The 576,716-nt window shown below is 36.0% G+C and overlaps 1 protein-coding gene across 3 annotated transcripts; it reads left to right on the top strand.

Moving 5' to 3' along the window:
- The first annotated feature begins 114,419 nt into the window (after positions 1-114,419).
- On the top strand, positions 114,420-542,968 carry LOC145673469 (glycine dehydrogenase (decarboxylating), mitochondrial). 3 transcript variants are annotated; one of them, XM_081743191.1, is made up of 19 exons: positions 114,420-114,671; positions 127,986-128,064; positions 250,482-250,617; positions 276,936-277,100; positions 287,466-287,691; positions 299,466-299,662; positions 300,953-301,155; positions 319,803-319,942; positions 335,977-336,063; positions 349,077-349,247; positions 365,251-365,435; positions 372,905-373,106; positions 410,697-410,813; positions 415,875-416,020; positions 431,798-431,945; positions 457,012-457,219; positions 459,896-460,003; positions 493,178-493,323; positions 526,781-526,813. In XM_081743191.1, exons 1-19 carry the CDS (start codon positions 114,486-114,488, stop codon positions 526,796-526,798), a joined length of 2,868 nt encoding a protein of 955 aa, XP_081599317.1. In that variant the 5' UTR covers positions 114,420-114,485; the 3' UTR covers positions 526,799-526,813. The 3 variants fall into 3 exon arrangements, with proteins under 3 accessions (XP_081599317.1, XP_081599318.1, XP_081599316.1); XM_081743190.1 differs by lacking the exon at positions 526,781-526,813 and adding an exon at positions 542,577-542,968 and having other exon boundaries at positions 114,421-114,671; XM_081743192.1 differs by lacking the exons at positions 349,077-349,247; positions 526,781-526,813 and adding an exon at positions 542,577-542,968.
- Positions 542,969-576,716: the final 33,748 nt, after the last annotated feature.

Below are 576,716 nucleotides of genomic sequence, written 5' to 3'. Positions count from 1 at the left end.
AAAAATGTTCACACACTAACACAGTTGATAGCAGAACAGTCAATGCCAAATGACGTAAGCACAGCAACGTCGATGTTGTAAACACAGCATCACTAAGCATAAAATGTAGATCTGGAAATCACAGGTACAATGTCCTTACACATCACATAACTGGAAAGTTCATACAGTACAAGTAGATTATAGGAGTAGGGTAGACAGGTATGTAGTAGTAACATCACAAGATTTAGGGAATACAGTCAATGACTGCCCAAAACACGTAAGATATGAGAATAGGGACAATAATTGGATAAAATAATTGAATGAATAAAATTGACGAAAAATCAGGGGGAAAAATGCAAAAGTAATAACTAAACCATAATTCATACGTATATATCTATATATAGTAAATAAAAACTCCAATTCCAATAAAATTGTAACTCTATAATCAAAATAATCATTGCGCGGTAGAAGAAAAATTAATCTAGCTACCCATAGAAAGAACAGATAAAACAACACAAAAGAATGTTGATTTCAGGTTTTAGAAAAACGAATTGTGGAGAATTTAGTTCCACAATGACCGACGTGTTGGCAGAGTTATAGCCCTCTGCACTGGCTATTAAAAACCTCAAAAGAAATCAACATGACAGACTATCACCAAACATATTCCTAAATCCCTAACTAAATATGCGATAAAAGAAAAAAAAGAAGAAAAAAACTTCTTTTTTTTTATATACAAAAGTAAAAGTACGTATGCCCACAGGAAAATGTGGAATCAAGTCAAATCTTCAAATATACAAAAGTATATATCAAATAAGTACAAATCTTCGTCATACATAAATCCCAAGTCATCTTCATGATGAAATACACAAATTTATTATATACACTGCAGGCGATGAAAAATTGATCATTCCAAAAGATCACTAAAATCACACAAGAGGTTATAACAGTGTATATTCCTTTGAAAAGAATACATTGACTGAGTATATTCCCAATAACTAATAACAAATCGTAGGATCAAATCAAAAATCCAGGGAAAGAAAAACTGCATTCTTCTTTACATCCACATTTGGGTTATAAAATGCATCTTGAAAAATGCAAAAAACGTAAGGATTCCTTCTTCATCACTATCATAACATAGATAGTATACAAATATCAATTCATAGTTGCGTCTATCTCCCTAGTTTTCTTCTGCAAAACATAATGTATCAATAAGATGTTGATTAGATGACCAAGAAAAAGAACGTGTTCTACAAAGTTAACCAACAGTTCTAAGTGACTGAAAAAAAATGATGTCTATATGAGTACTCCTTTTTCTCCTTATCTTCGTTGTAATTGTTATTGCCGGCAAAACTTAGAAATACAAACAAACCAAAACAAATTCCATAATGACATGGCCAGTGTCAAAACAAAATTCGTCACCAACTTCACAGATGTTCCTAATCCATCAAATCTTCCTTTGAGAACCGTCTTTTTTTCCTTCTTTTTTTTTTTAAAAAAAAACTTCATTGCAGAGAAACAGCTTCCGCTTCTTTTCCTTCTTCCAAGGGAAAATACACAGGTAAAAGACGCTGATAGAGATCCCAATTCTCCTTGTCGAAAATACACAATACAATACGGTCTACGTTGTCCACATGATCCTCTAAAAATTTTCGTGTACTCAACAATGCAATTCTCACAGCAGGTTCCTTAGGGAAATGAAATGCACCAGCAGCGATGCAAGGAAAAGCCACAGTTGAAAACTGATTTTTCAACACAAAATCAAAACAATTGTTATAACAATTCTCCAAAGTCTTCTTGTTCGCATCTCTGGGACCACACGTCAATAATACATGATCAGCGGGGAGATTATAGCCTGGAGCAATCTTCACTTGTCCTGGTTTTAAAGAACGTATTTTCTCACAATCTTTACGAAATTCTTCTCCTGCAGCTTCTTGGATACTTCTATCTGCTCCTCCTAATGGAATAAGTAATTCATTCGTGGGATTGACAACGGCGTCAGCTTTAATCATAGCGATGTCTCCTCGAAAAATACTGATTTTCTTGTTGATTGCAGAATTGGCACCAAACTTCGGTTTCAAGCCAGAACAATTCTTCCCTGTTTCAGCCCAAGTGGGTAATTGGTTGGCAATCACAACCTCACGAAGATTCACAGATGGAATATCTTCTTCTTTTTCTATCATGTTCACCGCAGGATTAAAAATAATCTCATAGTGTTCTTTTTCTTTCTCTCTCTTATTTTTTCCTTCCTGTTCTTCGGCACAGCAGGCATTCGCAGTAGCATCCTCAACATCTTGTATATCCAAATCAACATCATCATCTTCTTCCTCTCCCTCGTTTTCCTTCTCCTGTCTCTCGTAGTACTTCTTCAATCTTTGTACTGCAATCGAATCAACCTTGAATCTTCCTCGTGCAGTCTTGAACTTAACAAAATAGGAATTTGGGTGGTCAATATCCTGAATGATTCCTGGACCAAAATAACGTCCACTGAAAGCTCTGGTGGATCCTTTCTTCATGGTGCTGTCCAAAATCCATACCTTGTCTCCGACTTTGAAATTGGGTTTCGAATGACGTTTGTCATAAAATTTCGTTGCCGTCTTATGTCTCTGGAACCATTTATCATGAGCTTTGTCTCGTATTTCTCCAAGTTGCTGTAAACGTTCAGCATTGTCCTGAAATTGACAAGGGGTGTCCAAAATTGCTTCGTGTAGCATTCTACATCTGAATCCATGCAAAAGTTCAAAGGGGCTGTATCCAGATGATAAGTTAACAGTTAAATTGTGGGCTAACATAATAGATGGCAGCAGTTCGACCCATTTTCCTTGATCTTTATTACACAACGCAGATTTCAGTCTCTGTTCAATGTTTCGGATAGCTATCTCAGCAGTCCCGTTAGCGTAATGAGCTTGAACATTTACAAATCGAATCTTAGCTCCAATCATTGCACACAACTCCTTGAATAGGTTACTTGTAAAACATGGACCTTTGTCTGTAACTAATTCTTTGAAAATACCGTATTTCAAAATTACATTTTCATAAAGAAAACTACTTACAGAAGACGCTGTTATATCTGCTAATGAACCACAGATACTATACCGAGTAGCTGCATCGACTACGACAATCAAATACTTGTGTCTCAAAATATTACTCGAGGAGTACACCCCTCCAATGTCTACGAAAATGCGATAGAAGGGCGGCACTTGAGGATACGTTTGCAATGTACCATAAGCAGAACCAGGTTTATTCTTGCTGGACTGGCAAATTAAACATTCTTTGCATTTCTGATAGATATATTGTTTCATATTAGGGAAATACACAGTTTTCACTAAAAGATCATATGTCTTGGAAAAACCTCCGTGACTTGAACCAATGGCAGAAGTATGAGCCGCATCAAAAACTTTGTAGCGTAATGAAACAGGTACAGCAACTAAAAATTTCATACCACTAGATGTTTTTTGTTTTCTATACAAGATTCCTTCTTTAACCGTGAAATAAAATGCCTGTCTTTCAATTTTGGGATTTTTCTTTTCCTTGTTTTCTAACCAATCAAAAATATCCTTATAAAACGGGTCCTTCATTTGTTCATCTCTGAGAGAAGGCTCGTCACTTAGCATATTGTTACACTCAGTAACAGTGGAAGAAAATACTCGAGGGTCTTCCTCATTTTGTTGCTCATCAGAAATGTCCCTGGGGGCACGAGAAAAACGTGAAAGTGCATCGGCTTCTATGTTAGATACCCCAGATATGTGTGTCACAGTAAAGTTATACTGTTCAATAAAACTAAGCCACCTAGCAAATTTGCCTACATTTTTCGTCTGCTTTAAGAACAAAAGACTCTTACAATCGGTTTTCAAAAAAAAGTGACGTCCTAGTAAAAAGTAACGAAAGGATCTAAAGGCATATATGATACTCAAAAGTTCAAGTTCATAAGGGTGTCTAGACTTCTCACTTTTACTTAAGCTACGGCTACAATAAGCAATGGGTGCTAACTCTGGGTCATCTGGAGAGGATATAGGTTGTTTGAGCACGGCAGCCAGACCGCGAGTTGATGCATCACAGAACAAGTATACAGGGTGTTTAGGATTATAATGCATCAAATATGGCGATTTTATGATAAGATCTTTAATTTTCTCAAAAGCATCTTGTTGTTTTTGTGTCCACTTAAACGGTACATCCTTTCTGAGAAGTGAATTCAAAGGTTCCGCAATTTCAGAAAAATTAGGTAAGAATCGTCTTACAAAGCTAGCTAATCCTAGAAAACTTTTCACATGTTTTTTCGTCTTCGGACGTTCATAATTACTAATGGAGTCAGTTATTTTCTTGGAAATTCGCAAGCCATCGTACGAAATATCGTGTCCCAAAACTGTTAATGAAAAATAAGCCAATTTCGTTTTTTCTGGTGCAAGTTTAAGACCACGTTCTCTAATTCGTTGAAATAACTTCTTGGTGAGGTTGATAACATCCTCAAAAGTATTCCCACCCCAGAAAAAATCATCAAGGTACCCGAAAATTTGTTCAGATTCTAATCCTTCCAATGTCATTTTCACTAATCTGTTTAAACCAGCGGAACTAGTGATAAGGCCTTGGGGAAGTGCTGTAAAACAAAAAGAACCAGCTCCTGGGATTGAAAAGGCAGTGACGTGTTGGTATTCTTCCGCGATTTTCACTTGAAAAAAACCACTGAGCAAGTCCGAGCAGCACAGGTAGCGACACTTACTAAGACGCGAAAGAATGTCCTCTATCGAAGGTACAGGAAAACTGTCTGGTGCAATGTGTAAATTGATCGCTCTACAATCCAAACAAAATCTATAAGATCCAGACTTCTTTTTCACGAGAAGAATAGGCGAGTTATAACTCGAGATGCACCTCCTAATAACCTTTTGTTTAAGCAAAGTATCAATCTGTTTTTTAACTTCTTCTCTTAAATGGAAGGGGATAGGAAACTGATTGGTGTGAACTGGGACGTTATCTAGCATTTTAATTTCATGTACGTAGCCCTTGGCCACTCCAAAATCATCCTCTGACCAAGAAAAACAATCCTTATACTCCTCTATAACAGAATAAAACATTTGCTTCTGATCGTCCGAAAGTTGAGGGTTAATGTCCACACGCTTGACATCAAAACCAGCAGGAAAGTTATTGTTGTCTTGTTTACTGGCTAAACCATGATTTTGAACACTATCTGTATCATTTGGATAATGAGCACCCGGCCTAATGTCAATAGCTTCACCTAAATGAAGATTTTTCTCTAAACACAACTTTTTGTTGGTTGGGTTGACTACTCTAATGACAGGATTAACAGGATCCACTCTAGATTCATTAACAAAAATTTCGGCTTTAGAACAGATTTTTTCATTGGGTTGCAAAACATTTTTAATTCCCACTAAATCATTAATTTTTCGAACAGGTACTGAAACACTGGAATTTGGTGGCAAAGTAACAGATTTCGCCGTTATGAAATACGCTTGCATAAGGTTCGCTGTTTGTTCAGAAACTGTGCCTATAGCATGACTTTCAGGTAAAGCGTGATCAGTAGGCTTCCCAAACCTAACTATGTGAACTACGTGAATATCCTGGTTAATAGTGACATGTTGAGGAAGTAACCAATCATTTCCCAACAAAACAGAAGATGCAAATTTGTCAACAACTCTAAAAGTATGCGTAAATGAATAGCCGTCAATTTTGAACTTCAGTACAGCTAACGTGTTAGTTTCAAGTCCTTTACCCGAGATGCCACGGATAATAGTACGTCTTTTAACAAGTCTACTGTTCGGAGGAAGGAGCTCTCTAGTACAAATTGAAATTTGACTCCCAGAGTCCAACAACGCTTTATAATCTTTATTTCCAATAGTAATTTTGATGCAAGGCAGAATCCTATCCCTAACAATAGGCGTAGTAATCGTGTGGGTCTTAAAAACAGGTCTTTCACTATTCCCTGAACTATTTCCACTATGTAAAACATTACAATTATTACTTCTCCTGACTTGCGCCATGTTGCACTCTAATGCTTTGGCCGGACAGTGTATTTTGTTATTGACGTGAGACGTACTATGATTCTGTTTGCGCTTGTTCTGTTCGTTCTTAACCATAACAGAGGTATTCGTCGCAGAGCCCATTCTATCATGCATATTATTATTATTCTTGGCACTCTTACATTCAGAGGAACAAAAAGAAGAAAAAGAGTTACATTTCTGTTGATAAGACGGAATAGAATCTACTGACTGTTGATCACCGCATTCTTTCTCAGCGGATAAGATATCATAATGCAAACGTGCAAGCATTTCTTTTTTTTTCTGTTGTTCTTCGAGAGGAAATGAAACATGAGAATTATCGCGCAATGAAACATCAGCTATCTTAGCGATAAATTCCGGTGTACTAAACTGCAAGATTTGTTCTTTCGAATTAGATTTAATGAGCGTCTTGTAATTTACTATTAACTCAGCTGACTGTTCTTGTAATAAAAACTCACATAACGCATCAACAGATGGAAACGATTTGTTGCATGTAAGCTTAAAATACTGAGGCAATAACCCTTCAATAAGGAAATTAATTTGTTGTTGAATCGGCATGGCTTTATCAAAACTAAGCATGAGATCTAGCTTCTCATAAATATATGTCATAATAGGTTCCCCCTCTTTTTGATCTCTAGAACGAATGGTGTGTTCCGTCACCTTCTTAACTACAAAACCACCAAATAATGTGATCATTCGTCTCTTTATGTCTACATACGACAAGTTCACAAATTCGTCTGTCCTAGTTAAAGCTAGAAACCACGCTAAGGCTCCGTCCCTTAATAGATATGGAAGCAAATGACGCTTCTTTACTGCATTGAACTCATAAATGACGCAGTAAGATTCGAAATACTCAAAAAAACGAATGACGTCTTCCCCATACTTGCCGTGAAAAAATGTGGGGCGCACAATAGAATCTAGAGACGTAAGTCGAGCTTGTGCCATAATGCTAGTATTCACCATTTTCTCTAAATATCTCTAAATAATATAACTAAAAGCACACAAAACAAAATAACACAACAAATTGAGAGGGTGGAGGGAGGGTGGCAAAACAAATAGAATTTCATCAAATTCTAACGGTGGGCGGCAAACAAACTAATGCAAAATAAATCGAGGGTCGCAGATATGTGTGCATCCACACAAGTTAAAACCACATCTCCGCCATGTGCAGTCGCCCCTTGTCGGTCTGAGAGCTCAGATGATGTGTTAATAATTGACGTGTTTGGGGATGTCAGATCCGACAAGTTGCGCCCAGGATTTCGTAAATATAAAACTTAACAAAACATGAGGTACGGGATCCAACCTGGGTTGCATTTAAATGAAATCCAACGCGTACAAAAGAAACAGACTGTGATGTTAGAGGGGATGAAAAGGGGTAAGAAGGGAGTAACTTTCGGGATAGGTTAATCTACTCGCACTTACTTGCAGGTCTGATCGTTGTCCTCTCGACGAATCCTCCAATAGGCTGATGTCCATCCATCTCTCTGCTTGACTGGCCGTTCATCCAAGTAACCAAGGTTAAGGGTCGGCGAAACCCGAACTGAGAAACCAACTTTGCGAAGACCGTAATTCTAGATAAACTTAGAATTTCTTCTTAAAAAGTAATACATCGTTGCTGTATCAAAGGTGCTCTCTTAGACAGAGCAAGGCTATCAATCGTAAATTTCAAAATGAAGCTCGCGGTTTACATTCTAACTCGTCCCTCGCTCCATGTCGACTGTCCTTTCCAATAGTCTCTCAATCGATTTTGTATGGCGTTCTTTCCGGGTTCATGTCCTGGGTTATTCACTCTGATTTGCGTCTCGATGAAAAAAGTGCATGCTCGTAGATTAACCAAGGTAAGGTGATGATAGGAATGCTGACGGGGAAGCAATCTGTTATTTTATTAATTAAGAAATTACAAACGTAAGAAGTAAATGACAGACAGCAAAGGCAAATGAACTTAGAAAAAAAAATCGAAAGGTGATTTAATTTGAAACGAATGATAATTCTTTTGACTGAAATGTTCTTTTAAAATAAAATGTCCCATTGTTCAAAATAAGAAACTTTTCCATATGTCCAAATACACATATCTTCACAATACACCTCTTTTAAACTAGAAGGTTAACTACTTTGAATGAATATTAAGAATAATTGCGAATATGCGTATTTGTAACTTAATTTAACGTGGTGTTCTAGTGATTACATAAATTACAATTATGAGCACACTTTATGAAGACGCTCTCACAGAGGATACAAAAGATCCTTTATACACTATGTACACCTTGTCTCAAAAAGGTTGAGAGCATTCTTTATTGCTGTTTCGAGGCAAAAATTTTCTAAGTCCAACTTCGGGTATCTTCGGGAAAAAGTAAACCAGGTTCGAACCTCGAAGCCAACCTTTGCAATCGGGAAAAATCTTGCAGATGTGTTTTTCTTCTTTTAAATATAATAAGACTTGTTACCAATTATATATAAAAAAGCAACATTGAAATACTTAATGATACAATATTTCGAAACTGTATTAATGCCAGCACATGCTTGTTTGTCATTTTGCTCTCCATACTTAATGGAATATTTAGAAACGTAAACGAATCTTTCCATATGTAAAAGAACGGTGAAAGTTAAGACATAGAACATTATTCTCTCCTGAGCACTAAAATAAAAGTCAAAGTAGAACAAAAACAGCGTTTGCAGTGGATATGAATGTAATTATTATCTTAAATACCGCTATATATCACTAGAAGTATTATTTGAGGAGCGCTTGTGTTAGCTCAGTGGTACGCCGTTGGATTTCAAATCGTAAGATCGAGGGTTCGATTCCTATCTGAGTCAATTTTTTTATGGAATTCTATTTTCCGCAATGCATGAAAAATTATATAAAATAATTACATTAAAATACGTCAGTTGTATATATATAACATATAATCATTGCAGAACATAGTGATTATTATGTTTAAAATATAACAGGTGTTCAGAGTACGTTGGTATTCTATGATACATGTGAATGTTAAATACAAATTAAGAAAATAATATCATCGCAATAAATAAATTATGTAGTGTATTTATTTGCAGCTATTTGTCATATAGGGTTTACTTCTGAACATTCGTATTACAGCATGTCATTGATATTCTTGAAAAATTATCCGAGGCATAAAAAGAGGGTATAAACAGAGAATCCGAAGTCGGAACGCTCGCAAGAAATTCATGAACCCCAAAGGTCACGTGAGCAGACTGGAATTGTTCTTATGAAGCATGCCACAGCAGAAGGTCTTTACATAGGTTTTCAATTCAATACCTGATATATGCTTTTGCAATGTGGAAGTGGTGATGCCTTTGGTCGCTCTCTCTCACTGTCTCGCTCGCTCACTCTGTATTTATATATATGAAAGTGGATGTATGTGTGTGTTTCGACATAATTCTGATATGTCTAGAGCAATTTTAACCATATTTCTTACAATCTGGAAAAGAGTACTGTCCGGATATATATCAAAAATGCTAGAAAAGGATCGATATTAGTATCGAATCCATAGTTTCGTGGTCGCTTAGGTAAACAGTTCTACTTTCAATTCAAGTCCAATTAAGCTCCCATTAGCACCCAGGGTGGTTACGTAGCGACAAAAAAATATCGAAATCAACCAATATTAGAGTCGAAGCGTAAGTTTTCAGTGCCGCATTTCCCATTAGTCCAACTAGGCCCGTGCCTAGAGGGCAACATATTTGAAGAGCGCAAAGTTTAAAATTTTAATTTTTTTCATATGAAAAAGTTAAAAAAATCGAGAGCAAATATACTATTTCATGAGCAATCCTCTTTCACTATTCTAATATATTTAATGATAGCGTAAGAACTCTGAAAATAATTCAGAACATGTTTCCCATTTATTTTTTGTTACGTAATTGTAGCTGTAACATCTAGTGAGTGGTATTTAACTGCAATAATTTCACTAATTAAGCATATTCGAATTAAGTTTTATTTGTAAGTTAGGGATCAAGGGACGGAAAAATGTGTAGTTATTGGGGGCGCCGAGAGCAAAAGTGCGTAGGGACGCCGAGCTTCTAAATGCAGCACTGTTCGCTAAATTAATTGGTAGAAATTTTAATGTCATTTAAGACCAAATTTAGTCCTAGCAGTGGCAGTATCCGTTTGCTGTCCTAGGAGGAATGAAAGGGACTGACATCAAAATTATAAAAAAAGACCTACATTAGTGTCGAATTCTTTAATTTTTGGGGTCTCTTAGGTAAAGATTGGAACTTCAGATGCCATGTAAGTTAAGCCCTCATTAACACAATGAAGGAGTTTGTGAAATTTGTGACATGTAGAAATAATTGAAAATAACCAATGTTAGTATACAACTCATATCTTTCGTGGTCGCCAAGTTCATTGGGAGCAGTTCTGATGACCTTTAAGTTTAAGTTCAACTTCCAGTAAGAGTAAGATCCCCCAGCACATCTAATAAGGAGAGCGTAGTTCTGGAATATCTGGGACAACCTTTACCAAACTTGGGGGACATATTACTTTCAATCTAAGAAGAAAATATTGTAGTAGTATGAAGTTATAGAAGTTGGGAGGTGTGACATGTAAAAAATAATGTAAAACGACTGATCTTAGTGTTTTATCCATAATTTTCTCGGTCGTTGAGATGGATAGTGATGCTCCCAATGGAGATTACATCCAAATTCATCCCCATCTTCACAGGATGGCCTAGGAGAGCTAAAAATAAAATCTCAAAATTTACTTAAATATTTGTCGAATTCATAGTTTTCGGGGTGAGAAAGCGTTTCTAATAACTTTGGAAGGTAATTTGTACCCACGTCAAGATGGGCTTTTTAATCATATCAATTTCTCACCTTAAGAAGAAATTACCATTACAATTATGATATTAAGCCAACCTTCGCAATCGATGAAAAAATTATGTGGATGTATGTTTCGTCTTTTAAATGAAACAAGACATGTTAAAATCAAAGATGGAGTGGGTCAGTGGGTCGGTTGGTAAGTGGGTGAAATGGGTCAAGATTTGTGAGTGGATCAGTGGATCGTGGGTCAAAAGGACGTGACCTACTGCGAAACACCACTCACCGTGACTCACACTGGCCCACCCGGTGGCCACCCTTTTAGTCCAAAGATATTTCGTCCAAAGAACATTTCGTCCAGAGACATTTAATCCAAAGACATTTGGTCCAAAGGACAATTCGTCCAAATGACATTTCGCCCAAAATACAATTGGTCCAAAGGACATTTCGTCCAAAGGAGAATTGGTCCAAAGGACATTTCGTCCAGGGATGTTTAGTTCAAAGCACATTTCGTCCAAAGAACATTTGGTCCGGTAACGCTTGGGGGTCAAGGGTTTGTTTCTATTAGAAGAGTAAAAGTGATTCATATAACATTATGACTCAGTAGCTTCTTATTTTTAAAGGAAATTTGAAATAGAGATTTATTCCGCAATTTTCATTTTGATAGAACAAATAATGCTGAGATATTCAGAAAAACGTAAACGCCTGAAAACAACATGGCCGAACAACAGGAGTGAGGGAAAGGTTGTAGTGTGAAGTATGTTGCTGTAATAACTGCTAACATGACATCTAAAATTTTCATGTTGTGAATGAAATAGTTCTAAAATAAGTACCGGTAACTAAAATTAATGGAGTTTAAATTTGAGTAAGTTAAATATTAGGTATTCAAACCCTTGTGTTAGAAAAGTGAAAAATTATGTGTCAAGTATCTTTGAAGAAATACTGAGAATAGAAAAATACACATGTGTGAAATATATTCTTAGTGTCCAAAGATAATACTCTTAAACAGTCACATTCTTGGCTGCAACATTATGAAAAGTGATTGACAAATATAAGATGAAAGTTGGAACATTTCGTGTAGAATATACGTATCTTTTCAGGTTAACCACAAGTCTGGTTTCTATTTGTAGACTATTGATAGTGTGTAACTTCGGCAGAAGTTTCTACATAATTAGTGAGTTGTATGACAAACCAGAATTGTTAACTTGTCTTGTATTTTTAATTCAGTGTTACTCCTTATGCAAATATAGTATATACTTTTGCTTTCATATTAAGCAAAAGCACGTCGTAAGCGTCAGTGGACCACCGATGCGCAACTGGCGACATTTCGCCAAAAGTTGGTGATCCCGCAGCTACGATCCGTGGTGGCCCCACTTCGGTTTTGAAAATTATACCACCAGCGGCAGAGACTCAACGAAACGCCAACGAACCACAAAATTTCTCCCCCAAAATATGTTAAATCGCCCATATGCTTGATTTGTTTATATTCAGGTGAGTGTAAAAAACACTAGGGGAAAAAAGCAAGTATTCCAAGGTGGGCGCGAACCTTCAACCTTAAGTTTACTTGCCGCATATTCTTCTGACTTCGCCACGGAAACGATTAAGAAAATCTCGCTTGTAGAAGGATAAATTATTGAGGTCTTAATTTAGCCAATCAAACAAATCCCTCTATCTCGAGTTCTGTGAGATGGTACTGTGAACCGTTTCGAGATTTATTGCTTTCTGGTGGGGTACTATCTATGTGCAAAATTTGAGAAAAACGCCGACGCGCACCTTCGGAAACTCTCCTCTTTAGTGCAATGTTGACAAGAGATGGTGTGGGTCAATGAAACCTTGATCCACAAAATACTGACCCACTACACATCGTGACCCACAATGACTCAACACCAAACGTGACCCATTCACCCACCATGACCCACTCTGACCCACCACCAACTATAAACAACTCTGAACCATTGTGACCAACTCCGACCCACTAAACTACATCGTCATTAAGTTTGATCCATTATCCACGCCATCCTCTCTACTGACTTAAGAGGTTATATTTGTAATAAACCATTTTTTTCCAGTAGTTAGCTCCTCTAAAAACTCATAGCCTGCATCTCAAAAGCCAAGCAGTAAGTCCTATTGCCATTGTTACAACTGGAAATATCAAAATCCAAAAGAGCCTGAACTTCTTTCTTCATTACAACCAAATGAAAAAAAGAAGAAAAATGGAGGTCTTGAAAGTAAAACGTAGACAAAGTTGCCAGTGTTCAGAAAATGTTATCTAGAAGGCACTGAGCAGAATGGGTTGGTGGGTCAATGGGTCAGTGTGAGTCACAGTGATGGTGTTTCGCAGTGGGTCACGCCTTGCTGACCTACGATCCACTGACCCACTCATAAATCTTGACCCATTTGACCCACCGACCAACTCAATCTCTGATTTTACATTTAGTATATCATTTAAAAGACGAAACATACATCTACACATTTTTTTCTCGATTGCGAAGGCTAGCTTGATACATATACTAGTTGAGATGGTAATTTCTTCTTAAGGTGAGAAATTGATATGATTAAAGAGCCCATCTTGAAGTGGTTACAAACTACATTCCAAAGTTATTAGAAACGCTTTCGCGACCCCAGAAAACTATTACTTCGACAAATATTTAAGTAAGTTTTTACATTTTATTAATCATATCTCCAAGCCCCTCATCCTGTAAAGATGGGGATGAATTTGGATATAACGCCATTGAGTGCCTCACTACCCATCTCAACGACCGAGAAAACAATGAATAACACTCTACAATCAGTCATTTTACACTATTTTTACATGCCACTCTTCCCAACTTCAATCCCTTGAGGTATCTGAATTCCACAATATTTTTTCCCTTAGATTGAAAGTAATATGTCTCCCATGTTAGGTAAAAGTTGCTCCAGACATTCCGGAGTTTCGTTGGAATATACACGTATACATACATCAAAACATTTAGAGCTGTGTGAGCAATGTTTTTGATGTTGCTCCTGTAAATTCAAAATCCAGGAGGCATAGTCGCTCATACCAAAACGTGGCCTTAAATGACATTGTGTTTGTAACAGTGTCACGAACTCAAACTATGGATTTGACACTAATCTCAGTCACTTGAGACATTTTATTTTTCATCCTTTATCGCCCGCCATAATAATGAGTTTTGAATCAATTGAATTGATTTTGAGTTTAACGTCCCGTCAGCAGTGAGGCTATATGAGACGTAGACCTACTAATTAACGCGAACTACATGAGCTCTCTCTGGGGGCCGAATCTGGGTCTACCACGCCGAAAGCGTGTACGCTATACGCTTAACCACAAAGGAGCTTTACGATGAGAGTTAAATTTGGACTTTAACGCTTTCGGAGTTGTAATTATTAATTTCTGCAACAACGAGGACTATGGATTCGACACTAATATCGATCGCTTTTACTTTATATATATTGGCGGAGAGGAAGGGACCACATCCATATACAAAAGCCTTGCAGATTATTGAACTGAAATCCTTTGGAAAGAAATCCTATTCTGCCTTCTTTCTCGAGTATAAATAAGTCTCTTAGACATGACTTCGTGTTCGTAAATTTCCTGTTTACATAGTTTTGGGGATCGGGAGTTTTGTGTCTGTAACGAAGATTGGAGTTTGTATAATAATTTCTGTTTATACCCAAATAGTCTCTTTACCTTTCAGAAAGCGTAAATCACTTGCTGTAATGAGAAAATTCAGAAGTAACTTCCGATGACAAATAGCTCCAAATAAATACACTACATAATTTATTTATTGCGATGATATTATTTTCTTAATTTGTATTTAACATTCACATATATCATAGAATACCAACGTACTCTGAACACCTGTTATATTTTAAACATAATAATCACTATGTTCTGCAATGATTGTATGTTATATATATACAACTGACGTATTTTAATGTAATTATTTTATATAATTTTTCATGCATTGCGGAAAATAGAATTTCATAAAAAACATTGACTCAGATGGGAATCGATCCCTCGACCTTACGATTTGAAATCCAACGGCGTACCATTGATCTAACACAAGCGCTCCTCGAATAATACTTCTAGCGATATATAGCGGTATTTAAGATAATAATTACATTCATATCCACTGCAAACGCTGTTTTTGTTCTACTTTGACTTTTATTTTAGTACTCAGGAGAGAATAATGTTCTATGTCTTAACTTTCACCATTCTTTTACATATGGAAAGATTCGTTTACGTATCTAAATATTCCATTAAGTATGGAGAGTAAAATGACAAACAAGCATGTGCTGGCATTAATACAGTTTCGAAATATTGTATCATTAAGTATTTCAATCAATGTTGCTTTTTTATATATAATTGGTAACAAGTCTTATTATATTTAAAAGAAGAAAAAAACATCTGCAAGATTTTTCCCGATTGCAAAGGTTGGCTTCGAGGTTCGAACCTGGTTTACTTTTTCCCGAAGATACCCGAAGTTGGACTTAGAAAATTTTTGCCTCGAAACAGCAATAAAGAATGCGCTTAACCTTTTTGAGACAAGGTGTACATTAGAAAAACTCATTTTTCAAGTCTTTTGTGAGAAAATACTGTGAACTGAGAAATTATAACCTTTTTCACATTGTATAGGGGTATTTTCCTGCCAGAACAAGTTTTTTTTTTGGAAAGTGTTAAGAAATTAACAGTCTGCAAGACAGTGTTGTATTTTGTGGACTACGGGTCCTACCGGCAGCAGCCCTAGAATATTAAAAAATAAAGTTATAATATGAACTAAATTATATTAATAATTTTATACTTTAGTATCTTCTTTCAATGATAAAAATTTCTGAGAATGTATTTAGAAGGATCCACTTAATACTTTGCATGCAGCCTGTCTCGCGAACTTAAGAGGTCTTCAATATGACAACGCAGCAGAAACCAATCTCTAGCTACTACAGTAAGAATCATATCAGAGCATTCCCCTTCGCTCCACTCCGACCACAGCGTATGAACGGGCCGCGAGGTAAAAGCAGTTGTTTCTAAAGAAATCGGTTTCTTGGGCGTGAGTCAAGAGTAAAAGGAAATTATACGAATAATGACAGTGCGCTTTGGAGATCTCTGGAAATTGTTTTGGACATCATGAGTCTCGTTCCGTAGCGATTTACGTTAACGCAACCAAAATTTTGTGTTTTACAGTAGTTTGCCTAGCTCTTACAGACTGAGGCTCCTTCTTTCCTAATCGCCTATTTCAGCGTTCATTATTACTCGGACAGCTTCCATCCCAAATAGCAAAAATGACTTGCAACAAACTTGCAGCAGATTTGCAATTCAAGTCTGGCAAACTTGCGGCAGACATGTGATGCAAGTCTTCAAGTTTAATGCAAAGTTGCTAGTTAACGCTCTTCGAACTTGTAGCATGCCTGCAGTGCAAATGCATGGTAAGATTGCAAAGCAAGTTTCTGCAAGGGGTTTACTTGCACAGCAAGACTACTGTAAGTGCACAGCAAGTCAGCAGCAAGTTAGTGCAGGTTTGACGCAAGTCTCTGCAAGGATACCACTTGCACTGCAAGTCTGCAGCAAGTTTGTAATAAGTCTTCTGCAAGTATATACTTGTATTGCAAGTCTACAGCAGGTCTTTCGCAAGTGAGTGTAGTAAGTCTTCTACAGATATATACTTGCATTGCATTGCATGCCTTTTACAAACCGAACATTTACTGTATACGAACAATCACACAGTATATTTTCCTCAACAACTTTGTCAAACAATACACGTTTAAAATATAAATTATTTCTGCATACTGGATACTTACGTAATTATCTTAATTATCCACTTGTTTTAATGCTTCACACACTTCGCACCTACTACAAATGGCGACCTGGCGGGGAGATTTCTAAGATTAGACTTTTTTGCCACCTGTTGGTCGGGACCGTAATACGGCAAATTGTGGAGGCGTTAAAATATTAAATAATACTTTTGATAAAGTGGATACTTTCAAATATTTAGGATCAATATTAACAGACGAAAATCATATTCACGAAGAAATTAAATGTCGACTAAAAGCAGGGAATTCGTGTTACTATTCGGTTCAAAATCTCTTGTCGTCGCGAATTCTGTCGAGGAATTTGAAGCTTAAAATATATAAAACGATAATCATGCCTGTTGTTCTGTATGGTTCCGAAACATGGTCGGTTACTCTGAGGGAAGAACATAGACTGAAAGTATTTGAAAACAAGATCCTGAGAAGAATATTCGGACCCAAGAGGAACGAGAATGGGGAATGGCGGAAGCTTCATAACGAGGAACTACATAGTTTATACGATTTACCCAACATTGTTAGGGTCGTCAAGTCTAGGAGGCTTAGGTGGGCAGGTCATGTAGCTAGAATGGAAGAAAGAAGAAACGCTTTCAAAGTCTTGACTGGTAGACCCATAGGAAAACGACCATTAGGAAGACCTAGGCGCAGATGGGAGGATAATATTAAGATGGATCTCGCAGAGATAGGAATACAAAGTAGAAACTGGATCCAATTAGCTAAGGATAGAAGTCAGTGGAGAGCTTTTGTGAACGCGGCACTGAACCTCCGGGTTCCATAGGCCATAGAGTTAGTTAGTTAGTTAGTTGGTAGAAACTAGAACTGACACACTTGCTACAAAGTTGCAGCAAGCCTCGAGGCAAGTAAAATCTAGCAAGTGAAAATCAAATTCGACATTTGCGGGTAACTCTTTCAAAACGCCTGCAGCAGGTGTACAGTGCACGGAAAGTCTACCAAGTTAAAATCAAATATAGTGAAAGACTTGCTGCAAACCAACATGCTATTAGGGATTTGCTCTGGTGAGTAGGGTTTCTATCTATCCACTGCGAAATGTAGTGATACTTCATGAAACAAATAAAGATAGAAATGTACGATCTTTTTTCCGTAATACTAATAAGATAATATAGGACTTGCTAGTGGAGAGAAAATGATATTTATTTACTTGATAAAAGGATAGTGTGAGGTTTTTCTTATTTCGAAGATTGTATAATAACGTGGAAACTAAAGTCCAATAATAATAATATTATTATTATTATTATTATTAATAATAATAATAATAATAATAATAATAATAATAATAATAATAATAATAATAATAATAATGTACAGCTGTTATAAAGGTTAGTGGTAGCCCAAGCCATCAAACCAGTATACGCCACTGCTGGAAGACTACATTCTTAGTACAAGTATATTTTAGGCCTACACTAACTCCCCCACACCTCGAAGTGCTTCAATTTCCACACTGCTTGATATCCCTCAAAAGACTGTCTAGAACATTCTATGCAAGTCTCAAGTTCTAACCATATCGATTGCAATAACTGAAAATTTCTCAGTGAAAGTAGCAAACAGTAACGCTTAGAGTTTAGTGTTGTGAAAGGGGGGAAAGATTTTAATGTATGTGATGTGAAAATTAGATAATTAATTAATTTAGTAAAATGATAATGTGGGAGGAGACATCACACACAAGCTAATAATTACGTTAATTATGCGTACCCTTCCACTCACAAAGTTTAAACAAATGAAGTTATGTCAGTCGGTAGAGTCTAAAGTATAGAAAACAAAATTTTGAAAAGATAATTTAGAAGATATGCAACATGAAACTCTAGATTACAGGGTACGCGCAGTTTTAACATCCAACCTGAGTTTGAAAATTATTCACTTTAACATGAAACATGCCCAGTTGATTCACGGTTTGTATACAATCCTCGCATCTGGCCTGAAAAGAAAACATAAGGACAGAAAATTTTAACACATACCTGACGGCAAAGCTGGGTGATAACAAGGGAACACTTTCCAAAAATTTTGCTTCAATCCTTTTAATGATCTTATTGAGCATTTCAAGTGTGAGAATACATTTTGACAACGCACTCGCGCGCAGACACGAAAACGAGAAGAGAGAGATAAAAAAATATAATTTTAAATTTTGATTTACACTGATAGTGAAGCGGAGTTCTCGCTTATGATACCGTTCGTGCACGCTATTTTAACACTTTCACTGAAGTCTTCTTTCTTGCAGTGTACATCTATTTGTGTTCCGATTTTTCTCCACCTCGCCGCTGATTCCTTCAGCTCCCTATAGTTGATGGAAAACGCAGGAGTGGGTTGCCAGATCACCTCTTCCTCTGGATCCCTGGATCTCTGCCTTCTTCGCTTCCTCAGGGGTCTGTCATTAATATCCTCTGTGTCTCACTACACCAGTGGCGAGAGTGGCGGTTGTACTTTTGAGCATAGTGCTATTAATTAGACTTGCACTGGAAAGTCTTGCTCGATCGCAGCAACAATAAATCACATGAATAATATAACTATATACACGAAGCACTAATGAATGAATATATATACATGGTGACGAAAGAAATAACTATATACAATTTAATATGTCGTAGACTTTAACTTAGTCCCTACGTGTACAAGGCTATTTTGTACTCAGTCTCTTGTACGCGGGTACGATGCTGTAGACTCGATCTGAGAATTTACTGTATCGAAACATTGGTCACAGTGCAGGAAAATAACTAACGCACTAAGTTTGTGAGTATCACTGGATCAGTAATTGCTCTATAAAATTCACTAAGAATAACATAGCATGCTCTCCTGAGCTTAGCACACGCTCACCATGTTTCAAGTTTTAGACTCACTTCAACGGTCAAGTAAAACTGCCACTCAAAACCGAACTGTGGCACACGATGTGTGTACCACCAAATCTATCAAACAACTGCCTTGAGTTGCCTCACCTCTTTGGTTTTATCCAAACGGAAGTTCATTGTTCGTTCAGAACTCCGCATCGGGTCAAACCACTTCCAGCAACTTCAAACAACATAGGTGGGGAAGGTTCCACCCTCACAGGAAGCCTACCTGTGACCTACTTATTTTTAAAACTCAACAAGTTTGCTTAATTTTCATCACTTTGTAGCTCACCCCAATTAAAATGTTTAACGCCACTATATTCATTTGGTAGCTTGTTTAATAAGCTTTACTTTGAGATACGTCACTCACTAGCACTGTATTGAATTAATTCACAATGTTTAAATAAACTAAAAAAATTAGCAATCTCGTCACCGGCCATGCACTCCGATCTGTCGTGACATCTGCTGCCACCTGGTGATGAATCACCCAAACTCTTGTCCAAGTGACGTTTGGGGTAGCATGAACCTACACTGTTTACTTTTAGTGTTTTTTAGTTATAAAATTGTTTATCAGCTTAGATGAACTAACATAAGCAAAATATACATATTACTTAATGTGTGGACAGCCTCTCAAGGGCTGTCATTAACTGACACCTGTAAACGAGGATTGTTTCTTAAGACGAGGGTTCCTTTCTTAGCTTCCAGCATTTGTATATGGGTGGAGGTGTTTTTTTTTTAAAAAAATAAACTAAGGTTTGTGTTTTTCCCATATGTCACCTCCCAAAACCATCTACCAGGCTTCTGATTGTTATTAGTACAAGCCATTACTTTCATAACAAACATAATAACGATTTAAAATATATCTAAATAGTACGGATTCATCCAGAAAGTTTATTTACGCTATACTAAAACATACTCTTGTAGCAGAACATGCTGGGGAAGGCAGACGACAATTATTACACACCGGAGACATCTAACGGGTGTTTCTGAATTATTACATCTAGGACCAAAGTGGACTCTTCCAGAATTTCAAAATTTCCAACTTCTCCAGCCAGGCAGAAGTTCGTTGGCAAAGCGACACATCTTGAATCTGGGACGCTAAAATAAGGTGTGGCTAACCAAATTCACACACTATTGTGTCGTCGATTTGCCACGGACATGCTAAAATTTCGTTTGCTTCGAACCCATTGTGATCATCGACTTGCCGTCTACATAGAAGCAGTGTATGTTCCTCACAAATAACACACCAGGAACTGTATCTATCTCTGCTTATAGTCAAAGTTTGAATCTCTTGGGTTACTATACCAAAATAAGGGGGCTACAGTGTATAACTGTACACACCCAAGCTTTAGTCAGACAAAGCCCCAGCAGAGAAGCAAGCTTTCTTGAAGTTTTTTTTTCTGAGGGCTTCTCTACCTCGACGAAAAGCAAACACTAGCGTATTTCAAACTCAAATGTTATATCTTTCTATATTATTATATGCAAATCGTATCGAAATATCGCTGTCCCTATTATCATGTCCTGTCCTGATGTCCAATACATCTGATTAAATCTGCTACACAAACCATATATAAACACAAAATACTAGTATTAAGTCTGCTCCCTCTGCTACATATGCAAATCATATAAAATGAATATGAAAATCGTCCTAATTAAAAGATTAATTATTCCCATAATATTGCAAAAATTTAGTATGCAACTTAAATATAAAAACACTGTTAATGTGCTGATTACATTATTCCCCTCCTAAGGAAATGCAAGCGTTAATTACTTAATCGTTGTATTTTCTCAGAAGTGGAGACAATACATTTTACGTAAACACCATACATGAACCGTATATTCCTAAAGCTAAACAAAATATTCCTAACCTATGTAGATATGTTCACACAACAATGAAAAAGAAAGAAAAAACTAGTTATCAAAACAACATAAACAATACACAACCTATCTATATACAAAACAACACTCAGCGCAACTACTCTCTCTTGCCAGCTTTGGAGAGGTGCGACCATGAGTGAGGGATCGTTCAGTTTTCCTTCCTGGATGACGCGGTTTGTTTACCTTTCTTCTTTCACAACGTCATCGGATCAGCTGTATCCTGCTGAGGCACTGCTTCGCGCTGACCATACCTCTTCAAGTGGAACACGTTTCTTTTCATTTTTATCTCTTTCGTCTCAGGATCACCGAGAATACACACATTGTTGCTGGATGTGGAAAGGACCGCGTAAGGTCCCGTGTAAAGGAGGAGCATCTTCTTGGTTATGCCCGAGAAAGCGTCAGACTTGGGAAAAGCTCTGACCAGTACCAGTTCTCCAACCTCGAAACGCGCTGGCTCGCGACGTTTATCAAAGGCCTTCTTTCTCCGCTGTGCAGACTTCTTCAAATTTCGTGCTGCTAACTCTGCGTAGTACTGTAATGATTTGTGTCTCTCTATTTCTGGGATCTCAAATAATTTGGCCAATTCTCTTGAAGGTGATTCTCCCAGGTGCATTTGATTTGGACTCAAACCAGTCGACAGATGTATGCTTGAGTTGAGACACTTTTCTATCTTCTCTAGATGTTTGGGCCATTCTTTCTGCTTGTCGTGGCACAGTTTTCTTAACATTCTCACTGTCGATTTCACACCCACCTCGGCCATGTTTCCTTGAGGATAGTACGGTGTACTATAGATGGGCTTAAGGTTTAAGTCCGAGAGTTCCTTCTTCCACTTTGAGCTTGAGAACTGTCCCGTTGTCAGTCAAGATGATCTCGGGGGACGGGCACAGTTTCAGGAACTCCTTTAGCTTCTTCAACGCTGTATCTGTGGTGGCTCTTCTGCAAGCGTATAATCCAATCAACTTCGAGAAAACATCCACACATACCAGAATGTAGCTCACGTTGCCTACCCCCGAGGAGAGAGGCCCGAGCCAATCCAAGCATATCATATACCCCGGACGGGGCACTAAAACTGGATTCAGTGGTCCCGAACGGTACGTGTGGGGGGATGCTTTCTGGCACAAACCACATGAAGCTGAGAATTTCTTGATGGCACTTCTCATCTTTGGCCATACGAAGTACTCTGTTACCATCGGCACGAGTTTACTAGCAGACAGATGTCCTCGCTCATTGTGGTAGTATTCCAACAATGGCTGCACAAGCACTTCCGGTATGCAAATCCGTAAACCAGACCGGTCACGTTTACATAGCCGTCCATTTCACAGTAAGTACTGGTGATGTTCACTGGCGGTTTTCCCAGAGTTTTCCTGACTGCAGTTTTCTCTTGACGTCGCCAAATACAGGGTCAGATGTTTGCAGCTCTGGCAACACTGCAATCAATTCTCTCATCTGACTAGGAATGTGAGTCAGAATGGTCATGAGAGACTCATGCAGAACAAGCTTCTTTGCCTTATCGAACTGCACACCTGTATTTGGTGGGTACCTAGAATGGTAATCACTAAGGTTGTCTTTTGACTTCACATATTGGAACTCGAATGACAACATACTCAAAGTAAGGACCCAACGCATAAGACGCTGTGAAGTTAACCTACATAATAGCAAGAAACGAATAGATTGGTGGTCGCTGCGAATTTTAAAATGATTTCCAACTAAATAGTGCTTAAACTTGTTGACCCCATCTATCACTCCTGCCATTTCCTTCTCAGAAATACCATAATTCCTTTCTGCAGCATTGAAGATGCGTGACGTCATCCCAATTACACGGACCTCACCGTCATCATCCAATTGATAAAGATGTGACGAACAGCTGACGTCGGATGCATCGCATTCCAAGATTAGCTGTTTGTCAGGGAGTGGCTTCTTTAGCACTACTTTTTCTCTAAAGACTTCACGTATCCTTTGAAACGCTTCGTCATGACATGGAAGCCATTTAAATTTCACTCCCTTCTTTAGCAACTGGAATAAGGGATACAAAATTTCTCAATACTGCGTACTGAATATTTTATAAAATTGGCAGTACCCAATAAAACTTCGTAACTCTTTGACATTTCTGGGCTTTCTGAACTCCATAACCTTCTCTAGTTTCTCCTGTGACTTCTCAATTCCAGCAGGCGAGAGATCATAACCTAATATCGAAATCCTACGTCGCGCAAACTGACACTTTTTAAGTCTTAGTGTGAGACCTCCTGACTTTAACTTTCCTAAGACTACATCTAGATGGCGCATGTGCTCCTCAAAAGAAAATGACGATAACGTAATGTCGTCCACATAATGGCCGCAGAAATCGCGACACTCATCTCCGAGAATGGTATTGATCGCACGCACACATGAAGCTAAGCTCTGCTTCGTGCCAAATGGCAATTTCTTGAAAATATATGTTATTCCATCGTGCAGGAAACCCAAATATTTCTGGCTATTTTCTTCTACGAGGATTTGTTGAAAAGAATCCACTGCATCAATGCTACTGAACCAACGTCTTTCACAAAGGTCTTGAAGAGTGCTAAGTGCAGGGATCGGCTGGTCGAATTCGCAACGCGTAATGGACCCGAGCCTACGGGCATCTAGACATATACGTAGTGACCCATTCTTCTTTGGTACTATGACAAGCGGACTCAAATAAGAAGTGGGATGCTTCTTTATGATTCCCCACTCCATCCATCGATTTATAGTGTTCGTAACAGCAGTTCTGTGACGTAACGCGTACGGGTACATTCGGGTCTTCATTGGTCGGTCATCTGTCACTTCTATCGTGTGGTGGTAGTTCTTCACTGTACCGGGCTTCTCGTCAAAGATTTCCCTATGTTTGTAGAGCACCGCGTACAACTTCTGTTTTTCATCCCCACTGAAATCAGTGAACTTTTCGACATGGTCTCTAATGTCATTTGGTGTAGCCTGGGTTCGAACCTTCGCCCACTCCTGTGGCGAGTATACAACATTTGCAAGTTCGGCTGTGGTTGGGAATTTCCCATCATCCAACCGGCTGCGCAGAGTAGCCAACTCACGCTGGTGGCATCCTTCTGCAGACTCTCGCGCGAACTGCGGCGTAGTCAGCGGTCCTATCCTCGACGCGCACATACTACTTACAGTGGGATTACACAAATCAACCACATCATCTTCGAACTCCCAGGATAATTTTCTTATAACGAGCTCTTCTTCTTCGACCTCTATTTCTCGAAAAGAAACTTCTATATGGAGGGGGTGATTTAACAAAAGGACGTTCCTCTCATAGTCTAATATTGCCCTACTTTCTACGAAAAACTTTGAACCTATAATGAGTTCACGGTTCAGCCCTTTCACAATTATTGCTGAAGTATAGAACTCCTTTCCCGCAATAATTATTTCTAATAACACCTGACCAATGATCGATGCAAGGGAACGACCGAATGCAGAACTGACACGTATATTGGAGGATTTTATAAACGCTGGTGGGGGGTCACGCTGTCGTATCATTTCCCAACACTGGAGCGATATCGCCGAGATGCTCGCCCCGCTGTCCAACAATGCCAGAACTTTTTTGTCAAACAAGCCTACTTCTACTTCCGGTAGGGTTACTAAATTATTCGTAGGTAATTTCTCAGTAGACGTCTCTAATAAATCTCTAAAAATCGCATTCGTCTCATCGAACAAATTTCTATCAATTTTAATTTTGTCCCCATTTCTTTTCAAAAACATAATTTCTGTATGACGAATGTCGTCGCTTCCTACACGATTGAAATGTGTGGTGCCAATAATTCTCTTACATGTCTCACAGTCATCATTCTCGGGTGTCAACGATTTTTACATTTGTCTCACAACTTTCTTCTTCTTCTTCTTCTTCTAATACATGAATATGTTCAACGTTACTAATACGCATATTCCCAGTATTTAAGTTCGCCGGTTCTCCTAGAATATCCAGCACGCTAGTATTCATGTGACCGTCCTGAGAACATGCGGACAGTCCTCAGTTTCTCGTATTATTCCCTGGGCTATTCGAACGGGAATTGCCACGAGACGAGACTTGTCTTGTGGACTGAGTAGCCCTCTGTTCGTGAACACGGAGCTCGTTTACCTCTGCAGCATAGTCACTGTTTCGATTATTGTCTCGCTGCTGCGTATTACCATGACCCCGGTTCCTACCTCGCCTTTGGCCTCTGTTGTTACTGTTCCCAGTTCGAGACCCTCCATCGTTACGAGATCGACCATTGGAGTTTCTCGAACGCCAATTACCGTTTTGATTGCCGTCTCGATTGTTATAGCCTCTCCTCTTACCCCTAGCCTGATAAGGTCCAGTGTCCCTATGGAACCTCCTGTTTCTCGTGGGGTTACTCGGCCTACTGTTCCTTGGTGGAGGGGAAGAGCGCCCTGCTTCTTCTTCTTCTTCGATCGTAAGGGAATTGATTCCCCTCCTGCTATTTGAATTCGGTGGCTGGTAGGTGGACTGCAGCTCACCTACTATGCTTAGCAACTCATCTATAGAGCGTGGTTTCGAGGAAACTATGCATCTATAGATGGAGAACGGCAATTGTCTCGGCAATACCCTTAACAATACTTGGGGTGGCAAAGGGGGGTCGAGAATACTGTTCGCGTGGAGTAACTCCAACAGGTACTCTGTAGGTTTCTTACTGCCCCGTGTCTCGAATCTCGACGTTAAAATACAGGCACGGAGGTTGGCTAGCTTCTTTTGGCTCAAGTATGCTTCCCTGAAATGCTTTACAAGGTCCTGATAGTTCCGGCACTTCCCTATCGTGACCTGTACCCATTGTCTTGATATCCCTCGAAAACAGTGGGAGGAAAATGCGAGACGCCTCTCTTCCGGAACCCCAGTTAGATCAAAGTAGTTTTCGAGTTCTACTAGGAAGTTATGAGCTTGCACCTCTGATTCGGTCCCAGAAAAAGTGGTGAGAGACAAATCTCTATGAAGCAACCCCAGGGCAGACACAACCTGACATGTAGACACAGTACCGTTGTTATTGTTGTTGTTATTGTTGTTGGTGGGAGGGGCAGCTTGCTCATCTGAACTCTCTCGTCTCGAGAGCTCAGGGGACTGTCTCGCGTGGCTCGGCCCAGCGACCGGCGTGTCAACTCCATCATGTGAGACAGAGGCTGTGTTTTGACAGTTGGAACTATTCTCACGCACCGACTCCCTTAATAGTTCCAACTGTTCCTCCCATTTCATTTCTGCACGTCTTAGCTTTGATTGTAAGTGCCCTACAGAACTCTCCATATTGGCCTTTACACGGTCTACTTCGCTCGACATAGCGGTTACGTTCTCGCCTACTCTCTCCACGTCACCATGTAAATGGTTGACATCTCGAGAGACCTGTGCGAGATAAGAACCAAGGACCTCTGAGATTTCACCTATCCTATTCTCGGTCGTGATTTCTAATTGGTTCACTCTTTCTTCTGTGGCCTCAACAGAAGTTTTCAGCTCTTGGCAGGATGCTGTGATCCTCGAATCAAGAGCTTCCTCTGAGGAATCAATCCTGGCCTCCAGCTCTGAGACATTCTGAAGCATTTCCTGCCTGAAACTGGCAGTAATTTGCTTCTCCACAGCTTCCAACCTATCTAGCATAACTCTACTAGCGTTCTCCTGCCTGTGAGCAATCTCTTCTAACGTCCTCTCTTGTGCCCTTTCCTGCTTCTCAAGCTTCTGTTCGTGTTTTTCTAACTTCTCGGAAATTTCTAACAGTAACCGTTCCTGTGCCTTTTCCTGATTTTCTAATTTATCTGAAATTTCTAAAAGGGATTTCTCCTCTTTCTCCGAAATTTCTAACAATGTTTTCTCTTGTTTCTTCTCTTGGGTCTCTAATTTACCAGAAATCTCCTTAAGCATCGTAAACAATGACGCGAGACACGGGTCAGTTACTATATTAGTGACTTGCGCGGAGGTGGACGGAATCGGTTCCCTGATCTGCTCCGATTCATTAACTCTTTCCGTGTGTACGGTACTTTCTCCAGGCGGAACTACTTCCTGGAGAGAAGTATTTACAACACTAGTCCTATCTCCTACGGTGTCCTGAGACTCCGACGGGAACTCTATAACCTGCGCAAATTCATCTTGTTGTACAAAACTGTTGTCTGCGGGTCCCTCCATTGCTCTAGTTTTACTTCGCGTTAGTACCATAGATGTATTACACCAATAATGATAAAAAAAAATATTCTCTAAAGTGCCTAGCACTTCTCTAAATTTTATTCCCCTCCAAAAGGTTCTAAAGATTCGAAACACTTTCAAACTGCACATAAAAAAACACAAAAGCAATAATACACCTAACGCGACAATAAGTAAATACACAAACAAATCTTAAACTTTCTGGATGGCTTCACGCGACAACCTGAAAGAAAAACAAATAACTGACTCGCGTCTGGCTTGTCCTAATATCCGTGAATCCCGTGAGTAATTTTCTTCTCTCGTTGTGGCATGATACTCAAAATAAACAAACAAATGAAAAACTTAAAACTTTACTTTACTGCCACAACGTTAATTAACCAAAACAAACTTTACAAGGGGCATTAATACAAATGTAACACTCAGGTTGGTGTGTGCCGTGCCCCACGCGAACGGCAGGCAAGTTCTTTGTGAACGGGGGGAAAGATTTTAATGTATGTGATGTGAAAATTAGATAATTAATTAATTTAGTAAAATGATAATGTGGGAGGAGACATCACACACAAGCTAATAATTACGTTAATTATGCGTACCCTTCCACTCACAAAGTTTAAACAAATGAAGTTATGTCAGTCGGTAGAGTCTAAAGTATAGAAAACAAAATTTTGAAAGATAATTTAGAAGATATGCAACATTAAACTCTAGATTACAGGGTACGCGCAGTTTTAACATCCAACCTGAGTTTGAAAATTATTCACTTTAACATGAAACATGCCCAGCAGATTCACGGTTTATATACAATCCTGGCATCTGGCCTGAAAAGAAAACATAAGAACAGAAAATTTTAACACATACCTGACGGCAAAGTTGGGTGATGACAAGGGAACACTTTCCAAAAATTTTGCTTCAATCCTTTTAATCTTATTGAGCATTTCAAGTGTGAGAATACATTTTGACAACGCACTCGCGCGCAGACACGAAAACGAGAAGAGAGAGAGAAAAAATATAATTTTAAATTTTGATTTACACTGATAGTGAAGCGGAGTTCTCGCTTATGATACCGTTCGTGCACGCTATTTTAACACTTTCACTGAAGTCTTCTTTCTTGCAGTGTACATCTATTTGTGTTCCGATTCTTCTCCACCTCACCGCTGATTCCTTCAGCTCCCTATAGTTGATGGAAAACGCAGGATTGGGTTGCCGGATTACCTCTTCCTCTGGATCCCTGGATCTCTGCCTTCCTCGCTTCCTCAGGGGTCTGTCATTAATATCCTCTGTGTCTCACTACACCAGTGGCGAGAGTGGCGGTTGTACTTTTGAGCATAGTGCTATTAATTAGACTTGCACTGGAAAGTCTTGCTCGATCGCAGCAACAATAAATCACATGAATAATATAACTATATACACGAAGCACTAATAAATGAATATATATATACATGGTGACGAAAGAAATAACTATATACAATTTAATATGTCGTAGACTTTAACTTAGTCCCTACGTGTACAAGGCTATTTTGTACTCAGTCTCTTGTACGCGGGTACGATGCTGTAGATTCGATCTGAGAATTTACTGTATCGAAACATTGGTCACAGTGCAGGAAAATAACTAACGCACTAAGTTTGTGAGTATCAATGGATCAGTACTTGCTCTATAAAATTCACTAAGAATAACATAGCATGCTCTCCTGAGCTTAGCACACGCTCACCATGTTTCAAGTTTTAGACTCACTTCAACGGTCAAGTAAAACTGCCACTCAAAACCGAACTTGTGGCACACGATGTGTGTACCACCAAATCTATCAAACAACTGCCTTGAGTTGCCTCACCTCTTTGGTTTTATCCAAACGGAAGTTCATTGTTCGTTCAGAACTCCTCATCGGGTCAAACCACTTCCAGCAATTTCAAACAACATAGGTGGGGAAGGTTCCACCCTCACAGGAAGCCTACCTGTGACCTACTTAGTTTTAAAACTCAACAAGTTTGCTTAATTTTCATCACTTTGTAGCTCACCCCAATTAAAGTGTTTAACGCCACTATATTCATTTGGTAGCTTGTTTAATAAGCTTTACTTTGAGATACGTCACTCACTAGCACTGTATTGAATTAATTCACAATGTTTAAATAAACTAAAAAAAATTAGCAATCTCGTCACCGGCCATGCACTCCGACCTGTCGTGACATCTGCTGCCACCTGGTGATGAATCACCCAAACTCTTGTCCAAGTGACGTTTGGGGTAGCATGAACCTACACTGTTTACTTTTAGTGTTTTTTAGTTTTAAAATTGTTTATCAGCTTAGATGAACTAACATAAGCAAAATATACATATTACTTAATGTGTGGACAGCCTCTCAAGGGCTGTCATTAACTGACACCTGTAAACGAGGATTGTTTCTTAAGACGAGGGTTCCTTTCTTAGCTTCCAGCATTTGTATATGGGTGGAGGTGTTTTTTTTTAAAAAAAATAAACTAAGGTTTGTGTTTTTCCCATATGTCACCTCCCAAAACCATCTACCAGGCTTCTGATTGTTATTAGTACAAGCCATTACTTTCATAACAAACATAATAACGATTTAAAATATATCTAAATAGTACGGATTCATCCAGAAAGTTTATTTACGCTATACTAAAACATACTCTTGTAGCAGAACATGCTGGGGAAGGCAGACGAAAATTATTACACACCGGAGACATCTAACGGGTGTTTCTGAATTATTACATCTAGGACCAAAGTGGACTCTTCCAGAATTTCAAAATTTTCAACTTCTCCAGCCAGTCAGAAGTTCGTTGGCAAAGCGACACATCTTGAATCTGGGACGCTAAAATAAGGTGTGGCTAACCAAATTCACACACTATTGTGTCGTCGATTTGCCACGGACACGCTAAAATTTCGTTTGCTTCGAACTCATTGTGATCATCGAGTTGCCGTCTATATAGAAGCAGTGTATGTTCCTCACAAATAACACACCAGGAACTGTATCTATCTCTGCTTATAGTCAAAGTTTGAATCTCTTGGGTTATTATACCAAAATAAGGTGGCTACAATGGATAACTGTAAACACCCAAGCTTTAGTCAGACAAAGCCCCAGCAGAGAAGCAAGCTTTCTTGAAGTTTTTTTTCTGAGGGCTTCTCTACCTCGACGAAAAGCAAACACTAGCGTATTTCAAACTCAAATGTTATATCTTTCTATATTATTATATGCAAATCGTATCGAAATATCGCTGTCCCTATTATCATATCCTGTCCTGATGTCCAATACATCTGATTAAATCTGCTACACAAACCATATATAAACACAAAATACTAGTATTAAGTCTGCTCCCTCTGCTACATATGCAAATCATATAAAATGAATATGAAAATCGTCCTAATTAAAAGATTAATTATTCCCATAATATTGCAAAAATTTAGTATGCAACTTAAATATAAAAACACTGTTAATGTGCTGATTACAGTGTGTTCTTTCAAACTATGTGAAGAAAAATATGACTTCCTTCAGCTGCTTACATTTGGGGACGAATCAACCTTTCACATTAGTGGTGTCGAAAACAAACATAACGTGCGTATATGGGAAAATGAAAACCCTCACGAGATCGTGGAGCAGATTAGGGACTCACCAAAGGTTAACATGTTTTGTGCTGTATCGCCCAAAAAGGTGTATGGACCGTTCTTTTTCCAAGAAGAAACAATTACCTGAAGAACGACTCGCACATGTTGCAACTTTAGTTGATGCCATAACTTGAAGAAGATAGTGACAATTTCATATTTATGCAGGATGGATCCCTACCACACTGGCATACCGATGTAAGGGGTTACCGTGATGAACTTCTTCCTAGGCGGTGAATTGGCCGTTCAAGTGATGAGAACATGGCTATGACTCAATGGCCACCACGAAGTCCAAACGTCACACCGTGTGATTACTTTCTGTTGGGTTTCCTAAAAGATAAAGCGTATGTTGTCCCTGCCTCAGAGTCTGACGCAACTGAAAGAACGAATCAGAGATGCTGTTGCATTGCTGAACAGTCAGACTTTGATGTGTGTTTGGGAAGAATTAGGCTACACACTAGATATGTTTCCCGTGTAGCCAAAGGATCACACTTAGAACATCTATAGTTGTACCACAAAAACTTCCAGATGTACCTTACAACTCATGTAAGTTATGTTACCATGTCATTAAAACTCTTCATTTTGGGGGCCACTAAAATTGTCTATTTCTTTTAGGCTAACCCTGTACATTACTCAGAACTCATCCTTCAAAACCCACAAATATAACGTTGCATCTCACATCTTATACAGGCAGGGATGTAATGGAGGGTATACGACGGTATACGGCGTATACTCACCTCTAATTTTTGGAAACTATCGTATAGCCACCCAAAATTTAGGAAGTACACGAGTATACGCTACAATCGATCCATAGTGTATTCACTTCATTGGAACAAACAACTGCTTTTCATGTACTGCATTTCAAAACAAAAATTGCACTAAACGGCTGGTCGTCAGGCTGTTGCCATGAATGATGTATAAATTCTTTTAAAATGTTTGTGTTTACGGGGTTTGGGAGTCGAGTTTTCCCAGAATTCCTTCTATAATAGAAAAAACCATTCTGAAATTGAAGTGTGTTCTCCTCAACATGTCAGATGCGCTGTCGCTACCTTCTGAAAGCTGACCTCTGGTATTATTATATAAATCCAAGCTGTTTCCAAATGTTTTCCTTCGAAACTCTTAAAACTTTTGTTTTCAAAGATCAGTGGGAGATAGAGTTGAGGGTGAGGAATAAAGCCTATATTCATGTAGTGACATTGAAATTTTTCTGTTTTGACATAGGAATTACCACAGTTTTCATGCCGTCTTTAATCCAAATTCAAAGTCTGCAAATGGGATACAATTTGAGCGAGGCAATATGGGATGGAACCAGCTCCTTCCTAATCGCCGAAGGAGGTTCTGGAAAAATGTGGACTTTACTTTAATCCAAGGGTTAAAAGAAAATTAAATGAATACATTTGCGCCAAGAAATCGTCGGCCTCCACAAAAAATAACAAAACATCTGGCCTATCGGTAGTCTAGTTTGAAGCATTCACCGTTGTTCCCAATACCATCAACTACAACAGCGAACTTTGGATTAATAGTGTTCATTTGTACCCGCAATTGGCATCAAAGAAAGCGGCAATTGAGTTCTATAAATACTCAGTAGCTAGTACTGTAGCAGTAGTTTTCCCACAACCTACTGAGCAAAATAGGAGGAGGTAAAAATAAACATTTTCTTGTTGTTTCGGTTTCATTGAGACAAAAAAGTATTTGAAGAAAATTTGTTAAAAGGAAGGGAGGTTAGAAAACAACAAGTCAGGAAAGACTTGTTCCCTATGTGCATGTCACAGCAATCTTTGATTATTTCAGTAAAGAATATATTCGATTCCAAGTGTTTGAACTTTCTTTCTGGGTTGACGAATTAAGAGTTGCTTCGCGATGTGCAAGATACCCAAGAAGGTGCTAGAAAAGTGGTTAAAATGGAAAAGAGACAACACCTTTATAAATTCCGTTGATGAAAATATTAAAGCAAAGATATCGAGAAATAGCGTAGAAAAATCCAAAGAATATGTTAATTTGCCAGCTACTACTTCAGAGAAAGTCATAAGTATATTTATTTATATATTTCCTATAACGTACATAGGAACCCGACACATACTGATCTTCACCTCAACGCAATCAGCTTTCATCACAATTCTCAACATCTTACAGTGCTAAACACCTTGTCATAGAGAACAGTCTCCGTAAATGACCAGGAAACTGACAAGAGGAATTCAATCATCTTCGCTCGACGCTACAAAAGAATGACTACATTCTTACAGATATCAACATGACTACAAAAAGGGCCGTTCTCCCAACACAAAGCGATCAAAAAGTAAGAGAGAGGTTTATTTCTCTACTACAGTATTGTCTTTCATTGACTGCATCTCTGGTAAACTCAGCAGAATACTTGCCTTGCCAGACATGGTATAAGAGTTACTCATAAACCTCCAGCCAAGATCAGATCATTAATCAAATAGGTGAAAGACAACCTTCACTTTCGCACTACTGATGTATATCGTATATCATGTGGATGTGGCAGATCATACTTAGGAAAAACTGGAGGTACAATAGAACAACGATGCAAAGAACGGAATTGATTTTACACATACCACCATAGTAGTCGTGTGCAGTAATTTTTGAGACAGAATAATAAAGAAAGCCATAGCTATTTCACGTGAAAGGAACAGTCTCAATAGAGACAATGGGTTTCAACTCAGTCCTATGTGGTTGGTCATTTTTAGGAACAAAAAAAAGATATTCAACGAAGTCATTTCTCGTAGCCACAAAATTGCCAATGAGGAGTCAGCATCCCTCTGCCAACCGGAAGTCAGCATTTCTGTCGGCCAATCGCAAGCACCCAATCATAGCTCCGCCCTAGTCCAAATGTACATACCTACCAAATACCAAATATCAAATATACATGCCTACATCTCCGGTCTCATCATAATGAAGTGGTCTAAGGACAGAGGGAGGCAAGGTGCAGTCCACGCGACCGCAGAAGTATTATCGTCTACAGCGTACAGGAGCAGTGCAAGTGTATGGAAGCAAGCAGCAGCAGGATAAGTGACCGCACTATGTCGACTTATATCGGAAAGAAAATTGACTGTTGCGATTGACTAAGAGATGGCCGTCTTATGAGAATAGTACGATCCGCCTCTTATTAGAGCCACCTTTCCCTTCCCGACAGTATTGACGTTAAACAAACAGAAGAGAGATGTTTAAATATTTGCTCCTCTGTTCCTCTTGAGAGACCGAGCTTAGAGTATACACTTTTGCATGTACAGCCTTGCCGACAGTCGGGGAGCAACTAGATTAAGCTATATCCGAATTGGACGACGCTCTAATTACGCTCAAAAACACTATATGCACTCACACCTAAACATCGTAGCTTTAGATACCTTGCGGTGTTATACCTAACCAACTGCTTACACTAAGAAAACACACAAACACCTATCCACCTTGGAAATTTCTGGAAGAAGAGCGACAAAATGTTAAGGCTCTTTTCAGACCCACTCAGGATTAGACAAAGGAAATATGAAAACGCGACGGAACGCAAGGAGTAGAAGCCTTCTAAGCAGAAATAGTCAAGAGATGTTACACGTAGAAGACCAACCAAAAAATAGAGTTCATCTAGCGTCAGAGAAGTCGACGCAAAACACTCCTGAGAGGGAGCCACCTTCTAAAGAAGACATGTGCCCAGAAGCTATCTTCTCTCCAGCTACGGGATCACCTAACTCCGTCTATAGCTATTCTAATGCCGCGAAATCACCTACACCGCGCGATCGAAACAACTGCTCACTTACTAGATAAATACTCAAAAAATACTCAAAAAGAAAAAAGAAATACTCAAAAATTGGCTGAGAACAACTGTTGCTGCACAGATATGCCCATAAAACCACACTCACTAATGATCGTATAACCAAGACAAGATCCAAGAAAAGGGTAGATGTAAAGATGAACAAGAAGAAAACAATGCTATAGAGAGAAAACCATGCTATAGTGTTATCCAGGTAAACAACTACACATCGTAATTAGAAAGAAACTCAACAATCAACAGACAGTCACAAAGAAAAATACAGTGGCCACTTTTACTGCAGACCCACAGAAGACAGGCCCATTGGCCCTGAAAAGAGCGATTACACAACGACTTCCCAATACAAGAGTGACTGTATATAACCTAAACCGCAATAAATGGGTGAATATAATCTTTGAAAGTAAGACGGACAAGAGAAGGTTTCTAAACGGATTCCAAGCAACAGATTTGGGAAAACATGCACAATGGAACACAAACGACTATGTGAAAATCAACAACTCTGACAAACGGCCACAACAAGCAACCTTCACGTGCATTGTTAGGAACATCCCAGCATATGGAGAGATTGCTGGAATTAAAAGAGACCTCACTGATCACCTGTAAAGTTAATAATCAGAGAACCAAAAGTAACCGATGTCCAGACAGACCATTCCAGAACGCTGACAATCAGATTAAAAAGGTAATCACATTACTTAACACCAAAATCTCAACACTGCAATATATAAAACATGAACAATAGGAACCACAGTAGTGAGAAGCCTAAGGATGATGAATTACTCAAACCCAGTCTACTGAATGACATATTCGAACAGATTAAAACTGAATTAAAAATATTACAGGACAACATCCTAACATGGGTAGTACTCTCACGCTACTGCACGAAGACGAAACACAGGATCTAATAAATATTTTAAAAGAACCACGGAGGGCATCTTCAATAAAATAATCAATATTATGTTGTTGATATATCAATATCAACAAAAATGCTTCAGCCAACATAAATAACAGGATATATAAACAGTAATAGGAGCAAACTTAACATATGGCTCCCGAATCTTTAAACTTCACGATGTACAGCAACTACAATGCACAGAAAGATTCTGGGTCAGAATGACCAGAGAATATACAGAAATGAAGGAAGCGTATCGTATATGCAACGTTACAAAACTAGAAGATTTCATAAGACACCTTAACAAAAGGTTCGCAAACAGATAAGTAGAATCAAATTTCTACAAGCAAAATTTCGATTAAGCAAAGATCACAGAAAACTCGGAAACAATAATCGAAACTATAACCAATCTCGGAAAACATGAAAATAATAATAAGTTTTTCAATTGAATTCCATGTTGTGCGCTTTGCTTGTTCTTCGCGTGTATGGGCGTTCGATCTAGATTATCTTGGAGGATATGATTCAAAACTACCTAAGATGATTAAGCCTGCCTTCAGTATAAAATCCTACCTACACAAAATATAATAGACCCCAGACCCCTTTACCTTAACTCCCAGAACATTCTGTCCGCAATAAACACATTAACAGAAAATATACTCATTGGACAAAGTAGCCGTTTAAAGGCTAGACGTCCCTTCCTCCTTTGGGAGAGAAAACGAAGATGAATGGAATAATTACATTCGAATTGTCGGATGCCAATACTTTCATCTGACTGATAGCCTGAGAAGACTTGCTAGAATTATAAAGGTTGTTATGCTTGTTACAAAGGTTGTTGATGACAAAGATATCAGAGGAATAACTTCCTTCGCTACAGGCATTAGATAGGAGACTACTCTGGGCCTACAAGTTAGGTACCATTCCGACATTTGCCTGGTGCAAATGAAGAAAAACCTCTCTTAGGATAGGTGATCTGCAAAGGCTTTTTCACACCTTCTTAACCATTTATTATTATTATTATTATTATTATTATTATTATTATTATTATTATTATTATTATTATTATTATTATTATTGGAATTACATTTGTGTGAACGGCGCCAGTAGATACAGAACTTCACAAATTAAGTGAAGGTCTTATTGATTACTGTGGATTGAATGGGGCAAGGTTTATTGAAATCTTGCCTAATTTCCCGAACATTTTAAATGTGGCATTTTTCAAAAATACAAGTAAGGTTTCCTCTGAAATTCACCACATTGCTTCTGCTAACTCTATTAGTCTTTGCGCTATTAATACTCAAAGTTTAATTTTCAGCACTTCCCCGCTCTCATAACTCGGAAAGGACGCCCCTTTCGACTTCGGTGTAATAAACTTGCTTTTGCAGCATGTTTTCCTGTCTATTTTCCACCCCATATATGTATATGTTTGTGTGTGTGTGTAACAAGGAATAGAGCGTATACCCACCTAAGAAATTAGCATTGCATCACTGTATACAGGGTATCTCTAATTAACACCGATAATGTTTGAAGGGTGATTCGTAGCATCAAGTCAAGACAGAAAAGTAAATTGTAAAAAAATCGTTGTGTTATTTCAACGACATGTCTACGTGTTAACACGGTTGTGTTAAAATATAACACAAACAGGTGGTTAGAACAACTCGCTCTCCATTTGGAGTTGTGTCAAATGCCGATGGTTGAAATGACACACAGCCTATGTGTTAAAGTAACACAAGTGTAGAATCTTCGGTGTTGTTTTCTGCATGATTGCCAAATATGTTGTGCATCTAATTATAAAGGCTTATGTACTGAATCTACAGACAAACACAGTAGAGAGAAATACTTAAACAAATCCAGGTATTCGCAAAATTTCAACATGCAAACCGCGCGATGTGTTCTCAATTGTTTTACATAATGTTTCTGAAGAAATATGTCAACAGCGAGAAACAACATTACTGTGTCACTTCTACTCTGTACTAGAGCTCATCAGTCAATATCGGGGACTATTGTTCAAAAATGTCGGAAAACAAACAGAAATATGATTAAGAGACAAACATATAAGGATATAGGTAAGAGTTTGCTATCATTCAAGATGGTGATAGGTGAAGGTTGTGTTTCGTACCATCAAGAAATACTTCACAATAAATGTTGGGGAGGATGACAAAACATTTAATGAAGATTTTCTAAATGAAGTGTTCCGTAGTTTACTATTCTTATTTTAAAATTAGAATCTTCAGTAAGCGTAAGCATGCACACCATAAGTTTATCCAACACATGGTTACATCAACACCGCACACAGAGGTATATCAACACCGAAATAGATGACGTAGTAACACAGAAGTGGAGTCGAACTAACACAAAAAACGGTGTTAATCTGGTGGTCTGACCTTGAATTTTAACACAGGGAGTGTTGAATTAACACTAAAACGATGTTACTTATACGGTTTTGACCTTGAATTATGACAGAGATTGTGTGTTGAAATAAGAAAATGATGTTTAAATAACACAGGGACTGTGTTATATTGATACATGGTGTAATATTAACACACTATACACTGTGTTACTTTCTTTGTGTTGATGCAACCCCGCCACAAGTAACACTCAACACTTTTCCCCACACTACCGACACTGACATGGGTCGAATCAACACCGAAAATACTAACACAGATCCGAATTTAACACCGCTCAACACCGGTTGTGTGTTAAAAATGTAACACACTCCCTGTGTTAAACGCCAACACTGCAGGGTCTATATTAAATTAACAGCGCGTAGTGGCAGTCACGCTGGAACCACTGCCCTGTGTTAAAATAGAGCTGAATTAACACAACCATTTTTTACTGTGTAGATTAACCTCGGTATAGAAATGCTTCCTTTCGGTACTATAACCAGCGGAAATTTTTTCGGAAAATTAGAAAAAAATCAGCAATCTCACGAAAACAAAACGTTGCAAGGAAGTCGGAACCTCGGTATAGAAATGCTTCCTTTCGGTACTATAACCAGCGGAAATTTTTTCGGAAAATTAGAAAAAAATAAGCAATCTCACGAAAACAAAACGTTGCAAGGAAGTCGGATAAAAAAATATTCATTACCTTTGGTTCAATTAATACTTAACTGGATGTGAGGCACGGACAGCATAAAGATGACTCCCTACGCAGCAAAAAATGAGGTGTTGAAACAACACAAAATGACTACCACTTTAGAGTGTTACTTGTGTGTCAATTCAGCACCAACCACATCGCCTGCAGAGCATATCAGAAATACCTCGTTGCATTGTTTTTTTATTGTTTGGTCTGAGCAAAGATTTGCGAAATATATTTCGCATTTACAGCAAGTAACTAATAATATTCTATGTTTTCTGTAATCGGTCACAATAATATTGTTGTAAACCTGTGAATCATCTGACAACAGTTTCACAGATAGCAGTGTTTCCATCTGTTTTCTTTAGCTGTTATTCTTGTGCCTTAGCACGTGTGAACAGAAGATGGTAGAACTGTTGTCAGACGCTTCACATGTTTAGAACAATATTATTGTGATCTCTTACAGAAAACATAGAACATTATTCGTCACTTCGCATAAGTGCCAAATATATTTTGCAATGTTTTGCTCATATTAAACGTTAAATACCAATGCAAATTCTCTCAGGTAGTAACAGGTTATTTCTAATATGCTCGGAAGTCGATGTGCTTGGTGCTGAATTAACACACAAGTAACACGCTAAAGTGGTAGTCCTTTTGTGTTGTTTCAACACCTCATTTTTTACAGTGTAGGAAATGGAGAATTTCTGAAGTATTTTCTCGAAAGTTGAATGAGGAAGATAAACAACAACGAAGTACAATATTTCTATGACTAAAAATCATATTAGCCTATATTGTTGAAGTTAGAAAAGCACTTAGAACTCGAAATAAGGAGATATGGATATCAGTCATCTCTCGAGAACAAAACGTTGCATGGAAATCGGATAAAAGAACTCGAAATAAGGAGAGGATAAATCTACTTTGTCTCAGTATAGATGAAGAACTGAAATGGGATGAAGTTAGTATTTCTCGGTTATGGGTTTCAGGCTAATGGAAATAAATTTTTAATGAATGCTAATTATTATCGAAGAGTTCGTGGAATGAAAGTGTGAGAAGAAACAGAAAACTCGACAAAACTCACGAATAATTATATTGTTTACAAATCTCGCCTTCCGTGGTCTAGGATGCGATTACAGAAGTGAGCACTCCACCAGTGATCCACCGTGTCTCCAGATCGGAAGAAAACTATGATTTCTATAGATATATCGGTTGAGTAAATATAGTATGTTTGATAAAGCAATGTACAAAAAGTACTGACGGGACTTTCAAAATGTGGAATTCGTGTTTGTTTTTTTCTTAGTTCGAAAGCAGTAAATGAGTATTTCTAGGTCAGTTGTTCTCAAGTTGCTAGTAGCCATTAAAGTGGTTATTAATGCATTGTATTATTGCTGCTATTATTTGTGAAGAAAAATGAAATGAAATCTTTGAGCTTTACGTCCCACGGTTATGCCGGTGAGGCTAAAGGAGACGGTGATGATGAGTAATGAATGAAATGGTGGAATGAAGAAAGTGGGAGGAAACAGAAGAACCCCGAGGAAACCCACGCACACGGTGTTTTGTCCACCACAAAGTTCACTTTATTTGTGAAGAAGAGTACCGAGTCGTACGGGTCCAGCAAAAGGGGTCATAGTGTTCAAAAGTCTGAGAACTTGTATAAAGACATCATGTATCTTCGATTATTGAGCATCGCGCATCACAGATAAAGAAGTGATTCAGTTAGTTCTTTAGTGGTGCAGAGACGGACAAATTGAGTTTTTCGATGCCGAAATAAAGAAGCTTATAGCCAGATGGAAAAAAATACATTGCAGTGACTGTCTCGAGGTACAGGACTGTCACAGGTATAGGCACAGAGAAAATAGTAAAGGTAACCTAAATTCATACCTAATAAGGTCTTGACGTAGATCTGCGAAGAATATTTACTGAATGACCTTCGTATTAGCGTATTTCACATTACAATGTACTGCATTTAGCAGTCATCTTAAGGTCAATAACTACATCTTTAACAATAGTATACAAAGTTCTATTGACTGTTTCATTGAGTCGCAATAACTATTTCTTAACCTATAAAACCTTTTGTGGAGAGTATTTGAAATTCGAAAAAAGTGATACAAGAACTCACTGAAAGATTCTTAACCTTTACATAATTCAGAGCATCGCAAACATATTAGGGCATAAAAGTAGAAGGATACCGCAAAGGAAAAGCAGTTATGAAACGTAAGTTAAAGAACTTTAGAAGTAGGAAACAAGTGCAATACAGAAAGCAAAAATGTCGTTTAATGGAAAGTTCAAGGGTCGTGGGGGCTCAGTGGTAGAGTATTCATCTCTGGTGCTTGGAACCCTAGGTTCATTACCAGCTTCCGCCAAGTGAGCTTTGTGATAGACGAACAGCGTGTGCGTGGGGTTTCTCGGGGTTCTCCCGTTTCCTCCCACTCTCCATTCCACCATTCCAGTCATTTCTCAACATCATCGTTTCCTTTAGCCTCGGTACATATTCGTGGGGCGTAAAACGAAACATTTCATTTCATTTTTCGCAAAGTTCAGCATCGCATTAACTCAGGAATGTAAACACAACAAGACTACAATAAAAAAAAATGGATGAAAACGGCAACATTAGGAAAAAATAGTACATAATTCGTAAAAGCTGAGAGCAACTACCTAAATATTTGAGTGTTTTTCGTAAACGTACAAGGTTTTCAATAAAATATGTGTACATCAAAATGACAGATAGTTCGACAGTTTATTCTATACTGAGATGAAGCAGATCAATCAAGCATATTTATCACTCCAACTTCCGAATTCTAATAGCAGTGTTGCCAACAGTGTAGAACCTTTCCCCACCAGTGCACAGATTCAAAACCACTAGAATACCACTAGTAAAGTTATAAAACCACCAGAAATAGCACTAAATGAAATATTTTGCTCCTTTCGGTTTCCATTATCTAATTATAAAAGATGTAGACAAGGAGTTTACTTACCTAAAAGTTCAGAAGTAGATCGAACGATGCTGAGTCATCTTCGTCTTCTTTGAATTCCTCCATTGTGTTAGAAGAGGCGGTTGAAGTGGAAGGAGTATTTCTCTCAGACAAATATGCTGTAGATGTACCAATTCTCTGAAGAACATCTTTGGGAAGTTCGTAGTCGTGGCAGCATTTATTTTTTCTACGGAGTCCAGCACGAATAGTTAAAATTGAGTTTACCATTTCCTGGCCCATTCTGTTTCTAGTTTTCGTTTTTACGAGATTCATTTGGCTAAAAATTCGTTCTACTTCTGCATTTGACCAAGGAAGCACTAATCGAGACATTGCAAACTCCGCCAATTCCTTAAATGGATTATCAGAATTAGCATCTGAATAGCTGAGTACCTCACACCAGAAACCTACAGTATCATTAGTGTGTTGCCATTTAACAAGAGTTAGATTTTGCCACTGGAAAACGATATTCGTAATCGTATCTGAATTTAAGCCAGACATTTCAAGAAGAGGCACCAAAGATTCCTTGTTCACACGAAGTGCATTTGAAACTGACAGAAGAGAAACTTTCTTGAGGACTTCAATGTTGTCCGGAAGCCTTTGTTGTAGTTGCTTTATTACAACACACAAAAAATGAATGCACCTTTCCCGCAATTTCTTTTCGTGTTCCTCTTTTAAGTGTGATTTTTGAAGATCATTTATCTTTTTCTCAAATGCATACCCTAAATACGGTGAGGGATCTAAATGTTTCTCGAAGTCTACGCTTATGAAGTTACTCTCTACACAGTATGTTGGAAGAACAACTTTTCTTATCAAGGACTGAATAAGTGTCACAAGATCGTTAAGAAGCTTACAGGGATCTGCACTGTTAGACTGGAAATTCTGGTTTACTCTTTGCAGTTCCATAAGGATAGGTTTAAGAAAAAGTAGATACGCTAAATTGGTCTCATCGGAGTACATAGCGTACAGCATTTCGGCTGTGTAACATTTTTCTTTCAGTCTGGTGATATCGAAATGAGATTTAAGTTCATACCACTGACTAGTTATTCTTGTAACTGCGGTTTCTATTGACAACCATCTCGTATCACAAGCACGAGGAATTTTTAAGGGATCATCACCGTCGTTCAATGTTCTGTAAACATCACGATACATCTGTTGACGTGATGCAGATCGAGAAAACCAAATATACGTTTCACTGATTAGAAAATCTAAATTTCTTGGTAGACACTCTCTTGTTGCGGTAGATGCCGCTAGTTGAATGGAGTGACAAACACATTTAACATGAATTAGGTGTGGAACGCTCTCTTTTAAAATTTGGTATACCCCATTGTTGATTCCTACCATTACACTTGCATTATCTGTGCCAATACCCTGTAGTTTGTTTAAATCTAAAGTGAATTCACTAAGTGTTTGTTTTAAAGTTGTCACAATCCCGTGGGCATCAAAACGCGAGAGTTCAGCTAATTTCAGAAATGTAGAAACTACGTTGTTACACTCTTTACTGTAATAAATAATAGCTATACCAAGAAGTTTCGTAATGCTAATATCCGTAGATTCATCAATAAGAAGACTGAACATACCTTCACCTATGTCCTGTTTCAAATCATTTACAAAATGAGACCTTAGTACGTTTTTTATAATAGCACTACATTTAGTACGATGCATATGTAAGTCTTTCGCAGCACTGCTATCTTTGAACTTCGATTTACACAAATCAGTTAGATGATCACACGCAAGTATTGCACAATGTGCTGAAACGAACAAAGCAAGAGATCCTTCTGCATTATTAACATCTAAATTTGGCAGCACTGGCTTAAAATTTAATTTGGTTTGAACTTCACGAGGCGAAGTACAAGTTGCAGATTTGTGTTTTTTGGTTTCACAATGACTTACGAGATCGGCATAATGTGCTCGTAAACTGCTTCGACAGTATTTACAAAACGCCCTTGAAGTATCACTTTCATCACGAACAAGCCACCCAACAAACTTCGAATCGGTAAGCCACTCCTCTCGAAATTTCTGAGTATATTGACACTTAACTTTTCCCATTATATACTTAGTATTTACAAAACAGTTCAAAATCAACACTGCAGAAGTGCAGACCAACAATGACCTTGAAAGTTGCAAGGCGTTAGGGGTTGCGAGGTGTTTTACTCTCTTCTTATCGGAATAGTCAGCTTCGTCAGCAGAGTTGCCAAGTATACGAGTATAAAATTGTTGAACTCGTTTTGTTTTGGTACAGACGTATTATCAAACACACCACCCTTGCTGACTTTCTATCAAATTTTCTTTTTTTTTTTTTTTTAACATGATGAGGACCAAAAATACAGAAAATCAACCAGATTTACCACCACAAAATTTTCACGAACCACTAGGTTTTACCACTAGCCACCAGATGGAAAATTTGCCCACTAAACAGGTGCTCGAAACCACCAGATTTGGTGGGAAAACCACTAAATTGGCAACGCTGTCTAATAGTGTCCTTCCCGTTCAAACTATTAAAATATTAAAAAATGCAAAAGCATGATATTGTAAATAAAACTGAATGTTTTAAAGTGTAATTTAAATTAACTTAAATTTTTTGGTATTGTTAAGCTGAATTGCACAAAAATGAGAATATTTTTTTCCCTGAAAATTGACTTGTATAGTGGGTTGCGTGTTACCAGGAGACTTGTATTTACAATAATGAATGACTTTTTTACTCACATATGTCAGATGGCAGAGTTTTACTGAAACTTCTCCCAAACGTGGAGAAGGGATATTATAGGAAAAGAAAAGGTACTTACAAAGCAAACGTTTTAAACTCCATGGCGGTTATTGAAGATTTGACTTCATACATATAATTTGATGGAGAGGTTAATTGTGATGCTTCATGCCTCTTGTCCGTGCTTTTTATATTGGTTAACCTTTTGATGTAACATGCAGAAAAATTTTAAAAATTGTTTTTTAATACGTATTTTTGTTGCTGCTATTTTTTTTGGAATGTTTATGCATTTGTTTTTTTTATATTACGTCATTTGATGTGTTTATATTTTGAAAAGCAACGGGCCGAGAATCTTACGTAGAGGTTAACTGGCTGTTGTTTTTGATGGGAAAGTTTGCTTTTTTATTCACACAACTAACTTTGACCATATATTATTGCTTTTTATTTACTATTTTTTACTTTCCATGTGCGAAGCATTATTATGTGCCAATTTATTATATAACACTATGTTCTATGATTTTTGCACGCCGAAATATTGTATTTGATTGTTGTTTATTTTCCTCATTTAACTTTTGTTAAAACATCCCATGAATACTCAAATTTCATTGTGGGTCACCCCAGGCCCGGCTGGGATACTAACGAGAGGGGTAGACAAGTCTACCAAAAGGGCGCTCATACAAACGTTAATATCTACCTATCTATCTAAACACACACACACACACACACACACACATATATATATATATATATATATATATATGCAAAAGGGAATGTCCATTATTTTTAGTCGTAAATTCCATTAGTGTACAAATGGATGTAGTGCAGTGACGGTGCAAGGGTTACTCCCTAAGAAACTGGAGTATTAGTTCGAGTATTTCATCAAACGTTGAATGTGGAAAATGAACAGTCAAGTATAAGATTTCAACAATCAAAAGTAATAGTACATCGTTCAAATTAGAACACTTAGAATTCGAAAGGGAAATACATATGTTTGATTGATTTATTTCGTCTCAGCACAGAATAAACTCTCGGAAGAAGAATTTAAATGAAAAGACGTCTTTAACGTATCACAGTTATATCTTCTTCTAGGCTAATGGTAAGAGAATGATAAATGAATAGGTTCGTATCCAAGTTAAGAGTGTGTGAAAATGGAAAAATATATTTGATCCAGGTTAGGTTTATAACGACCGTGCATAAGACAGTCAGGGAGCAACAGTTTCAAACTACCGATTTATTCTGTTTCGTACGAAGTAGGATAAGTGTGAAACACTCAGAGGTACAGTCATGTCCAAAATGATTGTCGCATGTCCATAAATATGTTGTTGTAGGAATATAATTTGATAACAATTTCGCCCGGTATTTCTTATAATGTTTCTATGTGTATAATCGGTAGAGACATGTAGGCCTATGTGGTAAATTTCATGTCAAAAGAGCTGTAAATAAGAACAATATAACGAAAAAAAATTGTCTTGTATATTTAGCAACATTTTGATGTACTCATTCTAATTTTTGTAGTTATATTTTTTTTCCTATGAAAATTGCCACAAATATACATTTCTCGATTATACACATAGTAACAATATCAAAAGTACACTACGATATCATTATCCAATTATATTCGCACAACAAGACAGTTGTAGATATGCGACAATCATTTGGGACATGAGTGTGCCTTGTATAGTATTTATGCAACGCAGTATATGTACACGAGACAGTTGTCAAGAATAACACCTCACAGTCTGATAAACCGTTGACCGCATTGCAAATATGACATCGGCGAAGCAAATCTTTCCGCGTGCGGTCAAATACACCTGAAAATTCGGAGCCACCGCAACTATATTAATTTGAGCATGAAGTTCTTCAGCTATCGTGACTGGTATTGCATACAAAAGGCGTTACATACCCCCTCCCCGAAAAAAAAGAAATCAAGGGGCGTGAGGTAGGGTAAACGAGGTGATCATAACTTAGGTCCTTCTCTTCCAATCCAATGATCTGCAAATGTTTCATTTAATAGGTCTGCATATTCCTGTCAAGACGTGCAGGTGCACAGTCATGCTGGGATCACATCTGCTGTCTTACGTTCAAGGGCATATGTTCCAACAACTTTGGGAGAACATTATGTAAAAATAAAAGATACGTATTCCCACACAGGCGGGCTGGTAATAAATAAGGTCCTACCACAAAATTATCCAGCATACTGCACCGCACGCTCACACTAAATCTCTGCTGCTGACCGTTCACTAGAGTTGCATGTGGGCTTTTACGGCCTACCAGGCCCGTATCCAGCCAAAAATGTAGGGGAGCCGAAGTTAGGTGGGGCCCGATCCAACTATATTATAGTTCATTTGGAAGCCTACCGTGAAAATTTTAGGGAGCAGCAAAAATTGAGGGGGGCGACCCCCTAGACCCCCCTGGATACGAGCCTGCGTCCTACAAATGGCTACTGCTAGTTTCAGGACGATCTCTATCATTCCCAGTATGCTGTCTTCAAATTCAACTGTCCACATGGTGCGATTTCACCGATTTCACGTAGGGGAAATTGAAGAGACCGTATCTCTCGAAAGCGAATATGGAGGCGTTAAAAAAATCAGGGAAAATTACTCTCCCTTGAGGGCGACGCTCACGATATAAACACCTCGCCTCTGGGCTATTTCTCCTTGCCTCTCCATAAACGAGGTGCAAATCTGCTAGCTCGTGGACAGGGTAGTCTGCCATTGCGTAGGCAACTACAGATTAGCACAATCAATTTTACTTAAACACCAACGTAGATTTTTACACGACCTAGAATAACTGAACACAATCCTCTACCGTTGAAAGCAACACATCCTATTCTGTTATACAGCAATTCCACACGTAACACCAGAGCATCGGACTAGGTATACGACTCACAAGTTCCGTAGATGCCTACTACAACACAGCCACGCTAATTGACGCCATTCCACAACAAGACTGCAAGACAGCCTTCTGCGAGCCACTTGCAATTGGAACACAAGAGACTATATTTCCGTAGTGTGCGACCAAAGCATCATGCTCTTAGTGAAACTACTATAAGCTACGTACATGCTGCGGGTCTAGGACAAATTGCCAATGACCAAATGCGCCAATCGTGAAAATGGACAAATCTGCCAATGGACAAATCTGCCAATTACCAAATGCGCCAAACGCGAAAATGACCAAATGAGCCAATTGTGAAAATGGACAAATCTGCCAATTACCAAATCTGCCAATTGCCAAATGCGCCAAACGCGAAAATGACCAAATGCGCCAATTGCAAAAATGGACAAATCAGCCAATTGACAAATCTGCCAATTACCAAATCTGCCAATTACTAAATCTGCCAATTACCAAATGCCAAACGCGAAAATGACCAAATGCGCCAATCGTGAGAATGGACAAATCTGCCAATTGACAAATCCGCCAATTACGAAATCTGCCAATGGATAAGTCACCGAACAATCATTTTATTTTAGATGTATTCTTCAATCATCATCCCACAGTATTACAAAAAAGAAGAATTATTTATGAAAGAAAGCGGAAAAGGGTATTTTAATTTTAATGTGTGTTACTTTTATAAATTCGCAATTATGTTTCAAAATGAATGTTTACTGATGTTGGTTGTTGGAGTTTAGTATCCCAATGGTGTACTTAGGTTATATGAGACGTGACGTAACGCGTTTGAATTTTAATGCCCTCTCACTGGGAATCGAACTCGAAAAGACTAATGTTTGTTGCAATTATTGGATAGCCAACAAATAATTTCACGGGACAACAAATTTTAACTTTTTTAATGCTTCGGAAAAGAAAAGTACATTTTCTTATGCAAATGAGGATGCTGAATACGAAAATAAAAATTAAAATGATGAATTGGTTCGAGTTTAAGTGTAATCGATAGAAACGTGTGTTATGTAGTGTTGACACTTAGATTCTTGAATTTTCTATTTGGTCTTTCACTTAACTAGCTATTGCTTCAATTCTGTTCATCCGATTATCTTGACTCATATGCCATTCACTTCAGAATAAACCAAGCTAGCAAATGTTACTATGTACATGCGTACATGATGTATAAGAAGAAGGAAATTCAAGGTAAAATTGGGAATTCACCGTCCAAAAGTCCCTTTTTTCAAAATAGCACTCCCTGGTACGACCCCGACTAAAGGCACCCAAATATAATATACCTTTAAAAACTACTGTAGTTTATAAGTAATACATGTGCCAAGTTTCATTGTAATATCTACAATAGTTGTGACGGAAAAAAATGTTTCTCAGTTCTGTTAGACAATACCAAATTTCATATAGGAAGAAAGTGAGATAACTATAAAATCAAATGAATCCGAAGAGTATTATTTATTTGAAATGAAATGAAATCTTTGAGTTTTACGTCCCACGATTATGTCGGTAAGGCTAAAAGAGACGGTGATGATGAATAATGAATGAAATTGTGGAATGAAAGTGGGAGGAAACGGGAGAACCCCGAGGAAACCCACGCACACGTTGTTTGTCCACCACAGTTCACTTGGCGGGGATGGAACGAACCCGGGACCCCAAGCACCAGAGGTGAACGCTCTACCACTGAGCCACCGCGGCCTCTATTATTTATTCGAGTATAATGACTTATACGTCATTCTCTTCAGAATAAAACAGGCTTTCAAATGGTGTCATGATAATATGTGTTTGTGTGGGTGGGTGTTGTACGAGAAAAGGGGAAATTGGGGTAAAATTGGGAATTTTCCGTCCAACAACAATCCAAGAATAGAGTTGCTCTAGTAGCCCTGATATCGTTTCTCCATCATAGATATAACTTGGTAGAAATGTTTCTCATGTTCATGAATGACTGCTCCGCAGTCTGAGAAGAAATCTATGTGAGATTGCAATATATGTATTTTTAGTGATACATTACACCTTATTGCTTGGTGGAAGGTATTAGATGCACCTCTAGTTCCTTATTGTTCTGAGACCGCTCGTTTTCCAAAACATTCGTCATCATTTTTTGAAAAGAATCTCATTCAATCCTCTCCTCATTTTGTAACACTGCATCAAATTCAGGATCATTGAGGAGTAAGCGAATTTGAGTGCCAATAAGGATTCTTACCTGATTTTAGTTTCAGCAATTTGTTGAAGTTTACGCAGAATATATTTGAAGAATTTTTTGATGCGTCTATGTTAAGTTTACTCATAAGACCAGTTAGGCCTACATTGTTACAACGTAATATGTCACTTTCCACTGAAAATACTGTTTAGGGATTCTGACGTGTTCAAAATACGAACACTTTTACATCTTCAGAATACGCTCCCCATTTCTTGAGTTTGGATGCCAGCAGTTCTGCGCCACTTTTTGACAACCCGAGGCAATTTAATTGAAGTTGAGTATCATATGGTGAATAGATAATGATATTTTGGTTTTGTGATGTTAGGATTGGTGGAAGACGATGAATCTGCAGCAGAATTTGACAATGTGGGTTGACATTGTTCGCCTTTTGCTCTTCATCGGGTGAAACACCGGAGTAAGGTACAGGAAGTTGTGGAACCTTTAGTTCTTCAGAGTGTGGCATAGTGACAAACGTTCCCAGGAATATTTGAATAAGTAGCAGTCCACTTTTTTCTTTTTTGGATAGACCTTTAATTGGAAGAACTATGCAAAAATGGCAGTTTGAAGTATGATCTGTCGGTTCTCTCCATATCATTGAAACTGCAAATGGGTGAATTTGTTACTGGCATTAAGCAAGCCATGCGATGTGTGCATGGAGTATAGATGGTCGTAAGAAGATTTGTAAGTGTTTAACACCGTCTCTTGATGAAGGCCCCATGAAGTGCCGACTAATCTCTTCAGAAAATTTAGTTTATTTTGCGCTACAGGTATGAGATGCTGAAGGTGTCCACGCCATGAAAGATGGTCATCAAGATAACACCCAAATATCTCGCTGTACGTGTGACGGAAATGTGTGTGCCTGCTATAGTAAGATGTAAAAGAGATCTATTTCGTCGAACCCGACTGGTGTGACCAGATGGTATGATGACAAGTGCCTGTGTTTTAGTGGAGTTGATTCGGAGTCGCCAAGTATTACACCAGTCACACAACTTATTTATTGCCTCTTAAAGTATAGTATTGATATGCTGAATAGATTTTCCACAGGCGAGGTAAGCAGTATCGTCTGCAAAGGTAAAGGTGTGGATAGGGTCAGGAGGAACAAGCAAATCTCGAACATACAATATATATATATTGTATTAGGAAGAGGAAGAGAAACTGGTTGGGACATTGCCTAAGAAGAGATTGTATCATGAGGGACCTCGAGGGTATGGTGGCGGGAAAGAGAGGTAGGGGGCGAAGGAGACTACAATTAATGGATGATATTAAAACAGAAAGATCATACGCGAAGACGAAGAGGTTAGCGGAGGACCGTGGAGCATGGAAGCTTCTCAGCTGTGGCAAGTGACCTACCAATAAAGGCAGAATACCTATGATGATGATTATATATATATATATATATATATATATAGATAGATAGATAGATAGATAGATAGATAGATAGATAGATAGATAGATAGATAGGAGTGGCGATAACGCTGACCCTTGGGGTACACCATTTAGTGGGAAAATAGGAAAAGATAAAGATGAATTAATGCAGACATATGCTATGCGATTGGTGAGGTAGTGATAAATTAATCTGATATATGCAAATGGTAGTCGTAGAAGATGAAGTTTGTAAAGTAACCCATCGTGCCAAACTGAATCGAAAGCCTTTTCCAAATCAAATAATAATAAACAGGAAGGTTGGATGATATTGAAGTGGTTGGTAAGAATAATGATAAGTTTGAGTAGATTATCATTGAGACTCTAGTTAGGACGAAATCCAGTTTGGTGTAGAGGAATTTGATTGTAGAAGAAGTGAGTATGTAGACGCCGAACTAAAATACGTTTGAGGATCTTTCCCAGTGTAGACGTAAGTTGTATTGGACGATAAGATTCTACATCAGCACCAAGACATCGTCTTCCGAGCATATCAGAAATAACCAGTTCCTATTTGAGATAATTTGCATTGGTGTTTATCGTTTAATACGAGCAAAGTTTTGCGAAATACCTTTGGCACTTATGCCAAGTAACGAATAATGTTCTATGTTTTCTGTAATCGGTCACAATAATATTGCAGTAAACCTGTAAATCGTCTGACAACAGTTACACGGGCAACAGTTCTACCATCTTGTGTTCATATATGCTAAGACAAGAATAACAGGTAAAGAAAACAGATGGAAGCACAGCTATCTGTGTAACTTGTCAGATGATTCACAGGTTTACAACAATATTACAATTACAGAAAACATAGAATATTATTAGTTACTTGCCATAAATGCGAAATATGTTTCGCAAAGCTTTGCTCATACCAAAAAATAAAAAACAATGCAAATACTGTATGTACTTGCAGCCAGTATAGAAATATTTCTGATATGCTCTAAAGGCGATGTGGATGGTGTTGAATTGACACACAAGTAACACGCTTAAATGGTGGTCATTTTGAGTTATTTCAACGCCTCATTTTTTGCTGTGTACGTTAGTGTTGGAACCCGTCTCCCAAACGTTCTTAAATATTGTTTAGAAACATCATATATATTTATAATTGTAAATTTGTTAGTCATACATGCACTTGGAACAATTTTCCGGAAGTTAGTATAGTCTTGCATACAGGTTGTGGCAGATAATTGAGATCACATATTATGAGAGTATTCTGTTCGTCACAGTTATAAATCCTTTTCTTCCTGGTAAACATGGAAGAACCTATGCTAATCCAGGAAATGAAGAATTATGTTTTCATAATCTCCTTAGGTGCAGCTCGCTTCGATTCAGCGATCAGCGGCGCAAATCTGTCTTCAACGTTGGGGGACACGGGTACGACCGTTCCAATTTTTTTAAAGCGATGTTGAAAATATTCATGAAGTTGAGAAAACAATGCTGTTGATGATCAGGGGATCAGAATTGTTCTTCAACATTTGGAGTCGGGCTGTTTTAGACTTATTCTGGGGGCAAGGGAGATGAGACTTAGGTATGCGCACGAGACAAGATTTGAGGCTGTCTCGTCTCGAAGATGTGCTGTAAAAGTTGTCTCGACTCGAAAAACGTATATTTTTCTATTGGGAGAGCTGTGTCTCGACTCGAATTTTCTCAGGAAAATTCTGTCTCGGCTCTACTCGTGCGCATCCCTAATGAGACTCATATTACGGTAGATGAATCTGATTTTCAGGCGATACAGGCGATGTACATGAAATTTTAGTCGGACACAAATCATCACATATCTCCTCAAAAAACATTTCAAATTGAATATTTGGGGTAGTGTTGCCACGAGACGAGACGAGACACGAGACGGGACAAAACCCTCTTAGACGAGACACGAGACGAGACAGACTACTTGTCCCGTCTCGAAACCGAGACGAGACACGAGACGAGAAGGGACGTCTCGTGAAATGTCTCGTCTCGTCTCGTGTCTCGAAAATGAAAACGCTGGCGGGAATGGCCAAGATTGAAATTACCAGTGGTCATATAGATTGCAAAAGGAAAATCCCCTTTGTGAGAAAACATGTTGAAAAGCCTTCATAGAAAAGTGTCCTCTGTCGTGATACATGAGCTTCCAGGAATATCATCCTTAATGTCTTGTCCCCAATTCCCCTTGCTGTAAACTGAGGAATTCTCATTTCTTTTTATTTCTGGCTGGAATGATGACAAACAAAATCAAAGACAGGAAGATTTTTACAAGGTCAAGAAACCGAACTACCACCACCATCTATTCAATTTGAAAACTGGGTAAGGTCTACACTTGTCTTTATTCTCTGGTGGTGGTATTCTTTTTGCTATATGAACCGAAAACGGCAATTGAAGTATGTCATCTTGCAACTAAAATTTTGTCTTCTCCCTCCCCCCCTTTCTCTCTCTCACACACACACATACACACACATAAAAACACACTTTTACCATTTTACCAATCGCTCGCTTATTATACAGCAGTCATGTTGTAAAATTCACCTCTTTGTTTGGAAGGCGGGCGGACGACAAAAGAAGCAAAGATATTATCGACGAACCCTTCAAATTGTTTGCTTTCAGCAAATTTATGATACTAATAATAACACTTTAGGTAAAGAAATTTTACAGGGGGACCTTCGTTTTGTTACGCGGAAATGTTTGATCTGACCAGAGTGCGAAATTGCCCTCTGCTTCGAGAGGAGGGGAATACTTCCCTTTCCTAGTGAATAATATTCATTAGGACCTGAATTATCTTCAGAAATTGTTTCTTACAGGCGCACTAAACCTCTCGAACTTGATAAATGTAAAGAACATTTGGTATAATATTCATGGAACTCCGTTGAAAGCAGAAAATATCATGAGAATGATCAAAATTCGAACATTGAAGAATATAATTAACAGAAAAGAAATAGGATACCCAAATCATGTTTTTAAACCTGCTATAAAATGTATATCCTATATTTTTACTAATTCCTTACTCTATGAAAGTATCCTGGGGAGGATATTCTCTCCATTTTTTTCAGACTGAAATCCTTTTATCCCGTACGATTCCCCCCCCCCGACACAGTACGAAAAAACAAATGTTGTTAAAATCCATACACATAGCCCTTCCGGGACTCAACCCGAAGCCTTCAAGCCGATGGTCTATCGCCGCAGACCGCTCGGCTTGGTATGAAGATGTACGTTGTATGATTGCGAATAGATCCCGACAATATAAGGAACTTTAATCCAAAATGGCCACCCAAAAATCAACTTTTTTTTAGCCATTAGCTAATCTGGGTGTACTGTCATGAGTTTGTTACACAAACGGGGCAAGCACCACATAGTAGCACACACCCCGCGGTTATGGGAACAGATTTGAAGCATGGAGATGAAGACTGGCCCCAAGCATTCTTTCGTCCGATGTGTCGTTCAGCTCCCATTACTATGGCACTTTAAGTAGAGCTTAGTGTGCAGTAACATATAAAATTTCAATCAAATACTTTCCATTACTCAATAAAATTATTTGGTTCCGAGCTTTTTTTTAAAAAAAAATAATTGCAACAAATCTATATATGCTAAAATAGAAAGTAGTTTTTGGATTGTTATGGGTTAACACTGTGAAACCTAAAGGCTGGAATATATGAAATCAAAGTGTACACACATATCTATCTCTCTATTTATCTATATATCTTTCCATCTCTCTCTCTCTCTATATATATATATATATATACAGTCACTATAAAGCAAGTGGGCTGATAGTATACGATAGTGTCGGGGATGATGACACCTTTACATCGAACTTTGCTTGTCGTGTAAACATTATTTAACATTAGTGTCTTCATCTTCGACGTACCTATGAGCAATTTACTGTATATTCGTGTATTGAAACTGGTGAAACAAATTTCAATGTTTTGCCAGGGTCGAGAAGCCTCAGACAACTAACAGCAGAGATATATTATCTTGCAAACTATTTGTCCTTGCCTTGTGAGCTTATTTCAATTTATTTTTAAGACCTTTAGGCAACTTTGGCCGAATGGATGATGATGGGAAAATTAGTGGAATGAAGAAAGTGGTAGGATACTAGACAACTTCGAGAAAACACACACATTTGAAAAATGAAATGAAATCTTTGAGTTTTACGTCCCACGGTTATGCCGGTTAGGCTAAAGGAGACAGTGATGATGAGTAATGAATGAAATGGTGGAATGAAGAAAGTGGGAGGAAACGGGAGAACCCCGAGAAAACCCACGCACACGGTTTTTGTCCACCACAAAGTTCACTTGGCGGGGCTGGGATCGAACCCGAGACCCCAAGCACCAGAGGTGAACGCTCTACCACTGAGCCACCGCGGTCCCCACACACATTCAATGTTTGTCCACCACAAAGCTCACATGGCACTAACCGAGATCGAACCGACTACCACATACACCAGAGGTGAAGGCTTCACGGTGTAGATATCGTGACATTTCTTGTCTTGTGTGTTCTGGGTAATACTTGTAACTTACAAGGGAAGAGAGGGAGATTATATATCGAAGTGGAAGATGGTTTATATACCAATCGAAAGCACTAATGACGCCTATTACTAAACTGTAATAAAAATTTTCCGAATGCATATACTATGCGAGTTATATGGATATATAGAGTGTCCAGATAATCCGTTACCACCCCTTGAAATCGCAAACGATAAGACAGATGCCAAAACTCGAAAACATGTGTTTGATCATTTTAAAAGTACAACGTATCAAAGCAAAAATTCTTGTCACAAGGCCACCCGCAGTGTACTGGGCGGGGTCCAACTCAAAAATTACAAAAGGTAAGGGGGTCAAATAGCATATCATTCGAAACTTCTTGGGAAGTGAAAGAAGACGGAACAAGTCTCAATACTCTAAAATTACCTTGTGCAAAATGGCGGCCGGTCAAACTGTCAGCAAAAACGTCATTGTAAAGTCGATGGCCACCCCCCCCCCCAAAAAAAATCCTGAAACGGTGAGGCAGATGTCAAAACAGGAAAACATGTGTGTCATCATTTCAAAAGTACAATGATTGGAAGTAAAATATTTGTCTCAGGGTCCTCCACAATGTCCCAGGGGGGGGGGTCATGTTCAAATTGTTCAAATGGCAAGGGAGGTCAAGTAGCACATCGTTTAAAGCTGTTATTAAATGAAGGCAGAAAGAACAAGTATGGACGCTCTACGATAATACTGTGCAAACATCTTGCATTTTAGTTGTTCTTTCTGTAACCGGGTTTTAGTTTATTTTCACTTTAATTCTTGTACTCAACGGAAAGAAAGGAAATGCCCCTACTGTGAGATTCTGCTCTTTGAGCCCAATAATATCTAAATAAAGAAAAAAAATAATAAAATAAAAGCAAATTAAGACAAAGAAAAGAAACGACAACATTTGACATCTTTGAGTATAGAACTGACTAGCTAACATATAATGTACTTCCACGAACATAAATAAGTAGAGGTTGGAGCCATCAGAAGTAAAGACTCTTACCTCTACTTATTTATGTTTATGACTGCACAACAGTGGTACTTATGCTCGTTATCTGGTTTATCAATTATAAAATGATTCAAACGAAAGAATTCCTTGCACCAGGAAGAGTAAATACGTACAAATGTCTCAGAATGAAAACAAGTGCCGATTGCAAAATGGAAAGTGAACGAGCTCAGAAAATCGAAATGAAGATGTACATTTTGACAGGCCGCCATTTTACACAGGGTAATTTTAGAGGATCGAGACTTGTTCCTTGTTCTTCTATTTCTCAACAGCTTTACTTGACCATATTTGCCATTTGAAAATTTTGAGTAGGACCCCGTCTGGAATCTTGTGGAGGACCCTGGGACAAACATTTTTACTTTCAATCATTGTACTTTTGAAAAGATGACACACATCTTTTTCTTTTTTGACATCTGTCTTACCGTTTCAGTTTTTTTTTTCTTTCTTTGGAGGGTGGCCATAGACTCTACAATGACGTTTTTGCTGACAGTTTGACCGGCCGCCATTTTGCACAAAGTAATTTTAGAGAGTTGGGACTTGTTCGTCTTCTTTCATTTCCCAAGAAGTTTCGAACGATATACTACTTGACCCCCTTACCTTTTGTAATTTTTGAGTGGGATACCGCCTGGGACTCTGCGGGTGGCCCTGGGACAACAATGTTTGCTTTGATACATTGTACTTTTATAATGATCAAAAACGTGTTTTCCAGTTTTGGCATCTGTCTCATCGTTTGCGATTTCAAGGGGTGGAAATGGATTTTCTGGACACCCTGTATATTCATATAACTCGCACAGTATATGCACTCGGAAAATTTTTATTACAGTTTTGTAATAGGCGTCATTAGTGCTTTCGATTGGTATATAAACCATCTTCCACTTCGATATATAATCTCCCTCTCTTCCCTTGTTAGTTGTATCTTGATTAGCATGGCGCAGCCTGCTACATTTTACTTACGTTCCCATGGTATGCTGCTATATTTTTACGAGACAAGACGAGACAAAACGAGACAAACGAGACGAGACGGGACAGAACCTCTCGAGACGAGACACGAGACGAGACGAGCACATTTTTTTCGAGACGAGACAAGGGACGAGACATGCTTTGCACGAGAAGAGACGAGACAGCCTGAAGTCTCGTCTCGTCTCGTCTCGTGGCAACACTAATTTGGGGGGACAGCCCCCCCAGTTCCAAGATTGGAGGGACATGTCCCCCTCATTCTCCCGGAATTTCCGCCAGTATCAGCGATCGCTTTTTTTTTTTTTTTGTATTTTGCCCGCTCATTCATTTTCAAATTTCGGAAAGAACTTGGGGATCTCGAGGGTGATGTAGCCACCTTTCCCGCAAGGAACGAAATTGTTAGTGCTTGAATTAGGACGCCAAAATTCAACCGTTCTGTCCAAACTGCAATTGATGACGGCTCTGAAAAGTCCGTGTACCCGCATGGACACGTCAGAGGACATAAGATGACTAGGCCCTCATCCGACATGTTACTTACAAGAACTAGGGGCGGATCCAGGACGAGCCTCTGGGGGGCGATGAGTTGTAATACTACTACTTAGAGCTACATTTAAGAGCTTCAAACTCTGAGATGGGTTTTATTTATATATAATATATATAAATGCCCCAATCGCCCCCCTGCATCCACCCCTGACAGGAACCTTCTTTGCAATTCGTGCGTGATACGATGAGAACAGTTCTTCTTTGAGAGAACCAGGGTGAACTAACAGTGCCTCCTGAACAAACTGAAATATTCGGAGGAAAACGAAATACTCTAGTTTTTCTTCGATGAAGAAAGCTTTGTTTGGGACTAGAAGATCAACAGCAAAAATGGTTACTTTCTGTGTAAAAGTCGCAATGAGATTCCGACCGTCAGAAATACCAAATACCTCACTGATTGTTGGGGGCTATAAGCAGTGAGGGCGGCGTGATTCCTAAACGTTTCTTTTATGAAGGTGTTGAGTCAACGTGTTGCTTTCACCATGGTGTTCAGCATGGTTGTAAAACCCTGGATTTCTTCTGTAGGGTGTGTGTGATACGGTAATTTTTCAGCAGGATACCCCATAAAACTCATACCATCTAAGCAGGAGCGGACTGGCTACTAGTTGGCTCCGGCAGCTGACATGTGTTGGCATCGAATTCTCAATACTCTCAACCACCATCATCCCAACTGAGCACTATTTTCTCACAATAATAGCACACTATTCTTTAGTAGCCACGCCGTACATTATACCATAAAAATCATAATATAAAATTAGGGTACATGTTACGTAATAATATTTATGAGAATAACACAGACAGTAATCGTCAGCATTTTTTCATCTCGCCTTTCGATGGCTGAAATTTGTAATTTGTTGATAAAAAAAACTGGACAAATTAATTTAAAGTAATCAGTATTCGTGAACAAAGGGTACGATATGCTTTAAAACAGCGCCCTATATACAAGGTAGTCATAATGGAATTACTTACTATGGTTGCGACATGATAAAAGATCAGGAAAGAAATTATCAATAGTAAATATTAATATTGCTACCAGTTTAGTTTATGAAACTCAAATCAGAAACATCCTCATCATCGAAAGCGTTTTCAATGCGAAGAGAAACGTTGGATAATCGATGACCGGGCACAACAAACTCATGATTGTGGCCATAAGAGATGTACCAAATAATGGTAGCTACGTATGAACAATATCCTACTGTACGTGCTCCAAACTCGCAATGATTGTATCTGCCTTCACCTTGTCCGTCACCACAAATATGTAGTGCTCGGTTCGATTCCGATATCTGGACTTCATGTTTGCCTTAACCAGAATGGGTTCGACAATGTCAAACGGTAGATGAATCAATCTGAACGCCAAGAAACAAGAGCTTGGTCAACGAGTTTAATACGATACAGAGTTATGTCTGTGACCACTATAACGTGCTAGCTTCACACTTTATACAAATACCCTCGGGACGTGAAGAGGCGATCTCGCAGCTGTGCCTCGATACTGGCGCCATCTCGTGGCATCCTAGATCTTTGGAACGCGATATCGCAGGAACGCTGCATCTGACCACTCTGGTTTTTCACAGGCGTATTCTACGCGTCGGAAGCAATAGCTTGCACTCACGTTCGAGCAAATTCATGGGGAGATGAAATTGGGCTCCAGGCTAATGCTTTGTTGGCCGCACTCTTTATGTGTAGGCTATATCCAGTTGTTACTGTAATGAATACACAACGACAACCATGAAGCCGGATTCAACAGCAGCCACAGTTTTACTCGTAATTTTTCACTTAGCAATGCTGTAGACTCAAGAAGTCCGAATTTATAATCCACTCATTACAATAGCACTAATCTCCGTTCCCATGGTAATTTTCGAAACGACACAACAAGGACATACATAGGACTGACCTCACAGTAACACAGAATTTGAATAACTGACTACGGCTCGACTTCTTAGCTGATAAAATTGGCAAGTACTAAAAGACAAAAGCAAATACTCATGAGTGAGTCAACAATAGCAAAACCACGGGATCCTGTTACGGAGGCAACAGCCAACACCGTGATATAAATCACAAAAGTGATCTCAGATCTCTTTGTATGGGGTTTCAAATTGTTATTTTTCCTGGGCCTAAAAACTAAACTCTCAAGAATTTTATTGTCAGGTCACTATATACGTACTTTCGACTTCCTTTTATATTGCGAGACTGACATGTCTTTAAAACTAGCATGGTCGATTCCTACTTTATAGAGGACGTGAGTCGCAACAAAATTTTAGTGAATCACTCAAAGTGTTTGATGTATGCAGATTGCCGCCGCGACTGTACACAAGAATTTCGTTGTCGCACACGTTTTCCACATTTTCCCTCTTCCTCCTGATCTCCTCTCTACTAAATTTTCATTTGTCCTCCTTTTTGAATTTGCCCCGGTCTGGGCGACAATCACCGCCTAGCCACCTGGGCCAGTAAGGTCCTGCATCCAAGAATGACTAGCCGACAATTTCCGTAACCATATAACTCCCAACATGTGTCCCCCAGGTCGCCAGATGTTAACCCAATCAACTATCACATATGTGATGTAATTGAGAGGGACACCAATAAGCATCAAAAAACAGAACTGCTGCTTTCAGGACAGCTCTTGTGGATGAAAGGGCGAATATTTCCGAGCCAATCTCATTACTACCTGCATGCAGTTTCGTGAACGTAGAGCAGGATTGCCAACCATCCTGATTCTGTCAGGACTGAACTGATTTCTTACTTATTTGTCCCGCGTCCCGACCGGACACTCGTCGAGACGCATATTGTCCCAATTTCTCGATTTTCGAAGTTAGGTAATGCTTTACTGGTACATTTTTACAAAGGAATAACCCATTATTTTATACCCACAGTTTTATGTATAAAAATCAATTTATACATCTGTATTTTGTTTATGTTAAACAAATTACAATTGTTTTGGTTTGCATCTGTATGATGATAGCCAAAGAATAAGACTTGATTACACAGGGCCGCAGTAGGTAGGAAAATCATGATCGATCTGGCTCAACATAGGCCAACCTAGGCCATACTAGAACAACTCACAAGCCACTGGGAAAATGACCACCGTGCACCGTGAGCCCACGGTCTTTTACGACCTCCATTTTAGGGGTGAATTTATTCCCTTTTATAACCACTTTTAGGGGGTGTACTCGTTCTCTTTTACGAGCACATTTTTAGGGGTGTACTCGTTCCCTCTTATGAGCATATTTTCCAACCCCTACGAACACAGAGAAGAGAAGATAACACATAACACTACGTAACACACAGCAGAACAGATAACAGATAAGAATATGAAACATAGAAGGGGTGTATTCGTTCTCCAACCCTTATTTTAACATAGCAGAAAGTACACTGAGACTATGAACAGATAATACATAAGAATACGTAACATAGCAAGGGTGTATTCATTCTCTGTTATGAGCATATTTTCCAACCCCTATGTTAATTACGAACAAATAGAAGAGCACATAAAACTACAACCTCCATTTTAAGGGGTGTATTCATTCTCCAACCCTTACGAACACATAGCAGAAATTACGAACACACAGAAGATCAGATAATACATAAGACTACGTAACATTTCAAGGGTGAACTCGTTCCCTTTTCCAATCCCTATTTTAACATAGCACATCAGACAGAGACTACGAAACATAGCAGAGGTGAACACACAGCAGATACATAAGACTTGTTCCACCCTTATTTAGAGTATGGTATATTTTCCAACCCACGGTCTTTTACGACCTCCATTTTAGGGGTGTATTCGTTCTCTTTTATGAGCATATTTTTTAACCCCTATTTTAACATAACAGAAATGACATAAGAATACGTAACATAGCAGGGTATACTCGTTCTCTTTTATGAGCACTTTTTCAACATAGCAGACAAAGAACATAGCAAAGGGGTACGAACACATAACATCCTCCATTTTAGGGGTGGACTCGTTTTCCAACCCTTATTTTAACATAGCATAGAATACACTGAGACTATGAACATACAGCAGAACAGATAATACATAACACAGCTAATAAAAGAACATGGCTTATTTTCCAACAACACATAGCAGACATAGGACTACGGGGGGGTGTACTCGTTCTCATTTTTCAACCCTTATTTGAACATAACAGATAATACATTCGAACCCTATAGCAAAGATTCTTTTAAGGAGTGAACTTGTTTTAACCTATATTTGAACATAGCAGAGATGATTTTAAGAATGCGAAACTTCCGTGTTTTGTTATCAGTTACATAATAACTTCCGCCATATGTAGATAATTCTCATTACGTCATTCATCCGGATTTTAAAAAACATTGACCTAGTTTTCTCTTTAACAGACAATAACTTGTCATTCAACGATAGGAATTCCTGAACGTAATGTAATCAATCACAAAGGTATAAAAAAAAGAGGGGAATCCCCGAGGATGACTCATACTATTGCGCAATATTACGCAATGCGGTCAGACAGGTATAAAAGACTGACCGACATGTTTTTTGTAATCACTTCATGTTTACCGTGTGAAGCGTAAAGTTCAGATATTTTTTGTGTGTGTGCGTTTATATTATTAGTGTGGTTTATTAATAGTGTGGTTTTGTTTTCTTTTGTAAGTAAGACATTTTATAATAATAATAATAATAATATATTATAAAAACTCAGTTCAGAATTATTATAGTAACTTTGAAGAGTTAGTTTTTTTTAAAAAATGGCAACAAAAAAGGTTAAATCAAATGCTATCAATTCTGATACTCTATTTAATAATAATTTAAAAAAATATATTTTAAAATGTGATACTGATTTAAATGAGGATAGTGGATGTTTTTTAAAGAATAAAAGAAAAGACTGTTTAGATACATTAAAACAGGAACAAGATAATTCAGCATTTAAAGTAAATTTTTCTTTGGCTACAACTTTTGTAAAACCAGTAGATTTAGAAACATGTCGATTCTTTGTAAATAGTGGTAACGAAATTATTTTACCGAGTACAGATGTGAATTCTATAATAGAAAAACTATTTAATAAAATTTTAGTTGAACAAGAAAATAGAGCAATTAAGAAATCAGGGTGGTCTTTATGTTCTGAACCAAACCATCACTTAGAAATTAAAATCAGTAAATATGATCCTCTTTCCGCTTCTTCTTTTATAAAATTACCTCAATGGATTTTATCTACAAAATGTGTTTTAAATATTCAAAATAATGATAATAGATGTTTATGTATAGTATTCTAGCTGCGTTGCATCCCGCAAAAGATAATCCACATCGTGTAAATAATTACATACAATATATTAATACTTTATTACCATTATTTGAAAAAAACAATATAAAATTTCCCGTTGAAATAGAACACATAAGCAAATTTGAACATATGTATAATTCCGTATTTCCTAAGGAACAAATTTCCATTAATATATATGGCATTAACTATGATCATGAAACTATTTTCCCGTTACGTATAAGCGAAAACACAGCTGTAGATAAACGTATAGATTTACTGTATTGTGAAGAAAATTGCAACAGTCATTATTGTCTTATAAAAAATCTCAATGCGTTATTGAAGAGTCATAAAGAGAAAACTTATGTAAAATTGCCTCTATGGATTTTATCCAAAAAGAATTGTGTTATAAATATTGAAAATAACGATAATAGATGTTTTATGTACTGCATTCTAGCTGCGTTGCATCCCACAAAAGAACATCCACATCGTGTGAATAATTACATACAATACATTAATACTTTATTACCGTTATTTGAAAAAACGCATATAGAATTTCCCGTTGAAATAGAACACATAAGCAAATTTGAACATATGTATAATTCCGTATTTCCTAAGGAACAAATTTCCATTAATATATATGGCATTAATTATGATCATGAAACTATTTTCCCGTTACGTATAAGCGAAAACACAGCTGTAGGTAAACATATTGATTTATTATATTTAAACTCTCGTTATTGTTTAATAAAAAATCTCAATGCGTTATTGAAGAGTCATAAAGAGAAAACTTATGTAAAATTGCCTCAATGGATTTTATCCACAAAATGTGTTTTAAATATTCAAAATAACGATAATAGATGTTTCATGTACTGCATTCTAGCTGCGTTGCATCCCACAAAAGATAATCCATATCGTGTGAATAATTACATACAATATATTAATACTTTATTACCATTATTTGAAAAAACCAATATACAATTTCCCGTTGAAATAGAACACATAAGCAAATTTGAACATATGTATAATTCCGTATTTCCTAAGGAACAAATTTCCATTAATATATATGGCATTAACTATGATCATGAAACTATTCTCCCGTTACGTATAAGCGAAAACACAGCTGTAGGTAAACATATTGATTTTTTATATTTAAACTCTCATTATTGTTTAATTACAAATTTAAATGGTTTAGTCAGACATCAGTTAGGTAGTCATCAAACATTTATTTGTAGACGATGTTTAATATCTTTTTATAACAAATCAAAATTAGATGAACATGACAAATTATGTAAAGAACACACTCCAACCAAAATTAACATGCCGAAACAAGGAGAAGTTTTAAAATTTCGAAAATTGAAATTGTTATTACAGAATGATGTAATAATAATTGCAGATATGGAAAGTTTATTAAAACCTATAAATAAACAAAGTGGATCTCATACAATACAAATTCACCAACATATACCATGCAGTTTTGGTTATATTGTATGTTGGAGTAACAACTATATGAAATCAGATTTAGTTTTTTATCGGGGAGAAAATGTAACGATGAAGTTTATGTCTGCTATGGAGAATGAATTAAGAAAAATCATAAACATATTAGATCAACAAAAACCATTAATACCATTAAATATTTCTCAGTTACAGGAGTTTAACCTATCCACTGAATGCTCAGTTTGTGATAGTAAATATACGAGTAACAATAGAAAAGTTAAACATCATAACCATTTAACTGGTCAATTTATTGCCACGGTGTGCAACAAGTGTAATTTACAAATTAAACGTCAAAGTAATTTTATCCCTGTCTTCTTCCATAATTTGTCTGGGTATGATGCACATTTATTTGTGAAAGAATTAGGTTGCACCCCTGGAAATATTTTTGTAATTGCTGAAAGCACTGAGAAATACATAACATTCTCTAAGCACTTTAATTTTAATGGTAGACCTATCGAGTTACGTTTTGTAGACTTATTTAAATTCCTACCGTATAGTCTCGAAAATTTGGTGTCAAAATTAAAACCTGAGCAATTTGTCTATACAAAGCAATATTTTTCTGATGAAAAGTTTCCTTTAGTTCTCCGTAAGGGAATTTATTTTTATGAATACATAACAAATTTAGATACATTTAAAGAAACTGAATTTCCTGGAAGAGAGGCGTTTAGTAGCAAATTGAATGGAACACAAATTTCCGAGACTGATTATCAATATGCAAAACTGATTTGGCGTGTGTTTAAATGTGAAAATTTAGGGGACTACCACGATCTATATTTAAAATGTGATGTACTTCTCACAGCAGATGTATTGGAGAATTTTAGAAAGACATGTTTAAATGCTTTTTGTATTGATCCGATTAATTGTTTTACTGCACCTGGGTTGGCATGGCAAGCCATGTTATATAGAACAAAAATTGAACTTCAACTTTTATCAGATATCAATATGTATATGTTTGTAGAAAAATCGATTCGCGGAGGTATTACTCAAGCTGTGTTAAGATATGCCAAAGCTAATAATCCTTACGTACATGATTTTGATGCGGATGATTTTGATGAAAAAAGAAAAATCTTATTTACTGTATATTGACATGAACAATCTGTACGGACTATCAATGATTGACTATTTACCATATGGTGGTTTTCGGTGGGAGGATAAAATTGACAATTGGCAAGACAAACATAAAATTATCAATTGGCCCACGGATAGTGAATGGGGATTTTTTCTAGAAGTGGACTTAGAGTATCCAAATTATTTACACGAATACCATTCTGATTTTCCGTGTGCTCCAACTAATGAAGTTCCACCGAATGGTAAATATTCAAAATTACTATTGACACTTAAATCTAAATCGAATTATATCTTGCATTATAGAGTATTACAATTTTTTATCTAAAACAAGGTTTAATATTGGTAAAAGTACATAAAATATTATGGTTTCGTCAATCTAAATGGCTTGCATCTTATATTCAAGAAAATACTCAACGCCGTGCACATGCTACAATTGAATTTGAAAAAGATTTCTATAAGTTATTAAATAATTCTGTATACGGAAAGACAATGGAGAATGTACGAAAACGAATTGATATAAAATTAATTAACAATGAAAAAAGTGTAAAAAATTAGTAGCGCAAAATCAGTTTCAAAATTGGGTAAAATTGGCTGATAATTTGGCATTGTTTCATATGGTAAAAAAATCGGTAACCCTTAATAAACCAATTTACGTAGGAGCGACAGTTTTAGAATTATCAAAATTAGCTATATATAACTTCCATTATAATATAATGAAACCGCGATATGGAGATAAAATTAGAATTGCATATATGGATACTGACTCTTTCATTTACCAAATTAAAACTAACAATATTTATAACGATATAAAAGATATGATTGAGTATTTTGACACCTCAAATTATCCTGAAAATAATTCTTTATATAGCACACAAAATAAACACGTTTTGGGTAAAATGAAAGACGAATTAGGTGGAGTTCCTATGATTGAATATGTTGGGTTACGAGCAAAAAATTATGCTATAAAAACTGGTGAAAATAAAGAATTGAAAAAATGTAAAGGGATCAAGAAAAATATAGTTAAAGAACAAATTACGTTAGACGATTATAAATCATGTATATTTAAAAACGAAACGATCTATAAAACACAATTTGAAATTAAAAGTAAATACCATAATTTAACAACAAATCAGGTGACAAAATTAGCGTTAGATCCGTATGATGACAAAAGAAAAATTTTAAATTGTAATATACACACTGTTCCTTGGGGGTATTATAATAAAAATGTAAAATGTACGATTTGTATATTGTAAATACGATATATTTTTTTGGATATATTAGTATTAAAAAAAATGTCACAATCAGTTCAAGAACAAATAGTTGCAGAATTACATAAAAGTGCAAGACGAAACTATCCTCGAATACCCGTTATAACGAAAGGGATTCATGATTTATGGCAAGCTGATTTAGTTGAAATGAATAGTGGAAAATTGAAAGGTCTAGCAAAAATTAATCGAAATTTCAAATATTTATTAACTGTGATAGATACATTCTCTAAATATGCTTGGGCTATTCCTGTGAAAAATAAAACTGGCAAAGAAATTACACAAGCATTTATAACAGTACTGAGAAAAGCAAACAAAAACCCTAAATTTATACAAACTGACAGGGGTCGAGAATTTTATAACTCAGAGTTTCAGAAGGCGATGAACCAAAATAACATTAAACATTATTCCACGTACAGTGATGTGAAAGCAAGTATTATTGAAAGATTTAATAGATCATTACGTAATTTAATGTGGAGAAAATTTACACTGCAGGGAAATTATAAATGGATTGGCATTCTACCGGAATTACTACATAATTATAATAATACTATTCATTCCACTATTAAAATGAAACCTATCGACGCTATTAAAAAAGAAAATGAAAAACATCTATTGACAAACATCTATTGCAAAAAGTTTTCTGTGATAAAAAGAAAAAGTAAATTTAAGATAGGTGAATATGTAAGAATTAGTAAACTTAAGCGTCCTGGTTTTGATAGAGGTTTTACACGCAATTGGAGTACAGAAATTTTTCGAATTGCTAAAGTTTTCTTCACTAATCCTCCGACATATCACTTAGTAGACTCAAATAATAAACCTATTGAGGGAAGATTTTACGGACACGAATTACAATTAACGAAATTTCCAAAAACATATTTAATTGAAAAAGTGTTGCGAAAGAAAAATAATAAGGCCTATGTGAAATGGTTAGGTCTGCCAAAAAGTGAAAATTCTAGGATTGATTTAAAACATACTGTATTGTAAAAAAAAGAGAAATCAAGAATTTATAGGTGAAGCATGTAGTCACAAGTATTTTAAATTCTAGCAATAGAGATGGAATATAAAATTCCTTTTACATGTATGGTAGCAGGTCCTACAGGTTGTGGAAAATCATATTTTGTTAAAACATTTCTTGACCATTATAGTAAGTTATTTAAAAATATTGTATGGAGTTATGGTGAATGGCAACCGTTGTATCATACTCTTTCAAACTGTACGTTTAAAGAAGGTTTACCTCAAAATAATGAATTTCAAGCACATGAGGGTCCAAATCTTGTCATTATAGATGATTTAATGCGTGAGTGTGACCATCGGATTGTAGATATATTTACTAAGGGTAGCCATCATAGAAATATAAGTGTAATATTTATCACACAGAATATTTTTCATCAACAAAAAGGAATGCGGGATATTTCGTTAAATTGTCATTATATTGTTTGTTTTAAAAATCCTAGAGACCAAGCTCAAATTAATTATCTCGCACGACAATTGTATCCAGGTAATACAAAATTTATTCAAGAAGCATATCAAGATGCAACTCGAATTGCACATGGTTATTTACTCTTTGATTTAAAACAAAATACTCCTGATGAGCAGCGAGTTCGAACAAATATCTTTCCAACAGATTCTTTTAATTATGTTTATGTACCTGTAAAAAAATAATAATTGTAATATGGTTTATATTCTAACAACTATTTGTGCTTTAATAGCCGTAAAAAATGATTAGTAAGGAAAATGCACATATGTTAAAACTTTTAGCAAAGTCAAAACCGAAAGCACGTAAGGCAATTTTAGAAAATGCAGATCTTGATTTAATTCGCTCTATTTGTGAATGTTCCTATAACGTATTACAGGGAAATGTTCCATTAAATAAAACAGAGATAAATAAGCTAAAAAAATATAAAAAGGAACTGAGATATTTGGTGAAAAAAGGTCCGTCATTAAAACAAAAGAAAAAACGAATAATTATACAAAAAGGTGGTTTTCTTACTGCTTTGCTTGCACCTATTATTGGAGGTATACTATCTAGTTTAATTAAATAATTATGCAAAACGCACAAAAACTTATTTTAATCTCACCAGAAAAATTACATCATTATCAAACGATATCTAATCTTGATGATGAAATGAAAGAAATTTTAAATAATAAAAGTTTAAATGTAGAAGAAAAATGGACAAAATATAGAGAAGTCTTACAAAAATATTTAAATATAATTCAAAAACCGGCAGCAGTTACAACAACAGCAACAACTACTACGGAGGAAGAAGAACAAGAGGACGAGGAGGAGGAGGAGGAGGAGGATGAAATAATATCTACTCTCCCTGAAATTTGTAAACGTAAAGCAAGACCTTTATTACGTAAATTGAAACAAAATCCAAATATTCAATGGGACGATAATGGAAATGTGAATATTAATAATAAATTAATTCCAGGTGCAAATATAGTGGATTTGATATCCGATTTTGTTAAATGTCGTAAGAAAAATATTTCAGTTGCCGGCTGGAAACCTTTTGCTACATTATTAGCAAAAGCCAATATACCCTTAGAGTACATTGGTAATCCTCAACGAATAGATTATATTAGAAAACTAACAGAAGACGAAGAAGACGAAGAGGATGGTCCTCCACCCCGTAAACGCAAATGGTGTACTTATAAGCAATAATAATAATATTCTATTGTAATCTATTGATATTTTTAAGTATATAGAAAGATGAATGAACCATACCTTAATTATTACATACATCAAGCAGGAGGTAATTATAACGTGTATAGAGGTACAGCATATCAAGAAGGTTATGGCATTGGTAGTTTTCTAGGAGGTTTATTTCGTACTGTATTTCCTGTATTAAAACAAGGTGCAAAAACTGTTGGTAAAGAATTGATACGTACAGGAATTAATGTAGCAGGAGATGTACTAGATAATAATAGACCTATTGAAGAGTCTTTGCATGATCGATGGCAAGAAGCTAAAACAAATTTAAAAAATAAAGCTCAAAATAAATTAAATCAGGTGTTGGAAGGATCTGGAAGAAGAAGAAAAAGAAAGAAAGTTCATTTTAGTGGTGCTGGTGTGAAACGGATAAAAAGATCCAAAGATATTTTTGATTAATTAATTATGGAGCAAAGTGATGGAGTTTTTATCTCACACTTCCTAGCAATAGTTCTATGGAATATTTTCCTCAAAATACTCTTGCTTGTTATACTACTAAATTATATCAACTTATTGTACTGGAGAAGGGAGTGTGGGAAACAGCTGTTGTTGAAGTGCATTATACAAGTTCATTTCAGAATGTTTCCAAATATACAAATAATATTTATTATCGTCTCATGAATACAAAAAACTGGAACATAACTCAAATCTTACCAGGCCACTATTATCATGTTGATGATATTCTATCTCAAATTAATCATAAAAGTGATATATTAAATTTACAATTAAAAGTGAAAGCATCAGTGAAACGAATTGAGGTTAATAGAGTAATAAAAGATCAAGAGAAGCATATAGAAGTACGCCTATCTCCTGAACTAGCCCGAATACTAGGCTTTGATCATATTCAACAAGAAGATATTGCACTTGTTCATCATGCTCGTTATCCACCTGATTTACAAAAAGCGCTACCTACACTTATGTATATTTACAGTGATATTGTAGAACCACAAATGGTGGGTGACACCGTAGCTCCGTTGTTACGTATTATAAATACAAATATTACAGAGCATGGTATTAATAATGTACATATTTTTGATAATCCTCATTATGTCACCGTGCAACGTAAAAAATTTGATCAAATTATTATTGATTTAAGAGATAGTACAGGTAATCCACTTCCTTTCCAATATGGCAGTGTATGTGTAAAATTACATTTTCGTAGACGTAATATGGTATTGTAAATTTTACCATGTGTGAATATTAATAGTAAGAAAAGAGAGAAAAATGCAGTGTGAGTGTATGAAATCAGAATTAGATTTATTTGCTGGTTTACCCACTCAAACCAGTATTATAGGTAATAAAATAGTTCCATATAAGCCTGTGGCTTCAATAGCTGATAATGCACCAATAGAATTTGTAGTCCCCGGTCATGGGGATGACTATATTGACTTACCGCACACAATGTTATATGTTAAAGGTAAAATTACTAAATCAGATGGTTCTAATTTAACTTCTGCCGATAAGAAAATCGGTCCTGTAAATGATTTTCTCAATGCAATGTTCAGTGAAGTGCAATTATATTTAAATAATCAAATTATTTCCTACTCTTCACATACATATCCATATCGATCGTATATTGAAAAACTACTAAATTATAATGCTGAAGCTAAAACAACGCATCTTCAAACATCAATGTGGTTTAAAGATACTGCAGGGCATATGTACAGTGTGACCGATGCTAATGTAGGATTTAAACAACGTTTTCTTCTCACTGCTTTAAGTCAGTCATTTGAACTATTGGGTTATATTCATGCTGATATTTTCAATCAGGAGAAATTTTTACTGAATGGTGTACAACTGCGCATTAAACTAATTCCAGCTAAACCTACATTTTGTCTAATGGGTGACGCAGATGCTGATGGAAAAGTTGTAATTACAGGTGCAACATTGCTTGTGAAAAAGGTTGATGTATCACCAGCAGTTAAAATAGCACAAAATAAAGTATTACAAAATCCTAAATTTAGAATAGAATATCCTATAACAAAAGTGCAGGTGAAGACAGAAACTCTGCCACAAGGAATTATGGATAGTACACTTCCAGATCTGTTTTCAGGCATAGTGCCTAAACGTATTATTATTGGTTTTGTTACTAATACTGCTTTCAATGGTACTTATCAAACAAATCCATTCAATTTTCAACATTTTAGTATGTCATTTTTTACATTGTATGTTGATGGAAATCCACTGCCCTTCAAACCTTTACAACCAGATTTTGATAATAAGCTATATGTACAAGCATATTCTACGTTATTTACAGGTTCAGGTATTTATTATTCTAATCAAGGTAATAATATTTCACTCGCTGAATATCCTAATGGTTATACTCTACTGGTGTTTGATTTAACTCCTGATTCTAGCGCAAGTGCTGCATTTCATACTAGTCCGCAACGGCAAGGAAGTGTACGTTTAGAGGTTCATTTTAAAGAAGCACTGCCATCTCCTGTAACAACAATTATTTATGGTGAATTCTCTTAAGAATTAGAAATTGATTTCCAGAGAAAAATATATATTAATTAAAGAAAGAAAATGTTAAATACAATTGAGCTTTATGAAGCATTACAACAAAATTTGCCTAAAGATCATTTTATTGGTGTGTATGCTGCTGATGAGTTACCTTTGTTTATTCATACATTTCCAGCCGCCATAATTATAAACACTGATTCTAGTGATAAGCCTGGTGAACATTGGGTTGCTGTTTATATATCTAATATGTGTGTGGGAGAGTATTTCGATAGCTATGGTATACCTCCCTATATACAACATCATATAAGGTTTTTAAAACGAAACTGTCTGTATTATACATGGAATAATAGACGTATTCAAGGTGATTTATCTCATTTTTGTGGACATTACTGTTTCCTATATCTAGCATGTCGTGCATCTGGGTATTCGATGCAGGATTTTTTAAACAAATTCTCACTCACTACTATTGATGCTAATGATATTATGCTTTATTCATTTATGAGAGTATGATGATGTTATTTTTTTAAACTCCGCCATTGCCGGTCCCAAGCCCTGGATGAGAAAGGAGGAGGGTTGGGGGTGTTGCTACCCCCGTAAAAGAAAATAATGTTACATTAAAATAGGGGTTGAAAACGAGTCCACCCCTAAAATGGAGGATGTTATGTGTTCGTACCCCTTTGCTATGTTCTTTGTCTGCTATGTTGAAAAAGTGCTCATAAAAGAGAACGAGTATACCCTGCTATGTTACGTATTCTTATGTCATTTCTGTTATGTTAAAATAGGGGTTAAAAAATATGCTCATAAAAGAGAACGAATACACCCCTAAAATGGAGGTCGTAAAGGACCGTGGGTTGGAAAATATACCATACTCTAAATAAGGGTGGAACAAGTCTTATGTATCTGCTGTGTGTTCACCTCTGCTATGTTTCGTAGTCTCTGTCTGATGTGCTATGTTAAAATAGGGATTGGAAAAGGGAACGAGTTCACCCTTGAAATGTTACGTAGTCTTATGTATTATCTGATCTTCTGTGTGTTCGTAATTTCTGCTATGTGTTCGTAAGGGTTGGAGAATGAATACACCCCTTAAAATGGAGGTTGTAGTTTTATGTGCTCTTCTATCTGTTCGTAATTAACATAGGGGTTGGAAAATATGCTCATAACAGAGAATGAATACACCCTTGCTATGTTACGTATTCTTATGTATTATCTGTTCATAGTCTCAGTGTACTTTCTGCTATGTTAAAATAAGGGTTGGAGAACGAATACACCCCTTCTATGTTTCATATTCTTATCTGTTATCTGTTCTGCTGTGTGTTACGTAGTGTTATGTGTTATCTTCTCTTCTCTGTGTTCGTAGGGGTTGGAAAATATGCTCATAAAAGGGAACGAGTACACCCCTAAAAATGTGCTCGTAAAAGAGAACGAGTACACCCCCTAAAAGTGGTTATAAAAGGGAATAAATTCACCCCTAAAATGGAGGTCGTAAAAGACCGTGGGCTCACGGTGCACGGTGGTCATTTTCCCAGTGGCTTGTGAGTTGTTCTAGTATGGCCTAGGTTGGCCTATGTTGAGCCAGATCGATCATGATTTTCCTACTGGCCGCGTTGGTTCTGTTGTTTTTATAATTTTGGGTGTTTTATATGTATTTGAACATGCTGAAACCGAAACTGGCACTAGTTTTGTCATATCACGTAAGAATTTCTTACAATGCACGATTTATATATGTTGATTGCGGTATGCATGTTTAAGCATAATTCAACTGATTGACGTTAGATGTCATCAGTACGTGGTGAAATTATCTAGGCAGTAATAATAATGAATGTGTTTTAAATGTAAGGAAGTTTAATTTAATTAAATTAACTAAACTTTTGCCTGCATCAATATTTAAAATTTTTCTATATGAAACCCTGTTATCCCATTTCAAATAAATTTCATATTTAATTATCGCAAATCTCAGTTGTGCTTCAATAGTATGGAATGTTAATATCTTTAGCTATTCTCTTTTGTAGTTCGTTGAATCCTGTGTTGCCATGGCATCTCGTGATTGTAAGAGTATACAAGATTTATTTTGTTACATCTGTGGTGAATTTGTTCCACACAAATAGAGACAGAAAATTACATATTTTGTAAGAAGTTCATATTTCGCATACTTCCGTATGGAACTTGGAAATCAAGATAAATCGTGGACTCCACACAATCTGTGTAGATCTTGTGTGGAATCGTTACGGAAGTGGAGCACTGGAAAGCGGTCATCTATGCCATTCGCATTACCAATGGTGTGGAGAGAACCCAAAAAGCACAGCGACGATTGCTACTTCTGTTCCTGTGAAATTGTAGGACAATACTCGAAACAAGACAAAGATAGTGTATCCCAATATTCCCTCTGCAACGAGAAATGTGCTGCACGGGCTAGACTTGCCTGTTCCGACACCTCCATCAAGTATTGAGTTTGTAAGTGATCCTAGTTCGTACAGTGATTCAGTGAAAAATAATGAAATAGAAGATGAAATTTACAACCCCCCTAGTGGATCTCGTGATCCTATACCACTCACTCAACGCCAGCAAATGATCTAGTTAGAGACATAAATCTGTCTAAAGAATCTGCTGAACTTCTTGGTTCCAAACTTAATGAAAATAACTTGTTGGCCTGTGGAACATTTTCCTGTACAGATATGGGGAGAAAGAATTTGTGCAGTATTTCTCGAAAGAAGGTACTGTCGTGTTTTGTTGTGATGTGTCAGGTTTGTTGATCAAGTTAAATTTCCCTTGCCTTTCTAGTGATTGGGGATTATTCATTCACTCGAATAAAACAAGTTTAAAATTTGTTCTGTTATATAATGGAAATAAGTTCCCCTCAGTTCCTATTGCTCATTCTGTGTCACTGAAAGAAATATATGACAATGTGTAATTTATTCTTAATAAAATTAAATACGAGGTGCATGGTTGGGTGGTGTGTGGAGATTTGAAGATTTTGAGCATTGTACTTGGGCAAAAAGGTGGGTATACAAAAATGCCATGTTACATCTGCGAGTGGGATACTAGGGCACGAAATGACTACTGGGGAAGGAAACAGTGGACATTACGGAAAACACTGAACGCGGGATCGAAAAACATCATTCAACAAAATTTAGTCAGTCCTGAGAAAATTATACTTTCTCCCCTTCACATAAAATTAGGATTGATGAAACAATTTGTTAAGGCACTCGATAAGGAAGGCGAATGATTCAAGTTCATACGCAACAAATTTCCTTCACTTTCATGTGCCAAAATGAAAGAAGGTGTCTTCGTTGGCCCAGACAGTAAGAAGTTAATGAAAAATAAAAACTTCGAGGCAACAATGACTAATGCTGAAAGGGATGCATGGATAGCATTTAAAAGCGTGGTGGTGAACTTCCTGGGAAACCACAAAAGTGCTGATTACAGAGTTGTTGAGAATATGTTAGTTAAATTTCAAGAACTGGGTTGCAACATGAATCTCAAGTTGCATTTTTTGCATTCTTATCTTGATTACTTTCCACCAAATCTAGGAGAATTAAGTGAGGAACAAGGCGAACGGTTCCACCAAGACATGAGGGATATGGAGAAAAGGTATCAGGCACTTTGGAGTGTTAGCATGATGGCTGACTAGTGTTGCACATTGCACAGAGAAACTTCAGAAGAAAATTAGGAAAGCTTATAAGAGAAAGAGTGCTAAAAGGATGTGAAAAATAAGTATGTTATGTGTTGATTTCCATTTTACAACGTATATATTTATGCATGTATTTCCATATTATATGTATATATGTAGTAATCTGTATGTGTAGAGAATCTTATATTCTTTTCTTTGTCTGTCTGCATTCACATTAAACAAAGCATGTTCAGTTATTTAGCATAATAAGCTCTTTAGTCTGCTAAAAGATAAGAAATAAGGTATAATAAAGCAGTGTTGAATACGGAAAAGGGCCCAAATTTTGACATTGATTTGTAAGAAAACCTTACGTGACAGGGAAAAACGAATTCATTATTCGTAATCAGCTAGGAACAAAGAATTAAGGTCACCTATTAATCAAAAAACAACATGAACTTTTTTTCAATTTGCAGCCCTGTGTTATAGTAATACTGTTTGCCAGTAATCAGTTAACAATGTTATGCACTCATATCTGATTTAAAAAATTCTATATAATTTTCTTTCTAAACTTTGTTTATGTTAAATAAAATGCTGTTATTTTGGTTTGAATTTGTTGCATATATTGTTTATATTGGTGCGACATTAGCAGAAACGTAGCTTACATAAAACTAAGTACTAATATGATAGGGAGCAAAAAATGTGTACAAAATAATGACCTCTGGAAGCCATCTTAAAATGGCCGCCCTGTGCCATTCATATAAATTTAGAAAACCGACAGTAACTTTCTTGTTTTTGGTTTTAGCATGATGGCTTCCATTATAGAAATGTACCAATATATTCTGATGATTACACGGATGTGAATTTTGTTGTTCCTCGATTATTAGTTTCCGAGATATTGTCCGAAAATTTTGAAACAATATGGGAATAAACCTGAAAGAAGATACAAATTCAACAATAGCTTTTTTCCTGGTGGTTTTAGCGTAAGGACTTTCATTGTATAAGAAAAAAAACAAGAACATTGTAATGATTACAGGGGTGTGTATTTAATTCCTGTACGATGAGTGGTTCTCAAGATATTGTTAAAAAATTAGAAACCTACTTAAAAATAAGCAAATGAGAAAAAAGAAAATCCATATATGGCAGGTGTTGTAAGTGACATAGTTTGGAATATTTCTATATGGGATGCTCATTAACGATCGCAGTTACTACGGATGGGCAAACCCGGTTTTTGTAAAAACCGAAAACCGGTTTCTATAAAACCGAAACCCGAAAAACCGACATTTCGGTTTTCTCCAAAAGCGGTTCGGTGAAAACTTTTCGAAAACACATAAATCTATTTCTGTGGAAATGGATTCGGTTTCCGGAGAACAACGAAACACCATTCTGGTCAGAAATAGAACAAATTTTGAAAAAAAAACGGAATCCGTTTTGAAGAAAACCGGACCAGGTAAAAAACCGAACCGGTTTTGGAGAAAACCGATAACCGGTTTTGAAGAAATCCGAAACCGGCTTCGGTGAAAAACCGAAAGAGTTTTTTGAAAATTTTCAAAAACCGGTTTCGGTTTTTCTAAAAACCGAAAACCGAAAAACCGGTTTTTGTGCCCACCAGCACAGTCGATTTTAACAATTTCTTCCCGCGTAGCGTAGTCACTAACGCTCTCGCCTTCGGTAAGAGCGGTCCCAGGTTCGATTCCCGGTAGGGACACTTGGTCGTAAAAATGTAGAAATCTTTTTCACGCCAGTCATCGTGAATGAGTTTTTCCTTGGTTTTCCTCATTCATACCTGTAAAATGCCGAGGTGGGACCAAACATATAGGTTGAAGGCTGCTTCCTTCCTTCCCTTTCCCCAGGTAGTGTGCTCGTCGAAGGACGTTATTCCTCAAACGTGGCGGGCTAAAATGGTCATAGATGTCGAAAGCCCAGAAATATAAAACCTAATACTAACCCTTTAACAAGTTCTCTGATACTGGTTTTTAACTGCAATATGGCACGTAGTAAATCTGAGACTATTTATCACAAGCGTTCTCGTGAACCTCCTTTGCCAGTAGGGCTTGGACTGTATGTACACAGTCATGTACGTAAGCGTTAAATAATATATTTTTTAATTTTTAAGTTTTACGTCCCACGCTTATGCCGGTTAGGCTAAAGGAGACGATGATTATGAGAAATGAAGCGTCAAATAGTCGATATGATGTTTGATTTGAGACTAACCAGGGAAGGATCCGAATGGGGTACCCGAGTTGCCGAACGACATGTATCAGATATGAAATTCGGTGCGAAAGTACGTACATGTGCAAATTTATAGCAGCTGAGGGCAACATGGGGAAGTATGAGAACTGGAAGAAATATGGCCGACCGTAGGGCTCAACAATACAGAAAACTAAGGAATTACTGAATGGCCACAGAAATGAAGGTGAAAGGCTTAGTAGTAGATGCATGATAATATCTGCTCTATGTTGGGGAATATGAACAACATGGCCGCCATTATTGAAAACGGCCATTCTGAATTCGGATTCACAATGTAAAAGAAAAAGTGGTATTATTTTCTAGGTAAAATTTGTGATAATGGTTGGAGGCCTACACATTGAATAATCATTCATGAAACTTATTGGACGATAGCTTGAAGGAAGTGGATGGACGCAGCTGATAATTAGTGTTCAGTTGGCAACATCTGGAACTGCCAAAACGTTCCTAGATGCATCTCATGTTACGAAAACAAGAAGGGTTCATCTATTCACTGCTTGTGCTTTGAATGCACTGCTGCATGAAGCATACACTGAAGCTACTGAAATCAGTGGCACGGAAATTACTATATCTGAGTGGTGCAACATCCACAGAAAACCAAGTCCATAATTTCAGTACTAGTACACAACACTGCATCTTCTTTCTTACATATGACGTTTAATTTCATATGTCAAGGCATTTTCATACAGCTGGCAGGGTAGATATTTGGGAGAGCTGCCGAATGGATTCATTAAAGAAAGTTGTAAGACAACGAAAGGGTGTTGGAATTCGTACAAGAGTTACGCCAAGTACTCCTTTACCTAGAAAGTGGGACGAGTTTCTACGGTCATCTCACAACAAGGAAGAGTTATTATCTCTCCTCAGCTCATGTATAGCAAATATATCACATGACAATGGAATAGTAATAACAATGGGAGATAGTGTTGTTAGCAACGCCGCTATCTCCGTTGCATCTCTCTGTCCATGTAATCATGAAGAGGCTGACACTAGACTCATAGTGCATGCCCATTCTGCTTTTCAGTGTGGATTATCCAAAATGATTATAAAAACCGTATATTCTGATGTGGTAGTGTTGCAGCACAGCATCCGGGAGTACAAATTTGGGTTGAGCTAGGAATGGAAAAAAGCCACTGGATCATCTCAGTGCGTGATGTGGCTGCTGCTTTACAGTATGAGCATTAACAACATTCCATTCCATAACAGGATGCGATACTGTTCCTGGATTTGGCACTCGAGGGAAGAAATCAGCGTGGAAAACATGGCTAAAATACTCAGATGTGACAGCAGCCTTCCTTTCTCTATCACGTCCCTGTACTGAAGTGAAGCATATCCAGCGTTTCGTGATAGTTACGTATGACAGTGCATCCTCAGATACAGATGTAGATGTCACCAGACGTCGTCTCTTCACTGAGAATGTGAAAACTCTGGAGAGTTTTTCACCGAAAAAAGGATGCTCTGCTACAGCATGTTAAGAAAGCTGCTTATCAATCAGGACATATTTGGAGACAAGCGTGTGTTAAAATGCAAAATCTACGCTCACCAGTAAATTGAGGATGGATGAAAGGGGAAAGTGGATGGGAAAATATGTGGATAACTTTGCCTGAAGCATCAGCAGCTTCAATTGAAAGTTTATCTTGTTGATGCTCAAATAAGAAATGTTCCAATCACTGTAAGTGCGAGTCATATGAAATTCAGTGCACTGCATTATGTAAAAGTGAAGGAAATTGTGAAAATTAAGATTTAATTTAACAGTAACTTTGCTAACAAAAACAATAAAATTTATCAACAGTGCTCACTGAAATAAAGGAAGTTAATTCTCTTGATATGCGATCTTTTAAAAAAAGTATCCATTACAATACAGAAAAATAACAAAAGCAGTTCATTATTATATTATTAATTTTTACTTCGTAATACACATTCTAGCATCAACACGGTTAACAAGAACGAAAATAATACGTGAATGATGTTTCTTCTTAGTTACTTATTTTTCAAGTAGGTTTATAATTTTCTGACAATATCTCGAGAACCACTCATCGTACAGGAATAAAATACAATCCCCCCGTACCATTACAATGTTCTTGTTTTTTTATATATATATAATGAAAGTCATCACGCTAAAACCACCAGGAGAAAAGCTATTGTTGAATTTGTATCGTCTTTCAGGTTTATTCCCATATTGTTTCAAAGTTTTCGGACAATATCTCGGAAACTAATAATCGAGGAACAACAAAATGCACATCCTTGTAATAATCAGAATATCCTGGTACATTTTTATAATAGAAGCCATCATGCTAAAACCAAAAACAAGAAAGTTACTGTCGGTTTTCTAAATTTACATGCATGGCACAGAGCGGCCATTTTAAGATAGCCGCGAGAGGTTTTACTAGACACATATTTTTGGCTCCCTATCATTTTAGTACTTAGTTTTATGTAAGCTACTTTTGCACCAAATTTCATGCTTTCATCACTAAAAGCACAATTTTTGCATTTATTTACCGAAATCTTGTAATGTACCCTTACGGTCAAGGTAATGAAATCTTTGTTTGGGGGGACCCATACTTTCCGAACGTACCGCATACTGTAAATTTTTCAACACATAATTTTCGGTCTATGTATTAAATTCATTTGTACTTTATTCAAACCAAAATTAATGTGGGAGCTTCGGAATAATCTAGGAAGAATTATATTTCTTTATTAATATATTATTTCATAATAAACTCTGTGTATGGGCATTTCAAATGGATGATTATTGAAATTATCATCTTAATGCGATACAAAACCATAGGTCAGCAATTGGACAGAAATTTTTCAGATTGTCCACCAATCTGATACTTGACAGAATAATTTAGATAACCTTCGTCCCTCTGAGATGCCCATATCTTCCCAAAATCCGGTTCCATCCAGTTTTTTACTACTTTTCATTCGCTTTGTATTTTCTGCCGCCAAAATTCCGTTGCTTTGATTGGGAACTATATTTCCGCCTTAGTATTCTTGCGCGCCTTCACCTTGTACTTTGTGACGTGATCTTGGTGTAGATAGGAGCACTCATCATCGCTCCATCGAATATTCATGAACACAGAGGAATTCGACAGGAGAACTAAACTGAAATCAGGTAAAATTAGTTTCAGATAAGAAATAAACTTGTTGAAAGCAGAAGGGAGCCCTGAACAGTTAAATTAAGCAGTGAAATCAGTCAGAAAATCGGTGAAATATGAAATTCAGCTCAGCAGACGCCATGTTGGTGAACATTGATAGTTATGGAAAGGGGTAGCATCACAGTGAATTGGTTTTGTGGTTGTGCGATATTTCAAACTAAGTTTTGGAGAGTTGTGTTTTCACCTAAGAATTCCCATCACCCTCCCGAAGTCAATTAGGGTTTGGTAGCCTGTTCATATATAGAGTTTTGTATGTAGTATAAGTGATTTTTTTCTTAACATGGCGGTATATTTAGGTTATTTGGTAGTTAGCGTAAGTCTTACTATGTCCGAGTAAACTCTAACAGGGACTCCCATTTTTCCTGAATTGATCACAGCTTCCAACGGAAATGGGTTAAGTGATTTTCATTTTCTCCTTAGGAAAGGGACCTTTCTTTGTTAATAGTTTCAATATGTCCCTCCTGGGGCATTAAAATAATCTTGTAATTGGAAAAAATGAATTAGTTTGATAGAAGGGCCATTCGGCTCTGGTTATTATCTTTCTTTTCAGTTCCTGAGCTGGTTTAGAATGGAGTAATATTAGTGATTTCTGCAGATTATACTTAGTAATTAATAGTATTGTGATATGTGTTAGCATGCATATGAGTATTTTATGTGTTTACGTGCGTGTGAGTGCATGTACAATTACTCTATCTCAGGACAGTATATTGTTGCTCATTGATTATTCATCTCTTTTGGTCCGTCGCAATAAGTACATTGATTCATAATGAAAACTTATAGTAATTCCGTACCGTTATTGATAGTATACTACTTATAGCTAACCGATAATTCAGTAGAGTGTTTAGTAATGCAGAGTTGGTTTTCATACTCCCATGCCATCTAGCGTTAGGAGAATAACTACTTGCCGCTAGTGTTTTGTTCCTCCGAGACTTAAGAATGTAGTCAACTTGAAAATTACCCTTCTTTTGTAATTATTGATGAATATATATCAGTTCTGGTCCATATGAATAGATACGTAGACGAATTACATTATTAATTAGCTCCTCTGAAAAGCACAATAAGTTATGTAGTTTCATAGTTAAATGACGAATAAAATTAAACTTCACGTTAATTTTTAAACCGAAGTTTGTCTATATAGCACTGTTCTGTCGTCAGACTGCAGTTCCAAATTCGTTGCGTTCTGTGAACGATCGCATTGTTGTCGTTTTCAAAATATAATCGCATTTAGTTAAGAGGATAGTCACTGATATTGCATTCTCATTGCATATAAAAATAATATAAAGTCGTGAAGCGTAAATGTACTGTGATTTGTACTGAAAGAATCTAGTATCAGTCCATACAAATTCTCACGTATTGATCAGTGTATTGTAGTGGCTTGTTGATTTTAATATATATATATAATGGGACTAGAGCTTTGAACAGTCTAGGGCAGATTGATGGAATAGGGTGTCTATAAAGGAGTTTATGTAATAGAATGTGAATAAATAAATAAATAATAATAGTGATAATATATATATATATATATTATAGTAAGTGTGAGTAAATAATAGGACACATGTAAATATTAGTGCCCAGTAGTATTCTTTGCCACGAGATATTGCTTATTTATACATAATAATAAATGTTTCATGCACTGACCACTACGCCAGAATTACGTGTGAAGAAGTGTATTGTGTGAAAATGATGGATTATATTTTCATTTCGTGGCTCGACATTTAATAACCGTACACAATAACTTCTCATCTGGTCTGACGATGCGAATAGTGGTCATGTAGCAAACGATTCCGGATAGTTTCCAAGTAATCACACAACAGATTAGCCGTTTGCAGAATTGGTACAGTTTAAATATATGCTTTCAGCTTACATTTCCGATACTACTCTGCAACTTTGAAAACTTTTTTTCTTTCCACGTCACCTGATTAAGCCAAGTTCATCACTGTTAGCATAGACTACGAAGTGGATAGGATTGAATAACCTAGTAAATTTATTACAGTAGAACCTCATTAATTCCGTACCAAGGTGTCGATTCTCCCCCTCTAAATATTTTCATCTTCCTTAGTTTTTAAACTAAGTAGTGATTGAAATTAAAGACACCTCAAGATTGGCGCCCTTGCGGATTTAGGAGCTACTAGTAAGATTTGGCAGATAACTTACTAGTACAAAATTCATTTTTTTTTTTTTTAATTTTTTGCAAATCCCTGTTGGAATTTTTCTATTTATTGATTTTATTCTAGTTTTCCATACTTTACATGTAACTCTTCTCAGTTTCTGAGGGGTCAGATATTTTTTTTATTTAGAAATTCTAAATTAGAGACTACACCAACCTTCCGGCTAGACCGTCCGTAATCTGAGTGAATTGGTACCGGAAACAGTTAATAGTCAATCGTTCCACAGGGCTTATTCATTGTAAGATGGTTGCCTAGAAGGCACGGACTCGTACTTACAGTAGGTATTCAGAAACCCCGTTGGGCCTCGCATTTTAGTAGGCCACCTGTTTCGCCATATGAAAATATATTTGGCTGTGGATTGTCATATGTCTAAATTCGACCACATATCTTTGTAGCATTTAGTGTACTAGTGTATTTTGTTTTGGCGCGACGCTTTTTCTTTTCTCTTTTCTATCTATCTCGCTATTCTCTTCTTCAAGATTTTTTTATTTTTCAACCTTCCCCCTCCCCCGAGTTTAAACGTGACAAATATCAACCATTTAACATATATCATTCGAACCTGAATTTCCAGCTGAGATTTTGCGAGACACGATTCGTGGAAATATTTATTGATGTCAAATATTAAGGGACTGTTTTCCATCACAGTTTGACCCACCGCGATAGCGAGCGATAATTCAGTATACGATTCAATTTTTGATTCGTCTTTTTATAATTATCCAGTTGAAGTTCTCCGTTGTACTATATATATAATTTCAGTGCCTGCCTTGTACATTAAATGTCCACTTTTTAAAAAATTGTTTTAGAAATGTTTATCATTATGCGCGGTTAATTAGTCGAATTTTGTTATATAGTCGAATTTCTTTTAAGTGAAGTGTTGCAACCTGAGAATGTTGTTAATTGGGGTCATTGATATGAAAGATTAAATGATGATTGAGTATATGTATATTGAGATATAAATATGTGCTGAATATAAATGTGATATTAAACTAAAATGTATAATGTTGAATTGAGTGGATAAATATGTGTAAAGGGTCTTGGTACCTACCCTGAATGGTTATTGGTTGCCATAGTTTCGAAAAATTCGAGGAATATAAAATGTGAATTTAAATATACCGCCACATGTTAGATATTATCTTTAATCTTTGTAATGTGGTTAACTAATATATGTGAATACTAACATCGTCGGTTGTTATACTAACTGCATGTAACATGAAATTGAGGCAAGTCATCGTAACCCTAACGTATTATTAAATCTACCCTCAAGTTTATAAACCTGACATCCTCCTGTGCAATTACATTCCAATTTCATTCATCATATACCAATCCTCGAACCTAAATGGTGTTTTCGCTTCATTAATTGTGGTTTGGATACAAAAGCAAAATCTCCTTGAGCTCAAGAAAATTCTCGCTTCCTTTATAGTGTGCGAATATAACTATAACTGCGTACACCTAATGTGATATAATGTGATAGTGATTCAAAGTGCTAGTAAATGGACGGAATAATAAATGGCATAACCAAGTGACGTAGTCACTGTGAAATTAGTGACAAAACTTTCCTTAATTTCGGAGAATTAAAAAAGAATGTATGAATAAGTAACTTTACAAACTTAATATGTGTTGTTCACAAATTATAAGGACTAATTCACATGCATATATCTAAATAAAGTGAATTTTGGTACATGGACACCAAAAGAGTGCTTTACGAACGTGCGATATAAAAGGTCGTCTGAAAGTACGAGTAAGGATTCGTTGAATCATCTTTTCTTTTAGTTTTTTTTTTTGTCATATGAGATACAGACTCATTTTAACCATAATTTTCAGTTTTTTTTCTTTCATACGTAATATCATAGAATGTCACTAGATTTTCAGATTTACATCTCATCTTATCAAAATTTAAATTATTCTTTTTTATCTTTCTGTATATATATACACAGAAAGATAAAAAAGATATATATATACATCTCCGATATATATATACATCGATGTAATCCAATATTATATGTGGAATTATACATTTATATGTCTACTTATTTGCATGTTCTTAACATTTTGTGCTTAATTTCTCAATATATGTAATAAATGTTCACTAACTGTAGTTAGATGATAGTTTCTTTTTAAGCTGAATCACCTATATCAAAACATTGTCCTGTATGTATGTGTGTGTGCGTGAATGAATGGCGAATGTAGTGTTAAGTGGTAGTCTTTAATCTTGATTTACAACAGTAGTGTTTACAAGATGTGTGTAATTCTATATTATAGGTGTATTGGTGCATGACCGAGGTCATGAAAGATGACTAATTCTAAATTATTCTAAAGCGGCTCTGGAAGGAAAGCCAAAACAAAAGGACGAGCTTGGAGAACGACAGTCTGTTCAAAGAATCTCGAAACTTCTATTGGTGGAAGATATGTAAATCACTTTGATTTTTTCTTTCCTTGGCTAATTCAGATGTGTGTTCGATCTCCATTGTGGAAATTCAGATACTGGGTAAAGCTTATTTAACATTTGGAAGTAACTGGCAAACTATTAAATTAAAACTTCTCGTCACCTGGGCTGGGTCAGGGCAACTTCCACATGTGCAGTTGTCTGGACCCAGGTCTGGGCAGTATGAGGGAACATATGTCTCTTCAGAATCAATTCAGAATTAATTCTCAAATAATAAAATTCAGGTATAACTCACCCTTTTAAAACCATTCAAATTCCTTTACCATATTCCCATCATTATCCAGTAATTCTTCACCTCAAGTTCCTTCTTCCTTTCTCCTTTCCTTTTTTTCTTCTATCTTCTACTTCTTCCTCGCTTTTCCTTTTCCTACTTCTAATAAAACTGAAGAGGGGTCGTGACTGAGAGCTGTCGCTATAGACACGGTCATTACATTATTTTAATGTTTCTGTTCGGAAGTCCGATATTAATTAACCAATAACGAAATATAAATATAACCGAAATAAAATCCCGAAATTCATTCATTTTCAATTATATTTAATAAATGATCAAATTGAAGAATTAAAATATAGCGACTCATCTTTCCCACTCACGATTTAAGCTTTGCTTCAATCTGCTGTACTATATCTAGTGAAGAGCAGTGGCTGGGAAAATTTAAAAAAATGTGCCGCATTCATTCAGGTTCTTGTTATTCAGCTGATTATTTACATTGTTTTCAACAACTCGCCATACGTGTAGTTGTCTCCGGGAAAAGGAAGGGGGGGATCCAACACTGATTGTCTCGTCCCGATTTCTTCTTAAGAAAAGTTGCCAACCCTAGTGTAGAGTCTGTTATTCTGGCAGATGACAATTTTTTGAATAATGTAGTCCCTTTTGGATATGCAGTACGCTAAAAGATAATGCATGCTCTCTTCCCGGTGTCCATTCTTATTGACTGCGGACGTAATGTTGATCTTAAATACCTGCTGCATCCTGTACATAGAAAAGGTTAGGAAAATAATAATTGGAAATTCATTAATTAGCCGCTTAGACGCAAACTTGAGATTCTGCTTTCACCTTAAACCAGTGGATAAGCCACGAATCGGGATAAAACTATATATTCAACATTTTGTACATAGAAACAGGGGTGGGCTGGCTATGTAAAAAGGGCGCGGTCACATACTCTGGGAGGGCGCCGTCCATCTGAGGCTTTCGCTTGTATGGAATACCCCCTCCTAATAAAAGAAAGTGCCGGGGGGCTTCCCCCGGAAAATTAGTACACAAAAGCAACAAAAGATTAAGTAGATCACGATAGAATTATACAAATTCAATATTTTCATAAACAAACAAAGAGACTTTGAGTACTAAATACGAGTCGTGTTTTTTTAAGTAAAGTCCGTTTTGTTGTAGACACTAGTAGTTCGCGCGCATACCGCAACTAGCGTGTGCGCCGTGTACCGGCATGCCTCAGGAACAACTGTGCTCAGTTTCAACTCTGTAGCTGACCTGTACGGTTGTGTTCTGTGCTTTCACAATGTTTAAGACTATCAAGTCGCGCCCCCCGCGTGTGAGGTTCGCTCAGTGATATGTTTTTTGTCAGCAAGTAACCTGTCTGCTGCAGAAATTCATCGACAGATTTGCGAAGTGTACGGTGATAGTGTTATGAGTGCAAGCAAAGTGCGTAAGTGGGTACGAGAATTAAAAAGGGCCGTGACAACGTCCATGATGAGGACCGCTCCGGTTGCCCTTCTTCGATTACAGACGATTTGGTGGCTTCAGTTGAAGCGAGGATTCGTGAGAACAGGCGCTTCACAATAACAGGTCTCTCAAATGAATTTCCTGACGTGTCGAGATCAGTGCTTTACAAAATTGATTCTGAACACCTAAAGTTTAGGAAACTGTGCTCGCGTTGGGTCCCGAAACTCCTAAAGATGACCACAAAAACCAAAGATTTGAGTGTGCCATGAAGTTCTTGACTCGTTATCACCTGACGGCTTATTGAGTCAGGTCGTAACTGGAGACGAAACATGGGTTTCGCATATCACGCCCGAATCGAAGCAACAGAGCATGGAATGGAGACACACACACTCGCCTGTAAAGGTGAAGGCCAAACAGACTCTGTCCCAGCGCAAAATCATGGCGTTGGTGTTTTGGGATATGCATGGTGTTTTGTTGGTCGACTTCATGCAACGAGGAACCACTATCAATGCAGAAGCATACTGCCAAACCCTGTGAAAGCTACGCAGAGCGATTCAAAACAAACGACGCGGCATGCTGACAAAGTGCATTGTTCTTCTCCATGACAATGCAAGACCTCACACTGCAGGTCAGACCCGCGATTTGTTGGACAGTTTTGGCTCGGAAGTTTTAGACCACCCACCCTACAGTCCTGATCTTGCGCCGAGCGATTACCATCTGTTCCTCCACCTTAAACAACACCTCAGTGGCAACCGTTACAATGATGACGACGATGTGAAAACGGCAGTGAACTCTTGATTATCGGAGCAGGCGGCAAGTTTTTATGAAGAGGGTATTTTGAAATTGATTGAGAGGTATGATAAGTGTTTGAACAAACTAGGCAACTATGTCGAAAAATAGAGTAAAGTATGTACTTTCTGAAAATACATTTACTTTTTTGAAATAACCTTTCGTTGTGTACTTATGTTCAAACGCCCTACTTAAAAAACACGCCTCGTATATTAGGCCTATATAAATCTGCACACTTTAACTGAGACTACAAAAATCACACCAGTTGTTTAAACTCTTCGGCTACATTTGTTAACAGCCTAATTATAACTGAATATTTGAGTTAAGTTTGGGGCTTATGCTATTTTTCATACTTCTGTCCTTATAAAGCTATGTTCATCATAACATTAACTTATTTTTCATCTATTTTTAAAACCGTTAATAAAAAGTATACTTGAAACATTTACTACAATTTATCAAAAGTAAATTTAGAATTATATACCTACCTAGTGAAAAAAGAAATTCAAAAACACAACTGGAAAATGAAAGTTAAGTCACTGCTTTATGCTTGAAGGAGCCTTCGCATCTCCTTGCCTTTTTCACACATTTTGTCAATAATAAGATTGGTGTCTATTTTGGTCAGAACGTCTCTTTCTGAGTTCATCAAGAACAATGATTCCAGATGTTCATCTGTAAGTCTTGAACGGAGTCTTGTTTTTATGTAACGCCACTAGCGCCTCTAACAGCGGGAATGGGAGGGAGAGACATGTAAAAATGATCCAAAATGACGGAGATTAGGGTCAAATCAATATATTTCGAAGTCGCTGAGATCATTAATGGTACCACCAAAGCCTAAAACAGAAAGGGCAAGGCCTTAGGCCGAGTAAAGACGGGATCTGGGGGGCGAAGCAGTGGAGTTGGGAGGGTTGATACATAAAAATCATCCAAAATGACCGATATTAGAGTCAAATCTATAAATTTCAGGGTCTCTAGGATCATTATAATGACATTCCCAAGGCCAAAACCAGAAAGAGCGAGGCCGCAGGCCGAGCAAATACTGGGGTCTGGGGTGGAGCCCTAGCTGGCCAAAGGCTAGCGAATTTATAAAATAATTATGTAGCTTTGTTTTTTTTTTTTTTAATTGTGTTCAGGGAGGAAACTGTGCGCCTTCCCGAGGCTAAGACGGGTCTTAGCCCCTCCCGAGGAGGGCGCAAAGTCACATTTGTGAGGAGGGCGCAGCGGCCATCGGGCCAGTACTTGATTATGGCCAGTCCACCCCTGCATAGAAATCACAAGATGGACGAAAACGACTTTCATGCCATCAAATTCCTCATATTTGGCATTGTATTGGATTGAGAAATTTTTCTGCTGATTGTCTTAGTGAAATATGTACACAAAACTCAATAAGGTCGCATTTCTCAGTGCATCATCACATCGGTATATTTTGATTCCAACAAAAGAGACAAGATTTCTTTCTTTTTCTTCTTTTTCTTTTTTTCTTTTTTTATTAACTTTATAATGTGATAAGGAGAGATAAATAGTAGTTTTTATTCCTACCAAGCTCTGCTGATTGCTTTCATAATATCTTTCGTTCAGGTGGAGTTAGAGTCTATCACATTACCATCGTTAACGTTTAGTTTTTCATTTGTTTATTTGTTTGTCAAAGTCAAATATTACAAGTATTTCGAACTTCCGTACCAACTAGAGCTCTGAAATTTTGAACAAATGAGTCACAATGTTCAGTCATGTGTTTTATCGTTTTACTGTAAAATAAGTTAAATTATTATAATATATTTAGGCTTCGTGTGTAGGCAACGTCAGTTAAATTAAGCTTACTTCAGAAGATGGCAGAGCGATTCAGTGCTGGTTTGCGAGCTTTACGTAGTGTTTTAATGGAGAAGTCGGGAACTATACCCTTCCAAGGTACTCTTTTAGTCATTCGAAGCCATTGTTCGTGTTATGTCTGGATAATATGGGGTGAGTAAATATATAGGGTGTTTGAAAACAACACCGAGAGCGTTTGCGAGATGATTCCTGACACCAAGATAAGACGAAAAGTATAGACTAACTGGGTGTACAAATGTTTCCTTTCGGAGTTACAGGCTTCCGAAAATATGATAAAATGAACTTTAAAGGTCTATAGCTCCAAAATTATGGGACCTAAAGTAGTCGGGTCAAGGCTTCACTTAGGAACTAATATGTGCGCTATCCAAAATTGCATGTTTCAAGTTCGTAAGGTATTCATACAACAATTTTTATAGAAGCAGTTTGGCTACGGGTATATAATTTGAAGTATTCACAAACTATCTATATAAAATTGTTGCGGAAGTACCACATGATTCTCAAATATGGATATTTGGATATTTTCATTTTTTCATGTTTTCGGCAGCCTATATTTCCGAAAGGAAGCATTTGCGCACCCAGGTTGGTCTATACTTTTCGACTTATCTTGGTATTAGGAATTATCTTCAAAACGTTGTCGATGTTGTTTTGAAACACCCTATATATGAAGTGTTGCAAGTCTTGTAAAATTTTCTTAGAAAATAAAATATATAAGCTCACATGTTGAAATTATATTGCATTTTAAAATTAAAAATATTAGGAGTAAATGATGGTTTGCAAGATGTTGAAAAAAAGACTGGAAAGTAAATACAAGGGCCTTTTTTTTACACCTCTGTTCAGTCACCATAGCAGAACCACTTGAGATGGAAAACGCAAGTTGGGGATCGCACATCCTCCACACCAAAAGATATATTCTGGTAAACGAGCAGCTGCATTGGGAAATCGAATTACGTTCATACTTGGCGGTCGCTTTGATTGCACTCTGAGTCTATATAGTTTCACTCGTACTACTCCACAACAATTGAACACTCGAGTCTGTCTTATAGTATGGAGGATATGCGATCTGCAATGAAGAGATTTGACTAATTTGCTCTGGTGGCTTAACGGATGTTGAAACAAATATATATAGGGTTTTAATAACTATATCGACAAACTGTATAGGGTCTATAAGACGTGATTCCTCACACCAAAATAAGAGAAAAAGATGATATAAACCTGCGGGGAAAAGTGCATAGTTTCAGATATAGGGCTGTCCAAAATCGTGCAAAAGCAGACTTTCAACACATGCTATTTCGAATTTGAGAAACATAGAGTGGCGGTTCATATCACCGAAAAGGAAGCCATACATATGCAATCCAAAAATGAACATTTCGTCAATGAGCGATGGGTGCAAGGGATTCTCTACAAGGAATAATTCCCGGACATACTCTCAGTAGAATTTTCAGAAATGCTCTGATTTTAAGGTACCGGTAGGTCCAAAGTAGGTAGAAGGTAAGCGTTGGCAACAGTCAACACGGAATGCTTCGGCGAAAGTCGAAAGTATTAGGGACCGCCACCATCACGGTTTCTCGTGTTCGAAATAACGGGTGTTGCGATGTTTTGTTTCAGTCTTATACATTAAAAAGAGTGAAATTTACCGTGAAAAAACACATAGCAGCACGCGTTGCTACACTTCCGACACTTATGACTTCCTGCCAAAGTATTCCGTATCCACTGTTGTCAAGGCTTACCTTTAGCCTAGTTTGGACCCATCTTAAAATCAGAGTATATCTGGAAATACTGTTATAGAGAATCGATTGAGAAATATAAATTTAATAAATAATTTAAGTAGTGTTGGCAATATCCTTTTCTCACTTCTTGAACAGCTCGAATTCTTTGCGTTGAGTAAAGTATTCAAATTAAGTTCAAAAATTTTACACACACACTAGATACATGATTATGCAATGTCAAATTTGCTGTTACTTTTACGTAATACTTATGGCTTACAGAATGGCTTCAAAATTAAAAATGATTGTAGAGCCCGAAGACGGGGTTGATTTTGCAGGGAGGGGTGAAAAGTCAGTTTTGTTGCCATTGTTTATATAACTTCCCTTTTGTATACCTCTGGAGCCACACTATAATTCAGCAAAGCAGCAACACACTCATATTTTTCTAAAACTTGAAAATCCAGTTTAATTTTTAATGCTCCCTTTCGCATCCGCATAGATAAATTTTGACGCATATACTAACTAGAAAAAGTTTGAAAAGATGAAAAATAACGTACTTGTACTCGTACTCGTAAGCGGGATCCATTTTGGATTGTCGTGAAGAAGAGAGACTTGCGCTAGCCCAACTCTTTCTGCCTACGGGACTATTCTCTAGTTACTCTACGGGGCCGCTGTGGTTCAGTGGTAGAGCGTTCACTTCTGGTGCATGGGGTTCTTCGTTCAATCCCAGCTCGCACCAAGTGAGATTTGTGGTGGACAAACACCGTGTGCATGGGTTTTCTCGAGATTCTCCCGTTTCCTCCCACTTTCTTCATTCCACCATTTCATTCATTCCTCATTCTTACCTCCCCTTTAGCCTAGCCGGCATAACCGCGGGACGTAACACTTAAAGATTTCGTTTCTAGTTACGCTACTAGAGAACTTCTTCAGGGATCATATTAAACCTCCAGTAGATATTTTACAGCAATGACACTTGCAAGAAACATTGTTACTATAAAACATGTTGTTAACATGTGGGGCGTTTAGAACACAAGGACGTAAAGTCCAATTGCCAAAGTTCTGAGAAAAACAGAAAGTTCGTGCGGTATGCTTAAGTATGTGAAAAAGTTTGCATTGCTTTTTACATTACAAGAGTCACTCGTATTTAGAATATCTGGATATGGATCTTTTCAGTTCTGAAGGGAGCTTCAGACAGAAAGATGTAATATGTAAAAATGACCAAAAGTGGCCTTGATTCCCTTGTGCACTGATTGCACCACATATCTCTGAGCACAAAGTAACAACAGCAATAGTCAGAAGTAACTATAAATTAAATAAAGTTATTTAATTGTAAAAAAACAAATTCACGCAGTGACAGTGCAACCACCAACAAATATCTAATAATTCTTTTACTTACTAGATATGAGTTTTCCTTCATAGCCTCAGTGTTGTACGAGAACGTAAATAGTAATTGAAAATTACCAAATATTGTTTTCTTTTCGAAACTTAGAAAGACAAGTTACTTAGTGTGAAATGCTCCTACATCATTTGAATCATGCTGTTATGGAAAATAATCGAAATGTTCTAAAATATTTTGCATCACTTATTACTATTTTCTTACCTCAACAGATGAAATTACAGCCAAGCATTTTGGACGTTTATAGAACAAAGATCTTATTGAATATAATATTTATGGAATAATTTATATGCACCTAATGTAGAAAAATAATTTATTTTAACACTTATAAATTTTCCATTTATAATGTCTCTTAAGTATATTTTCTATATTAACATTTAGGTGTTAAAATTTGTTTCAATTCACCTGAAATCTTTATTCGCCGAAAGGTAAAGTTTTACCACGGGATTTTGGATTTATAAATTCTACCCATGGGTTTACAAGGACATGATACTTGAACTTTGTACATAATGCAACGAGATTTGGTTTCTTTTTTCTAGGTCAGGAAGGAGATCAAATGTTCTTCCGTTTAGATGGCCTTCAACAGAAGTAAAGATATCTTATGTTCGATATGTCTTTTATATTGAGATAAAATAAGTCCCGAACTGAATAATGATCCAATAAAAGGATATTTAGTAGTAGAGTGGTTAGTTTCACATCAAAGATGTCGAACGTCATTAAATATAAGAAGTTATTTTCAGAACTTGTCAGTATTTCACTACTACACTTTGGAGTCACTTTGTTCAACAGGAATAAAAATCACACAGGAAATAAGCCGTGGCATTGAAACTGTTCTTCCTGCAAACACTATTTACATTGTGCATTTGTGTGTATTCACAAATCAGTGTCAATCAGTATATGATTATGAAGTAGATAATACAAACAGATAAAATACTTGCTTAACTTGATTCATTCTGCAATCATTACACATTCACCAGGTTCGAACGCAAGCACACAACGCTCATCCACTTACACAAACTGATAAATTCAACAAAGACTTTCATGGTATCAACCAGGTATAATGTAGGGTCGAGCCCACTGAATTTTCTGAGTCGTAGTTGTCTTGGGTTTAGGAATTTCAATTGGTTTGTTAGTTGGCGCCACTTTCACTGTAGGGAAGGTTACAATACCAGAACCTTTTCTAAAATTTGACATTAACACAACTTGATCTACTTCTGAATCTTCTGACGACACCTTTGCACTCGACTTTTCATAATCGTTTGTTGCTCCTGGCACAGATGCAATCCGTATTGCTCTTTTCACTTGATTTTTCAATCGTCTAACTTCCTTTCGAAGTCGATCCATTTCTTTCTGCTGATTAAAAATTCGAAGCCTCACTGCGTTCAAAAGATTATCCTTCTTCTCCAAATAGGTTTGCGATTCTTCTACAGCATTTTCAGTTTCCAGGAGTCGCGATAATTCTTCCTTGTAATTTAGAACCCATTCGCACTTCTCTTCGGATTGTTTCTGTTGTTGAAGTAACTGTGATATTTTGCTATCGTATTCCCGAAACTTATCACACATTGTCTCTAATGAACAATCAGCCTCTAAATCGGCTCCAATCACAACTACCAACAGCGACACAAAAATTAGACTTCTCATCTTCACACGGTCTATTTAGCAACTGCTGCGAATTCATCTTCGCAAGCTGACCTTGTAAACACTATTCAAGATAACTTATTTGGAGTCAATTGTTTTGGTCGTGATCTCCTCGAGACAAAATCGTGAGAAGAAACGCATGATTGTGTAACTCGCTCTTAGTTCTGATAATCGTTGACCTTCTGCTACTGTTGAACTTTCATGATTAATTCATTCCAACGATCATTTCTTCTTTACATAAATTTAATAGCTTGGGACAGAAATGTTGAAATATAAGTCGAATATTATTTTCATTCAAAGTGACAAATATTACATTTGTAACACTTTAACATCAAATTAAGATATCAAAGGAAGAATACATTTACAGAACTGCGACTTCCTGTAAATATGTATTTCAATGAAGAAATTGACAACAGTATATTTCCTGTCATTGAAAGACATATGTTACAGCGCGTGAAAATCACATGGCAAAACAAGTGTGGAAATATGATTCACAGGGAGACTAAATCAATATTTGAAATGCACGTATATATTCGTATATACTGCAAACTATCAGTCGCGAGCAGTATATATATATATATATATATATATATATATATATATATATATATATATATATATATATATATATATATATATATATATCACAAATAGCATGCCATGTCGCTAAACTCCTGAGAAAAGGTGAATGGTCATCTTTTAATTCTTTTAATCCGAACTTTGTTCTAAAAAGTGACACAATTAGGCTATTTTTAGGGATGGTACCGAGACCGAGACTAGTCTCGGTCTCGTCTCGGTATCGTCTCGAATTATCGAGACGAGACCGAGACCGAGACGGCCTTTTATATACCGAGACGAGACCGAGACCGAGACGGCCTTTTATATACCGAGACGAGACCGAGACCGAGACGGAGCTCTATAAATCGAGACGAGACCGAGACGAGACTTAGGTCAGTCTCGAAAGTCTCGGTCTCGTCTCGAATATTGATATAGACAACTATTAAGATTGACCTTTACTCAAAATTTCTTTCGTTGGTGTATTAGGTAATATGGGAACAGTTGACTGATGTTCAGTGGCGTATTTAAGGGATGGCTATCGGACTGAAGCCCCTCCCGAAATAGATTTGTGATCATTTTTTCGCATTGCACGTACAACACAAATATTTCTTACTCGTTCTCAAACCTCTCCCGAAACAAAATCCACTGCTGATGTGTATAGTCATCTCTGTCTGTCTCTCCCTCTCTCAACACACACACACACACACAATATATATATATATATATATATATATATATATATATATATATATATATATATATATATATATATATATATATATATATATATATATATATATATATATATATATATATACACCAGCGGATCGAGGATATGATCGTGGGAGGGGCTAAACCATAATTTGACATTTTATCCAGTGTAAAGAAAGAAGTAGGATTGAAGCCCATTTTATACAGAGTACAGCTGAGCGTCAAGGGAAGATATATAACCCCTTTAAGGCTCGGTTCAGACGTGCAGAAAAGTCTGTTGCGGGCCCGCAACAGACTCGCAGCAGACTCTTGCGGGCGTCACAGAGTAAGGCTCGGTTCAGACGTGCAGAAAAGTCTGTTGCGGGCCCGCAACAGACTCGCAGCAGACTCGTGCGGGCGTCAAAGATCAACCAGTTCAGACGTGCAGAAAAGTCTGCTGCGGGCCCGCAGCAGACTCGTGCGGGCGTCTCAGCCCAACCACTTCACATAGACATAGAAAAGAGCTCATTTTATTTTCAGCTGCAGTTAAATAAAGATAGAAATTGAAAGAAGAAAACGTGCTGTTTTTGTACACTTAGCCAGTAAAATCCTAAGGAAGAAACAGAGACGATACTGGGTTCGTCCGTACGTAAGCTCACGACTGCTTAAAGATGAATTTTCTTCCATGTTTATCGACTTGCGCAATGACGAAGAAAAGTTCTTTAATTATTTTCGCATGAGCATCACTTCATGTGATGAACTCTTATCGAAAATAAATGATAAAATTAAAGCAGAATATACTTTCATGAGACTAGCGATACCTCCAATTGAAATGTTGGCTGTTACATTAATGAGTTGATTTTGAGTTTAACGTTCCGTTCAGCAGCGAGGCTATATGAGACGTGGTCCTAGTGATTAACGTGGAATCCGAACCATATGAAGTCCCGGAGGGGATTGAACTCGCGCCTCCCACGCCAAAGGCGTGTACGCTAACCGCTTGGCCACGGAGGAGCTCTGGCTGTTACATTAAGGTAAGTTAATTATGTTAACTAATTATCATTTGTAAGAGCACAGAAAGTTAAACATTCGGAGACCTATTCATTGACATTTTCAAATGTTATTAGCGGCCACTGGCATAGTTTAACAATTGCGTGACTAATTTCGATTTTTTGACATAGTTGGTGGCTTTAAATTAAAAATTAGACATTTTTTAGACTTCCCGAATATCCCGCTCAAGAGGGGGCGTTTCAATAATAGTAAAATTTCCCTTTATTTATTCAAAAATTACCGAATGTGAGAATTCGTTTCAATTAGAGATATAAAATTCGCCATGTAAACTCATAATAAAAATAATGGAGCACAGGTTTCAGCGTCTTTGAAAATTTTCTCTTGAAGGGAAGATGGGGGATTTCTATAGTAGTGGGGTCCGGTGGCTCAGTGATAGAGTGTCCACCTCTGGTTCGATCCCAGCTTGCGTCAAGTGGGCTTTGTGGTGCGAGAAGCACCATTGTACTTGAGTTTTCTCGGGGTTCTCCCGTTTCCTTCCACTTTATTCATTGCACCATTTCATTCATTTATCATCATCATTTCCTTTAGCCTACCCGGTATAAGCGTGCGACGTAAAACTCAAGGATTTCATTTCATTCCTATAGTAGTGACATTTCCCGTTATATATTGAGAAAGCGTTCAATGAGGACTCGCTTAGATTGGAGATGTGAAATTCTTAATGTAAACTCTTAAATAAAAATAATGGATTTAGTGTTTCCGAATAATCCATTTCTAAGGTGAGAAAAAGGAAACATTTTTATAATTGTGACATTTAACGATAGAAGGTTTTGAGGAAATCCCCAATACGTGTAGCACACCACAAGGAGGCAATGCAGCAAACGGAAGCAGAAACAGATGGGTTGATTATTTTGTAAGCGACAGAGGTAGAGTTCTATGGCAAGATAACTTTGTTTAGGTTGTTCTTTATGTAAGAAAACATTCAGTTGTTATCTCTAGAATAGCAACGACGTGCACAATATTATGAATTGTACGAGAAACACAAATATTTCTGTTACATATCGAGCATGCTTTTTATTTTTTAACCACATGAGTGCCCTGATGTTCAACAATTTTCGTGTTAACTCTATTTTTTTAACATTAACAAATAAAGACAACAATCGTCAGCCGAAAAACGATGTTTTTTCTTTCTTTTCTGTTCTGCTATTATGTTGATGGTTGTTTTGGACTTCAGCGTCCTTTTTGAGCACAGAGGCTATATAATACGTGACCTTGACCTAAAGCATAATGCAACGTACGTTATAAACAGTCGGTTCATTCCGGAGTGAGTGACAAGAAATCTTATCAAAGAAACTGTATTAACAAAAAAGGCTTGTTCTCCAAGCGTATTTGTTTATTGCTATCACAAAAAAGTATTCATAGCCTCGCTGCTGGAAAGGGACGCTCGACGAAAATCAAGTGTAAATACTACTTGAATATTAGATTTTTACATTGAAAAGTAATAATAATACATACATACCAATGCTGTTTTTTTCTTCTTCTGTTTTTACATTAAATTTCTCACATAAGGTTTCACACACCTTATTCCATGCATCTCGTTTTATTATTATTATTATTATTATTATTATTATTATTATTATTATTATTATTATTATTATTATTATTATTATTATTATTATTTCTATCTCTATACATTTCGCACTTTAAATTCCATATCTCGTGATACTTTTGTATTTCGTTAATGAATAGTTCTTCATTCAGTTCTTCGCTTTCCATTTCTGCGGGCGCGGGAAAGTCTGCACGTGTGGCTTGCCTCATTGCCAGCAATGGTTTTCCGACCCGCAACACCTGTGCGGACTCGCTGCGAGCCAGCAGTCCCCGCAACTCAATTTTCGCCCGCTGCGGGCCCGCAGCAGAGTCGTGCGGGAAAGTCTGCACGTGTGGCATGAATGATAAGAACCAATGTATTTCCGGCTCGCGCGGGTCCGCAACAGAGTTTTCTGTTGCGGGCCCGCAACAGACTTTTCTGCACGTCTGAACCGAGACTAACACTTCCCTTGGATCCTCGCCTATATCATATCTAATATAAGTAAAAGGAAGAGTTTGTTTGTCTGTGTGTCTGCGTGCCTGTCTTTCTGATTGCCTGTGTGCGGCCTGGGGACCAGACGAGAGTCCAAGAGTTACGAAATTTGGGTGACAAGTATCATGTCCCAGGCCTCAGACCAAGAAGAAGTTTTTTTTTTTTTTTTTTTTTTTTTTGAATCAGGAGGGGCGTATACCGGGACATGTAAAAGCAATAGAAAATGACCAATATTAGTGTCGAATATATAGTTTTCGCAATCGCTGAGATCAATGATGATACTTCCATTAGCGATGACTTTCAAAGTCAGCTACCAGTGCATGCGGGCCGCGGTTCACTTGCGGGGAGGGGAGTACCGAGACAATACAGTACGAGTACCGTAAAAATAATACAAAATGACCGATATTTGTGCCAAATAGTTTTTGCGTTTTCTGAGATCAATGGTGAAACTCCGATCGCATTAACTTCAAAATTCACCCCATCCAGCTGCGGCCCGGAGTTCATAGGAGGGATACCGAGACATGTAAAAGTAATCCAAAATGGCCAATATTAGTGTCAAATGTATAGTTTTTTGCGGTCGCTGAGATCAATGGTGTCACTTCCATTAGCGATGACTTTCAAATTCAGCTACCAGTGCATACGGGCCGGGGTTCACCTGCTGGGGAGGGGGTACCGAGACATGTAAAAATAATACAAAATTACCGATATTAGTGTCAAATACATAGTTTTCGCAGTTGCTGAGATAGTGATACTCCCACAGGCCTTGACTTCCAAATATTGGTCCCATGCGAAAAATGGGTATTTCATCTAGTTATATATAATAGTCATATATATTTAAAATGCTGAATTTTTTTTAACATGCTGTGTAAAATATGGAAGGGGAAATTCTTCTAGATACTCTGCAATACCACTAGATAAACAAGCAATGTTGCCAACGCAACATAAAGTTGTAATTTCTCAACTTGCACTACGTTTGATATTACATATTCAGTTTAATTCAGTTCAGTTAATTTAGTTTAGTGCGTGGGTTTTCTCGGGGTTCTCCGGTTTCCTCCCACTTTCTTCATTCCACCATTTCATTAATCTCTCATCATCACAGTCTCCTTTAGCCTAACCGGCATAAGCGTGGGACGTAAAACTCAAAAATTTCATTTCATTTTTTAATTGAGTTTAACGCCTCTTTCAGCAGCGAGATTATATGTGACTGAACCTACTGATTAAGGTTGAATCTAAACCACATGAGCTCCCGCCGGGAATCTAACCCGGGTCTCTCACGCCATAGGCTAACTGCTTAACCACGAAAGAGCTCTACATATTTCTAATTTAGATATTAAATAAAACCACAAAAGCACATATATTTTCAGTGTAACAAAGAACAATACATAGGCATATCACTAACATCAACATTTTGGAGATCTCTAATAACTCAAATGGCAGGAACATTATAACATTAGTGTTCAGTAGTTTAAATTACAGCAAGTCGCAGTTACATTATTTTAAGCAGTGTTGCGAACTTAAATAAATTGCTAAATATTATTACAAATATAGTGCAAATAACGTAGCTAAAGTGCAAAATATTTTAAAATTACTCGTAATTTGTTTTATGGTGCAAGAATGTTTTCAAAACACAATGTTTTTCATAGTCTTTGGGCTACTTATAATGTTAATGTCAAAGTTTTCGTTCCAGAATACATGTAAAAGCAAATTGTAACTGAAATTAAACGTAACTGACAACTTTTCAGTAGCACTAGTTGTTCTCCCTAAGCCTTAGGCCTGGTATATTTTTTTTAAGATTAAAACACTGCTTTTTTAAAGCTTTAATTTCATCCTAACTGCATTTCATTTGTTATAGTTTGACCACCGACCACCTCGAACTCCATACCATATAGCTATATGCAATTCTTCAAAGAATTACAGTTAGTAATACACATTGTGTTGATTTTTAGTTTGTTTTGTTTTAGTTTAACGTCTCACGATTATGCTAGGGCGGCTAAAGGAGACGTGGAGTTGCTGATCATAGTGGAATCCGAAAAATTTCGGTCGTTGAACATTACCGCCACCGGGAATCAAAATCGGGACCATGCGAACCAAAATCAAGCGTACTAGCCATTACAGAAAATGGGGGTTCCTACATTGTGTTAATTTAAATAATTGAGCCAGTGTTGCCAGATCCGAAGATCAAAAAGTAGCGTGTCTGTGCTCCAAAAGTAGAGGATATGAACTATTTGTAGCCCAAATATATAGAAATGAATTATTTGGCAACTAATGACTGGTACTAATGAAATAATGTTTAAAATAGACCGGAAAATGTGATGGACATATTGCAAGACGAAATTATGATCGATAGACGAAAATAATTTTAGATTGGATACCACGTGACAAAACAGCCTAGGAAATGTCCGCATACAAGAAATTGTGACAAAATCAGGAACCACTGGGGAGTAACCTGGAAAAGAATTACCCAAGATAGATAGTTGTAGAGAAAACTTGGGAAGACTTCATCCAGCAGTGGATTGATAATGCTTGATTATGATGATGGTGATGATTTTATATCGAGACTTCAGAGGTAAACTAAACCAAGTCATAATTTCGTAATTTTACAGGAGAAGCGAAAAACCGGTTCCTTAACTAAGATCTATAATACTATTTTTCAAACTATACTAAGTAGTTACAAAGTAGTAAGATGGCTTTAGACTTACATTATTACACCACTAGAAAGAACATAGTCTATTAAAAAAAAGTGTTCCAACTCAATTTGACCAAAAAGTGACTTAACATAGTCTACCACTAATGTTCAGATATATATCAGGTATCAGATATATATTAGATATATATATCAGATAATGTTCAGTTCAGGAATTTCGTGTTATAAGGTGTCAATTAAACACGTAGATGTGAAACGGTAATAAAGCATTTGATCAATTTTAAACAAAATATATTGTAGTAATAATTTACCCTGTTTGTTAAGATAATGAACGTTATATTATGTTTTTAAAATGATACTCAAAACAGAATGTATTGGATAATAAATGAGAAATTGTAAAATTTCAATTTCGGTACGATTAAATACATTCATGCTGCTGTGTGTTGCGTTATCCGTTAGAATATATTGAACAATTCTTATTCTAAGGAAGGAAGCAACTACTGTATAGTACAGAAATTAATTTAATAGAGTTTAATTGTATAGGCAGTACTGAGGCCATATGAGAAAGTCTTTTGCTGAAAGTGAAATATGGGTTACTATTAGAATTTTATCCCAGATTTGATATACCCACTGATGATTGAAACTGGAACACACGCATGGAAGGCATCAGCGCTAGCAAATTAGCTCTGAAGAAGTACGCCATTCTATAATTCTAAGTCAAGAATAAGGCCAAAAATAAGAAGCAGAAACAACAGACTTTACAATAATAATACTTTTACAATTTTAATTTCACCTATTTATTTCGAGACTTTCGAGACGAGACCGAGACGAGACCGAGATTTGGCCCTCGAGACCGAGACCGAGATCGAGACAAGCATTTGTTGACCGAGACGAGACCGAGACCGAGACGGCGATTTTTGACTCGAGACGAGACCGAGACCGAGACAGCTATTTTTAAACCGAGACGAGACCGAGACTGTACAAAGTCTCGTCTCGTCTCGTCTCGATACCATCCCTAGCTATTTTACAACAGGTGGAGAAAAATTAATTTGAATGAAAGATTACCTACAGAAATTCTAGTTATTTGTTCTTCTTTGATCTCAAGTATTATTCTATCTCAAAAAGGACCTGTTTGACAAGTAACTAATTGTAACCAACAGAAAGAATGGGTCAATTTCTTATGAGTTTTCTACTCTAGTATTAGTCTGCAAACTTGTCAATGCTCCTCTGCTCTATGTTTATAACGCTGGGTTTACCAGTGAATTTGTTAAAAATGATTAGACGTCGGGGGGATAAAATGGAAACCCCAATAACAACACCAAACAGATCAAAATCAAAATATCCAAGTAAACCTTTTCTCTTAGCAGCGGTTTTATTTTCTAATAAGTTTTAAATTCGGAACGAAGCGTTTCCTTTACATTATCTGTAAAATTTCTCAATAAAAACTTTAAAAAAATAATCTAGAAATAATGACTTTTTATGAGAAGTTTCCATTATTACATACATTTCGATCCATCTATTATTACATTTCGATAAGTGTTGCCTTTTCTCTTCAAATGTTTTATTTAGTCTCCCCATTGCATAGAATCAACCACAACCATACAATATACTACATTTCTTAATTATAGATGAGTAATCCTGAAAACATGCCAAATGTCACGAGGAACAAAAACCTCCATCACTACGTAGCCAAAAAATTTGCGTAGTGTCGTCTCGACTGTTCCTCTTTCAAAGACAGAAAAATTATCTCTTAGTCCTGCTTGAAGTTACTAGGTATCTTATAGGCTTTCTCTTGGGGGGGGGGGGATTTTCCGAACCCTTTACAATATTAGTACATCTAGGTCTGTTCATTTAATTCCACGAATGATCCTGTAAATACACAGGAAAAAATGAGGTGTTGAAACAACACAAAATGACTACCACTTTAGCGTGTTACTTGTCGGTCAATTCAACACCAAGACTTCGCCTTCAGAGCATATCAGAAATACCTTATTACTGGCTGTGAGTATTTGCATCGTTTTTTATTGTTTGGTATGAGTAAAGCTTTGCGAAACATATTTCCCATTTATAAGAAGTGACTAATAACATTCCATGTTTTCTGTAATCGGTCACAATAATATTATTGTAAACCTGTGAATCATCTGACAACAGATTAATTATTAGTTATTAAATAGGCCCCTAATCTGATCACACAATTTTCCAGACAGAATTTTAAAGTGTTCTGGAGCAAGCAAACAAATCTCTTCTTACACCTTCGTTGTTTAAGAGTAAAAAGGGCTAGTATCTACTTGCGTTGCTCTTGCCAATTTACTTTAAAAAATATGAAACACGATATACGGCATTTTAACTGGAAAAGAGAGTATCCTAATAGTTATACAACCTTTCGTCAAACAAAATGTTAGAAGAAACCAGGAAAACTAACATTGATATACAAATATTGAGATCATGTCTTGCCCCCCCCCCCCACTTTTAACGCCCAACCGCCGCCACTGTTCTTGTGTCTTAGCACGTATGAACAGAAGATGGCAGAGCTGTTGCCTGTGTATCTGTTGTCAGACGATTCACATGTTTACAACAATATTATTGTGACCTATTACAGAAAGCATAGAACACTATTCGTTACTTGGCATAAGTGTCAAATGTACTTCGCAATGCTTTGCTCATATTAAACGATAAATACGAAAGCAAATTCTCTCAGGTAGTAATGAGTTATTTCTGATATGCTCGGAAGGCGACGTGCTTGGTGCTGAATTAACACACAAGTAACACGTTAAAGTGGTAGTCGTTTTGTGTTGTATCAACGCCTCATTTTTTACAGTGTATCATAGAGACGACTGCTAATGATGACTTATTCGTACCTGTTTCCGTCAATATACAAGAAAAAGAAATGAAGCTATTTACAGCCTCATGTTAACTTCTCATCTTGTGGACTGAAGAACGTTCATCAAATCAAAATCGTCACATGTAAAAACCATAACGAAGCCTACACCAATCGTTAATACTATATTAACGGATAGTGTTACAAGCACACCGTTAGTGCTAGTACGTATGGAAATTTATGAACAAGCCAAAATCGCTACTTTTTACAAATAAGCTTTGCGGAAAACGAATAGGGCGTTAATTGTTCTTGCTACCCTAACAGCACAATTAGGGTATACATAGCAGGCATATGCCTATCATGTTTCGTCAGGTACATGGGAATGTGCCTTATGTACCTCTGAGATAGAAATCACATAGATGGCAAGTGATAGTCACAGTCTATGTCCGCCCCCTAGGCACATGTCTGACATGTACCTAGGGAATGTGGCTAGTATGTTCTAGGTATGTTCCCCATGCCGTAAGCATTGATGAACCACAAAATTACTCCCCCAAAATATGTTAAATCGCTTATATGCGTAATGTGTTTACATTAAGGTATGTCTAAAAAACACTTTAAACAAGTAAAAAAAAAAAAAATATGTACCCCAGGGTGGGCGCGGCGCGAACCACCAACCTTTGGATTACTCGCCGCGTGCTCTCCCGAATTGGCCACGGAGGCGATGAAGAGAACATCCCCTGTAGAGGGATAAATTATTGAGGTCTTTTGAATTTTGCTAATCGGAGTGCTCCTTTAACTGCGTATATTCGACGATAACCGTTTGGGATCAGATAAAATTTGTTCGCCATGTAATTCTATAACAAAATGATGATTGCCTACTTTACACTGTAAAAAAATGAGGTGTTGAAACAACACAAAATGACTACCACTTTAGCGTGTTACTTGTGTGTTAATTCAGCATCAAGCTTTCTTTTTCTTTTTTTTTTTTTTTTTTTTTTTGCTAGTCACGGACGACTAGCTTCCGCCCAAAGGATACCGCCCTTTATATCGGGAAGTGGAGTGAAGGAATGTTGGTTATTGGGTAAGTGTGGATGGGTACTGTTAGATTTATTAAACTTTATTTCAACATTATATTATACATGATCATAAATATATTGGGAGGATTTAAACTTTATTTCAACATTAGATTGTATATACAAAAACTATTAAAAAGTAGGCAATTATATTTTAGAAGTTAGAAATTTTAACTTCCATCTTAATGTTTTAATTGTTTACGTTTTGATAATGGCAAGTGAGAAATATTTATATTATTTTGTTTCTGTCAAACTAAAAATCCTGTGGGTGTGCCGCACTCACAAGATTATTTGTGTGGGTGCGGGTGCCCCGGAGTACCCGCGTAGTTGGCGTGCATGTACGAAACAGTACTCGAGTTTTAATTCGAGTAAAGCATCTTCCTCCAGCTGAAATGGGTATTATATATAGTAATTATAGTAGGAACAACCTTAATACTTCTTCAATCAGTTACACAAAAGTAATGATTTTGCCAATTCAAAACGTATATCAAGAAAGCAATTAACTATTCTATTTGTTAAGAAAACACTGAGGAATGATTTTGTATTACAATTCAGAAGATAATAGTTGGTTAATTAGAGTTTGGTGTCCCTTTCAGCAGTGCGTCTAATTGAGAAGTGGACACACAGCTCAACGTGAGATCCGAACTTCATAAACCTCTATCGAGAATAGAAATCTGGTACCTTGCGCAAGAGAGTATAGATAATAATAGAATGGTGAAAATACTTAATATCCTGTTTTCAGCTATGGTATTTTACAATTATAGTTCTTATATCCCGGTTTCCTAATTGAATTTGAAAGAAAAGGTTGTTCAAAGAAATGTTCTCAGTCTCCGGATAGGTTAGAGCTAAGAAAAATGTATAACCTTTTCCAGGACTTGAACACACGAATACATGATTAACAAAATATTCAGTCAAACCGCTAGACTATTTCGTAAGCTACTTTAGTTTTTTTTTCCTTGTGTGTATGTTTGTGCGTGTGTGTGTGTGTGAAGTGGTTTTCTAGTCCAAAGTCAGATAGGACTGAATTTGCGGCGAATAATTGGAAATTACATCTCTTGCAATTTATAAGCGTATTTTATATACACATTATGTCGGAAAAGTAATGGAACTTTTTCTTTACAGATAAGCACTAGCTCCATCCATTGAACCAATAAATCATCGGAAAGCTGGATATCTGCTCAACAAAACAGATCGCAATCATGAGAACCAATTTACGGATTGTCAAGTTATAGCAAGCAAAGTGAGTGTATCTGGTGTCACCTCGTCACAAAACACGATGGAGAAAAGAGCCAATAATTAATTTTGTTTCAAACTAGGTAAAACATTTACACAAACATTGGAAATGATGAAACAAATATATGGTGATGAGTGCTGATCTCGTACATGTGTGTTCGAGTGGTATACCAGATTCCGGAACGGTCGTGAGTCCTTGGAAGACTACCCAAAGCCAGACAGACTGAAAAACTAAAATCGGGATGAGTTGATGGAACAAATGCGTGAAATGATTGCCCACGATGCGAATTCCACTGTGAGATGGATGACGGAGGAATTAAATAGGACTGAAGACACGTTTCACGAAATTTTGAGAAAAGGTTTAAAGAAATGGAAAGTCTGTGCTCGATTTGTTCCGCACACCTTAACTGAAGACCAAAATCTTGCTTGCGCTGAACATTGCAAGTGGGGCAGATCGGGGCACATTTGCCAACTTTTTTTTTAATTGCATGTCTGGTATTTTATCTGAAACCTATTTAGAGGTAAACAGGATATCATTTTCTTCCTTATACCGTAATTGCGGGCTACTTGGACCCTTAAGGGGCTACTTGGACCCATACCAAAAACTCGTTTAAAGTCCTATGTGCAATACAATAATGAGTGAGTTCAGAGTTAGATCCGTTAGATGGGATCATAATGCAGGCGTACACACATTGAAACTAGTTCTGTGGTAGGCTACGATTGAGCAGCATTGGTGAAAAAGGTCGTTGACGAAAAGAGTGTATTTATTGAGCGCCAAACTTTTATGTGCGGACACTATTTGCAAGGAAGTGGAACCAATGCTAAGTAAACGCATAAGTAGTTACATATAGGTTAATGAAACTGACATGGTAAACTTTCTCATATACAATAAGATGTGTGCGTAATTGCATTATACAGTATATGAAGTGTGTACATATGACCTGGAAAACATGGATATTTTGTCCCATATCTTTTGTTATCTTTATCCCACCCCATCCTTTGTTGTCTTTATCAATGAAAAATAAGGGTCTGTTGTCATGTGTCACACAAGTAAGGACTTTTCATTGTTTCCTTAAGGATACCGGTACAAAATGGTACATCAATATAAAAGATTGCTTGCAGGTCGAAAATATGCTGATTTTTCATAACAGCTTGAAGAATGTTTACCAGCAATTCAGTCGGGGGAAATGTCGCGAAAAGAAACAGAAACTCACTTCAAGATAAGGCGTTCCACCATAGAAAGAAGATTAAAGAACAGGTCAAGGCAGAATCCGGGCCATCTGAAAGTGTTCACTGAAGAAGAAGAATTAGCCTTCGCTAGTCATCTTGATAAAGTTTGTGATTTCGGATTCCTCGTTAATTAACTTGATTTCAGATTTATTGTGAAGTCCTATTTAGCCATGCATGGGAGAACTGTCATTGCTTTCTAAGACAATCTTCCCAGTCGAGATTGAGTGAAGTTATTTTAGAAAATGCACCTCCAGTCAACGACTAGATTCGCTGCTAATATAGATAGGACTCGTGCAGCTGCAGAAGAAAACGTAATCAGCTATTACAATCATTATATTTGATAGTACCTCTTAACATGTTCTCTTTTTGGTTTGCAGTAAATAAAAAGTGTTGTTCTTGGAACACCTACGTCCTACTTAGTCTCAGAGCAGATTTCAATGGTTTTCTGTAGGAAAATATGTGGGTGGGTTTAAGTAGCCCGATCGCGAGTCTTACTTGGACCCATTTTTTATAATAATCGCCTGTGCTTTGTTTTTAATATATGTAACTAAAACTGTCCTCGATATGTGCAATAAAGCCTGTAGTTCCACTTAATATGGATTATGACAATAACGTTCGAGTTTTCGTGGATGAAAATAGGCCGAAATAACGAATTTGTTGCAAAATTGGGTCCAAGTAGCCCGCATCTACGGTACCTTTTTGAACGAAGTGGAACAGGTATTTTATCACAAAATGAATATTGAGTTTCAGTACCAATGGATAAATGTGATCATGTGACGTTGGAAAATGCGGGGCAAGTTGGCCAACCAACTAAAACTATACAGTGGCAAGTTTTCCAACTACTTCACATGCTAAAACACAGGTAAAAAAAATCGTTGCTTTTACTGAAAATGTACCTTTTGTTTATTGCTTGGACAGTATAGAGAAGTGAGATTATGGTAGGCTTAATAAACAAGTTAACAAAAGTCATCATTGTCTGAATCACAATGAACGCGAACAAAAAATACAACATTTCCCTTTGTACAGTTTTAGTGTGCCCAGTTGTTGGATTTTGGGTACCTCACTCACTTCTCCTTTGCCTGAGAACTGAGGAAAGGTTCAAAGCAATAAATGCATAAACTATCTTCATCATCTTCATCACTCGAATTAAAGTTTTTTACACAATAAACTATATGGTCAATGGCAAGCACGTATTCAATATTGTTTTTGGGGGGAGGGATAGGGCCACAGCCGCTTCGATATTTCGAAGTTGTTGTTCGGACGTCATTTTTGCATTAAAAAAAACATAGAATAGCATTAACTTTTTTTACGTTCCCCCTGGCTGCGTGCCTGGTCACGGGCTATGTATTTTGTACCATACATTGTTATTTCGGAATTTCTTTACACAGTAGGCCCTATATGCATTTGTTATAGTCCTACTAAAATTAGAGAAACTGACTGAGACCGAGAAAATATTGGAATACGTGCCCCGTATGTTGTTGGTAAACCTGCCCCATCGCCATTTTTGAACTTCAATATAACCTTGAGGAGTAATGGTGTATATTATTTGCAAAACAAACACATCATTACGTAAAGGAAGAACACCATCTTTAGTACATGCAATGTCAAAGCAGTACTTTTAAAACTAGTACATTTATATTAAGTTTTAATGCACACCGGCTACTTTACTCATTTTCGAAAAAATGATTTCACAAGATCTCCTGTCTACGTCAACACAGCTACTCAACTAAAACTTGCGTAGATGGCGTGCCAAGCATTGCTGCTTCAGCCAGTCCACCCGCAGGAGCGATCTACCGGATCCTTTCAGAACTAAAGCCAGTTGGAAAACGTGCCCCTATAGAAAACGTCCCTCTGTCTCCCCTACCTGATTAAAACAGCCAGACAGAACAGAACATTCCTGGAATCGATTGTAACTGCGGTGAAATTGATTGGAACAGTGATGAGACTTGGTGCTCTAAGTAGACTCACAAACAAAACACCCCTAGTAGTAGAGACAACTTGCAAACCTCTTGCTATAAGCTTGTATTGCAAGTCAGCCAAGCTTGCATCCAGCTTGATTGGAAAACGTGCAAGCATGCCGCAAGCTGGATTCCAGTAACGAAGTTACATGGGGGCAACCTTGCATTCGGTGTTTCATTCAAGTTTGACGCAAGCGTTATACAAGTCAAAGCAAGTCAATAGCCAATGAACGGTCAATGATGCTATAACACTCTGCGAAGGGTCTAAAGCATCGCTTGCAAGTACAACAAAAAGCAGATTGTATGAAAGCATACGTTTTAAGTGCAAGTGTAGAAAGCCAAAAGCTAAGCACGCGCTAGCTGGCCGTAAGCTTTCTTGCTACTAGGGACCAAAGTGCTATGTGGAAGTTCGTAAGTTCTTCGAAAGAGAAAAAATTGCGTTTTCTAAAGTCACGTGAAAAGACAATGTTGATTTGTTTTTACGACTCCAAAATTATGCTTCGGGAATTCGTTCCACAGGGTGAAACTGTTCCACAGGGTTAATATTATCTGGGCGTTATGAAGGTTTGTGGAAGCGAGTCGTTCGCATAAGGCTCGAGTATCGAGAGCCAGGCAGTTAATCTTTATTGGACGACAATGCACCGTGTCAGAGAAGCGCCGCATTTCGTGACTTTTTGACTAAAAACAAATCTGTGTGCTTCAAATTTGATTTGTATCTGGGTGTTTCAAACGTATTCACCTGATTTATCGCCGTGTGACTATTTCCTATTCCCAAATTTAAAATTGGCCATAAAAGAAACATTTTAGGATAATGTTACACATGTACAGTCTGCCGTGACGAGGGTCATTGAGGCGATTCCAAAAAACGACATTAAAAACTCTATGCCAGCATTGGCTGAACGTGCCCAGCGGTGTATTGATGCGAAAGGGATGTATTTTGAATAAAAATAATTACAGTTGGTGAAATACTTAATTCCTTTCGTTTAATTTAAATAGTTCCGTTATTTTCCGACATACTGTGCATGTCAATTGACTTTTTAAAGGAGAATTTTCTCTTAAGATGCGAGGATAAAACACTGTTTATAATTCACCTCAAAAATTCAAAATTTCCAGATATTAATTCTATGCCGACCGTTTTTAAATTGCAGTTACATGTACTTTTGTGATCCAACTTGTTGTATAATAATTTATAAAACTAACAGTATCATACAAATATTAGGTCTACTATTTCGTCGGTATCGAAAAGCTTTAGTTAATTATTAGGGTCTACTAACATTACTTATTTTCACAATTTTTTTTTTATATTCCCAAAATTAAGATCATGGGATATGGATATAACAGTATTGACTGTACAGAGTGTCGGTTGTACGCCGTTTCGATCGTATGACGATTTCTCCCTATATATCTTTAAAAAATAATTATTACTTAATATTACGTGATTATAAAATAATGTTTTTATCATTATTTCGATCGTATGCAGGTAACTGTTTTCGATCCTATGTCGTTTCGGTCCTATGCATGTAACCCAGGGCCGGATTAAAGCGCGCAGCTTTATATATATGCAAAGTTTACTTTGAAATTGTATTGCACCATGTAGTTTCTAGTTCGGCCACAGAGAAGCAGTTTTGCGTATCAGCTAAGATGCCCTTTCACTAATGAAGTTCTGAATTTCCCGCTAGATGTCATAGTAAGCCAGCGTTGGACCAAGGATGTTATAAAATAGAGGATCTGCCCCTACAACAAAATCGTGAAGCCATACGTCACACTTCCGCCACACCTACTCTGCCCGCTCCGCGCCATTAAGATCGCAATATTTCGAGCCAACAAACATGGCTGAAACGAGAGTAGCGAATCAGACGTACCAGCTCAGACGATGCTTAGTTGTTTTTCGGCTTCACAGAGATCATAGGATGAAGATACGTATGGGCAGATCCTCTATTTTATAACATCCTTGCGTTGGACTCTGTTTCACTTGTTGCACGCGGAGTTACGCCATATTGCCATTTTTGAGCTTTCTTTGCTTGTTTAGGTTTACAGCTTTAAACTGTTGACTTTTTCTGTGGTAGACAGAAGTGTAATGAGAGCAAAAGTGCAAGTACGCTGACATTCGTCGCGTTTTGTTGATTCTATCTGGTTTCAGTGGACTTCGCAGATGTCAACGCGCAACATTGCATAGACCCTATATGGAAACGCCATAAAATATCCCATAGACCGCATATTACACTGGACAACAAATTTTAACTTTTTTCATGCTTCGGAAAAGTAAAGTACATTTTCTTATGCAAATGAGGATGCTGAATATGAAAATGACAATAAAAATGCTGAATTGGTTCGAGTTTAAGTGTAATAGACAGAAATATGTGTTATGTAGTGTTGACGCTTTTAGATTCGTGAATTTTCTATTCGACCTTTCACTTAAGTAGTTATTGCTTCAATTTTGTTCATCCGAGTATCGTGATTCATATATCATTCGCTTCAGAATAAACCAAGCTTGCAAATGGTACTATGTGCATGTGTACATGATGTATAAGAGGAGGGAAATTTGAGGTAAAATTGGGAATTTCCCGTCCAAAAGTCCTTTTTTTTTAATGTAGCATCCCCTAGTACGGCCAGGGCTAAAGATGTCCAAATATAATGTAACTTTGACACTACTGTAGTTTGTACGTAATTCATGTGCCAAGTTTCATTTCTACAATAGTTTCTACAATAGTTATGAGGGAAAAATATATCTCCTTTCTGCTTGGCAATACCAAATTTCATATAGGAAAATATAAGATACAAAATAAAAAGAACCCAAACAATATTACTTATTCGAATATCACGACTTGTACATCATTCTCTTCAGAGTAAAACTGTCTTCGAAGTGGTACCATGAGATTATGTGTGTGTGTGGCCCCAGCTATAGATACCAAAATGCAAAATACCTTGAAATTACTGTGATTCATATTCAATGCATGTGTCAAGTTTCATTGCAATATTTACAATAATTATGAGAGATAAGTATTTTCAATCATGCTTGACAACACTAAATTTTACATAGTGAAAAGTAAGATTTAAAATAAAAATGTATAAAGTGATGTTCGTACGTAAAGAGAGGAAAATGCGCTTTATTATGACGTTAGACTCTCTGCATATGACACGAAAAAATACTTGACCTATATGTTATAGGGCATGATAATTGATTCTGTGTGTGCTTGGTACAGCGTTTGTTCAAAAGAATATAAAAGCTTCAATAAGAAATTAAAACTATATAAAACGAAAGTGATAAAATATAACTTATATGAATATTACAAATGATGCCTCTTTGCCTGTCTCTTGTTTCTGAAACATCTCAAATTTTGGTGGCTCAAAACCCGCAGGACCCACCCCCTGCGTACGTCCCTGAGGATAGCAATGAAACTAACCGTCAAACAATGGAAGTTTATTGAAATAAGTAGACAGCTCTTGTTGCAATGAACTCTTAATTTGCCCACCGGAGCACATCCGGTGATAACGTATTTCTTCGAAATACGAACCAATCTTCAAAATCTAATTTCATATTAGTTATCAGCACCCTAAAGTTAGTAAGAATTGGTTACTTTTATCTCCGAAGCATTTTCACTGTTAACCAGTGTTATTTGTATTAATGTTTTTTTTTTTTTTTTTAAATCCCGTGTTTCCTACTCCAAATTAAAGAAAAATCAAGTCTGATCGAAAAAATTGCGCGTTAAAGGGTTATGATGGGAGTCTTAGGGGGGCTATAGCCCTGGGTCTCCACTCTGATCAAAGTCTCAACTGGCTATCTAAAAAGAATCATAAAGATACAATCATCATCAAAAAATCAAATATAATCAGAAATATAAAACATATTCTCTTAACTTTCCTACTGTATTTTTACAGAAATGTATTAGGTGAAGTCAGCAGGGGCCACATATTTTTTCTAGCACCGGGCCTCCACATGGGTTAATCCAGCCCTGATGTAACACAAGTCATCATCATCTTCAACAACAGGTAAGTGATAGAGAAATATGTTCCTTGCATACACAATTCCCTACATTAAACACTCTACGTTCCCTAAATATTCAATGAAAAACTATTAAAGTCAGTATAAAACATAGGCCTACTTCATTTCTATGAAAAGACTAAGATTACCAATACGAGATTGGTAAAGTACATGTGTCTTTATGACACTTTGGCTCTCCCTAGTTTTGATGCCCCCTCCTGCCCCACAATTGCGAGATCCGTGGATGCACATCTCGCCAACAAATAACCCACAAATAATAACTTTCATCTTCCGAGACGAACTCAGAAGTGGCAACACTGCTTTCTTGAGTCAAAGTTCAGTCAATGTGCTTGTGCCCTTTCACTGAGCAGTTAGTTCTGTAGTGTCTACTGTGATAGTGTGCGGTTGGAACAGCGTTCTAAGGGGAAATGCAGCGCTTTCCGGCCCTGTTTCCTGCGCTACAAGGCTGCAGGTTAACAGTTCAAGCTCAACGGTTTAAAAGCAGTACCTCTGCTATCAGCAAACTTCTTCAACGAAAAGACGAGTTCGAATCTCGTCACATAGGACCACGAGAACATGACATGATAGAAATGTTAGATCTAATTGGCTTTAAGGTGAGTTAATAGTTAATTCGCAATAATCCACTAGCATTATAAAATAAGAGCAGGACTTACGTAATTATTTTGTGCGGGCACAATAGGATTTTCGGTGATATTTTTGAATCATTCAACGCAGCTCTTCTCATAATGATACCTGTGAGTACTGTGATGTATACAGTGGCGTAGCCAGAGGGCCTCAGGCCCTCGAGCTCCTTTCAAGTCTAAGAAACAATATGGTTAAGTTTGTACTTCCTAACCACCCTTTAACATAAATATTCGCTATGCCATTGCTCCCATACGGAACAGTGCTTTTCCGTGGTATTACATAAATGTCCATAAGCATAAACATTTCCAGATTCAATATTTAAACACTTTCGATCACTTCTGAAGCCTCTGTATTTTGAATAGGTTAGATTACGACTTAGATAATTCATTATAAAGATCAAGTGCCAGTTCCTTTCAGGTTACTGTAAATTTTGTTCCTTTCAGTTATTTTAATTTAGTCTTAAAATAACAAAGTAATTGTACAGTTTATTTTCATCAGTTTTTGACAAAATAATTTGAATGAGTCTGCTGCGATGAATTCTTTCTCTGGATTGTGGCCCAGGATTTCTCAACCTGTGACATGCGAACCTAGTTGATGGTACGCCAATGGAAAGGGCTGAGAACCCCTGCTACGGAATAATTGTATGTACACACACACACACAAACAAACACTAGACCAGAGTGGGAAATCATCATAATCCAAGTAGGGGCAAAACAGTAGCATAAAATATATATATTCACACTGGATTGCTTGGACATAAAGAATTCACATATTGAATGTCCATTATTAATAATCTGTGTGCAATTAGGGATACCACTAGTTCGCCTTTTAATTACATATGATATTACATGCGGATTACTGTAATTAATTTGGAAACTTCCGTCAATGGTGTCACTTTATTCACATCTAGTAACTTCCTGATAGGGAAATTTTATTCCAAAACCATTATGAGGGAATTCTTCCCATTTCTCTTCCCAGAATTTCGCATTCTACACTGGACTAAGATTTACATATTTTTACTTTCAAAGTCCGAAATTTTAACGTTATAAATACGTTTACAAAGTTTGGTTTGTTGCAGTTAATAACCAGGGCCGTTATTTAGAGCTCCAGGAGGTCAATTGGCCTCCCCCTGAAGTTGATGTTTGTTTACGTTTTAATCCATAATATGATACTCGTAATATACCAATGAAAAACGTAAAAACCTACTCACATCTAGGGTTTTACCCCCTCTCATCCCCCAAGCAAAATCTGAAATGATGCTGGTGTTACGGACGTTTAAAATACGACGTTGTATGTTTACACACAAGAAGAACGACTATAAAACTAATATTTCACTATGAACTAGGCGCATTTACATGACTTATTAACGGATAGCTTGCTAGTTCTGTAATAACTAATCTTTCTAACATTCAGGCTTTCTTTCTTAGTCACCTTCCGTTGTCAATGTTTGAGAAGCAATTTCAAGAGTGTCAACGTAATTCGGCGATTTACTTTTGACAAATGCGTATTTTATTGTATGTTTGCATGCAATGAGTATATTATTATTATTTGTAATAATAATAATAATAATGTATATCCATGATCCTAACCAGTTTAGTCAGCATTTTGAAAGACTCTGAATAATATTCAAAAAGATGGATTATATACTTATTTGTTCTTGAAGTTCAGATATGGAAATCAGACTAGCATGTAGGCCTACTTGAGGTGCGAATTTCGTCAATAATTTTGTCTCTATTGACTGGGATGTGAGCAGGGAACTGTTTGTTCGCGTCTCTATGTAGGCGAACGACTTCAATATGTTGCTGAAGCAAGACTGTAAAGCTAGAAATTAAAAACAATTTAGATGTGTTTCCTTAGTGCTGTTATTCCTAGTCTAAATTCTTGTAGGACGACTTTTAATATTCGAGTGCAAAAACGTTCCTGTTTTCCCTCATGTTCGCATCAGTATCGCATATTTACTTGTAACATACCTATGGCGATGTATTGCGCTTAGGGATGGTATCGAGACGAGACGAGATGAGACTATACAGTCTCGGTCTCGTCTCGGTTGATAAGTAGCGGTCTCTATCTCGTCTCGAGTCAAAAATCGCCGTCTCGGTCGACAGATGCTTGTCTCGATCTCGGTCTCGAAGGCCGAGTCTCGGTCTCACCTCGAAAGTCTCGAAATAAATAGTGTGAAATTAAAATTGTGAAAGTATTATTATCATACAGTCAGTCGTTTCCGCTTCTTATTTTTTGCCTTCATTCTTGACAGAATTATGATGTGATGTACCTCTTCGTAGTTAATTTTCTAGCGCTAATGCTTTCCATATGTGTGTTCCAGCTTCAATCATCAGTGGGTATAGCATACCTGGGATAAAGCAATAATAGTAATACATATTTCAATTTCAGCAATACACTTTGTCTCTAATAGCCTCAGTACTGCCTATACAAATTAAACTCTATATTAAATTAACACCAGTACTATGTTCAATACCTCCTAACGGATAACGCAACAATAGCAGCACGAATGTATTTAATCACGCCGAACCATAATCATGACCATAATCATAATCAACCATTATCAACCCACTGCTGGATGAAGATCCTTCCAAGTCTTCACTACAACTATCTATCTTGAGCAATTCTTTTTCAGGTTACTCCCCAGTTGTCCTTGATTTCGTCAAACCTTTTTCTACAAGGACGTTTTCTAGGCTGTTTTTATCTCGTGGTGTCCTGTCTAGAATTGTTTTTGTTCATTGATCATAATTTCTTGCAATATGTCCAGCACATTTTCCAGTCCATGTTAAAAGTCATTTCAATAGTACCAGTCATTAGTTGCTAAATAATTAATTTCTACTGTATATATTTGGCCTACAAATAGTTCAAATCCGCTTCTTTTGGAGCACAGACACGCTAGTTTTTGATCTTCGAATCTGACAACACTGACTCAATGATTTAAATCAACACAATGTGAGGACCTCCATTTGGTCTAGTGGTTAGCACGCTTGACTTCGGTTCACGTGGTCCCGAATTCGATTTTCGGTGGGGGTACAGTTAAACGACCGAAGTGGTTCGGATTCCATTATAATCATTAGCTCCACGTCTCCTTTAGACACCCTAGCATAATCGTGGGACATTAAACTAAACCAAACCAAACCAAAAGTCAACACAATGTGTATTACTAACTGTAAGTCCTTGAATAATTGCATATACTGTAGCTATATGGTATGGATCGAGTTTGAGGTGGTCAAACTAAAACAAGTGAAATCTAACTAGGGTGTAATTAGAACTTTTAATTAACCATGGTTTTGTGTACATCAGGATTAAGGCTTAAGGGAACAACTAGGGTAACTGAAAACTTATCAGTCACGTTTAATTTTAGTTACAATTTGCATTTACACATAATGTTATTGCTGGAACCAAAACTTTGATATTGACATTAACATTATAAAGACTACGAAAAAAATCGTCTTTTGAAAACATTCTTGCACCATAAAACAAATTACGAGTAATTTTAAAATATTTTACAGTTTAGCCATGTTATTTGCACTATATTTAGAATATTATTTGGCAATTTATTTAAGTTGGCAACACTACTTAAAATAATGGAACTGCGACTTGTAATTAAAACCACCAAAAACTATTGTAGTAATATTATAGAAGCAAACTAAAGCAACAATCATAAAAATTTAACACAAATACGTTATTTTAAGCAGTATGACAATCACTATCCATGTGTTTGCTATCTCTGAAACGGTTTGAAATAACAATTGTTGTAAATGACATTATGATCACTTAAGTCTTTTGGAAGCATCTACATGATGAGACGTGATATGTCAGCGCGTTTTCGAAGTAAAGTCTTTAGAAAAAGTTAAATTTTCCATTTCTGGTAACTTTGTTCCTTCATTCATTCGAAATACATTATACCACGATCATAGTATTTGACTCTAAGATACAAATGATGCGCATTGCACCGTCTATGCCATTTGAGTTATCAGAGATCTCCAAAATGTTGATGTTGGTGATACTGTATTGCCCTTTGTTACACTGAATAATGTATGTGGTATTGTGGTTTTATTTAATATCTAAATTAGAAATACGTAATACGTTACCTAGTGCAATTTGAAAACATACAACTTTATTTTGCGTTGGCAACACTGCTTGTTTATCTAGTGGTATTGCAGAGTATCTGGAAGAATTTTTCCTTCAATATTTCACACAACATGGTACACATTTTCATCATTTTTAATTATATAGACCTATATATATAGGCGCGGATCCAAGGGAACTAGGGAAGAGCTATAGGGGCTATATCCCCCCTTAACGCTCAGGTATACACTGAATAAGATGAGCTTCAATACTGCTTTACACTGGATAAAGAGGCAAAGTATGATTTAGCCCCTCCCTTGATCATATCCTGGATCCGCGACTGTATATATATATGGCATAGATGGTGCAATGCGCATCATTTGTATCTTAGTGTCAAATTCTATGATTGTGGTATATATATAGTGAGAGAGAGAGAAGATTATATACAACAGCAGTGGATTTTGTTTCGGGAGAGGCTTGAGGAACGTAAGAAACATTTGTGTTGTACGTGCAATGCGAAAAAATGATCAGAAATTTATTTCGGGAGGGGCTTGAGCCCGACATCTACCTCCTAAATACGCCACTGTACATCAGTCAACCATTCCCATATTATCTCACATAGCAACGAAACAAATTTTGAGTAAAGGCAAAATAGCTGTAAATATTCGAGACGAGACCGAGACTTTCGAGACTGACCAAGGTCTCGTCTCGGTATATAAAAGTCCGTCTCGGTCTCGTTACCATCCCTAACTGCGCTCCGCAATGAAAAGTTCGCATATACTGTAACTCAGTTTTCTTAATATGTTATCGCTTTTTGTGCTTTTCTTGACAAAGAAGTGTAGTAATGAATAATTATTTATATTTTTGGAGAGAAAATAAAGCAAAATGAAAAAATTATAACAAAAAAAAAACCTTTATTCTTATGAAACGTTAGTCTGTCAAATAATTACGCGAAGAATATCCCGAGGAAAATTAGAGGGAAAGTGACTCGATACAGTGCACAGGTATTAGAAACACTCACAAAGACGTAAAATTGAAATAACTGTAAATAATGTGTTTTTGAGATGAACATACATTTCACACTTCACGCAAAGTTCCAATATGCAAAATCAATCGATATCTTCAGTTGAAATTACTGAAATAGGTAGAAAACGACTATTTAAAACTTCAAGTTGAACCTGCGCTTGGAGCTACCGGTATGTATTAGCAAAATTACAACGTATTCTTTCGTGAGTTGTCTCTGTGGCCAAGCGTGTTTAGTAGTGTTCTTGAAATTCTAGCATCGAAGGGCGATAGTTTGAATCTGCCGCCAGGATGTTTTTCTTTTCAATATATGGGAACATTTCTTTGAATATAAAGTTCTGTTTTGAAGTGCTTGAAAAACAAAATCAGATGAACTATCACCTTTCAAAGCTTATTCACATTTATCCACCCTTTCATCATTTATATACGAAGACACTAAAATGAGGAACGTTAACGTTGTTATAATGGGAACAGATTTCAGATTTGAATACCAACCTTAAACCACAGGTCCAGAATGAAAATTATTCATGTTCCTGATACCTATTGCAATATACAGGTATATATATATATATATATATATATATATATATATATATATATATATATATATATATATATATATATATATATATATATATATATATATATATATATATAATATGCTTGTACTTTTAATTACAACGTAAAAAGTTATTGTTGTAATTCATAACCTGAATTGTTATAAAGAGACTAGAACGCTTGAAGTGACTTAATGTTCATAAAGCTTCTTTTTCTTGAAGCTTTTGTAATTGATGTCGAAAATAGCCCGATGCCTTCTAATATGTGCCAGAGTAATAAATAAATATTTTTAGCAGGATAGTATCGTCTACCCCTTGCTTCTATTGATGATAGAAAAGTAATGTTGAGTTGATTTTGAGTTTAACGTCCCTTCCGGCAGCGAGGCTATATGAAACGTTTACCTATTGATTAGCGTGGAATCCAAACCACATGAGCTCACATCGGGAATTGACCCGGGTCTCTTACGTCAAAGGTGCGTGCGCTGACCGCTTAGCCACAAAGGAACTCGGTATGAAAATAAATACCACACATTATCCCATATTACTTCACTAACAGATTTCTGTTTTATGATCAGTTAAAATAGTATTTCTGGACACTGTAGCGAAAAATGTAATTGCTATTTCATGCACTGTGAGAAAAATACAAAGAATAAACAATAAAAACGAAACAAGGAAAAGGATTCAGTGTAACGTGCTTTGCCTCTCTCGAATAAATCACTCAATATATTGCAAGTGCATATCTCGAGCATTTCTAGTAGAACTAATAAAACGCGCTGGTTTATAACTTGCCTGTGTGGTCTAGTGGCTAGCACGTGCGTCTCTGGTAAACGGCGTCCCGGATTCGATTCCCGGTGTGAGAACGTTTGGAATTTTAAATGTTCTCAGTGTATCTGTGTTCGTGTCCCTGTCGTTAAAGGTTACTGGAAAAAACTGTGAAACATGTATAACCGAGTAGGAAATACTGACTGACAAGGGGAAATCATACTTTGGTAAATTAACTTGGGAGCCACTTTTGGCGAGGTACGAGTGCACATTTAAAGTGTCAATATTACAAACTGCAACAGCCAGAAAACCCGTCTTAAAATTTCTGACTCTCCGCATATATGACAAAACGCGTTATCAAGTGGAAGAGTGAGGAGTATCTATACCTGACGCACAAAAGGTCCCACTCGAGTCATTTTTTGTTGTTGTTGCCAACAAAGTAGCCATTTGTAACTACAAGTAAAATATTAATTCACCAAATGTTTATAATGCATACAACAATAAAAATATTCAAATCAGTTGTATCCATGTTTGATGGATATAATGAAGAATATTCTACAAAAGTTCGAGCCGATCATCATCGTCAGAATCAAACACAGTCAATCCGTTCCAACCGTTACTTTTGGTTCCAATACAAAGACAAGCTAGTTTGTTACACTTCTAGGTCGCTTTTTGCAATGTTCTGGGTGCTCTGTTATTTATTAAATAAATAATACCGATTTGCAGATTATTGGTGAGACGCTCAATGCTGCTCAAAATGACCAACAGTTGATGTTGACGACGACACATTATCTTCTTGTCTTACTTATTACATACAAGACATTTCTCACAATGTGAACATATGCTTTTAACAAAATAATACGAAAGATGTATTAGTGTATGATATTAAAACTTGCAAAAATGATACTGTTTGCGACAACAATACTATTCTGGAATGTGACACAATATCAAGATTATAAACAATAGGAAAACCAGAAGCTTTTAAATTATTTGGGAAATGTGAAGAATTTCGAAACCATACATCGATAGTCAAAGCGCAGACGGCTGAGATAAAACATTTCAGCAAATTCTTATGCGGATGTTCAGCAGAAAAGTGGCTACCAATGATTTCCACGTGAAACATGAGGTACTGCCACGCACTGAAGATGCCTGCTCGCGTCACAGTCTGCCTATCTACCATCAATTGTAGCAATAGCTAAGTCATAACCTTTAAACGCCTATTGACGCAACTGCTGCGTTAAATGATTTAAACCTCAATAGTTCAGCCCCTAATTAAGCTAAGAAAATTTTGGTATCAATGTATACCTGAAGGATGAAGCTTTTCGAAGTTATGTATATCGGAATATCACGCTTGAGAGAGGAAAGGTAAAATTTTGATTTTTTTTTTTTTTGCATGTTTTGGGGCCCTTCCCCCTTTGGGGTACGCTCATAAACATTGGTATGTGAATCAATGAAGTAGACCACTACATGGTAATACGCTGTATATGTACTTGTTGCTTATATGGGGGAGGAGGGAAGGCAAAATTGGCCTTTTTTAGTCTTTTTTTTTTTTTTTTTTTTTACGCAAATTAAGATTATTTTAGGAAGGCGGCTTCTTCTGCTACTACAAATACGGCGGGAACTGCAAACTGTTATATCGGTGCAATCTGTATTCTATAAACCTTCCGACGATGTATCAATTTCTCTGATAATTAGGAGGGTCACCAGGGCCGCCAACGCGAAGGTCTGCAACAGCTCTTCGAAAATGATAGATAAATAGGGCCTTTTATTGGAATTTCATTGTGAATTCTTATCTCGCTTTGTATTCAGTAATGGCTGCTTCTTTATATTATTGTCATAAGTGTGTTTGCTACACATTCGCATAATTTTGTCAGCGTATGATGACTGCAAGGGTTGCCAGGGCCCCAAATTCTATTTTTTATAATCTAATACACTGTATATAGTATTTTGTTAGATATCATGTTAAATGTTCAATTTCAGACCTTATCAGATGGAATTCAATGGTAGACTTTATGTACTAGTTTTCAGCATACTTCAATTGATTAAAAATCATTAATAACAATTCTGTTGCAATTTTGTCCCTCAACACTGCTTTTCAGAGCTAAATTGACTGTACTATATATATATATAATATTATTTTGCTGGTGCGAAATTAGATTACCATTGCTTATTAGATGGTCTGCAAAACTTGTCCAGAATTTATTTTTGGATTGCTTCGATTGATGGAATCATTTTTGAGAATTGATATCTGAACAGTTCCGAAGAATCGATTCGAATAATAATAATAATAATAATAATAATAATAATAATAATAATAATAATAATAATATACTCATTGCATGCAAACATATAGTAAAATACGCATTTGTCAAAAGTAAATCGCCGAATTACGTTGACACTCTTGAAATTGCTTCTCAAACATTGACAACGGAAGGTGACTAAGAAAGAAAGCCTGAATGTTAGAAAGATTAGTTATTACAGAACTAGCAAGCTATCCGTTAATAAGTCATGTAAATGCGCCTAGTTCATAGTGAAATATTAGTTTTATAGTCGTTCTTCTTGTGTGTAAACATACAACGTCGTATTTTAAACGTCCGTAACACCAGCATCATTTCAGATTTTGCTTGGGGGATGAGAGGGGGTAAAACCCTAGATGTGAGTAGGTTTTTACGTTTTTCATTGGTATATTACGAGTATCATATTATGGATTAAAACGTAAACAAACATCAACTTCAGGGGGAGGCCAATTGACCTCCTGGAGCTCTAAATAACGGCCCTGGTTATTAACTGCAACAAACCAAACTTTGTAAACGTATTTATAACGTTAAAATTTCGGACTTTGAAAGTAAAAATATGTAAATCTTAGTCCAGTGCAGAATGCGAAATTCTGGGAAGAGAAATGGGAAGAATTCCCTCATAATGGTTTTGGAATAAAATTTCCCTATCAGGAAGTTACTAGATGTGAATAAAGTGACACCATTGACGGAAGTTTCCAAATTAATTACAGTAATCCGCATGTAATATCATATGTAATTAAAGGGCGAACTAGTGGTATCCCTAATTGCACACAGATTATTAATAATGGACATTCAATATGTGAATTCTTTATGTCCAAGCAATCCAGTGTATATATATATATATATATATATATATATATATATATATATATATATATATATATATAGAAACTGGTTGGAACATTAGCTGAGAAGGAACTGTCATGAGAAACGTGCTAGAGGGTATGATGAAAAACGGGAGGAGCGAAAGAGGGTATAGTTAATAGTTGGCATGAAAACAGAAAAATTGTACCTGAAGGCATAAAGGCTATCGTGGTGCATACAAGCTTCTTAGTTTCAGTTCTGTCCTTGAAAGAGTCTGTTATCTTACCCATATGCAAGGTCTACATTTCATAAGTTCAATAAATGTTAAAATATCGTATGGAAAAATTCTTGCCATCTCTAAAATTCTAAGCAAAACTAGAAAGATAAGAATGCAATAATACACAACCTTTTTATCCAGTCACTGTAGCTAAACTGCAGAACTCTATCAGAGGGTCGATCCAGGTACAAAGGGGAGAGGGAAAACTTGGATATATAGCTTTGGTCTTTGTTTTCAATTGCCATTCCACAAATTATTTTTTAAAAAGTGGGATTTGGGATAGTTTTGGAAGTGAGAGAAAAAATCTGCAACAAGTGAAGCATGAAGTCACATCCCTGTTGTTGGGATCACAATCAAGAAAATGACAAATTAGTAACTTGTCCTTGGAGCTTTGGAAAGAGTGTTTGATTGTGCTGGTTTCGTTTCAAAATAATAATAATAATAATAATAATAATAATAATAATAATAATTCTACTTGTCAACAAATATTCTATTCAATCATTGCTTATTAAGTGAGACCGGGAAAAGTGATCTGCACACAATTCCGATAAAAGTAAAAGGAAGTAATAATAATCAGGATTTTTTCCATATGCCTATGTTCACAGTGTATCAAACTTTGAAAATTACGCTTAAATTAATTTCCAGAATGTATTAAAATTTAAATGCATTAATAGATTAAAAAATATACCATCAAAGAGTGTGTGTATGTGAGAGAAAGAAAGAACAAAAATATAAAAAGGAGTGGAAAATAAGCAATAAATTGGTTATCAATATTTCCTATATTTTATTTGGTAATAGCTATTTAGAGGGAAACCAGTACTCTTCAGACTTCCCACATTTTATACTTATTTAACAGAGGGAATTAGCTACTCCAAAACGGAGACTGTAAAAAAAGTAATAAGCTGTTCCGAAGTTGTTTATAGGACAAGATAATAATAATATTATTATACAATTGTAATAGAAAAAATGGAAACAACAAAATTCCAAAGACAAGAAACGAAACAAAAAAACACAGCGCCTTGTCACTCATTCTCTTCATCTAACCCACTGGCCAGCCGACATTATCGGCCGCATGTGCATCCAATCATAAGAAAACATTGTCCCCGACAAAATCGGTGTCGGTGGTACCACCGACAATATCGGGGGCTTGGCCGACAGCATCTGCGTGTCGGAGGACTGGCCGATAATATCGGTGGCGTGTGCAAGCTAAGATTTGAGTACATTGAAGTTGATTTCACCGCCGACATTATCGGCGCTTCCACCCATATTATCATTGTCGTGTGCAAACGCACTAATTCAGGAATATAAATAACCACCGGCCCACTCGCCCGGGGCGAGTGTTTCATCGGTTCGTGCGAGTATTTATCATATCGAAGATAAGTGGGATGTGGGCTAGTAGCTTTCTTGGGCTAGTAAAATTTTGTTGCAAATTTGCATCCCTGCTCTTATAGGTCTAAACACATGATCCAAGAAGAGGATTAGCAGATTCAGAGCAAAGATTCAACGAATCATCTCCTCGAGACAGAAGGAAAAGGGAAATAATCCTCAATAAGATTTTCAAAAATTTTATCCTGCATTAGGAATGGATCACTGCCTTATGCTGTTGTTCCCTACCAAAACATGTTAAGTAGTTAATTTACTCGTTCAACAACTTAATTTATAGAAAAATCTTATTTTTAATATTTGTTACACTCAAAATTATTCATGCTAGCATTGAACGTCATGATCCCCTCCATATTTTAAGCACCAATTTTTAAAGGAACATTTCCCTCACCTTCCACTAAAGATAAACATTGTTATTCTTATTATTTAATATAATATATTTACTTTTAAAAACAATTAGTAACTTTAAACAAGACTTTCAACTTAGGTTACTCACAAGTAAACCTTACGTTTGGGTGAATCGAGTTGCTGACTGAGACACATATGAGAAAGTAGTACTAAATGTGGTCAGTATTTCAGTGAAGTTGTAGGTGCGAAGCTCCAAGGGTTTAGGAGATACAGCTACCAGAACATCATATGGAAGTATAGAATAGTCTGCATACAGTTGGAGGTAAAACCCCTGTAAGACCTCTTGTAAAGACTAAAGGTGAATAACAAATATATGGGTACATATTAGGACTAGGGGGAAGTCATGTAGTAAGGGTATACCTGACGGCGGCCATCTTGAAATCCGCCATTTTGAATTAAGGTTAAGTTTTTAAAATAGGAATAGGGTCATGTGATACATGATTTAAGGCGCAAATTTAATCAGAAGAACAATGGTGACGTTAATTTTGATTCACGCGCAATTGGTAAAAAGTTACAGGGAAATTAAATATTGTTGCAGCATATGTATTAGTCCTTTACCCCACCTTGTAAATTTTGTGTTAATGATAATAATTAAATAAAAAGCAGGTGGATAAATATTAGGTCTATGGTAAGAGTTGCCTTTATGGCGGCCATATTCAAATCCGCCATTTTGAATCAGACAAAAGTTTTAAACAAAACACATAACATTGACACCTTATTAATAGCAAATTTTACCATAAATCCAACGGTATAACGCCACCATTGTATTTCTGATTAACTTCAAGCCCGAAGTCATCTATTGCATTACTCTATTCCCCTTTAATTTTGTGCTGGTTAATGATAAAGCAAAAATGGTTATACCGTTGGATTTATGGTAAAATTTGCTATTAATAAGGTGTCAATGTTATGTGTTTTGTTTAAAACTTTTGTCTGATTCAAAATGGCGGATTTGAATATGGCCGCCATAAAGGCAACTCTTACCATAGACCTAATATTTATCCACCTGCTTTTTATTTAATTATTATCATTAACACAAAATTTACAAGGTGGGGTAAAGGACTAATACATATGCTGCAACAATATTTAATTTCCCTGTAACTTTTTACCAATTGCGCGTGAATCAAAATTAACGTCACCATTGTTCTTCTGATTAAATTTGCGCCTTAAATCATGTATCACATGACCCTATTCCTATTTTAAAAACTTAACCTTAATTCAAAATGGCGGATTTCAAGATGGCCGCCGTCAGGTATACCCTTACTACATGACTTCCCCTTAGTCCTAATATGTACCCATATATTTGTTATTCACCTTTTGTCTTTACAAGAGGTCTTACAGGGCTTTTACCTCCAACTGTATGCAGACTATTCTGTACTTCCATGTGATGTTCTGGTAGCTGTATCTCATAAACCCCTGGAGCTTCGCACCTACAACTTCATTGAAATAATGACCACATTTAGTACTACTTTCTCATATGTGTCTCAGTCAGCAACTCGATTCACCCAAACGTAAGGTTTACTTGTCAGTGTTTAAATTATTGCCGTCAGAATGAATGTCTAGTATTCTTTGTCTAACATGTTTGAAAATTAAAACTTGAAATAATGAACTATTATTTAAAATTAAAGGTAATCATTAATACCTGCCCTTATTTATTTCCCGGTGAACTATTAGAAAGTTAAAACACACCTCTTGTTTTTATAGAGCCTGGATGAAATGACAGATAAAGCAATTCCTGCCAATATCCGTCTTAACAGGGACCTTGAGATTGACGAGCCAGTTGGTAAGTACAAAGAGCTTGTTTAATAATTCCCACCTGTATCAATTCTGTTCGTTTGTTTCGTGTATGGCAAATGCGGTAGAAACTTTTCCGTTAGTTGCATAGTTTCAAATTTGTTGTTCTTTTAAATAGAATGCATAATTTTAAACTGTAAGATTACATTTTCATTTATTAAGTTTAATTATTATACTAACAGATCCTGGTTTTAGTGGATATTTGACTCTACTTTCAAGTAATAGCTACAATCTCTATTAAGAATGAAATGTAGGTTCATAACCAGTAAGTATTAGCAGTAGGTTTAATTTTAAAAAGAGAGATATGTATGTGCAAAATTAGTAGTTCTTTACACGCAAGAATTTAACAATAACTTTTTTTTTTTTTTCGAAATTAGAAGTTTCTCCCACTTTCTCAGTATTCAAAATAATATTTAAATAAAAATTATTCTACATATTGTAAATGAAAATCCATTCAAAGTTCCTCTATTCCTCATTTTCTATCTCAAGGGTGACTGCAGTTCCTGCATAAACATGATATACACCACATATCTGACCACTGAAAAAAAAAAAAAATTAAAATGTCTTGAAAGATTTGCTACGTCAGTACGTACATGTCCACATTCATTCAGTAATAAAGTAGTGTTATGTTTAACAAAAGAAGGTTCAAATTCCCTTCTATGCTGAAATTCAGCTACATTACCTTGCGATAAACTTTAAAAAAGACTTTGAGGTACTTGTGAAAATTTCCGTAATACGAAGGTTATCAGAACCAAAATAGTATATTTTGAGGAATACTTTCAAATATCACTCAAATTCCTTTCCCACAATACGTTCGAGAACTACCGTACACTAATGAATCTGAATAATTAAATTATTTAATCCATAATTTAAAGTGCTACGTGCACTGAGTGAACATTAAATAGAAATGGAAATTGAAATAGAACTCAGAAAAACGACATCTGTAGTAAAATGAGTGTAGCAGAAAAACATGTATAAAATCAGAACCGTAGCTAGGGGAACGAGCGGAGAGGTCGCCTCGGGCGCTGATACCAAGTGGGCGCCGAACGTGCAAGAAGAAAGGAAAAGTGTTGGAAAAGAGTAAACGACGCGACGCCTCTAAAAGTATTGGCGCCCTATTAAATCAATATTGTCAGTTTGCAAAGAAGTCGATTTGCTAAAAAATTTTCTTGCTTGCTCTGCTTGCAATTCAAACGTTTCAATAAGAGTCACAACAAATTTTTACTTATTATTTAAAGAAAGCTATTAAATATGATTTGATAATGATATACAAATTTATACAAGATATGCAAGAAGTTTCTTGTCAACACTGGATTGGGCGTGGAGGACCTGCCAGATGACCCGACATAACCGCACCTGACTTTTTCATTTGTTGACACCTAAGAAACAAAGTGTACTTTAATCCTGTTGATAGTCAGCAATAGTTGCATGAGTGATAGTTGAGCAGTCCTCCTTAATGTTCAGGTGAGTATGTGTATGAGGGCATGTGAAAATGTCCTTATAAGTCTGCAACCCTATATTGACTTAAGTGGTGCTCAGGTCGGTCACTTTGTTGAAAACCAATGACTTATGACTGTGAGATTCTGTTTCTGTAACCTAACCTCACCATTTTGTAACCATTTCTATTATCATTGCACCATGTTATACTACACATTTATCAGTAAAAATAACATATTCAAAACTGCCCAATTGAGTCTGGCCCACCCTATAGTAGGTCTCCTTTAAGACCAATTTCCATATTGCAATTTGATTTCTAACAATTTGAAAAGATTACCTTATCGGCACGATTGTATTATCTCTCCACCTTTAACCTCAAGTGGAAAAGCACGAGTCCTCATGAAAATGCTTTGAGCAGAAACCGATAACAGGACTAGCAAACGATATGTTGTGCCCTAGGTCATTTTGGTGAAATAAGCAAACACGTGCCTTATCAGCAAAACTATTTCGCTTGTAACCTTGACATTTTTCAGAATATTAAATAAAATACATTGTGTTCAAACAAGTTTTCATTATCATTTTTTTTCACTTTTCAGCTACCATAGAAATGAAGTAAGTCTTGGAAATGAAAAAGAAAAAAAGAAATGTGTTGTAAAACTTTGACTTAATGCTCCATACTGTAAAATAGAATTTGTAGACGTTTGTTGCTTTGCTTGCATGGAGAATACCGGTATATACATATAATTCAATAAGAAATAAACCTTCTAATTAGCTTCTGGGTATTGACAATTTAAAACTTTCCCCGGAGAATAATTTAAAATTTCACATTAAGAACTCAGAATGGATATTTTCACTTTTTTTCTTTAAAAAAAATCTATAAAATACTTCAGAGGAAAACACTTCCTTTCGCTCATGCGTTGATTTTAAGTGGACGAAATTTGTGATTGAACTTCGATCTGTTACTCGTGCGCTTAAAACAATGTCCGCGATGTTTGTACGTCGTCTATCGGTTCAGGGGAAATTATCTGCGCTATTGAGTAGAAAAACAGCTTAGAGAAAGACACGATCTATGTTTTTCAAATGTTTACAACGTTACGAATACGTAAAATGAAGAATAGAAAAGTAACAGAACTTAATATTTCTTTGAAAAGTTGTGTATTTGTTTATAATCAATTAATTGAATAAATTCGAATATTTAAACACAAGATTATATTGCATTAATTTGCAAGATTACAAACAAAGCATCTAATGTATATTTCAGAAATGTTACTAATAATGTTAATGCATTGTATTCATTAAACCACTTAAATACATGTTACATTCATTAGCAGTAGCTACAACACAATCACTGTCTATGAATATAACTACATAATCATCCAAGTTTTCCAGTTCTCCTAAAAGCTGTAATGTATGCTACACGTATTAACACACGAAAGCAATGCATACTAAGTTTATTTAATACCTTTATGTAAATGAACACTGTTTGCAGCAGTCGTTCTTTCAGAAAAAATGTTCCGGATGGGGGGGAGGCACTCCTGGTACTATTTATTTTATTACAGACGTAGTATTTTGGTCTCCTCCGGGGGCACTCTCAGAGCTCCGGGAGGAAGTGCTCCCCCAAATCTGTCTGGAAGAAACATTGGTTGCAGCTTGAGTTTATACACTAATTATAGTCCTAATGTTTGGATTATACTGACCTTACGAAGCGAATTTTATTCATCCTTAAGAATAAGTCAATTATATGAACGCACAGTAATCGCGAGAACACCCATGAACACGATGTTATTCTCTAAAAACTCATATGGCCTGGGATCGAACCAGGGACCACGCGTACCAGAGGTGAGCGCTCCTTCACTGATCCACCGTGCCCCCTGCAGAGATGGAGTGCGTCAGTGGGTCGGTGGGTCAAGTGGGTCAAGTTTTCTGAGTGGGTCGTGGGTCAACAGCATATGACCCACTCTGACCCACCACCCACCGTGACCCACTGCGACCCACCACCCACCATGACCCACTGCGACCCACCGACTCAGTATGATCTACCGACCCTCTCTGCTCACTGCATTGTAGACTGTATCTTCTGAAGACTGGTAAATTTGTCTCCGTTTTACTTTCAAGACCTTAATTTCCCGTTCTTTTCCACTTGTTTCTCTCTACTTACCTGAGATGAGTATATCTAACCAAGTGAAAAAAGAACTTCAGGCACTTTCGGATATTGATAGTTTTAATAGTAATAATAGCAATAGGACTTACACTACAATTTGGCTTTCGAGACCTGTGAGTTTTTGGAGCTAACTACTGAAAAAAATACATTTTTGAATCACTGTAATATATAAATTATTTATAAAAAATTGAATGTAACTATGTGTGCCTGATCATCACGGTCAAATTGCAAAGTCAAATGAAATTACTTTTGGTATATAGTTAGGCCTCAATCCAAATTGGGATGTTATATTGCTTTTATTATAATGCATAATATCCTAAGGAGGTAGTGGGGATCCGATTTTTTGCGAAAAAAAAATAATGAGTATCTCGCAAACCGTTAAACTTACGGAGCTGAAATTCAGTGTATTAACTCTTTATTGAAAATAAACAGAATGTGTCCTAGCATTTTTTAAAATTCTGCTTTATGTGTGTGTGTGTGGGGGGGGGGGTTCAGTTTCTATATATGGAAAAATTGGTAGTGAATTGGTTTGTAAAAATGATCGAAAACGATCGATGTTATTTCAGAAAAAAAATCAAACAAAAAATACAGTGCTTGGCTTCACATATCCATTGCTTTCTGTTATAATAATTGCTGAAGCTTATGTTTATTATATGGAGCGCTCACAGCACAGGGCAATCAACCCATAAAGTTGTGAGAAAAATAGGCATAAAATTTGTACTGTAAGCTTAATTACACGGAAATTTGAAGTTTGGATTGTACGCATAATTGTATGGAAAATTTTACACTTTTTTTCCTTTACGTTGGTCTACTTACTTTGATTTGGAACTTTGAAATTTCATTTTTTTTTCTACTGAAAAGTATCGATAATTCAACAAGGAAATAATTATACTATGATAATTTAATTGAAATTCATCGTAATTTGGCACAAACAGCAGTGTGGTAATTGAAGGGGAAGAAGGAGGAAAATTCCCATTCACCTCTGAATACTTTCCAGAAACCTCGTTCCCTTTCGCTTTCTAGACGGGGGAGGGAACTTGGTAATGGTATCAAACCTTCATGTGTAATTACAAAAATTAAATTTATAAACAAATAAGAAATCATCAGTTTATCAGGGTTTAATTGATAATTTATTCACAAGATTCCCTATCGAAGGCGTGGTAGATGAAGTTTCTGTTCCACATGGGTCGACATTGCCAACTGACAGGGTCGATATGGAAAAGATGTTGTATGGTGATAAAGAAATGATACTTCTTGCTGAGTATTTCAAAACTGACTGAGTAAAATCGTTATCAGACTTAAGTCTAACAAGTAGATTGTCGATGAGGAGTTGCAGAAATCTGGTAGAAGTATTATCAATTTCCACGACAGAGTGCTAACGGGGATTTCCCCTTATGAATTTACAGATGACTGATATTAGAAATAGATTAAGTGCTCAAAAATTATCTAACTTGTTGCTCATCAATGTTAATGGCCCACCGCTAGACAAGCTCAAAGTAGACGAGCTAGTTATTTCTTGGCTGAAGGATGGACATCATTCCACTGCGAATGATTTACCGCCAAAAAGTTACCAACAGGAAATAAATCCGATTTCAGATTTGTTTTAAGGTGGAAAATTACGAGTTACAGAAAATGTATACTTGTATTACTAATGGCTTATTTGTGTTATTCAACTTTGTACCTACTTTTTAGTAACTCTCTTCTTTGCTTTAGGTAAACTACTTTTGAATAAATATTCATAATAATTGCAATTATGCATATTTGTAACTTAAATTTAACGTGGTGTTTTAGTGATTACACAAATTACAATTATGAGCATACTTTATGGAGATGCTCTCACATAGGGTACCCGAGCACCTTTCTACCCTATGAACAACTGATTTTTCAAGTCTTTTGTGAGAAAAATACTGTGAACTGAGAAACCATAACCTTTTCCATATTGTACAGGAGTATTTTCCTGCGAATAGAAGTTTCTTGTGGAATGCGTTCAGAAATTAACACTTGCAAGAATACTCTCTTAGTACAAGTATATTTTAGGCACACACTAATTTCCCCCCACTTCGAACTGTTTCAATTTCCTCACTGACAAACACTTTACCATTTTATATCGTAAAGGTCAGATCCACCGTTCTTGTAACAGAGTGGTGCTTGAGCGATTCACTAGAAATTCAAACTCCGATTAGTGACAATTTCACAGTCCTGTTTTATTACAACTATAAACTCTTTACTCAGTTCAGAAGAGGCCGTGGATCGTGTTCAGAGTTGATGACGATGAATTTTGGTGAGTCAGAGTAGGTCAAAGTGGATGAGAGTGGTTCATGGTGGGTGGTGGGTCAGAGTGGGTCATGGTGGGTGGTGGGTCAGTGGGTCGTGGGTGGTGGGTCAGTGGGTCGTGGGTCAAGTTTTCATTGACCCACGCCAACTCTGGCCCCCTGATAATGAATGTTTTGATATGTCATAACAAGAAAATTCTGTCTCAGTGAAGGAGGAATGTAATATAAGAAACCAATCTACGCCACCGAAACTTAACAAAGGTCTGAACTCTTTAAATGTTTGCTTTTATTGTGTTTTTCCTTGTGGACCTCAGAAAACATACAGAATTCAATAATTTTATGATCTAATCTTTGCAGATTTACTACCATACACCAAACATTACCCACGAGAGAAAAATTAAAAGCATGTTCGTATGCTCACATTATTTTCATGTAAGGTTGTTTAAAAGAAAAAGTTCAAGTTTCAGAATAATTACATATGTAATATTGAAATCGTCGAATACATAATGAGTTATCTGTTAATATTTCTCTCTTGTTTATGCTCGAAAGATCCCGAGCGCCAGGTAGCTATAACGACTGGAAATACGAGTCTGGCGCCTAAACCAAAACCCATGTATCAAATTGTATTTGTAATATTATGCTGCTTAATTTTGACAACTGCAGCCTACGTCAGAAGAAAAATTTTCGAACACTGCTTTTGTTCATTATGCTACTTCGGTAGTCTAACCATCGGTCTGCCTGTTTGCTATGTATTGCTTTCTTCAACTCCAAAACACAGCGGTGACCACGAAAGCATTTCCCTTATAGAACCACATTAAAATAGTAAAGACGCTATACGATTCTTATAACAGTAAGAATAGTTTTAGCAGTGGTGTATGGTAACCAACCGCTGATATATGGAGTAAATGGTAGAAAATTAAGAGCTTTTTAATGTAGAAAGTGCTATATTTGTAAACGTAATTAATATTTTTCTAACCAGAGTATGCATTTCTTTATTAGAAATAAACTATTTCGTAACAATTTCCATAACGTCACGTTATCTTCCTCAGACGTTAATATGGATGTTCATAGTAATGTAGGTAATAGAGACATCATATTAAATTGTTGATATTCATTCTTGCTTATTATTCTGGTCAAACTCTGGTCAGAAAAACATTAATTATTTAAATAATAATTCCAGAGTGAACATGGAGGAAGTTACTTGTAAACGTAGTATAATATGGAAATTCACCATATGTATAACATGTATTACATATTATTACACATTACATGTTGTAATGGCGGAAAAGGTGCAATTAGTGGCACCGACCTTACTGATTTTTTAATTATTTTTTTTTTTTTGGACAACCCCTTACCCTGCCCCAACGGACTTAGTTTTTTTAAGTGTTTGGTTAGGCAACACGCACAACACCAATGGCAGAAAAGCTACTTGTAGTCTTTTTTAGACTTACCTGATTCCAAAAAGAGAGAAAGTTCTTTTGGATCAGAGAACATCATGGAAAATGAGCATTGGCAACATTGACGTCCGAACAAGCAAATCTCTGTCAAAGAGGTTTTCCCGTAAAGTGAGCAGATTAAGGGGCAGACAACCAAGAAAGACGCTGGAAGTGTTGAAGCAAGTCCATCAACTAGTGGGATTAGGCATAGGCACAGATCAAAGATACTGGCGTCGTCACGGGAACCCAGCAAAGCTGTGGAATCGGGAAGCACATCGGGATCTGACTTCGAGGTGCGACCAAGAAGGAAACATAGCCTAAAGCGTATCTTTCTTCAAAACACAGCGGAGGCAGCGTTTAGAACTGGAGTTTCAGACAGACAGGTTGCTTTGATCGCTTCTGCCGTACTTCAGAACGAGAGAATCATAACGCCAGAGGACAAAAATCTTGTTGACAGATCTAAGGTACGAAGAGAAAAATATAAACTGGGTGAGAAGATCCAGAAAGAAATGGCTCACCTAGGCCGGGCGATTATAAGTATCTACTTCGACGGAAAAAATGATGCAACTCTTGTGCAAGAATAAATTAAAGGCAAACTACGAAGACGAGAGGTTACAGAAAAGCATATCACAGTTCTATCGGAGCCCGGCTCAGAATACTTGGATCATGCCACACCTAAGTCAGGCACTGGCAAGGATATTGCCGACTTTATATTGGAGCTTTTAGAGAAGAACAGTGCGACGTGTCAAGTCTTGAGGCAGTCGGTAGCGATGGTGAAGCCACGAACACAAGATGGGATAACTGTGTGATAAGTCAGATACAAAGATTCCTAGGAAAGGAACTGCAGCATCTCATTTGCCTTCTTCATACCAACGAGTTGCCATTTTGACACTTGGTTACCGAATTGGATGGTGGGACGACCGGACCCAACGCAATTTCCAGCCCCATCGGAAAGAAATTAAAGGATTGTGAACGTTCACCGATCGTCTCCTTTACACCCATTCCCATTGAATGGGTGTCTCAAATGGAAAAACCAGATGGTTTAAGCAGCGACCAGAATTATCTCTTTGAAATTTGTAAGGCTGTTGCTACAGGAATGTGTACTACCGATCTAGCAAACAGAAAACCAGGACCATTATCACATTCATGATTGCTTACATTGGCCTGTAGGATGCTTCGCCACTACATCAGTATCAGACCTAATACCTCCTTCATCACTACCAGAATGCTGTTCATATTATTATTATTATTATTATTATTATTATTATTATTATTATTATTATTATTATTATTATTATTATTATTATTATTTAGTAGTAGTAGTAGTAGTAGTAGTAGGGAATATAAAAAGATTTGAGGGTACTAAATTTGGTGAAACAGTTTTTCTTCGAAGTATTTTGCTACACCTATGGACTATATTGTTGTCTTGGTGTATTGAAACCATTTTAGATAGGCTTTCACGACTATCTCGCATTTTTTGACTTAAAAGTCTTAATAGCTTTCAATAGTATCACCATTGGCCATCAACTTACCCCGAATAACCTCTCATGAGTATTTTACGATTGGAGATGAGGTGTGTTCCCTACTGTTTTCGAATTGGTTTTGTCTCAGGTTTAAAGTAATGGATATAAACTATATATTGAATTACGATTTTCTTTCTTTTTTCTTTTTTTTTTTTTTTTTTTTTTTGTAAAACCTGGTTTTATCCTCTTTATAAAGATAAATGATGTGCTCAAAAGTGAAATCTCTTTCACGTTTTCCTTTAGAAAAGTTTGTCTGGAGAGAAATCAAAATGAGTTGAGGGCATAGTATATCTTAGATCCTGCGCAGGGCGATGTCTCAACTTCGAGGGGAAAATTACACCTAGAAAAAAAAAAAAAAAAACACTGAACTCACTGCCGACCGTGTTCAGCATTCAGATTTGGGAAGCTGTTTCGTCAATATTTTCCTCATGCTTTGCCACATATTTGTATCTTCAAGATTTCATCAGAGAATATTATAAATTCTGATACAAAATGCCTAAAATTTCTATAGCACCAAAGGTTTTGATTTTGCAAAACTGTCATAGATAACATCAATGTTTTTTGGGTCAGTATTATTGAAGGTGACCGCAGCGAAGTTCATTAACAATGAACGTCTGACTCCTTTAGAACTCTGCAACTCAAATTCTGACAGTAGCATTAGAAGTTGCACGGTTCCTCAACAATTGACACATATCAAGATGGATTTTTGAGGTGATATCCCTCTAGTAGAGGTACACAATAACAGCTCGGTAATGCGCACCACAGAACCAGTTAGGCTGCGATGAGCTATCCGCTCGGTTCGACTCTGCTCAGATGAATCACCCTCTCGAGTCGGCTCGGTTGAGGTGCGCCATCAGCTCGGTAGACGTGATATATGAGCGGTCTTTCTGAACTCTGCTCTGTGGTGAACAAGCCGTGAGCCGACCAATTTAAACCAATTGCACAATTAGAGTAGGCACGTTTCATTCAAGGCATTCAAATGGATCGAGTTTGGTCGCTAAAGGTTAGATTGGAGGTCGCTTTTATGGAAGTGACTCTATGTACGGCTTAGTGAGTCTTCTTGTATCTGGTCTCTCCGTAAAGAAATTCTTGGTTCGGCTGTGAAGAGGACTGTTGCGAAACAAAATTCTTGTAAAGACAGGTGTAAATTTCCCACTCGATAAATTTCTTGTATCGCTATCTTGAAGAATTACTGGATTTACGCAGTGTTCAGTAGTTTTCATCGGTTCAGGTGAGTAGAGCCATGGTTTTCATTCGATATTTGAAAAACAAACACTAAAAAGAACGATGTTTTTTTTTTATTATTGAAAATAAAACTTCACAGGTTTTGTTTATAGCACCATGTTTCGCATCCATACATCACCGCAGGATTTTCATTGGAGAAAAATAGTGACAATTAACCCACATTTTCTTTACTGTTAATGCACTTTGCTATTCTGTTGGAGATATCAGTAAAAGTGTTTAATGAGTATTAATTTGGGCAACAACGACACGCTGATGTTCTCTCATGCTTCAGTGTAAGCGTGAAGATTCATGAATTATCGGAAATTAATTTTCTAAAAGGTAGTCCAAACTTTTGAATATATATAGGGTAATATTGAATAGGCTAATATAGGCACATTAAAAGCGAAATTATAATATATGTCGTTGATATAGAACTATAATTTGACAGAACCGTGAAATATCTTGTCTAGAGTTCAATCTGTTGGTTACGTTAGTTTTAAAATGTAACGCGTTACTTTGTCATCAACTTCTACTTATATAGAGTATATGACACAAGTTATACTAGGTGATAGTTGTTACTAATATAACTCGTAGTCGGTTAGGAAGTAGCGCGCTATTTGTAGCGAAGCTATAATAGCTAGCTACAAATTTTGTAGCTCTAGCTGTAGCGGCACTAAAAGTCTAAACCTGAGCTTGTAGGTGTAGCTGAGATACATATTTAGCGAATTTTCAACTAAAGCTACAAATACATCTTTTCCAGGACGCAAAATATTTTGTAACTCCAACATTTCCTCTCAATTTTTAGTAAATTTTTATATGATAGGGAGAAAATATGATCGTTTTCTGATTTCTATCTCTAATTGTTTTGCAACAATATTACAAGAAAATTTTCTGAAATAAATTGCGTATTGACGATCGGTCAAAAGGATAGTAATGACTCTTAAAATAGACCTACATGCCATTCTAGCAGCGAAAGCATATACATTTTTTGGGGAGGGGGGATAATATATATACTTTAAAAAGAACAGACAAAATGCATACTTTACTCTGAAATGCAAATTAACAAAACTTTTATGTAATATTTTAACCAAACTTTAAGTTCAGTTACGCATGTAGATACCACGATATATATTATAATGCATGATGCCATGTAAACTGTATTTGGGACATTCCATGTGAAACCAACCAATGAAATGGCAAAATCTGACCTGACGATCTTAGATTTTTGTAAAAATTGGTGCACAGCTTTATTACAGTGGGAGATGAAAAATCCCAAATATTACCTCTCTCTTCCTGAAAGTGTCCCCTTACAGGGTGTTCAAAATGCGAAAAAAAAGGCATTTTTTCAGTTACAGTGATTATTAAAAACTGTCATAAAATGGTTAATATGTGCACTAGAGACGTGAAACAAACACCATTGGACAGCTTAAAGATCGATCTATAAGTTGTACTATGTTTAAAAACCTGTAAAATAAACAATAACCCTTCAAAAATTCAAATAAAGATTTGAAGTTAGAATTTCGCATAGAAATGTCCCTCTGAATTTGTTCAAAATTGTCTATGTACTAAAACACCACAAAGTGGCATTTTGGGCACTCAATGAGATCCGATTCAAAATTCAACATAACCAAGCATTGCACGATATTGACCATGTGAATATATGGGTTCAGATCGATAACCATTTGCCTGGAGCTATTTACCTGCAGCATCAAAGGAATTTATATTCAATTTCATTTTTTTTCTTGATGTATTCATTTGAATTTACACAATTATTCACCTTTTGAGTTATTTAGAGAGTTATTACGTTTCCAAACAGTACTTAATACAGGTTATTATTCTTTTTAGTCAGTATGGATATTTCTAAATTTATGTTGGCTACATTGATACATGCCTTTTCATTCCTTTGCTTCAGGATTGCTATTACAGAACATATTATGAAAGGGAGGGATATATTTTCCTTCCTTTCACAATATTTGTATCAAATGTGTTATGAAACACAGTGACACTGCTCACAATCACTTCACACACTTTCAGCACAAACAATTAGTCAATAAATTATTTTTCCTATTTCAATTATCCACTTCCACATATCTGTGACAGCAATCCTAAAACAAAGGAATGAAAATAACCTGTATCAATGTAGCCAATATAAATTTAGAAACATCCGTACTGACTAACAAGAATGACTTGTATTGAGTACTGTTCGAAAACGTAGTACCTCTCTAAATAACTCGAAAGGTGGATAATTGTGTAAATTCAAATGAATACATCAAGAAACAAATGAAATTGAATATAAATTCCTTTGATGCTGCAGGTAAATAACTCCAGGCAAATGGTTATCGATCTGAACCCAGATATTCCCATGGTCAATATCGTGCAATGCTTGGTTATGTTGAATTTTGAATTGGATCCTATTGAGTGCCCAAAGTGCAACTTTGTGGTGTTTTAGTACACATATGAGACTACAATCTGAACAATCTTGAACAAATTCAAAGGGACATTTCTATGCGAAATTCAAACTTCAAATCTTTATTTGAATTTTTGAAATGTTATATTTTATTTTACAGGTTTTCTCAATATAGTACAACTTGTAGACCAATCTTTAGCCTTTCCAATGGTGTTTGTTTCACGTCTCTAGTGCACATATTAACCATTTTATGACAGTTTTTAATAATCACTGTAATTGAAAAAATGCAATTTTTTTGGCATTTTTGAACACTCTGTACGGAGACACTTTCAGGAGGAGAGAGATTGCCTGGGATTTTTTCATCTCCAACTGTAATAAAGCTGTACACCAATTTTTACAAAAAATGAGATGGTCAAGTCTGATGACTTGTTGATTTGACATGGAATGTCCCATTTGTGACAAGAGCTTAAGTAGCGAATACCATTGGCTCGAATTGGGTCGGTTGCGATGAGCCACCAGCTCTGTTCGGCTCTTCTCAGCTAGGCTGATGTGAGCCATAGGCTCAATTCGACTCACCTCAGGTAAGCCATTGGCTCGAGCCGGCTCGGTTGGAATGAACCATCGGCTCGAGCCGGCACGGTTGGATGATCTGTTGGCTCGGCTCACTTCTCGGTTCGGCTCGGTGGTGACAGTCGGGAGCCGAGCTGCTGTAGTCGTTGACAACACTACTATTTTCAACCTGAGACACCGATTTGAAAGCAGCAGAAAACACACATCTCCACTCGCAAAATACTCATGATGATGGCCATTGTTCGGTGTAAGATGATGGCCAATGTTTCATGAAACTGAGGGCATTCTTGCGAGATATACCGTACTCTAGCAAACGGTGATACTATTGAGAGCTATTAAGACGTTTCAGTGAAAAAATGTGAGATCGTCGTGAAAACCTATTTAAAATAGTTCCCATATACCAAGATAACATACAGTCCATAGGTGTAATCAGCGCCGTAATGTAATTTTTTCTGGGGGGCAAGCATTAATAGGAGTATTTGGGCCCCCTAGAAAAGTTGTTTTTCTAATTCTTAGGTCCCCTCTTTCCATCTTTCTGTTACTCGTTATGGGCCCGCGGAGCCTGTAGACCCTCCCGCATGGCAAGGTCTGCGGGACCGTTGGTTGCGCCCCTGGGCCCGTTTCATATATGACAAATTAATTAAGGAGACAATATTGACAAATCCCAAAGCCATATGAATAAATATTATTTCTAGGGCTCCTAATAGTAGATACTTTTTACTGAAATGTGTTATGACTCATTTTTGTTTTATTTACCTTTTGTGTGTGCTCTTTTATTTATGTAATGTGGTGAACCTATTTGATGCTTCAGTTATGTCATGTTCGTAACCTATATGGAGTAAAAAAGTTTTGTCTTAAAATGAGCCCCCTCGAACGGCGGGTAGCTTCCCTGGGAGGCAGTTGCCCCTACCCCCCGCAAATTACGGCTCTGGATGTAACAAACTGTGAGGAAATAAAATGTGTCACCAAATTTAGTACCCTCAAAACTTTTTTCTATTTCCTACTGAATATACTTGATTTTGAATTTAGCGCCCCTCTCAGCAGGCTATATGAGAAGTAAACCTACAGCTTAACGTAGACCCCGAACCACATGAGCTCCCGCCGGGAATCGAACCCGGGTCTCCCACGCTAAAGACGCGTATAATAATAATAATAATAATAATAATAATAATAATAATAATAATAATAATAATAATAATAATAATAATAATATGAACTGCATTCTGGTAGTCCTGAAGGAGGTATTAGAGCTAATAGTGATTTCCTGGACAGTAGATCTCCGAATTTATTTTCAGGTTTACTAAAATCTTACGGATCGATACAAGAAGTGATTTGCACTAAGGAGAAATCATCCTGGAATACATAGAAAAGGTTTTATGCCTGTACACCTTCTTATTTTTGGATAAATTAGAAAGTTTTCCATCACCTCCGTGTAATACATAGAGCATAAAAGTACGGCAAAAATAAATGAAAAATTACAAAATGAAAAAATAAGAGCATCGAGTGGGATTCGAACCGTGTTCAAAAGTACTAAATCCGCACAAAGAGCAAGAACGTAGAAAGAGACTGAATAAAAGAAAATCAGAAAATGTCCTCATAGCTTCATAACGCCTTTACTTGCATTCTTTTCTTTACTCGAAGACTGCAAGCTAGGAAGATGCTCCTTGTGAAATCTACTTTCAATCACAGCAGTAGGTTTTGCTATTTCCAAAGTCTGTAATGTGGGCGTAGAGCTCTAAAAACTACTAACAGAAATGAGTGTTATTCATTCTTCGCAGTAATTGCAAACAAATGTTCCAGGGGCGTCATTTAGCCAGGACAGGAGGGTGTAATTCCCCCTCCCTTGAGCTTGATAAATATTTGTTTGATCACATGTATAGTAATACATTAATAAAAAAAGTGAAACTGAAAAAGAGAATCTCCGCCTCCCTCTACTCCTCTACTCCCGGAGAAAAATCTAAAATCACACTGCTTTTAATAACAAATCTGTATAGTAAGGATAGCACATTGCTAGAACGCTTACATTTGGTTTCGAGTCGAAGGCTTGATCCCAAGTCATATAAGTTCATGGACAACAATGTGTATATATATATATATGTGTGTGTGTGTGTGTGTGTGTGTGTGAGAGAGAGAGAGAGAGAGAGAGAGAGAGATATTCAAATATGGAGACAGAAAGAAATTATTTATATATTCAAGTTTAGAATTGGAGAAAAAATTATCGGACAGCATTTGTATTATGACGAAATTTGTGATTTTGTGAAACAGAAGAAGGAAAGGTTCCGAACTGCGAGAATCACATCAGGTAGTTGTCACATTAGAGCATCAGATGATTGGGAAGAGAGAGGTTTTAAGATCTAAGGAAGAAAGAATTTAAAAGATCTTCAGGTTCCGAAGGTTCCGAGACAGGTTTCGAACCACGAATCTCTTTTTTTTTATCGATCCATGACTATTGTTTCTTTTTGCTACACTTACGCCATGTATTCTAGATCTTCAAGCTTGAATCAAATGTAATAGCAGTCAGTATATTAAATGTAGCTGACATAATTTTCAAATATGACACGTAATTACATGCTTGTCATTAGCTTACACTATTCAACTTTAAAAATGTCAGCTGCATTTAATTCACTAGCTGCTATTACATTTGATTCAAGCTTGAAGATCTGGAATGCACGAACTAAGTGTAGCTAAAAGAAAAAAAACAAGAATGGACAAGATTCAAAGCTAGGATCACCAGGGTAGGAATCTCGTTTACTAACCCCTACTCTAACAATCCATGACGTAAATATGACTATCTGTAAATTATAAATTCGCATCCAAATGACACCATTTGCGTATGTGCAATAATTTTTCCTGTTTTTTCCTCTTTTTCTCTTTAAAAATGTAACATATTTACGACGATTTTTAATTTTCCGTTAGAGCATCGAACAAGATAATTTGTGTCTGAGTATATTGTCTTCTTTATCAAACAGTTCTACCAAACACAACTTAATTCACACAGCAGTAAAGAACTCTTTCTTCCTTAGAAAATGTTCCTAAAAAAAGGAAACGGCATCATGCACCCTGAACGGGGGCGTAACTAACAGGAGCGCGGTGCGGGAGGCCAATGGCAAAAGGGAGTCCATTTCAGTTTCGTAATTCCACTTTACAGGTTTCAATCCGTAATTCCACTTTACAGGTTTCTATGCAATGTCTAAAATACACACTACTTTAATCTTTAGATTAAAAAGAAGTTCTGAAGGAGCTACAGACTATGAAGTTTACTCAAAAGATTTATCACCTCTTTGCTGCAACAACTTTAACGGACAGCAATGAAGAAAAAAAATGAGTGAAATTTCAACTTAGAATGAAGTAACTAAAGTTTTAATTTTAGGTAACTGTCATTGCTAGTAGTGTTCCGTATATGTTTAGTCCCCTACTTTTTTATAACTGTATATCACATTCCTTGTGACAAGAGCAACACCTAAGCGAGAATTCAGTGAACTAAACGCCATTTTAAAACCTATATTCATAACATAATGGTGCAGATGAAATTGAATTCTTTGGCAATCTTCAGCATGCAAAGTGAAAAAAGCCACCACATTGATATTGAAAATAGTTAACGAATTCCTCTCCGAAAAAGATCACCCGCACAGTTGTTTTTCAGATAATTTATATGTATACTTAAGTTGGTTGAAATTCCTCCATAATTGCAGGTGAGACACTGAAAATATCCCTAATAAGGGGGGAAGGTGACATCTGAAAGTTTTCAAATACGAATGATATTATTGTCGAATTCATAGTTTTCAGGGTCGCCAAGATGAATAGTGACACAATTGATGCTGCTTAAGTCGAAGTTAAGCCTTGGCTGGCATGGAAGTCAGAGTGAGAGGAGACAGGCAAAAAGAATCGAAAACATCTTATATTTGTGTCGAATGCATAGTTTTCGGGATCACTGACACAAATAGTGACATTCCAGATGTAGTATTATATGTCCAAGGTCGGCCCCATTCAGGGTCAGAGGGGAGAACCAATGGAGATTTCCGAACCGTTCTATGGCATGAGTTTCAATACCTGAGAGTGAAAAGTAGTCATGAACAGATACTGGTATCAAATCCGGACCTACAATAGATATGACCTCTGGGGAATTATCGTTGCTCCAGGGAGGCATTATACCTGATCACTCCCTAAAATCGTCATTATTTTGCAGAGGTGTAGTCAGTAATTTATTTCAGGGATCGGAAGCTTGTTGAGGGGTTCAAATTCAATATGAGGACATACTGTACTAAAATGTCTAATACAGTGAAACCTCTCTAAAGCGGACAACCGTGGGGAATCAAAAATTGTCCGCTATAGAGAGGTGTCCGTCTTAGAGGTTTCGATATTTTCTTACGTAAATTAGTAAACAAGGTAATACGCAATTACGAACTATCGAAGGTATTTATCAAACCGTTCTAATACTATGGGCAATGGACATGTCGACATCTGCGGGTTCTCCACAAATCGCTTTGAAAGAAATTTTGTGTCTAATCCGAAACTTCTCTAACCACTCGTTCGAGACCTTGAAATCTGAAACATACATTTCTGTTGCTACCTCCAAATTCCTAACTTTTAGCATCGACCCTAACACAGGATTTTTTTTCATTCCGCACTCTACAAAACCATTCACTTGCACACCAACTTTATTCAAAGCAATGAGACTATTTTCATTGTCATTTTCACACCACAAACTTTATTAACTTGTCTTGGTTTTATATTATCTCAGGTGCTTGTGTTTATCGATACAAAATTTTCAGCTATCCTTCGCACACCTCAGTATTCTCCGAAAATTCAATCAATTCGATTTTAACATTAGCGCTTCTCGTGGCATTTCGAAAGCTCACAACAACTTACACCTTATTGCTTATTCGATGCAGAATGACTTAAAAAGATTTCCGTCTACAAATAGAGGCACTAAGACAATATGCGAATACGCGGACAAAAAATACCAAACATGTCTTCTGCTTGATTCCAGCGGAACAGTAGAATGACGTGTCATCCCAAATGGCAGGCAACTGTCAATCACTTTTGATTCTAAAACAGGTTGGATGGGAGTGGAATGCAAGCAAAGGATATGAGGATATTGTTAAACGAAGACGCTTCATCTGAGTTTCTGAACAGCCAGTTGACGAGGAAAAATGTTATTACAATGCTTCCTTGGTGATACATATATGCATTACTGAAAATATGCTTTTTCTGTACTTTTCAACTTGTTTCTGGAGACAGTGTCCGTAATATGGAGGTAAATAATACCTATAAAAGACAGAAAAGACTGCCCGTGTCCGTACTAGAGAGTGTCCGATTTAGAGAGGTTTCTCAACATGGTTTTTCCTATTACAGTGTTTGGGGATTACAAAATATGTCCGTTATGAGAGGTGTCCGCTTTACAGAGGTGTCCGTTAGTAGAGGTTTCACTGTATATCTAAAATTAGGTAAAGTTCACAAAAAGGTAGTGATATCGGGGGCGCGGGGGGCTCTGGACCGCCACGGTCTACATCCTGTGTATGTCCCTGCTGTTCTGAATAGTTTTAAGCGTAAGCGTCTCTTCAAATGTATAAGACATACCATTACAAACTAAAATTGGACAAGTTTTTTAAACAACCATACTTGAAAAATATACCTTTAAAACCATTTTCAATTTATGCAGGGCTAAAAGCAAGTGAGGAGTGTTCATCTGGATGCCACTATTCATCTCTTCGAATCAAAAAACTATGAATACGACACCGATATCTTTCGTATTCTATTACTTTCTACATGTCACCCGTTCCTCTCCTAGGAATGGTTTCAGTGTCTTACCCCCCCCCCCCCACAGTAGATTGTTCAGATGGTAATGTATACTTAATATTAAATTCATTTGAAATTACTCTAGTAGTTCAAATTCCATCGTACGGTGCACTGTACGTTTTTTCTACTTTCTAAATATACATGAAACTTTCTAAATATATATGAAAAGCGTTTTTTCAAAACTCGATAGAACACAAAACATCTTTTTTTTTTTTTTTTTTTTTAATACAAGAATTGCATTCTTGTTTTTATTGTACATAACCTCTATCGAGTTCTGACAAAATGTTCATGATTTAGTATTGTATACACCTGGCACATTTCGAGATTTGTCAATTCTGATTTCACAGCTCGATTGGTAGCATGAAAAGCATACCACCTTTTCTCAAAACTTGCTCTATCAAGTTTTGAAAAAATTGTTTTCATATATTACAGTAACAATGGACTTTTTAAAATTAACGTTCGACTGTCGTCGTTGTCCAAACATTCATCATGATATGACGCTGGGCAATAAATTACATTAAGGTTGTAAGATTTAATATTCAATTTGAAACATCGCAAGTTAAAAAAAAAAAAAAAAAAAAAAAAAAAAAACATTTAATAAGAAATATTTGAAAATAATTTCAGCTTAAACTAGCTGCTACACATTTACGTCATAGTTGAACTTCTGGAGTGCACAGTATGATCGTAGCTAAAAAAAATTAAAAAGATCAATTGGGATTCGAACCTAAGACCATCCAAATAGGAATCCCTTTCATTAAATATTCATCTAACAGATAATGACGCAAAATATTTGACATTCTTTATCATATGATTCTATCAAATATAACTTAATTAACTCAATAGTAACAAACTTTACTGTCTTAAAGAGTGTTCCTGAACAAGAGGAAGTCTAATATATACCCTGTAACAAAGCTACAAGAGATATGCGTCCCATCTGAACGAAACATCCACCAAGTCAAATTTTGGTATATTCCATTCTAGTAGCTAAAGGAAAAGTATGTGACTGACTGCATAGAGTTCTCCGTGGCTGAATGGATAAAGTCACGGTTCATTAGCTAAAAGGTTCGTGGTTTGAAACCGTCTCGGAACCTGAAGATTTTTTAAAATTCTTAATTTCCCAGATCTTAAGATCTTTCTCTTCCCGATCATCTGATACTCTAAAAAGCATTCTCCATCTTAAGTCGACAATTGCCTAATGTGATCCTCTCACAAGGGAACCTTCCGAAAATGATAGTTGCAGGGAAAAATGTGGCCTATGCCAATTGAAAGAGCTGTAACAGAGATGTTCATTCCCAAAAAATTAGCTGCCCATAGCAATAGGTTCAAGAAATATAAGGGGTGGAAGTTCGGAAAACAGCAAGGTTGGACAAGGGGGAAAAAGTGCGAATTCCGAAAAAAAAAAAAAAAGGTCACGGCAAAATACAACGCTAACAAGTGATGTATAGAAAGAGACTTGCCACAATACGGAACAAAACAAATGAAGGCCACCAGTGGGGTTAACAGTGTTGCCAACTGCAATGAAAAGTACATGTTTTGCAAAGAGCACTATATGAAGTGAGTGCAATATTCAGTGTCAACCTGTAATGTAGAACATAAGATATGACGTGTATAATCAGTGGTACAATCTAACAAAAGAAAATAGAAAAACAGAAGTACGAAAAATACGGAAAAGACGGAGTTGGCCACTATGCGCCACATTTTATCACGAGCTGTGCATATTAGAATGAACAAAACAAGATGCACCAACTATGCAGGAAATCGACGTACCTAGAGTCGAAAAGAAAAACTAGTTCCAAAGTTGGCAACACTGGCCATGAAAATCCAGACAAGTCTAATATAGTTATGCCACTCGCTTCACACACAAAAAAAAAATCCGGCAACATGCATACTCGAAATGCATCAATGCTGGAGTGATTGAGGCAATATCAAGTCGGGGAACATGAAATGGTTGGGTTGAGCCAACAACCGATAATAGAAGTAGTGAACATTATGTCATGGTTGGGTCCTATGTGGCAATATACAGGGTGTCCCACCAAACTTTGTGACCTGAAAGATTTGCGAAACGAACAAAAATGTGACGGATCCAGTTGTGCATGAATGTACCAATGTCAGGAGGTGATAAAAGTCTGTGAGAAGAAAGTGCCCCCAGGATCCCCTATCATAGCCCCCCAGGAGCCAACTTCAAACTTTCAAATGGCAACAGAGACCGAGTGATACCTCTTTTGATAGATCATGGAATGTGCAATAGCACCTATAGGAAACATTTGCTATATGAAGCATGGTTTTCAAAATGGCCGCCACAAATATATGTTGTGTCTTAACATGGCATTGAACATTGTGGTCTCAAATTGCTGCAAAGCGAAAAAAGATGTTGCAAATCCAATTGCACAGGAATGTACTCATGTCGAGCGCCAAGAAAACTTTGCAAGAAACAAGTCCCCCAGGGCCCCATCATAAGGCTCGAGGGGTCAATCGCAACATTTCAAATGGGAACAGGGGGCGGATAATATTTCTCTGGATAGATGCAACACCGCCTATAAGAAATATTTGCTATATGAAGCACGGGTTTCAAAATAGCCGCCGAAAATGCACGTTGTTCTTGTCACCGAGCAGGTATTTTTGGCGGCCATTTTAAAATCCCTTATAGTAAATATTTCTGATATGCGTTGTTGCATATTCCAAGATTTATCGAAAGAAATATAACTCGACCGATGGTGCTATTTGAAATTTTGAAGTTGGCCCCTGGGACCCTATGATGGGGTACTTGGGGGCATTTGCGTCTCAGAGAAGTTTGTCGCTCGCTGACATGGGTACATTCCTGCACAACTGGATGTGGCACATTTTTTTCGCTTTGAAACTATTTCAGTCGCAGAGTTAGGTGGGACACTGGATATATATTATAGGCGGTGATAGTACTGCAGACAGCAGATCAAACCTTTGATTATGTTTGCTTTCTACAGGTGTGGATATGTGATAGAAAGACCACCAAAGTTTCCGACACCTCTAGAGTACTATTTCGAGACATTCACAGGCGATCATTGTACCATGTGTGACGGATTGGCAGTATTCCGCTGTGCTCACTGCAAATGTATCTTCTGTTTGGACCATTGTCTCATCGCACAATTACACGTACAATGTTGACGAGCATGTACAAGTGATGCGAAGGCTAATGCCTGTAGCCGGATTTTTTTTTTTTTTGTGAAGCGAGTGGCCTAACTATATTAGACTTGTCTGGATTTTCATGGCCAGTGTTGCCAACTTTGGAACTAGTTTTTCTTTTCGACTCTAGGTACGTCGATTTCCTGCATAGTTGGTGCTTCTTGTTTTGTTCATTCTAATATGCACAGCTCGTGATAAAATGTGGCGCATTGTGGCCAGCTCCGTCTTTTCCGTATTTTTCGTACTTGTTTTTTCTACTTTCTTTTGTTAGATTGTACCACTGATTATACACGTCATATCTTATGTTCTACATTACAGGTTGACACTGAATATTGCACTCACTTCATATAGTGCTCTTTGCAAAACATGTACTTTTCATTGCAGTTGGCAACACTGTTAACCCCACTGGTGGCCTTCATTTGTTTTGTTCCGTATTGTGGCAAGTCTCTTTCTATACATCACTTGTTAGCATTGTATTTTGCCGTGACCTTTTTTTTTTTTCGGAATTCGCACTTTTCCCCCCTTATCCAAGCTTGCTGTTTCTCGAACTTCCACCCCTTATATTTCTTGAACCTATTGCTATGGGCAGCTAATTTTTTGGGAATGAACATCTCTGTTACAGCTCTTTCAATTGGCATAGGTCACATCTTTTCCTGCAACTATCATTTTCGGAAGGTTCCCTTGTCAGTTCGGAACTTCTCGTTCATCTGTTTCACAAAATCACAATTTTCGTCATAATACGGATGCTGTCTGACAATTTTTTTCTCCAATTCCAAATTTCTATATGAAAACCATCTCTCTTTTTCCCTTCACATTTGAATCTCTCTCTCTCTCTTTCTCAATGTTGTCCATGAACTCATATGACTTGGGATCAAACCTTCGACTCTTGAAACCAAACGTAAGCGTTCTAGCAATGTGCTATCGTTACTATGTAGATTTGTTGCTAACACCAGCTCATTTTGATTTTACCAGGAAGAGAGGGGAGGCCGGGTTCTCTTTTTTTTTTTTTTTTGTTTCACTTTCTTATTAGTGTATTATTGTACAATACGAGGCAAAAAACCTGCAACATGAAAGTTTAAGTTCATTGTGAAACTACGCCTAACAACATAGGCAACCAACATAACGTCTTTGTGGCACTCATCACGCCAGGATAACTTTCGGCTTCGTCCCCCTGCACACTTCATTTGGAGCAAGAAATGTATAGACCACGTGACTACAAACCACAAATTTCTCACAAGATGGAGTAATAGATTGAGGTTCTTCTCATTTCTCTTCTCATTTTACATCCTCAGTTTTAAAGAGAGAGAAAGAGAAAAAGGTCAACGTGATAAAAACTAAATAAAGAGGAATATGAGAAATATTGACAAATGACACATGCACTTCAAAGGGGACCATCACAAATTTTGTTATGAACCATATATAATAACTGCGAGAATCAGCAAAACACAAATACATAATTACATATAGTAAGTGTTTTATAACACATATTTATTTAAATAAATAAAAATGCTCGCAGAAAGCTGAAAATTTCGTTAAAATCTCAACCATAACTGAAAGAAGAGATTACTTCTCTGTTGTTTTCCTTCATAGCATCCATCTACATGGAGAAATGAGAATGAGAGAACATCTTAAGAGATTCGCACGTATACAACATCGGAAACTGCTAAATGGAAAAAATTACTGTCTTCGGATGGGATTCGAACGCAGAACCATAGCATTAGAAATCTCACACTCTACCGATGTAGCTATTCTGACATTAAAACCCTGTTCCTCCATCATTACCTATGAAGGACGAAATGTAGTCTGCAGAAAACTACGTCTAACAAGTCCATGACAGACCGCCTATAACCTAAGTCTAATTGGTATTTTAAAACGATAGCTATACACGTGCATAGAAAAGTAAAATCAAATGAGTAGTTAATACACATCAATTGGTCTGTCTCACTCTATCTCTGACTATACAAATCGAGGAAGAAGAAAAAATATAGAGATGAGAACACAGGAAGAACAAGCAAAAATAAAAGTTGCAGGAAACTGAATATCAAGGGGAGAGAGAGAGAGAAAAAAAATAGAGGGAACGGACAAATGATTTAATATATACCCGAAAGAAGGTTCACAACTGTGCTATACATTTAATGTATTGAATGCTCTGTTCCTTCTAAATTGCTTGCTAGGTGACAAATATTAATTTGTAAAAACGTAGCAAATGCCCACGTTGTATTGATTTCTTACTGTTTCAGTAATAGTGAAAAATGTGGTTCATGCAACACAATAAATTACTAATTTTACCACAACAACCATGTAGTAGTTGTTGATGATTTTGAGTTTAACGTTCGTTCAGCAGCGAGGCTATATGGGACGTGGACCTACTTATTAACGTGGAATCCGAATCATATGAGCTGCTGTCGGGAATCGAAGCAAATATGTAGTGTTGGTAAGAAATTTCTAAGCAAAATATGAAACTGATCAGCAAAATACATGAAACGATAGTCATGCAAACTATTACTTAAAAAGAATTTATTGTAAAATCAATACATCCATGTGGCGGTATATAGTCGCAAAGTGATTAGAGAACTTGATATTAAACTGTCGATCACATCGTTTTACCTATTTGAATTCAATGTCGTATAGGTTCGGTTTTACCTCTAGATTTCAGCGTTCTCACTTCGATTAACTTGTTGGAAATATGCATTAATCGAAATTGTCAAAGTATACGAAATTTAACTAGTTAAAAGAAGAGAATAACATAAAAATCCGGATTAGAATATTACAATAAACATGTGTATTTTGTTTAGGGTTTTTCAAGTCATAGCTTATAGGAATTATAGAAAAAACGTTCGTTGTGAAAGCACAAGAAAGAACAAAAAAAAAACAACAATAATCTGTAAAGTCCTTCGGGCGTTTTGATGGAAGTAAACTATTGCAAAGTTACGAGTTTGTGTTTATGCTCACCACTCGATGGAAGTTATATTCTTGAAATATAGTAACTGCTACTATATTCTAATGTATTGGATTTAAGACATTTGAAAATATTTTCTTACTAATAGTGAGTGAGTATTTTTTCGCGCAACAACAGTTGATTACAGGCACATCTACTTGTTCTGCGCATGCCTTTCATAATACGACGTCATGTATAGCAATATTGTGAATTATTCTATATTCAAAGACGTTCCAGCACTTTTACTTTGATGTGTAAGAATGGCGCAATATGATCATTCTGTACGTGAGAGTGTTATCGCTCCTATTGAACATGCGCTATTGAGTGTTCCTGAAGCAGGCGCTCGATTAGGCGTGCATCGTGCAACACCGTTCAGGTGGTGGAAAAAATATGAGGAAACTGGAAGTCTAACTCCAAAATCTGGAAGTGGTCGGCCACGAGTGTGAGCATAAACACAAACTCGTAACTTTGCAATAGTTTACTTCCATCAAAACGCCCGAAGCACTTAAAGATTTAATCTGATTTATTTGTGCAATTTAGATACATATAAGATCACGACTTGTCCGGGAAAATTGTTGATACTCGTCTAAAACAGTTCTGTTCTATTATTCGCCACTCGTATACATTATATGACAAACAACAAAACAGAAACAAGTAAAGTACACATACACTAGACAATATTTATCAAAACATACTATAGAATCAAATATAGCCGATCGGTTTAGTAGAGTAGTCTACTACCTCCGCCTTCTCGTGTTCAAACCCACCTGAAGTTTGTCTATTCTCTGGGTTTTTTTTTTTGTGCTTTCACAACGAACGTTTTTTCTATAATTCCTATAAGCTATGACTTGAAAAACCCTAAACAAAATACACATGTTTATTGTAATATTCTAATCCGGATTTTTATGTTATTCTCTTCTTTTAACTAGTTAAATTTCGTATACTTTGACAATTTCGATTAATGCATATTTCCAACAAGTTAATCGAAGTGAGAACGCTGAAATCTAGAGGTAAAACCGAACCTATACGACATTGAATTCAAATAGGTAAAACGATGTGATCGACAGTTTAATATCAAGTTCTCTAATCACTTTGCGACTATATACCGCCACATGGATGTATTGATTTTACAATAAATTCTTTTTAAGTAATAGTTTGCATGACTATCGTTTCATGTATTTTGCTGATCAGTTTCATATTTTGCTTAGAAATTTCTTACCAACACTACATATTTGCTTCGATTCCCGACAGCAGCTCATATGATTCGGATTCCACGTTAATAAGTAGGTCCACGTCCCATATAGCCTCGCTGCTGAACGAACGTTAAACTCAAAATCATCAACAACTACTACATGGTTGTTGTGGTAAAATTAGTAATTTATTGTGTTGCATGAACCACATTTTTCACTATTACTGAAACAGTAAGAAATCAATACAACGTGGGCATTTGCTACGTTTTTACAAATTAATATTTGTCACCTAGCAAGCAATTTAGAAGGAACAGAGCATTCAATACATTAAATGTATAGCACAGTTGTGAACCTTCTTTCGGGTATATATTAAATCATTTGTCCGTTCCCTCTATTTTTTTTTCTCTCTCTCTCTCCCCTTGATATTCAGTTTCCTGCAACTTTTATTTTTGCTTGTTCTTCCTGTGTTCTCATCTCTATATTTTTTCTTCTTCCTCGATTTGTATAGTCAGAGATAGTGAGACAGACCAATTGATGTGTATTAACTACTCATTTGATTTTACTTTTCTATGCACGTGTATAGCTATCGTTTTAAAATACCAATTAGACTTAGGTTATAGGCGGTCTGTCATGGACTTGTTAGACGTAGTTTTCTGCAGACTACATTTCGTCCTTCATAGGTAATGATGGAGGAACAGGGTTTTAATGTCAGAATAGCTACATCGGTAGAGTGTGAGATTTCTAATGCTATGGTTCTGCGTTCGAATCCCATCCGAAGACAGTAATTTTTTCCATTTAGCAGTTTCCGATGTTGTATACGTGCGAATCTCTTAAGATGTTCTCTCATTCTCATTTCTCCATGTAGATGGATGCTATGAAGGAAAACAACAGAGAAGTAATCTCTTCTTTCAGTTATGGTTGAGATTTTAACGAAATTTTCAGCTTTCTGCGAGCATTTTTATTTATTTAAATAAATATGTGTTATAAAACACTTACTATATGTAATTATGTATTTGTGTTTTGCTGATTCTCGCAGTTATTATATATGGTTCATAACAAAATTTGTGATGGTCCCCTTTGAAGTGCATGTGTCATTTGTCAATATTTCTCATATTCCTCTTTATTTAGTTTTTATCACGTTGACCTTTTTCTCTTTCTCTCTCTTTAAAACTGAGGATGTAAAATGAGAAGAGAAATGAGAAGAACCTCAATCTATTACTCCATCTTGTGAGAAATTTGTGGTTTGTAGTCACGTGGTCTATACATTTCTTGCTCCAAATGAAGTGTGCAGGGGGACGAAGCCGAAAGTTATCCTGGCGTGATGAGTGCCACAAAGACGTTATGTTGGTTGCCTATGTTGTTAGGCGTAGTTTCACAATGAACTTAAACTTTCATGTTGCAGGTTTTTTGCTTCGTATTGTACATGTGATCAACCAATAAGTATTTTATCAAGCTCAAGCCAGGGGGAATTACATCCTCCTGTCCTGACCAAATGACACCCCTGGAATATTTGCTTGCAATTACTGCGAAGAAATGAATAACACTCATCTCTGTCAGTAGTTTTTATAGCCCTGCGCCCGCATTACATACTTTGGGAAGCACAAGATCTACTCACGTGATTAAAATTTTCGTAGGTTTCACAAGGGTCATCTTCCAAGCTTGGAGTCTCCGAAGAAAAAAAAGGATGCAAATAAAGGCGTTTATTAAGCTATGGGAACATTTTGTGACTTTCTTTTCACACAGAATGTAAAAAGGCATTTCAGAAGAAACGAATGAAAGAAATTGTTTTAGAGCTATAATCCTTGTACACTGTTTCCTATTTTTTCCGTCTGAATGGAAAGAGTATATAATGTGACACACTGATTTAGAGAACGAGAGTTAGGGGGCGATGATTTGAATTGAATTCCAGAGGTAAGTAGTCGATGAAGAAGTGTTTCTGAACGTATAAGCACACAGCGCAAGATTTTCTTCCTAATTTGGAAAAACCTTTTGTAAAATTTTGTATTACGCAAGCTTTACAATTAGGAGTTCGAGAAATGTATACGCGCCAATAGAACATGAACATTGAAAGTACTGGAAGCAAAGTTTGAAAAGAAAGAAAAAAGCTACATTTATAGGTATAATATAGTCGCTTCCAATCTGCACATGGTTTACTTTTAATTTGAATTATGTGGTAGTTAGTTCCCTATTTTTTCTTGTCTAATAATAATATAATCCTGCTTATATATTTCTAAAGTATTTGTGATGATAGAACAGTGCAGATCAATTTGTTATTTTTAATTATTATGTACAGTGAGTATTTTATCACTTTTCCTTATACTATTCCACTAAATTTATTTGTAGTTTACAGTAAAAATCTGCAATAAGAATACTCCCTCAAAGCTTTCAGTACGACTCAGAGTGAAACCGATATATGGCGTCACGCCAAAACGATTGTTTCTATTGCTGTGACGTAAGCAGCTAATTTCTGCATTGTTAAAAACTTTGCAACTCCATAAATATTTTTCTGAGATTTTTCGTATGTTATATTGAATACGAATTCTACACGGTAGCATCATTAAATCGCAACTTTTGAGCAGAAAGCAAATGTCCTTTATTCTCCAGGCCACACCTGAAATCATCACGGATTCTAGGTCACTCTCTAGTGCTATTTTCCTCTACATGCCAAAATCAATTTAGTGATGAACAAAAGTAATTTCTTTTTTCAGAAGCAAGTCCAATTATATACTGTATAACAATTCAAACCAATTCACGCTACAGGATGTATGTATGTTGAGAGAAATCTTATCTTTGAAGATCTGAGCAAACTGATCACTGCAAAGGCAGTATTTGATTGCATGCTACTACAGACTAGCGTAAGTAGATATAAATTGTTCAAACCCGGAATTTTATAACAAGCTGGATGTTAGTGGAGATATTTAAAATGTTGTCCTTGGCAATATACTGTCCCCAAAAATCCCGCTTGGGGAAACCACAGATGTGGTACTATCAAATAGCCGCCGACAGAATTTATCCCTCAAACTTTAAAACGTAGTATCTTCTCGATATATTAAGACTGAAACTTCATTCTTACAACAATTCATAGTGAACATACTAAAAATTGCAATCTATAAAATCACTTGTAATTCATCTGGAGATTTTCTATAATGTATGTATATTCTTAATGTATGTTCTAACATTTAATTGTGAATGAGTGGAAATGGAATTCCAGAACTAAGAGAACGATCATTAACAGTCTAATTGGTCTTTGGGATGCGTGATATCCGGATTTGGATTTCTGACATAGATATGTACAAAATATCGAAACATAATCGATATATCGAAATACTGAAAAATACGATAATATCAAAATATATCAAATAGTAAAATATTTCGGTGTTCAAAAATACCGATCGATCAATCATCAAAATATCGCACAACTAATACTAGCGCCGGGGAGGCGCAAACAACCTTTCGTAGGCGTCGGATAAAGCGCCAACGTTTGATGCACAGCAAACAATAAAATAAAATCATCGTAACTGATCACTGCATTATAATACCTGAAATATTCTTTAACATGTTAAAGAAGACAAATCTGACTGTCTTATGATCTAAATACCTTTAAGAACCTTATATTCTAAGAGGGTATGAAACAAACAATTGAACGGAAAGTTATTCCTGTGTCCTCATCTTCGTGGGATTCTAATAACGTTTTCCTGCTTGCTTTTTTTTTCTTGAACTCGCCGTGCACTCGTGCCCCTCTTATTTCCTTCCTTGATAGTGAATAACTTTGAAACGAACTCATAGACGGGAAAATGTCTTTAAACAATCTATATTTACCTCTTCAAGAACTTTCCAACGAGCATGACCGCCCGCAAGCGGGTGCATGGGAGCAGTTGCTAGCTGGATTTTCGAAGGGTGTTCTGTACTTGGAAATACATGCCAAAATATACGGATCTACTCACATACTATATAGTATGGAGTATATATTAAATACTATAGTAATAAGGAAATTTGCGTAAGTAATTGTTGCCATGTACTATGTGAATGCGTGCAACAAAGTATGTGTGTTCGAGTCTGTGCTTTTATGTCGGTTTCATGCTCTCTCGGAATCCTGGAATCAGTCATTTTCTTCCTATACAGTTTTTCTTGCCCTTGAAAAAAAAATCTGCAGGCGTCCTACCAACGATCCGAAAATCCTTATGTTATCTAAAACTAACGTAGCTATCAAGATATTACGTGTTGTTTTGCTAAATTCTTCCAGTTTATTAAATGTATGGTAATAAACGTTCGCCTGGGTTATTTCTTGTCACCCTGTAGTATGGCAAGAATAACAGAGAAGTTTCAAAAAGCACCCAATGGGATTCGAGCTATGTTCAAGAGTACTGAATCCAAACACACACAAACAACACGCAAGGCTATCAAAGCCATTGGTGACTTATCCTTCAGGTGAATTGATAGCAAACGAATTTCTTAACAACCTTCTTTGTTCTTTTGCCATTGCTTATGGCCGAAAAGCGTGTTAAACAAACAACTTAACAAAGTGCAGAATTTATTTTATCTATTATTTTTCCTCCGAATGGTTGTTGCCGATGTGTTTATTTTTAAGAGACTTAGGATAACTGATGCGCGCTATTGTACTTTAGAGGAGTATACGTATAAGCACCTGCTCGGTTGTCATGTCGATCCATATTCCTAACTAAAATTTTAATTTTCCTAATTGAATAATAACATTAACGAATTCAAGTTCTTCAGGAGTCATAATTGCTTCTAGCTTCAGCATTTATTGCAAGTAATTGTGGATGGACTTGCAGGATGAAGACGCCCGCAACATGCAAGAAATGGATCGTGCACTGGGCAATATAAAGGTGGAGATTCCAGTCATCTGAAAGCTCTGTTCTAATGAAGAGACCAATAGCTTAATTTTCAACATTTCAAAGTATTGTGCCTATAATTTTCCTGTTTGACAGATTTAGTATACTTGAATGCCCAGTAGATATTGAGACATGCCCATAGTTTTCAGTGACAATGTACCTCAAAGTACGTCCGAGTGCACATTTTTCAGTCATGATCATTTGCTTTCACTTCATTTATCGGTAATAACATATTTGCAAGCAATACATGTACCAGAGGTGCGTATGAGTAGCTCGGGCATTCACTTGTCCAGTAATCCAATTGGGTCACTTTCTTCTTTATGTTGATAATCTCTCATAGCTTTTCCAAACCAATGCGAGCCATGAGGGATCTAATAGCACCAAGAAAACCCATAATGCAAGAAACCCACCAAGGTCCACAATTATGCACGAGAGGGCAGTGTATGTATCTTCTCTTGTGGCTAGAAAAATGTCTATGGTTTCAGTGTACTGCTGATCAAATATCACAACAGGGAATTTTTAATTCTATTTTATGCATTGCTCAGCTGCTGCGTTAACGAGGCAAGTACAAATCGTACTTGTGTTTCCTGGAACAAGATTCACGAAAAGTAGAAAGGGGAAGTGGCGGATGTGTAGCATTTCTTCGGACTTGCTGTGCTTCTCCGAATATGCATCTCAACATCCAGGATAGATAAACCAGTCGAGTATCTGTGCTGGTACCCTCCACCTGAACAAGTTTCATCACTGCCTTCAAAAGCCACCTGTAAGTCACTGCCATATGAAGCCTGACGATTCTAATTTGGAAATTGCAGAAGAAATCTACCTATGATTTGCTTTCACCATTGTTAATAATAATTTTAATTGTTGCTCCACCTACTGAACAAATAATACAGCGTCACAATAAGTTATGATATGGTTTTAACCCTTTAATTGGCAAGCATTGATAGCATTACCATTAAACAGGGTCGGACGGATCAGAGTTAAATTTAATGTATTTCAAAATTTGTTTGAATACAATTAGTTTGAACGCAGTATATGCGTATATAACTCGAAAGGGTAATTGTAATCGAAAGGTCATTACGATTATAAGTAACATTTTCTAGAACTCACTGTCAATCACAGCAGCTATACATATGCTCGTTGTATTATAACAGTGTAACAATTATTATCTATCATTATCAATACATTCTCTGTCGTATTAAATTTAGATGGAGCGATATTTTTAAACATTTGGTAATGCAAAGTAGAGATTTGATTATTAGTTACTTAAAGTGTTCAGGGATGCACCGACGCACAGTGGCCGGAAACTTGGAAAAAGCGAGCAAAAATAGTTTATTCTGAAACAATGGAAGTTGACGGACGTCTTGTCCTTTCTAACTTCATTGCAACTACTGCGAAATTGATTGGAAGAACCCCTGCTGCGATACATGCAGTTTTTTATATAGGGTGGCCCAGAAATGTGGAAACTCCTCGTATATATGTCAAATAGTGCAAAATATAAACAAAGGAACAACGTAGGACAATAATAAAGGTGAGGAGAAATTGGAGGGGACACAGAACAATGAAAGCCGCCATCTTGAAATTCACCATCGTGAATAATACATACAGTTTATAAATTGAAAATATAACATGTTGATGCCTTATGTGAATTGGACATCGCTAGCCAGTACGAAGTTATGACCGGTGTTAATATGCATCCAAGAAGCGGTTACAAGTTCAATGTGCTCTCCCTCTAATTGTATGTGTATTTAATAAAAAGACGGTGTAAAACAAATGTGTGTTTGGCCTTAGGATACAAAATTAAAATTCGCGGTTTTGCACTCACACCATCTTCGAAGAAACACTAATACTTACTGGAATGTAATTTAGTTCAGGATTATGTTGTTTTGGTAAGATTAAAAGATCCTGTATAGAATCTTCTTATATACTACTGCACTGACATGCAATATACAGCATCTCCATATGACTGATAGTTTATCACTGCAATATGTATGATTCTTTCACTACAACTTTGATTCAGGAATGAAGGGCAATCCAAATTACGTAAAGACAATATGCCTTTTCCATTTGTAAGGCTCAGATAGCGGATCTCGATTGCGACCACAACATTACTCATCACGCATTTCCAGTTAGATGGGGCTTAGTCCTTCAGCTGCACTTGGCTGCAGCTACTTCCAATGCTCAATCTTGTACTACTCATGATCAATTCAGTAAACCTTATTTTGCAGATAAGCAAGGATAAGCTTAGACTGCAGAGCTGCTAACATCAGCGTATATGTAACTTTTCGGTTACACTAACAAATCTATCGTATAAATGATGACAATGGATAACAAATAAAACTCTTCACTAAACACACAGTATTTAAGTCCAATGTACTATCCAACAAGTTTCATCGACCTCAGAAACGATATAAATGGTTAAAACATATCATATTATTTAGTTCATTTTTTACTGATTTTTCGACTCTTCGGTGTTCAAATATTTCAACACCGAACACCGCAGACCCAAAAGAGAAATCTCGGGTGTGCCACTGCTTGTGTTAACATTATGTTACACATTGTCTGATTTCGAACGTCTATGTTGGAAAGAGACATGAAAGAACTGAATTGTTTCGTAGGCTTGAGAGGCCCTGAAATATATTTTTGCGGAGGGACCTGATTTTGAAGTTCCGTCATTGAATCTAAGACAAGTTAAATATCGATTAAGGCACACACTTTTGTCATTTGTTGTGTATTAAACACATTCAGCTAAATTTAATAAAGAACTTTTTAAGATAAGCTATAGGTATCTCAAGAACGATTAAATGGACTAATTTCGATGGCTGTTGAAAATGACAAAATGAAATGGATACGGATGCAATAATAAGATATTTTGCCAAATTGAAAGCCAGAAAAGTGTCTTTGTAACATGAACTTCTCAGTAAGAAAGTAAACGAGAAATGAAGCTAATTACTATAATCGTATAACTAGAAAATACTATGTAAATATGCTTTTAATGAAGCATATGAACATACTTCTTCGTCAAAATCAACCCTGTGTTAATGTTAGATTTAAAGCTCATCACTATTATTCTGTTTCGACTTTTGTGTTTCAATTGTACTTGTCAAAATACATTCGAGTTGTCTTGTGCTTATTTAATAAAAAATGCTGTTAATTATTAAAGCTGAAACTTCGTTCAGTATTCATCCACAGTCAATTAGTTATAATTTCGCCATTTTTCGTTTATATTCACAGGAAGATTACAGATATTGAAGAAATTTGCAATTGTAACAATTATTGAAGATTTTTTTATCTATTAAAACTTTCTACTCTTTTATCATTTAGGTGGGGGCGCCTAAAATTTGTTTCCCTACACTTAAGAAATATTAAGAACCGGCCCTGCCACTAAAATATTTAGTTTGCTTTTATGGTTGAACCATGTCTTCCTGATCATAATTTCGTAATTTTTAAAGTATTTTTGTACTTTGGTTGCAAAATACAAAAGTTTGTATTTTGGTTTATTTCAAAGCAACGTTGCCACAAAATAGGTATTATGTGTAGCTAGTGAGCAGCGTTGCCCTATTATGGTCAAATATCATAAGAACATTCTCAGTAATTAGCAGCATTTTCGTTGAAATATTTTCCTACGGAGCAAGAAACCACAAATATTTTTTTTTTTTAAATGAAAAACGAACTTTCGCGGAATGTAGAAGATAGTTTCTACAACTAAATTTGACTGTCCCCTCTACACGAAGATTAGAAATATCTAAACAAGCGACCCGCAAATCATATATATAAATATTGTATGGAAGCAATAATGCCAATTAAATGATCACTGAAGTTATAATTCGTGCGGATAACGCAATAGAATTCCATGTTGCTTGAGAGCAACAATGCCAAATATAGGGTTAAATACAAACATTATACATATTCTTCACCAGTGTTGGGCAAAATCAATTGAAATCAATTGCAATTGATCAATCAATTGAAAGTAATTGCTCTGAAAATTAATTGCAATTGATTTCAATTTGTAAGTGACAATTAATTTCAATTGCAATTTATTTCAATCATAAAATTTGCAATTAAATTTTCGTCAATTGTTAATTGGTCACCAGGCAATTGAAACATTTAATTGTTAATTGTCAATCGCAAAGGATGCAATTGAAACTTGTAATTGTTAATTGCAATTGACAATTGAAACTTGTAATTGTTAATTGCAATTGAAATCAGCAATTAAAACTGAAGATAAGAAGATGTGTGTATATTGTGTTGTCTTGTTACTGTTTCACATATTTCAAATAAGGTATTGTCCGTTTACTGTAGCTTGGCGCTGTGTTTTGACACAAAACCTTGCTAACGAATCTTAGCAGTCCTTCTCCATCTTTCCCCTTATCGCAGTGGTAACAGTGGCACTAACTCATCAACTTTAGCATTAGTAGGGTTTGGTATTTGCAAGTTGCGTAAATTTCGAAACAGTTTACTTCTTCTCTAATCAGGGCCCGTAACGTGTGTGGGGCAGGGGAGGGGCAACTTCCCCCCAGGGAGATTCCCCGCCGTTCGAAGGGGCCCATTTTGAGGCAAAATTTTCTTAATCCATATACGACACGAACATGAAATTATAAATGAAGCATCAAATAGTTTCACATTACATAAAGCAGCGCACAAAAGCTAAATAAAACAAAAGTGAGTCGTGGGCCCACTTCAGTAAAAACGTCTACTATTAGGGGCCCTAGAAATAACATTTTTTCGTATGGTTTTGAGATTTGTCAATATTGTCCCCTGAATTAATTTGTCATGTATGGAAGGGGCCCAGGGGCGTAAGTAACAGCCCTGCAGACCTTACCGTGAGGGAGGGCCACAGGCTCCGAAGGAACAAATAGTAAGAGAAAGATAGAAAGAAAGAAAGAGGAGGGCCCTAGAATGAGAAAAAACTTTTTCTAGGAGCCCAAATACACGTATTAATTCTTGCCTCCCAGAAAAAAAATCTAAGTTACGGCGCTGTCTGTAATGTGAATTTATTGGTACAGTTCTCCTAATTGTTAACTATATCAGGTTGGTCTCTTTAAACCTTGGGTCGTGGAGAGATACAATCTTACAGGAGGATAGTATTCAGATTTTAAAAAGATGGGGAAAAGACAGCGAGGATGAGAAAGATGAGAAGAAAGAAAGAGAATGAAAGAAGCGCTTCTACATTTACTTCATAATGAATTTAAACACATATAAACGAAAAAGGGATATCGGAACCCACCACCTTAATATTTGTGGAAGTGTTGGCAACATTCTGGAGTAATATATTTCCCACCAATTCTGGGGCCTTAGTGTTTGGCCCAATTCTGGCCTTACATCAGTGGCGGATCCAGGGGACGATCGGGACCCCCGGAGAGGAAACTTTCTTATTTTATATAAATAAAACTGATTCCAGAGTTTGGAGCTCTTAAAAGTAGCTCTAAGTAGCAGTACTAAAACCCACCTTCCCCCCAGAAGTCCGTCCTGAGTCCGCCCCTTACAGAAGCTATCGTCTAGGCATTCACCTCGCGGGACTGAGGAAAACCTTAATAAGGAATACCATCCAGAGCTGGGTTCATGCCCACGCTCGATCTACCTATTTTAATGCTTTTTTGTGTGTGTGTGTGTGTGTATGTGTTGGACAGTGTCTGGTAAGGGCATTCAAACAGGGTAAATGCGTACTGCTTTAAAATATTTACATGTTAAAATTCTCTTTATACTGTACTTTGAACACGTAACTCAATGTGTATTGTATTCTTCTGTCAGCAGCATGCTTTATTTCCTAATACTTTAAGTCTATGGTTGTTAGTATTTATAATTATTGCATCATACTAATCCTTCTCAAAGCTCGTTCAATTAGTATGAAATTATAGACTTGGCAGTTTGCAACATTGCAAAACTTCACAAACAGGCAATAATGTGGCGAGAATATTTCCATCTATACTCGCATCGAAATTCCCAGCCTCTGTTTACAATCAATACAAGATGTTTCTGTCGCCTTATCATGAAAACAACGCTGTCCAGCGAACCTAACGGTCTTCGCCTTCTCTGTTTATTGTTTACAATACAAACTGCATGCTTCCAATATTGCCAGGCGTACGAGGTTTTCGCACACTTTCGAACGAGAACACTTGTACAAAATTGAGTGTGCATTATATGTAAGATTGTATTACATAATAACTAACTCGATTTGTCATAACTTAATATGTCATCCCAAAAGCAGCAATTTATGTAGTAATAATAATTGTTCTATGACTGTGCAGAAGTAGGTACATTCGGTTCGGCGATTCATGTTCCTGGCAACCATGAATTAACCATGTAGAGGTGACAAGCAAGGTGTTGACGCTCGCACTACAATTGTTGTTTGTAAACAATTTTCCATCCAAGAGTGAACGGACAATACTTATAGGAAATGCTTTATAACCACCATCCCTTCGCCCCCTGGGAAGAAAGACGTGAAACTAAGTATTTTTTAAATAAATTATGTTTATGGTTCTATCCCCCTCGAAAGAATTCTATATGCTCGTCATGCATACAATAAGGATGGGCACGTGCGAGTTTTCTTTAAAACTCGACTCGACTCGAAGCAGACATCTTTGAGCTCGAATCGAGAACTCGGCTCGAAAAATTTCCCCCAACTCGGCTCGAATTCGGATAGTTTCGAGTCGAGTCGAGCCAAAGCGAACCAATTCGAGCTAAATCCTTTGTGTAGTTCCAAGTGCTACTCTCATCAAGTATCCTACATATACAATATAATTATCAATGATACTACTACAACTAATTATTATTAGAACACCGTGTATAAACATGGAATATAGGCGCTTTGTATTTGAATACTAAAAATTAGTTGACTGTCGATCTCGGTCATCAAGAAATCGTCAGGAGGCAAGCATATCGGTCACGAGGTTCTAGGTTTGAGTTCAGGAGGAGCAAGTATTCCGGCTAGAGTCAAAAATCGTTAAAACTTCGTCAAAAATCGTTAGGACTCCAGCCAAACATGTTCAAAACTGCTCGATCCGAGTTTAGGGTTGTCAACGACCCAAGCAGCTCGCTCACAGCTCATTCACTTATCGAGCCGAACCGAGAAGTGAGCCGAGCCAACAGCTCACCCAACCGAGCCAGCTCGAGCCGAACCGAACCGAGCTGATTGCTTATCCCAACCGAGCCGGTTCGAGCCATCGGCTCAATTGAGCCCAGTCGATGGGTCATCTCAAAGCCAGCTCAAGCTGTTCACTCAGCCGGCTGACATCACTATCCCGGTTGGGCTTCTGCTTTGACTAAAAAATTGGACCGTGCAGTTCTCAGCCTTGATGGTAAGAACTACAGTATATTGCAAGGATCCCCACATCACAACAGACGCACGTGTCAACTTAACACGTGCTATTATTTATAAACAACATAGCAGACAGCAAATCAACACGGAAGGCTGAGGAACACCGAAAGCAGACGGACCTCACGGAAGGACCCGAGGAGGACAAATAAAAGGAGGACCACCGAGGGACCCAGTATCAGTCGACCAACTGATCGCATAACCTTTACCTTCCTATGTCGCTGTGGACTAGGAGCACCTCTTCCTTACCCTATGCCGCACTGGGCTAGGGATCCATCTTAAACTTATAATCCAAGCCTAACCAACAACCTGCCAAAGTGTTCTGGAAACTGCCTTGAGTGGAAGGGGTACACGGCAAAACATTTAGTATTCCTTCACTTGGTCATTGAGAAAGAGACATTGAATTAAAGGCACTTGTACTTATTATATTTTGTAATAAAACTTGGTGAAGGGGAAAAGACACCCGGTCTATCATTTGACTCTACCAAACATTACAATATACTTATATTGGTGCTCACGGCGTCATTAACTTGTTCTGCCACCAACGAATTTCGAGGTACTTTGTTTTGCATCTTTTGTGCGTATTTTGTGTCGCTTTGTGTATATAATGCGAAACACTGTTTTTTTAAAAAATTTTTTTCAACTAATATCGATCGTTTTCGATTATTTTTTACAAATCAACCCACTACCAATACGTAGAAAGTCCCCCTTCCATGAAAGAGATTTTTTAAAAAAATGCAAGGACACGTTCTGTTTATTTTTACCTCCATAAATTGATGTCGAGTTTCGTATCGAGCCGAGTTTCCAAATAGCTCCCTCGTTCAGCTTGTTTTAACTCGTTTTGAAATCATGATCTGATTATACTGGAAAGCGAAAGCCATGAGAAATGTAAGCAGTAATGTGGAATACTTTTAATGCTGCTCACGACATTTTGTGTCGTACTTATAGTGCATCTGGAGGAGTACTTTTAGTGCATCTCGTCTCGTCTCGATAGCGAAAAGACTATAGATTTTTGTAACGAGACAGCGTCAAATGCCGTGAGCACCGGCATCATTAAGTGTTCTGCCACCAACGAATTTCGAGATGGTTCCTTTTGCATCGTTGTGTGTTTTGCACGCCTATTCTCACTTTTTGTGCGTCAATGGAAGTGGGTCAAAATGGACCTAGAAATATGGCGGAACAAGTTATTGCTGTTCCGCCACCAATGAATTCCGAGGCCGTTTCCTTCACATCGTTTTGTGCTGTTTTGCGCGTCTACTTCCACGTTTTGCGTCATGGGAAGTGGGTTAAAATGAGTCCCCAAGGTGGGACGAAAATGACCCACTGTTCCGCCACCAACGAATTTTGAGGTCGCTTCTTTTGCATCGTTTAGTGCGTTTCTTGTAGCTTTGAGCGCATATTTTCACGTTTTGTGCGTCACCGGAAGTGGGTCAAAATGGGCTTCCAAAATGGGACGAAAATGACCAAGAGTTCCGCCACTATCCAATTTCGAGGTCGTTAATTTCACATCGCGTACCCTTTTGTGCGCCTATTTCGACATTTTGTGCGTAACTGAAAGAGGGTCAAAATTAGGGATGGCCAGATCCGGATATTTTTGGATCCGGATATCCGGACACTGGATCCGGATCCGAAACTTCGGATCTTGGATCCGGATCCGAAATTTCGGATCTTGGATCCAGACCTGAAAAACCGGATCTTGGATCCGAATTCGAAACTCCGTGTCAGAAAGTTCGGGTGTTCCGAATCAGCAAAATTTTCGAAATTATTGACAGTGATTTTGATTCCTATGCTTAACATAAGATTCTAAGACACTTTTGGTATCTGATCGTGAGACTGCCTTGCGTTCTCTTCATTCTGTTGATTTTTGGTTTTCGTGCCTTAATATGTCACAATTACTCCAAATTTGATTGAGTAAAACTGTCGACTTAGGTGAGAACAATCTCATTGTCAGATTCGGTTCTAGTGGAAATACTTGACCGAAAAGGTAGTAAATCTTTTTTAAAGCGGTCGTCCTGATGGAAATTTGTCCTTTCTTTTCTGTAACACTAGTCAAATGCTGGGTTGAAACCTTAGTCTCAAGCCCAAGCTTCTTCATTAGACTCAGGCTGCTTACTTTTCTAATTCTTTCTGAGTTATTGTGGTCACTGAATGAGGCCATTTCCTAGTCGTGATGGGCTAGACCATTGCTAATAGAACAGCCCATAAAATATAGATAAAATTAAATTAAGGAGCAACTTCCTTTTCTTGCTCTTGATGAGCTTTTTTTTTTTTTTCTTTCTTTAAAAATACGTTTCTCTGTGACCGTACCACTCCAGTTAGAATTAAGAACTGTAGTAGAGAAGAAGTTCTAAATGGCAATTAATGTATCAAAATCAATGTATTAATGTACTGTATGTGTATACAAAATACCATATGGAGCCTCGAGCAGTAACACGTATCTTTGTAATTAGTAATCCACTACTATTAACTCTGCATAGGTTGTATAAGGAGCTATATCATTCATGTAAACACATAGACGGATGCAGGGGGAGGGCGAAAAGTCGTTCGCCCGTACCCAGCGCCACCATTAACAGTGTACTTTAGTAGTAATTTGTGGCAATTTCAGATCATCTAAGTAATTTTTCACTGCTAGCATCCCCAACCGCTCCCTAAGAATCCATCCGCCCCCTCCAGGAGTCCGTTCTGGATTCGCCCCTGCGCAAACATAATATACAACTCATTCAAGAATACATTTTGGTAGCTTTTTAAAATTTTTATCTTAAAGGATTGTCATTTCTCGTGGCTACTTATGAAATTTTGTCCACAGGCATACATGCAATTTCCAGTCATTACGCAAATACATTTATATACTTAATAGACCTCGGCTAGTTGGGGGCTTCGCCACTAGACCCCCGTTACTAGGGCCTCGCACCACAAAAGCCTCTAATCATAATCAATTTAAGAAGAAATGTCTGGGGATTTGCCCTTAGACCCTCTGATATCCCATTTCTATGACCTTGTACCTCGTAAACCTACAACCATACCGAATCTCAGTTCAAATATCAAATTGTATGTAATAACATTCCGGTATCCCGAGACATACCGAATTTCAGTGCGAGTACATGGAGGCTTTCCCCCCAGCCCACACCTTTGCTCGGTCTACGGCCTCGCACATCATACGCCTGCAAACATAACGAATTTTTAAGGGGGCGCGGTGGCTCAGTGGTAGAGCGTTCACCTCCGGTGCTTGGGGTCCCTGGTTCGATCCCAGCTCGCGCCGTGTGGACTTTGTGGTGGACAAACACCGTGCTCGTGGGTTTTCTCGGGGTTTTCCCGTTTCCTCCCACTTTCTTCGTTTCATTTATTTCTCATAATCACCGTCTCCTTTAGCCTAACCTGCATAATCGTGGGACGTAAAACTCAAGGATTTAATTTCATAACGAATTTTTGTTCAAATAACAAGTTTCATTTCTCTAACATTCCAGGATTCCGAGATATAAAAGTCTTTTCTCCCCGCCCCTCTTCTTCCCCTCTAAGACATACGTCAAAAAACGCTTAAGTACATACCTAATTATTTCAAATATAAAGTCCAAATTCTATGCTCCTAACCTTAATAGGTTCCCAGATATCGACATGTTATTATCATAATTACAATCCCCACCCTCTTTCCATCTCTTTTCTTTTCCTTTTTACTAAAACGTCAAAAACAAAAAAAAAAAACAAAACAAAAAAAAACACTGAAAAACATGTCAAATTATTTTCAATGAGAAATGCAAATACCAAATTTCAAGTCTCTAACCTTAAACGATTGAATATATTAATACAATAATTGTAATCCCCACTTAATTTTCTTCTCGCCCTCTTTCTTCCATTCTGGGCCATATATATATATATATATATATATATATATAAAGGTTGAAATACGTATCTAATTATTTTAAGTGAGAAGTCCAAATACCAAATTCCATGTTTCTAACCCTTTAAGTTTCCGAGATATAGGCATATTATTATACTAATTGCAATAATTGCAATTACCACCCGTTCTTTCACTTTCTACATCTTCCCTGCCCCTTCTAATTTAAATATCAAAAAACACTTAAACAAGTATCAAATTATTTTCAATGAGAAACCCAAATACCAAATTTGAAGTATCTAACGTCAAGAATCATCAATATTTTCCACCCCATTTCCCCTCTTCCTCGTCGAATTTCCCAAAGTCCTTCCTTAGTGGTATCCTACGTCACAAAGCCCTATAAACTGTCCAAATTTCAAGTTAGTAGCTTAAGCGATTCGGCCTGTACGGTGATCTGTCAGTCACTCAGGACTTTGCCCTTTTTATATAGAGACATTTAAGATTTTATGGGAAAGCCATGGATTTTGTCCTAAGGCCGCCAGTGTCTTAGAAATGTAATAGCTTTGCTATAAACTTTAAGCAATCAACTGACTGATCTGCGTCTATATGTATTATGTAAAATGCCGCTTATGATATTTATTTTGCTCGTAATAAAATAAAAATAAAAAAATAGAAATGATGACGAAAATTCAAAGACATCCATGATTTTTAGCGTAATGCTGCAGGAGTTCCGATCATTGAATTAATCATAAGAGCCGACTGTATAAGATAGACTACATTAAAATCCAATATGGCACAAAGAAAATGTGCAGCATTACTATGCAGTTTTTCAACGTTATAACTCATTGTGAAAATATTATCATAGGTCTCACAAAAAATCGAATTTTAATCCTAACTCTATTAATATATAACAAAAGGCAGATCTATACAACTACTGACTTGAGATGAAAATGGCATACTTGTAGTACGTTTAAAGATATACTAAATACTAAATGATGGGGTGTGCGCAACAGTGGTCTAACCCCGAAAAATGTGAAAATGAGATTTTCATGTAATCTTTTGTCATTTAAATTGAATTGTCTTCCCACTGAGTTAGATAAAATTCACCTAGTAAATTTTATACATATGGATATTTTAGTTCTGGGTCTCAATCTAAGGCCTAAAATATTCAAAACAGGAGTCTGAATCTGAACTTCGAAATTTCGGGTGTGGATCCAGGAACCGAATATCCGGATCCAATATTCGAAACTTCGGATCCGGATCCAAGATCCGAAATTCCGGATCCAGATCCAAGATCCGAAATTCCGGATCCAGATCCAAAATTTCAGATCCGGATCCAGGAACCGGATATCCGAGATGCGGATCAGTCTGGCCATCCCTAGTCAAAATGGGCTTCGAAGGTGGGACGAAAATTACCCACTGCTCCGCCACTACCGAATTTCGTGGTCTTCCTTTCACATCGTCTAGTGAATGTTTCGTGCCGTATCGTGCCCCTATTTCCACGTTTTGTGCGTCACCAGAAGTGTGTCAAGATGGGCCTCTAAGGTGTGACGAAAATGACCCACTGTCCCGACACTATCCCATTTCTAGGTAGTTTCTTTCGCATCGTTTAGTGCTTTTTTTTTAAAAAAAAAAAAAGTTTTCTGCACCTACTTCTCGTCTTGTTCATCACCCGAGGTGAGTTAAACGCACCTTTTAATTCATTCATTCATAGGTATTCTGCCTTTATTGGCAGGTCACTTGCCGGAGCTGAGGAGCTTCCATGCTCCACGGTCCTCCGCTAACCTCTTCGTCTTCGCGTATGATCTTTCTGTTTTAATATCATCCATTAATTGTAGTCTCCTTCGCCCCCTCCCTCTTTCCCGCTACCATATCCTCTAGGACGCCCCTCATGATACAATCTCTTCTTAGGCAATGTCCCAACCAGTTTCTCTTCCTCTTCCTAATAATATCTAAAAGTGTTCTTTTCTCACCCACCATTTCTAACACACTCTCATTCGTTTTCCGCTCGACCCAACTAATTCTTTCCATTCTTCTCTGCACCCACATTTCGAAGGCTTCCAGTTGATTTTCGTCACCTTTACGTAATGTCCACGTTTCTGCCCCATACAGTACAACACTCCACATGAATGCCGGCTTTAAAGTGGGAGTTAAATGGTTCACTGTTCCGCCACTATCGAATTTCGAGGTCGTTTCTTTCTCATCGTATAGTGCCTGTTTTGTACCGTTTTGTGCGCCTATTTCCACTTTAGTGCGACAACGAAATTGGGTCAAAATGGCCTCCAAGTATAGCGAAATAACTTAATGCTGTTCCGTCACCATCGAATGTCGAGGTCGTTTCCTTCACATTTTTTGTGCGTGATTTGTGTCGCTTTGTGCAACAGTGGAAGTGAGTCAAAATGGGCCTTGAAAGTGGGACGAATGTCTTTTTCTGATATATTTGTAGGTCCTCTTTGACCCACTTTCGGTGGCGCACAAAACGTGAAAATATGCACAGAAATGGTACAAAACATGTACTAAACAATGCGAAAGAAGCGACCTCGAAGTTCGATACTGGTTGGACAGTGTCATTTTTCTTCTCACATTGAATGCACATTTTGACACACTACCATTGATTCACAAAACGTGGAAATAGGCTTACAAAACGGTAGAGAACACGCACATGACGATGTGAAGGAAACGACCTCGATATCGTTCCTGACAGAACAGCATTAACTTGCTCCGCCATATTTGCAGGATAACATTGACCCATTTCCGGTGACGCACAAAACGTGAAAATAGGCGCAAAAGACAACACAAAATGGCACTAAACTTTGCGAAAGAAACTACCTCGAAATTCGATATTGGCTCTAACAGGAGGTCATTTTCCTCCCACCTTGGAGGCCTATTTTGACCCTGTTCCAGTGACTCACAAAACGTCGAAATAGGCGCACGAAACTAGCATGAAAGGATTTGAAATTAATGACCTCGAAATTCGAAAGTGTCGGAACTCTGGATCATTTTCGTCCAATCTTCAAAGCCCATTTTGACCCACTTCCGGTGACGCACAAAACGTGGAAATAGGCGCAAAAAGCCGTACAAAACAGGCACTAGGCGATGTGAAAGAAACGACCTCGAAATTCGATAGTGACGAAACAGTGAGTTATTTAACTTCCACTTTGAAGGCCCGGTTAACTCACTTCTGGTGACGCACAAGATGAGAAAATAGGCGCAGAAAACTTAAAAAATAGGCGCTAAACGATGCGAAAGAAACGACGGCGGAACAGTGGGTCATTTTCCTCACACTTTGGAGGCCCAATTTGGCACACTTACGGTAACGCACAAAAGTCGAAATAGGGGCACCAAACGGCAAGAAACTGGCACTAAACAATGCGAAAGAAGCGACCTCAAAATTCGTTGGTTGCGGAACAGTGGGTCATTTTCGTCTCACTTTGGAGACCCATTTTAACCCACTTCCCATGATGCACAAAACCTGGAAGTAGGCGCACAAAACGGCACAAAACGATGTGAAGAAAACGACCTTGAAATTCGTTGGTGGAGGAACAGCAATAACTTGTTCCGCCATATTTCTAGGTCCATTTTGACCCACTTGCAGTGCAGCACAAAAAGTGAGAATAGGCGTGCAAAATAGCACAAAACGATGCAAAAGAAACCATCTCGAAATTCGTTGGTGGCGGAACACGTTAATGATGCCGGTGCTCACGGCATTTGACGCTGTCTCGTTATAAAAATCTATAGTCTTTTCGCTATCGAGACGAGACGAGATGCACTAAAAGTACGACACAAAATGACGTGAGCAGCATTACAAGTATTCCACATTACTGCTTACATTTCTCATGGCTTTCGCTTTCCAGTATAATCAGATCATGATTTCAAAACGAGTTAAAACTAGCTGAACGAGGGAGCTATTTGACGAACTCGGATCGACACGAAACTCGACATCAATTTATGGAGGTAAAAATAAACAGAATGTGTCCTTGCATTATTTTTTTTTAAATCTCTTTCATGGAAGAGGGACTTTCTACGTATTGGTAGTGGGTTGATTTGTAAAAAATAATCGAAAACTATCGATATTAGTTGAGAAATAATTTTAAAAAAAACAGTGCTTCGCATTATATATCCACTGCTTTCTATTATAATAATTGCTGAAGCCTGTGTTTAGCGTTCAGAGCTCAAGGAAGTCAAGTTGTGAGAAAAAGGGACATAAAATTTGTACTGTAAGCTTAATTACATGAAAATTTTAAGTTTGTACGGTACGCTTAATTATGTGGAAAATTTTATACTTTTTTTTTCCCCTTTACGTTGGTTTAACTACATTTGGGACAGTCAAATTTTATTCTTTTTTCCACTGAAAAGTATCTATAATTCAACGAGGAAATAATTATCAATGATAATTATAATAATTATCTATATAATTGAATTTATTGTAATTTGCTCCATGACAAACACTTTATCATTTCGTACTAGCTGTTATGCCCATTCTTCACACGGATCAGATAAAATATCAATGTAAACAAACTTAGGGATGCGCACGAGACGAGTCGAGACAGGATTTTCCTGACAAAATTCGAGTTGAGACACGGCTCTTCCAATAGTAAAATATACATTTTTCGAGTCGAGACATCACTTTTGCAGCACATTTTCGAGACGAGACAGCCACAAATATTGTCTCGTGCGCATCCCTAAACAAACTGAACAAAGGGAGAACAATTAAGAAACATTTCTGAAATTGGATATATTTTGTGTGAATGTATATCCAACAACGTACATGTGTTTTCATTGGGAAGGCCGATGGAGGCTGAATTTGAATGTAATCACTATCGGGACACGTGTCACTATACATTTGAGCGACCCCAATAAATATTGATTCGACACAAATATTGGTCATTTTCTACTGCTTTTACATTTCCGGTAAACGCCCCTGGAGACCTTGGTTCGAATTGTGAAAAAAATCTCCTCTGGCCCCCAGCCGATACCGCGAAAACTATGAATGTGACACTAACATCTGCCATTTTCTACTACTTTTTACATATCCCCGTAAAAGTCCCTATGATCCTCTAGTTTCAATTTTGAAACAACAACTCCTCTGGTCCGCAGCCGATGGCGGCTGTATTTGGAAGTCAACGTCTGTGGAAGTATCACGATTGATCTCAGCGACAGCGAAAACTATGGGTATGACACTAATATCGGTCATTTTCCATTATTTTTACATGTGTCACAATTCTCCACCCCCGGTGACTCCCGGCCAGCATACAATGGTGGCTAAATTTGAAAATCATCGCTAATGAAAGTACCGGTATCACCATTGATCTCAGCGACCGCGAAAACTACGGATTTGACACTAATATCGGTCATTGTGGATTATTTTTACATGTCTCGTGATATCCTTTATAATGCCCGCGTTCCTTAGTTGATGGGAGCTAAATGTGAAAGTAAACGCGATCTTGACTTTCGCCATTAAGCTCAGCGACCCCGAAAACTATGGATTTTACATTAGTATCAGTCATTTTGGATTTCTTTTACGTTTCGGTATCCCTCTCTCCTTTGACCCCCGGCCCGCAGCCGAATAGGGTGAATTTGGAAGTTAATGCGATCGGAGTTTCACCATTGATCTCAGCGACCGCGAAAACTATGAAATTGACACTAATATAGGTCATTTTCTACTACTTTTACATGTCCCGGTAAACACCCCCGAGAGACCCCCTGGTTCGAATTTTGTCAAAAACGCTTCGCATTGGTGTGGGACCTGGACCAAGGTATCCATGGCCAAAATTTGGTAACTCTTGGTCAACTTATCTGGTCCCCAGGCCGGTCCCGGTAAACGTCCCCCTGTGACCTCCTAGTTCGAAATAAAAAAAAAAACTTTTCGCCTTGATCTGGGGCCTAAACCAAGCTACCCGTGACCAAATTTTGAAAACTTTCGTTCCGCTCGTCTGGTCCACAGGCCGCACAAAGATAGACAGACAGACACAAACGAACTCCTTATTTTATTTATATTAGAAAGGTAAGATCCACCGTTATTGTAATACAGCGGTGCTTGAGCGATTGATCGTAGAAATTCGAACTCCAATGAGTGATAATTTCATAGGCTTGTTGTATTACAAGTTTAAACTTTTTAGTCAGTAGAGAAGAGGGCGTGAATCATGGGTCAGAGTTGATGACAATGTGTTTTGGTGGGTCTGTGGGTCACAGTGGGTGAGAATGTTTCATGGTGGGTGGAGGGTCAGTGGGTCACGGTGGGTCGTGGATCTCGATGGGTGGTGAGTCAATTGGTCGTGGCTCAAGTTTTCATTGCCCTACGCCCTCTCTGAACTACAGTATTGAAAATTAATCAGTGAAAATCAATTGCAATTGATCAACCAATTGAAACTAATTCCTGTGGAAATCAATTGCAATTGAATTAATTGCTAATTAATTTCAATTGCAATTGAATGACAATTCAATTGCAATTACTTTCCACCGCAATTACTTTCAATCGATTGATTAATTGCAATTGATTCTCCATTATTAATGGCGAATGCAATTAACAATTAACCATTACTTACTTCAATTGTTAATTGTAATTAACAATTAAATTACAGATAATTTGTTAATTCAATTGAAATTTGCCCAACACTGTTCTTCACCTCCATCGATCAATATGAAAAATTCGCAAAGAAAGCTCCTGCTGAATTTCCATTGTACTTCACTTTTTTCTTTTTCTTCTTTTTCTTTTTTCTTTTTTTTCTTTTTTCTTTTTTTTCTTTTTTTTTTTTTTACTGTAAAAGAATTAACTCATTGTATGGCCTATGGAGCCCGTAGGTTCAATACCGCGTTCATAAAACTCTCCAATGACTTCTGTGCTTACTCAACTGGATCCAGTTTCTACTTCTTATTCCTATTTCTGCGAGGTACAGTACATCTTAATACTGACCTCCCATCTGCGCCAAGGTCTAATGGACGTTTTCCGATTGGATTTCTAGTCAAAACTTTGAAAGCGTTCCTACTTTCATCCATTCTTGCTATATGCCCTTCCCACCTGAGCCTCCCAGATTTGATGACTAACAATGTTTGGTAAACGGTATAAATTATGCAGTTCCTCGTTATGAAGTTTTTGCCATTCCCCATTCCCGTTCCTCTTGGATCCGAATATTAGTCTCAAGATGTTATTCTAAAATATTTTCAGTCTGCGTTCTTCCCTTAAAGTAAGCGATCATGTTTCGCAACCATACAGAACAATAGGTTTTTGTTTTATATATAGGTTTTATATAGGTTTTTGTTTTATATATATATATATATATATATATATATATATATATATATATATATATATATATATATATATATATATATATATATATATATATATATATATATAAAACAAAAACCTATAATATATATATATAACAGAACAATTATTGTTTTATATATATTTTAAGCTTCAAATTCCTAGACAGAATTCGCGACAAGAGATTTTGTACTGAATAATAACACGAATTCCTTCAGTCGACATATAATTTCATCCTGGGTCCAAGATACTTGAAAGTATCTACTTATCGAAAGTATTACTTGATACATTGACGCATCCATAATTTGCAGTGTTACGATCTGAGCAAACTTCCATGTATCTAGGTGTTTTCTGCATTTACCTCTAAATCTGCAAGCGTTTAATAAGGCCTCTGTATTTCTTTCTATTGCCCTTCTATCATATTCTATCAGATTTACATCATCAGCATACGCCATAACCTGTTGAATACAATTCAGTTCTAGGCCCTGGTTCCTATCTTTGATTTTCTTTATAGCGTACTACAGAAAAAAATTGAATAATAATGTCGAAAACGCATCTCCTTGTTTCAGGCCAATCTCAACGTGGAAGCTCGTGGGGAAGAATTTTCCTACTCTGACTTTAGTGTGGGATTCATTTACAATTAGTTCGAGGAACACAGTGGTGAATTTCAATTGTTACAATGGCACCCAAACTCACCCGACCTTAAACCAATTGAACATCTTTGGAGTGTCATTGAAAGTAAGCTCCAAATTCATTGACTCCTTCTGGCAAATATACAGTAACTAAGTGACGTGTTTGCAGATGTGGTGTACCTCAAGTAACTCCTACTAATGTCTCACTGTTTCTGTAACAAACCGCATTGTTGCTGCCTTGCGAGTTACAGTTGGATACAATGGATATTAAGTACGTTGTCATAATGTTCTGGCTGGTCAGTATATATATGTATATTCGAAGCATAATGTCACAGATGGTTGAGCTTTTTCTCATCTTGAGCATTGAAGGCGAAAAAAGTCACCATGTTAATATTGACTAAATAACGAATTCCACTTCGAAACGGTTCACCGGTTTGGGAAGTTGTGAATAGAATCCAGAAGTTTTGCTGAGTTTTGATATATTAGTTGTGAACATTTTGTGTATTAATTTATTTAGAAAGAGGCTGTTTCTTTTTTAAGATTTTAATTCCATACAATTGCTTAGTATTTATAATAAATTATTATGTGAAACTTTCTTGCATAATATGAGCAAGTAGTGACTGACTAGATGGAACATCCAATTCAAGATAAGTTCTATAAAAATTTAACTTAGCATCATGAACATGGAAAGAGGGAGCCCTTTTGACATATTTGCGGAGAGGTCCATGCGTCCTTAGTTACGCTATTGGATTTCTCTCTCAAAGTCGGGACCCAAATGTGGGATCGTTAGCCACTAGACCAGCAGGGCGAAATATTTCTATCTATAGCATCGATCAAATTCTTTCGTAATTTTTTGTGACATTCTTCTTTTATTAATTATCAGATTTGTGTGAAACGTCAACTATTCATAATAATTGATTAATTTTATCATATTAATAATTTTATCTATTAAATTTTTCATTAACTTCGATAATTCAAAATAATTATTGTGTAGCATTAAAAATTGCTGTTTTTAAGTATGATAATTAATTCTGAAATTATTTTTAAAATTTTTCTACATTATTTTTTTTATTTAATCAATTATTTTTTCAGAGCTTTAATTTTAATCCGTTATTTATTCATTAATTCTTCCAACTATGGGAAAATATTAGACCTCCCACCGGGAATAATATCAGCAACCATCGAAATGGAGCGCGCTAACAACTTAGTTAACCAGAAACTCAGTAATATTTTTAAAATCTTGAACATTCACTTCCTTTTCCAATGATATTTATTCGCACCCATAATTTGTGCATATGCACGAGGAAGATCTAAAAAAAGGTGAAGAATACTGCATATAATTAGTTTGCAGAAATCTTACGTCGTGTTAAAGATAGAGCTTGTGGAACAGTTTTTGATCATTACTGTACAGTTCTTTTTGTGAGAAGAAAATCCGCAACATTAGCGATTATAAATGCAACTTATTGCACCTAAACGGAATTAGTTTTTGATAGCACTGAACTAAGGCTAGGTTTGATTTGGGTCAGCCCAAGTGTTTCTTCCAGGCATACTTGCAAGGAAATGCACTCTTCCCGAAGTTAGACGACTGTCATCGTAGCGATATGTTAGTTTTTCGAATAGTATCGACATACACGGTGTATAGCCCCTCACAATTTAATTTTGCCATTTTTCTCGACATTTTTTCTGGAAGAAAGCCTGCTCACCCCCTTTCTACCTACGCCTTGGCCATGTGAGAACCACGCTCAGATGCGGAAACCAGCCGTGCTGTACAACTTGAAAATAGTATTAGCAACAAACTAAAGATTCTATCTGCGTAGGTTAGAGAAGGTGAATCAACTTTGTAACTATTAATATTTCCTAAGATTTTTAAAAAGTAAATTAGTCGTTATTTTTTTTTTTTTTTTCAAGCATTAGATACACAAAACTATAGACTACAAGGAACATTCACAAACTTCCTGGGTGGCCTCAATTCAATTAGGCAGTTTTTGATCACTAATAACCAATCAATCCACAACACACGGAAAATATGAGGAAGTACCCTTTGTTGCTGATATATGGCACCATCATATATGCTAATAATGAGGCCAATACTCTGCTTACGTAGTGAGCATCAGGAAAACAACGTGGCCGGAAGACGATCTATCAAGCAGTATGTACAATATGTACATCTTTTCTCTGTTACTAACAACGTATCAGAAGTCCAGCGTATGATGATGGAACGGTTTGGATTGAAAGCAATCCACAGGGATACAATCACTCGAATAAACAATCAGTTTGATGAAAATGCCAGTGCTTTGAATCCCAAACACTCTGGTCAACCGAGAACTGTGCGAACTGCAGAGATACAAACACGTGTTGCTGCGGAACTGACATAATCTCACAAATCAAAGTTTACTCGTCGTTTATCTGCCCTGCTGGACATTTCGAGGACAAGTTTACATAGAGTTCTGAGTGAAATAAATCTGATGCTATACCATCAACATCCTATGTATATTCTTAACGAGGATCGACTTCGACAGGCGAATTGAGTTTGCTGACCAAGTTTCAGGAGCGCCCTGAACTTATCTGGAACGCCCTGAACTTATTGTGTGCCCTAATGAGGCTAAATTTCAAACATCGGGATCGTTCAACAGAGACAACTGCAAGAGAACCCCAGTGTCACCATTGAACACGATTTCCAGTTCCCTAAAGCTATGGTGTGGGGTGGCTTGACGTACGAAGGACTTATTCGCCCGTTTTACCTGGAAGGTGACGTCAAAAGAGGGAAGTAATTTACAGGCTAAGGGAAACTATCATCCCACAACTTCATAGGACAGAACTTCTAAGAACTGTGGTGCCAGAAAGATTGAGCCCTACCACACTATCTCAAAATTGTTCAGGCTTTCTTGCAAGAAGTTTCTCGTCAACGCTGGATTGGGCGTAGAGGACCTGTGAAGTGGCCAGCCAGATCACCCGACAGCTGCACCTGACTTTTTCATTTGTTGACACCTAAAAAAATTACTCTAATCCTGTTGATAGTAAGCAATATTTGCGTGAAGTGATGGTTGAGCAGTCCTCAATGTTCAGGTGAGTATGTGTATGAAGGCATGTGAAAATATCCTTGTAAGTCTACAACCCTGTATTGACTTAAGTGGTGCTCAGGTCGATCACTGTTGAAAACCAATGACTTATGACTGAGAGATTCTGTTTCTGTAACCTAACCTCACCATTTTGTAACCATTTCTATTATCATTGCACCATGTTATACTACACATTTATCAGTAAAAATAACATATTCAAAACTGCCCAATTGAGTCTGGCCCACCCTATAGTAGGTCTCCTTTAAGACCAATTTCCATATTGCAATTTGATTTCTAACAATTTGAAAAGATTACCTTATCGGCACGATTGTATTATCTCTCCACCTTTAACCAGAGAGGGGAAGTGGCGGATGTGTGGCATTTCTTCGGACTTGCTTTACTTATAGCGTCCATATATCCATTGCAACCAGAACTTGGTGCTTCTTCGAATATGTATCCCTACATCCAGGATAAATAAACCAATTGACTATCTGCCCTGGTATCTTCCACCTGAACAAGATGCATGCCTGCTTTCAAAGGTGCCTGTAAGTCATTGCCATTTGAAGCCTAACGATTCTAATTTGGAAATTGCAGAAGAGATCTACCTATAATTTGGTTTCACCATTGTTAATAATTTTTAATTGTTGTTCCACCTCCTGAACAAATAATACGGCGTCACAATAAGTTATGATATGCGATCATTGCTAGCTCTACATGAACTTGAAAACTGTTAGTTTTAGATAAGCAGGGGTGCCCACAAGGGGGGGCTATGACGCAAACTGCGTCATTAAAATATTTGGGGGGGTTAAAAATCTATATAAATATGTTTGAGGGGATGTAAAAATTAATCGAAAAGATTTTTTTTTTTCATGGAAGAACACCTACGGATAGACAATTGAGGGGGTGCGTCATGGACATGAGGAGGGGGCACCACTGAGATAAGACAAGGATTTTCGGGTCGTTGGCATGACGTCTGTAGATTTATTTATTTATTTATTTTTTTCAAGAAAGGGCAAAAAAATCTGTTTGCACAGGAAGAAAAAGACCGATTCCAGGATTCCAGGAGGGCATGAAACCGACATCCAAACACAGACTCGAACACACACACTTTGTTGCACGCGTTCACATAATCCATGACAAAGAACAATTATTTACGCACATTTCCTTATTACTACAGTAAATTAACTATGGTATTATAGTATTTAATATATGCTCCACACTTTTTTTGTTAATGCTCAGATCCGCCTCTCCAGTTTCGGCATCTGAAGAATTTAGCCGAAACGGGCTATCATCATCGCATTTTATTTTTCTTTAGCCTTTTTTATCATCCTTTATTTGCGATAATTGGAAGGAAGAAAGGGAACAAGGTAAAGGATGGGAAGGACGAGACCACAACACTCAACATCCAACAACAATGAACAAACAAAACAAAATGTATTATACTATATAGTATGTCAGACCAGATCAGTATATTTTGGCATGTATTTCCAAGTACAGAACACCCTTCGAAAATCCAGCTAGCAACTGCTCCCATGCACCCGCTTGCGGGCGGTCATGCTCGTTGGAAAGTTCTTGAAGAGGTAAATATAGATTGTTTAAAGACATTTTCCCGTCTATGAGTTCGTTTCAAAGTTATTCACTATCAAGGAAGGAAATAAGAGGGGCACGAGTGCACGGCGAGTTCAAGAAAAAAAAGTAAGCAGGAAAACGTTATTAGAATCCCACGAAGATGAGGACACAGGAATAACTTTCCGTTCAATTGTTTGTTTCATACCCTCTTAGAATATAAGGTTCTTAAAGGTATTTAGATCATAAGATAGTCAGATTTGTCTTCTTTAACATGTTAAAGAATATTTCAGGTATTATAATGCAGTGATCAGTTACGATGATTTTATTTTATTGTTTGCTGTGCATCAAACGTTGGCGCTTTATCCGACGCCTACGAAAGGTTGTTTGCGCCTCCCCGGCGCTAGTATTAGCTGTGCGATATTTTGATGATTGATCGATCGGTATTTTTGAATACCGAAATATTTTACTATTTGACATATTTTGATATTATCGTATTTTTCAGTATTTCGATATATCGATTATGTTTCGATATTTTGTACATATCTATGTCAGAAATCCAAATCCGGATATCACGCATCCCAAAGACCAATTAGACTGTTAATGAACGTTCTCTTAGTTCTGGAATTCCATTTCCACTCATTCACAATTAAATGTTAGAACATACATTAAGAATATACATACATTATAGAAAATCTCCAGATGAATTACAAGTGATTTTATAGATTACAATTTTTACTATGTTCACTATGAATTGTTGTAAGAATGAAGTTTCAGTCTTAATATATCGAGAAGATACTACGTTTTAAAGTTTGAGGGATAAATTCTGTCGGCGGCTATTTGATAGTACCACATCTCTGGTTTCCCCAAGCGGGATTTTTGGGGACAGTATATTGCCAAGGACAACATTTTAAATATCTCCACTAACTTCCAGCTTGTTATAAAATTCCGGGTTTGAACAATTTATATCTACTTACGCTAGTCTGTAGTAGCATGCAATCAAATACACTACAAAGAGCATCCCTTTGCAGTGATCAGTTTGCTCAGATCTTCAAAGATAAGATTTCTCTCAACAAACATACATCCTGTAGCGTGAATTGGTTTGAATTGTTATACAGTATATAATTGGACTTGCTTCTGAAAAGAGAAATTCGGCCATTCCATCGTAACGGGTGTTACATTTGGACGAATAGAAATTGTTATAGAAATGTCCTCACTGGGTCAAGATATATCAAACTGCCTCAAAACATCACCGTTTGTCTGTGTATTTTAGTAAACACTTAATTTGTTACATATACATGATACCAGAACTCAGTGAGAGTGAAAAATGTGGCGTAACAGGCGTTACAGCAGTTGGACATGCACTTTCAGATGCATGTAAAGTTGAGTCAAACTCTGCAAACGTCCAGCTAAAATTTGCTTCCAATTATGTGTGCACTTTTCTGAAAGTATGATGTTGTGAATATTACAATCAAAAATTCCATGTGTAATGGCTTTTATTTTAAAAAATGGTCAATACCGTAACGGGTGTTACACAAATTGTAACGGGTGTTACACAGTGCGAATGAACTTAAACCAACTTCACTTTTAATGAACGTATTATGTAAAGAACAAAATATTACAATGTTAATAGATAAAAAATTACACAAGTAGTACAGTGTAGGAAATAAAAACACAAAATAATAAACATATAAATCAGAAGAATGTAGGAAGTTTCAGTATTAAATATGTAGGTCTGTTGATACACTGATCATCAAGTCTTTTCTTCTTATGCTTCAGTGACATTAACCTGGAACTAAACTGCTATATAACTTTACGTTATTCTTTAATTTTCATAATCGGATTTGGCAGTTTACCAATCACGTCATGAAAATGAATTATATTCTACCGTGCTGGGAAAATCAGCGCCCGGGGCGAGATTATACGACGGCGCCCCCGTACATATTAGTGAGGTCGACAGACTAGCCGCGAAGCGACACTATGGTTGGGACAAACCGTAAGAAACTTTTCCAAAATAAATCCTGCTTTTCCCTGATTTCGAGGATTTTTTTATTACTTTTTTCCTTCAATTTTATATATGTGCACATGCATTTTCCTAACATGAGTAACATTATAGGACTAATTTCTAAAACAGAAAGAGGATTTAAGTGCATACTAATTTGTACTGATATGTGAAGTATTTTTTCTCTCTCTTTTTCTCTTTTTTCTTTTCTTACCGAATATTTCGCCCCTTACTTCGGCGCCCGGGGCTATTGCCCCGCTAAGCCCCCCTTACGGCACGTCACTAGCAGAGATGGGCACCCTCACTCATTTTTGCCCTCAAGAGGGCCGCCCTCACCCTCATTTCGATAGATGAGGGTGATGGTGTCTGAGGGTGAGGGTGAAAGTCTATTGAGGGTGAGGGTGGCTCAGGGTAAGAGTGAGGGGGTCAACTGAGGGTGAGGATGTCTGAGGGTGAGGGTGAGGGATTCGATTGAGGGTGAGGGTGTCTGAGGGCGAGTATGAGAGAATCAACTGAGGGTGAGGGTGAAGGTGTCGATTGAGGGTGAGGGTGGCTGAGGGTGAAGGAGTCGACAGAGGGTGAGGGTGGCTGAGAGTGAAGGAGTCGACTGAGGGTGAGGGTGGCTGAAGGCGAATATGAGGGAATCAACTGAGGGTGAGGGTGGCTGAGGGTGAGGTAGTCAACTGAGGGTAGCTGAGTGTGAGGGTGAAGGAGTCAACTGAGGGTGAGGTTGAGGAAGTCGATTGAGGGTGAGGGTGAATGATAAGGGTGAGGGTGAGTGAGGGTTATCAAAAATGCCCATCACCAATCCAATCTCTTGGACCTTTATCCACGTTGAGTGAGTCAGGTGAAAAAAGCAATGCTGTACACGAGTTGATTTTCCGAAAGTTGCTTTTACAGTCTGCATCTCCGCTATCTCGAAATCCATAACCACAGTTACAGGATCTGGGTATTCACCAAATTCACTGCACTGATGGAGCACCGCACGAAACAGTTCTTCGTATGAATTTTGTGTCTTGCTCTGCATTAAGGCATACACCTAGTAAAGGAAGTCTCACCTCAAATAACATATAGGGCGTCCACCTTCCATGTTTCACTTCTCAATGGTTCCATAAGGCTATATTTAAAGGAAACTGTTAGAAATATTTAAAGGTTTTCCTTCCTTTATATAAATTTGTTTTCTTCACATATATATCCAATAACAATTCGCCAATGTTTAATCAGAGTTGAAATATAACATTCTTCTTTCAATAGTTTCTAAAAAAGATCACTCTTTTCACATGACTCAGTTAACGTGGAGGAAGGTCCAAGAGTTTGGGCTCGGAGAACGGTACAAGAATGATGCAAATTTTCGTCTAGTTTGCGGGAAAATGAACGGATTGGCATATCTTTTCATATTTGCAATTCTCTGTTCTGAAATTTTGATATAGGCGAAACTTAATATTTGAAAATAGTGATATATAAATCCATTGGTTCCCCAGGTAGCACTATTTTCTTGTATTTTCTCCTGCGTCGAGTACCCGAAACTTAAATTTTGCAGAATTCAACATCAACCGAATTGTTTTCCAAGTTTGATTAAAATAACGTAAGCTGTTTAGATCATTTACTTTGCCTCTACTTAGTACAAGAAAGGTGAAAAATAACCGTGACAAAATTTCCTATATGATATGTATTTCTGTGATAGAATTACTGGAAACTTTTATCTCTTATCTCAAATACGATATCTAAAATATGTAACTATTTAATAATAATATTATTATTATTATTATTATTATTATTATTATTATTATTATTATTAATTATATATTTCGACTTGCTTCAGTTGAAGATTAAAGAAAGCAATTTCAAAAGCTTTTTCGATTCATTCATTGTACTTGTATTATGTTCTAAAAGACACTGGTGATGAAATTATCGTGACAAAATTTTTGGTGACGAAATTACTTATATGGTAATATTTTGGTAACAAAATTACCGGTAACGAAATTACCATGACAAACTTTCTGGTGACGAAATTTCCGGTGACAAAATTACCGCCGCCCGTCGGACATAAGCTCACCGGACATAAGCTCATCGGTAGTCTTATATTACAGGGGCGGACAAAAGCTCATCGATAGCAAACATAAGCTCATTTTAGGGACTTTTAATGAACTTCCCCGAATATTGAAATTTAGGCGTTGGCTACTTCCTAAGCGGAAAATGGAGCTACTATCTTACATCACTTATCAGGTGTTAAAAAAAAAGGACGTTGGGGAGTTGCGTTGTATTAAACGTGGACAGGACTGGAGGAAATTGTAACAAAATACCCTGGGTATTAAAATCTAGACATTGACTACAATTACAAATAGGCCTAAGAATTCAGTAGAAAGTAGAGCTACTAATGTTGTATAGCAGTTATCAGATATCAGAATAGAATAGGGATGTTGCAAGTTTAATGTGTTAAGCATCGGCGACAGTAGGCGTAATTTTTGCCCTGGAAATTTTGGAACCAAATTTTTCTTATAGGTCGGACAATTCATCACTGCATAAAAATATTTACATGATTAGGCATGCATACTTACATAATAGAATTTGGTTACTTAACAGGATTCGTGATTCTGGTTTGTGACTTTTTTTTTAACGAATTCATCATACTCAGATATATTTAGGCCTTGCTTCTTAGTGCTGTCGTGCTTCTTAGTGCTGTCGTCGTGTTTGCAGCCTAAGACTCAAAGAAATCTTTATTTACTAACACAAAGGTTTTTCTTTTGTTTCATAAGTTGTTGTCTTGTTCTTAATACGTAAAATAAGAAAGAGGTTCATTTGATGAGTATTGGTCTGCAAGTACAATAACAGCCTTAAGACTTGAACACTGCAACATTCTTAATACTTTATTCTGATGTCTGATAACTCCTATAAGACGTTAGTCATATAGCCTACTTTCTATTGAGAAGGTAGACCTACTAGTAGTCAAAGCCCAGATTTAAATATCTGGAGCATTTTATTACAAGTTCCTCAGTCAACCCACGTTTAACACATTAAACCTTGCAATATCCTTATTTTATTCTGATATCTGACAACTGATATATAGCATTAGTAGCTCTATATTCTACTGAACTAGGCCTACTACTAGTCAAAGTCTAGATTTTAATACCTCTTCATACCCATCATACGTTTTTCTAAAGGGGGAAAGCGGTAGCTCAGTGGTAGAGCTTTCACCTCGGGTGCTTCGGTCCGGGTTCCATCCCAGTCCCCGCCAAGTAAACCTTGTGGTGGACAACTACCTTGTGCGTGGGTATCCTCGGGGTTCTCCCACTTTCTTCATTCCACCATTTCATTCGTTATTCATCCGTCTTCTTTAGCTTAACCGGCATAATCGTGGGACGTAAAAGTTTCATTTCATTTTTTTCTAAAGGAAAATGAAATATTTCTGAGTTGATTTCAGCCATAGTAAACAAAAAAAAAAAAAAAAAAAATAACAAGGAGACACCCTTTCACCAAAATTTCGTTTACCAATATTTCTGTGCTGCAAAATTTCCTAGGTGCATTTCGCCAGCCCCCCCACCTTGGAGTTTCGAAAAAAAACCTATGCCAATCGTTTGTGCTACGTTTGTGCCGGAGTGTACCGCAAAAATTTTCGTTTGTACCACTTCCGGTACGAAGTTATAATAGTTTTAAAGTGGGGGGGCTGGGGAAACGGCAGCCCCCCCACCTTGGAATTTCGAAACGAAACCTATGGCAATCGTTTGTGCTACGTTTGTGCCGGAATGTACCGCAAAATTTTTTGTTTGTACCACTTCCGGTACGAAGTTATAAGGGTTTCAAAGTGGGGGGGCTGGAGAAACGGCAGCCTCCAAACTTGGAATTTCGAAACAAAACCTATGCCAATCGTTTGTGCTACGTTTGTGCCGGAATGTACCGCAAAAATTTTCGTTTGTACCACTTCCGGTACGAAGTTATAAGGGTTTTAAAATGGGGGGGCTGGAGAAGCGGCAGCCTCCAAACTTGGAATTTCGAAACAAAAGGTATGCCAATCGTTTGTGCTACGTTTGTGCCGGAAGGTACCGCACAAATTTTTGTCTGTACCACTTCCGGTACGAAGTTATAAGGGTTTTGAAGTGGGGGGCTAGGGAAACGGCAGCCTCCAACCTAGGAATTTCAAAACAAAACCTATGGCAATCGTTTGTGCTACGTTTGTGCCGGAATGTACCGCAAAAATTTGCGTTTATACCACTTCCGGTACGAAGTTATAAGGGTTTTAAAGTGGGGGACTGGAGAAATGGCAGACTCGAACCTTGGAATTTCGAAACAAAACCTATGCCAATCGTTTGTGCTACGTTTGTGCCGGAATGTACCGCAAACATTTTCGTTTGTACCACTTCCGGTACGAAGTTTTAGGAGTTTTAATGTGGGTGCTGGGGAAACGGCAACCCCCTACCTTGGAATTTCGAAACAAAACCTATGGCAATCGTTTGTGCTACGTTTGTGCCGGAATGTACCGCAAAAGTTTTCGTTTGTACCACTTCCGGTACGAAGTTATAAGGGTTTTAAATTGGGTGCCTGGAGAAACGGTAGCCTCCAAACTTGGAATTTCGAAACAAAACCTATGGCAATCGTTTGTGCTACGTTTGTGCTGGAATGTACCGCAACAATTTTCGTTTGTACCACTTACGGTACGAAGTTATAAGGGTATTAAAGTGGGGGACTGGAGAAACGGCAACCCCCTACCTTGGAATTTCGAAACAAAAGGTATGCCAATAGTTTGTGCTACGTTTGTGCCGCAATATACCGCAAAAATTTTCGTTTGTAACACTTCCGGTACGAAGTTATAAGTCATTTAAAGTGGGGGTGGGGGGGCTGGAGAGACGGCAGCCTCCAACCTTGGAATTTCGAAACAAAACCTATGCCAATCGTTTGTGCTAAGTTTGTGCCGGAATGTACTGCAAAAATTTTCGTTTGTACCACTTCCGGTACGAAGTTATAATAGTTTTAAAGTGGGGGGCAAACTTCAGAAACATCAAATTCAATACAAATAGAGATAGAAACATTGAGTTAACGGGAATCGTTAGTGCACTTATAAGGACTAAGCACTAACGTTAGTGCTATCATATTTTGGGATTTATTCAAGATTTTTGGTGGGGGGCCAACTTCAGAAATATCAAATTGTATACTAATAAAAGTAGAAACATAGTGTTAACAGCAATCATTAGTGCATCATTAGTGCACTTAAACGCACTAAGCACTAACGTTAGCGTTACTATATTTTGAGATTTATTCAAAAAATTTGGTGGGGTGGGCAACTTCAGTAATTTCAAATTCTATACAAATAGAGGTAGAAACCTGCAGTTAAAGACAATCGTTATTGCATCGTTAGTGCACTTAAATGCACTAAGCATTAAGGTTAGCATTACCATATTTTGGGATTTATTCAAGATTTCTGGTGGGACCAACTTAAGAAATATCAAATTTCTTACAAACATTTAGTGCTTTCTAGAAGCACTAACGATACACTAATGAATGGCATTAATTTTTTGTTAGTGCTTGAAGTTGACGCAAGTTCACCGTGCCCTCCAAAGATATTGTACCTGTAGCACCTACACTAATGAAGTACTAACGTTAGGGGTTGGTGCACTAAGAACCACTAACAATTGCACTAGAAGATATCATTAGTACTCTTGAATTTGACGGAAATTTGACGCAATGAAAAATTTCCCATAAATTTATTGTGTGTTTCGTTACATGTAATTGGCCATAAGTAAACTAATATTGAAGTTCTAACTAAATTGTTAGTGTTTTCCAGAAGCACTACCAATGCACTAACGAATGGCACTAAGTTTTAGTTAGTGCTTGAAGTGGGGGCGCTAAGTTCACTCTGGCCTCAAAAGGTATTTTAATTGTAGCACATTTACTAATGAAGCACTAACCTTAGGTGTAGATGCGCTAAGAAACACTAACAATGCACTAACGATCGCTCTAGAAGAGATCATTAGTGATTTTGAATTTGGCGGAAATTTGATTCAATGAAAAATTTGCCTAAATTTCTTGTGAGTCTCGTGATATGTAATTGGCCATAACTACACTAATAGTGAAGCACTAACGAAATTGTTAGTGCTTTATAGAAGCACTAACGAATTGGACTATTTTTTCCGTTAGTGCTTAAAGTGTCGGTGCGAAATTCACGCTGACTTCTCCATAGGTTTTTTACTTGTAACACCTACACTAATGAAGCACTAACGTTAGGTGTTTGTGCTCTAAGAAGCAATTACGATGCACTAACAGAGGTAATTAGTGCTTTTGAATGAGATGGGAATTTGATACAATGAATAATTCCCCATGTGTTTCTTATGGGAGTTTTGAGACTTATAATTGGCCATTTCTACACTAATGGTGAAACACTAACGAAACTACTTGTATCTTCTAGAAGTACTAACAATGCACTAACGTATAAAACTAATTTTTTCGTTAGTGCTTGTAGTGGGGGCTAAGTTCACGATAAATTCGAAAGTGTTCTTTCCTTGTAATATTAGTGCTTCCTAGTGCACCAACACCTAAGTTTCGTGCTTCATTAGTGTAGGTGCTACAAGTAAGAAACCTTTGCGGGCCAGCGTGAACTTGGTTCCCACTTCAAGCAGTAACGAAAAATAAGTCAATTCGTTAATGTATCGTTAGCGCTTCTGCAAAACACTCATAGTTCCGTTAATGCTTAACTATTGATGTAGATATGGCCAATTATATGCCACAAAAATCCCATAAGAGATTCATGTGGAATTTTTCATTGCGTCAAATTTCCGCCAAAATCAAAAGCACTAATGACCTCTTCTACTGAAATCGTTAGTGTTTCTTAGTGCATTAACACCTAACGTTAGTTCTTCATTAATGTAGGTCCTACAAGTAAAAAAACCTTTGGAAGCTTTCATGAACTTGGCGCCCCACTTCAACCAATAACGAAAAAATTAGAGATGTTTTCGTTAGTGCTTCACTATTAGTGTAGTTATGGCCAGTTACATCTCAGGAAACTCACATAAGAAATTTAAGGGGAGTTTTTCACTGTGTCAAATTTCTGCCAAATTAAAAAGCACTAATGATCATTTCCAGTACAATCCTTAGTGCATCGTTAGTGCTTCTTCGTGCACCAACCCCTAACGTTAGTGCTTAATTAGTGTAGGTGCTACAAGTAAAATATCTTTGGTGGTCAGCGTGAATTTGCGCCCTCTTCAAGCACTAACAAAGTAATTAGTGCATTCGTTACTGATTCCTGAAAATACTGACACTTTGTATGGAATTTGAAATTACTGAAGTTGCCCACCCCACCAAATTTTTTGAATAAATTTCAAAATATAGTAGCGCTAACGTTAGTGCTTAGTGCATTTAAGTGCACTAATCACGCTCTAACGATTGCCGTTAACTCCATGTTTCTACCTCTATTTGTATAAAATTTGATATTTCTGAAGTTGGCCCCCCACCAAAAATCTTGAATAAATCCCAAAATATGATAGCACTAACGTTAGTGCTTATTGCGTTTAAGTGCACTAACAATGCACTAACGATTACCGTCAACCCCATGTTTCTACCTCTATTTGTATAGAATTTGATATTTCTGAAGTTGGCCACCCCACCGAAAATCTTGAATAATCCAAAAATATGGTAGCACTTACGGTAGTGCTGAGTGTGTTTAAGTGCACTAACGATGCACTAACGATGCGCTTAGTTTAGTGAAAATCTGTCTGCATAAAGATGGGGGGGGGCTAACTTCATATGAAGTAGGTCCCAAACCAAAATCTTCAATATCTCGTAAACGCTGATAGCACAAACGTTAGTTCTAAATGCACTAACGTGCACTAACGATGCATTAACGATGTGCAACGTTTGGTGTGATTTGGGAGAGGTGGGGGGCCAACTTCAGGCACGTAATTTTTTTTGCGGTACATTCCGGCACAAACGTAGCACAAACGATTGGCATAGGTTTTGTTTCGAAATTCCAAGGTAGGGGGTTGCCGTTTCTCCAGTTCCCCACTTTAAAACCCTTATAACTTCGTACCGGAAGTGGTACAAACGAAAATTTTTGCGGTACATTCCAGCACAAACGTAGCACAAACGATTGCCATAGGTTTTGTTTCGAAATTCCAAGTTTAGAGGCTACCGTTTCTCCAGGCACCCAATTTAAAACCCTTATAACTTCGTACCGGAAGCGGTACAGACGAAAATTTTTGCGGTACATTCCGGCACAAACGTAGCACACACTATTGGCATAGGTTTTGTTTCGAAATTCCAAGGTTGGAGGCTCCCGTTTCTCCAGCCTCCCCACTTTGAAACCTTTATAACTTCGTACCGGAAGTAGTACAAACGAAAATTTTTGTCCGGCACAAACGTAGCACAAACGATTGGCATAGTTTTTGTTTCGAAATTCCAAGTTTGGAGGCTGCCGTTTCTCCCGCCCCCCCCCCCCACTTTAAAACCTTATAACCTCATACCGGAAGTGGTACAAACGAAAATTTTTGCTGTACATTCCGGCATAAACGTAGCACAAACGATTCCCATAGGTTTTGTTTCGAAATTCCAAGTTTGGAGGCTGCCGTTTCTCCAGCCCCGCCACTTCAAATCCCTTACAATTTCGTACCGGAAGTGGTACAAACGAAAATTTTTGCGGTACATTCCGGCACAAACGTAGCACAAACGATTAGCATACTTTTTGTTTCGAAATTCCAAGGTTGCAGGCTTCCGTTTCTGCAGCCCCTCCACTTCAAAACCCTTATAACTTCGTACCGGAAGTGGTACAAACGAAAATTTTTGCTGTACATTCCGGCACAAACGTAGCACAAACGATTGGCATAGGTTTTGTTTTGAAATTCCTAGGTTGGAGGCTGCCGTTTCCCTAGCCCCCCACATCAAAACCCTTATAACTTCGTACCGGAAGTGGTACAGACAAAAATTTTTGCGGTACATTCCGGCACAAACGTAGCACAAACGATTGGCATACCTTTTGTTTCGAAATTCCAGGGTTGGAGGCTTCCGTTTCTTCAGCCCCCCACTTTGAAACCCTTATAACTTCGTACCGGAAGTGGTACAAACAAAAATTTTTGCGGTACATTCCGGCATAAACGTAGCACAAACGATTCCCATAGGTTTTGTTTCGAAATTCCAAGTTTGGAGGCTGCCGATTCTCCAGCCCCCCCACTTTAAAACCCTTATAACTTCGTACCGGAAGTGGTACAAACGAACATTTTTGCGGTACATTCCGGCACAAACGTAGCACAAACGATTGCCATAGGTTTCGTTTCGAAATTCCAAGGTGGGGGGGCTGCCGTTTCCCCAGCCCCCCCACATTAAAACTATTATAACTTCGTACCGGAAGTGTTACAAACGAAAATTTTTGCGGTACATTCCGGCACAAACGTAGCACAAACGATTGGCATAGGTTTTTTTTTTCGAAACTCCAAGGTGGGGAGGCTGGCGAAATGCACCTAAATTTCCTGCACCGAAAGTTTCAGCATAGAGGAGAGGGTTGGATTACTTTCTTCAGTAAAAGGAAGTAGTACTCTTTTGTTTGTCCAAATCCGATTTCAATTTATATTTTTATATTCAAAATCTACTTCATATTAACATTTAAAATTTGGTTTTCATTTTTGTCATATTTTCTGTTTGCCATTTTTAAGTTGCTTCTTTTATTTTATTCAGGTTTATTTTCCTTTGCAATTAAATTAGTTAACCTATAAATGTATTTAGTTATCATTATTGTATTCCTTTTTGCATTAATGATCTCACAATATAATTATATTATTAGTGGTGAGCTTATGTCCAGTGAGCTTATGTCCGCGACCCTTTGATTTTCTTTCTTGTCTTGCTGAACCCGAGCGCGAAGGATCCTAGTGCAAAATGGCCATCTAAAATATATATATATATATATATATATATATATATATATATATATATATATATATATATATATATATATATATATATAATATAAATAATATTATACCGTAGATATAATGTATATCTACTAAATTACAATATATAAATTTCAATCACTTGAATGAGAATCATATTAACCCTTACTTATTGTTTATTTAGTACATGAAAGAAACTGTGTGTGAGGGAGTTGATAGAAGGTGACTGAGGGCGAGGGAGTCGATAGAGGGTGAGGGTGGCTGAGGGTGAGGGTAAGGGAGTCGACTGAGGGTGAGGGTGGCTGAAGGTGAGGGTAAGGGAGTCGACTGAGGGTGAGGGTGGCTGAGGGTGGCTGAGGGTGACTGTGAGGGAGTCAACTGAGGTTGAGGGTAGCTGAGGGTGAGGGTGAAGGAGTCAATTGAGGGTGAGGGTTAGCAAAAATGCCCATCTCTGGTCACTAGTATACTTTCTAAACTTTGGCATAGTTCGAATTCCTTTTCACCACAAGATTTCAAGAACATAACTCTAATATCACCATTTTCGTCCGAAGGTCCTTGATGGATTCCAACTTGACGATAGTCTTTGTTACTTATTTCATCTTTCATTGCCAGCAAGACAACACTCCAACACAAACATCTTTCCGCAAAGGGCTGATCACAACTTCATTCGGAGTCTTCGTACACATCACTGTAGTGTAGGGTTTTTCTGGTTTCTTGATGAAAATCTGTCGCGCTGCAGCCTCCAATGATTTGCTAAACGAAGACTTCCAAAGCAGCGTATTGGGCTTCTGACAAAGAAGTAGACTTCTAGTATGTCATGAATACTTAATTGAAATATGGCGCTTTTATGACATTTAATCACTACTCTGAGTGTGCGATTAACGAGGGCATGAGAGGGAGTCCCCCATCCCACGATATCTGCTAGATGTTATTTTCTCTGGAGTGCACTTCATCACCTCCGGTTCAATGTCCCTTAATTCGCACACTGTTCACCCTTACCATAATTCATGTCTTCAGAAGAGGACAATCTATACTAACTTCAAAATCCCTCTTTAGAGTCTTAGAGCTAGCCTAAGTGTACAAAATATCACTGTCAAACCAAGCCAACAATTCACATGTAACACCCGTTACATTGACAATGTAACATCCGTTACGCAGTTTTTGCCTACTAAACTATAAATATAATGATATTCATTTTCTTGTATTACCCATGTGCTCATTTTTACTTTTGCAAAAGCTAGATTACTTCTGACTTTTAGTACAAGATGTATACAAAAAAATATATCTTTTTTGTAACGAGCGTTACATAATTACATTGATACCAAAAGTAGTCAAATAGTAGACTACTTAATATACTAACACTTAAAACTCCTGAGCTTCAGTTGTGAGCGTGTGTCCTCCCACACTCCCATTCCATTTTAAATTCCTCAGTCAGTCTCATCTGAAGTGGAATAAGGCTACATGCATTATACGTTGACGCAAACCTTATTATTATGGTTCTGTTTTTTTTTTTTTTATGTGTTGGCAACGCTGTGCAGTGGTGACTTGCATTGCCTGTTCAAGGCACAAAGGAATGTAAAGCGGCAGTAACTTTATAAGAAAATAGTTCAATTATTTCCAGCATCATCGATGCTTATCCCTATCACTTTTAGCACTTTGATTATGTTACTTTAATGGCGAATAAGAGTGAAACTCGACAATGTGTATATTGTCTATCAAAGAATGTTTTTCAATAATAAGTGTAGTCAGTACAGTGAAACCATATCTAGCATCTTGGTGCTAGATCTAGCATAATCCACATGCATTTAGCATCTAGCATCTTGACTTTAGCATCCTGGCCAAATCTAGCATAATTTCATTTTACCCTCTCTTAAACATAAAAGAACGAAAATTTAGATGGTTCAAGGACCGTCGGGAATTATTCTTTTTAGTTGGAGCAATGAAACCAGTCAGTATTTCTGCGGTTGTAATTTTTTTGTTGAATTCAGAGCAAACGCAAATGTTCAAAAATAGCAAACGTGACTCTGCAAAACATATTTATTTACCCATAGTTTTATTACTGCCAACTGACACCTGAATGTGTGGTTATCTTGGATGTTTCTGTTCCTTTCAATTTACAACTTGAGAGGGGAGGGATTTGAGCGTCAGGGGACAACTGCTAAATACACTAAAAGAAATGATTCAGGGCTGTGTCGGAAGCGGCATGTTGTGTATATATTTCTTACAATGTTATCCATTCATAAAATATAAATTCGACCATCCTCCTCTATAACGTGGCATTTATCATCATTCGTGACAGCGTCATATTAGATTTATACCTGAATACAGTTAATACATTCAATTAAAATTAGTTAGGGTCTTTAAAATTAGTTAGGAAAGATAATTTGAAAATCTGGCATAATTTACAAAAATCTAGCATAATTCAGACCCGTGTTTGGCATCATCGCGAGTCTCGAGTGTGGCAACCCTGAGTCAGTATCAGGTGTAAGAATACAGACGCTTGATGCTGAACGCGCGAAGGTGTGCATTGTAACGCCATGGTTGCATAGACAAACCAAGAAATGCATAGCGTGTTGAGAAAATCTTAAAATTTGTGGACCATCGTTCAAAATGTTGTTGAATTAATCCTGCAAATGTGAACTATGATTAATGCAATTATTTCAACGTGAAATTTTAATGGAGTAATTGAACGTATGCAAAAGTAAAGAAAATTACTCAAATTAACAGAAGTGCACGCCGTGGAAACTAGGAATCAAAGTGGTATATAAAAAATATTTAATTTTTGCTATCAACATTATCGATTATCATGATAAAACAATACGAATGATTAACAAAAGCAATCCCATTTGTTGTGTTATCAATTTATTCAATATTTGGTAATTCAGTCACAAATCTGATAATGGTCGGAGCTGAGCCGCAGTAACCAGGACGGAGCCAGAAAACTATTATGAAACAGAGAAGAGATGATTGCGAGCAATTACTTCAATTTCCCCCCTTTCCTTCATTTTAATCCCATGTTGGTGTTGTGTTGTGAAGTGATATTAAGTAAATCGACGTGTGCTAGGTGGTCATGTGCTAGCAAGCCTAAGTAGGCAAAAATCTATTATTTCAATCTAAATTTATTCCTCGTTATTTTTTTATTTTTTTATTGAAATCTCAAATGGGCTAAAAGGTATTAAAACGTACAGAAAAATTTATTAACAAAATTTCTTGAAAAAAGGTGTACGTAAGTAATTTCATATGTGAATTATTTTTAATCAAATAAATTCTATTTCATGTATTCGTTTTGTTTTCTGTTGTTGTTTCAGCATGAATCACTACCGCATGAACAATTACCGAGATTGTGGGTATTGTATCCAGGTACTTGTATTCATTCCGTAAATGTTAACGGGCTTACCGAAGACGGTGAGTACGCGCAAGTCCAACCTCAGTCTGAGTTCGTGATCTAATTGGAGGTTTGCATGTCTTTTATTCTAGCCATTGCTAATAGCGGAGTGAAATGCTTGTTCCCTCTAACCACTAAGTCTACCATAAATAAAAATTTTTACTGCCCGAACAAGAGAATCGAACCCAGGCGGGTTACAAGAATGGCGCACCAAACAGGCACAGAACTCCTGCACCGTTAAAGCAAAAGTAGTCATTCATGTTTAGAAACGTAAAGGTGAAAGGTAAGTTTCTGACTCGTGTTTAGAATTTTTATATAGTTGTGCAAAATGGATGAAAGTAATAAGTTATTGTTGGATGCAATTAAACAAATAAAGATGAACTCATTGAACAAACTAATAATTTACGCGAATCATTAGAAAACAAAATAGAAAAAGTTAACGAAGCTTTAGAAAATAGGTGAAGTTAGCGAACAAACCAATAAGGTACGTGAATCTTTAGAAAGTAAAATAGTGGAAGTTTCTGAAGCAACAAAAAAGCAGATTGATGATAAACTTGAGGTGCAATTAAAAATAATAAGAAAAGAATGTGTGGGCAGATATGAATAAATATCTAAGGAAATAGACGCGAAATGCGAGAAGGTAAATGATAAATGCGAGAAAGTATGGGGGAAAACTGTTCAGAATTGTCAAGAACTTGAGAACATTACTGTTGATTTAGGTAAATGTGAAGAAAAGACAGACCGAGCATTCGAAAAAATCGAAGCGATCGAGGAGTCACTAAACAATATTGAAAGTAATCTAGAAAATAAAGAAAAAATATTAGTGGGATTAAGTAATACGACTGATAAGTTAGAAAGAAATGTCACAATATTGCACCGTAGGGTCGATAGTTTGTCACAGAACACAATTCCTCAAGGTATTGATATTATAAACATGAATAAGAACATTGCTTTAATAAGCGATAGGTTGTCAGGTTTAGAAATAAAAGTAGATGAAACTCAAACAAGTTAACCTCATTAGTTGAAAGTGCTAACAGAGAGGGGAGTGAACGCAATTGACGCAGATTAAGTATATCGGGTGATGATAGGAGTAGCCATAAATCAAAATACAGCAAGGAAGAAACTAGTAGTTCCAACCAAACAGATTCTAGTTCTTCGACAGCAAGTGAGATAAAATTAAAGAAACGAATTAAAGTAAGAAAATCAGACAGGGGTGATGTGAAAAACGCTAAACGACGAATACTACGTCATGGTGACATTGAAATGTTTCCAAAGGTTTCAGGTTTAGAAGATGATGAGTCACCAACTTCGTTCTTAAAGCAGTTTAAGCTCGCTGCGCACGCTGTAGACTTACCTAAATCTCAATATTTAGATGTACTAGGATTTGTTTTTACCGGTAATGCTCGTGAGTGGTACAAATCAAAATTAGGTACATTTCGTTCATTTGAAGACTTTACTAAAGAATTTAAAGCTCAATTTGCATCTGAACAAGTTGTAGCAAGTAAATTGTCGGTGTTGCAATCTCAAGCGTTCAATCCGAAAACTGATGGTACCGTTACCGACTTTGTTTACAAAAGATTCAAGAAGATACGTGGTTTGTCATCTGGTATACCGGAAACTATTATTGTAAACACAATTAAACGGCTGATACCCATTTCTTACCGACGACAGTTAGCATTGTTCCCAAATTTAGGTTTTAATTCATTTTTAACTGCCATACAAAATCTTGAAGCATTGTATTATGACAGTAGAAATATCAATGATAGGAACAATTTTCATGGTAGAACTGTACGTGTTAATCAAGTAGAGGAAGTGCAGGGCAATTATGAGAAGTCCAACAAAAGGGAAAATTATGGTAATGAAAATCGTGAAAATTCATCTAAAGGGAAATTCAAAGGAACGAAAAGGAAGGGAAATCCGAACAAGAAAAGCTTTCATTGGAACAAAGGTAAGAATAGTCATGCTGGAAATAATGATCGTAATGAGAGCCAAGGTAATAATCGTAATAACTATGAAGACGATCGTGATTATGAAACCTCGAATCAAAACTAAAGAGTTAATTTTGTAAACAGTAATTATGATGAAGGTATAAATCGAGCACAGTCAATGCCTACATATAGTCAACCTGCACCACAATTTCCATATTATAGCCCAAGAGTTATGTTCCCACAAAATAAAGACCAGAATTTATACTAATGTTACTCTCCAACGCGAGTGCGGTTGACAGAGTTGGTAATGTAAATGGTAATAAGATACTGAAAGTCAAAATGCCCTCAAAAATGATTCGCAATGCGAGCTTGTTGTGATTGGAAAGAATGTAGTGAATGTTGTAAGCTGGGACATCGATTCATCTGAGAGTAGCGATGAAGAACGAAATTTTAATAGTCAATGTAGGTCAGCTGAGATAAAGGTACAGACTTTAAATCAACCAGTAGTAGCCTTGTGTGACTCTGGAGCATCAGTTAGCCTTTTGTCTTTAGAGACATGGAAACGGGTAGCGTCAATCATATCCCACCCTCACTTGCGACCAGCTCCACATATTTTGTTGATGGATTTTTCAGGTAAGAAAAAGAAACAGGTGCAAGATGAAACAATATTGTGTATTGAAATAGGGAAAGTTTGTTTTGACGTACGTGTGCTAGTTGTCTCTGACTTGAATACTGAATGCTTATTGGGTAGAAATTTCCTTACTCAATCCAAGGCAAAGATAGATTTTGGTGATAATTCTATTACGGTTGAAAAAGAAGGGGAAATCATTAACGTACCTATGCTAGGTGGTCAAGTTGACAATACCAAAGTAACAAAAATTTTAACTAAAGGTGACGTACAGCAAAAAGTAAACTTTGTGTCTCAAGCTGGTAATGAAACTAATATGAATGTTATTTGCAACAGTGATGATGGATCGGAAATTTTATTTGAGATTGGAAAAGTGAATGTAGAATGTCCCATAGTAAATTATCTGGTAAGTGAAAGGTGTAAATTAGAAAAAGAATGGGTTAATCATGTTATTCTTTCTGACCAAGCTTACGATAAAATTCGAAATTCTTGTAGTAATAAAAAAGAAATGAAAGTGCTAAACTTAGAAATCGCCAATGGGGATAAATTTTTGTTTGATTGCTATTCACGACAAATTTCAGAGATTGATTGTGAGATCGAAAAATCGCATTGTAAATCGTTAGATAGAGTTGCAGTCTGTAATACACTTGATAGTAAAACAGAAAGTGAATTTGTTTCAATTTCAGAAATACGGGAAAAGGTTAAGGAAGCACAATTGTCTGATTTTGAGAAAGACAATTGTCTGATTTTGAGTAATTCAATCACAAGTCTGATAATGGTCAGAACTGAGCCGCAGTAACCAGGACGGAGCCAGAAAACTATTATGAAACAGAGAAGAGATGATTGCGAGCAATTACTTCAATTTCCCCCCTTTCTTTCATTTGAATCCCATGTTAGTGTTGTGTTGTGAAGTGATATTAAATAAATCGACGTGTGCTAGGTGGTCATGTGCTAGCAAGCCTGAGTAGGCAAAAATCTATTATTTCTATCTAAATTTACTCCTCGTTATTTTTTTTATTTTTTTATTGAAATCTCAAATGGGCTAAAAGGTATTTAAAACGTACAGAAAAATTTATTAACAAAATTTCTTGAAAAAGGGTGTACGTAAGTAATTTCATATGTGAATTATTTTTAATCAAATAAATTCTATTTCATGTATTCGTTTTGTTTTCTGTTGTTGTTTCAGCATGAATCACTACCGCATGAACAATTACCGAGATTGTGGGTATTGTATCCAGGTACTTGTATTCATTCCGTAAATGTTAACGGGCTTACCGAAGACGGTGAGTACGCGCAAGTCCAACCTCAGTCTGAGTTCGTGATCTAATTGGAGGTTTGCATGTCTTTTATTCTAGCCATTGCTAATAGCGGAGTGAAATGCTTGTTCCCTCTAACCACTAAGTCTACCATAAATAAAAATTTTTACTGCCCGAACAAGAGAATCGAACCCAGGCGGGTTACATAGATCCTAAGGTGTATGTGCTTGTCTACACCACAGTGCAACTGAATCAAATGCTTCTCGTGTGTTGTTTAGTGGTGTCCAATATTGTTGGTAAATTCTCCCTTCGACTGGCTTCGTGCAGCATGGAATTTCAATCGCTCAAAAAGACAAAAACTAAAACTTTTTAACAAGAAATCGATCTGCATAATAAATTTTGAACCTTTCTGGTAATTTTTATATAAATAACGAGCAAAATATATTTACAACAATTTTCTGTCCTTAGGCTGATATTTACGTGGAATGGCCGAATTACTTTTGTTCATCACTAAATTGATTTTGGCATGTAGAGGAAAATAGCACTAGAGAGTGACCTAGAATCCGTGATGATTTCAGGTGTGGCCTGGAGAATAAAGGACATTTGCTTTCTGCTCAAAAGTTGCGATTTAATGATACTACCGTGTAGAATTCGTGTTCAATATAACATACGAAAAATCTCAGAAAAATATTTATGGAGTTACAAAGCTTTTAACAATGCAGAAATTAGCTGCTTACGTCACAGCAATAGAAACAATCGTTTTGGCGTGACGCCATATATCGGTTTCCCTTTCTGAGCCGTACCGAAAGCTTTGAGGCAGTATTCTTATTGCAGATTTTTACTGAAAACTACAAATAAATTTAGTGGAATAGTATAAGGAAAAGTGATAAAATATTCACTGTACATAATAATTAAAAATAATTAAAATAGATCTGCACTGTTCTATCATTACAAATACTTTAAAAATATATAAGCAGGGTTATTTTATTATATTAGACAAGAAACAATAGGGAACTAACTACCACATAATTCAAATTAAAAGTAAATCATGTGCAAATTGAAAGCCACCATATTATACCTATAAATGTAGTTTTTCTTTCTTTTCAAATTTTGCTTCCAGTGCTTTGAAAGTTACAAATGAGTGGAAGTGAGCAAGAGGCTTTTCTGTAAGAGCTTTCAACATTGACGCATATGGTATGGTCATTATGTCTTCAGAAATCAATAATCCCACTATACCACTAATATCACCGTCTGATAATTAATTTCTGTTCTATAATCTTGGAGTTGAAGGGCTTTGCTTTTGCTGCTTTCCGAGGTTTATAGTAGGCTTGTAAATGCTGGTCTAATAGCGCTTCCCGATGATTTTGAGAAAAGTTTCTGACTGTTTGTTTCACCCAAGTGAAGAGCGCCCAACGGGGGAAAGGGCAAGGTGGGACGCTTGCCCCCCCTAGAGGAATATCGAAAATCCAATATAATTTTTACATTAGTTACAGCAAAATTTAAAACTATTTTTGAAACGTCGCTTATACTTGCCCGCCCTTGGAAACCACAACATTTGCGCCCTTGACCCAAGTGGTGAGATTTGAGACTTTTCCAGAAAGTGGTGGGATGGATAGGACCACATACGAAAAGAGGAAATGGTCTATCCAAGATTCGAAGTCGTTAGTATTTGTGACATTTTTAATTACTTCATATAAAGAATCTGCTATAAATGAATGAGCGCCTTGTGGAACTCGACAAAGGATCGGAATGTTGGACTTCTAGTGAGAAAGATAGCCTAGTTTGGCTGATGATTCTGGCGAATTGATATCCAGAATTTCGTGTGATAATAAATTTGGTAAATGATTGACGAGGTGGTTTGATTTTGCGATTAGTTCTTTATTTTTGAATATATTGTGATGGCACTTGCCAATATGAACTAACAAACCTCTTTGATTGAGAAAATATCTATTGCAATGGTGGCATTGCATTTCGTTCCATGTGTCAGAAACTTCGAGTGCGGAGCTAGACTTAAACATACCTGAATCAGAGACGTCGATGTTATTGGAGTCCACTGGCTCACAAGGGAGCATCTTATATTGATAGTAGCGTTGTCCAATCAATGTGCAATCGATAGAAGAGTGCAGAAAAGTGAGAAATCCAGAGTTTTACGGGCCGACACCCAAAAACACAGGAGATCCAGAGGAAAGAAGAATCTAGAATGATGTGAAGATGAAAATGCAAAAGATACACTGACACAGAAAGAACTACAAAATGATTAAAGTAATCCAAAGACATTGACACTACAGTATAGTAAGCAATCATTGTTCCCACAGACATACTCAATAACATCATATGTAATGCAGTGTTGCCAACCTAGGAAAATGAAGTTTTGTTAAATGGCACGGAACACACATTACAACATGCAGAAAATCTAATTATGAGTAGAACCATACCTGTAAAGTCATGATGTGTAGTGTTCTCAACGTTTGAAGATAGGCCTATATGAATGCCCATATGAATCTTGGATGCAGAAGGGAACATACAGTACACGATTCAAACTAGTTAAAACAAAATATGAGACACAAACAAGAATATAATCACTGAAGTACGAAAATAAGGGACCTTTTTTTCTATGATTACTATTCCTATCTTCATAACTACAGTTGGTTTGTCTATTCCTACAACGGTTACCTCTACGTGTGATTCTATTCTTAATGTTGTCATACAAGTTGTGGTTACTGTCTCGCTTGTGATAACTCAGAGTACGTGGCCGTGATTTACGACTCCTCGTATTCCTGTCAGTCTTTTCGTGTGCGACCTTGGTTCTGATTTTCTTTAAATTTTGTATTGTGTACTATCTGATATTCGCATCTTTGCTTATTACAATGACTATAACCTCGTTTGCGCTTTTTCTCTGGTTTGTGACAGCTGTTTTAGTGCATTTGCGACCTCTGTCGTCTGCAGTCATAAGTTCGTAATTGTTTCTACTACTACTACTAGCGGTGTCATTAGATTCTAAATAAACGAAATCGTTAACATGTCTATTACGAGGTTGATTCAAAATATCTATCTCTATTTGGGACTCTGATTCCTGTGCTTCATGTTCGTTAGAAGTATCTAACTCTACTTGAGGTTCAAATTCCGCTGTTTTGTTTTCAGTGCTCTCTGTTTGCAGTCTATTTTTACGAAACACATCCCGTAAACCGTCTATCTTCTGATCTAATCCATTCTTTAACGAGATTCTCGTTGTTTTTATCTAGTTTTCGTTCTAACCTAGCAAAATCCTCTTTAAACTTAGCACGGGTCTCTTTCATTTCTTTCCTATATTGCTCAACCATCTCTCCAATTTTCTTTCTTAATCTATCAAAATTCTCATTAAAAAGTAAACTTATCTTATTAACCATATCTACTTCCTGCTGTGCCATCTTGGACAAAAATAAACTATCACAAAAACATATGATTAAAATCACCTGAAAGATTTGTTTTTCAAATTCCTGATACTAATCTGAAAGAGAAATGGTATACTAAAATATCTATCTTATAAGTATTCGAGCACCAATGGTCTCGATTCGGGTCGGTAGTTCGGGCGTCATTTATTTGTAACCAATTCGTCGTCTCTGTTCGGGCGGCAATTATTTGTAACCGACCAGGTATCAGGTCGTTGTTCGGGCTGCCATTTATTAGTAACCGTCAAGTGTATCGGGTCACTGTTCGTGGTTCTGTCCTCCGTGGTCCTGCCAATGGGTATTTGCTGGAGACCTGGATTTACCTGGGTAGGACGTTGAAGGACCTCTCCAAAGGATTACAAAATTGTTTCCAAATTGCCCGTCGGTCTCAATGATGAGATGAGCATTAGTCGCCGAGAGGTTCGGATGTCTCGTCTCGAAAACGTCACGGACGATCAGACGGTCATCCAGACCATAACGCACTCAAACATCATTCGCACATACAATGAAAATACACTGGGTTAAATGACACTATACTTATTTATTAGAATACTATTAAAAAGAAAAATAACAGAGAAATGATCACAACACTTAACACTAGACTATATATGTAATTATTTCATTATCAAAATCGCACTTTACTTTTCACTATATTGTAGTCCTTTATCACTTTGATTTATATAAAGAAAATTATAATTGAGATTTCACTATAAATGCTTTTCTCAAACCATTGCCGCAGGGGGGGGGGAGTTGCCGGTATAATCTCACGTAGAAATGTAGTTACTGCTCCAAACAGTCATGAAGAATCGACGCGAACCTTCGATAAACTTACATAGTCTCCAAAGTAGAGTGCTAATGTTGGAGGGCGCGTTTATAACTTATAGGCACAAGGTATGTAAACCTGGGACTTCACTAGTTGGAGCTAGCCGTAAGAAAACGTCCTTCACCGGCTAATAGCTTATGCCCCTTAACACAAAGTCATACTTGAAGCTCGACGCGACTTGCGTAGTTACGGCTTCTAAACCTGGAGTCAAACTCTTCGAGCGCAAAGGTTCGAGATACGAGCTGCAATGGTTCACTGAAGAATGTTGGCAGTTCATTCTAAAAACTACTCAGTTAATTCACCTGTATGCACATGCAAACAGAATACGGAAAAGAATTTATGTTAATTTTAGCCCACTGGCCACAACGCACCAGACATTGCGTTAACTCGGGTGTGTGAAAGTACAGATAACGAACTGGAAAAGCGATGTAGCTGGCGTCACTCTGGTGTACGAACATCTGGTCTACTGTGATTTGCTCTAATCTACTGCAATATTTCCACAAACGATTGAAGAAAGCACTTAATTCAGTTCTAAATAACTGTAGAATATATATTGTGCATATTAATGTCAGGGAGAAAAACTGAAAAGGTTTGTCGCTCACTGAAACGTTCTCACCAAAAAGCAATGTTTAAAATATATGTATATGAAAAAGCAATGAAAGACTTCTTTGTTAGATTGCGTGTTAAGAAAAACAGTTCCAACAGAAGAAAGAACTTATTTGCGTCGCAGAATACAGTATAAATCGAAAAAATAATCACGGCCTTTACGAAATATACAGAGCGTCCACAAAAAAAATAATTCTATAACTTGGTGGCGGTTATAGAGTTGTCAATTCTAAAAGCCTCGGCTATGTTCATAATAAACTGAATCTGCAGATATTGCTATTATGTTAAAAATTTAAATTAATTTAAAATAAACTGGTTTAATTTATATAATGAACGATACTGTCCTTTTTATTGTTGCGATCAATTGAATTAACTGAAATAACGAAATACTTTAGTCCACAATGTTGGAATTCTAAAAACTATTTCGATTAAGAATATGTCGATACTGAACCACTCAACCAATTTAAACATGGTTTTCACCCCACTCATCTATCGATCATGATCAAAACTATCAGTGCACTTCGAAACGTATTCCCCGTTTCTAGAAGACTTCTTACAGAGAGATGTCTTGAAACGCACACCAGCATACTATAATATACAACGATAGAAATTGAACTATTCATATATGAGTAGTTCAATATATATATATATATATATATATATATATATATATATATATATATATAAATAATATAGGAATAGCTTCTATTTCTACCCTTATGTCTATAAAGGTGGAAAGCTGTACAACTTCAGGTTTCAATTCGGATCCCCCTGGATGAAAACCGGCAATAGATCGAATATTTTCATATGGATTCAGCATCTAAAGAACAGGTTCCATCTTGGAAACCTATGTCTCAGTTGCAACCGAAGTCACAGATCTACCACTTTGTTTTAATATTAAACCCCATAGTTCAGAAATCTACCCTTATTTCTCAATATGCAACGCAGTTCACTAGTACATTGAAAGGGGAAAAAGTTCAAGTAAATAAATAATTTGGAAGTTAATAGCACTGATTTATTGAACACAACAGGCTCTAGGCCCAGTTAAATTATTGTTCTTCTATAAAGACATTTATCCAGAGTTATATCTTTTAACAAAATTATATATTTATACATTTTCTTTATCACATATAGTTTTAAGTGTATTCTTATATACAGTCTCCGACATTCCAAAAACATCTATACCAGATACCTTTTTATTTGTATTGTAGGAAGCACTTATCCTCCATATAGGAAGCTTAGCGAGGGTATTTGGTGTTGAAATGAAAGTATATTTCACTGCCTACGCGGGTTTCACCAGACGGGGCATGCAACTGAACCTTCGAAGTAAGATCGGGACATTCAATTATACCATGCACCAATTTGTGTAAACGTAAAAGATATGTATGTTCTCTCCGCTATTTTAAAGTGTGCATCTGGAAGTTTTGACGTGTGTGTGAACTTAGCAGGACAACATTTGAAGATTATAAACGCACGCATCCCTTACGTTTGTACTGCCTTTGTACCGGATTATACCGTAAAAATATTAGATTGTAGCGGCTTCAAATTCGAGAAAATCGCAAACTAAAGTTCGTGCTAAGTTTTCGTGAGCATAGCAGGACTATTGACTAATTTCTTGAAATTTGAAGAATATGTGTATTCCAAAAATAATTACATAAAAATTCAACGTACGCTGAACATAAACTTTATTTTCATTGTAAAGATACGAACTCTTTTACATCGACTATTAAATTTTTAAACAGGGAGTCTTACTTAAAGTAAAAAACATTATCCATAAAGTAAAGTGAAAGACTTTATGCTGTGGAATGCGTGTGGCGGTAGTGGGTCTCTTCGTTCTTGGTGGTTGGGTCACCAACACTATCTAAATATAAAATTATAATACACCTAAATCACATACGTAAATTGAGGAGAAGCCATGCACCTTGATTTCCCTCCGGAGCCACCACTACCACAATAACGCAATAATATGGCAAAACAGCCATATCTTATCTCAGGGTTACCACTTAGTGGTATAGAATACTATCACTTCAAATTACTCATGAATTTTCTAGTAAAGCAGGGAGAGGTATGTGTACGAATCTAAAAAAAAAAAAAAATGTCACAACCTCTGTAGTATACCCGGCTATGGTGCAACTATTCAAATATTAATGGCAATTTATTACAGCCTCCCTTACCGCTGACAAAAAAAAAAAAAAAAATTGAATTTCGATATTAGGTGACTTCTAAACATTAACTCTTAGTTTGTAGTTATATTCCTCGTTAGTTGAAATAACACCGTTAATATTCTCTGACAATAAACCACTGTAGAAAGAGTTTGTGTCACAGTACCTTGCGTTAGGGAGAAAACTAAGGTCAGAAATTCCTTGTAAAGTTGGTGGAAAGTTCCTGTGAGATGAAGAATAATCCCATGTCAATCATGAGCACTGAAAGTTCCAGATACCCTCAAACTGTGTCTTAAAGATACCCATTTGGTCACTGGCTTATAATAGACATTGCACAGTCCAGCGGGTCTCGTCTCGTCTTAAGTACTTAATAACGTAGCACAGTTACATGCGGAACACTTAGTTAAACTTGCTTGTTTAACCGATATACTGTAGAAAGAAACGGAAATTGGGACTGAACTACCACTTTTCTTTCTTATCTTCACTTTCGAGATGCGAACCTCGTCGGCCTGAGTCAGATAAAAAAAATCTCTCCACTGTAGTTGACACTGTCCTACAACGTTACGGACCAGTTAGTTTAGAATGAGGTATTCACATAGCATAATTACAATTAAATCTTTTTCAGTTAAAACTAGGGCACTCGAATATACTTTTCTTGGACGATAATTGTACTTGGACGATAATTGGGAGTATATCTCCATATATCGATATAACTATTGTACGGACCGCAGTCGTTTCAAAGCTTCACTAACTGTAAATGCACAGAAATATTTTTAAAAAAATCTGAAGTGTGCATTCTTTCCGATAACTTCCATGAGAACTGTTGGATAATTTTGTATTCCAACTCACAAGGTTATTCCTTCATTTTCTAGTCATTGGTGATGCGTCGTCTGCAAAATCTCCACCTGCACATCTTCCAAAAGAGGGAGGGTGAGGTAGTCTGCAAATGCAGTTACAGTTTTGAAAATATAGAGAAATATTAATCTCTGACGGAGGGGACCACGAAAAAAATGTTATGAATTACTTTCGCGAGTTCCAAGAACATTGTAATGGAATATGACAGTATTAAGTTTAGTTGACATACAACAACACAATTTTCACCGGCCATTGCATTCTGGGAAAAAAGGAAGTTGGAGTCCGCTGCCTGGCAAAAACGACGGTTAGTAAGGTGACGCTAGAGCTATTGAGGTCACGAAATTCTCTAGAGATAGATGAAAACCTGCCCTATTCAACTACAAATTTCGGAGTTTTACAAATATATTTACAAGAGTGGAAACAAAGGCGGACGGCCATGTCGAGAGAAGTGCTTCCAACCATTACTCCTTTTTCTTCCACTGGTTACTCTGTCACTCACAGAGCTCCTTCGTGGCTAAGCGGTTAGAGTACGCGCCTTTGGCGTGGGAGACCCGGGTTCGATTCCCGGCGGGAGCTCATGTGGTTCGGATTCCACGTTAATCAGTAGGTCCACATCTCATATAGCCTCGCTGCTGAACAGGACGCTAAACTAAAAATAAACTCAACTCTGTCACTCACTTATCTCTTCCCTAAATCTTGTACCAAGCTATGCATCCTCCATGTTTTTTAGTAAACAGCGGATAGCACATATCAAGCCTGACTACTGTCTTCAAAAAAAAAAAAAAAAAAAAAAAAACTTTCTGTCCAAGCTTCGTTTTTCGTGGAGGTTCTGCAGAAATTCCTGTTTCCAAATAATAGTTTTTTTTTCACCATTGTAAGCTGGTGATTATTCACATAACAATGCTGTAATTAACCTGCATTGTTACTGTACTTCACAGTAACGATGCTCTTATGCGATGCAATCTACAATCACCTATATTTTACTAAACATACTAGATAAAATAAAATTTTTACAGTTTACAGATTATTTTACCAATACTGTCATATTTCACTCTGGAGTATCGAAATAGACATAAGAATATTCTAATAAACAAACAATTAATTTACTTATCCAATGATAATGAAACAAAATTTACATATTGATAGGGACATGTGCACTCATCTGCATTTTGATATATGCATATGTGGAAGAAAGGAGAATCAGCTTTCCACAATGCACAATAAATAAAAGAAACGAATTCACATCTAAAAGTTTTCAGTTGAAAAAAATACCTTCAGAAAGTACTTTAAAATCCAAATTCACACAAAATATAATAGGAATGTATATAAAACATAATTCACACGAACATACTGTATAATCTTTCTTACAACTGAAACATTAATTACTCATTATACACGAATTCTAACGTAAGCATTTATGTCATGTTTGTCGTTTATGAAAACTCGAATCATACTGTAAAATAAAATTCAAACGTCTTTATCCTACTTTTAAAGTATAATCATACTCTAAAATAAAAATCCAACCTCTTTATCCTACTTTTAAATGAATGAAAGGAGTTGGATAATGAAGTTTCACATGACAGTGTCTTAAGTGGGACTCTTTTTCTGTGGCAGTAAATGGTGATATCGCAGAGATACTAGCTCCCGTTCGTGGAATGTTGTATGTGGACGTGCTGGCAATTTATCGCCGTTCTTGTGTTCTCAGTGATGCTGCTAGATAATTAAAACTAACTCTGAACATGCTTCCATTTTGATAAATGACCACTGGAATTACTTTCTCCATCGAGAACAACAACTATATCTATTTTTGTTCTTTAACGAATGTGTACATCAACCAGATCTTACCCTAGACCATACATGCTTGTGTTTTGTTCACGGCTTATTTCTGGACCTTCAATTTGACCGGCTGTCTTGACCAATCCATCTACGAGAGTTAAAATACAGGGTTTTCATAAAGTATGGACGGATTTAATTCGCTTATAATTTACATAAAAATGCACATATTGAAATCAAATAAAGTGCAAACGGTAGGGGAAGGATTAAATTTTTTCCTGTAATCTGCACCAGCTCAGTTCATTCACCGCCACACCTCCAACTGGGCGCCATTTACGTCCACACATTCGCGTAGGCGGCGCTGGAATCCACTCACAGCGTCACAGAAGTTGAACCGGATGTCCAAATCTTCATCATGCATCTTGATTTTGTAACCTTTGGCCTTGATCGTCTTCTTTGCTATCTTAAACACGGTTGTCTGGAATTCCGAGTTCCATGGACCGGAAACAACAATGGATGGAATTTGGTAAGAAACTGACCCTTGCCCTCCCTCTCTCAACGTGTTCAGAGTTGCCGCTTATCTAACAGTGTTGCCAACTAAAAATTTAATCCTTCCGCTACCGTTTGCACTTTATTTGATTTCATTATGAGCATTTTTATGAAAATTATAAGCAAATTAAATCCGTCCAGACTTTATGAAACCCTGTATTTCTCTATACAAGCACTCCATATTTTGAAAGTGTTGTCACATATTTCTTAGTATGCTGATCACATTGTCCTACGACCGTATCGTACCATAATAGTTAAAAGTTGGATTATGGATGCATTGTTTGTGGAGCGACTGATACATTGTATACCAGTTCTATACCCAGCTTGTATGTTGAAGCACAGGAGCCAACCGTAAGTCAGCACCATCATTGGCTGATGCTATGCAGTTTTGCTAATCTAAAATCAACGCCTCACAATCCTCCATCGTTTGAAGATCGTTACCAACGTTGTCAAGCACGGCCCAACGCAAAGACCTTCTGGAATTGATGTTCTAGAATTTTTGCATGACCTTCCCGTCGAAGTTCTCCCGTCATGTTTTTTTTTAACCTACATCCCCATTAGCTGGAAGGTATTTCGTCCAGCTATTACTTGCCTTTTGGACCAATATACGAGGTCAAGCACCAGATCTCACGAATTTCTACAAGATGTTATGCTCCCTCTTACAGTACTTTCGAGACTTTGCTGTCCTCTTTTTACTCATGCAGCCAAAGATGCTGATTCTGTTTGATGTATTTTTCTATCTTTACAATTACAATGGCTTTAAAGTAGACTCCTTTCCTTCAGCATTCACTCCTAAATGGTTGCAGTTTTACACACTTTGTTATATCTCTGCATGTCGTATACACAGTGTAATCGTCTCTTTCCACCTAGCATCTCAAGATCGTTCCCAGACCAAGAATTATTATTACTCAAAATAATAATAATAATAATAATATAATAATAATGATTGTCAATCTGAATACAATCAACTGACACCTTGTAGAAGGGACTTGGATCGGAAGGTGAAGTCGATCAACAATTCATTACATTCGCGCAGTACCAAATGTTCTTTCCAATATTTCCAATGAAAAAGGAAAATAAATACGTACATACAAAAATAAATCATATATTTATAACAAATAAAGAACAACAATAATTCAATTTGAATAACAATTTATTAAATATAACGTAATCGTGGTTGTGTATTTACAATATTTCGTTTGAATAATCCAAATACACAAGTAATACAAAACAACAATAAAAAAATATATATTCAAAAAAAAAAAAGAATTTTAAATGTAAATAGAAAACTTCAGATATGAAATTGAATTTAATTCAGAAAAAATTCTACATAAGAAAATCCTTTAATTTTTAACTTGAGCAAATGATTATTTCTTATATAAAATATTTCTTGAAAAATGTCCTCCAAGTTAAGGTCAAATCTAGAGGTAATGTTGATCTCAACAAAATAGTAATATTAATATTAACGTAATATTAACGTCCAAAGTGAATCCCCACAAAGCAAAGCAACCATATAATTTGTTAAATTAACTATTTTGAGCGCGCTTCTAATTTTTGATACTTCGCCTTACGAAGACTCTGTATATAATTCTGTAAATAATATTCAAGCAATGAAACAGTTAGGCCTATCTAATAATTCTTCCTCAGGCTTAGTTTGTACTACCAAAACTCTCATTCATGATACAATTCGCAATTATTTAATCTACCACTATTAATCTTTAGAATTTCAAAAAGTGGAATAAAAATGTTGGATAAATTGAACATTAATTCTGACTTAAAATACATTTAAACACTCATTAATCGATTCCATCAATAACTTCCAACACTTTAATGTACTAAATTCTTTCTTTTATACTCAACAATAGTGGAATTAGAATGCTGGAGGAAATGGACGGTAATCAGGTAATCTTTTTATATCAACTTATGCTCAAGCAAACAAAATATACGTTAAACAACACTGCGGTCTGTAAAGGAAGCTGCAATGATTGGAAATATTGGAAAATAGTGATATCAAAACTCGAGACTTTTACGGCCCAGCTCTACTTAACTCTCCGAAATGCATTAAATTGAGAAAAATTCTTAAAGGCACGTAAGACTGAAAAAGAAATGGAAATTGCAAAAGCAATTCAACCAGAATTGAGAATCAAAGCCACAACGTGACAAACATCAATTAAACGAGACACAATTACTACTCAATGAAAAAGTCGAAATTTTTACTCACATCTTGTTGTTTAAGTCTCGCAATTTACCTTCAATTTTCCTGGCCTCTCATCGTCTGGTGATTAAATTACGCCTGAGCCAATTTTTGCATATAGAACAAAATCAAATTGGTCGGTATTTGCCAGTACTCAAATATTCTGGAAATTCTTTAAAAATGCCTTTGAGCCTACGTTCCTAAACAAAATAAACTGGAACGAATGATATTATACTCGGTTTTTACCAACCAAACAATCAAATGGCCAAAAGGAATCAATTTTTAAGTGGTCAAAATGGGCTTTCACAAGGTACAAAAGAGCCTTCACGTCACTGTGTTTAAAAAGCACTAAATCGTTGCACAGAATGGAAGTATGCAAAGAAAAGGAAGTAAACAAATAAACCACAAAATGTGCAAGCAATTCACACCACTTTATATCACTTTTATTAAGTGAGCTCTCACACACGCTACAACTTTCATAACTAAGTTGCCTCACTAAAAAGAGAAAAAAAGAGCCCGTTTGACAAACTACAAAATTAGCTATTGTGAATTGCATGAAGACGAAATATAACATTCCTGTTTCACTGATCACTTTCTTTTCATTATACTGGCAATCCACCAAAGGATTTCGTCGATCCACGTCGCACACTCAATTACTACACAACCGAACAAAACGAAGAACAACTTCCTCCAAAACAGAGAAACCTTCTCGGTTGATAAGTTAAACAGCAAGTCAGCAAGGTGAGAATCCTTGCTTGGCTTGTTGTATCGGCGAAGCGATAACCCCGCCCTCTTCGCGATAGCTATTCATTCCTCCAGCAGACTTTCCAACTCCACAAAAATTATTTTTCCACATAATTCTTTTTTTACTTTCTACTTTTTCTTTTTTTAAAACAACAATTTGAATCAAATATAGTATTGTAACATGATTGATAGGGACCCTTACATAACCTTTGAATAAATTATTATAATATACATTAATTTTCTTCCAAAATATTTCAATTGTACTTGTGACGCGTCCATTTTCGTAGGCCTCGTTGCAGATGAACATGCACCGTTACAACAGAATCTTAATGTGTTGCGACTCTCAAAGTGTTCTGAGTAGCTTCGTTGATGCGCAAAGTAAACATCATTTCATCCAACAAACTCTCTTATGTCATAGATTATTAACACAGGGATGTGAGGTACAGTAATCGGTAATGAAAGTCTTACCGATTAAGTCCAAATTACTAGCAAACTCTTGCGCCATGTGCTTATGCATTCAGAAACACACGTCTCGAGCGACTAATGCTCCTGGTAATCAATCCAACTCGTCCTCCTCCTTTCCTTGTCTAAAGCAGTGTGTGTGACGTAATAGTTTTTCCTTCAGACGGAAGATACAGGAACCATGTTTGCAAGCTTTATAGCTCTAAAACTCTTTTTTATTCGTTTGTACTGAAATGCCTTTATAGAGCCTGAATAAAATTGTCACGAAATGTTTCCATGGTTTCATAACGCCTTTATTTGCGTTCTTTCCGTTCAAAGACTGCATTTGCATCATGACAGGGAGATACTTCTTGTGAAATCTATGACAATTGTTAATCACGGCAGCAGATTTTCTGCTTCCTAAAACCTGTAATGCGCGCACATAGCTCTAAAACCTACTGAAACAAATTAGTGGTATTCAATGATTTATTTTTTTCAGTATTTTCAAGTAAATGTCCCAGGGGTGTCGTTTGGTCAGGACAAGTGTAGTTGCACCTTCCCTTGAATTTGATACACACATTATTTGATCAAGTGTATAGTAAAATACTGATATAAGAAGTGAAACTTTTATGTATTCCGAGAATACCCCTGCTGAACAAAATCTACAATGACGCTGCTTTTAGCAACAAAAACATATATAGTTACGATAGCACATTACGGAGTTTGGGATAGGAGAACTTTTGAGCCGGAAGCGATACACAAACAATGATTATACCAAAATGAAGCCTTGTTAATGCATACATTTTTAAACTAGAAAGCAATGATTGAAATGTACTAGGAACCACACAGATATAACCGAAGGTGTAAATCAATTTTCTTTTACAAAACACTTAAATTGACTCATGTAAGGATGTTCTGTCGTTAATTTTCAGTTTTAGTTGGAGTAGCTTGGAAAAGGTTGAGCAGAAAAAAGAATTTTTATTTCCGCCAATAACCAATCGTGTGAGTCCTCTGTAAAGGGGAGCTAGGGACATCGTAATTTTCATAAATTAACATTCAGAATTGGCAACACTAGTGATGTTTCAGTGCACTAACAGGTGTGTTAAGGGTCTGTCTACATTATGCAATTCCTGAAAGCAACGAAAAAGAAACTTTGAAATTATCATGATAAAAGTTTTACTTACATGCACCCGGCAACACTGCTATTCATTTCTGGGGCGCGGTGGCTCAGTGGTAGAGCGTTCACCTCCGGTGCTTGGGGTTCTGGGTACGATCCCAGTTCGCGCCGTGTGGACTTTGTGGTGGCAAACACCATGCTCATGGGTTTTCTCGGGGTTCTCCCGTTTCCTCCCACTTTCATCATTCCACCATTTCACTTATCTCTCATCACCGTCTCTTTTAGCCTAACCGGCATAACCGTCGGACGTAAAACTTCATTTCATTTTGCTATTAATTTCTATGAGGTTACTTAAAGCAAGAGGTGTACAAGAACAATCCTCAAACTATACAAGACCTGGAAACGAACATTCACAGTGCCATTGAGAACAATAACATTTCTACTTTCCGTAAAGTTGCTACCAACATGGTGAAACGTGTGAACCTGTTTGAATCAAAACCGGGGGACATCTCCAGCATCTGCAGTATAGCTGACAACTCACTTCGTGTTGTTGTGTGCGGGTAAGTAAAAGTTTTATCATAATTTCAAAGTTTCTGTTTCGATGTTTTCAGGAATTGTATAATATCGACAGATCCTTAACACACCTTTTGATGCACTGAAACATCAGTAGTGTTGCCAATTCAGTGTTAATTTCAGTGGCGAAGCGCACTATGATTCTCTGAGGCCGAGCCTACATTGTTTTCTAGCGTATATTTTCTTTATCTTTGGTTTCTTATGAAATAAAGCCAATATTTCTACATTTCGGTTTTCTCGGTAACAAAATAGTAGGTTGGAAACACTTGAAGACCCTTCCGTCTGAGCCTCACCAGCTGGCTACACAGCTTTACGGGCTAAGTTGCTCAGGGAGCGAAGCTATTACAGCTGTGGGTTGCACAAATTGTTGGGAAGGTGCGAAGACTCGTCTCTGGAAATTTTAGTTTCAGCGTTGAAGGCATCTTTCAATGCTAATATCTTTCAAAATGATTTCCTTAACACAGAGCAAGAAGTTTGTGTATAATTATGTGTTTCTATTAGTGATAATTTAATTTAGATACTCTCGGGAGTTATTCAGAGTAGCTATGTTTTTCCTACATGCGGTCTGGACCATAATAGCTTGTAGAACATAAGTCTGATATATATATATATATAAATTACCAAACGATACCGTATAGGATAAAATAATATTTCTGTGTAATTTTACTTGAGTTTTCCATTTCATAGAATCAGTGGGGTATTTGATTTTGTTTCGGGAGACTTTGCTTGTTTTGGGACGGGCTTTGCTAACCTTGTTCCGGGAAATGTGAAAATTCTGCAATATATAAAACGATAAAAACTTGCGATAAAATTTCGGTGAGTGCTTAAGCCCGGAAGCCACCCCCTTATATATGTCACTGTATAAAATACAATATTAAATATTTTGCGTTGATTCAAATGAAGTTCCTTCTGAGCATTAAAATTTTTAGTGAAGTCATTACCACATGATGCATTAATTAAATGCAGTGTTGTACTTACTTTAAAGTGAGATATGCAAGTCATAAACGCTTATCCAAGAAATTTGACTGTTAACTGTAAGAATGTACTTACTTTTTCTCTCCCTCCATTTTCAAATATGCAGAAAATGAAAACAACTGAGGAGGAAATTCTCCTCACCCACGCTGCAAATTCCAGACAGAAGAAACTATGAACTGCACTTCAAAATATTTGTAGTGGAACTGAATGGGAATATTCCATTAATACGCATTCCGTGTTTTCCTCCATGTAAATATTTGTTGAATAATAATAAAGAAAGAAAATAAAAATAAAAGAAAATTACACATGTGGTTACATCTGGCAACACTGTGTGGTTCCTAGTGTACTTCAATCGTTGATTTCTAGTTTAAAAATATATGCATGAACAAGATTCCATTTTGGTACAACTATTATTTGTGTATCGTTTCAGGTTCTACTATCCTAAACTCCGGGTTGCATTGTATACACGACTCCAAAAGTGCATTACCACCTGCAATAGCAGGCAACCCAAATAGCTCGGTGGTTGGGTTGGTTGCAAATTCGAAAGGCGTTGGACTAAATCTCAATTTTGTCACAAATATATCAGTGTGGCAAACTGCAAATAAGAGAATAAAACAAATTTTTAAGAATGACAAGTTTATTATTGTGACGGAGTTGGATGACATCAGAAGTTACAAAATGACTTACTTAAGCAGTTCAAACAAGATGAATGATAAGAAACAGATATAAGAAGAAAGCATTTCTCTCTTTCCCCCCTCCCCAACCAAAAAAAGAAACGCATAAAAAGAAAAAGTTATATAAAGGTTTCATAAAAAAGCCTAACAGCATAAAAACAAATAGCTAAACGAAAAAGAGACAAACACAGAATAAGGGACACCAGACTTGCAGACTTGCAGCCCTCCCATGCAAGATAAAGAAATGGGACCCTAGTTGTAAACCCCATTTTTATAATAATAATTATTATTATTATTATATTAATAATATTATAATATAATAATTAATAATATTAAGTCGTTTCCTTTTCAAAATCTCTGACTCGGCCTAAGAGCATGAATGCATATTGCGATCATGTGTGCACGTTTTGTCAATCAGCGGTCCCAAAGGCCAAAACGGGTGGAAATCTCCAAGAGAGAGAAACAAAAATGGTAAATTCTAGCTCATAGTTCGAAGCATTTGCTTTTCCACGTCATTTTTTTGTTTCTTTTTTCAGGGAACAGAAAAGTTCTGGCGCCTAAAAAATTATACCATATAATATTGCAAATTTGCAAGTGGATGTATTTACATTGCAATTTGTGAAAATAAAGATATTATGATTAGAAAACAATATTGTAAAAAGTTTAATTTCTTCATCCATCGCAAGTCTTAGGGCCCCTTATACCTCGCCGCCCTCCTCCCGAATATCGATATCAAAAATTTAGAATGATATATTCATGTCCATATATTTGCGATATAGAAATGTTGATATATCATAATATAGATATGGACCATAGCGATATATCGACATAACACAGGCCCAGGTCCGAGAAGTGATGCTTGAAATATACTGGAATCAAAAATCAAATTCTAAATAAGTTCTCCATTTCCGTATTCAATGTTGAGGGGGAAGGGTGTGAACCCGAATAGAAATTTTAAGAAAAAAATATTAAGATGAAAATAGGTTTTCCGTTTCCACTTGAATACAAAACTATTAAAAGAAAACTATTACTGTAATTTACCTTTTACTTCTGTTTCTGATGTTTATCACAAATCAGCGACAGTACACATACTTTACACAGTATACCAATACACTCTATAACTTTTCACAACCAACCAAGCCGGAAGATGAATTTCCTGTGATATTAAAGTGGAATGTTCTACAAAATAGTCATAAATCATTGGCCATATTTCTATCAGTACTTTGGTACCGACTAAGAGCTACAAAACTAACAGAACTAGAAATTAGAGATTTCATTCCTTTTTTCTCTCAGACGGAAAGATTTTCTCTCAGAAAATCTCCTGAGATTTTCATTTTCTTAATATGTCCCCTCTCCTGATCTAATTCTGTCTACCGTGGTTTGGAGGTAATCGATAAACGAAAGAGTAACGTTTGTCGACTCTAAACCCTCGACAGTTTGTGAAAAGATATTTCACAGTTCATGTTGTTATTTCTTCGTTACAAAAACACTTCTAGTTTACCCTATTCATGGTGAATTACTGAACTTAAACATTTACAATTATTGAAAAATGAATAATTATTTTTAAACATAAAAAGTCGTTACAGTTCAGTAGAATGCAGTAGTAGATGGAAGTGAATGAAAATATTTATTTGTTGAGATGTGCAAACTGAATTTAAACAATAAGTATTTCCCATACTCTTGTCCAGAGCCGGATCTACGATGGACTTCTGGGGCCTCGGTGTTTTGTAATACTGCTACTTAGAGCTACTTTTAAGAGCTCCAAACTCTGGAATGGATTTTATTTATATATAAAATAAAGATTCTCTTTCTGGGGGGCAATCACCCTGATCGCCTCCTGGATCCACCCCTGCTCTTGTATACCAGACTTTGGAGACATTTAGTTCGTGTCTGCTCCTGGCGATGCTGATTAGGGATGGCCACATCTGGATAATTTTTTTATTCTGATATCGGATAGAAACTTATCCGGATTTGCAATATCCGGATGACGCATAACAAAACGGATGACTGATAAGATCCGGATAACGGATCATATCCGGACGACGGATACCGGATAATATCCGGATGAGGGATAATATCCGGATGAGGGATAATATCCGGATGTCGGACAATATCCGGATAAATGATATATCCCGATAATTTATAAAATTAAGATAACGGATACACCCGAATAATAGAACATTCGGATGACTGATTACATCCGGATAACGAATAAAGGATAATATCCGGATAGCGTATATGGTTTTAAAAAGACCATATAGGAGAGGGACATATTAGTCTATTCTGCACACTGAGTTATTAAGACAATCATTGGCAATGGACTTTATCTTTGAAAGATAATGCTTCTTAAAATGTTTCCTAGTAACATCCAATTTTATTGTTCTTGTTGTGAGGCGCGGTTGCTCAATGCTAGACCGCTTACTCTGGTGAGTGGGGTCCTTATTATTTCAATCCCCGCCCAAGTAAGTTTGTGGTGGACAAGATCGTATCCGTGGGTTTTCTCAGATTACTCCCGCTTCTTCCCACTTTTCATTCCAGCAGTTCTTCTATTATCATGGACTTGCTTCAATCATTGGGCGCGGTGACTCAGTGGTAGAGCGCTTCCTCTGGTGGGCCAAGTAAGTTTGTGGTAGAGAAAATCGTATCCGTGGGTTTTCTCAGCGTACTCCCGCTTCTTCCCACTTTTCATTCCACCAATTCCTCTATTGTCATCGACTTGCATTAATCATTGGAAGGTCTTAGTTCCTTAAGCATTGCGGTGATGTCAGAAATCAGATCCGCGTCCCAAACATTTGGGTTGTGACGTAAACCTTTGTTGTGATTCAATCTCAATATTTGATTACGCAAGATAAAACCATTAATACAGCTATAAATATTGTTCTCTCTTGCGCAACCAGGTATTGAGATTGAGCCAATTCGGGACCTCATTTCTGGAGCTTTGAGGCCAGGAACCCATTTTTGACATTACCCTCTCCTCAAACGACTGGGATCTTTCCAATGTCCCATCCGCGTCCAACAACCCCATGTTTAAAAGGGGAATAGAAAGAACCGGCGTCTAAAACTTCGGGACCCCGTTTCTTGGGATTCAAGGCTAGGTATCGATTTCTGACATCACAATTGTGCTCAACGGATCAAAACTTTTCAAATGCCACCAACTCCGTCCAAGAACTTCATGTTTAATAGGTGAATAGAAGGGACCCGATCCCATAACGTCAGGACCGGCCTGGGCCTAATTTCTGACACTACTACTGCACTCGGACCTTTCCAACGGTACCAGTCGCGTCCACCAACTCCATGTGTAACATGGTGCTCCTGACGTAGGAGAATCGACTCCATGTTTTTTTCATAATTATTCTCCAAATGGATTTGTACACAAGGTAGTTTTGTTAAGTTTAAGAGCAGGTCTAAAATAAGCCTCTTGAGAGCGACTCTTCATTGTTAAAGAATACATAACGATCGCTTTTGGCTGATGCAATGCTCTGTCCAAGCAGCTTGGTAAAAAAAATCAGCATAGCTTAACAACAAAAAGATGTTTCTCTTATATGTTAAAAGTCAATTCTTGGTAAGGTGAGTGTCGGGGGACGCCGAATTCTACTTCGCCCCGGGCAACGAAATTTCAAGCTACGGCTCGGAGCTCCAACACTTATCGGTCTTTCGGATTCCCATGTCTTACCTACAACAACGTAGTTTGATTAACCTGTTATACTAAAACGTTTGGAAAGAACCTTCGAGTGTGACTTATTGATAGCTATGCAATATATTGGTTGAACGGCAGGCTTCAGTTTTAGCAACGAAGTTGCCCTTAGGCAAAATATAACGTTAGTTTCTACTTTTGTCTGTGCCTTGTAAATCGTAACATTGTGTTTAAAAGCAAACAGAAACAAGGTCAGTGTTTTAGTACTTTGTAGAACAACTGATAAGACGTTTGTGTCTTTTACACAAATAATTTCTGCCAGATTGCTGTTTCAAGCCGTTTTGAATTATACATTATAAAACAACATATCCAGATTCAGAGAAGCCCACATAAATTTTAAAGAAGGGTGAAAAATATCTTTATTATTCAGATGCTTTATTATTATTATTTATTATTATTATTATTATTATTTACCAGAGTTAGTAGAACAGCTTCTCTTTGTTGATAAAAATCGTAATTTGGCATTTATTAAAACTAATATGACTGGGTCAAGAGACAGAAGAGAGGGGATCTTATTGCCAGATATAAAAATGAGAACTTTGTTCAACAATGACTACGTATTAAAAAACAAACGTATTGATTGCACCTTTTTAAAAGAAAAATTTGTATAATTGGTAAAAAAAAATGCATTCATTGAAAAACTCTTGGGTACCAAAGGATCACGTGCTAGCCACTAGACCAGCTGGGAGGACACCCACTACACTTTTTCATGCTATCTAAAGTATAGGCTAATCTTCAATTCACATTGCCGATTTGGGTTGTTTAACGAGAATTCTTATATTTCGACTTAATTTGGATGTAGAAGGCCGCGGTGACTCAGTGGTAGAGCGTTCACCTCTGGTGCATGGGCCCCTTGGTTCGATCCTAACTCGCGCCAAGTAAACTTTGTGGTGGGTGGGTTAACACCGTGTGTGTGGGTTTTCTCGGGGGTAGTCCCGTTTCCTCTACATTCTTCATTCCACTATTTTCTTCATTTCTCATCATCACTGTTTCCTTTAGCCTAGCCGGCATAAACGTGGGACGTAAAACTTACAGATTTCATTTCATTTAATTTGGATGTAAAATCCTGAGTTAATTAGCATATAAAGACTTTTCAGTACTATGTTGGTAGGAGATGAAAGTTGCTATTGATTTCTATTTTTTGCTTATTTCATCCTCATTTCCCATTACTTTTGCATAAAATTCTAAAGGAATATTAAATACTAACTTCTTTCTCCCAAGAACACTCAAAGAAAAAATCATACGTAACGAAACAAAGTTATTGCGGAAAAATATGTTACAGTATGAGCAATTTTTCTTTTAACACAGTTGTACCTGAAAGATCTAAAATAGTCCCCATCAGCATCGAAGAAATTCTGCCAACGTTCTAGAAGGACATGGATTCCTGCACGGTAGAACTTGGTGGGCCGTGAAGCGAAGAAGGTATAAAGTGCATTTTGCACCTCTATTAAAGATTTGAACTGGCTTCCTCTAGGGCGATTGTCCAAGGAACAGTCCTACTAGGTTAATTATAATATATTTCGGATCAGTATGTTTAATGAACACTACCGAATTTGCAACCGAACCACAGGGAAAGAAAGGTGTGTCTTAAACTTTTGGCATGATCCTAGATGTGTCTCGGAACTCTACAGTGTCACTGGAAATTATTTAATTTGACCACCAAGTTTACTATTCATTTTGAAAGTGACTTAATGAATGTTTCAAGCATTTTCTATATATTTCCATATTACTGATGGACTTCTGGAAACTGAACTTTATAATGTTCTTTTACTACGTCGAATATTATCTGTGGTCCCTTTTCTTTCTCTTCTTCTGTCTCCTTTTCTCTCTCTGTCTCACTTCTGTACCTCTAATAAATATGTATTCGTTTCAATTTTTCATTGAGAAGTGTTTAAGTTTCTCCCTACATTAATTATGAATCTCGTTTCGTCTCATTTTTATTCTTTCACTTTATTGATACTAATACATGTATATTTTGAAATAAGAATTGTGCTCATGTTGTTGTTGTTTTTAATACGGAAGAAAGTAAGCGAGAAGAGAGGGGGTGGTCTTTTTTACCAGACACGATTATGGGATAAGAAGGGGTATATTGGATGATCTAGCTGCACGGTGTTAGCTGTCACGCTATGTTTTTGATGTGCATAAGTTCAATAATTCACCATGAATTGAATCAATCAGAAGTGTTTTTGTAATGAAAAAATAACATGAAATGTGAAACCTCTTTTAACAAACTATTGAGATTTGATAGTCGACAAACTTTACACTTTTGAGTACCGGTTACCTTAAAACCCAGTAACCAAAATTATCCCGAGATAGGGAACTTATATTTAAAAGAATGTCATTCTCAGCAAAATGCAGAAGTCTTTTAGCCTGAGAGAAAGAAGGAATGAAATCTTTCATTTCTAGTTCTATTAGTCTTGTAGCTCTGAGTCTGTGGCAAAAGTACTGATAGAAATAAGGACAATGAATTATGAATATTTTGTAGAACATTCCACTCTAATATCACAGGAGTTTCATATTTCAGTTTGTTTTGTTCTGAAAAAATATAGAGCATATTTCTATACTATGTAAAGTATCTGTACTGTCGCTCATTTGTGATGACAATCAGAAACAGAAGTGAAAGGTAAATTACAGTAATGGTTTTCTATTAATAGCTTTCTGTTAACGGGGAAGTATAACTAGTTTTATTTTAACAATTTTTTTGCCTTAAAATCCTTGTCCAAGTTCATCCTCTTCCACTTCAACCTTGAGTACGGAAATGGAATAACATAATTAGATTTTGATTGATTCTAGTAAATATCAAGGATAATTTATTGGAGCTAGGCCTGTACGATATGTCGATATATCGATATCGTCGATATCAACACATATCAACGTTCGATATCGTAAATATATCGACATCAATATATCATCTTCCTAAATTTTCGATATCGATGTTCGGAGAGGCGAGGTACAAGGAGCCCATAAGACTTGCGATGGACGAAGAAATAAAACTTAATTTTTACGATGTCTTCTAATGACAATTGAAGATTTTGGTGCAAAAAACTGTCAAGTCTAAAAATTGAAAGTGTAAAGGAAATATCTTCACAAAGGGTTCTGTTCATCCGATTTCTTTCAAACTTGGCGCACATATACTAGACCGAAAATAAATCGACAGATATTTTTTGTTTCTTTCGGAAAATAGGTTAAGGGGGCAAAGGGTCCCTTTCCAAAACGGAATCCCCTTGATTAAAAGTATCACATTAAAGGAACAAAACTCTGCTGATTCACAGATGACTTCAAAGTAGCATATATGTTTTTTGTCGTTTTTGCGAGAAAAGGGTTGCACAAAGGGTTACCCCTTCGAAATGCCAAAGACCCCTCACAATCCTGACGAAAATTGGATTTTGGTGGAACTGCTTGAAACAGTGGTATGTTGTGGATATGGTGTTCCTGAGAAGATGTCTGAATGGGCACAACCACAAATCACTGACCGTTTGGCAACTACAGGGCCACATTTTTGCAAACAGCAGAAGGTAACGTTATTTTGGATTTCCGTGGAATTGCTTGAAACCTGATATGATGTAGATATTGTAATCGTGAGAAAGAGACTCAATTTGCGCAACCAATAATTACTGACCGTTTGACCACTACAGGATCATTTTTAAAAGAGCTTAAGGTAGCGGTATTCTGGATTTCAGTGGAATTGCTTGAAACTGTGATATGTTATAGGTACTGTAACCCAGAAAAAAGTCTCAACAGGCGCAGCCACCAATGAATGACTGTTTGGCCACTGGAGGGCCACTTGTTTTTTTTTTATATTTTAATTAGGACAGAAGGTAAGGATACTTTGGATTTCGGTGCAATTGCTTGAAACTGTGATATGTTGTAGATATTGTAATCCTGAGGAAAACTCTCAATACATACAACCACAAAACATTCGGTACCTACGGGCCCATATTTTTTAAAACAGCAGAAGGTAAGGATATTCTATAATTTTGGTAGAATTGTATGAAACCCTGAAAAGTAGTATCCCACAACTCGGAAAAGAGATGGGGAGAGTAGCGACCAACATCATTGAAGAATATACAACATTCAAATATTCATTTTGCGGGACAGAGAAAAACCCTGGAAAGCCCTAGACATTTTTTCTCAGGATAACATCTACAATATATCACAGTTTCATTCATTTACACCGAAATCAAAATATCGTTATACCAAGCTGTTTTATAAAAACTGTATCTGTAGAGACCAAACGCTCAAAATTCGATGATTGTGTCCATTCAGACTTTTCCTCATGATTAAATCATCAACATATCTTACTCAACCTTACCGAAATTCAGATATCGTTATAGTCAACTGCTTTCAGGAAATTAGCCCTGTAGTGACCAAACGATTAATAATTTGTGGATGTGTCCACAAATGCTTATTCTCAGGATGACAATATCTACAACGCCTCACGGTTTGTAATTTTGACCGAAACTAGAATATCGCTATCTTCGACTCTGCTGCTTTCGAAAAACATGTTTCGTAGTGACCAAACGGTCAGTGATTAGTGCATGTGCTCATTAAGAACTTTTCTCAGAATCACCATATCGATAACATATCACAGTTTGTCATTTTTACCGAAATCCAGAACATCACCTATTTCGGTTACATTCAAAAAAGTAGCCTCATAGTGGCCAAACGGTCAGTGATTAGCGGTTATGCCCATTAAGACCTTTTCTCAGAATCACAAGATCTACAACATATCAGACATTTTTACCGAAATCCAGGCCATCACCACTTTTGGTTACTTTCCAAAAAGTGGCCTCGTAGTGGCCAAACGGTCAGTGATTAGTGGTTGTGCCAATTAACACCTTTTCTTAGAATCACAATGTTTACAACATATCACAGTTTGTAATTTTTACCGAAATCCAGAACATAATCTTCGGTTACTTTCAAGAAAGTGGCCTCGCTGGGGCCAAATGGTCAGTGATTAGTGGTAGTTCCTATTAAGAAATTTTCTAAGAATCACAATATCTACAACATATTACAGTTTTAGTCATTTTTACCTAAATCCGGAACATCAACATTTTCGATTGCTCTTTAAAAAGTGGCATCGTAGTGTCCAAACGAACAATGATTATTGGCTGTGCCCATTAAGACATTTTCTCAGTCACAATGTCTACAACATATAAGATTTTCAGTCATTTTTACCAACACCCAGGCCATCAACATTTTCCGTTACTTTCAAAAAGTGGCCAGATAGTGGCCAAAGGGTCAGTGATTAATGGTTGTGCCCATTAAGACCTTTTCTCGGAATCACAAGATATACAACATATCACGGTTTCAGTCATTTTTTTCACAAATCCAGAACATCATCATCTTCCGTTACTTTGAGAAAGGTGGCTCTGTAGTAGTGAAACGGTCAGTATTTATTGGTTGTGACCATTAGGACATTTTCTCAGAATTACAATAACTACAACATATCACAGTTTCAGTCATTTTTATCTAAATCCAGAACATCACCTATTTGGGTTCCTTTTTAAAATGTGGCCTCGTAGTGACCAAACGGGCAGTGATTAGTGGTTATGCCCATTAAGAACTTTTCTCAGAATCACAATGTCTACAACATATATTTTCAGTCATTTTACCGAAATCCAGGCCATCAACCTTTTCGGTTACTTTCAAGCAAGTGGCCAGGTAGTGGCCAAATGGTCAGTGATTAGTGGTTGTACCTATAAAGACCTTCTCTCAGAATCTCAATATCTACAACGTATCACAGTTTCAGTAATTTTTACCGAAATCCAGAAAGTCGCCATCTTCGATTACTTTCAACAAAGTGTCCTGATTGTGGGCACACGGACAGTGATTATTGGTTGTGTCCATTAAGACCTTTTCTCAGGATCACTACATCTACAACATATCACAGTTTCAGTCATTTTCATTGGAATTCAGGGTATCATTATATTTGGCTGTTTTCAAAAAAGTGGCCCTGTAGTGGACAAAAAATCAGTGATTGGTGGTTATGCTCATTAAGACTTTTCTCGGAATCACAATATCTACAACATCACGGCTTTTGTCATTTTGTCCTAAATCTCTAGTGTAGCTTTCTTCGGCTCTTTTTAAAGTGGCCTTGTGGTGGCCAAACGGCCATGATGTGTGGTTGTGCCCATTAAGACTTTTTCTCAGGAACATTATATCTACAGCATAATATGGTTTCAAGCAATTCCACCGAAATCCAATTTCCGCAAAGATTGTGTGGGGTCCTTTGTCATTTCACAGAAGCATTGCCTCTGGAAAACTTTTCTCTCAAAAACGACAAAACCCGTATTTTGTACTTTGAAGTCATCTTTACATCGGCAGAGTGTAGTTTCTTTAATGTGGCCTTAAAGCAAGGGGACTCTTTTATAAAAAGGGACCCTTTGCCCCTCAACCTGTTCTCTGAAAGAAAGAAGAAAACACGTGTGCATTTATTTTCGGTCTAGTATATGTGTGCCAAGTTTGAAGAAAATCGGATGAAAAGAAACCCCTGTGAAGCTATCTCCTTTATACTTTCAATTTTTGGACTTGACAGGTTGTTTGCCCCCAAAGTCTTCAATTTCTTTATGATCTCAAATTCCATTGTAAATAAATGCACTTGCAAATTTTCAATATTATATACTTTAATTTCTTAGCCGATAAAATTTTCTGTCCCCGAAAAACAAGAAAGCACCTGTCAAAAACAATTCTTCGAACTTTCTCCTAGAATTTGTCATAAAGCTTTTCGTTCCTCTCTCTGAGATTTGCATCTCTTTTGGCCTTTACGGCCACTCATTGACAAAAGGTGCAGACATGACCGCTATATGCAGACATGCTCTTAGGTAGAGTCAGAGATTTGGAAAGTAAACGATGTTAATAATAATAATAATAAATTATTATTATTATTATTATAACAATTAGGTTTACAACTAGTGTCAAATCTCTATCTTGCATGAGAGGCTTGCTAGTCAGTGTTTCTTATGCTGTGTTTGTGTCTCTTTCTGTGTCGTGTGGATATTTGTTTTTGGACTGTTAGGCTTCTATACTAAACCTTTACATTATGTAACCTTTTTCTTTTTTTACGAGATTTTCTTTCGGAAAAAGGAAAGAAACTGCTTTCCTCTTATGTCTGTTTGTTACCATTCACCTTGTTTGAACTGCTTAAGTAAGGTGATTTTGTAACTTTTATATCATCCATTGCCCTCACGATAATAAAATGGTAAGTCTTAACAATTTATTTTATCCTCTTATTTGTAGTTTGCCACACTGATATATTTGTAACAAAATTGAGGTTTGGTCCAACGTCTTTCGAATTCGCAACCAATACAACCGCCGAGCTTTTTGGGTTGCCTGCTATTGCAGGAAAAGGAGAATTGCAGGTGGTAATGCACTTTTGGAGTTGTATATACATTGTATACCCTGTAGCTTTGACTACATTTAATTCAAAATTTAACTTCTGGAATACAAAGTATAAGCGTAGCCCAAAGAAAAAACAGTAAGAACGGTCGAGATTCGAATCTAGGGCTGTCCACGTAGGATTGCCTTACACTAACTATTCATTTAACTGATAATGACTTAAACACGCATACAAGTTACTCTTATGAGCAATCCCATTGATGCTGTAAAAAAAGTAAAGATAAACAATATACCTTTTCAAAAGTTAAACATGTACATTTGTTACATTTTTCACTAGAGCTTCCCAATAAGTAATTTATGTTTGAGTCTGAGTAGGACAGTTCTATCAAATATAACTCAATTAACAGTAATAACAAACATTGACTCCTTAAAAAGTGTTCTTGAAAATGGAAAAGTTCATTATGCACACTGTAAATAAGCTACAAGATATCTAGGTTCGATGTCAACTTCATAACCACCGAGTCAATTTTTGGAATATCCCATTCTATTAGTTTCTCAATGCAGCTAAAGGAAAAGTGTATATGAATGACTGCGTAGAGTTCTCCGTGGGTGAATGGATAAAGTCATTGTTTGATAGCTAAGAGTTTCGTGGTTCAGAATCCGTCACGGAAGCTGAAGATGTTTTAAATTCTTAATTCTCCAGATCTTTCTCTACCTTTGAATTATCTGATGCTCTAAAAATAAGAGTTCTCCACCTTAATTCGACAAGTACATGAGGTGATCCTCACAGTTCGGAAACTTGTTTCACAAAATCATAAATTCCGTCATAATATGCATGCTGCCCGATCATTTTTCCCAATTTTAAACTTGCATATGTAAATCATCCATCTGTCTCCATATTTGAATCTTACGGCGTCGGGATGTGGCGCCCCCATCGCCCAGTTCTTCGGAACTGCAATCAGCCACTGGTCCTCCAGGTTGGGGGTTGTGCCGGACCGATCACCCGGCATTTAAAACCTGCGATCGAGCGTCGTTAAAATATAAGCCTCGGATATGGACTGCTCTTTCTAGAAGACAACCTTGCTATGGACTGGTTTTGTTTTTGGATTTTCTTGGATGACGCTGGACCCGGGGCCGTGGGACGGAGGAGTGCAGCGCATGCGCACCCAGCAGGACCGGAAGGAGTGATGCCCTGAAAGGGAATGCTGGGAGTCTGCGGTGCGGGAATCTCCAATGAACCATTGGTCCCTCCCCTTACACGGTGGGACGTGGGTCCTCTCAAAAGTACCCATCAGTCGGCGGTGCAAGTGGCTCTGCCTCCTTGTCAGTTTGACTTGGTGTCACAGCTTAGCTTGTCGACAAGGGTCATCCAGGTAGGACCTGCCAGCCTCGTTGGCCGCTTCGAACCACGACGGGGAAGCTGAGAGGATTTTGGGCTTTCTTCAGTTATGGCTTCGCATCAACCACCCACCCAGGATAGAGAGAGAGAGGAAAAGCTTGGTCTTGCACCAAGATATTTAATTATCAAAGACAGATCAACTGACACAGTAGGAGCCTTAAGAAAATTGTCACCCTTTATAGTTCGTCAGCTTCATCATATAGCCACAGGAACGTTTCCTCCTGGACATATTCGTAAATTACGAAATGGGACGCTACTTGTTAAAACGACATCAGAAAAACAATGTCAACTACTTTTAGCTAGTACTCAGCTAGGACCTGTTCCTATTCTGGTTGAGCCTCATCGACAGTTAAATACTAGCAAAGGAGTCATCACATGCTTCGATTTGAGAGAGTTACCAGAGGCGAACTTACGGATTGCCATGTGACAGACGTCCATCGAATTACTACGAAGAGAAATGGTACCGTACAGCCCACGGATTCCTATATCATAATTTTCGCTCTACCTGACCTTCCAACGCATTTGAACGTTGCTTACCACCGTTTGAAGGTCCGCCCGTACATACCACTACCCTTACGGTGCTTTAACTGCCAACATTTTGGCCACTCAGCCCCTTCTTGTCATGCCTCTGCCATCTGTGGCAATTGTAGTTCCGCAGCTCACGGTCCGGCTCCATGTGCGGCCCCATCGAAGTGCGCTAATTGTAAAGGTGGCCACCCAGCTTGGTCACGTGACTGTCCTAATTTTATGGCTGAGAAGATGATCCGTGAACTAATGGTAATCGAGAAGATCTCCGCAGCTGAGGCTAAACGAAGGCTACAGCCAAAAGTTACCTTCGGCACCAGTTTCTCTTCCCTTCTAAAGACCAGCAGATCACAAGGTACTCAGACAGTCAATTCTGCTACCCAGACTGACGTTGAGGTTCCCAGTGCGCCAGTCTCTTCCAAGGCGTCCCGTACCACTGCTTCTTCTGTGAACCCAGGACTATCCCGCACGAAGCACCGATCATCATCCGCTTCGCAGCCTAAGCTTCCATTGAATGATCATTCGCCTCCACGAATCGTTAAGCCAATTCCTGCTTCTCAGCCTCCTGCCGCTCCGGCAGCTGGCTCTATCTCGTCTGCCTCGAATCACTCCATAACCCAGTTTTTGAAGCAGTCAAACAGCCAGCCTCCTACCAAACCCCTCACTAAGAAGGAACGGAAAAAACAGCTCCAGGCTCAAGCTTCCAAGGCTGCCTCTCCCTCCTCCACAGCTTCTTCTACCAAGGCATCGAAGAAATCTTCACGCACCCAGTCTTCTAGCCCACCGGGGGCGAAGAAACAGAAGCATACGTCACGTAGTCCACCTAGTGATGACGAGTCTCTTATGGATGATATGGTGGAGGAGGAGGTCGATAATTTTACCCTTGTGGAAGGCCGTGAAAAAGGCAAGCGCAGTACCTCGCTTCTTGTTCTCGATGCTCGTTGAACATGTCCTTTCTTCAATGGAATTTAAATGGCTATTCCACTCACTACGAGGAATTTAAGCAGTTATTGACATTGTTTCATCCTACCATATTCTGTCTTCAGGAAACGCATTTTACCTCTACTAGCAACTCAGTTCTCTCTGGTTACACTGTATATCGTCATGATCAGCTTACTGCAGGTCGTGCAGCAGGTGGTGTAGCAATCGGGGTCTCTGATGCTTACCATTCTGCTCACATCCATGTGAATAGTGCTTTCCAGCTTATAGCTGTTCGTGTCTTCTTAAGACAACCTGTTACTTTTTGTTGTATCTACCTTACGCGTCATGACGTCTTTACTGCTGTCGATCTTGAACAGATTGCCCGACAGCTTCCATCCCCATTTCTGTTTGTGGGTGAATTTTAACTCCTACCATGCACTGTGGGGCTCTCCTCGTACTGAGCCGCGAGGTCAAGAGATTGCCACTTTCCTTGACAACACAAACTCATTGCTCCTCAATGATGGCAGTCCCACACATTTTATTACTGCTACTGGAACCTACTCTCATTTGGACCTCTCCATTTGCAGTCCTCAACTTGGTGCCCATCTTACTTGGCGCGTGCATGATGATCTCTGTGGCAGTGACCACTTTCCTATTCTTGTACATGGTCTTCCGCTCATCCATTCTGCTCCGTTCACTGCCTACAATCTACGTCGAGCAGACTGGGATCATTTTTCCGCCACTTTTCATTTCACTTTAGAACCTTGTTTTACTGTTGGTCATTGTGAGGCCTTTCAGCAGAGTATCCTGGCAGCAGCACACGACTCTATTCCTATCTATGCTGGTTCCCGGTGTAAACGCACCGTTTCCTGGTGGTCTGAGGAGATTTGTGACGCTATTCTGGCCCGACGTCGAGCACTACGTACTTTTCATCGTGCTCCTACTGTTCGTGGACTGTATTATTTTGAACACAAAGTTCGTTGTACAATATACTATTTATTATATTGTAAACACACAACTAAATACAGTAATTGCTATGCATAAGCACCTACACACTATGCAGTCACACACGCCACATTGACACTTATAAAGAACTATCAATCGTCCAGCGTTGCCAGATATAAAACAAAAGAATAATGAAATGCGGCCGAACATACCGCCCACCTTGAAATATCATTTCAACAGTACATATTATTCTACACATTACAATACACATTCTACATATTATTTTTCATTAAATAGAAGAGGAGAAATTTTTACAATTGGTCGTTTGAAGACACCTTTGCTAGTTTTAATAGTAACAGTTCTAACAATATTATCTACACCAGGATGAACAGCAACTACTCTTGCTAAATTCCAATGCTGAGGAGATGTCTTATCTTCCTTCACTAACACTAAATCATTGACCTTGATATTAGCATGTTTACACCACCATTTTGGCCTTTGTTGCAGCCGAGACAAATATTCTGTTTGCCAACGGTTCCAAAAATGTTGGACCAATCTTTGAGTTAATTGCCAGCGTGACAAATGATTGATTTTTAATTCACACAAATTTGGTTCAGGTATTGCTGCTAGTGCATCGTGAATTAAAAAAATGACCAGGAGTTAATACCTGATAGTCATTAGGATCAGAAGATAGAGCAGTTAATGGTCTAGAATTTAAACAGGCTTCAATCTGACACAAAACTGTATACATTTCTTCAAATGTGAGTACAGTGTTACCAACTACACGTCTCAAGTGGTACTTGACAGACTTTACACCAGCTTCTCATATGCCTCCAAAGTGAGGTGAGGATGGTGGATTAAAATGCCAATTTATAGATTGCATACTGAGGTAATTAGATACAGACTCTTTTGAATCACCATTCGTTACAAGTTTCAGTAAGGATTTTAATTCTCTGTTTGCACCTATGAAATTTGAACCACAATCACTGTAAATATCAGTAGGTTTTCCCCTTCTAGCTATAAAACGTTTCAAAGTTGCAATAAATGACTCTGTTGAAGCATCACTTACCAATTCTAAATGGATTGCTTTGACACTGAAACAAATGAAGAGTGCTACATAACCTTTGAACAATTTTGAATTTCGACTTTTCATATTTTTTAACATTAGTGGACCAGCAAAATCTAAACCGCAATGCAAAAATGGACGAGTTGGTGTTACTCTACCAACAGGAAGTTGACCCATTAATTGAGAGGCTGTTACACTTGACTGTTTGTGACATGTTACACAACTTTTTACAATCTTCCTTACAAAGTCACGACCACCAATAATCCAAAACTTTTGTTGCAAAACAGATAAAAGTAACTGTGAACCTGCATGAAGATGCTTTATATGTTCAGATTTTACAAGAAGTTCTGTAATTCTAGCATGTTTTGGAAGTAAGATAGGATATTTGAAATCATATGTTACACTAGCATTTTGCAAGCGACCTCCAACTCTCATGACATCATTTTCATCAAGAAATGGATTTAAACAATAGTTTGCTATTACAAGGCAAAGGTTTTTTCATACGTAAGTATTTTATCTCAAGTGGATATTCAGATTCTTGAGCTTGTTTTATCCAATGTATTAATGCATTTGACAACTCCTTTGTAGTTAATGGTCCACTACATTTTAACTCCTGTTTACCTTTACTATTCCTAATAAATCTTTTACACCAATCAGTAACACGAACTAACCTAGATAATGATGAAAATTTATCTACTATTGTACAGTCAACCTTAATGTGCATGTTAACAGTTGAAGACTTTTGCTCACATTGAACAGAATCTAGATTTTTGCAATTAATATTTACATAGGTAACTCTGATTCCATCAACCACTTTGGCCCATTCCACCATAGTGAATAAGACTCAAACGGATTCAAACCACGAGAACTACAATCAGCTGGGTTGTCTTTGCTCGATGTGTGCGCCCATTTAATAAAAATTGATTGTTGAATCTCAGATACTCGGTTAGCCACAAATGTTTTCCATTTACTCGGACACGAAGAAAGCCATGCTAACACAATAGTAGAATCTGTGAAACAGACAACCTGTTCAAACTTGATTAACATTGCCTTAATGACCGTATTGACTAATCTACATAACAATACTGCAGCACACAATTCTAACCTAGGTATTGATATTCGCTTTATAGGGGCAACTTTGGTCTTTGCAGCAATCAGGCATACTTGTACATTTCCAGATGTATCTATACAACGTATATATGCTACTGCAGCATACGCCTTTTCACTAGCATCTGAGAACCCAATTAGATCATATTTCACAATATTTTCAGAAGAAATACACCTTTTGATCTTAATCTGTCTCAACAATGGCAATTCTTGACAATATGCTTCCCACGAGCGAGCAATATCATTTGGAAGTACGTCATCCCATTCAATTTTTAATTTCCATAATGATTGTAGCAACAATTTTGCAACAATGGATACTGGAGATAACCAACCAAGCGGATCATACAATTTTGCAATATCAGATAGTAACATTCGTTTTGTCATTACTGACTTATAAGTGGGAACAACAATAGAAAATGAAAATGAATCACTTGATGGATTCCACTGTATACCTATAGCTTTTACATTCTCATCTTCATTAAAACAAATTAACGATTGAGTTTCTCTTAAGTGAGAAGGTATACTATTTAGCACATTCCTGTCGTTAGTAGACCATTTTCTTAATTCGAAACCACCTTTGTGTAATAATGCTGTTAATTCTGAGTATAATACCATTGCCTCACTACTATCAGCTGCACCTGAAACTAAATTATCAACAAAGAAATCATTCATGACTAATTCTGCGGCTCTGGGATAACAATGACCTTCATCTACAGCTAACTGTTGCAAACACTTTACAGCCAGATATGGAGCCGAACTGGTTCCATAAGTAACAGTTAACAATCTAAAATCACTAATAGGGTGGTCAACTGTTTCTCTCCACACTATTCTCTGGTAATCAGAATCAGTTTGATCTACCTTAACTTGTCTGTACATTTTTGCTATATCAGCACACAATGCAATTGGATGAGTTCTGAACCTTAATATTAATGGGATAATATCATCTTGTAATTTTGGACCTACCATTAAGTTGTCATTAAGAGATACTCCACTGCTAGTTTTAGCACTACCATCAAATACAACCCGCAATTTAGTGGTAGAACTACTTTCATTTAAGACACAATGATGCGGCAGATAATAAGATTCAGATACAAGCTTATCAAGTTCTACATCAGGAATTTTTTCCATGTGACCTAAGTCTAAGTACTCCTTCATGAAATCACAATATTGTTTACATAAATCAGGATCTTTCTGTAACTTACGTTCCATCTGGCATAATCGCTTTACTGCTGTGTCCCGTGATACACCTAGAGGCTCAACATTTTCTCTAAAAGGCAATTTTACAATATATTTGCCATCAACATCACGTTTGTAAGTTTCAGCAAAATACTGCTCACATGTTTGCTCTTCAACGGATAAATGTTGTACAGTTGGCAACTCCTCTACTTCCCAGAATTTTTGCAATGTTTTATTGAGATCAACAGAAACAAAATATGACTGAACACTTCATGTGTTATTCGTTAAGTTAATCTGACCACACAATACCCAACCTAACACCGTTTCAATGGCAGACGGAGCTCCATTCGTACCTACGTGTCTCCCACTGAGCAACAATAATGGGAAAACATCAGCACCTAACAACACATCAATAGGGCCGCTTTTATTAAACTGTGGATCTGCTAAGTTTACTTGGTTCACAATTTCCCAATTACCTATATTTTGAATAGTTACTCTGGGTAAGTTACTTGTGATTCTTGGGACTACTATTGCTTTAGTATGAATATTATTATTACTGTACAATGACTGAAAACACAAATCAACTATTGCATGAGAATTTCAACGTTAGAACCAGTAACACCTGATATGCTCATGTTTATTTTCTCTTTGTTTATGCGTAATTTCTGGACGCAACGTTCAGTTACAAACGATAATTCACTACCACAGTCGATAAAAGCACGAAACTGTATCAACTTATTTGCTTCATCTTTGACATTTATGACAGCGGTGGACAACAACACCTGAGGAATTAGTTTTTGATTTATAGAATGAGAACAATTTACATGATCTGCTTTATCCTTCTTTTCAAAATGCAATAAAGTATGATGTTTTTTGTTGCAAGTGTGGCAATCCTGCTTCACATTACACTTATTTACGGAACAATTTAAGGTCAAACAATTGAAACAAAGCGAATTCTTTTTCACAAAACTATGCCTATCATTCACTGACATATTTATGAACTCTTGACACTTATATAGCTTGTGGTTATTTTTACACATGATACACGACACAATTGGACTTGAATGATGCACTAACGTGTTGCCCTTTTTGTTTGCTTTTAAAGCAGACGTGTCTGCCGGTGACCTTGCACTCACTGCAGCTAACGCTTTGGCACGTTGTAATATGAACTCTTTCAGCTGGTCGAAAGTTGGTTGTTCGTCTTTCTTCAATGAAAGCTCCCATTGTTTTCTGGTGTTCTTATCTAGCTTCTCACCCACATGGTAAATTAAAATCACATCCCAATGTTCCACTGGAAGGCCCAAGGATTTAAGTTCACACACACACTGAACACTATTGTCAACCAATCTTCGTAACTCACCTGATGACTCATTCTTCACAGCTGGTTGAGTAACGAACTTGTTCAAAATATGATTCGCTAGCTCCCTCACATCTTCATTTAAGTAACTCCCATGCTACTTTATAGTTATCATCAGATGTGGAAATAGACTGCAACAATATAGCAGGTTCCCCTGATACAGCTGTCTTCAAATACTGCAACCTTTGAGCATTTCCTAATCGATTGTTATTATGAACAGCAGCAACAAATAAGTCACGAAACGATAGCCAATCCTGCACTCTACCACAAAATGTAGGAAGTTCTAAGTCTGGCAACTTTACATCTGTGCACTGTTTATTAGATGTATTTACCTGTTCAGTATTAGGTGACTGCATATTGTACAAAATTTCTAAGACAGAGTTCAACTTATTTTGCACTTCATTAAATTATCCGTCATATGTTGCAAACTCACTTTCACCACCCACAGAAATGAACTTTGTAATGAGCTCTGTGCAATTGCCATGTAATTGCGTAGCACGTTCAGTGTACAGCTTGATACTGAAGTTAGGCTTGTCTTTATTCTCGTTCACTTTATGTATTAACCTTGTCACTTCACGTTTCAAGACAGTTTTCTTACCTATGAGTTCTTCCATTGTTATAATTCTGCACCACTTTGACAATGCACTAAAAAATGAAGATACTGCGCCACAAGTTCGCAAACCACGCACATGCACAACTGGAACAAAATCCGGCCCGGAGGACCACTTTAATGTTTGTGGACTGTATTATTTTGAACACAAAGTTTGTTGTACAATATACCATTTATTATATTGTAAACACACAACTAAATACAGTAATTGCTATGCATAAGCACCTGCACACTATGCAGTCACACACGCCACATTGACACTTATAAAGAACTATCAATCGTCCAGCGTTGCCAGATACAAAACAAAAGAATAATGAAATGCGGCCGAACACCTACATTTGATAATTTGGCTCAATTTCGTCTTCTTCGTGCTCGAGCTCGCTATCTGATTAAGCAAGCTAAGCGTCATAGCTGGCGCACTTATGTTTCTTCTCTTACTGCTGGCAGCTCCATGACAGCGGTCTGGTCGCAAATTCGTCGTCTACAGGGACATGTTTCCTCCGTTGCGGTTCCATCCCTTATTATCGCTGGTGTAATGGTCACTGATCAGGACAGAATTGCTGCTGCATTAGGTCGTCATTTTGCGGATGTATCCAGTTCTACTCACTACTCAGCTGGATTCCTCACTTATAAACAACGCACCGAACGTACGCCACTTCAGTTCCGCTCTGCAACCGCTAAAGCTTATAATCTGCCTTTTACTACTGCTGATCTTGCTGCTGTTTTGGCTTCTACGAAGGACACGGCACCTGGTCCTGATGGCATCTGTTATGCTATGCTCAGGCACCTGCCTGACGATGGCAAGCAACATCTTCTTGACCTGTACAATCGCATCTGGCTTGAAGACTCCTTCCCCGATGCCTGGCGTGAAGCATACATTATTCCTATTTTGAAGCCTGCTAAACCCGCCACGTCCAGTGGAAGCTACCGCTCGATCGCCTTGACTAGCTGTTTGTGTAAACTTTTGGAGATGATGATCAATACCCGCTTAGTCTGGTTTCTTGAACACCATGGCCTCATTTCCAATCTTCAGTGTGGCTTTCGGCGCTTCCGTTCCACTACTGATCATTTGGCGCATCTTGAAAGTGCTATTCAGGATGCATTTCGTCATCAAGAAGATCTCATAGCCATCTTCTTTGACCTTGAAAAGGCCTTTGACACCGCTTGGCGATATGGCATTTTGCGGCAACTCCATCTCTGGGGCTTACGTGGCCACTTGGCTCTCTTCATCCAGAATTTTCTCCAACAACGTTCTTTTAGAGTCAAGCTTGGATCTACTCTTTCTGCTCCGTTTCTACAAGAGAATGGCGTTCCACAGGGTAGTGTGTTGAGTGTCACATTGTTTGCTGTCGCAGTGAACAGTGTGATGTCGCACCTCTCCCCTTCTGTTCATGGGCTGCTTTATGTGGATGACTTTACTATCTACTGTCGCTCACGTGATCTCCGTACAGTTACTCGCCAGTTGCAGTTAGCGCTCAACCGCCTTCACCGATGGTCTACCACTACTGGTTTCAGCTTTTCTCTCACCAAAACACACTGCGTACATTTTTGTCGCCTTCGTCACTGTGCCTATGATCCTGAGCTGTTCCTTGGCTGTTCTCGATTGTCCTATGTTTATCAAGTTCGTTTTCTGGGCTTGGAGTTTGACCGACGACTTACCTGGGCTGTTCGCGTTCGAGACCTGAAGTACCGCTGTCTCCGCTCCATGAACTTACTACGTTTGGTGTCCCATCTTTCGTGGGGCGCTGACCGTGTGGTGATGTTGCGTCTATATCGTAGCCTCATCCGCTCCCAATTGGATTATGGCTGTGTTGCATATGGTTCTGCTCGACCTTCCATCCTACGTCATCTGGATTCTGTTCATCATCTTGGCCTTCGTTTGGTGCTTGGAGCTTTCCGAACTAGCCCTATTCCTAGTCTATGTCGAGGCTCATGAACCATCTCTTTCCCACCGTCGGGACTGCCTGCTCCTGCGCTATTACATTCATATCTGTGCCGTACCTGACCATCCTTCGGCCTTTGCCCTTGAGGCTGGTGCTCGCTATGACAGATATCAAGCACGACCTACTACTACCCGGCCTTTTGGCATTCGTGCTATAGACCTTGGGGCTTCTCTTGGACTCGATGTCCCTGCCATCTATCCATTGGGCCTCCTGCCCATTCCTCCATGGACAGTTCTTCCACCAATTGTCAGCTTTCATCTAACGCAATTTAAGAAGTCTGTTACCAGCAATCAACAATTTTGTCAGGAGTTCTTCTCTTTTCTGGATGCGTACCGTACCTACGCTGTCTTCTACACGGATGGTTCGAAGCATTAAGATTCTGTTGGCTGTGCCTTCGTCACGGATGATCATAGCGCTGGCTTGAAGCTCCATCCTACTTCCACTGTGTTCACTGCTGAATTGGTTGCTATTCTGGAGACTCTGCATTATATTCGTCGACGCCATCTCCGACATGTTCTCCTGTGCTCTAACTCCAGCAGCGCTTTACATAGTCTCACGGATGTGTCAGCTGTGCACCCTATAGATTCAGCAAATTCTACTCTTTTGCCATTCCTTACGACTTGCAGGTTGCGATGTCCAATTTTGTTGGGCGCCTGGCCATGCTGGTATTCCAGGGAACGAGCGTGCTGACCGTGTTGCCAAAGAAGCTGCCCTTACAGGACCTGAGTATCCGTCACCGCTCCCCAGCTCTGATATTCGCCCTGTAATCAACCGTCTTCTCCTTCAGCGCTGGCAGACAAACTGGGATGAGCACCTTCAGAATAAATTGCATGCTGTCAAGCCGCGGCTTGGTGTTTGGGCCACGAGTTCTCGTCCTTCAAGACTGGAAGAACGACGATTGGCACGATTACGTATCGGGCACAGCCATCTGACCCATGGCTACCTGTTACGTCGTCAGAACCCGCCTTCCTGCACCCAGTGTGGTGCATTCCTGACCATCCGCCACCTTCTTGTGGAATGTGTTCCTCTTGCTCCTGAGCGAGCCCGCCTTGGCTTACCAGCTGATCTGTCTACCTTGCTTGGAGACGATGTCCAGATGATCCAGCAAGTTTTCACCTGGATCTGTGCACGTCTTGCGTGATCTGTGAGTGCATTTCTCACATTTCTTTTAATTAATTTATTTCTGTTTTTAACCACCGTTTGCGTTTTTCATGGTGGTTTTATGCTTGTCATAGCATTTCCTTGCTTTTATCTTCTTTACTGCACTGTCATATTCATTACTAATTATGGGCTGCCCCACGTGTGTGCACCTATCGCCGAGCTGCCCCGGCAGAGAAGATTAACATGCTGTTGTGTACTAACCCGTCCTTGTGTTTGTGTATCGAGTTTGCACATTTCTTGAATGCTATGACATTTTAATTCATAAATGACCGAACACCTTTTACGTACTCCAGACTTTGCTTTTATTTTATTATATCTGTGATACTATGCTTTTTTGTTCTTGGGTACTTCATTTTTCCTGTCAGAGAAGGGTGCAAAAGACCTCGATGTCGACGCGCCCATATAAACCCTTTCAATCAATCAATCCATCCATATTTGAATCTCTTTCCGAGTCGTCCACTATAAACGCACATTTCTTGTTATCAAACCTTTGACTCTTCAAATCAAATGTAAGCGCTGTAGCATTGTGCTATCGTAACTTTATAGACTTGTTACCAAAAGCAGTGTCATTTTAGATTTTGCTCGGCGGGATATTCTCGGTCTTCATAAAACTTCTTATATCAGTCTTTTACTATACACTTGATCAAACAATGTGTGTTTATGAAATGCAAGGGAAGGTGGAATTACAGGGTAGAATTCAGAAGTAATGAGCATTACTTTATACTGACGAGTGCGCACCCTGCAGCGCGCTCTGCTTGACAGCGACGGTGGTTGTGGGTGTTGGCTTCACAGCGCAACGCGGGTCAGTTGGCTCCCAGCTTTCGGAGCGGTAGCAACGGCCTTAATAGCCCGTAATAGCCCGTATACGGTGGTGCGTGACACGGCGATATGGAAAGTTCGTTAGAGCAACGCTACGCGATCAAATTTTGCTTCCGGTTGGGCCAGTCTCCTTCCAATACGTTCGCCATGCTTCAACAGGCGTTTGGGACTTTGTGTTTGTCCTATGCTCAAGTCAAAAAGTGACACAAGGCTTTTCATAAGGGGTGAATGTGCAGCGAGTGCGTGAGTTTTTGAACAGGAACCGGCGTTGGGTCTCTACCAAGTAGCAGAAGCCTTGAACTTATCGGAGACAACGGTGCAACGCATTGTTACCGAGGACTTGCACATGCGGAAAGTATGAGCGAAACTTACGCTGAGAGTTTTGGCTGAAGAACAGAAACGGAATAGAGTGCTCTGATGCGAAGAACTGCTGCAATTGTGCGAAAGCGATCCTGCCTTTCTCGAAAAAGTGATAACCGGCGACGAAACTTGGACTTTTCAGTACGATCCAGAAACAAAACGATAAAGCTCTGAGTGGCACACCTCAAACTCACCCCGTCCTAAGAAAGCGCGGATGAGCAAATTGAAGACGAAGACCATGCCTTTTTCGTAGTGACGGGGATCGTCCACTACGAGTTTGTCCCTCCCGGACAGACCATAAACGCTGCTTACTATCAGGGAGACCTGAAAAGGCTGAAAAGAAGCGTTGCGCGCAAGCGCAGGGACATCAAGGACAGCTCGAAACTTCACCATGATAACGCCCCCAACCACACCGCCTTCATCGTCACCAACTACCTGGTCTGACTCAACGTTCCTGTGGTACCCCATCCTCCCTACAGTCCAGACTTGTTGCCTCCTGACTTCTTGTTTCAGCGCTTAAAATCAGCACTGAAAAGAAAACGTTTCGACTCCATCGAGGACATCAATCACTCATGCACATCTTCTGCAACGTACACCTCCGCCTGTGTGTCGTCATTGTGGTCAGCCCCTGAGTATTCGTCACCTCTTAGTGGAATGTGTGCCTCTTGCTGCTGCCAGACTTTTGTTTGGACTGCCAGCTGACCTCGCTACTGTTCTCGGCGATGATGAAGCCACTGTGTTGAAGCTGTTCCAGTTTTTGCGGCATTTGCATGTTTTGACGGCGCTTTGACTTTCTTCTGTGTTCCAGTCCTTCCGACCTCCGATCTGTGTACCATCTTCGTTTTAGTGCTAGCGAGTGATAGTTTTACTGTATGACCTTCACCACATTCAGTGACTAGTCTGTGTTTTCGTCGTTTGTATGACTGTTTCTTTTACGACCAGTGACGGGTGCAAAAGACCTTTGTTGTCGAGGCACCCTCCCCAACCCCTTTTCCATTCCATTCCATTCGAGGACATCAAAGCAAATGTCAAGGCAGCCCTTGCAGCCATACCGGAATAGGCCTTTGGGGGGCCTTTGAGTCACGGAAAAGCCGCCTGCAGAAGTGCATTGATGTAGGAGGTGCCTATTTTGAAGACTATTAGTCAGTTGTACCGATCAGCTCCATAAATCTGTCTTTTTGAACGAAGGCTCATTACTTTTGAGTCCTACCTTGTACTCCCTCCTGCCCTGTCCAAACGACACTCCTGAAACATTTACTTGAAATTACTGAAAAAAAATTAATCGTTGAATACCACTAATTTCTTTCAGTAGTTTGAGCTCTTGCACGTGCATTACAGGCTTTGGGAAACACAAAACCTACTACCGCGATTAACAATTGCCATAGATTTCACAAAGAGTATCTTCCTAGCTTGATGTAATATGCAGTCTTTGAACAAGGGGAAGAATGCAGATAAAGGCGTTTATGAAGCTATGGGAACATTTCATGACAATTTTTTATTCAGGTTCTAAAATGGCATTTCAGAAGAAACGAATGGCACTGTTTCAGAGTTACAAAGCTTGTAAACATGGTTCAATTTTTTTCTGTCGAAACGGAAAGTGTATATTATGTCACACGGACTGATTTAGACAAGGAGATGAGGAGGACAGGTTGAATTGAACCAGGAGCACATAGTCAACCGAGGCGTGTTTCTGAATGCATAAGCACAAAGCGCAAGTATTTGTTAGTAATTTGGACTTAAATGTTGTCAATGTTCGTTATGTAAATATTTAATATAGGCATATTTAATGTAGTCCACAAAGTTATGCAATATACCTCAATAATAATTGTATTGCGTTAAGCGTATCACTGTATGTCGGGCTTTTGCTCCTTCCCCGCCCTTGGAAAAATCCTGCAGGTGTTTCTGGTTAAGTGTTCTTATTCGGAACTGTTATATTCAGGTACGCATAGTATGAAGTACGAACCAGTACTGAAAGATAGCGTGAAACTGTTTTGAACATATGCCACTATAAACAAGAATTAGAGAATTCATACCTGAACTTGTTATTGTCGAAGATCATGTGATATATGAAGTACAGCAATCAACGTGCAAAAGCAAGTACTTGCAAAAAACTTGGAGAAATGAAGTAGGTTAAATATACTAGTAGATTTTAGTAAAATTAGCTGAAAATAGCTCGGTAGATAGATCACCTCTAGCGCACGAGATCGCTGGTTCTATCCCACTTTTTGCCAGGAAAACTGTATGTAGGAGTATGCGTGAATTTTCTCGGTGTTTTGCCACTTCCTTCAGTCCACCATTTCGATAATCATCATCACTGCTCCTTTTAGGTTCGGACTATAATCGTGGAATATTAAACTAGATAATTTCAAATAGCGCCTTCGGCACCCTAACACCCGTGCTAATCGCGTAGCTTTACTCGCTGCGGGAACTTATGCAGAATCATCCTGGCGCGTGATTACTAAAGAGTTCGACTAACATGTTTCCTGCAGTAGTCAGGCCTTTAGTATGACGCTAATCGCGCACATATTACCCTATCTCCAGATTCCTCATTCCACCTAGATTGTGGAACAAAGCTGTCTAAGTAAGCACCTAGTGAAAGTTGGTGATAGTTTTCATTTAACGCAGCTGTGTTTGGTCCAGAAAACGCTGGAATTTTAGCCATAATGATTGTCATCTAAGGAAAAGTTGCACTAAGACATTCAACATGCAAAATACATGCACTGGGGAACAGAACTTACAAAATACCTGCACGGGAATATAACTTAAAAATACCACGCTTGAAGGATCTAAGTCTCTTTTGTTGAAAAGATCGCATTTGTGTAATGGTTTTGTATTTGTGTACATATTCTTAATTTGCACCTTTGAGACATCTAGTTATAGATAAATTATACTACAATATTTCTGTCATTTGCTAAGAAAATTTTACCATAAAAGTAGTTTTAGCTACCCCTAAATGCAGTTTGTCGAATTTTCCCCAGAAAACTCTGGAATGTTAACCATGATATTTAAGCCCCTAAAGGCGGGATGGAAATAAGCAACAAAATTTCACTAGCCCAAGAGAAAAGCTACTAGCCCACATCTCACAATAGAAATCATTTACTAACCTTCGATATTTTAATAGTGATATTAAAAACTCGCCCGCACCGATGAATCACTCGCCTGGGGCGAGTGGTTTTCATCCCTGCCCTAAAGTAAAGCTGATCCGAGGATTGCAACTTTGCTTATAAAATAATATTTTTGAACGTAATAAGAATCTGTTTTATCATATCTAGCTAGGTAATGATTTTGTACACATATTCTTTATCTACACTGTAAAGACATCTAATTTGAAAGAAATGTACGCATAACTACGCATACGCACACACACACACACACACATACACACATAATTACGCATACGCTACTTTGAAAAATCACTTTTGGTCAAAGAAACAATTAATTCACATTTTAAAGCAGGCAGTATTGAGTAAAATGGAAATAAAAACTCTCAATTCTCTTCGTTGTAAAATCATGCATAAAATGTGACCGTGTCTAACAACTTTACTATCCGTAACTCATGTGGCAACATCGCATGTGTCGCAATGTGCTCTGCCATCTAGTGAGAAAGTTTCACCCTAAAGGTGACTAGCGATCCAGCTTAAGGACATTCTTATTCTCCAAGTAAAGGATAATATAGTGTGTGGGGTTACTTTGATACAGGAAATAATCCAGGGTAGTAGTTGATCGCCACCGATGAACATTTGTGTTGCATAAACAAAGCCAGCGATGAACATTTGTTGCATAAACAAAGCCAGCGATGAACATTTGTTGCATAAACAAAACCAGCGATGAACATTTGTGTTGCATAAACAAAGCCAGCGATGAACATTTGTGTTGCATAAACAAAGCCAGCGATGAACATTTGTGTTGCATAAACAAAGCCAGCGATGAACATTTGTGTTGCATAAACAAAGCCAGCGATGAACATTTGTGTTGCATAAACAAAGCCAGCGATGAACATTTGTGTTGCATAAACAAAGCCAGCGATGAACATTTGTGTTGCATAAACAAAGCCAGCGATGAACATTTGTGTTGCATAAACAAAGCCAACGGTGAACATTTGTGTTGCATAAACAAAGCCAACGGTGAACATTTGTGTTGCATAAACAAAGCCAACGGTGAACATTTGTGTTCCATAAACAAACAGAATTATTTAACGAAATTGAGAGAGTGACAATATCCTAATTTCAGCCAAGATTAATTTTTTGATTGTTGCAAGTTGCTTCCGTTGCGAAAAATTTCAGTACCGCTAATATGGATAATCTCCTCAATCCATTCGTCAATATTTTCTGTTCTAAAATACACTATTTCTTTCTGCTGAAGAAAGAAAAAGTGAAGAAACTCATTGCAGATCAAATACGGAAGGAGCAAAACATTGTATTGGGAAAAGTAATAAAATTGAAAATATATCTTCGACTATGAAACATTTTTCTTGCAGAAGAACTTGCAAGAAGGAAATTTTAATACGAGAAGCAGGGTTTTGGTACCCTTCTCTTAAATAGTAATACATGATTTAAAAGAGGTAACTAATATTACATGTTGTTTTAGTTGAAATGGGGTTAGGATATGTTTCCATCATTTCATACATTCTTACAAACGTTTTGTCAATACATATAAATATACTCACTCAGTAGCAAGAAGAGAATATTTTCTTTCCCGTACAAATTTACCGAAGCTACGTTTAATAATTTTGATTTTATAAACTGTAAAGCGAATTCAGTGCTAATACAAATCATGTTGCAAATTATGTACAGAGATAAGTTTCAGAATGGACAATAAGATTTCCAACCTGACCACCAAAAATTTTAACATATTCGTTTAGAGAGATCATGTTCTTAGAAGTTCACGGATGTTCAAATCAGTTTGAAACTTAAATAAGCTTATTTGACTTTTTTTCTGTACATAGTCGTGTATGATCCGTACCGGCGCCCCGCCTACGTCGGCTGTGGACCTCCCACTTTTCGACCGAGATTTCCCCGTTGGGAAACTTTTCCATTGTAGAGCACAGAACTGTATTATATGAAGAAGGGTGTAAATACGTGGGTATCATGCTTTACAATAAACTTCCCGAAAATATAAAGACTCAGGACTCTGTTGTTAAACTTAAAAAAGAACTCAGAAATATCGATTTCAATACTGCTTTTACTCGGTAGAGAAATACATGAATTGCTAACTGAAAAAAATACATGATGTACAGTAAACCAGTGTCATTACTTGTTTTTATCATTAGATATACGAGGTCCGACAATAAAGTAATGAGAATGTTTTTTTCTCAGCTCATGCTGGCAACCCTCCAGACTGAAACCGCCACCAGCGTGTGACCTTGGGCCTGCTCCAATAGCATAGCATGTGGCAGTCACGAAATATTATTCATTGTGGAGTTAGAGGTTGAAGAGTGCGGTGGTGTTTGACCCCCGTCAAAACAACGGAAGCACGTAATATTGAGCAGTTCTTCGCAGTCTCCTTCAGTGTGAAACTTGGTGAGACTGCCGTGGTAACGTATCAGAAGCTTCAGCAGGGCTTTGGAATTGAAGTGTTATTAATGGCACAGGTGTATCGTTGGCACAAAATGTTTGCGGAAGGCAGAACAAAAATCGAAGATGAACACCGCAGTGGGCTATCCACAACCAACACAAACGGAAGAGAACACAGACAGGGTGAGGGAACTTGTGCGATCGGATAGACGATTAACAGTGAAAATGACTGTGAATGAACTGAACGAGAATCGAGAAACAGTGCGTCTGATATTAACTGAAAATTTGGGAGTGCGAAAAGTGTGTGTGCCAAACTGGTTCCGAAAAATCTAACACAGTAGTTCTTTCAGAAAAAAATGTTCCAGGGGGCACACTTGGTATTCTGGGGGCACTGCTGATACTATTCTATTTATTATTATATTAAAGACATATTATTTTAGTCTCCTGCAGGGGGCACTCTAAGAGCTCCGGGGGTGCAGTTCGCCCCCCAAAAACATGTCTGGAAGAAACACTGCTCACACAGCAACAAAAAGATGACCGGAGGACTGTGGCGGCTGATTTGTTGGACCAAATGGAATCTAACCCGGATTTACTGAACAGAATTATCACTGGTGATGAAAGTTGGTATTTTCAATATGACCTTGAAACGAAACGTCAAAGTGCACAATGGTGTTCGAAAGATTTGCTACGGCCAAAGAGAGCCCGCATGTCGAAGTCCAAGATGAAATGCATGCCTGTGTGCGTTTTTGACTCCAGGGAAATTGTCCATAAAGAATGGATATCTCCAGGCCAGACAGTAAAACATTTCTACATATAAATTCTCAAAAGACTTCGAAAACGCGTCCGTCATGTTCGTCCAGAGATTGCTGACACCTGGATCCTTCATCACGATAATGCACCAGCCCATACTGCATTGTCTGTTTGGCAGCATTTGGCATCCATTAAAGTGTTACCATACCCTACTTACTCAACGGACATCGCCCCGTGTGATTTTTTTCTGTTCCCAAAGATGAAATCAGTTCTTAAAGGACACCATTTTCAAGAAGAAACAGATTGAAACAGCTGTAACACGGCTTTGGCAGGCATCCCAAAAGATTTCTTCCAGAAATGCTACTAACAATGCAAACGCCGATGGGGTAAGTGTGTGCAGGCACAAGGGGAGTACTTTGAAGGTGATCACATTATGGTTGGTTAAAAATGTAAGTAAAGTTTTTTTTTTTTTTTAATCTCATTGCTTTATTGTTAGCCCTCGTATGTTCAAGGATTTCTAAATACACTACAAGTAATAATTACTTACTTTAATTTTAATTATGATATCATGGAAAATATAATGTATAATAAGATGTAAGGCTAATTATTAACCTAGTGTGTGTAATTTTCGTTATTGTTCATTTTACTTTTAGGTTTATATATAAATGACGTGTCCACTTCATATGCATTGTAATACATTGATAAATGTATGAAACAAGGACGAAATAAATACAATACAATACAATACAATACAATATAGTGCCGCGGTAACTTGCATAACATTGTTTACGATTCCGTTCGGCTACCTCTTGTCAGAGAACAGCGGGTTGTAATGAAGCGTTTTGTTTAACAAAGAGTAGCATTGCCACCTGCTAAAATGAATGAAAAGCCAAAGGACAAATAAATCACGTATTTGCAGTATCTCTGCTTTATCAGATATTAAAGCAAAGAGAAGTAATTTCAAATTTACAAAGAATAAACGTTCGTGTTGTACGAAGTGACCATATAACAAATTAAATTTTAGTTTCCTGTTCAGTAATTATTTTCTTAAAGTTGTAATTTTCTTTTAAAATATTTGAATATAGATTTTCTTCTTCCTTTACAGCTGAACACGAACTTATAACGAAAATTCGAGATATAGCACGGAAGAACAAAGTCTGGAGAAGTTACATAGGAATGGGTTATAACAATTGCTGTGTCCCACACACAATTATGAGAAATATTTTTGAAAATCCTGGTTGGTGAGTATCTTTATGTGTAGTTTATTTCAGGAATACAAAAAAGGATTTGAAAGGTGACTGTAAATAATTTGAAAGTTTAAACTATTGCCACTAGATTTAGTATACACGACTCCAAAAGTGCATTACCGCTTGCAATTCTCCCTTTCCTGCAATGGTAGGCAACCCCAAAACACTGGGGTTGGGGTGGCTGAGAATTAGAGAGGCGTTAGACCAAACCTCGATTTTGTTACTAATATAGCAGTGTGGCAAACTGCAACTATGAGAATAAAATAAATTGTTAAGAATGACGATTTTATTATCGTGAGAGCAATGGATGAAATGAAAAGTTAAAAAATGGTCTTGCTTTAGGAGTTCAAACAATAAGAATGGAAAGAAATACATAAAGGAAAGCAGCTTATCTTTATTTTCCCAAAAAAAGAAAGAAAACCTCGCAAAAAAGAAAAAGGTTACATAATGTAAAGGCTTAATATAAATGCCTAACAGCACGAAAACAAACATCCACACGAAACAGAGAGAGACACAAAATAAGGGACGTTAGTGGCGTAGTAGACTTGCGGATAATAATAATAATAATAATAATACGAATATATAGAGGATGTTTGAATTACACTAGTTAACAAAGGTTTTGTTACATAAAAGGAAATACCTGCTCTTAAAGGAACTTTTTGCGCTGAATTCGAATATGCACTCGGTTTTTCTCCATCACGTACGATTTTCCCTAACAGAGGGATTTTCGGGAAAATCCCTCAAAAATTTCCCTTTTCGTTTATTTTACACCCCAAGATCTTGTCCCCTTGCATATACTAACATAGAAATTATACCTAAGTATACTTTGATTCATATTTAACAAACCCTCCAAGTTTCGTAATAATCGCTTTATTCTTTCTAGAGAAATAAATATGTTTGTATGTATACTATGTGTACTGTTTATTGCACCTTATAGTAATGCTTTCAGATCTCTTAAGTTGAGGTAAAACGTTTTGCTTTATTACCACAAACACATATATAAAATATAATACAATATAATTTACAAGTGTGACAATTTACAATAAACAATAATACAAATGTACCAAAAGGTCATGAAAAGACAATCAAAACTATCACAATATATGAAACTTCCATTGGGTTACAAAAACGTACACTACTTCCTTCTTTTGTAAGAAATGTTGCATTCTCTAACAAGACCCCAACAATAGTCCCCCATCATTGAAGGATCCCATCGTCCCTGGTACCTTTTCTCCATTGCCATTATATCTTGGTGGAATCTTTCCCCCTGTTCGTCGCTGAGAGCACCTAGGTTAGCAGGAAAGAAGCTGAGGTGGGAGTGCAAAAAGTGGATTTTTAAAGACATCCTACAACCCAACTCTTTGTATTTCTGTATCATGTCCTGTACGATTTCTGTGTAACTCTCAGCTTTTATTGCCCAGAAAGTTGCGCACAACACACTTAAATGCTGTCCAGGCAGCTAGCTCAGCACTGTTTAACTTGCTGTCAAAGCTATCATCAAGCATTAGTTTCCTAATTTGGGGACCAATAAACACTCCCGCTGAAATCTTAGCATCACTCAGGTTAGGGAACTTATTTCGCAAATACTTGAAACCTTCACCAGATGTGTCCATGGCTTTGACAAAGTTTTTCATAAGTCCTAACTTGATATGAAGTGGCGGTAGTAATATCTTATTAGGATCTACCAAAGGAGCGTATTTGACGTTGCATTCTCCAGGTACGTAATTCACTCTAGGTTCCCATTCCTTCACTTCATAATGTTTGTCATCAGCTCGGCTATCCCATAAACATAAAAAACATTGGTACTTCGTGTAACCGCACTGCAGTCCTAATAAAATACCAACTACCTTGAGATCACAACATATTTGCCAACAATAATCCTTGTAATTTATAAGATTTAGCAAAGTTGACATGGTGTCATAGGATTCCTTAATCTTCACTGAGTGCGCAAGTGGTATAGAAGGTTTTTTATTTCCATTATGTAAAAGGACAGCTTTAAGGCTGACCTTTGACGCGTCGATAAATAACCTCCATTCTTCTGGAACGTAAGGAATTCCTAGCTCCGCCATCAACCCATTTATATCCGTACATACGCACACATTATCTTGCATTGAGAAATAGCTTGAAAATTGAACATGCCTTTTCCTGTACACTGATATGTTCGTTTCTGCATCCAATAAGTTCCACTGCTGGAGCCTTGATCCCAGAAGTTCCGCCTCTTGTTTTGTCAGGTGCAAATCACGGACTAGGTCATTAAGTTCACATTGCCGGATGAAATGTGGCTCGCGAACACAGTCAGGGATGAACGTTGAATCCTTGGATGTACATGTTGATGTCGATGGTTCATCAAGGTCATGATCATCATCAGAGTCTTTTGGCCATATCTCTTCCCAGTTGGTAGGGGGCTCGGGAAGGGGAAATTCATCCCCGTGCGGAATAGGTCTAATTGCGGATTTAACGTTGGGATAACTTATTGTGTATTTGCTTTTTTAAGAATGTCCCTTAACTACTGTGAGACAAAAATAACAATCATCCAGATGGTTGGTGGGTTCTCTCCACACCATTGGTACAGCAAATTTCATGAACCTCCGTTTCCCTTTGGCCCATGCAAGTAAAGTGACGTAGCACGACGCACAAATTATGTTGGGTGCCCAAGTTTTGTCCTGATCTCCCACACGACATCCGAAATATGTATAATATGCTAGTTTCACCGATGGCGTAATGGATCTACACTGTCCTTTAACTACAAACTGGCCACACACATAACAAAAACTATTTGGTGAGTTAACACACGTACGCCGTCCTCTTGACGCCATTGTACTGATCACAAACTAAACTTCTGGGCTTAGGGTGGCGAGCACCAAACTAGTATAAATTACTCTTATAGTAACCCTTACTTCTTTAGTCTGGACTACTTTAGTAAATTACTTCCGTAGTAATATACTATTTTAGTAACTGTTGCAGAGCTCAATTTCTATTTACTTCTTTAGTTGTAACTAAAGTAGTAACGCCTTTTTACTAAAGAAGTAAGCCATTTCTGCATACTGCGGGAACGCACATTTCCTTTCCTATCGGGAGCTGAAGCTTATCAGAAGATGTGCCCATGAAAAAAGGCAGAGAACATGCAGTTGTAGAGAAGAACACGAAGTTATTGGGGGAAAAAGCTTCATTCGTTAAAAATGCGTTTAATAAAAGAGGAATATAATACAAAAATGTTGTTAATTGAAAGACAAAGAGAAATCATGGAAGAAGAGCATTAAATGGAAGTTATGAATAAGAACGAATTCAAGAATGAAATTGAGAAAAGTTGCGGTTCTCCAAGCAATGTGCTCGAGAAATTTATGTTTTTGTAAATGAATATAAATATGTTCTGTATTTGTTTTATATTGTTTCCAACAGTTAATATGTTCTTGTTTTTCACATGACATAATATTTGTGTTTAGTATTTCTGCATCAGTACATTTATTTGTTTCTAATTGCATTCTAATATTTATTTGTATTAGCAAAATTATAAAAGTAGACATCTTATTTTTCTTAGAAATAATCAAAACATCTTTATTTTATTGCTCTGTGTACTAAAGTAAGAAATAAAATGAAAATCTTAATCCCCTAGTTGCAAAAATAAAAAAAGAAGAAAAAGAAAACAAAGAAACAAGAGAAAACAGAAGAGAAACATAACTGTAAAATTATACATAAACAACATGGGTTACATTTCACAGCATTTCATCCAATGCCTTATTCATTCATTTAAGAAGGAAAACACTAACTTATTATTTTACTAGCAAATTAGGTACAATTTTAATTAAAATAATTAAGCATAATAGACCTGACAGATTGTCCTGCAGCATCTGTTTCCGGCTGAAATATATATTGGTTAATGTCTTTCACATCCACAGCATCAGCGTTTCTTCCAGACATTTTTGGGGGTCATTGCCCCCCGAAAGCTCAGAGTTTTCCCCGGACAAGAGTTAAATAACACGTATATAATATAATAATAAAAATATAATAGGATCATGTAAAAATAATATATTCTCCTCCGAATACTAACTGTGCCAGTCCGGAACATTTTTTTTCTGAAAGAAACACTGCACAGGGTCAGTGTGAGAAACAAATCTCCTACTTCTGTTCCAAAGTTGTGCAGAACTGCAGCAGCCTCAATAACATTCCCAGACTTGTTTTGTTTACATCGCATTGTTTTAGTGAGAATTTGGAAACGTTTCTTCCAAACACTGAATGTACGTTCTATCACACATCTTGTAGCAATATGGGCTCTATTGTAGCGCCTTACGGTTCCTGTGTGGGGTCGCAACACAGGAGTCATAAGATGTTTGGAGAGAGCATATCCACCATCTCCAACAAGCAACCTATTATATTGTTCGTTATCCAATTCTACAGCAATTCTACTATTGTCCCAAATGCGTGCATCATGCATGGAACTCACCCAACGGCTTCAAAGTCTTCATATTGGATCACAAATAATTTGTGTATTGATAGAAAAGAAATTATTGCGATTTCTGTATAGTTCTGCATGTGCTCCAAAAGGACAAAATATGGGTATATGTACACAATCTATGGCCCCTATGACGTTCGGAAATCAACCAATTCGATCGAATTCCCTTTTTCTCCTTGATATATTTTCTTGGTTCTGTGGCATGGACACACACAGTGGCTTTAAGACAATTGAACTGTCTATCACACTGTTAAAAGCTCTTCCAGCAGTATTACGATGGATGTTAATCAGGGCTGGATTAATTCATCTGGAGGCCCGGGACTAGAAAAAATATGTGGGCCCTGCTGAATTAACCTAATACATTTTTGTGAAAGTATAGTAGGAAAGTTAAGGGAATAGGTTTCATATTTTTGGTGATATTTTATTTTATGGTGATGATTGTATATTCATGATTCTTTTTAGATAGCTAGTTGAGATTTTGATCAGAGTGGAGGCCTCTGTCCACCTGGAGGCCCGGGGCCCCAGTTTAGTCCCCATGTTTCATATTTTTAGTCTTATTTTATGATGATGGTTGTATCTTCATGATTCTTTTTAGATAGCCAGTTGAGATTTTGATCAGAGTAGAGGCCCTTGTCCACCTGAAAGCCCGGGGCTATAGGCCCCCTAAGCCCCTCCCTTTATCCGGCCCTGATGTTGATGAGATCCCTTGCTACGATTTGATAAGTACCAGTGCGAAATGTTCGCAATCCGCAAAGGTAATGCAGCCTAGGAAACAAAGCTGCAGTAACGGGTCCAACATATCAAGCAGCGACTCAAAACATTCCTTACGCAACCCAAACCGCTCTTTGAAATCATTGTCACTATACATCTCAAATGGGTCTCTTCTCCCCATTAAAACCCTCGTTCTTGGGATGTCTACCTCTTCCTCCATCTCCATATATTCTTCGTAGTCCAGGTAATCCATAGAATTCGATATTTAACAAGCAGAAACCACAGTACACACCTTACTCTCTAACTTTACTCCTACTACTGCTTAGGAGTAAATTTTGGTCTTATTTACTCCTTAAGTTACTAATGTAGTAGCGTACTCTTTGATGGTGCTCTCCACCAGTTTTGGAGTAAATAAATTTACTATAGGAGTAAATGAAAAATTTACTCCAGTAGTATTTTACTCCTTTAGTTCAGTTCTCTCGACTGGAAGTCGCCGATTTCTTTCTCTCTTAGTAACTTACTACTTTAGTTTCACTTACTCTCGGTTGGTGCTCGCCACCCTTAGTTGGGTATAATGCCGTTAAGACCAAACATGAAAGCACTCTTAGCAGAAAAGACAACTATGAAAGTGAAGTAGTGTTAAACCACACGTCAATATAAAAATGTACAAAACTCCCTCACCAGGTGTCAAGAACACAAGAAAGAAAGAAATGCGCGGGGGGAGGGGAAACGATACCGTAGTGGAAAATTCAGACTGCATTAGTTCATTGTTGTCAACAATGAGTCTGTATTCCATTCTTTCTTTCTTTTGCATTCTGTTACATTTGATAACAAATATTGATAACCATTTCATGAACAAAACGAAAAAACTTGGAGAATTGTATATATATGTATTAAGATATATATATACTGTACGTTTAAAAAAAATATACGTTGGAAGTACATTCTATTTTTATACACGTTTCTAATTTACAGAGAGCAATACAAGTGTGTTGTTGACTATTGTAAATATTCATTTTTATGTCTGTGTTTGTAGTAATAAAGCAAATCGTTTTTACCCCAACTCAGGAGATCTGAAAGCATTACTATCAGGTGCAATAAACAGTGCACACAGTAAACATACAAATATATTTATTTCTCTAGAAAGAACAAAGCGATTTTTACGAAACTTTTAGGGTTTATTAAATATAAATCAAGGTATACTTAGGTATAATTTCTATGTTACTATATGTAAGGGGACAGGAGCTAGGGGAAAAAATATCTGAAAAAGGGAAATTTTTGAGGGAATTTTCCGAAAATCCCTCTGTTACGGGAAAACTGTACGTGATGGAGAGAAACCGAGTGCATATTCGAATTCAGCGCAAAAAGTTCCTTTAAGATCAGGTGATTTTTCTCATGTAACAAACAAAAAGTTTAAATTTGTTAACTAGTGTTATTCATTAGTGCCCGGTTGCACCAACCGAGGATTAAAATCGAATAAGATAATGCGTTGGTTATTTTTATCTTTGGATAAGAATCTTACATCGTAGCTCCAACAGTTTGTGAGGAAGGATGAACTTATCCATGAATAATCGGAAGCTGTATAAAACTATGAAGTTCACGATATGACGTCATACAATATCATACATTTGATTGGGGGCCAAGGTGGCTCAGTGGTAGAGCGTTCACCTCTGGTGCTTGGGGTTCCGGGTTCCATCCCAGCCTCCGCCAAGTGAACTTTGTGGTGGGCAAACGCCGTGTGCGTGGGTTTCCTCCCACTTCCTTCATTCCACCATTTCATTCATTACTCATCACCACCGTCTCCTTTAGCCTCACTGGCATAACGTTGGACGTAAAACTCAGATTTCATTTCATTTCATACATTTGATTGGCTAAAAAAGGTGAGTAACAACTGAAAACAGATTCGCGTAGTATGTGGTAACTTTTCGTACTAGATATGGGAAGAAAGCGGGCGAAGTTCACTCCTCGGAAAGGCAAATATGTTTTAATGCTGGTGGACAAACATATTCTTTAACAAAAAAAAAAAAAAAAAAAAAAATCAAATTCTGGAAAGGAAGTTCTTTCTGATAGGAGTGCATAATTGTTTATTAATAAGTGGGATGACGTGGGAGTTCCGCCGGTTCGGATCTTACGTTAAACTGTAGGACCGCGTCTCATATAGCCTCGCTGCTGAAAGGGATGCTAAACTCCAACCAAATCAAATATGGATATCTTAGGTCCAAATATTAAAAGCAAATAATAAATAAATAAATAAGAATAGCTCTGTTCTAACAGATCTGGCTTCTTTATCCGCCTGTTAACTGACATTTCAAATAAGGGTTGGTAATTCTTTTTTCTTAAATACTGTTTGACTAAACTACGCTAAGCTACACACAAATACCGTCTTGTCTTAAATCCAAAGTTCGGTTTTCTGTATTCAAGTATAGGGTAGGATATGGAATTGTAGAAAATATTACGGTCCGTACGGTAGCGTAGCGTAGCGTAGAGTATTGTAGATTAGATAGATTACGTTATCTCAATGCTTTTGTCATTATTTTCAAATGCATGGAGGATACCATAGGGTTAGGTTATATTTAGCTCATTGTTTATCCATTATTTTCAAATATAGGGTGGAAAATCGAAATGAATGTTTTTAAGTTTAACGTGCCACAATCATGCCCTTTAGGCTAAGGAGACGATGGTTGTAGTAAGTGAATGATGATGGAAGAATTGGTGGAATGAGAATGTGGGAGGAAACAGCAATACCCTGAGAACACCCACGGACAAGATGTTGTCCAAAACAAATTTTCTTGACAGGCAATCGAAGCAGGGACCCTACACCCTAGGGGTAAGCGCTTCAAATGTAGGGTAAAGTAAGTTATTTTATGTTACGTTAGGTTTCCTTGACATTCAATATTTAACGATTATATTGAAATATAGGGTAGAGTAGGAAAGGTTATTTTAGGTTAGCTCACCGTATTGCCACGTCTCACCATGGCACTTTATTTAACAGTTGCGTGAGCAAGAAATCCCTCCTAACGGTTCTGTTCGGACAAGATTTTTGAAACTCAAATTTTGACATAGATTTACATATACATCGACGCGCCAATTCCACTCAAAAAATAAAAGCCAAGATTTAAGTTTACATTTGCGTCGCCAGTTGGATATGCTTCATTCCAGAAACTAGCACTGGTGTACGTAAATATGATCCGCCTGATTATGCAAAGCAAAGTAATTCACTGTCGGGTTTACATAATGTAACCAATTGTCGGTGGAGTGCAGCTTTATGTACAGATCCAAGAACAAGTTCCTTGCATTTATATTTCTTTTTCAGCAAATTGACTTTTTGTATTTCAAATAATCATTCTTGGGGTATGGACTTGCATTTCTTTGTACAGATCCATTTTAGGGGAGCTTGACTGTATGCACATAAGAACTATTGCGCAAAAGTCACTAACCAACTTTTGTTAGATGGTCACTGAAATGCATGAATACTATCCAACCGAGTTAGGGTAGGAACACAGAGAAGTGGCCCGATTGAATGCGAAGGTGAGTATACATATAAACAAGAATAGTCCAAACACTATATATGGCATCAAATTACCTTACATGTTGAATAATGCATTTGTACATTACTAAAGACGTTATAGGTAATATCTCGATGTTTTCATTGCTTGTATATTTGTATTCCAAATTAAGGGTTGTATTCCGGATCAGTTTTAGGAAATTTACAAACGAATTGGTTAATTTATTTTTATCTGATGAAGATTGAGTGCAAGTCATGTGATGCGGCAGTGGCGGCGATTAGACGTTAAAAGTGGGGGGCAAGACATGATCTGAATATTTGTATATCGGTGTTAGTTTTCCTGGTTGTTTCTAACACTTTGTTTGACGAGAGATTGTATAACTAATAGGATACTATCTTTTTCGGTTAAAATTCCGTATATCGTATTTCATATTTTAAGTAAATTGACAAAAGCAACGGAGGTAGATGCTAGCCCTTTGTACTCTTAAAACAACGAAAGTGTAAGAAGTGATTTGATTCCTTGCTCATGAACATCTTAAAATTCTGTCTGGAAAATTGTGTAATCAGATTATTTAATAACAAATTTACAAATCAAATAAATAGAAAGGATAATACTTGTATTAATCGTAGCAATGAATAACGAGTTTTGTTTTGTAGAAGTTACATTGAAACTAGGGATTAATGAGCAACTTAATTTTTAATTTCACAGATGCTATTAAATGTATGTTATTACTCTTACAAAATGAAAGACAGTAAATACTACAAACATATGCTACCACATTTAAAGAAATATTTTTTTGCAGCTTCCCAAAACGTCTTCGTTGCCATTAGGGGCAGTTTTCACTTTCTTGGAACATACCAAAACACAATATTTAAAATCACTTCACACTCCACTTATACAAAATAATCCTAAAACTTAGAATTATGTTGAATTCACTAAATTTAATTGTATATACACTCGTACACACCTAAACACACCATTTCACTCATATATTACACTACTAAACAATGGAAAAGGTAGAAGCTGTTTCTTAATACGCTCTTTTTAATCAATATTCATTACTTCAGAAAGAAGAAAAGACATTTTAGGAACTGTCAATTTTTGTGCAATTAAAGAATAACTTACGAAATACTTCCTTTTTTGCGAAATGTTCTCTCAAATAGTTTCAAAGCGGCTGACTACCATATCGAGCCCTTGTAAGAAGGGGGTAAATCCATTTTTTTTTTTTAATTTTGTCAGGGAACGAACAAATAGTGACGCCCTCATGTATTCACAATTGTTGAACAACTTTTTTTGTTTAGTGGTTGATTTCATTTATTTGTATTAAGTAGTGACCACTAAACAAAAGAAAATGTTCAACAATTCTGAAACATAAGGGCGTTACTTTTCCTTCGTTTCCTAACAAAATTGAAAAATGAATTTAGTAGGTTTTGCTTCTATACCCCTAAATTGAAAGTATGCTGGAATTGCTGTGCTTCAATAGGTTAATTTTTGGGTTATTTTCCGTGGCATTTAAAACGCAATTCCTGTAGCTTTCTTAACTTCACGGAAGGCAACCAATACGTAGTCATGCAACGGCAAATACTATATGGCACCATTTTTTCCTATGAAACAGTAATACATACAAAAACTTTACATTTCCAAATGAAACTATATACATTAATTCGTTACTTCAAATAAGTGGGGGGGCAACTGCCCCCTTTGCCTCCCCTAATCGCCGCCCATGTGTGATGGGAATAGTTGAAGTTAAGAAAATGTCAGTTGTTCGTTGTTTTTATGTAAGCGGCATTACATATGGAGACGGAATGGTATGTTTGGCGGAGAAACACACTTGTTATGATGTAGTGGCGGGGGAACACTGTAGAAATGGCGCAAATGTGTCGAGGGTCTGACATTCGTGTTTGTTTTATCGAATTATAACCTAACCTAATGTAACTTAACCAACCTAATTTGTTAGGTGGCCACTACGGTAGTGTTTTTCTGCAAACAATGCAGAAAGTGTGTTTTATGTTTACAAGTGAGTAGTTATTAGTATGAAACCATGGCAAGTGCCATTTGCAGAACATGCTAATAAATGTAATGTAAGAATGGAACAATTCTAGTTTATGACATACAAAGTTAACGGTTCTGATTTTCTGCTTCGGTTTATTATTTTTCGTTTCACACTTATTGATGTAGTATTTAACATATAAGGGCATATTCAACCCTAATAAAGAAAAATTGTAAAGATTTAAAATGCCTTTAGGCTTGTTAAATGATCGAATGGAGTAGTGTATGCCATAAAATATGATTGACCCCAAGACAGTGTCTTGCGGCAACGTAGAATCTTATAAAGATAAATCACCATAAATGTGAGATAAATTAGGTGGCCAGTAGGAAACTAAACATTACTACAATTCACAAACTGTAGTTAATAAATAAGTCAATTATTAAAATAAATAATATAATGAATTAGTGCAAATATACTACTTGAATCGGTCCATTGTAGTAATGACAGATTTTCTTATTGACACAAATATCACTCTTTCTTGCTTTAGGAACAATTCAAATAAGCAGTAACACCATTTATATCCACATAACTACTTAAATAATTACATAAACATCCAAATTCTTGACACAATCTTCTGCAAGCAATCCTGCGACAAAACGTTGTAAAATATCCAAAACAGTTCGACAAGCGAAAACGAATACACAATTCATTATCGTTGAAGTACTCAAAAGGATTTTGCCTCTTTCATTATTCTTCTAGTTCGGATAGCATATTCTATCTCATCCAGTACTTCAAATTCATCTAAAACATCCAAATCTTCTGCAAGCATATTCACTTTACTCACAGCTGATCAGACGTTATCAGGGATTAATCCCCCGTTTTCGATGGTTAATCTTAATCTGACGATTTGGCGATATAATCTTCAGATCAGTGTTGGTGCAACACACTATCCTCACTTCGACAATTAACTTTACTTTAATACCTATTCACGGATTAATCCTCGGTTGGTGCAACCGGGCATAAGTCACTTTCAAAATGAATGCGAAACTTAGTGCTCAAATAAAATACTCAACTTCCAATAGAACTGTAGATCTCCGAGACACATCTGGCATAATGTCAATCGTTTAGCACATGCTTTGTTTCCGCGTGGTTCGGTTGCAAATTCAGTAGTGTTCATTGGACATACTGATCTGAAATACATTCCAATAAACCTAATAGGTAGCGCAGGTCATACTTTCAATTCCAGACTACTAATGCGAACTGAACAAAAAGAAAGAAGTAAAGGAAGAAAAGAAATGAAAAAGAAAGAAAGAGAAAATGAGTGAATGCTACTTTACTGCTATCGATCAAAACACCCTATACTAAAATTCCAAGCTGTATTATAATGAAAAGTTACAAATGTTCAAAAGGAAAATTGGATGTTTTTTTTATAGATGTAGCAGACTTTGCATGTTTCAAATTTCAAATGTAAATAAAACACATTGAATTGTAGGATGGAAACAAATTTTGTGTCAAACTAATAGAAATAAAATGTTGTTTTCAAATAACCAAAGGGGGGGTCATTTCTAGTCTTTTTCGAAGATTTGTATGTTCCGAACGATTTCATCTATTGCGGATATAACTTTGTAATTCATACAGTTGGAGCCATTATTTTATGCGAATAAACGACATTACCTGGCGAGGAATCGAACCGAAATTTCCCGCGTGGAAGTCTTGTTCGATAACCACTACGGCAACGATTGCTCCATCCAAAACTTTGCTTAAAGAGTGGTGTGATGTTTCTTTCTGAGAACGTTAACACGAAAAGTGCTGCAGATCAATGAAGTGTTTCGAATGTCCTGGTAATTTCTTTTCCCTTTCCCAACCAACATTCTTAAATCGTCTCTATCATGGTACAGGTGTTTGCTTCCTCATTCTTAAGGATTGCTAGTCCAGTATGAGAACTCGATTCTTCACGATCACTTTGTTTTATATATATATATATATATATATATATATATATATATATATATATATATATATATATATATATATATATATATATATATATATATATATAACTTGGGCGTGAACAGGACTCGAATCTAGGTTGAATAAGTGTACTGCTTGTAAGTCCGCTACGTGACAAATACACTATCACGCCACATAAAACTAAGCACCAAATATTATTTTCAGCTTTGGAACGAACGGTTTCTACTTGTAAGGTTATTTACACCAAAATGCACAATGAAATTCATTTATTCGAGACCTAGAGACAAATTAGTGCCCACTAATAAGCAAAATAACCTACAATCCAGGAAAAATTACAGAAATGATAACATATTATGCAGTAATTTTGCTGTGTAAGTTCAAAAGTAGGTGAATAATAATAATATTACTGTATAATAATATAATTTCATGAAAGTTTAAATTTATGGAATAATATCCGTATTTCAGTGGGTTTTCGTTTTACAAAGAAAAGAAAGGACCAGAACTAAATTATGTACGTTTGTATGCATCTTGTAATTAAAACTAAGTATTATGTCATAAAAAATATATTATAATATAATAATAGACAAATATATTGTTAAGGTGAACAAATTATTATTATTATTATTATTATTATTATTATTATTATTACACACGTTCTTTTGAACTTGCACGGCAAAATTACTGCATAATATGTTATTATTTCTGTAATTTTTCCTGGATTGTATGTTATTTCATTTATTAGTGGGTACTAATTTTTCTCCAATTCGTCGAATAAATGAATTTAGTTGTATTGTGCCGGACATAAGTCCTTGACCAGGTAATGACGACTACTTATGAACCAAATGCAGAGTATAAGAATTAAATGTCATATCTGTAGTTTTGTGTGGAGAAGAAACTAAATTATGAACGAAAGATTTAAGAACAGCTCATGTTATTAATATAAACTATGCCAAAGATTATTGACTTATAGCATCATGAAAGAAATACGAAAGACTTTTTGAAATTATGAAAAATAACTTATAGCTTGTGTTCCCAAAATACAATTTGGGGTTTTGGTAACACTCCACCCACCACTATTTTACGCCCCTTGTCCTCCAAAAGAGGAGCATTACCCAAAATAATGTTCCAGACGACTATAGTAACATTGCGGATGAATGTATTTTGTATTTTGTAGCAATAATACTCATGTGCTCCAAATTCGTTAGCAATAATCTTTGGGGAGAAGACTGCCTCAAAAATTTAACACTAAATCTCCCAAAGAAAAATTAACTTCCGTGTTTTCGCGCGAAAAGAGGGAGTAAAGAATGACTTTCTCTCATATACTATTAAAATTTAAAACATTCAGACATTTTTCAAATAAGAGTGCCAAATTTCACATTAATAGTGAAGATGAACTTGATGTTCTTCCAGTGCTGTAGTAGAAAAGTATACGAATTATGGAACAGGTTTTTATATCTATCTATATATATATATATAATATATGAGAGAGAGAGAGAGAGAGAGAGAGATACTAGATGGGTAGGTAGAAAGATAGATGCAACTCTCTTAAGAAACAAACCATACAAGGTAGACAAAAGCAAATTGTTTTCCTGGGTACTACAAGTGAAAAGTAGAGTAAAAGTAGAGAAGAGTAGTACACAGCATCCTAATACAGGGAGGTGTGACGAAATTAGGTACTACTACGAATATCTTGGAAACAAATTACTACTCAAGATAGATGGTTGTGCAAAAGTATTGGAAAGACCTTAATCCAGCAATAGATCGACAAGTGTGGATAATGATATGATCAACCCTCACCGCTACACTCGTGTGATCCCAGTTCTCATTCATAATATCTGAGCATTTGAGATTAAGAAATAAGCCGCTTATACTTTGTTCAACGGAATCATATGTTTAACCCTTTAGCTGTAAGAATTTCTGAAAACAAAGTTTGTTAAACTAAAATTTACTGTTCCAGGGTACATCTGGTAAAAATTTACTATTACGTCTGGGTATCACAAAAGGTTCTGCGAATTCGAAATATTTTAACAGCCGGTTTTAGCGAACCAGTTGAATAGCAACACTGCTTGCAACCGACCTATTTATATTATGCTGGTTAAGACTACGCTGTGTTGGGTACAGAATATTTCAATATAGATTAGTAATTGTCAACTTGTTTCATATCACGACCTCCTTTTATTACACTCTCATAAGTATCTTCGTTCTAATAAGCTTTTTAGGTAGGTTTTAAAATCTATCTACTATGCGGGATTTCACACAATCTATCAATATACATGGTGAAATGAAAGTCTTCACCACTCTTGTGTGTTTAGAACGGGTTGGGGTTGAGGGAGAATGATGAAACTTGGAAGCGGTCTGACACATCAGATGAAGCTATCAAACATCATGATGGCGATTTTTGATTGGTATTCGAAACTTCAAACTGAAGGGGAGTCATGTTAGCTGTTGTAAGGCTAGAAGTTTACCAGGACTAAGCTTGTGCGGTTACTTTAGTCCTAAAGCAAGTCATTTCGGAGTTACCGGCTCTGAAAGTTTTCTAATTATGCCCTTATAGGGTAAACTCGCGTTTCATGGAGGCAGGTAAGGTTTTAGTTGCAAAAGTTGATTACTATTTCAGAACACTGATGCTAATAAAGTTATTTTAAAACAGGGACGTCATTTAGGGGGGTCAGGGAGGGGCATTTGCCTCCCCTGAGTTTTAGATTTATATAGATTTTATCAATAGAATAGTAATAAGTTAGTGAAAAACGCGAAATTTTACTTATATCAAGGGGTCTTGCCCCCCCCCCAAGCCGAATCTGAAATGTCGCTACTGTTTTAAAATAATAAATTTTCGGAAAGTAATGATTGAAGCATACTTCATGTTGTGCTAACTTTAGAATATTTTCTGCAAGCCTATATAATTGGCTATTTTCTAAAGTCAATAATATATTGATGAAAAATAATATTTGTGGCGTTCAGAGCACAATGGATCAAAGTCCATTTTCAATAAGGTTCAGTTTTACTCAGCAAATGGATTCTATCTCGAAACGTAATGTCTCTGCAGTCAAAAGTCTGACATAAATGTAAATAAAACCACGTAAAAAAAGCGTAGCAAAGTTTCATATGCAAGCCCCGCGTCAGTGAGGCAGGAGAGCATCCACCTTCACCACCATTCTGAATTTCAGATTTTAAGGGCGGTAAGTCAGTTTTAGAAACCTTTTAATAAGGAAAGTCCAACAAAACAAGTTTGAGGTCCTTACACCGAATAAATACGGAGCAAATATTGATTAAAACTGGAAAGTTGCTTAGGCCCAATTTCCAGAATTTTAAGCAGACCATAGCAAACTGGAAAGTAGAGCCATCTTTGGAATCCTTGAGCCAAAAAAATATACAAATATACTATTGGCCTATAGCTCCTTACGGGCAATAGAAATGGATTACTGACCAAACTTCGTATTTATTCGGTATAAGGACTTCATATTTTTTCTGTGGGCTTTGCTCAGCAAAAGGTTTCTAAATTTGCATTACTGCTCCCAAAATCTGAAATTCAGGCTAAAGGGAGGATGACCTCTAAATGGACGCCCCTCTCTAGCGGCAATCATATAAAACTCTAGATTGTACCTTGGGAAACAGGAAAAAACATACTGTAACAACGAATGCCTGCGATATTTTAATTTTAGAACCGGAATTTAGCAAAGAACTCTTTGTTTTCTGTGCACAACACAAAAACTTGTTTAGATAGTAATACGAGGGCTGTCTAAAAAGTATCCGACCTTTGGCCAGAAAAATAGTTGCGAATACCTGACAGATTTGGGACCCTAATCCCCATCAAAGTAGGCCCCTTGTGATTCCACACACTTAGCCCACCAATCCTTCCACTGCTGGAAACACCGCTGGAAGTCTTCTTTTGGAATGTTGTTCAGCTCCGTCGTCGTGTTCCGCATTATGTCTTCTCTACTCTCAAAACGGGATCCGTTCAGAGGCGTCTTCAATTTTGGAAACAACCAGAAGTCACAAGGAGCCAGGTCTGGAGAGTAGGGAGGTTGGCGAACGGTTGTAATTCCATGTTTGGCTAAGAACGTGTGGATCAATTGGGATGAATGTGCTGGGGCGTTGTCATGATGGACGTGCCAGTTCTTCGCTGTCCACATGTCTGGTCTTTTGCGCCGGACTGCGTCACGGAGTCGCCTGAGAACATCTTGATAGTACTCCTTTGTCACTGTTTGTCCTTCCGGTGCGTACTCGTGATGCACAATTCCACGGGCATCGAAGAAAACAGTCAGCAACACCTTGATTTTGCTTCGCATCTGCCGCGCTTTCTTCGGCCTTGGAGAATCGGGATGCTTCCATTGAGACGATTGTCGTTTTGTTTCTGAGCCGTACCCGTACACCCATGACTCATCTCCAGTTATCACTGAATTCAGATACCCAGGATCAGTGTTGGTGGTGTCCAGAAGGTCCTGTGCAACGTCAAAACGGGTGTCTTTTTGTTCCTGAGACAACAACTTGGGTACAAATTTAGCAGCAACTCGTTTCATGTTCAAATCGTCACGCAAAATTGCATGTGCAGAATCTTTACTCACTCCGACATCTTCTGCAATCTCCCGCACTGTCAAACGGCGATCTGCCATCACCAAATTTCGCACCCGCTCAACAACAGCTGCATTCCGAGCAGTTTGGGGCCTGCCGCTACGCTGCTCACTCTCGATTGATGTGCGGCCATCTTTGAATCGGTTGAACCATTGTTTAATTTGTGTTACACCCATCGCATCTTCTCCAAACACCTGCTGAATCTTACGAATTGTTTGGCTTTGAGAATCACCCAGCCTTTGACAGAATTTGATGCAGTATCTTTGCTCAATTCGTTCAGTCATCTTGCGAGAAACACTAAATCCGATGAACACTACCAACAGCACTTCACTTCGCGACCACCAACTCACGACTGGCACACGCGAACGCGGTGAAAAAATTTAAGCATGCGCATTAAGGTTCCTCCTTCCACCGTGCACGGTGGCGCCGCCTGAGAATCACTACTTTGCGTGGAAAAAAATTAAGGTCGGATACTTTTTAGACAGGCCTCGTACTTTTATTTATTTTTTCATATCAGTTTCTGCAAGTAGTCCAACCTTTGACAACGACAATTTCTTGCAAGTTAACTGAGAAGCATTTAAACAATACAATAAACGCTAAAAACAAGGGAATAAAGACACTTTCTTATTTTCAGATTTCTGGGCTTTCGGCATTTAAGGCCATGTATCCCGTCACATTTGAGGGATGATGTCCCTCGGCGAGCACACTATCCGGGGAGAGGGAAGGAAGAAAGGATGGGGGAAGGAAGCTGCCTGGGACCTATAAGTTAGGTACCACCCCGGCATTTGCCTGGTGTGAATGAGGAAAACCCAGGGAAACCTCTTTTATTCTAGATAACCAAATTGACCTGCTGTAGCCACGAGAAAGCAAAACATTAAGATACGAAGAAAATAGTCTCCAGAATAGGAAGCACTTTGTGACAATTTTCTTTCTTTGGCAGATTTCTTTTTACAAAAATAAAATAAAACTAAAATAAACATATGTTTAAAACAAGTCTTAAAAAATGCACGTGTTTAAAACAAAAGTTTTAATCATTCATTTTAAACAAAACAACCCTGATAGAAACATCAACTACAGCCTAGGCATTAGCCGTGTTCTAAAACCTGGTTAACCGGTTTGGGTTCAATTTGAAGTTGAATGTGTCGATTTGTTTCCGAAACCAAGCCGTAATTAGGTACAGTTTTGTTTGGGAACCGACACTATATTGCCTTTTTTCAGAATATCCATACATATTTTGGAAAAGTTCCGAAAGATATGTAATGGTTTCGTTTTAAGTTAAGGTATTATGAATCTACTGTTCACTTTTGAATGGACTTACGACACTCCATATTTTTCTCTATATATATTTTTGTGAAAACACGTTAATGAGCAATAGAAAATACAACTTTTTCGGTTCAGTTTGCTTTCGGTTAACCGTTTGAAAATGAAATGAAATCTTTGCGTTTAGTGTCCCAAGATTATACCAGTTGGATTGAGGGAGACCATGGATTAAACCAAGCAAATACGATGGACGAATTGGTGAAATGAGAAAGTGGGAATAAAAGGGAGTGTCTCGAGAAAACCCACAAGCACGACTTGTTCTCCTCAAGCTTACTTGCCTTGGGAACGAACCAGGTACCTCACCCATCAGGTATTTCTGTGGTCGGGGTCCCGGGGTCGATTTCCGGTGGGAGAGCCTTTGAAATTTTAAATGTTCTCGATGTATCTGTGTTCGTGTCCCTGACGTTCAAGGTTACTGGAAGTAACTGTAAAACAAGTATAATTGAGTGTAATAGATACAAGTTACGGAGATACTTTTGGTGAATCAAGAAAAAAAGTGGTTTGAGGCATCAGGTTCCAGTTAAGAGTTCGCATTACTCTTAAGACCACTTTCTCCTTCATGTCTTCGTGTGTTCGTATGTCTTTCTTTAATTTAAATTTGAATTCTCTACAAGATAGTATTTTAACATGACCGAAATCAGTGTGTTTCATCGTTAATAAAATATTGGAATCGAAATAGGACGTAATATTGACGTCTCAAATCTTCAATAATAATAATAATAATAATAATAATAATAATAATAATAATAATAATAATAATAAAAATAATAATAAAAATAATAATAATATAGAAAACATTCCGTATGAGGACATATTGTATTAAAATCTGTAAAATCACCCCTAATATTAGGCAAAAGTTACAACATAGCCGGAATTACAAAGAAGTGTCCGGACCACCAGAACATACCCACTGCGTACGTTCTTACAACTAGCTTAATGTTAAACGAAAGGTTTCCAGACAAATTTCATGTAGAAAGTAAAGCTACTGAACTCACAAGAGCTGTAAGAAAAATTGTTTTTAAGTTTTACGTTCCATGGTTATGCCGGCTAAGCTAAAGGAAACATCGATAAGGAGAATGAAATAAATAGTGGAATAAAAAGGTGGGAGGAAACAGGACCCCGAGAGAACCTACACACACGGCGTTTGTTTAACACATTGCCTACTGGCTGGGAGCTGAGTGGAACAGGGTAAACCATTAAATTCACAAACGTCAGTAATAATAATAATAATAATAATAAAATTTTAATGTGACCTAAAATTAGGCAAAATTTACAGAAAAGTCGGGATTTCGTGGAGGAAGGTCCATATCTCCAAGATACGCCTCTGCAAGTACCCAAATTTTAAACCAAAGCGTTCACTAAATTTTCATGTAGAAAGTGTTCTACTATACGTTTTAAGGGAAATAACTGTAATAAAAATAACTAAATATCACGCAACAGTAAGGCATATAATAAAAAACCTTTTAGAATATGCAAATTTAATTATAAAAGCTTTACTACAAAAATAACTATACAGACCATAATTCGATGAGCTCCGAAATACAAAGTAATAAAATAGAGTATAAGATTCAGTCTACAGAGCATTTGTTACCTTAAGAATGGACATACACTATTTCGATAATCGAGATAAGACGAGAAATGTTTACGATACTTTTCGTCTCGTTTTGATTCTAATTTAAAAGCCTCACGATAATTCGAGTTAGCCTTGTCTCGTATCGAATATAAAATGTTAATTCTAGTCGCGATTTTGCTTGTTTTGCTTTAGAAACAAGATGAGAAATTCCTCTTCTCGCTGGCAACATTAAACAAAACCGAAATATTCTTGTCAAAAGTCACGCTTCTGCTTATAATGGTGTGACCTGAGCGATAAGCTTCTAACTTTTAATCTTCTACGAGATAATAATAATTATTATTAGTTTATTATTATTACTATTATTATTCCTGAAGATTTGGTAGTTCAAGTATTGAAAGATCCGAGTATTCAAATATCTGAAGATAATAAAAACGTGACATCGCCATTCAATCGTCACCAAAAATGCTTAAGAGAAAACCTACTTCTTGACGTAGATCCGGAATGAGAACCTTGAGATTACTGGTAAGGCACCTTGACTACTCAACCACGATCACTACGCGATGAACGATTCGTCTTTACTGTGTTTGTTAGGTATCCTTGCCTCCGCTTACAATGTTGTTTATTCGTTTCAAAACGTCTTTCGTATTTCTTTTATAATGCTATAAGTCAATAATCTTTTGGCATAGTTTATATTAACTTGTTGCTCTTAAACCTTTCGTTCACAATTTAGTTTCTTCTCCAAATCAAACTATATATATATATATATATAATATGACAGATTTAATTCTTATACTCTGCATTTAGCTCTGAAGCAGTCGCCATTACCTGGTCAAGGACTTATGTCTGGCACGCATATTTGCGGATCCCATAAGTTTGATTTATAATCTGATTTTATACGCTGATACAAATAGGATATCAAGTCATGATCTAAATATAGCAGAAAATAAACGAAAAATGCTGTCGGCCATCGTACTAGGCCGTGCTAGCACAACGTGATAGTAATGAAAATTGTTTTTGGCATGGGTTCAAACCCGACCCAAGGAAAGCTGTTTTATTTTCTTTAAATTTTCATAACATTATTTTCAATAAAATAAGATTGAAAATAATACTCAAAGTATTTCTTTGACCTTATAATTATACATTTATATTGTAATTTATATGAATGCAATATAATTGTCATTCCGTTATAAGTCATTTTTCTAGAAAACATGCAAATGAGATCCGTTATTTCTGAACAATTCTTTCAAAAACGAAATCGGGCAATTTTGTTCATATTTTATAAACAAATATAATATAATTTTATATATTATGGTTAACTATTTAAGTAATCTTAAAGTATCCGAAATTCGGAACATTTTCAAGAAGAATATCGTGAGCAATCATATCAAAAACCTTTGCATAATCTCTATATCGAGAGAACTATGATTATGTAAAATTTCATGTACAAATTGAACAAAATTAAGTAAATTTACTACTGTTGATTTCTATTGATAGAAAAAAGATTTAAAATTATATATATATATATATATATATATATATATATATATATATATATATATATATATATATATATGTTGAGATAAGAATCTCAAAAAATGATTTACCGATTTTTAAAAATTTTCATAACTTTTTTTCGTTAAAATAAGCTTGCAGTTTTATTATACGGATCCATAGTAAAAGTAGTAATATTTAAAGTAGCAACAGTAATAGTAGTAGTAATAGTAGGAACGTGTTAGAAGCCCCGCAGGGGTTGATTTTCTTCTATTCTCGACATCAAATAGGCAAATTAAAGATTTGCACATTTTTTTCTGTAGACTTTATATGACCAACTTAAAACAGCTGGCTAGGGTAGCGGGCGAAAATAATACAGGCTAGCGCGCGAATACTAAAACATTTGGGATCGGCAAAAATGCGTCCGGCACGATACATTTTGCTGTAAATAACCTCACAAGAAGAAGCCGGTTCGTTCCGTAGATGAAGTTAGCAATATTTGCATTTCAGATTCATGCGGCATGATAGTGTATTGGTAACGTAGCAGACTTATCCAAAAGCAGTATACTTATCCAACCTAGGTTTGACTCCTGTCCACGCTCAAGTTTTTTTTATAACAAAGTGATCGTGAAAAATCGACTTCTCATACCAGACAAGCAATCCTTACAAGTGTGGAAGCAAACACCTGTATCATGATAGAGACAATTTATGAATGTTGGTTGGGAAAGGGCAAGGAAATTACCAGGACATTCGAAACACTTCATTGATATGCAACAGTTTTCGTGTTATCGTTCTCAGAAAGAAACATCACACCACTTGTTAAGCAAAGTCTGAGTAGAGGAATCGTTGCCGTAGTGGTTATCGTACAAGACTTCCACGTGGAAATTTTTAGTTCGATTCCCCGCAAGGTCATGTCGTTAATTCGCATAAAATAGTGGCTCCAAGTGTGGGAATTACAACGTTATATCCGCAATAAATGAAATCCTTCTTAGCAGATAAATCTTCGAAGATGACTAGAACCCCCCTTCTTTGGTTATTTTAAAACATTTTATTTCTATTAGTTTGACACAAAATTTGTTTCCATCCTACAATTCAATGTGTTTTATTCACATTTGAAATTTGAAACATGCAAGGTCTGCTACATCTATGAGAAACGTCCAATTTTCCTTTTGAATATTTGTAACTTTTCATCATGATACAGTTTAGAAGTTTAATATAGGGCGTTTCTGATAGAAATTTAGCAGTAAAGTAGCATTCATTTATTTTCTCTTTCTTTCTTTCTTTCTTTCTTTCTTTTTCATTTCTTTTCTTCCTTTCTTTCTTATTGTTCAGTTCGCATTAGTATTCTGAAATTGAAGGTACGACCTACGCTAGGTATTGGATTTATTAAAATGTATTTCAGATCAGTATGTCCAAAAAACACTACCGAATTTGCAATCGAACCACGCGGAAACAAAATTTGTGTTAAACGATTGACATTATGCTAGATGTGTCTCGGAGATCTACAAAAAATCTTTTGTTTTACGTCCCACGGTTACGCCGGTTAGACCAAAGGCAAAAATGTCATAAAACAGGCAAAAATGTTAGAAAATGGTACTTTACGTTGAGACAGCTTCCAACAAAATGAAAGCTACATGGCAAATTATTCGGAAAGAATCGGGGAACGGAAACTCTCCTCTAAGATAACTAGCGTTTCTTGTCAAAATAAAATTATTAAACAACCAACTGAAATTGCAAATGCTTTTAACGATTACTTCACGAATGAAGTGGGAAAGCTTATCACTAATAACGTGAACAATAAACTATCTAGCAAACAATACATTAGTAGACACAACGATAATGCGTTCGAAAAATCCTTGTTCTTACACCCAGTAACTAGTCAGGAAATCTTAAATAATACACTGAAAATGAAAAATAAGTTCTTCAGGATATGATGAAATTCCTGATAAAATTCTAAAGCAATGCTCTTATGAGATTGCTGATATGCTTCATAATAAATAACTCATTTAGGAGTGGCGTTTTTCCTGAAGCATTGAAGCTAGTAGTTATTAAACCCTTATATAAAAGTGGCAAGAAAGATCTTACATCGAACTACAGACCAATATCATGTCTGTCTACCTTCTCTAAATTCTTGAAAAACTTATGTGTATATAAGACTAGTTAGCTTTCTAAATAATTTTAACTTAATATCTTCTGCTCAAAATGGCTTTAGATCAAATAAGTCTACTGAAACTGCTCTTTGCTCCTTTCTCTATTCCGATATAAATTCATTAAACACTAAGAAGTATACAACTGGCGTATTTATTGATCTAAGCCAAGTTTTTGATGCAATTGATTATCAAATTTTACTTGAAAAATTACAAGATTATGGTATTAGGGGAAATGCTTATGACTGGTTTAAATTGTATATATCCAACAGAATGCATTCTATTGAAATTAACTGTCAAACTCGAGACATACAGGGAGTAAGCAAATGTTGTTCAGATACCAAAGAGTTAAAATTTGGAGTTCCTCAAGGTTCCATCCTAGGCCCTATTCTATTTTTAATATATATAAATGACTTGCACAATGTTTAGACTCTGTTAAAATTGTTCTGTATGCTGACGATACAAATATATTAGTAACCGGAGAAACTTACGTTGAGTTATGTAATGCAGTAGACTCCACCATGTCTGCCGTCAGTGACTGGATAGATGGAAATAAACGAATGCTAAATACAACAAAGTCTTCGTGCATGCGCTTTCACGTAGTAAAAAAAACGAGATAAGAGAAAGCCCTTGTGTAACAATTAACGGCAAAACGTTGAATTATGTCTCGGATATCAAATTTCTTGGTCTTTGGGTGTCAGATACATTAGATTGGAAAATTCACATTCAAAAATTATCTAGTAAATTGGCTCAAACCTGTTACATATTAAAGCTTTTACGAAATAGTGTCAATCAGCATGTTCTGCTCACAACTTATTTTGGACGTTTTCATTCTAAATTGAAATATGGTATTCTGGGGATCTACTGCACTGCTAAATTCCATATTCGTTTTGCAAAAGAGAGCCTTAAGGTTTATGACCGGAAGTAAACCTCAACTTCTTGTAAACCTCTATTTAAATTTCTTAATCTTACCTCTTCCATGTTAAAATTTGTAAGAAAAGATATACAGAGAGGTACACACGGAAAAGAAAGTATTTGACAGTTGACAAATTTTCATTTGCCAATAACCCGGGAACAAATGAATTAATTTTGATTTTTTTGTTATTTTCCTTAGAATAGTTATAATATGATAACTTGCCAAAATCGGTACTCTAATAGGTTAATTTATTCTTGAGTTATTAGGAAAAGAAATTGTCAATTGGAGAATATCTTCTTTCTTGACTATACAAGCAGCTTCCGGTTGAACTCAGATATTCATAAGCATAATACAAGACAAGCATCGAATCTTCATGTTGAGTCTTCACGTTTAAAAGTGCATAAAAATAGTACATTTCCTATGACAGTGAATATTTATAACAAGCTTCCTTCCATTTTTAAAAGGCAAAACATCCGGTTTCAATAAAGCAGTCAAGTACTACCTACTCGAGCACTGCTTCTATTCCGTAGAAGAATATCTCGCAAATCCATAATCAGTTATATCAAAAAATGTCTGTAGTAAATAAGGTTTAAAGTATATATATATATATATATTTTTTTTTGCATGTCTATAATGTAAGGTTTTATTAACTGTTATTAATTATGTTGTTAGTTTACATCGTTATATGTAAATTAGAATAATGAAAAACTGTACCTCTTTTACTTAAATTGACACTATTTTCATATTGCATGTAGATTTAAATGTATAAATATGTACACATTCAATGTTCTTGTGACGTGTCCAACTCATACGTTCACGTTGTGAACAATTTGTATGAAAGAGGATGAAAATAAATACAATACAATAAGTGTCAGGGTCTAATCACTTTGATAGGACGTAAGTGCATTTAATTTTGGAAAGGGTACATTGCCCCATCACTATATTTGGCAATTGTCAAGAAACAAAATTTGGTAAATGTTCTTTAAAACTTCTATATATACTTCTGTAACATTGGATGTTTCAGTATTGATCCTCTGAGTGGGTAAATAAAATTGCCAAAATTTTAAATTTGTGGGAGTTTTGAGCTAATCAAACATGGGACATATGATCATATGAGTGAGTACAAGACAGAGTCTAAGATCATTGGTGGGAACAGTTATTTTTAGTCAAATTTCATTGGTTGATCCCTGCTTCTAAAATTGGTTGATATGCAGCAATAACAATTTCACACTTTAAACTCTAGTTGCAACTTACGGTCTAAGACCATTGGTGGAAAATTATTCTTGGTGCAATTTGATTGGCTTGGTACACTTGAAAATCTTTGTTTAATTTCTTTGAAGAATTAAAAAATTTTCGACCACTGTTTCAGAACATTTTTAGTTAGAAATTTTTTGAAGTTAGTATTGTAGTTACGACTCGTAACCTGTTATGGGAGGAAAGGATCACTTGAAACCTGATGGGTAATTACTAAAACTACTAAAGTTTGTTAGTAGCATATTTATTCCATATTTAAAAAAAATATTCGACATTCAGTACTTTACTCCAATACTTAACTCGATTTACATATATGATGTGATCTGCCATAACGAAATCTGTTTCGAAGAAGAAAAGTATCTTCAAATAATTGAATCAATCGTATGTTAATATATTTTTTGTTTCATTCAGGACGACGCAGTACACCCCATACCAACCAGAGGTTGCCCAAGGTCGCTTAGAAGGCCTTCTTAATTACCAAACAATGATTACAGATCTCACAGGGCTAGAAGTGGCCAATGCATCTCTCTTGGACGAAGGCACAGCCGCAGCAGAAGCTATGAGTCTTTGTCACAGGTATCGAATAACAATCATATTTAACATTAATTTCCTTAGTAATAATTCACATGTAATATAAAGAAGTTACCAGAATAATAAACACATGTAATTTGTAATCTGTAAGATGTGAGGAGGTAGCACTGAGGATGTACGTACAGCTGTTTAATAGTGTATTATAATCCGCGTCAGCCGAAATGGTGCATGGCGTCAACAAATGAATCTGCAGCTCGGTGTTAAAAAATCTTCAATGAGGAAGTCAACTTGCAGCGGGTGAATGTTGCATGTAACAAAGATACCATTTTCACGAACAACATCTAGTGTAACAACGCAAAAATATGACAATAATATCATAGTTTGTGTCTTATTAATAATACTATTTTCTGTTACAAATGTGGTATATAATGTATTTCGTTTAGTTCAGAAGTTCATGAGACAAGTAAATGCATGTAAATATGCCTTAGATTAGACACAAAGAGTGAAAAAGTGAATGACTGAAGTGGAACTCGAATACGGGACTTCCTGCATACCGTGCCGATGCATTAACCACTACGCAATCCAATCCGCTTCTCAGATCATCTATACTCTCTCGCACTCTCGAAGTCTGTGCCTTCCACTCAGACCACACGGTTTATACCACGGGCGTCTCTGGCGTGGAGGACGAGGGGGGCGCGTCCCCCCCAATATTTTGAAGTACAAAATATTCAATATTTTTTTACCAATTTAATTTTTTTTATTATTTTTTTAAACAATTTTCTCTATTTTAAATGTTTCCTTCTATTCACTTATGTTGATATGAAATACAGTGTAATAATCAGTAAAATGTAACTACAGAGTTTTTATGCACAGAAATTCAAAATAATTAACGAAGAAAACATAACAATATATTAATTTATATATGCTTCATATCTATTATGGATCATCTTAATATTGTTTTTGGTATAGCAGCAATAGCATGCTGAACATTAAGTGCGACCTTTTGCCCCGCTTTGCTCTACTAGAGAAGAAATATCTCCTCCAGTTTCCTTCCAGGCGGCAACGTACCAAGAACTGACGAAACGTTGCCACGTTGGACCGCAATGGATATACGTTGTACTAAGAAGGACGCTGAACGAACATCTCCAGAAACGATAGATATGCGTCTGCCTACCTCTCTGATAAAATCAAGGCTTCTAGAACCCCATGCCCCACTGGTCTCGATGGATATTGGAGCAAAAATAAATTTGTCGAGGAGATTGTTGTATTTCCTTTCCTTTTCTGCCTCTCTACGTCTAGCAACTTCTCCAGCATTCATAACAGTCAATGGGAGGCTTGAATGGGCAAATGTGTCCGAACATGTAAAATCCCAAACTAGTGATCTGCCTCTCATCCAAGGTATTAATGTCATGCCGTCAGGTCGTTTACCATCAGAACAACAACAGCCTGACGGTTCACGAATGGAAGGAATTCCTGCCGTTGTGAGGGCTCGCAAAATGATGTCATTAACAGATGAATGTCTGGTGTTCCTGCCTATGCTCTTCATGCATGAGGGGCCATGCAGGCCGCGTTGGGTAACTTGATCCCCGCAAGCTGGACAGCGATGTGGCTCACAAACATCTGAACCTAGTCTTAAGGCTACTGCGATTCGGAAGTTTTCATTAGATATGTGAAGACCTAATTCGGGGGAAGGTAACGCATTTAACCATGCCCCAGCATGGGGGGATGACGCAGCAAGAAGCCTAGCTTTATCCTCAGGAACAGTAACGGATTGTAAAAGAAGTTCATGAAAATGTGGTGCTATTGGTGTGTACCAAGATGCCTGAAAACCTCTTTTGCTGATTTCTGGAAGGTCCGTATATGTTATATTTATCCATTTACTTGAGCCTTCTTGAACTATTTCATCTGGGTTCAGGTGGTAACCTTGTTGAAGGAGAGCCTCGATTAAACGAAGAGATCCGTGGTAGGACGCTTAAAAGGTAGGAATCGCCATATCAACGGTTCGTCGAATACCAAGACCTCCTAATCCAACAGGTAAGGATGCTTGCATCCAAGAGTCGTCACTCAAGGAGCAGTTCAAAATTGACTCCAGACCCATTTTAAGGATAAGATCATATTTTTCCAGTAGTGGAGTCTCATTCCAAGATGGAAAGCATCCTAAGAAGTAGTTTAAACGAGGGATCGATAAAGAGGCACGTAGAAGAAAGAAAGCTGCATGGACAGAAATCGAGACGAGACAAAAAATATTCTAACTTCGATATTTTGCTTAACAGGACATTGGTAAATGCTTCCTTTGTGAGAGCGGCGCCTAGAAGACAAGCATTATGGTTAGTTAGAAGACGTATTCCTGGGGCAGTTTCGTCAATTTTTTTAAATAATAGGTCGAACTTGGCTTCGTCTGACCCAAGAAAACCAACTTCACACTTTGAAAAATTTAAATATAGGCCAAGTGCAGATGCCTTCTCATTTATTTGTGCTAGAGTTGAAAGAACTACTTCAGGTTCATCAGCGATAGTCCCATCATCCAAGTACCAAATGTTTAATTCAGTGTTGATTGATTTAACTAAGGAATGAATGGTTATAGCAAAGAGTGCTGGGCCCAGGGGATCGCCTTGTTGTACTCCTCTCTGGGATGAAATAGTGTCTTCACCTAAGAATAGATCACTGGGTTGAGCGTAACATTGGTAAATATATGGATAGATTGAAGGAAATTCATTCAACACTGTAGTGAGCATGGAGTCCCGGCGAAGCTCGTTAAATGCGTTGTGAAAATCCAGCTTTAAGATAGCTTTAGGAGCATTGTGAATGGAGGAAAAATAAACTCGGGTTGCATGTACAGCTGCTTCGGCTCCGTTGGGAATACAAACACCAAGTTGGTGGGGAGACAAAAAGTTCTTAAAATGCTCTCGTGTTCTGAAGCATATAATTTTGGCTGATGTTCTGCGCCAGACATTACCAACTGCGATAGGTCTAATTCCACCACATTTCTTTTTAAGGGCAATAAGTTTGGCTCCGGAAAACAATGGCCGAACTTCCAAGGGGACTTTTCCTGCAATAATTAAATTGAACAGATCGCATAATGATTTTAAGAGCTTTTCCTTCGATTCAAGTACTGGACAAAATAGGAGATCTTTGAGAATCGAAGGGCGAAGACTATCGAGACCTCCCGCACTACCAGATGGAAAAGAATTAATAGCTACCTTAGCTTCATTAATCGAAACTCTTTGACAGTTTTTTGGGTCATCAGGAAAATTCGGTAAAATAAATTCACCAGGGTGGGCTGGATGCTTCTCTAATAGCGTCTCAAACACACAAATGTCGGCGGTTGCAACAGTATCATCTGACATTAGTAGACGGACTGCTCCACGGATGTCACCATCTGCAAGTTTGTTTTCTACAATCTTAAGATTGGAAACATTCTGTTTTGGAAGAGATTTCTTGATTTTTGTTGGATGCCAGGTTAAGGCGTCAATACCTACATCACACCAAAGACGAACTCTTTGTTTTACCCAGGAGGTAAGGTTCTTTACATTTTCTGATTTTTTGGGAGCAGTTAGTGCAACTAACGGAAATAGAAACAAGTTGATCCAATCTTCTTCGTCGTTTGAAATAGTTACTTGAAGTAACACATCGGCAAGTGCATCAGCAACTGCAGCTCGAGCACCTCGAGGGACACGCCTTAAAATTTTTCTCAATATTTTATTTTAATTTATTTACTAATGACAGAATATCATATAAATAATAATAATTATATTTATTTGGAATATATTCAGGCTGTGAAAGCGATTGTAATAGAGTTCTTGATATACCTTAGGGGGTCCGTGAAGGTAAGCAGAAAGGTAAAAAATCGAAGTTAGTAAACAGATTGGGCTAGGTAGTACCATTTAAATCACTTTCTTTGATGTCCCCCCCCCCCCCCCTCCAAATTTTACATGCCAGAGACGCCAGTGGTTTATACCACAGCCTAGCTGCAGTGCTTGGACAAACCACTGTCCATACATTCAGAACACATTTTCACGGTAGTAATTTCATGTAATATTAATGAAAGGAGGAAACAACCGAAATTTTTACACATTAGATCCTCCGTAGGTGCGAATTCAAAAACAGAGTGAAAAAGTGAATGACTGGACCAGCACTCAAATCCAGGATCTCCAGCGTACTCTGCCAATGCCTTAACCACTACCCCACTCAGTCCGCTACCCAAAAGAACCACAAACTCTCGCACTCTCGAAGTTAGTGCTATCCACTCAGACCATATGGCTCGTATCACAGCGTAGGTGCTGCACTTGGGCAATCCATTGCCCATATATTGAACACCTTTGGACAGTTCTAATTTCATATACCGGTATGTTAATGAAACGAGGAAAAAACAGAATCTTTTACACATAAGACCTACTGTACTTCTGTTCACAAAAACCTAGAATTCCTTTCAGGAGACTGTTCAAAAGAAGTGGGCCTACATCCATCACAATTCCGACAGATCTATCCCTCCGTTCTTTATATAGACACTAGCTGCAAATAATACTTGTGCTGATGGTAGCCGAACGTATTGAGATACTGAGTCCTCGTAAAGAATTTGTGAAGCTTGAAGATCGAGGTTTCGAAACTCGGTCTCAGATGTATTTACTTTTCAGTATGAAGATATGATAAAATAATTAAGTGTAACATTTTGCTACACATGTAAATTTCATATTTAATGCTTTGGTGTTTATTACCTATATTGCTTTGGTTTTTTGCTTTTAGTTCCAAAACAAATATTTGTAAGACTTCTCGGTTGAAAATCTAGTATTATCAGTGAAAGTTGAATAGGGTGTGAAATTAGACTGTAATATATGCAAATAAACATGTAATTAGAAAATTCTACTCCAAACTAATTTTATACCTCATAAAATACATATCTACTACAAATATATTTGATAAGCAATTAATCATACTATACTGACAATTCAATATATATCGGGTGATTCAATAAGAACGTACCAGGCCTATATCGCAGCTAATACTGCACGTAGAGCCTCCAAACAAAAAATTGCAATACCAAACCGTATGTGTAGAATGCAATAAAAATAGTAGCGAGACCAGTGGCGTCTCGTGAATACCTCCAACGGGGGCAACTTCAAAATTTGCAATGGAAAGTGATATACTGTTGGAATCGTTCGAAAGGACATTCAATGTCATGCAACTTTTAGAGGACAAACTTTGTCATATCCTTTCCCATTTAGCCGCTAGAGGCGTTGTTGCAGACTTGTATCTGACTACCCGTAGCAGGCCTTTATCTCAGCTAATAATGCACATAGATCCGTCAAGCAAACAATTGAACTACCAAATCATATGTGTAGAATGCAATAAAAATAGTAGCGACACCAGTGGCGTATCGTGAATATCTAAAACGGGTGTCATCTGCAAAATTTGACATGGAAACAGGTGCTGGTTGTACCTCCATTGAAACAAGCACTCAATGGGAGAAACGTCGAGAGGAAACACCTTGGCATATTTCTTCGTCGTTGGCAGCAACACGGTCGCATTACTATGTGAAAGTCAGTGGTGTCGCGATATATATAGGGTGTCCGGTGAGAAAATCCAAAGATTTTGGGAGGTGATAGGGGAGGTCATTCTAAGCCAAAATGCCTATATGAACATAGGGTCTAATCCCCTTCGTTTCGGAGATAGGGGTGAAAGTAAGTTTTTGCCGCTTGCACTTCTCAAGTCCGTGTGAAAGGTTATAGAACACCCTGTGGTTGGTTTTACGTTAAGTATTATACCTCGTTTTAAAGCTACTGAAACAGGCTTTCAGACCGTATACAGTTTGTCCACGTACTGCATACAAGAGGGAAATAATGGAGGGAACATTTTCGAATTGTGCTATAAAATTTCCTTTTTCAAACAATTTTTCGCCATTCTTGGGTGCAACACTGGCAATAGAGTAGCAGGATCTAATTGGGGGGGGGGGGAACGATGCGGTATACCACAAACCCAGGTGAAATGTCAATTTAGTGTCTTCATTAGAAAGCAGATAACGTTTCTTACTAATCACTCTATTACAAGATTCGAATTTGCTATAGCTTATAGTGGTTACGAATGTTAATAAACGCGTGTTTAAGCAAAAGTGGGAATACAATTCTATTCTCTAACATCGACAGCTCTACATTTCTATCCAAGAACAATGTGATAATCGTGTGAACAACAGATGGCAGCAGCAAAGTCCATGTGAAGTAAAGAACTCGTACATTTGTAGAGACCAGAGCATCCAGTGCAGTACAGTTGTCGAAGGTGTAAATAATTATTTCCAGTGCACGCAACCATTCTGATCGTCTCACGTACACGCAACAGAGACGTTGCCACGGTTCGGCCCAAATTTCTGGAAACGTTTTGGCATACCGTCTATTATAAGCTGCATACCGCAACTCACCAGCTTGAAAATTCCCTTTGCTATTTTGTGTCGTGGATTCATGTGATAGCTGGAGTGTCGAGACCGTTAGTAAGTGTAGTACAGTGCGTATTTGTAGACTGTGAACGAAGTTGGTGTGGTGACTGTGAAGACGGTGTAGTACTAGAATACCGTTCCAATACACACACGCGGAATATGCAGATATGATGTAGATCTACAGGTTTTGTGATGGTAATGCCAAAGGTGCTGTGGATGAATACCAACGTAGATTTCCTGGCCGCAGTCCCTAATGCACGCGTCTTCACAAACGTGTATACTGAACTGCGTGAAACTGGTGAGCTTTCCAGCGTGAACTTAACGTCGGAACGACCTTCAAAATACACCCCTGAGCAAGAAGACAACGTTATTGAGGCTGCAACGCAACGTCCAACAACCAGCGTTAGGAGACTTGCTACTCATCAACTTCCACGTACGTATGTACATGATGTGCTTCGAGGAGAGGGGCTGTATCCATTCCACATTCAAAGAGTGCAACATCTCCATCCAGGAGACAGGGAACTACGTGTTGCTTTTTCTCAATGGGTACAGGAGCATCCGAATGTTTTGCCATTCATTTTGTTCACTGATGAGGCCACTTTCACAAGGAATGGGATAAACAACACCCGCAACTGGCATCGTTGGAGTTACGAAACTCCGAGAGCAATCACTGTTAAACAATATCAGGAACGATTTTCTGTCAACGTTTGGGCGGGGATTCTTTGTGATCAGATAATCGGTCCCTTTGTGTTGCCCCTGCGTTTGACTGATGACTATTATTTGCATTTCCTGCGCCACAAATTGCCGGTACTGCTGGAAGATGTGAATTTGGAAACTCAGGTGTCTATGTACTTCCAGCACGATGGGGCTCCCTCCAATGCCACACGACGTGTATGTCACTATCTTGATTCCAAGTTTCCTAATCGTTGGATAGGTCGCGGAGGACGCAGGTCGTTGATTCACTGGCCACCCCGCTCCCCGGATCTTACACCTTTGGATTTTTGTTTGTGGGGGTGGTTGAAGGATATTGTGTACAGACGGAGGGTCAAATCACGAGAAGACTTACTCCAGAATATTCAACAGGCATTCAATAACGTCAAAGAGCGACGGGCAGACATCCATCGGGCAACAATGCATGTCCTGAGGCGCACTGCAAATTGCATTCAGGAGGAAGGTGATATCTTTGAAAATGTGCTGCACGCTCCAAATAATAATGTTGAAGATGAACGCTAGTAGTATTACGTCTGGGTCTGCCCTCGTGCCTGCCATTGTATTCAACTGCATTCCTATTGTGCTCTAATTAATGTACTTTTCGACGATTATTAAACTCGTAAGTAATACCAATAACATTCCAATAAGAGAGACAATTACTGTATAAGTTTTCAATCAACACAATTGTTTGGTTCCAGTAGAAGTGTTTCTTTTACGATTAAATTCTTTCGTAAGCATTTTTCTCTGCTTTCTAATGAAGACACTAAATTGACATTTCACCTGGGTTTGTGGTATACAGCATCGTTCCCCCCCCCCCCCAATTAGATCCTGCTACTCTATTGCCAGTGTTTCCACCCAAGAATGGCGAAAAATTGTTTGAAAAAGGGAATTTTATAGCACAATTCGAAAATGTTCCCTCCATTATTTCCCTCTTGTATGCAGTACGTGGACAAACTGTATACGGTCTGAAAACCTGTTTCAGTAGCTTTAAAACGAGGTATAATACTTAACGTAAAACCAACCACGGGTGTTCTATAACCTTTCACACGGAACTTGAGAAGTGCAAGCGGCAAAAACTTACTTTCACCCCTATCTCCAAAACGAAGGGGATTAGACCCTATGTTCATATAGGCATTTTGGCTTAGAATGACCTCCCCTATCACCTCCCAAAATCTTTGCATTTCCTCACCGGACACCCTCCCGGTATCCCGGACACCATCCCGTATATTTACACCCACTGCTGTGAAAGTAACTATTTTCTTTACGAGCGTGAATATAGATATCTATCACTTACCGTAAAACAGAGTTGTGCTCCCAGCTTTATTAAGAATTTCCATACTTTTTTGCCTTTTCGTAAATAATCGTCAGATATAAATTTTAAAAATATTTGGTAATTTCCTAATGAAAAGTGATACAAAATTTACACAAGTAAGAAACAATAGATTCCTAGTGTGGCATAACGTTTGAATGAAAAGCTTGAGATAACGGTTAAGAATATAAACTGATCATTCGAAATTGTCAGTAGTTATCAGTTGCTGTCTTCGAAAAGAACGGCTGCCAGAAAAAAGTACCCCAGGTCTTTTACATTGAGATTCTCAACTTTCACCCACTCTCTCTTGAAGGGAGATAGAGATAATTGAACTCAAAAAAACTAAGTGGGGCATATATATTATCAAACCATTCTAGTAGCAATCTTACAGAATCCAAATGCTACTTTTCTGAGATGGTTATGTGGTAAACGGAACAATAAAATTCACTTTTTCGTAAGTTTATATATATATATATATATATATATATATATATATATATATATATAATGTGATGTAAGTATAATGAGGCTACATATAATAAAGCCTCATTCCTGGATCAACTCTCGAAAAGACGAAAACTATGTGACTATGTGACGAAAACTGAATCATGTATGATAACCAGAAGAGGAAACATCTTTGATTGACTTCTGGCTCGGTCTCATTGGCTGCTAACCGGACATTCATCAAAAGAAGGTAATAATGTGTGTTTGGCGTACCAGCGCTGGCATAATCCAATATGAAGACCTAGAAAGCGGAGAAACCATAACAGCCGAGGTCTACTCATCACAATAGCAAAGAGTTTTAGCTGCACTGCTCGAGAAGCAGCCAGCAATGATCAACAGAAGAAAAGAGAGAAGTTCTCCTCGACGATCTTGTCCAACCTCATACGGCAAAAGTGACCAGAGGCGATCGATCAAAACACTAGGCTAGGAAGTTCTGCCTCATCCATCCTATTCTCCGGACGTAGCTCCATCAGACTACTACCTTTTTTTAAACATGGATAACCACCTGCTGGAACTGCAGTTTCGAAAACGCGACGATGTCACAAAGGCTGTATCACAATTTTTGGATTCCAGATTTTTTCTTTTTCTTTTCTTTCTTTTTTTTTCTTTCTTTTTTTTTCTTTCTTCAAAAATGGCATTTATGAGCGTGGTCTCTTTGGGAACATGTCATTGAAACCAATGATGATTATTTCGGAGAATAAAAAGGTATCAAGATTTCTGTGGGCCGTGTTTGATGAATGAAGAAAACCACAAGAAACTTTCTTCATTACCTGATACTAATTTCTTCATCTTTCCTTACATCACTTCGTTGGATTTCTCTTCCACCCATATAATTTTCTCAATTCCAAACCTTCAATTCAAATATTTAAAATAGTTTTTGACCACTCTATGATAAACACGGATGCACAAAATAAAACAAATCAATATTTGAGACTAATTTGTAGGGAGAAGAGAGTCTGTATTAGATGTAAGTATAAAAGTAAGTTTACAAGTACAGAAATGTGTATAAATATATTCTTTCACATATTCATGTTCCATTCATGTAAAATACTAACAATTTAGAGGATGTTTTAAATTAAAATGGAGGAAGTAGTTTCATTTTGGAATTTTTTAAAGTATGTATAGACCATGAGCAAAGAATTGAGAAGAAACACAGACGATGGCAGTAATAGTGTTGATTCACTAAATGAGGTGGACTTTGATACAAAAATTAAGTGTGAAATCGTTTAGAGAATAGAATTCTGTTGTGGTTTCATTTAAGCTAAGTACAGTTGTGCAGAATTAGTAGATTACATATCATACAGGAAGTCTTTTAATTTGAATCTGTTAAAACCCACCAAATGACACTAGTAAATGAGAATGAAACACTGTTACGCCTCAAAATTAGCAAAGTAGAGTAATTTGTATTTAGGGTAGTTGTAGAACGCATCCATTCATCGTGAAAATTGATTTATTCCCGCAGACAGAATAAACGTCGTCGCCTATTCCTATCTTCCCTGTTACACCCGCAAACGTTAAGTGTGGTACAAACGAGGGCAGATTCTCTGGGCTTAGACGTGGAGATCGGCGATGTGTTTCAGGCGGACTTCACGAACAGGGATTTCGCTGGTGTTCTCTTCCAGTATCCTGACACAGAAGGATCTATTGTAGACTTCTCAGAAGTTGTACATCGAGCACATAATAATGGAGTAAGTAATTACTAGTCCTTGAAATTGTTCAGTAAATTAAGGTTAAATGATATCTAGCAAGTAGCAGCGTCTGATTCTTCCAATATTTTATGCTGGAAGTAATGTGTATGAAAGTATTGTGTACACGTAACTGCAATTACAACTAGCTTTGTCTTTGATTAACCAACTTTATTAATAGATAAACAATATACCTAAGTCTCAACAGATTTCTATTTAACACACATATTATGTAAGAAAAATTATACAATATGTTATTGTTAGCGTTTAACGGGGGAAAATTGTCTAAAGCTGATATAATCTTTTAAAAGAATGTCACTTATTAAGCTGAAATTTATAGTGAAAAATGCCCTTATTAAGCTCTTCGTAATAAAGCTAACGCAATAATACATAATACGGTTTAGCCTGAAAGATTACATTTCAATTTCTGTTTAACTAAAATACTGTCCAAACTCCAAATAGGCACAGATCAATCATTAATCACATCAAGGTAAACAAAATAAGTTTCAAAACAAATTCTTTTGTGTAGTTTTCGAGAAAATTGAGAAGAGCTCATTATTTTGGCGTTAAATGTTGTCCGTTACTAATAACAATATATTTTTTTATTTTCCTAGGAAAAAGTATGTATTTTTCTAATGTAAGTCAAGCAAAATGCACTGTTAACCAGCAGATCGTTGTTTATCTTTTCCTAATAGTGACATACACACTCTTTATGCTCAGGTTATTTAATTTTTTTTTAATTTTCAGAAGACTAATAACAACAGTAGGTTAAGAATCCATGAGATTCATCGCCGCAGAAATGAAAACAAGAGGAACTGCAATTATCACGGGAGGTCAGTTCATAACTGACCAACTCTCGTTGTCATGGCTGTGTAGTACTATTGAGCGGTATGAGAGATCTCAAATCCTGACATCTTTGAAGCTTTCTTCGACTCCTCTTGTTAGAGTTGTGGCAATGATTTTAAATAAAAAGTTAGTTTCGAACGATATAGATAATAATAGTTTATTGATTAAATCGAATACAAGGCCATTCATTCTCTCGTACTCAGAATATACGAACGCTGCACTTAACTGAACGTATAAGTATAAATTTTCACAAGAAATTTAGTGTGTTACATCCAAGATGATATAGCAAAAAAGTTCACCTATGCGAAGCAAAATGCAATCGTTAATGTTCATTAGATATTGAATTAAGAACTTTAACTTTGTAATTTGAAGTAAGTTAATCACTTGGATAGAGCATTTTGAAAGAATTTTGAATACAGAGCTCAAAGTAACATGAAGTGTGAAATTTTAAGTACTACAAAGGAGGCAATCACAATGTTGTTAAGGCAAGCACTCACACAAAATAAAGATATACAAAGCAACCTGACCGTTGTGCTGGGAATTCGTTGACTGACGCTTTCAGACTGTATCTTGTGTTTTAAACTACCCTTAGAATTGGGTGTTGGCTAATTTGCATATTAGCCTAAACTTGTTCTCCTTTCTTATTGAGTTTCGAAGGGATTTTATGCGTCATTCTCTGAGTTTTCAGTTATACGCATAGCTTTTCTATATTTTAAGAGAGAGATTTGGTTATACATAATTTAATATATGGTATTGCACAAAAGTGCATAACTTTTGGTTCGAGAGGAAGCAATTGCTGTCTTCTTCTACTTTGTTACTACTTTTCACTCTAGATTATACACAAATACTAACTAATGCCATTTTACATTCCTCACACTCTATATGGTTAAAGCTGAAAAACATGAAGACTACTCACTTGTTAGCACCATAGTTACTTCGACCATTATGAATTTCAAAAGTAGCTTACTTCTAATTTACAAGTCCTTTCCTTTAGGAAAGAATTCTACTTAATGTGTTGGTAGACCTATTTTAGGACAGAACCAGAAGCTGCATTTAGGCTATAGTAAGTTGCTATTCACAACTGTTACTTCCATTTCCAGACAATATAACTGTCTCCGAGTAGAATAAGATTGCAATTTGTTTTAATTGCGCTGAGAATGCAGTTGCAATATGTTGTTGAGTTTGATATGGGCTTACTCCCTTCTTATGAGGGGAGGGTTTCCAGCGCAACTGTGATTCGTTAGAGGCAAGGGCGAAAAGAAAGACTCTGTTATTTCTGTCTTTCTTTTCTCGCTTCCTTGAGACACCCAAAAGAAAAAAAAAGAAAGAAAGAAAGAAAGAAAATTTCATATCGAAATTACGTGTTTCTTACAGCTGCAACATAGTCCAAATTAGTTACAGTGGAAATTCCTCTGCATAGTACTGCACATAATAATAGGATTATTTGCATTTTCAGCAGCTAATCAACGATGTGCCTACAACATATCCTAGAATCGTTAATAACTTACGAACTCTCTTTGGCACGGTAACAACAGAAGCAATCAATTTAAAGGCCGCAATGCAGTCATCGTTACCAATGGAAATCGCCAGAAATTCCTATGCACATAATGTTAGGATACCATGCGCATGCAGGTAGTATACTCAGCAGTGATCCTATGCCATTTTCTCCAGTCCGGTATCATAGATATGAATGACAGAGCTAATATTTTATTCGCTTTTTAAAACAATTAAATGAAATCTTTTAATATAATGTCGCGCAATGGGTATGCCTAGTTTGCTAAAGGAGACAGATAATCAATGGAAGAGATTTATCCTGAAATAATTAATGGAATAAGAATGTGGGAAGGATCTACAGAATCCCGAGAAAACCTACGGACACGATGTTTTCCACACTTAAATAAAAGCTAACACCGTAATCAGTATTTTACTCATCTGATATATCTCATAATCTTAATGCAAGAAGTTGTTCCAATTTCTGGCTGACAAACGCCCAGCATTATCCAAAAGATAGACTAGAACAGATGGCTTCATTCAAAAAATGTCAGAGAAAATGTCATGACTACTCGCACGCGTAAACAAATTCATTTCTTACAATACGTTTGAAAGCTGTGTGAGACATTGATGGTTCTGAGTATTCAAATTATTTAATCTTTAATTTAAAGCTATCATAGTTACTTTCATTACTTACTACTTTCAAAAATTATTTTATAAGAATAAATTCATATAATCAACGTATTTTCCTGCCTCAAAATTCTGAAAGTTTCTTAGAGTTGTATTTATTAAACTTAGTCTTGAGAATTTCTGATCAAAAATTTCATTAGGATATTTGATAAAAAGGAATGCGCATTAATGCCGAAAATGGAAGTACAAGAAGACATATTTGTCTTCGAAACCTTCTACAGGCAACCATTTTCTTGGTCTAATTGCACTCTTCAGTAAATTAATTTGCTTGTTTTCGCACAACTAATATACACGTTAATATATTAAGTTTTAATTACATTGTGCATCCGAGACGTTAACTTAAGTAATAATTATCCATTGTGTGTAGTAGAAATTTAATTGTAAACCACTTTTTACAAAAAACAAAAAACAAAAAACAAAAAAAAAAAAAAAAAAAAAAACGAAATATGATATATTGTGTAAAAGAAAAGAAATAATAAATAAGCACTCCAAATAGAATTTTAGAATACTAAATCTCATCCGACTGCATCGAAAAGTTGGTTTCCATGAAAATTAGTGTATTATAATTCCAAAAATTTCTTACAATGCAAGCATTTATTTTGTTTGACGCATTTTCAGCCGTAACTTGACCTAAACAACGCACAAAATATTAATATTAATTAAAATACATTATTTTTGAAGTGTATGTGAGATTTCAGATCCCGAAATGCGTAAATAGAATTTCACAGGTATATTTTCTAAAGACTTGTATTATTATGAACAATTCGGTTTTCTGTAGATGCTCCCTTGAGTACTTCTCATGTAGTCTACAGGAAGTAACAACATAATATGGTTATTAAACGTCAATGGACTAGAAAATTTTCAAAGAAAATTTATAATCACTTTTTAGGGTCAGTATGTTTAAATAACATACAACGCAATGCATAAATGTCGTGGCTCAGCTGCGTCCTCAGAAATTCATTAATGGGTACTCACACATACGCATATATATAGGGTGGATCATTTATTTTGATGCGCCCTTTAACTTTTAAACTAATGTATAAAAATCCTGAAATTACCTGGTATGTACACTCTGGCCACAGAAAACCCGTAAAAAGATGAACCTAGATTCTTAGGAATTCCCTTTATATCTGGCTCATTTCCCTTCGATTGCTGTTGCAGACAGGGGTAGAAATTGAGTAATAATATACTGAATGGATAATATAATTTTGTTTCCTCTATATGTAGAAAACATCTACCATACAGGAAAATACTGTAATTTTAAGTCGGAAATTTAATATATGATTTATATTTTTAATCTAGAACTGTTAGAAAGACCGACATCTAGAAGTAGAGGCAACATCGTAACTACGAATAGACTACAATGATTAACCATCTGTTTCACGCGATTTGTTTTTTTGTTTCACTGGCAATTTGAGTTTTCCGAAAACATGATCTTGCCCAGTTAACTTCATTGAAGTCAAACTAGGGAGCAATATATGAGAAATCTATCGAAATTATCAGGATAAAAGCAGGAGCATTTGAAAAAATTCTGCTTGCCTGGTAGCATGCGATTCATCCTATACAGGAACACGCAGGACTTTATTTCAGGTAGGATCGAAAGCTTCTACTGAGGATACCGAATTCTATATGAGATCAAATTGTGTTAAAATCTGTAAAACTGCCCTTATAATTAGGCAAAGTTTGCATAAAATAGGGGTTTCGGGAGTTAGACTCGAGAACCCACCCCTGCGTACGTTCCTCACGAGTTCCTTGTTTTCTATTTAACAAGAGGTGGTAGAGGTTATGTTGGGGAGGGGGGGGGGGATTGTATAATCCTGTGTGCATTTCTTGTTAAAATTGAACTAACACTTGATTTTTGTTCTTTCGGTGATGCTTTGAAATTCTGACACGCTTGCCATTTTTTTCATTCATCCAAATCCAGTATGGCGGCTATCAAAGATGGCCGCCTTTGCGAAGGCACAGCCCTGTTTTTAAAAGCCTATATCTCCCAAACTAATTGAGCAATCTTCTTGCAACATACACCAAACGACGTAGAAGATAATAAATTTTTAAAACTTGACCCGAATTATTACTTATCAATGCAATTAATAACGTGAGAAATAATTTTATTTCAAATTTTGCACATTTTATGATGTGTTTTATTTATATATTTTTAAATAAAAAGTAAATGGCAAATAATTGAGAACAACTTGTATACCTTTTAAAAGAGTAATAAATTGTCTTTAAATTGTCATATATATCATTCAGTTTGGTTAAGAAACAACGAAATTATAACAAATTAATATTTCCTTTTCTGCTTGATTTTTCTCACATGAATAGAGGGGGCTGAGAGTAATAAAAGAACCAAAGAGTCACTTTGCTGAAATCTTTCTAGTTGGACGTGTTGATATTATGATACGATGAAAGAGGAATTGAAGTGGTCCCAGCCTGATAGGTTGGCCGAATCCAATATGGGGGCCATCAAAATGCTTGCCATAGCGAAAACATTTATTCTCGCTTACGCCCGGTAAGCACCTATTATATTGATCCGTGGGTGATATTTCTGATGAGCGAAAACTGGTACTCTAGTTATTGCTTTTACCTCTTACAACCGAATTTAGAGCGTGCAAGCTTGTAAATAAATTATCCTTTATTCCTACTTCCTGCTCATGTTTTCTTTCGGTATTAATTCAATCATGTTAAATATTGTAAAGCACAATTTTATTTGCTTTAACAGACTTCATAATAATAATTCAACATCTTTAATAAAACTTAAGAACACTTAATGGGCGGTGAAAGTAGTTTGCTCAGACAACACAAACATTTGAAAAAATATTGAACTTTGTGAACGCAAAAATACATATTTAAATTGTATATTATAATTATATTTTGCTAAGATATAACTGAAATAGAAAGTATTTTGGACAGCGTTATACAGGAGCCGTTATACGCAATATAGTGACATTAATCATCAGAAATAAGCGCAATTTGTTGTTTCAAAAAAAAAAAAAAAAAAAAAAAAAAAAAGTGCACGTAGGATATCTCTCTGTTAGAATATGCATCAATATGTTTACTTTTTTAAAAAAATAACGCCCATTTACTTGATTCACAACGCTGTCTAATTATAAAAAAAATATTTTAAAACGCAAAATACATGAATGTGGAGACTTAATTGTAGAGTAGCGAATGTTTGTGACCGTATTGTTTATCAAAGACTCTCTGGATTTTTTTTTTTTCCTTCAGTGTGAAACTGTTTCATAGTTACACTGGTTCTTCTTCAGAATTACTTCCTTCATAGTCTAACACATGATCTGCTGAATTTTCACACTCATCTCCACACTGACACAATTCCATGCAAGGTAGTTTGCGTTTTTTGCAACGGCACGCATTGCATCCAGTTTTACAGACACAGTGAACATTCAACAAAATTGTGTCCGGCGCTGATGACTGCAAACACAAAATAGGCTGGAAACGATGTTCTTCTTTTGTCCATCCGTAATTTGTTGGGAGTGAAACTTCGGGAAGGCACATGTACTGGGCTCTCCAAATGTGAGGTTTTAAACTTGCGCATGTTGGTGGAAGTCGTTCCCCTTCGGCATTTTTGCGTGAGAAAAGTTGCCATTTCAACTCTGAGAGGTCGCTTCTGGAGTCAGTGCCTGTTGAGTACATAACAAATCGCTCTAAATGACTGCATGTTTTTCACGGTTGGTAGGTCCACAGTCTGTCCTAAAGAGGCTCTAATATTTTTTTGTCGCTGTTTTGATAGATTTTAAAGATTTTTTTTTTTTTTTTTTTTAATATTCCAGCAAATTTTTCAGAAACATCTGTGCCAGTGAATGCATGGAAATCACAATCCTCTACAGAAATCAGTTCCGAGAGCTGAATAGAGATCCCAAAGGTGATTTAGGCGTCTTCCCTGGAGATCACCGACAAAGGTGACTTGCGGGCCAATGTCTTCAAAGTAATATAACAGAAGCAGTGCTATGTCTGTATCTGGTGAACATATTGTCAAGTGAACGTCAGGGTAGTTTCGTCGAACATGGATTGAATGGAGAATAATAAATGTATCCGCTTCTTCATGACTGTGCTTTTCAACTCGTCTTCCAGAAAACTTGGTGCTGCGTCTGTGCAATCCTCCCACTAACGATGACCTGGTTCTGTGAAGACATATTTCAGAAGTAATCGATGGTCCCTTTCGCCAAGAATGCTGTTAAATGTCGTTTTGTGCTGGAATGTGAAATAAAATAGCTCATAGACACATTACTGATGTTTGTGGAAGCATCCACATGGAACTCGAGTGATGTACACTCATGTCCAAAATTATTGTCGCATGTCTATAAATATGTAGTTGTAGGAATATATTTTGATAACGAATTCGCCCGGTATTTCTTATAATGTTAGTAGGTGTATAATCGGCAAAGACATGTATGTGGCAAATTTCATGTCAGAAGAGCAATAAATAAGAACAATAAAAGGAAAATAAAACTTTTTTGTCCATTTAGCAACATTTTGTTTTACTCATTTTAATATCCGTATTTATAATTCTTTTCCTGTGAAATTCACCACAAATATACATTTCACGACTATACATATAATTCAGTATTAAAAGTACCCTGCAAAATCATTATCAAATTATATTCTTACAAGAAGGCAATTATAGATATGCGACAATCATTTTGGACATGAGTGTACCTCCACTTCGCTTAGCTCGCATTTTTTGGACGGAAAATTCCCAATTTTACCCTAATTTCCCCTTTTCTCGTACAACAAACAAACAAACAAACACACAAACAAACAAACAAACACACAAACACACACACACACACACACACACATATATATATATATATATATATATATATATTATCATGATACCATTTGAAAGCCTGTTTCATTCTGAAGAGAATGACGCATAAGTCATGATATTCAAATAAATAGTACTGTTCGGATTCATTTTATTTTATAGTTATCTTACTTTTTCCTATACGAAATTTGGTATTGTCCAGCAGAACTGAGAAATATTTTTTCCATCACAACTATTGTAGATATTATAATGAAACTTGAAACTTGCACATGTATTACTTATAAGCTACATTAGTTTTAAAGGTATATTATATTTGGGTGCCTTTAGCCGGGACCATACCAGGGGGTGCTACATTTGAAAAAAAAAAAAACAAGATTTTGGACGGGAAATTCCCAATTTTACCTTAAATTTCCCTTCTCTTATACAACATGTACACATGCGCATAGTACCATTTGGAAGCTTGGTTTATTCTAAAGTGAATGACATATGAACCACGATAATCGGATGAACAGAATTGAAGCAATAGCTACTTAAGTGAAAGGCCAAATAGAAAATTCAAGAATGTAAGTGTTAACACTACAAAACACACATTTCTATCGATTACACTTAAACTCGAACCAATTCAGCATTTTTATTTTTATTTTCGTATTCAGCATCCTCATTTGCATAAGAAAATATACTTTTCTTTTCCAAAGCATGAAAAAAGTTAAAATTTGTTGTTCAGTGTTATCAGCAGAACAGTGTTATCAACCAAAAAAGAATAGTCCAGTAGTAAAATGCGTAGAAATCAAGGAATTAATAAACCGTAGGTCGAAGGTTTGAATCCACTCTTGGGACTATATATATTATTTTTCGGAATGAAATTATGAAATATGAAAACAAAGATTCACAAAGGTCAAAAAAGAAATCATTTCAAATGACCAAAAACACGTGCAACATACAGAGCTCCTCCGTGGCTAAGCGGTTAGCGTATGCGCCTTTGGCATGGGAGATCCGGGTTCGATTCCCGACGGGAGCTCATGTGGTTCGGATTCCACGTTAATCAGTAGGTCCACGTCTCATATAGCCTCGCTGCTGAAAGGGACGCTAAACTACAATCAACTCAACTCAACGTGCAACATACCAAAATTATCGTCGACTTCAGAGACTAGTAAATTGGTTAGTAGGTCATTCCATGTCAGTTCATCCAGGCTATTTAACCCACCACCTCTGATTTTTCAAGTGACACCACCCGTCTGTCACTTGTTAGTAGCACAAGGGTCATAACCTGTGTGAAGTTTTTCCTCTCAGACTAAATGAGTTTGGGGGTAGAGGTGATCAAAGTTTCGGAAAATAGCACATGTAGTCCTACACAGTTTCCGAGATCCTGCTTTGAGACTGGACTCGAAATTGAACATGTTATAACTCAAGTTCTAACAAAAATAGCTGTGTGAAAGTTTTCTCTGAGAAGCACTAAGGTTTGTTGATTTGAGAAAAAATATTAAATCAAGATAGTCAACTCCTGTTTTTGTTAAAAATAAAAGTAATAATGAATATTATAATTTACATGTTTATAAAGCGAAAACTCTGAATTACTAAAGAATTGTCACCAAATGTACAGGTGTTTCGGTGTAATTGAATTCAGCTAAACATAAAGCTCTGCTCTAAAATGTTATGAAAGAGAAACGGTTAGATTTTGGGTACGTATTGGTATTATTAATAAATGTCACAAATTTATGAATTGTCAAAATACAAATTACAATATATATGCTTGAGCTGTGGTGTGGGGTCTGAAGCAACCCAGAGATTGCGCCCAAACCTTGCCAGAAGGGCCCAAGTACCATGTACATAAATGCATTAACTGGTCCCTTAGGTACTTCTCATAAATAAAAAAGAATTTTAGGAATGATCAAAAGATTGCTATCTTGGCCAAGGATTTTAAAAATGATCAAAAACTGCATCAAAAGATGCGATCTTGGCCAGTAATTAGTTTTTGGAACAGGGACCAAAAAATTTTTGAATGGCCCCTCAACCACGTTTCCGTATTTTCTATGGAATAAACGCATCATACTGAGTTAGATGATAGTTTGAGTTTGGCTCCAAGTTCCAGATATAAGGCGTACAAGAAAATTTTTGATGAAATATATTGGATCTTTCGATCCAATATAGCCTTAGTATTGAAAAGAATGCTGTACTGAAATCCAACGAACCAACCGCCGTACACTGAATCCAAGGTCTCCTTCACCGAAGAATGTACATTAGTTTTTACTTTATTGAAGTGAACGTCAGCCAAGCTTCTATCATTCGACTCGATCGGTATTTGTGTGTGTTTGTCTGTTCATCTGTTTGTTCCACGATAACTCTCGTAAAATTTATGCGATTTTAATGAAATCTGGTATTTGGGATACAACAGTCCCACACAACTTTGTTATTGATGATAATTTGATGAATGAGGGTAAATTCAACCCATCTTCCAAATTTCAGAACCTCGTATAGGTTTCTTTCTGAATTACAATGACCTTAACAATTTGGGGTTGAAATTTTTCAAGAATAAAGGAGTGAATATACTCTCCTCTCCATATGGGGGGCGCGGTGGCTCAGTGGTAGAGCGTTCACCTCTGGTGCTTGGGGTCCCGGGTTCGATCCCAGCCCCCGCCAAGTGAACTTTGTGGTGGACAAACACCGTGCTCGTGGGTTTTCTCGGGGCTCTCCCGTTTCCTCCCACTTTCTTCATTCCACCATTTCACTCATCTCTCATTATCACCGTCTCCTTTAGCCTAACCGGCATAACCGTGGGACGTAAAACTCAAAGATTTCATTTTTTTCTCCTCTCCATATTTAAAAATATGCTCTGCTACATATAATTGTCGTTTTAAAAAAGTTTGACTTTGATGTAATATGGCATACATTTTCTTTGAAACTTTCAACTCATTGAGCTCCAACCAACCAACTGAACCCTGTTTGGAGCTCAAATCAATGAAGAATAAAGAGCAGGTTCACCTTCCCCCTCTCGATTTAAACACTCCATTATAACTTACATAAATATTATTCGAATTGATAGATTTTTATATATTTATTCTTTGAGGTTTTCCCACAGTCTCGTCTCTTGTGATTAAAATTATTCAGGAATGGACGATGTCCGTAGTCCCATACTCTATGCAAATAATTCTCTGCCTCCAATTGAAAAAAAAAAAATCCCAGATAATTTTCGTACACAAATAGATTTTTATGCAGTTTGGCATATCTTTAGTTATAATAATCGCCATTACTTGGATTTGAAAGCAATTGAGAACAATGTGCAAACTTTCTTTTTACGATTTCTTTAAATATGTAATAAATAATTTCGGCCTCTTTGAGATATTGAAAAGGAACCCTGCCTCATAAAGCTTACAGAAAAATTCAAGCGACGCCAGCATTAAGGGTATCGGTCAAACCGTTACTGGGCAAAAGAGCGAAGTTTTTGACAATATTTCAGAATTTGTGCTAGGGAAGGAGCAGGACATGCTCACACATTTCCCATTTGCTTATTGTCCTGACTGGATTAGACCTTGTAGAAACTATTCAACTTCTCTCAATGTTTGGGAAGTGCTGTGGAGAAAGACTGTATGCCTCTTAACTACCTTCTATCAAAAGCTCACTCCTTTTTCCATTCTCATTCACTAAGTCATTAAATCAGATGATAGCGTCCAATAAATGCTGCGTCATTGTTTGGTATTATTTTGTCCAGTTGTATTTGGTCAGGTTCATTTCGATTTCACATATATATATATATATATACACATAATATTTCAATTAAATACTATAGGTAGTTCAAATTCACCCATAAGTCTTGATGCTTACTCACACCAAACATCAATAACTTGAAATTCATACGAAAATGTGCTCATTGGTTTATATTTTGTTCGATAGTCGATATGAATTTTATTAAATCTTCCTCGTATTTATATATAATAATATAAAGGTATAATTTCTATTATATTTTCAGACATTGGTTTGCTGTGCTACCGATCTTCTATCATTAACACTGCTTCGTCCTCCGGCTGATTTCAATGTAGATATTGCAGTTGGAACATCGCAACGATTTGGAGTTCCATTAGGATACGGTGGTCCTCATGCTGGATTCTTCGCCTGTCGGCAGTCGCTGGTTCGTCTTATGCCAGGAAGAATGATTGGAGTCACCAGGTATGTTTCCCAGTACTGAAATAACTCAGTTGTGATTTATATCAAATTAAGTCATTATTAATTGCAGTCTTCACAAAATTTAACAGTCAAGAACAAAACAATAGACAACAACAACATTGTACCTAGGTAGAACGCTCTATATTCTTGACTTTCATAGTCTTCCACTGTTTAGTCTCATTCAATGCCTGACGCAATGTTAAATTTGAAATTTGAAACAGTCGGTTTGTAAGACTAGCACCTCTATCCTGACATATGCTTTAAGGCTTAGAATTTCTTTCTTGTGTTGATTTCTTATTTTTCTAACGGTTCCAGAAAAAGTTGCTTGAGTATTGCAAATTGTATGCTAAATATGATTCTAGGGGTTACCAATTATTTCAATGTTTCTAAACAAGAATTGTAACAAATATTTCAGAATATTGTGATTGTCTGACATCATTTGGCTTGAGGTAAACTAGAAATCGCTCAAAATGCATATTCACCTCCTCTTCCTTCTCAAATGCTTGCATATACTTCATATTCCTTCTGAGTTTGTACCTGTGCGTCCTTGAATTACTCGTCACCAAATTGTTGTGCTCTGTAAAATGTGTCAGGTATATATTGGTATTTTAACGTACCTGTACTAGTGACTATATCTATCATGAATCCTCACACAGGAATTATGTTACTATTATTTTTATTTACCTTTCTTCATCTGTGAACTGGAATTTCTAATTCCACTTGGATTATCATCTTTTCTCTATATGGTACTAATAACTTCTATATCACCGATTATCATTACCGGTATTTCATTGTCTTATCCAAGCATCTTGGTATTATCAAGTATATACCATTAAATATAACGTATCTGACGACCATAACAAATACAATTTTATCTTCTTCTATCAGCCAACTACATGACTCTTAATCACTGCCATTATTTGTCAATAAATCTACAAACGCAACATGCTCATATCCCTAAAATTGCCTTCAGGACTTCCTGATGCGCTTTTTACTTGGTGAGGTGATTTGAAAACAGCCATTTTCTTTAATGTGCTATTTATAAAAAATATTTTTCATTTAATATTGTGTAGTTATTGAGTACCAAATTAAAATTTAGGCTCATTTTGTTAGATTTTACATTATAGTTTTTCATTTTTCTGTAAAAATTCAAAATTATTTCCTTCTGGAAGATGTTTTCTACCGTTAATAAATCCCTCTTTTTCTCGTATGTGTTAACTCTTTCCACTTTATTCTCAACTGTTTTTCTTACAATGTTGTCAGCTAATAATAGAAAATGATATTGTTTTGCAGAGATGCAAGTGGACGAGATGCTTATCGATTGGCTCTACAAACACGAGAGCAACATATCAGAAGAGACAAAGCCACCAGCAACATTTGTACAGCACAAGCCCTACTTGCCAATATGGCAGCTATGTATGCAGTTTACCATGGGCCTCAGGGACTCAAATCTATAGCGAAAAGAATCCACAATGCTACCTTACTCTTAGCAAACGGTAAGTTAAACATTTAACTAGAGTTTCATGTTATCTTCATGTTTAAAGAGATCACTGTACTCAAGATGTATACACTCCAATTTACTGAAAAGTATTTACAAAAGTTACAGAAAAATACAATTTTGTTTTACATGTTTACATGTCGTATCTTAAAATTTGATTTTGAAGTGGGACTTAAAATCCTTTTTAAAAAAGAAGGTTACCAGAAAGTTACTATATTCTAACTAGTGATATTTGGCGCTATTGTCTATGTAATTTTGTTACTACTTTGTTCCCAATACAAAAGTTTATTTGTTTTACATTTGTCTCTCTGCGTTACATATATATATATATATATATATATATATATATATATATATATAATTCAAGAATTTTTATTAGAAATATTTCTAAATTTAGCCATTATGCAACACTATAGTTAGAAAATCAATTTAAAATATAACAAATTAAAATCAAAGTTAGTTATGAAAAAATAAATGGTTACAATTAAAAATTAATATCATACTAATTATAATTAGCTTCAAAGTTAATATATTACATGAAGAATAAAAACTGACAATTTTCATTACTGTCTAAAGATAATTGTCTAGCTATGGAAGTTAATATAAAAGGGTCTTTCCTAGTAAGATAGTGAAATCGGGCCTTGATCCAAATTGGGTCACTATTAACCCAAAAGGTTACACTTGACCTAAAACTACTTCCATAAAAAAATTGACCCCTTACCCCCTCCTCTTACGAATTATCGTATCATACATGCTCAAAATTTAATATTTTTAAATGTTGGTGGCGGTGGTCGAAAAATTTTGAAAGTTTCACAGATTATAGATACTATCTAGATGTAAATGATTTTTTTCAAAACCATCGATGCGTATTTTCTTTATTCGTTTGCGTGTTGAAAATTTCAAAAAAATTGTAGATTTTTTTTTGGGGGGGGGGGACGTCGCTGATTTTCTGATTAAAAAAATTTGTTATACCCTTAGGTACAACATATATTTTTCGGGGCCTGAAAGTGATGGCAACATTGTCAAAAAGAAATAAAACTGAAAACAAACGTGTTTTTCGCACAGTTTTTCCAGCAGTCAAGGTGAAGACCCCTTCAAATAATCCTTTGCCAAAGTTCACAATTTTCATTTCTCTTGTGTCCCTCCCGCTTCTGTCGCTCTTCGGCTGCTTCTATTGTATCCATTTCGGAATAGAAACTCCAAATATATATCTCCGTAACAGTGCATCCACTTCAACCGACTCTTGCACAACAAAGTTGCACAGCTCGCGGTAGAAAGCGCTACCGATAGAGAGCGCCACTGTGTGCGGCCAGTGAAGCAAGCACTGATAGATATGAGGAGCCGACGCGAGGTGTGTGTGTAACTTCGTTGTGCAACAGTTGGTTGAAGTGGAAGGACTATTACGGAGATATATTTGGTGTTTCTATTCCGAAATGGACACAATCGAACCAGCCGATGAACGACAGAAGTGAAAGGGACACAAGAGGAATGAAAATTGTGAACTCTGGCAAAGTTTGAAGAGGCCCTCACCTTGATGGCCCTAAAGTGGTGGATAAACTGTGCGAAAAACACGTTTGTTTCCAGTTTTATTTCTTTTTGACAATGTTGCCATTACTTTCAGGCCCGAAAATAATATATGTTGTACCTAAGGGTATAACAAATTTTTAACGAGAAAAAAAAAAAAAAAAAAAAAAAATCAGCGAAGAGTCCCCCAAAAATTTTTCCTACAATTTTTTTTGAAATTTTCAACACGCAAAAGAATAAAGAAAATACGCATCGATGCTTTTGAAAAAAATGCACATTTACATCTAGATAGTATCTACAATCTGTGAAAGTTTCAAAATTTTTCGACCATCCCCACCAAAACTTTTAAAAAAAATATTCAATTTTGAGCATGTATGATACGATAATTCGGTAAGGGGAGGGGGTAGGGGGTCAAAATTTCGTTTGAGGTACTTTTCGGTCAAGGGTAACCTTTTGGGTCAATAGCGACCCAATTTGGATTAAGGACCGATTTCACTATCTTACTAGGAAAGACCCTTTAATAGATAAAATTTGAGGGCATGGGAAATTAACCTATTACTATGATAAAGAATGTTAAACAATAAAACAACAAAATATTATAAAATACACAAAAGACCTTGATAATTAGTTTTAAAACTTTTTCGACTTATTTTTAAAATAATAGTAATTTTATATATAGTTTATCGTGTATACCGCTTGGGAGTACTAGAACACCACTGATTTGAGTATCTATTGCGAACCTGTTATTTTGGCACAAGAATTTCTCCACCGTCTGTCACAAATACTCCTGTTTACGACATAAAATTTGATGACAGTTAGACCGGGCTCTGACATACTGCAGATGAAATATCTAATTATAATTTTTAAAAGTTCGCGCAAAAAGAATTTGTAATAGATTTTCATAGTACAAACAAAAATGTGAACGATGAGGCAACGTATTAGCTTTGTTTGAAAATTATAGACATATGGAGTCAATGCTCTGACAGAAATTTGAAGGGAAAAATAGTTCTAGATGTTTCGTAGTTCTTTATACCTTGTTGATATGTTAACGTCTTTAAAAGCCAAGATATAATATTTTTAAAAGTGCTTACTAGGAATCCGTATGCCCAATTGTTGCTAGTTGGAACAGCAACGACGAGAACTGCATATAGCTCCCACTGAGCGACAATTGAACACGGAATGCCGTATATTCCTCCGTAAACGCTTTTCAAAATTGAGAGGGGGCAGTGGCTCAGTGGTAGTGTTCACCTCCGGTGCTTGGAGTCCTTGGTTCGATCCCATCTCGCGCCGTGTGGACTTTGTGGTGGACAAACACTGTTCTCGTGGATTTTCTCTGGGTTCTCCAGTTTCCTCCCACTTTCTTCATTCCACCATTTCATTCATTTCTCATAATCACAGTATCCATTAGCTTAACCGGCATGGCCGTGGGACGTATAACTCAAAGATTTCATTTTATTTAATTGCATTTTGCTTTTCAAAATATGGTACTTTTAGCCTTTTAAACGTAACATATCAACAAGCTATAAAGAACTACAAAGTACGTAAATATTTTTGTTTCAAATTTCTGTCACTGCTTTGGTCCTCTATGTTTGTCTTTCAAACGAAACTAATATATTGCCTCACCTTCGAAACGTATGTTTGTACTATGCAATATCTATTACAAATTGGTATTTTTGTGCCTACTCTAAGAATTATAAAATAATTCAAATTCCATTTTCGGTATATATCAGATCTAGTTTCAATTTATTTATTTATTTATTTTTTAAAGGCAGGAGTACCTTTGACATTTTATATAAACACTAGCTTTTGGCCTCCCAGACCTCCGCATTTGCTCGGCCTACGGCCTCACACCTCTTACATCCACAATTCTACGAAATTTTAAGTTTCTTTTCCTATTACAACTATCTAAAAGATAATATTTTGTATCTGAAGAAAACGCTCATTTAAATAACATGGGAATTTTTCATCCCTCATTAGACCCCTTAAAAATTAAAAATATTCACTTTTGGAAATTTTCCTGTGGGCTAATCCCGGAAGGCTGCAATCATGCCAAATGTTGTCATTGTAGCCGTACAGGACATTTTGGGTGTAGATGATGTCCCGTAAAAATAAAGTGGGAAAGATTCTTCAGTTCCCCTAAGACCAGTCTAAAGTTGGCAATTTTTATTTCTGGTGATTTACTTGGGTAACGCTAACGAAAACGTACAAGCATACCGAATTCCAAGTACCTAAAATATGAGATTATAGGTTTTAAAAAAAAACGCCCATTTAAATACATTACTTCATCCACCTTTAGACCCTCTAGAACTTAAAATTATTTACTTTTGGCAATTTTTCTGTTGGTTAGTCCCGAAAAGCTAAAATCATGCTAAATTTCAACTTCCCACGTCAACCAAAAGTATACCTTTCTTTTATGTCTGGGAGCTCATGTGGTTCGGATTCCACGTTAATCAGTAGGTCAACGTCTCATATAGCCTCGCTGCTGAACGGGATGTTAAACTTAAAATCAACTCAACTCTTTTATGTCTGTCAGTTCATGTAGTTTTTAGCTATATAGTGATGTATACTCAGTTTTAATTTTTTATTCAATTTTAACGTTGTAGTCAACATAAATGTTATAGACAGCTTTGTTCTACTTCGGATATTATATATATATAATATAATATAATATAATATAATATAATATATATATGTATGTATGTATGTATGTATGTATGTATGTATGTATGTATGTATGTATGTATGTATGTATGTATGTATGTATGTATGTATGTATGTATGTATGTATGTATGTATGTATGTATGTATGTATGTATGTATGTATGTATGTATGTATGTATGTATGTATGTATGTATGTATGTATGTATGTATGTATGTATGTATGTATGTATGTATGTATGTATGTATGTATGTATGTATGTATGTATGTATGTATGTATGTATGTATGTATGTATGTATGTATGTATGTATGTATGTATGTATGTATGTATGTATGTATGTATGTATGTATGTATGTATGTATGTATGTATGTATGTATGTATGTATGTATGTATGTATGTATGTATGTATGTATGTATGTATGTATGTATGTATGTATGTATGTATGTATGTATGTATGTATGTATGTATGTATGTATGTATGTATGTATGTATGTATGTATGTATGTATGTATGTATGTATGTATGTATGTATGTATGTATGTATGTATGTATGTATGTATGTATGTATGTATGTATGTATGTATGTATGTATGTATGTATGTATGTATGTATGTATGTATGTATGTATGTATGTATGTATGTATGTATGTATGTATGTATGTATGTATGTATGTATGTATGTATGTATGTATGTATGTATGTATGTATGTATGTATGTATGTATGTATGTATGTATGTATGTATGTATGTATGTATGTATGTATGTATGTATGTATGTATGTATGTATGTATGTATGTATGTATGTATGTATGTATGTATGTATGTATGTATGTATGTATGTATGTATGTATGTATGTATGTATGTATGTATGTATGTATGTATGTATGTATGTATGTATGTATGTATGTATGTATGTATGTATGTATGTATGTATGTATGTATGTATGTATGTATGTATGTATGTATGTATGTATGTATGTATGTATGTATGTATGTATGTATGTATGTATGTATGTATGTATGTATGTATGTATGTATGTATGTATGTATGTATGTATGTATGTATGTATGTATGTATGTATGTATGTATGTATGTATGTATGTATGTATGTATGTATGTATGTATGTATGTATGTATGTATGTATGTATGTATGTATGTATGTATGTATGTATGTATGTATGTATGTATGTATGTATGTATGTATGTATGTATGTATGTATGTATGTATGTATGTATGTATGTATGTATGTATGTATGTATGTATGTATGTATGTATGTATGTATGTATGTATGTATGTATGTATGTATGTATGTATGTATGTATGTATGTATGTATCCATCCATCCATCCATCCATCCATCCATCCATCCATCCATCCATCCATCCATCCATCCATCCATCCATCCATCCATCCATCCATCCATCCATCCATCCATCCCACACCTCCTCCTCAGGTGTGGTACGTCAAACATACATTCTGACATGTAGTTTACAAGGAAGTAGAGCTTGAAGATGAAGTCTACTCTGGTGTTAGGAGGACGTTGAAATGTAGAAGGTAATTTCACTAAACAAACTGTGCTGCTTGAAATCGAGATTCCAAGCTATTTCTCTATAGATTCCCAACATCACTTCTTAACGTTTTGACCGATCGTGTGCATAGTCACGTGTTGCAAACACCTTGCCAGTTCTACATAGCATAGAAACAGTGTACATTGAGTAGTATTTATATGTAATACATTTACGACAAAGGTTTCACAGTAATGATAGTATACAAGAAATGTTGCAAGGACAGTGAGTTCTTAAATCACGCACACCGAATCACAGCTACATGTTCAAATATTACACGTTGGCACACTAATTGTATTGAAAGAGTACTCCACAGGGGTCGAAAATTTTGATTTGTGTGTTGAGTAACCAATCTCATACCAAGTGTATTTAAGGATATTTCGATATCGTGGCGTGGAGAATTGATTATCCATCCATGATTGCAGTTTTATTATTGTCCCGTAAATGCAAGTTATATCGGACCATTGTAAGATCACAACGTCAGAATAGCGTTGCACAAAAATCTTCCAGAAGCGAGGAAACTATACATCCAGTGGTTGGAGTTTTCAGGTTAGTCTCTGGAATTGTGAGCAGCGTTGTAATCTTTCATTCGACTCAACTTTGCGTAATGTGTTTTCACAATGACTGCGACTGTTTCCTTTAGCCTAGCCGGTATAACCGTGGGACATAAGACTTAAAAGTTTTTTTTTTCACAATGACTACGGACCTAATAGCAGGACGGTATTCTGTTGCGTTTTAGGAAAAAAAAACTTGAGCCAAACCATGTTCGAACATGTTCCTTTGTAATTTTGCCGGTTTTGGCTCCTTCAATACAGAAAATAAAGGTGGCAACAAAGTCCCATTCGCTGATATTATAGGTTAGGTGGTATAACTACTGTGTGTTGTAGCACTCACGAATTGTACGACTGTTTTCATGCCCTGCACTGTAAAGCACAATCGCCATGCATTTCGAATTGAAACCCGCTTTGGTTCGAATTATACACATTCGTCAGTGTGTATTGCAGTAAATGGTGTTTCATACTGTTCACCAAGTCCCTAATGGTTCTTGCAGTCTTTCTTCCTGCTGTATTTGCAGTAGAAATAAATGTTGCTACTTTACGTGACACAATGTTGTCTCCTTTTAAACTGACACATTTTAGTATGTAATGCTGAAAATTATGGTATGCCTAGTCTGCTACTGGACTGCATAGCCCATCTACGGAGTTCCACATCATGTATGGGAAAGTGTATATAAAGCACGTTCAACGTGCGTAGAGCAAACGTTTACAGTTTTGCTACCTTATCCTTCCGTGTCTCACTAGCAACGACCTATTTGTTTCATCGTGCTAGCTGTTTCTCTTCATATGACTTTTCTGTACTTGAATAGGACATCTCTTACGAATAGAGGTCTCTTCTTACCAGATTTCCGGTACGTTCCGTTTATACTCGAGGCTGATATCACAATCAAATGCAGTGCCAAGGCCAGTACACACTTCCATTTCGTCCTCCGGTTAGAGGTCTGCACAGGGTCGAGCCGTAAATTTTTAAATATACAACCATATTTCTCGGACCTTTTCGGGCCTCACTTTGTAAATACGATAGAGGAAACCGGGGTATTCGCGAACACTGGGATAATGCCGAACACCCAAGTTTACGCCCAACGAAGCTTGTTAGAAAACAGACTATTTTGCTGTATACTAGCGGAGAGACCTGGAAAAATGTAGCATAAATTTGGTGACAGTCAGTTGAGTGGAATACCAGGAAGAAGACTTTGTTTTTTTTTTTTTTTTTTTTTTTTTTTTCGATTCACTAATAACGTTGATTCAACAATCTGGGCGATGTAAGTTGGTTCATATCTTATCTATATCGTTACAAATAAGGCTATATATTCCCATATATTTGAGTATCACTTCTTTGTAATCTTACTAACCTGTATGCAGTCAACAATTAGTTTCAGCTTTAACAATAGAATGGTGTCTCATAAGGAAATGCCGGACAGAATGTCCACCATTACCCCAAAGTGTTCGGGATTTTCCATAATGTGGAATAACTTATCAAAAATGTTAAGTTAATGAAATTGGTTTGGGAAATAGATAGTGTCTTGGTAATAACGTTATTGGCTTTATTAATTAGAATAGTTTGCTATATTTATTATTTTAGGCCATTAGTAGCCTACTTCATTATTCTATAGTCAGTAATCCTATGGTAGATATCTGATCCATCATAGGCTGTATTTTTTTCCGTGTGAGATTCAGAGTGTTTTTCAAATTTATTTAGTCTGGTAGTGTCCATTAGCAGTTAGCCAATTTTGTTCAGCCTATTAGCCGCATTTGAACATTGAACATTGAACTGAACATAACTGTTCTTGGAAACAAAACCTTAGTGCGTATATCCGTGATTTCTACAATTCCAAATAATGTTTTCATTTTAATGAATATTTTACGTCATGCACCGTTATTTCTGAATTTGTTTCATAAGAGTACATTTTGTTTAGCCTATTACCTATTAGCTTTTATTTGCAATAGTTTCAAAGATGAGGTCTGGTCATATTTCTTATTAACTTGAATTACACAGGCCGACGTTTTTAAACTTTTGAAAAGTCACAGAAACAAAACTCACTGATTCTGAATAATTTAGGTCCCTGAATATGAATATGATATCCATTTTACTACATTAGCTCGCATTTTTGTGTAACGCATAGTTGCCAAATTTACCATAACAGGGAAAATGAACTCATGAAGTGTACCGGCCAATGAGCTGTTTGCGTGCCGAACGGGAATCAACTTCATTCCGACAGTTGGTCAAGAACGACATTCAGTTTTAAAAATTCTTAAAATTAATATATTGAATCAAACCAGTTAAAAAACTATATATTCTGTTTGTGTATTAGTATTAAGAAACTATATATATTCTGTTAGTGTAGGACTATTAGCATTTACATACACAGAGTAATTTATAAAGTCTAATGTTTAGAGCTGTAAATAACACCATCTGCTTTACTTTACTTTTTTCTTTCATGAAATGTTGGGTCCTCTCTCTTCACTGACCAGCAATAGTCCCTCATCATTGCAGGGTTCCAACGTCCTTGATATCGAGTTTCCATCGTTCTTATATGCTGGTGAAACCGTTCTCCCATTTCGTCGCTTACATCTGCAAGATTTTCTGAAAAGAAGTTGAGGTGGGAGTGCAGAAAGTGGGTTTTCAAAGACATATGACATCCCAGAGCTTCATAGGAGACCAGAAGTTGCTGCACCAGATCTTCGTAATTTTGAGCTTTAGTTTTGCCCAAAAAACCTTTTACAACTTGAACAAAAGCACGCCAGGCATTTATCTCTTTGTCGTTTAAATTCTGTTCAAACAATTCGTCATGGATAAGTTTGCGAATATCAGGTCCTGTGAAAACTCCTTCTTTTAATATACCATCACTTAGTTTTGGAAAACACTGTCTAAGATACTTAAATCCTTCACCTTCTTTGTCCATAGCTTTTACGAAATTCTTCATGAGGCCCAACTTAATATGAAGAGGTGGAAGCAGCACCTTGGCTGGATCGATCAGAGGCTCATACTTGACACTGTTGGTACCGGGCTGAAATGTCTCTCTGGGGGCCACTCTTTTTGTGAAAAATGTTTTCCTGTGGCTCTTAAGTCCCAAAGACACAAAAGACAACAGTACTTTGTAAATCCAGCTTGCAGACCAAGTAATATTGCAATAACTTCCAAATCTCCGCAAATTTGCAAACCATATTCTTTGTAGTTAATACGATTTAAAATGAGTGCGAGATTCTTGTAAGTCTCTTTCATTGAAACATTGTGCCACAGGAATAGACGGCACTGCAGCTTATTTCCATTATGAAGTAAAACTGCTTTCAGACTGTACTTAGACGAATCTATGAAAATAAGTCAATCGGATGGATCATGTTGAATCTCTAATTCATTCATCAGACCATTGATGTCCGTGCATACGCAAAGGGAACCTTCCGTCTGTAGTATTCTGAAAACGGCTCGTTCCTTTTCCTGTAGTGGGTGTAAGTAGTTTCAGGAGCCAGTAAATTCCAGTCTTTGAGTCTAGCACCCAAAAGTTGAGCTTTCTCTTTCGAAAGTTGTAACTCTCTCACTAAATCATTCAATTCATGTTGTAGGATGAAGTGAGGCTCATCTTTTACGTGGAAGGAACTCTCTCGGATCTGCAGATATTGAGTTGGTGTCCTCATCGCTTCCTGTAGGAGCTATAATATCAATAGTTTCCCAATCTTTCGGAGGAGTAGGTACAGGTAAATTTTCTCCATGGGGCACTGGTCTGATCGCGGATTGCAAGTTTGGGTATTCGATGGCACGTTGTTTCTTCTTGTTACTTTCTGCTATATTCGTCATACAGAAATAGCAATCATCATAATGATTCCGGGGTTCCCTCCATATCATCCGAACAGCAAAAGGCATCCTTCGTTTGGTTCCTTTACGCCAGGCAGTCAGAGTCGCATAACGCATCAAACAACACATATGAGGGGCCCAGCTTTTAACTTGATCACCGATCTTGCATCCGAAATAAAAATAATATACTTTCCTAACGTCATCATTTATCGATCTAATCTGCGACTTAACCATAAATACGCCACAGATATAACAAAATCTGTACGGTGAGTTTTTACATTCTCTGCAGGAAGAACTTGACATTTTGCACAGGAAAGCGAAACTTAGAGCAACAGCACAGCACAACCACTTATTCCATAAAATCACTAAAAGATACTTAAAACACAGGCAAATAGTTCTAAAAATACGGTAAAATAAAACTGAAGTTACTGACGTAAAAATTCCAAGTCAATTCTCCCGTCAAAATACTTATACACTTGAGAGATTACTTACTGCAATGCATAAGAGCAAGACTGAGCCACGCAATAACGGCGCAGTCGGCGCTTTTTTCGCCCGCGTCATCGTGTCGCTCATTGTTGCTACATAGACCCTATTTTTTAAAATCGGTATCAGTGGTTTAAAAACAAACAAACAAAGGAGGGGGAGGAACACAAGTGTCAATCATTTCAATAATCCCCGTCCTCCCGGTATTCATTGTTTATATATATATATATATATATATATATATATATATATATATATATATATATATATATATATATATAATATGCCAACAACAAGGGGGGTACTATCTGTCGCCAACTGAGTGAAATCTAATTTATTTCTTGCTCAAATAGCATTGTCAGACCGGTTACTTCGATGACAACTGAAGCCGTCCCTACAAATTTGCAAAATTGGTATCAATGCATAACGCCAAAATACGAGCTAATGTAGTAAAACTGCTATCAATTTTGAATTCAGCATCCTGAAATTAGTTAGAATCAGAGGTTTTCCTTTCTGTAACTAAACTGACGTCGGCCAGTGTTATGTTTGTAATTATAATTCTTATTAAATATTTTAGTACTAAATTACGGTATAATTTTAATGTATTTTAATGCATTTCGCTTATTTCGTAAAGAAAGTTTAAAGTAAACAGCATGTTCATGATTACCCCGACCACTGGTTCAATCCCGAACATAGGTACATTTTTAAAACATCTCCTGATTTGTTCAAAAATGTTACTTTGACTTTTCTCTGCACTTTAGTAAACAGGAAAAGATCCAAGCTCTCTATACACAAGAATTTTAATTTTATATCTAAAAACAAACGAGTTATTTGTAATCAAAGCTTAAGTGTTCGTGAATACCCCGGTCTCCTCTCTATATTGCACCGTTCTATCTGGAGAACTTTTAAAGCACAACTGCAAAATTAAACCTCTAATTGCTGTCAATAAAAATATAATTTTGCGCTAATTATTAAGTTTCTGTAATTCGAGCTGATTTGATTATTACGCGAGCTCGGCCTTAAATGCTGAAACATATTTCAGACTCGGGTCGGGTCTCACATTGTAAATTCACGTGCCGGACCGGGCTCGGGCTAAAAATTCCGACCCGTGCAGACCTCTACCTCCGGTAAAACAACATGCATCGTCCAGTTATCTCCCTCCGCCGTCATTTGCGAGAGCTAAAATTGTAACTCATTCAGTCTGAAACAGATATTTCTTCCATCCAGTCGTCCAGCACATTTTGTAGGACATTTGCTACATGCCTTTTCTGCAATGTAATTGGTGTATCCGGGAAATGTGCTACGTTGAATGCTAGATGCAATAACACAATAACATTTGTAGGATTAATTGCAGCCATCTAGTCTCTGCCGCTCCTTCACGTTATTCTGTACTGTTTCCTAACCATATCAATATTCCCGGTGCATCATTGTGTATATATGTTAAAAGTTCCACGTAATGAGTGTCCATGGGATCTTTCTCTTGTGTTTATGCTCGCAGTGAGTGAACACCCAACAGACATGATTATTGTTTTGTCTTTTAAAGTTCAAATTCGTTGACAGAATTCGCGACCACAAAATATTTCGAAGTGAACAAAAACATGCAATTTCTACTTACAGTCGACATTTAATTTCTTCGTGGATATGATTTTGGTTTGTTAATGATGATCCGTACTCTGAGGGAAAGAACGCAGACTGGAGGTATTTAGGAATGAGGAATGGCGGATACTTCATAACAAGGAACTGCATAATTTATACCTTTTTATCAAACATTGTTAGGGTCATCAAGTCTATGAGGCTCAGGTGAACAGGTCATGTAGTCAGAAAGTATGAATGTTTTCAGTTTTAACTAAAATCTAATCAGAAAACGTTTATTAGGAAGACCTAGGCGTAGATTGGAATTAAGATGAATCTCGCAGAAATAGGAGTACAAAGTAGAAACTGGATTCCAGTTGGTTAAGGACAAAAGTCAATCGAGAACTTTTTTTGAACGATTCATTGAACCTCGGTGTTCCATAGCCATAGTTAGTTTTTAGTTAAAAAGTGCACATATATATTTGTGCATACTTATCTTCATTATCGCAGCAAGTGCCACTGATATGCACACGAACAAGCAATTTCATTTCGTTACAAACAGTAAATCAAACTTCACAGCATTGCAAGCATACGAATATTATGAAGCCCCATTTATTATTGCAGATGCTGTATATAAACGTTGATTACGTTTCTACAGACTCTTGAGCTTTCTCTGTTATCAGTTTGCTTTTAAGAAAGAAATATTGTACAACATTTTTGCAGAATTTGGAATATCGAGAAAGCTAGCTATAACATTTAAGATATGTTTAAATGAAACCCAATGTAAAGTTCGGGTAGGAAAATTCTTGTTCACAAGCTTTCCACGTTGAGAATGGCATGAAACAAGGAGATGAGTTGTCAACATTACTATTCAACTATATTCTGGAGTATGGTATAAGGAAAATCAAAGATAGTAACCAGGGCCTAGAGCTAAATGGTATTCACAAGGTTAAGCGTATGGTGATGTGAATCTGATAGGAGAGCAACAGAAAGAAATGCAGAGGCCTTATTAAACGCTTGCAGGTTTAGAATTAAATGCAAAATAAACTAAATACATGGAAGTTCGCTGAGATCGTAATACTGCAAATTATGGATGCATCAAAGTACCAAATAATGCTTTCGATAGAGTGAATCTAGGATCAAAATCATATTCACGAAGAAATTAAATGTCGACTGAAAGCAGGAAATTAGTGTTATTATTCAGTTCAAAATCTTTTGTCGTCGCGAATTATGTCGAAGAATTTGAAACTTAAAATGCATAAAACGATAATCATGTATGTTGTTCTGTATTGTTGCGAAACATTGTCACTTACTTTAAGGGAAGAATGCAGACTGAAAGTATTTAAGAATAAAATCCTAAGACGAGTGTTCGGACCCAAAAGGAACGGGAATGGTCAATGACGGAAACTTCATAACGAGGAATTTCATAATTTATGCCCTTTATCAAACATTGTTAGAGACATCAAATAGATTTGATAGGGTGGCTCAGGGGAGCAAACCTGTTACCGAGAATGGAAGAAACCAAGAACGCTTTCAAAGTTTTGACTGGAAATCCAATAGGAAGGCCTAGACGCAGATGGGAGGACAATATTAAGATGGATCTCGGGAAAATAGTAATACAAAGTAGAAATTTGATCCAGGTGGATAAGGATAGAAGTCATTGTAGAAGCTTTGTGAACGCGGATAGATTGAACTTTCGAGTTCCATAGGCCATATAGTTCGTTCTTTTACGGTAAAAAAAAAAAAAAAAAAAATATTTTGTGAAGTATAACGGAAATTCAAAAGGAGCTTTCTTTGTGAATTTCGAGGAGGTGAGTATGTTTAATGTTTGTATTTAAAATCCAAAATATAGTTAGGCTACTACATATGTTTGAAATTATAGTAATTATTAAATCCTTAATGAATGAGTTTTGAATTTAAGATTACTTATTATTAACTAAAATATTAAAAGTACACTAACACACGTTCACACACACACACACACACACACATATATATATGTATGTATGTATGTATGTATGTATGTATGTATGTATGTATGTATGTATGTATGTATATATATATATATATATATATATATATGTATGTATGTATGTATATATATGTAGATAGATAAAACACAACTAGACACATGTGCACAGAAAAATTATCCTGGCGATACAACTAGTTGATTGAGAAATGATTCCAGCAAATTCCTTCAAATTGGAAGTATTTTATACGTCAATTGTATAAAGAAAAATCACTCGTAGTTATAAGCCTTTGAAAAAGACGAAATTCGTCCCTATTCTACAAGTTTGAAAATGTTATTACCCACGTTCATTTTTAATATTCCCGCGCAAAAAGCAGCTTGCGTGTCTCTCTTCACTCCTTTCATTTTGATACCTTCATTCTCACCATCGTGATCAATTCGATTGGATAGAAAAACATGATTAACTAAGCAAACTCATCACTATCACGACGCCGGACTTCGATCGTTTTCAATTTTGAAATCGCTCCTGCGTACACTATAAGTCATTAGTCGGCACTTTGTATATCATATTGTCATTAACAAATCAAAGTAATAAGTAAAAATTTGTTATGACTCTTATTGAAAGGTGTGAATTGCGAGTGGAGCGAGCAAGAAAATTTTTAACAAATTTATTTCTTTGCAAACCAAGAACAGTAATGATTTAGTAGGGGCGCTAATACTCATATGGTGCGCCGCGACATTTGCTCTTTTTCAACACTCTTTCTTCTTGCTCGTTCGGCGCCCCTTGCTATCAGCGCCCGGGGCAACCACCCCGCTCCCCCCTTAGCTATGGCTCTGACCATATCACACGCTTCCGGCCACCATTTTATATGATAACAGTACCCCGGCGGGAACTCATGTGGTTCGGATTCCACGTTAATCAGTAGGTCCACGTCTCATATAGCCTCGCTGCTGAACGGGACGTCAAACCCAAACTCAACTCATGATAACAGTACCATTGGTATAGTGGTAGAGCGTTATAATTCCTTGTTAGCTGTTTTGCCCATGCAACGCGACCCCGTATGTCCATACCATGTAAGTCTATACAGGGTATGGGAGGAGATGTTATTTGAGTTCCTCCGTCATTGCATCTCGAGTGATAATTCGCTTTAATGCTTGGTGGAACCTGTCATTGGGATTTTCTTTCGATTACCATTCCTCTTCGCCGATGTACTTTTGCCATGAGTTTTGTAGGCTATCGTCACCTTGGACATTGTCCCTTCGACATATCCAACAGACTTTCAACTTTCGTAGCACCCACCACATAACCAAGCGCGAACAGTTTGTCCTCTTTTGAAATCAGAGCTGTCGATCGTTTTACACTATCACCGTGTGTTCAGTTCACTGTACACTACTGTTATACTTATCATGTAGTACGGATTTTGCTTCACAAACAAGACCAGCCCCTGACATTGTGGTCGCCGCCTGACTTTTACCAACGTAGAGATCTGAAACGTTTTGAACCTCAAGTGTTTCCTTGAATTGATTAGTATCTATATATGTCTGTCAATTTACTATATATGTTAACACAGGGCCGCATAGGTTCTTTTGTTTTTATAATTTTGGGTGTTTTATATGTATTTGAACATGCTGAAACCGAAAGTGGGACTAGTTTTCTCATATCACGTAAGAATTTCTTTCAATTCACGATTTATATATGTTGTTTGCGGTATGCATGTTTAAGCGTAATTCAACTGATTGACGCTAGATGTCACCAGTACGTGATAAAATTATCCAGGCGGAAATAAAGATGAATGTGTTTTAAATGTAAGGAAGTTTAATTTAATTAAATTAACTAAAATGTTGCCTGCATGTTTATTTATCTCATTTCAAATAAATTTCATATTTAATTATCGCAAATCTTAGATGTGCTTCAATGGTATGATTTTAACTCTTAGGCTAGTTTTGTTTTGTAGTTCGTTGAATACCGTGTGGCCATGGCATCTCGTGGTTGTAAGAATAGACCAGATTTATTTTGTTACATCTGTGGTGAATTTGTTCCAAACAGACAGAAAATTACAGATTTTGTGAAAAGAGCATATTTCGCATACTTCCATATGGAACTTGGAGATCGAGATAAATCGTGGACTCCACAAAATGTGTGTAGATCTTGTGTGGAATCATTACGGAACTGGAGCACTGGAAAGCGGTCATCTATGCCATTCGCAATACCAATGGTGTTGAGAGAACCCAAAAACCACAGCGACGATTGCTACTTCTGTTCCTGTGAAATTGTAGGACATAATACTCGAAACAAGACAGTGTGTCCCAATATTCCCTCTGCAATGAGACCTGTGCTGCACGGCCTAGACTTGCCTGTTCCGACACCTCCATCAAGTCTTGAGTTTGTAAGTGATCCTAAATCGTACAGTGATTCAGTGAAAAATGGTGAAATAAAAGATCAAGTTTACAACCCCCCTAGCGGATCTCGTGATCCTATACCTCTCACTCAACGCCAGCTCAATGATTTAGTTAGAGACCTAAATCTGTCTAAAGAATCTGGTGAACTTCTTGGTTCCAAACTTAATGAAAATAACTTGCTGGCTGTGGAACATTTTCCTGGTACAGACATCGGGAAAAATAATTTGTACAGTATTTCTCGAAAGAAGGTTCTGTCGTGTTTTGTTATGATGTGTCTGGTTTGTTGACCAAGTTAAATTTCCCTTGCTTTTCTAGTGATTGGAGGTTATTCATTGACTCGAATAAAACAAGTTTAAAATTTGTTCTGTTACATAATGGAAATGAGTTCCCCTTTGTTCCTATTGCTCATTCTGTGTCACTGAAAGAAACATATGACAATGTGCGATTTATTCTTAATAAAATTAAATACGAAGTACATGGTTGGGTGGTGTGTGGAGATTTGAAGATTTTGAGCATTGTACTTGGGCAACAAGGTGGGTATACAAAAATACCATGTTACATCTGCGAGTGGGATAGTAGGGCACGAAATGGCCACTGGAGAAGGAAACAGTGGCCATTACGGAAAACACTGAACGCGGGATCAAAAAACATCATTCAACAAAATTTAGGCAGTCCTGAGAAAGTTATACTTCCTCCTCCTCACATAAAATTAGGATTGATGAAACAATTTGTTAAGGCACTCGACAAGGAAGGCGAAAGTTTCAAGTTCATATGCAACAAATTTCCTTCACTTTCATGCACCAAAGTGAAAGAAGGTGTCTTCGTTGGCCCAGACATTAGGAAGTTAATGAAGGATAAAAACTTCGAGTCAACAATGACTAATGCTGAAAGGGATGCTTGGATAACATTTAAAAGCGAGGTGGTGAACTTCCTGGGGAACCACAAAAGTGCTGATTACAGAGAAGTTGTTGAGAATATGTTAGTCAAATTTCAAGAACTGGGTTGCAACATGAATCTCAAGTTGCATCTTTCGCATTCTCATCTTGATTAGTACTTTCCTCCAAATCTCGGAGAATTAAGTGAGGAACAAGGCGAACGGTTCCAACAAGACATGAGGGATATGGAAAAAAGGTATCAGGGACTTTGGAGTGTTAGCATGATGGCTGACTACTGTTGCACAGAGAAACTTCAGAAGAAAACCACAAGAAAATTAGGAAAGCTTATAGGTAAAGCGTGCTAAAAAGATGTGAAAAATAAGTATGTTATATGATTGTGTTGATTTCCATTTTACATCGTATATATTTCCATATTATATGTATATATGTAGTAATCTGTATGTGCAGAGGATCTTATATTCTTTTCTTTGCCTGTTTACATTCACATTAAACATAACATGTTCAGTTATTTAGCATAATAAGCTCTTTAGTCTGATAGAAGGTAAGAAATAAGGTATAATAAAGCAGTATTGAATACGGAAGAAGGCCCAAATTTTGACATTGATTTGTAAGAAAACCGTACATGACAGGGAAAAACGAATTCAGTATTCGTAATCAGCTAGGAACAAAGAATTAAGTTCACCTATTAATAAAAAAACATGAACTTTTTTTTTCAATTTGCAGCCCTGTGTAATTTATAGGAGTAATCAAACCATATAAGTGTGACATGGTAACTAAGAATTACACTAGTTTCGCATTGTAGTATGTTAGAAAGCATTCCACTATAGCAAAGTTATTTTTTTACTTTAAAATTCAGAGAAAAAGTTTAAATGTGGAGTTAAATTAGTGCCACATTTAGGCTTTGTTCCTGATCTTCATCAACTCCCTAATAGTCACAAATGTACTTATCTAACTGTCATAGTTTCCGAGATTACCTGCAAAAATTTTAATTCAAGGACAAGGACGCGGCCATGAGAAGTGTAAATTTACATAGTAGCTGAATAATAAAGAAGTAAAATCCAGAGCAAGGATCTTTTCAATTGTCTGAATTATTTATTAAGCACTACCTTATTCATGGTGGATGGTATAATTTTATTTATGAGCTTGTCATCTTTAGGGGCATTGTATAATCCAGTATAAATGAAAATACATCATAATATATGCTATTATGATGATTGTAGGTATACGACACGCTGGCAGTGAAGTTTGCAATCCACTGTTCTTTGATACGATCAAAATAAAGCCAGTATTAAGTCAAGAAGAAATTCAACAGCGTGCCAATTCTAAAGAGATTAACCTACGGTATTATGCAGATGGTCAGGTAAGCAGAAATTTTTAATTAGATATTGCTAAATATTAAGTGAGAACCGGATACTTAAATCGTCATGATTACAAACAACGAAAAATTATTTTTCTTCACATTTTGTAACTTAGCTACTAAGAGATTTATCTGACAACGTAAAAATTATGAATTTTCAATTTCTTTTGATTTAAGAAAATAATGAAAAGCATCGTTAGACTCCTATTATTAAAGTAGTTCTTAGCACAGTCGGTAGAGCCTTAGCTTTCGAATTCAAAGGTCGTGAGTTCAGAACTAAGATAGAGAAGATTTTCTGATTTAATTCTTGAAAGAGAAATTTTTTACTATTCACTTTATTTCGTAATCCTTGATAGAGATGTTTGTATACTGAAATAAGTATACTAGAATATAAGAAAAGAAATACACATTACGTAATTCTTTTTGCAATTTTTAACTTTCAGCTCTCTAGAGCGTTCCTGAAAGTTCCGATTTCTAGATCTCCCTTTCGCTCTCTTGTGTTTTAACTTGGGTATTCTAATTCCTATAATTCCTTAGTGAATCACATAATCTTACAGATGGCGTATCTCTTTCTGTCTCTTCTATCTACATCATGTCGGGGGATGAATGTGCTGACAAATAGGCTACAGCAGTAATTTAAAAAAAAGACTATCTACGCTATTAGTGATAAAGTAAGTGGATGCCCCCCTTACTTTTTGTCGTTTATTATATTCCCGAAATTCGCATCTCATATGAAATGAGGCTCCTGAATTGCAACGGAAAATTTTCGTTAGCAGCACTCTTCTTCGTAGCACCCATTAGAGAGAATTAGGTAGGCATTGTTGTGTCACACCCGAAAACAAACGCAGTGTGGTGATGTGAGTAAGAATAAAAAATAGTTCCTAAGAAGCAATTATCATCTGAAGTGAACTAAAGATTTTATATGGTAAAAATTTCTTAAATAAACGGAAAATTGTAATTAAACTGGAATATGCCTGTATAGTACACATTGATAATGCTTACTTATAATTTAATATGAATCAACATTATGCATTGGCGTAAGAATACTAAAAGTGACGATTGTTAGCCCGCGAGAAACACAGTGCGCGCTAGCCAAAGTATGGCATAAAAGGACGTTTTTGAATAAGCTCGCAGGCATCAATCGAAAGAATGAATTATTAGTGTGCATCTGCTGTTTTATTTAATAAAATATTACGTATAAATGTCATGAAATTAAACTGCAAACATAACCATGGAATAATTATATCAGAATAGTGAAAGTTAATACCAACAACTTGACTCTACAAACATCCAACCATATTGTCACAAGATGATGTAGAATGGGAGGAAAATTTTCATTGCGTCATCTTTAATTGAACAGTGCTGTATCCGAGTATTCATCTATGAAGAAAATATTTTCATCATGAATCCCCCAATTGTCCCAATAACTTATTTGAGTGTGCAAAGCAGTGAAGTGATGAGTAAAAATAAAATCAAATATTTGGCGTGTTAGTGCTATATGTATCAGTGATAGATAAGCTGGAACTTCGACAAAATATTATCACTTTGCTATTAATATTTTTTATCATAATCATCCAAAATATGGGCTATTAAAGGAATAACAATTCCAATATTAGGAAACGTGATTGTGTATTGAAATATGGATACTTAAGTATTTTATTACGTAGCAATAAGTATTTAAATTGAAGCTTGTGAAAAATAAATACATTTCAATTCTTTATACGTTTTAAATATTTGATTGAATCAAAACAGAATATCATTTGAATAAATATTCTTTGGGCGAAATCATTACATATGTGTGCTGAAATAATGATTAAGTAAATATTTCTTTTTTATATTAATGTTTTTGTAAACTGTTTCTTTCGAAATCACGTAATTGAAGACATTAATCATCCAATAGCGCAGTGGTTCAAATCCTGAATTCTATATGTAGCATGCATAGATTTAGTTTAAGTAGACCATCTGTGGTAAGTAATTATAGTACAAGGTACAATCTTTGTTTAATCTGGTTAATACTTTATGGTAACCACATCTAACCTAAGAATTAACGTTCGAACAACAGGCTGTAACAACTAAGCACTTAAAGAATTAGCGCACCAATCAGGAACAAAACCCCGTTATCATTAAAGAATTAGCATTCCAAACTGGAACGAACCCTGTCGACCGTAGAAAATAACGCGAAACCCAACCATTCGAGTTATAAAAATGGCGGCCGAACAGGGACAGAATTCTCCGAACTGTCAATTTTAAAATTGATGATTAATAATCTCGAGAGGTGATTGTGAAACATAAGTGACTCGTTGCCATTGCAGTATTCTTGGTATAAAATTTTAAAATTTTTAGATAAATATTTTGAAATGTGATAATTTAGCTCAAAATGTCGCTAAATTTGGAAAGAGTAGTAAATGCAGAAAGGTGTTCCGAGAAATGCAAGAAATTCGGAAAGAAACGAAATATTTAATAGCAGAGAATTTGTTTAAGTGGAAAAAACAAGGTTTATTATTAGACGGTGTCCTGAATTCATTAGGTATTCAAAATGAAACTTGTATGTATCGGAGAAAAGCTATACGAGCACTTCCAGAAAGTGTTTTTAACCGAAATCTTGAATATAAAAAGAAAATCGAAAATGAAATTGGTCAAAAATGTTTAAAATCAGTAAAACTGAAAATTTCCGAAAAATAGGAAAAAATATATTTATAAGCAGAGACCTGTTTCGTTAGGCTACATTGAAGATAAATAACAAGTATAATTGGAAAAATCCGAAGTAGGTCGTAAAGCGAAGGATCAATTAGCCCGGAAAATTTACCAAATGCACTTAGGAGTTCACGCCAAGAGTAGCAATGAAAGTTTAAGCTCTAGTCACAGTGAATAATAACCCATGTAATGTAAATGACAGTAAAATTGTAGGGCAGGAAAACAGTTCTGTAGACATATTAAATAGTAAAAATTTAAAAGGATTGGGAACAAGGGTAAATGAAAATGTAGAGTCAAAGAGAAATTACGTTCCGCAGACCGCAGAGTACGTTAAATGTGAGTATTTGCTTCCACTTAGGGTTGAAATTCCAGGATTTGAAAAGTCAATAGTGAAAATAGAGCCAAAACAGTGTGTAGAGCAATAAGTCAACGTATCCATACTCACACACGCGTCAGTCATTAAAGTGAAACAGGGTGAAATTAAAAATGTTGATTTTGAGTGTGAGCAGATTGAGAATATATGCATCGATGAATATAAAGTAGTTCAAGTAAAGATTAGAGAACCAATTGAAAATTTTATTCGTGCAAATGTAAAACAAGGGTGCCAAAAGTTGTACAAGATTCAATTGTCGTTAGCTCTTCTACTGTTAAAGAAAAGGGTAGTCAGCTAATGCTAGATAACAGTAAAACTTCCGTTAATCAAACTGTTGTCATGTGTGCCTAATGTTCATTCGAAACTTAAACGGCAGATAGATGTTGTACAATTTGAATGTATATATTTGTAACTTCACTAAAGTACAATGACAATGCTAAAAACAATATTCATACTAGTGGACTGTAAGGCTTAATTCGTACACCACATGAATGTAACCAAATATAAATTCGCTGTATTTAATGATTACAGCTTCAGTTTACACACACAAAATAATACACGAGAATAAACATATTCACAAGGTCTTTAGTTGTAAATGATTGTGATTCGATGGCTTATTGTTTGTGCTATATTGTATGATGTTCGACCATGATATATGGTCCACCAAAACTACATGTTCTTGCCTCCACACTCACACTGTTCACAAAACAATAGAAAAGCGTTAAGCAACTTGAACACTGTTGCCAGCTAAAGACACACACACACAAACGCTGTTAAATACACAAATAATCCCAAACATACTCCCCCTGTTGGTCAGCTAAGGTCTGACCAAATAAAACAAAATGATACATATGAAAAACGAAACAAACACAAGACTTGAAGCAATGTTACAACTGTACTTATTTTTTATTACCCAAATCTCAATTCTAATCCTTGTTATATGGTAATGCAACTAGTTTCTTGATGGAACGTTTATATGTTCCAGTTGTAGTACGAACCGTCACTACACGAACTAAGAAATCCTTTCCTGGGAGCACTTTTTCAATGATGCCCAATTTCCACTGCAATGCAGGAACGTTGTCTTCAATCAGCAAAGCTACATCTCCCACCTTGAGATTGTGTTGAGGTGAAGTTGTCTTAGAGCGTTGTTGAAGACCATGTAAATAATCTCGGGACCATCTCTTCCAAATGTGTTGTTTTAGTTGTTGTATCTTCTGCCAACGAGATAAGCGGTTGTGTGGTAGATCGGTGAGGTTAGGCTCTGGTAAAGCTGTAGGTGCTTCTCCAATTAAAAAATGTCCAGAGGTGAGAACACTGATGTCGTTAGGCTCACTTGGTAGCACTGTAAGTGGCCGAGAGTTGAGACAGGCCTCAATCTGTGTGAGTAATGTTGCAAACTCTTCATATGTTAACACTGCATCTTTTGTAATACGAACTAGATGGTATTTCATTGATTTTATACCGGCTTCCCATAGTCCTTCAAAATGCGGCGAATTTGGTGGTATGAAGTGCCACTGAATTCCTTCGGTCGATGTAAAATCATGAACTTAAGAACTAAAAGGATCTGATGAAAACAGCTGATACAATTCTTTCAATTCGTTGTTGGCTCCAACGAAATGTGTGCCAATGTCGCTGTATATATTGATACATCTTCCTCGTCTGGCTATGAATCTGCGTAAAGCTGCTATGAATGACTGCGCACTAAGATCTGTTACCAATTCCAGATGTATTGCCTTGGTGGATAAACAAACAAATAACGCAACGTATGCCTTACGTACAGATCTATTTCTAACTGCTCCTGATTTTATGTAAAACGCTCCAGCGTAGTCCACGCCTACGTTTAGGAATGGTCTGGCTTGCTGCACACGAGCTGCTGGCAAGTGTCCCATAAGTTGTTTTGAACCACTGGCCTTTAACTTGGAACACGTGAAGCAATGATGGATCACTTGTTTTACTACCTGTTTGCACCTAATGATCCAATATTTCTGGCGTAGTGATGATATTAATAATTGGGGTCCAGCATGAAGTAATCTTAAGTGTTCTGCTTCAACTATAAGTTTTGTTAAGTGTTGATTTCAAGGCAGAACTATTTTGTTTGGCGTCAAACGGAAGCTGACTATTCTCCAATCTTCCTCCAACTCGGATCATGCCTTCACTATCTAAAAATGGATGTAAATTGTTCAGTTTACTTCTTGACGGAACAATGTTTCCATTACGAAGATTCTGTAATTCGCTGTGAAATCCAATTTCTTGTGTCCATTTGATGCAAACATAGAGCGCTGTGTGGAGTTCTTGTACTGAAAGACCTTCTGTTAGTTTGTTTTGCTTGTGTCTGATGTTATCAACAAAACGTCTACAATATGCTATTGTCCTAACTAACCTTGACAATTTTGAGAATCTTGTTATGGTTCCATTGCACCAATTGTCTAAAGTGACTGTCAATGTTATGGTTCCCTTACTCTCTGGAACTTGATCTGGTTGCAATGAATCCTTACTTGTCACTGACCAATTAGATTCTAAACTAGAAAGCCATTGTGAACCGTGCCACCATAATGAACTGTCCTTTATGAAAACTGCATCTATTCCTCTTGAAATCAAATCTCCAGGGTTGTCTGAAGAAGTTACATGTTTCCAACAGCTAACGTCAGTTAAGTCTTGAATTTGAGCTACTCTGTTGCCCACGAAAGGTTTCCATTTGTTACACGGAGAAGCTAACCATGCTAACACGATTTCGGAGTAGTAAATGGACGCTACTTATGCTCAATTTTAAAATTGGTAAAATCTTGTGAACTAATTTTGCCAAAACAACTGCTGCGCATAACTCCAGACGTGGGAGAGTAATTTTCTTGACTGGAGCCACACGTGATTTAGCACATAATAATTGATACTTGTCCTTGCTGATTGATCGATCGCATATAAATGCAAGCTCCATATGCTTTTTGAGAAGCATCTGAAAAACCATGGATCTGAATCTCCGCTATGTTTCCTTCAACGAGTACATATCTGTAGAATTTAATCTGATTGATTAATCGGGTGCAGTTAATACTTTCGTGCATGTGCATCGGGTGTAGTTAATACTTGCTGATATAGCTAATAATATATCTTAGAAACTTAATACTTTAGTAGATAAATAGTGCATGATTTTTTTCTTTTCTGAATAACAGAAATTGTGAAAAGCGTTACCATATTTTAAGTATAAATTTAAAAATAAATATGGATAAAAGTAAAAATACCTTTTGTTTTCAAAAATGTAAATACAAAGGAAAGGACAGTGGAGAGAAAATGGTTGCTTGTGATCTGTGTGGTAATTGGTTTCACCTACTTTGTATAGGAATAACAGCTGAAGAAACAGAAAGTAGAGACATAAAAATGAAGAAAGTAAAACGTAAAATAGAGGAAAATGAGATAGAAGGCTTTTGGAGCTGTGAAAACTGCAGACGGGAATGGATAGACTTAAAAAAGGGGAAATATAGTAAAACAGAAGACTTACAAAACCTATCAACTGTAATACAGCAACTTCAGACAGAAATAGACGAACTGAAGAAAGTAATACAAGAAAAAGCATGTACGTGCGGAGAAGAAACCAGTAAAACAAACACAGGTATGAACTTAGAAGATAATAATTCAGAGACGATAGAGGATAAGAAACAAGACAAAACAGAAATGAAGAATCGAGCAAAGGAGGTGCCAAAGCCAAAAAGCAAGAAACAAAATTTCCAAGAAGCCACAAATAAAGAAGCTCCGAAGGATGTGAAAATGTAAGTGAAGAAAAAACCAGGGAAGAAAAACAGCAAGTTACACAAAATGAGAGAGAACAGGCAGTAAGTGAACAAGAAGAAAGACACTGGAGAATAGTAAAAAGAGGATAAAGATCAAGTACAAATATAGGAAATAAGCAACAAAATCCAAATATTAAAAATATCTTACAGGAAGGAGATGTATTAGTAATAGATTCAATGTTAAAAGGTGCAACGAAATTCTGCGAAAAATATGGAGTAAAGACCCAGGTTTTTCCAGGAATTAGAATAAATGAATTAGGGAAAATGTTAGAGAAAAATAAAAAAGAATATAAAAATCCAAAAGTAATTGTAGTGCACGTAGGAACAAATAATATAGGAAAAAGAAACGGAAAGCACCTAATCCAAGAAATGTGGGAGTTCCTAGAAAAAGGTAAGAAACTATATCCTGAAAGTAAATGGGTAGTAAATAGATTAATATATAGAAATGATGTTTATGAGGATACTATAGAAAAGCTGAATGATGGCATAAATTGGGTCTGTAAACAGTTGAAACGGTTTATGTAGATGCAAATAGAAGACTAACCAAATATGAAGCAGCAAATGATGGAATACACCTTAACTGGAGATGAGGGTGTTTCTTAGAACAACAAATCTAGGAAGAATGCGAAAAAATCATTGAAATAAGAATTATGGATCGGAATTACTGACTAGAAGGGAAAGCAAGATGGAGTAAGGTTGCCAGAAATGAAAAAGTAAATAAAAATAGTTCTGTAAATATCATAAAATTAGGTTGTTTAAATATTCAGGAAGAGGGAAATCAAATACAGAAATGGAAGGAAATTATTGATAATATGGAGGAATTAAATATAAACATAATGCTAATTACAGCAACAAACATGAGGGATGAAATTGCCCCACCCTTAGATATTAAGTACATGTGGGAAGAAAGAAATAGAAAGACTGGAGAAATTAAAGGAGGAGGAGTTGGAGTTCTAATAAATAAAAATATAAGTATCATAGAAAACAAATTTAGATGCAAAACCAAAGACGTAAATGATCACTTATGGATAAAGGTAAAGATGGGAAAAAAAGGAATTTTATGTAGGTGTAATATATTGGAGAACTGAAAAAAATCTAGAGTGGAACACGGAAATATATAATTGTGTAAATGAAGATTTAAATGAAATAAGAAAAGAAAATGTAGATTATATGATAGGAGGAGATTTAAATGCGCATTTGATAGAAACGGAAGAAGTAAACAAAAATGGGCAACTTTTATACCCACTAGTAGAGGATTTTAATTTAGAAATATTGAATATAAGACAAACACCAGTTAGAAGGCATACTTCAAAAGAGAGATGGCTACTACTATTGATTACTTTCTTGTTAGTGAAAAAAGCAGGAAAATGGTTAAAGAATTTGATGTTGATGAAGAGGGTATTTACAGTGTAGGAAGTGATCATAGATTACTAAAAATGGAGCTACTTGATCAGGAGGGCAAGAGAAATTACCAAAAATAAAAAAAATAAATAAATATATAAATAAGTAAATAAATAAATGAGAGATCAAAACAAACCTACTATTAGAAGACTGGAAAAAGATGAAGATATAAAGAAATATAAAGAAAGAATACATAAATGAACAAAGCTATGAATCTTTAGCAACAAAAATTGAAAGTGCTGCAGCTGAAGTTACAAATGCAAAGGAAGGCAAGAAAGGTTATAGAGAAAGTAGTAAGTTCAATTGGGCCAAAGATACAGAAACAAAAATTAATATAAGAAAAGAAAAAAGCTAAACCCATAGATTAATACTAAAGAAATTCAGGAAAGGAGAAATTGGGAAAGAGGTAATAATTCAAGCATGGAACGAATATATAAATAGCAAGAAAGATGCACACATAGCTACAATGAAAGAAATAAGAAATTTCAATGAAGAAATAGCAGGAGAAATTAAGTCAGGAGGGAGAGAAGCAGGGAAAAGATTTTGGAGATATATCAGACAAAAACAAAACGAAACAGAAAAAGAAATCGTTCTTAGAAATGAAAAGGGACAAATGCTGAAGGACAGGACGAAAATTGTGGCGTACTTAACAGATTGGATAATGAAGCAAAATTATGAAGAACGGAAAAATGAAACAAATAAATTAGCAAAAATAAGTAATAAGAGTGCAGAAGAAGAAAGTCAGGAATTAACATATGATATTGAAAATATAGAAATAGAGAAGGGTAGGGAAAAGCTAAGAGGAAAAGCAAGAGGAACAGACGAGGTCAAATAAGATATTAATAAACTTAGATAATAAATCTTTGGAAAGTTTAAAGAATGTTATGAGGAATATACTTGAATTAAGATACATTCCTCCAACTTGGAAGCAAACAAAGATTAAGTTAATATATAAAGGAAAAGGAAGAGATAAACATGACATAAAAAATTATAGACCAATAGCTATTACCAGCTGCGTATATAAGTTCTTTGCAATTATTCTAAGAGACAGATTAATGAACTGGTTAGTGAAAAACAAAATATTAACCGAGGTACAAAATGAGTTCAGAACAGATAGAACAACAACAGATAACATCTACATTATAACACAACTGATAGAAATATGCAGAGAAAGAAAAGATGATTTCATACTAACATTTATTGATATTGAAAAGGCGTATGATACAGTCAAGAGAAAGATATTATGGGAAGTAATGGAAAACATAGGAATATCAAAGAAATTTATTATGCTTCTTAAGGAACTATATAAGGATAACCAATACAGATATGAAGTGGGAAACATAAAATCAAAGTGGATAGACAGTAACAAAGGTATAAAACAAGGGTGTCCTCTATCACCAGTTCTATTCCTGATATACGTACACGAAATGGAAGAAGCATTGATCAAAACAGAGGGTTAGAATTAAGATAGAAAGGAAAAGAAAAAGTAAGAAAAATCCCTGGCACTCTATTTGCAGACGATGTAGCATTGATGAGTACTAATATTGAAGATAATAAGGAAATGTTAGAAACAGTAGTTAGGAAAGGAGAAGAAATTGGTTTAAAAATAAATGAAGAAAAAACCAAGTTCATGGTTTTTAGTGGAGACATAGAGGATTAAAATATACAAGCAGGAAACATAGTAATAAGCAGGACTGAAAAAATAAATTTTTAGAAATTACACTTGAAGAAGGAGAACAATACTTACTTGAACATAGAAAAAACTGAAAAATAAACTGCAAAAATATACAGCAATTATAAAAAATAAAGCAGTGTGGTCATACAATAGATATGAGGTGTCAAGAATACTATGGAAACAAGTAGCAGTACCGGCGCTAACATATGCAAATGAAGTGATAACTTTAACGGAAAAAAATAGGAGTATTTTACAAGCACAAAATCAAATAGGAAGGTTTGTCCTAGGAGCAAATAAATTAAGTGCAAATGTAACAATAACAGGAGAGATGGGATGGAGTGATTTTGAAAAAAGAGAGGTTATGAGTAAAATAAAGTATCTTGGAAGATTAAAATTTATGGAAGAAACAAGATTAGTAAAAGTTGCGCATGAGGCCACTAAACATATGAGAAAAGGGAAGAACACAAATGGTTTAGGAGAGTTAGGAAATTAGAAAGAAAATATGATCAAACTACCCGCTGGTACAGAGAAGAAAATTATAAAAATTGGGAAAAATCACAGAAAAAACAATTAAAGAAAAAGCACAGGAAAAGTGGTATGAAGAAGTTGTCAAGAAGAGCAGTTTGAAAGGAATATACACATAAAAAGCGTTATGAGAAAATAAATTATATGGACAATGATTTACGAAGCATTTTACTTTCCAAAGCCAGGTCAGGGAGCCTTGAAAAAATTTAAAGAAGTAAACGAAAAGTGTCAACTATGTTTCAAAGATGATGACACACTAGAACACTTATTGTTAAAATGTGAAGAAACCCTAAAAATAAGGGAAACATGGAAATGGAACGATGACATGAAAAAGGAAGGGAATTTGGTTAAATTAGCTTGGAGGCTAGGCTTTAATGTAAATGGAAAGGAACTAAGTGAGAAAGAAATGAAAAAAAAAAAGAACTTCTTGAATTTTGGTGGAAAAAGAAACTGGAAAACGTTAAATGAAAAAAGAGCAGTACATTTTTTTTTCATTTTTTTTTTTTCAGGAACCAAACTTCCGAAGAGAAGGAAGGAAAATACCTTGAACCTTTTGAACCATAGAGTATACCAAACAACGTTCCACTGCTAGTGTAGGCATAGTACAAAATGTCAGCTCCTTTTCGTCATTACTTTCAAGATTACAAGAGTATCAAGATAAATGGCCCCTCCCTCCCTCTTAATGGTTTTGCTGGACAGTGCTACAGCATTGATCCATATATTAAAAATATCGTTTCCGATTAAGGTAGTTCTCAAAAGAGCTGTCTTTACTTTGAGTAGAAAAATATGTAGATTAAAAACACAATGTTATCGGGATATAAATTACGTTTGCAAAGTATTCCCATCCGATTCATTCCGATTAAGAATCCAGACTGAAACAAGCATTTCTTCAGATTATTCTTAAAATTCGCAGTGTTGCTACGGATTATGAACATATTTACCGTCACATGATCACGCTTCTTGTGTTTTCTAAAGGAACCAACTTTAATATTCGAATACATTGTAACAAAGAAAATTAAGTAGCCAGAAGCAAAATTTGAAAACATAATGCTTGTTTGTATCACATCCGGAAAACGAATGAACGAATTGATGATATTGTGGCATGTCTCCTTCATTTGCAGTATCAATAGAAAGCTTAAAAGCTCCTTCTTGACTCATGAACTGAACTGGAGAGTGAAATGAAGAGATTTGGAACAAAATCTATTAAAAACTGAAACTCATTGAGAATCCTACTGATACCTATTAGATGTGTTGTTAATATGATATCAAATGTATTACAGCGCATTATTTACTAAGTTACCACCAAAGAAAGAAAGTATAAAACTTACCAACGTAAAAGAAAGTGATTGCTTTAGTGGAATATGCTTTTTCTTTTCAGTCACTTACTCTATTTCCCACTAATGAATTGCTTCATTATTTGACCTACGCAACGTTTCTGGATATTGTTCTCTTTACTATTTGATCATTCTAATAGTTCTTGCTCTGGAAAGGTACCGTATTTTGTTTTGTGCCTTGTTCAGAAGTTACTTGAGTTATACCTCCATTTACAAAACAACTTAACAAAGTTATTACTTTCATTTAACATTATTTGTGTAATGTTAGCATTTGACGCTGTTTCGCATCCGCATGAAGTTTATCTTCTATTCTTTAATATTTTTCCCCAATGGCAAAAGAAAATAATAATAATAATAATAATAATAATAATAGCTGTCTGTAAGATTATATGAGATGTGAGGATTATAGAACTATTAGTCTCATATCTCATGCAGCTAAAATTCTGCTCCGAATACTGAACAGAAGGTTATATGAAAGAACAAATAAAGAAGTTGAGGAGGAGCAGTTCGGGTTCAGAAGAGGCAAGGGCACAAGAGATGCAATTGGATTATTAAGGGCGATCGGTGAAAGATTTATAGAAAAAGGGAAAGAGGTATATGTTATATTTATTGATCTAGAAAAGGCTTTTGACCGCATGAATTGGGAATTGTTGTTGGAAGTTCTAACGAAGATAGGGTTGGAATGGAAAGATAGAAGACTTATAAGAAACTTATACATGAACCAACAAGTAAGTGTTAGGATAGGGGAAGAACTGACGGAAGAGAGTGCAATTGGAAGGGGAGTTCGACAAGGATGCTGCCTCTCGCCAACACTATTTAATGTCTATCTAGAAGAGATAGTGAAAAAGAGTTTACATGATGATGATGGTATTTTGGTAGGAGATAGAATGATTAGATGCATAAGATTTGCAGATGATATGGCGCTTGTTGCAGAATCTGAAAAGAAAATCAATAAAATGTTAGAAAAAATGAGAAAGGGCTTTGAAGAATATGGGATGAAAATAAATGTTAGAAAGACAAAAGCCATGGTGATTGGAACGAAGGGGTCTGTGTCAAATATAAAAGTAGGAGGGGAGAAAATAGAACAAGTGAATAGTTTTTGATATCTGGATGGTATTCTTAGTAATAACATGAAATGCGAACGTGAAATAAAAGCAAGAATAGGAATGGCGAAAGAAGCCTTTAGGAGGAAGAAAAGTCTGTTTTGTGGGACCTTGAAGAAAGAGTTGAGAAAAAGACTCATAAAATGCTTCGTGTGGAGTGTTGTGCTGTATGGGGCGGAAACGTGGACATTACGTAAAGGTGATGAAAATCGACCGAATCGAAATGCGGGTATGGAGAAGAATGGAAAGAATTAGTTGGGTTGAGCGCAAAACGAATGAGAGAGTGTTAGAAATGGTGGGTGAGAAAAGATCACTTGTAGATATTATTAGGAAGAGGAAGAAAAACTGGTTGGGACATTGCCTAAGAAGAGATTGTATCATGAGGGACGTCCTAGAGGGTATGGTGTCGGGAAAGAGAGGGAGAGGGCGAAGGAGACTACAATTAATGGATGATATAAAAACAGAAAGATCATACGCGGAGACGAAAAGGTTAGCGGAGGACCGTGGAGCATGGAAGCTTCTCAGCTGCGGCAAGCGACCTGCCAATAAAGGCAGAATACCTATGATGATGATCTGTAAGATAGAAACCATAATCTGCCACGTGGGAATCAGGTGCGTTAACCACAAGACTATATTGAGAACTGATAAACGATACTCATTTTAGTGATTTTCACTCTAATCTCTCTTGCTGGCCTGCATCTTTTTGATTTTTTAAAATTCATTGTGATATTTATGGTTTGTGTGCGTGATGTATTTCAAAAATATGAGAAACATGTTTTATTTTGGAAACTATTTCGTATTTGATAGTCTTTACAAAATTATGAAACATATATGCTAACAATAAGTCAGTGTACATATTTTTCACCTGAGATTAGGATGCTCTTTGGAACACTGTCGTCAGAAACTTTTTTCTCGTTGCCATCTATGCATCAGAACTGTAACCATCAAACAAAACACTACTACTATTAGACACACACACACACACACACACACACACACACATATATATATATATATATATATATATATATATATATATATATATATATATATATATATATATATATATATAATATTATTGTAACGTTCTTCCTGTGAAGGAATAGGTAGAGCCTGGTAGAGTAAATTGTAGTCCGGAATCGTTTTCCACTACTGGTTTCTATTATAAAATCCACTATTCTACAAGTATAGTTCAATAATGTAAATTCTCTAATAGCGTCCCTTCAACTAGACTATCTTGGGAAAGATCCCTCAATAGCGAACTACGTGAGGAGGTGCAGGACACTCTCTGCTCCACTGCAACCAGAAAGAGAGGTAATTTCCCACAAAGTTCAACTGCAAGCTAAGTCTTTGGATTGGGATAGGTACTTCGTAGACTCCACTGCAAGTATAGAAAGAGAATTAGACCAGTCGAAACTGATGGCTATCGATGGAATCCTCTTTGTTATATAGCAGTCCAAGTGAGGCGGTGATGCTGCTGTTTCCTCGTCGTTACGTGATCTGTGATGTCGCTGTAGTCTCCGTCTGCAACTTTAGTACTCCAACGTGAGGTGTAGTACTCCATCGTAAAGTGCACGTGGTGGTTGTTTATAGATAGAACTATTGTTTTAGAATGTTTTGTAATCAAATGTTGGGGGTTTATAAACACAAACACGTGGTATATTACAATACAATACAATACACATATATATAATACCCGATTATGCAATCTTCTTACATAATATTAACATGTGGTGCAATTTGAAAACACTGCATAGTTTACAGCATTGGTGACGATTCTTTTCGATAGTCTCTATAGTATTATAATGATAGCAAACTTTCTTAGATTGCTTGTATACATTTAAAGTTGTTTTAATTTACTTCAAAATTTTACCGTCATGCGGGTTCACTTTTCTCGAAGCTGTCATAACTTCATTATATATATCCATTGAAATCTACAACTTGGAGTATGGTACACTTTCAGAGGAACTCTCTAAATCTGTTTCGAAATTATGTAAACTCCTTTTAGAGTTTGGAATAACTACTCGTAAGGTATTTTCAAAGCATAATACGAAATAACTTTTGGCTTAACTAACAAAGTACTTTCGCCTCTAAAGCTATGTAGATATTTAGTAATTTTCTATTATATCTCTCTCCAATAACATATTCTTTTGCTCATAGTGAGTTCTGTTTAATATTCTTAGACACACTTTGTTTCATCCTGGTTGCTTCTGTAGTTTAACTGTCTGTAGTTTAACTGTTCTGTAGTCTATCTGCTTGTATGTTTTTCTTTCCTTATATTTCTGGTTCGGAAACTTCCGAGAGATACTCTAGACAGACAAGGTTAAATTGACTGGATAAGATAGTTACATTTTGTGAGTGGTTAATATTAATCTCGGGGGAGTTTTGTCTATGAGATATTAAATCTTTCAATTTATGCAATGGAGGAAGTTAAATAAAATTCTTAATAAAGTTTCAACACTTTATAATTTGCGTGTTCTTAAATTGGTGTTTAAAATATCATAGCAATAAAATCTAGAGAAATTTAAATTAGCATTCAAAAATGTTCAGTGCAGTTCATGTAAACTTTTGCAATATTTACTTATTGAACGAAGGGTCATATTTTCACATGGAGCATTGGCCAAAGTGGCAAGTTTTCTTGGGCAGCGTCTGGTCCGAGAAAAATGTATTTTCTGTTGTTTTTATATTATTATCTATTACTATTATTATTTAAATATTATTTATTTTTTCTCAATTTTACTTAAATGTTGATTATTCACTTCAATATATCAAATATTCTACAGCAGTATTAAGAGATTGACACCTTTTTAGCTCCGGAGGAAATAGAAGAGGTCTGTAAATCAAAAGAAGGTAAACAAATCATATAACGACCGTTCCATCGCTTCTTTTTATTAAAAGCCTGAAAAGATGTGTATATACCTTAATATGCTAATTAACTAATCTAAACAAATTGGTATTCACGTGTGTTCAAACAAATATTCATATTACTTGACCAATTTGCTGCAATATTCTGTCTCTGCTTATTGTAATATTTTCATCTTTTATATGTGAAAAAACGCTAGTACAAAATAAGCGTTTTAATTTAGAACTTCTTTTAATACAAGATTAGTTTACTGTTAATATATTTTTTAAGTGGATTCATTTAATTTCTAGGTTGGAGCCTCATTGGACGAGACCGTGCAAGAAGGAGATCTGGATGATTTGCTCTGGATATTTGGATGCGAAATGTCTGCTGAGGAGGTAGTTATTACATGAAGGAGGGTAGCATTTTGATATGAAAATTTCGGACTAAGGCATACACATTAATGATCATAATATTGATTAGAATCCAATTGCCTACATTTTTCTTTTTAACCGAAACTTCTTATACTCTATAAAGATGAAATATACCAAAAGTAATTTCTACATTCCATGTAAAACCTAGTTTCTTTTTCTAAATGACAACTTACCAATACTGACGATACATAAAATCACATTTTGCGGTCACTTCTAATATACACAATACTGATAAGTGAATGAACACCCAAATCTAAATCTACGGCAATTGCTATGTATAAGTGCACAGAACATATGACGGTATGGTCTCTGTTCATGGGAGGGAAGAGCCAAGATACGACGGTAGTTCGGGTTCGGTGGCAAATTATTCTAAATAAGCTGGGAGTCGAACCACTATATTTCAGAGCGGGAGTATAGAGAAAAGAAGAAAGTAAGGTCTTTCTCCATGTACCCACCGTGACTGACGGGACCACGGGCGCAGTTACGGCTGTACATTAACTTTCAATTATCTATCGTCTCAAATAGACTTGGTTCGGACAATAAACATGTCTCTTATAACCTGTGGACGAATATACAAAATGAAAATATGAATAACTTCACCACACAGTGGTTGTCCAAAGAGCAAGTGCAAAGTTGTACCGTACTAAATCAATTCCACAACACACAAATTAACGTAAAGTTTACATAACTGAAATCAAGTCTTACCTGAGATCTTATTTAGTTAATAAGATATCGCAATATATCCCGATAATAAATATTTAATTAATCACATATTAAACACATTAATAGCACCATACACATCATTCATTGATAGCACCATACACATCATTCATTGATTTTAACCTAATTGATCTTTTCCGTACAGATTTACTTCACAAAAACGAAGGAAAGATTAACTGATACTGGTATTAATGATTTATTATACCATTTTCACTAATAATCACAACATTATTTTGTACTACAATCATGTATGGTATGTATATAGGTATTTAATTAGAGGCCCAATGTAAACGGTCGAAATGCGGGCGCGTGTATTTTTTCGCACTGTCCGAGTCGCGTAAATAATAGCGGGATTGAAGTCGATCATCAAAGGATGTAGGAGCAATCCACTTATTCCATGGTGAGAAGTTGCAATTTCCTTCTCCTAGTGGCTGAATCCTCCATGTACATTAATATTTTCCATGGATTTGAATGCACACATTTGTAAAGCACGCCATTTATCCTATGCTTTCACACGTTCGTATTTTCAAGATGCATTTTCAAAACTAATCTTACTATAATGCATCAACTACATTATTTTAAAATGTTAATAACATAATTTGTTGTATTTTGTCGAACTTGAGGTATAATTTTTGGGTTTCAGTTCAGACACACAACACAATAGTCCGTCTTTTTTAGTGTTCAAAACCCACTAACTGCACCCTTTGTGAAAGGCAAGCTTCTCTCACAATGGAAGTGTATGAATACACTGGTAGGACGAAAGGTAGTTCCCACAAAACACTTAGTTTTTAGGTAACTGCTTCACTAATAAGAGATGATTGAGTACTTATTAGATTATTGAAAGCACATTACCCACATTTAAACACATGATAATATTAATGATCCGTAATTAATACAAAATATGCACATTATTGCATATAGTCCGCGGCTGCCTTTAGCCGTGCAATTCAGCTTCCGTAGAAATTAAGCTGAACCAAATTCTTCTACCATATTAAGCCATACGAAGAGAAAAGTAGGCGGGCAACCACACACATATCCATAGAAACTTGTGAGCGAGAAAGTTCACAGCATTCCAATTTCAAGAATTTTGTCTCTGTGCGCGATATTTCCCAGAACTCCTGTTGGATATACGAGGGTTGTTCAAAGGGTGTATAACGAAATCGTTATAAAGAAACTATTTCTGAGGATGTAATTGATGGAGTCCCCTTCGGTAGCATGTAAAACTTCAATCCTAAATGACCAGGTAATCAGTAAATCATCGATGTTATCCTGCGACGGGTGATGCCATTCGTCGCACAGTGCCTAAATATCTGTAATTCGTTTGCGAGTTTCGAGAACCTTTCGTGGAATTTCAGTTTTAGAAGATGCCAAATTCCAAGGCCAGGGAATTTCTGGTCCATGGCAGACTTCGAACCTATTTTGCCTCTCAGCGTGTGCTCAGCTTTGTCCTATGATAGTGTCCCGTTATGCAGTTCACCTATTTCAAGGAGAGATAGAATTCAGTCTTGAAATATCTCGATATATTTCGAAGCATTGATGTGCACTTTGCTAGCAAAGATTTTATAGCACTACTTTTCCAATTGCACCACATGTAAGATACCAAGTCATATTTCATCGTAGCATGGTGGGATTGTATTGAATCCTGGCCTCTCAATTGTTTGGATACCCACTGTTGAGTACTGTGCGAAAATTTATGAAGCCGGTTTTCATAGGAGAATGCAGCATGGTTGCAAGTGTTGCGGCTTGTTCCATATGGGTGGATTTGAAAGCAGAGTTTTTTTTTTTTTTTTTCAGGTGATATTTTTGTACTATGCAAATACTAAATGATGGTTCGTGCTAACTTGTCAGCCTCGCCTGCGGTGTCATTGGTAACTGTGGAAGACTGGTCCTTCCACTTCGGACGACTGCACGTTTCAGACGTGGTATTCTTCATATACTCAACTTTAACCCCGTATATCTTTCAGTCTCATTTGAATGGACTAAAAAATTATACAATTCTTCTTCTGAAAAATATGTACGAGGGTCATTTTATAAATAATGAACACTAATTTTTTGTGACTTATACGTTTATTGCTTGAATAGGATTCCTTTACAGGCCTTCAATGTAATTTCCCTGCTTAGCAATGACGGAATCCTGATCGGGTATCTTCTGTATTCCATTAAGGACGCCATCTTTGTGAAGCTGTCGAGTGGCTCGGGTAACGGCTGCAGAAACCTTTTCTAGACATGGATACCGACGTCTACAAATACGTTGTTCCAATTTTGGAGCAGGTCGTAGTCTGGTGGATTCATGTTCGGACTACAGGGAGCATATGTAACATTTCCCAACCGTCTTTGCTAAGCTTTTAACGCAAAACATTAGTGGTATGCGGGCGAGTGTTGTTGTGCAGAATCACCGGACCCACTCTGAGTAACTGCTTTTAGCAGGTATTCAGAATTCACAATAATACACTGCTGTGACATTTTTCCACCTGGAACTCTATTATGATAATGCCTTGGTGATCGTAAGCAAAAATCATTTGCTTAACCTTTGAGATCTGTGGCATTTTTTGGATGTTGAAGAAGATGGAGCTCTCTATTCGTTAAATTGTGATTCCAACTCCGGCTCAAAGTCTGATCCACGTATCATCAATAACAGTAATGCGTGAAATTAATGGTAAATACGGACGAATTACGAGGAAATTTTACCCAGAATCGTTGAAAATGAAAAACAGTTGAAAAATATTTCTACTAGTGTAAGCTTCTGTGAAGTGAAGGTTGATCAAGCATGAGAGAAATTTGAAAGCTAGAAAAATGTCATTGATTTTGAAAGTAATTTAGAGCAAAAAGAAAAACTTTATTATTAGGCGAATGTACAGATAAACTACAAAAGAGTGGCACTACTTTGCATCACAAATTTGAAAATTTGTCCCAGCATTTAATACCTCCTGGTTCAGATGTAATTAACATAAGCCAAGATATACACGCAATTATTAGAGTTAACAGGTCTTGAGTTGAAAGCAGAAAATACCAAAGCACAGTTTGTTACCGTGTTAAATACTGATAAAGCACCAAATGTGAGCGATGTTTTGTTTCACGATAAGAAGTTTAGTATGTCAAATTCATCTCGTAATCAAACGAATGGTGGTAATATTAAATTCAATCATTTTAGGAGTAAAAAGTGATTCTAGTTCTTAGTCATGTAGTGACATAACTAGGTTGAAAAAGCGTATCAAAAGTAAAATATCTGATGTTATCAGTGATTCTAGGCGACGTATTATGCGACGTGGTGATATTGAGATGTTTCCTAACGTTAAGGATTAGACGACGAAGACTTCGCCATTAACTTTTTAGAACAGTTTGGGCAATCAGCACATTCTGTAGATCTACCTAAGTTGCAATATTTAAACGGGAAGTGCCATAGAATGGTACATATCAAGATTGAGTTTATCCGCTCATTCTCGAATTTTGTTCAAAAGTTTGAAGCACAGTTTGCCACGGAACAGATCATAGGAATAAAGTTATCCGTGTTACAATTACAGGCTTTTGATCCCAACGTTTACTGTATACTAGCTGACTTTGTAATTAAGAGATTCAATAAAATACTTGAATTATCATCCAACGTTTCTGAAACTTTCGTCGTCAATACCATAAAACAGTTATTGCCTATTTACTATAGGAGGAAATCAGCTTTGTTCCAAAACCTTGATCAAAGTTCGTTTCTCACTGCTGTACAGAATTTGGAAGCATTGTATCGTGATAATAGAAATGATACAAGTCGTTATTTCCATGGTAGACCCATGAAGGTCAACAAGTATAAGAGGTTAATATAAAAGGTAGAAATAATGGGGAAAAGGTAAAGGAAGGTAACCCTAAGAGCGACAACCAGTATAGACCAAATAAAAGAAGATACAAAGTTAAGGAAGATAATCAAAAGGGTAAAATAACAACAATAGGTCCAATCAGCAAAATCAAACAGTCATTCCGATACCAATAAAAGTGGTAATTCTAGTTATTCGAATAATGAAGGTAGCAATGGTAAGAGTAAGAGATATATGCAAACGAAAATGAGAATGTCATAATCAAGGTGAGAGTGTAAATGAATCTCAATTCGTGCCAGTATATCTATCATCAGTCTGCACCACAGCTTTTGAATTTCAGTGCAACTCATACGTTTAGATAAAATAAAGGCCCTAATTTAAACTAAGTGAACTCTGCAATACGAGTCTAGTTTGCAGAATCTTCAATTTTGCAGTGGATAGTAAGGTACAAACTAATAATGAACTCAATTCTCAATGTAAAGTTGTAGTAATTGGAAAGAGTTCTGTAAATGTTGTAAATTGGGACACTGACTCCTCAGATGACAGCGAAAACAATGAGGTTTCAGAAGATAATGTACAGTCCGCAGCAAAAAACCTGCAACATGTTCTTTTATGAACCAAAAATTTTATGAACCTTTTATTCAATTTCTTCTCACGCCTGGGTTGAATTACCAAATTTATATTTTGTGGGTATGGTCTTTTTCATGTAGCTAGGCGGGTTGTTTTCGAGTGACCAGAGAGAATTATAGTTACTACGATGTGAAAGTTTAAATGCAGGGTGTCTATCGGTCACGAAAAAGTCACGAAATCAGAAAGTAGTCATGAAAGTCAAGAAAAAGTCACGAAATCAGAAAGTAGTCATGAAAGTCAAGAAAAAGTCACGAAATTTAGTTTTTGGGTCACTTTTTTTTATTATTATTATTATTATTATTATTATACAAATGTAAGTACAGACTGGAGAATTTTGTTCTATAAAACGTCAAAATTCATCACCAGAAATGTCTGTAGTCGCCTTTAGATGCTACCAAATCGCAAGCAAAGCACACTTCTATCACATGCATGAAAATTCGGCCTAATTCACACCCAAATTCGGTCTTAAGAATGTTACAAAATGTTATTGTTTTCTGAAGGGAAGGTCACGAAAAAGTCACGAAATTTTATTTTGGAATGTTAGTAGACACCCTGAAATGTAACTTTTGAACGCATCGAAACTTCATAGTTTTTAAATCTCGACACTTAAACATGTTTATTATACATGTATAAGTTTCTACTGCAAATGTTGTATTTTCACATGTTACTACATTTTGAATGTTCCATGCAAAATAATACCTCAATGATATTGAAGTAACATTTTAAATAGGATTTCATTGAACGTCAGAGATACATCTTGCATGTTATAATTGCATATGAATATTTTAATGTATCAACGTGTATGATTAGTTTGTATTTTTGCAATAACCTAACAGAAGTACCAATTTGTAACCATTGCCATTGAATCTAGTGGATCGTGGGGCAAAAAAGGTTTCAACTTTAAAAAGAAAGTAGGTAAACGCAACAGCTATTTGTCGTGATGACAGAGCAAGCACCTTCCTAATTCAAAGAATAAATATGGCAGCACAAAGAGGTAATGTAGCCTCTATATTGGGAACCATACCCAGGGGCGGCTCTAGGATATTTTATAACTTAGGTATATATATATATATAAAAGAAAGAAAAAAATATCTGCGCCCCCATAGTCTCCGTCTTCCCTAAATCCAAACCAAAGTGAAGCCTTGTCACTCCTGACATTTTCACCACATCACATCGTTACCATTTCTTTAAACATTAAATAAAATAAACTTACTCCCTATATATATATATATATATATATATATATATATATATATATATATATATAATATGGTACTAATAAGTAATCTATAAGCCAATTATTGAAAAAATTATTGCTGTGGTATTTGGAGTGAAATTTTACTAATATAACCACAGATCAACAAGAAATTAAAGTTTTGTTTAATGTAATACATGTCGGTGTCCATTGTAAATATAAAACAAAAGAAAGTTAAAACAAATCAAATATGAAGTTTCTTAATTCATTTTTAGTTATTTTAAATTTGTGTAATTATTCTGTGAAAAGTTGTGTATCTTAAAAAATCTCCATGTCAGTTGTTACTTGATTACATAAATTTGGTACTGTGTGAAAGAAGAACCTTTGACTAATCGACAGTCTAGGGCGGGAAAGATGGGTATTTGGTGCTACACGCGTAGGAATGTGAAGGGATAATTCTTGAAGTAGGGCTTCAGACCTTAAGTTCCCATTGACTACCTTATGTAGAAACTTTAAGTCAGCGACATTTCTGCGAGCATCTGGAGTCTGAATATTCAGATAATACGGATCTCCTTTAGTCATAGAATGAACAGTGGCAACAGGAAACGTACCATGGCCAGATAAATGTTCCCCTGCTCTATATAGGTGAGCAGTAATCGATCTTGGCTGATCCCACTGTTCATTAACTTCCTCTTCCTAAATGTGTTGGGCGCTGGCGCACTTACGTTTTGGCTAATGTTGATAAATCGCGCGTAAAAAAAACTACCTGCCATTCCGCCCCTAAATGTTTTCGCCCTAGGCTAGGTTGTCTATATGGACGAGCCGGCCCTGACGATACCAACAGGTGAAGAACTAGACGAGATGTTCCTGCTTTAAAACACCTTCCATTATGTTATCCGTTTTTATCCTGCTAGAAGAGGAAGAAATTTGGTTTGTCTGACAATTAGATTTTTTAAAATATTATTTGTATTTTATTAGAATGTTTTGTTACTTGTTTTTTTTCTCATTGTCTTAGCCTTCGTATATTCTTGTTGATACTTATTTACTATTGTTATTCTTGTTGTTATTTTTCACTTATTTGCTGTACACATTACATTTCGTTATTATTGTTATTGTATAATTGTTGTTTCCTCATTTTATTTTATTTTATTTTTTTATTTTTTTATTTTATTTTATTTATTTTATTTTATTTTATTTTATTTTTTTATTTTATTTTATTTTATTTTTATTTTATTTTTATTTTATTTTTATTTTATTTTATTTTATTTTATTTTATTTTATTTTATTTTATTTTATTTTATTTTATTTTATTTTATTTTATTTTATTTTATTTTATTTTATTTTATTTTATTTTATTTTATTTATTTTATTTTTTATTTTATTTTTTATTTTTTATTTTATTTTATTTTTTATTTTATTTTTTTTTATTTTATTTTATTTTATTTTATTTTATTTTATTTTATTTTATTTTATTTTGTTGTTGAATATATGTATGAAGGAGTTATTAATATAATACAAATACCATAAAAACATAGTATAGGCAAATAAGAAATACTGCGAGTACATCACTTACTTCTGAATTGAGTTAACATTGAACTAATTATTTGGTATTGTAACTACATATCTTGTATTGAAAGATTTGGATAATTAAAAAATCAAATAACAAATACATGGTGTTGACGTTGTCAATGATGATTTATCATGAGTTAATAATAAAAAAAAGAAATAAAGAAAAATCACGTCTCAGAGATATTCCACAAATTTTATTATTGTTTTTATGAAACAATGTTTGCTATTTACAAATATTTACAAACAAGTAATAGTAGATATTAGTATATTATATAATAAAGATTACAATTTATCAAAAATGAGTATCCCAAGGTTTCGTTATCCTTCTTAATGCTTTAAATTATAATTTATTTCACATGCTCCATTTAAATGTGTGCTTATTTTAAAATTTTTTGGTAAAATAAGTTTGCTCCAATCACTTACATACAATGAAAAGTTAGTAACATGTCTATATGTGTTTTCATTAAATGTTTACTTTTAAGTGTAAGAAGGCACTACATCCGTACATATTGAGTGAATAGTATTAAGTATCATGTTATCTTGTTCATCACAAATATATTTTGTGAAATCCATATAGTATGTCATATTTGAATATAACGACACTGGTTAAAAAAGGTTAAGTTTAATTTTACAGTTGTATTTTTAATATTCTTTAGATGTTTAAATATTTGCTCACATATATAAATGTGGTAAATAATTATTATTCAGACTAAAAGTTAAAATAAAACTGCAAAACTACTAAACTTAAAGCCGTATAGCTCATCCGTTAATAAAAGCCCATACGCGTTTCGTTACGTGTCGTATTCGCTTCAACGGACTTTCGTACCTTCTTCAGGACTTTGGAAATGCAGCGATACGGATTACAAATTTTAAACTCCGGTTCAGTTTGTCAAGAAGAGAAACAATGATGAGAGAAATTTATTTTCAAGATGTTCAGTTCTAGCCTACTGAAACAAACTTCAACGGACCAGGACAAATTACATTTTAGTGAAAAGTAATTAGTCCGTTGGATGTTACTCATAAACTCATTGCCAAACCTTACAGGACCTTGTTCTTTCTTTTCACGCAAAACATAGTCCGTGGACTCATAGTTCAGCGACTTTTCCTAAAGGATTCTCTTCAAATATATGTATGTTCGTTCTCGCTTACAAGCAGCTGATCAAACCATAGATTGTCATAGAATTCCTCTTCTCTGTTTGGACACGCCCTCAATGATATTGTGTTGTGTGTGAAATTAGTTCTTAAGCGATCAGCAAATATCGGAGTGAACAACGAAAAATATTGAAAATTAATTTAATATTGCTGATTATTACTCAATTCTGCTCAACATTACCAGTGAATATTTTACTCTGTGAAACTTCTCTTTCTCCTCGCACCACTGAATGCTGAATTTTATTACATGCGCAAGGAAATCAGTCATGTGTTTTCCGCGCGGTTTTGTGTATTAATACTAAGAAACAGTCATTATTACGCGCCCAAAAGAAAGACAGATGCATCAAAACTTCATTCTGCAGGAAGTGGAAAATTCGATCTAAATAACAAAATGTGTGAAGATATAACTTGTGATATGTTTAATTGGTGTTGAAAATCGAAGAATATGACTTCGTAAAACATTCCTAGTTGAAAACAACGTTTACTAGTTCGTTCGTTCGCATTTATAAATCGCTCGTACGCGTCGTCACATTTTACTATATGGGCAAGAGAAATATTAATGTAAAACGAAATACTAAATGATTGCATAAATATTAATCGTCTTACAAGTTATTAATATTAGTGTATTTTCTTATATAAGTGAAAGTGTTTGTTATAATAATGTGTTTTCTTTACAAGTAAGTATGTGGCAAATGTAAAAAAAAAAAAATAAAATAAAAAAAAAATTAAAAAAAAATAAAAAAAATAAAAAAAAAACGAAATAACTATAAGTGCTTTTGGTTATTTTGAAATGAGATAAAAATAGTAAATATTAGTTTCTATATTTTCAATGTGCATGCTAGGATAAATTGCTTCTATAATTTGTGTTATAATGTCTTCCCACCCAGGATAACAAATTTTGAGATTACGTGCAAGTTAAAGGTGCATCACGATTCGAAGGGCCCTCAGATATTCTTGACTGTGTTTGAGTTTCGTTCCATTTGAGCTAGATTATATGGTTTATTCATTGAAAATTTGATATGAGACGTTCATCCGGAAATCGTCCCTGGTGAATTATATTGTTCAGTATATGTTTGTATTATAATTGAACGAGGCATATGTGACGATATAAACCTCAGCAGATCGTTCAGATGACTACATGAGACAGCGACTGGGAACGTGTTATCAGTCAACTGAATCAAACCAGCTAATTCTTCCCAGGCGTGAACTATACTCTGTACATGACTTCTGTTGTTCGAGATGTTTCTGTACGTGCCAAGACACTTTTGTAGGTATGACAAGGAGAAACTCGCTCACTAGACTGAAAGAAGATACTGGAGATGGCAAACAGAACTGTCCCTAACATCGGGCTCTTCTAAGCATCTCAAAGACACAAAACGTAACACCAGCAAAGAGAAATTGATCATCATTCATAGAAAGCCAGTCATATGATACTTTTTTCGTTCAAATAAAGGGATCAAAATTAAATTTTGACGTGGACAGCTAAGGACAAAACTTGAAACAGTGTCATTAAAACTTTCACGTCATTACCAAGTACGGAAGAAGAAGAGAAGAAGAAAGGTTTAAGATGTATATTCCGTGAAGGAGGTGGATGTTTTTATAGGCGTGAACATAATTCTTAATATAATCTTAAGATGTATATTTTTAGAACAATATATAAGAATTTGTAGGACCAAAGTGCGCAACTTTTAAATTTGTTGTGAAGATTTTTAATTTCTGCGGCAATAAATTTTGGAGTTCCTTTTATCATGGACTTAGAGTATGTACATTTACTTCAGCTTTTAATTATTAAAGCTTTTGTCACTTGCTGAAAGAAACCAAGATGCAATGAAAAGTTAAAGGCTAATGAATTCGTAACTGGAAAACTAAGGATTTCCTCATTATAGGATAATTTTATGTTTATAAATGAACACTCATTGTCTGAGTAGTAACTTTAAGAAAAAGTATTTTCATAAGAATTTTTCTATTTTTAGAAGAAAATACTAAATAAAAACGCAACAAAAATTAATAACCATATTTGGAAAAAAAAGTGTTCTGTTTATTTTCCTGTTTGTGTACAAGTGAAATTATTCCTGAGTAGTCATATAATTGTTAAAATTTATAAATAATTAGATAAATGCTTTGACAAAAATCTTGCAAGTACAGAAATATCTCAATCGACGTGACTTTTATACACATATGCAGACACCCGTATATTCCTAACATGATCAGTGCAGAAGGAAATTTTTGTACTATCTTCATAAAACTCATTTACAGAATAATATTATTTATTAACTAACTTGTAAGAATTATAAATCTTCGACATGAACATAGAATATACTTTATTTATCTTTAGATATTCAGGTAACTTATTGAGAATTCTCGTACTGTTTACATATATGCATTTTTGAATCACATTTTTAGTCATTTTAGTAGATATTTTCCTCCCTAGTTAAGCCAACGTAAGCAGATGATTTACCCCCTCGTTTCTGGTAAGCAAAATTTTTTTCTTCTTTTTATTTTTAATTTCTCAGGATCTGTTATCTTTCCTTGGTTTCACAGTCTGTTTTAGCTCATTCAAGGTATGATGTTTCCTTCCACACGTTTTTCTAGCACCCACCAAACTATAATACAGCCTTCCTTTCTTCTTCACTGAAATCCGGGACATTTAAGTGTCCCGAGAAATATTTTCGGGACGCCGGGATCTCATTTCTGTGACAGTACCAATTTTTTCAGGACGAATGGAAATTCTACGTGTAAATTAGCATGACGGGTATTGTACTTAATGTATGTTACTGTTTTGTATAAATAGATGCTTATTACTTACCTCATACAAGATAATGTTATGTAAATATACACAAGAAAGAAGTACTTTTTGCCCTTGAAAGATAAGCTTGCTAGAAGTTTTTGGTGATAATCCATACATAACTCTTAATACTTACTTGTGTAAATGAAAGTACTAATATATTCACTGGAACAAACTCAGAAAATAATACTATATCTCATTAAAAACTAAAACTTTGCAAAACTAGTAGATTAAAAGTAAAACTTATTTGTGACACTTCCTCTTAGTCTACAAAGATCAAAACAAACAGTACTTACAGTTTTATAAAAAAATAAATATAGGGCTGACATAAATGATTCGTTCATTTTGGAAAAGGTATATTTTCAAAACTGTTACACGTACACACATGAAAGATAAGTGAAAAGAACCACAAACTCACCAAGTTTTACACCCTCTACAAATGTTCAATATGTGCCCTTTTGGTGACACGACACACGTCCAGACGATACTCGAGCTCATTCCATACATTTTGTAGCATATTTCTGTCAATTTTCTGCACTGCAACACTGATGCGTTCTTTGAGCTCGACTAAGGATTGCGGTAGTTGGAGATATGTAAAGAAGGTCTTTAAAGTACCCCCACAGGAAGAAGTCGCAGGGCGTTAAATCAGGAGATCCGGGAAGCCAGGGGAAAAAAGCTAGGTAATTCTCACCAATACACCCAGTCCAGTGATGCAGAAATTCATCGTTTAGGTAGTCACGAACTGGGATATGCCAATGAGTTGGTACCAAACTCTACACAATACAAAATTGATATGTTTAGGATTCTTTTCATATATATCTTTTGTGTGTGTACGTGTAATACTTTTGAAAATGTAGTCTTTTCAAAACGAATGAATCATTTATGCTAACCCTGTATACTAACTCCAATTTAATTTGGAACAAATGTTCACACTGAGAAATTAGTTAGTAGAAAAGTTTCCTTTTTTATTATAAAGGAAGAATATGTAAAGAATATGTTTATTTTGAAGAGGATAAAAATTTAGCAGCAACTTAACTCTTTCGGTTTACATTATTAATTGGTTATCCGGTTATGTCTAGTTTCTTACTAGAAAAAGTAAAATTTATAAACTTGGTTTTACTTGCAGCTTGCTGAAAGACAAAGTGGTCAGAACCTCATGGAATCACAATTCCGGCGAACATCTCAATTTCTTACTCATCCAGTCTTCAACTCTCATCACTCAGAAACGCGGTTGGTACGCTATATGAAGAAACTGGAAAACCAAGACGTTTCTCTTGTACACTCTATGATTCCACTGGTGAGTGATAAAAGCTTTGTGCCTAAGTAAAGAAGAGAAACATGAATCAAATTCAATACTTACAGAAATACTCCTAGTGATAAATATGTATCCAGCGACTTTCGAGCATTTTTTTTTTCAGACTTCCCAAGATCATCTTTGTAACACGATCTAAAGCGATCTTGAATTTGACACATGTGATTACCAATTTCTATAGCTGTAGACTTCCAAACTGTGCTATGTTTAGGGCTCTGTCAATTCGTCTACAGGTGTCGAAGTTAAACTCAAAATTAAACTATGAGTGATAGCGAGATATTATCACAGTAGTAGTTGCTCTATTATAGCTTAATTGGCTCTCTTTAGCTGAGGGACGTCACGTCATCTGATTACGTGGTATGATGCTATAGGGGTAAATACTCTCTCTCTATTTTGTTAGGGGTACCTTGTTCAACGCCCTCAATTTTGGGAGAAGTACATAGGATCACTCTCTTAAATTTTGGAAATTTCCAAAACTAACATTTCTTATTGCAGTATAGAATCGGTGTGTATATATATCTCTGTAGGCTTTTGTGGTCAATCTCGCTCCCTTTTATAGGTTAAAAAAAATGGTCAACAATGTAAATTTCGGAGATTTTGTTCTACCTATTTTTATCCTCTTTGATGAGCTTTTATTACCTTATATGGTTATATGAATGAGTATAGGGGCCCATTCCCTTTCATTGGACATACATTGATGCAATCCCTAAATTTCTGAAGGAGTACATTGTTCTACCCCTTAAATTTCGGGATCGCTAAAAATAGCAATTGACGATTTTTCCTAGGATCCAAATATATTTCCTTAAAATTAGTTAATCCTGCTTATCCCCTTTTATGGATAAAATGTTGTCAAAAAATATAAATGTAAACAACACTTCGTACTACCGGTAAGTTATTTGTCTCTTTGGTGAGGATTTATCACTTGTGGTTATATCGTAGAGTGCACAGATCTCTTCTCTTTCATAGGACATGAGTACATTCTCTTCTTAAAATTTTGAAAGGGTGTGGTGGCTCGCCCTTCAAATTTAAGAATTGTAAAAAAAATAAAGTTCGGTAAATGTTCTCTAGGACTCGAATATATAATTCTGCAAATTTGATTAGTTTATCTTGTATTTTCCTGTGATTTGAAGACAAACTGTCAATGCTATACGTAAGTAATACTACATTTTAGACGGAATTTTGGATTTTGCTGGGAAATTTGAATTAGCATGAGACGGGATTTCGAATATTACCCCAAAGTTCACAAAGATGAGTCATTATTGCAATATATGATCATATAGATGAGTACATTTTTTTTCCTGAGCAGGGGATTAATACCTTCAGACATTCTTCTCAAATTTCGGGAGGAGTACATTTGGCCCACCCTTAAATTTGGAAATTATCAAAAAATAAAAAATAATTATTTTCAAGGACTTGAATATATATTTTTGTAAATTTGGATGGTTCACGTTGATTCCTTCATTTAAATTTTGGTGATTTGAGTGCATCTAAGATGAGGGATTTTATTATATCATATGATCATGTGGATGAATAAAGGACGTAGTCTATGGTCATTGCTAGAAAGTTGTTCTTGATGCAACCTGATTAACTGACGAATTTTATATCTTCATTTAATTTTTTTCAAATATTTTTGAAACGTCGTGTTTAAATTTTTAGTTGGAGAAAAGTTTTTCGATTATTCTTAGATTTTGTTTTTAAATTTATTTTGAAAATTTTTCAATCCTAGTATAGTAGTTAATACTCGTAATCTAAAGTAATTGGTTTTTTATTATTATTGATGCAATCTGATTGGATAATCACTTTCAAATCTTTAAAATGTTTCGAAAGTTTCTAAAAAAATGTCCAGATTTTTTAGTTTGAAATTTTTAACTTTTATGTAGTAATTACGATTCATAGTCTAAGAACATTTTTATACATTTTGATTGGCTGATCAATTTAAAATTTTAATTCTAAAATTATCAAATGTTTTGAAAACTTTTATTTAAAATTTCTTAAACTGTTTTAAAATTTTAGTTTCAAAAATTTTTGAGTCTTATAAATGTAATTAAAATTTGTCTAAGGTCATTGGTCTAAGGTGGAGAAAAAGTTAAGGACTTCAAATCTGATAGGTAATTACAAAAACATCTTGATATGTAGCAACAATTTGACATTTTGAAATTAATTGTAGCTAATGGTCTAATCCCTTTGTGGAAATCTTGGTGCAATATGATTGGCTGAGCATTATTAAAAGATTATGACGTTTTTTGTTTAAATTGTTTCTAGTTTGAAGATTTTGCACTCACTAAAAGTTCTTTTTTTAATTTTGATTAACATCTGGATCTGGATTTTTAGATGCTAAGATAAATTTGAGATTAACTGTTCCAGTATTCACATATTTCATACCCATTTTAAAGAATTATTTCCTTATTAAATAATTTACAAGAGAAAATTAGATAATTTAGGGAACCAATTTCTTCCTCGCACCAATACAAGTTTGATTCTTTCTCAACCATGAGATGTAATTTGATTGATGATAAGGCCTATTTCACAGTAGTCCATACAAGATGATTGTTTTCAATCTTGACCAATTTGAAGTTTCCTGCCAGATATTTATGTCTTGAAAATCACTAATTCCCCAATAATATTTTCCAGGCCCTATTTTATTTTTGTTTTTCCATTGTGTAATTTTCACTGATAAATGTTCCAGAATGTTGTTGTAAGGTACTATGATGTATGAATATTGTCCTATTGTAACTGCCGCTTTGATTAATTCACCTGCTGTCTCATTCGAAGATAGGCCAACATGAGCTTCAGAATATAATAATGTAATGTTATAATTATTGTTAATTAACATTTGATACTTTTTTTAATCATCAGTTTTATGGTTCGTGGTGTCCTTGGTTCGATCCCCGACCAAGTAAGTTTGTGGTGGACAACATCGTGTCCGTGGGTGTTCTCGGGTTACTCCCGTTTATTCCCACATTCTCATTCCATCAGTTGAAAAATTTCATTTCATTCCATTCTTGTAATCATCAGTATATTCCAAGATGTTTTATGTTATCAGTAAGTTTCATTAATAGTTGGTTGTACACTTAGAGCACCTGAGCAAATTTCAGTTGTGTTTGATTTTATGTTGGTTTATGTATATCAAGGCGAAAGCCTCTCCTTCTAAAATGGATGTCCAAACTGGTAATTTATGCTGTCGTGAAGAATTAAAATAAGGAATCCAAATGGCTGCTTCAACCGATTCGTTTCTTTGTTTTGACATGTCTGTGAAGATGACTATGCATTCTCTTGGAAATTGTTCCATGGTATATTGCCAAATGTTCTTGCATAAATTTTCAGGTTTTCATATTGTATATATTTTGAACTTATCCTTGAAATACTAATTAAAGTAGTTTCTTACTGAAAGATAAAGGCTGGAGTAGTGAAGCTTTAGAAATTTTATTTCTTAAATTCTTTAAATCAAGAAAGACTGGAAATATCCAGGAAACTTTATGAGAAGGTGTTTCCAGGTAAGTTTTCTCCTCAAGTTGTTAATTGCCATTTTATCTAGTTTTTGAATCACCGGAGAATCTAGATATGACTAATCTAACTTACAAGTATTATAAAATTAGCAGCTAATTTATAGATCATTATTTCTATTGGTAAATTATTGGAATTTTCAATTATGGCGTTCTTTGGACAAGAATGTTGGTTGAGAAAATACTTTTAATATATCACTTGTAAAGAATTTCATTTGTTTTAGACAAAGGAAGATTGTAATTAAAACATGTTCTCATATAATAGTTTGGTCAATGAAGTCTGGTTTACAAGCTTATTTAACACTTGAGGTGAAATTCTCAATTTTTTTCACTTGCAAGTAAATTATATTTGAATGCTTCCTTAGTAAGATAAGAGTTCCTTCCAAATTAATTTTTTGTCTAAACGTAATCCAAATGCTTCAATTGTTTATAATAATGCTTCAAGGTTTGTATTAAATATTTATTGAAGGAAGTTGATTGATAATTTTCTTCGTAAATATGGAATAAGAAATTTCGATCAGTTAACTTCGAGAACACTTTCAGAGCATCAATTATGTGCTAATTTTACGATTTTTTTTATTATATGTAATCCTTGTAGATTGTCTCTAATGTCATAGATAGTAGCGTCAACAGCGTATGTATGTTTTATTTTGAACGGATTTGGTTAAATCGGTTACATACAAATTAAAAAGTACTGGGCGTAATTTACTACCCTGCATTAAACCCAAGAAAGTATTTCTCGGTTTATTATAACTGTTATTAGTAATTCTTACGTAAACCAATCTACCAAGTAATATATTATGAATAATTTTGATGAATTTGATTGGAACTTTTAGGTTGTATAATTTCTTAATATGTCCAAATTTACCAAATCGTTTTGCAAATCTATACTAACCACTAAGAGAGATTTTCTTTGTTTAGAAATATTTCAAATATTTATTATTAGAGGAACTATTGCATCATAAGTAGAGCTACGTTCCTGAAACCCGTAATGTTATTACGAAGTACTTGATATTTTCTAACATACTACTGTAATCTGTTTAAAATTAGACTACAAATTAGTAACGTAATAGGTCTGTAGCTTTTTGTTTCATAAATTGTTTTGTTTGGTTTAAGAATCGGCACGATAAGAGATTTTTTTTCTCCCTTGAGTTTGTAATTTTACCATCTTCCCAAATATTAGTATAAGAATTGAATAACACCTGTAGACCTTCTTTAGGTAGCGTTTTATAATAAATACTGAATACCTGCTGTTAAAGGAGAAGAATGTTTCATGATGCTACTTAGAACTATTTTAAGTTCCTTGATTGAGAATTCATATTATAACACAGTTTTCGTAAAATTAGTAAAAATAGATAATAAAATCGATCTATCCTTATTGACATAAGGAAGTGTCAGCAGTTGATGGAATTCAGCTATCCAATCGGCTTCCCTATTATTGATGTTTGAATGCTGGCGTTGATCATAATTTTTATTTAATTGCACATTTATAAATTTTAATATTTTCGATTTGCAAATTTGAAACTATAAATTATTATAAAAATTGATTCAATGTTCTTTCTAAGTTTAATAAATGATTTTGGTTGAGACTTTCTTTTGTAATTAATGAAATCTTGTATGTTCTTTGATTTTATAAATATTTTGAAAGTCCGATATCGCATATTAATAGCTTTTTGAGCATTGTGATCCCAACTAATAGATTTATCTGAGTTGTTCTTGTATAACTGAAAATTATTCTTTCGAAGAAAATTTTTCTTTGTTTCGATTTTTGTAAGTGAGGCAGTATTTACTAAATTATTTATTTCATTGAAATTACTATAATTTTCTGGAAAATGCTTTTATTTTCTTCTTGGTTGTTTCTTGAAATGTATCCCAATTGATAGGTGTGGTAATTTTATTGATTTTGGAACTTTTCTTGTAATAAGAATGGGTATTTAAAATTATCACTCATCACTTCTCAGAAGGTCCAAATATACATTCCAGGAATTGTGTGTGTGTAATGCTAGATTTTGCATAACAAGATATCTGGAACACCACTAGTTATTCTTGTATCTACACTAGTATTTAAGGTAAGGAGATGATAGTAATGATTTTGTAAGCTTTATTCCAGTAGTGTTATTTTCAGTATTACCCCATAAAATAAATTTGGTGTTTCCATCATCCGATATATAGTCAGTTATGTTTTACATCAAAAAAATCATTTAAAAATTTGACTTGGGTACTTTAGAAGGAGAAATATATAAAGAAATTTAATGTTTTTGATCTGAAAAGAAAAAGTTTGTATATCTTAAAAGTTATGAAACAGTTGCCATTCCATAAATAACAATTGCAACTTTTTGTGCATACAGGTTGCAAGTCCTCCGTATCCATCAGCTATTAAGTGTTCTAAACTGCAAAGGAAATTTATGTTTTCCCAATGTCTCTGTAAAAATATTAAATGTGGATGAAAACAGGTAATGAGATGCTGTAGAAAGTGTTTGTTTGGATATATGCTATGGCAGTTCCATTGGATAATATTCAAAGATTTTTTAATCCCAATATCCAATATAATTTAAAGAGCTAATGTAACAATGATTTTTTTAAAATTTGCCGTTTTAAAGCTATGGAGCTGCAGTGTTTGCTTTAGTTAGTTTGAAATAATGTAAACATTGTGTAAAATTGTTCGACAAATTGTTGTATTACTTCATTAGTTATATTAGGGTTAAAGAAAGTTAAAATGCTACCTAGTAGTAGCTTAATGGCAGATACCTATTTCTGAATGTCAGTGATGTCAGTTAGGACCTAAGGAAGGTACTGACACCTTATATATTGAAGACTACTTTGTGTTAATACCGTCCACAGAGGAGGTAGAAGGTTGACTTAGTTTTACACCCTTTGAAGTTTGACAATCTGTGTGCATTCTATGTGCTTGAGAAAAAGTTGACTTTAGATAATTTAATTCTTTTATTAGGGATGAAATATAATCCGATCTTTGATTATGACATTCCATTTTGTTACGATTGTAACCAATCCTTGACTGTGAAGTGTTGTGTGAGCTGAAATTGAAAGTAAACCCTCTAAAGGGAGGATCTTTGAGATTGGGTGAAGGGTAAGAGACATCATTTCCATTTCTGTTCCTTCTTCTCTCCCAGCGAGGATGTACCAATTTCTTGATTATTGTAAGCATTGCTATTTTGTAAAACTACAGAAACGTTTACATCCTACATTATAAAATTATCCTGTAGAAAGGGTACAGTAGTATTTGAAACCTTCCTTGTCCCTAAGAGTGTTACAATAAAGACGCAATTCGCTGTTCTCCCTCATTGTTTTAGTAATTTGTAAGCTAGCTGCATTGAAAGATAAAGGTTATGGCAACACAACATTTATTATTTTCTGATGTCGGAAGTCTTTCAGGTCAGTTCATACAGTCTATTACGTGATCTCCACTACAATGAAATCATTTAGTATTTGAAGTGCAAGGAATGTGTTGAGCTCCTCAATTTTTGCAAATTTTAGTTTTCCTTTACACTTACGATCCGACCAAATTTTAAGCATACTTTACACTGTCTGATTGCTGGAATGTATGTTTGTAAATTTAAATAATATAATTTTACCTCTTTTGCTAGGTAATGCGCAATAACAGTGGCAACAGGAGCTAGTTTTTGTTATTTTCATCAAATTGATAGACTCGTCTGACGGAAATAATCCGAACTTCAAAATCAATGTCACGTAATATTTCATCAATTGATATTTCAGGATTTGATTTGATTTGATTTGATTTACTTGCGTTCATTTGACCATACAGAGTACACAAATTTGTACATATGGTATAGAACATGTCATTTCACAATAATACATTGGTTAAATACAGAGTTAATAAACACATACAAATAAACTATAAGCATACGATATAAAACTAAATTTTTTTACAATAAAAGAAGGAAAAAATAAAGATTTGTTATTTAATCTAATGGTTAAAATATATCTACGTACTAAGTTTTATTGCCTTCAGAAATAATAAAGAATTATTCACCTATATACTCATCTACAGAATAATAAGATTTACAAATTAGCATATTTTTAACCTCTCTCAAAAACTTTATATCATCTTTTATGTATTTCAATTCTCTTGGTAATTTATTATATAGCACCGCACCTCTATAAAATGTAGTTTTTTCAAACATACTTGTTCTGTGTGACGGTATTACAAATTTATCACAGTTTCTAGTTTTATATTCATGTACGTCTGCTATACTGCTGAAACTTGTACTAGGTATACTGCTGAAACTTTTACTATTAAAATAACTACTTCCAAACTAAGGTACTCTTTATTTACGGACACGGGTACATGCACACAAACTTCAAAAGTACTTTACTAAATTTTATCCCCATGCTACTAAATAATATTCACAGTACTTCTAACAAGCCCACTAGCATACTCCAACTTCATTCTTGCTCCCACGAACTCTTCGACTCATGCGAAAGCCGGCTATCCTCATGCTCATCACAGAGTATTGACAGTAGTCACACTCTTCACAGACTACTTGCTATACCACATTCTCCACAGATTACTCACTATTTAACTCTTCCACATTCTTCACAGATTATTTCCTATTACACTCTTCCCATCGGTTGTGCTTCTGCTTTCCAACTACTATATTGATTTTTCGAGTTATTCCTATGCATGCTATTACACGTTTCACAAAATTCGCTCATTTTTTTGATATCACGGTCTAAACCTGGCCACCAAACTGCTTCCTTAGCTACAGCCAGCATTCTCCAAGCACCTAGGTGATTCCTGTGTAACTGTTCCAGATACTTCTTCCTTAACTTATGTGGGAGTACAGTTTTGCCTTCCATAATCACACATTTGTTCACAACTGAAAGTCTTTGCTTGTTGGTAAAGAATGTTCTTAACTCTGTAGTATTATGTTCTTCCTTCAACTTCCTGGGCCAGCCTTTTATTATCCATTCTCTCACCTGACATAATAGTCGGTCTTCTTCCGATGCCTCCATGACTTCTTGGAGCGTTAATGGTGCCAACATTATTTGGCTTATGAACTCTTTTTCGTCTATTTTTACATCCACTGGTGCCTCATTAATCGGTAGTCTGGATAGGAAATCTGCTACTTCCACTTGCTTACTATAAAGGATTTTGAAGTCGTACGAAGACAAGAACAGCATCCATCGTTGGAGTCTTGGTGAAGCTGCGTCTGGAATAGCCTTTTCTCCGAATATGATCTTGACTGGCATAGAATCTGTAATAATTGTAAAACGTCTACCGAACAAATATTTATGAAATTTCTTTACTCCGTGTATTATCGCTAGCGAAAGTCCCAGCATAACCTGATGCTTCCATCTTTTTTTCTCGCTAATACCAGTGGTGTCGCCCAATCAGAATAATCCACTTGCGTCAAAATTCCTTGTTGCACTAACTTGTCTAACTCATCTTTCACTTGTGGTTTCAAACTTACCGGTATTTCGTATGCCTTCTTGAAAATTGGTACCGCTTCTTCTTTCACTGGTAATACCACTTTGTACCCTTTAACTGGTGTGTTTAAGTCTCCCTCAAACACTTCTTTGAACTCATCTTTGATTTTACTTGCTAAGTTATCAGCTACAGTTGCATCATCTGTTCCTATCGAAGCAATATTACTACTAAACTGTTCTTTCCAACAAGGCCAAAGTATATTGATCCATGAACGTCCCACAATTGGTTGGTTTAGTTTAGCATCCAGTACATATAATGGTAACTGCCACTTACTACTTTTCCACTGCACTTCTACCATTATTTTACCTTTAGTGTCTAACGGTCTACCATCGGCATTGCATAATTTAATGGCATCCGATACTACTTGTTTGTTGGGGAAATGTTCGTTGCATGCATCTCTACTGATTACTGACACTGCGGCACCGGTATCTAGTTCAAAAAACACTGTCTTACCGTCACATTTTAGCGGTATGTTACATAAGTCCTTGCGTTTACCGTCTGGTACGTCCATTGCCAATAATTCAACGATCTTATCTAAGTTTTCTTCCTGCATTACTGACATTTCTGGGGTAGTCACTTTAATTTCTTTCACTTTTTTCGTTACTTCCTCTGCGTCAACAGTCCCTTGTGCTTCGTGTCTTTTAAAACACATTTTCTGAAAATGGCCTTGTACACCACAAAAATTACACTTCACATATTTCGCAGGACAGGAGTATTTGTTATGTTGTTTCCCGCACTTACCACACACAAATTTACCCTTGTACCGTTCTGCTTTATTACTATTTCCACTGTTACTGCTGTACCTTACCTGTGTTTGATTTTGCTTATTTGGCTTACCTTGACAATGACTCAACATATTCACCTGACCAACCTCTTCGAATTCTTTCTTTCTCATGATTGCCATGTCGTTCCCAATAGTTTCCGCTTGCACTGCCATTTGAACAGCTATTGTGAAGGTCATATTGTCTTCTGCTAACAATCTCTTACGCACATTATCGTCGTTGATGCCATATATAAACTGATCCCGTAATGCTTCTTCTAAAAATGTGCCGAATTTACACAATGCTGCTTGCTGTCTCAACGTGGCTACAAATTCGGTAACGGATTGACCTTGTAACTGTTGAATAAATCTGAATTTGTACCGTTCTGAAATTGTGTTGAGTTTTGGTCGGAAGTGTAACACTAACTTGTCTTTGATTTTTGCGTAGGTCAGATCTTGTATCTTTTCCGGTTCACAAATGTCTCTCAATAGTTTGTATGTTTTTGTACCGATAGACGCGATCAATGTAGGCACTTTCTTTGCGGCCGGTAACTCCATGGCTATGCAGAATTGATCAAACCTGTCCAAATAATCACTTATTTCCTGGTCTTCCACCTCAAATGCTTCAAAAAGTTTGGAACCTGCCATATTGTAAATCCCATCCTCGTCGCCACTGCTATACTGCTGAAACTTGTACTAGGTATACTGCTGAAACTTTTACTATTAAAATAACTACTTCCAAACTAAGGTACTCTTTATTTACGGACACGGGTACATGCACACAAACTTCAAAAGTACTTTACTAAATTTTATCCCCATGCTACTAAATAATATTCACAGTACTTCTAACAAGCCCACTAGCATACTCCAACTTCATTCTTGCTACGTCGGCATGCGTTAAGTAGTTATCTATGTTTTTTCTCACTAATTTTAATACCTCATATATATACAAACTCGGTATCGTAAGCAATCTGAGTTCACGAAATTTACTTCTACAACTACTACGAAAATGGGAATGTGTAATGATACGGATTATTTTCTTTTGTAATCTAAATATTGTAAACAAATCATTAGTGACACCCCAGAAGGCAATACCATACTGTACTCGGGAATAAAATGACGCATAATATAATGAAATTAAAGTGTCTAGGTTAAGAACAGAGGAAAGTGTATAAGCCATATAAACAATAGAAGATAAATTTTGGCATAAATTGTTTATATGATGTTTCCATTTAAGTTTGTCGTCTAGGTTTAATCCTAAGAATTTAGTATTTGAAGCACATTCCACATTATTATTATTAATTGTAAACGAAGGTTTAATTGGTGATGAATTAGTTGGGAAAAAATATAAACATTTGGTTTTTTCGGTGTTAATAATTAAGTTATTGTGGTGTAACCAAGTTTCGAGCTCTCTTGCTGTTATATTTACATTATTTTGCAGCTCAGTTAAATTACTTCCTTTTACAAGTATATTTGTGTCATCTGCATACAGAAATAACTTACCATGAGTGATATAAAGTGGTAGATCATTAACATATAAAAGAAATAATATTGGTCCTAAGACTGATCCTTGAGGAACTCCTATGTTAACCATAGAAGGTGTTGATCTGTGAGTTTCGATATACAAGTTGTCTTCATTAATGAAATTTATCTCTACAAATTGTTGTCTATTTGTAAGGTAAGTTTGAAACCATTGGTTAGCAACACCCCTTATTCCATATGCATTTAATTTACTTAAGAGTAACGAATGGTTGACACAGTCGAAAGCTTTACTTAAGTCACAAAATATAGATAGTGGGTATGATTTACTGATCGATGCCAGACACAAAACCAGTAGTATAAATTGCGTTAATGGGAATATACTGAACAGTCCTGTAATATTAGGATCAAATTTTCCGAGAAATTGTTAGCCTCTCTCTCATTTCAGAAAAGAGTCTTAATTAAATTTTCCCCAATAGTTTGGAACGACTTAAATCTTAATCTCCGCTAAGGACAACTAACGGTTGATAGTCATAAGATGCTTTTCTCTGTAAATCATCTTTATATAGTTTTAAAAATATATAATAGGTGGCCATATGGATTTCACTGTATTTATTTTGCATTTGATTGTTAAATTCATAATTTTTATCTAAATTATAGTTAACTTTCGACAAAGTAAATATTTTCGAATACCTAGGAAAAGGTTAAGAGGCCAAATCCTTATCCACGAATAAATTAAATATCGACTTAAAGCAGATAATTCGTGTTATTATTCGGTTAAAAATATTTTGTAGTCACAAATTCTGTCGAAGAATTTGAAGCTTAAAACTTATAAAACTGTAATCATGCCTGTTGTGATGTATTTTTGCGATACATGGTCGCTTACTCTCAAGGAAGAACGCAGACTGAAAGTATTTGAGAATAAAATCCTGAGATGAATATTCGGACCCAAGGGAAACGGAAATTTCATAACGAGGAACTGCTTAATTGAAACCGTTTACCAAACATTGGTAGTGTCACTTAGTCTAGGAGGCTCAGATAAGCAGGTCACGTAGCCAGAATGGAAGAAACTAGGAACGCTTTCGAAGTTTTCACTGGAAATCCAATCGGAAAACATCCATTAGGAAGACCTAGGCGCAGATGGGAGGACAATGTTAAGATGGATCTCACAGAAATAGGAATACAAAGTAGAAACCGGATCCAGTTGATTAAAGACAGAAGTCAATGGAATGCTTTTGTGAACGCGACGTTGAATCTCGGGGCTCATAGACCATAGATTTAGTTAGTTAGTTATTCTGTTTACTTAATATTACCAATCAGTCATCTTTCTTGTTTTGAAATTTTAACTGTTCTCCTTTGTCGCAGGATTTGCATCGTTACATATCATATTAGTGCCATCCTGTGTTAATAACTCTGACTATGGACTTCCATGGCACTAGTAAATGCTTGAAATGTTCCATAGAAGACACTGTACGAAAATAAAAGTGTCTTGTTTGGACTGACTTTAAAAACATTGAGATTAAGACGAAATACCATTAAAGACTTCTGACATGCAAAATATAGGAAACGTAGTAAATTAACTGCGTTGAGCGGAAAACTAGGAGGAAATGTCTGGAATAAAAGGACGAAAATGTTAAAGATAACTGAAATGATAAAAGCAACTGATAGAATGTTTATAATAATAATAATAATAATAATAATAATAGTAATAATAATAATAATAATAATAATAATAATAATAATAATAATAATTTATTGATAATAAAGACCACAGCCGAAGCCAAAATGCTCATATGTACAATAATATACAATAAAAGATTACAAGAGAAATACAAACAAAACAAATAAATTAAAAATACATCAAATGCAAAAAAATAAAAAATTAGCAGATAAGTTTGATACAAACTAAATTATAAAATAAAGTTACGACATAACCTCGATTCAATAGCTATTAAATCGAACATCATGTATTATTAAGAAATTAAATATTGTAAACATAATAAAAATGAACAAAGTACAAAGAAATTATATAATAATACACATAAATAGATATAAACAATGTAGATAAAACAAAGAAAATGAAAATTCAATAGTCAATATACCAAAACATTAAATAAAAAATTCCAAATATTGTTTTTTGAGTAAAGTAAAATTCGGATCAAATAAATCAATTTTAAGAGATTTTTTTATTTATATTGTCAACACTAGTAAATAGTGGAGAGCCAACCAATTGATTGTTACATAATATGGAACAGTAAACCCTAGAATTATACGGGGGAACTTGAATATATAAATATTCAATTAAATTCACTCTAGCGTGTATTGTATCATGAATAAATTTGATTTGCCTTAAATTTTGCCGAACTTCAAGAGCTAGTAAATCCAGCTTAGCAAGAATCTCCCTATTAGTCATATCGTGTAATTTGAAATTATATTTTAACCAAGCCAAGAAAGAAATCTGGACTGACTCGAGAACTTGAGTGATACTAGTAAGATTACGATTCCAAATTAAACTAGCAAATTAAAAATGGGATCGAGCATATGCACAATATGAGATTTTACATGTTGCAATGTCATTAAAATCTTTGGCAACCCATTTGATGAGTCCCAGATTCCTTCTAGCCTTGGAAACCGTGGTAGAAACATGATGATCAAATAGTAACTTAGAATCCAAAATAACACCCAACTCTTTGTTGATTGAAACAGCTTGAATTGTATGCTGATTTATTAAGTATGAAAAATAGGATATATTAGTTTTCCTAGAGAACGATATAATTTTTATTTTGTTCATGTTCAAGGGAAGTAAATTTTGTATGGACCATTGATAAACTGAGTTAATATCGGCTTGTAATTTAAGGTGATCCTGATTATTTACTATTTCAGAAAATATCTTCAAATCATCCGCGTACAGTAAAAAGGGACATTTCAAATAATTACCAATATAATTGACAATGGACCCAAATTGGATCCTTGAGAAACACCCGAAGAAATCTTGTACACAGATGACTTGCAACCCATATATCTAACTGCAAATTTACGATCAAACAAGTAGGAAGCGAACCAAAGTATCAAAGGTTTAGGAATTTCAAAGGAATTAAGTTTCCTAACAAGAATATAATGAGATTTTGTCAAAGGCTTTAGCAAAGTCAAAATAGATAGTATCGACTTGACCACGATTATGCACAACAGGAGAAACCAATGTCAAAAATTTGTTCAAATTCAGTTCAGTTGATTTACCTTTCATAAAACCATACTGTTCAGAAATAATACAATATTCGATGGAACTATAAAGATAATTGTAAATAACTTGATCAAAAATTTTAGGTATTACGTCAAGAATAGAAATAGGTCTATAATCAGTTACGAACCTTCCATCAGTTTTCGGAATTAGAGTTACAGCAACAGTTTTCCATACATTAGGATAGAAATGAGATGCTAAACTCCAATTAAACAATGATGTCAAAATTGGTGCAATTATTTCAGATATACCTTTAATTATAAAAATCGGAATTTGATCAAGAACTACAGAAGCTTTAACATTTAAAGTTTTAATAACATCAATTACCTGTTTAATAGAAAAGGATATTTGATCACTACAAAATTGACTGGCCATAAAAGTAACATTGCCATCATTAACATTAATTTCATCTTGATGATAAACAGCTACAAATTGTTTGGCCATAGCTTCAGATAACAGTCGAGGATCAGAGAGGAATTCATCGTCAACTAATATTGCCTTATGTCCATCTTTAGCATTTATTTTATTATTCGTTTACTTCCAAAATCTTTTAACATTACTTTTTAAACTATTCTCAATTTTATTATAATATTTAGTTTTATCAATAGTAAGTTGCTTCTTAAAATCAGAACGAGATGTAGAGAGTACATTATAATCTTGAAGAGATTGGGTTCTTTTATACTTCTTATGAGCATTATTCTTTTTTTAAGCAAATAAATTAGATTACGAGAATACCATCTCGGATATTTAGAAATTGATTTGGTTGCTAAAGGAACATTATTCCTAATTGCATTCAATATAACATCATTAATATTTTGAGCAACAATATCAATATCTGGATTCAACAAAATATTGGCCCAAGTAAGCCCTTGGACTTCTTTATATAAAGAAAGATAATCACCCTTTTGTTATAACAAAAATCTATCACTTGGTATCTCCTGTATTAGAGGTGATAATTTAACAATAATCTCAATCGGATCGTGATATTGATCAGGCGGAACCAGAGATACTACAGAATTATTAGATTGAACATAGGCGTTATACAAAATTAAATAAAGACCAGACGTCCCTGAATCAACGTTCAAATTATTATTATTATTATTATTATTATTATTATTATTATTAACATACATGTAGATTCACGTGTGAACTGGAGTTCTCCATTTTGATCTCTGTTACCGTCAAAAAGTTAATTTGTTCTCGTACCCACTGCCATAAGATTTGAAATGTGTGATTAATTGTTACGAAATATGTACAAAGAACAATCTTTGTATTTCCAACGAAACTGTTAGCTAGGGTAATAATCAATGCCATTCCTTGAGTAATATGCTAAAAGAGAAAAAATCTTTCACTTTAATAGGTTTACTCCCTCCTGTTGTTACTTCAGTTTCGAATTAAATTTACTTAGAACATATGTCTATTTCTATCTTGGTAACATATTTGATAAAGAACATATAATTTTATGAATTATTTTAAAGTGATAAATACAATAGTTACATCTAAAAAAGTGTATTTATCATTCGTCTTTCTATCTGTAGGGTTCATGCACAATGAAACTTAACAGCACAACGGAAATGATGCCATGTAGTTTCCGTCATTTCACAGATATCCATCCGTTTGTACCGCTAGATCAGGCCTTAGGGTACCTGCAGTTATTTCAAGAGCTGGAAAAAGACTTGTGCCAAATTACAGGATACGATAGAATTTCCTTTCAACCGAACAGGTAAATTAATTTCTTTACAAACATTATAAGTAGTTATAGATTAACGTACTCAAAAGTACTGCTTAACTCTCTACAGTGGAAACTCACTAAGTGTAAGTCAACAACATTATAAGAGTAATCGCAGTGAAATTATACTGTGCTTACAGGATGGACCATTTCTTGAAACGCCTTTTGTAACTTCTAAATTAATAGATAAAACAAATTGTATCATACAAAGACAAGCAAGAAGACATTGTGTAATGTACCCCAATACTATTATATTAACAGCGCTGCCAACCAAACAAAATTGATTTTCTGAAATGGCACTACGTCATGTCATTAGAAACTTCAAATCCATATATTAAATGAAAGCATACAATTGTTTGCTGTTTCCTTGATGCAAGCTAAGGATCATAGAATATCAGAAACATTCACAAATGTCCAAGTTTTGGAGGCCACCACAACAGGAATTACAAAGTTAGACAGACAAGCAATGCACATTCACGTGCATATTTAATGAACAGTACATGTGATTTAGTATTTGGTGCTGTGATCATGATATGAAGGGATTGAAAATTTGACTATTTTCCAAAGGGCTTTCTTTCGAAATAACTAATTAAATAAATACTACATTGAATCACGTGGATGATTCAATATTATAACGCCGTTCACACCCATTTGGTATAACAAACCGCCTCTGAGATATGATAAATAGTGTTAAAATTTTTCCCCTGCTTAAAATCATATAATTGAGAGAACTTCTTGTGATTACAACTACCAAAAACTGGGTTGTAATGTTAGAGAAGCCTAGAATTACAACAACATTTTAAAAACTTCTCACAAATGTAATTTTAAGTAATGTAGCCATCTTAATACATGTCCTTTATTACCCCGGAACGTGTTACGACGTCAAATCCCGGTATTATCTTTACGACTATTGAAAACCATCTACTTGATTAGATGTTGATACCTATATAAGCGTTTTCTTTACGAAATAAAGTCTTCTGAAAAAGTCAAATTTTCAATACCTTAACTTTGTTCCTATTTATTCCAAATACCTGGTATCATGATTGTAGCTTTGACAATAAGTGACGTATGTTTTCGTTTAATATGTAGGTTTGAAACACGTAATAACTTGAGGGAGTACTATTTGAAAAGTAGAAGTTTAGGTTGAGTTAACAACACTGTCTGGTGGTACTGCAAAGTATGCCATACAATATCCCCCTGCTGATATTTGTATGACAGACATTTTAGCATTTCTTGTGTATTAATTTAAAAATTGAAAGAGCGTTGCAAGATAAACGATCTACCCACATTTCGTTAATTTACAACATTAATATGTGTTCTCCGATGATACTGAACAATAAGTAAAGCCTGAAACTAATGACAAAATGGAGACAAAAAGTGGTTTGCAAAATTGTGAAATAGAACACATGAACTTTATTAACATGGACTAGTTTTGTACATTTAAAAAGTAGAAAACAATAGATTTACTAATCTAATAAATAACTTAGGTTGTATGAAATAAAATATAATTCCTTTTCTGGTTAATACTTTATCATTTACAAGAAACTTGAAAATTGCGGAACGCCTAAAGGACGACATTTAATGTAATGAATTCGTATTATTATTCTTTTCTAGCTATAGAGTAGTCAGATATTTTGTAAAAAGCAACACAATTGCTGTGTCATTTAATTTTAGTCAAGAATTTCTAATGTAACCAAGTATGTGTTACTACCTTGTGATAATTTAAAATTTTCAGTTACAACATTTGCAACGCAACGGCTTTGAACATCTCATGTTTCATTAATTAAAATATGTATATTTCTGACATCAACACTTTCGGATTTCATTAATTATTGTTATGTATATTATCTACATAATTATTTCTCAGGAGCAATTTCTGTATTTCTCTAGAAAATTTCTGGAAATTTTTTTTTTTTTTTTAATTTCTACAAAGGAGTGTTGACATTCAAGCTTCACTGCGATGATTTGCAAAACTGTTATTACTTGACGCAGAATTCGTGCATGTATGAAAAAGGTTCTGAACCCTTGCACAATCTGACTTACATGTCCCTGCACAGTTATATTTTGCAGTGCTTATTTGATATGCAACAAAATAACATTTTTTCCCCTGGAAACCCAATTCCACATAATTTATAAAACCGTACAGAACCATCTGCTGTAAACATTCCACAGTCATGAATCTTTAATTGTTCTTCTCCCAGGAAAGCCTACCTTAAGCACCTCGAAACACTGAAAGCCACCATCAGAAACATGTATTACTTATGCTAGCAACTTACAATAATTTGCACCGGGCTGTATCTTCCAAATTATAAATCTTCATTTATTTATTCAAAATTCCAAGAATTCAAGATATCCCAGGTTCCCCTTGCACTTGGAACATTCCAACGAGAACACAGTGAGAAAAAGAAGGGAAGTGTTGAGGGAAGGGAATGGAAAATGAAAATGAAATATTTCAGTTTTACGTCCTACGATTATGCCGGCTAGGCTAAAGGAGACGGCGATGATGAGAAATGAACGAAATGATGAAATGAAGAAAGTGGAATAAAACGGGAGAACCCCGAGAAAACCCACGCACACGATGTTTGACCCCACAAGGTCCACTTGGCTAGGATCGAACCAGGGACGCCACGCACCCGAGGTGAACACTCTACCACTGAGCCACCGCGGTCCAGGAAGGTAGTAGAATAAGCAAATGATGACAGTACACGCATCATGATGGATCTATGAGTAGCATGTCCGCAGAAACCATCGACTACGCTATATTCTTGTTTACCTATTAGCACTTAATTTCATCGATGTGGAGTTACTTCCCAACTGTTCTTCTATATATGTAGTTTACTAAGAACAGTAGCAATAAATTGTCATCACAGAGCATTCAATTCCAAATTGCTGTTCTAGGCTAATATTATTTTTTTTCTTTCCCCCTGGATAGTCCAATACTGGTTATTAGTGTCAAAAAACTGGTAATATAAACTCTTGTTCAAAGCGTTAAATTGTTTTAGTGACATTATTGATAATGATTATGGTATGTCTGAAGATTTTCAGTTCTTTCTCTGTAAAAAGTAAAATAATAATTTCCAAATATGGGGTATTAAGTGTGTCCAATGTATAAGGAAATGAAGAATATATTAATGATTTTCATTGTAAGAAAACTTTAGCGGGTAACTTTAAGGTTTCATCACAAACATTAATACAAAATTACGATGAAGGAAGAATAGGCTTACTGAAAATAATCTAATGGGAAGTATTATCTAGAAAAAATCTAGGCTTTTCCAGGAAATATTTTTCGAACCAAAATAACTTCCATGAAACTTACGAAACAGTGTATCCCAGTAGAGGAACCTTGTATTCTATATGACAAGATTTGGAACATAAAGAAAGATTGGAAATTGTTAAAAAAAAAAAAAAAAAAAAAAAAAAAAAAAAAAAAAAAAAAAAAAAAAACGTTTATAAATAAACTGATATTTCGTGATGGAATTAATACAATCGAATAGCAAACAGAAACCAATGTCACTAAAAACTCAGAATTTTTTAAATGAAGGGAAACTAAAAAAAAAAAAAAAAAAAAATCAACATTAAATTTCCACGAATTACATTTTATAGTTTTCACAATATGTACTAAAATTAAGCATTTTCTAAATTTTCATGTAGTGAATAGGTTTTGGACGAAAATGTGAGAAAGGTGCTTGTGCTTTTATTAGAATCTCGCAAATTAAATGAAAATTAACTGTGAATATGACAATGTTCCTCCCTTGGTAGGTATCTCTCTCTCTAAGAAATTTGTCAGTTGTCATTCGTAAGAACAATTTAAAGTTACGGGTCCCATTTTTCTGAAACCAGAAACTACCGGCTGGCACAGTAGAGGGTGTAAGATATTAGGCTGGCAATTAAGATTGTGTAAAATACAGAAGTATCGACTATTTTCGTATTGAAAAGTATTTCAAAGTATGGTTGAACTTATTGATATAAACATCATTGTAATATCTATTTATTGGAAATCACATTCTGATATATCTATACTTCTAGACAATCTGAAAACTCTACTCGTGGAAGATACACGAAACTTTATATTTATTAACCTCGTACAATTTAGTTCCCTCAATTCATGAATCAACCAGAACAATCAGGGTTTCTGAATAATTAATTGATTATATCTGGATATGAGAAGGACTTTCTATTAAAAATATCAATACCATTCTATCAGATCACGAAGGCGTTACTTAAAATTAAGATATCCCAACTCTGAAGATCAATTACCATATTGTTACTTAGTATATTCAATAATCGTAATTATTCCTATTTATTTAACTGGCTAAAAATGAGTCATGGAATGAAGTGTATCCCGGGGTTGATGTCAATAAAAGATTCGATATATTTATGAAAATATATCTGCATTTTGATATTGACACCTTGGTCTATATTTTCATATAGGGTTCCCCATAAAATCATTAAAAATTAAAAATAAGAAAACAAATAAAATTACACAGTAGGAATAGAACATCCATTAAGCAAAAGCGTGTAATATATAAACTTTAAAGATCGGCTGTTCTGAAATGAATGAATATATTAAGTATAAATATATAAAATGTTGTAATACAAAAATGAAAACAAATGGAAAATGAAAACCCTTACTCATAGTAGTCAAAACCCTTACTTAATATGTGGAAGATAGTAAAATCAGAAACTGGTACGAGAAATAATAAAATAATTTGAATAATGTAGACCTATTGATAAAAAGACAAAAGCAGCAGACCCAACTGAGGTCTCAGAACATTTTAATAGATAAATTAAACATTAATTTATTTTTATTTTAATAGATTACAGATTTTAATAGATTATAGATAATATATCGCATTTTCATAGATATCAACATTGAATGAATAAGTAAATTATCAACAAACAATTCCAAAACAAGCAATACATTCGGTAGTAAGCATATTCCCTTTCATGAAAGATTATATTTTGAAACCAGTAACGCAATTAAAAATCCAAAATATTAAAAGCTTAAAAACTGCAAATGCTTGCGGTGTAGGTAATGTACCTGTGCCAATAATTAAACAAAAACTGTTGTTTTATAGTGGAAACTCTATTGCATCTTCGTAATGAGTATTTCCTGATACTCAAGGCAGCAATTGTAAAACCATTACATTAGAAGGATATTAAATGTGAGTCCCAGTATTGTCTACTAATTCATCTATCTGTATTCTCAAAATTACTGTAAAATTAACATTTTTAAATAAATGTGATGCACTGAAACGGAAGCTGAAATTGTACAAAATAAAGTTAAGTTATTAATACAGAATTTGATACCGTTATTAGGAAACAAGCAATTCGTTGTTGGTAATTTTCGTAATTTATCAAAAATATTTGATATAGTAATCATAATTTCTTTTTAAACAAAGTGTACTCATATGGTGTAAGAGAAACTTGTCATAACTGGACAAAAACTTACAAAATAGACAAATTTGTACACAAATTACACATCATATATTACATGGTGGTACTCTTGAAATCTATTGATCAGACTACAGGCAAACTACAGTATAGAGGTTCCCCAAGGCTATATTCTCTGCCCTCTCCTTTTCCTTTTCTACATAAATGATCTTTCTACTTGCATAGTTGACATAGGATCTAGGTTTTATGCCGATTACTTTCGAATATTACTAAATTTACAGTTGAATTAAGTGCAAATATGGTTTTAGTACTTAATCAGTTGGAGAATTGATCTATCCGTAACAAATTAAAAGTGTATACAGCTAAATCAGCGTATGCAAACTTTTCACAATTCAGGAGATCTGATTTTTTCCATCAAATATTTAAGGAAAATCTTTGTAGTTGACGAAGCTAAATTACGCAGCACGAGTATTGATAAAAATCGCAAATGGGGAAAACATATCTATGTTCTCAGCAATAAATTATCTAGTGTCTGTTTTATTTTGGAATGTCAAGAGAAAAAAATGTAAAGAAGCTAACATTTCTTTTGTACAATTTCAGTTTCTGGTTCATATGGATTTTTAAAAGTATTTCTAATCTCAGTCAATCAATATTTAAAACTCATAACAAAAGTATGCGCATGATTGAAGGTATTTCCCAGAGATAATCTTGTAAATTACTCTTTATGCAAATGAATATATTTTTTGTTCCATCTCTTGCTATGTTTCATATAGTATTATTTATCAAATTGTACTTAATTAATGAGGATAAAATCTAGAAAAGTTCTGATATACATTTTCCTATACTAGGCAACACATTGATATCCGTATGAATTTTGTTAGATTAGCTTTACAATAAAAGTTTCTGGTTTCCACAGGAATAAAATTATTTAACCACTTAACAACATTTAAAACTTAGAGATAAAATGTCGATTTTTAAGAGTTAAAAAAATCTTACAGAATTCAGAAACTTCTAAATGATAAAGTATTTTATCGAATTGTGTGATTCTGATGCGTCAATTATCTACACTAAGAATGATACATAAATCGCAAGACTATTTATAACTTGCTTGAGGGCATAGTTATGTATTGGCTTTTCACCATTGATATTACAATTATTAATTTTTCAGTCTCCTTTGGAGAAATATAGGAAGTAAAAGTTCTCAGATAAGTAAAAAAATAAACGAAACTTTAAACTGGGTATTTCATTACGAACCATTAAGCAGGAATTAAGAAGCAGTACATACTTCTATGCTTTAAAATCTGCAATTCTTTCTAAAACTCAAAAGCAACATTGGTATCTGAATTTGCTATTTCCACAGGAGTCACATTTAAAATTATCTATAAATAGTGGTATTAGGATACAGACACAAAATGCATGCTTGGTCTTACGAACTACTTTGAATCTGGATTTTCTCTTCTTCATTGAACTAAAATAAAGCTTAATTAAATAAATAAGGTATATAAAATCAAAAACATATTTTAAACTTTTGAAACTGGAAACTTTTATTTTCCTATTTGGAGAAAGCAGCATCTAGATGATAGGAAGTGTTGTAAAATGCTCGCAGGGTGAGGTATGGGTGCAATTGTCACCATTGAATTATTAAGCGGGGCTCATATAATATATATTAGATTTGTGACTGCGTTTGTGTGTCGGTCTTTTGTTCCCTTGGAAAAAATCCTGCAGACGTTCCTAGTTTTGGCTATATTCTTTTCAGCTCGCAGATTAATTTTTTAAAATAATTTTAATATGGCAACTGAAAGCAACAATACGAAATTGTTATTACTCCATTTTATATTATTTCTAACAAAAGACCTATGCACTACGTTCTCGAAATTTTAATATTGCTTTCTCTGTTTTCAGTTATTTTGAAGAAAGTATAAAGTAGATTAATTTTACTTGAAACGAGTTGTAAATAATCCGTGCTAAGATTACCTAGTTTCTCAAACTTTTAGTTTTAAATACCTAAACTTTGTTCCTAACTAAATACCTAACTAACCAAGATTTTCATATAAATCTTGCAATTTCAGTGGAGCACAGGGAGAATATGCAGGACTACGTGCTATCAAGTCTTACTTAGAAGCAAACGATCAAGGTCATAGGAACATTTGCCTTATTCCTGTCTCCGCCCACGGTACAAATCCTGCTTCAGCTCAGATGGCGGGTATGAAGGTAGAAGCCATTAATATCACTCGATATGGAGGAATAGACATGAACCATCTGATAGAAAAGGTATAACAATAGCTTAGTTTATCGCTTGAAATGCTAAGAAGGTCTTAAACCCAGACATGATATCGTGGTAATCGTACCATGTATGTATATTGTCTTATGTAAAATAATGAAGATTGTGTAGAGATGAATTACTTTTATCGGAACGATTCATTTTGTAGTATTGTGTTAGTAATATATTAAGATATGGATTCGATGAAGCCTGATCAAATTCACTTCCTTTGAAAACAACTCACTTTATACAGGATGTCCTTTGAGGAAGTAACAATAGTTTAGGAAATGGTAGTATATTTGATTCTAAGCAAAAAAAAAAAAAAAAAAAAAAAAAATCACATGAACATTGATCTAATTTTGGACAATTACTTAGATATGAACAAAGATAAAACGCCGCCACCAATATGAATGCGCTTCAGGCTTTAGGAGTAAATAATTTATTGAAGTAAGTTGGAGCTATGTAGTAGCTAGTCGATTTACTTCAAAGGACTGAATTTAGCCTGTAAGCACAAATTGCCTGTAGGTCAAACATATCAGATGTACGGTCTTGTTTAATAAAACCCGGCCCTCCCCCTCCTTTATCTGAAAAGCTCTGTATTCTGAAATTCAAAGACAAAGGCAATCGTCTTTAACTAATTATGTTTTTATTTCAAGTCTAAGTATTAAAATGTGCTACGTGTGGTTGCGAGAGGTTGGGTGGCTTTTTTGTTAATACTGAACTTAGTACCTAATATTGACACTCATCTTCATGAATTAATATAAGAAGCGGCCGTGTGATTTCCGACCAATTACTTCATCCCGGTATCTTTGAGCACTGAGATAACAGTGGAAGATAAACTTCGTTCTTCTCAAACTTGATACTTCGAAAAATTTATGCAAGTCGTTTTGTATTTCAAATACATATTCACTCTAATCAGTTTCAGAAGTAGCATTAATCTTGTAATAACATAATAGCTGTAAGAGTTACCCTGAAAATGTATTTTGTATGTTTTCTTTTTTAATACGATATTCATTTTTTTTCTGAATTACACTGGTTATAAGGAACCTTCAATTATCAGGTACCCCACTTTTTACTTTAATCGCTCCCTCTCCTCTCGTAATGCAACATTTGGTATATTTCTTTTAAATAAAGTTTTCAAAATGTGGCAGAAATACTGGAAGTTCTTTATTAACAAGCTATGCTAAATAACGACGGTTATACATCAGAGAAAGTCATCTTCATCTACCATCTCAATCAGGGGCGAATCCAAGACTCCTTCGGAGGAAGTTAGGAGTGTGGCGGTGAAAGATTATCAGTTTCTCTCTCACCGGACTTGGCAGCACATTCGAATTCTGCATTTCAATTTCAATGCAAAAGAATTTTGTCACTCAAGACTACTTAGACAACCGATCAGAGTCCACATGGTCTGACTTGGTCGCAATTTCGAAGACATCTTATCTCAAAACGACACAGTAGAATTTGCTTTAAACAATAAAAGTGCAGTTGCCAAATGTATAACTTTGATTCACAAAGATTAATTTCGAGGTTTTGTTAATAGGAGAAGTAGAGATTCCTTACACTCGAATGCTACGAAATTCGTAGTGTTTCTTTGTACAACACAGAGGATTAGGAATGTTTCATACGTTATTCGCTAGGTTGTGAACAAGTGACACTGTGACAGCACATGTGGCACATTTTCTCATCAAGCGTCACATTTCGTGTTATGAGAGTAACACCTGCACATTTGTGAGCTACTCTGGGTTTACGAAGTACCTCACACACAATTTCCATAAAATGTCACTTACATACACGAATGAGGAGTATGTGGATATGGTATTTGTGTACGAGTTTTAAAATGGAACTGCTCACGCAGCTGTTGAAGAATAGCAGAAGGCAGTTTCCATTCGTGCATTAATAGAGTTATGAGGGTATTTGGGTTCATTTCCTGTGGGCTACTGTTTGTATGAAAAGATTTAATGGTATCGGGTTTGATCCCTGAAAGTCCTTGTGCTGATTCATGAAAGAAAACAGACTCTTGGACTAGGAAATACCAACCCGCAAGTAAACATTAACCAACTAAGAACTAAACTGGTGAAACTCAGGATTCGAACCATGGACTTTTGATATGTATCATGTTCGTGATTATTCCCTGCTTCCACCTCAGCTGAATCAGCTGATTGTTCCATTCGTGGTTACCCAGTGTACGGTCAGAGTTCGAGGAACGTTGGGTGCAACATATATTTCCTCTCCGTATATTTTGTATAAAATAATACTAACCTGTTGCACTGCGAGAGCTGTAAACATACGGAAACAAACACATACACAGAACTTATCCTCTAACACAAATTATTGTTATGTAATATGCACATTTTCACATCTCATTGTAATTACTTGGAATAACAATTAAAGATCACTGAATCCATTACAACACTCAAATTATTATAGCACAAATACATTTTTGTGAATAGCTTGATTTGACCCCTTTCGGATATTCGCGACGGAAGAACGATATTCTCGTACGCGTAATTACGATTACGAAAGTCAGTTGACCGGTAAACGTAAACACTGATCACTAAAGATGAGAAACTTATCAACAGATTGTTGAAATCCTTAAACTCCTCCCACATGCTGGTTCCATCATTGGTTTTAATTAACGGAAATTCTTGTGTTTCATCTTTGTTGCACTATTTGATGGACAGGTGGAACTTTTGGAGTATTCTAACATCAGAAACTTTTGGTATGCCATTCTTTATATTAAGTAACTAGTGATGACGTAAATTTCATATGTTACATTGAGAATTTTTAGGTCACTATGGTTACCACATACATAGAATTAACTGGGAAATAATGTGAAGTATTCCATTCTCTATTTGCTGTAGGAATTTCACTACTTATAATAAGTTCACTTCACTATAATTGTAAAATAAATAGAAGTCAAGTGGGAAGCAATACAAAATGATCCATCTTCGTTCGTGGCTAGCATCCCACTTTCCGCGTCCAGTCATTACTATCCACTGCTCTCGCAATGAAGGCGCATGAGTACATTATGGGAATGAAAGATAGTTCCCACAAAACAATTAGTTTTAAGTTAACTGCTTCACTAATAAGAGATGATTGAGTACTTATTGGATTACTGAAAGCACACTAACAACATTTAAACAGATGATAATATTAATAATTTGTCATTAACACAAAAAATGCACATTTTTGCATATAGTCCGTTGCTGCCTTTACCCCTGCAATTCAGCTTTCGAAGGTGGTTAGAAGGAAATTAAGCTGAGTTGAATTCTTTGTTCATATATGGCCATACGAAGAGAGGAGTAGGTGGGCAGCCGCACACACACATAGAAACTTGTGAGCGAGAAACTTCGCAGCATTCCAATTCTAAGAATTTTGTTTTGGTGCGCACTAATTCTAAGAAATACTCTTCCGTATATGAGGGTTCTCCAAAGAGTTATAACAATAGTGTTATAGAGTGTGAAATAATTCCCAGTGCTAAAGTGACTTCCAAAAGTGTAACCAGTCAGTCTTTGGAAGAACGAGAAAATAACTTCTTTGGTGTAATGAATCCCTACTACAAATAGGGATCTATCATCACGTCTGGATATTCCACGTACTCGTGTGTGGCAGGCAGTTGTATCCATTTGATTTGATTTATTTGCGTTCATTTGACCATACAGAGTACACAAATTTGTACATATGGTATAGAACATGTCATTTCACAATAATACATTGGTTAAATGTAGAGTTAATAAACACATACAAACAAACTATAAGCATACGAATATAAAACTAAAAAATTTTTACAATAAAAGAAGGAAAAAATAAAATTTGTTATTTAATCTAATGGTTAAAATATATCTACGTACTAAGTTTTATTGCCTTCAGAAATAATAAAGGATTATTCACCTATATACTCATCTACAGAATAATAAGATTTACAAATTAGCATATTTTTAACCTCTCTCAAAAACTTTATATCATCTTTTATGTATTTCAATTCTCTTGGTAATTTATTATATAGCACCGTACCTCTATAAAATGTAGTTTTTTCAAACATACTTGTTCTGTGTGACGGTATTACAAATTTATCACAGTTTCTAGTTCTATATTCATGTACATCGGCATGCGTTAAGTAGTTATCTATGTTTTTTCTGACTAATTTTAATACCTCATATATATACAAACTCGGTATCGTAAGCAATCTGAGTTCACGAAATTTTCATTTCATCACTAGCCGGTGCAGCAGTTACATCCTCATGATTACGCTTCCTGCCTTCAGTTTCGCTATTGTTTACTACAGAAGTGCCATACATTTTAGCCACTAATGAGTCAACCTTCACTTGTACCGGTGCGAATATTAACCTAATAAGTACACTTGGGCTCGGGGAAATCATAACGCAAACCTTGTCACAAGGTACAAGGCACATTTTCCATGAACAGATGTTGTAGAATGGCTGGTGACATTCCTGTTGGCTCTCTTATCCTCCCTGAATGCACGAATGTACAGCAGTACCTTCATATGTTAAAAATGTTTTGACGAACCAATTAGACTATGCTTCTTTACATACCTCACCTCATCTTGCACCATGATGGAGCGCCGGCTTCGGTTGATCGTTAAACATCTGAATAACACTTATCCTAACAAATAGGTTGGTCGTGATTGTCTGGTTACTTGGCCACCTCATTCTCCTGATCTCATCCCGCTTGATTTCTGTTTATGAGGGTAGACGAAACAGACTGTTTAACGGGAAAGTGTGAATGCAAGGGATGAACTTAGTTTGCATTATGAATGGAACTGAGTTAATCTGCGAACATCGTCGGGAGTTTCGTAGTGCTACCCAACTCCTCCGACGCGCTCAGAAGTGCATTGATGTTGGTTACGGCATTTCTGAAAATCTGCTGTGACTTACTCTTCGTCTTTTTATATCGTTCCTGTCTGTATTGATCACCACGTCCCAACATTGTATTTTTCACCATTAATTATTAACTGGTACTGTACCACAAATTAATGCATTAGCAATTAGTATCAGCATGTTCTTTCTAGTATTTACTTACACAAGTATCGTTACATTTCCATGTTTTACATGTTACTGTTTTTGTTTACGTTTTTCTACCTGATTTTCATTTCTGTTCGTCTTAGCTATCATTCGAAATCGGGCCCGATGTTCATATGGACTTGAAATCACCCACAGTATCATTTCTCACAGTATTGTCACTTCTTCCCGGGACATTCCGTATCTCTTAAGATTATAAATTTTGTATATGCTCTTCATATTAACTATGTGCGAACACCTCTGATGATAGAAGTTTCTTAATTGATACATCACATTTGTTTTGTACAATCAAAATTGTGCTCGATTACAATTATAATTTATCATTTTTTATCAGCAAAAGATTGTGAAATCTCCATTGACTACTTTCACAGCTACTAATTCCTTTACTATGTGTATCTTCAAGTGAACTATTAAATAAAAAAAAGTAGGTCTCGGGTTCGATTCCCGATGGGGCCACTCGGTCGAATAAGTGTAAAAAGTTTTTTCCGGCCAGCCATCCTGAATAAAGTTTTCCTGGGTTTTCCTCATTCACACCAGGTACCACACATAATTGTATTACGGTACAGCTTAGCACTGTTCGGTACACACCATCCTTAACCGGCCTCCGTGGTGAACTCCCTACTCCTCGCCCTCAAATAATACAGCTTTGCACTATTTTATTTGTGGGTTCGGAAAATTTGTTTCCACGACGATCGTTCAAGGAAGGCGCGATACACTTCACCGTTACGGTCCAGATTCGGACGGATCACCTGGGCGAAGATCTAAGGCGTGTTACGAAAAATAGATGATAACATCACCTGTTTTTGTAGATCACTTACAAGCGACATAACAACCATAATCTTAATTCGTCATGCGTTCTAAAAAAGAGAAAACAAACAAATCTAAAATTAGAGTGCCATTTATTCAAAGATTAAACATACCTGTAACATACTAACTAGTTTTTGTTTTGCCCCATTTTCGTAGCGAGTTCGTAAATACGTTTTAATCGTTCACAAGATAGTATAGTTCGTCGTGGCGTCTATTGTAGAAATCACGTTTTGGTAAGCTCACTGCGAATCCAAAATAATCTTTTGGTGGAGATTGTCCTTTCTTCCAATTTTAAAAGTTTATGAAACAGTCCATCCTGGCTGGCGTAACAACTGCATTATGAGGCAACTACTGTTGAAGATACTATATTATTCGAACATTTTACTGTAGTTGATTACCACGAGTCCATTATCTATTAGAGTCACCTGCCAAGACCTTTTTTTCACATGTAATCTCGAACACGCCCCCCTTGTTATAAAGTACTACTTGGGGCTGATTTACTTTAATAATGACTTACACAACACCTGCGAAAAACACTAGTATCTGCATTATTATTCTCACATATCATTTATGGAATTTCGAAGACAGTTCTAGTTTTTCTAAAACATAACGTAATTTAAATCATTAAAAAAAAGCATTTTGGCGTCGAGATAATACTATGATCAGCAAAACTTGCTGAATCATAGTTCACACACACACTTACACTAACATTGGTTTTCAAACCAGCAGTTCTCTCTGTTTTCTTCTTCCTCTTCCTCTACTCCCTTTCCTTCGGTACCACCAGGTGGTAGCACAATCAACGGGGAGCATACACCACACAAAGTGTACAAATTCAGATGAACGTCACATAATGCACCAACGCAGAATTTGCGTTTATACGGAAAATATTTTAAGCAAATTTTTGGTACAGTTACAGCGGCGGTCGAAAGGAATGTACGTGCACCATTGAATAATGGTAAACGTTCAAGAACCCTGACTGTAGTTTCACTACTATGATCATCACTGTTCCAAAGTCAAGATGAACATTAACTCACTAGGAATTTTATAAGAACTTTCGTCGCGTTTCACTTCATCAGATGAAAATGTTTCATTAACTTTCATTTAACGTAGAAAAACGATAAACGCGTGGGGCATTTATACACTTACATAAAAGTTTTATGGGGCTTTTATATGTAAAGTCTGTAAAGTTCTTTCTTTCTTTCTTTTCCTTTTTTTTTTTTTTTTTTTTTTAACATTCGGCACTGTCACTAAATTAAACATTTATACGTGCATGACTCACAATAGATATACAAATAATTCTCATGATATACCTTTAATATACGAATTACAATATTGCTATATGCGCTCTTATTGTTAAAATAACACAAACATTATACGAAATCATGGCATTATTTAGAGGTAAAATATTCACATTACTTACTTTACGATATTATACGAAAAACTATAGAACATGAACAAATAATTATTATGAATAACTCAACTTTTCAACAAATAGATAAAACAAACATTATTCCACAAAAGGAAATGAACAAGCTTATTCTACACACATTATACTTAAATTGCATAAATAACAAAACATACTTGCACTTCTCAAGTTATTCTGACAAAGAAGTTACGAAAACAAAATTATTATTCACAAATACAAGGATTACACATCATTTAAACATAATAACTACATGAAACAAGTTTATTACCACTCTTTTGTACTGTAACAATAAGAGTGAGGCCGGATAGAAGTAAGTCTGCCACACTTTTACGCTAATAAGCGCCTATCCACTTAAATTTTTAAGTCTCCCTTCCCCATTGCATTTCTATTATCATCCCACCCCTTTGGAATGGCAACAAGACCTTCTAGTGAGGTAGGAATGTAAAACAACATAGAAAAATGAACCCAAAGGTTAAAAATAAGTGAGGGGGGGGGGGGAGTTGCCATTCATAATTCAATACTCGTGTCACAGTGTTCCACTGACACATAAAAACTTACTCTCACTCTGAGTACATCAGAGCATATCATCGTTTACGTTCTTAATAACACATGAATGCTATATAATTCACCGCGTACATTTGGTGGTTTAAGATCTTACAGTTAGTCTTGATAACTTATCGCAAAGCATCAACAAGACAATACAATTATTCATGTAAACGTTTTTTTTTTACATCTGAATACTAATAAACAACAGTTTCATATATATTAGCATTTAGAAAACAATCATGTCCGTGACTTTTTTTTTTTTTTTTTTTTTTACACGTCACGTCTGTTTATCTTAGGATTCAGCAAATGATTTAAAGCTAACATAAGAGTGCGATACCGACAATCTAGCTTATCGTTTAAATATTGCAAATATGTATCACATTTCAATAGCTCTTTCAACAACAACTGAACATTGAACTTATTACTTTCGCTCTGGTTGAATACAGACAAACTAACTTTTGTTATATTCAAAGAATTAACATTTACTAAAGTTTCTGGTTCACAAGAATCGGTTTTTTCACTATTTTCTTTTACAGAATCAAATTCTCTTTCATGTATATGTTTCTTAGCTAATTCTAACCAGATGTTCCTAGTTTTTTGAGTGGGTCTCCACACTCTCATACGATCGATAGAGTGTACGCCACAAGATTCTCCAGTTAAAGGATCTACAAGTTCAAAGACTTTATCTGAAATTTTATTTTTACAAAATAGTGGACCTTTGTAAAGCATGAAAAACTTGCGGATCTTTTTGTCTACTGCTGAACTCAAATGCGATTGCAACAGAAATACCAAATCATTTTCTTTTATTTTGTATTTTCTTTCTTGGGATGCATTATATTTCTCGTTTCTTTTTCTAACTTTTTCATTTCTACGGTAGTCAGCCATTATGAGTTTATTTTCCCAATTTACAGGTTCACTTTCATCATAGCTTTCGTTTGTTACAATGCCAAAATGCTTCAACACAGAATAATTTGCTTTTACATTTAAATGAAGACTAGCAGGGCTGACACCTAAACTACTACACACAGAATAATTTAACAAAATGACAATCTGAGGTATGTATCTTTCCCAAGAAGTATGTTCTTCGTTACACAACAATTTGAACAACCTATTCGTCTCCCTATGGATTCTCTCTACAACTGAGCTCTTTGGGTGGTAAGGTGTTACATAATGAATTTTAATACCATATTCTTCCATTTTAGATTTAAATTTTGCTGATACAAAACATCCACCATTGTCTACTAGTATGGATTTTGGAATTCCCATGGTTACAAAATAGTAATATTCTAAACATCTCAAAACACATTTAGTCGTTGCATTTCTGATTGGGAACATCGTGTAATATCTACTAAATACATCCAAAATTGACAATGCAAATTTATTTCCAGTATGAGAAGGTGGATAAGGTCCTAACAAATCGATCGAGACCATGTCTCTTACATTCTTTACAGCCACAGTTTGTAAAGGTCTAGCTGGTGGCGAAGTTTCAACTTTCGTACGTTTACAGACAACACAGTCACGCAAATAATTGCCGATATCTCTACGCATGGACTTCCAATAACAACAATCACTTACAAAGCCTAAAACCTTTTCAAAACCAAAATGACCTTGTTCATGATAATTTTGAATTACATCATTCACAAGTGAAGGAGGAATACAAATTTTCCATTGATTAGGAAAATGGTAACTACGATTCAACAAAATTCCATTTTCGATTTTGTAAAATTCACCAATATTTCGATTCTTAACCTTAACATAAGGATCATTGGGATTCTCTAAATACTTCATGATATTTTCATACTCTGGGTGCTCTCTTTGTTTACTGATCAAATCTTGTACAGACAAATGTTTAAAACAAGATGGCAACACTTCGTACTTATTAACTTCATACTTTTCAACCTCAGGAAACAGAATGATACGTGACAATGCATCGCTAGCTTGATTATCTTGACCTTTAATATATACAATTTGTACATCAAATCCCTGAATTTGTAAACTCCAACGAGCAAGTCTAGAATTCCACTGTCTCATTTTGTGCAAATATACCAACGAGTTATGATCCGTGTAAATTTTTACATGCCTTCCATACAACAATTGAGACCAACGTTTAAGCGCGACTACAATTGAAAGACACTCACGTTCAGTCACAGTGTAATTCTTCTCAGCAGGTTTTAACGTTCTACTATAAAACCCTAAAATATGTTTCTTACCATCTACTTCTTGAAAAAGAATGTTTCCTAAAGCAACTGAACTACAGTCTGTAATTAAACAAAAATCATGATCTAACAAAGGATGTGCAAGCATTACTTCTTGAACTAAATCACTTTTCAACTGGTTAAAACTATCTTCACAAGATTGATCCCAGATCCATTTTTTATTTTTCTTTAACAAACCAAATAAAGGTTCAGATTTTTGAGCGAAATTTTCAACAAATTTGGCACACCACTGGAACAAACCTAAAACTCTTTGCAATTCTTTCAAATTTCTAGGCCTTGGTAGGTCTTTGATGCACTGTACATAAGAAGGATTTTTTGTTATGCCTTGCGGACTGAGGTCAAACCCTAAAAAACTAAATTTCGTATTACAAAAAGTACACTTTTGTAGATTTAAAGTCATACCAGCCTCGTAGACTTTCTGAAATATTTGATCCAAAAATCGTAACTGTTCTTCAAAAGTCATAGAAATTACAGAGACATCATCGATGTAGAGACTACTTTTTCATATAAACCTGCCCCAAGGACAGTTTGCAAACACAACATAAAAGCAGCTCCTCCGTTTATGTAACCAAACGGAACTCGAGTATACTGATACATTTTACCGTTCCAACAAAAGGCTGTGTATTGTTTACTTTCTTTACTTAAACATACTTGTAAATAACTTCCCACAAAATCTAAACAGGACACGAATTGAATTCCTTGAAATTTAATGAGGTCATCGATCTTATTGACTTTTAACTGCTTTAATTTCACAAATTTGTTCAATTGAGTTAAATCTACAACAGTACGAAGTTTACTAGTGTTTTTCTTAGCTACACACAACAAAGGATGACAATGCACAGAAATACATTCTTCCACTACGCCACATTCTAGCCATTCAGCTATTTGCTGTTCAATATTTTCTTTGTATTTAAAAGGTAATGGGTACTGACGTTTTACAATCGGTTGGTCTGTTTCAACTTCGATGGTGTATTCAAATTTATTACATTTACCTGGCAAATCGCTAAAAACCAATCTATGTTTCAATAACAAATCATAAAGTCGTTGTTTTTGAACATTAGATAAATTTTCAATTTCAAGAACTTTTGTTCTAATTTCAGTAACAGAAGGAAAGTGACTTTGGGTATTACGAGTAATTTTACTTGTATTACAAACATCCTGATTTATTTTTACATTATTATGAGATTTTTGAATTTCCTCATCCAATTTATGAATTTGTTCCCCATAGAAATGATACAAAAAATTTACTTCAGCAGCTTCGTTCAAACGTGCTTGTTTTATTTGCTCTATGTTTAAATCATTATTGATATTACACCTTTCTACATGTTCAAATGCTTTACTGTTTTCTAACAAACTATCCATCCATTCCTGCGTCAGCTGTTTCTTATGCATTTCTAAATTCTTAACTATTGGACACTCTTGCACAGGTTCGACTACATCTTCGTTTTCGCTTTCAATAGCTGAATTAGTGTCAACACAATTCGCATTATTTAAATGAAAACCAACCTTATTAACACTCTCTCTAGTAAGTATTTTTACTTTACCTTTACTTTCATTACTCAGAAGGGGGTCACTACCAAATCCGTGCTCATACTCTTTCATTGGTACCTTACAAGTGTTAGGGTCGTAACCTACAGTAACGGATTTCTCGCCAAAGTCTAATTTCGCATTAGCTAGCGATAAGAAATCTCTGCCTAGCAGACAATTACAATTAAGGTCACTGACAACGATAAATCTAACATCACAAGTTACAGGTCCAATTTCTACACAGAGGGTAACCTCGCCCTTAACTGATTTTGTTCTTTTTCCACTATAATCTACTAGAACAATTTGAGGAGCGGGTTGTAATACAGCGTTTGACACAATGTTAGATATTTTCTTCCACGCAGTGTAGCTTAACAAACAAGCCGAAGCACCTGAATCGCACAGAGCATACAGATTTTCGTTCATAATTTTGACAAGAATTTCAGCAGTGGCACATGAATTTACATTAGTTTTACAAAAATCTTTAGTTTCCTCTTCATCAGATGAGAAAACATCATCCCACTGTACTAAGTTTATTAAATTTTTATCAAGCTTTACAAAAACAGTCTGACTATTTGGAAGGAGTGCATTATTTAACTCATTACTACACGTTTGAATTAATTCCCTGCTATGAGCACTCTTCAGGCAGGGTGCTTCTAGTTTGGGGGAGGAAATCTATTTTGAAACCCAAAATTACCTGCAGTGACATTCGTAAAATTCGGTCTTGGTGGCCTAAAGCCAGTAGGATTACCAAAGTTCGAAGGATTTACAAAATTTCCATTACTGTAACCAGTCTGAGGTGAATTTCTTGTTTGGGAATTACCATTCACTGACCTATTAGTCACATCGCTAGTGGCTTCATTTTGATTCACATTAGCATTGCTATTACTTACATTTGAACCATGATTGCAAAAACACACACTTTCTTCATGCCTATCAGAACTACTATTGTTATTCCATTTTTTCTTTTTGTTTCTACGAAAGGAATTTTTTCTTTTCCGATTATTTCTGTTGTTTGAATTTTCGTTCGAATGTACCTGATCTGACTCATCACAGTCACTAACGTTATTCTGATTACTTTTACGCTTACCGTTCTTATCAACAGATACCTGGTTGACTTTCAGAAACCTATGATTATTGCTGTTATTACGGTTATCAGACCTGGGAATTGCTTCTAATCTTTGTATGACGGACAATACAGAAGACAAATTCATAGTGGACAAAGTTGTTAACTGACGTCGGTAGTAAGGTGGAATCAAATTGAGAATCATACTAATAGCTAACGATTCTTTTATGTCGGGATTAATTTCTTGAATCTTATTACATCTATATGACACAAAATTGTACACACTTCCGTCGACTTTTACATCATATGGTTTGTATTGCAATACCATTAACTTGTTAGCACGAACCTGTTCATTCTCAAACTCTAATTTGAACAATTCGGCAAAACGATCGTAAGAAGTGAAAAAACCACAATTGTTAATGTACCAATTTTGCGCAGAACCAGTCAACAAAAATTTGATAATATCTAAATATTGACTACGAGAAATTGACATAAGCGAAGCTTGATCTTCAAACTTACGTAAGAATGCAGTGGCAGTCAATTCATTTTCGTGACCCGAGAATTTCTCGAAAGATTCTAAATCTCGTAATTTTAAAGCTACTTTTCTTTCTCGTTTTTTCCTCCGTTTGATTGTTTTTACCCCAACAAAGCTATTATCACTGTGAGAGTCCGAAGAATCATTTTCACTTAACACCGGACTAACATCATAGTCAAGAAAAGGGTTGGTGTTTTTACGTACACTGGTATCGACTTTTTCTTCTTTAATTTCTACCTCGGGCTTTACATTTCCCACAAGTGTTGATGACCTAATTTGACTTTCAATCATACTCACGCGCAAGTTTCTGACCTCTTGATTTACTATATCGAACTTACTTTCTACTTCGCCCTTAACATCGTCTATCATCGTTTGAGTATGATGAGCTATTTCTCGTGTTGCAATACTTACATCAAAAATCTCACGAACACTTTGATCCAATTTCATGATTCTACTTTCCTGTTCTCCCACTTTTTCCTGCGCTCGCTCAGCTTTATCATTTACTAAGTTGACATCGGAACTTAAATCCTTAACTTTATTTCCAATCATTATAATACGTTCCTCGGTGTCCCTAACTTGATCTCCTAACTGATTAGCTTTAGCATTGACTAAACGTATTTTGTCTTCGTTATTTTTCACGGCAAGCTTAACTTCATCAACCTTTGTTTCTTGTACATTTAATTTCTCTTGAAACTGTGCTGACAGTTTTTCAAAGTTATCCGCACAAGTACGACTAACCCTGTCTATTTCACTTCTCATTTGTACTAACTCAGTCGACAGTGTCTGAATTTGCCCATCCATCCTATATTCTAACATTTCTAATTTACCTGTAAGGTCGTTAGAGAACTTTTCTATCTGAGCTTGGGTTTCAGTTTTCGACTCGTTAATGACATCATTGAGTTGTCGCTTAGTGTCATTTACACTACCATTAAGTGATTGCATTTGTTCTTTAGTATCGTTCACACTACCACTAAGTGATTGTATTTGTTCTTTAGTATCGTTCACACTACCATTAAGTGATTGTATTTGTTCTTTAGTATCGTTAACAGCAGCGTTAATTTTATTAATAGCTTCAAGCAAAGTTAGCAAACTCAAATTTTCACTTTCTGCCATGATTACCAGTTACAAATATACAAACACAACAAACACCAATAATATCTTCAAGTTAGCGCATATAGCATATCATGAGAAATGAAACCTATCGAATATTACAACACCTAGATCTTCTCCCAGATGTCACACCCGTTACGAATCAATTAATAAAAACGTGAATTATTATTAATTGATCCGTCCCTGGAGGGAAACGCCATTCTATTACGGTACAGCTTAGCACTGTTCGGTACACACCATCCTTAACCGGCCTCCGTGGTGAACTCCCTACTCCTCGCCCTCAAATAATACAGCTTTGCACTATTTTATTTGTGGGTTCGGAAAATTTGTTTCCACGACGATCGTTCAAGGAAGGCGCGATACACTTCACCGTTACGGTCCAGATTCGGACGGATCACCTGGGCGAAGATCTAAGGCGTGTTACGAAAAATAGATGATAACATCACCTGTTTTTGTAGATCACTTACAAGCGACATAACAACCATAATCTTAATTCGTCATGCGTTCTAAAAAAGAGAAAACAAACAAATCTAAAATTAGAGTGCCATTTATTCAAAGATTAAACATACCTGTAACATACTAACTAGTTTTTGTTTTGCCCCATTTTCGTAGCGAGTTCGTAAATACGTTTTAATCGTTCACAAGATAGTATAGTTCGTCGTGGCGTCTATTGTAGAAATCACGTTTTGGTAAGCTCACTGCGAATCCAAAATAATCTTTTGGTGGAGATTGTCCTTTCTTCCAATTTTAAAAGTTTATGAAACAGTCCATCCTGGCTGGCGTAACAACTGCATTATGAGGCAACTACTGTTGAAGATACTATATTATTCGAACATTTTACTGTAGTTGATTACCACGAGTCCATTATCTATTAGTCACCTGCCAAGACCTTTTTTTCACATGTAATCTCGAACACGCCCCCCTTGTTATAAAGTACTACTTGGGGCTGATTTACTTTAATAATGACTTACACAACACCTGCGAAAAACACTAGTATCTGCATTATTATTCTCACATATCATTTATGGAATTTCGAAGACAGTTCTAGTTTTTCTAAAACATAACGTAATTTAAATCATTAAAAAAAAGCATTTTGGCGTCGAGATAATACTATGATCAGCAAAACTTGCTGAATCATAGTTCACACACACACTTACACTAACATTGGTTTTCAAACCAGCAGTTCTCTCTGTTTTCTTCTTCCTCTTCCTCTACTCCCTTTCCTTCGGTACCACCAGGTGGTAGCACAATCAACGGGGAGCATACACCACACAAAGTGTACAAATTCAGATGAACGTCACATAATGCACCAACGCAGAATTTGCGTTTATACGGAAAATATTTTAAGCAAATTTTTGGTACAGTTACAATTGGTCCCATGCCACTTCCTTCCTTCCCTTTCCTCGGCTAGTGTGATCGTCAAGGGACGTCATCCCTCATACCTGACGGGCTAACATGGCCTTAGATGCCGAAAGCCCCGAAATCTAAATCCTAATTCTAAATTAAAAATAATATATTTTTATTGCAGTTGTAATAATATAATTACACGATTTATTGAATTGAATTAAGATGTCTTCATGGAATTCATGACTATCTTTAGCTCACGAGCTTAAACTTTTCCCATTTAAATTTATACAGACGATTACATATGAACATAATAAACTAAATTTTCCTTATTAATAGTAAATAGATATTTTCCGCAGTGGCGGCGTAAGGCAAACTGGGACCCCAAGGCCGATTTCACTATCTTACTAGGAAAGACCCTTTCTTTGGGGTCCCCCAAGAGCGTGGAACATTTATTTTATTTATTTTTAATCTACATTCAGTTTTTTCTTTACATTTCTTTTCAGGTCCCCAAGAGAGTGAAGCCCTAAGCTATGGCTTGTTTACCTTATTCGTAATCCGGCACTGTTTAGTTTTATTAGAAGATATTTCTGTTTATAATAACAGTCTGTTGTTTCATTTGTTATTTTTTGTAATATCGATCGACAATTAATTGCGTTTACTTTTAGGGAAGGTGTGCATTATAAACCTTGACGGCCTTTGTATGGCTCATACTAAAAGGTTCTTTAGTAATTATTTTTACCTACCGTCCGGGGCCCCCCACAAAGTGGGGCTCGGGACGGGGACACCGCTCGCCCCGCCCTTACGCCGCCACTGATTTTCCGTGCTTCCGTCTACTTCTTTTACCCCGTATGGAGCCACTAGTTCCATCGCTCCGAAAACTCACTTTTTGAAAAATGTCACTCGGGTCAATAGCTTTACGTATTTCCATCATACTAAGTATCACAGTTACTACCAAATAGTTACTAACTATTAATACTAATTATCAAATAGTTCAGTGTCCTAATGTGATTCATTAATCTAAGTTCCCGTGATTGCAATCAAATCAGAATTACTTGATAACACACCACAAAAGAAATCATTCATTTTACCAAGCAAACTACGAATATTTTGATAATGTATATTAAACAGTTTGAGTTTCTGAATGCACGGTTGTTTTGAATGATTCACTTGTATCATCTGAAGACAACTTACCAGCTTTTCCGCTTTCATTCTTTGTGTCCTCAATACCTTGACCTCAAGCAGATCTATTCTTGGATACTTGAGATTGTTTAAATGAGTTGGCAGGGGAGGGAACAGAAAAAATTATTTCCTTGTCGCGATTTGGCTCCATGATGATCTCTTCAAAGATAGCAGGTACAGCTCTGTTCAGTTGAAAGATTTCCCTTTCATTGCCTTCCAATTCTGAAGCGGAATTTATAATTGATGATATCATCAAGGTTACAGATAATCTTCAGAAATCATCAAGTCTAAATTAGTTTATCTCATCATCTCTCTCTTACATATGATACGGTGAGATAAGTTCAAACTGCTCAATTTACTGGATGTAAGCCAAGTAGCCTCCTTCCCTAGAGAAACAAAGGAATGAATAGGCCGTCGCATCCAACCTTCCTTTTCTGCCAGTTTCTCAGAAGGAATTCGGGAAATATCGGGTTGAAAACAGATGTTGATAAGAATTTGCTGATACCTGTAGTCCAATGATCTGTTCTGTTGACAAAACTGAAAGAAGTTTCTTTTCCTAAGTTTTGTTCATGAAATGCGAGTATTCTTCGAAAATATAACCAACCAATAAATTAACTTGTTCTATTTGATTTGCTTTGATTTATGAAGTTTCGGGAATTGAAACAGACCACATACATCAGAAGCGATAAGTGCTTGCCTCAAACCCTTTTCCATATTCCTGAAATTAAATATTTCTGTGGCTTGAGGCTAGAAGGGCCAATGTCACTTTTTGGCAAAAATTAGATGTTCGCCAAATTTTGACGTCTACAAATGAATATTTTCTTGGACAAGAATAGCAAATGTTAATATGAATGGTATATATTCCAAACTATTTCGTGTTGACATTTGCTCTTCTTGCACAAGAAAACATCCATTTATAGACGTTAAAATTGAAGAGTATCTCATTTTTGCCAAAAAGTGACATTGGCTCTTTTAGACCCAAGCCACAGATTTGTAATAATTCTTCCACATAAATTTATTGTAGACCACAGATGGCCAACGCTTCAACTGTGGTAGCCCGCGATGGTCCGTATCATATTGTCTGCATCAATAGACATATCTATTTCGATGGACTGATTCCTAGTTTCTGATAACAAATTAACATTTTTGAGAAAATAAAAAGTAATCAATTATGTTTCTCTAAAAATGTTTAAATAATCTTAACTTTTGGTTCGTATTGACTTTCTTTTTACTGTCCATTATGGCCTCGTTATTAGTCTATATTTTGATCAGTAGAACGCCACTGATTTCTGAAATGAAAACGAAAAAAAAAAGTTATCCACCTCTATTTTACACCTTTCAATATTTTTTATTTTCACTTGCTACTCTTTTTCAATCAAGTGCTTTAGTGCTTATCTCATGTTATATATTCAATTTCGAATTCTGAAATTGTATATGGATACTTCATAATTAACATTTCGAATTCTGAAATTATATATAAATATTTCATACTTATTTTACTTCTTTACAAATTTTAATTTAAACTATTTTAACCAAAAGCGAGCGCGTTAACCATAATGATAGACAGGTTAATCTTCTTCCAAGAACACTTAAGATTATATAATATGAACTCATGTATAATATACTGGATATGTACCTACAATTACATAGCAATGAAATTAAAAATACTTGCAGAATGATTAAATGTACGGTATATTGAAAACGATATGATTGTCAAATTCAATTAAATAACAATGTACTTCTAATCATAAACCCTGTATTATGTCCACCTTTCGTTTCGTCTTTTGACTAGATATCCACTGGTCATTTCGTCTTTCTCCATTAGGTTGGGCTGAAGTATTTGATCGCTGTCAATATGTTCTTCTGCCATTTTCTGTGCAACTCATACAACAGATATAAGTATAGTTATGATTTTTCTTTCCCATAATTTTATACAATGATCGATAGACAAAGACAATAATTCTTGAATGGATATCAAAGGATAAGAAGCATCTCAGAAGACGCCTTCATACCATATAGTATGATGAAAGTAAGAACCAATACGGAGTGCCTTGGAAAAGGGTTGCCCACAATAGAAAGCTCTGAAGAAATGTTGGGAAGATCTTTATCCAGCAGTGGATTGAGAATGGTTGTAAATGATGGTTATGGTGATTTTATACAATACTTCGGATTTCTCAGATAATACCGATACTTTTAATTGAACAGCGTTGTTAGATGTAAGTTTCCATCTAGTATAAACTAACTTATGAATAAAAATCTATTGTCACTGGTAATAGCCTACCTAATTTGCAAATATATTACTGGTACAGTGGTTTTATCCAGACGTCTTATATGGGAAAAATGTACCCTCCTCCAAAGTTGTAGAATTCTTCCCAAAATTTTTGAAGATACCTGCAGCAAAAGTAAGAACAAATCATGAATATGGTCTCCTCTAGAGCTTTAGCTTTTCCCCAAGATCGATAAGACTGTACAAAACACAGCTAGTAGTTATTTTACAACTTTGTCACAACTTTTTGAGAACTTTACATGCTTTATTTTTCAAAAGACCTGTACTTCTGTGCTAAAAGTTATTATTATTATTATTATTGGCAATTATTCTTTGAGAATTTAATATTGGAAACTAAAAGGATGTAAAAATGTTCGGTTTTAAATAGATTATCTATCTATATTTATGTGGTATCTATCTATTTATCTATCTTCTAACTCGCAGCATGATTAATTTAATTAAGTCCCTGGTCCCTGTGTTCCTGTGTTCGATTGTATGATTTATTGGTAATGGCTGGAGGAGTTAAATTTATGGCAAGATAAATTTTACTCTCTACACCGGTTTCGCAGTCGCTTTAATTATTACATTGAAATTAAGAACGGGTACGCCAAATTAGGGGTGGACGGTTTCTGAAAACGTAAACCGCGGTTTCGGTTTGCCACTTAAACCGGTTTGGAACGGTTAACTGAACCGAACCGAACTGTCCACAAACCGAATCGAACCATTTTCAAACTGAACCAAATCGTACCGTTCAGAACTGTCGGTAGAACTTTGACGAACTAAACTGTCGTCAAACCGAGCCAAAAGGTTTCAAACGTGATTTCGTTTACTATTGCTTAAACAAAACTTAAACGAACTCATGTCAAAGCGAATTCAGCTGTGTCCAAATGGAGCTGAATTTAGTCTTTAACTCCCTCGTAACATACGACCAATTAGCTGATTTGTGTATAGTAAAATATTTTTACGTGCAAAAATTTTTACGTATAAACAAATTATATTGGACCATTGTGGATCATAATTTTGTTAAATTTTGTATTAAATATTGTACTGTTATATGCGAGTTGTAGGAGAAAAGCAGGAAGGTAGTATCGCAGGAAAATATGGTTTAGGCGAAAGAAATGAAAGGGGAGAGGGACTGGTGAATTTCTGTAGACAGAATTCACTAGTAATTGGGAACACTTGGTTCAATCAGCACAAGAGAAGAAGATATACATGGAAATCACCAATAGACGGCGGAAGATATCAGATAGACTATGTTTCAGGACAGGTATCGGAATAGCTTAAAGAACGCGAAGACTCTTCCCGAAGCTGATATTTTCTCTGACCATAATCTTGTGCTGGCCGAAGTAGATATTCAATTGAAAAATGTAGGCAGAAGAAAAGTAGGTAACAAAGTGTTGAATACTGAAAAGTTGAAAAACGAGGAAATAAGAAATCTTTTCGTTAAAAAATTCGAAGAAAAATGTTCAAACGAGGAAAGAATAGGTGCAGGTAGTAACGCACGGTGGGAACATATTAAACGTTGCTTACAGCAGGCTGCAGAAGAAGGAGCAGGTTACCGCGAACACAAAACTGCTAAGAAACTACGGGTTACAGAGCAGATGTTGCAGAAAATGAGGGAGAGGAAGATGTGGAAACAGGTTGATACAGAAGAGGGCAGAAAGATGTACAGAAAGTTAAATAATGAATTACGAAGAGAAACAGACAGAGCGAGGGAAGAGTTTTACAAAAGAAAATGCAAGGACATAGAAGAATTAGAAAGAGTTGGGAAATATGAGGAAATGTACAATCCACGGCAAAAAACCTGCAACATGAGGATGTAAGTTTATTGTGAAACTACGCATAACAGCACAGGGAATGAACATAGCGTCTAAGTAGAACGAATCACGCCAGGATAAACCTCGGCCTCCTCCCGTGTACACTTATTTTGGAGCAAAAGACTTCGTCATTTCACAATAAACTTATATGCTCATGTTGCAGGTTTTTTGCCGCGAATTGTACAAGGAAGTGAAATCTATGGAATTTCGGAGGAAACAAGAGGGTATTATGATGGCAGTAGAAAATAAGAATGGGAAGGTAGTCATCGAGAGAGATGAGTTCATAGGAAGGTGGGAAGAATTCGTTGAAGACTTATATGAGAGTAGGGATAGACCGTGTATCCTAAATGTTGAAGTAGAAAATGAAGTAGGCGAGGATGATAAAGGATTTTGTATTCTTCGGGATGAGTTTGCAAAGGCTATATCCGAGATTAGGAATGGGAAGACAACCGGAATAGATAACATACCAATCGAATTCATTAAAAATATAGGAGACAAGGGAGAGAAAGAATTGTTCCGACTGTGCAATGAAATATATGAAACAGGAGAATGGCCAAAAGAATGCTCAAAGTTATTGCTCAAACCTATTGCTCAAAGTTATGGACTAATATAATCTGCCTGTGAAATTCCCAAACTGTGAACTGCGGAGTTTTTTCACAATCAGAATGGCAAACCTCAAACCTCAGAATACCTAGAAATACAAAATTTTGTAGGTAGATATCGTATTATTGAAAGGAGTAATACAAATTGCTAAATTTTAAGTAGTTTTAGTACGCGCTTAAATAGTATAACTGTATATTTCCATTGTGCTGTAATATTTCCTTCGTACTATAATATAATTTATTACTGTTAAAGTAAAGTAGTTCCCAACTACCTCAGTCGATTAGCATGAGTATACGATTCTCATAATAAAATATTAATAGATAAGAAACAAGTCAGTCTTTACTCAAAAATACTTATCTTTCGTTTTCCATGTATTATATCACATAACAAAAGAAGTTGGTGAGGTTTTCGTCACTCCAACATGGCCCACAAAAATCTTAAACATCAATTTTATTCTTCGAAATAATCACCATTGGCTTCAATGACATTTTTCCAACGAGACTTAAGCTTATAAATGCCTTTTTGAGAAAAAAAAATATTTTTTTCATTAGTCCAGAAATTGTGATACAGCCTTTGTGACATCGTCGAGTTTTCGGACCTGCTGTTTCCGCAAGTGTTTATCCATGGCCAAAAGCAGGTAATAGTCCCATGGAGCGATGTCCGAGGAATAGGGTGGATAAGGCAGAATTTTCCAGACCAATGTTTTGATAATCTGTTTAGTTGCATTTGCCGTATGAGGTTTGGCAAGATCGTGAAGAAGAACAAACCCTCTTCTGTTGACCAGTGCTGGCTGCTTTTGGACCAATGGAGCTGAAACTCTTGGCAATTGTGACGAGTAGACCTCGACTGCTATGGTTTTTCGCTTTGTAGATATCCATAATGGACTATGCCAACGCTGGTCCATCAAACACATAGCATTACCTTCTTTTGTTAAATGTCCGGTTTAACAGCCAATGAGACCGAACCAGAAGTCGTCCAATTGTTCCCTCCTCCAGTTATCATACATGATCAATTTTACGTCATATGATAAGATTTGGTCCAGGAACGACGCTAAATTATGGCGCGACAGCAACGACAAGCAGATGTTTAACTGTTGAGCATGTTTCCCTCAGACAGAACATGAGGAACTCATTTGCTTAGCTTTCATGTCATCCCAAGGTTATGAAGATATGATCGAAAGGTTTCGTCACATATTCCAATCCTGTGTGCCAGCTCCTGTAAAATTTGATGAGCATTCTACTGATTTCTTCCTCCAGCTGGACTTTGTATAGGGTGGATGGACGACCGGCACGATGGTAGTCTTCAAGGCCCTTGTCTCGGAAGAAAAACAGAGCTCATTCGTGGCTAAGCGGTTAGCGTACGCGCCTTTGGCGTGGGGGACTCGGGTTTCATTCCCGGCGGGAGCTCGTGTGGGTCGGATTCCACGTTAATCAGTAGGTTTCGTCTCACATAGCCGCGCTGCTGAAAGATACGTTAAACTCAAAATCAACTCAACTCGGAAGAAAAGCAGCTGAACCTCTTCTGGACAATCCGTTTACTCATTGACGTCCCTGTAAACTCGAAGCATATTCTTCTAGTGGCCTTTGCATCTTTGTACTCGTAAAGCAAAATAAGCCTCAAAATCTCCCTTTCCAAGGACATACTCTTTCGAAGATTTCGCTTCCTACAAAACCGATAGCGAAACGTGCGTTGCATTGAAGAACCCTATTAAATAATGTTTAAAAGGAATGTAGACATACAGTATGGCGCTAAATTCGTTGTACAAAAGCAGAAGGATGATTCCTGACAGTAAAACAAACAAAAAGTTCCAATAAAAATAGGGCGAAAAGTGCGTTGTTTACGTGTTATAGACTACCGAAAGCGTGGGAATACAAACTTTGGAGTTAAATATTGCACAAACTACTGATCGTAGACGTGATGCGGCATGATATTGTCAAAGGATCCTAACCTACTCTTATCCAAATATGCAGTTTTAAATTTGGCAGTGGTGTCGCAAGGGATTCTTCAAAGGACGTTGGAGATTCCCGAACATTGTCTGACATAAATTTAGTGGACAACAGTATGCATGAAGATCCTGTTAGTTGCAGTCGGGATTTATATTTCAACAAACTTCAAATTGTCCCTATTCTCGATTTTTATACGATCTTCTGATCACCACTCTGCTACAGGAAAAAAGGTTGTCTTTGTACGCTCCTGATTAATTGGATAATTTTTTGAAAGCTGATAATTTTCTGAAAGCTGTAAGAGATAAATATTTGACTAATGCAATAGTTTACACACACACAAAATATACAAAATGATTACTTAATAATATTTTATCTTAACTTCCCAGCGCTGGTACTAACTACTATCTATATAATTATTAAATAATATGCTATCTACTTAATTATACAATATTAATCAATAACAATCTTGGTTAATCAATATTAATCAATTAATCTTAAACAATATTAATAAAATTAATATTGATTTTACCTATAATTATTTGTATACATATTCAAAAGAATAAAATAGCAATGAGCCTGAAAGTACTCATTGAAGTATATATATCCCAAGAAATTCCTTCAAATAGGAAGCATTTCATGTCAACGGAATAAAAAAAAGTCACTGGTAGTGATCAGTCTTTGAAAAAGATGAAATTCGTTAGGTTAAGTTCTGACCTGTTAAGCCCCTATTATACAACTGCTCCAAATTCGAAAATGTTATTATTCCCCTTGTTTACCTTCAGTTTTAATATTCCCGCGCAAATAGCAGCTTGCATGTGTGTCTTAATTTCTTTTATTTTTCATACTTTCATTCTCACCGTCGTGATTAATACTATAAGAAAACCGTGATTAAGTAACCAGACTCGTCATTATCAAAACGCGGAACACATATTTCAGACTTTGACCGTTTCTGATTTTGAAAATGCTCCTACATGCAATATAAGTTAATACTCGGCACCTTGTATATCACATCGTTATTAACAAGTCATATATAATAACTTTCTGTAAGTAATAAGTAAAAACTTCTCGTGAGTCTTACTGAAACGTTTCAATTGCGAGCTATTTCTTTGTAAACCGGCAACAATATTGATTTAATAGGGCGCCAATACTTTTACGGGGCACCACATCGTTTACCCATTTTTCAACACTTTTTTTCTTATTGCTTGTTCGACGCACTCTTGCTGCCAAGGCCTCTCCTCCTCCCCCGTAGTTACGGCTCTGGGTGTGGTTATCTTCTCCGTCACGATGTAAGTTTCGTACATTTGCTAATCGGTACGCACAAATATCATTCTCTGACAGAACAATTGCACTAATTTGCAATCTCGCTATCTTCGATTCTGGACTTTGAACAGAATGGCGAGGGAACATTTACCATTTCCGACTTTAATTTCGCTTTATTTCATCACCATACGGTGCGCAGGCCCAACGTCTGTGATTACAGAGGTAATGGAGGAGTACACACGTGAGGAATTGGCAGAAATTGATCTGACATACGGGAAAGCGGACGGTAATGGCTGTGTGGCACTACAGCTGTACAGACAACAGTTTCCTAATCTTAGAATTCCACACTACGCAACTTTCTCCAGTGTAGATCGAAGATTACAAGAAACAGGATTGCTGGAAGCACACAAGTCCAATGCTGGACGAAACAGAACCGTATGGACTGTGGCTTTTGAGGAGAAAATTCTTGCTCGAGATCAGAGAAAACTGTCCACCAGCACACGGGTCGCTGCTGAAATTAACACCTTCATCGGCAGATGTGGAACATGCTTCACGAAAATCAGATGTACTTTTTCCATGTCCAAAGGGTGCATGCATTACACGCCGCTGATTATCCACGTAGGCGGGAGTTTGTCCAGTGGCTACGCGAACCATGATAATACGTCCCGCTTCATGTCTAGTATTCTATTCACAGATAAAACTATGTTTTCCCGTGATGGAGTGATGAACACTCACACTCAACATGTGTGGTCTGAGGGAAACTTATATGGAATGTCAACTCGTGCCCATCAGGAACGGTGTTCTGTGAATGTGTGGGCATGAATCGTTGATAATTTTCATCGTACCGAACCTACTACCACAATGCCTGACCGGGTGGGAGTATCGGACATTTTTGAAAGAGATTCTGCCTGAACTACTAGAGACTGTGCCACTAGCTGTTCATCGAAACATGTGGTTTATGCACAACGGTGCTCCAGCACATTTGCTGTGGAGGTGCAAAATTGTCTTAACGCATCCTTTCCGAACAAATGGACAGCAGAGAAGGACCGGTGTCTTGGCCACCTCGCTCATCCGGCCTTAACCACTTAGATTTCTTTTTCTGGGGCCATATGAAACAACTAATCTACGCGACGGCTATGTAATCAGAGGAGGATTTGGTTGCTCGAATTGTTGCTGCAGCGTGGAGCATTCAGGAAACACCAGGAGTGTTTCAACGCATCCGCTGCGTCGCGGTGGTCCCTTCACCGCCGCTGTAACCTTTGCATTGAAGTGGCGGGTCGAAACTTTGAACACCTTTTGCAGTGTCCGTTCTGATAACCATCCTCTGTTCATGTAAACAAAGACTTCCCTCTGTACCTTGCTCCTTACAGCTATCTTCTGCATGCAGTCCCGTTATACAATTTGGAACCAGAAATATCGGCCCTTGTTACAGTACGTACAAATATCGTAAATGGAACGAATATTTTGTTTCACATCCGTCAATTTAGAACATCGAGAATAAAACGTACTGTAATCGCATTTGTGTGATGTACTGATCGAAATGAATGTGCTAAAACAGGTATGTGTATTATTATTATTATTATTATTATTATTATTATTATTATTATTATTATTATTATTATTATGCGTTCTTTATTTGTCTGTAATTCTTGTTCAATTGCTGTAGTTGTAACTTTTATCTGCGTGTATGAGTATTGACCTGCCACGTAGTATTATTTCCAGGCAGTGAAATGTCCTTTATATGTTGTTATCCACTCATTTACGTCATAAAACGTCAGAGAATCCCTAACGTCCTTTGGGGGATCCCCTGTGCCGCCATTGCACAAATCTGAAAACGGCAAATTTGAATAGAGCAGGTTAGGATCCTTTGTCGATATTATGCCGCATCACTTCTACGATCAGTAGTTTGTGCAATATTTAACTCCAAAGTGTGTTTTCCCACGCTTTCGGCAGCCTATAACATATAAACAACACGCTTTTCGCCCTATGTGTACTGGATTTTTTTCCCTCTCTCAGGAATCACCCCTCTGCTTTTGCACAACGAATTTAGCGCCATACTGTGTAACGTTATCAGAATAAATTTGACCACACTAACGCAACAAAAGTAACTGTTCTCAAAAACAGCACGAATTTTCTTGGTTACCTGATAATATTGCACCGCGATATATTTCACATATAGGACGTAAAGCATTAATTTACCTTTAGCCTAACCTAACCCTTCAAGTAACTGCCCCCCCCCACTCTACCATGGTATCTCCTAAATTCGCCCATGCCGTAAAGTTGTCTTCCAACTGATATTAAGAGTTTTATTCCATAATCCAAAGGATCAGTAAAAGTACCTACATTTAGTACGAATCCTCAATTGTTTCAGTAATATCGAAATAATTTTAATCTGAATAAAGTTATACTGAAAAACATAACATTCAACCTTATTATAATGTTTGGGTGGACGGTTCCTAATAATGCAAACTGCATTTCTGTCGATTTCAAATATTGAACTGAAACTGAACAAAACAGTCCTCAAAAAGAGCCTAACAGCTCTTAAACCGAACCGAACCATTCTGCAAACCGAACCGTTCCCAAATCGTACCGAACCGAACCAAACCGAACCGTTCCCAAACAGAACCGTTCCAAAACCGGGCCGGGCCGGTTTGAAGTCTAAACCGATTGATTTGGTTTAAACTACAAACCGAAACCGGTTAACCGGTTCTTGGGACACCCCTACGCCAAATACTATTTATTATTATATTTTTATTATTACTTAACCAAGGCTAGTTAAGTACGTTCTTACTTAGTGTGTATTTTGACTGTCCTGGGTTCGAGTTCCTGTTCGGGAAGAGTCATTTTATGACTGTTTTGGGTTCGAGTTCCTGTTCGGGAAGAGCCATTTTATGACTGTATCAGGGTTCGATCCTTGTATATCCTCGTTCGGGAAGACATTTTATAACGGTATTTGGTTCGAGTCCCTGTGAGGGAACGACATTTTATAACTGTATGTGGTTTGAGTCCTGTGGATTCCTATGAAGGCTTAGGCGTTTGACAGTTCGGGATTCGATCCTCTGTCCTGGACGTCTCCTTTAGACTTTAATAGTGATTCGGAGATTTTACTTAAGCCGACCATATAACCACTGGACAATACGGTTCAGAGTTCGGGTCAGAATATTCTGGGAAACTGACATAAAGACTGATTCCAATTCTACCTCTAATGCCAATAGAATTTAAAAATGTAAAAATTATTACGTTGTATAGGCATTAATTATTTATGCTGGAAAGAAAAGTAAATTAAATTTTCTTAAACTTTAAAACATAAATTTAGGTCATTGTAATTATTTCAGTAAATTATTATAAAAGGATACGTGTAATTATAATTTCTTGATTTTAATTAATAACACTGAAACTTCACTAGTACAAATTAAATTACACACTGGCACTTTGATTTGATCAATTTAAATATAATAACACGATTTAACATTTGGCCCAATAATTTTTACTACGATCTCGGAAGACGCGGGATACCGGTTGAACTTCACTGTCATTTCACGATTGCTTCACTTTTGTTAGCTCCTTGGATAATATGGGAGGGGAGAAGGTTTTCTAGCAAACCCATGAAGGCAGTTGCTTGTGGAAATCCTCGTTTACGACATTCCATTCGATGCGATGTCAAATTTCTTCCTTTTGGGTTGGATCAGCTGAGTCTTCGGCTAGCTCTTTGGGGTCGAGACCACTTTATAAGCAACACTTACAAACAAATGCTTTAAACTTAGATTTTCTTTTCTCGGCAACATTTTCGTCGTAATCAACCCACCGTATACTTAGTATAGATTCATCGTTGCACCATTCAGACTTTTGATGCGCTAAACACTATAATTGAGTACATTACGAATGTACTATAGTTCGCACAGTGTTGTTGGTTTACATCCTTGATTCAGACTGATTTGGGTTTTCTCCCCATCGCCCCGTGATTCTACCCAGCGGAGAGGCTCACAATGCAACCTGTTGATATCAGAGCTAAAAATAACTATGACAACTTTTTGAAGGAAATGTTTGGAGACGAAGTTTGCTTTCTACGCCGGATTCTAGCACCTTATTTGCAGAAGCGAGAGGGTCCAACAAGACTACTGTCGTAGACGCGACACACACACACACTAACTCACTCACTCTATGGCATATGGCACTCGGATGTTCAATGCCGCATTCACAAAACTCTCCACTGACTTCTATCCTTAATCAATTGGATCCAGTTTCTACTTTGTATTCCTATCTCTGCGAGATCCATCTTAATATTGCCCTCCCATCTGCACCTGGGTCTTCCTAATGGTCGTTTTCCGATTGGTCTTCCAGTCAAGACTTTGAAAGCGTTTCTACTTTCTTCCATTCTAGCTACATTCTAGCCCACCTAAGCCTCCTAGACTTGACGACCCTAACAAAATGGGGAGAAAACCGTATAAATTATGTAGTTCCTCGTTATGAAGTTTCCGCCATTCCCCATTCCCGTTCCTCTTGGGTCCGAATATTCGTCTCAGGATCTTGTTCTAATATACTTTCAGTCTCTGTTCTTCCCTCAGAGTAAGTGACCATGTTTTTCAACCATACAAAACAACAGGCATGATTATCGTTTTATATATTTTAAGCTTCAAATTCCTCGACATAATTCGCGACAACAAGAGATTTTGAACCGAATAATAACACGAATTCCCTGCTTTTCGTCGACATTTAATTTCTTCGTGAATATGATTTTCGTCTGTTAATATTTATCCTAAATATTTGAAAGTATCCACTTTATCAAAAGTATTATTTAATATTTTAACGCATCCATAATTTCCCATATTACGGTCCCGACGCACTTCCATGTATTTAGTTTTCTCTGCATTTACTTCTAAACCCATGTCCCTGCAAGCGTTTAATAAGATCTTTGCATTTCTTTCTATTATTCTCCTATCATCCCCTATTAATTTTACATCGCCAGCCTATGCCATAAACTAAATACCGTTCAACTTTAGGCCCTGGTTGCTATCTTTGATTTTCCTTATAGCGTATTCCAGCACAAAGTTAAATAATAATGCCGACAACGCATCTCCTTGTTTCAGGCCATTTTCGACGTGAAAGCTCATGGACAAAAATTTTCCTACCCGGACTTTACTTTGGAATTCATTTAAACATACCTTAATTAATCTAATTAGCTTTCTCGATATTCAAAGTTCTGTAAGAACTTTGTATAAAGTTTCTCTCCTAACCGAGTCGTACGCCTTTCTAAAATCAATAAATAGTTGATGTACCGGGGTATTGTATTCCTACTTCTTTTCAAGTATCTGTCGAATGGTAAATATTTGGTTGATAGTTGATCGATTTCGTCTAAATCTGCACTGATAATCTCCAATAATTTCATCTGCGTATGAGGTCAATCTTCCTAATAGAATACTTGAAAGGATTTTATAGGATATTGATAGAGGAGAAATGTCTCGATAATTATTACAGTCAGTTTTGTCGCCTTTCTTGTGAATTGGAACAATGATCGATTCTTTCAATTTTTCTGGCAATTCTTCCTTGTTCCAGATAAGGAGAGTGAGTTTGTGTACTATGCTTCACAATTTTTCACCTCCAGCGAAAATTAACTCAGCCGGAATTTCATCTACATCCGGAGATTTGTGTTTGTTTAATTTCTTTATAGCGGTTTCTACTTCTGTTCGGTTGGGTTCTGGAATATACGACGTGACACATATATATATACATTTTCGTCTGTTTGCTGAGGAAAAAATTCTTAAAAGTGCTTTTATACGAGGATCACTTAAAAAGTTAAAATTTTCTTAAATAACATTCGATGAGTTGGAGTATTCTCACGAAATATGTAGATATTCCAAAAGGTATTCGCACGCTGCAAAGCTGAAATAAAAGTACTATTATCCATGACCGAGCTGATCGTCATTCCGGTAGGCAAATTAAATTGTCGCATAAATTAGTTTGATTACCAGAGCAATAGAACTTAAATCGATGTAAAACTGAAAGCCAGCTATTAATAATAATAACTGTACCTGCAAGGGTCAGCTCAGTTAGTTTCCCAATTATTATGAAACAATATTACAAGAAAATTCTCTAATTAGGCTCAATGGGTTGGGAAATCTGAATCATTTTAATAATGACTAGTTAACACAAAGTTTAGGTAACAGTAATACATTTTTAGTTATCCAAAGGTGTAATAAAATTTAAATTGAACGGTAGAAAGACGAAACGATATAATGAAATGAATTATGAGACAAATTTAACTGAATTTAAATAATGAAAGCATTAAACACATTGACTGGGGAATCTGAAATATTCCTATTTCTCATGTTGTTCCAAAAACAAAATATTAATCTATATCTTTAGAAAACAATGATTTTAATTTAATGAGAATTTCACAATTTCTTTAATTTCTTTAGCAGCTAATAAAAGGATCATATAAATAACAAGGTATACTCTTTTCTTTCTTTCTTTTTTTTAAAGGTGAGATTCCAGATATTGAGATGGAAGTTATATATAATATATTTATGCTATAACCCTATAGAAAGCAAATTATTTGGTTCACAAGACAGTATCTTATTTAACAACCATACAAGAAGGAAGTAAGGAAATAACTAACTTAGAGAAATAGACAATTGATGAAGGGGGAAATTAGATTTCGAATGATAGGAAGTCATGACTTCACTATCCTTTCGCCTTTGATTAATGTAAATAGTAAAGTTTTAGTTCGAACAGTGCACTGATTTACCTTTCAACTGCCTATTTTACATCAATAATTCTTTACACAGGTATATAAATATTTAGATATTAAATAATAGCAATATTCAATAACGATATAAAACATCAAACATAATCACCTATACTTGAATATATATATATATATATATATATAAAAGATAGTTACATATACCCAGTTATTATCAGAATACATATATTTATATATAAAGATTAACTTGGCCAATATTACTTATAACCGCTGGTATCTTGTATTTTTCTATTTTTAACTATTCACAATATTTTACTTTATAATTATGAAGATAATTATGAACTAGTTAAAATTCCAATTTGAAGATGTCGCACTACAGGTGATCGAAGTGCTCAAATTTCTAAGTGGCATTCATTTATTTGAATGTTGCAAAACATTTTCTTGATGCAAAAAGGTACAAAATTAGTACAAAATTCTGAGCTAGTTAAAATTTCAATTTGAAGATGCACTACAGGTGATCAAAGTGGCCAAATTATGAAATGTTTGAATTGTACAAAAATTTTTCATGGTGGTACGAAAAGGTACAAAATTGTGCAAAATTTTGAGCCAGTTAAAGTTCGAATTTGATGATGTTGCACTATAACTAAATGACCCATTTGCGAGTCATTGTGTATCTAAATAGTTATCATACTTTTCTATATCTTTTTTTTTTTTTTTTTTTTTTTTAATATGAATACAATAACACCATTGCCACGGACGTGATAAATACAAAAGCTGCACAATCGTTCTCTTCCACTTTAAGCTCCTTATCTTACTACTTCGGGAACCAAATTATCGAGAAACAGGAATTGTTCTTTTACTAGTGACACGCTAAATACATACAAACAAACAAACAAACAAACATCGTGGCCCTTCTTTGTTCGTTGAAGAGGAAGATGAATTTTCTGAAATAGTTCGCACAGTCTCCGAAAGATGTCAGTCTATTGACCTGGTGCAAAAGATATCTCCTCCTTTTGTATCATGTGTAAATAGAAAATCTCTCTCTTGCTTGCTTGTGACCCTGATGATATATCATGTGTAAAAAGGCCTTAAAAGTATGTATCTTTTTTCCATCTATATAAGTAACAAAATTGAATGCTCGCGTATTTACCCAGTTTACGTGCATCCATAAAATAGGGTTGGAATTTCTTACGCTCATTCCTCACTGCTTCAGAATAGTCCTGATCCACGTACATCCTAGTACCACGCAATTTAGATTTGTTTTTCAAAATATGTTCCTTCTTTTTGTCACTAAGAAATTTACATACGATGAGTCTAATTCTGTTAGGGCACTTCCTTCCTACGCGTTGCACACGCTGCAGCAATTCATTGTCAACTTCTAATTGAAATCTATCATGTAATACATTACACACTTTCTTGTCTGTAGTATCCTAGTTCTCGTTCTCATCCTCTTGAATTCCATAAAACACAAGATTTTGTTTTCGAGATCTTATTTTCAAGTGCATCTGCTTTCAACTCAAGGAATTTTACATATTGCTGTAAATCACGCACTTCATTTGATACTTTCACGAGTTCCGTTTACTCTATCCACTGACTTGGTCACAGTTTCACACAATAGTCTAACTTCAGCCACTAACGTATCATTTGACTCGCGAAGATATGTCAAAATCTCCTTAATTTCTACAATTTTGCGTGGCTGGAAATTCACAGGTCCAGGATGCTGTTCCACACCACTAATTATTAACAATACGCAAATCATCAGACCATATGTGAAAAATATTTGTGTCATCAGTATTGTGAATTGGGCTGAGCACAAAGATTTTCTTAGCGACTCCAACCAAATAAACCCAGTCTGGTTCTATAGATTTCAAGGTTGACACCCATCACGATTGAGTGTACCGCGGAACGAAGAAAACACGTCTGCCTGGCAGCACACTCTTGACACACACTCTTTAATAGGTTAGAGGAAAGCGGATATTATTAAAAGTATCTACTTTTTAATTAAATTTATGTTAAGTATTTTAACCATCCAAAATGCAAAACTTAAATTCAATTTTCCCCTCGATAATATCTCCACCTTGCCGCGTTTACGGGAGGGGGGAAGGGCTTGCGTGCTTTAATGATCCGATCCTAAGATCTACACCGGAGATAGTTTCCCTATCAAAGGGCTTCCCATGCCGGACAGATTATTAGGGGTACGAACCAGACGAAGAGAGAGATTATGGTAGTGGGCAGCAGCTCTACCATTACCACACTGAGGCTGAAGATGATTGACATCAGCAAGGCTCGGATGTGGACAAAAGCAGGCAGGGACAGAATGTCCTCTATGGCTGTTTCACTGCGAGGTGGAAGGACCTGGGTCACCACCACTTTACTGAGTCCCTAGAAAACAACATGGAAAGAGAAATAAGAAAATGTAATACTAGGGAAAAGGACACTACTGTTTTACAGAGGGTCGTCCTCGGCAGTGGAGGGAAACAAAGCAGGGCCTCCTCGGTCGTCATTAAACGAAACCCCTGCAGGATAGGAACTTGGAATATGCGATTGCTGTTACAGTGTGGAAAACTGAAAAACCGGAAGAAAGAAATTGATCGCATGAAGATAGATATCTTGGGAATCAGCGAAGTTAGGTGGCCTGATGGAGGAGGCATGTAAAGCGAGAACTTCAGAATAATCTATTCAGGAGCTGTAAGTGGTACAGCAGGAGTCGGTTTTGTCTTGAATAAGAAGATGGGACAAAATTATAGGCAGCTGAAGATACACCGAAAGGATAGTAATGTTGAAGATAGCAACTGAACCGAGGAATATGACGATAATCCAAGTATATATGCATTCATCAGACTACACAGATGAGGAAGTAGAAGAAACGTATGAGCAAATAGAAGAAGTATTGATGAAAGTTGAAGACCAGGACCATTTAATCATCATGGGTGACTGGATTCGGTCTAGAAGAAATGAATGCGAGAGATGCACGACTAGTTGAGTGAGTTAGCTGCAAAAGCCATAATCTGACTATAACAAATACTCCGTTTGAACAGCCACTAAGAAGAAGATACACATGGACAAGACCAGTAGACAAAGAAGGATACCAAATAGACTATATACTGGTCCCACAACATTTAGAAATCAAGTGAAGAACAGTAAGAGTAACCCAGGAGCAGACGTTGACTCAGACCATAATTTAGTTTTGATGAAGAGCGAACTCCGACTAAAGAAGAAAAGTGATAGCACCAAACAAAAGTTGGAACACAATAAACCTTAGAAGAGATGAGAACACGAAAAAGGAATTTGCAACTGCGACAGACAAAGAGACTTCTAAAGTAGCCTTAGCAAGTGATAACATCAACTCGAAATGGGAAGCCATGAAAGCAGGATTTTAAAAGCAGCCGACGAGTACATAGGAAGAGACTCGAGTACCCCATATAAGCCCTGGATAACAGCAAAAATATTGGAAATGATGGAGCAAAGAAGACAGTTCCAGATAACAAACAATGAAGAGAAATATAGAAGGTGCAGAAATCACATCAACAAAGAAGTAAAGGAGGACAGAGAAAACTGGATAAACACCTTGCCCAAGAAAATTGAGGAAAATATCTTTAAAGGCAACACAGTAACAGCATATAGAAAAGTTAAAAAACAGTTCGGTGAGAAAAAGAAACGCACAGACATTATCATAGACAAGGACAGAACAACGCTAATAGAAGAGGAGCAGATAACAAGAAGATGGAAGGAATACATTGAAGAACTCTACAAAGGAGACAGAGTGAACAAAGAAGAGATAGAGAAGGAAGAAGACGTCGATGAAAATGAATTAGGACAATCAATTTTAAAGTGCGAATTTTACAATGCTTTGAAGAAAATGCAACATGGTAAAGCCCCAGGAATAGACCAAATACCAACGGAAGTGATTAAGAATCTCGGAATAGCAACAAAGAAGAAACTATTTAATCCTTTTAATGAATGTAAACTCATGTCCAAAATGATTGTCGCATATCTATAATTGTCTTCTTGTAAGAATATAATTTGATAATGATTCAGCAGGGTGTTTTTAATACTGATACTATGTGTATAATCGGGAAATGCATATTTGTGGTAAATTTCATAAGAAAAGAATTATAAATACAAAAATTAGAGTGAGAAAAACAAAATGTTGTTGCTAAGTGGACAATCAAGTTCTGTTTCTATTTACTGCTCTTTTGACATGACATTTGCTACATACATGTCTTTGCTGATTATACACATACTAACATTATAAGAAATACCAGGAGAATTCGTTATTAATATATATTCTTTCAACAACATATTTATAGACATGCGACAATAATTTTGGACATGAATGTACATCTCGGAAGAAATACCAAAAGACATCGAGAAAAGCATATTGGTCCCCATCCTGAAGAGAAAAGACGCACGGAACTGCGAAGAACACAGAACGTTAAGTTTGCTTTCCCATGCATCAAAAATACTGTGCAAATTTGTCGCACAACGAATAGAAGGGAGGAAGGAATACTGAGTCTACGGTTGATCATGGGACAACACATCAGAATAAACAAACCAATTGTGATAGCATTTGTAGATATAGAGAAAGCTTTTGACAACGTAGATTGGAATATCATGTTCAGAACGTTGAAGAATCTGTAGATGGATTACAGAGACAGAAGAATAAAAAATATCAATTTTACAAGAACCAGACAGCTGTTATAGGAAGAGATCAGAAGGAAGCAAGAATAAGTAAAGGAGTAAGGCAAGGATTTTCACCTCTCCTATTCAGCGTCTATATAGAAGAGGCTATGAAAGAATTCTTTGATAAAAATGAGAAAAGCGTAAAAGTAAATGGCCAGGTTTTTAACACAATAAGGTTTGCTGATGACATAGCACTCACAGCGGAGAACGAAGAGGACTTGCAGGAAACACTTTTAAACTTGAACGCGCAACTGGAAAAGAACATGCAAAATGAAGATAAATAAGAAGAAAAGCAAAGTAATAAAGTGCACAAGAGCAGGACGGGAAGGGGCAAACGTATGGCTAGAGGGAGAGAAAATCAAAGATTTTAAGACGTTCCTGTATTTAGGAAGCCTAATATCCTCGGACGGAAGAAGTGAAAAATACGTAAGTTCCGGAACAGCACAGGCTAAACAAGCACTCAATAGGAAAAGAAGACTGCTAACATTAAGAAGACTGCTAACATTAAGAAATGTGACCTTGGACGTTCGAAAACGATTTATTAAGACACTGGTATGGAGCGTGGTGCTTTACGGATCAGAGACGTGGACATTGAGAAAAGCTGAAATATCCAAGCTGGAAGCATTTGTAATGTGGTGTTGGCGCAGAATGCTGCGTATATCATGGACCAAGATGAAAAGCAACGAAGACGTACTAAAAGAAAGTCAGATCTTGAAAATAATAGGAAAAATAAGAAACAGCATGCTTGGCCATCTTATTCGGTACTCCGATTGGATCAGCGTGTTGATAGAGGGAAAGGCAGAAGGAAAAGCAGGAAGAGGAAGACCAAGGATAGAGTATCTAGATGCAATTATGAAGAAGAGACCTTATCCAAGTATTAAACAGCTCTCCCAAGAGAAAGAAAAGTTTTAAAATTTCCATATTGCCCACCAACCTATGGTTGAGGTGAGAAAGAAGAATAAACTCTTTTCTGCATAACACCTAAAACTAAATGACTTGATAAGTATTAAATCAATATTACGCACCATAGTACTTTAGCATGACTAGAGTATGAAAATTTTTGCAGGAAAGAGTGCAGGAAAGAAATGAGTGTACTTTCATTCAAAACTTACATTCACTCATTCAAAAGTTACAATAAAGTTACCTTTCAGTTCTTGTTATGCACGTGCTCAAAGGCAGAACACTAAAGCAACTGGTTATGGGGTGTTAGAAGTGCCTTGTTGTCAGTATATTTACTTACACAGATACGTTTTCAATACTTGTTTGATGTACTTAGAATCTTAGTTGGCCGACTAGATTTATTATTATAAAATGTGTTACAATGTAATGTTAAGTAAAAACAAATTGATACGTTAATTCTTGGATTTCAATGTTCCTCATTTGTTGAGTATTTAACGTTATGGAAATATTTTTAAGAGCCGCTTTTGCCTTATTTTCAAATACTCAGGTACAGTGAGATCAGTTATATCTTTAAGTTAAAAATAACGTGACAAGCGTTTTCTCTATTAACTATTGATTGATTGTTTAGGTAGAGAAGCATCGAGATAACTTGGCCTGCTTAATGATAACTTACCCTTCAACGAATGGAGTTTTCGAAGAAACAATTGCCGACATATGTAAAATGATACACGATTGCGGTGGGCAGGTAAGTGTAAATAAAAGTTAAATTTTCTTTGAAATAATGAAATACCATAATAACATTAGTCCAGATAGCGTGTAGAAGGGTAGCTTTTTTTTTAATACTGAAATTCACTGCTTTATAACTCTAAATGTACAGGAGGTTGACAAAAAATCTAAAAACACTTCATATAGTTAAACACAAACAAACTATTTGCTGAGCAAAACAATATATTCACATAAAAACTACATACGTGTTAGTTGGCGAAATTGTAACACGTGTGTAGTTTTTTATGTGAATATATTGTTTTGCTCAGCAAATAGTTTGTTTGTGTTTAAGTATATACACAGCAAAGCTTCTACTTATGGAAAATACTTCATATAGGACACGTAAGTTTGGCCCTTCACTGTACAACACATGTTGCGGTTGCCGATCGCTTTTTTGTTTTCTACGTCTCATGTGGACCTTTTTCTTCCGTCAGCAGTAACCAGTTCACCTGTGAGTGTCGTGATGTGAAAGTGGTGCGGTAAAATAGGCGACCTGACAGACTTCCAAAGAGGCATGATCGTTGGTGCCCGTCTGGTTGGAGCTTCCGTGGCAACAGTGGCGAACATTGTGGGGGTATCGAAAGGCACTGTGTCCAATGTCACGAGGGCATACACAATTCATGGGCAAACGACGTCTGCAAAGCACAACAGTGGTCGAAAGACAATCCTGTCAGATGGGGACCGGAGGGCAATAAAACGGATTGTAGCAGCTAAAAAGAAGACCACTGCAATGAAAATTACGTCTGAACTCAATTCCGGCCTACAGAACACGGTTTCATCGAGAACAGTGTGACGGGAACTTCATAAAATTAAAATTCATGATAGGGCCGCTATCGCCAAACCCCTGGTCAAAGCAGTAAATGCGAAGAGGCGTATCCACTGATGCAAGGGCCACAAGGCGTGGACTCATGAGCAGTAGAAACACATAATGTGGTCCGATGAATCGACCTTCACCTTGTTTCCAACAACCGGTCGTGTTTACGTATGGAGAACGCCGTAGCAGGCCTATGATACAGACTGTCTGCTCCCAACTGTAAAGCATGGGGATGGTTCTGTTACAGTATGGGCAGTGATATCTTGATTTTCTGCAGGTCCCATCATAGCCCTGCATGGAATGAATGCTAAAGCGTATGAGGCCATTTTGGGGGGCCAGGTACTACCCATGGCCCAAATATTGTTCCCTGATGGTGATGGCATCTACCAAGATGATTTGGCACCCTGTCACGCTGCAAAACCAGTGAAATCATGGTTTGAGGAGCATGACCAGGAGCTATCACACTTCCCCTGAGTCCCACAATCACCAGATCTGAACATCATTGAGCCATTGTGGTCTGAGTTAGAAAGGCGTGTTCGGTCTCATTACCCTCCACCAGAATCCCTTAAGGAACTGGAGCATGTTTTGGGGGAACAATAATACAAAATTCCACACACCACGATTCAGGAGCTGTATACGTCCATTCCACGTCGGATCCAAGCTGTTTTGAACGCAAAAGGAGTCCCCACACCATACTAGGTATGATTGTCACACTTTTGCAAACGTTTTAGATTTTTTTTTTTGTCCAACCCCTGTAGTTGAGTCTTTCAAATTTTTTTTCAAAGAGATTCCTATTTGTATAAAGAACATTCTGTAAAATTTTCAGTTGTTTTCATTCAGTTCCTTTTTAGATGTTGACTTGAGAAAATGGACGTTAAAAATCTTTTGGCCATTTTGGAAAAGCTCTTAGAAAAAAGTGCATTCTCAGGGCTACAACTTATCCAGCACGTAGTTATATAAGTATTCAACACAGAAATAACATATCATTAGTGATTCTCCTTTCCTTCATAAAACTAATGGTCTTCAAAATTAACTATTTACACTTTTTTTTTTTTGAATTTTTACAGTAAAGAGTTTGACTCTCTTTCAGGATAGAAAAATTAAAATAATGTATATCTGAAGTTTATTTCATGCTGAACTGTTTTTTGAATTATTCTTATATCTTTAAAAATAGCTTAACAATTATACTTTCCAGGAACCACGTTTTTTTTTATTATTTATTTATTTATTTATTTATTAAAATTTGCCCAACCGCCATTTTAAGAATGGCTGCCAGAAAACACTATGACATACCTTTTTTTTCAAACATTGTTTTGCGACTATCTATCTATAAGGAACTCGTAATAAAAAAATGAGGAAAATAAAGAAATGTTGGCAACATTACCTGGGTGATTTGAAATAAATTAACCCATAAATAATTTGAGAAAGAATATGAATAAACGTTTTTAAAGAGAGACAATACTTTAACAAGAATGAAATACGTGAATCAACATTTGGAAAGTTATTTTCAACTCTGTTTTCTCTATCTAATTCCAATAACATTTAATGATTTTCTGGGTATTCGTTAACTTTAGCCGACATCCCTGATTTGTTTAAATTGAACCGTGTGCGTGGGTTTCCTCGGGGTTCTCCCGTTCCTCCTACTTTCTTCATTCCACTATTTCATTCATTTCTCATCATCACAGTCTTCTTTAGCCTAGCCGGCATAACGTGGGACGTAAAACTCAAAGATTTCATTATTTTGTTTAAATTGGAGAGGTTTTTTTCAAAGTTCATTTGCATGCATACCAGGTAGCGTAACTTAATAAATTATACATTATTTTGGACATAAAGGAATTCTTTAGAATTTGATGAGGTGACCGAAAGTCCAATTTGCCGCCAGAATGCGAGAAAATAACAAAGTGTCAGAAATGACAGTATTTTCGAGTTTTGCTTCCCTTTTCTCCAGGCCCGATATCATGCTGAAAATTCTTCAAATTTTCTTAAAATTCCAGGAAAACAAAGAAAGAAACAATCAAATAAAAAACAAAAATAGAGGTACAAATTACACTAGCGTAATAAATAATACATTCTTTCTAGGATAATGTAATTTGATTGAGTATACATAAAATGATCTCAAGTTTCAGTTCATTGAAGAAATATAACAAATTAGCCAGACTTGGAAATCAAAGATTTGGTTTTAATTGCTATCCGTCCCTAGCTTTTTAAATTCGTTCTGCTTATTAGCAAGGAGAAAATACACTCTATACAACAAGTAATAATTCAGCCTCAACAAATGTAAACTTTAACAAGATAAACAAATTTGTTGGCTTTCTGCTTTATTGTTTAAAGGTAACCAAAAAAGTTCTATCGCTTTTTGTGGAGATCTGTGTTCCGTTGGCTCTCACCCCGTGAGTTGAATGCGAATGGAGATAAGGCGAAGGACAGTTGTCGGTGTGAGTATATCCAACATAATACCTGGTTGTGGCAGTTCAGTTACACTGTGAACTTGCGTAAGGACTGAGTGAACAAGGGATCTCCACAGAGCATAATAAGTGTGTGTATGCTGTGCGAGTTCAAACTGGGGTCAAACGCCGCTGCAGCGAGGCGGAAGATAATATTTTCGTGTCTAAAGTAATATTTTCGGCTGCAGTGTTCAATACAAACATTCTGTTAGTATTAATACAATACTTATTACAAAACAGAGGCAGTATAAAAATGGTTTTGAACAAGTACATACATATTTTTCCCCTCAATCTTTGAAAATACAATATTCAATTTAACATAACTACTGAAGCTTATAATTGTCCGAGTCAAACAATTTGCGTCTTGTTCTGTAGAGAATGAAAGTTACTTTTATTTAATTGCTATGTCGTGTCAGTTTGGAACTTTTGTCAATGATTTTGTTTTGTATTGCCTGCCAATAAGTTTTACTGTAGCTGTGTAATTAAAAAGATCGAGAGTAAACTGTAAATATTATACCAAAGACTATTGAAGAAAAAACCTAAAATGAACAACTAACCAAAAAATAGTAGAAATATAAACACAAAATATAAAACACACTATAAACATTCGAGGCAAGTATCTCCACCGGGTCAACTGCACCCAGATAGCCTTTACGTTAGCCTGTCGGCCAGAGGAAGACACATTTTTGAATGTAAAAAGATCATGAAAATGAGTTTGTTTTGTGGGAGACTATTTACGAACACACCAAAATGCACCGAATTTAAATCCTGGAGTAGTTTAGATCCCACATAAATAATAAATCCTGTCATTCATAATGATGCTTTTGCGTTTGAATACAAATTTGATTAAATTCGTTATATTATTTTAATTTCTATGGATTACTTTAAATCTTCCCTTAAATTTATCCTGTACATGGAAAAAATATTTCTGTCAATGTGAATAATGTGTAGAGTAATTATTGTATATTCTGCTATGGTGAACTTGTTTAATAAAATAATTTTAGTGCTCTCATATAGTACTTATCTCTCTTCTGCTACTCTCCCTGTCTGATCCATGCTCCAGCTACCACTTTCACAATATACCTTGGATAGTATTGGACATTATTGTTTAATTTATCTTTGATGGGTAGTAATTACTGTAAATTCCTACTTTATCTTTGACTAATGCTAATTAAATAATATTTGTGCAATCTTATTTTTTTATTTTTATTTTATTTTATTTTATTTTATTTTATTTTATTTATTTATTTATTTTTTTGATAAATGTCGTTCATATTTCTTTTTAACAGTCTGTCTAGTCTTTGACTTGTAACATCGGTGTAAAAAAAATACAGTTGAATCTTTGTAATATATCCATTCCTGATTTTCTCTTTATTCACTATATTATTAGGTATTGTTATTGAACGTATTACTATATCCACTACATGCAAGAGGTTTGCATTGAAATTTGAAACTGAAATGCAAATCCTAAAATTAACTTTTCGTTTATTTGGCAATGAAATATACACATCGATAATTTAGTTCATTCATGTATATTCTGTGTGTTAAAATAGAAGATAAGCTCTGATCAAAACATATAGTATCTAATAAATAGTAGCGTTACAGTTTCGAAAAAGTATATTTGACTTCATCACAGGTATCAGATGAAGGCAAAGATACTTTGGCGAAACTGTAACGGTATTATTTATTAGATAGTATACGCTTTGGTCAGAGCTTGTTTTTATTTTATATGAGAAGTTCCAAAGCTAGAATAAGTGGTGTTCTGTAATCTTTTAATTATTAGGTCTACTTGGATGGTGCTAACATGAATGCTCAAGTAGGACTATGTCGTCCGGGAGACTATGGTTCCGACGTTTCTCATCTTAATCTTCATAAGACATTCTGTATTCCTCATGGAGGCGGAGGACCAGGAATGGGTCCAATCGGCGTGTACGTATATATAATATACTTCATACTTATAATATACTTTACTAATTTAAACAGCACTTGAGATCATAATGTGTCTCAAGATTTTGAGTGTATTTCAGTTTTCAGAGTCTAGAATGTGGCTGAGATTTCATGTAAAATTGTTATGTTATTACCATATTCAAGTACACTTTGAGTGTCTAATTCCATGAAACTTTTTACACAATTTCTTCAATTATTGAAAAATGAACTTACTTCTTAAACTGAATTAAAAGCTTCAGTTTTATGACAGGTTTTTTGTCATAAAACTCCGGGAAAAAAATAGCCGACTATCTGAGGTCTTTTAGTTTCGGAATGTGTGGTGAATATATCGCGATTCCAATCAGAGTTGTCGTGGGATGTCTTAAACATAATTCATTATTCTTTTCCTTCAAGTTGCTTTTCAATTGATCTCAATATGCTGGATGAACGGTTCGCTGCGGATGCCATCTCATTTGTCCCAAGCAACTGGTCTTGCAAAACTCGATACAACACAAACCATATATTTTAGATCTTTCTCTGGATTCGAGAACAATGGATGAATCAAATACTTTATTGCTTCTGATCTCGGCAAAATCTAAGGTTTCAAAAGTTATATTTAGGGCTCCATACACTGTGACTGCTAGGTAAATAAAGGACATATTTCACATTTATTTAGATTAGTAGAAAACTAAGCTAGCACATGTGAATATTACGCATTTGGAGAAATTTTTTGTTTTCAATATTATTGAGCTTGGAAGTGTATGTATGTAGAAAAGGTACTCCCAACCAAGCTGCTATATCGGCTTTCAAGGGAATTAAAGTGAGATCAAGGAAGCGATTCCGGACCCTATAAATCTCACGAACATTGAACATAGTTGAGAACGTTTCCGACAGCATTACAGACAGACATTCTACATTTGAAAAGTTGCAAAACAAAACGATAGTAGAAAAGGTAAAATATACCACATTATCACGAAAAATTCGAAAATGGGAACTCAATGGGTGATCTGCATAAAAGAGAGATCTTCCTCTTTGCTCAAGATTTTGAAATTAATCTCAAATTATATGCATAAAATGCAATACAACGTGACATTATTTCAGATACCTGAGTAAATAGTCTAAAATTATGGCTAATACTGTGATTTCTCACTTTTCGTATGTGTAGAGTTGAGTATAATCTCAATTAGCTGAGGTTAATCTACAAATTTCGTGAACTACCTCAGTACTTGTCTCACCTGCCTCACACTATGTGAAACTGGATCGAAGTGGCTGAATTTGTGGATTTGAAGCCAAGAAGAAAAGTGTACAAAGTTCGGACAGAGTCTGATGTGCATGACTATAAACGTCTATATAGATTTGAAAAACAAAATGTACAATGGATGGCACAGCATTTTATTGAGGATTTACTGGAAATCAGAGGTGGGGCTCTGATTAATGAGAAGATGAGAGTTTTCTTGCGTTACATTGGGGATCCTGGCTTTCAAACTAGGATTGCAGGAGATGTTGGTGTTCATCAGTCCACAGTATCAAGAACTATATGGAAAGTTGACAAAAATTAAACGAAACTTGAACAATGGATAAAATTCCCCTCAAGTATTGCAGCGCTTCAGAATGCGAAAACTGTGTGGCGTGAAAAATGCATGTTTCCTGACGTTATAGGATAGTGGACTGCACACACATTCTTATCAAGAAACCAGCTGAACATGGGGATGAATATATTAATATTAAAGGAAGTGCGAGCATCAATGTTCAAGCGACGTGCAACAGTAGGGAAATTTTTACAAGCGCAGATGTCTCGTGGCCTGGTTCTGTACATGACGCACGTGTATGGAAAAATTCAGCCGTGTGTAGTGTGCTCATCAACAACTCTTCTAATGCACTTATTCTTGGTAACGCAGGCTATGGGACAGCACCGTAGCTCATTACTCCATATCCAAATCCAAACACTAGAAAACAGATCACAAACAAATGCTTGACGAGAAAACGAGTAATTATTGAGAAATGTTTCGGTGGATTGGAGCAGAGATTTCTTCCGTAGAAATATCTGCAAAAGAACATGTTGCAACGTTGTAATTGTGTGTTTCGCTGCATTCGTGCATGTTAGTTTTATTCGTCGTTCATTTGCGTCAATCGAAAATAAATCTCCAATGAATTTTTTCAACTAGTATGCAAATGATTCCAATGGAAGAAGACATACTGCATGTAAGCAAAGAGAGTAATTTGTCTTACTACTCTTGTTACTTTTTTTATTTAAATATGTATGAGACACTTGCTATCTTTTATGAGTTTCCTTGTTAGTAGTGTACAATTTTGTTGGAGAATAATTGAAGCTGGAACACCTGGAGAAACAGCGCAGTACATAGAGTGGCAAAATCTATCACGGTGCACACTCAATAATAAATATACATGATGATGTAGGGAGGAACTACTACTTATTCTTTAGCAATTCATAGTGCACGCCATCTTAGGGTCACCGGTGCTCCGTCCACTTCCGATTTCAACATGTGACCTCTAATATACTCTCTCTGTATGATTAGATGTAACTTTTTATGAGGAACACGATTATACTTGAACAGTTTTTTTATTTCTTATAATTTTGGAGCTACTCAGTTTTTTCTTTTTCTTTTGCTCCTTTTCTTTTTTCTTTTTCTTACTTATATTAAAACTTTGACTTCCGTTCTTTAACCTCTTCTAAATGTTTTCGGGAAACAGAGGTAGTCATTGTTTCTTTTTTCCAGAATCCCTGGAAACCCCTAACACCGTTGCATGAATTAGCACTTCCGTTTTGTTTCACCATCACAAATGCAAAAGTGTTTCCTTTTTTATATTTTCCAATATAAATTGGCTCATTAAAACTGAAAGAGAGTTGAAGCCGAGTAGTGCTACGAAGTTGGTCGTCACTATTTTATATTGATGGGATGTTTAAACGAAAGTAGCCATAGTTTAATCCACCTATTTTAGAAAAATGGATTTTTGTGCAGGATAAATAAAGTTACTGATTTTAATTTTTATCATGTCTTCATTCACTGCGCACCTGTGAATTCCTGATTTAGAGAAGGAAAGAAAATAAACATCCCCGCCTTCATTAAGTCATTTCTGTATGAAACGTCATCAAACCCAAGTTCACATGAGACGGAATTGCATGTCACGGTGAGAACAATCTCATTCGCTATTCTTTTATTTATTTATTTATTTATTTATTTATTTATTTTTATTAATGCATGCTAATTACGAATAAGAACTCACTTGTAGATTAATCCCTTTTGAGAGGTGAGATTGTACTCACTAGTACTTATCTTATCATCGAATAAGTGCAAGATATTCTCACTTGCAACAAAAGTAATAATTTAACATGTAGGAGTTCCTAGAACTTCATGATAACGATCCAAAAGTTTCCATTTTCGATTGTTTGATCATGCAGCATAAATCTTCGGTTATTCGACAGTCCTTACTAAGCAATGATTAATGCAATAGAAGTATATCAACAGTCGCAACTACTAAAAATAGTACATACAGTAAATTAACCATTTACCGCTGAATTACTTGCCATCTTAAAACTAGAAGAATGCTTTATCCAATTAATCCCTTTGGTATGTATTTAAGAAACTTATGCAAAGTTGTATGCATGTAACGTGGGTTCCTGTCACCACGGCATGGCGCTCCTCAGGTTGCGGATCGAGAAGGCCTCTAGATATAGAGGTTAGCTGCGAATATACTGAATAAGCAGTCGCGGACAGACGACTATGAGTGATCCTCCAGCTTGGGGGTTTGGGTAAGGCTAACAACCTCATCTTGCAAAAAAAGGCACTTGTTCAGAAACATTCACAAAAGCCTCGGACAACGACTGATAACTTGGCACGACCTCAGCAAAAGGAAATGGACATGAGATTTGGAACATGGAATATTGAAAGTCTTTATAGGGCAGGCGCGTTAAAATCCGTAACGAGTGAGTTAGAGAAATACAGGATGGACCTAGTAGGAGTTCAAAATGTTAGGTGGGAAGGAAAAGGATCTGTGAATTCCGGAAATGTTACGTTCTTTTACGGGGAAGGAAATAAAAATCACCAGTTAGGAACAGGGTTTCTCGTTCACAAACGAATGTTACCAGCAATTAAACGGGTTGAATTTGTCACTGACAGACTTTCTTTTATTACTCTTAAGGGACGGTGGTGGGATGTTATTGTTTTAAATGTACATACCACAACTGAAGATAAGGATGACGATATAAAAGACAGTTTTTACGAAGAAGTGGAACGGATATTTGACCAACTCCCGCGATACCATATGAAAATTCTACTAGGGGATTTCAATGGAAGGTAGGACAAGAGGACATTTTCAAACCGATTATAGGGAACGAAAGTCTACATAATGAAAGTAATGACAACGGTGTTAGACTCGTGAACTTTGCAACATCCAAAAACCTAATCGTGAAGAGTACAAAATTCCCACATCGCGACGTTCATATACACACTTGGACATCACCAGACGGAAAAACACATAATCAAATTGATCATGTTTTAGTAGATAGAACAAGGCAATCTAATATAATTGATATCCGGTCGTTTAGAGGGGCTAATTGTGACATTGATCACTGCCTGGTAGCAGCGATAATACGAGAGAGAGAGATTATCGTTGAATAAAGATAATATTCAATGTCCGAAAACTGAGAGATGTAATTTAAAGAAATTAAAAGAGAGCCAGGTAAGAGAGGAATACCAGATTGACGTTTCAAATAGATTCTCGGCTTTATAAGATTCGGAGTGCACTAGTGTTGAGGATACCTGGATTGAAATTAGAGATAGCATTAAAATTTCAGCAAAAGAAAAATGGGGACACGCGGAAATACTTAAGAACAAACCATGGTTCGACAAGGAATGCACAGAACTAGCAGAGAAGAGAAAACAGGCAAAATTACTTTGGCTACAAAATCCGAATGAAATAACTACACAAAATTTCGTAGACATCAGGCGGAAACTTCCAAAACTTTTAAAACAAAGAAACGCGATTTTCTGAAAGCTAAAATTAAGGAACTTGAAGATGATAGTAAAAATAAAAATATTCGGGGCATGTATAAGGGGGTCAGCGAATTTAAGAAAGGCTATCAACCTCGTGCTTATATATTAAAGAAAGCTGACGGAACAGTTCTCACTGATACGAATAGCATCTCAAATAGATGGAAAGATTTCTTTGACGATTTGCTGAACACGCACACAAAAACTAATGTGCGTTGAGAAAAGGAGATACATACTGCAGAACCGTATATTCCAGAACCCAACAGAATATAAGTAGAAACCGCTATAAAGAAATTAAAGAAACACAAATCTCCGGGTGTAGATGAAATTTCGGCTGAGTTAATTTTAGCTGGAGGCGAAAAATTGTGAAGCAAGATACACAAACTCATTCTCCTTATCTGGAACAAGGAAGAATTGCCACAAGAGTGGAAAGAATCAATCACTGTTCCAATTCACAAGAAAGGCGACTAAACTGACTGTAATAATTATAGAGGCATTTCTCTTCTGCCAACATCCTATAAAATCCTTTCAAATATTCTATTAGCAAGATTGACCCCATACGCAGATGAAATTATTGGAGATTATCAGTGCGGATTTAGACGAAATCGATCAACTATCGACCAAATATTTACCATTCGACAGATACTCGAAGAGCAGTGGGAATACAATAACCCGGTACATCAACTATTTATTGATTTTAGAAAGGCGTATGACTCGATTAGGAGATAACCATTATACAACGTTCTTACGGAACTTGGAATACTGAGAAAGCTAATTAGATTAATTAAGATATATTTAAATGAATCCCAAAGTAAAGTCCGGGTAGGAAAATTTTTGTCCACGGATTTTCACGTCGAAAATGGCCTGAAACAAGGAGATGCATTGTCGCCATTATTATTTAACTTTGTTCTTGAATACGCTATAAGGAAAATCAGACAGCAACCAGGGCCTAGAGTTGAACGGTATCTACCAGGTTATGGCATATGCTGATGATAGGAGAACAATAGAAAGAAATGCAAAGATCTTATCAAGCGCTTGCAGGGACATGAGTTTAGAAGTAAATGCAGAGAAAACTAAATACATGGAAGTGCGTGGGGACCGAATACGGCAAATTATGGATGCGTTAAAATATTAAATAATACTTTTGATAAAGTGGATAGTTTCAAATATTTAGGATCAATATTAATAGACGAAAATCATATTCACGAAGAAATTAAATGTCGACCAAAAGCAGGGAATTCGTGTTACTATTCGGTTCAAAATCTCTTGTTGTCGCGAATTATGTCGAGGAATTTGAAGCTTAAATTATATAAAAATGATAATCATGCCCGTTGTTCTGTATGGTTGCGAAACGTGGTCGCTTACTCTGAGGGAAGAACAGAGACTGAAAGTATTTGAGAACAAGATCCTGAGACGAATATTCGGACCCAAGAGGAACGGGAATGGGGAATGGCGAAACTTCATAACGAGGAACTACATAATTTATACGGTTTACCCAACATTGTTAGGGTCGTCAAGTCTAGGAGACTTAGGTGGGCTAGAATGTAGCTAGAATGGAAGAAAGTAGAAACGCTTTCAAAGTCTCGACTGGAAGACCAATCGGAAAACGACCATTAGGAAGACCTAGGTGCAGATAGGAGGACAATATTAAGATGGATCTCGCAGAGATAGGAATACAAAGTAGAAACTGGATGCAGTTAGCTAAGGATAGAAGTCAGTGGAGAGCTTTTGTGAACGCGGCATTGAACCTCCGGGTTCCATAGGCCATAGAGTGAGTGAGTTAGTTACGCAAAGTTGTTGTAATTTATTTCCTAGGCATGTGAATTGGGATGTTCTGAATTGGGAACATTTGCTGTTTTCAGTAATTGATATTGCGTTGTTCAATGGGACTTGGGATAATAGCATAGATGTGTGATAACAACTAGATGTCTTGACCTTGAATATATTTGTAAATTTTGGTGACAAAGTTCAGTAGATATTTCTCTTCCAAAATCAGTTTTTCTTTTATTCTTCCTATGAAAATCGTAATATTTTTTTCAAGTTTCAACAGGGGACGATGGTGGCTCATTGGTAGAGAGTTCACCTTTGGTGAATGGGGTGCTTGGTTTGATCCCAGCTCGCGCCATGTGGGCTTTGTAATTTACAAACACAGTGTGTGTCCCTTTCCTTCCTTCCACCATTTCATTCATTCTCATCATTACCGTCAACTTTGGGAAGTACAACTGATAGATTTCATTTAATTTCATTCCAAGTTACATCTGCTGCCAGATTCAAACAGTTAGAAAATAAGTTCCAACGCTATTTCTTTTCACGCAGCTGAGGTTTGTAACTGGGTAGCATTCCATCAGTGTTATCTATACAGCTCATCCTATTGTTGTACTTAGTTTCAATCAAAACTTCTCAGAAAAAGGATTTGCATGAATTAATGGACTTACCTCAAATTTGTAAACACTTTATTTTTCCCTCTAGCTGTTCTGAATTTCTATCATAATTTATTGTCAAGTTCTGTTTGTTTCTTGCATTGCACCATACTCATAAATAAAACTAAACCTTATAAGCTATGTAAGATTCAGAGACATGGATCCTCTTCTTTAATTTACGAGTATAGTTTTGTTCTCACCGTTGGTAAGTGGGTCTCCCACCATAGTTTGCTATCAGACTACGAAGTTTTCATTCCATCTGCACATGTAAGTATCAGCATCACACCGGAGATCATTCTGTCTTATCTCCTTTATTATTTTATTTGCGGGGACGTAAGAGCATTTACCAGATTTTCACTGCAGTTCTGTACCGATTGTTTTGAACCATTTGGTTTTCATTTCGTTCAGCACTGCGTGCTAGATAAAGAAATTATCAAATATCTAGTCTTGTAGGGGATTAGGGGCCGCTGTGGCTCAGTGGTAGTGCGGTCACCTCTAGTGCATGGGGTTCCTGGTTCGATCTCAGCTCGTGCCAAGTGAACTTTGTGGTAGACAAATACCGTGTGCGTGGGTTTTCTTGGGGTTCTCCCGCTGCCTCCCACTGTATTCATTCCTCCATTTCATTCATTTCTGTTTCCTTTAGCCTAGCTGGCATAACCGTTGGACGTAAAACTTAAACATTTCATTTTATTTCTTACAAGGCATTAATCATAATATTCAATATGATAATTATGATTTTAGTCCAAGTGTAGATCTAGAGTCTTCAGTACCCTTCCCTTACAGGTTCTCATGCCATATTAGAATCCATCACGTGAACAAAATGTCCAAATTTTGAATCCAAAAAGAATGAGTTTTCCTCTTATTAACACCTTACACAAATAAATAAAGAACGTTAAAGTAGATGTAAGGCGTTCAGGTGGACACAATGGTGAATGTAGTGTTACATATAGTTTTCCAAGGCTGAAAGTATAAAGTGAGTTTCACATAACTCTGCAATAACAATCGCCTGGACTCTTTATACATACAGTGTGTCTCAAAAGTCCCCTCACATTGGGTAGCTGTGTTATTGTCAGAGTTACAATAAAATGTAAGAGGGAAACCATCTCCAAATGTAATGTTTTCAATCTAAAGCGAAGGACTTTTTTAAATCGGACTAGCCGTTTGGGCTGTACTCTTTATGTGCCCAATGTTAAATGAAAATGCAACGTTGCCATTTTCCTGGAGTTCGAGGAGGGAAGGACGGGAAGGGATGTGGACAAATTTTGTGAGAGTATGGTGAACGGGAGCTGTTTGAAATGAGGCTGGCCATCGAAACGTTAGCATAACAACCAGTAACTACATTCACTTATGTTGTGGATCCAAGTAAGTGGCAACATTTCATTTTCATTTAACATTATTTGCATAAAGAGTGTATAGCCCAAACGGTTCGTCCGTGATAATGGCTACAAAGAAGAAATCCTACTTCAATCCTGATAGGATGGATGGGAAGTTAAATCCTGAATGGGCCAAGTTTCTGAAGCCAGTTGAACACAATCAGTTTCAAGCGTTTTGTTCCAGCTGCAAAATGATCTTCGAGCTGAGTAATATGGATCGTCAGGCTGTAGTCTGTCATATGAAAAGTAAATCATACACGAGTGCAACAGAACATAAAACTCCAAAAATAAGTGATATATTTGAACGAAAATGTGATGCTGTGTCCGTTACTAGTGATTCTTCAAACCTGAAGTAAAGTTCAACTAAAAATGCGTCTGTGTCCGTTACCAGTGATTCTTCAAACCCGAAGGAAAGTCCTTCAATTAAAAATGCGGAACAAACCACACCTCTTCCAAAGGAAGAGTGATCTAAAAGTAATGAAAATACTATGATGAATTATGCTAAAAGAAGTGAAGTTACTCGAGCTGAAGTATTGTAGGTTTTAAAAACGATAGCAAATCATTTTCCCTACAATTCAAGTGTTGATATATCAAATCTTTTCAAATCCATGTTTCCTGACAGTAAAATAGCTAATCAGTTTTCGCTTGGTGCAACAAAAGCAGCGTATATAGTTTCATATGGACTAGCTCCTTCTTTTTTAAGGAAAAGCTGGTGAGTCAAGTTCAGAAGTCTGAAAAGATTGTAGTTTGTTTTGATGAGTCGCTCAATTCGGTAGTTTAGAGAGAACAAATGGATATAATACTTCGTTTCTGGGACGATGATTTGCGAAAGATTTCATCTAGATATTTGACTTCCACCTTTCTTGGACATACAATGGCATCAGACTTAATGGAGAAGTTCACAGCAGCTCTCGAAGATATCTCTTTTACAAAATTACTGCAAGTATCAATGGATGGACCAAATGTAAACTGGAAGCTTTTAGGGAGCTTAAAGACGATCTAAGTAAAGAGGCTGGTAACTCTATGCCATTGGAACTTGGATCATGTGGCTTGCATGTGGTAAATGGTTCTTTTCAGGCTGGTCACACAGCAAGTGAGTGGAAGGTTAATAGTATTCTCAAAGCAATGTACTCAGTTTTCAAAGATAGCCCTGCTCGTCGTGCAGACTTCATTGTCATATTTGGCCATTCGGACTTCCCACTGAAGTTGGTCAAATCCGTTGGGTGGAAAATGCAGACGTTTCAAGAAGAGCCATGGAAATATTTCCCAGTGTAAAGAAATATTTGAGTTCAAAAGTAAATTACCGTCCACTGTGTCTGTAAACTGTTTGCGTGAAGCCTGTGAAGATCCATTGGCATTATCGAAAATTGCTTTCTTCAACACAATTGCATCAGTACTTGAACCGTTCTTTAAGAAATTTCAAACCTCTGATTCAATGATATTTTACTTGTATGATTCATTTCTTGACGTGTTGTTCAATTTGGTGAGTCGTTGTGTAAAGAAAACAGATCCTGCAAAATAATTATCCAAATCTGTTGAAAATTGACATGAACCCCGAAGTTAATTTTTTTCCTGTACAATCTATTGAAGTAGGATTTTCCACTAGAAAACAGCTAGCAAGTAGTAAAGTGTCTGAAAAACAGAAGCTAGAATTTTTAAGTCAATGTCAGAAGTTTCTTGTAGGAACTATATTGAAAATGCTCGAAAGAAGTCCTATTAAGTATGGTGTTGTACGTGCAGTTTCTTGTTTGAACCCCCAGTTATCCTTCAGGATACTGGTAAGGCGGAAAATCGGATGAATACATTACTCATCTACCTATATGATAATAACCACAAATCTTCAACGCAAGCAGATGTGGCCAAACAGCATTATACCCGATTTCTTTCAGATACTAAAGTCCATCAGCAGCTCAAGGAATTTTCTCTTGAAAATGATCCATCAGCAGCTCAAGGAATTTTCTCTTGAAAATGATCCATCAGCAGCTCAAGGAATTTTCTCTTGAAAATGATAATCTTTGTCAAATGTACCCAAACATATTAACAGACAACAAAGAATATGAACGAATCGAGGTCTGTCGTGAAATTAAAACTTACGCTTTCGCATGGCAACGCGAATGTTGAAAGTGGATTTTCTATTAACAAAGACTTACTAGTGGAAAATTTGCATGAAGAAACAGTTTATCTCAAAGTATGATGTATTACTCAGTTTATGTAGAGGGTGATCCATTAAAAGTGAACGTGACCAACAAGATGCTTCAATATGTACGTTGCTCCCACTCAAGATATACAGATACATTACAAAGAAAGAAAAGTGAACAATCAGATGAACATAGAAAAAGACTGCAGAAGAGACACATTCAATTTCAAATAAGAGAACTTGAAACTAAGAAGTCCGAGGTTATTACAACTTCATCTCGCGAGGATGCAGACATTGATACGAAATTATCAGACTTGCGAAAACTTTTGTAATTATGTATCATCAGTGCAGAAACCTCTCTTGACAGACAGAAAATATATATCTGTAGTAAGTCTCACAAATAGTCAAACTGATGATAAAATGTTTTAACTTCTGAATCCGTCCATTAACAACTTTAACGATTGTTAATGTTTACTATAATTATTTCTGTGAAAAGGGAAAATAATAGAATACTTGTAGCAATAAATAAAAATAAACAGCATACTCCATCCATGATGAAAAGTGAAGTCTGGATCAGATTGAAAATGCTGAGCGCTTTCATAAATTGATTGGCAACATTATTGACCAGAAAATGTACATAAATAGCGTACAGGTTATTTTCATTTTTTATTTTATTTTATTTTATTTTATTTTATTTTATTTTATTTTTTTTAAGTTATCAGATTTCACTTTTAGCCTTATCCGGCTATTTGGTAGGGGACACTTCATAATTTTAAAAAGTTTAGTTTGTTTTCCTTCATGTGCAAATTCTATTTTTCTATGCAGCGGTAAAAAATATGTGCTACAAAATGGTGTACCTGGAAATTTCTGAGAAGTGACCTGGAAAACCCGGAAAAGTCAGGGAATTTGTTCTTGGAAAATGAGTGGGAACCCTGTATTCCTACTTATGCTTTCAGGAGAACTGTTAAAGTTTTTGCGACATTATTTGAGATTATGAATAGTGCTCATAATACGTCTGAGATATTTATTACTTTTCTGTACCTTAGATACTTTGTTATGGCCCGCTTTTCAGCAAGTCGTACCATTGAAATAAATAGGTATTGATAGATACATGTATTGTTGCTGATTTTAGTCTTTGTTTAGCTCTGTGCACTATGTATAAAAGCACGGTACATGTGTACAAGCGTACATATCGCAAATCTAGTTTGATTCTGTTTCAGTTTGTAGTTTTCCTTAATTTGGGCTTAATAGTGCGTCATAGACATGAATTTATTCGAGTATCCAACTAGGAATTATATAGTTATGCAGTGATCGAGGAAAATGATATACCATATGCATGTAGTTTCCTGGTGTATTTGATGTAAATACCAGTAATCATTAATAGTACTATGATTTGAGAGGAATATAGTACATTATTTCGTATATATAAATCAAAGCAGAACAATGCAGAACTTCATATAAGAGAATTACAAACGTAAAACTTAATGAAAACAATCCGTAGAAGTAGTTCTAAATTCATAACGCGAATATATTAATTTTGCAATCTTTTAAAGTAGGAAATGTTACAGGGTAACATACCTAACAGGATCTGTATCACATCTAACAACGTCATGTGCGCGATTGGATTATAGTTTGTAATATTTCGAAGTGAAAACATTGCTGAAAATTACCTGTTATTATGATAGTAACAAGAACTTTAGTAGGGCACCATATCGGACTAGGTGCATGGAAAAACGAATATACTTTGGCAAAAATAGTAGCATTGGTAGTGGAGAACGTAAAAGACTTGCTGGAAGCACTTTCAAACTTGAACGACCAACTGGAAAAAACATGCAAAATGAAGATAAACGAGAAGAAAACCAAAGTGATAAAGTGCACAAGAGCAGGACAGGAAGGAGCAAACATATGGCTAGATGGAGAGAAAATCGAAGATGTTTAGACTCCCCTATTTAGGAAGTCTAATAATCTGGGACGGAAGAAGTGAAAAAGACGGAAGTTCCAGAATAGCGCAGGCTAAACAAGCATTCAATAATAAAAGAGGACTATTAACATCAAGAAATGTGTCGTTGGACGTTCGTAAACGATTTATTAAAACATTGGTATGGAGCGTGCCGCTTTATGGATCAGAGAGGTGAACATTGAGAGAAGCTGAAATATCCAATTTAAAATGGATTGCGCAGAATGCTGCGCATATCATGGACCGAAAGGAAAAGGAATGAAGACGTACTAAAAGAAGCAAATGAAGGACGACAGATCATGAAGATAATACGAAAAAGAAGAAACATGTTTGGCTATCTTATTCGGCACTCCGTGTATTTGGATCATCGTGTTGATAGAGGGAAAGGCAGAAGGAAAAGCTGGAAGAGGAAACCAAGGATAGAATATCTAGATGCAGTTACGAAGAAGAGGCCTCATCAAAGTGTAAAACAGCTCTTTCAAGCGAGAGAAAAGTTTTAAAATTTCCATGTTGCCCACCAACCTATGAATACCAACAATCAAAATATGAATGTTGCTCGGCTCCTCAGAGAGCACGAGGATTCCCAAAGAAGTTGTTGGTGCTGTGGATTCGTCTCTGCAGTTGAGCTGCCAAAGAAATTGAGGATTAATTAAGGAAAAACGACGTTTCTATACAAATCTCGGAGAAACATCGGCACTCATGAAAGACAGGTAAAATGAGTTCAATTATAAATAATAGACATCAGAAAACGAACTTATCATAGACACATTTAGAGATTTAGAGACAAGTCATCTTCCGTATATATGTTTTTCAAAGAATTATTTGAATTATGTGTCACTATGAGTAATTAATTAATTTTCTTCCGTCACATATATTCCAACAAACTATGAGGGGGTCGTGTCCTAACTTGTTCTGCCAATAGGCCTATGAATGTAATCTCAAAATTATAAGCAATATGCCATAGTGAATTATGGCATTATTTAATTTTATCATTAGCATGCTCGTAGTTGTTTAAATCAAGAGATTAATTGATAAATGCAGGACAGTGGTATAAATGAGTCGTTAAGCTTCTGATTAGCACAAAAACATTTACACGTATTCATTATTATATGGATTGTCTACGTAAACTACTGAATTTTAATAAGATTATTTGCGCAGATTATAAACATGACATAAGGAAACATCCAATTTGCTTCCTTAAAAAAAGTAGGATACCTAGACTGGATGATACATATGCATTGGTCCCTAAATATATTCTAACCAATTGAAAGGTCGGGTTAGTCATGACGAGATGTACTTCAAGCGTTGTTCAATAGATGCACATCAGTGAAATGGTTTTTCTTTTGTTTCTTCCCTCGCAGCATTATCTGCAATAGTAGTGTATGGGTTACATGATTAGGTTATGTTATGTTAGGTTGGTTAGGTTATGTTAGGAAGTGTTTAAGTTAGGCAGGGTAGTATTTATTTATTAAATGCATGTACTTATCTGATGGTATTGATTTTGAGTTCTTATTATTATGATTACGATCTGGATTGTAGCAATGAAATGGACTATAAATGATATTAATATATATGAATTTAGCCCTCATTGAAAAGGGACTAGTGTTGTTTCTTCATAGAATGGATATCGAATTGTTATTCCGATATGAATATGTAATTGTTGTTCTAAAGAAATGTGCTTTGTGATGTATACGAATGTGTTGCTCAAAATCACTACTTAATCGTCTTTGGAAAATAATTGATAACAATGTCAGAGCTGCAATGCAGTTACGTTACTATTAATTGCATTAATGTTATTCTTGATTAAATGGAATATTTGTGACTTATCAGAAGAGCTACTTACGAGGGACCAAGCACAAATCTCAATACACAAGTACGAAAGAATACAAATCCAGACTGAATTTTGTTTTCCTGTTAACTATTGGAACAGACGAGTAACAATTGATGAAGTCTGAATACAAATTTTATTAAACTTTAATATACAATTAAAGCTTTCATGAAATAAACTGTTATGATTGATGGCCTATCAATTCGCAATACTACTGCATTTATACAGATTATTGATAAAATCATAACATCTTAATTGTCATATAATCTGTTGTGCAAATTATTGGTCTTATTACTCAAATAGTGCATTTAAAATTAATAAAATAGTTGTGTTTCCTGAAAATGAATTTATTTGTATTGAAAATAATTATCCATATCTTCAAGGATGGTAGATATGATGTACGAAAGTAAGATTTTCTTATAGCTGGTACAATTTAAGATTTCTTGGTCAGATTGGCACTAGGCCACAATACTCTTCATTAGTCAATATAAACACACATGTTGAAGTGGCACTCGTTAGCCAGAATTTCATTAAATTAATTCCAAATAGTTTTGAAAGAGTAGTTAAGTACATCGCAAAGTATCAAGATTTGTTTCCAGGGTGATTAAAGACAAAAAAGATTTTAAGATTTAAAAAAAAATCAAGATTTTTTTTTATTTTTATATTTTTACAACTTCATATATTATTGGAATTTTACATACCTCAACCGATATTCTGGATTATTCAGTTATTGTTGGTCCTCTTCTAAGCACTGTAAACAATTGTTTTCCTTTATTTTGCGAATAATCTGCATTATTGAGTATATAATTGATTTCCTTCTTATATTTTCCTCTGCCAGTAAAACTAAAATGCTTTGATTTTCTTATTATCCATTAACAATATCAGGAACATAAAAATACGTAAATTTAAAGAAAAAGTATTGTTGAAAAAAATCACATAATTAGGATGGAAGTAGTCAGTAGTTGTTTTTACGCTTCTCAATTAAATATTTCAACAATTAAAACGTATTTAGGTTCACTTGTATAAGTTTATACACAATATCCTTTTTCTCAGGAAGGAACATCTGGCACCTTTCTTACCAAGCCATCCAATCGTTGATCCTCTGCAGGTAATGGGTCATACATCGAAATCTTTCGGAGTAGTCAGTGCAGCTCCGTTTGGATCTTCAGCGATTCTGCCTATTTCATGGGCGTATATCAAGGTAGAGTTTTATATTTTTTAACGTCAAGTTTCTTTATTAAAAACTATTATAACAATGAGACACTAAGTGTCAAGTTTTCTTTGAAAATTAATGCTGGTATATATATATATATATATATATATATATATATATATATATATATATATATAAATTAAAGTGATCTTGTTTGTGATCACGTCCTACGGCTGAGACATTTGAAATATTTTTTTCAATATATTCTTTTTTCAGTACCTACCTCAAACTGATATCACATCGTTGGGTCGATTTTAAGTTTAACGTCCCTTTCAGCAGCGAGACTGTATTAGACTTGGACCTACTGATTAACGTGGAATCCGAACCTCATGAGCTCCCGCCGGGAATCGAATCCGAGTCTCCCAGACCAAAGGCATATGCGCTAACCGCTTAGCCACGAAGCAGCTCCTACATATCACTTCAATTACAATGTGTATCGTAAGGAAAAGACTCGAAGAGGGGCTGAAAAAGGGTCCAAAATTGATGTCAAAATAAAATGTCTCAGAAGGCCTTCAACTTATGAAGATGGAACTTTGTACATAAACTTCTCATTAAAACTAATTGTAAATTTGCCTTTAGGAAACTAGTTTCTAAGGAAGGGGACAATTTCTTTAGTTTCCTTTTCATATTAAAATCGATATTGTCTATCTGATCATCACAGGAAAACGGCTGAATTGTTTAAATTGAATTTTCGAAGATAGTACCCAACTCGAACTGGATCTATCATGTCACTCTAATTATAATTTGTATTGTGAGGGAAGGAGGGTTTAAATGCATCCGAATATTGAACTATCTCATCAGCTTTTCTCTCGGATTTGAATTAGGAAGATGATTCGGCATACAAGCTCATTATTAAAACTAACTAGGCATGTAGTTTACATTTACCCATTTTTTAGAAATTTTTTCTTCTAAGGAGGGAAGGCAATTTAACTATTTTAATTTCCAACTTTCTATTCATAAAATGGTGAAAGTAAGGAAACTGTTGAAGCGTTTCAAATGAACTGTTGAGCATAGTCATCGACTTTATATATATATATATATATATATATATATTACACTTTGATGATATCATATCCTAAGGGAGGAATGGGGAAGGAGCGTGCCGGAGCTGTGTTATCAGATTGTAGCTCAGAATAATCTCTAAAATACTCATTGAATAAATGTGACAATTGAGGATGGAATTGATGCACAACACGGTACTTAACTGCAAAACTATGGTTGAATTTAAATAAAATTCAAATGTTTTAACTTTCAGAATGACTAGTTGGGGGAAAAAAGGTGTGAGTGAAATAGGTTATGACTAAAAGATAAAGGATGAGCTCTAGCCTTACATTCCGTTGAGACTGGTGTCGTCCTGGTCATCTGCATGATGAATGGTGTTCCCTGGAGGAGCTTGGATATACTAGTCAGCCAACAACCGGATTTTAATCCTGCTAGACTGCCAGGAGCGGCGAGTTCTCTCTTTGATACGTCTGAGATGATTTTCTCCTACACCTTCATTCCACTTGTCAGATATTGAACTCTATTGAATCTGCGGCGATGAACCAACTGAATGGTACTCCCAAGACATGGAGTTGATTGTTCTCCAATGGAGCGACGTGCCTCTCACGACGATCTTGCACCTTCCTAAATCTTGTGGCGAATACCCCTTGTCGATGTGTCCTCTGTGGTTTTGCTCAATCGAAAAAACGATGAGTCTGACGTTCAATGAATTAGGAAGTGTCATCCTAGGCGAAAAAGAACGAGAAAAAGCAAGAAGGAAACTACTCGCGTTTTATTGATAATTTCAAAAGTGAGAATTAACAAATACAAGCTTTCTGGCAATGTACGATGATGAATAAAAGTTTTGTTTCGTTGGATTTTAAATGCTGATAATTCTGTTGTTGATAAATGTAATTTAATAAAGTAATTGAATTTAACGAATTAAGTTAAGAGTTATGGTCACTTCACATCTAATACATAGCTACTTCACAACCTCTCCTCGAAACTGGAAATACACAAAAATTTTAATTTTCCGTAGTAGAATAGAAAAAAAATCGAAGAAATTTAAAAAAAAAATGATTGTGGAAGATAGTTCTCTATATGATGTACTGTTTGCTTTGAATAAAGCTTCCATTACAATTTGCTGACTGTGTATTTCAAGGTCAGTCCTTAGTCGGTTACTAGGTATCCTTGATGTAAGGTGATACATATGTGACGGCGTCTCTGCGAAGATGGAAAGGAAAAAGAAAAATTAACATTAGTGCTTGCATAATATCGTTATCAGTAACATGTGCTTTAAAGTGTTATGATAGGACGCGAAAGGTAGAAACAATAATAAATCAAGCATTACTAATACAAATGATTATAAACGTAGAGATAAAAAAAATAAAATGATAATTAAATGAGTAAATAGTTCATAAATGTAATACAATCCAATATGTATAAATATTCCTCTAATGCAGAAAATAATTTCAATACGGAATGTGACTAATACGCGAAAAAAAACGTTATAATACTGTCTAGCTAAATAAAGATAGTAAAGTTAGACAACACAATAAGGGTACTGATTTCAGTTTGAGAAAAATGAGCTTTAAGTGATTTTTGGCTTAAAGCGTCAGTAGACTGGAAAATAATTCCAAGATATGGATATAGCCCCATATACTGGCTGTATTCAAACTATAGAAAATCAGTATGATAGAACTATTCACCACATGTAACTTAAATTCCTAACATACAAATTCTTCTGTCTTCATCTTCTTTTCTTAAGTCTTGTCCTCTTGGGGCATCGATCATGGATAGAGCATGGATCTTGCAGTCTTGACATCGATCTTCTTGCATCTTCTTGATGTATCCATCTAATATCAATTCATATACGTGACGTTAATTTTCTCTATTCTTCACATACTCATATTTCAAAATAATAAAAGTAAGAAACTTCTGTAGTCATACGTTGTCCAAGCAAATAGAATGTTACAAACCTTAAAGATACCAACAAGTTTCAAAGTGTTCCAAGTTTCAAAGCGTTCCATCGGTGGATTTGGATGCACAATTCAAAACCATGATAAACTAACTTTTAAGCATGGCCAGTGCTAAAGGAAAGTTCATCATCCATCTACAAGGTATTCCTATCCACAACCCAGTCTTCAAGAATGCTATTCACATAGACGTTATGTGCGGACAGACGGACTAACAGGTTCATCAATGGGAAATTATATTGCGAGTAATTGCTGATAAATATCCCAATTTTCTTTATCATAAATACAAAACACAACACGTTCTATGCCGTCAAGATGTTCCTCTAAAAACATTCTTGTCGTAGCTAAAGCAATTTTGGCAGCTTCTAGTTTCGGAAATTTAAACGCTTTTGTCGAAGTGTTAGGTAGTACAATTGTGGAGAGATCATTTTCCAACATTACTTTAAAACAATTTTTATATGTCTCACGTAGAATCTTCGTGTCAAAATTTCGTGGTCCACATGTCATAATTACATAATTAGCTGGTAAACGATGACCATTGGTAATTTTCCCTTCTCCTGGCTTCAACGATGATATACTCAAACATTCTTTTAAAAATTCAGTTTCAGCAGCGTCTTGAATAGCTTTGTCTGCGCCACCTAAAGGAGTTAAGGTTTCATTTGTTGGATTAATTATGGCACCTACTTTTATATCCACTATGTTACCTTTATAAATACTAATCTTCTGATTGATGGCAGTATTGGAAGTGAACTTCGGTTTTTCTGTTGTGGAATTCTTTCCTATACTTGCCCATGTAGGTAGATTTTCGGCAATTACAACATCCTTGATATGAAGAGAAGGGATGAAAATTTCTTCTATACATTGTCTCCTGGGGTTGAAAGTTTCTTCAGTAGGTGGTCTTTGATGGTCTTCGCGTCTCGTCGTCGTCTTTTTCATCGTATGGTCTTCCGTGCAGACGTTGATAAGCAGTCAGTCTTCAAGATGGTCTTCCTCTTCCGGATTTTCCTTCTCATAAAACTTCTTTAGTCCCTGAACTGCTATGCTATCTATCTTATAAGATCCTCAGGCGGTCTTATACTTAACATAATACGAATTTGGGTTTTCCACTCGTTCAATTATGCCTGGACCAATGAACTTTGCGCTAAATGCTTTGCATCGACCTTTCTTCCTTGTCGTGTCTAATATCCAAAATTTTTCTCCCTTAAAGGCAGATTTCGTATGCATCTTGTCAAAACATTTTGTCGCTGTTTAGTGGCGCTTGTAAAGATTTTCTTGCGCTCTGTCCCTAATGTCTTGTAATTGCTGTAAAGGAATGGCATTATCTTCGTATTCACACGGGGTGTTTAAAATTTCCTGATGAAGTAACCTAGGTTTAAAACCAAAAAGACATTCAAATGGTGAAATTTGGGAAGATAAATTCTTGGTAACGTTGAGAAAAAAACTGTAACAAATCAATGCATTGTTCTAAATCTTTGTTACATAATGCTGATTTTAACCGTTGTTCTATATTTCGAATACTAATTTCGAACCGTTGTTCTAACCATGGCACACAATTCTTTGAATAATCCACTAGTAAATGAACTACCTTTGTCTAAACCAATTTCATAGAAAATTCCATTTTTTAAAATTACTTTATAGTAAAGAAATGAAGCCAAAGTGTTTGCAGATTTTATTCCTGATATTACAGCAATTATATCTTGGGCAACTGTCTACTGCAACCACTAGATATTTATGATTTAACATATTATTGGGAGAATAATTCCCACCTACATCAATTTGTAAGCGATAGAAGAGCGGAACTGAGGGATAAGTAAGTAATATACCATACGGAGGACCAATTTTCGATTTTGAAATCTGACACGTTGTACACTCACGACATTTCTGATATACACAGAGATTTCATGTTCGGAAAATACACTGTTTTTGCTAACGTTATCATAGGTTTTAGAATAACCAGAATGAGCTGATCCTAATGCAGAAGTATGGCAGGCATTAACAACTTTGTAACGTAAAGAAGTAGGAACTGCAACTAAAAATTTTATGCCTTGAGATGTTTTGTTTTCTATATAAAATACCATCCTTAATAGTAAAATATAACGCTTGCCGTTATATTTTAGGATTTCTATCTTATTTTTGTACCAACCAAGAAAAAATGTCTTTGAAAAAAGAATCTTTACGTTGATCTGTTGCCATCGGTCTTCAAATTAAAATGACGTCCCAAAAGAAAATATCTAAATGAACGTAAGGAATACAGCAATGCTAGTAATTCAAGCTGGTATGTGTGTAATTTTGTCTCGCTAGGAGACGTTGCAAGATTACAATAAATAATAGGTGCTAGATTTGTATCATCAGGAGAATTTTGAGGTTGTTTAATCAGTCCTCAAAGCGCGACCTTTGAAGCATCAAAATAGAGGTAGAGAGGATAATCAGGCTTATATCTCACTAAACAAGGAGCTGAAATGATGGCTTGCTTGATATTATTGAATGCTGTCTCTTGCGGTTCTTTCCAGCGAAAAGGAGTATCTTTTTTCAACAATGAAAGTAACGCTTCTGCCAATTGACTGAAATTAGGCAAATACGAACAACAAAAGAAGCCAATCCTAAAAAAACTTTTGACCTGTTTCTCTGTTTTGGGACGTTGACAGTTGGAAATGGAATGTATGCTTCGTTTTGAAATAGATAAACCATCTTTTCTAACAGTGCGACCTAGAACATCTAATGAAAAATATCCCAATTTTTTTTCCGGGGAAAGCTTTAAACCAATTTCCTTTATTCTTTGAAACAACATACGCGTTAGCTGTACAATTTCGTCAAAATTATCGTTGGACCAAAAACAATCGTCTACGTAGACATATATTTTATCCTGTGGAAGACCTTCTAAAGTAGCTTTCACTACTCTATTCATACCGCTAGTAGATGTCTTTACACCCTGGGGCAAAAAATTAAAATGGTATGAGCCAACGCCAGGAATCGAAAAAGCTGTAATAGGTTTTGACTCTTCAGTTAGGAAAATATTAAAAAATACTCCGAAAACATCGCTAGAACATAAATATTCGCATCCTACTAAATTAGTCAACATTTCCTGAATAGGAGGGACTGGAAAACTGTCAGGAACCATTTTTTCTATTGATGTACCGAGCGTCCTCAATAAATCTCTATTGTCCATTCTTCTTTTTAACAAGCATTTCTGAATAATTATAAGGACTAATACTAGGCTCAATGTTCTTATTTTTCAATAAAATATCTACTTTCTTTAAATCTCATCCCGTAGATGATACGGAATGGCAAATTCTGGAAGATTGACTGGAATGTTGTCTACTAATTCAATTTTATGCTTATATCCTTTAGTACTACCATAATCAAATTCATTCCTAGAAAAACTAGAATAAAATTTCTCTACTAAATCATACAATTGCTGTTGTTGATGTAGCAACAGTTCAGGGTTAACATTTACACGGTATTTATCATAACCTTCTGCAAAAGATTGTGTTTATTGTATTCACTTGATGTACTTTATTATTAGCGCAATTTTGTTTGTGTAGGTTGGTACCACTGATAACATGTTCGGCAGAGCCCAAAACAACATCTTTCTTCAAATAAAGTTTATTTTGGTGGGATTAACTACAGAAATTACTGGGTGAATTTCCTCTACAACTGTTTTGCGCACAAAAATTTCTGCCTGTGTATCTATTAATTCACTGAGAACAAGTGAATTGCGAGTACCTGCAAGAGCATTTACTTTCTTCAACGTAACCTGAACACTTGAATTTGGAGGCAAAACCTCAGAACGAGCCACGAAAAATTGAGGTTTATAATTCCGCTATATGATAAGAAATTTCATCAAAAGATACGTATGGCGGTAATTCAACTCTTAAAGGGATAACAAATTTAACAAAACTGAAATAATTCTTATGGTGATCTACCATAGTAAGATGAGTTTTCAAAAAATCTTGGCCTATTATACGGAAAATTTTATACATTCGAAAAGGATGCGTAAAATATTGCCCTCCTAATTTAAATTTCACTAAAGCAATCTGATCGCTTTCTTGAGAATTTCTAGTGACGTCATGAATAGAAGTCGTTCCTTTGAGTATTCTATGCTTATTACTTAAAATATTGCCAGAAATTATGCTAATAGTACTTCCAGAATCCAATAAAAATAAATGCGGCTTATTGTCAATATATACTTTAACATGAGCAAATTAGATTCGAATTTTATAGGCACATGATATTGCTTACTATTTCTAATATTATTACACACATTACTGTCTTCTTTATTCATTTTATTTGACTTAACATGCTGATTTGCATTTACTGTGTTAACAGTAGCAATAGGCTGTGAATGAGAGAAGGATGCAAAAGTTGAATTTCTACGCTTCAAACGCGAACACTCATAAGATTGCATACACACAGATTTGTCTTTGTGTGCGTGAATAGCCTTTGCGAGCGAATTTCGCAGCACGAGACCTTCAAGTTGGACTTTGATATCCTCGAGCTAAGCGATCAAGCTAGTTTTTTCCACAGGCTGAATTATAACTTCATTTACGTTCTGAGTATTAAAATGTAAAATATTTTCTTTTTGCTGTGTAGTATTGTTACCAATAGATTGTAAATTATGCTCGTCTGATATTGCAGAAGATTTCGATCGCTGACTACTCATGCTGACAAGAAAATTAATTCTCTCCTCTAAAGCTAAGAACTTTGCTAACTCAATAACAGACTTCAAGGATTTTCTTGACACTGCAGAATAGAATGAAGGCAATAGCCCGTTGATTATCAAGTTCATTTGCTCTGTTAACTGCATCTTCGGATCGTACTCTAAGATTAATTTCCACTTGTAAACAATGTAATCTAAAGCAGGTTCAGAATCTAACTGTTCTCTATTTCTCATTTCTTGCTTTAAAACTTGTGAAACTTGATAGGCCTCTATTAATTTTTTCTTAATTTGAACATATATGAGATGGTTATATTCTGCGGTTGATTGTAAAACTAACAAAAAAGCACAAGCCCCATTTTCCAAACAATATGTCAACAAATGACGTTTCTGTACATCACGAAGGTTATGAAGGATAGAAAATTCCTCAAATTGATTAACAAATAACTGAACAGACTCGTTCGATTCGCCTGAAAATCTGGGGGTTCTACTAAACGATCTAACGTGGATGAAATGACTAGTATTTTCCATTGAGCATATATATATATATATATATATATATATATATATATATATATATATATATATATATATATATATACTTCTTATATACTACCAGAAAGAAAAACAAAATATAACAACTTCGCAAAATCTCTTCTCACCCATAAATAAAATGATAAATAAACAATGAAACAAAAGTTACTATAACTGAGCAAATGTATAAACGTAGAGAAGATGGGCGGATGAGATAAAAGTGACTACTCAATTTCTCTTAGGAAAAACTACAAATTACTCTGTATTCTTTACACAAAATGCATCTTCATTATGGATATACTCGAGTCAGCCAACAACTGAATTTTAATCCTGCTGGACTGCCAGGGGCGGCGAGTTCTCTCGTTAGGATACGTCTCCGATGATGATCTCCTACACCTTCGTTCTACTAGTCAGATATTTGACTCTATTGAATCTGCGGCGATGAACCAACAGAATGGTACTCCCAAGACATGGAGTTGGTTGTTCTCCAATGGAGGGACGTGCCTCTTACGACGATCCTGCACTTTCCTAAACCTTGTGGCAAATACCCCTTGTCGATGTGTCCTCCGTGGTTTTGCTTAATCGAAAAACGATGATTTTGACCTTCAATGAATTAGGAAATGTCGGGCTAGGCGGCAAAGAACGCGGAAAAGCAAGAAGGAAACTACTCGCGTTTACTGACAATTTCAAAAGTGAGAATTGGCCAGACAGCTTGATTAAGCATGTATTTGTTATGCACAATCATGAATAAAAGATTTGTTTCGTTGGATTTTAGATGTTCATAATTCTGTCGTTGATAAATGTAATTTAATAAAGTAATTGAATTTAGTGAATTAAGTTAAGAGTTTATACAATTATCACATAGTCACTTCACATCTAATACACAGCTACTTCACAGGAGGATAAATGTTTCACAAACAACAATGGTTGCACTACTTGAAGTGAATTTTTGAACATAGTGTCAACATTTGGGTCGAGCTGGGCTTATATTATTTCATTTTCGTTCAAATATATATCCAAAATGGGGCGGGGAAACATTTCAAATATATTTCTCAAATAACAACTTAAGAAACTAAACTGTCATATAATCACGAAAATTAACTTGGATTAACCAATTAGTGCGTTAAATCTCTTAGAGGTAATTTTTGTGTTCAGTTTATTTCGCTTTAGGTAATTAACAATACTTTGAACAACTGTAACCTATTCTACCTTGAAACCATCAACAATACCAATCTTCTAGTTCTGAATAATGTAGTGCATTCAATAAATCTCTCCCGTTTTTGGATTGTCAGAAACATTTACTAACTGATTCTATATTCTCTCATTTTTCAAACGATACAATTTGTTGGCACACTTCATTATTTTTCAGAAAGCACTAATTGAAACTTATATATACAATAATAGTTTCGTTGCCCATAATTGTTGTAGCGTATTTCCATTATCAAACAATAATTAAATGCGTAATGAATCCATTGCTAAGTAAGGATGGAATCACACATACGAGAAATATATACGTAGGGTGAACATTCATATTGACACACCATTGTAGCTTTTAAACTAATAAGGCAACACTGAAATTTAGTCCAGGAAATCTAGAGCAATTTTACCCTCAACCTGGGCAAAATTGCAACACAAGCTTTTTAAACAGTTTTCCATTCAGGAATTACTACTGAATAACATATTCAAAATCTGACAAAATCGGACCACGGGAACACCCCCCAAAACAGTTTCAAAATGGCGGACCATGGTTTTCCGAAAAAATCGTAGTTCTTTACGTTGGCGGCTCTAGTAACCCTCTTAATTGACACAGAGACATAAATGATACCTCGTTGAAACGCTCATAGACCACAAATTCCAACGAAGTGACTTTTGTACCCATGATGCCCAACCCGAAGAAGAAGAAGAAGAAGGAGGTCGATTTTTGTTTTTTTTAATTGATATTTCTTGGATCCTGGCAACACTCTGCGTCCTCATACGCCGGCAGAAAAATTCCTACTCGTAGACCAAACATTGGTAACAATAATATTAAAAAATGAAGGACGTAGGTTCAACAGTAAGGTAGATAAAAATTCGGAACCGCGGACCAAGGAGGGTCACTGTATATTTTTTACTTTGGTCTAACTTCTGTTTCTTAGATCTAGCAACCTCCCTAATTGTCACAGAGATATGAAGCATACCGCGTTGGAAAGCTTATGGAACCACCTTACCCACTACGTATCGTTTGTGCTCCCTGTGCCCAATCTGTAGAAAAAGAAGAAGAAGAAACCTTTAAAAAATTGGCAAAATCTACACTTTTACCTTTCTTGGGCTCTGGCAACCCTGATAATCGTTGGGTATAGGAGGCAGAAACCATACACCGTTGGAAATAGGGTTCCATAAGCTTTTCTACATATCATAGTCTTGCATGAACCTAGGCACTGAAGAACCATGGCTGATTCCCTTACACGTTTGTGTATCATCTGCAGAAGCCTAGATCCTGACGATAACCTCATTACACTTCAAGAAAAGGGAGGTGAAGGAGTGAACAATGCCAGTAAGGCTCGCGGTAGTATCATTCTCGCTGCTAGAAGTATGGTGGTTCATGTCTCTTGTCGCAAACGTTATATTGATAAAAAAGATATTGCGATTGCCCTAAAAAGAAAAACGTCATCGCCGATTCAAAAACGAGTTACTCGCTCGTCGGATGGGTCCTTCAACAGCAACAGTGACTGCCTGTTTTGCGGAACGCCTGTCCTATTCGATGACCGTCACGTGTTGAAATCAGAAAATGTGCGAGTGAAAACACAAGCATTGCCACACAGCATTCTAAAGTGTTGCAATAAACGAAACGATACCGGGTCACAAACTGTCTACAGTGCAAATATGGACAAAAGTGTTTGATATACTTCGCATCATGATCAGAACATTAACAATGCTGCTAATCTCACATAATGTGTTTTTTTCAGATTGCACTACATCATAGAATAGAATAGAATATTTTATTTTCATTAAGCTTTGGAAGTAATAGACACCCTCCAATTAGTATATATATGTTATTCATCAGTGATAATAATCAAGCATAATGTACAAACTCAGTGATGGTTAATATAATAATAAACTATAAACTTCAGAATAATTTTAAATACAATAACATAATAAAACTTATAATAGTTTCTAAACATTCAATGAAATTTTTAGTGGAATAAAATGGGTTCGAAATTAATCAATTATACATTTAAAAAAAAAAACTTTTAACGTGAACTGCTGCATGAACATTGTTAGATTATTAAACGACTTCGGTCCTACAATCAAATAGCTGTTTCTTGCTTTGATTAATCTATTAAGGGTACATCAAGTTTCTTACACCCTCTGGTATTATATGTGTGTATCTTTTCCCTGAGTGTCATATTTCTTAAGATTTTGCTTTGTATAAAATAGTACTTAATGACAGCAGTGAATTCATATATTGATTATCTCATGTTTCATAAACAGTGTTCTTTATCAGATGCTCCATCAATACGTAATCCTAATAGCAATTTTTTCTTCAAAACTAGAATATCATGAACATGACTACTATTACCCCAAAGCAAAACCACATATCCAGTTGAGGAACTGTGTTATTTAGACTGCTTAATAGGCACGCCACTGGGGAGAGTTTTGTGTATACATATTTAACATGTTCTTTCCATATCAATTGGCTGTATATATAGCCAATGTAAATATCACATTAACTTCTTTAAATATAACGTCGTAAAGTTGTATAGATAATTCTCGGACACCCTGTACATATATATACCAAAAAAATTATCCTCATTGTTTTTAATATTTTTTTCGTATCGTTACAATGATTAAGGCTAAATGCTACTCCTTTTTGTTTTGTCTTGATTTAATAAATCATCATTTGTTTTACATAATGTTGCTCCTATCATTAATGAAGTTTCAGCTTCGGTATACACTTCTTCAAAGCTTATATTCAAATTTAGTAGGTAGTATTATCTGCATATAGAATTGATATCACATTGATATTAAGAAGGAACTCGTTCATCATTATTAAAAACAGTAGAGGACTCAAAACAGAACCTTGCGGTACCCCATATTTTACTTACAAAAAATTTGAATGTATGTAGTTAATACCATCTACTTGTTTACACTCTTCTAAATACGATTTTATAAAGTTCAAACCGTTGTTATAGAAATCATATGTTATGTATTGCATAATATAGCATGATTTACACAGTTAAGTGCTTCACTTAAACCTTAGAAGCTCGTTAGAATAAGACACTTTTCTAAAACTTCACATACTTTATTAGCGACTTAACTACAGTAATAGTGGATTTTTCAAGCCTAAATCCATATTGAGATCGCAGAAGTATATTTTACTGAATCAAATATTTATATACTTGAGTTTTAACGATGGTTTCTATAATTTTAGAGAAAAATGTGATAAGAGCTACTGGACGATAGATTGACAAACTAAAACGATCATCCTTTTCGTATACAGGAATAACTTCAGCTATTTTAAGTGTAGTAGGAAAGATTCCTTGAAGAAAATATTTATTACAAGATATTGAAAGAAGTTTAGTAATAGTGATAATAGTTTTTATTAAATTTTTAGGTATGTCAAATATATCCTTACTGTCTGATGTTTTGAACTTTTGAATTACTTCTGAAATTATCAGACATAACATAGTTAATAATGAAAGTCAAAGTTGAAGGAATGTGTTGACTGATATACTGGTATTATCTGTCAGGAAAGTAAATGTACACCTATTTTTCGAGTCTGGCATTCCTGCGCTCCATCCGTGGAGAGTATGAGAATTAAATCAATCAAATGTTTACTGAGGGGCAAAAGAAAAGTTTAATCTGAATAAGACATTGCAGAGAGGCACAAGCTGTGAATACGAATAGTGCTTAGTGTAAATAAAGGACGACACCGAAAGAGAAAGCCAGAAAAAGCTGTTAAACTTAGAAAAAGGAGTAAAAATTGTCGAAGTGAGAACATAAAACACAAATACAACAAATACGCCGACAACTAAACATTCACCATGCCATGATCTTGGTATAGTGGTTAAGGTGTTGGCTTAAAAATGTAAAGGTCGCCAGTTCGAATCCCCGTCAAGCACATTTTTAAAAATTTTTGTTAATAATACAGCTCATGAGAGGGCAAAAGAGGTCGTATTTAGTTTTTCGTAGCAATTATTATTGGTAATGTTTAGTACTGATAATACTTTTTGTCTTTGCGTATTGCTTTTATTCTTTTCTTCATTTCGAAAGAGAAAAATATCCGAACAAATGCCACCAAAATTTCTCTTATTTTGAATGTAAACGCCATTTGCAATTAGTGAAGAATAAAAATTGAACGTTCCGAAGTAGCTGCAAAATGTAAAAAGAAAAACATGGAAGTGGACCATACTCATGGTTACTAAAAATACAATTTCTACATGCCTTACACCTCCCGACCACGTTTCTACGTTAGCAAGTAAGAGGCTTGTGTTTAGGTTAAGCTGGTCAATACGTTTTGCAAAGGGGCCCGGTTTAGCTCTGACGCACCACAGGTGCGAGAAGGGAGCAAAACACTTTGCCTCTCTCCCTCTGTGTCTATTTATCTATCTATCTGTATATATATAACGCTATTTGTGAATGCCATAACCACCCTAATTTTCAGCGGATTGAGACGAAACTTGGCATAAACATTAATTTTTGAAATATCTTGATGAGTTCGTTAACCAGAATAATCAGATGAAAATGTTCGTAGCGAAAGGGCGTGAACCTTCTTTAGGCGATTAATCGGGTCCAATATTTCAATAAGTCCCTGCACACAAAAATTTCAGTAAAAGAGGAAGTTATCCAAACTTTCTGAATACCTATTTATGGGCGAAATTTTGTTCCCTTGGAACTTTTTAAGAGTTTGAAGGGCCGCCATTTTGAACATTTTCATCTGATTATTCTGGTTAACGAACTCAAGATATTTCAAAAATTAATGTTTGTGCCAAGTTTCGTCTCAATCCGCTGAAAATTAGGGTGGTTATGGCATTCACAAATAGCGTTATATATATACAGATAGATAGATAAATAGACACAGAGGGAGAGAGGCAAAGTGTTTTGCTCCCTTCTCGCACCTGTGGTGCGTCAGAGCTAAACCGGGCCCCTTTGCAAAACGTATTGACCAGCTTAACCTAAACACAAGCCTCTTACTTGCTAACGTAGAAACGTGGTCGGGAGGTGTAAGGCATGTAGAAATTGTATTTTTAGTAAAAATGAGTATGGTCCACTTCCATGTTTTTCTTTTTACTTTTTGCAGCTACTTCGGAACGTTCAATTTTTATTCTTCACTAATTGCAAATGGCGTTTACATTCAAAATAAGAGAAATTTTGGTGGCATTTGTTCGGATATTTTTCTCTTTCGAAATGAAGAAAAGAATAAAAGCAATACGCAAAGACAAAAAGTATTATCAGTACTAAACATTACCAATAATAATTGCTACGAAAAACTAAATACGACCTCTTTTGCCCTCTCATGAGCTGTATTATTAACAAAAATTTTTAAAAATGTGCTTGACGGGGATTCGAACTGGCGACCTTTACATTTTTAAGCCAACACCTTAACCACTATACCAAGATCATGGCATGGTGAATGTTTAGTTGTCGGCGTATTTGCTGTATTTGTGTTTTATGTTCTCACTTCGACAATTTTTACTCCTTTTTCTAAGTTTAACAGCTTTTTCTGGCTTTCTCTTTCGGTGTCGTCCTTTATTTACACTAAGCACTATTCGTATTCACAGCTTGTGCCTCTCTGCAATGTCTTATTCAGATTAAACTTTTCTTTTGCCCCTCAGTAAACATTTGATTGATTTAATTCTCATACTCTCCACGGATGGAGCGCAGGAATGCCTGACTCGAAAAATAGGTGTACATTTACTTTCCTGACAGATAATACATATTAACATTAATGTTCCCATTCTTTTATCTTCTCTATAGAAGTAACAAAGTAAGTATTTAGATTATCAGGAGAGAAAGAAACGGCATTATTACCAGGCGAATTATCACTTTGTTTTTGCTTACTTGATTAATTATCTTCCATGCAGTTTTGCATTTATTTGAAGTTTTGATACAATTTTCGTTATATTTTGCTCTCCTTACGTTTATGGCAGTCTTATATTGACTCTTTTCAGTCTTATACCTCTCACTCGAATCGCTAGTCATTACGCGCTTATGTATAAAACTACTTTACTTTAGCTTTCATAGCAGAAATTTCGGGAGTGTACCAAGTCTAATTATTTAACTGCATATTGTTTGTTGACAATCCTTTTTATTTATTTATTTCTTCAATATAACAGGCTCTAATCCTAGTTACAGTGTTGTTCCTTAAAAATACAACGTACATTTACCCATAGTTATATGTATTTTAACAAGGTTATACATTTATATATTTTCATTATCACATATATGTTTAAGCCTATTCTTGTATACTGTCTCCGACATTCCAAAAGCATCTAAAACATATATTATTTCAATTGCATTGTAGGAAGCACTCATTCTCCTTATAGGAGACTTAGCGAGGACATTTATTCTTGTTTTCTTGCAGTAAAATGTACTGCTATTTCCTACGCGGATTTTATCTGACGGGACATGCAATTGAACCTTCGAAGTAAGATTGGGACAGTCAATTTAGCATGTAGTAATTTGTGTAAAAATAAGAGATCCGTATGTTCTCTCCGGTGTTTCAATGTGTTCATATTGAAGTTTTGTACTATTTCTGAATATGACCCGTATTTTGGATACATGCCAGTTTTTCTATAATCAAGTAATTTCAAGAAGTTTGATTGTATCCTTTCAATCACATTTATGTATTTTAGTGTTTTTGGTGACCAAGACCATATTCTAATTGCGATCTCACAAAACTGAAGTAGTTTCATTAATATAGCATCGGTTTGAATCTCTTTACCTGTTCTCATAACAAAGCCAAGATTTCTGTATGAATTATTAATAACTAGAGACCGGATGTTTAGGCATTAAAACCTGTGAAATAGGCAGGCAAATAGGCGCTTAAAATTTAAAAAATAGGCAGTAAAATAGGCACTTAAAATTTAAAAAATAGGCAGTAAAATTGGCACTTATAAATTTAAACAATGAAGATACTCAATTTAAATACTCAATACAATTAAAAAAATAAATTCTAGTCATAGATTATGTTCAAAGAATACAGAAACATATCTGTTTGTTAATATCTTCTTTTACTGTACACACAAAACCGAAGCTTGACATGCATCCTTGTATATTTGGTAAATATGTTTTATACAACACTTTATCACAACACATAACAATCCAAATTTTATACACTTTATCAGTACACATAGCTGTCCAAAGTTTTACAACACTTTATCAGTACTCATAACAGTCCAAAGTTTTACGGCATTTTATCACTACAAACAGCAGATCGTAATTTACATTTGGTTTGTACACACAGGAGTTCATATCACAACACGCAACAGTCAAAAGATGAAATATTGGCAGATTTCAAATAAAAAGATAAATTGTTCCGCGTATTTTAATTCAATACATTCTTATATTTTGTCGACATGAGGAATTATTCATTCCGATTCCACATGACAACCAGGTGTTTTTTTAGGTTTTCAGCTGATAAATTATGTCTTCGATCGGACAACGCATGTTTCAAAATCGAGAACGATCGCTCTACTTCCACGGATGTAACCGGGGCATATTTGAAGCAAGAACATGTGGATCAAATTCATTGGGCACATTTTCGCCTTTCAACACTTGTGCAATTGTTTTTAGTTTATTCAAGTCCTTATTGGCTACAATAACACTCTCACATTTCTCACAAACCACCTGGCCCTTGGCACCTGGCACACAGCAAATTTTATCCACTACAGATTGAAAATGTTCCAGGGAGTTGATCAAGGTTTTATTTCTCTCTTCCAGAAACGTTATCGCGCCTGGCAAAATTGAATAGTGGGTAGCAATGAAAGCTAAATCGTTTCGCACGTCATTGTTCAACAGCTGTTGTGTTATGCGAATTGATGAGGCATCCTCTTCAGACAGACAGCTTACTACTTCTTCTACGGTATGAAAGTTGGTTGCGTAATATAGAGCTGCAGAAATCCAAGTACCCCACCTTGTTATTACTGGGTTTGGAAGTAAAGCAACTTAAGGGGCGGTTTCTTTAAATAGCTGAATTCGAGATGGAGCTTTGAGAAATATTTTCTTGATATTGGAGATTAAAACATCTACTTCGGGGAAGAAACCACGGATTTCCTCAGCGATTCGATGCAGAGCATGTGCAAGACATGCTATGTGAAGCATAGCTGGGAAAAGAACTTTAAGTGCCATTGCAGCTTTTTTCATGTATGGTGCTGCGTCCGTAATAAACAGAAGAATATCTTGATGTTTTACACCATCCGGCCAAACTAAATTCAGTGAGGAAGTGAACAACTGAGCAATTGCTGTACTATTTGTTTTTGGCAGTTCCTCACATGCTAGAAGAAATATTTTGGGCTGTTGATCATGTTCCATTGTACCAGTTACAACATTAACAAGGAACCGTCTCGTGGTATCGGTCGTTTCGTCAATCGGAACCCAATTTTTTCCCACTAACTTCTTTCCTACTTCTTTCAATAACACCCGAATAACAACCGTTTACGTAATTTTTGTGCAGTGTTGACTCACTCGGTACCTGTTCACCTGTGTACTTCGACAAAAAGCGCTTCAAGGAGTCATTTTGTAATTTCCACAGAGGTATATGTGCTTCTAAGAACGCCTTACAGAAATCTGCAGAAAACTGAGACTGCCGACTAGCGGTAGCGTACGTAGTAATCAGTGAAGATTTCGCAAGTCTTCACAAAATTATTCAATTTACTCTTCAAAGATGTGGCTTCCTTAGGCATCTTAAGAACAACTTCTTTTGCTCACAAAACCATACACACACGATATCAGAAACCACACGGCCGGTCACAAGACAAACACTATGCTGAAATGAGAATTTAAAGAACGTTAATTCTTTTGTGCATCTGTGGAATGCAACGCTGTTGCAAACAGAAGGAAGTGGGAGGGAAAAATATGGATCATACTGTGTCATTGATTTCGGCGACATTCTTTTCTTGTAGCGGGGTGAAGTTTGACCTTGACCTGCCCATAAGTTAGTTTCTCTTAATCTTATATTTCTTGGAAGAGGCAGAATCCTTTCTTGAAATACGAAATTATATATTTTTCCCAATGAAGTCTTATTTTGAAGAAAATGCATAGAATAGGCAAAATTAGGCATCAATGCAAATATTTAGGCAGTAAGTGGCGAAATAGGCAAAATAAAATTGGCTTAAATTGAAACTATAACCCCCCATATAAACTTTAAAACGTTATTTTTGTTCATATCTTTAATATTAAAGAATAGGCATTTTGCCTAACATCCGGTCTCTATTAATAACTGTTTCAATATAAGTAAAACTTAATTTAGGATCAAATAGCACTTCTAGATCTTTAACTAAAGTAGGTGTCTCTAAAACAGTTCCTTAAATAGAAGAGTGTTAAATAATCTACCGTCTTACATTCATTATTCTATCGCTAATAGAAATAAGATTGGACCAAGATTTGAACCTTGAGGGACACCAGATAAGGCTGTGAGTTTTTTTTTTTTTTTTTTTTTTTGTAAGATATATATCCTTTGTGCATGACGGCCTGTTGACGATTTAGCAGATAGGATGCGAAAAAACTTTTTGCTTGCATAGATAAATTAAAAGTCGTTAGTTTTTGTAGCAGTACATCATGGTCTACCAAATCTTGAAAAGTCAGTATAGATCACATCCAGTTGAATCCCTCTATCCAATTCATTTGCAATAAAATCTGTAATATTGGCTAAATTAGTAGTTGTTGATCTATTCTTTAAGAAATCATGCTGCTATACTCATATGACGGGTTTTACTTGACACATTATCCTTTTAAATATTACTTGCTCAAACACCTTGGTAAATGCTAATAAAATAGAAATATGCCTAAAATTGTGTATATATTCTTCGCATTACTAGATTTAGGGATAGGACAAATTATGGCTTCTTTCACTTGTCCGGAAACACGCTTGCTTTTAATGACATATTTATAATTGTATGTAGCGGATGCTTAAGAATGCCTATACACCCCCTAAGAATGTACGGTGGTATATCATCCGATCCGCAAGATCTTTTGGGTTTCAACTTCTTATGAGCTATTTCATTTAAAAGAAACATAAGCGTAAGCTGTCCCATCAGGCATGAAGCTGCTTGTGTCATAATGTACTCTGCCATTACTATAAACCGAATTAAAATAGGGAGCAAATTCCTCTGCAATATCATTGTTGTTTCTCAGTTCCGTATCATTACACGTAAGGAATCCTGCAGAAAGATGCCTATTTTTACTTTTTATAAAATTCCAGAATTGACTAGAGCCCCTCTCTAACATGTACTCAGATTCAAAAACGAAAGATTTATAAGCTGACGCTATTTCTGTTTTCAATTCTTTCCGGAGTTTACAAAATTCCCATATGTGAAACGAAACATCGCCCATACAATTTCTCCATTTCTTATGGTGATAGGGACTTACATTTAATTTTTTAAATAATATTGGACATAGACCAACAGGGATAAATTTTGTTCAAGAATTTCTTAGCGGGAACACTTACACCTATCGCATTATAAATAATTTCATAAAACTTATCAACAATCAGGTTAATATTCAGATTTTTGAGGCAGTAAAATTTGCCTTTCTAAAGTTAAAACCTTGCAAATAGTTTTGCAGTTTCTTATTGATGGTTGATTTAGATACGCCTTCCAATGCAGGATGATGCCTATCTTCAGAAACCAAAGGGTGCTCTACTCTTTCAATACAAGTGTCATCAACATTAGTAATTACTAAGTCCAATGGGCGACCATTCTCAGTCTGTACATTGTTAATCGAATTTAGACCAAATTAAATTAATCAAGTAGAAAAGACTTTTGCAGGCGCCTGATGAATTCAAAAAGGAGAAACTTGAAATTTATCGCGAGAAGATTAGCCTCCCATACAAAGAATAGCTCCTACTTGCTTTCACTACTTTTATTATTTTTATCTTCAACACGGTCACAAAAAAGATTAGGTAGATGAACATTGCTGTTTATACTTATATGGAACTGTTCCTTGTGGCATTTTTCTCATCTGGTGTAGTCTGATTTCCGATTGATCAAATTTTCATTCTGCACCCGTTGTCTCGAGGGGGAGGGAGACGATTTAGGGATGAGGTTATTTTGAGTTTCCTCACTGACAGTTGAAGGATGAACGACCGTGACCTCCGGCTTTTCTGCTGGCGACACAGGTGTCCTATTGTATTAGCGCTCCAAGTCTCTTCGGTGTTTTCCATTCTCCAGATCTCATAATATAAATTTCCTCCCGTCTATTTTTAAGTATCTGAACTGCAAATATACATAAGAACCCGTTCTTCTAGCATTATTTAAATAAAACTGCAGTTTCCTGCTTTCCTATCTTACTTTGTAGTAGTAGTCCTGTTCAGTATAAATGTTTGAGCCTTTCAGTTTGCTCCTATTTCCTAGCACACACTTTTCTCTTGTCGCTTAAAAATTTACATATTATAGGACGATTTCTTGTCTGTCTTTCTCCACAATCTATGAACTCTATCAAGATCAAATTCATTTATTTCCACTCCCAATCTATTCCCTGTCACTTCAGAAACCTTGCGTTCATTTTCTTTCCATGTTTCATTAGCACTTTCACTTATTCCATAAAAAAAACTAGTTTGTCTTCTGCTCCTATTTTCTAAGTCTTCCATTTTACTTTCAAGATAATTCGCGTAGTCTTGTAATTCACTGATTTCCTTTGATATTCTTTCGAACTTGCCCTTAATGTTTTCAAGTTTGTCCACTAGTCTAGCCACAGTATCGTTTAATCGTTTCACTTCTGACACAAAACTATAATTCGAATTACGCAAAGCACCGAGCGTATCGTTAATCTCTGCTATATCAGATTTATGTGAATTAGGGGATCCTGGGTTCTCTGTCTGAAATCAATAGCATAGCAAGAACCACAAGCTCATACATGTAGTACGCTTTGTTCGATTTTGAGTTACTACCCACACCTGGATTACTACATAGTATTTTGTTCCCAACATTTTTGAACAAGCAAATTCTGGCCCTCCACACACCAATTGATACTCCCATATTACACTTCACTAAACATCAGAGCCTTAAACCAACACGTCTTCTCTCGGTTCGCGGACAAATGCAACACATATTTTGGAACACATATTTTAAAAATGTTTAAAAAAATGTATCTAAAAATAAGGTAGAAGGGGGGGGGGGGGATTGGGAGGCATGTTTTTGTCAACCTTTTTTTCCTCATGGATTATAGTTGTTCTTTCTAGTTTTTAAGAACTGACTGTATGTTACAGGTTCTTCTGCACCTACTGTAGTAGTGGTAAGCTTTCGACATCTTTACTTTTGAAGCTGCAACATTTTTATTGTTCTTGGTCTGATTTCCATCTGGGTGCAAAATGATTAAAGCCATTGCCGGTGTACATAAACCCGTGCGGGTGATTGGGTGTAAATGAAGAAAACTCAAACTTTCATTTGGTGTATATAACATGTATTCCACTTAAAAGCTAATAGTTTTATGTGACCTAGAAAACATTATACCTTTGTTTACGCAAAATAAGGAGTAACTTATTTCTAAATCTCAAAAATATTTCAGTGCCTTTGCAAGCCTTCCAGTTATTGTTTATAGCACACTATATTGTCCTGTGAACTTACTCCAAAATGTATCATATACGAAAAAACTACAAGCGGTCAAACTTTGGCCGAAAACGTAAATAAAATTAGAAAAACCAATAGAACAGGCTATGTTATTCAAACAAAATAGAAGAAGGCAATAAGACTAACGCTAAATATCTATAAACTATTACAATAGAACATGTGTAGAACTCTAGATTGATAAACAGGTCCTATTTACAGCATCAGCACTATTGGCATACATAACGGCCACTGGAGGCCTAAGTTGCTCAAAATAGCTTAATAAGCACAATGCACTATAAAACAAAAGTGCACACCACAAAAGACAAAGATAGCACAGCATTTAAATTAATTCTAAGCAAAAATGTTTACTTACGCAATTCCACCCATTTACCCCCGCATCATGCGCCAAATTACCCCATGGGGGTAATTGGAAAGTACAAATTTTAACGAAATTTTAACTTCCTCACAGTGAGAATTCAAGATCGCTGCTCTTCACGGCACCATCCTTATGATATAGATGCGCGATTTATTGTGACTCAAACTTAAACACACACAAACCTGATCCTCGGTTTCAAATATCATTTCTCAACCAAATAAGTTTTTTTTTCTTTTTGTCATTATTACACCCTCTCAAAATTCATCTAAGCATTTTTTTCCTGATCAACATCTATCCACCCAAAATTTTGGAGTAATTAAATTTCATAAAAATACACTAAAATGCAAAATATAAAATTTTAAATTATTTTCGCCCAATTCCCCCCTGCACCCAATTCCCCCTTCTACCCTACATAGAAACTATCATTAGAATTTAAGTTATTGTACATGAAGAATGAATCCCATTTCATATATCATGTGATTAAATAAAGTTTTGCAGGTTATTTTTAGTAATGGACCTAATGGTGAACAGTTCAGAGGTAGTAGGATTAAATTTATATTGCCCAATACTTGTATTCATTAGTTTAACTAATACAGCATCGTAATCTGAAAGGAAAATTTTCTTACGTTCCTGATTAAATATTCTGCTTTTGTTTGTAAATATGTTACATAAGCATGATCTGCCTCTGGTCGATTTATGACTTGCCACCTGAAGATCATATTGTCTAAGTAGATTTTGTAACTCATATAATTCGTTTCTCGTTGGTAATACCAAAATGTGCGTTTACATCACCTCTTGCAACCACCTTATAATATTGCTAGTTGTTTTAGTAATGTCAATAACTCCTCCAGTCTTTTTCTAAAGACATCTTGGTCACCATTAGGCGGCGATTTATAAATGGATACAATTATTAAATTTTATTATCTTTTACTAATCTAGAAAAATTGCAGTTCACTGTTAGGATAAGTTACATCAACTTAGTTTAATTTAATGTGACTATTTACATGGATGACACCACGTATATATTTACCTCTACTACAGCTATTTCCCAGAACAAAATCTTTTTATTGTATTGGAGTTCCATGTCTGTACTCCAATGTACACTCACTCAGAAAATATTTCCGTCATTTTCGGAAGAAAAATCTGATATAATTAATGATTTATCTTTTAGACCTTGTACATTCATAAAATATAATTTTAGATCATTACAGGTGTTGCTTGTTAATGGCATACTGTTAATCTAGTGTATCTTACATGCCCCACCTAAAGGTCAAGCAAGATCCATTTTCTATGATTAGATCGTTTAGTAACCGATAATTCTTCCCTGGGTCCCAGCAGGATTATGTAAGGTACATACACCAAAGTACGTTTGTATATTGGGTATACCTCTAGGAAGATAATATTTGAACCAAAGGCCTTTCAAAATAAAGTATTATCCATTTCCAAAAATTAACTTAACGAACATTTTATTAACCAGATAATTTAAAACAAGTAAAAATTCATAGATAGAGCGAAGTTCATATGGAACAACCTTGAAATATCAATCGTCAGGTATCAATTTCTATTCTCATAGACTAGATGATGATAATAAATCTTTGTCTGTGACAGTATCCTCTACAAGAGATATTCTACTGTTGATCCACTAGAATAATTCTCCTAATTGTTTATTCATATTTAGATATATAGGCCTAACTTATTATCTTTAACACTGTTCTAAAAAGTTTTCTCCCTTTTTCCCAGCATTTTTGCTTAATTTTATTCTATGCCAAATATCTTATTCGGACTCTCAACGATGGAAAATTAAAAATAATAATTTTAAAAAGTGTAGTTAAAATAGACGTATTATAATTTGTAATAACACACTGAGCAAGTAGCTATCACTGTGCTAAAAATATTGCAAATGTTAGTCATCTAACTCTATATTGAATTATATATAAACTCACCTGTGTTATTAAATATAAACATTACTGCAATCATGCTATGTTTTGTCCTGTTGCAGCGCATAAAATACATTTATAGTTAGTGCTTTCTCTATTTTATTTTTTTAGTCTAAATGGACGTTCTACATGGAAAATTCTTAATTTGTACATTGCAGTACTAAAATTTAATTCTTTTATTTTCAGCATTGTCTACGTTTAATCTTTTTAGAGCAGAGTGAATAAGTGTGCATTATACTTAACTGAAAGTTTCTTGATTCTCAGATTGCGACTAATATCTGCTTATTTATTGAAGTTGTTGTTTAATTCAATCACCAATTATTACTATCCTTAGAATATCTTTACAAATAGTTTATGGGTCAAGATTTTACAGATTTAGAAACTGGTCAACATCATCGTAATTTCTTGGAGCAGCAGAATTGTGCAAATTTCATAAATACAATAATAGCAGCAATACTTAGTTTCGCGTGCGATGAGAAATCGAAACTTGCTGTGATTTAGTAAATGAAGTTATGAAGGGCTAAAAGTATATATTGTTTATGAACGCGCATCTGTCCTCTTAAACCCTCATATTTAGCTGACATTCGCAGTTGCAAGGTCTTTCGATCCGTATCTCAGATAACCATAAAAATATGATTTTGTGTATTAACAAGAAACAATGCTTGTACAGTAATGTCTTCTAGTATATCATATCTACATAGCATTGTTAAGACATCATATATATTGTAATATATATGATATGATCAAAGTAAGGTTTGCATCATCTAACTTCAAGAGATAGTGTTTGACTTGTTTTAAAATTAAAATATTCAGTTATGACTTTCTAAAAATTATGTACATCATTATTTCAGATGATGGGCCCTCGAGGATTAAGACGAGCAACACAAGTCGCCATTTTAAACGCAAATTACATGAGCAAACGCTTGGAAGGACACTATAATACATTGTATAAAGGAAAAGATGGATTAGTTGCTCATGAATTCATTCTCGACGTCAGAGACTTTAAGAAAACTGCCAACGTCGAAGCAGTAGATATTGCAAAGAGACTAATGGACTATGGTAAATAATATATATATATATAACTTAGCAGAAAAATCGTGAAGACATAATCACGTACTTTCAAAAAGGTATACTATCAGCACTATTAGTTAACGCTTTATCAGAGAGGGGAAGAAGTAGAGAAAAAAACGAAGAAAACTTAGATGAGGAAAGAACTGTGCAGCATCTAGGGCATCTAGGGAAAGAACTGTGCAAAGCGCCATGTTGAGAGGTAGAGTCACGAGATCTGTCATGTGTTACCAGAATTAAAATTGATGACTTCAGTGAAAGAAGACAAAAGTAATACGGTGGGTAAGTCGGTAAGAGCAGAAGTACGAAATAATAATAAATGGAGAGAAATAATTGTATGACATAGAAGAAACAAGATTCATTAAAATATATAAATTAATGTAAAAATTAACTATAAATAAGCAAATAAAAGATAACGTTGAATAAAAAGAATGCGGGAAAAATAATAGTAGAAAATCAAGCAAATCTTTAGTACTCGTTGAATTTACTTTTGATTTATCACATTAACGTTTTAACCGCAAAATTAATGTTGAACAAGCCATGTATTTTCCCCTAATTTTGTTCTAAATAGCAATGAGTGAATTTTCTTGAGAAAATCTAAGTCTAATCCCAAATTTGATGGTCAGTTACCGAGGAATCAAATGTTTGCACAGAAAAGTATTTCACGTATATAAAATGCAAGTCAAGCTCTATCTCCATACCAAGTTTTGCCAATTAACTCTATGAAAATTCCAATTATATCAATCCGATGCCAGTTAGTTATATGTACTATCCGTGATAGAAGGCAAACGTCCCTTCTTAAAATTTCCTTTTTGGGAGACATACTCATAAGCTTAATTATCTCAATAAAGTTCTTCGTTCAAAAAATTCTCATGTGATGACTGATGTTTCCTCGCTAAGAATTTTGCAGCAGTTTCAACACAAAAAAAAAAAATACGCATGTCATGAACTGTTTCTTCAGAATAGTCTCTGCAGGTGATACGTTCATAGAAAATTAGTAAGATATGGATTATTTTGACAAAATTGAGAAGTATTGGTGTCTAATAGTTTCCTAGCATATCATAGAAACTTAATTTATGTTTTACTGTCTAAGCATTATATTGTGCTATTGAAGCTATATTCTTTTAGTTGAATGAATTTTGACAAACAAGTGACAGAGTAGGTCTAGTAACAAACCCATTCCAAATCTAAATATAGTGGAATTTAATGAGCCGGTCTACGGTATGTGCAACCCATGCATTTTCATACGGCGACAAGGATGGGGGGGGGGGAGGTGGTGACAAAAATCTGGCATGAAGTGTACAAATTTGAAAATATAAAAATAGAATTGTTTAAAATGAATATTTCTTGTTTGAACCTAACTTCATCATAATTTAATAAACTGGTTCGTCTATATTCATATTACATACATAAATCATGTTTAAGTTGCAATGCGATGCGTGCTTATAGTCGAGTCGGTGAACGGAATTAATATCATACAATGCTACGCGAGAAAGGTCACTTGTAGACTTGAGTAAGTGCATTTCCAATTCCCTTATTAATGTGACTTACATATTTCACTCAAGTTCAAAACAGTACCATATTAGTGAAGAAGGTAGTTCAAATTTAATTACTAACGAACATATTTCAATTTTATACGTTCTCACCGGCGCTACAGTTATTATTAATAGTCTATTATTACTACTACTGAGTGTTGTAAATAATTGCGCTCATTTCAGTCAGCTTAATTGAGCATGCTCGTTTTTCGTGAGTTTTTTCATGAGCTAACTAATTTTGAAACGTTTTAGCGTGAGCTGAGTTTAACTCAAAATGTAGGTAAGTTTGAGCGTAAAACCACACTAAATTTCACACTCAACATCGGATATTGTAATATTTTCTGTATGGGAGCTAGTAAAGTCAAAGGTACACGAGTTTTTGCTTCCCTCATCTATTTTACTATAAATGAGATCAAATAAAATCTTTGAATATTTCTCTAAAGATCGTTGTGAGATCGGATGAGTGTCCGAAAGACTTTCTACCCCGCAGCAGCCGGAAAAGGTAGGTAATTAAATTTGATACTTTTTATATACATGTATTAAAATTGATTACAATTAATAACAAAATACCTATATTTATGAACATCGTTGTGATTGTATTTCAACGAATCCTTCATATAAAAATTGTATAATATAAATACGTAATATCGGCAAACTCCTTTTCATATGTCTAGTCTAAACTGAACCTTTACCACACCCTTATATGAAAACCCGATGACGACAGCAGGAATTTCAGGGAATATTAAATTGGCTGCAGTACGTTGAAACTTTTTATTGTATTTACGTACTTTCGACAACTCTACTTCATCTCAATTTATAATATGTTATTTTGATAAAGTAAAAATGTATTGAAAATTTGCAACTTTTCTTGGCATTTAATGTTTACGTGACAAATATATGAAAATATTCTATAATAGTTGATCTTTCTTTTTTGTCTGTTTATTCTTATGTGGTTATGTTCTATTTCTGGAGGTGGTTTCTTTTATCTGTTTATCCTGTTAAATAGGTTATTTTTGTGTGCGAATTTCTAAAACACAAAATGTAAAGTTCTGCATAATGATATTTAAATTGTAAAAATTTAATGTATTTTGCTCATAGTGTTCTCTTTATCTGTATTTTCTTCGTCTAACAGGATTCCATGCACCTACAATGTCATGGCCTGTAGCAGGTACTTTGATGATCGAACCAACTGAATCTGAAGACAAACTGGAACTGGATCGCTTTTGTGATGCGCTTGTTTGTAAGTACACTACAGATTAGTATTATCGCCCAACATATTATACTCAATGATTTCATATAATATTGTCAAATAAGCTCAATCCTGAAATCAATTAACTCACTACTTGTATTCTTTATAACGACAGAAACTGAACCATGTTACATAATTATACAAAACCAGTGACTGGGCCTTCTTAAAAATTGTCCTGCACAGTTTCGATTAATACTCCAATAACATTCGGTAGGTCGGAATCATTGAAAAAATCTCACATCACAACGTATTTAATGATATTTCTGACTTGCTTACAAGTTTAAAACTGTTCAAGAATGGGATATGTTTCAACTTCTTTGAATAATTATATCATGAGAACATGAAGAAAACAATGATTGATATCAATGCATTTAAAGATAACGAAGTAATAAGTCACTAATATTAATCATTCTTCTAAATGTACAGAGGCCACCGTGGCTCAATGGTAAAACGTTCACTTCTGGTGCGTGGGGGCCCTGGTTCGATCCTAGCTCATACTAAGTGAACTTTGTGGTAGACAAACACCGTGTGTGTGGGTTTTTCTGGGTTCTCCCGTTTCCTTCCACTTTCTTCATACCACTATTTCATTGATTTTTCATCATTGTCTCCTTTACCTACACGACATAATCGTGTGGCGCAAAACTGAAAATTTCATTTCTCTTCTAAATGTGCAAACTACAGATATTATTGTGTATGCATTAGAAAGTTGCACACTGCATAAAAATTCATAAGATTATTTATGTGATCCTCTCAACAGTTTTGAATTTATAAATAAATACTGATAATGACACATGTTGTGATGCGAGATTTTTCAATTACTGACTTTGATCTACCGAAATTGACAGGTATCTGTCGAAACTATATAGAACAATTTTAAAAGACAGTTATTGCTAAGTATTTTGTCAAATTACAAACCTACATAAAGTTTGTAATATTGCATTATTCACATTATGACAGAATAATTTGAAAGTACGACTTATATACACAGATTACCAAAATAATAGAAACACTTTAAAAAATGAAGCTTAGGTGATTAGGAAGGCGATGGACTACTTTTAGCCTATAGTAACTTATATTCGTGCCGGAATTGGAACACACAACCTGTAAATAGTTTCCAGAAAAGTGGCGACCATTTCTCATGCAGAACAGCACTCAGTTGCGCCAGCGATGGTGGGAAGGGAAATTGAAGGAGACTCGCCTCTCTAAAAGTGACCTTAGATGTTCAAATCTGGAATTTACGAGCGGGCCTAAAGAAGTGTTACAATTAATACTCATATTTCAGAAACTACATCTGAAACTACATGTGTGGCTGTGTGTATTGGCGAATTGTCGTCGTGAAAATCTGTGTCATAGGATGCACCTGGTTATCTAAACTGTCCATATAGTCACTAACATTAATTCGTCGTTTGATGATGATGATAACAGGATCAACGTAATACTGTGAAATTGCGAGCTGCACCAAAACAAGATCAACGCCATGTTTGACGGTAGGAAGTAGGGAGTTCGAAACATTTTTCTATTTGGACGTCTAACATACATAAGTCCGACCTGCTGTTGGAAGCAAGGAGAAACATAACTTCATTAGACCTTATTACTCTCCTTCAATCATCGGCGTTTTACGTTTCATGTTCTTACCATGATCTATTTCGCATTACTGGTAGGAGGCGATGACAAGAAGTTTTAAAGTTGCAATCCGAGCGCGAATATTGATGTTCAGCATTTCTTGTCGTTCGTTTTCGATGCTGGTTGAGTTCTACACTCGTCATGTCACATTAGCTCTAATTGCATCAAAGGTGAGCGTTCTGTGACTGCTCTTTATCTGAAAGAGAGACCGTTTCATCTCCGTCTTTCTGCTCTCGCTTTCTTGCGTTACAAAAGGAGAAAAGAAATCATATTGAAATTACATGTTTCTTACATCGATTACGCTTTGCAGAGCATTCAGTTACGGTTCAAATTATTCGAATAACAAAAAACAATGTCCGAATAACACTCTCAGGCTATTTCATTTGGTCTGAATTCGATAAAGTTATTAAGATAATAGTTTTAAAATGTGATGTTAAAAAAAAATTAAATTTTAAATTTCAAGAATAATAAACTAACAACTGGTAAGAACCGGAACCAATTTAAGACAAAGTTATCAAACCGAGATGCTTATCAATTTGCATGACATCTTTTAAGTTTAAACACAAGTTTTTGGTGGATCGTTTAGGGACTTCAGAAATGATTAAGTGGAATCTTGAACTGTACCCGATATGAAACATGTATCGCATAAGCATAAAAAATTTGAAGGCATACTCTGGTCTTCCACTGAGTACTAAAATAAATTTTGTGTTTACCTACCACAGTAAGTTTCGTAGCTGCTACTGATGAGAACCAGCAGACAGTTTTTAGTTTAATGATGCAGTTTCCTTTTAGTTTCCAAACATCTACCAAGGGCTTCATTAAAATGTCAAGTATAATTACAAAATAATTACGTAGAATTAAAATAGAAAGCATGTGATAAGTGCAATAGGAAATCAAAGAAAGAACTTCCGAAAATTTTAGTTAGAAATTAATTTTAACAAAAGAAACACTGACCAAAGCTTAAAACCCTTCTATAATTTTAACGGTTTCGGACATCTAACTTATCCTTCTTCAGACACTATCGACAATAAATGAAAATACAGACATAAATATAGTCATTGTTATGACAAAGTTTAAATTCTTTACCAGTCATATATATATATATATATAGCCATTATTATGAAAAAGTTTAAATTCTTTTAACAGACACATATATAGTCATTGCTATACTTTTTTTATCTTCTATGTGCTAAGGCCTTCAGCCAATCCCGTTCCAATAGTTTGTGTTAGAAAAAGGAGCATTAAAATTCGTTTTCGTTTGGTGGCGCAAATCGAGAATATGTGAAATTTGTAACTGCTTTTGCTAGAACGTCGAAATTTCGTCCTGATGTTTATTATGATGCGTAGTTTCCGAATGCGTGCTTAAACTGGAAAGAAATAGTCATCTTCGGTGTCAGAAAGTACTAGGAATATTTTTAGGGGGCGTCAAATTCTAGACAACTTGTAAATATGATGGAAACACGAGATTGCGTTCAAATGTGTAGATTGCTGCGTAAGTTAGGGGAAAAATCGGACATGTTGGAAAAGTCGTCATCTTCGTTTCAATATGGCGGTTCAGAAATTTGTAACCATGAAAATTGTAGGTTGTGCTCATGGTAGAAAAGTCAGGTTTTGCTATGTTATTAAGAATGAAATGTAATTTAAGTGAAGAAACAAATCATTGGAGAAATCGACATCTTGAATGCAAAGTTGCCATGTTGTTGAATTGGCTTGTTCTGCCTGGTTATTTGCTATTTAAGAGTATTAGAACAAACAGAAATAAACACATTAGCTTGGCTGAGCGGTAAAGTATCTGTCTTCTAAGTAACAGATCTGGGTTCTATTCGCGGTGGAATGTTTTATTGTCTTGCATTTTTTTCTTATCTTCATTGCTTCGTATAAGCAAAGTAGTTTCTATTCGTATTGCGCGAAGAAAATAATTTTCGTTATTGCGTACTTACGAGGGAAAGGATATATTTATACGGCAACTGTTAAGATGGTCTCTAAACGAGACAGTATATTCGTGTGAAGTTTCGAGACAATACTGAAGTATTTAAAAACAAACATATGTAACTTTGTAGATGGGGCATCACCATTGTTTTTTTTTCAGAAACAATGTTCTTGGGGGCACACTTAGTATTCCGAGCAGCACTGCTGATAATATTCTATTTATTATTGTATTATAGATGTATTATTTTGTTCTCCTCCGGGGCACTCTGAGAGCTCCGAGGGGCAGTGCCCCCTACAAAAAGTCTGGGAGAAGCATTGGACATCATTTCCACGATCTTATGTCCAGACCAGACAACAATACATTTTGTCTGGCGACAACAGTGTGTGCCTCAAACCGGAAATGATTGCAGAAAATCTCCCCTTTTATGGCCCTCGTTAAGATACATGTTTATACCAAGTTTTAAGTCTATACCACAACTGAAAAGTATAAGATTATTTATTTTAAGGAAATACACACACACACACCCACACCCCTCAAAATACCTCACGAGCTATAGCGAGTATGTTTACATCAGTAATAGAGTCAAGTTTAGAAAATCCAGTTACATATAAATTTAAACTGTTTAGCGGGGTAAAAGTATGTGGACTTACTATACCAAATGTTTTTCCAACATATTTACTCGCATGAAACATACTGTAAGTAAATACACATTTATGCGTACTCTCTAAATATAATAAAATATTAATAAAACAACATAATACCGTTCAGAATACACATTTTAAAGAAATCCTCTGGACACAATAGTAATAAATATACTGTGATAAAATAACGAATTGAATTTTGAAATCATAATGTAGTAATGGAATGCAATTTTCTTTGTATTTATACATAAATTCAAGGAATATTCCCATTTTGGGGAATCTTCCCGGGAATTTGCCCATCACTAGCTATATCTGCGATTGCGGTGTTCAATGTGAATTACGAGTATTTTCTTACGATAAGTTTCACCCCCGTTACATTAAAATTTCCCCAAAGAAAAATCTTCTGAAATCATCACTGCTTCGAATTGTCAAAGTAGATATGAGACCTTGAACTTGACACCCTTAATCAGCAGTTTTCATTACCTTTGACCTGTTAAGTCAGCATTCGCAGCATAAAAATGGTATTCTTGGGTGATAGGGAAAAGCAGAGGGGAACAGAAATTATGTCGTTTTGTGTCCTGTTTGAGAAGCCTTTCTTCTTCCTCTTTTTTGTGGCCACATGACTATTTTTCCCAGGGGTATTGCTGTAGCCTTGTGAAAAGGTTGTAGTGAGCCGGAAATTTTTACACCAAATTGCTAAGAATTTTTGCCACACTCCACTTTTATTCTCTTTTGACAATTAGCTTCCCTAATTACGACCAAGTACCTATTTTCACAAACTAATTAACTGTTAGTAAGAACACAAGAGATAAAGGTATCTTTCTCAAAAACTGTTCTTCCCTAAATATAAATTTTATACACTCGATCAAAAGATCCAATATATTTCAATAAAAAATTTCTTGTGCGGCTTATATCTGGAGAACTACGTACAATGTAGACAAACCCAATCTATCATTTAACTCATGTGCTTATTCCGTTGAAAATAGGAAAACTCGATTTAGGGGCCATTCAAAAATTTTGTGGGCCCTGATCCAAAAACTTACAATATATTTCAATCAAAAATTTTCTTGTGCGCATTATATCTGGAGAAATACATACAGTGTAGCCAAATCCAAACTATCACTTAACCAGTATGATGTGCTTATTCCGTAGAAAATACGAAAACTCAATTTAGCGGCCGTTGAAAAATTCTATGGCCCCCGATCCAAAAACTAATTATTGGCCAAGATTGCAATGTTTTGTTGCATTTTTTGATCATTCCTAAAGTTCTTGGCCAAGATCCCTATCTTTTTATTCATTTTTGATCATTCCTAATATTCTTATTTTTATTCAGATTACAAGCTGTTGTATTTTTCTAAAAGAAGCAAAAACGTAAAATAAATGAATGTTGAAAGCCCTCACATCTCACACATCCTCATCGCAATCTTATCGACTCCGATATTCTCCTCTTCTCTGTCTGTGCTCATAAGTTCTATTTGAACATTTTTTTTAAAGGATGTTCTCTTGCAAATACTTATCGCATAGCCACTATAGAAAAAGAGTAAACATATTCTCAGTGCATGGATCATCATCATCATCATAGGTATTCTGCCTTTATTGGCAGGTCATGGATAGTATAGGTTAAATGTTATTTCACAAAGCAAAGTAAACAAGTATGTTAATATAAAATTTTCAGTTTCTTCTCCACTTGTGACAAAAGTTTAATTTCATAAATTAAGTTGTTCTTTCTATTCTTGACATCTTTCAGTGAAAATTGTCAAAGTATGTAAAGTTTATTATTGATGTATGCTACAGTTTCAGCCTTGACCAAATCAGACTACTGTCTGACATTTATGATTACTTATTATTTTGCTTTAACTTCAATTCAAAGGTACACTCATGTCCAAAATTATTGTCACATGTCTATAAATATGTTGTTGTAGAAATATAATTTGATAACGAATTCGCCCGGTATTTCTTATAATGTTAGTATACCAACTTTATAGGAACCAAACAGCTGTTATAGGAAGAGACCAGAAGGAAGCAAGAATAAGTAAAGGAGTGAGGCAAGGATGTGGACTTTCACCTCTCCTGTTCAACGTCTCTATATACAAGATTCTATGAAAGAATTCTTTGAGAAAGACTAGAAAGGCGTAAAAGTAAATGGTCAGGTTGTCAGCACAATGAGGTTTGCTGATGACGTACCATTGATAGCGGAGAACGATGAGGACTTGCAGGAAGCACTTTCAAACTTGAACGACCAACTGGAGAAAACATGTAAAATGAAAATAAATAAGAAGAAAACCAAAGTGATAAAGTGCACAAGAGCAGGACAGAAAGAGGCAAACGTATGGCTAGATGGAGAGAAAGTCGAAGACGTTAAGACTTTCCCCTATTTAGGAAGTCGAACATCCTCGGACGGAAGAAGTGAAAAATACTTAGGGGAGAGTTCCTGATATCGCACAGGGTTCTAATCGCACCACCCCTAGTTTAAAAAGAAGCGTAGTACTAACAAGCCATCTGGTAGTTAAATTAAGTACTTAAGCATATTTCCATAATTACAGAGTAAAGTGATGACGTTCAGTAAGTTATGTGTGTGTGCAGCTGCAATACAATATAATTGGAGTATTCCTTACTAATATTCGGAGTATTTTACAGTAGAATAGGGATGAAGGTAAGAGAATTAGCTTATGTTTCAATAAGTAGTAATAAACAAATTACCATTAATATTATAGTGACAAACTCAAGTTATTCTTTTTTTTTTAATTTGTGAGGTATTTAAAGATTTTTTAAAGAATGTAGTTTCCTAAATCGCACTACTACCGTGTGTCCGAAATCGCACCAGTGTGATTTTGGCTCCCGTGATGAATTGTATTCTCCTGGTTTCTTTCTCGTTACAATTCACACAAGGTGGGCACATGACAAAAATGGGAAATGGAATATGAATCGTGCTTTGAAAAAATGTATAGAAAATAAAGTGACGCTGGCCAGCCCAATAGCAGGAGGAAATAGAACTACCAACATGCAACCACAAAGAACAGAAGTACTCTCATTAAGTCTTTACGAAAAACATCTTGAAGAATAAGGACAAAGGCAATCAAGAGTATCCAAACGTGTGGAGAGACCTAATCTTTCTGAACCGTCAGCTGGGTCTGCATGTGCTTCAGGAAACCTTAACATTAAAAAGTGTATTCGAAAAGTAGATACATCCAAAACATATTCGCAGTGTTTCAAGTGTGGATTTTGAAATCAATGGACAAGATTGGTTTTGCGTCCTTTGCCAACAAAATTCAGTCGAAGATATGGTACAGCAGTGGCGGATCCAGGGGAGGGGGCGATTGAGGCGATTGCCCCCTCCAGAAGAGGACACTTTATTATTTTATATATACACAAATAAAACGCATCCCAGAGTTTGGAGCTCTTAAAAGTAGCTCTAAGTAGCAGTATTACAACCCACCGCCCCCCAGAAGTCCGTCCTGGATCCGCCCCTGTGGTACAGTGTGTTTTGTGTAAAGTCTGGATACATGAGTCCAGGCCCGTAGCCAGCCCGAAAATGTAGGGGGGCGGTGAAAGTTAGGGGGGCCCGGTCCAAAAATATTATAGTCCATCACCATATTATAGTTCATTTGCAAGCCTACTGTGAAAATTTGAGGGGGCCAGTAAAAACTTGGTGGGCGGCCCCCTGGATACGGACCTGCATGAGTCTTGTGCGGGTGTTTCAGGAGATGACGTGCATTCCAATGCGATTTTTGTGCACATAAGTGTAGCTGCCGGTTTCCATAAATATAGATACTTTACGTTTCATAGGATTATGAACAATATTGCTCATTGGATCAACAATATGGATATTCTTTTCTTTCATGATATGTTCTTCCTCGTATTAATAGCACAGATAAAAGAATGTGATATATCACAGAAATTAATTTGTTTTGCTTGTAGGTTGCATTTCAACTTAGCTTATTTCTAAGATGTTATTTCTGTGTTCGGTTATTTACATTGCAGTTTTTTTCTCTTTAAAGATGTATTATACCTCATCTTAATATAACTGAAATAAAATAATGCGATATTCCATGGAAATGATAATTTGATTTACCCATATGTATTACTGTTAAATTTGCATATATTCAAATGGCGGTGCGATTTTGGCTTCACATAGTGCAATTTGGAAAACCTGTTGCGTAAATCGCACCAATCGCAGGCTTCTAAAATATCATTATTTTTATCATGATAATAAGATATCGTTACGAAATCACTGTAAAAGAATTGGAAAACGTCTAAAGTTCAATACGATCAAAAAATAATTTTAAATTTCTTCAAAAGTTTTGAATTAACATGACCCTCTTTCTATTTGAAAATTTTGAGCTGAATCCAAGATGACGGATTTCAAGATGACCGCTATGGCAGTACTATACAAAATCTCAGATATGTTTCTTCCTCTATTTCTATTATTCAGGGTATATTCGCATTCCCTTTAGCCGTTTCTAAATTACATGAGTTTATTCCAGATCTTTCCCATTTACTATGTATTGTAATCGGATTCAAAATTTTAGGTCGCTTGGGGCACCATTTAATATTATTCAATGAAGCCAATTTTTCTCCTGGCTTAATTTAGTCCCATATGGAACCATTGTAGGAAATCAAATTCGGAAATCAAAAATTAAGGACCACCCGATATATATATATATATATATATATATATATATATATATATATATATAGGGTGAAATATAGGGTGTTAATGAATAATACCGAAAAACTTTAAGAGGTGATTCCTCACATCTAAATAAGAGAAAATGTTTATATGGACCTATGGCGAAAAATGCATAGTTTCAGACCTAGTGGTGTCCAAAATCGCGAACAGGCCAAATTTCAAGAGGCCCTATTTCGAATTCGAGAGAGTGTGGATGGTGGCCCTTATCGGCATAAAGGAAGTCACGCATACGGAATCCAAAAATGCATATTTCATTAATGTTCAGTGGGTGTACAGATTATTCCCTGCAGGGTGAAATTCCCAGACATGCCATCAACCGAATTTTGAGATATGCTCTGACTTTATGATTGGTCCAAAGTAGGCAAACGTTAAGCCTTGATAGCAGTGAACACGTAATCCTTTGGCGCGATGTCGGAAGTGTTAAGAATCGTCAGCACGACGGTTTCTCGTACTCGGGAAAACGCATGGTGTGATGTTTTCTTTCACACTTATAAGTGAAAAAATCGTGAGATATACCGTGACGAAATACATATCATCACACGTTATTCCGAGCACAAAGAAACATGGAGCTGCCGGTTCCTAACACTTCCGCCTTCTCTCCAAAGCATTGGATGTCCATTGTTGTCAAGTTTTACCTCCTGCCTACTTTGGACTCTTCTTGAAATCACTGTATACCTGAAAACTATTGAAAACCTATCTTAGAATTAAACCCTGTTGGGAATACCCTCTACACCTATTGACAATTGATGAAATATGCACTTTTGGATTATGTATGCGTATCTTCCTTTATCCTGATAAGGACCACCATCCACAGTTTCTGGAATTCGAAATAGGGCGTATTGAAATTTAGCTTTTTCGCGATTTTGGACAGCACTAGCTCTGAAACTATGCACTTTAGGCCATAGGTCCATATGAATTTTTTATTTTGATGTGAGGAATCACCTCTTACAATTTGTCGGTATAGTTCATTAACACCCTATATATATATATATATATATATATATATATATATATATATATATATATATATATAATATTATACAAGGGTCGTTCAAGGTTTGACCGGGATTTTTATTTCTTCAGAGGAAACAGATAGCACAAGAAGCAGCATCAAAGTATGTCAGCTTTTCAAAGTATTCTCCGTGCATGTCGAGGCACCGTTGCCATCGTTGTGGCAGCTCCCTCGTTCCTTTGACATAGAAAGAACTTGGTTGTTGTCGTAGCCACTGGAGGACATCGTTCCGCAGTGCTTAATCTGTCGTGAATTTCTTCCCTCTCAAGTGGTCCTTAAGGGGTGCAAACAAATGATAATCACTGGAGGCTAAATCTGGACTGTAGGGGGATGGGCAGAACTGTTCACAGACCGTCATGCGTGCCCACTTCTGATCAAATGTCAGCTGACGGGGAACCCACCTTGCACAGATTTTGCGGAAGCGTAAGCGGTTGTGAATGATTGTCTCAACACTCCCGACACTGATATTCACCTCGGCAGCAATATTAGTCCAGTCATTATAGGTTCAAAAATGAAGGTTTAGACAAAAATTCATACAAGCAAGGGACTTTGTATGAACATTCTATATTCCTTTAGGACTCAAAATGTATAAAGTCCGCAAAAATAAAAGTTGTGCTCAAGCCGCCATATTGGAAAATGGCTGAACAATATTTACGAAAGAAGTCGCAGATCCAGGTTTAAAATAATATATCAAGCACACTAATTGATCAATTAGTACAAATCATGCCTCGTTAGAATTACAATAAAATAAACTTTCATACGGCATCTAGCAGTTGTCCGTACTACCTATTAAAGGGAAGTAATGGCGGGAAATATTTAATGCCCAAAATTTCCTTTTTTCGAATATTTTCGGTTGTAACATGGGAACACTGCATGGAATTCATACCCAAAAATGTACAAGTACACTAATACATAATAAATATATTCTGAAAGTTACACATTATTCCCCCCCCCAAAAAAAAAAAATAATAATAATAATAGTTCTTATAATTGCATTTGTCTGAACTGCGTAAAGAACTCTATAATAACGTTTCTCAAAAAGATTTTTTCACTATTCCACCTGCAGTTATAAATGAGTTACTCTTCTCTCGAATCATAATGAAATGGGCATTGAATTGGTGTACCGTTGTTGTTTAAAGTGTTTAATATAATAAAGTACTGGAGGGAATTTTCGGAAAGTTAACTCTAAAAATTCCGTCTTTCTGAGTTATTGCTGTTATAGAGAGGCAACTCTGCATGGAAACAATATCAAAATATTGTTAATAGACACTGATAAAACTGTGCAAGTGAAAGTGTTCAACCTGACATAGAAGACAGTTCTTCATGCAGTTTGTGTTTGACAATGCGTATGTAAACACGAGTACTCTTTACTGCTATTCAACCGGGGGTACGCAAAGATGTGTCTGGAGGTAAGTAATGCTGCTTCTGGGGGTCTGCTGCAAATGTCTGTTGACAGTTCACTGCAAATGAAATTCGATAACTTGTCAATTTGTGTCTTTTGTACTTATGTTCGAGAAGAGTACAAGGAAATTAGTGGCATTGCTATTTCACAACTTCTTCCAATCCCATCAAATATTTGCGTGAACAGAGTTTCTCTGCATTAACATAAATGGAAACGAAGCACAAAAATTGCATGAATCCAGAATCGGCTCTGATTCTCGCACTCTGAAGATTCGACCAAGAATCGAAGAGTTCGCGTTGCGTAAAGAAGCTTAAGTCATCTCATTGACAGGTGAGTTCTAAAGTTACATTTAGTTTTTGAATTTTTAACATTGTCCTCAGTGTACGAATTATCAGGGAGAATGAGGGGAAAATCCTCCTGAGTAGAACGGGATATCTTTCATATGTTTTGTAATTTTCCATGTTAATTTGTTTCGGATGTGCATTTTATCCCGCTGTAAATAATCTTTTGATTGACACAGTGATTATCTCTTAGTTGGGTCTCTATTTGCTTCCTTTCTAATCAACAGAACATGTGAATTAAGTTAAGTTAGTTAATTTCGATTTAATGTCTTTAAAATAGCTTCAGGGGTACACAATTGGATGTTGAACTGTGCCTAGAGGTACGCGAGAAATAAAGGCTGAATAGTACTGCTCTGGATGGTAAGGGAACTGTTCACATTCTTGGTGGCATAAAATGCATAATCCCAGCTCAAGCAGTATCAACTCTATCGCCTAATATCCGAAATGCGAAAAAGAAAATAAACCCTTAACTGAACAGAATAAAAATTGTGCATTACAAGAAACCAGTTACATCTTCCTTAAATGATTTGAAGATACAAAACATCGAAATGAACATTGAATTGTTAAGGTAAGGAATCCAGCTTAATATTCTTTGGATTTGTGGGTTCTTGTTCTCAAAGAAGCGAATATGATTTTGGAATGGTTACATGAAAACAGTTTTTCAAGAGCAAGGAGCCTGTTAAATTACTAAAGTATTGCCGATTCCTTTTTTAAATTTAGAAACAAGTAATATGAGTGATATCAGCACAGCTTTGATGTATGCTGTTTCAGAGAGCAAACGTAAGAATAAATCATGTGTTGTTACTTTCGACCAACCTCTTTTTGTAAAAACATGTGGAGTTATGTCAGCGGAGGTTAGGAGCCCTCTTTCAGCAATCAGTGTACGACAGGATGGCTTTCACTTGCTAGTAAGTTTCTTATAGTCTGGTCCCTTAACAACAAAAAAGGCTCGGATCGTAACAGGCTGAACACAAGTATGAAACTTGGCAGACTGAAAGTACTTCGGTATTTAATTCGTTTTTGGGCCAGGTGCCAAAATTTTCTGGCCGCCATTTTGAAATATCCGCCATATTGGATTTTATGTAATGTTTTCTTAAAAGATCATTATCTCGGTAACCAGTGGTCCAACTTCGATTACTTTTTTTCTAAATTATAAGTTAAGCCCGAATGTAGTCGATTATAACAGTAATGAAGACAAGGAAATAAGATAAAAACGAGAAAATTAGAAATATTTAAGATTTTATGAAACATATTTACATATAAATACATTTTTCTCGAAAATGGTCCATTTATGAAAGTATGTACCCTATAACATTTAAAGGAGCATATAAAGAGCTTTAATTTGATGTATAATACGTTAAAATGCTATGAGAAATAACCGAAATATAGTTAAATTAAGAAATCAGTACAATAGAATACAAGGAGTGTGCAGAGAGTCAACTTGGTGTTGTGTGATAACAAGTATGCTCGGAACCTGGCAAATTAATATTGTTTTCTCCACTTTTTCGAATTGTTATTCAAATCAATATTATTTACATTACATTGCTATTGTTATTAAATGAACATTATATTGTAGTGTTTAATATTTTGCAAAGATCAGTTAAATTATTTTGTATGTATAAAAAAGAAACAAGAGAATTAAATTGGTGGTACAATATAGTAGTTGGATACACTGAGTGTAAAAAGTTAGTTCAATAAGTTAGTTGGAGAGGTACGATCCTAGAGTTAAGACGTCCGTGCGACATTGTAACAATTGTAATAGCTAACGCCAAAATATACTTATTCAATATATTAATGAACAATAATTTAACATACAAACGTATTAAACCGTCCATGCGAGCTTTTATTATAGTGTGCTATTAAAAAAATGTATAAAAGTTAAGTAAAATCAGATTACAAAAAACATTATCCTTTCAATAAAAAAAAGAAAAGAAAAAAAGGAACATTGCAATATTGTTCATATAAATTATATTATGTAAGACACTAAAAAGCCATATCATATATACGTCTTTGCATATATGTCAATTTTTAAACTGTTTCAAACATAATAAATAGCTACTGAAAAACTGAATATTCCAAAACAGAATGCTAACTAAGTGACAAAAATTGATAACACTGACGTATTCCACAAAGAAAGAAACACTGTTGAGTCACATTGCTGTTCATCAGAAGAGCCTCCGCAGCAGCAAAGATATGCACATTGAACACCGTTTGTTGAATATACGCACTGTTTTGAGCAAAGAGAAAGAGCTTTGCAGCAATACTTTAGCAATTCTGTTCAACTTTTAGAAACTTCTGGTTTGGTCATCCATAAGGGCTTCCAAGATCCACCTTCTTTCACCCAGCCGAAGTTTTCTGGACTTGTCAAACAAATCTGAAGAACGGAATATTTACGACATTAAAAGTTGCTCGTGATCAATAATAACGAACTACGATTTTCAAGAGAAAAAAAGTCTTGCAGATCACCCTCACGTGGTTTGCATGACATATACAGCCGACTGAACAAACTGTAATCATTTTTCAATTTCTCTATCTTCTGTTCAGATGATCTCCTACCCTTCTTTAAGCGTTTCTCGAGAAAACGAAAAAACTATTCCTTTTTATAGGAGAATAAACTGACTTGCTTCGTTTTACAAACACCGAGTCAACGATATCTTCATATTAGTTTCTACCAGTCACTTATTTCTGCAACAGATTTTGAAACATCCAGTAAGACATACGCATTTGATGATAGATTCATTACCTGTTGGGTATCTAAATTAGGATTTCCCGCAGCAGAAATTGTCACGCATGTTTGACAAAGATTGTTAAAACTTACATCACTTCCAACATAATTCTCGTTAATTATTTCTTCAATGTGTGCAGCATGTTCAACTTATTTTGTGGGTCTGCATAACTCAGGAGCAGTGAGCATCCACCGCTGAAAAGCATGTGGATTTTTAGTTAATGGCTCCACTGGAGTCTCTAACACTTCTGTTATTTTGTTTATGAACTTGGTCGAACGGCATGAAACAAAACTTTTTGTTAGTCTTTAAAACCATCCAGTTCTTCTTAAATTTTGTCTCTCCTTCATTTAAACTCTTCATGTTCCTGATATGCATAGATAGAGGCAGAAGACGCTCCAACACAGTTACATATAATAGGAAGTTACTTACTTTGTCGGTGACTCTAACAAATACCAAAATTAGAACTTTCAATTCCAGTACAAGATCCCAATAAGAAAACATAGATCTTTTTTATATCATTCCTTCTCGCCACTGTTGGAATTCTTGTTCTGTATGAAACTCTGCCATTTGAAGAAAGCCTAGAACTACAGCTATTTTCTGGTGTGCTCTTCTGGTTCTAGTTAGGTGTGAGCAGTCCAGGAATGAATCAGTTGACTCTGAACTTGCTACTCCTGCCTCGGCTAAGGACGATCTCAACCCAGTATCATTTAGTATGTCGCTTAACACTCTTCAAAGGGCCATTTCTATGTGTAGTTCACCAAACATAACGATAGAACTTCTCTATAGTATGAATTGGACCATCTCCACTTTATTTGTTTTGCTATTGCAAAGAAAGGTTGGTCAAGGACAATAACCTGTATTTGATTAGGATTACATCGATCAGTAATTTTCTTTATGATAAACATACTATGCTTCACCATTGAATGGGACACCGCTTTTCAGTAAAAATTGGCAACATGACATTGATACGTTTAGTAGAACGTACACTTTCTGATTGAGTCAAATGGTACTCTGCCCACAAGCATTTATTTTCACCTAGCGAAGAATTTCTTTCAATCCACTCTCTCTCTGTTTTAAGTGCTTCTTCGAGACCTTGACCGTATTTGTTCTTGAGCAGTAATAGGAACTTCCAATTTGTCTAAATCACATGATGATACTGATGGTACAATAGCATAGATATCTGGTAATAAGTAATCTAGCGATGAAGAAACTTGGTATTGGGGGTAGACCAAGGTTGGAATCATAAGGGCAATTGGAATACGCTAATACTTGTTCCATTGAAAGATCCTGTCGAAGTAGTTGATGATGTGCTGTGGTCTAAATTGTCCAATGCATCGACGGTGTACACATTAGTCCTTTATGGAAAGGGGCACACAAGACCCTCTAATTTGTAACGTTTGCATGTCACTGCTGCTATCTGATCTTCAATTTGGATCACAAGATTATATATTACAAAAATGTCTAAGTTATGTAAATTACTGATAATCTTTTTGGAGTGAATAAGAGTGTGCACCTGTAAACCTACGTACAGTGGGAGCGGCGGTTCATGGGATAAGTTGTGCCTTTCTTTTCGTGGTACTAATCTTCTGTTCTTAAAATTAAAATATATTACCTAATTGACTTATTGATTGGGCAGCTTGAGAATATGTTATAGAAATTTCTTCTATGTTAGATCCATACAGCAGCAATTGAACGAAATTCTTCAGACTTTCTGGAACATTTTCATCTTGACAGTTTTCTGTCTAGTATCCTGAAAATGTTTGGCACTCACAGTTTATCATATCTCTTCTTAAAGACTTTGACAACATTGAGAAGGCAAAACTCTCCTCTTCATTTGATCGTTTGGACATGAAATCCTTAAGTAATTTCTAGTGTCCTTTCTTTAAATACCAATAACGTATTTTGCCATCACTCTGTTTAGTACAATCAGAAATAAAATGAACGAGAATTTTGGTCTTTAGTCTTGTTTTATTCAGTTCTTTTGATAAACCTACCGTCTCAAATTGTTTTCATATAGACTCTGCAGCTCTGACAAATTTTACATTCCAAGTAATCTATGAGTTCAGCAAATACATGGGATTCTAAAACATCATCATCTTGACTTTTTCATTTAAAGATCTGTTCTTTCTTTCCCAACTTCTGTACCTGTTTTTATACATCTATAAGCACTGTATGTGGTATGTAGCCTCCATTGCTACAAAGTCTCCTCCCGAAATTTTAGAAAGTAGAAGTTTATTCTGTAATTGTTTTGCCATTTCCTTAAGATTTTCGTAAAATGTAAGTGACATTTTCTTCTAATCTCTTTCCCAGAATTACAAAAAATATAAACCGGTAGAATTACGTTACCTCTACTTTCATTTCTCTTCTTACGTTTTGGTTCATTATTTTCTGTTAATTTCTGTTAACTTTTTGTTTTCTATTCTTTTGCGATTTCTCTTTCTAGTTGTGAGGCAACAAATTTCAGTGTGCACTGTTTATGCCACTTTGCCGCATTGTCAATTAGTGTGTTTACTAATTCTTGTTTTCCAATGACAGGTTTCACAGATATCTTCTAAGTTATCGAAATTTTTATACCTATCGAAATCTAAGTTATCTTATTTTTCCGAATTAAATTATACCGAAAGAAATCTAAGTATACCTTAGGTAGATCCTCAGGAATTCTGAACACGAATCGTTGTTAACACTTAATAAACACATTATTTCAAATACTGCAAGGAATTTTATCAACTTAAAAGTCACAATACACTTTTAATGATTTCACAGTTACATTTAAATAACCAATATTATGAAAAAAATAGCTTATCATGTTTACATAGAACTGCAGCAATGAAAACTCCCAGAACCATGCTAGGTAATGATTAAACGTAGTTATCATTAAGTACTCATAACAAGAATAATAACTAGATAATAATAAAAAAAAATCTGCCAGACACCGCTAACTTTCACAAAGTTGACCACTTACGCAGCTTTCTATTTGCGTTGGGTTTGTTTTCAAGACTTATATTGCGACGATTTCTCATCGCATTTTAACATATTATACATCAAAGCTCTTTTATGCTCTTTCAAACGTTATGGATACATGCTTTCATAAAATGGACCATTTTGAAGAAAAATCCATTTATATATAAATATGTTTCTTAAAATCTTAAATATTTCTAATTTTCTCGTTTTTATCATATTTCCTTGTCTTCATTACTGTTATAGTCGATTACATTCGTGCTTAACTTATAATTTAGAAAAAAAGTAATCGAAGTTGGACCATTGGTTACCGAGATAATGAACTTTTAAGAGAACATTACGTAAAATCCAATATGGCAGGATATTTCAAAATGGCGGGATATTTCAAAATGGCGACCAGAAAATTTTTACACCCGATCTAAAACAAATTGAATACTGAGGAACTTTCAATCTGCCAAGTTTCATACTTGTGCCCGGCCTCCCACGATCCTATTCTTAACAGACCAGACTATTAGATTCGATAGGTTATATCATGAGAGGCAGCGGAATTGAAAAACTGTGTCAAATGTGTATGCTAAAAGCACAACGGTATTTAGCACCTCACCTTATGTCATGTCATGTTTTCTCTCGATCCTTGAGAGCACATTTACTAGTATTTTTTGCATTGTTTTATTGCTTGTAAGAAAGATATAGTGAATTAGAAGCGATTATTTTAATACAATAATAAGAGAGAGTGAAGAGGTACTTAGAAATGAAAAGTCATTGAGAGAATTAACATTGTCTGAGGCATATGTCCAAGTGGTAGATGACAAAATCTGTAAAAGAGCAATAGGAAACAAGTCGAATCGCAAAATTGTGAGTTCAGTATATGAAACAATTGATACTGATCATGGAATTCTTGCAGCGGAAAGAACTGGAAACTGGAGGAAGCATGTGAAGATAGTTAAACTTGTGATCCCTACCTTTCATGCAGCATTCCACAATTTGTACGCAAAATGTGCTCACCTATATCTTCAGTTGGTACTTGAATACGAACATCGAATGCCAGTACAAAACTTCGAAAAGTTTACAAAAGAAGGATTCTTCTCCGTTCGTTATTCTGAAAGCTATTGATCGGGAGTATCCACTGATAAAATCTATAAGTGGACTTATTCATGGTAGGGGCATAACAAATGAGACTGTTACGACAAATTTCTTCCTTACCATTTAGTACGGAAAATATCAAAAGCGGTAAAGAAACTAACGAACTTTTAGATCCTCTGAGCAGTATAAGGAAAAACAAAACTCTCGACAGGTTCGTGATAACCGGGAGGCAGAAACTTTTTGCAAGTGGCTCTTGGAACATAATCCATTTCATCAAGGATCTGAAGAACTAATCAACATCGGGTCAGGACTGGTTGCAGATGATACAGTAACTTGTGGTCAAGCCATAGAAAAGAGAATGGCTTCCTTAGCAACAAAAGAGGGAAAAGATTTTGGGACAGTAATCATTCACAGGAAAGATAAAGTATAATTATTCTTGCAGCATTACACTCGGGGATTGTCATAAACAATGAAACAATACTTGTCAATACACAGCAACTTTTTAAACAGGACAATTGTTGTTGTTAAAGATCCTCAGGAACTGAGATGGTGCTTCAAGTACAAGCTTGAACCGAAACCACTATCTTTATTTGACAGTGTATCATTAAGATAAAATAAAAAGGAGTCTCTTTTCAAATTTTTTAAGTCTACCTATATGTCGTATTTTCTCGAAGACTGCGTTCACGTTGTAGATGGTGGTTACTTACTTCATTACGTGGGGTGGCCCAGACCTGCAACTTATGAGAATATTTTCAAAAGATATATTTTCTACATAAAATCACATTATGGAGGATCATGTACGGTACTATCGTGTTTGATGGATATCCAACCAATCCCACCATAAAGAGATGTGAACAGCATAGGAGAGCTGCTAAGAAACCATCTATAAATTTAAACTTTTCAGCAACAAGTACACACGCTAATTTCCTTGCAAACAACAGCAACAAAAGACAATTCATAGATAGTTTATCAAGTTAATGCCGAGAATCAAACATAAATATTTATGAAGCCGAATCTGATGCAGACAGCTTCATTGTCTCAGTAGCCATAGATAAACACTGGAACGAATGGCGTTGTGGTTGGTTAGGATATTGATTTGTTTGCTCTTCTCACTTCTAAGTCTTCTCTGTCTGACAAAATATATTTCTTCAAACCAACTTCAAAGCATGGAAAGATGCAAAAATTGTTTAATAATCCAGACGAAATGGCTCTTCGGCGTGAGGTTCGCGATGTTCTTCATTTTGCTCATGCTGTTTCTGGATGTGATACTATTTCAGGCCTCTACAACCAAGGTAAAATAAAAGCTCTAGATATTCTTCAGGAAGTTTGTGAACTTCGGTCGACTGTGAAGGTTTCCAATTTGTCTTCGGCTTCGAAAGATGAAATTGCTTCAGAAGGAGGAACAATTTTACTTCAGTTGTATGGTTGTAAGAAGAGTGAGAACATCGATGATTTGAGGTATTACAGGTACAGTAATGTAACAGCCAAACAAGTATATCGAGCATTTGATCCTGCTATGCTTCCACCGGCCAGTGATGCGGCTTCACAGCACGCGTACAGGGTCTATTTATAAGTCTAGCATTGGATGGGGAAACTACTGCACTCAACGTTATGGGGATAGATGATCAAGAATAAATTGATAATTTCCATGAGTTCTTCAAAATAGCCTGCATCGCCCGAACTGCTGAAAGTAGTGTTCTGTGTACGTAAAATACTAATCACTAATAAATATTGTGAATGTATAAAATCAGGAGTGGCCTGTTCACCAATGTGTGCCACATGCCAGGGACTATCTTGTGATAATTGTACAGAAGTCTTCCATGATGATTTGGAAGACAATGTTAATAAGAGCCTTTAGAAAATCATAGGACTAACGTATGATATGAAATAATCCATGCTATGTTACCAAAGCTCGACAATATTTTCTGTTATCAAAATCGGCTATATCTAAAAATAAATAAATAAATAAATAAACTTGTAATATAAATTTAACTACCTCTTCTTTCATAGCTTTATTTGAGAAATGTAAAAAGAGATATAACAAAATTTTCGAAACCTTTCAAATAAAAATTTTGAAGAAATAACAAAGCCTTCTTGACTGCCATTTCATTTATTCTTTCGTATATTACGATACAGCAAGAGCTCGCCTATTGTGATCTCCCATTGTTGCTGAAATGACTAGACATTTCCAGAATTATGTTCAATATTTGTTGATGTCCATTTACAACGTTTTGATCTTGTTTCTATGCAGTGTTGCCTCTCTATAAAAGGAATAACTTAAAAAGACATTAGATTTTTATAATTTCCGAAAATTCCCTCCAGTACTTTATTATATTAAACACTTTAAACAACAACTCTATACCAATTCAATGCCCATTTCATTATGATTTGAGAGATGAGTAACTCATTTTTAGCTACAGGTGGAATAGTGAAAAAAATCTCTTTGAGAAACGATATTATAGAGTTCTTTACGCAGTTCAGAGAAACACAATTATAAGAACTGTAAATTATTATTCCCTTTGGTTTCGTCGAAATAACGTGTAAGTTTCAGAATATGTTTATGATGTATTAGTGTACTTGTACAGTTTTTTGGGTATGAATTCCATGCAATGTTGCCATGTTACAATCGAATATATTCGAAAAAAGGAAATTTTGGGCATTAAATCTTAAATATTTCCCGTCATTACTTCCCTTTAATAGGTAGTACGGACAACTGCTACATGTCGTATGAAAGTTTATTTTATTGTGATTCTAATGAGGCATGATTTGTACTAATGACCAATTAGTGTGCTTGATATATTATTTTAAACCTGGATCTGCGACTTCTTTCGTAAATATTGTTCAGCCATTTTCCAATATGGCGGCTTGAGCACAACTTTTATTTTTGCGGACTTTATATATTTTGAGTCCTAAAGGAATATAGAATGTTCATACAAAGTCCCTTGCTTGTATGATTTTTTTCCCTAAAAATTCGTATAATGACTGGACTATATCCCACACTGTTACCCGCCGGTTCTTAAGAATCATTTGTTCAACACGTGCGATATTCACTGTTGTGACTAGAGTCAGGCGAATGTTTCCATACGCTTCATTTGTCACCAGCTCCCGTCCTTCGCGAAACTTTTCACACCATTCGTCCGTGACATCGTTTGTTCACCATACTGTGCTTGCAATCTTCTGAAAATCTCAGTTGGTTTAACTTTCTCCTTCACAAGAAATTTGATTACACACCGCTGCTCCATAGCCACAGACACACTGCTTGACGCCATGTTCGCAGCAACTGCTGCGCATGCGCCAAATACGTCATGCCGGGCGCTAGTTACTCGAGAAGAAGGAATACATTACGTCGCCTGCAAGTTTCATAATGATCCGGCTATTCATACATTATTTACGTACGAAACTCCCGGCCAACCTTGAACAACCCTTCTATAAAATATGGATTCCCTTCTTTTTATCCTCAATAAACAAGCGCGCATACACACCTCACACTCGAATACTACGTATTAACTAATTAAAGAGTGAGTAATTAACCAACTGATCACTTCTCAAGCTATGCCGACGTCATACCCTTAACCAAACAAAAGCCATTTTCTACAATTTATTCAATAAAGTTAATGATTCTAGTCTACTTAAAATTTTTGTTAGAAGCCCATATTTTTCACTTCTCGGCCACTGACCATTCAAAATTTCAGAACTTTTTCACAAGGCCACAGCATCCCGCCAAATAGTCACGTGACCAAAAGAAGAAAAAGAAGAAGAAAGGCTTCCCAAACAGGCCACAAAACGACGTATTTTTTGCTCCCCTCTCTTTCATTTCATTTTATTTTATTTATCCTCCATTCTGTACAAACTTGGAAATAATTTTCCGATAGTGCATAGGATTCGTCAGTTAATTGAGGCAGTACATATATTAGACACATTTCACCCAAGGCTTTCACGTTTATATTACGAATGCTGACATCCTGACAACGGTCATGAAAACTGCTGACTAAGGATGTCAAGCTCAAGTGTCTCATATCTACTGCCAACCCTCAAGAATTGACGAATAGGTATAGCAGCTTTTATGAAAACTATCGTGGAACATTTCTTCGTTCTTGACTGATTTAAACTCAAACCGTAAAGACGATTGGGAAGCCTCAGAACAACATACCATATTCCACTAATATATGTTTCTTTTTCTAAATTATATTGGAGCATATTTTTTAATTGAGGAGGGAGGTAAATTTAATCCTCACTCTTAATTAATTTCAATCTCATGAAATGAAGATTGGAGGAACATATGCACCAGTTTACCAAATTCAGTAATTTTTCGAAAGTTTTCACGGAACTAAATATCGACAGGAAGTAAATTCAATTCCTTATTCTTAATTCCGCGGATTGGAAACCAATAAAAAAATACACGCCATGATACATTAAAATCAAATAATTTTGATGAAATTTATCGAAGAAAATTATTTTCTTATATTATTTAAATAAGAAAACTTTGAAGATTTGTAGAATTTACACCATTTTAAAACTTCCCCCTTCATTGATTTTATCTGCAACCAACAAGAATGATCGGGATTCCCTGAAAAAAATATGAAGTGTTTTTTTGACCGAAATCGAATAATTTTATGTAATTTGTACTGAGGAACTGTTTTGCGAAATGTTGCAATATAGAGTTGATTTAGCCTTTTTACCCTCTTGGTGGATTGGAATTCCAAACAATAGCCTTATTTCAGAATGTTGAAGGCAGATAATTAAAAAAGTATTAAAATCGGTTAAAGTTCTTTTGGAACTTATTATGGAATAGACAAACGGACATACAAATACGAGTTGAATCGAATAGTAGAAGTTGCTCAGTACATTGTAGTTAAACTGTATCTCAGTTTTGGCATTATAAAAAGGACCTTCACCAAGCATATTATGACATATTACATTGACCTCTCTGCCCATGATATTTCCATTTTTAACATATTTCCATTTTTTAACAAATGATAGCTTATGATTGCCTGGTGAGCAGGGCTTTTCTTCTTAGCATTTTATTTATTGTCAGAACAAGGAAGATGAAAATCAATGTCTGACGAAGGCGTTCCGTTACAATGGCTGTACCTGTTTGGGAGAGAGCCAGTTTATAGAGTTCTACCCTTATACGTCCCTGTGAAGGGTATGCCAATTTATAATGGTTAACTTAGCGATTATCAACAGTCCCTGAGAGCGGACGGCAATTTCTAATGGTATAGGATTTGATTCTTATACGTCCCTGTGAGAAGACTCCAGTTTATAATGGTATAGGGTTCAGTTTTACATGTCTCAAAGGAGGGCACGTCAATTTATAAGGGCATAGATTTAATCGCTATAAGTTCCGGGATTCTAACGCAAATACAAGAATGTAAGCTATATCAATATTCACAATTCGGTTTGCTATGTAACCACAGAAGTTATTCATTGGTAATATTACGGGCGAACCCTAATTACAAGTTATTGATAACTTATAGAAAAACAAGGAAAGGGGGAATTGTGTGTAGAACAACACTAGTAATTATCCGGTTCGATTCGCGATCAAGTCTTCACGTAGTCACGGGAAACCGTAAGATTAAGCTATGGTCCTGACTCAAAACATTTTACGCACTAACGTCATGCGAAAATAATGATAATTATATCAAAACTTAATGATAAATTAAAAACTTCATGCTGTTAAGGTACTTGGGTTCGGAACGAAGAAATGCTACGATATATTATATTATAAAAGTAATTCAATTTAATTTTATTTACATCATCTTTTGTGTTTGTTAAATTTTATTATCTTGCAAAAGGTTTAAAAAGAAATTATGTCATAAAGTTTATTCACATTAATTATGACACCTGTTTATTGTTATGAAACAAACTACTGCAAACTAATACATTACATCAAAAGAACTTACATAATAAGACTGTTACACAACTGTCACTTAACCAGCATTTTAATTTCAAAAGTGTATCGCAGCAAATGTTTGAAATATTGTAAAATCTTTGTACTCATTCTTTCCAATAATTTCTTAGATTGGCAGAATTTAAAATATCTGGAATTTTGTCCTGAAATTTTAAAAGTTTTTGGTCAGCAGATTGTTTTCCTCAACTGAGGTCCCACGTGCCTGCTGACACCATTGTTGTCTGGAAACTTCTTTGAAATCTGCAATCTAATGTTTTCTGGTCATATAAAATGATTCCTTTAAAATCTAGAAAAAGAAGGAGAGGCGCGGAATGAGACGTTAAGTGAGACTCTGAAGTAAAAACCTCGGAGTAACTTCAGAGTATAGATAGACTGTTAGACCAGTCGGAACTAAGAAGTTTACGTAATTGCAATACATGACTTGTAAATTAACATTACGATATTCGTCGAGCATGAATAGTGTTTAAAGGATTTAAGAAGGACTTTTATCATTATGCGTATTAGCCATCAAACATTGTAATTTCTGAAGGACATTTTATATTGACCGAAGACAGAGGTGTGGATTTGAATCTTCTTGACAGCAAGGAACCAGCAACACAACAGGTATGACATTTTATTGGCCTAATTCCTATATTATTATTCCCACAGATTCCAGATAACTAAACATAACCAATATAGCTTTCTTGAAACCTTACTTGTGTACGAAAACCTGTTCCTAATAAAATTACCATGAACACAAAGACTTCACTATCTCCCATGTCAACTCCAATAATCATTACTTTAATTTAATTCAGCTTACATGTTATACAATTAAGCTCAAATTTTAGAAGCGTATTTCAGGGAGAAATCTAAGATAATTCTCTTGTCTGGTTATTACTCAAAAGCTACAATCCCCGTACACAGATTGAATTTAAGTAAGCCAGGCTAACAATGCTAAGTACTTGGCGTTTACCTACACCGACAGAGGTTACTTAAATTTTACAGAGAAAATAAAATTTCATTAACACTAACAATACTTACACATGTTATTATTCAAAACCTTTTAGTAGATGAAAAATCACTGCATGCAGATTTTTTTTTAATAACTTCATGGTCAATTCAGATCCATATTGAGAATTGCAGCAAACAAACTTACAAGAAATCATGTCAATCTATTTTTATACAAATTCTCAATTGTGCATATGTAACCTATTTAACAAACGATCATTTTGATTTCAGTGAACGCTTATTTATTTAATTCAACCATGGATAATAATGATTTTTCTGTCTGGATCTTTTATATACATAAATTGTATTGGTATCTGTGCCTGGTCCTTCATATACAGTTAGCTCTCTTAATCACTGACAATCGTTCTGTTTCAATTTACCATAATAACATTAATGCATATCTAACATTACTCTATTCAACTGAAGAATGCTCAAAATAGCAAAGACTTAGCAACATTGGCATACTCATTGTTAAGAGAAAAACGACATTTTAACGTTTTGCTTTGAAGTGAAACTATATTTTTTATGTCAGTATTACTCATGGTTCATAACATAACAATTCATTCATTAACAATAAAGTATCTCAATGAACCTCTTCATATATTCGCATAGAATTAACATAACTAATACTACAATTAATAAATGACATACATAGCTTAAGGATGATCATGATATGCCTAACTTAACTAACCTACTAATGAAACTATCTAACTACTACTGATGACGATGAAAACAAAAATCCAGAGCTATTAATATGCATACAATAAGCACACATTTATACTAAACGTCATTATTAGGCAATGAGGGAACAACAATGAATAATTCTCATCTGAATAACGTACACTAACGAACCACTGCATAGATCATCCAAACTTATATATATTATATTTATATTATATTCTATATATTCTATTCTATATATATATATATATATATATATATATATATATATATATATATATATATATATAAAGTTTGGATGATCTATGCAGTATTCTCAGAGAACAAACGAGAAAATGCGATATTCGTTCTTACTAACACCACGCTTCAGTTCAATGCTGATCAACAACATTACGATAATTAGTTTTCTATTCTATTGTTTTTTTTTTTTATTGACCCTTAATCAGTGAACACACATTATTGAAGACTGGTTGCGAATATAAACAATCAATTTGGCGTAGTGTAATTTGGTAAGGATTTATATTTTCTGATCTATTATTACTGTCCTGCAGTAATAATTTGTTATGCAATAGTTAACTCGTACCGCTGTAGTTACTTTCCTGAATTAATTATTTTTATATAAGAATGTCCATGCAAAGTAATATGCCACAAAAATTTTACTATAATACAGGATTCATAGGCCTATAGCTTTAAAGAAACAAGCTGGAACATGCCTCCTCATAATCTGTCCAGATATGTGTGACTATACGAAACTCAACTAATTACTCATGATAACACATACTTTAATTAATTTTGTAGAACAACACATATAATGAAGAAAACTATAACGAAGAAAACTTTATTTCACTTTTACTGAAATTAAAGTCTGTAACTGAATCAGGTTCTACCCAAAAGTTATCAAAATGGCGATTCTTCATTTCATTCTTGACCATCGGATTTTTCCCCAATTTTAACTACATTACCTGCATTGTCCACCTGGCTCTTACTTTGGCAAACACTGTTTAATGTTCAAATTGTTAATTTTTAGAAGGTTTCGTCCCCAAATTCACGTTTTAATGTTAATTAATCAAATTTCCAGGCCTTTGATTGCACGGTGAATTTTGCATTTACACCATCTTCTTTTAACTACCGTCACTCCGTCTAGTGAGGCGAACAACATAGGGCTACATATAATAATGATAATTTCCTAACATATAATTTATTGTTATTATAATACTTAAATTCTCTCTTCTCATTAAAGGAAGCTATCTTCACCTCTATTTCAATTTTACTATCCTAATTTTGCTAAATTATTAATTATTTCGCAAGTCACTTGATCCAAACATGGCGATCAGCGTTACTACTGTTTCACTGCACAACAAGTAAGTTTCACGTTTGATTTCTTTTACATAATATTACGAATTATAAATCCCTTCTTTTCCTAAAGCTACTCCATATATTAAAATTTTTATCAAGCACCTTATCACATTAAATTTTTATCCTTTTAGCACACAACTGAAATTATAGAGATGTAAATTGGATTTGTTTACATTTTAAATATAGGCCTAAGTGTACTATTTATTTACGTAAGATTGGAAAGTTTATAATCTCTTCATACGGGGTCCTACGTAGTCATGTTACTGCATAAAATAACATCCTATATTTCTAATAACTCATAATGCAGTTGATAATTATTGGTATTTACCAAACATATCAGAAAAATGTAGCTTATAACACTTTACTCATCACGACCATTATATAATTATACAACCCCCAATCGATCGTTTAAATATATTCATATAACATTACCCGATTTTGCACATGACTTAAACTATATATGTCGGGAACGAAAATAAAATTCCCATCAATGTATACCCTGGTACACATTTAACACGGTTGAATAGTAGATGCATAAAGGTAAACGAAATTGATATTCAACAACAATATATATACGATTGTTTATTCATTTCAATGATACAGCTTGCTGAAGATCTTTTACTTAATTTAAAAAAAAACATATAATTTTCATATATCTACCTTATATTTTTCCTTTTCTATCTCCTCGTTCTTTTGTTCTTTTTTGATTTACAAAAAAATTACATTTTGTTTTTACACTTCACTTCACATTTTAAAACAAAGTAGGTGCTCCTGTACAAAAATTCAAATCACACAACTTAAGACGCAGAGAAGTTTCTGAAACACGACTCGGGACGCGCGCGTAATAAGGTTCTAGTAAAATAATTATTTTTTAGTCATTTTTTCACCAATATTTATACGACTAACACTTTATGAGTTCCTCAAGCGTGGCCAAAATTAAGTTTTTTTATCTTTGTTTCTTGGTACAACTGGCCTTCTTTGAACTTTCGTCATCCTTTGCTGAAAGGCGGTTGTTTCTCCACTCGTTTGTGATAATGCACAAAGTGGAGAGATGCCAAGAATGTATAGTTCATCAAAAATATTATTCGAAAGATTGTTAATTTTGTCTCACTTTTCACTGTGATACTTGTATTTGTTTTAATATCACAAATGTTCTTTTACGGATACGACATTTCTACAAACACTAGGTTTTTATAATTACACATAAATTATATACTGAATCATCCTACGTCGCAGCAAAGAGAGTACATTCACGTGGTCCGTAGGTCCGTAGACGAGACGATGACAGCAAGGAGGGGAATTTCCACTTCAAATATGGGTTAGTATTTGGAATCAACAAAATCCTACGAAGACAGGGGCTCCTTTTGGATTGAGGTCCTCGACAAGAAAAAAATCTTGTAACCCATTCGTTATGTTATAATGTGTAACACAGTTTAATATATTTTACATAGTAATGTGTTGTTGAGAGTTTTCACTGGGGAACAATTTTTTAAAAGTTTTCTGTTGCATGAGATTTTTCAGTTGTTTCTATATCTTTCTCGCCCACTGAATCGACATCTGAAATTCGTTTCCCTGCGCATGCTATAGTTTCGACGCAATTTGAAACTTCCGTATTTTGTAAAGGTTATCATTTATTTGTATTTTACATTTGTTTTCAGTTATACCTACTCTAACAACAGAGCATATATTCACAATATTGATGTTTTTTTAATTCTATTCTGTGTTTCAGATTACATCATGGCTTTTCCAAGTAGACAGAATTGTGTAAATAAACTTGACGTATTTCGTTATGTAAGTTGCTGCGACACACTTCCCCGCTAAAGACACAATATAACACTGCTTATTAGGCGTGAATATAGAAAGTATTTTCAAGTTTCCCTTGGCGACCAAGACAAAAAATGGGTTCCTCATAGTGTTTGTCATAATTGCGAGGAAATGTTACGTGATTGGACAAAAGGAAAGCCAAATGGTATGCCTTTCGTCGTTCCCATGATTTGGAGAGAACAGATGTACCATCTAAGTGATTATTATTTTTGTCTGGTCAATACTAAGGGCATTAGCAAGAAAAACCGACATTCTATTTTGTATCCGAGTATTCCCTCAGCAATTCGACCGATCCCTCACTCGGGTGAACTCCCGATTACAGTTTTCAATGGTTTCTGGTCTTCCGAAAATGAAAAAAGTGAAAGGGAGCGGTATCGCACGGCTTGTGATAAGGTGTATGAAGAAACTGCTATGGAATCCGAAGACTCATCTGACACAACAATCATCTACACCTCAGCAGTTTATCCAGCCTAAATTGAATGACTTTAGTGTGCGATTTGGATCTCTCCAAGAAAGCTACTGTGATATTAGCTTCCAGACTGCGAGAAAAGAAAAAAAACTGTTGCATCATTCGGCACTAGTGTCATATTTTCAAACGCGGGGAAAGGATTTTGTAGACTAATTTTCAGAAAACAACTTTGTCTACTGCTATGATATCCCAGGTCGTCTAACTGAAGTAGGCGTTTCTCTTATAGTCCAACAAAAATGAGGTTATTTACCGACAGTTCGAAGCGCAGTCTCAAGTGTGTTCTTTTGCACAATGATAGTGCTTACGGATCGATTCCAATTGGTCACTCGGTGCACTTACGACAATATAATATTAAACCTGTGATTGAATTACTCAAGTACGAGGAGCACAACTGGATCATTTCCGTTGTCTCAAAATGGTCAATTTTCTGCTTGGACAACAGAATGTTTTCACGAAGTATTTGTGCTATCTATGTATGGGGACAGCCGAGCTCGAAAACCGCACCGGACACAAAAAGAATGGCCTATTCATGACACTCTTAAAGTACGAATGCCAAACATTGTGAATGAACCAATTGTCAGCCTAGATAGGATCATTTTATCCCTACTCCACATCAAGCTTGGCTTGATAAAACAGTTCGTGAAGGCACTAAATACTGATGGTGACTGCTTTCAGTATCTAATTTCTAAATTTCCTGCTTTGTCTTACGAGAAATTTAAAACAGGCGTGTTCGATGAACCTCAAATTTATGTCTGAGGAATTTCCCAAAAATATGAACTACAAGGAGGAGGCAGCATGGCTGACTTTTGTGGAAGTTATAAAGAACTTTCTTGGCGAGAAAAAGTCGGATAACTATGAAGTGTTGGTTAAGAGAATGTTATTGACCTTTCGCGATCTTGGGTGTAACATAAGTGTGAAGATTCATTTTCTATACAGTCATCATGATCAATTCCCATGAGAACCTTGGAGGTTGTATCTATGGACAGGGAGAGTGTTTCCATCAAGACCTGACGACGGACGATGAAAGTGTGTTATCAAGGGCTATGGGACAAATATTTGTTGGCAGATTACTGCTGGAGTATCAAACGAGAGTGCCCCGTGTTTCCCCATAAGTGCAAGAGCTACAAGTGCAAGTTTTTGCCTCAATTGAACTTTCCATGATTCCATATGTATTTTTGTATTACTGTGACCTGTGTCTAGATAAACATGTTATTGTCAGGAAAAAGGCCCTAAACATATTTCAATATTAGATGTAAGAGTGTGTGTAATTACCACACTAAAATACTTTCGTAATGATCAATATCATCATTTTTTAAATACAAGTTGTCCTTATGTAGACGAATGCCTGATTTTCACGTAAATGCCTTCAATTTACATTTGTACACTATTATATTGGGTTTGTACGTAATACAACTGAAATATGCATCGTTACAAATTTTTATGTATATTCTTTAATTTGGTAAGGTTTAATATACCTTTTTGTAATAGACGTGGATTGTATTCAGACATACGTTAATTTCTGCGTAAATACTTATATTGATATTCAAGTGGGTGCTTATGTAATGCCCGGAAACAAATGCGTTTATTTGGCATATTTCCTATATATATATTTTGAATGTTGTGATGTATTTACACTCTTTTCTGAACATGTAGATTAATTTTCTTGCCAATGTATATGTTTTAGCCCTATCTAGGGGCTATATTAACAGATTTCTTAAAGTACATTGCTTCACAATACGACAAGCACCAATTGTAAAAAGTATAAATACCATAAATTTACATTATAGTAAAAAATAAAAGAAAAGAAAAAAATGCAAAGAAACTAGAGCTCACAAAAATGAAGTTCATATTTGAAATCAGCACATCCAAATTAGGGTAAATGAGTTGCTGGTATCAATGTAACAAAAATGTTGTTCCCTAGTGTCACATGAAACTTCAGCATGTATTCTCAGTTACTTGTTAGTGGATATACATAAAATTACACCCTGTTTCAAAAAGAATATACGTATTACGAAGAATTATTTTGTCCAAACTATCGATCGCTGCGCCTCGGCTCGGCTATTGGAGAAACGAATACATAATCTAGTTTATATTAATAGCCGCTAGATGTCAGTTGTCTTGTGTTTTGCTTGGTCACCGTCATGTGTTTAAAATGGCTACTCCGCAGCAGAAATCATTTTGTGTTCTCGAGTTTGCGAAGTGCAATTCCGTGATTACAGTGCAAAGACGTTTCAGGTTAAGGTACCAAATTGATCCTCCGAATGGGTGGAACATTCGCAGATGGTATCGACAGTTTGTAGATACAGGATGTGTATGTAAAGGAAAGAGTCCTGGCCTTCCTCGTGTTCCTGAAGAAAATGTACCACGAATTCAAACTGTTTTCCAACGTAGTCCTTTAAAATCGACTCGTCGTGCCAGTCGGGAGTTACAAGTGCCGACAACAATAATTTGGCGTGTTTCGAGACGTCGGTTGGTTATGAAGCCGTACAAGTTACAGCTGTTACAAGCTCTGCGTCCTGATGACAGATGCAAACGTGTGGCATTTTGTAACGAGATTCTGGATGCCATTGACAATGATAACACTTTCGCACAACTCATCGTGATCAGTGATGAAGCGACTTTCCGTGTTAGTGGTCAGGTAAACAAACAAAATGTTCGAATTTGGGGCCTACTGAACCCACATGCAGTCATTGAACATGTACGAGATTCGCCCAAATCAATGTGTTTTGTGCGACATCCCGATCATCTGTTTACGCCTCATTCTTCTTTAATGGAAACACGATTAATAGTCAGCAGTATCTCACTGTGTTACAAAACTGGTTGTTTCCGAGGCTGCACGAAGACAACTTCATTCTTTAACAAGACGGGGTACCTCTTCACTGGAGTAGCTAAGTGCGTGAATATCTGAATGAAACTCTACGGAAACGTTGGATTGGTCGTCAAGGAACTGGCGACTTAGCATATTTCAGCTGGCCTCTACGATCACCGGTTTTTACACCCTGTGACTTCTTCCTGTGGGGTTTCGTTAAAGACAACGTTTATGTACCACCACTCCCACAGAACCTGGAAGAGTTGAAGAACCGGATCCGTACTGCCATAACATCAGTGACGCAGGACATGCTTGCCCGAGTATGGGAGGAATTTGAATATCGATGTGATTTTGTTCGTGTCGCTGATAGAGGACATATTGAACATCTGTAATTTGAACTTGGAACTGTAATTTGAACTTGAGAGGTTCGTAAATATGTGTGTAAAATTTCATATTCGCATGTCTTAAAGTTTAATAAATATATGCATTCGAAATACGTATGTTCTTTTTGAAACAGGGTGTATTTCTATTTGAGGAAATGTGTGCGGACATAAGTCTTATGGTGAAGGTAACTCGCTTTCATTAAATTTTCAGTTGACCTTTTCCTGGTACCATAGCAAAATTATATTGTTATAAATATCAGAAATTGTTGGCAATTTTAATTACAAATTTTAATTTTGATTTTTGAGGTGTTTCAAGCATATTGTAATTTCCTTCAACAGGTATCCGAGAAGAAATTAGAGCAATTGAGAATGGATTAATGGACAAACTGATAAATCCTCTGAAGATGGCTCCTCATACACAAACACAAGTTACTGCTACGGAGTGGAATAGACCTTATACACGGGAACAAGCAGCGTTTCCTGCAGTGAGTAGCACGAAACTTCACACTGAAATCGAAAATATGTTAATTTCATATTAACTTCAAACTCTCTTTCAGCGACTTCCAGAGGAGAACGCACCACTCCTCTGCACTGAAAGAAACAACATCCAAAATACTGCTTTAATTATCTCAATTCACCTTAATTAGATGTGAGGGACTACTAGGTTTAAGACTAAACGAATGGACAGCGAATAGTATAAATTTCTGGATCGCATTTTCAACTCAAGTTGAGATCTATCGTTCAATAGAACGTTCTCCATATCTAGTTTTACAGTCACATCATCTGTCACACCAAACTTTCCTATACTATTACAGCTTTTATCTACAGATGGTGATCAGAAAAATGGAAACACCTGAACGAAACTGCAACTTAATAGATTAATATGGTGTCGGGCCACCTTTCGCCTTCAGAACAGCCTTGATGCGATGTGGGATGGAGGCATAGAGGTCGTGAATGGTAGCAAGTGGAATTTTACTCCATTCCTCGTGCAGAGCATCGGCCAGTTCTGTGAGAGAGGATGGAGGTGGAAATCGTCGCCGAAGTCGTGTTTCCAAGACGGGCCACAGATGTTCAATTATGTTGAGATCTGGGGATTGGGAGGGCCAGGGGAGGTGTTGAACTTCATCCCGATGTTCCTCAAACCACGCTGCAACAACGCCAGCTGTGTGAATGGGTGCATTATCATCCTGGAAGATGGCGTCATTATCCGGGAACAACATCCGGACCATAGGATGCAAGCTGTCTCCTAAAATTGCGATATAATCATTGGCAGTGATTCGTCCGCTAAATGTGACCACAGGACCCAATGAAAACCATATCGCGGCCCACAGCATCACCGAGCCGCCGCCATGTTTCACAGTTGGGCGGAGACACTGCAGATCATAAGCTTCTTTGGGCGTTCTCCACACATAAACACGGCCCGTGGTTGGGAATAGGGTGAAGGATGACTCATCCGACCATATCACACGTTTCCAGTCCTCAACGGTCCAAGTTGCATGGTCGCGGCACCATTTGCGGTGTGCGAAAGCGTTTTAGTCCCTGATGAGCGGTTTGGCCCGTGCAACACGGCCCCATAAGTTCATATCATGTAATTCGCGGCGGACTGTGATTGTCAAAACAAGGTGGGGGAGATGCTGATTGAGTTCCTCCGTCACTTGCACCGCAGTGGCACAACGGTTCTGCGTGACAATGCGCTTTAATACCCGGCGTGACCTGTCACTCATAATTTTCTTCCGCCCACTGTTCCGCTTCCCCGATGTGTTTTTCCTGTGTGTTGTGTAGGCCGTCATCACCTTCGACACTTTCTCACGCGACACACCTAACACAGTAGCCACTGCCGTCACACTCACTCCACATAACCGCGCACCAACAATTTGCTCTCTTTGAAAATCTGAGAAGTCTCCCATTTTACACTACCTCCGTCTGCTGCAGCCACTGGACACTGCTGTTCCACTACGCCTGACATAGTATGGAGACCTACCTAACACACCACCACCAGCGGTCTGGCGCTGCGGGCGCCACGACACCACTGCCAACCCATACATCTGACGTGTTGCCAACTACAGGTGTTTCCATTTTTCTGATCATCATCTGTATATTACTGACCTTCTATCATGGTAGATATAAAGACGTAAAATGGATCAACAGGAGAAAATACAATTAGCAATACACATTTACATGTGTAACTTCATCCATATTGACTCTGGAACTACTACTTAAATTATTTTTTTCTAACCAGAATATACAGGATGGCCCATTTTAATCTTTCCACGGAAATATCTCGAAAACGGTTCAAAATAAATGAACTGAACAAAACCTCAAATAGAAAATACCATGGACCAAATCAAATGCTGATATTGCGGTGCCCCGCAGGGCCGCTCTTCATGAGGGCCCAAGGCCCAACTTTAAAATTTTAAATGGAAACATGGGGCACGTGACACCTCGTTCGATAGATCTTTAAAAACTAAAAAGCGTTGTTTCAAAAGATTTTTCATATCGGTCGTCCTATTCAAAATGGCCGCCAAGATATGTTACCTGTATCAGATAAACGTCCAGTACCACTAATATTAAAACGATTGAACATAAATGAACCAAACAAGAGCTCATAGGAAATGCCACGGGGCAAATCGAATGATGTTGTCGCGGTTCCCCCAGGGCCACCTTTCATGGGGACCCAGGGCCCAACTTAGAAATTTTAAACGAAAATATGGGTCAGGTGAAACCTATTTCGATAGATCTTCATACACTAAACAGGTTGTGGCAAAAAATTGTTCGTATGGGTCACCGCTTTCAAAATAGCCGCATGGTGCTTGAATCAGATAAAACGTTCAGTATCACTAATACGGAAACAGTTTGAGATAAATGAACAGGATAAAACTTGTATAGGAAATCACAGAGGGTATTTTTCATTCCACGGCTCGAGAAAGTTCCAACAGAGGAGATGATAATTAGAGTAAAAGTGCCATAATGCAAAGGAGGAAATCTAATTCCTAGAAATCATCATTCCATCGTAAGTGGGTGAAGCGGGATGGGAAGGAACTGTGAAATTGCTAATGAGAACCTTAGTTTTTGCAAATTGTCTCTACAATTATCTAAAATGTGTTTTCATAAGAAATAGATGTCTGTAATGTAAAAAAGAGGTAAAATTCTTGTTAAATGGTCCCTTCCATTTTGATTGCAGGCAATGATTTGTGCAAAATTGAAGCAACTGAAATGTGGAACAAATTTGTCGAATAATGCAATTTTAGAACAATGTGTACAAACGTCGTGGTTTTGCTCAACAGTCATCTGCACAATATTGGTTCGGTTCTTTTCCTTTTTGCATGTGATAGAATATGAGCTTTACTGAGATGTTGTCCACAATTATATCCCGAATAACTTTCAGGGGTAATTTCAGTTGTGATTCTCAGTAACGAAACGGTTCATATTGATGGAGATGCCTCCCAAACATCTTGCACGCACTGCGTTAAATTATCATGGGCGAAGCAGCGGGCAAAAGACTTGCAAGTTCCAAAAATGTATTACCAAAACCTTTGCTTCTCATTTCATTTGCTTCTTTTTTCCCATTCAATCCCACTTTGCAATACAAATGGGTGTTAAACTTAAAAGCGAATTTCAATTTATTTTTATTCGTTACAGTAATTTTTATTCATTACAGCAATTACAGTTTAATTCACTACAGTTACATTACATTGTATACACTAGTGTTTCAGACAAACCATACCTATTGCAAGTGAAAGTGGGGTTCTCATTTGAGATTTTACCATTCATTCCCGCTTCGCCCACTTACAGAGGGAGATCGGAAAGATAATTTGCTGATTTCCTCTTTTGCATTTTGTCGCTTATACTTTAGTAATCTTTCTTCTTGCGTTATTCTCGAGCCGTGGAATGATAAGTACCCTCTATGATTTTATATATGAGTTTTATTCTGTTCATTTATCTCCAAACGTTTTTGTATTAGTGGTACTGGACGTTTTATCTGATACAGGTACCAAGTCTTGGCGGCCATTTTGCAAACGGTGACCCATATGAACAATCTTTAGCTACAACGCTGTTTAGTTTATGAAAATCTATCGAAATAAGTATCACTTGACCCATATTTTCATTTAAAGTTTCCAAGTTGGGCCCTCATGAAGAGCGGCCCTGGGAGGCACCGCGACATCACCATTCGATTTGTCCCATGGTATTTCCTATTTGATTTTTTGTTCAGTTCATTTATTTTGAACCGTTTTTGAGATATTTCCATGGAAAAATTAAAATGGGCCACCCTGTATACTTATTTATTAAAAGAAAAATAAATCGTAACAGTTTCAGTAACTTAACGTTATCTTCATCAGATGTTAACTGTAAGAAATATCTTCATAACATTAAATTATTATTATTGTATAATTTTAATTATTTCAGTTTTTAATTTTAAATTTTAAATATGTAAGTCAGGTATTGTTATAATTTATTGCTTCATTTTAAATTTTTATTATGACAGTTTTTTAATAATCATTATTATTTTCACTTTTATATTATTATTATTATTATTATTATTATTAATAATAATAATAATAATAATATTCCAAGTATCAGTTAATTTTGAAGTTTCCTCTCAATTCAACGTACTATCATATAATTTCATTTTATTGCATAATTTTTCATATCCGTGATATTTATCCGTGCATTCGTTCTAACAATCTATCCCATAATTCATGTATTTGAAATTCTTTTGTCCAGTTCATTGATCTTCCACTTCTCTCTTAATCTTTCGTGTTTCTTTCTACTTTCTTATTATTGCACTATTCTCTTTTCCTAGACCTTCGACCCCTTCCCAATCTATATCATATCCTGTTTCTCTAACATGTTTGTATATAGTGTTATTATCTCTAAGTCTCACATCATCCTTATGTTGTTTTACTCTTTCTTCAAGCTTTTCCCCTGGTTCTCCAATGTATACTATGTTACAATTTTTACATTTCACTTCCTACATTACACCTTCATCTTCTTCATTTATGTCTTTATTTCTTATTTTCATAGGCACTTTCAGATTTTTATGTTTTCCTTTTCTGTACTTGTTCACACCACATTTTCTTAATAAGGTATTCAGTATCTGTATTTTCTCTAATGCTCTCTATGCAGTGTCATTTTCTTTCCTCCTCTTCCTTTCTCTCTCTTTCCTTTCCTTCTTTCTTCTTTTATTCTGCTTTTCTTTATCTTGTTGTCCTCGTTCTTCTCTAGTAGATTGTAAAACTTTTCGATGTTTTCTTTCTTTCTCTCTTCTTCACTATCTATTTCTTCTGTTCTCTCTCTATTTTTTAGGAACCTTCTTTTCGTGCTATTATCTGCATCACTTCTTTTATGAAGTATATCTCTGTCGCACATTCTTTGTTGTACCGTCTTGTAGTCAATATTCCTTCTTTTCTTTTTATTATCATGTCCAGATAATTTATTATGTTTTTTCTACTTCTGTTTCTACTACTTTGTTTTTTCTACTTCTTCTCTTTCCCTTTCTCTTCATCTTCAATGCTCTTTACAAACTTTTCTAGTTGTCACCTTGTTCCTTTCCACATTCCTGAACAGTCATCCACGTATTTGCAATACATTATTAGATTTTCCCCTCCTTCTGTCCCCATCTCTTCATTACTATTTTAGACAGTACTGGACTTAATTTTGAACCTATATTTAAACCTTCCCTTATTTACTAGTTTGTTATCTATTGTATGAAAGCTATTATTTCACAACATTTCTAACGCACTTGTGCTGGCCGAAGTAGATATTCAACTGAAAAATGTAAGCAGAAGAAAAGTAGGTAACAAAGTGTTGAATACTGAAAAGTTGAAAAACGAGGAAATAAGAAATCTTTTCGTTAAAAAATTCGAAGAAAAATGTTCAAACGAGGAAAGGATAGGCGCAGGTAGTAACACACGGTGAGAACATATTAAACGTTGTTTACAGCAGGCTGCAGAAGAAGCAGTAGGTTACCGCGAGCACAAAACTGCTAAGAAACCATGGGTTACGGAGCAGATGTTGCAGAAAATGAGGGAGAGGAAGATGTGGAAACAGGTTGATACAGAAGAGGGCAGAAAGATGTACAGATAGTTAAACAATGAATTACGAAGAGAAACAGACAGAGCGAGGGAAGAGTTTTACAAAAGAAAATGCGAATACATAGAAGAATTAGAAAGAGTTGGGAAATATGAGGAAATGTACAAGGAGGTGAAATCTATGGAATTTCGGAAGAAACAAGGGAGTATTATGATGGCAGTAGAAAATAAGAATGGGAAGGTAGTCAGCGAGAGAAATGAGGTCATAGGAAGGTGGAAAGAATACGTTGAAGACTTATATGAGAGTAGGGATAGACCGTGTAGCCTAAATGTTGAAGTGGAAAATGAAGTAGGCGAGGATGATAAAGGAATTAGTATTCTTCGGGATGAGTTTGAAAAGGCTATATCCGAGATTAGGAATGGAAAGGCAACAGGAATAGATAACATACCAATTGAATTCATTAAAAATATAGGAGACAAGGGAAAGAAAGAGTTGTGGCGACTATGCAATGAAATATATGAAACAGGAGAATGGCAAAGAGACTTTCTGAAAACGATCATGATACCGATGGCTAAGAAATCGAACCCAAAGAGATGTGAGGATTATAGAACTATTAGTCTCATATCTCATGCAGCTAAAATTCTGCTCCGAATACTGAACAGAAGGTTATATGGAAGAACAAATAAAGATGTTGAGGAAGAGCAGTTCGGGTTCAGAAGAGGCAAGGGCACAAGAGATGCTATTGGATTATTAAGGGTGATCGGTGAAAGGTTTATAGAAAAAGGGAAAGAGGTATATGTTGTATTTATTGATCTAGAAAAGGCTTTTGACCGCGTGAATTGGGAATTGTTGTTGGGAGTTCTAACAAAGATAGGGTTGGAATGGAAAGATAGAAGACTCATAAGAAACTTATACATGTACCAACAAGTAAGTGTTAGGATAGGGGAAGAACTGACGGAAGAGAGTGCAATTGGAAGGGGAGTTCGACAAGGATGCTGCCTCTCGCCAACACTATTTAATGTCAAACTAGAAGAAATAGTGAAAAAGGGCCTACATGATGATGATGGCATTTCGGTAGGAGGTAGAATGATTAGATGTATAAGATTTGCAGACGATATGGCGCTTGTTGCGGAATCTGAAAAGAAAATCAATAAAATGTTAGAAAAAATGAGAAAGGGCTTTGAGGAATATGGGATGAAGATAAATGTTAGAAAGACAAAAGTCATGGTGATTGGAACGAAGGGGTCTGTGTCAAATATAAAAGTAGGGGTGAGAAAATAGAACAAGTGAATAGTTTTCGATACCTGGGTAGTGTTCTTAGTAATGACATGAAATGCGAACGTGAAATAAAAGCAAGGATAGGAATGGCGAAAGAAGCCTTTAAAAGAAAGAAAAGTCTGTTTTGTGGGACCTTGAACAAAGAGTTGAGAAAAAGACTCATAAAATGCTTCGTGTGGAGTGTTGTATTGTATGGGGCGGAAACGTGGACATTACGTAAAGGTGACGAAAATCGACTGGAAGCCTTAGAAATGTTGGTATGGAGAAGAATGGAAAGAATTAGTTGGGTCGAGCGGAAAACGAATGAGAGAGTGTTAGAAATGGTGGGTGAGAAAAGAACACTTTTAGATATTATTAGGAAGAGGAAGAGAAACTGGTTGGGACATTGCCTAAGAAGAGATTGTATCATGAGGGACGTCCTAGAGGGTATGGTGGCGGGAAAGAGAGGGAGGGGGCGAAGGAGAGTACAATTAATGGATGATATAAAAACAGAAAGATCATACGCGAAGACGAAGAAGTTAGCGGAGGACCGTGGAACATGGAAGCTTCTCAGCTGCAGCAAGTGACCTGCCAATAAAGGCAGAATACCTATGATGATGATGATGATGATGATCTAACGCATTGACTATTCTTTTATTCTTCCATTTTCTTATCTTCCTTCCTTTCTTTCATTATTTCTTCCATTACTTTTACCACATAATGTCTCTTAATAATAGGAAACATTGCTTTGACATCCATACTAAACATAATTATTTTTTCTCTCTTAGTCCCTATTGGTTCTAACATCTTTTTCACTTCTGAATTCTTCACTCTGTAGCTCTCTTTGTTCATCCATATCTCTCTTGCTATTTTTCTTAATTCTTTTTCCACACTTTAAACAATATTTCGAATAAAATTTTTGATTTGATAAGATCGTTTTACTTGTATGTTATGAGCTATATGTGGGATAGTCACACGTAGCTCTATAACACTTATGATATAATTAATTATTATATTATAGATATCTAGTTTGTCTGCAAATTATACTTTATACAATCTAGTAAAATTTTTTAAATCAATTACGGGCATCATTAAACAAACATTTGAATAACTTCTTTAGTATTCCTATTGTGTCAGTCAGATGAGAAATTCTTCGTAATATGGAGGTCCGTAAGGGATCTTTTACTGTATATAGCAGAACAGAATTTTTAGCCCGGCAAAAACATATTACGGAACACAACCCTCTCTTTTACTAACACTCAGACACGGACAATCTTCGTTCTCTCGGAAGTTTTGAATTATGGAAGAGGGGAAAACGAAAGAGATCATCGTTACAGTCCGTTATGCAACACTACAAGAAAGTAACATCCCAAAGACAGTCGTACCGTTGAGAAAAGCAAATTTCTTCAGGTGGAATAAGAAAAGACAAGTTGCGTGATGTGTCGCTCGCCGTGCTTCAAAACTTTCAAACCATCGTCGGCAGGAATGTAATGGAGGGTATACCCACCCGCGCGCGTATACCCACCTCTAATTTTTGCAAACTATCGGATAGGCACCTAAAATTTAGGAAGTACACGTGTATACGCTACATTCGATCCATAGTATACTCACTTCATTGGAACAAACAGCAACTGCTTTTCATGTACTGTATTAAAAAAGAAAACTCACTAAACAGCTGGTCGTCAGGCTGTTGTCGCGAATAATGCCTAAATTCTTTTAAAATGTTTGCGTTTCTACGATGTGGGAATAGTTTTCCGACAATCCCTTCTATAATGGACACTCGGAACCTGCAGTGGTGTTTCCTCAAGATGTAAGATGCGCTGTGCCTAAAGATCAATGTAGAACACTTTCGTTTCTAAAGATCAGTAGGAGATTAGGGCCTATATTCATGTGGTGACTGAAAATTTTCTGTTTTGGCATAGGAATGACCACAGTTTTCACGCCCTCTTTGATCCAAATTCAAACGCTATCAATTAGATACTATTTGAGAGAGGCAATATGAGATGGAACCAGCTCCTCTCTAATCGCGGAAGGAGGTTCCAAAAAATGTGGTCTTCACTTTAGTTCAAGGGTTAAGACGAAATTAAATGAATATATTTGCGATAAGAAATCACTGAGCTTGACAAAAAATTGCGTGATGTGTCGTAATAACACACGTAACCTATCGTTGGTCTAGTTTGAAGCATTCTCCGTCGTTCCCAATATAATCAACTGCAACAGCGAACCTTGGATTAGTAATGTTCATGGGGCCGCGGTGGCTCAGTGGTAGAGCGTTCACCTCTGGTGCTTAGGGTTCCGGGTTCGATCCCAGCCCCCGCCACGTGAACTTTGTGGTGGACAAACACCGTGTGCGTGGGTTTTCTCGGGGTTCTCCCGTTTCCTCCCACTTTCTTCATTCCACCATTTCATTCATCACTCATCATCACCGACTCCTTTAGCCTAACTGGCATAAGCGTGGGACGTAAAACTCAAAGATTTCATTTCATTTTTAGTAATGTTCATTTGTAGATGCAATTGACATCAAAGAAAGCGGCAATTTATTTCTGTAAGTACTCAGCAGCTAGTACTCTAGTGGTAGTTTTTCCGCAACCTACTGAGCAAAAAAGAACAAAAAAAAAAAGGTAAAACTAAACATTTTCTTTGGTTCGGCTTCATTCAGATAAAATATATTTGAAGAAAATTCGTTAAAACGAGAGGTAGAAAACAAAAGTCAGGAAAGACTTCTAGCCTACGAGCATGTTAAAGCAATCTTTGATCATTTCAGTACAGCCGTCACTTCGAAAATACAAGGGTTGGATTTTAAGTAATGGCAACAACGGTATATCTTGAGAAGTAGAATACTTACAAGGTTTGAAGTTTTACTGGTCCTCGATGTAATCACCAGCATTGTGAATCACGCGTTCCCAGCGATGTAGAAGCCTCTGGATGCCGTTGACAGTGCCTAATCTCTGGATAGTTTGGATGGAGCGATCGGTCACCCGGAGGGGATTATCAACTGTACGGAGGCGTGTCCCACGAAGTCGTTCCTTCATCTTCGGGAAGAAGTCGTAGTCGCAGGGACTTAAATCTGGAGAATAGGGGGTTAAACAGCACTTCCTGGCGATGCAACAAATCAGTGACCGCACCCTTCAAGAACAAAAAGTCAAGGAGTTGCTTACACATACAAATCACACACACACACACACACACTACAACCTTCCCCCTAACACTGGAAGATAAGCCATCTTGATTTCACCAAAAAACATGAAGACTACACGAAGTACTGAGAGAAGTAGTTTCATACGCCAGACAAACTCAGTGGAATCACATCAGGAGACCCTTCCTTAAAAACAAAAGAAAACAATTCCAGATAATCTAATGCAACGGTTACTATCTATGATTGAACTTGCAAGAACGGTGTTAAAATCATTTTCCAAAATAAGGAAGACAAACTACGATTTTTAAAATGAATTTTGAGTGTCAGGTTTAGGTCAGCATGCGTAATGGAACACGAATGACTATTATAAAATGAAGTCACCTAACAACCAATACAGAAAGACAACATTTATATATGCTGTCAGGAGCCCTGATATCTAAGGACATTGACGAAATCAACCAAGAGTTAAAAGAAGAAAAACATAAATTTTACTAATGTAATCCGAATGATGTCTGAGAAGGGTCCCGGTCCTTTACTTCGGATATTTTGTAAACTATAAATCATCTCAGCAGATGCCCAGACTGACCATTCCGGAATGCTGACAATGAGATCAAAGAGGTGATTACACCAGAAGAAAACTTAACAATCAATCAAGAAGGACCTCACGGACCACCTGCAGAGCTAATAGTCACAGAACCGGAAGTAGCCGATACCCCGACTTATGATGGTATCAGGGTTGGATCCTTGTATGTCCCTGTTCGGGAAGACATCTATGATGGTATACGGTTCGATTACCATATGTCCCTGTAAGGAAAAACCATCTATGACGTTACTAGGGTTCGGGTGCTATAGGATTCGTGAAGGGGGTTGGCCAAGGTTTTAGGCCGTGTACCCACCATCACTGACGAGTCCATCATGTTGTGGAAAACAGAAACAGCACTTTCCTAATCTACGGTCTCATATATGTTGTGTTCGTGTTTTTGTACGTCTCTAATAACCTCGAGAAGGAAATTCAGATGAGCCGTAGGACGTAAGATTAAAGACCTAATGCTTGAATAGAGGAATAAATGTACCCGAGCACTGTGCTACAGTAACTACACCATCAGTATGACAAAAATAAAAATATTAATACATGCATACAAAATGTGACATTACTTATCCTGTTGTAGAAAATATCACCATGGTATACGCACAATTAACACTCACGATAAATATTTTCAATGCATATATTTTAGCATTTGGGTAATCACAAGCACATACGTTTAACACAAACAATAATATAGTTTTGGCAAATGAAATGTAGGCCCAAGATGATTATTGATGGACGAACGCGCACGTTAACGATACCGACTACAACGTACGAATACTAACGATTCCGAAAGTTCATTCATCGAAACAGGTAATCATTATTTGAAGTAAGAAACTGTTATCGCTGGTGTTGGAGGTCACGTCTCTTTACCCTTGCACTCACAATTGGGACGTATTGAAAAATGTAAAGTTCCCAATCATCCCTTCCACCAGGACACATATCATGCTTTGCCAATTGCCATTTAAACTTGGGAAGATTTAAATGACAAATTAGTGGGCAACGTGATGGGTTACGTATAAGCTATCAAAATATTAAAATTAATTTAATTATTCCTTTTCTCTTTCTTTCTGTTTATGCATATTGCGAGGGATAGCTCACTACTTCGATGTTGGATGCGAAGTACATCCCGTAACCTACAACCTCGCGTTAATGAAGGAGCAGAATTTACAGAACAAATGATTACTCGAATATCAATTAGGTTTAACTACTCATATTTTCACTTTAAGATCGTTGTTACATCTAGTATTACACTATGATTATCACAACTCAATAACATTCAAAATATGTAAGAGCACTACGTAAGAAAAGAGCAATGTCTACAATATTTACACAATATACGGACGTTAAAATAAGAATATCAGATATTAACCTTGGAGAATTTTCACTAACTAACTACTTCTCTTTTTCTCTTTTACATTAACAATAAGTTGTGCACATTAATTTATGTGTAAGTGGCTTGTTAAGAATAAGCTATGTATAAGCAATTGCGCGCTGTTATACTTTTTTTTTTTTTTTCTACCATGGCACTTTACTAACTGGCGTGCTAATTGAACATATTATATTATTCTTTCACTATGACTTTTCAAACGATATTCCTCTAGCGACCCTAACACTGGATTCTTCCTCTGATATCAGAAATGCTATTTTGTGGCTACTTACAATTTTCTTCCATATTGCAACCTATGGCACGGCTCTTCCACTGCTGCGGCAACGAGTCCTTCGAAGAATCCTGTAAACGCTGCGTAAGATGACTGCACCCTGAGTCTGGTCAATCGGTGTTCGCAAACTTTTTCAAATAACTAAGCAATTAAAGCCGTGTTCGAACACTAAGCGTGATTAACTGTATAATTTACGAGCAAGAACATATGAAATAGCCTCTGACTTAAATATTGCACACTAGACCTATTGGCGGATAACTTGTTCTTCAATCTCTCTGTTGCGGTAACTCAACACGCACGATATCCGTGGTGGAGATTTCAGTATTCCTCGCCCGAATTTTTCTCCGTGATGGAGGATTTGAGGTTCGCTGCCCGACTGAATTGCGCTTTTTCTGGTCACCGTGGGTCACATGACTAGCAACTACCCTCTTGATATAACATTGTCCACTATTGTCCAATCTGGAATTAGTTTAGATGTCACTTGGGCAATTGGGAGCTTGCTACTACTTCATTCTCATGAGAACCGACGCAAAAAGGGTCTCTCAGCAACTTCTCGAATAAAAAGTTATTGTTCTACGCAGACACACACATATAAAGACAAAGTTAATTTTGGGGTCTTCAAGTGGAAACTGGCGATAAGAGTGATTTCACTGTTGCTAACTCACGTCCTTTTCACCAAAGTTGGGTGGGAAAATTAATAATACACAGAGAATTGTCAATATTGCACTGGCGATATTGTCGAAGAATCCTGGACCATTACTGGATGTCCATGAATTTGAGCACACCCTGTAAATAGTTTACTTCAATCATGTTGATAAAGATTGGAATGCAACACTAGTTTGTTGAAGGATACGCCACTGCAACACTTTTGAGAAATAATAACTATGAATTCGAAGGACTGAAAATATATATATAGATGTATACGTATATGTGAGGAAAATTATTCACTTTGCACTTTTTATAAAATACTATTGATGCCATCATTCACTATTATTGCACGACTTATCCATTGCTTTTTTTTCCCTATCTATTCACTTAGCCAGCTGGTCTTTTCAGCTGTATGTTAAATCACTTTTGTTTAAAGCCACTCTTTTCTTTAATCCACTTTTATAGTGTATATATCAATTGTTCTTCTGTCTTTAAATGTCCTTTCATTATTATTATTTCTTTTTCTTTTCTTTTTATAATGTATATGTTTCCTGTTTTTCACTGTTTCTCACTTATTATTATTGCGTATAGTTTCTCATGATTTATACAATCTTCAAATTTTTATATTAATAACAATAACAAAGTTTACAATAATATTAGAAAGTACTACTAAATATAGATAAGTAACATTGTTGGAACAAACAATTAAGGAACAAAAATCAAACGTTTTTAGAATTCAAAGAAATTATATGGACGGATATAAGTGATTTTTTGGATCGGAAACGGAACGGAATCGCAAGGTTTGTGCAATACTTTGCGGTAATAGCATAAATTATACATTAAATAACCAAAATAAATTTCGTACGACACATCTCAGAAAGCAAGAAAACTTTTTCATTTATCTTTTTTATTTTAGATAACCAATATAATTGAAACAAGAGTCACCACGAGCATTTTAACAAACAGATCTCCTTTTCCAAAGTTTTGAAACTTGATATTCAAGCTTTTGAAGCTATTAATCACATTCATACAAACTCATAAAAAATTTCAAAATTTATATATATTCGCATGGGTATTCAGAAAATATTATTTACAACAAATACTTATCTCTTAATATCATTTATACAATTAGCACATTTAACTACATTGAGGGTTCAACGTCTACCTCGGAATTTATTGTCTTCACAAAGGTATTTATTCGCTACTGCTATCTGGGCATAGCTTAATATCATTAACCATCATTCGCTACTGTCGCAACACGTTCATCCCCGACATCATCGTCAACGGGGTATATACGCAATAATTCTTTAACCCATTCATGAATACATATTATCATTTATCCGCCTTTGATCTTATACAATCCCTTTTCTCAACTTTTTTTTTTTTTTTTTTTTACCATTCCTTTTCCGCATTTATTGCTGTTATATAAACTACAAATCTCGGCTACTAACATTGATTTAAAACACATGAGTATAACGCTTCTAACTAGATCAGATTGTCATTAAAATACTGGAAGGATTTAAATTTAGTTCTTACTATCATCAGTTAATTAATATGCTATGAAATAAACTCATTTCGTTAACTGACTCGTTGTAATGACTGCTCGCTTATTTTATTTTGTTTATTATTAACTAATTTTACCTTTTAAACCACGATGTTATTCCAAAAGTTAATTTACCTTGACAATCTATCTTAGAAACAGCTGAAACTTCACTGACTGTGGGCCATTTTGATTTCCCAAAGAAATCCTCTGTTTCATATGTTACGGCTGAAACCTAGAGATTCATATTCATATATCTCTGGCCATGTTGTCCTCTGAAGGAGATCCTCTATAACCTACTAGCATTTTGCTAATAGACCATAAATGGCTATCGAATAATTTCGTTCCAAAAAAACATTCTTTAACATTAAAAATAAAGTTTGAAAAATGTTGACTTAAAAGTTTCCGTTATCTCCCTTTTTTTTCGATCTTGTGGTTTCACATTCCTTTTACCCAACAAAAGGAATCAACTCAAAGTAGAAAATTAAATGAAGTGATAATCCATACGAAATTCAACTAAATTTTTCTATTATTATTTCTTTTGTTCATCCTTGGTTACTAACATTGCTTGACTTATTATTCTTTTCACATGATTATAATAAACGACATTCATTATAGTTTAAAAGTTATATAAAAAATATGTATAGGAACAATGATTAAACATGTGTATGCAATAATACTGCTGATACAAAATAATCTTTTTTGATTCATTGAAAACTTATGCTTAATATTCAGTGTTTACCCTTTTTTAATACACAACTAAATAATGAACTAATGAAATGTATATATAATACTCATTTTCAAAATGTAATGAACAAACCTTTTGTTTTTCTAAAACAACATATATGTACGCCCTGACATATGTCATTCGGACTGATGAAGATTTATAGATTCATTGAAACCTGAGATATCATACATAAATTAAGCTATAAATGGGCAAGAAAAACAAATCGACTAGAAAAAAAGGTTATATTTTGTACCTAAACTATAAGATAGTATTAGCAAAAATGTTATCGATAAATATCATTATTAATTTCCTACTGTTAAACTATTAACTATCCAATATATGGATATGTTTCGGTGCCAATTAAATATGTTAATGTATATAAATATGTTATCATAAATGCTTTTAACTTGACTAAAACCCTTCATAACAAGAATGAAAATATTGTGACTTCTTAAAACTATACAAAGAGTATCACCAAGATATATAAATATAACAAATATAATGATTTTAAATGACACAAACAATACTCATTAAATATTCTTTAAACATTATATTCAATAGTAACAATGATATATACGATTATTGACACTTGTGGTAGATAGGTAGGTACATTGTTTATCAAACTTTTTAGTAGTATCTATATATATTGTACTATTATTAGACATTTCTATTAAATTTATTTCCCTTTTTATTCTATATAAAATGAAGTTTCGCGCTTCAAATGTACCTCTTTGTACTATGAGTTTGACATTTTTCTTCAATCTCACAGCACAAAGTCGAGTCTGGTAAAAAAATAAAATAACAATAGGTTAGTGTGTTGATCTCTAAAATCAATAGGCACAATAAACTCGAAATACCCATAGCTGGAGTTTTGCAATAAGCCTGACCTTCTATTTATTTATTTATTTATGTATTTATGTATTTATTTATTTATTTATTTATTTATTTATTTATTTGCCAAAGTTCCAGATACAGCAAGGCAGCAATTTTACACTAAAACTATATAACATAGAATATAAAATTAAAATAACAAGTGTAAACAAAAAGCTATATAAAGGTCCATAAGTGTAGCAATAACAAATTGAAATAAAACTAAGGTTCTATAAGTGTAGCAATAATTTCCCGTCGGAATACATTCTCAGATTTAAAAATATCCACGTCAGAAGCAATGGAGTTAAATTCAGAAGCCAGTCTATGGAACATAGAACGCTGAATAATTGATAATCGAGGCTTGTTGCAATGAAGTAGTTCGCTATTTCTAGTTGTTCTTGCAGGTACCCGAATATTAAATTTAGAGATTAGTTCTTCAGTTCTAAGTTTCCCATTTAGAATTCTATGAAGAAACATCATATCAAGTAGCATGCGACGAGATGAAGGTGTACGAATGCCATTTTTACCTTTAGTTACTTCTGTTTTTCCTTGATCCTTTCCTCCTTCCAAACATCCTCAGCTCTGGGTAATCCTGGATTAAACTTTAAATAAACATATTCATTGTTCTACGTACCTGTTATTGTGGTTCGGGATACGGCTGGATGGATAGTCTTCGTAGACATGCTGTAATAGCAGTCCCTAATCAACCGGATTGGTGTGATTTTTTTTTTTTTTTTTAATGAAGTAACTGTAATCCATTAGAGAAATTCGTCATTATTACTTTGAGACACTCGTCAGACCATTCCGTGGAACTTCTGCAATGGTGTGAGATATATAAATCTCCTAAATTAAGTATGAAATATTCCAAACGCTCATAATCTTGTACCATAATGCAAGCTTGTTTTATTATTGTTTCTAAACAATTTACTTCGAGTTTTTCTGGTTGATTAGCAATTTCTACTTCTAGATAGAGCAGAGGCAATGATTTTTCTGATGTATCAACTTTTGTTGCTAACTGAGAAACGTTAGTAGTGTTTTCTAAAGCTATATTTTTAATTTTAAGAAAGTTTTGAATGTCATTTACTTCATGACCCTGCTCTTGTAACCATGACGTGTGTCCTTGCGTTTGCGTATCATGTACGTCAACCGTCGCTTCAAAATCTAGAATTTATTTTCCGATCTGTTCCTGATGTTCATTTACTTTTTGTTTTGACGCGGTTTGCTTAATTCCTAATTTTTCGAACGTAGTCTGACTTTCCCCGCGGTCATGCGTAACTCCGGCTCGACAACTTTCAATCTTGGCCTTATGGGCTTCTACACATTTATGTAACCTTTGGGATCCACCATCTGTTGTTTTGCCTAAACGTTCAATTTTACTACATATGTCTTTCGTAAGATCGTCAAAACATTCATTCATTGTTTCGGTAACTGTCCTTAATTGCTCGTCAAGCAATGCAGTAAGCTTTTGCTTTAATTCTGTGGTGTCTAACATTTTGTCTACTTATTTCTATTGACTGGCACTGAAATAAACTAATGATATCTCTAAAATTATCGAAAGGTTTCCTAAATTTCAACTAATATCTCAAACACATATATACAAACATAATAATAAACATACACTTTACGCTTGTTATGCACAAATCAACATACGCTTTGACATATATTTTTTTCTCAATGCTGGTATACAAAAGAAACTAATTTTTGCGTTTACGCGGGTAGTAGGAAATCTATATAACAAAATAAGCAATTATTTTATTCCAGGTTACAGAGAACAATCAAGTATGTTCTCTCGAGGTTTCTTGCACCAATTCAATATATTCTATTACTATTCTCGCGGGTTTCGTGCACCAATTAAATATGTTATCGCTGGTGTTGGAGGTCACGTCTCTTTACCCTTGCACTCACAATTGAGACGTATTGAAAAATGTAAAGTTCCCAATCATCCCTTCCACCAGGACACATATCATGCTTTGCCAATTGCCATTTAAACTTGGGAAGATTTAAATGACAAATTGGTGGGCACCGTGGTCGGTTACGTACAAGCTATCAAAATATTAAAATTAGTTTAATTATTACTTTTCTCTTTCTTTCTGTTTATGCATATTGCGAGGGATAGCTCACTACTTCGATGTTGGATGCGAAGTACATCCCGTAACCTACAACCTCGCGTTAATGAAGGAGTAAAATTTACAGAACAAATGATTACTCGAATGTCAATTAGGTTTAACTACTAATATTTTTACTTTGAGATTGTCGTGACATGGCACTTTACTAGCTGGCGTGCTAATTGAATATTATATTATTCTTTCACTATGACTTTTCAAACGATATTCCTCTGGCGATCCTAACACTGGATTCTTCCTCTGATATCAGAAATGTTATTTTGTGGCTACTTACAATTTTCTTTAGGGTTGCAACTATAACCGCCACCAGGTTATAGAAGTATTTTTTTGTGGACGCCCTGTATATTTCGTGAAGACAGTGATTATTATTTTCGATTTATACTTTATTCTGCAACGCATATAAGTTCTTTCTTTGGTGGGAATTGCTTCTTTCCCACACAATTGGACAAAGAAGTCTTTCATCGTTTTCTCATATATATATATTTAAAACATTGATTTTGCTGAGAACATTTCAGTTAGTGACTAACCATTTCAGTGTTTCTCCCTGACTCATTATATGCATAGTATATATTCTATAGTTAATGGGAACTGAATTAAGTGTTTTCGTTAATCGCTTATGGAAACATTATAATAGATTGGAGAAATACGGACTGACCAGATGTTTCAGTAACCAAAGTGGCACCAACTGTGTTGTTTCGTAGCCCGTTATCTGTACTTTCTCACGCCAGTGTTATCGCCGTGTCTAGTGCATTATAGGCAGTTGACTAAAATTAACAGAAATTGTTTTCTATATTCTGTTGGTATGTACATACAGGTGAGTAACTGAGTAATTTTTGAAATGAACTGCCAACACTTTCTGTTGACCATTGCAATCCGTAGCTTGAGCTTGGACGCTCAGGGAGTTTGACTCCAGGTCTGGAAGATGCAACCACGCATCTCGCGTTGAACTTCAAACATAAGTTGTGTTAAGGGGCACGAGCTATTTAGCCGATGAAGGACGATTACTTACGGCTAGCCCCAATCAGTGAAATCCCAGGTCCTCAGACCTTGTGCGTTTCAAAAGTTATATTCGCGCCCTCCAATATCAGAATTCAACTGCGAAGACCTTCTTTTCGTTTATTTACTCAAGATTTACTTTTACGCTGCAGGACTGTTCAGCGTAACAACTGGGTTCATCGTGGGACGATCCAGACAACTTTTCCCCAGTGCGAATCCCCCAAGTGTGTTAATGGTGTGAGCAAAGTGTTTCTAGTGATACCTGAATTATAATCATATGTATATAGAAAGGGCTATATTTCCTGAATAGGGCAAAACGTAATTTCAGCGGCAAAATTTATTAGTGTCCAGTGTTGTATTCATTTCTCTTCGTTATTTTTTTCAAAATAGTGTTCTAATAAATAAGTATAGTGTCAATTAATCCAGTGTGTTTTCGTTGTTTGTATGAGTGATATTTGTGTGCGTTATGGTCCGGATGACCGTCTGATCGTCCGTGAGGTTTTCGAGACGAGACATCCGAACCTCTCGGCGCCTAATGCTCATCTCATTATTGAGACCGACGAGCTTTGTGGGAAACAGTTTGTAACCTTTCTTGGAGAGGTCTTCGTCGTCCTGTCCAGGTAAGTTAAAGTATCAGGAGTATACTTATTGGTAATACCACGAGCCGAGGACAGCGATCAGATCAGAACTACAGGCGGTTACAAATAAATAGCTGCCCGAACATGGACCACGAACACTCAATCGGTTACAAATAAATGACGCCCGAACTATCGACCCGAATCGAGACCGTTGGTGCTCGAATACTTATAAGATCAATATTTTAATATACGATTTCTCTTTCAGCTTAGTACCAGTAATCTGAAAAAAAAAATCTCTTTCAGGTGATTTTAATCATGTTTTTGTGATAGCCTAGTTTATTTTTGTCCAAGATGGCAGAGCAGGAAGTAGATTTTCTTACTAAGATAGATATAAATTTTGATAAATTAAGGGAAAATATTATACAGGAACTTGAGAGATACTTAATAGAATGTAAAGAGTCCCGTGCTGAGAATAAAGAAAACCTAGCTAGATTAGAACGAAAAGTAGATGAGAATAAAGAAAATTTTGTTGAATTAGGTCAGAATATAGACGTTTTACGGGACGTGTTTCGTGAAAATAGTCAGCAAACGGAAAATGCTGGAAACAAAACACCGGAATGCGAACCCCAGTTACAGTCAGACGTTCCCACTGGATACGAAACACCGGAATTTGAACCTCAGTTAGTGACTCATATTCCTAGTGTAAACAAAACATTGGAATTGAAACCTGAGCTAGAGACTAATATTCTTAATGAAAAGGAAACGCAGGAATCTGAACTCCAACCAGAGACAGGTAGTCTAAACCAACCTCGTAACAAATCTGGCAACGATTTTATCTATTCAGAATCTAGTGACGCCGCTAATAGTAGTAGTAGTGACAATTGCGAACATATGATTGTACACGACAGAGGTCGTAAGCGCACAAGAATTACTACCACAAACCACAGAGAGAAAAGGCGCAAACGAGATTACAGTTATAGCAATAGGCAAAGATACGCAGACCGGAGCGTAAACAATACGAAATTTAAAGGGAATCAGAACCAAGACCGCACACGAAAAGGTAGTAACAGAAACAGAAGGAGTCGTAAATCACGGCCACGAAATATGAGTTATCACAAACGAGATTGGAAACGCAACTTGAGTGAGAACATTAAGAGTATTTTTGTACATAGAGGTAAACATCGTAGAAATAAACGAACAGACTGCAGTTACCAAGGCAGAAACAGCAATCATAGAAAAAAAAAGTAACCAAGACTTTGTGTGTTGATACAAATTTTTCTCCCAGGATTAGCGACTCATTTCTAGGCAATAAACATTCATTCATTTTTCTTCCTTTTTGCTTTTAGTTTTTGATCAGAACACCTGGATACGAAAAGGAGAACTACGCATTTCTTTTAAACTCATTTTTGCTTTCAGCTTTTAACTGTTCAGCAAAGAGAAGATAACACGTTTTCTTTCTTTATTTTTCTTGTTTTGATAAGGCAGTCGCCAGACTGTAGAACCACTTGTGTTTATGGTTACGAATAACGGGTGATATACAGCTGATTAATTCTTTTCCTCTTTTTGTCTTTGCTCCGTGTAGCACTTCATACCTCAGTCAGCTGTGCATTTGTGTTGCAAACCTTATCACTGACTTACTATTAGTTTAATGTCATTAATTTTTCTTGTTTTCATTTCAGATGTTTGAATTTAGATCTTTTAGTAAATAATTAACGTAATCACATACGTAGGGGAATTGCATTTTAAAAGCAATTTGAAATCTTGGCGCGATTTCCGTACCCCCAGCCAGTGGGAAGATGTTTTGGCGTTATAATATATATTTTTATTGTATTTTAAATTTTAAATCCCTTTTTAGGATCCTTTCCCACTTTCGAAATTCTTAAATATGTTATTACATGTTATTTAGAATTAATGTTTGATTTTCTTTTAGAAAAAAAAATAATGCATCGAGATGCTTAGAATGAGAAAATTTTTAGTTGTTAGTTATGTATATATTTCTGTATTTGTAAATGAAACTTAGTACGTAATCTCATGCGTAGAATATGGAATTTTACACTTATAATCAATGTTAAATTTATTTTTCAGTGTTAATCTTAGATTTTCGTTTTCATTTTGAAGTGTTTACTGTAATTTTATTGAACCTCATTTACGTCATTTACCCGACTTTGACTTATTTGAATTTCCAGGATATGACATGATATATTTTGTTCGAAGAGAAAAGTTTAGAATGGAAAGTAGGCTAAGCCTTAAACAAGTGATAACAGACATTTCCTTGTTGGTAATAGAATGTGCAGGAATGTCGTGTGAATAGTATAATTCTCCGAACGAAAGCAATAATCTTTTTATTTTAGAAGGAACTATATGAACAGATATTCTGATGGTGAACGGTCGTTTTTCCCCTCATATTAATATATATGCGGAAATATGTTTAACTTCTATATTTTCTTGTAATTTCTAATTAACATTTTTTTTCGTCTTCTCTAGACCACTGAACGACCGTAGGGGAACTCCTTCGGGTAGGATATTTTATGGGGATAAAGATAAATATTTTTTTTCAGGGAGGCAATATTTCCTGGAATTGCAGATCTCTTGCAAAAATGGATGTGGCTAATCCATTGGATATTCCATAGCTAACTGTATTTTCGCCATCAATCGCAAAATATAGTTTTTCATTTCTCTTCTTCTTTTATAGTAACCCGTAACTAACCATGTGTATTCTTAGGTTAGATTTTTTGAGTATGTTATTATCTAGTAACATTTCAGCGAATATTTTAACGTTTATGAATCGTAACTATGTTGTGTACTTGTATGCTAATGAGTTGTAATGTTTATTTTTCATGTTAATTTTGAGAAAGTTATATTTTAGTCACTGTATGTCCCAAAACTATTTGGAATTTTTTTTAGTAAAATTGTTTTTGTTATGGAGTATTTCCTTCAGAAATCAACATGGCCAAAGGTTTTGGAATACAAACCTTTAGGTTTCAGCCATACTGCCAATGACGGATGATTTTCTTCAAAAATCGACATGGCCCATTATTTATGAGGTTTCAGCCGTCTTAAAGATATTGATATAGATCCCGAAAAATAAACTTATTTTCTTTTTTTCCGACAGTATGAAGCCATAACGTTTTTTGAGAATTACTTTCTGTCAATTATTTCATATGCTCGATGACTGAATTTTAATATGTTAATAAGACCATTTTGAAAATTTTGTAGCGAAGATGCCTAAGGAAGCTTGTTACAGCTGTTTTGTAGGGAATTTAATTGGATGTTTCAGACCAACCAGAAAGTTGTAATGTCGTTGACTATATTCTTGTTTGTATCTCATGTTTTTCTCTTAGTAGGTCTCATGTATTTTGTCTTATAGAGACATATCTTTACGATGCTACGAGAGCATTTGTATTTTGTGTGTTTACACATTTTTTCTAGGTGGAAGACGTATGTTATGTTCCAGGGAACATACGCGTAGTTTACTGAATATTAATGTTTATATTTCAGTTTTGTGCAGAAACAATTTTGTAAGTGCCTAGGGTTGCAGGCCTTCCTCGTTTCTAGTTTTTTTGCCTCGCAGGTGTCGATGGCATATTGTGTGTGTAAGTACGTGTAGTATTACACATTTTCCCACCTATGGTTTTGGTCAATTCATGGTGTAATGACCATTTATTTTCAGGAATGTTTGGACTAGTGAGTCAACTTCCTTGATTCAGACCTTTGAAAAACTTGGATCAACACCGTATAGTTTTCAACGCTGCATTAATAAGTTCTTTTGTAGATAATACCCATATGTTCTAGTAACCCTACAATGTTTACGTTTATGGAAGTGAACAACAACCATTATTTTAGGCTTAAGCTAATAATAACTTTGTTTCAGAATAAAATCATTTGTTGTATTGAGCATTACTAAATTAAAGTCTCGATTTTCACGACGAGCAGATGGCATTTGATCTTATGGCGTGCCGAATTTTCTTCATACATGTCAACGAAATCACGATCTTTTTCTTTGATATGCAGAATCATGCTTATTTCTTGGAATTACTATGAACGTCAATTTTGACACTTAAGTTTATTTTTTTTTATTTTTGAAAAACGATTTTTCGTTCTTTTCTGCCAAACAACACGAGGCACAGTTAAAAAAAAAAAAAAAAAAAAAAAAGGACATACAGGTGAAAATCTTATTTTGTTTATATATTGTCAGTTTATCATGTGTTTACATTTCCATTCATTTTACTTTTTCAACGATTTTCATATTTTTCAAATATATTAGAGTGATATCGAAACTTTAACAATAATTTTAATATTTTAGTACCTTTAACATGTTTTGCTATTTGCTTATTCATTCACATTTTGATATTTTAAATACAGATATCAGTATATTTACTAATTTTTATTGAGATATTTGATAATTCTTCAAGTCGATGTTTTCATAAATAGTTATCGTGTGTGTGTATTTATTTCATGTTACACAAAATAAAGTGATCGAAACGGAACACTTAAACATTTTACGAAAAGTATTTGTAAAAAAAAAAAAAAAAAAAAAAAAAGAAGCATTTAAATAGCCCTATAACGTATTTACTTCATATTACACAAAATAAAGTGATCGAAACGGAACACTTAAACATTTTATGAAAAGAATTTATTAGTGTTTAAAAAAAAGCATTTAAATAGCCCTATAACGTATTTACTTCATATTATATCAAATAAAGTGATCGAAACGGAACACTTAAACATTTTACAAAAAGTATTTGTGTTTTTTTTTTTATAAAAAAAAATAAGAATTTTAATAGCCCTATAAACGCTTTCTGCGAACTTTAAAAAAAAAAAAAAAAAAAGTTATCATACAGGTGTTTCAAACCGTACCTCGTTTCTCACACCAGTGTTAAAAAAAAAATCACCCCTTCTCCCCTTATCAACTCATCGTTGGAGAACCATGGAGGAATGGAGGATACTCAGACAGGAAGACAGTATGGTTTCAACATGTGAAGAAACGGAAGATAAGGACACTCAACTGCACCAATTGTTCAAGAGGATCTTATTACTTTATGGAACATTTGGATTGGACATTGCTCATGCAAGAACCTCATCATGTTGTAGTGAGTGGACAAGTTATTTAACTATTTTAAATAGCCCTTTTTTCAGGTGAAAAACCATTCATCGTTTATACACGTAAGTCTCACACCATATGACAGTGTTGCCAACTAACTTATTTTAAATTTTCAGGTGAAAAACCTAATTTTATTCATACTTCGTCAGACGGCCAAGGGTTCTCAACCTGTCCACGTGTGCACTTGACAGGTCGTTCCACGTTTCGGACACCAATCTATAACCGCCACCAGGTTATAGAAGTATTTTTTTGTGGACGCCCTGTATATTTCGTGAAGACAGTGATTATTATTTTCGATTTATACTTTATTCTGCAACGCATATAAGTTCTTTCTTTGGTGGGAATTGCTTCTTTCCCACACAATTGGACAAAGAAGTCTTTCATCGTTTTCTCATATATATATATTTAAAACATTGATTTTGCTGAGAACATTTCAGTTAGTGACTAACCATTTCAGTGTTTCTCCCTGACTCATTATATGCATAGTATATATTCTATAGTTAATGGGAACTGAATTAAGTGTTTTCGTTAATCGCTTATGGAAACATTATAATAGATTGGAGAAATACGGACTGACCAGATGTTTCAGTAACCAAAGTGGCACCAACTGTGTTGTTTCGTAGCCCGTTATCTGTACTTTCTCACGCCAGTGTTATCGCCGTGTCTAGTGCATTATAGGCAGTTGACTAAAATTAACAGAAATTGTTTTCTATATTCTGTTGGTATGTACATACAGGTGAGTAACTGAGTAATTTTTGAAATGAACTGCCAACACTTTCTGTTGACCATTGCAATCCGTAGCTTGAGCTTGGACGCTCAGGGAGTTTGACTCCAGGTCTGGAAGATGCAACCACGCATCTCGCGTTGAACTTCAAACATAAGTTGTGTTAAGGGGCACGAGCTATTTAGCCGATGAAGGACGATTACTTACGGCTAGCCCCAATCAGTGAAATCCCAGGTCCTCAGACCTTGTGCGTTTCAAAAGTTATATTCGCGCCCTCCAATATCAGAATTCAACTGCGAAGACCTTCTTTTCGTTTATTTACTCAAGATTTACTTTTACGCTGCAGGACTGTTCAGCGTAACAACTGGGTTCATCGTGGGACGATCCAGACAACTTTTCCCCAGTGCGAATCCCCCAAGTGTGTTAATGGTGTGAGCAAAGTGTTTCTAGTGATACCTGAATTATAATCATATGTATATAGAAAGGGCTATATTTCCTGAATAGGGCAAAACGTAATTTCAGCGGCAAAATTTATTAGTGTCCAGTGTTGTATTCATTTCTCTTCGTTATTTTTTTCAAAATAGTGTTCTAATAAATAAGTATAGTGTCAATTAATCCAGTGTGTTTTCGTTGTTTGTATGAGTGATATTTGTGTGCGTTATGGTCCGGATGACCGTCTGATCGTCCGTGAGGTTTTCGAGACGAGACATCCGAACCTCTCGGCGCCTAATGCTCATCTCATTATTGAGACCGACGAGCTTTGTGGGAAACAGTTTGTAACCTTTCTTGGAGAGGTCTTCGTCGTCCTGTCCAGGTAAGTTAAAGTATCAGGAGTATACTTATTGGTAATACCACGAGCCGAGGACAGCGATCAGATCAGAACTACAGGCGGTTACAAATAAATAGCTGCCCGAACATGGACCACGAACACTCAATCGGTTACACAACCTATGGCACGGCTTGTCCTCTTCCACTGCTTCGGCAACGAGTCCCTCGAAAGATCCTGTAAACGCTGCGTAAGATGACTGCACCCTGAGTCTGGTCAATCGGGGATCGCAAACTTTTTTAACAACTTAGCAATTAAAGCCGTGTTCGAACACTAAGCGTGATTAACTGTATAATTTACGAGCAAGAACATATGATATGGCCTCTGACCTAAATATTGCACACTAGGCCTATTGGCGGATAACTTGTTCTTCAATCTCTCTGTTGCGGTAACTCAACACGCACGATTCCCGTGGTGGAGGTTTCAGTATTCCTCGCCCGAATTTTTCTCCGTAATGGAGGATTTGAGATTCGCTGCCCGACTGAATTGTGCTTCTTCTGGTCACCGTGGGTCACATGACTAGCAACTACTCTCTTAATATAACATTGTCCACTATTGTCCAATCGGGAATTAGTTTAGATGTCACTTGGGCAATTGGGTAACTTGCTACTTCTTCATTCTCATAGGAACCGACGCAAAAAGGGTCTCTCAGCAACTTCTCGAACAAAGAGTTATTGTTCTACGCACATACGTATGTAAAGACAAAATTAATTTTGGCGTCTTTAAGTCGAAACTGACGATAAGAGTGATTTCACTGTTGCTAACTCACGTCCTTTTCACGAAAGTTGGGTGAGAAAATTAATAAAATGAACGTTTTAATTTTATTGCTTTGACAAGCGTCCCGCTGTCGATAGCAAAACATATTCATTCCTATCACCATTGGGGGAATACGGTTTTATTAATTGATAATTCCTCTGGAAGCGTCCTTTGATGTTTTTCCTTGGCTCCATTGCCTTCAATGGAATTGAGAGAAAGCGAGTTCACCACCATTCTTCTTAGTCGGCCGGTAACCTCATAACGTTGTGATTATGTGGTGATTAAAAGATAATGGTGTTTATTTTGGAGATACATCGTAGTTTTACATTTCTAAAAATGCACTTTTCCACTTCAGAACACACTACTAACTTTTACATCTTCGTATAATACGTTAAAAGGCTCCACAAAATTTTTTGAGTCAGGATGGTATGAATGGACAGGTGATGTGTTTTAGTTCCCAAGTCTGACTCCCCGCGATCTCACTAAGCGTCAGTGTTCCCTCACACAATGTAAGCGTAAGAATACACTATTAAAATAAAAAAAATAGTTCCCATAAAACGTCAAGTGTTTAGAGAATTGCTTCAGTAATAAGAATTGATTGATTAGAAATGGCACTGTTAGTGATTGTATTAATCACATTTAAACACTTAGCAATATGAATAAATGTTATTTTTCACAAAATGTGCAAATTATAAAATGTAGTTTGTCGCTGCCTTTTAGTCCCGCAATTCAGCTTAGGTGGGAGTGTGAAGAAACTAAGCTTAGCTGAATTCTTCTTCCAAATTAGGCCAATACATTCCTCCTTCCTGGTACAGGCACAGAACGTCTATTCACAAACTTGGAAAACTTTCCAACCATTTGAAAAGATACAGACCCATCACTTTAACAGCTACATTCTCCAAACTAATGGAAATAGTTATGGTAAACAGGGTACACGAACGTATTAAGCATAGTGGACAACTGAACCGAAATTAGGCAGGCTTCAGCCCTACGTACATCAGACAACACATCCATCAGAATATAGAATGACGAACAAATTGCTATCAAAATGAAACGTAAACTAGGAATCCTTTTGTTTGACGTAAGCAGTGCATTTGATACCGTGTAGCATGATGGATTAATTCAAAAACTGGCCAACCTCAATCTACCGACTACAATCATCAGGTGGATTTATTTCTTCTTACTACAGAGAGAAACCCAACTGAAATTCGACGAAGAAATATTAAACAGAGTTATTCGTAAGTCTCCAGCTATCATCAGCTGGAGATCAAATCAGTGAAAGACGACATTCACTTACGCACTCCTGATGTATAGCGTATACCATGTGAATGTGGCAGATCATACTTAGGACAAACTGGACGTACAATAGAACAACAATGGAAAGAACACAAGAGCTGCATAAGACTTCAGCAACCAGAAAAGTCAGGACTGTCAGCCTGGGCACAGAATTGATTTTACAAATACCACCATAGTACTCAAGTGCAGCAATTTTTGGGACAGAGTAATAAAGAAAGCAATAGCTATCTCAAGTAAAAAGGAAGTCTCAATAGAGACAATGGGTTTCAACTCAGCCCTATCTGGTCGGCTCTTTTCAGGAACAGTAAAGGACATTCAACAAAGTCATTTCTCGTAGCCACAACAATAGCCAATCAGGAGTCAGTACCTCTCAGCCAACCAGAATAAAAAGTTTTTCTATTGAATTCAGTGTTGGGCTTAGCCTGTCCTCACCGTGTATTTGCGTTCAATCTCGATGATCTTAAAGAATATTATTCACAACTACCTAAGATGATTAAGCCTGCCTCCAGTATAAAATATCTATATAAAATAAAATATACCTTATCTCCCAGGATATTTTGACTGCAATAAGCAAATCAACAGAATATATATATATATATATATATATTGGACAAAGTAGCCGTTTAAAGGCTAGACGTCCTTCCCGACTTCGGGGGATAAACAGACTTGACTTGACTCCGGTCTCTTCATCACAATCCTTGAAGATGAATGCAATGACTGCATTCGAAACGTCGATTGTAAATACCTTCACCCGGCTGATAGCCGATATAACAACCTTACTAACATTATAAAAGTCGTTATGGCATCTCCGACTTGAAGACGAAGATGTCAGAGGAATAACGTCCTTCGTTAAACGCACTTGAAAGTAGAGTACTTAAACTACTTGGGGCATATATATATATATATGTACAGTATATATATATATATGTACAGTATATATAGTATGTGTGTGTATGTGTGTAACAAAGATTAGAGCGTATACCCACCTAAAAATTAGCATTTCATCATTGATCGTTGGTGCACATTTACCACTGCTTGACGTAGATCTGCAGCGGTGGGCTCTCCAAGCAGGTCACGAGCATAACTTCGCTTCATTTACAGCCTCAAAAACGTAGTTGTGGGCATTAAACCGGGCGCATAATATTGTTTCATGTAAAGTGACCAAACTTATAGCTATTTCCCAGCATTAGTCAACGTGAATCTCTAACAACGTACCTAGTTATAGTCTTCTTAACAGGTGAAATGAAATGAAATGAAATCTTTGAGTTTTACGTCCCACGGTTATGCCGGTTATGAGAATGAATGAAATGGTGGAATGAAGAAAGTGGGAGGAAACGGGAGAACCCCGAGAAAACCCACGCACACGGTGTTTGTCCACCACAAAGTTCACTTGGCGGGAGCAGGGTTTGAACCCGGGACCCCATGCACCTTAACAGGTGAAGTATTGCGTATATTTGCAGTTTAGGCAGGTGTTTACCCTTTCATCACCCACGTTTTGTAGTGCATCATACACGCCCTACCGGAAGTCAAGGAAGTCACTGTACCACTAGTTAGATAATGTAATAATAAGCAAAACTTCCCCAGCAGCATATACAACACATACATAAAGGCACGTTATTAGATTGGATACCCCCCTTAGGTAGATATAGTAGAAACCAGAGGCTTTTCAAAGTCAAAACATTATCCTCAATTGAAAGGTATACAATTGAACAATTTAGTAACGAGATGATAGAGAATAAGTAAACAACAAAAATATATATATGAGTGAAGCTCATATAGAACAAGATCTATATATATCCTCAAATTTAATTTTCAATTAACCTCTCTCTCTATATATAACACGATAGTAATAGTAGGTTAATATTAACAAAAATAATTAAATTATACATTAAATTAACACTACTTTTACCTCTAGATGAAAAGGGTAACTCTGTTCCAATGGTCAACTCGGGAGTGAACGCTGGCAGAAAGTTTTCACAAGCACAAGCACAAATATTTAAAAAAAAAACTTGAGGAAAAAAAATATATGTATATATATATATATATATATATATGTATATATATATATATATATATATGTATATATATATATATATATATATATATATATATATATATATATATATATATGTATATATATATATGTATGTATATATATATATATATATATATATATATATATATATATATATGTATATATATATATATATATATATATGTATATATATATATATATATATATATGTATATATATATATATATATATATGTATATATATATATATATATATATATGTATATGTATATATATATATATATATATATATATATATATATATATATATGTATATATATATATATATATATATATATATATATGTATATATATATATATCGGGGACGCGCGGGGCGGTCGTCCCGGGCGCTGATGGCTAGAAAGCACCGAACGAGCAAAAAGAAAGAAAAAGTGCTAGAAATGATTTTAAAAAGTATTGACACCCTATTAAATCAATGTTGTCTGTTTTGATATAATTTGATACAACTGTAACACTCCGATTTTGATAAAATTTGGCAGTTAGATACTACACATAAAATACACGAATACGTTTTTTTTTTTTTTTTTTTTCAATTTTCTGCAGAGAAACAATTATTGGGGACCAAAGCCCTTACCCAATATTTCGAAAGTTCACGCCCGAACGCAGTATGAAGTGGACCGAAGTGAATGAAATTGTACACAGATATTGTACCTAGTAGATATAAAATGAGGGAATACTTGTTTCGTATTTTCCTGAAACAAAGAAATAAATGGGTGGGGCAAAGACCCTTCCAAATATTTGATTACGAAATATGAAAAGTACTAAAGAGTATACTTTCGAAGTGCCTAAATTACATAGAGAATCGCAACGAAAGTATGTTAAGAAACAATACACAAAAATAAGCTAACCCGTGTTTTGTAGTTTGTGCGGAAAAACTGTGTGGATGCCAAGGTCCTCTCCTAAAAATGTACATAATAAAGCAGAAGTGCAGGAAGGAGTGGACCGAAGCGAATGAAATTATACATAGATCTTGTATATGTAAAATAAGGCAATACATGTTTCGCAAGTAGCTAGGGGGCGCTAACTTCAGTCTTTGAACTTGAACTTTTGAGGGCAGAAACACGAAACACTCGAAATTCACTGTATTGATTCACTGTACTTTAGGACATCTATCTATTGGTAAAATTTCACTATTTTCACACTAGTTTTTTCTACATATAGCATATTTTATAGTATTTCGGGGTAAGCCTTTAACCCTTACAGTGTTTTTCCATAAATGAAAACACGTGTCGATTTATTTGCTGTTTTCTGTTGATGTGCAAATTTGTAGCAAATCAGTACGGGACACTTGGGAAACACGAGTTGCTTTATTTTACATATACAATATCTACACACAATTTCATTCGCTTCGCTCCACTTCTTCTTGCGCTTCTGCTGTAATATTTACTTTCTTCGGAGGGGCCTTGGCCCAACACTATTTTTCCGCAGAAACTAAAAACACGTATTCGCTTATTTTTTTGCCTATTGTCCCTACATAAGTGTTGTAGTAATTCTTCTTATCCTTTAGGCACTTCTAATATATGCTTATTCGCACTTTTGATATTTCGTAATCAAAGGTTTGGAAAGGTCTGTGCCCCATCCTTTTTTTTTTTTTTTTTTTTTTTTTTTTTTTTTTTAAAGAAAATACGAAATACGTATTCCTTTGTTTTAATTCTACGGTATCTATGCATAATTTCATTTACTTCGGTCGACTTCTTCTTGCTTTTCGAACGCTAACTTTCAAAATTTTGGTTTGGGGCTTGTGCACCCTAAAAATTTTTCCGTAGGAAGAAAATACGTATTCATTTATTTCATGTGTAACATCTACCTGCCAAATTTTATCAAAATCGGAGTGTTACACTTGGGAAGTGTTACATGTTAGTACTTAAAGAAAGTTATTGCTGTATATCATTTTTAATGACGATGTGATATATATAAGGTGCTAAGTAATGATTTATAATGTACTCAAGAGCGTTTTCAAAATCAGAAAAAGTCAAAGAGTCTGAAATACGTTGATGGTGATGAGTTTGCTTAATTAATCATGCTTTTCTACCCAATGGGATTAATATTTCTGTGAGAATGAAGATACAAAACTGAAAGGAGTGAAGAGACACGAGAGGGCATGCAAGTTGCTGTTTGCGCGGGAATATTAAAAGTGTAGGTAAACAAGAGGAATAATAACACTTTCGAACTTTAAGCAGGTGTAAAAAAGAAGTCAGCGAATTTCCTCTTTCTCAAAGATTGATCACTACCAGTGTATTTTTTTTTATTTCTTTGATAGGTTATAAAAAATGCTTCCAATTAATAGGAATTGTTGGAATTATTTCTCCATCAACCACCTGTATCGCCAGGATATTTTCTTTTGTGCATACGTATCTAGTTTTGTGGTTTTTCTATCAGCATACATACCAAACGTATACACACATATATAATATATATATGTGTGTATGTGTGTTAGTGTATTTTTAATATGTTAATTAATAATAAGCAACCTTAAATTCAGAACTTCTATTCATTAAGAGATTAAGTAATTACTATTATTTCAAAATGTTGTAGCGAACTATATTTTGGATTTGAAATACAGCACTAAACATATTCTTTAGCTCCATATCAATATTGAGAAATTACCAAAGAAAGCACTTTCTAAATGTCCATTACATTTCACAAAATATTTTTTTATCGTAAAAAAATTGAAGTTAAAATCCTATTTACCTACAAAATAAAATTACAAAAGTTTACAATTATTATTGGAAATTAATGCTATAATTCATTTCGAACATTTTAAAAGCACATAGTTTCTACTGTACTGATATTTCATTTCTTATCGACAGTATGAAATATTGCAAATAGTTGTACTGTAAGTTTCCATAACTGTTCTCCAAGTGGATTTGTATAGAACCAAAGGAAGTTTTGTCAAGTTTAACAAAAATTCCAAAATAAACCTCTTGAAAGCAGCTCTTATTTGTAAAAGACTACATCATCATCATTATAGGTATTCTATCTTTATTTGCAGGTCACTTGCCGCAGCTGAGAAGCTTCCATGCTCCACGGTCCTCCGCTAACCTTTTCGTCTTCGCGTATGATCTTGTGTCATACATAATGATCGCTTTTGGTTGTTGTAATGCTCTTTTAAGCAGCTTAATAAAAATTCATTGTAGTATAATAACAAAAGCTGCTTTTCTTATGTAAAAAAAAAGAAAAAAAAGAAAGAAAGAAAGAAAGAAAAAGAAAAAGAAAAAAGAAAGCTTGGTAAGGTGTCTGTACTGGGTGCCGAATTCTACTTCACCCCGGGCGCCGAAATCTCTATTTACGGTTCTGGTTGACGGTATTAAAAAAAAAAAAAAAAAAACTCTGTTGACATTTAAAACGTTTTAACGGAGTGCTTACAAAACGGAATACCGAGCTCATTCATGGTGTATGGCATGCTTTAACAATGAGAAAGGCAAATAACTTTAAAACGGCGGCACAATCAAGCCCTTAAATGAGATATGAACTTCCTTTTCTGAACATTTGTAATCTCTAGGTTGAAATTGGTAAGGGTAATTTTAATTTTTCATTGTTGGGTAAAGACAGGAAGATTGTGCTGATATATTTACTGGTACAGTCAACTGCTTTCGAGCTTCTTTAAAAGTACGAGTAATTTCATGTGTTTAGGTACAACTCTTCCTCGTTGTTCAATCACTCATTTTCCACCTTAATTATTCTTTGTTTTTGGCTGGGGTTAAAAAAATTGAAGTAAATGATGGAAGTTGGTTCTCAAAATAATTTAGTGCAAACATTACTACATAATTATTGGTCAAGTAATTAAGTTCTATTACTGACGGTTTTATTCAAAGTAACTTATAATCTTTCATACTGTGTGTAAATTAAAGAAACTTTTTCCAATAAGAAAGTAATTCATCAATACTTGTATTTTCACTTCCAGTATGTCTTTGTGATAATGTTTGTGACATTTTACATGTTACAAACTTTGCTTACTTAATATACATTAAAATCATCACTGAGCAAATCAGAATGTTTTAATTTAGAAAATTGAACATTCACATTCAATTTGATAAACTAGTCCTATTTTACCCCGACCGAAGAATAAGAGTTGTTCCCTTGACAGCTCTCATGACTTATTTATACTTTTCTCGAGTAATCTTAATGAGTACGGAATTTTAATTATGTTGTCCTCACTACGCAAATTCAATGAAAATTCTTGTGATTACTGTATTTTGTTTTCTGGTTTGTTGAAGTGATGTCTGAATCTCAATCAGCCTTCACACTTTTGAAGACTTGAACTATGATGATTTTTTTTTCAAGGAAAGTCCCCAAAGGATATAATGTCTGCACCACAGATGGAATATGTCAGTGGGTCAAGATTTGTGAGTGGATCAGTGGGTCGTGGTCAGCAGGACGTGACCCACTGCTACCTACCACCCACCGTGACCCACTCTGACTCACGGACACACTCAGACCGACTGACTCACTCTATTCAGTCCATAGTAGACAGCATCTTCTGAACACTGATGAATGTGCCTCTGTTTCACTTTCAAGGCCTCCATTTTATTCCTTTTTCATTTTTTTCTGTTTACTTATTTGAGATGAGTATATCTATGTGAAAAAAGAACTTCAGGTATTTTGGATATTGATATTTGTAACTGTTGTAACAACAATAGGACTTACTACCTGGCTTTCGAGATACAGCCTGAGAGTTTTTAGAGGAGCTAACTACTGAAAAAAAATACATTTTTTGAATCATCTGTAATACATGAATTATTACATAAAAGCGAATGTAACTATGTGTGAGTGATGATCACGGACAAATGGCAAAGCCAAATGAAATGAATTGTGGTAGATAGTTAGACCCTAATCCCAACTGGGATGTTATATCACTTTTATTATAATACATGTACTAAAGGGGGAGAGGAGGTCCACGTTTTTACGAAAAAATTGAGTATCTCACAAGTCGTTCAACTTAGGGAGTGAAATTCAGTATACTAACTCTTATTAAAAATAAACAGAACGTGTTCTAGCAGTTTTTAAATTTCTCTTCTATGGGGGAAACTTTCTATATATGGGAAATTGGTAGTGGGTTGATTTGTAAAACTAATCAAAAACGATCGATATTAGTTGAGAAAAAATTAAGAAACAATTATTAATTGAGACACAAAAAATACAGTATCAATTAATTAGAAAGCAGTAATAATTTTAAAGCAGTGGTATCATATATCCACTACTTTCTAATATAATAATTTTTGAATCCTATCTTTATTATATGGAGCCTTCTCAGCACAAGGCACTGAAGCTATAAGGTTGCGAGAAACACATATATACAAAATTTGTACTGTAAGTTTAATTACATGGAAGTCTTAAGGTTTCACTGTATACTTAATTATATGGAAAACTTTACATTTTTTTTTCACATTTACTTTGATACCTTGATTTGAGACTTTTAAATCTCATCCTATTTTCCACTGAAAAGAATCTGTAATTCAGCAAGGAAATAATTATATATAATACTTCAAATTCATCGTAACTGTACCCATGACAAACATTTTACCATTTTATATTGTAAAGGTCAGATCCATCTTATTGTAACAGAGCGATGCTTGAGCGATTGACCGTAGAAATTCAAACTCTGATTAGTTATAATTTCACAGCATTGTTTAATTGCAAGTGTAAACTCTTTAGTCAGTGAACAGGAGGACGTGGATCATGGGTTAAAGTTGATTACGATGGGTTTTGATGGGTAATGGGTCAGAGTGCGTCACGTTTGGTAGTGAGACATATTGGGTCACGGTTTGTCGAAGTGGGTCATGGTGGATGATGGAGCACAGTGGGTCATGGTCACAATGGGTGGTGGGTCAATGGGTTGTGGGTCAATATTTCATTGACCTACATCATTTGAACAGTGATCAGAAATAATGAATTGAAGCAAGCATCATTCCTTCTGATCACTGTTCAGACATTTTTTTCTTTATATATTTTCCTTGGAACAACGTAAACATGATAGTCTAAACTAATACTTGAAGGCTTTGAAGGTTGCTTGAGATTCCGCCATCACTTTTTCAAGCTTGACGTATTATAAGAAAAGTAACAATGCATTGTAGTGCATTTCTTTGCTAAACAAACGCATATTTAATTACATGCGTAACCGCTGTCTCAATTAATGCGGATAATCAACACTATTGCTTTTACTGTCACTACTGGAAGTAGGATTTCTTTATACATTAATTGGTATTTTAGGCTTCAATACTTTTACTTGCCTCTTGATGTGACACTCGTCAATGAACACGTAAGGTTGTAATGAGAAATGAGACAATTAAATTGTCCATTACGAAGCAACAGCCTGAAAGAGTAGGGATGCACGCGAGACGGGAGAAGTCTCGTCTTGTCTCGCGTCTCGTATCGCATTTGCGAGACGAGACACGAGACTAAACCATGCGAGACGAGACGCTAGACGAGACTCTGTTACGTCTCGCATGAGAAGTCTCGCGAGACTTCTCGCAGTCTTGCAACACTTATGAATTACATTTAATTGTATATTTAGTGAGTTTACATTTATTGAGTTTTCTAAGTTAAACGTTAATGCCTCCAGGAACAAAAAAGTGATTGGGGCAATAGACATTTTATGAGATTTATTATTATTCAAGGTTGATTTTCAGAATTAAAGCCTTCTTTAGTTTCTAAACACCATTAAAAAAGAAAAGCTTTGTAAACTGGAAATTTATTACAACATCGATTTAGGACTTTATTTTGCGATACAAACACACACACGCGGGCGCGCACGAATACATGAACTTCTGTTTTTGGTCTGGAAAGCGAATAAGACTCCCTATTGCTGCGAAATGTGATATTTCTGTTGTTTCTGTCTTTTTCACATTACTACTAGCGATTAATGTTGGGGGATGGCGGAGAAATCCCGTCTCGTCAAAGTTTATCCCCGGCCCGGCTCGCAGAAATAACATGATATTTTTACATGGAATAAGTATTTTCTTTCTATATATTTATCAAAAACATCCCCCTCTAGTTCAGAAGTTTAATTCAAACACTGGTTTGGTAGGATGGCCCTGTAGGTTTGGTGGGAGATGGTAGCAATGGCCCTATATCTGTCAGTATTTTATTTTCTAGATCTGGCAACACTATATAAGTTAAAAGCGAAAGTTGATAAAATGCGATAATGCTACATTGCCACAAGCGCGAACGAACCGAAAGAATTGGGTCGTATTGTGTTGTGGGGAGTTCTTTTTTTGTCTACAAGTGCTTTTGGTGATATAAAAACATCTTTATAATGGAAAATCACCCTTCAAGGAAACGACCAAAACGTGTAAATGTTGATAGTGGCGACGATATTTTAGAAGAGCCAAATATTGCTGGAGACCTCTAAGCTGGAAAACAATGTTGGATCCAGCAACAATTTATGCTGGTTTTGCTGTAAATTATGCTATTAATTTGACGAAAATTAATGGTCCAGCAATCAAATTCCAGCACAACTTTTCTTTTAATTTGGAGCGGAGGGGACACAAGTTCGGATACCATGTTGAACTCTAGGTTCCGTTTCCTTAGGATGTTATAAACATTCATCCCATGGAAAGCAATGGCAAACCACCATGGATTACCCTTGCCAAGGGACTTTTAGGTCAAATACCTGCCTTCGGACAGAATATCACATCATCATTCATTAACAGCCATAGAATAACACATTGCAAAATTTTGACCCAGAATATATGCGAGACTGCGAGACCATGCGAGAAACTCTCGCGCGAGACGCGAGATGAGACTCAAAATTTTATGCGAGACGCGAGACGAGACTTCACATTTGCGAGACAAGACGAGACCAACATTTGAGGCTGCGAGACGAGACGAGACTTTTGCATTTTGCGTCTCGTCTCGCGTGCATCCCTATGAAAGAGGTTTGATTTAAAGAGGGTGAGTGTCAAGAAAAAAAAGTAGATTTTGTTGCGGAGGATGATAGGTAAATATAAAAGTTCGTAGTAAAGCTATACGTATAAGGGTAAAATTTTTAAGGAGATGACAATAGTTTCAAGAAGCAAAGAAATATAAAGTTTGTTTACAGGGTATCCAAAAAGTCCCGTATCATAGATGGCAGCACATTTGTTCAATGTGCCCTCTGTTGAATTCTACCCATGTTTTGAAGCGGAATGATAAAGGATACCAGGGGGGGGGGGACAATTTGGGAAAATTGCTTCCCTTATATATCCTTTGTTTTCGTCCAAAGATGAGCCCTGTCGCGAATCTATATGCTGCATTACAACAGAGGTTAACCGTACTCCCAGAAAGCGTAGTTCATCGAACTCAAAGTAAGCCACGGGCTCCTTGACGACTAATACAGTTTGCCTGAAATCTAGTGTTCAAGCAGTTTAGTATGAGCAAGACGTAGTGTGCTAGGGCACCAACTTTCATGAACCATGCTTTCTTTATATGTTTTAATAACAAAGTGCAATATTCTTATCCATGTTCAAGAAATGACCACACAATACTAGTTTGTATTCACAATCGTGGGGAAGGAAAAGTCGCAGCTTAAATGGATGTAGTTTTCCTTTGGGATATCGTGAATGGCTGAGCGTCTTGTCTTATCCTCCTATCCTCCCTTCATTTTCAAATACCGTATTTACGCAATCCTAAAACGCACATTTTAAATTATTTTTCGGCCCCAAAATCGAGGTGTGTCTTACATTCGAGTTTGCAAGTTTAGGCTACATTTTGCACTGTCAGTAAGGCCCAATTTACAGCAGAAAACGTTTGAGTTTTGCCGGAGATAGCTAATCTCGTTAGTCATGATTCTGTGAAAAATGTGTACTAGGAATACACACATTTTCCGAAAAATGGGAAATTGTTCTATCCGGAAATTGGAAACTGAAAATGGAAGACGAAACATTTTCATTGTGTTTTCACATGTTTATCTTTTTCATTCTTAAAAGTCAATGCCGAGTAGTTTTTTTTTTTTTTTTTCGTCTCACATTTGAGGGCGTTTTAGACTCACGTAAATACGGTATCTAAAATGTCCTGCAACCCGCTTTAATTGAAACCTACGTTGAAACTGCTAAACTTTTATTCTTATGAACTTTTAGTTGAGATGCATATTCAACAATTTTTCCTATGGCCACGGATTTTCACCCCAACGAAACTACGTTGGGAACCTCGGAAACACTTAATATATACAGAAGTGAACATAATGTTTAAAATCGTAGAAATTTTGTTTTCACACATTTTCACCGCAAATTCAGTTTCGCCAATTTATTGTATATTACAGCACTTTTGAAGTATTCTGTAGATATATAAATGAAAGTCAACGCTTTACTTTTACATAACAGAAAATTACATTTGAAGAGAAAAACGCCATACAGTTTACCTCAGTTGCATATTCACCCATTTAAAGGAAAGTAAACGTTTTATTTTAAAAGAACTGAACACTGTTTGAAACTGAAAGAAATATTTCAAACCTCAGATGTTATTTCACTAAACCCATTTCAGGAATTTTGCAGAAATTTTAAAGTAACATGTATACAGGGTGTATCAGATTAGCCGTCCCAGGCTTTTTTTCGGCTCGTAGTGCACGTATACACTTCAGACAACAAATGGTGATGCTTTTATATTTGGTTCTTCAATTAAGTCAAACTAGCTTCAGGTATTCTTATTATGATAATGCCATTAAGCGATCAGCTAACTGCTTCACATGGCATTTGATACATAGATTTGGTGTCCCAAATACTTCTCTGCAACACAGACTGTCCCAGCGAAAGCAAGGAATGAAATTACCTGTTGCGCGTAAGTTAGGAGTTGAGAAAATACTTTCCCCGATATGTATGGAAAAGAGCTGAAATGCCATGTGAAACAGTTAGCTGATCGTTTAATGTCATTATCACGGTAAGAATACCTGAAGCTAGTTTGACTTAGCTGAAGAACTAAATATCAATGACAGGTTCAACAAAGATAAACAGAGTGCTATGAAAGGTTTTTATACGAGTTTAAGAAGTAACTTCCCAATTTATTTGTTAGAACACCTGTGTCTACAAGTATATTGAAATCTTTGAGTTTTATTTCCCACGCTTATGCCGGCTAGGTTAATGGAGACGGCAATGATGAGAAATGAATGAAATGGTGGAATCAAGAAAGTGGGAGAAAACGGAAGAACCTGGAGGAAACACACACACACACGGTATTTGTCCACCACAAAGGTCACTTGGCGGAGCTGTGATCGAACCAAGAACTCTATGCAGCAGAGGTGAACGCTCTACCAGTGAGCCACCGCGGCCGGTAATTATATCGTGAACAACAACTTTCAATAAGGAACAAATTTCAAAGTTCTACACAAATTAGTGCACACTGATGAACAAATGTTCTTTTCCACCAGCACGAATACTGAACGCTCATGAGATTGGTGTATCGTGTGTTCATGTTAATCCCAAAGTGATATGTGAAAAACGGAAACGAGTTCTGGGCAAGTTGACGTCGGGCTAGGGTTGCCAGACGTCCCGGTTTTCAATGAAAGAATTAAGTGTCCCGAGAAAGGCTTTCAGGACGCCTGTTTTCGCTCTTCAGATTGAAAAAAAATCAGCCCGCAAGAACTAGTATGTCTCACCTGAAAATTGTAGGTAGCTACTAATCTGGAAAAGACAGGTATAATCGATTCTTGCCAAATGAGCATGAACCGTGATCTTAATGGCTATATAGCGTGAGATTGGTGTCCCGGTTTTTCGCTTACAAAATCTGGCAATCCTACGTCGGGTGAAAGAGGTCGGAATATTCTGCGTGAGTGCTACTGGTCAGTTTGTACTACCCCTCTTCATAGTCGTATTTTCGCGCCAGAGAATGAGTGAGGGACTGTTTGTTGATGCTCCACCTGAGAGTATTGTTGCAGCACAAAGTACTGATTGGATAACGAGTGATACTTTTTTTTTTAACTTTGTTGCAACACTTTGTGAAATTCTGTCATCCTTCCCCTCACATCCCAGTTCTGCTAATTGTTGATGGACATGGCAGCCATAAAGAACTGAAAGTGATTAAGTGTGCGAGGAATCACACGATTCACTGCTCAGTACTTCTCCACATATCACTCACAAGACTCAATTCACTGATAGATGTTTTATGAAACCATCCAAGACGCATACAATGATGCTTGTTCACTGTGGATGCGCAAAAATGCTGGAGTAAAGACATCCGAATACGATGTAGCGCATCTTGTTTCAGAGGCATACCAAAAGGTATGTCACATGGACGTAGCTCTCAACCGATTTGAATTCACTAGAATATATTGACTGAACACTCAGATATTCACAGACACTGACTATCTGTCCGAAAACGTCCACGAGTATCTGATCGGCACTTTGTGTGCAAAGGATTGGGCACGTCCATCCTCACCACAACCAGCGTCTGCAGATCAGGCGTCATGTGCAGGATAAACAGTCTCCCGACACCTTTGATGCAGTCCTTATGGTTCCCCAAATCTCAACAGGACGATTAGCTAGGGATGCTGCTATGAGCCACTTGATGATTTTGAGGATTCTGAACAATAACGCGTTAAATCCTTATCATGTTCGTCTGCACCAAAAACTCCGAGAACAAGATTTCCATAACCATCTGGAGTTTTGTCAATGGGTGAACGCCAGGAACCCATGTTTCAGTAGAACATTCTGTGTACGGATGAGGCGACCTTCAAGATTAATGTAGGTCAACGTACACAACGCTCACTACTAGTCCAGCGAGAATGCTCACTGGGTACGTGAAGTTGACAATCAACATATCTGGAGTCTAAATGTCTGCTGTGGTATAGTGGGAGGCCAAATTGGTCCTTACTTCTTCGAAGGTACTTTAACAGAAGTAGGATACGCTAATTTTTTGTCAGATATTCTTTGTGAGCTCTTGGAAGAGGTCTCGTTAGCAACTCGTAAAACAATGTGATTACAAGACGGTTACTCTGCTCATTTTGCAAGAGTTGTCGGACAAACTGTTGCTCATTTATTTCCAAACATTTGGATCGGAAGAGGAGGCCGTTTCCTCGTCAGCTCGTTCTCCGGACCAGACTCCTCTCGATTTTTCTTTTGGGGATGAGTCAAGGAGCTGGTTTAGCAAGAGCGTCCTACTACAAGGGAAGACATAATGAACAAGATCTATAATGTCTGCCATGGACTAAGAGGAAATGAAGTGTTAAGAGCAAACTACAATGTCCCGGTGCGCATTCGAATGTGCATCGCACGTGCTGGACGATCCTTTGAACAGTTATTGTGAGTTTTATTTTTTAACGGGGGGGGGGGGAGTACGATATTTTGGTGAGAATGTTCAGAACTTGCAGCTCATGTTATTTATTTTATTTATTATCTTCATTTGGTTTATACGTACTATTCTTGAACAATTGTTTGTGCAATGAGTTCCGAAAAGTGATTTATTAAAATGTTTACATACGTTAAGAAGACTAAGAGAGTGGCAGTGATTTCGTAAGTTTGATTCTTTTGGGAGGGAAGGGTTGTTGGACTTTACATCCAAATTTGTTTCATACGTAGTTTAAAACCAGAGTGTTTTTCTATGTTTTTCTGTTTTAAATTGGTTCAGATTCCGAAATTTAAACTAGTACTGTCCTGTAATATTTTTTTCGTTTGTTGATAAGTAGACGAGATATGCCCTAACGTTTGATACTGAATTCTGTAAAGAGTTTTCAACAACTATTTAATAGAACATGTGCTATACGATGTTCTTTTGGAGTCATTACCAACTAAAACTGTTATTCTTAGTTGCAATTCAACAGCAAATAATACATACAGTAGATGCCAAACCATAGAGTTTAACGAAAATGTTCCTGTAAAAGTTGTTTCCTTTTCAATAATACTTCCAAATAAATCGAAATTGGTACCGCTCTCCATTTAAAATTTTGGAGTTGATCCCCGCGGAAGTATTCTCGCTACGCCACTGAATATGAAAAAAATCACAGTTTGATTCTTCACATACGATTTGGTCATTCATTTTTTTGTTTTTATGAAGTGTCTACGTGTACTACGAAGTACGAACTGAGAAAAATGTGTGGAACGGGTGGTCTGATAGCAGTTCAACAACAAATAACACACATAGATGCCAAACCGTAGAATTTAAAGAAAAGTGTTTCAAGCAAAATTGCTTGTTTTTCAATAATACTTTCAAAGAAATCGAAACTCATACCACTTTCCATATAATTTTTTTGAACTTGATCCCCGTGGAAGTATTCCATTTAAAATTTTTGAAGTTGATCCCCCGTGGAAGTATTCCCGCTTCGCCACTGGATACGGAGGCACCACTATTTGATTCTTCACATACGATTTGGTAGTTCATTTTTTGTTTCAAGTGTCTACGTGCACTACGAGGCGAGAAAAGTGCCTGGGACGGGTAATCTGATACTCCTTGTATATAGTAAAAAGCTGAAGGAACAGAATAAAGAGCTCGTCGCTCCATCAGATAAATACATACATATCTGTTACCATAAGTAGAGGTGCGTAAAACATCTATACACAGCTTCGCCGGAAGTCCGCTTCATTGTAAGGCTAACTGGACGCCCAAGCAAACGTTGGTACTTCTGCTTGAATGGGCGTAGAAATTGCCTGAAACTGTACGCAAAAAAGGATCTATACTGGACTCCGAAGAGGTACTTGAGTGAATTGTCTCCAGAAGAACGCCAGTTTGGGAACATGCAGAAATACATCAATTTTGAAGAAAAAAAGTTGACTACGGTGTCATCCTCAATGTCTAGAGACGATATATCCAAAAACAAATTTCTATACTCCAGCCGTTCTACCGGTTGCAAAAAGGATACGTTTTGTGACGGTCCCCATATTGGTAGAGGGATATATATATATGTATATATATATATATGTATATATATATATATATATGTATATATATATATATGTATATATATGTATATGTATATATATATATATGTATATATATGTATATGTATATATATATATATATATATGTATATAAACACGTATGTCCTACTTTTGGTTTATTATTCACTGCAGGAGTTTCAAGCAAATCCCCATTGTGCGTTGCTAGTTATGGCCTTGCTAAAATGTCATATTGCCCTATGTTCACACTTTAGGGGAGTCTTTACCCCCCTTCATTCTCCACATTGGAAAATATAAAAATCACGTATATCCTACTTTCGATTCCTTTATTCATTGCTGGCGCTTCAGGCAAATCCCCATTGTTTGTTGCTAGTTATGGTCTTGCTAAAATGTGTTATATTGCCCTATGTTCGCACTGTAGGCGGATGTTTACGCCCTCCATCACCCACGTTGGCCTACTTAAAAAATATGTATATCCTACTTTCGATTCCTTTATTCACTGCAGGAGTTTCAAGCAAATTGGAGTGTGACGCTTGGAAAACCTTGCTTGTCAGTTTCATTCCAGCTAGAACTTTTCGTATACCGTAATTAGTTGGTGCATTTTCTTTGCTAATAACTAACTTATATACATTTTTTTTTTTTAACGTAGCAACTGGATTCCTTGTGTGTTATTGCATTTTGTACATTTCTCCAAAATATAATTGCGCGCCTGAATTTTTCAAGTCCTTTAAAATTGTAAGTTTGCAAACAACGCACTTGAAGTAGTAGAAGGGGAAATTGTAAGAAGAAATCAGTAATGAGGCTTTTCCAACATACGTTGTTGCTTGGTGTGTGAAATATTCAGTTTCTATTCCAATGCAATGTTAGTTTCAGAGCAAAATAGTACCTTGGCAAATGCATAAAACTTTTAGTTAAAGAAAATACACATGCTCCTCAACCCAAAGGAAACCATCAAAAAGATGGATGATTGTAAGGAGTTCTCTCACTATCAATGCAACTGAAGCTGAGTTCCACAGTTTTAGATAAACGTACGTGTTTATTTTTTTTCTTTCGGTTGGGACTTAAAACTTTTCAACTGGTTCGAATCCCAGTGTGCGCTTTTATATGTTAAAGAAGCTTTTCTATTGTTTTTACTTTAGTTCCTGATTTTATGATTAATTTCCTTCTTTTCTTCTTCAGGAGAAGTCATGCTTTAGAAAGTCGCTAACTGCTTGCCGTTTGTATCCGACGATTTCCCAAACACCAAGGAAATCAATAGTCTGAGTAGTTTTCTGTTTCAAAAAATATTTTTAAGGGTACTTGCTTCTAAATTGGTACTAAATAGATTAAAGCGTTTATTCCACCCAGTGTGCGTATTGACAGGGAGATACCAGGGATTTCCCCTGACAAAAAATGCATACCCCCTTGAAGAAATTTTCATCTCTGGTACGAATAACTTTTCCCACTTGTAGAATTCTTTCGAGTCTTCATGAGTATTAAAAGAGGGAACAACTTTAGATTTGTTCTAATTGTAGTACTTTCGTCTGAAAAATAAGAAGATTGGTTTATCATAATTCTGTTATATATTTACCCTGTCCGTGTGTCTGTCCGTCTGTAAGAGGAAAACATTTCAAGCTTTACTTGATGGATCTCCACAAAACTTGTTCAGTATGTAGAGGGTCAAAAGCTAGGAATCGAGTTCTATTACGGAGGCAATATTCAAACCGCCAGTAATAAAAATAAATAATTATCGGAAGTAATAGAAACAAATAAATTCTGTTTTTTACGTTGATCACTATACAGCAGAAACGGTAACATGTGTATATGGAGAAGCGGTTTTCTGCAATCGATTAAACCTCCCATTTCATTTGTATCCTTTACTCTCTACTAAAACTGAAAGTTATGGAAATCCATTGCAACTTTCGGTTACACAGACCAAAGAGAGACCGAGAAAGGTTGTTTTTTGTAATCCATTTAGCGTTCTAAGAATAGGAATTATGGCTTAACCCCCATTCAGACCGGAAGTTTCAGATATAAACTACTTTCGGGTTTAATCTTCGTATCTATAGAATAAATATCGTAATAGGTAGCAAAAAGCGGCTTACTGTGGCAGAAAATCAGCCACTTCCGGTTTTAACGGTAATTGCTGTAGAGAAAAAAAGATGTCATAGATAGCAAATAAGTTGTTTTCTCCAGTCATTTAAGCGTCCCAAATATACGTTCCGTCTTCTCTCCGATCTCTCTACTACAACCAGAAGTTGTAGAAATCTACTACCACTTCTGATTTCAATATTAATTGAGAAAATATCACTCCACACAAACTAGTTCCTCACATTGCGTATATGTATATACATAGGTAGTTCGAAGAAGTAAGTATATGTGAAACTAAGTACAACCATACGTTATAAAGTAGTAGTGGCATGTGTACACCACGCAAAGGAGTGGTTTGTGATGGAATATTCATATATATAATGAATGTGTGTGTCTATATGTGTGTATGTGTGTGTGTGTGTGTGTGATGGCTGGGCGTATATGGGTGAATTCATCTTCACTTTGGAAAATATTCAATTCGCACATTGATTCTCCTTGTTTTTGTAAGTACTCGCGTGTTATGTCAAACAGTTGAACTTCCAGTGAGTTTTTTTTAATCTTTTTTTCCCCACGTTTCAGGCCTACAGTCATTGCTGCTGCATTGTTCAGTTTAAATCAGTAGTTCGTGAACTTTGTGTCGCTATTCCCTGATGCTTGTTGACAAATTTCAATAGACACCGCTAATTATTTAATGATGTAATTACAAACTTATAATAAATATTTTTGACACACGAAATTTGTTAATTATAACTAGTGTTAGCTTATTTTTAAAATTTAAACCAAACCAACCCATACCATACCCTAAGTAGACCTATGTTCTCACTTTCGCGCAGTGATAAAATCTTTGTGCATTTGCCAAGGATACCGGTATTCTTGACTGACTGACTAAGAAGTTCATTTGATTTGATTTGGAGTTTAACGTCCCTTTCAGCAGCAAGGCTATATAAAACGAGACCTACTGATTAACGTGGAATCCGAACTACACGAGATCTCACCGGGAATCGAACCCGGATCTCCCACGGTAAATTCACGTATGCTACCCGCTTAGCCACGTAGGAGCTCAAACTGACTAAAGATCCTGCAGAAAGATCTAATATACTAGATAAAGAACCTACTTGATTTGTAGGTCGCTATTAGACGAAATAATTGACAGATCTCGTTTGGAAGAGCTGGTGCCAAATATTGAATTAGCTGTATCTGTGGCTAGTGTTTTACATGTCCCAAAAGATGGTAATTTGACTAGGCAGACTAGTTTTGTGCGTGAACCAAGGGGAGATTTGCTCCTGACCGTGCGCTATATGGGTCCGACGCCATAGGAAGAGAGAGGCTGTTTAAGAAAAGTAACAATTTACTCTTTCTGATTCATTCTTGGAAATAGAAATATTTAGAATTGATGAAACATCATTTTCTAAGACACTTTTACAAGTGTTACCATTAATATTGCGAAACGCATTCACAAAGTTAACACAAGCTACGTTAAACTTTAACGCTGCGAAATTTTGTTAGAAAATTTGTGTACCTACTACTAGATAAGAATTTGGAGATTACTGAACTCAAAATTCGGTTGTCTTAAATCAATAAAATAGAACACTGCGTATAGGAGGGTTTCCACAAGTGAATTCTGCGCTAACTTATTATATTCGTTAAGACTGAAGCGATCGGTCCAATCATTCTCTCACTGAATGTTACAGCGCTGGTTACTGATCTTATATAGTACCTAATATAGTAGACTTTTATCCTAATAATGATTATATAAAAGCAGCCTTTCGCATTCTGCTCACAGCTGCATTTGAGGAACCCATTTTTCAAGATTATTATTATTAAATATCAGTACTTACACAAAGCAAGAATGCTTGAATGGACTAACTGATATCTATTCAAAGAGAAATAAAGAAATCCACGAATATGAATTGGTATAGGATTTACTTGAAAAGAATGCGACGACTACGACGAGAAGTTCCTTTCTTTTAAGGTTAGGCACTCTTGGGTCAAACAAACAGTGATTATAAAAGCAGTTATAGTGGTAATGCAAATAATTAATCGATCTTTTAGAAATCCGTTATACGTGTAAAATTAAATATTTCCAAGTCCTATTAGTACTATTAACTGACAGTTTAAATTGGTATTCAGTTAATTTCTTTTCCTTGTAATGAACAAGTGTATTGCGTTTCCGCATTCTGAAACAACTGAATATTTCAAAACTCTGGGTTTTAATATTGAAACTGAAAGAGGTAGATGTATCGTTTCCAGTTACAATAAAGGGAGGGATCTGAGTCCTTATCGATTTTGTTTTAATTCGAATTGATCGTGTGCCATGTAAAAGGTAGCGAATTCTGTTTAACATAATCAAATACTATATTGTAATGTTGTGGAGTGGTTATTATTATTATTATTATTATTATTATTATTATTAGTGTCCATTTGTGTTAAATATTTAGCGAAATGTCACTGTAATTGATATGGATAGTTGAAGCTAGCACATCCAACAATTTATTCACGATAGATAGAGAATTCTCACCTACATCATTAACTTTACAATTTACTTTTGCCCCAAGCCTCACAAATGGCCCTGGAAAATAGCCATGACCAATGTTGCGCAATGTAATCCATTTCAGAGGACATGTCTCCTTTTCTTGAATCTTTCTTGTATAGGCTTATAGTCGAAGGATCTCTCACCTGTTAAGTACATTAGCAATACTACATGTTTTAAAATATTTTGTCTTTAAGTTGTTTATAATAATCCTCAATAGCTATAAATGTAATGTATAGTTTTATAATTGCATATAACTTGATAATTATTGTTAATTTGCTATATATATATATATATATATATATATAATATGCAACATTGGTAACGTGTTATGAAACTAAGAAAGGAAGTAGAAACGACTAACGTTCTTTTCACTCTTCATTTTTCAGTCTTTTGTTCGAGAAGAAACTAAAATCTGGCCCAGCGTAGCCCGAATTGACGACATATATGGCGACAAGCATCTAGTATGTACATGCCCTCCTGTTCTTCCAGCATAGCCCACGGTTGGTGTTGGATTAAAATTGAGCATGTACGGATTAAACGTTAACAGAACTAATTTTCCCCTAAGTTTTTTTTCCTGGCATACTCATTTCGAGCATGAATGAAGATATTGTCTGATCTACATTACAGCACACACTCGAATGTGTTTAATTCGCAAGAAGTATATTGACTTTGAAACTGGTAATACGTTAATAATCTTTCAGTATAAAAACACGAAATAAGTTATTTTGTAAAAACGAGAAATTCTAAGAACTTGTAAAAATAAAGTTAATTATCTTAATCGTATGTTTTTCTTTTCCTATGTTTATAGGCGCTGGATAGTTGTACAAGTTGTTGCAAAGTTTACAGGAAGAATGCATCATTCACTATGAGAGATACATTTATTTTCAATTTTGAAGTCGATTTATATTTTATTTGAGTATAAATGCAGAAAAGCCCAGTACCGGGTCCAGAGTTCTATAATTTTTTTTGAATGGTTTTAGCAGTTTTTTAAAAATGGCTTCTTCATATTTCCTAAACAGTTTTATTTCGTTTACCATAATCATCTTTTTCGTATGTAATGCTTATAGATGACAAGGATTTTAAACGAGCACGCTAATCATTTGTAGCTAGCTCGTTTTCATAAAAGCTGAATTGTTAGGTTGAAATATGGGTAAGTTCGAGCGCTAAACTACGCTCAACTTCATCGCAGGGTTTCACTATTTATCGAAAGCTTACAAGCTATTTGAAGTTGCTGTTGCCTAAGCGCTAAACGTGACAAGAAACTTCCGTTCTGGTCACTGTGATGCCGGATCTACTTCACGAACTTCCTAATAGTTTTGTTGATCGATATGGAATAAAAAAAAAAAAAAAAATCTTGGTTTCTACAAAAATGATATAAAGCGAAGCAGATTAAAGTTGAAGAGAAAATTGGGAGAGGCAGAGCAGATTTTCGAAGACAGCAAACCGTTGAGTAGGAGAGCATAAGGAAACCAATATTCAGTCAATCTAATTGCTGTTGTTTTTCTTTCTTCATTTCAATGAACATCTGTATATTAATACAAGTAAGGACTGATAGCATCAGCTAATCCCTATCACAAAACTGCAACTAGAAACTGATCCTACCTTGAACAATTGTACAGTAGATAAGAAAGGATAATAGTATATTTTATGTAGTCTGCATATGAAACACGTTTCCTTTCGTTGGTTACTTACATTAAGTATAATACTTCATTATCTTTAAGTGCTTCACCTGAGAAGCTTCTTGGTTACTTTAGTTACCTTGCACTCACTCACACAAGCATTTTGAAACTCAATTACCGCTGAACAGCACGATAGTTGAAAAATGTAGAAAGTATAATGATCTAATTAAGGGCCGTTTTTTTATAACTTTGCTATATATATATTAGGGTGGTCCAAATTTACATGGGGAAAAATAAATTCCAAATTTATGCATAGTATATTTTCAATAATAAATTAAGACACAGAATTTCATAAACATTCAATAAGTATACATTTACATGGGTCAATTCATATACGATATTGCATAATAGTAATGTAGTAGTATTATACACCTATATTTATATTAATAGAATTTATATGGGGAATTTCTTTGGACTCACCCTCTAAAATGGTTCTATATGGAACCAAATTAAGCCAGGAGAAAAATTAGATCCATTGAATAATTTTAAATGGTGCCCCAAACGACCTAAAATTTTGAATGCGTTTACAATACATAGTGTATGGGGAAAAGCTGGAATAAACTCTCGTAATTTAGAAACGGCTCATGGGAATGAAAAGATGTCTTGGGTAATAGAACTAGAGGAAGAGACCAACCTAATCTTGTATACGTTATCATGGCGGCCGTCTTAAAGTCCGCCATCTTGAATTCAGGTCAAAATTTTTAAATAGGAAGAGGGTCATGTGACACATCTTTTTGAGGTAGCATACAAATAACTACAAATAAGTTTTTTCCATCAAGATGATTCATAGACCATTATGAGGAAAAAGAAAAATTATAACTTGGAAGAAATTGAAATATCCCTTATTTATGTAGTATCTTTTTGGTAAGTTATGAATCTTATTTGCTACATAGTTCACTTTGTCGCATATAGGAAAAGATTGTCTGTGGGCCTTTATTATCTGCAAAAGAAACTGTTTGTGCTCATTTTTCGTAAGAACGTTGTTGTAATCTTCTATTAGTTACACTTCCCTTTCTGCACACCGTTTGTTACGTGGATGACTTAAACTATTGTCATCCCTTGAAGATAGTCATTGTTATTTGGCCATGAAGTCGGATCACACTCAAGAAACCCTTTGGGTATTTTAAATCTCTCGAGGGAAATTTGTTTGTTGTAACAAAATCACTGATTTCTCTTTTCACAATAATTTTTATGGTATCATCTCTTGCGTCAAGCCTCTTTGCTGCTTCACGGTTTCTTCTTATAGTTTTAATTCTTTCAACCATTTTTTGCTTTTCCATTATGATAACTCCATCATCATAAAACCCCAATGCTACGTGTTCCTCCGTCAAGTACCAGAGTCGGCGTGAAAATTTAGAAAGAGCCACTTCAGATAATTCAGCATCTATTTGTCTTTAACTGTACAAATCTTTCAAAAATTGTAGAACTTGTAGTGGTGAGTGGGATGTTTGATCACATTTAAGCCAACTGTGAGCATATAGTCGGATCAGAAAATGCATACTCTCCGAAGACCCGTTTCTATTTTCTTCGTTAAAGGAAATTGTTGGCGAAAGAGAAAAATTTTAAATAGTAGCTTGCTTTCTCCATCCACCTTACATGGTGAACTGCTCCAGGCAAACGAAAGAAAACTCCTCAAGGAGGTATGCCACCCAAGAATATGATGGTCAGTTCTAAAAATTCCCTGTAATCTTCTCTGCAGTGTCCTGCTTCTACAAGTTTGATTGCAAAATTCAACACTTCATTTCTTACATCGGAAATATTGTTTGTTACATCATTATCATCAATTCCTGGAATAAAGTTAGTGCAATCTATTCTAGACCACTCGTTCTGAAAACACTTCAATAGGAGAACGTCCGGTCCAGATGTAAACGAAACACAACAGTTATCAAATACACATTTTAAAACTAATTCATAAATGTGATGTCTACAGGGAAGGTATAGAAGGTTATTTTGGAGCTACTGCTCTAGCAGAATGCAAGCACCGTTGACAAGATCCATATTGCAAGTAGTGGTGTCACAATAAACTGTCTGCACGAACTTTACCAAGTCCCTTTCTTCAAGCGAATGTACTATAGTAGAATCAATATGTTCTTCTCTTGATGATGACAAAATGGGAACACCAATTAGCCTCTCATGACCATCTCCTGTAATAATTATTGATAACCTGCCGGCAGTCTCTCTGCCAGTCAAATTCAGCAGTAGTTTTCCGTTACAATGCACAACTAACGCACTTGATGCACTCTGAAATTGTTTCTTGTAATTCTGTGCAACTTCCCTACAGGTTTTCTCTCAGCATCGGTGAATGGAAGACCCAATTATTGCTAGTTCCTCTACATTATGGCCTAATGCCTCTGCCGTCGCTGTCAGAATATGTATTGCTGCTCTATCAGTAACCTTTTATCGATCAAGAGCAACACAAGTCTTTGAGTAACAAAAATAATTTTTCCCCTTGTACATCTCTTGGAGTGTCCGGGCACACACGCATCCATATTTACATTTTCTCTAACATCCCCAACTGTGTTTTCCTCTTCATTACTTGAACTGCTCCATGTCTTTTGGTGTATAAACTTCAAACAAATCATATTCACAAGTGCATTTTCTTTCGCATTCCCCTTTCTTTTGAAGCCGTGCATATCCCTTTCGTTCTTTTCGCACCAAATTCATGTCTTTACTTCTAGTCGTATAAGAATTATTACCTCTGAAAAGGAGAAATCTTTTCACAGATAATAATTCTTACATGACTAAAGCTATCTTTAAAATAGTGCCAGATTTGTGCTTCTGGTAAAACAATACCTCAAAACGATATGTCACATGACCCTCTTTCTATTTAAAAATTTTGACCTGAATCCAAGATGGCGGATTTCCAGATGGCCGCAATAGCAGTAGTATCCAAAATTAGATATGTTTCTTCCTCTATTTCTATTATCCAGGGTATCTTTGCATTAAATTTAGCAGTTTCTAAATTACATGAGTTTATTCCAGATTTTTCCCATATACTATGTACTGTAATCGGATTCAAAATTTTAGGTCGCTTGGGGCACCATTTAATATTATTCAATCAAGCTAATTTTTCTCCTGGCTTAATTTAGTCGCATATGGAACCATTTTAGGGGGTGAGACCAGCCCGATCTGGAAATTGATATTTATGGACCACCCTAATATAGATATATAGTACACTGGTCAACAATGAAAATGCTTCGGAGATAAAACTAACCAATTGTTACTAATTTTAGGGTGCTGATAACGAATATGAAATTAGTCTTTGAAGATTGGTTCAGGTTTCAAAGAAATACTTTAACACCCAATGTGCTCTGCTGATCAAAGTAAGGGTTCGTGGCAACAGGAGCTGTCTACTGATTTCAACAAACTTCCATTGTTTGACGGTTAGTTTCGTTGCTATCCTCAGGGACATATGCAGAAGTGGGTCCTGTGGGTCTTGACACCCCGACTTGTTTGTATATTTAGTCTATAGTCTAATTTCAGGTGTAATTTTACAAATTTCAATATAATTTAGCTTCAAATTGTATTTGGACCTCCGAAAAGCTTAGGACTCCTCTCGAAATAAATTCCTGCGTAGTCTCTGGCTATCCATATTACTCGCACTTCATCGCTAACAAAGAAATATCAACCACTTCACGGTTTAGTTTGTATTGAAGAGTTTGCCAGTGAAAACATGTTGTGTAACGTTCTTTCGTAGTTACAATTTGCCATCTCGGACGTAGTCGTGGTGAGATACTGGGTCGGTGGGTGGGTGCTATTATTATTATTATTATTATTTACCGTTCTATGACTATACTAAGCAGAAACATGTCGCGTAAATGTGTTTACAGTGCAGAACAAATTGTTGTTTTTAACGAAGTGAAGCGAAAAGTGGAATTTCGCTCCTATCATAAAGAAAGCCTTCACTTGTACTTTGGCTGTAAAGTGGGAGATGTGGACAAGAAGTGAGCACCACATATATGTTGTAATACTTGTTCTACAAATTTGCGGGGTTGGCTACACGGAAAAAGGCCATGCGTGCCATTTGTAGTTCCAATGATATGGAGAGAACCGATAGATCATACTTCAAACTGCTATTTTTGCACAGTTCTTCCAATTAAAGGTCTATCAAAAAAAAAAAAAAAAAAAAAAAGTGAACTGCTACTTATTCAAATATTCCTTGAAATGTTCGTTACTGTGCCACACTGAAGAACTAAAGGTTTCACAACTTCCCGTACCTTACTCCAGTGTTTCACCCGATGAAGAGCAAAAGGCGAACAATGTCGACCCACATTGTCAAATTCTGCTGCAGATTCATCGTCTTCCACCGATCCTAACTTCACAAAACCAAAATATCATTATCTATTCACCATACGATACTCAATCTGAATTAAATTACCTGCGGTTGTCAAAAGTGGCGCAGAACTGCTGGCATCCAAACTCAAGAAGTGGGGAGCTTACTCTGAAGATCTAAAAGTGTTCGTGTTTTGTCAGAATCCCTAAACAGGGAACAAGGCAGAATCCCTAAACAGTATTTTCAGTGGAAACTGACATATTACATTGTAACAATGTAGGCCTAACTGGTTTTATAAGTAAACTTAACATAGACGATAATCTCGATGAATGGCGGCTATTCATAGACGCATCAAAACTATTCTTCAAATATATTCTGCGTAAACTTCCACAAATTGCTGAAACTAAAATCAGGTAAGAACCTTTATTGACACTCAAATTCGCTAACTCCTCAATGATCCTGAATTTGATGCAGTGTTAGAAAATGAGGAGAGGAATGCATGAGATTCTTCCCGCAAAGGGGTGACGAATGTTTTGGGAAACGAGCGGTCTCAGAACTATAAGGAAGTAGAGGTGAGCACTACTAGGGTGTAATGTATCACTAAAAATGCATATGTTGCACTCCCACATAGATTTCTTCCCAGAAAATTGCGGAGCAGTCATTGACGAACATGGGAAACATTTCTACCAAGTTATATCCATGATGGACAAACGATATCAGGGCTACTAGAGCAACTCTGCTCTTGCCGATTGTTGTTGGACGGAAAATTCCCAATTTTATCCTAATTTCTCCTTTTCTTGTACAACACACACACACAGACCCCCCCCATATATATATATATATATATATATATATATATATATATATATATATATTCTGAAGAGAATGACGAATAAACCATGGTACTCAAATAAATAATACTGTTCGCATTCACTTGATTTTATAGTTATCTCACTTTTTCCTATATGAAATTTGATATTGTCCAAGAGAACTCAGAAATATTTTTTCCGTCACAACTATTGTAGATACTACAATTAAACTTGGCAGATGTATTATTATAAACTACAGTAGTTTTAAAGGTATATTATATTTGGGTGCTTTTAGTCGGGGCCGTACCAGGGGGTGCTACATTTGAAAAAATGGATTTTTGGACGGGAAATTCCCAATTTTACCTTAAATTTCCCTCTTCTTATACATCATGTGCACATGCGCACAGTACCATTTGCAAGCTTGGTTTATTCTGAGGTGAATGACATATGAACCAAGATAATCTGATGAACAAATTTGAAGCAATAGCTACTTAAGTGAAAGACCAAATAGAAAATTCAAGAATCTAAGTGTCAACACTATATAACACACAATTCTATCGATTACACTTAAACTCGAACCAATTCATTATTTTTATTTTTATTTACGTATTCAGCATCCTCATTTGCATAAGAAAATGTACTTTTCTTTTCCGAAGCATGAAAAAAAGTTAAAATTTGTTGTCCAGTGTTATTTGTAAGAATTTTGCGTTAAATTTGCATATTTAGTTAAAAAATACAATAACACCCTTTCGCTTGTACCTATGATGGTGCATGCGTCTTGAATTTTATTACGGCCATTCCTTCATATTGGGCAACAGTAGCAACAAGAAAAATTCAAACTTTTCGTTATTTGTGTTATTGGCGTAAGCGTAAAAATACACACTAATATCACAGAAATTACGCTTAGAAGGTACTTCCATGCGCCAGTGCTCTTGTGGGGCTACAACTTCCCCTTTCCGGTCCCAAAATCACTTTGAAAACCACAATAAATATCCACACCTCCTTCTTATACAACTACGACTATAAATCTTTTAAAAGAGAAGTTTGGGAAATGACTTATTTCTATGGGGTGAAGTGTCGAGTGGCCACCAAGTAGTCCAGATCTTCCTCCATGCATTTTTTTTTCTTGTGGAGATTCCTAAAAAGATCTATCAAAAATCATGTAACAATGTAGATGACTTAAAACAAAGAATTGTCCAGAGCGTAGAGATGATCACTCCAAATATGTTGGAGATGGTGTTCACAGTGGCTTTAGTAAATCGCATTAATTTGGATATTATGATAAAAAGGCCTTGTGTCCATCTTAAACACAAACTAAATACAACTTTCTTACAAGGCTGTCTATAATCTTTATTATAAATTAACTAGAAATGTTACAGTTTCGAAAGTATATCATTTCCTTCTTCAGACTACTACTCCAACTGAAATCATAAATAACAATACATCATTTGTTATCTCTACCAATCAGGAATCGCTTTTCATTAAAATTCTATATATATGTCCATCGTTGTGATAATTTTAAATTCTTAACAGACATAATACATTGTTAACAAATCTTTATATTTCTTTTAACATATATTAACTAAAAAATACTAATTAACTACCTAAATTTTGAAATTTTCTACCTGAATATTGAATACTAATTAACTACCTGAATATTGAAAAAACACATAAATAAATTTAACCCTATATTGTCCTTATTTTCTACCTTTCTTCTTTCTTCTCTCTCCAAAATGTCCTCCCACTCTTCATTAATATTCAAACCACTATTGCAGTTCATAGCTTTATCGTAAACTTCTTTTATCCTCTTCGCTTAAAGGTTTGTGTAGGACAATAGTTTCTGCAAGATAGTGATAGGATAGTGAAAATGAAAGATGGGTTGAGCATTGGATAATGTATAAGCCCAGTAATAGCAAATTTGGTAATGAATGAATGGGAGAAAACAGTGATGAAAAAAGGTGGTGATAAATTACTATTGTTTTGTAGGTGTGTGGATGATTGTTTTGGAGTATGGAAAGGAACTAGAAGGCAATTAGAAAAATTTATTGGGGAATTGAATGATAAAAGCAAAGGTATCATGTTAGAGGAGGAAATAGAAAAAAAAGGTGTAATAAATTTCTTAGATATCAAAGTAATGAGAACAAAGGAAGGAAATTTTATAACATCGTGGTTCCAAAAAGAATGTGCAGCAGGAGTTTACTGCAATAAAAGAAATGATGTTGATGAAGGAACAAAACTGAATTTCATTAGAAATATGGAAGAGAGGATCGGAACGATAAATATGAAGGAAGATCAAAAGGAGAAAGATATAGAAAGGCTATGGGAACAGCTGAAAGAGAATAGTTACAGTGAAAAGGACAAGAAAAAGAGCAGGAAGAGAAGGAAGAAAAGTGAGAAAGAAGAAGAAGAGAAAGAAGACGACAAGAAGAAAAGATGGCATGGTATTGAAAGTGCAGGGGTGATATCAGATAAGAAGAATTCTTAAGAGACAAGGTATTAAGACGTACAGGAAAGGAGGAATGAAGATAATAGATATCATAAAGAAAAAGAAGATGAGAACGTCAGCGGAATTATGTAAAAAAGGAATGATATATGAAGTACCGTGTGGGATGTGTGATAAGGTGTATGTAGGGGAAATCAAGAAGAGAATGCAAGAAAGTTTAAAACCACATAAAGATGATGTAAGATTGAAGAGAGACACTAATTCTATTTACAAGAACGTTGATAAAACAGGCCACGAAGTAAACTGGGAAGGAGCGAAAATATTGGAATATGAAGGGAGACAACTGGTTAGAAAGTGGAAAGAAGCGAAGAGGATAAAAGAAGTTTACGATAAAGCTATGAACTGGAATAGTGGTTTGAATATTAATGAAGAGTGGGAGGACATTTTGAAAAGAGAAGAAAGAAGAAAGGTAGAAAATAAGGACAATATAGGGTCAAGGATGTTATAAATAGAAGATCTGCCCATATGTATCTTCATCCTATTAAATCTGTGAAGCCAAAAAGCAACCGAGCATCGGCACGTCCGATTGGCTACTCTCGTTTCTACCATCGTTTCGATTGACTACTTTCGTTTCCGCCATGATTGTTGGCTCAAAACATTGCGATTCTATTGGGCGGAGTGGGCAGAGTAGGGTTGGCGAAACTGTGACGTATGGCTTCAAGATTTTCTTGTAAGGGCAGATCCTTGTATAGGGTTAAATTTATTTATGTTTTTTTCAATATTCAGGTAGTTAATTAGTATTCAATATTCAGGTAGAAAATTTTAATATTTAGGTAGTTAATTAGTATTTGTTTTAGTTAATGTATGTTAAAAGAAATATAAAGATTTGTTAACAATGTATTATGTCTGTTAAGAATTTAAAATTGTCACAACAATGGACATATATATTGAATTTTAATTAAAAGCGATTCCTGATTGGTAGTGTTGATGACGAGACGGATTTAACATCTGCGCCAGTATAAAACACCTCTTTGGAGGTGAACTTCAAGACTTCAAGATAACAAATGATGTAATGTTATTTATGATTTCAGTGGGAGTAGTAGTCTGAAGAAGGAAGTGATATACTTCCGAAACTGTAACATTTCTAGTTAATTTATAATAAAGATTATAGACAGCCTTGTAAGAAAGTTGTATTTAGTTTGCGCATTAATTCATGTCTTGCTTGTTCACGAGGGCATGCTGAATAAAAGTAAGTTCATTTTATCTGTCTTACAGTTAGATTAATGAAATCTTTTAAAAATTTAGTTAATGACAACTGAACCAAAAACAGTGTTGTTTTTAAAAAGGAATAATTGTTTTCTTGGGTTTTGATATAACCTTACTCAACTTGAACCTTATTTCTCGCGAGACATTTGTTTTTACTACAACCATGTATCCATAGTATACGATTTCCTGACGTGCTTACATGTGCAGTACACGAGTAAGCTACTGCGTGGAAAGTGGGATCATACAGTTATTGTGTATGAAGTAGGGAAAAGCTACATTTTTTTATGAATAAAGAAAACAATATTAAAACTTAGAGGTCATCTATTAGACTTTTAATTTTTAAAATATTACTTCTCATTAAGAATTTTTCGTTCGTGGTACCCGCGGCATTTTCCATTGCCATTTTGTGTTCTCTTTTGAGCTAGTTTGCTTGAGTGTGCTGAAAATATACAGGGGACTTGTATGTGTGATTTTATGCTATAAGAAGAGTCCAATTTGGTTTTTAAAAACGCAAAATTCTTTGAGTATATTCCAGTGATGCCAAAACAACGAAGCTATCCTCAATCTGGTACATTGACAGACGATATTCATTTACACTATATTCGAGATTTTTTAGAAAATCAAAACATTCTTCTACAATAATGACAAATTCCACATTAATTGTAAAGCATAATTATCCTCTTCCCGTACGTCCCTGCTAAGATATTTATCGTAAATTATGGATTTGGAAAAGTGACTGTAGCCCAATATCAATCACTGGCACATGCATGGAGCATCGGAATATTAATTTATCTCAAAAAGTGTAAATCCTAAAAGGGTTAAGTCGCATGTATGATATGACTCCACAGTGAAGATAAAATCAATTGTGCAAACAATAATCTATCAAAGGAAAATATTGCAAGAGCTAGAACTGCGTCTCCATGCCAACCATAACGCCGGTTTGTTATTCTCTTCTGTTCGTGCTGTTTGGGCGGAGAGAGACATTCTTTCTGATAAGCGCACAAGTGGTATTATAAATATCGCAAAACAGATTACTTTCGACAAATCGGCAGTTGTTATTGTTAAGAATATTGTGGTGTGGAAATGTTGTCTACTGTAAGGTAGATAACAGTGCGTGTTGTAACGGGTGAACGACACATATATAACCTTTAAATAGCCCCCACTACCTTCTGTCGTGCGAGAACGGACGTCACCTCACTTCCCCCTTTAGAATATAAAATTATAAAAGGAGAAAGAGAAGGAGAATTCCATTCCCCCACGGCTGAGAATAACGACGACGTGGAGTGATAGGTTCAATACTGGACAAGGCTTATATTATATGCAAATATCACTATTAAGATTACTAGGAGAATTTCTACGACTACTTGTAAAGGTAAAAGTTTTCTAACAAGTGAAAATTTTTTATTATAACAAAATCCGAAAGTGGTATATATAAATCTTGAAAAATGTAACCATTAACAAGTAACATTAGTATAAATAGAAATCTCCGTTAGCAACAACTTCAAATTATTTTCTTTAAAAGGTTTTGTTTTCAAGTAACAAATGTTTTTTGAAGTTAGTATTAAATCCAATAATAAATTCAATATAATAAATAAGAACCTTTACAATAAATCTTCTCAAAATGTATGGAACTCAAAGCTACTTCCAAGTGGCTTCCCGAAGGAATGAAAATGTGTGAGGAAAGAATTTTTTTAATGGGTCAACACGCAAGAAATACTAACGATAGCTCAACTGCAATTCAATAGTTTCCTTTTCCTTTTTTCTTTAACCAGAAATTCTAGGAAATTTATCATTCATTTCAAAGTCTCCACTTGCCTGAGAATTTTCCGTAACAGCAGTATATTCAATTCCTGACTAGCAACTTTAAATAAAACTTTGCAAGGAAAACAAGAATAAACATGTTTACCTATGAGGCTTAAGTATGCCTGCATAAATCACTTGAGTTAAGTACGATTAACTACGTTACTTTTCTGTTTTTAGAAAATTATACTTTCATAATTAACAGATAATACTGTCAAAACCTGAATAAACTCAATAGTCAGGGACTATTATAATATTTTAAAGAAGTTAATAAAGAAAGACTAACTTTAAGGAAAACGTTTTAAAGATTCTTTTTTTTTTTTTTTTTTTTTTTTTTTTTTTTTTTTTTTTGATATTTTAAACGACCTAAATCACTCACCTCATTTGTAGCACTGTGCGAAAACCTCGGCAGCAACGTGACATCATCTCGAACGACACGAAACTCGCGCAACCAACACTCAAGGTTACTTATACAGTGCTTCCAACTCATCGAGAATAAACCAGTTTTGCAGTAAGCCGGAGTTTCATCTCACATTTTTTTTCTCTTTACAATATTTTATTTTTATTATGAAACTTGGGTAGGTTACAGTGTTGAACACAGTTAGGTGCCGTTATGGTAGGTTAGTTTAGTCCAAAGCAGTAGTCAAAAGAAAGATGGGAATAATGGCAGATAATGTCAGTGTGCTGTATACGAGTATAGCCTAGTGTGTGCTAGAGTGTAACTGTTTAGTGTGGATAGTGTGAATAGCAATAACGTTGTTAATTTCTGTATTGTATAGACTTCTAGTCAACAAAAGCCCCCCTTTGAAGACAGTGTGTGTTAGAGTGTAAAAGTGTTGATAGGGAAGCTAGCACTTAACGTTGTCATCCAAGGTGTGTGGATATAATACTGTTAGGCGCCATGCCACCAAAATCGATGACAGTGAAATGTGTACAGTGCCCTAAGCATTTGAAAAATGCGAAACTAGGATACATGTTCCCCTAACATATACAACGGGATGTGAAACGAAAGAATTCGTGTGTCTTCGCTGTTACAAGGAGATGCCAAAGAAATCCAAAATAACCAAAACCGCTACGCAGGATACAACGTACGACCAAGCCTGTAACTTCGGTCCAAATGAAGACATCAGTTTGTACCGCAACACCAAAAAGAGACAAAGCCAACATTCAACGTCAACATTCAACATCAACGTCAACATTCATCAAGCCAACATTCAACGTCAACCCCTGATCAAGCAGCAGATCCACCATCAAACCGATCGGAGAGAGACCAGAGGGAGGTCACGGTAAAGAGTCCACCAAACGATGTTTCGTAAAAGGCACGGATCAGTATTCAGAATTTGTACCAGGAGCAAAACCGAAGTATGTAAAAAGCCCCAAAGTGGTAATACTTCCCCTGAGGAGGACCTCTTCTGCTCACAACAAGTGCATTATCTGTCCAAACAGTTCAGATTTGATTGTACTTCCCGCTCACGCAAAAGCGCAGGTATATATTAAGTTTAATGTCATAGTTCTTGACGCTTCCAGGTGCTGCGCAGATCATCTCGATGGCAAGAACGTGAAGCCAGACGTGACGAATGTAAACGTCACACAAGGCGAATCCAACTTCAACCGAAAGGAACTTTTGCAACTGCTGACAGCATTGAGGGAGTACGCGCTTGCAAATAGGAATTTTAATTTCGACATTACAATGACCGATGCCGACTGTTACAATCTGACAGGCTCAAAGTCTGCCCAGTTCAATGCGCTGTTTCTTTACGTCGAAGACGAAATACGCAATACCCAGATACGTTCGGGGAAAACGGCGCTATTACTGCTCTTGGTTAAACTGAGAACAGGACTGTTGTTGGGAGTTATTGGAACTCTTTTTGGAATCACAAAGCAACAGTGGTCACGAGCAATTCACACAGCCAGGAAAGCTCTAATGAAGTGTTTTGTTCCCTTACATCTCAGATTCAAACATATGACACGGGAATACTTCATTCGAGAGTACACCAGGCCTTTGGGCAAAGACATCATGGCGGACGGGAAAGATGTAGTAGTTATTGTGGTCGATGGAACGTACATATACATTGTGAAGAGCTCGAACTATGCGTTCCAGAGGCGCTCGTTTAGTATGCACAAATATCGTTCTCTTGTCAAACCTATGAGGGTGACGGGTATGTGCTCTCTGTGTTGGGTCCTTACTGGGCTAAAGATTCTGATGCAGCGATTACGGACAAAATGCTCCGTGATGATGTTGAAGAGATGCGTGCCTGGTTAAAAGAAGATGTGTTCGTCGTAGACAGGGATTTCAGAGACTCACTACAGCTACTGGAAGACCTTGGATTCCATAGTCAAATGCCGTGCTTCCTTCCAAAAACGTAGAAGTAACATACAACAATGGAAGCCAACCAGTCTCGCATGGTAACAAAAATAAGATGGAGTGTCGAATCCGCCAATTCCAGAATGAAGAGATGGAAGGCTCTGGAACACATTATGCCTAATACCCAAATTCATTTATTGGGGACTATGTGCGAATTGTTTGTGCGCTTTGCAATACATTTCGACCTTCACTCATACTTGACGCCTCCCACGACAAGTATATTGCACGAAGGATGCGGGCTCTTCTTCACGAAGAAAACGAACTCTAAACAACTGTAAACGAGAAGGGTTGGGACCGCGAGCGTAGCAAAATGAATGGGTTTCGATGGATGCGGCAGATCTCTCGAACTTTCCTGTATTGTCCGAAGAGATGCTGCGTGAACTAACTCTCGGTATACATCAGCTCAAACAAGCAAAAAGCTACACTGGGGAGCATTTAAACATTGGAGGCGCCTATGAATCCTTTCTTAATCAGCAAGAGTATGATGTCATTCGTGTTAAAATCTAGTTACGTCACACGGGTTCCCTCACCTGCACTCTCGGTATAAAGTACGATGTTGCAGATATTCTGGGATGGTACTGCCAGTGCAAGACTGGTGCCAAGGTGATGGACTGTTGTGCTCACGTAGCTTCGGTCTTGTGGTACCTAGGGTTTCGTAGGCACGACCCAACCGCATTCCATGGCCCTGCATCGTATGAGGATTACGTCGAAGATGCCAAGAGTAAGGTAGACGATGACTGGACTGACGATGCAGATGACATTTAAACATTCTTTAGGACGATATTTAACCAAGATGTCTTCACACATTTTCCTTTGATATTTTATTGTTTGTACAATTGACTTTTTTCTTCATTGTGGAGTCATATCATACATGCGACTTAAAGTGCAAACTTTTTTTTGTGTGTATAGCGGATTTCCAGAACAATCTGAGTTTGTAGTATGTTCAAGTAGACATATCAAGCTACAGTTTGGCATATTTTTTTATGATGTTCTAAGTGTCCGCTCTATTGTTAATACAACTCCGAAAACGAATATTGATGGCAAAATACAGCTTCATCGAACAGGCTTTTTCCTAAACAAATTGCTCTAATAAATACACCTGTAGTCTTGCTATTTGGTTATTTTATGTACTTTTATCAGCGGAACAAAACATTATTACGAATTTTCCCGTTATTTTGGCGCTTTCCATGCAAATCCGTTTATGAAGCACCCATCGCGACTTTTCGAAGGCTGGAATCAGAGGTAACTTCCGGACGCTCTACAGGGACAACCGGAAATGATCTCAACATAATCTAAATGACATTTGAAGCAGAATATCGTGTAGATTACAGGTAACAACTTTCATAACAATCCATTGCTTAGCAGAAAATGGCCCTTATCGTGACATATCCTTTGTGTTACTTATTTATTTAAAGAAAGAAGAAATTTTAATATATTGGGTGTATCCAATACAATAAAGAATATACATACAAAATTAAACATACTAAATTATAAAATAACAATATACAAAATATTAATGGGATAAAAGAATAAGAAAAAGTTAACTGCTGTAGAAATTAACAAATCAAATGTCCTACTTGTATTTTATGTACTATTACATCTCTAAAGAAAATCGACTTCCTAGATTTCCTTTATTAAATATAATGTACCTGGCATTTAGAGTTGACAGGACTTCGGACCTCCAGAAGTCATGTCTATCTTCCGCTGTCGGGCAGATTAATTCAATGCACTTATTTTTATATTGAGAAATTTTTTGTATTTCTTTATATATATATATATATATATATATATATATATATATATATATATATATATATATATATATTTGTATGATGTCAATATATTTTTCAACATTATACTAAATGTACAAATTTTACAATATCGGCATTTGAAAGCATCTGTTTACATTCATGTAAATAAGTTAATCCAATAATCGAGATTTGAAAGCAATTAAATACAACCATAAGTAATTACATAAGAATTGTAAAATAACAATGATTATTAAAAAAACTGTTATAATGAAAATTTGAAATGAAACAGTAAATATCTATTCTTCGGTACTTTGTTCCCATGATGTTCGGCAGGTACTACTAAATCTTCTGCTTTCAAAGGCTCCAACCTGTCATGTTATGTCACTGTCTTGACGTACGGTACAGCATTCATGCTGTTTATATATATATATATATATATATATATATATATATATATATATATATATATATATATATATATATATATATATATATATATATATATATATATAAACTTATGGACTGTGAGCTGTCTCTTCATACTCCTTGCTCGGTTGCTACATAAATTGATGCACCAATGATGTTTGTTTTTTCTCCTAACCTCCCTTCTCCGCAATTACAGAAGAAAGACTTCTTCTAGCTCTTTACTAGTGGGTAACGTTCCCATTATAGCTGACACGTTCCCATGTTGAATGGCTATGCTTATGCGTTGAATCAGGAAACTTTTTGCTCGATTATCTCCTGATTTAATTGATAGACGGTGGCCGATTTCTTTTATAAATTTGAGGCCTCCTTCTTCCCAAGAACCGCTAGACTCAATTGCTATTGCGACAAAGCAATAGTTATCGAGTAGATTGCTATATTTATTCCTTTTTTCTTTCGCTCTTCGAGCAGCTACGAGTCCAGCTTGTACTGAGGCATATTGTAGGTTGGAGGGGGCATAGGTGTCTGAACATGTGAAGTCCCAAATCAATGCCTTTCCTTTCTTCCAAGGTACTAATGTCATACCATCAGGTCTTTTCCGTCAGATCGGCTGCATCCAATCGGTTCCCTCACTGCTGGGATCCCTGCTGATATTAATGCTCTTAATATTATATCATTTACACTTGAATGACGTGGGTGTCTGCCTGCGCTGCTTTTGCACGACAAACCGTGTAATCCTTTTTTATCTACAAAGGTGTTACAAATGGGGCAGTGGTGTAGTTCACATATATCTGCTCCCAACCCCGTAGTGCAACTGATACTCGGAAGCTCTCATTGGATAGATGTAGGCCCAGAGATGGTGATGGTAGAGCTTGAAGCCATGCTCCGTTTTCTGGGGACATGACCGCTAAAAGTCTGGCTTTATCTTCGATGTTATTTGTAGTCTACAATAAAGAAGCTGCATGGCAATTAACGATGGGCTCGTCCCAAGCCGACTGATTGTTACGTTTTTCGAGAGCCGGAGGGTCTAACCCAACTAAATTTGTCCATTTAGCTATGCAGTCCATCACATCTGGATTGGTGATTTCGTCGTTATCCCATTGAAGAAGTGAACTAATTATTTGACTTGCACCGTAGAAAGACGCTAAAAAAAGACGGAATAGCCATATCTTGGCGCGACGGATTCCAAGGCCTCCATTTTGGACTGGTAAAGAAGCTTGTATCCACGAGTTGTTATTAAGAGAACAATTGAGGATGGATTCCAGACCAGTTTTAAGAGTATCGTCATACTTTTCCAATAGGGCATCTTCCTTCCAAGATGGAGAGCATCGGAGGAAATAAAATAATCTCGGCATTCCAAATGAAGCCCTTAACAGATAAAAAGCAGAATGGGCTGAAAGCTTGGAAAGTCGTGACATAAAAAATTCTAGTTTGGAGGTTTTGTCTAGCAACATTTTGCTCCGTGCCTCTGTTGAGATAGCTGAACCTAAAAGCTCTGCATTACTTGGTGTAAGGAGCTGAATACCAGGTGCTGATTTATTAAAGATATCATAGAGGTTCTTAATTTGTTCTTCTGTAGCACCGAGGAATCCTACTTCGCATTTGGAGCAATTTAGCGATAAGCCAATTGATGATGCGTGTGTACGAATGTTGTCTAATGTTTGTAGTATTACGTCTGTATTTCCAGCTATTGTTCCATCATCCAAATACCAGACATTCAGCTCTGCGTTTATGTTATTAACAATTGGTTGGAGAGTCATAGCAAACAGTGCTGGACCTAACGGATCACCTTGTTGAACACCTCGCTGTGATAGAATAGTGTTATCTCCTATATATAGGTTGCTTGGTTGAGAATAGCATTGAGAGATGTATGAAAAATATGCTGGAAAATTCTTTTTAACAGATAGCAACATGGAATCTCGATTTAATTCATTGAAGGCATTTCTGAAATCGATTTTTAAAAATGCTTTCACTTGGGTGTGCGTAGTAGAATAATATGTGCGAGCTGCATGTACTGCTGCTTCCGCCCCAAATGGGACACAGACTCCTAGTTGGTGTGGATATAGTATGTCGATAAGTGATTCGCGCATCTTGTAGCAGATTATTTTGGCCGACAATCGTCTCCAAATATTGCCCACGGCTATTGGCCGAATTCCTCCGCTTTTTTTCTTAAGGGCAAGTAACGACGCACCGAAGAATATCGGTCTCAATGTTGTAGGTACATTTCCCGATATAATGATGTGTAACAGTTTTCTGATAACATTGATAAGCTGGTCTCTAGATTCATAATCGTGTGATAGAACTAAATCTTTTAGAATTGAAGCTCTGAGGCTATCCATTCCACCGGCGGACCCAGAAGGAAAAGATTTAATTGCTTTCAATAATTCAGCTGATGATACTCTAGCTGCTGATTCTGATGCCTCTGGAGGTTCAGGGATGGCTAATAAATGTGAGTGAGCTGGATGTTTTGCTCTGAGTGCTTCTAACAATGAATTATCTGGAGTTGCTATCGAGTCTTCGGATGTTAATAGTCTTACTGCTCCTCTAACATCACCGTCCGATAGTTTATTTTCAATGTTCTTGCTGTGGAATGATGTGGATTTTGACAAATCACGAACTTTGTATAATTTAATTAATTCGGCTGACAAAGCTTCTCGATGATTATCCGACCAGTTTCGTATTCTTTGCTTTACCCATGTGGTGAGGTTGGTAACTTTTTCGGCATATGGAGGAATACAGAGAACCACATAAGGGAAGATTAAAAGATCTAGCCAAGCATCAATACTATTAGTATTCGTGACCTTTTGTAGAACTTCACTTAAGGAGTGAGCCATAGCTGGTCTGGCGCCTCGGGGAACTCGTCGGAGTGTAGGAATATGGGACTTTAAAAATATTAACAGTTCGCCTATTTTAGCTGTTGAGTCCGTTGAATTTTCCTCAATCGCTTCGTGCGTTAATATATTTGAAATATAGGTAATGGCACTTTTCGCATTGGAAGAAGATAGATTTTTCTTGAGTGATTCGCGGTGGCATCTACTAGTATGTATGGCTAGACCTCGTTGGCTTAGAAAACACTTATGGCAATATGAACATTGCGCTTCATTTGGCTTGCTAGATGTGTCCAAATTAGGACCTGGATCCTCCTTCTGACAAGAGGCATCCGCATCTTGAATGTTCGTTGCATATTGAACCTCCTCTCCCACTTCCGTTTTATTGGTAACCTTTCTTTCTGTCATTATTGGACATAATTGTGCTTATTACATCAATTTAATTTAAAATAGATTAAAACAAGCTGATTTGATTCAAATATTAACGAATTATACTGCCCGTTTCATTGTTGTAGTCAACTGAATTAATGCTTGAGAATATGATTTCACAGAACTACTTAACCACTGGACCGAATTTAATACGGATTTCACATCTCTCACTTGTCGATCATCACTAGCACCAACACTGCACCTAGACGCGTCAAAAAGTCAATATTCCCTTATTTCTAGAAGGGTTCTTGCAAAGAGACGCTATTCAACCCGCACTAGTTTACAACAATTACAACAATTGTCGTAATTGTTGTAATTGTTGTAATATAATATAAAGGTCTGTCCTGAAAGTACTGTCGGGAATTTGTGACGCAACTGTACGTCGTAGAGCGCTCTAACCAGTTGAAACTGGTAGTGGGAAAACCGAGCTAAGCAGCGCTTCGTCGCTCAGTAAGCTCCGAGCATCCGAAGAGTGAGGACGGGCCTGTCTGTAATGGTTGCTTTTTGATCTTGTGCAAGTGAAAATGCAGCGCTCGTTAGAACAAAGATTTGCGATCATGCTTTGCGTGAAACTTGGCAGTACCACTACGGAAACTGTTACTATGATCAAGACTCGGCATGACTTTTGGTAGTCAGTGAGCACTTTTGAAACCATTTTTGCGCACACCTTCCGCATGCCGATATGTTTCGTAACGGTATCATGAACTTGAGCTTTCGGAATGTTTAACATGTCGGCCATTAAACGAACACTTAATCGTCGGTCTGAGTTCAACAGTTCCCTCACTCGCGTCACATTATAAGTCGTGGTAGTCATGGACGGCCGTCCGGCGCCGTCCTCGTTGTCGACCTCTTCCTGGCCTTCCGAAAAGGCCTTATGCCACCGAAAAACTTGCCAATTTGACAGGACATGTTCTTATTAAGTTTCTTGATCATAATAACAATTCCCGTAGCGGTTTTGCCAATTTTCACGCAAAAGTTGATCGCAAATCTTTGTTCTAACGAGTGCTGCATTTTCACTTGCATAAGATCAATAAACAACCATTACGGACAGGCCCGTCCTCACTCTTCGGATGCTCGGAACACACTGAGCGACGAAGCGCTACTTAGCTGGGTTTTTCCACTAAAAGTTTCGACTGGTTAGACCGCACTCTGATGTACAGTCGCGTCACAATAAATTCACTGACAGCACTTTCAAGACAGACCTTACACACACACACACACACACACACATTATATATATATATATATATATATATATATATATACAGGGTGTTAATGAATTAAACCGACAAACTGTAAGAGCTAATTCCTCACATCACAATAAGACAAAGAGTTCATATGGGCCTGTAGGGAAAAGTGCATAGTTTCAGAGCTAGGGCTATCCAAAATAACGAAAAAGCTAAATTTCAAGAGGCCTTATTTCGAACTCGAGAGACTGTGGATGGTGGACCTTATCAGCGTAAAGGAAGTTATGCATAAGCAGTTCAAAAATTCAAATTTCATTAATGTTCAAAGGTGTACAGAGTATTCCCTGCAGGGTGGAATTGCCAGACATGCCATGAACCGAATTTTGAGATATGCTGTGACTTTATGATTGGTCCAAAGTAGGCAAATGATAAGTCTTGATGGCAATGAACACGCAATCCTTTAGCGCGATGTTGGAAGTGTTAAAGTTCGTCCGCAGTACAGTCTCCCGTACTCTGGAAAACGCATGCTGCGATGTTTTCTTTCACGCTTATAGGTGAAGAGAACGTGGAACATACCGTGATGAAATACATCGTGTCACAAATTATTCTGGACACAAGAATAACCATGGAGGTGTCGGTTCGTAACACCTCCGACTTCTCTCCGAAGCAATGGATGTTGATTGTTGTCGAGGCTTATCTCCTGCCTATTTTGGACCCTCCTTGAACTCAGGGTATATCTGAAAAATCTATTGAGAGCATATACGCTGTAGGGAATAACCTGTACACCTATTCAAAATTGATGAAATATGCACTTTTGGATTGTGTATGCGTGACTTCCTTTACACTGAAGGACCACCATCCACACTTTATGGAATTCGAAATAGGGCCTGTTGAAATTTAGCCTTTCAGCAATTTTGGACATCCCTAGCTCTAAAACTATGCACTTTTCGCCATAGGTCCATATGAACTTTTTTTTTATTTATTTTGATGTGAGGAATCACCTCTTACATTTTGTTGGTATAGTTCATTAACACCTTATATGTAATTAGGGCAGAGAAAGATTATCTCCCTCGGTGAATTCACCGCTCGTTCTTAACTGATGTTATTCCCAAGCACAGGGTGTTATGGAAAAGGGTCAATGATTTGTGTATTATCATATATTTAATCAAAATCGAATGATTTACAAAAAATCGTGGAAATCTATAATAAAGAATAAAGGAGTATAAGAGCGTAGGGTGTGAATTCACTCTTTCGTTCTTGGCAGATTTTAACCTCATTAAATAGGTGTATTTCACTATGAAATTTTATATATCGTCACAGCTTAGATTTTGTTATAATCGACTAAATTTTCCGTGGTTTATATTGCAAAATTATCTTACATTTACATGTGCAAAGTTGCAGCATGCTGTCAGTTCTACCTCGTTTACCCGCTTATAGTTGAATTGTAAACCCAAATAATAGGGTTATATCTGCAAGTTGAAGGAAAGCACATATCAACTTCATTCAAAAGGGTAAATTCTACAAGAATTATCGTGGAACAAAGTAACGGACAGACACCAAATGCCAATCGAGTTGAATGGTAGAGGTTTCGCGAACTTTCTCTTAAATTATTTATTTATTACACTAGATCTTATAGCAGTGATGAATTCAGAGGGTAACCCGGGGGAATCTCCCCCCGAAGAAAATTCATTTCCCCCAGATAAACAAAGAATTTCAGTCACAAAATGTAGAAATTACTTCACCCAATTATTTCCGTGCATGTGCAGACGAAATCCGATCTCTCAATATACATATTGTAAAACTTTGTGTAATTTCGTCTCATATAAGGAAGAGGTAGAGCAATAAAAAGAGTGTCCGGAATCGACTCCCACTACCAGTTTTTATTATAAAAATCCACTATAAGAGTATTTGTACAAAATACTATACAATTTTGTTCTCTATTTAAAAAGGGTAAGTAAAAGGTAGTCTTTGACCGTAAGGTCGCAGACAGGATCTCCAACAGAGCCCCGAAGCAGGCAAAGTGGAGTGGAGTTAGGTTCCCAAAGCTCCGAAGCAAGCAGTGGGTAGGTTAGATGGCCAACAGAGCCCCGAAGCAGGCAAAGTGGCTGAGGTTTGGATTCCCAGACAGAGCCCCGAAGCAGGCAAAGCCAGGAGAAAGGATAGGCGTAGTCCCGTAGCAGACTAGAGGCCCTGGGATAGGTTACTCCTAAAGTCCCGAAGCAGACAGTAGGAGGGTCACCAGAAAACTGGTACTGAGCTGGATTCTTCTGCCCAATTTATAGCGTCCCTTGGGTGGCGGTTGCGCTTCTACTTCGATTTCGTCTTCTGCTCCGTAGGAGGGGCTAAACGTCGTCTGCAGGTGATAGCAGGTCCCTCTGGTGGAAGATCCTCTTGCCGAACCATGTGGTGTTGTTTGTAAACATTGAAGCGTGGAACTGCTTGTTTACGACATCACATAGGATATTACACCCCCCTGGCTTGTTTAAAAATAAGCCGAAGGGTTATTTTTGTTTATGTGATAGTTGGCAACACTGAAGAATCACACACACAAAAGAAATCACTGAACACTAAACACTTGTGGCACTGAAATAAATGAAAATCACTTTTCGGAGCAGTAATGTGGTAGCGGAATATAGAGCACTAAACAGGTGGTCCCTATATACAGGCAGGGTCCGTACATGGTACATGATACTTCATTTCCCTCGAGATAGGGCTGTTTTTGGCTTGGCGTCAATAAATATAAACTAATTCACTTATAGTAAGTGGGGTTGGAGTCTGTGTTAGCTGTTGCTCCTTAGTTGTATTATTGGTATTAAATGTTTCCAATGGAATAGGAGATGAAATTTCTATGCGGTTCGTTCTAGATTTGTTTGGTAACGAACGAAGACGACGATATAATATGTATAAAATAAGAAGAGTTAGATTTATTAAAAAAGCTGCTATTGACACTGAGATATAAAGATAATTTATATTGGAAAGTTCTGATTCGAACGGCGTGATTTCTTGGTCACCCTGTATAAGGTGTAAAAGTTTCTAAAATATTTGCACTAAAGATATGTATTTCAATAAAATAATCCAATTTTAAATGTCAATGACAATAGTAATAATGGTCCTGAATTCCTGATCATCCTGTATAATGTAGAAGTGGTCATAACTTTTGAAACGTCCTGTACAATATTCAAGTTGCATAATGTCAGTGACAATATGTAGTTCACAGAGGAAAAGAAAAAAATATCGATGAAAATGTAGAATTATGTTAGCTGTCCTTGTAAAAGATCAGTTGCCTTTTAAATGCGGAAATGCAGATCTCAGCACTTTTTTTTTCTCATTCAGTTGCAGAATAATGATTCAGCTTTTTATAAAACAAAGAGGAAATGAATGTTTGTGTTGTTATGAAAAGTGTTTTTATCTGTTGAAGTCGTCTTTGTATTTCTTTCTTCCTAGTGTGAGTACTGCACTTTTTTTTTTCGCTCGTTTAGAAAATAAAATGAAGTTATTTATTCTTGTTCTATGTCTTGTAATTCTTGATAAAATGGCTTGATTCGGTCTATTGAGATTTCTTGTATTTTCTTCCGAAAAGAATTTGGAAATTCTATCTTATAAAGGTTAGGATTCAGTCTATCCAGGATTTGAACGGGTCCAATATAGGAAGCTGAAAAACTTTCCGGCACTCCTATTTGCCGATTAGGAAAGTAGACTAGTACTTTTTGTCCCTTTTCAAATTGAGTTTGTTGGTGTCTGCTATCGAAATACTTTTTCTGCTTATTATAGCTAGCGATCAAGTTATTCTGTACACTCTCACGTATTTTATTCAAATGTTCTTTGTTGACACATAATGTTGGAGTTGACGCTAACGCAATATCAGAGATGGTCTTAGGTTCATATCCATACATGAGGAAAAAAGCAGAATATTTAGTTCCGGCTTGCACAAATGTATTAATAGCGAATGTAATATATGGAATCAGCTTCGGCCAAAGATTTTGGTTTTCTTGCACGAAAAATTTAAGTGCATTCTGTATTGTCTTGTGGAATGTTTCCACTACCCCTAGGTTTTTATGGTCGTATGCGGGGCAAAATTTAAATTCAAAGTTATAGCATTTTGCCAAATTTTGCAGCCTCTTAGCTTTATGTACTGGATGTCTATCCAGGTATAAATATGAAAAAGGTCCAAATTTGAGTATGATGTCATATATGAGAAATTGTTCAATTTCTTCCGCTGTTATGTTGTCCACAACCTTGGTCACACAATATCTTGTGCACATTTCTATGGCCACTAATATGTGTTTAAACTGTCCATTTCCCACTGTTATTTTTCCAATAGAATCATATTGCCAAGCTGTTGCGATCGGCTTAGGTGGGTGATGGAGTAATTGACCCGCTGGTTTAACTGGTAATTTCTTGAGTTTCTGACAGGAAATGCATGTTTTAATTCTGTTGGCAATGTACGCTTTCATATTAGGAAAGTAGTATTTCCTAAGCGCCGATTGATATGTTTTGGTATATCCAAAGTGTGGTGCCATTGGGTTATTGTGTAAGGCATCAAACCACTTACTTAATAAAGATTTCGGCACACAAAGTAGATATAACAATCCTAATTGGGGATGCTTCTGTGTTCTGTATAATATCCCGTCCTTTAGAGAAAAATATTTTGCGGCTCGAAAAGTAGACAACTTATTAGGTTCCTTATTTTCCAAAACAGTGATGATGTCAGAGAATGAAGGATCTTTCCTTTGTTCTTCTGCTAAATTTGGTAGGATTATAGGTTGTTCAATTTGGAGAATAGTGTCTAAAGAATGGGATGCAAATACTTTAGCATCTTCCGTGTCCAAGAAATTGTCAATTTCTTGTTTTTCTCCCTGTTTAATCTCCTGTTTATCTTCTAAACGACTAAAGATGTCCGCTGGGTGTAATTGACTTTTAATGTGTTGTATTTCGAAATTGTAGTCTGCTAAGAATATTCGGTAGCGACTAAATTTCCCAACTTTGTCCGCTTGTGTTGTGAGAGATGTCAAGCATTTGGCGTCTATAAATAATTTAAATCTTCTATTTAGTAGGAAGTATCTAAATTTTCTCAAAACATATATTAAGGCGTACAGCTCTTTTTGCCAAGTGGATGCTTTCCTTTCACTTGGTGTAAAACGTCTACTAGCATAGGCAACAACACGTTCTTGTTTCGTTTTATGGTTATAACATGCTAATAAGCCTCCTGCGGAGATAGAGGAAGCGTCGGTATACACACGTATTTCCAGTGAGGGATCGAAGTGAAACAAAGATGGCGCGTGTATGATGTCAGTCTTAAGTTTCTCAAATAATTCGTCATGCTGAGAGCTCCATTTAAATTTTGAATTCTTGTCTAAAAGGCACTGAAATGGTTCTATTTTTTCTGAGAAATTTTTGATATGTGCTCTTAAATAAGAACATAATCCTAAAAAGCTTTTCAGAGTTCTTTTAGTAGTTGGTTTCTTAAAATTTCGAATCTTGTTAGCGATTTTAGGTGAAATCTTGATTTCTTTCCCACTAACTGTGAAGCCTAAAACGTCCAATTCTGTGTATAGTAAGTGGGTCTTCTTTGGACTGGCACGAAAATCATGCTTTCTTAATCTTTTAAAAAGTAATTCTAAATCCGATAACTGTTGTTTCCAATTTTTACTTCCTATGACCAAATCATCAGCGAATGCAGTTATACGGGGTGGTAGGCCCTCTAAAAGCATGCGTACAGCTATACTGAGTCCGGCGGCGGAACTGGAGTGACCCATGGTACACCTCTGGAATTTGTATGCCTTTCTAGTATGGTTGACCTCAAAAGTCATGTATTTTTGGCTTTTGGGATGCAACAATAGCTGGAAATAGGAGGATTTTATGTCGATTGTGGATATGGAGTTTTTTCCTCTTAAAACGTGTAGAATATCCTCCGTATTTTGAAATGGTATACTTAGGTAATGTGAGAACCTATTACAAGCTTGGAGGTTGAGAACTAAGCGGAACTCTGAAGTATTTGGCTTCTTCACTATGAGAAGTGGCGATGAAAACGAACTATCGCTAGTTTCCTTGATAATATTTGCGTCTAAGAGTTGCTTAATTTGTAAGTCAATTTGAGGTCTTACTGCTAATGGAACCGGAGGAGATCTTTGATGGAAGGATGCTCCTTTGTCTATCCGTATTTTATGTATATAACCTCGGAAATATCCAATGTCTGTTGGTGTGTAGGAAAAAACATCTCTGTATTTAAAGAGTAAATCTTGTACGGCTTTCTTTTTTTCTTCTGATAAATCCGGGTTTATGTCAAACAAATTAATATCAAAAAATGATTTTGTTTCTTCTAATCGATCCTGAATTTCTTTTTCTGATCTATAAAAAGTTTTGTCATCATGACCACTATCTTGACAATTACCCTGTAAATCTACTTCTTGAAGATTCTCTTCTACGTAAGCAATTGGGGTGCTCTTTACTAACGTTACCGGTCTACTAGTAGGATTTGATATTAATAAAGTCAAATTATTCTTAGGTACCTTAGTAGGTAACGTTTGTAGTCCGTATTTGTCCAGCAAATTTTCTAATGGAGAGATGAAAAAGTATTTATTATTCTTTTGCCGATTCTTGACACTAATTGGTAAAAAGAAATGTGACCTGGCTGGTATGGTAACCTTTCGAGTTGTAAAAACATCAGCCGACTTGTGCTGTTTTATTGTATGCATAGCGTTAGCAGATAATTTTTCCTGGGTATCAATTTCAATTGGATACTGCGGAGGCCTTGGTTTCTTGTATACTGACAACATGTTATTCTTTAAGTCAATTTTGGTCTGTAATCGATTTAGAATGTCTTCACCGAATAAAGGCAAAAAATCTCCATGCTCTAAAATTCTGAAATAATGAGAAAATGTTGTTGAGCCAATTCTGAATGTAATCAAAGCTATATAGCGTAAATTTACGACAGAATTCTCAATTCCTCGTAGATTAGTGCTAAAAGGAATCAATTTTGTGTTTGGTGGAAGCCAATTTTTAGGCCAAAGACTCAATGAACTGCCAGTGTCTATGATTACAGGATACTTTTCTTTATTAATTGTTACATTAATTAATAATTTATGTTCCTGATTTAACATTTTAATGTTCTCCCTTCTATCTGATAACGGAGCTACTGCATAAAGTGATGTATTTGCCAATCTTTGTTGTTCACTTATTTCCTGTTTCTCGGCCCTCAGAACATGTTCTTGAGAGGGTTTGTCCTGGGGCCCTCCTAGGCGTTTCCCTGCTGATTATTCTTATAACATGTACTGGAAGAATGACCTTTTTTATAGCACGTACCGCATACCGTAACTGTTTCCGGCCTAGGATTACTATTATTATTTTTAGAATTGTTCTTATTTCCATTTCTCTGCCGATTTTGATTTCCATTATTTGTATTTTTCGACCTATAATTATTACGTCCACCTCTCCTAAATTGTGAGTTCTTAATGGCATTTTGAGCTACAAGAAGAGATAGTTCAGCCATTTGATTTGCTAATTTAGTGAAATCTAATGTATTGTTTGCACTGGAATTACTAGATGTGCTAGGCGCGGGGGGTTCGGGAGGGGGATTCGGATTAGCAACTTGGGGGGAAGGATTTGGAATTATCTGATTTTGTGATGCACCCTGTAGCTGTGGTGCTGAAGGTGTAGGAAAAACTGAAGCTGGTTGCTGGTATTGATTCCAACTAGGTGTTGGGTTACATATTGGATAGGTCAGTTGTTGATGATGCACAGGGAAGGAAGCGCCAGCGATTGCTGATGAATGTAAACTGCTGACTGGTGAACTCTGATCGCAGAGTGAATAGAATGCCTGTTGTAATTCCACGTAATCTCGTTTCTTCATTAGGTCATTTGCTTTCTCGAGGTTGTGTAAATGCGTTTGTAAGGCGTGAACAGTTGTAAATGTTTCTAACGCTATCTTTTGCAAAAAAGTTTTCTTTAAACCTAAGGATAAATAATTTATTTTCTGCTCCTCGGTAGCCTGAGGCAGAACTTGTCTAATGACCCTTAATTTTCTGAGAAAATAAGCATCTACTGGCTCGTTTTCACCTTGTTGGACTTGAAAAATTTCGAATTCCGCTCGATATGCCGGTAATTTTGGTCTACTCAGTGCAACTAATTTGTCTTTTAATTGTTCATAATTAAGAGCATCTAACTGATTCTGCGCCTTTAACTGTAGAACTAAGTCAAGTGCTACATCTTGTAAGTACATAGGTAATAGTTCTTTCTTTTTCTGTTCATTCCATGAATGTAATAGTGCCAAATGGTCAAAGAGCATAAAAAATCTATCGGGGTCCTCCGTAACGTGTCCCGAATACTTAGTGAGGTGTGGTATATTAAAAGAAGGGCGCGAATTCTGCTCCATGTTAAAATTGTTTTCTGGAAAAGTGTTTTTACCAGTTCTAGTTTGAGGCATAAACAAAATTCAGTTCACTAAAAGCACTAACACTTAAAATTCACATACCTTCCAAAGAAAAAATGTCCACTTCCGATTAATAAAAATACTGTCCGGTAGGGGAGTATTCAGAACTTATTCTGAGTCGGTCAAGCCTCTACCATGTAAAACTTTGTGTAATTTCGTCTCATATAAGGAAGAGGTAGAGCAATAAAAAGAGTGTCCGGAATCGACTCCCACTACCAGTTTTTATTATAAAAATCCACTATAAGAGTATTTGTACAAAATACTATACAATTTTGTTCTCTATTTAAAAAGGGTAAGTAAAAGGTAGTCTTTGACCGTAAGGTCGCAGACAGGATCTCCAACAGAGCCCCGAAGCAGGCAAAGTGGAGTGGAGTTAGGTTCCCAAAGCTCCGAAGCAAGCAGTGGGTAGGTTAGATGGCCAACAGAGCCCCGAAGCAGGCAAAGTGGCTGAGGTTTGGATTCCCAGACAGAGCCCCGAAGCAGGCAAAGCCAGGAGAAAGGATAGGCGTAGTCCCGTAGCAGACTAGAGGCCCTGGGATAGGTTACTCCTAAAGTCCCGAAGCAGACAGTAGGAGGGTCACCAGAAAACTGGTACTGAGCTGGATTCTTCTGCCCAATTTATAGCGTCCCTTGGGTGGCGGTTGCGCTTCTGCTTCGATTTCGTCTTCTGCTCCGTAGGAGGGGCTAAACGTCGTCTGCAGGTGATAGCAGGTCCCTCTGGTGGAAGATCCTCTTGCCGAACCATGTGGTGTTGTTTGTAAACATTGAAGCGTGGAACTGCTTGTTTACGACATCACATAGGATATTACAATATAAATGACGCAGACCCATTCTATATAAATATTAAACATGTAACAAATAGTCAATAGAACTTGTATTTCTTAACGCTATGACCGAGTTTGGCAGAACATGTTGAAGAAAGGTTTGTATTTTAGTAGGCACTATACTCTCGCCCTATATTATATATTAGTAGGTAGCACTAGCACAGATTGAGATAAGAAAGGAAAGATAGGGAAGATCTTTCGATCATTCCATATGATCTTCGTTGTCAGCAGACTTCAGTTCTTGAAAATGTACAGTTCTTGCATTATTTAAAATAGAGCGCCTAAATCCCATTTCTCGCATCGGAAGTAACAGACATAAATGTGTTTTAGGATTGTTAAAGTAAACACACCTTTCTCTAATTAAAAATAAGTCAGTTAAAGGGTGGGATTCAGAGGGCGTCATTTAGAGGAATCAGGGAGAAACAGTTATCCCTCTTGGGTTAGAGATTTATATAGAATTTATCAATGTAATAATAGTATATAAGTGAAAGATTGCCATTGAAGGTGATGAAGATCTTGCTCATTGCCGTTCCATGGGGTAGGGGCAAGCGGGGCGACGGCCCCGGGCACTGAAGTAAGGGGCGCAAAATTCGGGAGGGAAAAAGAAAAAAAGAAGGAAAGGAAAAAAGAGGAATGAATCATATGTGCACTTGTGGGCATGTGCACATATATAAAATGAAAGGAAAAAATTAATAAAAAGTGCTCAAAATCAAGGAAAAGCAGGGTTTATTTTTAAAAATTTTCTCACCTTTCGCGGCTGGTTTGTCGACCTCATTCATATATACGGGGGTGCCGTCGTATACTCTCGCGCCAAGCGCTGATTTTCCACGACACGGCCGGCACTAATCCTACTGAAGATTTCGTAAACTAAACTTTGCAATGCAGAAACCAAGGCTAATATGCTTGATTTAAAATCAGAAGTGTGAGAAAGAATGATAACTTTCTGTTAAGATATTCCTATGTAACTTATGTTTGTTTTAGGACAAAAAATATTTGAGTTAATTTAAATCTTCTTAAAAACTTCTACATTAGTAACAAACTGTAACTACTGAATATAGGAAATAGCAAAAATAGCAGTTAAAGTTTAGTCTAAAATATTTTTGCCAGTCTTTATTTAATGTTTTAGATAAAAATAAACGATTTTTTAAAAAATTATAATCTCACATTGAATATTTATCAGCAATTAGTCTCAATATTAAGGTAAGATGTGCATGTGGATGGAATTGTTAAATATGCTGCTTTCTTGCAAAAATACAGAAAAACAACCCTCCCCCGAGGAGTTGACATTCCCCCCGGGTGAAAATGTCTGAATTCAACACTGTTTTACAGTATTAACATTCCAAAGTATTAAACAATAGAATAGAACAACAACGGTATTTTTATTGGAAAATATAGTTAACCCCACGTTATAGTTATCCGCGGTATTTCAAACGGCACTGTTTCGTGATTCTACTGTATTTGTTTTGACTAATATCCACAGGAATAATCATGGATGCATGCAATGTAACGTATAAACCCGCATAGTGTACAAAGGACTTAATAAATTTGGTTTAACCAAACGAGCATATACAATGTTTATAAATTCATTGTATGTCTTTCTGTGTAAGTATCTGAGCTGTTTATTAGATAGTCATGAAGAAAATTGGAGCCAAATAGTCTTAGTTGACCTAGTGATCAAAGATAAAATCTTTTTTCTTTTATTCTGTAAGATACAGAGTAAAACTAACAATAACAGCAATTATAATGACTGACAAATAATTACTAACTGATACAGCATGACATAGAGATAGAATTTGTGACCTAGCTTTATGAGACAAAACAATCTTGAGAGTCGGTGGTATGTGTTTGTGTGGGATATTTAGCAGCTATCATCGTAAGCTCATGTATAGCTGAAGAGGAAAACACATAAGGTATTTTTACAGGTACAAGTTACACAATTTACTGTCGGTTTCAGAAATGATCGTGAAAATTAATTTAGGTTAAATATTATTTTTATTAAATGATTTGTTCGCTAATATCTGTTAGGATTAGGGTTGACAGATATCCGATTATGAACTATTTATTTTCCTATCCCGTATGACGGTTACACAGGACAATATTTGTCTTGTATTTGCCTACTAGTACTGCCAGTTCAAATTTTTAAAGCACTCGTAAGCACGGAAGAACTTGCTACATTATTCTCACTAATTGTTCTTTTATCTTAATCTGGGTGAGGCGGTGGGTTGTCATACTGCTACTTTTAAGGGCTCCAAACTTTGGGATGGGTTATATATATATATATATATATATATATATATATATATATATATATATATATATATATATATAAAATAAGAAAGTTTCCTCTTCTGTGCGTGGGGAAGGGGCGATCGCCCCCCTGGATCCGGCCCCTGCCTTCTATAGTGTATGGGACAGATGTGAAACCTTTCCAATATTGAGTAACATGAGAGTTATAATTTCATGCGTGACACCAATCTCTAATGCTTTTCTAGTATATGACTATAGTAGAGGGTAACTTGAACAACATTTAAAGTTGTTTATTTCCTTCTTACATTTGTGCATTAGTTGTTTCGATTATGAACTATTAACCAAAATAGTCAAGTAATTAATTGCTCTGTTAAAAAAAAAAGTTAACATGTTTATGCCAAAGTAGCCCATATATTGCATTATTACTTGTGTGTCTAGAAATTACTTTTTATTTTCAACGAATATTTATATATAAGTTCAAACAAGTACGAATTATTCTTACTTGCTTTGTTCATTGACAATAAGATAGGTTTTAATTCGGAGCACACATCAACTTTCTTAACGCTTTCAAATCAAGTGTTGACGAACACGACTATTTGAAATAGAGATCTATCTATAAACAAGGTAGCGCAAATATCTAACTGTTTGGCTGTGCAAAGACTAAGAATAGAGAAGAGGTATGACAGGGTGTTACAACTTCGAAATCTTGTACAAACGTACTTGCTTCGATCTTTCAACTGGAAGAATAAGGGAATAAATGAAACAGAGAACATCTGAACCATCTTCTTTTCACGGACGACATCATTCTTCTCTTCTCAAGCATCAACACTGACCTGCAAGATATGATAGAGGAGAGGACTTTGAAGAGGAAGATAGTCGGTTGAAAATAAATATGGAAAAGACTAAGGTAATATTTAACAACTTCGGAAAGAAGTCAAGGATTCAAATTGAAAATGCGGATTTTGAAGGAATGAATACCTACATCTATGTGGGACAGAAAATGCTCATAAGTGAAAAATTAAAACAAATATTATTAACAGACATTTTAAATTAGGCTGGCGTGCATTCGGGAGGAACGGCTTCACATCGAAAGTCAAATGCCAATGTCTCAAGTGAAAATATGTTAATGGATCCTATTAGCTTTGCGGAATCACTCGTAAAGATAGAAAAAGAAACAAATGAATCTGAAGGAGACTGAAGTGAAGGATATTATCATAAAAATAAAGCTACTGTAGTTGCAGTGGGCTGGCCGTGGACATATTGAAAGAAGAAATGATGATCAATTGACAAAAACAATTAACTTGATATTAACAGACAAGAAACGACTTAGGAAACTTCTTAATACAATGCAGTGTTACGAAATCAAGAAGCGTTGCAGAGTAAAATTAAATAATACTTTCATTTTTATGAAGCAATTTTCGAAACATGTTTAAACTTGTATTTTATCAGTGGTGCCCCCCCTTATGTCCATGACGCACCCCCCGCAATTGTCTATTCATAGGTGTTCTTCCATGGAAATAAATCCTTTCGATTAATTTTTACACCCTCTCAAACATATTTATATAGATTTTTAACCCCCCCAAATATTTCAATAACGCAGTTATCGTCATAGCCCCCGTTGTGGGCACCCCTGATTTTATAATGTTTTACATTATTTTAGGCAAGAAAGGAAATGGGAAAATATCACAATTTATATATATATATATATATATATATATATATATATACATTTTCGAGAACAACTGTAATGGGAAATTATTATTTGTATATTAAT

The sequence above is a fragment of the Thermobia domestica genome, chromosome 16 (genome assembly GCF_964235325.1).
Source record: "Thermobia domestica chromosome 16, izTheDome1.hap1.1, whole genome shotgun sequence".
NCBI lineage: Eukaryota > Metazoa > Arthropoda > Insecta > Zygentoma > Lepismatidae > Thermobia > Thermobia domestica.
This window is presented reverse-complemented; position numbering and strand designations above follow the sequence as displayed.

Bases quoted from the DNA above. Each gene is read 5' to 3' on its own strand.
- LOC145673469 (XM_081743190.1), top strand. From the start codon at position 114,486: ATGCAGCGCTTTCCGGCCCTGTTTCCTGCGCTACAAGGCTGCAGGTTA. The intron at 319,943-335,976 runs GTAAGCAGAAAT...TTTAATTTCTAG, and splicing joins GGTATTATGCAGATGGTCAG to GTTGGAGCCTCATTGGACGA. The intron at 373,107-410,696 runs GTATAACAATAG...TTGATTGTTTAG, and splicing joins TGAACCATCTGATAGAAAAG to GTAGAGAAGCATCGAGATAA.